Source organism: Schistocerca gregaria, chromosome 1, assembly GCF_023897955.1.
Source record: "Schistocerca gregaria isolate iqSchGreg1 chromosome 1, iqSchGreg1.2, whole genome shotgun sequence".
NCBI classification, from domain to species: domain Eukaryota; kingdom Metazoa; phylum Arthropoda; class Insecta; order Orthoptera; family Acrididae; genus Schistocerca; species Schistocerca gregaria.
In genome coordinates, this window is record NC_064920.1 from 743,253,329 (window position 1) to 743,830,044 (window position 576,716).

Sequence of the window (576,716 nt, forward strand, 5' to 3'; positions counted from 1 at the left end):
GTCTGTGCCTTTGTAAAAATTTTGGCTGAATTTATCTCTGGCTTGAGCCAGCTTTCTGTACCTATAACGATTTCAGCTTCAGTGCTTTCTATCAGCGCTTGAAGTTCCGGTACTTTACCAATGTAGCTTCGACAGTTTACAATTACAATACCGATTGCTGCTTGGTCCCAGCCTGTCCTGACTTTGCCCCTGCCTGTCCTGACTTTGCCCCACACCCTTTGAAGCTGTTGCCATTTCTGTACTTGCCCGAGGCCATCTAATCTAAAAAACTGCCCAGTCCACGCCACACAACCCCTGCTACCCATGTAGCCGCTTGCTGCATGTAGTGGACTCCTGACCTATCCAGCGGAACCCGAAACCCCACCACCCTATGGCGCAAGTCGAGGAATCTGCAGTCCACATGGTCACAGAACCGTCTCAGCCTCTGATTCAGACCCTCCACTCGGCTCTGTACCAAAGGTCCGCAGTCAGTCCTGTTGATGATGCCGCAGATGGTGAGCTCTGCTTTCATCCTGCTAGCGAGACTGGCAGTCTTCACCTAATCAGATAGCCACCGGAAGCCAGAGTGGATTTCCTCTGATCCATAGCGACACACATCATTGGTGCCGACATGAGCGACCACCTGCAGATGGGTGCAGCCTGTACCCTTAATGGCATTCGGAAGGACCCTTTCCACGTCTGGAATGACTCCTCCTGGTACGCACACGGAGTGCACATTGGTTTTCTTCCCCTCTCTTGCTGCCATATCCCTAAGGGGCCCCATTACGCGCCTGACTTTGGAGCTCCCAACTACCAGTCAGCCCACCCTCTGTGACTGCCCAGATCTTGCAGACTGAGGGGCAACCTCTGGAACAGGACAAGCAGCCATCTCTGGCCGAAGATCAGTATCGGCCGAAGACAGAGCCTGAAACCGGTTTGTCAGACAAACTGGAGAGGCCTTCTGTTCAGCCCTCCGGAATGTCTTTCGCCCCCTGCCACACCTACAGACGACGTTCCACTCTACCACAGGTGATAGATCAGCCTCAATGTGGGCAGTATCCCGGGCAGCCACAGTCGTAGTCCAATCTGGGAATGCGTGGGATGAGCTGCCCATTCCCGACAAACCCCCATCCGGACCCCCACAGTGATGCCCATTGGCAACAGCCTCAAGCTGTGTGACCGAAGCCAACACTGCCTGAAGCTGGGAGAGAAGGGATGCCAACTCACTCTGCATTCGAACACAGCAGTTGCAGTCCCTAGCCATGCTAAAAACTGTTGTGCAAAGAACGTCTGAATTAATCTGCAGTGATCACAAACAAATCGATACAAAATTTAAACGGTTATTAAAATACAAGATTGCCTAATAAATGCAGTAATGCTGCTACTTGTGCACTGCTGACACACTGCTTGGCGGCGGAAGGAGACTACGCGATTTTACACTATTCAGGTACTAAAATACAATACTACAACTCTCAAATACTATAATATGACCGAAATTTATGAATTAAACAATGCAAGTACCAAAAACAAGCAAAGAAATTAAGAATTAAACTATGTAACAAATGAGTGAGCTAAGAGTATACGACTTGCTGCTGCAGCTGCTTATCCAACGGCGGCAGGGAGCACACTTGTGCAGTCTGTGCACAGAATCTGCTCCACCATGTCAGCTTTCCTCTTGACCAGTCCTGGAGCACTCTTGGAATAGGGTACACATTGGCATCACAGGCCCCATTGTAAGAAGCACATGTTTGCTGGTAGTAGATGTGCCGTCAAACTTGCTGCCTGTAGCCAAACTATCATCCACTACACTGACTGCAGCTGTTTGAGCATTTTCAGTCATTTTTGCTATTGAGGGTTCCTGCCGGATACTTTTATCTGATAGTGACAGCAATTTGTGTTGCAGGAGTTAGAGGCTTTCTCCATTTGCAACATTATAAAGTATCGGCTACTGCCCCATTCCATCTAGCTTGTACCCCACGTGGAGCGGTTTGTGTGAACTTTCAAGACACAAATGCTGAAAGCCATGTCTACCTTGTCACGTGATGATACACTGTCTAGTTCTATCGCCATGTACCGAGCAACACCAGTTTACAGTTGCAGTTCGTAGAATGACTGCTAGCCATGGGGCCTGTTAGATTTGTTACTCCCAAGTCCTGTTCCCCAGAACATCACTGCCTGCCATGTTTTCCCTTGTGGGGCCACTGTTTGGGTCTGGTCTTTAGGCGGGCAGCAGGTGTAGCTGCCAGGTGTTGTTGTGGCACACAAAAGTCAGCATTTGCTTGCGGTAGACGATGGTTGGGGGCAGCTGCTCCATCGTTCCAGTCAGCTGTGATCACTACCCATGTGGCCTGCAGCCAGGTGACATGGTTTGTCATGGCACTTTTCTGGTGGGAAGTTCCCATTTTTGGCAGCATGCATACTCACTGCCCTCCTGCTGCACCCTCCACTGTCCTCCTTTTGCCATCGGGCTATAGTACCAGCAGCAATCACCCCTGTGCCCCCCCGTCACTGAGCCCATACGGATTTGTTGCCGATGGATGAGTCCTCACCCCTGCTGGTGCAAGAAGGCTGGCTGTTAACGCCAGCGTATGTCTTCTTCCACCATTCCTCCAGAATAAGCTGAGTCACATTTGCCTGCTTCAGTGATGGACACGCTGCTGGGGAATCTGTTGCTCTCTCCAGTTTCGTGAAGACGATCACCATACAGCCCTGGTCATTTTTGGTCCTACGTGGGATTTTCAGGTGGGACGCCATCTCAAGTGTTTTTCCCTTTCCAGAGCCAAATCCACCGTTTTTAGGTGTGTGCCAAGATTACACTCCCATAAAATGTCATGAAACCTTCGGTTTAACTTTGGTGAGCACCAATGTGGAAGCACTTTTTGTTGAGGACCAGCATGGAGGGCTGGAACAAGCTTACTGTGAAAAGTCTTGTCACATTTTTGATGTTCTCAACACTCAGTACAAATTTATGGGCCACCTACAAGCTGTAAGGAGGTACATCCTGCTGTCGCTTCAGACAGCTTACAGATTTATTTGCACCAGAGGTGGCAAAACCTGCCTCATTGTTGTATCATCACTGTTTATCTGGGTTTCATGATCCTGCCGTTTGTTCTACTAATGCCCACTGTACAGATATTTTTCAGAGACTGGATGTGAGCTTACTTCAGATGTCAAAATGAGATACTGGCTGAAACTTTTTCACATGTTGTAGGTCCAGTAGGAATGGTTATTGCTGTGAACATGTCATCCTACATGATGCTATTAAATTCTCTTTGGTGAGCTAAATTCACACTAAGTCTGGCCATCAGGCAATAACCAATAGCTGCTAAGCAGATGAGATGCCTACCTGGAATAAAACCCTTACCATGGAGATTACATTTCCTTATCTCTGAAATGGAACATTTTGAGCATCAGGTGCAACACTAAACACTGTTTAAGGTGTTGGAATGCTCCTGCGAGGTATTCATCAAGCAAGTGTAACAAACAGAAGGCTTGGATGATGTTATTAGAGCACACGATACATTCCAGACAACAATTCAAACAGGGGTCTTCCTAGACAAAGGACTTTGGCAGCCAGCTGTGCTCTGTGCACAACCTGATGTTACAGCTGCACGGCCTAGAAGATAGAAGAACAGCTGCATGATACAGCAGCATCAGTGGAGCTGGTAGCTCATAAGGAACTGAAAAGCTGTTTGAAAAGGTTGACACAAACTTTAAAACAAAGGAAAAAGAATCTGAATAAGTTTACAAATAAGTACCAGTGTCACATGTGCACCCCCCCCCCCCTCCCCACACACACACACAGAGAGAGAGAGAGAGAGAGAGAGAGAGAGAGAGAGAGAGAGAGAGACTACATCAATTTTCTGACTATAGAAGCAATTTATACAAAACAAATTATACATTTATTTTTTAAACTTCATACAATGCAAATGACATAGAAACAATTCAATTCTTTTCTTGGCGATCAGAATCTAAATTTCAAAAATCTTTAAGCAATCGTTAATATTAATTATTACAAGGGTTCACAGAACACATGGAAAACAAAGGATAATGAAGACTGTTAAACTTTCCACTGATATAAAAGATTTAAGCCTTAATCACTGTCACACGAAGCATCCTTCTGCTTCGCACGCTCTTCGAGTCGTAAACACTTAGGACACTGCTGATTTTTTCTGCTCCAACAGTTGCGATGGAAAACAGTAGAGCACTTTATGCAACTTACAGCAGAAGAGTCAAAAGGAAATATCACTTGGTCTTCTTCACAAAGTTCACATACATAGCCTCTACCATAACATACCTGTAATGGGAAAAATAAATTAAAAATTGCTCGAAACAACACATTTAATTCTTTGAGCATAGCAATAACTGCTCTTCAAATATTTCTTCACAATATTATATACTCATTTTATTACAGAGTGACTGAAATACAAGGATTGTTTAACAATAACTTCAATGAGCCAGAAAGAATATTACCAAGACCTTCGATTGCATGTGCTAAAAATTTCAAGCTTCTGTTGCCTTAAATGAAAGAATTATAGCTGTGAGTGCAGAGAACTAGAAACACTTAAAATGATTAAATATCATTTGTTGAGAAGCATCATTTGTTGAGAAGCTTAATGTCAATGGAGGGGTCATGTTAGGTGATCATCCCTATCACAAGCGGAGAAGTTAAGCTTTTGAAGATATTCTGTCTGCTTCATCAGGTGCTGACTAACTGCTGTGTTTCTTAAATGGCAATGACCTGGTAAAGTGACAGGTGGGAAATGGTTAGTGAAGAGACTGCAGGCCCCTAATCCCTCCATATCACTGGGTAAGGATTATTGGATGGAAATGGGAATCAAGTTTTAATTTTGGCTCTTGGTAAAAACTCTTATTTTACTGTCTCACCACAGGCTCCACTACGATTGCAACCACTTTCTCTGTTAAATTTACTAGTGATAATTAAATTTCTTTTATTACAATGTCTCAGTAAGATGAAGCATGAGGTAAGATCTTTGTATCTTCAGTGAAGATCTTTGTGTCACTCATATTGACTTTATCAAGTTTCTGAACTACATATGATGTTTATGTTCAGCACAGTTCTCGAACACAGTGAAGACTGTCTGCCCTATATAATATTCAGCACATTTAGACAGAATGTTGTTAACATTACATACTCTCATCCCAAGATTGTCTTCTATTGAATGCAGTTTATCTTTAATTTTCTGTTGGAGATGCTCTACACAGAAATGAAGGCATGGTATCTGATTATCTTTTCTCATTAGCTGAGTAGTTGTTGACCTTAGTTTACTTTTGAACACAGGTCAAATTAGGAGCAGTTTATTTCTGTTTCTTTATTCTGAACACATGCTATAAACTTTTTTAATCAGATTGCAGAATATTGTGATCTGAAACAGTCTGAGTTCTGTATAGTAAATTGTTTACGATAGAATTCTTTTGGGCTGGGTAGTGGAAACTCCATTCTTTTAATAGAGACCAGTATGTGTTGGAGTCTATACATGGAATGGCCCAGCCAGCAGTCCAGCTTTTGTTCAACCAATAGATCCAAAAAGGGCAACTTGTTCTCTGTTTTTTCTCCAATTGTAAATCTGATGCTCAAGTGTACGGAACACATATGCTCAAAGAACTGTTTTAGCACATCCGTTCCGAGGGGCTAGATTAAAAGCTTGTGATCCACATATTGATAAAAACACGTTGGATGAAGGGAACTAAAAGCAGGTTGGATGGAAAGAACAGAGTGTAACGTTAAAACTTAGCAATGGCAATAGAAAAAGGTGTGTCTAGAGCTATGCTTCCAGTAATTTTGTAATATTTTCCAATATACAGAAAGTAAGTGATTCCCATAATAAGGTGCTGGATGACTCATGATGTAGGGTGTGAAAGGCCAACTAAAAGATCCAAAGTGTGCTTTCGGCACCTTGATAAATAATACCACAAAGTCATTTGAGGCTACATGTATCCCCCAGATTATACCAACATATTCCTTAAGGTACTGAAAATATGAAAGCTGACCTTTGGCACAAGTAGCTTGGTAAAATGTTCAGTCAACCAAATAGCATGTACAATTAGTCTGAGAGGTACATAAAATTGTATTTTTTCGCAGACTGTACAGGTACGGTCTGAGCACTCTTGTAGCATAGGATATAAGAACTTTCACCAGCAAGGCTAGAGTTTTTTCAGAAACACCATTGTCTTTCAATAAACACTACCGCAAAAGGATGTTGCATTTGTATGTTTCATGTAAATGGGGGACAAAACAAGTCTTCAGCATGGATCAGCAGACACAATTTTAGAGACTGCAATGAGATGAAAATATCAGTTTGGATGCAGCTACATAGTTTCCATCAATGAAGCCTTAGAAGAGTGCCAACCTCCTCGGAACAAGTATCAAGACAACAATGTAAACAAGTTTTATGAAATAGAGTTCCATTCTGTGTCCTCAGAGTTTTTCTAGGTGGCATGCTTCTATAAAATCTTCTCAGTTTACAAGCTGCTTTACTTCACGGAGCTGTGCTAAATCTGCCTTCTGTGCATGCATCACTCCGGCCCTTTCTCGAAGGTTCCACATGCTGCCATTACATCTCTACAAGAAGAAAACCATGCCAACCTCAACAGCCAGTGATTTCAACTACTGATACTGGTGGCAGACAGCTATAAAAAGCCCAAATGTTTATTTGAAGTGATGTGGGTTGTAAACCAAGCAGATGTTATTAAAGTTTTGTTTTATTTGAGTTCTCCTAGGGTTCAGATACTGTCAACCTGCAGTGGGTCATTTGCACATACTGTGAAGAGAACACATTACAGACAGTTGAATATGATGAACTCCTATTTAAACAACTTGTAGTGTCGATGAGGAATAATCAATATTAGGTGAAGGGGACTGATTGCCTGGAAGGTGCCCACAGTGGCAATAAGATCCTAGTCATATCCAAGTATGATACATAAAGTCTATTGATGTTGCAAAACATCAACACAAGATGTACAAAAAGAATAAAATTCAATCAGATTAACCCAGAACAGTCCTGGCGATCAGTGCTATGACCAAAGTCTACTAATTATAAAAATAAAATGGTTACAGATTATGAATGTTTATTGTTGTCATTACAACTTTAAAGTGACATTATGCGGGCAAGAAAAATTTCAAAATAGACATATAAATTGTTTTTTGCTGTACAAACTATTATTTAATGAAGAATCATCTCTCATTAGCAAGAGTAATGTAGAATGTACCAGAAAATGAGAAATGTTATGAAGTTATCTGTTGCTGACTTTCCAAGGACAACAAGCCACCAACAAACTGAATTTGAAGAAAGTTTCTGAGTGGTGGTTGTAGTTTATCTTGAGATTTGCAGCAACAACATCATTTCTCAGTGAAGCAGCTACCACTCTTCAAGTGACGCGAGCATCACTTCACAGCACAGTGAAAGAACCCATTAGCTCTGGCTCCGCCACACTCCCACAACACGACATAGCTCGGCAAGGGGATGGCCCATTCTCACCATGTTGTCTTCCTTAACCATTGGTGGGACTTGGTTTGGCAAGACCTACTGGGTGGCTGCAGGATATGGTAACACTATTAAATAAGACAATAAATTGGTGATTGTTGGTGGAATGGTGACGTACAAATTTTTTTCTGATGAAAGAGGTTGCTGAATTATTGTTGGGTGTTACAATTAATTCAGTTGAACCATATGCCAGTAATAGCTTGGAAAATGGGGGAATGGTTTCAGGAATTTTTAAAAAAAGTGTAGAGAATAACTAAATGCTAATATAGAGGTAAAAGCAAACAATAAAAAATCTAGGATGGAATGTAACAATATTGTGAAAAGGATAGTTGCTACTCACCGTATACCAGAGACGCTGAGTTGCAGATAGGTAAAACAAAAATACTGTTGGAAAGTGAGCTTCCGGACAACAACGCCTTCATTGGAAATAGACAACAAAAATGCACATGCACACACAAAGAAGGCCTTGTTGGCTGAAAGTTCACTTTCTGACAGTCTTTTTGTTGTGCATATCTGTGTCTCGGCATCTCTGTTACATGGTGAGTAGTAGCTATGCTTTTCATAATACTGTAATATAAAAGACCCTAATTCTAATATAGACACTCATGACATAAATCTGAGGAACATACTACTGAGTCCACATAGGTAAAGAATCAAATAATAATGAGACAGCTGAACAATGTCAAAAGGTATACGATTAAAAAACATTCTGAGACAGAAAAACAATGTGACATAGTTAGGACCGAGCCAAATGAACAGGTATTGGTACTAACCAATGATATTCAGCAACTACTTCCCCACCTATTGGTAATGTCAATTGATTGTGAACAGCTTACAGAGGTGAATGTTTAAGAATTTACAGTCATTATGAAACATTTATCGGATACATACAAATGTTTAAAAGTCTTGGAAATTTAAAACTGTCAAATGGGAGTATACTGTTAGAAAATTCCTTGTTGCTGTTAGAACACATTTATAACTTGACTGAGCAAAATTTCTTAGTCAATAAGAAGTGCAAGAGAAGATGGAATTCCACACCTAACGGTAAATGAGAAAGTGCATCAGAACAAACATTGTGAGGTTTTGACATATTGAACATATAACTTGAATTCCTGTAAAAACAGAACCCAACTCATGAGCCTGCTTTGTAACAATCAGCTTTCCATTATCAAAACTAGTGCTTTGTGGTCAGTATATATTATTACCATCAAAGCAGATGAAGTTGACCGAAAAGTCCAAAAAACATTTTATGTTAAATAACTACACATTGATGCTGAAAATTCTTTTATTTTGAATATTATTTTACTACTCCAACATTCTGAATTCGAGGCAATGGTTAAATATATAGTATTCTGAAATGCTACCTGAAAACTAATCATTTTCAGGAGTACTGATTTTTTAAAACTTTAAAAAAAGTTCTAAAACTTTTATTCATGTGATTGACATAAAACAATTAATGTGTCTAGGTTTCATGTATGTTGTGCACTGAGCCTTCACAACAACCACTAGAGCAATAACAAAAGTTAAGCTGTTATTCTAACCTATTTAGACACACATAATGCTTTGTAAATTCTTGATGTAATTTCAGTGAGGTTGACCACCTGAAAACTAAACTAAACTCCTCCCGAACAGGCCATGAAGGCCTAATGGTACTGACCGGCCGCTGTGTCGTCCTCGGCCCATTGGCATCACTAGATGCAGTTAAGGAGGGCCATGTGGTCAGCACACTGCTCTCCCGGCTCTTATGTCAGTTTCTGAGACCGGAGCACCACTACTTCTCAATCAAGTAGCTCCTCAGTTTGCCTCATAAGCGCTGAGTGCACCCCGCTTGCCAACAGCACTCGGCAGACCAAATGATCACCCATCCAAGTGCTAGCCCAGCCCGACAGCGCTTAACTTTGGTGATCTGAAGGGAACCAGTGTTACCACTGTGGCAAGGCTGTTGGCGACCCCCTGAGAAACTTGGGTTGAAATTGACTGTCTTTTGTTGAGAGGTTCTTTTATGAACAAACGTTCATGAATGCAACAAGAATGTGGCCTAATGAACACAGCAACAATATTGCACAGTGTTTGCAACAACTGCCCGTAACAGTTTAGTGGTGGAACGAGGAAGTCATTGTTGCAAATGTTTCTAAGTTAACTTATGAATTTTCTACTTAGTCCCCAATTCTGCTTGTTGCACCCTACAGCAGAGATATGACAATATTATGGAATAGATAGTTAATACTCACCATATAGCAGAGATGCTGAGTCATAGGTAGGCATAACAGAGACTGTCAGAAAGCTTAATTACCTGTGACTCAGCATCTCTGCTTATGGTGAGCAGCAGTTATCCTTTTCATAATATTGTCATATTCCATTCTGTATTTTCCGCCATTCGATTTTACAGTATCTAAGAGTTGAAGAATTGTCAGTGTGGAAATGATGTGTGCATGTAAAAATGAAAATCAGGTGAATTGGAGAAATATAGCCGGGATGTATATTATTGAATGTTACCATAATGACTGAAAATTTAAAAAAAAAAGGTTTCAGATGTTGTCTAAAAAGAAGAAAGGGGATTTTTTTTTTCTTTTGAAATTGACATAGCAGGGTCCAGAGTACTGTGTGTGTGTGTGTGTGTGTGTGTGTGTGTGTGTGTGTGTGTGTGTGTTTCATCGGAATTTCATGAAGCAAATCTGTGATCAAATTTTTATGCCCTTGAAATTTCTTTGTATGTTACTCTGCAATTAATAATCTATCTATATCAGGATCCTGCTCCAGCCACTGCCGGGTGTGGGTGCTGATGAGTCCTATCCATTTGGCTCGATCCTCCCACCACTTTTCTTCTTCCACTTGCTGCCATGTCACACCTCTCCTTTCCATAGATATTCTCTCTCCCATTTTCCACTGTGTTCTTGGGCGATGTCTAGGTCTATTTCCATCCATCTTTAGTTCTTCCATAATTTTGGAGGAGGAGGAGGACATTAGTGTTTAATGTCCCGTCAACAATGAGGTCATTAGAGACCGAGCGCAAGCTCGGGTGAGGGAAGGATGGGGAAGGAAATCGGCCGTGCCCTTTCAAAGGAACCATCCCGGCATTTGCCTGAAGCGATTTAGGGAAATCACGGAAAACCTAAATCAGGATGGCCGGAGACGGGATTGAACCGTCGTCCTCCCGAATGCGAGTCCAGTGTGCTAACCACTGCGCCACCTCGCTCGGTCTTCCATAATTTTGGGGAGAGTCTGCCCACACATCCTATTAACATGCCCATACCATCTTAATCTTTTTTTTAACTTTCTTCTCTCATACTTTATTTTTTAAGGTAATTTCTAATGTCTGCATTCCTTTCTCTGTCCATTCTTGTTTTTCCCTTAACTGCTCTGAGAAATTTCATTTCCCCTGCTTGCATGCTGCTCCAGTCCCTTTCTGTCATTGCCCATGTTTCTCCTCCACAGGTGACAATAGGGAAGTAGTAACTCTTATACATAAGGAGTTTTGCTTTTTCGGAAACTTCCTTATTCCAAATCAGGCGTTTTATTGTTTGGTAGAAATTGCCTCTCTTCTGTAACCTCCTATTAATTTTTTGGTTATTTTTCCATCACTAAATAAGTGAAACTATCTACCACTCTGAGGTGTTCTCCATTCAAAGTAATATTTCCATTGATACCTTTTTCTCTTCCAAATACCATTACTTCACTCTTATCTTTTATTTTTAATCCATACCTTTTCATTATTTCCTTCCACTCATCAAGCTGTAACTGTACATCTACCTCTTTATCATCCCATATTACCATATCATCTGCAAAAATTACCTTCTTGTCTTTTTCTTTTACTATACCTTTAACAGCCATATTCATTCCCTCCAACACAACATTAAAAAGTGCAAGAGATAGAATACTTCCTTGTTTAAGTTCTTGTCTTATTTTGAAGTATTCTGAGTTCCCCAATGGTGTTCTAATTCTACAATAGTGTCCTCTGTACAGTGTCTTTATTACATTATTGTATCCATCTTCTATATCTGTGTTCTTCATTTCTTCCCAGAGTTTTTCCCTGTTAAATGAGTCATATGCCTTTTCTATTTCTATAAAAACCATCATCACCCTTTTGTTACACTCCCAACTTTTTTCCACCTGTTGACAGACAGAAAATATCAGGTCGATCGTACTTCTTCCTTTCCTAAACCCATACTGTTCTTGACTCAGCTCCTTTTCTATCTTTTCACTTATTCGATTTAGTAAAATTCTTTCTAAAATCTTGGCTGTACGACTCACAAGAGTTATTCCTTTGTAGTTTTAAAAAGTCTTTTATTGCCTTTTTTGAAGATGGGAACAATGTCTCCTCTTCTCCAATCATCAGGTATTGTACAATTTCTCCACACACTTGATGGTACTCTAAACAGCCACTGCATTCCCACTGGACCTGCTGCTCTTATCGTGTCACTGATACTTCATAAGGTCCTGGGGTTTCCACCCATTCATCTTCTTCACAACTGTTTCCAGCACCTCAGCGTTTAACAGTTTCTTAAACGGTTCTCTCCAGAGATCTTTTATATTCCCTGGATCTTCAATCACAGTACCATCCTCTGTTTCCATCTTTACTGGTACTTTAAAAGCGTTCCTTTTATTTTTCATCATTTTATAAAACATTTTCTTATTGCTCTTCATATCTTCAAGTTTTTTTGTAAACTCTTCCCATGCCTTTTTCTTTGCTGTTTCCACTATTTCTTTGCACTTCTTCTTTTCCTCTATATCTGTATCTTTTATGGTCCTTGTCATTTTTGGTTTTCTACCATGTTCTCTATGCTCCATTTTTTCTTCTAACTGCTTGGATTGTGGTAATCATCCCACCAACTTGTCTGTCTTACTTTTTCCTTTCCAGATGATCTACAACATACTTTTTGTGCTGCTTCGGCTAAAGTGTCTTTGAATGAACTCCATTCTTTTTCTACATCACAGAAAACTTCTTTTGAAACTTTCACTTTCCTTCAGTTTCCAATTCCACATCCTCATCACTTTCTTCTGTTTTCTATTTTTCACACACCGATACATTTTCCATTGTCCCACCAGTAATCTATGGTCTCTATCTGCACTCACACTTGGAATTACCTTCACATTCGTTACTTTTCCCCCATTCCATATCTACTAGAATATAACCAATTACACTCTTGGTTCTTCCATCCCAACTGTATCTGGTGATAAGATGACTTTCTCTCTTCATAAACCAGCTGTTTGCTATTTTCATTCCATCCCTCTGGCACAAATCCAGGAATCTTTCCCCTTCTTCACTTCTGTCTCCATATCCAAAACATCCCAACACTTGCTCAAATCCCTTTCTGTCTTTGCCTACCTGTGTATTAAAATCTACCTTTACTATATTAGCACTCTCTATATGGTTCTCTCACTCATTTTCAAAGTCCATCTTCTCTTCTTCACTACATTCCACTTGAGGTGCATAAATCTGGATAACTATTAGTGTTTCTTTTTAGTATCTCAGGTTTAAGAATATGATCCTGTCTGATATATGTCTCACACTTCCAATACAGCTTTGTACATTCTTATCCACCATCACTGCCACACCATTTCTTCCAAACCTGTTATTCCCACTCCAGCACAGTTTTCCTCCTCTCAAATTCTTCTCGCCTTTTTCCTTCCACTTCATTTTGCTTAATCTGTTAGTACACCTGTCATTTCTTCCATTTTTCCATTGAGGGTTAATATATTAAGGGTGCCAATATTTAGGTAATTTTTTAGTCCATTTGATTTCATCTTCTTGTACTGATGAATATCATCAGGTCCTCCATCATTCGCACAAGTACTTGAAGAAGCAGTGGAGTCAAATCCTGAGAGGTTCGTTCTGAGGCTCGTCTGTGTTTTGAAAGCAATATATGAAGACTTTCCTACTGGCTTGCTAGGCCTAACACAAGAAAGGATTTTCTGTTGGGGTTGTCTCTCTTAGCCTTTGGAATTTCTCCTCCACCACAAGGCAATCCCCAGAAAGGAGGGTTGCCTCATCTGCCAGCTACGCCGTTCTGAAGTCTTTCTTCTCCACCGTTGTTGCCATTAAGGTCTTCATATGTAACCCTGGGTGTGGGTTCCATGTTATACCCCACAGGATTGGGTCCCTGCCTGAACTCAGCCATCCTATCACTTCAGCCAAATGAAGTGTAGGATGCCCAACCCCGCCATGTGGATGCGCCAGACAGGAATTACCCCAGTGGAGGAATAGGGAAGGGGGCCCTACCTCCCTGGAGCCTGGTTTATTGATTGTGTATGGTGCCACAATCAAATTAATAATAAAATTTAATTATTATGCCAGACTTATCTTTCATTTACTGATAAAGTTTCAGAACAATTTAACTCAGCTTAGAGTAATAAAATATCCACAACTATACCATAAAAGATAATCAATCAGCTCCTCCCCCATTTTTGACCAACACAGTCCCCTCCCCCTCCCCTTTTTGCCAAATTTGTAAGAGCAAAAGGTAATAAACACCACCCATTTCATTACTACAGCTGAATACCCAAGCTATGAAGGAAAAGTCAATATATATTGTATTGGTTTTATTAAGTTTAAAGTGTAAAATCTGTCAACTTCATTCCATATGGAAGTATTTTAAATTCCCATATTAATGTTTGAAACTTTCATGAACTCCATATGAAAGCCAGCAATTCTATTTCCAGTGCTGAATAATTTCACTAGTGTTTGTTTGAGCTATAACTAACACACAGTACTGTTTGGTGTTCACCCTTTTATGGATCTCATACTCCTTGGAACTCCTCATTAGCCACCCTGCATTCTGAAACATAACAAGCTAACTTAAGTTTCATATTTATTCTTGAATGAAAAGATTTTTCCTTCTAACAGAACTTTAAGATTTTGAATTGCTTCTTCCTTTGTAGAGACTCCTGTATGGAGGACATAGTAATAGGAATCCCTGGCACAGAGAAGCAACTGAAAGAGTTGAAAACAAACAAGTCACCAGATACAGATGGAATCCTAATTTGGATTTACAGAGCATTCTCTATGCCATGGACCCCTTACTTAGCTTGCATTTATTCTGAATCTCTCACCTAGCATAAAGTCTCAAGTGACAAAAAAGTATAGGTAACTCCTGTATGCAAGAAGGTGTGCTGGTTGGTACATCTTTGCCTATCAATAGGTTTGTGGTGCTCAGTGAGATGCATGTTGTGCATCACTGGGAAGACACTGGCAGTAGTGATGTCAGTTCTTACATGAGGGGGCAAAGCAGCAAGGCTGTATATGGGGCAGTACGTAACAGAACATGTGTGTAATAGGTGGGGCTATGGCACTCATTATCCTATGACTGATGTTGAAACTTAGAGTGATTACTTGTGTTAAGACTGTGGAGCCATTGAGTCACTGCCTTCAGAGAGGGATGAGGCCCATATAGCATGAACATGATGGAATGGTTCTTTTCATGGAACATGGTAGATGGGAGCAGCTTCCTGTTTTGTCATGTGGATAAGCCAAGCTATTGGTAGGACTTCTGAGTAATTCTGTATGGAAGGCAATCTGCTGCTTTCTTTGAATTGACATCATTCATTGCTTGTTGTCAGCATGTTTTGCCACAAACTCATTGACAGTATAGTTGGTCTTTGCCTTGTGGCCCTCTACACTGTACAGAGCTCTCATAACAGAACAGACATTATTGGTGGTTGTTAGCCTATTGGGGTAATGTTTATGTTGTGGTGTGAGTATACAGATCACAGTATGGTGATGCAGGAACTAGGTCATAGTGGATTTTTGATATTAAATCATTTTCACCCTACGTGAAGTGCTAACTGTGTTATCTGGCATCACAAATGTTTCTGTATTGTGCTGGGCAACAGGAGCTGTATCGTATAGTATCTATTTAAGATGAACCGTAGGTATGGTAACTACCTGTTATGTGTGGACAGTACACTGAAAGGGCGAACAATAACAGTGGTTAGATGAGTGGAAAAGTACCACACTGGTGACACAAAATGCAACTGCATGAGGCTTTTCGTTGATGTTTGCAAGTTATGTAAAAGTTTGTTTTGTATCTTTATGATCCTTATGTCCTGTATTAATTTCCTTTTAAATTTATTAGTGAATGAATTAGATTTTAGTTTTGGTTTTCAATTATGCTATTGTTCGTTTCACATTTTAGTAATACTATTACTGGTTTTCAGTGAAAATTTTCAAATTAGAGTGCATGGGGGCCTCTCCAGAAAAGTATAATATAGAGATGTGAGGATATACAATCATTGGGAGTACATGAAAGGTTCACATTAAAATCTGTGTTTGAATAATTCTGAGCTGTGCTCGTTTTGGAGTCACATCTGTCTTTTAGTACTATACGGTTATCACTGTGAGATGTGGGCTAACTTATAAGTGTGAAAATAAATTTTAGGGAACCTGTGTGGTGTTGCTTTTGAATTTAAGTGGAGTTGAAGCATCATGTATTTTGTCTTTCTGTAATGGTTTATTGCTTGTAAACTGTTCTTGCTCCAGAACTTAGTGGTATTATCTTTTCTATGAAGATTTTGTTGTGAAGAGTTTGGTGACATATTAGATGACTGTAATTTGGTGTTTTAATGATGTCACTCTGTGCTCATTTTCCAAGTTTAATTGGAGTAGTGGAAGTTCCATGGAATAACAGATAAAAGAATAAACTGCAAAATTACAAACCAATATCCTTAACATAGGTTTGCTGAACAAATCTTGATCCTTAACATAGGTTTGCTGAACAATTCTTGAACATATCTTCAGTTCAAATGTAATAGCACTGCTCATGTGAAACTGAGTTTGCCCTTTTCTCACATGATACACTGCGAACCATGGATGAAGGACAACAGGCAGATTCCATCTTCCTAGATTTCTGGGGAGCGTTTTACATAGTGCCATACAGCAGACTGTTAATGAAAGTATGAGCATACAGGAAACGTTCCCAGATATACAAATGGCTCCATACTTCTTAAGTAACAAAACCTAGTATGTTGTCATTGATGCTGAGTGTTCTTCAGAGACAAGGGTATCGCCAGGAGTAACCCAGGAAGTATGACAGGACCATTTTTTTTTCTCTGTATACATGAATGATCTGATAGACATGTTGAACTACAGTCTGTGACTGTTTGCTGATGACACTGTGGTCTATGGGAAAGTGTTATCATTGAATGACTGTAGGAGGATACAAGATGACTTAGACAAAATATCTAGTTGATAATATAATGTAAATGGATAGATAAAAAATGTACTCACCAAGCATAAAACTTTCAGAGCCAGAGGCTCCTCCTTCTGGCAGAAGAGTTGAAGGAGAAGGAGGAGGGGTGAAGGACAAGGAATGGAGAAGTTTAGGGAAAGGGGTATAGTTTAGAAAGTCACCCAGAACCCTGAGCCAGGGGAGACTTATCAGACAAATTTCTAGTTGGTGTATTTGGCAGCTAGTTCTAACTGTAGAAAAATGTAAGTTAATGCAGGTATGTAGGAAAAACACCTGTAATGTTCCAATACAGCATACATAGTAGTCTGTTTGACAGTCATAATGATTAAATATCTAGGTGTAAAGTTGCAAAGCAATATAAGTGGAACGAGCATATATGGATAGTAGAAGGGAAGGCGAATGGTCGACTTTGGTTTATTGGGGGTATTTTATGACCGTGTCTTTCATCTGTAAAAGAAGACAAGATACAGAATATTAGTGTGACCCATTCTTGAGTACTGCTTGAGTGTTTGGTACCTCCAAAGAAAGACATCAAAGCAATTCAGAAGTGGTCTGGCAGATTTGTTACTGATTGATTCGATCAATGAACAAATATTATGGTGATGCTTCATGAACTCAAAGTGCAAATCCCTGGAGGGAAGACAATCTTATTTCCATGGAACACTATTGAGATAATTTAGAGGACTGTCATTTGTAGCCGACTGCAGAATGATTCTACTGTTGTCAATGCACACACTGTATATGAATCACAAAGATAAAATAAGAGAAATTAAAGCTTGTATGGAGGGATATAGGCAGTCATTTTTTCTTGCTGTATGAGTAAAATAGGAAAGGAAATAACTAGTAATGGTAGTAGGTACCCACCACCATGCACCAATGGCAGATTGCTGAGTACGCACGTAGCTGTAGATGCAGATGCGGATTAATGTTTTCCTTAACAAGCTTAATAACCATGGATAATTCATTACTTGATCTTTATTTAATATCTTGTAAAATCCAGATAAGTGTAGAAATGCATGCATCTTAATGCTCCCAGGTTCGGAATACTCCTGAGTAGGTGGTATATGCTCAGGGTCAGGTTGCATTCCTCGAATTCCTGCTATATAGAACAGAAATACAAATTCTCACATTGTGAAATTGGATTTTGTATGTTTTATTGTTATACTCTTATCTGCCAACTTTAAGAGTATGTATGTTTTTGTAGTCATGGACTGTTGGTCAAACCATATTAAGTTAAATCCTACGAAACAAGCAACCTTGATAATCTAGTGCACAGAATATTTTCAAGATGACGGAAAGCCATGCTGACTACTAACCAATAAGACATGCAGTTTACTAGTCATAATTTTAAGGACTTTATTAAAAAATAGTAAGACTTATCACAACTTCAAGATATCATACACAGTCAACTGTAGTAGAACATACTGAATGGGCTGTAGGGTGAGTGATGGTGTCAGTGGAAACACTGATGACAGTTAAGAACAACTTTTATTAACTCCAATAAATGACATAGCAAAGCAAATGTGCCTCTCTCTGTTGCCCCTGGCTGGCGCTATCATACAGGCAGCCTAGGTTGCTAAGCCAGCAGCCTGTGGTAGGTCAGCAGCTTTCAGTGGCAACGGCTGTTGACATCAGTGGCAACGGCTGTTTTCCTCTCAGCACTGTGGAGCCTCCGTGGCCCCTTGCTACACTCGTATCACCTCAGTGTTGCATGAAGATGGCAGTTTGCGGGGTACAACTGGCTGCCCTCTAGCAGAAGTCACATGGTGACTGGGGCTGTGGCACCAAGACCCACTATGAACTCAGCATCGATGGCACCAGGAACCAATGATAGTTCAGCAGGGCTGTGGTATCAAATCCCATGAAGGACTTTGTGCTGGCAGCAAGCACAGCCCAGTCTCGAACCCATGACTGTTGCTGGAGATACCCAGTTGTTTTGCTGTCCAGTGTAGCTCTGGCACTGTGGTGGTGCATCTCATTTCCAGCGACAAGACGTGATCCCTTGCCTGAAAATCCAGACTTATTTCTGTGTCTCTGGTGAACATTTCTTACACTGAAACCTGGCATATAATCACAATGTCCATAACAACAAGACTTGGTGACTCGTCCCACTTACTATATGATTTCTGATGTGCGGTGCATTTTACTGCTGCGCCCAACTATCCTTGCCTTGCAATCCTCTGCTTATCTGTTATTGTGAGCCACATTGCCACAAATGTGACAACCGGCTCGCAGCTGCTAACACAATGCTCTAGGGCAGCTTTTTCACAACTTCTTCTTAGTTTTGCTAAAGACACAACTTTTTCTCCAAGACTGGATAACGTCACTACACTGCAACCCCCCCCCCCCCCTCCCCACCTCCTCCACCCTCTATGGAGAAGATCTGTGCCCTCGGGTCTTGCTCCGACCTGGTTCTCTACTCTGATCTCTGATTACCACTGAGTGAGGTAGTGCAATGGTTAACACACTGGACTCACATTCTGAGTGACAACGCTTCAAATGCGTCTAGCTATCCAAATTTATAATTTTTGTGATTTCGTTTAATCGCTCAAGACAAATGACATGACAGTTCCTTTGAAAGGGCATGACCAATTTCTTTTTCGTCCTTCCCAAATCCAAGATCGCGCTCTGTCTCAAATGACCTCGGTCTATGGGAACTTGAATTACCCCCGGATCAGGTTTTAACACTGTTCATTGTCTCAAATACATAATAGCTAGGCTGGGCACCAGAAATTGACATTCAAGGTTATGGTTACCTGATGTTACCAACCTGATAGTGTTCCATATGCTGCAACAGCAGCTCCACAGTGATCTACCCCTCCTGTGCAACTATAACCTGACTTAATTAATAGTCCAGTCTCAGTTCCCAGGTGTAGTTAAGGAAGGTAAGGTTATGTTTGGACAACATCTTTAGAGACTCATCTCGCCAATACAGCTGTGGCTGTGTCACAATCCACAGAAGAAATCCTGCCATAGCCGCTGGTAAATGAAATATTGGTCTCATAATACCACACAGAGTCCCATTTCTTAACACTCCACTACCTTGCAATTCTAACCATCTTGCCATCACGAATTACCCTTGCTCATAGCAACTGGCAGCCACCACTATGTCACTGTACACTGAACATATCCAATGTAATCCTCTTCTTTGAAAACAAGGTTCTGGTTCTATTACCTCTTTTAGATGAGGATGTCTCTCTGTTTTACCCTTGAAGAATTTTGTGATGCGAGTTTTCCCATCTGTTGCAATTTCTCGAGTTGGGCTCATGGTGACTACCCCGCTCTGACACTGTTTGCATTCACCTTTGGTCATTATCACATGTCGATCCAGTCTTCTGCCAATAGTAGCACCCCTTCCTCTCTCACTTGCACAAATTTCCCAATTTCTGCTAACTCTGCCAGCTAAGAGTGCACTGTGTAACATCTAAATACCCCATGCTTGCTTGATACCAGAATCCATACTGATACATACAACCCCACATTATCCTTTGTTACACTCACTGTAACAGCATGGTGGTAGAAGTTCTGGCTGCTAGGCTTTGCTACTAACTGCAATTCCAGTGGTAATTTTCCTTGAACCTTCCTCAACCCTTTCAGATACTGCTCAGGTGACAGCAAGACCAGACTTAACTATCCATGTAGCATCTGATGGACGGCTTCCTGCTAATTTGTGATCGCTCTCGAGTCCCAGATACTATTGCCTAGTGATTGCAATAGTCTTGTCATCGTTAGTCTTGCACCTAGTACTTGCATTTGTGTTTGCACTACTTCTAAATCCCAGTTTAGAGTGCTAGCTGAAGCTCTGACAGGATCCATGATTTCTTTAGTAAGGTGTCAAAGCACGCATTTGTTAACATGCCACTTTCAAACAGCAGTTATCCATCCCCTTTTCACTCTCCTGGACTCTGTGGTACCACTTCAATTACCTCCTGCATCTTATCCTTTAATCCTGCATATGCCCTGAGCAAATTTCTGTGCTTCTTTGACCTCTCAGCCTCTCGTTACTAGTTGCTAACTGTTGTATCCCTGAAACCATCTCCTCCACCTAATTTCATTCTGCAACTCCCACAAATTAAACACTAAACTTATGACCATTTGCAACTGGATGACACCATGTCTGGTTGCCTGGAAAACTTAACTCCTTCGTTCAAGTAACAAGCCTGCATCTCACCCGCTCTGCCATCAGTGAAGAGGTACAGCACTGCCAAACCTAACATTCTTATATTTCAGTCTTTCTCCCATATGGCAACCTGAGTACAAGGATCAGTATCTCCTCCCTTCCTCTCCCCTCTCAGAAGCATGTCTTAACACATTAATGATAAATCCTCCCATAATACAAACATATAACTTACATCTTAAATAATGTTAATGGCCTATACTATACACAAAAGAACAGAACACAGAAAACTCAAACTCACAATATATATCAATTACTTCCTTCGCTTCAGTGCATAAGGAGCATGAGATATTTAGACCTCCCTTCACTGTCTCTTCCTGCTTTTCCAATGTGTTATCATCTGCACACTGGGCCTTTCTCCGCACTTCCTTTACCATCCCTGCAAACTCTCTCCTTCCCTATCTCCTTTCTGACTAGCAATGTCAAACGGCAATGACATGTTTTTAATAGTACCTACTTCTGATTGAAATCTGTCCACTGTGTACAATCCACATCATTCCTGAGGAACTGGTTGACACAATTCTTTCTTCCCTTCTACTAATACTTTTCCGCCATTCTCCAATTCATTGCCCTGCAACCCATATGGACTGATAAAATGTGATCACACATTTCATGTAGTACTTCTTGCTTCAACTTGGCTGGCACCACCACTTGTGGTCCTAATTTCGTTTCTCTACATAATAAACTGTCATGCACACTAAACCACTGTCAGTTGCCATATTGTCTACACTCTTTGTCGGCTCTCTTTGCAGCCAACTGTTCCTCAGGGGCCTGACACAGAACTTGTACTACAGCTATTTTTCTGCACCTATCCTCATTTCTGTGCTGCATGCCTGGCTTTTGCAACACTTTCTATTCAAATTCACTGAGTTTTAATACCTGTGGGTCCTTCAAAATAGTAACGACTTCAAAGCAGCATGCTCTGTTACTATCTTGAATTTCCTTCCACTGTGTTTAACTGCCTTGATGCAAAGGCATTACAGTTTTCTTGACCACTGACCTCTATCTTTAACACGCATCCAAGAACATGTTTCAATGCATCACATGAAAATATAAACTACTTCTGAAAGTCTGGAAACACCAACAGCAGACTTGATATTAATACCCTTTTTAATTTCATGAACACTCCCTAACATCCCTCCAACCACACAAACTTAATACCCCTTTCCAATAACTGTGTGAGCGACCTTGCAATATATGCAAATCCCTTTATAGACTTCCAATAATAATTCACGACACTTATAAAGATTGTAACTCCTTGGTTGCTCATGATACTGGAAAATTTTGCACTGCTTGTACTAACCTAGGACCAGTTCTTACACCATCCTTATTATACACTGTTCATCATAAGAATAAACCTGGTGTCAACACACATAAACGTGATGATTGGTCAGAGGCTGTAGCACACATACACTGGTGTTCTTAATGCTCTTGGAAGTAGGTCCTCCATATGTATTAGATAGATATCTTATTACTTAGTTACATTGAATGAAACTTCAAGATATTCTAATCTATTAACAAGCATCTACGTTTTCCTTAATCATGCTTTAGCTATGTAGTGTTTATTGTAAAAATCGTGTTAGAGTCTGAGTCTCTGTACTGTTGTGCTCTGATTGTCACGCTGTTATTACACAGTATTAAAATACCTTAGGCTGCTTCCTGCTCTGTAATGAAACATATGTGGAACACGGTTAAGAAGTTCCAAGAAATAGGTTGTTAGTAATATTTTTCAGAAATCTGTAGGGGTGCGGGAAAAAAGGGAAAAAAATATTGGCTTTGAAGTTTTTCAAGGGAGTTTATTTGATACAGTTGAGAGACAAATGTGCACTGGACCAATGGCCTTTGTAGTCTGGTCCCTTTAACCCCCGCAAACCAACAAATGTGCACTGGATATACAGGGTGTACATAAAATCCGGGAACACTTTCAATTATTTATTGCACAAGATCCAAACATTGCACAGATATCATACATATGTCATCTTGAAGAGAAACCCAGATTTTTTTTTCATATATACTGCCACAACATAGTTTGGTAATATGCTGATAGTCAGCGCTAGTCACAATCATGGCGAGTTCAGGTGCAGAGTGAGCTTTCTGTGTGTTGGAGTTCATGAAATGGCCACCCCAATCACCAGATCTCACTCCATGTGACTTATCTGTGAGGACACATTAAGGATCTGGTGTATGTACCACCTCTACCATGTGATGTAGCAGAGCTCCAGGAAAAAGTACGGGAAGTGACAGCCACAGTCGACGATGCCATGTTGGGACAGGTATGGCAAGAATTTGATTACCATATTGACATCTGCCAGTTGACTCATGATTCGCATATCGAATGTTTGTAAAAAAGAATTTTCAGAGTTCCTTTCCAAAATGCAACACGTATGACATCTGTACAATGTTTAGTTCTTGTGCAATCAATAATTGAAAGTGTTCCCGGACTTTATGTACACCCTGAATAGCAGAATCGGTAGCGTAGTAGATTCATAATCTAGAGCAATTCATGGCTCACTGGTTCAAGTCTTACTTTGGTCATCTTTATTTTTTCCATTTTATTTTTAATTCTAACGTCTCATAATTGTAAAATTCATCACCTTTACAAAGATCATCATCTTGTTTTTAATTATATATTGAACGCAAAATTCCTATTTTCATTTCAAATATAAATTTTTAATTGTTGATATGTTATGAAAGAATGTGGATAAAGGTTGCTTAAATTAAGAAAGCATAGCAACTTTTAAGACAAAAATGAAAAACCAAATACTCTTTATTTGGATTATGTCCACTGTTTTATAGCACCGATGTAGTCTAACACACACCAGAGTGACGAGTGTCATAGAAACACGAAAAACAACCATTTTCACAGAATCGATAAAACCGCACAAATGCTCCATTTTTACATTTGCCACTGTACCATTACAATATAAACCCAACGGAACTGATCTGGAGCCAAGTTAAGGGATTTATCGCAAGAAATAACAACATTATTAAGCTGCCACACATACTGGAACTAACGCTTTTTCACACGTCATTGGCGATGCCTGGGTGGCTTTGTGGAATCTGTTGTTGGTCAACTCGTTATCAGCGTAGCAGATGACAGTTCCAGAACTGAAATGTATTTCTTGGATTTGGATGAGGAAGGAGCTAAGAGATTAGCACACGACTGACTACAATTAATACCTTCAGTGACTTCAATATTCAGCAATACAGTGAAATCCCTGCAGTCTGCTTTTGCATCACACATAGCTCCCTCAGAAACATTAACCTGTGTTTCAATTAGGAAATTTCATGACTCTTGTTTGTAATTAGAATTCTATGTTAGGTGAGAACGAGAGCATTTTATGCTTTCCGTCTGGTCATCTAAGAAGCGTGCGGTAGTTCTGGAGTTTTGGCGAATATTATTACATTCTCTTTTTAAAAACTAAATGACATTCTAAGCTATATATTTCTCTGCTCATCTCTCTTAAAATCTGAACTGCAATTGATTACATAATTTGCAGACTAGTTGCACCAGATGACTACCAGTGCTATCCAAGTTAAATGCTCCGCTAATGCTGTTGTCTGGCTTTATCACTCGGTCTATGTGTGTATAACACAGCATAAAACATAACCTTATCATCCTACTTAAATTTACTGGACATTGTTTGGCTTCAGCTCCACATGAAATGAAATCCAATGAGATTCAAGCATACATGGGAGAATACATGGTGTAATGTTTATATCAGGCTTTTTCTTATGATGAACAGATTATAATTGCATGCCCAAAATGGTTGACTTCATCCAGCACAGAGTGACATTCCTCGGTATTTACTGTCAAATGAGCTGCTTGTAACCTCCTAAATACTCCCCTCCATTAATGCCTATGTTCTTGTATATTCCTTAAAAAGACAATTATGTCGTCATGATAATATTTTTAATTCTTTCAGCACTCTGTTCAGTAACCATTGGAGTGTTGCCAGTGCATTCTTTAACCCAAAAGGCAGCTTACTATGCTGATGGTGTCTCCAGGATGCTGAAAACACCATTTTTGGTCTATCCTCTGGAACAACTTGTAAATGATGGTATCCATTCCTGAAGTCCATTGTCAAGAAGTATTGACTTTGCCCTAGGTTACCTGTTGTCTTTGTGATCTTCAGAATTGGGTACACATCTATCTTAGTCTAACTTCTTGAGCACAATCACAATTCCCCCTGCCCCCCCCCCCCAAGAGCTATTACTCTATTATCCCATCATCCAATTGTTGATTTATAAGTTCCTCCAAAACTGGTTATAGTGTGGTATTCCGTACGGTGTCCAATACACTAGTGCTTCGTTCCCCATTGGAATCCGGAATCCTGTGCTGTGCGGCTGGCGTAGCAGGCAATGACCCTTACAGAAAAGACAGAGCCTGAAACTCTAGCAACAGGTCCTTCATCTGTGTCTTTTCTGCACCCTTTAAATGCTTCAACTACACACAAAATTGAGTCATGGCAGCATCGTGTGCCCTCTTATAGCCTATAATCTTTGGGCAGCAATCTTCCTCATCCGGAATCTCCAGTGTAGCAGACAATATTACCATAAATGCCTCCTTGGAGCTGGAATTACCTACACTGATGGGTACTATCTCACTTCTTCCCTCTCTTGTAAGATTTCCCTGCTAATAACTCTGAAGGGGTCACAGGGTGAGGGGTTGGCTGGTGGGCCCAGTGGAAAAACAACTGATAGTTAACAATGACTTATTATTTCCAGTACTTGACATAGTGAGGCATATATGCTTCTCTCTGTTTTCCCTGGCCAGCACTATTGTATGGGCAGCAGCTTCCACTCTGGCTGCCAAGCCAGCATCCTGCGATGTTGACATCAGACCCACGGCAGTTCGGCAGCCTTTAAAGGCCACAGCCATTGATGTCTTAGTACACTGTTTTCCTTGGCATCATTGCTTTCGTGGCTCCTTGCTTTGCTCACCTCACCATTGCAGCACATGAAGATGAGGGGTAGGACTCACTGCTCTCGGGCAGGAATCAAGACATTGGCTGGTGCTACGATGCCAAGTCTCACTAGGAACACAGCACTGATGGCAGAAGGCAGGGTCAGTGAGTCAGCAAAGGACTTAGTGCTGGCAGCATGTGCAGCCCAGTCTCAAACCCACGGCTGCTGCTGGCCGTGCCCAGTCATTTGCTGTCTAGCATAGCTCTTGTACCATTTTGGTGCAGCTCGTTCCCGGCAATGAAAAAGACACCCTCTGTCTCAAAATCCAGACTTATTTATATGCCTCTGGTGCACCATTTTTTGACTAAAACTTCACACCTAGTCACGTCGCCCATAACAAGAGACTGATGTGGTGGAATTGCCCAACTTGCTATATGATTACCACTGTGTGGTGCAGTTTACTGCTGTGCCTCGCTATACTTGCCTCCATTTATCTACATGTCTGTTATTTGTGACTCACATATTAACACACTGGCCACTACTGGCTTTTGGCCACTAATGCGATAAGCTAATACCTCAATTTCAAAAATTATGAAGTGAGTTGCTGCAGTTAAATACAGGGCATACATGAAGTCTGGGAACACTTTCAGTTATTTATTGCAGAAGAACCAAACATTGTACAGATATCATACACGTCATTTTGAAGAGAGACCCTAAGAGGATTTTTTTTTCCTTCTTCTTGTTCTTCTTCTTCTGTATACTGCCACAGAGTAGTTTGGTAATTTTCTGATAATCAGCACTAGTTGCAAACATGGTGAGTTCAGGTGTGGAGCGAGCTTTCTGTGTGTTGGAGTCTGACAAAAACAAGTGTGCTACAGCTGTTCAATGGATGTTTGGAACCAAGTACGGTAAGAAGGCACCAAAAAGGAATGCCATTTACCACTGGCACAACAAATTTGTTACGATGACTTGTTTGTGCCCAGCAAAGAGAAGTGGACGTCCCGTATGAGTGAAGTGCGTGTGGAGTGTGTATGAGAGACATTCATAAGGAGTCCAAAGAAATGCATTGTGCATCCCGTGAACTCAAAATGGCTCCAATGACAGAGTGGAAAGTCCTGCGACAGAAGTTGTCTATGAAACCATTCAAATTGGAGCTAGTGCAGAAAAAATGATGATGACAAAGACAAGCGTTTTGAGTTTTGTTCACTGTTGCAACAACTGAATGAGGATGGGGATGGCATTGTTGATCGCATAATTTTTAGCAAAGAAGCCATTTCTCACACTAATGGGAAAGTGAAAAGGAATGGCTGTCGAATCTGGGATACAAAGCATCCACATGAATGCACTGAATCTGAGCATGAGTCCCCAAACGCAAATATTTTTTGTGCCTTGTCATGTCAAAAACTGTACAGGCAATTCTTTTCATTGAGAGCACTGTCACTGGATATTCCTACTTACACATGTTGCAGCAATGGATGATGCCTCAAATGCAACTGGACACTCTGTTCATCTTTCAGCAGGATGGGGCTCCACCTCATTTTCATCTTGAAGTTTGTGGGTACCTGAACATGGGAGCTGCCGTACTGCTGCATTGATGGATCGGCCCTACTACAGAAGGGGACAGCTGTTTCATGAAATGGCCTTCCCCATCAACAGATCTCACTTTGTGTGACTTTTTTTTTTCTGTGAGGACACATTAAAGATCTGGTGTATGTACCGACTCTACCATATGTGTGTGTGTGTGTGTGTGTGTGTGTGTGTGTGTGTGGGGGGGGGGGGGGGGGGGGGGGGGAAGAAAAGAAAAGAAAAGAAAAAAAAAAGAAAAGAAAAAAGCTTTCCGAGTTTCTCTTCAGAATGCAATATGTATGATGTTTGTACAATGTTTAGTTGTTGTGCAATAAATAATTGAAAGTGATCTCGGACTTTATGTACACACTGTACTGGATTATCTTAGAAAATACATAATATGAGAACTATTATTAAAAATTATTTAGAAGGTCAAAAGAAAATAACAAACAGAAGACTGTCATACAAGTCAACCCTTACGTGAAGACACACCATAGAGGATGACATGATATAATTTTAAGAACGTAAATCCTGAGTTCAAGGAACGTGATGTGTTAGTGACATCACATCATCACCGTTCTAATTTACGAAAATGAGCTATCAAGTTTTCCATAAACAGAATGGTCTGTACAAAGGTATAGATTTTCTATATCCTAAAGCTTTTTTTAAATTGATCCTAAATCTGGAAGAGTAAGGTGATTGTATAATATTGACCAGTCAAAAAGGATTATACCTCCTGGAGATAAAGATTAATATCATGAATATGCACTCTACAAATGTAGAAGGAAGAGGCTGTACTGTTGTTTGACATCAATAATTTACACTCTTGCAGTTGGAATTTAGGAATACACAGTTATATAAAGATATGAAGTCTCATAATGAATATTTATTTCCACCAAACATAAATTTCTCTACAAGAAATAGCCTGCATATAAAAATAAACATTAAAAAAACTTGAGTAGATTCACAATTGTATAGTATATGTACTATCACAAAAAACAGTGAGGAGAGAAGAAGCTATTAACACTGAACAAACTAATAAAGTAGTAATGACCTGCCAACAATACCATTACAGGAAAAGAAAACATAGTAGTACAGGGTGTGGCAGCATCCATAGTAGGATATTAAAAACACACCGTCAGGCAGTAACTGTAATTTATTTATTTATTACCTCTTATGTCAATTACTAGTTGAAGGTATGCCATTTACTAATGTGTAAATCATTGTCCATTGTGTGGATTACTTTTGGAATACGACTGCTGTCAAATGATGCCCCCTCTGCACAACACATTCATCTAGGCAGTGTTGGAAGTTTTCCGTAACTCGGCATAATGTATTCCCTGGGACACTGCGGATGACAGTTCTGATATGATACTTCAACTCAGGAATGGTGGCACAATGTGTTCAGAACACTTCTTGCTTTAGGTAGCCCCAAAGGAAAAAGTCTGCACATGAAAGGTCAGGTAAATGAGGCTGCCACGAAATGTCACAAAACGGGAAATTACTCTACCAGGAAATGTCTGTCGCAAGAAATCCATGCAAATTCTGGCCACCATTCCTGATTTGAAGAATCACATCAGAACTGCCTTCAGCAATGTCAGAGGGAATATGTTACGCCGAGTTATGTAAAGCTTCCAACGCCGCCTAGATGAATGTGTTGTGCAGAGGGGGCATCATTTGACACGAGTCATGAGTATAGGTTTAAGCATCAGTAAGTTGTTTCTGAAAGTATTTGTATGGAGTGTAGCCATGTATGGAAGTGAAACATGGACAATAAAAAGTTTGGACAAGAAGAGAATAAAAGGTTTCAAAATGTGGTGCTACAGAAGAATGCTGAAGATTATATGGATAGATCACATAACTAATGAGGAGGTATTGAACAGTATTGTGGAGAAGAGGAGTTTGTGGCACAACTTGACTAGAAGAAGGGATCGGTTGGTGGGACATGTTCTAAGGCATCAAGGGATCCCCAATTTAGTATTGGAGGGCAGTGTGAAGGGTAAAAATCGTAGAGGGAGATCAAGAGATGAATACACTAAGCTTATTCAGAAGGATTTAGGTTGCAGTAGGTACTGGGAGATGAAGAAGCTTGCACAGGATAGAGCAGCATGGAGAGCTGAATCAAACCAGTCTCAGGACTGAAGACCACAACAACAACATATTCAAAAAGTAATCCACGCAATGGACAATGACTTACACATTAGCAAATGGCATACCTTTAACTATTAATTGACATTATAGTTACTGCCTGATGGTGTGTTTTTAGTATCCTACTATGAACGCTGCTGTACCCTGTGTATATGGTAAGGAAAGTTCTGACTGAATGTAAATACTTTAGGGGTAAACTAGATGGCTCATTAAATAATAGAAGTGTTGAGTTGGTGACAAACAAACAAGAAAGAATGAAAACTTGCCAGCTTTCAAAGGTTCATTCTTTTTTGTGTGCCTTTCCATGATTTAGCACTTCTATTTGGTGAGTAGTCTCCTTTACTCCTAAAATATAATTATATCTATAGAGAGGGATCTATTTTTGTAATATGTGTGTGAAAATATGAAGATAGGTAAGACAACAGAACAATTTGATAATGTAACACTTCGGATGCAAGAATAAGCTGAGGGTTGAGTAAAAGGTAAATGGGTGATACAGCTTGTTAACCAAATAACAGTGGAATGCGTGGAGTATACAAAAGAATGAAAAAAAGTATACTCATGCATAGCAATAGTATAAAAAACTTTGCATGTAATGGAAAGGAGAGAAGGTAGATGGAAAAGATACCACACCTCTGCTTTAAAATAAAAAGTGTGAGAGTTGGTATGTAGAGAACATTTGTTATGTTTTGCAGGAGAAAGTGGTGCAAGGAAACTTGTCCTTAAAATGGTGGTAGTGAGCAATGATAATTACATGTCTGGTAGGTGTTCCCATAAGGTTTTAAGGTTTAAGATTAGTTGATACACTGTTTCATTGGTTTCAAAAACATCTTCAGAATGTAATTTGAGTTAAATAATGAAAAGATCTTCTGCCTCTGAGTGAGAATATGTGGTGTTTTGCACCACTCTTCTGTGGGTGAAGCAAAACATTTGTACCTCTTCGCTATCAGACAGATAATATTTTATAGCAGAAAATATCACAAAAAACTCTGTGTTGTTGTACATTTTTCATGTAAGTGGGGACTGACATGAGTCTTAAGGACATGATGGGTATCACAGTGTTGAAGCCACAACAATGTGAAAATACCTGCTCAGATGAGGTTATATAATGCCAGTGAATGAGGCAACTGCCCTAGAAGAGCATTGACCTTCCCAGAAGAAATATTAAGAGAACAATGTAATCAAATTTTGTGAAATAAAGGTGTCACCCACCGTGTATCGTTTCTACATACAATGAAAAGTATACATTGTAGACACTAAAAAATGAATAAAGCTTTCATTTAAAAAAGTTGTAGTGTAGAATGGACATAACCAAGGTGAAGGGGAATTATTGCAAGGAAGGTGCACACATCAATGATGAGATCCAGCATGATTCAAATAAGATACATAAAGCAAGCCTGATGACATCGCCAAATATACAGATACAGTCAGACCAAATAAAAAAAATTCTACAGTCTGAAGGACACTGAACTGTGATTGAAATGGAACTATCAACACAACTAGGTTTCAGCATACACATTTGTTGGCTTCAGCAACTGACAACCAAGATTTTTTTCCTTCAACCTAATTGAAACATGCGCTGTGCTCCACATCTATCAACAACAAACATGTCAACAAAAGGTAAATAGAGAAACTGGATGAATGGAATTCATGTTTTCTGGCATACAAAAGTCCAAATAAAGAGCATGCAAAACATAAGCAATTTTTATCTTCTGGCATGTAGATGACATCCGATTAAGGGGTGTTGAGAGTGAAGGAAGTGCCACCCACACAACATTCAGAAAACTGAACCATCATGTGTGCAAATGCAAACGGCCTGCTAGAGTGTGCCACCAAATGTGTTCTTTGTTTAGAGTCCTAAAATCAAACAAGAGAGCGACACAAAAATTGGACTGTGATGGTAGTGAGGATCGATCCTGAGCCAAAGTCTGAGTAGTCTTGTGCGCTATCATCTACTCTATGAATCTGTTTGTGCAATGGCCCGATTGGCTAACTACAATGATAATTAGCTCATAAATAGTGCACCACATCAAATTTTTTTTCTAAACAATTATTTCTCAACATAACCTACCCTCCAACACCTTTACATGTTTCTCAGACTGTTTCTGGATGCCCTGTATATCCCCCAAGATTTTCCAGTATTCATTAGGATATTTCTGGTTATCACTTTCTGTAATAATGATAATAAATACTCTACCTTGCATTCCTCCTTGATGTGCTTTGTGAATTCAGCATGGATCTTACTTAGTCTGTCAGGCAGTCTTCCTGAATTAGTGTCAATAAGATCCTGTAAACTGTATGTGTCCACATTATCAATGAAATGATTGTAATCCTTCAGTTGCCACAACAGTCGCTGTTCAGTTGCGTCTTTGCAAGAAATGAAGTACTTCTTCATAATCATTATGTCCTCCCTCATTTTCTGCAACAAAAATTTTAAAAAGTTTTAAATGTAGCTAGTATCAAGTTATGACAAACTTCATAGTGTCAGGCAGTGTTTGTGTACACATATAAAAATACTTAGAACATTGTGTAAAACTGGCTGCAAACAAAGGCTATGGCATTGTCTTAAGCAGTGTTGTATCACCTCAGTCACGTAACTGTGTGTCATAGACTGAGGCAAATTTCCAATCTGCCATCTTTTCACTGTTCTACTTTTCCAAATACATGCTGTGTGTTACCCATCTCTTTCAACATAACATTCTAAGCAGTTCATGTATTTTTTTCCCTTTTCCCATTTATTTTATATGTTTACATGCTGCATGATGCTAGTACTGTTACGTGATGGGAAATCTTTCTGCAAAACTGTACAATGAAAATAGGACTGTTTACCTATAGATTCTGACAGAATTTCACTGGGACAGGTATTTACATGGGAATTGTAATGGCCTTCTGACCAAATGTTTTGTTTGATTAACAACAGTTTATAACACCAGAGTACACACATAAATGAACAAGACACACACACACACACACACACACACACACACACACACACACACACACACACGTCTCCCACAGTTATATATAATAAAAGCTTCAAAGGGGGAGGGAGTGCTAAGAACATACAAAATTGCTTAACATAAGATAAATGTGTACATATCATTCATATGAAATAGGGCTTCAGCCTACACAGACTAACTTTATAAGGGTCACAGGAAAGAAAAAAACTGCACAACAATGCTACCTTATTGGAAAATACAATTACACACATCTACAGCCAACACATTCACCATACAGTGGACAGATATCACACAAACAACGCAATCTACAAGCCACAACAAGCTAACATGTAATTACCAACTGGTGATAAGATTACAAAACTCATATTTCTATGAGACAATTACACACACCACAGTCTCATACCATTTCAGTGCATTACAAATACAATACAATCAGAGCATATGACACCCTTGCTATTCCTTTTTAAGTGCCATTGAAGCACTGCTCTACCAATATAGGCAAAAAACATGGTCCCACTGTGTTTTGACAATTCAAATTCTTCTTGCACACAAATGCCAGGACAAAAGCAGTTGCAGGTACACTCGATGGTGGAAATCACTCTTACTCTGCTCATCATAAAAAAACTTACTTTCACAATTTCTCCCTGGCTCCCAGCTACTATATTTTCTGGACATAAGGTGCAAACACCGTCTGCTGCCCCAGCAAATGATGTGTGCATGATAGCTGACCACACTCCGTCATGACTGCTGCAGTACCACTGCTCTGCCACCTCCACCAGCCTCTCCGGCTCCATGCCACTTTACTGCTTCTCTAAGGTATGTCATTTTGCTAATGTAAACCCACCCCACTCACTGCAGCACCCTCGGGTGATGACTGTACCAAAGCCCTTTACCAGCCATGCTGTTAAAGACAAGCACAGTCAACATGCCATTTCAGGCCCAACCTTGAATCCAAGGTTAGTACACTGCTCCCGCACCAGCATCTGGCACTGGATCAAGTTCATGTGGCCACTTCTACTGCATAATGCAGCCAACCTACAGCTGACTGCCCAGGCTCTGTTGCTTGGTGACTGTCCCATAGAGTCAACAACTATGGAATGTAAGAGCCGGCAGAACACCCTTCTTGGCCTGTATCGTACGCAGAGTCTCATCCGTTGCTGCCGCCCACAGACCCTGCGCTGGTTTCAGGATATTCCTGCTTTTGCATCATACCACCAAACTGTCAATCACTGTGACACTCGACGTTGGGCTGCCTCAACCTACATGCAGATACCAACACCCACTCTTGAGACTTAAGTGCGTGAACCACGCTGGCATGACCAGCTGGGCAGGCACGTTCAAACATGCTGTGAAATTTCAATTTCAATGCACAAGACACAAATGAGAAGATGTGAATGTTACCACTTATGACTGTTATTGTTCCAGACTTCAGCTATGTCATCAGTGGTGAAGGCAATGTGTATCTGCAGACTGTGAAAACAGTGACTTATATACTGTGTGTCCTGGATAGCCAACTTTCAAGCAGGCACATAGCGAGACTCTTTCAGTGATACTTACTAATCAGATTCTTCTCGATGTCTTTATTGCAGATTAGAATAGTTGCCATTTACATCAAATAAAACACCACATTCCCATAAGGCAATGTTTCCAATTAACTTACTTTTTCACATCTAATTTTCCCTTAAATAGGAAAATAAAAATTAACCTCAAAGAGTGGTGAGAAATTAGTAATTTTTACCACACATTTTTAATAGAAATCTATGTGTATTTGCTTCAATTCTTATAGTGAAATATCAACTCCGTGGCTCAAGAGATAATCAGTGGGCTTAATTTAAAGTGACTTGTTCTTTGTACTGTAAAACATTGCACCAGCTAAAATGCAGCCCCTGTTCTTGAACACAGAATGAGTTGGTTGACATTCATAAGCAGATGGAAATTGCCCTGAATACTGTCAAATGACTGGTGAATCAGTGTGTTCGGAGAGCTCTTGAGAGTCATGTACCTGCAGGAAGTATGGAATCTGTCATTACTTGCCCACTTTACTGCAAGTGGTGTTTCAACAATACAGATAGGAGTCCTGTAGAGGATGAATGGTGACCAGGGAGGACTCAGGGTGTTGTACCAATCCCCCTAACCAACAAGCTAGGGACGCTGTCTTCCAATAGAACTAAAACTGAGCCAATGGGACTCACTTCACCTGTTTTAAGGACACCTGTTTTGTCTGGCATCAAGAGAAGGCAAACACAAAAGGGTAGGGTCTATTAATCACTGGCAGTTCAAATGTATGGTGAATGATGGCATCTGTTAGGGAAATGGCAGCAAGGGTTAGAGAGGCTGAACGAAATGTGCTTTTCTGTCAAGAGAGTAATTCATGAAGCTTTCAATGAATACCACAGCAGACTACTGGCAAATGATCTCTCACAAAACCTAAAGAAATTTTGGTCGCATGTAAAGGTTGTTAACAGCACCAAAGTTTATGTCCAGTCACTAGCAAATGAGACAGGAACTGACATTGAGGGTAGCAAAGCAAAAGCTGAAATGCTTAACTTTGTTTTCAAATTTTCCTTTGCAAAGGAATACCTCTAATAATTGCCCCAATTTAATCCTTGTACCACTGAAAAGATGCTTGAAATACGTAGTTTCAGGATGCTGAGAAATGGCTGAAATCTTTAAAACTGAATAAATCTCGAGGGCCCAATGGAATCTCTAACAAATTCTATACTGAATTTGGGGGAAAGTTAGAAAAGGGTCTAACTATAATCTATCATTGATCCCTCAAACAAAAAACTGTGCCAAGTTCAAGGAAAAAGGTCACACCAGTCTACAAGAAGGGTACTGGAAGTGATCCACAAAATTACCATCCAATATCGTAGACATTGATTTATTGTCTAATTTTACAACATATTTGAACTCAACCATAATGAAGTATATCAAACAGGATGACCTCCTCCATGACAACCAGCATGGATTCTGAAAATATTGATCTTGTGAAGCCCAACTCCCACTTTTCTCACGTAACATACTGAAAAAATCGGATCAAGGCACTCAGATACAGTATTTCTCGAGTTAAAAAAGCATTTGACACAGTACCACACCTACACTTATTGTAAAAAGTACGATTATATGGGGTATCAAGTGAAATTTAGGACTGGATTGAGGAATTTTTAGTAGCAAGGATGCAGCATGTTGTCTCGCATGAAAAGTCATCGTCAGATGCAAAAGTTACTTGGGGTGTGCTCCAGAGAAGTGTGTTGGGACCCTTGCTGCTCTTGCTGTATATCAATGACCTTGCAGGCAATAACAGCAACCTTTGGGTTTTTGCAGGCGATGCAGTTATCTATAGTGAACTTCTGCCCTAAAGAAGTTGAGTAATTATTCAGCAAGATCTTGATACGTTCAAAGTGGTGCAAAGATCGGGAACTTACTTTAAACATTCAAAACTGTAAAACTGTGCACTAGTATCCTATGGCTATCATATCAATGAGTCACTGCTGGAATTAGCCAATTCATACAAATACCTGGGTGTAACACATTGTAGGAATATGAAATGAAATGATCATGTCATCTCAGTTATGGGTAAAGCAGGTGGTAGACTTTGGTTTATTGGTAGGATACTGGTCTATAAAGGAGACTGCTTACAAATCACTTGTGTGATTGTTCTGGAATATGGCTCAAGTGTGTGGGACCTGCACCAAGTAGGACTAACACGGGATATTGAACAAAGACAGAGAAGGGCAACACGAATGGTCACAGGTTTGTTTGACTTGTGAGGGAGTGCCACAGGGATACTGAAGAAACTGAACTGGCAGACTCTTTAACATAGACGTAAACTATCCTGAAAAAATCTAAGAAATTTTCAAGAACTGGCTTTAAATGATGACTCTAGGAATATACGACACCCCCTACATATCTCTCATATAGGGATTGTGATGATAGGATTAGAATACTTACAGCACGCACAGAGGCATTCAAAGAATCATTCTTCTTGTGCTCGATAAATAAATGGAATGTAAAGAAACCCTAATAATTGATACAAGGGGACATACTCTCTGCCATGCACTTTATGGTGGTTTGCGGAGTGTAGATGTAGAAGTAGAAGATAAGGCTCCATCCTTCTAAGGGGGACTCCATAAACACTATAACAGTTTAGTGTACCAAGTGGAATTTTGTGATCCATACAATCAAAGGCTTTTAAAAAATCGCTATATATAACAACAGGCTAATTTTTCCTGTCTAGTTCAGGACTTCATTTGTAAGGTTTCCTGTGACTTTCTTGGTCAATGATCCTTTACAAACATCAAACTGAGAGGCAGTTAATAAGTCTTGTAGAATATTCTTGCCATGGGCCACTTAACTGGAAACTTTTTAGAAGTCTATAAGTAGGGGAAACTGATATATTTAGTTATCTCCACTTTTATATACACGATTAGTACAGTACATTAAGTCTGCAAGGAAATATACCCCGTGTCATTGGCTGCTTTCAGAAACAGCTTATGGCTATCCTAGCAACTTTGCATAAGATTTTGAGACTCTCCTAAAAAACACCATCATAGTCACAAGAATTACCACACTTTAGTAATCTAATGATTTTTTTAATCTCTTCAGAAGTTTTACATCTGAAACTAATATATGTTGATGGTGTATGCAGTGAGTGCAAAGTAAATGTAATGCATTTTTATTGGATTGTTCACTAGTACACGTGTTTGCTACCATTGTAAGGAAGAAATCATTTAATTTGATGGCTCTTGATTTCTATTAGTCATTATTTCTGTCACAGCTATTTTCTCAGAATTCAGTTGCATTTGCATTGCAATTTTGTTTTTTGTTCCATCTTCTTTTTTTACCTATGACTGTTTTATTATTTCTGCTTAGTGTATTAGTTTCAACTCTTTGATAGAAGACTGTAGGATTTTACAATCCTGTTGGCAACATAGTTTCAGCTTTTCACCACATCTTGTCCCCTAGATGAGGTAGTGTACACTCTTCTTGCTACAAGATACCCTAGTCCCAGGAGACATCCATGCCTTGGTCCTCCTTTGTTTAATTTTACCATTCTTTGTTTTAGGGCATAACAAGAGTCAAAGTTCTATAAGAACATGTTTAAGAAAGAGTTATATGTTTCATCTATACTTTTGCTTTATAGATATTTCCATAGCGTCCTTCTCATGACACCATGATCGAATCATTGTTTACAATTCAATAAAATAGGATTTTTCTTCTTTTTTCTTAGCCTAACTCATCATCACATTTTGTTTCGAGAATGAGATTTTCACTCTGCAGCCAAGTGTGCGCTGATATGAAACTTCCTGGCAAATGAAAACTGTGTGCCCGACTGAGACTCGAACTCAGGACCTTTGCCTTTCGCGGGCAAGTGCTCTACCAACTGAGCTACCGAAGCACGACTCACGCCCGGTACCCACAGCTTCTGTAAAGTTTGGAAGGTAGGAGATGAGGTACTGGCAGAAGTAAAGCTGTGGGTACCGGGCGTGAGTCGTGCTTCGGTACCTCAGTTGGTAGAGCACTTGCCCGCGAAAGGCAAAGGTCCCGAGTTCGAGTCTCGGTCGGGCACGCAGTTTTAATCTGCCAGGAAGTTTCATCACATTTTGTTATTAACAACTGACCATGACGGTCAGACAAACCATTGACTATTGTTTTTACATCTAAATCACTGAAGGTAGTTGGGTCTGACAGCAACAGATACTGCTTGATATCCTTCATCCTTTTGCAAGAACTTTACTTTGGGTAATTATTCAAAACTGGACACAAAAACTTTAGGTCTCGTTGATCAGAATTATTTGGCACAAAATCAACATTAAAGTCCCTACAAACAATGATTCATCAGTTAAATAAACAGGCCTTACTAAAACTGCATCTGGCTGCTTTATAAAGGTTAAGATACTGACAGTACTACTACCTTTTGTGTTTCCTGATCTACTACTGTGACACAGTATTCAAAGAGCACTTCAACATAATAATCATTGACCTGACTAACATGACATATGCTGTTGTTGTGGTCTTCAGTCCAGAGACTGGTTTGATGCAGCTCTCCATGCTACTCTATCCTGTGAAAGGTTCTTTATCTCTCAGTACCTACTGCAGCCTACATCCTTCTGAATGTTTAGTGTACTCATCTCTTGGTCTCCCTCTACGATTTTTACCCTCCACACTACCCTGCAATACTAAATTGGTGATCCCTTGATGCTTCATAATACGCCCTACTAACTGATCCCTTCCTCTAGTCAAGATGTGCCACAAATTTCTCTTCTTTCCAATTCCATTCAATACCTCCTCATTAGTTAAGTGATCTACCCATCTTAACTTCAGCATTCTTCTGTAGCACCACATTTCGAAAGCTTCTATTCTCTTCTCGTCTAAACTATTTATTGTCCACATTTCACTTCCATACATGGCTACACTCCATACAAATACTTTCAGAAACAACTTACTGATGCTTAAACCTATACTCGATGTTAACAAATTTCTGTTTTTCAGAAACGCTTTCCTTTCCATTGCTAATCTACATTTTATATGTCTCTACTTCGACCATCATCAGTTATTTTCCTTCCCAAATAGCAAATCTCATTTACTACTTTAAGCTTCTCATTTCCTAATCTAATTCATGCAGTATCACCCGACTTAATTCGACTACATTCCATTATCCTCGTTTTACTTTTGTTGATGTTCATCTTATACCCTCCTCTCAAGATACTGTCCATTCCGTTCAGCTGCTCTTCCAAGTCCTTTACTGTCTGTGACAGAATTACAATGTCATCGGCGAACCTCAAAGTTTTTATTTCTTCTCCATGGATCTTAATTCCTGCTCCAAATTGTTCTTTCGTTTCCTTTACTGCTTGCTCAATATACAGATTGAATAACACCGAGGAGAGGCTACAACCCTGTCTCACTCCCTTCCCAACCACTACTTCCCTTTCATGTCCCTCAACTCTTATAACTGCCATCTGGTTTCTGTACAAATTGTAAATAGCCTTTCGCTCCCTGTGTTTTACCCCTGCCACCTTCAGAATTTCCAGTCAACATTGTCAAAAGCTTTCTCTAAGTCTACAAATGCTAGAAATGTCGGGTCAGTATTGCCTCACGTGTTCCAACATTTCTATGGAATCCAAACTGATCTGAATTTCTACTAGTTTTTCCATTCGCCTGTAAAAAATTCATGTTAGTATTTTGCAGCACTGGCTTATTAAACTGATAGTTCAGTAGTTTTCATATCTGTCAACACCTGCGTTCTTTGGGATTGGAACTATTATAATCTTCTTGAAGTCTGAGGGCATTTCGCCTGTCTCATACATCTTGCTCACCAAATCGTAGAGTTTTGTTAGGCCTGGCTCTCCCAATGCTGTCAGTAGTTCTAATGGAATGTTGTCTGCTCCAGGAGCCTTGTTTCGACTCTGGTCTTTCAGTGCTCTGTCAAACTCTTCACGCAGTATCATATCTCCTATTTCATTTTCATCTACATTCTCTTCCACTTCTATAATATTGTCCTCAAGAACATCACCCTCGTATAAACCCTCCATATACTCCTTCCACCTTTCTACTTCCCTTTCTTTGATTAGAACTGGGTTTCCATCTGAGCTCTTGATATTCATGCAAGAGGTTCTCTTTTCTCCAAAGGTCTCTTTAATTTTCATGTAGGCAGTATCTGTCTTAACCCTAGTGATATGTGCCTCTACATCCTTACATTTTTCCTCTAGCCATCCCTGCTTATCCATTTTGCACTTCCTGTCGATCTCATTTTTGAGACAATTGTATTCCCTTTTGCCTGCTTCATTTACTGCATTTTTATATTCTCTCCTTTTATCAATTAAATTCAATATCTCTTCTGTTACCCAAGGATTTCTATTAGCCCTCGTGTTTTTACCTACTTGATCATCTGCTACTTTCACTATTTCGTCTCCCAAAGCTACCCACTCTTCTTCTACTGTATTTCTTTTGCCCATTCTTGTCAATCGTTCCCTAATGCACTCCCTGAAACTCCCGTCAACCTCTGGTTCTTTCAGTTTATCCAGGTCCCATCTCTTCAATTTCCCACTCTTTTGCAGTTTCTTCAGTTTTAATCTACAGTTCATAACAAATAGATTGTGGTCAGAGTCCACATCTGCCCCTGGAAATGTCAAACAATTTAAAACCTGGTTCCTAAATTTCTGTCTTACCATTATATAATCTGACACCTTCCAGTATCTCCAGGCTTCTGCCATATATACAACCTTCTTTTATGATTCTTGAACCAAGTGTTAGCTATGATTAAGTTATGCTCTGCGCAAAATTCTACCAGGCAGCTTCCTCTTTCATTTCTTCCCCCCAATCCATATTCCCCTACTACATGTCCTCCTCTCCCTTTTCCTACTATCGAATTCCAGTCACCCATGACTATTAAATTTTTGTCTCCCTTCACTATCTGAATAATTTCTTTTATCTCATCATACATTTCATCAATCTCCTCCATCTGCGGAGCTAGTTGGCATATAAACTTGTACTACTGTGGTAGGTGTGGGCTTCGTATCTATCTTGGCCACAATAATGTGTTCACTATGCTGTTTGTAGTAGCTTACCCGCATTCCTATTTTTTTATTCATTATTAAACATACTCCTAGATTACTCCTATTTGATTTTGTATTTGTAACCCTGTATTCACCTGACCAGAAGTTTTGTTCCTCCTGCCACCGAACTTCACTAACTCCCACCATATCTAACTTTAACCTATCCATTCCCCTTTTTAAATTTTCTAACCTACCTGCCTGATTAAGGGATCTGACATTCCAAGCTCCGATCAATAAAACGCCAGTTTTCTTTTTCCTGATAACAATGTCCTCCTGAGTAGTCTGAATGGGGGACTATTTTACCTCAGAAATATTTTACCCAAGAGGACGCCATTATTATTTAACCATACAGTAAAGCTGCATGCCCTCGGGAAAAATTACAGCTGTAATTTCCCCTTTCTTTCAGCCATTCGCAGTACCAGCACAGCAAGGCCGTTTTGGTTAGTGTTACAAGGCCAGATCAGTCAATCATCCAGACTGTTGCCCTTGCAACTACTGAAAAGGCTGCTGCCCCTCTTCAGGAACCACACGTCTGTCCTCTCAACAGATACCCCTCCATTGGTCCTATCCTATGGTACGGCTATCTGTATCGCTGAGGCATGCAAGCCTCCCCACCAGCGGCAAGGTCCATGGTTAATGGGGGGGGGAATAACTACAATTTTTTGTAGATATAACTTCTTCTTTCCTCTTCCTACAGACGTATGACAAAAACTTGTATTGAAGACACATCTGTTTGTATTCAGTGTGGTGTTCTGAGAAGCACAATATATCTTCCGGCATTTCATCTGCCCTCTTATTTTCTGGTGTAGACATTGGAAGTTCACTCTTTTCTTTAAGAGGCTTCTTGTGTTTCAAAGGAAGATACTAAATGAATGATCATTCAGATCAACTGCCTTTCCAATTGCCAGTGTTTTATTTCACTAGTAGTTATTTGATATGAAGCTATACGAGGTGCATTCAAGTACTAAGGCCTCAGATTTTTTTTCTCCAGACTGGAAAGAGATAGACATGTGCATTGTTTTAAAATGAGGCCGCGTTCATTGTCAATACGTCCCAGAGATGGCAGCACCGTACAGTAGATGGAATTTTACTGCCAGCGGCGAGAATGAGAACTGTTTTAAATGCTTAAAATGGCGACGGTTTTCTTACTTGAACAGCGTGCAATAATTCGTTTTCTGAATTGGCGTGGTGTGAAACCAATTGAAATTCATCGACAGTTGAAGGAGACATGTGGTGATGGAGTTATGGATGTATCAAAAGTGCGTTCGTGGGTGCTACAGTTTAATGAAGGCAGAACATTGTGTGACAATAAACCGAAACAACCTTGGGCTCGCACAAGCCGGTCTGACAACATGATCGAGAAAGCGGAAAGAATTGTTTTGGGGGATCGCCGAATGACTGTTGAACAGATCGCCTCCAGAGTTGGCATTTCTGTGGGTTCTGTGCACACAATCCTGCATGACGACCTGAAAATGTGAAAAGTGTCATCCAGGTGGGTCCCACGAATGCTGACGGACGACCACACGGCTGCCCGTGTGGCATGTTGCCAAGCAATGTTGATGCGAAACGACAGCATGAATGGGACTTTCTTTTCGTCGGTTGTGACAATGGATGAGACGTGGATGCCATTTTTCAATCCAGAAACAAAGTGCCAGTCAGCTCAATGGAAGCACACAGTTCACCGCCACCAAAAAAATTTCGGGTAACCGCCAGTGCTGAAAAAATGATGGTGTCCACGTTCTGGGACAGTGAGGACGTAATCCTTACCCATTGTGTTCCAAAGGGCACTACGGTAACAGGTGCATCCTACGAAAATGTTTTGAAGAACAAATTCCTTCCTGCACTGCAACAAAAACGTCCGGGAAGGGCTGCATGTGTGCTGTTTCACCAAGACAACGTACCCGCACATCGAGCTAACGTTACGCAATAGTTTCTTTGAAATAACAACTTTGAAGTGATTCCTCATGCTCCCTACTCACCTGAACTGGCTCCTAGTGACTTTTGGCTTTTTCCAACAATGAAAGATACTCTCTGTGGCCGCACATTCACCAGGCCGTGCTGCTATTGCCTCAGCGATTTTCCAGTGGTCAAAACACACTCCTAAAGAAGCCTTTGCCGCTGCCATGGAATCATGGCATCAGCGTTGTGAAAAATGTGTACGTCTGCAGGGCGATTACGTCGAGAAGTAACACCAGTTTCATCGATTTCGGGTGAGTAGTTAATTAGAAAAAAAAATCGGAGACCTTAGGACTTGAGAATAAATACGAGGTGTATTCAAGTTCTATCTGCTCAAAAGAGGCCTAGGGAACACAATTGGAAAACAATGTGGGATAGGATGTAGAATACTTTGTCAGGCTGGGTACTTCTCGCAATGACCCAGGTGAGTAACCCATTCCCAGAAGCATCCAAAATGCAAATCATGTTGCATATGATGCATACAAAGAAGAGACAATGCATTAATCATACCAATGTGTGAATATCAATATTTACTTTCTATTTAACTTCTTTACAGTGTTGATTCAATTAGAGAAACAGAAAATACAGAATTTCTGAAAAAAGACTGTAGAAATTAAGATTTTATGAAAGGCATAGTCACAATCTCTTGCAGAAACTGAATATAACATTTATTATTACAATACTGTCCACAGTTGCCACCAGTGACACACTGAAATTGTTAGTAAACTTTCTCATGATAGTTTACATCCACCTTCAAGAGTTTTCCAGTTCAGTTCCTTCAATATCACTGTGACAATCGCCCATGGATCAAACAAACCTGTGACCATTCGTGTTGCCCTTCTCTGTATATGTTCACTAGTCCACATTAAGTTTATTTGGCATGGGTCCCACACACTTGAGCGATATTCTAGAAAAAGTGATTTGTAAACAATCTCCTCCACAGACTGATTGCATTTCCCCAGTATTCTACCAACAAACTGAAGTCTACCACCTGCTTTACCCACGACTGAGCCTATGTGGCCATTCCATTTCTTATCCCTACAAAGTGTGATCTCCTTGGAGTTGTGAGTAGTGAAAAAGATGGAACAGAGGAAATCCTGTGATATTAAAGCGAAGGATTTTGTTTTAGTTAAAAGCTACAAGTGCTTGGAGCATATAACTGACCAAGAAATTCTTTCCTTTTCTTTTCTTTTGTAATTGTTAACCTAACACACCTAGAGGCAGCATTGATGGCATATTTGACCACAGAGAAAGCCAAATTGTCTAAAGATGTTCACAAGGGAAAAGAGTTTCAATTAACTCTGGGATACAAGGGTTTACCCAGGAACCCTTGAATGTTAAGGGGATACAGTGGAACTTGGGAACAGTTATTGGAAGGGTTGTTTTAGCAGGATGAACTCTGAAAGGAGCAAGTGCTGAGACCAAGAATCAAGTCATTGAACTCTTTAAGCCCTGGTTGGGCAGTGGGTGGTTCAGGTAAATCAACTCAGCCTTAGCACAGGCACACAAGTGCTACAGATATGGTGTCCAGGACCTCCGGCACGTAATATGTTGGAACAATTTATTTGAACTTGATCGCTGAAGGTGTCCCAACTGGTTGCTGAGGGGATTCCAAAGGGCTACTGAAGATCCTTTACCTTTTGTCACCTCCGCGTATATGGTTTGTAGTCAGTTAATTGATAATTTTAGGGGGCGGGAGCCAGTAGCAGCTCACCTCCTTGACTCATAGAGTTGGAACATAATGTATCTTTGCATAGGAAAGAAATGAGAGAAATATTTATCCTTAGCGGCACTAATGAAATAGGTGCTATTGGAGTTATAATCGTTTTTTTTGGGTTGAAGAAGGAAGAACTCCCATAATCCCTCCTGTACGATTAACAAACATCACTCCTTCGGGGTGTGGGGACAAGTTCCTCCTGCACTGTTATTCTGAAATGGGATGTGAGATAATTTATCTATCTCTGTAGCTGTCTTCTTTCACTCTTTTGTTTCAACTTGCATGACCTGTAGCATCCTTTCTTTCCTGGCAGTAAAACAGTCTATCAACTTTCCTGGCAGTAAAACAGTCTATCAACCTTCTTATCATCTTCATTTGTGTGCAACTATAATTCTTCTCAGTTTTCATTAATCGCAGGATCCCTGAATTATCGTGATAGGTGATGTTGTCCAGAGTCTTTCAATAGGGTCATTCTTGGACAGATGTTTCTAGAATAGTCCAAACTCCTGGAGAGGATATAATTGAAGGAGATATCAGAGTTATTCAAATTAATGAAACATGTCTTTAGAAAGATCAAAAACCTAAGAAATAACACTTAAAAATAAAGAAAATGAAGGTTGATTTTTTCTTCTCACGTTCTGCAAAAGGCCAAAAATTTCAGAGTTCTACAACATTCATTTAAAACAGAGCATCAGATACTGCATCAAAGAGAAAGATATGTACTTTGGTGCCTAAAAAAAAACAATAAAAGGTAAATCAAGTTTTTTGGTTTAAGAACCACAGTGGTAGGATACTTACCTGATTGAGCAAGTATTATAATAATTATATTTAAAAGATGTTAAAAGAACAATAAAAATATTTGCTTTCAAAAGTAGATGATAATGATATAATTGAAGTATAATTATTACAAGACTACAATGAGAACTTGATATAATGAGCTGAATGTGGTACATCCAAGAAGTGAGTGTCTTTAAATTTGGTATGCAATGCTACACTTTCCGGTCATATTACTGTGACCACCCGTTAAAAGCCTGAATAACCACCTTTAACAGTGCGGACCACTGTGAGATCTATAGAAAGGGAGTCAATGAGGTTCTGGGAGGTACCAACAGGGATGTGGAACCATGGCAACTCCAATGCTGTGGCCAGCTGTGCTAGGCATATCAATTGAAGATCCATGGCACATACAGCCTGATCAAGGTATTCCCACAGATTCTCAATCGGGTTTAAATCCAGGGAGTAAAGTAAACTAATCCTGGCACTCTTCAAACCATGCACACCCACTGCGAGCTGTGTGACACATTGCACTGCACTGCACTGGGGTAGATGCCATTGTGCTGAGGAAAAATACACTGCATGCAGGGGTGGACATGGTCCCTAAAGAATAGAAGCATATTTGTATTGATCCACTGTGCCTTCCAGAATGACTAGATCACCCAAGGCAATGTCAAAAAAACATTCCACAGACCATACTGCTCTCTCTTCTGACCTGGAGCCTTTCGACAATTTTTGCAAGAGTTTGCCATCTGTCCAAAGGCACATAAAACATGATTGATCTAAAAAGTCCACCTGTTGCCACTCGTTGGGTGTCCATTTGCTGTATTGGCATTGTAAATTCCAGCCTTTGTCACTAATGAACGACAGTCAGCATGGGTGCATGAACCATGCACCAGCTGCAGCAGCCCATTCGCTGCAATGTTTACTGAAGGGTCACTGAGGAGACACTGTTGGTAGCCCCTTGGCTTGTGTGGGTAATCAGTTGGCCAACAGTTGCACACCTATAGCCCTTGCGTATCTCCAAAGACATTATTCACACCTGTCATTTATGGCTTATGGTGCACTAAAATTGACTCAGTGCAGGTTTTGGATAGCCCCATTTTGGCATGCACATCATAGTTTAACCACAGTGGCATGCAAACAGTATACACGAACTTAGCCATTTCAGAAATGTTTCTACATGTGGCCAAAAGGCCAATGATCATTCCCTTCTGGATATCAGATAAATTACTGTGTTTTTACATTATGATGACAGCTGCACTGTTCCGTGTGTCCTCACAACATGCTTTATACACCCTAAATTGCCAGTGCTGCTACCTGCTGTCTGTGTGTGCTTATTGAACACTGATGTCAAACACAGGTAGTAACTGGACCATGTAGTTTCCATGCATAAATGATACAAGCAAGACTTATATGTTTATGGGGGTAGCATATTTGGGGGAATTGAATTCAAACAAAAAAGATCTACACGAAATCTTTACAAAACATATAAAGAGTGAAAATAAATATTGTCCTGGGTTGCTTATAAACACATCATTTTCTGTTGAGGTACAGAAGACTGTGTTTGAAGACTGTGTTCACTAAAACACTTCCATCTGAATACTTTTTAAGGCTCTTCCAAGATGATGCAGCCATTTGCACCCAATGACAGCAGCCACACTTGTTATCCCCAACAGTTAGGTAACCACAGTTGGCACCTACTGTATGTCACACAGAAGAGGGTCTCTGAAGACTCACCAAGAAGTAACACTTGGATAGTTAAGACATGGAGCGTAAAACTGATTTGTATCTTTGAAGTGCCTCTTATTCTGACAGTTTGATCTGTGGTTTGTGTTGTGGATGGATATGTAAAAGTCTGAAAGTCTGATATATTAATATTTGCTCCGACAATAAAGCAGTTCTTCATAACAGTTGCTATCCTGTTTTAAGAAAAGAATACAAAGAAATCATAAATTTTACAGGCAGCTGTTTCTGATGGAGCTAGGCTTCTAAGACTGCACCAAGATGGATGCATATGTGACTTCTACAGAAAATGTGGGAGATTGACTAAAAGTTTATATCATTATAACATGACAATCACTAACCAAGAGGTTAAAAGAATGCACATGAACAACAACTGCTGCCAGCTACTTAAAATTTAACATTCCTCATAAATTTTCCTACTATAATTGCTCAAAACAGAACACTTGGGATAGATAATATCTTTGTACAACTACAATTTAATACTGGGAACTTCTGGGAGAAAAATCATTGTATGCGTTTCCTTGGTTTTTTTAAGGTGAAGTTAGGCAAACAAATGCCTACTATTTAGTGCTTAGCTTGTAAGATGATGGCCTGTAGTCTGACACCTCACATAGTGCCCCCCATGTAATGTTCAAAAGAGTGATGCTACATTTAAAGTTAATAAAAAGAGAGAAAAATGGAGAAAGTGTAAAAATGGTTGTTCAAATAACTAATGAAGTGTCATACTAGGAAAGCATCAGGGAAACCTTGTATTATGGCAGTTATCAGCACATCCTAAGAAAGGAGAATAGGCACCCAAAATTTAGCGAGAATAAGCAATTATCCAAAAGTACTTTTGTATGACAAACAGTCCTGTTATATATTTCAAAAATTTGTACAAATATCTCTGGTGTATGCAAGTTTTGTCTGAAATTAGAAGCTCAACTGATAAAATAATATTAATATTTTAAGTAATTACTTTAAAAAAAAAAAGATGACGAAATGTGTTCTAGTAATTCAGAAGGGAAAGGTGTACACTGAAAAATCAGTACGAAGAAAATTATGTAAAATTAAATACTATCTCACATTTGGATCATACATTTGTTAACAGGAGAGGTCTGAAGTTGTGAAAGCATCTCACAATCCATGATTGGTAACTCAACTGGCAACAGCGTTACTCATAAAAAAAAAAACAAGGCATCAGGTTTGCAACACCATCCAGTATACAGTTTTAATTCGAATAAGAATAATTACTTACTGGAAGTCAAAAATATTGAGTAAGGAAAGTGTCGAAATCTATTTCACGGTTAAGATTACACAAGTCAAATTCACGTAATAACAAAAGATTTTTTAAAAAGTAATAAAATATTAGTGAAACTAAAAAAAATCAGGAGTTAATGCATCACCTCAAGAAAATTGGAAAGGCAGATTTTACTGTAACATTACACTTCTACACAAGTTAGAGTGAGATGGGATTGTGGACAGGGCACTGCAATGGTTCAAATCTTATTTGTCAGAAAGAAAAGAGAGAGTTATTGTAAATTCAAATGGAACAAAAATCATTCTCGGACTGGAAAAAGATTTGTACAGGGGTCACACAGGGCTCAATTTTAGGGCCTTATGTTTTTCTGCTGTACATAAATCATTTACCTTTAAGCATTGATGTTCACTCCATTTTATTTGTAAATGACACCTCGGTCTTCATTGAAAATGACAATTTAGAACAAATTCATGGTACTGCAGAAATTATAATGGGAAGCCTAGAATTATAATTTCACCATAATGGATTAAAACTCAATGTCACAAAAACACAATTAGTGCAGTTCAGTGCTAAAACAGCATCAGCATCTCCCACAAAAATAGTGCATGGCGATCAGGAAATGGTTGAAGCAAATTATGTAAAATTTCTACGTCTAAATCTTGACAAAAATTTAAGTTGGAAGGCACACGTAGACTACTTAGCAACCAAGTTAAATAGCCTAGCTTACGCGATGAATGTCTTAACTGGAGGAGGAGGAGATTAGTGTTTAACATCCCATCGACAACGAGGTCATTAGGGATGGAGCGCAAGCTCGGGTGAGGGAAGGATGGGCAACGAAATTGGCCGTGTCCTTTCAAAGGAACCATCCCGACATTTGCCTGAAGCGATTTAGGGAAATCACGGAAAACCTAAATCAAGATGGCCGGAGGAGGGATTGAACCGCCGTCCTCCCGAATGCAATGTCTTATCTGTTTCCACCGTTATGGATATCAGGAAGATAGTCTACCACAGCCACTTTGAGACTATAAATCGATGCGGAGTAATTTTCTGGAGAAACTCAACAAACAGCCCGAGATTACTCTCTTCAAAAGAGAATCATAAAAAACATGTGTTTAGTCCAAAAAAGAGCATCATGTCAGCCATTATTTAAAAAATTAAGAATACATTTACGAAATTTTTATTTTCGTATATAAAAATCAAAACTCACTTGACAATTTTCATTTCAACCACAATTACAGAACTTGTCACAGACACAGTTTCAAACTTCCCTCTCATAACTTAAAACTTCACGCTCAAATACCATTGTACAATGGATTAAAATTTTACTATAAATTAAATAACACATATCTGTTAAATATGGAGTTTGTCCCATTAAAAAGATCATTATTTAATACACTAGTGGAAAAATGTTGTTATTCAGTTGAAGAATTCATGCAGGACAGATTGGTCATTTGAAAAGACAAGAAACATAAAAAAATATGTATTGTATAATAAGTTGTTAATATATTGTATAAATTGTATTGAAAGCTGCAAAATGACCATAAGTGTTATATATGTTCTTGTTAATTGTTCATGTCTAAAAATTCAGAAATACCTGCTTAAATATGGTAGTTATTATAATCTTATTTTTTAAAAGTAATCTGACGAGTCTCCAATACAAAAATCTTTGATTTGTACCTGTTGTGAGATGAATAAACTTCATTCTACTCTTTCTTTTAACACATACTTTTTGGCACTACATCTGGCAAAATGGAGATAAAACAATTTTTCAATGTGTTACGTCTCAGCAGCATTCTGTTCTAATTCAACAGTTTTTGGCCAGTATGGTGAAGGATGGAAAGTATGATTATATCACTCGCAGCCTTTGTTGAGAGGGACCTCCACGTTAAGAGGAGAATATATGACAGCCTTTCATCAGTTTCTCCTGAATTAACTCTTTAAAATTTCCTGGCATTTCTTTTCATTAATGAAACACAGATCATGAAATTACCTTCACAAAACCAAGTTCTTCAACAAAACCAAATAATCTTGGATTCAGTTCTTCCAGATTCAACAAAGGTCGCTTAATCATTAGCTGGAGTAACTGCCTTGAAGCACGACACACAGGTCTTTCCTCAAAGTCCCAGTTATGAATAACTCTTGCTGGTATTACAGCCATGGAATTCCAGTGGCAGCTTGGACAGTAATAACAGCCATCATAATCACACAGACGTGGCTCCACCCAGCTGTTTTCTGTTAACAATACATGTTCTGTTTAATAAAGATACAATTTGTGCATCTATATTAAAGTTTGCATTCAAGAGGCATAATGCAATACATGAAACTAGAATGCAGGAACATTTTTATTTTTTTAAAAAAAGAAAAAACTCTACACTAAAGCAGCAAACACTATGCAGAAATTGAAACATTATTGAATCTTTTGCACAAGTTAACTTACAGAGCATACTATGCTAACTATTTCACACACAGATGTTTTTAACATACAGATAAAATGGCTCATGTAGGCAATCTTCAAGCTTCATTAATTTCCAAGTATGCAAGTGTACATCAATAATCAAAACACAGGATACCTGACAATCATTCTAAAATTTGCATATTACATTACCAAAGAAAATAAAATGTTTTCTGAACCCACCTTTTTAAAAGAGTAAAATAAATATACTCACATATATTGAAATTGTTCATTACAGTAATAAAGCGAAAAACTAACTGGTATCAGTTTGCATTTATCACGAATCTCACGCCCAGCTCTAAGTCCCAAGTGACTGGAAAAAAGGTGACGTCTGTGTGTAAGAAGGGCAACAGAATTGATCTGCAAAATTACAGACCAGTATTCCTAACATCAGTTAGCTGCAGAATCCCTGAGTAGAAAAAGGTGAGATTAAGTTGATCTGTGGTAAATGGAATAGCCAGCATTTTTGCAGAAATCCCAGTTTACAATTTTACCATATTGCATGCTGCCTTGCACTTATATCATTTCTATAATATGACTTCAGCTTAAGACACACTGGCTTATATGTACTACAGCTAAATGACATTTCACAGACTTTAGCAATATTTTTAGCTTATACAGATAAGGAGCGTACCACTTAGTTATGCATCCTTTCCTGTTTTTCTTTGAATATGGCCTCTGGGTATTTTAGTAGGACAGCATTTATTAAAAAGGTGGCTATTATAGTACATTAGAAATTTTCATATGCTTCACAAGATGACTGAAACACTTTGACAATGGAGCTCCAGTCAAAAGTCTGTAGATAATGTCTGAAATTTGTTGTGTGTATATCAAGCAGTAGTCTCATTGTCCCAGATTCAGCCTTATGTTTGTGAATGTTTCCAACTCCAGACAGTCTCGGGAGTTGGCCATCATGGTCAGATAACAATGGCTCAATGATATTCAAGTGAGTCTCCTGTTTACATATACCTGTAATGATATTAGAGGGAATCATTTTTTCTGATATTTTTATCAATGATGCAGTAAAGAATTTGGTAACAAAGTCTATAGAAAGCATCTAGTCCCAGAATTTTTCACTAACACATCTGAATTAATATCACCAATAATGTAGGAAAAGAGAGACTGCTACTTACTGTAAAACAAGACACATTAAGTTTCAGACAGGCACAATTGAAAGACACTTACACAAAGCTTTCAGCCAACACACACACACACACACACACACACACACACACACACACACACACACAGTACCAACTCTGGCAGCTCAGGCCACAGTTCAGCCAACACACACACACACACACACACACACACACACACACACACACACACACACACAGTACCAATTCTGGCAGCTCAGGCCACAGTTATTGTGTGTATGAATGACGTCTCTCTCGCTCTTTCTCTTTAGCTGACAAAGACTGTGGCTGAATGCTTTGTGTGCTTTTAATTGTGCCTGACTGCAACTTAGTGTGTCTTGTTTACAGTAAGCAACAATCTATCTTTTCCTACAATGCTGATATTCCTGTGCGAACTTTCCATTTGATTTTGCCGAACGGCTTAATATCATCAATGATTAATACTCTATTTGTCTCATATTTAGGAAGTAAAAGTTTTTCAATTAACTCTATAAAATCCTTAAGTCTGTTTTGGATGGATAGCATACAGCCATTATAATCACTTTGCAGTCATGGAATTGGATAGCAGCAGCTTCAAATTTTCCTTCTACAGTTAAATGTTTAATACCTATAACTTTGGCTTTTAGGACAACCATTCTTCAGCTATTATTGCTACACTGTCACCCTTCATATTCTGAGATCTATAGTAACCAATTAAGCTTGTGTGGTCAGCTAGGGTGTATAAGTTACATTCTTCTTCCTTAAGCCAGTGTTCATTCGGACACAATGTTTAAAAAAAATATTTTGTTATGAATATCTCTAACAATAGCTGTACATTCAGTTGGTATCAGGTCACAGATCTGTTATGCAGTTCTGGTGAACCCAACTTAGACATTTCCTGCTTGTCATGATTCCTGTATCATTTACTTTGAAATGCTTTATTCTCAGTAATATTACCTATACCTATTAATGGTACCTCTACTTTTTCTTCAGAGGAATATGATTACATTAAGTGCACAGGGTTCACACACACGTCTAGTGTGTCTGGTTGATCACTGCTGTGATGTTTCTCTTCTTCTTCTTCTTCTTCTTCTTCTTCTTCTTCCCCCCCCCCCCCTCTCGGAAGGGGTGGGGGTGTCTCGAAAGGGGTGGGGGGGCTCGGAAGGGGTGGGGGGGCTCTCGGAAGGGGGGGTCTCGGAATGGGGGGTCTCGGAATGGGGGGTCTCGGAAGGGGGGGTCTCGGAAGGGGGGGTCTCGGAAGGGGGGGTCTCGGAAGGGGGGGTCTCGGAAGGTGCGGAGCTCAGAAGGAGGGGGGGGCTCGGAAGGGGGGGCTCGGAAGGGGGGGCCCGGAAGGGGGGGGGCAGGAAGGAGAGGGGATGGTGATCAGGGGAACCAGACATGCGCTGGGGTTGGTGATACGAGTTTGGGGGGTTACACAGAGGGGCGGTGACATATGGCGTCCACTAACGTGTGGTGGCAAGTTAGGTGGGGGAGTTGCGACGCGAGGGCTGTGGCGATACGGGCTGCACTGCGGTGGTGCTGGGGTGTGGGGATAATGGGGGTGGGGGTAATGGGGACGTGGAGGGCAAGGTGCGTGGGCGGAGTGTTACACGCAGAGAAGGGACAGTGGGAGACAGGCAGTGAAGGGGGCGGGAGGGGGGGAGGTGAGCAAGTAGGGGCAGGGGGAGGAAGAACACAGGGAAGACTTCCACACATTCGCAGTCTCCTTAATAACACAGTTTGTTGTGGATACTGTTATGCCACTATGTCTCCCAAAGCCGAAAAACTGTGCAACATAAGACAGAACGTAGGTCAGTTTCATAGATTCTCATCTCCAGGAGCAGTTTCAGCATAGCCTGTTTAGCCAGCTTATCAGTAAGTTCATTGCCTGGGATTCTGACATGTCCTAGGGTCTACACAAACACTACTGAATGACTGGACTGTTCCCGGGCAAAGATGGACTCCTGCATGGTCGCTACCAAAGGATGGCGAGGGTAGCACTGGTCGATAGCTTGTAAGCTGCTCAGGTAGTCAGAACAGAGAAGAAACGACTCACCAGAACAGAAACGGATGTACTGAAGTGCATGAGATATGACAACAAGCTCTACAGTGAATACACTGCAGCAAGCAGGCAAGGAATGCTGTTCAATATGACCTCTGTGGACATAGACGAACCCAACACTACCATCAGCCATCAAGCCATCAGTGTGAACAACTTCAGATCCCCAGAACGCCAAGAATCGAGAGGAAGTAACAGCAGAGAGCAGCAGGGTTAACTGAGTCCTTAAGGGCCATGCAAAAGTTCCAGACAAAGCTTCGGCCGAGGTGTACACCATGGAGGTGTAGGAGAATGGACCTCAAGTAGAGGTGGAGTTTGGAGAGAAAGGATCGCAAGCAAACTGCAATCGTGAGCCCTGACCTGGGCTGCCGATGCGGGATATGAACTGGGAAAGAGAGGTGGTAATTCAGATGCTCAGGAGAACTATGAATGGGTGCAGGATAACTGGTGAACAGTTGTGCATCTCGGATCCACAATGGAGGGACTCTGGCCTCCACCAGGGCGCTGGTCACAAGACTCATTCTAAAAGCTCCCGTCGCAGGATTGAACAAGAGCTCTGTATAGCTGCAGCAGAGTAGAGCAATTAGCAGTTGGTGTTGCTCAGGCAGCGGAGAGCACTGAGGTGCTGCCAGCACTCCCATTTAAGCTGACAAAGGTGAGGTAGCCAAGTCAATCAGGTGTCAAAAACCAGTCCTAAGAATCGATGTGTCTCCACTACAGTGAATGGATCATCATTAAGACAAAGGTCAGGTTCTAGATGAACAGTACAACACTGACAGAAGAGCATGACACACAATTTCACGGCTGGAAACTGGAAGCTGTGGGCTAGAACCCATGACTGCGCCTTGTGAATGGCTCTCTGTATGCGCCACTCAGCAACACCAGTAGTGGAGGGGCAATACGAAATGCATAAGTCATCCGCATACAGAGAAGGAGAGAACGACGGCCCTACAGCTGCTGCTAGGCCGTTGATGGCCACTAAAAAGAGAGATACACTCAATACGGAACCCTGTGGAATACCATTCTCCTGAATACGGGGGGAAACTATGGGAGGCAGCAACTTGGACACAGAAAGTATTGAGCGACAAGATGTTTTGGATAAAAATCGGGAGTGGGCAACTGAGACCCCACTCATACAATGTGGCAAGGATATGATGTCGCCAGGTCATGTCGTATGCTTTATGTAAGTCAAAGAAGACAGCAACCAGGTTCTGGCATCAGGAAAAGGCTGTTTGGACGGCAGACTTGAGGGACACAAGATCATCAGTGGTAGAGTGGCCCTGGCGGAAACTGCCCTGACATGGAGCCAATAGGCCACATGACTCCAAGACACAACCCAACTGCCAACACACCATATGTTCCAGCAGCTTATTGAGAACATTGGTGAGGCTGATGGGCCGACAGCTACCAACGTTAAGTGGACTTTTACTGGGATTTAGCACCAGAATGATGGTGCTTTCCTGCCATTGTGATGGAAAGATGCCACTGCATCAGACCCAGTTGAAGATGATGAGGAGATATCGCTTGTAGCCAGATGAGATGTTTAATCATCTGACTGCAGATCTGATCCAGCCCAGAAGCTGTGTCGGGGTAATGTGCAAGGGCACTGAGGAGCTCCCACTCTGTAAACGGGACATTATAGGGTTCACTGTGGCATGTAGTGAATAAAAGGACTTTCCTTTCCATCCGCCATTTTGAGGGTGCAAAAGGATGGGGGGTAGTTCTCTGACACAGAGGCTCGAGCATAGTGCTTAGCAAAGTGCTCGGCAAGTGCGTTTCTCTGGCTGGGAGGGCTTCACTGATTCAGTCTGCTGGACTGAGAATGATCATGAAGCCCTACGACCACCTGCTTTTGGGCACTTCAGATACTGGCAGGTGTCATCTTTCCCACTAGCAGAAACCTGGGAAGGGAGTGACCCAGAGACACCTTCCTAACAACAGGAGCTAAAGAAGACTTGCACTTCTCCGGCTGAGAAGTGGGGAATGGTGTCCTCGATGGTTTGGGGGACAGTGCTCCCGAGGTAGGTGGTGCGGGAGCAACAGGGAGGAAAGTGCCCCCCCATCATCAAGGGGGCATGTGTTGTCTTCCAGCTCTGAGAGCCGACTGGAACTCGTGGAACTGTAGCGGTGGCATAAGAGGAGGTCATAGCCACAGGATATAGGCACGCAAATTTTCTCTTGGCCTCAGTGCAGGTAAGTTGGTCCAGGGTCTTGTATTCCATGATTTTCCTTTCTCATTGTATAATCCTGCAGTCTGGTGAGCAAGGGGAATGATGCTCTCCGGAGTTGACACAGGTGGGAGGTGGGGCACATGGAGTATTGGGATGGGATGGACGTCCACAATCTTGACATGTGATGCTGGAAGTACAGCGGGAAGACATATGGCCAAACTTCCAGCACTTAAAGCACTGCATCGGGGGAGGAATATGTGGCTTCACATCACAGAGGTATACCATCACCTTGACCATCTCAGGTAATATGTCACCCTCAAAGGTCAAGACGAATGCACTGGTGTCAACTTGACTATCCCTCAGACCCAGATGGATGCATCAGATGAAATGAACTCATCATTCTAAGTTGTCGTGCAGTTCGTCGTCAGACTGCAAAAGAAGGTCCCTGTGGAATATAATACCCTGGACCGTATTTAAGCTCTTATGAGGAGTGATGGTAACATAAACATTCCCCAGCTTGTCACAAGCAAGTAATGCCCATGACTGGGCAGAGGATGCTGTTTTTATCAAGACTGACCCTGATCGCATTTTAGACAAGCCCTCCACCTCCCCAAACTTGTCCTCTAAGAGCTCTACAAAAAACTGAGGCTTCATCGAGACAAAGGAGTCCTCATCAGCTCTTGTACATTTGAAGTATCGGGGCGAATAAGGTTCGCTGCCATCCTTAGCATGGCGTTCCTCCAATGGTGTTGCCAGGGAGGGGAATGATTTAGGATTATACTTCCTTGCATTGTACTGAGACTTGGAATGCTTAGAGACTGCTGGTGTTCGATCACCAGCAAGTGATGACATGATATGCTATGCTTCATCACGTGTCATCCACCCTGATGCCACCCACTTCAACCAGGGACCCTTCCCATGGGTGCCACCTAGCCACAGCAAAGGTCACCTGGTAGGATGGCCATTGCCGGGAGTCCTGATGCCCCAGGGTGACAGTCATCTACTCCTTGGCATACGTGGGGAGTTAACGGCACAGGCATCAGCAGAGCAATCCCTGTGTAGTCATGGGGGTACAGCCAACAGGGTACATGGCGGCCCCACCACAACAGACTGGCTATCATGCTGGATATGAGGTGCAAAGAATTCTGTGGCCCTCATCGGCACAGAAAACAACACTGCATATGGGGGTTAACTCTGCCCATTTATTACGCTGTGTTACAGGGCCTCTGCATCCCATATAATATCTAAGGAGGAAGAAGAAGAAGAAGAAGAAGAAGAAGAAGAAGAAGATGATGATGATGATGAGGAGGAGGAGGAGGATGGTGATGACGATGTGTCAGCAAACCATAATGCAGAAGTGGGATGGTGCCCCATCATGCAGAAACAATATAACCTGTCGTATTGCCAAAGGCACATTTTTAAACAGTCCAGGCAAAGTGTTCTATAAAAAGCCAAGGTAAGTTCCTCTGTTGTGGCGTTGAATAATAAATGGTCCAAGTAGATGGTCACCATGACTCCCTATCCACACAATGATGCTAACAATAAGACACCTCAACCATTTCCCAAGAATTGTCTGCAGCCTAAAGACGACGATTATGCAGATTGATGATGCCAGCTCTTGTAAAGGTTGCTTTGTAGGTGAAGAGGACTGATGACAGAAATCCCATAATTGTGATGATCTGATGCAAAAACTATCAACAAAATCCTTACCACAGAGGGAAATCTGCTGCTGATAATCCTCATTGTAGATGATAGGGATAGTAGCGATTGTCATGCAGGATACAAATAAAATCATGTTTTGGCTTACTCGATGTTGACAGGCCACTTGCCTGGAGCTTGTACTTCGGTTCATATCAATATTCCAAAGAAATCAGTCTGAAAATCTGGTGTATGCACAGCCTGCCAACTAGCTGCGCATTCATCTGTCTGAAAGGATTCATGATCACACAAATGCTGAAAAAAAGTTTGAAATGTTGTATGATGTGGTTGGTGTCTGTAGAGGCATAGTGGTGCTGCTTGGCTGTACACAAACACCATCTTGGCTTGTTCCCGACATGAATACCGGATCATTCTGCTGCTCATGTTACGCTGCATCAATCCTATGGCATGCAAAACACAAGGAACAGATGGTATCTGGTCACAGGAACTTTCATTTGTCAGCACCATTGGCCATGGCAACAATGCATTTCTGGACACATGTTTATCATCTTTTTCCCTCCATTTCCAGTTAGGAATCTGTTCCTGCAGTCTGCCATTTTTTCGGCCAAGCATCTCCTCCAAATCCCCAAGACTGATTTCAACCAAATTTGGCGCACAAACAGTGAGTTTCATGAGTATCATTACTGTAGGGCAGTTTGAACTCTAGCTTCCACAGGCGCAGAGATAGAGGCAAGAATGTTTTTTTTCAGCCCCTAGTGTGTAGGTTGCCATGCATGACGGGCATGTTGTGTTGGAGTAGTATCAGCCTGCTTTATAGATCTGCTCCGCACGACAACCTATTTGTCACAGGCAAAAAACGGTTTTCATGCCCCCAACATGAAGGCTGTACACAACAGGAACATGAAGGCTGCCCTACACAACAGGCATGCTGTAGGAACAATATAACCTTGCCTTGTCACCTTGTCAATCTGTTTTGCAGCAGTTACATGTGTGAATGGGCATTGCTGAGAAGAGGGGGAGGGGAGGGGAGGAGGAGATGATGAATAGGGGGAGGATGATGTGGGCAGAGAAGGGAAGAGGACACCGACAGATGGAGAGGGGGACGATGTGATGGAAGAGGAAGGAGGGGGAGGTGCAGAAGGCAGGTGGAAAGAGTAGTGGGGTAGTTTGCTGGTGGAAAAGTAAGAGGGGGGAGAAGGAGATGGAAAGAGAGAGGGGGGCAGAGGATATGGAAAGAGAGAGGGGGAGGATGATAGGTCAAAGAGAGGGGCCAGGTGAGATGAACAGAGTGGAAGGAGGAGATGGAGAGACAGTGTGTAGGGAGAAGGATATTGACAGACTGAGGTGGGAAGATGAGCTGGAAAGAGAGAGGGGAGGAAGAAGTGGACCTAGGGGGGAGGAAGGCAGCTGTGCAGTATACGTGTTGAACACACACAAGCAAAACTGCAGGCTAAAAGCTGGTGTATAATAAAAGTGAAGCACTGTGGGACATCATAGAAGAAGATTCCAGAAGACATAGACACAAATACAATAACATAAAAATTAAAGATAGAGTAATTAATAGAAAATTGACAGGAACTAGCAAATTGTGTAAATAACTGTTTTTAGGTATTGAGAGAATCTGCAACAAAATTTTCTTAAAATAGGTGCAGAATCTGCAATGAACTATATAGCCTGCACAATGATGTATCCCACAACAGAGCAAGAAGTCAGGAATGCAATACAAATACAAATCCTAAAGGAAAGTAGTCTGTAGGCCTGGATGCATTTCTAATCTCTTTCCTTGAGGCATGCACAGACAGCATACAAAAACTCCTTTAATGAATATAATAAGTGAGCCTTTATTTCATGTATTTCACCATGGTCTCCAAATAACACACGAGTTGCGCACCTACTAAAGAAATGCAAATCAAAAAATATTGAAAACTACAGGCTAATATCTCTACTGTCACATTTGTGGAAGGAAAAAACTACAATCAATCATGAAAGCAGATTTAATGAGTTACCTGAAGAAAAAACCCTTATTAATAAAGCACAGTTGACTTCCAAGATAGTACTTCTGTTCCAGTCATAACACAGTACACAAAAGTGGTATCCGAAACTATGAACAGGGATGACAAAGGTATATTTTCAAACATGTTCACGACTTTTGAAAAATGTTGACCATAAGATACTACTACAGAAACTAGAAGTATTAGATATAAGGGGAACAGCTAATGAGTAGTTCCAGTCATACCTGGAAAATAAGGTGCCAAGGGTAATGCAGTTCACTCTCAAACTGATATCAATTTTTAGGAAACAATTATAAGAATCAAAACATACGAACAGACACTAATAAAACACCAGAACTCCTAAAGAGACAATCGATCAATACGTAATAAATCAACATTGTACACAAAGAACACAAATAAACATGAATTACAGCTTAAAGGGTAAAAACAGCTGTGTCACATGAAACATATATGATGAATGTAAATACTGTGTAGGTAATACAAAGTACAGGGTTATTACAAATGACTGAAGCGATTTCACAGCTCTACAATAACTTTACTGTTTGAGATATTTTCACAATGCTTTGCACACACATACAAAAACTCAAAAAGTTTTTTTTAGGCATTCACATATGTTCAATATGTGCCCCTTTAGTGATTCGGTAGACATCAAGCCGATAATCAAGTTCCTCCCACACTCGGCGCAGCATGTCCCCATCAATGAGTTCGAAAGCATCGTTGATGTGTGCTCGTAGTTCTGGCACGTTTCTTGGTAGTGGAGGTTTAAACACTGAATCTTTCACATAACCCCACAGAAAGAAATCGCATGGGGTTAAGTCGGGAGAGCGTGGCGGCCATGATATGAATTACTGATCATGATCTCCACCATGACCGATCCATCGGTTTTCCAATCTCCTGTTTAAGAAATGCCGAACATCATGATGGAAGTGCGGTGGAGCACCATCGTGTTGAAAGATGAAGTCCGCGCTGTCGGTCTCCAGTTGTGGCATGAGCCAATTTTCCAGCATGTCCAGTTACACGTGTCCTGTAACGTTTTTTTCACAGAAGAAAAAGGGGCCATAAACTTTAAACCGTGAGATTGCACAAAACACGTTAACTTTTGGTGAATTGCAAATTTGCTGCACGAATGCGTGAGGATTCTCTACCGCCCAGATTCGCACATTGTGTCTGTTCACTTCACCATTTAGAAAAAATGTTGCTTCATCACTGAAAACAAGTTTCGCACTGAACGCATCCTCTTCCATGAGCTGTTGCAACCGCGCCGAAAATTCAAAGTGTTTGACTTTGTCATCGGGTGTCAGGGCTTGTAGCAATTGTAAACAGTAAGGCTTCTGCTTTAGCCTTTTCCGTAAGATTTTCCAAACCGTCGGCTGTGGTACGTTTAGCTCCCTGCTTGCTTTATTCGTCTACTTCCGGCTACGCGTGAAACGTGCCCGCACGCATTCAACCGTTTCTTCGCTCACTGCAGGCTGACCCGTTGATTTCCCCTTACAGAGGCATCCAGAAGCTTTAAACTGCGCATACCATCGCCAAATGGAGTTAGCAGCTGGTGGATCTTTGTTTAACTTCGTCCTGAAGTGTCGTTGCACTGTTATGAGTGACTGATGTGAGTGCATTTTGTCTCACTGCGCTCTTGAGCACTCTGGCGGCAGAAACCTGAAGAGCGGCTTCAGCCGAGCAAAACTTTATGAGTTTTTCGACGTATCTGTAGTGTGTCGTGACCATATGTCAATGAATGGAGCTACAGTGAATTTATGAAATCGCTTCAATTATTTGTAATAGCCCTGTATTTATAAATGATTATTGGCTGCCAACTTGTCTAGAATGTACACATTAAGACACAGACAAAGAGAATGTTGTCAGTGTTTTACACTCGTAGGGTCCAATCATTATATGACAACCAGTGTCTCATCACAGCATACTATTCCTAAGTACATTAAATTCTTAGCTATGGGATTTTCTTCTGGGAATCAAATGCATGAAACACCAACAATTTTCAAACTGCAGAAAAAGAAGATATGAATAATAACTGAAAGCAATAGTTGGGTTCACTGTAAGGAAATATCTTTAAGAAAATTGGTATCCTCACTTTCCCATCTTTGGACACATTGCATAAAACATTATCATGCAACAAAAGCCAGTTTGGAATTATATTTACCAATGAAAAACAATTTAAAACTCTAAATATCATTTTCTGTCCAGGATAAAACTTATTTGATAATTTGCCCAAGGATATGAAAGACATAACTAAAATACATTTGTTTAAGAGGCACTGAAAGCTATCTTAAATAATGCATGCTACACAACTGAAGATTGCTAGTACTAACGTCTCAGCATTTTTCTGAGTACGACATCTCATTCATCATGAGGGATGTTGACACACTTTTTCATGCAGGCAGAAGGGAGATGTAAAAGAGGCAGTGCAGTACAGTCATGGTCCTAACATCATCAGCAAGTGTGCAAGGTGCACAGCTATGTTTTGGAGACTGTATAAATAGTGTTTATGTATTTTTCATGTTATATTTCTAACTTGTTCGAAGTGTGTATAACTTGTATAACCGAAATAGATAACGCATTTGTTAAGAAAATATTCTCAGACTAGGGAGGATGATTGTTCATGCTCTGTGCTGCCCTCTTGAATTAGGTTTTCCTAAATCACTTCAGGCAAATTCTGGGGCAATTTTTTTGACAATGTCATGGCTCACCAACTATCCTCTCGTTAAACACATGCGTAATGTATGCATATATAACTTATGTTTTCCCTTGCATCCTATATCACTCAATCCTGCATCCGGCCATCCTGATTTAGGTTTTCTGTGATTTCCCTAAATCACTCAAGGCAAATGCCGGGATGGTTCCTTTGAAAGGGCATGGCCAGGTTCCTTCCCTGCCCTTCCCCAATCCGATGAGACAGATGAACTCGCTGTCTGGTCTCCTCCCTGAAACAACCCAACCCCAACTTCCGTATCACTATAAAAAGATCCTCGAACAAATAAATTACCAAAACTAACATTAAAAGACAATTCATTGCATAGTCCACAAGAGACTCAATGTTTGTGGACAATTATTGAAAGGTACTCCATCTGCAAATCAGCAATACTATCTTATTCAAACACCAGGAATATTCTGTATGCATGATGCACCAACCACTGCCCAATATGGACAGCAACTCAGCTGTTCTGGTAGGCTCTGTAAAACTGGAGCACAGAAGCCTGGCCTATTCCACATTAAAAATAGCACTGTGAAAGGCTAAGTTTCCTGATCCCTTAGGTAAGACAAGAATATTATCTCTCTTCTTTAGCACCAGAATATATGTGTGTACTAATGGCATGATTATTACAAAGATGCCTGAGAATATCTGCTTATAATAACTAATCTTTATTCATGACATACTCTTTCAGCATTTATTGCCATTGTCAGGTACATCTAAACTGATTTGATGTCCATATTATGTCATTAGTGAATGTCTTATAACTGTCAATGTTTTGATAAGATAGCAAATGACATAAATACAGGGTGTTTATAAATGAATATGGGGGTTTTAACGCTTTATAATATTTATTATATTAAACTTACAGTCATAAATTCAAACCATAATTAACATATTATTTTCAATATACAGGGTGTTTATAAATGAATATCGTGATTTTAACGCTTTATATTATTTATTATATTAAACTTACAGCTATAAATGATATGTCAAATGAAAGAGCAATTCAAACAGTTTTACCAAGAATCTAATAAATGTTCAGTGTGAGCACCATTTATCACATGGCATACAAGTCTATAGCCGAGTTCTTCCCAAATGTTCATAAGTGTGTCTTCAGTGATTGTAGCAACAGCTGCTTCAAACCGGTTTCTTAATCTCTGATGAAGCCCCAAAGGCAAAAATCGCATGGCATTGGATCGACTGAACGTGGAGGCCGTGCAAAGCAAGCCTTGTCATTGGGCCCCTTGTGGCCTTTCCAGCACATGGGCTATAGACTTGATGTGTGCCATGTGACAAATGGCGCTCACATTGAACATTTATGAGGTTCTTGGTAAAATTGTTTGAGTAGCTCTTTCATTTGACATATCATTTATAGCTGTAAGTTTAATATAATAAATACTATAAAGCGTTAAAATCACGATATTCATTTATAAACACACTGTATATTGAAAATAATATGTTAATTATGGTTTGAAATTAGTTTGACAGTTCAACTCTTACAACATTATATGTTTACAAAGATTTGTTGAATTGTCTAACCACAATTAACATATTATATTAAAAATATTTATGGCACTTATCATCTTATCAAAACAGCGACAAGACAGTCCACTAACGACATAATATGGACATTACATCAGTCTAGATGTACTTGACAATGGCAAAGTTTCTGATTAAAAATTTGGCTCACAAATCATGCTAAATCTTTATAATTTTATATGGGTCCCCCCTCGTTCTAAAAACTTATGAGAACAGCCGAGAGAGAAACACACAGATTTTCCTGTCAGAAACTTAAAGCTATATTTTGATATCCACTTCTATAACCTCTTAATTTCCATCAGCATCTGGCATGTGCTTATTTTGAGACTGGAAGATTTAAAAGTGATCCACAAATAAAAGCCACTGCATCATTGACGCAATAATACATATAGCTACTACTATCATCACATCCAAAAAGTTGCTTTGAAGGAGTCCACACGCTCGTTTAAAGCAAGCAAACAGAACAGCACTGAATAGATAGCTAAAATGCAGTGGGAGAGGCTGGGGGAGTGGGGGTAATAGAAAAATAAAAGATGTCCTCAGAAGCAGGCATGGAGCTGTCTGAGGATATTTGGCATACAGGTAATATTGTATGTTTTCTCCAAGCTGAGAAAAATGCGTAGTAGGTGATGTCTCTGAGGTATACTTTTGCCTAGCTGCCTTTGGAAGGGTCCAGCTAGTAATGGCTACTGGAACTCAGATTGAAAATAATTATTGAGCTGCCTAGATTCTAGGATAATGAGCGGGTAGCAGTTGACAAACAATTACAACATTTCTGAAGAGATGAATTAAAATAGCGTCTTTCCACAAACCAGGAAATTGTCCTATTTCATATATGAAATTAAATAAATCAATCTTGTGTAAGATTTCAGAATGCACTGTAGACGCTTTTCTCATTACCTGAGGATGTTGCCCTGTGCCACATGCAATCACATGTACATCTGAAATCCCATCACTTTTCTCAGCATCCACTCCGTAACAGTGGAAAGCTGGCTAATGGTAGTGATGACTGGAGCCATGCAGTTGCTCAGCAAGGCTACGTACACTGTCTACTTTGCTGGTCTAGAGAATCTCACATTGCATTACATTGTTAATAGAGTGTAACTTGCAAAGTCTTTGAAATAACCTGGCAGTTTCCCAAACACTCAATGAATGACCAAAATGATTTACAGAATTTTGAAATTCATGCCAATACCTTTTCTTGCTTCTTTTACGTAGCATCAAGCTGCCCTCACCTCCCAAGACATATGCTCTAAGGTCATTAACACACAGATGGCGAGGAGAACACTACAATTACTTCTTGTTTGCGGTGAAAGCAACATCATCATTTGGTTAGGACAATAACTTTCTCATTGAAGTATTATAAGGCAACTCTTCCTCCCGAACATCAGTTCAGTGGTATAGTTTACTGAGCTCAGAAACTGCAACCATGATCTCTTTACACCAGCATTAATTATACAATGGTATTTTACATTCACTACCCCATAGGTTCTCACTCTACACAACTACATATCTGTCTCTAATTGCAGAGTAGCAATACCCATTCCACCAAAGTACAGGCTGTTTTCTGAGAACTGATATTGATGATGTAATTCATCCATTCCTGACCACAGAAACTACATACAAAACAACCAATTGGCTCTGCCAGAACAAATTCATCTTGCTAAGAACCTATCTGAAAGTCTCACAATTGAATAACACTTTATATGAAAGGGGTCTCCAGACTGTGCAATGGTAGCTCGAATGTAGATCTATGACTATTTCTCACTGAATAGGTATGTATGAAAGTACTTGAGATCATGAGGACACAATGGTGGTTGACTGACCCCATACGAGTGCTTTGGTGTGTATTTTGGCCCATGTCAGCTGAAGTTTCCACAGATGTGGTGCAGGCAGAGAAGCTATATGATAATGCTGCAAAGTAGCCTCATTGTCTAGAGCCACATTTCTCAACCTTTTTTCCTGTGGCACAAACCAAAGTACATTTCAAACTTTTGGAACACCCTTACATATGATTTTTTTTCCTACATGCAAAATAGCACACACAAAATATAAGTAATACATTTTTTATTGTGGAATAACTGCGAGATACAAATTTATTGGATAAGAATAGGAACACATGAACATAAACATAATGCATGCAACAAAAGAAACTTATTACTCTTCAAAAGGAACATAAATTTTTTTTGACACAGCTGATATGTATTCATGACACACAAATGTGTCGTGTCACAGCAGTTGAAAAATACTTGTTTACAGACTCATAAAGAGACACATAAGGGGAAACATACTTTTTCCTAATTCACATGTGCACTATAGCAGTGATTTGTTATTATATGGTGTTCAGGGGCACAAGTGAGTCTGGTATCCACTTTTAAAGATTGCTACATCACTTCAGTGGATTATTCATTTCTTTCAAGACTACAATCCACATCATTTCACTATCATATGGGTCCCTTGCAGATACCAACAATGGGTTTTCTTGCATGACGAACTCCTGCTACCCCATGTGCATCATAAGGAAACCATCTTCATAATACGATTTTTATTCTTACTCCTGCTGTTCTGCCAAGGTGAGGCGATAGCCCCAGAGTGGAATAGGGACAGGTGGTAACTTTGTTTAGCGTCTTCACGGTGCACTCACATAGCCAACTCTGTCCTGTCAAATGCAAGTAATGTAACATGGTTTGACACCTTTATGCCTATTCTCTTAGGTTTAACAATGGTTTGGTTTTATTTGGTGATTACAGAATATCATCTGTTAGGGCTACTCAGGGATGCACTACTTTGCTTTTCTTTGCATGCCTGCCTCATTCCTGCAGTAAATTTCCCAGCTCAGCTTCCTTCTGTCACTAGAGATTGATTAGAGGGAAGCAAAGTTTTTTGGAGTAGTCTGGATTGCAATGGCACTTACAGTTGCAAGAGATAGTGACTATTTATTTATTAATCCATGGATCATGTGATAATGATACAAGATTGTCAATATACAATGAAAATACACTCCTGGAAATTGAAATAAGAACACCGTGAATTCATTGTCCCAGGAAGGGGAAACTTTATTGACACATTCCTGGGGTCAGATACATCACATGATCACACTGACAGAACCACAGGCACATATACACAGGCAACAGAGCATGCACAATGTTGGCACTAGTACAGTGTATATCCACCTTTCGCAGCAATGCAGGCTGCTATTCTTCCATGGAGATGATCGTAGAGATGCTGGATGTAGTCCTGTGGAACGGCTTGCCATGCCATTTCCACCTGGCGCCTCAGTTGGACCAGCGTTCGTGCTGGACGTGCAGACCGCGTGAGACGACGCTTCATCCAGTCCCAAACATGCTCAATGGGGGACAGGTCCGGAGATCTTGCTGGCCAGGGTAGTTGACTTACACCTTCTAGAGCACGTTGGGTGGCACGGGATACATGCGGACGTGCATTGCCCTGTTGGAACAGCAAGTTCTCTTGCCGGTCTAGGAATGGTAGAATGATGGGTTCGATGACTGTTTGGATGTAACGTGCACTATTCAGTGTCCCCTCGACGATCACCAGAGGTGTACGGCCAGTGTAGGAGATCGCTCCCCACATCATGATGCCGGGTGTTGGCCCTGTGTGCCTCGGTCGTATGCAGTCCTGATTGTGGCGCTCACCTGCACGGCGCCAAACACGCATACGACCATAATTGGCACCAAGGCAGAAGTGACTCATCGCTGAAGACGACACCTCTCCATTTGTCCCTCCATTCACGCCTGTCGCGACACCACTGGAGGCGGGCTGCACGATGTTGGGGCGTGAGCGGAAGACGGCCTAACGGTGTGCGGGACCGTAGCCCAGCTTCATGCAGACGGTTGCGAATGGTCCTCGCCGATACCCCAGGAGCAACAGTGTCCCTAATTTGCTGGAAAGTGGCGGTGCGGTCCCCTACGGCACTGCGTAGGATCCTACGGTCTTGGCGTGCATCCGTGCGTCGCTGCGGTCCGGTCCCAGGTCGAGGGGCACATACACCTTCCGCCGACCACTGGTGACAACATCGATGTACTGTGGAGACCTCACGCCCCACGTGTTGAGCAATTCGGCGGTACGTCCACCCGGCCTCCCGCATGCCCACTATACGCCCTCGCTCAAAGTCCGTCAACTGCACATACGGTTCACGTCCACGCTGTCGCGGCATGCTACCAGTGTTAAAGACTGCGATGGATCTCCGTATGCCACGGCAAACTGGCTGACACTGACGGCGGCGGTGCACAAATGTTGCGCAGCTAGCGCCATTCGACGGGCAACACCGCGGTTCCTGGTGTGTCTGCTGTGCCGTGCATGTGATCATTGCTTGTACAGCCCTCTCGCAGTGTCCGGATCAAGTATGGTGGGTCTGACACACTGGTGTCAATGTGTTCTTTTTTCCATTTCCAGGAGTGTAAATAGCTCAAGTGTACCAACACAGAATGTGTTGGCACAAACCAAAGTACATTTCCTGATGATACCATCCCACCATTTGCATGTAATGACTTGGGGAAAACCAAAGAAGAAATCGCTATGGTCAGACAGGGCAAACACCTTCCTCCCTGAAAATGATGTCCGAGTCTTAGAAACTGCACCACCTCATTCAGCTGATCTCATCTCACCATGTTTTTTTCCTATTCATACGTGATTTGCACAAGATAACATAATATAACAGAAATAGTTTTATACTGTTTGTTCACATCTCTCTACACTACTGCTGCACACACTACAGACAGCTGCTGGTGACTTCATAACTTAAACATACAGCCATGCCCTTGCACCACACCAGGCTATCTAGAAAACTGACTCTAGGACCACAAAGATTCTACTATACCCCATCTATGTCCTCCCTTAAGTTCATCTGGAAAACAGTGTCCTGAATGACGAGTGAGATGTTGAGTACAGGAGAATGACAAGACATTAGTATTATGCATGTTGTAGATCTTCAGAACTTTATTTTCCTGTAAAAAGCATTACACAATGATAATGTATTCTAATGTGACAGGGTGTTGTTGTTGTTGCTCTTGTTCCCTATATTTATTAACCCCTACTCCAAGTTCTCTCCCTACCTTTAACTGTGTAGTACCCATTACTTATTAATTATGTTTTTACTGACTTTTTAAACAGACATATTTTAATATATCTAAAAACAAAGATGATGTGACTTACCAAACGAAAGTGCTGGCAGGTTGATAGACACACAAACAAACACAAACATACACACAAAATTCAAGTTTTCGCAACCAACGGTTGCTTCATCAGGAAAGAGGGAAAGATGAAAGGATGTGGGTTTTAAGGGAGAGGGTAAGGAGTCATTCCAATCCCAGGAGCAGAAAGACTTACCTTAGGGGGAAAAAGGACAGGTATACACTCGCGCGCACACACACACACACACACACACACACACACACACACACATATCCATCCGCACATACACAGTCACAAGCAGACATTTGTAAATGAAAATATTTTTTATCCTCTTAAGTAACATATTATACAATTATCCTCTGGTAAATATGCTATTTTGAATATTTGGTTTGTTTTACCTTGGTAAATATAAGTCCAAACTTGGCTACTGTTTCATGGTTACATATAGATCTACTAGTGAGATACTCACTACACTGTATGACACTATACTATACTGCATGCACAACAGAATGGCAGATGTTGATGCAGTAAGAATGACGACTAGCTTTTTAAACTGTTCTTTATAATGAGCCTAACTACTACTTTTAGTTATCAGCTGCCTGTATTTGTCTAAAAACAGTAACGTCAGCACGAGTTTTCTTTGACTGTTCCAGCAAAAGAAGTCAACAAACTATTACCATTGTAATATCTTAAGTCTTTCAGAATAAGTGATATGTTACACTTTAATTTCTTGGAACCTTCTCTCAACCAAAATATATCAGAGTGTTAGATATATGTGGGATACCATCAGGTGGAATAAGCTTACCATAATTCGAGGGGAGATCAAATACGACCCGGAATTAGCTTTTGTAAACTTCATTGAATCAACCAATCAAGAATACATCCACTTGGAATATAAGGGTGAAACCACATTTCCTCCTCAGATTGTTGCAGTTGCCGCTGACAAACTTCCTGGTACAAGTGTTTGTTTTCCTCAGTGAGAATACGAGGTACCTACCTAGCAGACAATTTCCAGTACTTGTGTTTGTTAGTGAAGATGGCTTGAGCATTTCCATAGTTTATTCCTATACTTGAAGCAATTTTGGCAAGGCTTATGTGCTAATCTTCTGGAGTAAAGTCCTGCACAGCGCAAATGTTGTCCCAGTCCGATCTTGTCCATGGTCATTGTTGGTTGGGTACATTTTCCACAGCTACCTGGCCTCTACAAATGTTTTATGCCATTCATGGACTTGGGCTTTCAAAAGGGTTTCTTCCATAAACTGTGTGCAGAACCTCCTCAAAATTTCTGCATGCTTAGTGTCTTCTTTAACAAAAGACTTAATTACACAATGTGCAGCAGACATGTGTACCTCTTGCTCACACATGGTGACCTGACTCGAGTGGTCATGTTGCACAAACTGCAGCATCATGCTGCTATTTCAGACATCCTCACACCATCCTGTCCAGGTTGTACACATTTCTGTCTTGTACTAAAGATGCCAGATTTAAATTCCAGTTCATATTTGATATGCCCTTGTAACTTTTGGGCGTACTAATGTGTCACAGAGAAAAATAAATGCTACTGTCTCCTGAACCCCATCATTCACTATTTTCATAATTTTTTAACATCAGTTGTACTAGATTATTTCCAGTCTTGTGTCAATTTATCTGTATCTAGGTGTGTGATCTTCACAGTCTGGGAAAAACAAATGTGCAGAGAATAAGCCGAGCATGGTCTCTAATAAATTATAACTCGAAATGATTTCAAACTCTTTCTTTGTGACACTGCACTCAAAAGAGACAGCTCACATTTATTAAAATGGCAACCATATCAAGAGTCAAAGGGTTTGAGCTGTCTTATCAACAGAAAAATGGGAATCACAGTCTATAAAGCAGAGAAAACTGTTTTCTAACTTATATATGCACAGCACATCCACAATTAAAGATAATGTTAGTAATATTGGAAGAAGAAAGATTGTAGATTGTCACTTGCCACTGTGACATATCCCATAAATATGCACATGGGCTTCAGATGTGTGAAGATGATTTAGAAATGTCTCTGAGATGATGACCATCATGCACAGATGATTCATTTAACAAGCAGTGGCGATCGTTGTGCAAGAGCACAAGAGTACCTTAACTTTTGACACCTCTCAGAGTTATTGGTTATTTTTCTTTGAATGGTGTTAAATATAATGTAGATGCGGTAATCTGAAATACACGGCACTAAATCTACCGTGCTATGCTACAATGCTATTCCTCTACACTCCGTGGCATCAGGATAGCGAGCACACTTTTAGTTGTGCACGTTTTAAGAAGCTTTTGTGCATGCATAACTGGCGTGACGTAATTGCCTGAAGGACAAAATATGTATGGATTTGATACTTGAACGTGCACAGTTCATGGTGTGCACAGTTACCACTTAACTACAAGTTTATGTCAATGCCACCAGGTGGTAGCACACTGCGGCAGAGTTTTATCTCCATATACTTCACAATCCTCAGATATGCCAGTTCACTCACTATACAGTAAAATTAGATCGGACGTCAATACATGTTACAGTTATACTGACAGAAAAATCTATTTTGTGGGATTATGAATGAGAGTTAAATATATTTAAGTTTTGGATTTTATCATACAGTAGCCTGTTTGAAATGCTGAGAACCGTAAAGTACATCATCATTGATTGTGAGAATGTAGTAATTATTCAAGCTTTTGACAGCTGTTGATCTTACGGTGGGTCAGGTTTATCTGTGCTGTAGGCCCTTGTTGTATATATGAACAATCACGAAAAAGCTCTCTCACTGGTTTCTTCGATATTCAGTTAAATGTGGGATGACGATAGTGTGCTTTTGGCCTTAAGGTTCTCAGCACCTCATTTTTATTCTAGTCATGTGGCTACGTTGGTAGACGGTACTGCATGAATTTAATCATTTCCACAAATGGCAGTTTGTGTTTGGGGTCAGTAGTTCATCATGCTGGAATCTGGTTTTGAGTGTAGTGTAAACATGAATTCTGTTGAGTCAATAGGAAAGAAAATTACCAAAAAAAAGTTAGATGCAAAGGAATTACAGACTCCCAGAGCAGATCCATTGACAGAAAGTGACAAAATCTACATCTGCTTTTGGCAGTAGTGAGGCACGCACACTTCATTTGCATCTCACGTGTTGTGCTGCTTGCGAGAGAGTGTGCATTTGTTTATTTCCACATAGCGGGTTGTCTTAATGTCCGAATCCACCAACCATCAAGTCGTTTTCTTATCACCAAGCCATGATTAAACTAACATTTCCCTTGAATCGTGAACCACCACAAGAGAACAAAGCTGAACAGATCATATGAGATGAAATGCGTCTCCCTCTGCAAGATGTTCTCAGAATTCATTTTTTGATCCTTATTACCACTTTGTGCGTAAAGGTGGCAAGGAAAGAGCTGTGCACCAATGCTGTGCAGCACCATGCTCAAGTTCCAATGCCCTGATGGACATATAGGGGCTGTCATGGTTGACCAAGCTGATTTTGGTCTCTGAACATTGTGGGTTTTCAAACTCCCATTTGAGGTGTTGCTGGATGTTGTGGTGGCCTCCTTTAGACATTACAGCAATGCTGTCAGTCAAGTTGATAAAACATGGAAGATGTTTGAAAGATACCGTGTCCTCAATGGTGTCTGTCAGGTAAAAATTGAACTGACGAAACACGTGCCTTCCTATGTGATAAATGCCGGCTTTAGGGTTGTCGTCATATACGATGGCCAGCTGCACACTTGTTCAGGTTGTGGCACGGTACGTTGTGTCTGTTCTGAATGTCTCCGACAGATTGGTTCGGATGCCGATCAGAGATGTCACTCTCTCTGTGGCATCCACAGTGTTACTTCTGTCTTACGCGTCCATGGCAGGGCTGCCTGCTGTGCCTACTCTGATTCAGTCAGCACTGGCGTCCACTCCTCTCAATGACATGATGGACGTTTTGCCTGCCTCTCCCATAATGCCACCAGAGGCAGTACCGATGCCGATGGCAGTCAGCAGATGCAAGCTGTCTGTCCTTACCCCATGGTTGTTGATCACGGAGTTGTACCAACCTCCACTTTTCTGTCATCTGGCCACATGTCGGACAATAGCTGCCTGCCACCCGACACAGAACAACATGTTAGGAAGCAATGGTCACCAAGGAAATGGAAAAGACAACACTGTACTCCTTCCAATGACTGCCTCCATTGGATGTGTGCACAGGATGACAACCCTCCAATTGATGATGCGCTGTCCTCTGGTGGCCCCGCATCTGACAATGTGATGTCCTTCCTTACCTCTGTCTCCAGTCAGCATCCATTAGACACCGAACTTCCCCTGCCTGCGTCTGATGCGGTTGTCTCCCTTTCTGTGTCTGATGCTACCTGTGAGCACATCTCTGATAGTGTTTTACAGAACCAGCCCAACGAGACATCTCTCACCTGGGTGGATGTCGTAGACACTCAGGGTGGGTGTTCTGGAGATGTACACAGAACGATGTATCCCCATTGGAGATTTTGGCACCATCTCTTTCATAGTGATATACCCTTCCATGGGGGGCTAACCGGGAGCTCCCTGTACTTCCCCCATCTTTGACTCATCCTTCCTTCGGTTATGGCAGCTTTTCAGAGTCATTGCATAGCCACAGTCAACATAAATACCATTCGCATACACCACAAACTGCCTCTACTCCACGAAAAGCTGTATGCTGCAGACAATGACATTGCCCTGCTTCAGGAGGTGCATGTTACAAACCTTTAGTTGGTTGGGTTGGGTTGTTTAGGGGAAGAGACCAAACAGCAAGGTCATCGGTATCATCGGATTAGGGAAGGACAGGGAAGGAAGTCTGCCATGCCCTTTCAAAGGAACCATCCTGGAATTTGCCTCGAGCGATTTAGGGGAATCACGGAAAACCTAAATCAGGATGGCCAGACGCAGGATTGAACCGTCGTCCTCCCGAATGTGAGTCCTGTATGCTAACCACTGCGCCACCTCACTCGGTGCAACCTTTTGTGCTCTCTATGGCTTTACATCACATCATCTATGCTACCCCTACTAGTAGTGGGGTGACGATCCTCCTACATGACGGTACCCTTACTGGCAGAGGTCTGGCTCTCACATCTAGCTGTGTAAGAATTATCATCTACTCGCCATCTGGTTCGCATCACCGCCACGAACGTTCCACTTCCTTCTCCGAGGCAGTCACAGCTCTCTTCCTGGATTGGCAGAATGCACTGACCATGGACAGTGATTTCAACTCCACCCAGCCATCCAAAGACCAACTGCCACATCACACAATGTGCACAGCACTAGTGACAATTCTCCACCGCCTCAACCTTGTGAATTCTTGGGAGTATGTTCATGATGATCGTCTGGGGTTTATGCATTTCACTAAGCATTCCTGCAGCCAACTTGACTGTGTTTATATCCACCATGGTACTGTTTGTGGGGTACAGGCTGCTGAAGTCTGGCCCATTGGGTTCTCTGACAATTATGCATATACCTGCACCATCAATCTCTGCTGCCACATGGTGTGGCACTGCCATGGACCATGGAAACTGAAAATGATACATCTTACTTCACCCGACTTCTGGCAGCTCACTGAGACCACATGGGCAGTTTGTCATTGATACCTTGATGCATATCAATTTGCCCTGCCATACTGGGTGCTCCGTACAAAGCTTGCCCTCTGCAAGGCCTTGATCAGTTATGGAATAAGGTCATGGTGTGTCAGCGATGAATTCAGGATTTCTATTTCAACATTCTCTGGGAAAGTAATATGATGCTGTTTTCTTAAGAGCACCAGACAACAGTGTATCTCGCCAAGGTACAACTCACATCCCTCTCTCGCTGTCACTTTGAAGGAGCTATGGTCAAGGTATGTATACATGGGTTAGTGCAGGAGTGTTCATCTATGTATCATGTGATAGGGGAATGGCACCACCATCAGAAGACTTCAATTAATGTTCTTACAACAGGTGATGGGCGGTGTTTAATTACCCGCTGTGATATAGGGTCTGATCTCAATGAAAATTATGTTATGCTATACTCTGCACAATGTCACCACCCAGCCAACTTTATGGCGGTCTCCCGAATCTGCTTTAACTCGGTTCCTAGGGATGCACTAATGGAGATCTGCCTGCCGACATAATGGAGGATGAAGTCCGTGATGCTACCAAGCCGGGTCTACAAACTAGTTGCCTGGCCCCAACTGACCCAGCTGTAGGTTGTACAGCTAAAATGGATGGCCCAGTATGTGGTTTCCCTGATCAAACTTCTCTGGGAGGTGTCAATAATATCCGCACTGCCCTCTGTCAATATCAGTACACAATCGCTCTTGTCATGTGCCTGAACTTTTGGCAGCTCTTGCCTTCAGCCAGGCATTTGATCGGGTTGATCACAACTACCTAGAAGGGATGCTCCGCAATATGGGATACCCTCATACTACTGTCAACATCACAGTGTGTCTTCTTCATGGAGATACGTCCTGTCTTCTCAACAATGGCCATCTCACTACTCTCATCTTGATCCAGCACTCTATGAATCAAGGCTGCCCCCTCTAGGCAATTTTTTATGCTTTCACCATGGATCCACTGCTCTGCGGCCTCTGTCAACGCTTGTCTGGGACACCTCTCGGTGTCCATGTATACAGCTGCACTGCTTATGTGAACGATTTGACAATCGTTCTTCGTAGGGAGTCACTGACATGCATTACCACCTATGGCAAAGATTGGTAGCTGCCGTAACATCCACAAATTGAGTGCCATGCCTATATGAGCAGGACTTCTTTCACAACGTGCTGCTCCACTGCGAGTAGCTGCTACCTTCTGAAGCATAGGACTTAATTTCACAAGTGATATGCAGCACACAATTGCCCTCAACTGCCAGTGCCTACTGTCCCAACCACAAGCTGGGCTAGTGGCATTGGGTTCATATGTTTGCCACAGGTTGCTGTTCAAGGCAACAGTACTAACCCTCACCTTCCTGCTGTGCATGGGTGGTTTATGCTTGTATTGTGTCCCCAACAGAGTGATAGCTCTTTTCATAAGGCTTCACAGGGCGCTGCGGTGGCGTTGCCCAACAAACCTTACCAACCTATTGGTGCAGGCCTTTGTACGACTTTCTCTCTGGATATCCCACCATCCTTTCTTTCCTTAGCCAATTTGCCCTCAAACAGAGCTATATCCATACTGCAATACTGCCAATGAGTTTGACATCCATAATGGTGATCTGCAGCTTTCTTTAGCAGTACAGGTCACCGAATGCGATTGAGGGAAAGCATCCCCATGTCAAATGGCATGCCGTCCGGTGATGGGCGTGCACTCCTGATCTTGCCACTGATGTCCAGTCTGCGTGGTACCTTACAGTCAATGGTAAGCAAGTATGCTGGTCATGCACTCATGGGATTCACCTTACAGAAACCCTGTTGTGTGGTTCTTGACGCGACAGATGCTGGCCCTAGTTACCTATACAACTCCTCATCAGATAAATCCTCACCTGCTCCTCTTTCTGGACTTGGAATACTTTCCACAAGCAAAGACAAACTCTGTGAAGTGGATGTGTAGATACAATTTACTACTTGTTTCCTGATGACAAGAAAAATGATTGCTATCAGCAATGGATCCATGCCATTCCCACTCTTAGAACTAGTTATTCTCTGGTCATCCAAATGGTCACAAAGAAACATCAATTAAAAAGATAAACAAAGAAAACTACTAAATAAACAAATCACTGATGTTCTATGTACCTCTACCCCATGTTCCCTAAACTTTCCTTGGTTCCCGGGGAGAGGGGGGCAGGGGGATGGGGGACTGGCAGGTAGGGAGGGGAGGGGGGGGGGGGGAGGTTTGACTGGACATGGTGGCCAGGCCTCAGGTTGCAATCGCTGCCCACTTTGCCCCCACCCCTCCTTGTGAGTGCAAGGAAGGTTCCTTACAAAGAAAATTGATAAGCATAACTGCTGTACAGGACATTCTATTACATTCACACCCTATATTTATCCGAAGCTAATAATTTGTGAACCCCTAGAATGTATGCTCACGAGCCACCCCTTTTTCCCTTTTTAAAATTGTCTAACGCTCAAATTTGCTGCATATCTTTCAGAACCATATATTAAGCACAACATTTTACTTTGTAGTGGTAGTTTGCTGCAACAACCATACCTCCATTACAAGAATAGCTATCAGAAGCACACTTTATCAATATGTATTTATGAAGAACCACTCTTAAGGTCTAGATACTTATAATAAAAAAAAATGCAAACATTTTTGTGCGAACCTGAAAGAAAGGCAGTGAAATTATCTACTTGCTACATTCCTATAAAAATCAATAGCATTATGCAAATAGACTTGTGAGGATAAAACACTGCAAGTGATCTACCATCACAATTAGGCCTGGTTAAAAATGTCATACTACACTGATCAACCACTGGCATCATTAACATATTAAAAACTTGAAAATATCATGTCACAGTGGAAAAGTAAGGGGGTTTGATCATGGACTTAATGTAACCATGGATTTTGCAACGTATGTAACAAAAAGACTGTCATGATATGTTCGTCGACTTGGCCAACTCACTCAAAGCAATTAACTGCCAACCTAATCTAGTCTTTGGGTTACTATATAGTTCAGTCTTTCACCACACAAAAGATACATTTGTAGGTTTAGTATACAACCCAACCTGAAACATCATTTCTTAAATTTACTATACTAATAAGTTACAACACAAAAAATATGTCTTACTATACTGAAATTGTTGGAGCAGTAATTCCATGAAACCTGAAAAACCTAATTACGTGTGTAAGTGTAAAAAAAAAAAAAAAAAGAAGAAGTTCTGATGTCAGAAAGACACTAAAATCTCCAAGAAGAAAAGTGCCACAGCAGAAGATGACATACCAAAAGTCTCTCTGGCCACAAAGATTCAGGTTTTCTGGGATTTCACTGAACTGTTAAACACAAATTTCTGGATGGTTCCATTTAAAAATGTGGTCGATTTCCTTCCTCATTCTCCTTTTCTAATCACCCTATCAGTAAAATCTTCCATTTGTCTTGAATTCAATCAGTGGCAAGTATTCTGCAGTATTACTTTCTACAAGCTTTCTCTAAGGCATGCAGTCATAAGACTATTTAATTCAAAATGTGCAGAGAATAATATATTGAATAGAAAGCTAAAATGTGTTCTAACATCGGTAACAGTATTACTGTTGAGTTAATCAAAATGTATGAGCTTCTGAAGCAAAATGAAAATCATATATCGCAAAAACAAATGAAACTGATATCAGCCCCATTCATAGAGCCTACTGTGCATGAACATATGTGCTATAAAGTGGTACTTTTTTCTTCTTTTTACGGCATTGAATTATACCTGATGTGAACGGCCGTCCAAAACATGTCAGTCCTTTTGGGAAGGCTACATTAACAAAAAAACTGCAATTAATTTACATATTTAACTTATTATCTACCAAGAGGAATCAGTTCTAGCACTTACTGAATGTTATGTGTGTTTTACATTCTGCACATCTGTATGACTGAGCAGAAAGCCCCACTTCTGGGCATATGTCCTTAATGTATTGTGGATTCTCTGATGCTATAACATGAGCACAAATCCTGCATACTTGTGCAAGACATTTAGTGTGACAAACATACAAACAATCTGAAAAAGAAAACAATTTCTACTTATCTTACAACAAGTTGTAGCTGAACGCTATTTACAGACACATTCTATTAAGAATTTCGTACCTCTACACTGATACCATGACTGAATCATACTCCAGACAGCACCGCAACATCTATCACAGTATTGTTTTGATGCAGAAACGGGTTGGTTCTGAAATACAAAATGATGCCCTAAGCGTACTTTGATATCTTCCCGAGGGCTACAGGTTAATTCTTCAGCCACATCTCGTGCTTCTTGCAGTCGCAAACGCAGTTCGATTAAGCGCCTCACCAACCACTTCCTCTCCTCCGAACGTTCTGGACTTTCCAATACCATATCCTTGCATTGTTCCACAGCCTTCGTCAACTCTTCCACTGAGGTAAGTCCAGGCCCATCCTGTAAATATCATGTTTTACAGATCTCACAAATGCAACAATGTTTAGGCAACATAGTCGATCCATCATATACCTCTGAAATCGAAAGGCAATTCGCCACACTTATTAAACTTGGCGGAATCGTTGACTTTCCATCCCACGTATCGTCCCCAGATATACACCCTGATGTTGATGACGATGGTGTCGACGCCAGAGTGCGACTGACATTGATGGTATCCTCATTCCCTTCCTCGCACTCTGTGTTTCCGCAAATCATGCTTGTAATGCACATAAACGGGCTATCACATTACAAAAGATGACAAACATCAAGTATGGATACGTAAAATAAGCATAGTTTTCCACGCCACTTTTACCAGGAAGCATATACGACAATCTTTATGACATCAGCTGCGATACTTCAAACTTCGCAAACAATAACATATTGCTTTCTGCTAGGGTGAATCAAAGAACAGCAGACGAAGATAGTACGTTGGCTGCTAAATACCAATCAACATCTAATGAACCAACTGCGCAGATAAATCGTAGCGTATAGACCGAAAATTTGCACAGATATTACATGTTCGCAAAACTAACATTACGGATATGAGGAAAATATTGTTCTGATCTGTGAGCGCATATCACCTCCGCGCAGACAAGTTGTGGCCTGTGGACTGTAACTCCCCGCAAATCTGGAGTGAGCAAACGAGCATTGGCTTTGGAGTTCCAATTTGATTTGCTATCGATACAAATACAACAGAAGTGGATGTGAGTGGATATGAAAGAATGCATTTTATACCATTTTCTACCCTTCTTGGTTTTTCGAAATATATTAACAAAAAACAAGTTACATTAACGAAATGAAAATGAAACGAAAAATTAGGCCAAATGTGTCGTATTACTAGAGCAAATACGCATTTAAGGACCGAAAAACTTTTGGAATTGCCTTCCTGAGACTATGTTATTCAACTAAGCATTGAATTTTTTAGTATTTAAAACAGTTGTCGCCTGCACACGACAGAAATAACGAACAAGGAGCAGTTGTAAACAGTTATATGCTAATGTTTTGGGCTATGTTGTTCATCTAAGAACTGAAGTTTTTAGTATTTAAAATAGTTGTTGGCAGCACACGACAGAAATAACGAACAAGAAGCAGTCGTAAACAGTTGTATGCTAATGTTTTGGGCTATTTAAGATGGTGGCAGGCCCACACCCACTCTGGATTCAAAACAATGTTCAGCGCAAGTCTACAGCGTCATGACGCTTCTTCTTTTTACCTCCATGGTAAGTCTATAGTACCATCTCTATTCTTTTTACCTCCATGGCTCTCTCGGAGTCAAGTAGTTTCTATGGTGATATGTCCTCGTGCAGTCATTGAAATGCATTAACAGATAGAAATATTCACTCAGCACTAATTTTAAATATTCCTTCGTAGTGCAATTATCGGTACCACAACTAAACGTTAGTTTTGATACCCACTCAAACTAAAAAGTTCTGCAAGCCCCTTTTCTGTCAGTTATTTGTTCCTATTCTATTTTAATTAGTTTCTTAGTTGCAACATTTAATGCTATCTGCCCACAGACTAAGATTTATTGAATTCTTTATCAAACGCTATTTTAACCCCAGATTAGGCAGTGTCTTCCCCTGTCTTTTTTATGTAGTAGGAACTACATCTACATCTACATGACTACTCTGCAATTCACATTTAAGTGCTTGGCAGAGGGTTCATCGAATCACAATCATACTATCTCTCTACCATTCCACTCCCGAACAGCGAGCGGGAAGAACGTACACCTAAACCTTTCTGTTCGAGCTCTGATTTCTCTTATTTTATTTTGATGAATATTCCTACCTATGTAGGTTGGGCTCAACAAAATATTTTCGCATTCGAAAGAGAAAGTTGCTGACTGAAGTTTCGTAAATAGATCTCGCCACGACTTAAAACGTCTATGCTTTAATGACTTCCATCCCAACTCGCGTATCATATCTGCCACACTCTCTCCCCTATTACGTGATAATACAAAACGAGCTGCCCTTTTTTGCACCCTTTCGATGTCGTCTGTCAATCCCACCTGGTAAGGATCCCACACCCCACAGCAATATTCTAACAGAGGAAGAACGAGTGTAGTGTAAGCTGTCTCTTTAGTGGACTTGTTGCATCTTCTAAGTGTCCTGCCAATGAAACGCAACCTTTGGCTCGCCTTCCCCACAATATTATGTATGTGGTCTTTCCAACTGAAGTTGTTCGTAATTTTAACACCCAGGTACTTAGTTGAATTGACAGTATTGAGAATTGTACTATTTATCGAGTAATCGAATTCCAACGGAATTCTTTTGGAACTCATTTGGATCACCTAACACTTTTCGTTACTTAGCGTCAACTGCCACCTGCCACACTATACAGCAATCTTTTCTAAATCGCTTTGCAACTGATACTGGTCTTCGGATGAACTTACTAGGCGGTAAATTACAGCATCATCTGCGAACAACCTAAGAGAACTGCTCAGATTGTCACACAGGTCATTTATATAGATCAGGAACAGCAGAAGTCCCAGGGCGCTTCCCTGGGGAACACCTGATATCACTTCAGTTTTACTCGATGATTTGCCGTCTATTACTACGAACTGCGAACTTCCTGGCAGGAAATCACGAATACAGCCGCACAACTGAGACGATACCCCATAGGCCCGGAGCTTCATTAGAAGTCGCTTGTGAGGAACGGTGTCAAAAGCTTTCCAGAAATCCAGAAATACGGAATCAACCTGAGATCCCCTGTCGATAGCGGCCATTACTTCGTGCGAATAAAGAGCTAGCTGCGTTGCACAAGAACGATGTTTTCTGAAACCATGCTGATTACGTATCAATACATCGTTCCCTTCGAGGTGATTCATAATGTTTGATACAGTATATGCTCCAAAACCCTACTGCAAACCGACGTCAATGACATAGGTCTGTAGTTCGATGGATTACTCCAACTACCCTTCTTAAACACTGGTGCGACGTGCGCAATTTTCCAATCTGCAGGTACAGATCTATCGGTGAGCGAGCGGTTGTATATGATTGCTAAGTAGGGAGCTATTGTATCAGCGTAATCTGAAAGGAACCTAATCGGTATACAATCTGGACCTGAAGACTTGCCCATATCAAGCGATTTGAGTTGCTTCGCAACCCCTAAGGAATCTACTTCTAAGAAACTCATGATAGCAGCTGTTCGTGTTTCAAATTCTGGAATATTTCATTCGTCTTCCCTGGTGAAGGAATTTCGGAAGACTGCGTTCAATAACTCCGCTTTAGCGGCACAATCGTCGGTAACAGTACCATCGGCACTGCGCAGCGAAGGTATTGACTGCGTCTTGCCGCTTGTGCACTTTACATACGACCAGAATTTCTTCGGATTTTCTACGAAATTTCGAGACAATGTTTCGTTGTGGAACCTATTAAAGGCATCTCGCATTGAAGTCCGTGCCAAATGTCGCGCGTCTGTAAATTTTAGCCAATCTTCAGGATTTCGCGTTCTTCTGAACTTCACATGCTTTTTCCGTTGCCTCTGCAACAGCGTTCGGACCTGTTTTGTGTACCATGGGGGATCAGTTCCATCTCTTACCAATTTATGAGGTATGAATCTCTGTTGCTACTATATCTTTGAATTTGAGGCTCATCTCGTCTACATTTGCATAGTCAGTTCGGAAGGAGTGGAGATTGCCTCTTAGGAAGGCTTCTAGTGACACTTTATCCGCTTTTTTAAATAAAATTATTTTGTGTTTGTTTCTGGTGGATGTGGAAGGAACGGTATTGAGCCTAGCTACAACGATCTTGCGATCACTAATCCCTGTATCAGTCATGATGCTCTCTAATAGCTCTGGATTGTTTGTGGCTAGGAGGGCAAGTGTGTTTTCGCACCCATTTACAATTCGTGTGGGTTCATGGACTAACTGCTCGAAATAATTTCCGGAGAAAGCATTTAGGACAATCTCGGAAGATGTTTTCTGTCTACCACTGGTTTTGAACAAGTATTTTTGCCAACATATCGAGGGAAGGTTGAAGTCCCCACCAACTATAACTATGAGCAGGGTATTTATTTGTTACCGTTCAGCTAGCTCTCCTGAACAGAATTAAATCAGAATTTTCCTTTTTCCTTTTTCTGCTTCTTAAACACTTTATTTCAGCGAAAAATTTGATAGGCTAATCAGTTCAGAGACTACCATTTTAAAGTTAAGGAGAAGCTTAAACTCGCAGGCTATAAATCAGTAGGCTGCATTCATACTTAATGAAACTCTTAGTTTATTCACTTCATGGTACAGGAGCAGAATTCCCTCTATTCTTTGCAGTTTAAGCAATATGTAACGGAATCACTCTAAACTCTGGCTGCAAAGAAGCGATGCAAGCAATTTTTTTGAGTCGACAGTCTCCTGACTATTTTGATGCAACTCGCCTCGAATTCCTCTCCTGTGCCAATGTTTCTATCTCAGAGTAGCAACACCAACCTAAATTTGCAATTATTTGCTGGCTGTATTTCAGTCTCTGTTTTCCTTTACATTTTTTACTATATACAGCTCTCTGTAGGACCATGGAAGTTATTCCCTGATGTCTTAAAAGATGTCCTACCATCACGTTTCATTTTATTGTCAGTGTTTTACATATATTCCTTTCCTCGTCGATTCTGCAGAGACACCCTCATTCCTTACGTTTTCAGTCCACCTAATTTTCAACATTCGTCTGTAGGAAGAAATCTCAAACATTTCGATTTTCTTCTGTTCCAGTTTCCCACAGTTCATGTTTCACTAGTGCACAATGCTATGCTCTAAATGTATTGTCCCAGAAATTTCTTTCTTTAATTAAGACGTATGTTTGATATTAGTAGACTTCTCTTGGTCATAAATTCATCTTTGCTTGTGCTAGTCTGCTTTTTATGTCTTCCTTGCTCCGTCCATCATGGGTTATATTTCTTCCTCCATAGCAGAATTTCTTAACTTCATCTACTTCGTGATGTTCAATTCTGATGATAAGTTTCTCGTTGTTCTTACAGGTATTTCTGATGCTTTTCATTTCTTCCATCTTTCTTTGCTTTACTCAGTCCATGTGCTTTACCCATTAGACAGTTTGTTCCATTGCACATATCCTGTAATTCACTTTCACTGAGACTTGCAATGTCGTCAGCTGATCTTATCACTGATATCCTTTCTCACTGAATTTTAATCGCACTCTTGAACATTTATTTTATTTCCACTACCCCTCCTTTGTTGTATAGATTGAACACTATTGGCTAAAGATTACATCCCTGTCTCATGTCCTTTTTAATCTGAGTATTTCATTCTTGGTATTTTCCAGTCTTTTTCTTCCCTCTTGGTTCATATACATAGTGTAAACTCTAAGACAGATAAAATGATGCACCATGAAAGAATTATCCGAATCTGTAGACGTGATGTACTTGTATGAACAAACAAATGATTATAATTTCAGTAAAGTAGGATGATTTATTCAAGAGGAAGAGCTTCACAAACTGAGTAAATCAATAATGCATTGGTCCACTTCAGACCCTTATGCAAGCAGTTGTTTGGTGTTGCATTGATTGAAAAATTTACCATATGTCCCGATGGAAATCATGCCAAATTCTGACGAACTGGCACACTAAATCGTCAAAATCCTGACCTGGTTGGAGGGCACTGTCAATAATACTCCAAACGTTCTCGATTGGAGAGAGATCTGGCGACGCTGCTGGCACAGGTAGGTTTTGGAAAGTACGAAGATAAACCGTAGAAAATCTCACTGTCTGCAGGCAAGCGTTGTCTTGGTGAAATGTAAGTCCAGAATGGGTTGCCATGGAGGCCATAGAATATTGTTGATATACGGCTGTGCTGCAAGAGTGCTGCAGATGACAAACAAACGGGTAGTGCTGTTAAAAGAAATGGCATCCCAGACCATCACTCTTAGTTGTCAGATTGTATGCCAGACGACAGACAGGATGGTATCCCACCTCTGCTTGGGGCGTTTCCAGACAAGTCTTCAGTGGCTGGCAGAGATCAGTTTGAAGTGGGAGTCGTCACTGAAGATAAATGTGCTCCCGTCAATTAGATTCCATGTGAGATGTGCCTGTAGACGCCCCGGACAGTGCTGGGATACCAGCCTGGCTGTGAACCACCATATAACGCGACAGACAGGAGTGATGGTCTAGGGTCCCATGTATTTTCTTAGCAGGATATCTGGGCTTATATTTCAGCAAGATAACACCTACCAGCAAATGGCGAGGTCGCCTACTGCATGTCTTGGTGCTTGTCAAACCCTACATTGGCCGTCATGGTAGCCAGATCTCTCCCAAACTGAAAATATTTGGAGCCTTACTGTCAAGGCCCTGTTATCAGCTTGGGATTTTGACGATCTAATTCGCCAATTGGGCAGAATTTGGCACAAAATCACTCAAAAGGACATCCAACAACTTTGTCAGTCAATGTTAAGCGGAATAACACCTTGCAAAAGGGCCAGAGAAGGACCAATGTATTATTGGTTCGTGAAGCTCTTTCTATCGGATAAATCATTCGATTTTTCTGAAATTGTAATCATTTGTTTGTGTGTACATGTACGCCACATCTACATGCTTTCGTCACAGTGAGATAATTCCGTCGTGGTATATCGCTTTTTCTGTCTTATTGTCTATATGACCTGTCTTTCCTAACAACTTACCCCTAGTTTTCTTAGAATTTTGAACATCTTGCGTCATTGTCATTGTCGAACGCGTATTTCAGGTCAATATATCCTACGAACATGTCCTGATTTTTCTACAGCCTTGATTCCCTTATCAACTGCAACGTCAGAACTAACTCTCTGGTACCTTTACCTTTCCTAAAACCAAGCTGATCCTCGTCCAACAGAAGCAAGCAATACAAAGTAGTAAATAAATTCTCTGATGATTAAGAGTCACTACATTTGAAACTTCTTACACAATAAGCGAAAGCTCAACCACTTCTTGTCTTGTGCATATTGAAACTACATTCCACATACACAGAAACAATCCCTTACTTTAAATGTAATGCCAGTCTGTCTTAACAAGGTAGCAAGATCATTTTTAGATGTAGTTTCTGTCTCTCAACACTAATTTCAAACCTGTGAATAGGTGGGAATCTGTCATCCATGACAAAGCGGCTGTTTCATACGCAGTCTCAACTTGAACAAGGTGAAAATGCTCTCGGAGGTGTAGTGTTGTCAGTCAGTCTTAAGGGCTGCTCAAATGCTGAAAATTTGTAGCATATAAAGATTACTGTGCGACAATACTGACCAACCGAGATCGGTATTGACAGGTTCTGCATATCTTGAAGAAAACTGTAAAACTTTAAAATACTGACACTACTTCAATATATTTTGTTGTATATTGTACCATGCAAGGATTGTATTGTACAATATGTGTCAGTTTGCGTGATACAGAGAGAAATTTAATTTGCTCTGAATGGATGTCTGTGAAGGGCGAAAAATGTAAATGCAAAATATCAGAAAGTGGGCTAGAACCCTGGGAAATGGCTCTGAGTACTATGGGACTCAACTACTGTGGTCATCAGTCCCCTAGAACTTAGAACTACTTAAACCTAACTAACCTAAGGACATCACACACATCCATGCCCAAGGCAGGTTTCGAACCTGCGACCATAGCAGTCGCACGGTTCCGGACTGCGCGCCTAGAACCGCGAGACCACCGCAGCCGGCTACCCTGGGAGATACTTTAAAGAAATAAAGCTCCTAATTGACGATTAGAAGCCATATATGTATTTGTCCATAACAGGAGAGGAAACTGAAGAGCATAGTGTCGTGAGAGTAAGTATAAATGTTTATTTTCCTTTTTTTTGCAACACTTCTCAGAATTGACAAATCAGAGCTATCCAGTGAGCAGTTCCATTTATTTATCTTGCAACTGTTGTCACAATACACAAATGAGATCATGAAAGCTTTCAATCAGCAGAACTGCTAATGTTTGAATTGTGGTTTACGAATCTCCATTCAAATATTCACAGAAAGGTTCTCTGACTTGTTTTGCCCGTTCTACATAATTTCGGTATATGGTTTACAAGGCAAGAAATTCAATTACAATAAATGTGAGTTCAGAATACCGAGCGCTGACATGTTTACTATGAAGCCATAGTTGTAAGTGATTCATCCCTGGGCATAAATATTGCGCAATAATGTTGTGTTGTTATTGGCTTCTCAGTTTTGGGCAATATATTGACACAATATTACACCCTATATATGTAAAGCAGAGTGTAGTTGTGTTTTTCTGCATCTCTTCTTAAATTCCTAGATCACTTTCAGCCAAATTAGGCACAGAACAGCAGGCCTTACAACCTCCCATTTCCAATAAGAGTGGAGATGTGGGAACCAACGCTTTCTTCAGCACCTGGCATACAGGTTTCCCTGCACAACAAATATGTCATATAGGAGCAGTATATGCCTGCCAAAACAACCTGCTTTACAGTGTAGTCTAAGTGTCAGAGGCAACAAATGGTTTTCTGGGCCCTGATTGTAGGCTCCCATGCATCACAGCTGTTGAAGTAGTATCAGCCTGCTTATTGAACCTGCTTTGTATGGCGGCCTTTACTTCAGCAGATAATAATTGTGTTTTAAGTCCCTATGTGTGCCTACGGCCATGTCGCAGTCGTAACGCCGTTTCCTGACTGATCATCGAAGTTAAGTGCTGTCATTAGCACTTGGATGGGTGACCATCGAGTCTACCGAGCACTGCTCATAAGCAAGGTGCACTCAGCCCTTGTGAGGCACACTGAGGAGCTACTTCATGAAGCAGTGGCTCCAGTCTCGGAAACTGACATATGGTCAGGAGAGCAGTGTGCTGACCACATGCTCCTCCACATCCGCATCCAGCGACGCCTACGGGCTGAGAATGCCATGGCAGGCAGTCGGTGCCGTTGGGCCTTTGTGGCCTGTTTGGGAGGAGATTAAGTTCCTGATGTGTAGCCTGCCCTGGATGAGAGGTGTGTGGCAAGGGTAGTTTTGGCCTGCTTTACTGAACTGTATTGTAGGGGCTATATATGCTGATGAGTGTGGTTGGGGAAAGGTTGAGATGGATAGAGGAGGGGATGGACAGAGGGTGGGGGATGTAGGAAATCGACAAGGAGAGGGAAGAAGGCGACATGCATGGGGCAAGTGTAAGCTGTGGAGCAGGGCCATCTGCAGCACGCCAAATTTCACGTGTGCAGCATATGCGGGCTGTGTGCGGACCAAGGCCCAGCCAGTCACTTGGCTTTGATTTGTCCTCCTGAAAAGAACCTGGAACAGTCTGACATTTAATTTAACTTTGTGGTATGGCATTTTGGTGTCCAGACAACGCTCTGAGTTTGGACAGAAGCACTGTTTATCCTTCACTGGTTGTAGTATGAAGGACATTCACAGGTCCACAGGCTGTTACCAGAAAAAGAGGAAGTCTAGCGATTTATCATCATGATACATTAAAATGAATGGGAATGACAGAAGAGTGGGAGATAATTCTCAATTCGCTTAAGCAATGCATACCACTTATTTGCTACAAAATGACATTGCAGTAACATGCAGAAAAACAGGTAGCAACGAAAGAGCAAAAAATTACAACAACCGAAAGATGGGATTCCTTGTTCTGTACATCAAGAAGCACTTTGTCTAAATCTGAAGGTAGGGAGCAGAAGAAATTGGTGGCATGAATAGTAAAATTTCTGAAGTCACAAGCATTATTCCATTTCAGGTGCACCAGTTTTCAGTGGAAATGAAAAAGAGGGAGACTTTATACGTTACTGAAAAGCCTGGTACGAGTTTTTGATTAAAATATCGCTATTGTTGAATTTTTTAAGGAAAAAGGAGTGCCAGAAAGAAAATTAGAACACCCAGAATGGATTGCAGATTTCGCACTTTAAGTGGACTTGACAACATACTGCCCACATTGCAAGGTAAATTCTTTCTCATTTGATGGATATGCATTTAAAGGAAAATCGCTTTGTAAAAGGGATACATACTGAGAAAGACAAACTAGTTTCCTAAGCTCACGGGCGTTAAAGAGGTGCAAGGTTTGAAGAATTCATTGTGGCTTTGCAAGAATTGCAATGATAGTCTGATAAAGGTTGTGAGAATACTATAAATCTTACAACTGTTTTTAAGCTGTTCTAAGACCATTTACCATTTCAGTTGAAAGCACTCTTGCACACATGAAGATGACACTGACTAAACTGCAAGGCAATTCTGGTTTTAATTAGAAATCTTCTTACATTAAAACTGGACAGTATATCTACCTTGCATACTTTTTCTCAGGTGGATATTGATAGTTACAATCCGAGATGTCTGGCCCAAGTCAATCACATCGAAATAAAACTAAATTTAAATTTTCCTCAATATCAAAAACAATAATTTTTAGATTTAATATTTTTATCAATGATCAATTCTGACACAGTTAGAAGAAAAACTAAATTTTAAAATTCTTTAAGTTTTTAACTTTTTGATTCCTTAATTCTTAATATTTTTGTGTTTCTAAACATAAACATAGCTTGAAAAAGTCTATTTTTTCTTAATAAATGAATGGTAAAATAAAAAAATTGGCAGACTGGAATAACTATCTTGAAAAAAAATTCATTTGTTATGATCTTCACGATTATTGTAAATTAGATATTTTAAAAGCCTATTGTGAAGTTAAAAAACGAAAATTACTTAAAATTATAACTAAACATTTAATGAAGAATGATATTGATATTGAACCGCTTTATAATTCTATAAAAAACCTAGACGAAATTTAAAAACAAACAGATAAAAAACCTAAGCTTAATAACCAATATGTAATCTATCCTATTGAAATTTCTAAGGGTAATATTAATAATAAACTACTGGACAATAAAACATTAAAAGAACTTCAAGCAATTTGTAAATTAAAAAATTTGAAATTTTTTCCAAATTTTATAAATTTTATTTGAAAAACGCAAAGATAATATCAGTTATACTGTTAATGGATTGGAGAATAAAACTAAAAAACGAAATTCAAAACACTTGCAAAAGAAATAATTTAAAAAATATTCAGATCTTAACAGGTTAGGTTCATGTTGTTTAACGTCCCGTCGACAACGAGGTAAGTAGAGACGGAGCACAAGCTTGGGTTAGGGAAGGATGGGGAAGGAAATCGGCCATGCCCTTTCAAAGAAACCATCCCAGCATTTGCCTGAAACGATTTAGGGAAATCACAGAAAACCTAAATCAGGATGGCTGGAGACGGGATTGAACTGTCGTCCTTCCGAATGCGAGTCCAGTGTGCTAACCACTGCGCCCAGATCTTCAACAATCAATTGATTTTTTGAAAGTGATAATCCTTATATTATTAGAGACAATATTAAAAATAATAGTAACAAAATGAATTATAATTACTTTCATAAGCTTGTATTAGATAACTATCAAGACATTAAACCAAAACGCTAAGAGAAAAATTTATCAGTTTATGTTTTTTTAGAAATAAGGTTATAATGAATATAATAGTAGAAAAATTAACAGAACAAACTCGAATCTAATATATTGAAACTAAGAACACTAATAATATTTTAGAACCAGGTTTTTGTTTTACAGAAATCAAAATAGTAGTATTTACAAAATTCGAAAATATTTTAATACAAAGAAGATCGGTTAAAGTTAATATAAGACCTTATTGTAATTTTAAGAGACAAAAGTAATAGAAGAACATAATTTTAAGTCAAACAAAGAATTTTTAATAAGTACTAGAATTTTAAATGATTATTTCAAAAGGTCATCAAATAAAATGATAGATATGGAAGACATACGAACAAGGAAACTGAATTGGGCTAGATACACTATAAATAATTTAGAATTATGTATTAATAAAAATAATCTGGTTTTTGATTCTTCGCGTATCAATTTATCTTCATAATTTATGATAAAAAGTTCTAATTAATATTTTAAAAAAATTAAACATTCAATAGCATTTGTTTTAACTCGTGGAAAACATCATGTGGTTAGAGTTTACAATTATAAGTAAACTGGATTAGGAACACTAAATTTTTGAGAAAGAAAAAAATTCCTTTACAGTCAACAGAGACCGGAAAATTTGAAGAAATCCAATTAATGTTTATGCTTATGAGAAAATTATCATATATCCTCTTTACCACACAAAAATCAAACAAGAAGAACATATTAATATTCTTTCAATTCAAGATAAAAATAGCTCTCATTATTGTTAGATAGAAGACTTATCTAAATTTATTAAAACAAAAAACTGAACATATAGAAAAAATATAGTTTTGATGGATTTTTTTAATTTTTATGTTATTAAAAAGTAAAGAACTCGAAAAAGATTGTCAATTTACGAGTTATAACAATTTATTAAGTGTACCTTTTGTAATTTATGCTGATTTTGAATATTTATTAAAAATATTTATTTGTAAGCCAAACTCTCATCACGCTTATAATAGTAAATATCAAAAACATTTACCAGTTTCCTTTAGTTATTATATAAAATTTTCTAACTTACATTATAAACCCCCCATAGAATATGTTAGTAACGACAACAACAAAGATTTACAAAAACGTTAAAACAAAAAACTAAATAAATTAACACATTATACAAACAAAATGATCCAATAATAATGACTAAAGAAAATAAAATAAATTTTAGAAATTCAAAAAAATCTTATTTGTGAAATAAATTAACTGGTGGAAAAAAGTATAACTGATATTATCTTTGCATTTAACTGGGTAATATAGTGAGGCCACAGACGAAAATTATAATATTAATAGTAAGAAATTGAAATTTTACTCCACTTTATCTTCATAATTTAACAAATTGGATGTCCATTTGTTTATTAATGAATTAGGGGTAGATAATAAAGATACTTACACTCTTTCAAATACTGAACAAAACTATATTTCCTTTAGTAAAATAGTTGAAAATGATGTAACTTTGAAATTAACAAATACTTTCAGATTTTTACTGTCAGGTATCTGATAATCTTAGAGAAACAGCTTCTGCCTCAAAGGCACTTGCCTTCCCCACAACAGGCCCTCACACACTGGAAAAATGTACTACTCTGTTGTATTCTTTTGCTAATTTCTGTCTCCAAAGAAGAATTTATCATTAATATACTTCCTAAATATTTAAAGTTTTCCACTATTTCAATATCCCGCCCCTTAATATGAATTTGTCTTTGCACTCTCAATCCCCTTTAGTTAACACCATGGTTTAGCTTTTGTCCACAGTAAATTTCTAGACGTTATCATCTAGGAAGTCTATTTGTTTTTTTACCTTCTTACAGCTTGTTCCCCACACCACAATATCATCATCAAATAGTAACATCTTCACACCCATACTAATTTACGACTCAGAGTCGTGCACTATTACTAGAAAAGAGGAGAGTAGCATACAATTCAGTGAAATGAAGTTTCTGAGAAGTATGCAGGGAAGACGAGGAGAGACAGAGTGAAAAATTAAGATGTTAGGAAGAAAATTGGAGTGGTGAAGTTACCTGAGAAAATGCAAAAGATTAGATTAAACTGGTCTCGGCATGTGACGAGGATGGGAGATGGAAGAATAGCAAGAAGAATGATGGAGTTTCTTGATTGAGGGTAAGAGGCCAAGAGGAAGACAGATAACAAGATGTATGGATACAATAAAGATTACTTTGAGCAGGAGAAACATGTTATGGAACCAAATTGTGGAAGTAAAATGGTGCAAAGGCGGAACAAAGTGGTGTAATGTCATTGATAACTCAACCTGACAGATACTGGATAGAGGGAAAATGAAGATGATGATGACAAGGAAAATATATTGGAGGTGAATTATTAGACATAATTATTAAACTAGGCGTTTAGCTACATGAATATATGTGTTGTAAAGAAAAATGTATATTAACAAAATTATCTAAATAAAGAATAATTTTATTTGAGACTTAATAAATCTTGTATAAAAGTAAAATCATCGAAATACTAAATTAGTTTACCGGAATTTAAGATAAAAATGTAGAAGGACATACTAATTTATACAATAAATTTGAAATCTTAACATTAGCAAATATTTCCAAAAATCACTTGTTTTTGTTCTTATCAACTAGACGCTTCTTGGAATTTTTCTGTCCTAGGGTTACCTAGGTATTCAATGTTAAAAATGATTAAAATCGAACGAAATTTATTAAATGATTGCAATATGACTCTAATATTAGAAACAAGAATTTGAGCAGGAATTTTTCAAAGTATTGAAAGATATGTAAAAGCTAATAAAATATATGCACAATTTTCATCAACAAAAATAATGTAATCAACTAGCATATTTAAACCCTAATAATTTAAATAGTTGGACTATTTAGATATTTCATGTGGTCAGATTTAAAATATATAATTCCAAAAAAATACTCTATACACCAGGTGATTATAAAAATGGATATATTACGGAAGTCGATCTCGAATATCCAAAAGAATTTAATGATTTACACAAAGATTTGTTTTAGGCGTCAGAAGGAGTCAATGAATTATTAACTACACTAAATAATAAAGAAAATGTTTTACAATATAGAAATTTTAAATCATGTCTAAAGCTTGGGTTAAAATTAACAAATAACAACAGTATCTGTGTTTCGAATAATCTGATTAGTATAAAAAAAGGCATTTGATTCAATACGGAAATGGGAAAAATGACAAACAAGGATTTTGAATAATATTTTTAAAAATTAACGAAAAAATCAAATTTCATAAACCTATTGGAACGAATGTCTTAGATTTTCAAAAATAAAACTAAATGATTTACACTAAATCTTATGAAATCAAAATATGGAGAAAATATCGATTTGTTTTATATGGACAAAAATTTGTTTTGCTATTATTTATGAACAGATGATTTTTATATGGATATGAAATAAATGACAAAGGAATTTGATATTTGCGAATATAAAGAAAATAATATTTATTGGTTCCCACGAATTAATAAAAACGTTTTATTGAAAATTGAAGAAGAAAATTCTGATATAACTATATTAGAAAACCTTTGTTTAAAAACCAAATTTTGTTCTTGTAGAGTAGAGGATCAAGAATATAAAAAATCTAAATTGTTTAAGAAACCTTGAGTATATAAAGAAATTCCTTCGAACAGTTATAAGAATACTTTACAGATTATATAAAACAATACAGAAAAGTCAATATCATTAGGTCTCATAAATGGGAATATATACTGTCGAATGTAATAAATCTGTTTTAACCACCAATGATATTAGGAAATAGAATAGTTAATTTACCAAATTTAAATTACAAAGTAAAAGAATTAAATCTAAATACTGAAAAAGAGAAAAAGATAAACTATAAGAATTTAAAACATTGTAATTTACATATTTATGGTAATATTTAAAAATTAAAAATTTTAATTACTTTGTAGTGAATATATGAGTGATGTTTATAATATTAGAAACATTATAAAGTAAAATTTAATTATGAATGGTTCTTGATATTTTTTCATGATGAATCAGTTTGTTGTATTTTCAAATGCCCACTCGAGACAAATTTACCACAGACAAATTCAACTGCCACATAACACTTTGCTTTATGTATTTCAATAATTTCTTTTACATGTTCTAAATTCTTTTTTTCCATATTCTTGTCATTTCTTTTTTATGCAGTCAATAGAACTTGTATTCAAAGGTAATTTTTTTTGGTATTTCAATCTAGTTATTTATTATCCTTCTTGTTCTCAGCAAAGGACAAATTACAGTAATAGTACTCTCCATTATTAAATAAATAAATACTGGATTTTAAAAATTCTCATACCATTTAAAAATATGATAAATGAAAAAGAAATAAAAGAAATAGTATTATTTTTGAAATTTAAGTAAATAGCGATTTGGAAGCTTTAATACATGACGAAAAAATATTTTTATTAATATTTACTTCTTTATTATTTTTTATTTAATAAATGGTGCTTGTTATAGAAAATATAACATTGATTGAATGGAATTGTATATAAAATTAAATTTTGCTGAGTTTATATTAAAGAAGAGAGTGTGCATTCTCATATTTGAGTGAAAGTTAGTAATAAAAAGTAAACCAGAATTATCTGAGAATTGTAAATCAGAATTGGTTGAAATTGATAGACCTAGTGTGTTCAGTTTATTAAATATTTATAAAAGTCGTTATGAATTTTATATTAAATTCAAATATTCACTTTTATTGATGAATTCTAATTATACAGACAATTAATTCCTCTTATCCCTAATTCATCGAAGTACTGAAGTAACTATGATAACAAACAATTATCAAAGTTTCATTTATTATTAGATATAAATTAATGTATTGTGATCATAATCAAGTCTTAACATTCTTCATAGTTTATTTGTCTATCTCCCATTCTACATAAGTATTTTTGAAATTTTTTTCTTGGTGTTGTAATGAGATAATAATTATATTCCACTCACCATCAAGCAATTTTAAGAGAACGAATGTGAGTCTTAAATTTTCATCGTTACTTTGAGGAAAAATACAGGCTAATGATCCATTTATTTCTGTGTTTCTTTCTTGTAGTAGTATCAATTATTTCCCATAAGTTTTGCATGTGGGCTACACTCATTTTTTAAATTTTCCAAATGAGTTAGTTGACTTCGATACATCTCTGTAATACATACATATAGTTTCATTAATACTTTTTCAAATTTTATTATTCACATTAACGAAATGAGTTTATATTTCAATATTAATGAGTATAGACCCAGATAACTAATAAACGTAGTATGTGTGTGCTTATTTAATAAGGGGAATGATTTTAGGATTATCATATTCTAAAATTTCAACAATACCTGTAGTTTCACATCAGTTATTATGTTTTCATCAATAATCATAAAAACTTTTTTATGGTAGACCACTCATGGCCTCAAGACAGATTGCTTTTATTTTTCCTTTCATTGTATCAAAAACATTAGAAAAACAAAAAACAAATATTTTAAGGTGGATGATTTTTATAACAAATTATTTCTTTATTTATCCAACTGTTATGGGAAATGTCAACTGCTAAACATTTAACAAAAATCTTACAATCTTTCTTTTTTAAAACTTTCTCTACAAGGTATCCTGTTATGGGAAATTTGTTTTTTGTAATGCTCACTGTTAAAAATTTCCTTTAATATCTTCCACATTCAAATTTCGTAATTTGTATGTAATTGTGTTATAGTAATTAGGATTTATAATTTCAAAAATTTCTGTTGACCAATTGCCCATTTTTTAAAAGTCCCATTTAATTTACTAATTCTATCTTTATCCGTTTTTTATAGTTTGGTTCATTTTTATTATTATAATTATGAGAGGTAAACTTTTCATAATCTTTCCTTAACTTCTGTATGTTTCATTTTTATTGTCATATGTTGTGTGTGATTGTAATTTTCAATTAATTTAGAAATTATATTCACACAGTGATAATTTACATGAAGAAAAAATTTTTTCGACTTTTTTTAGTTTAGTGTTCTTTTAAATCTTTGAACAAAAGGAGCTTTTAACTCTGTAAAAATACGAATAGTGACTATTATACTTTTCGTAAGTTCTTGATATGCTTTATTGTAAAATTCTTTTCCAGTACTTGTTTACAAATTTATTGGAATTCTTGGACTAAATTTTTTCAAAAACTTCTACTGTATTTTTAATTGTTTGAATCTTAACTGGAACAGCTCAAGCAAATATCGAAAACATCAATAACAGTTAATAAATATTTATATCCTTTATTTATTTTTCAAATTCTTTTAAATTTCCAGAATTCATCTCTACTTGATCAGCTTGTCATAAATCACCTAGAATAAAAGAAACATTATTTTCCTTTTAAAATTTTTTCCCCTTTACCTTTTGCAATTCATTAATAATTTCTTCTCGAACATAATTATGTTGTAAACCATTACCCAGAAAATTACTTAACAAATTAAATCTTTTTAATTTTCTGTATTGAATAAATTCCCACAATTGTTCATCTTCCTGTTTTTCTGGTTTTTCTATTCAAATAATGGCTATAAGCAACTTTTTTACTTTTTAGACACAAAATAAAATTATTTTCACATCTACTGGAACAGATTTAACTTTTGTTTTATCTTTACAGTTATAAAACATGATTTATGTTATATTATTATTGATTGTTTATCAGTAATTATTTCTTAAAGACAATGAAACACATTGAACGGAATATCTAAATTATTAGATACTATATCTGTATCTATATTTTTACCAACAACAAAATTTTCTGGTTAAATACATACTCAAAACCATGTGCTTTTTGTTGCTTTCCAGTTATTCATGAAAATTCGAGTATATGTTTATCGTAGACCTTTTTTTAATTTAATTAAATTCATATGTCAGAAAGGGGCAATGGCAAACCACCTCCACTAAGACCTTGCCTAGTAAGGTGGCGGGGTCTCTGGCGTGGCTCCCCTATGCTCTGTAAAGGAGTATGGCACTCATCATCATCATCATTAAATAAATAATAAATCTACATCATTAAACTTATATTTTTCTTATTTATGTTACAGGTATATCACACAGCGTAGGCAGTATACCTAGAGCTGTGGTTGCGGGGGCAGGAATTGGGGGCACACATCCGCAGAGACATATGTAGCCCCTATCAGAGCTGTACGAGATGCAGCAGCAGCAGAAGCTGCAGCAGCTCTGCCCCCCACACCACCTCAAACCTTCTGGCGCCCCTGGGCAACGCAACCAGCACGAGATGACGAAGAACAACAACAGATGCAATATTCTCCCACCCCACCGGCCGGTAGTGGAAGCAACTCACCCCGGGGGCCGTTGCTGCAGTCCAGTTTCTCCAGGCACCAGTCACCACATCCTCCTGAACCAGCTCACCTCTGCCGCCAACGCAAAATTCGTGTGCCTAGCTGCATACCCCTCCCTGTAGATGATGTGCCATCGCAGGCCGCATCCTCAACCGGATGGAACCCTAGTTCTAGTAGTGGTAGCAATAGTAATAGTAATTATCCTGTGGTTAGTGGTAGTGCACTCCCCGTCCTATCGATAATGATTTCGATCAGAATAATGGCATAATGACCGGTCTAGAATACTCTGCGGTTACAAGGGCTTTTGAGGAACGCATCTCGTTCACTAGAATTGAGTATCCAGGAGGGAGGTTTCGCAACCCTGTTGGGGTTTTAGAGGCGTGCCTTCCTGTCTTGGAGACCGAGCTCCTTAGAGTCCTAGAAGAACCGAGATTTAACGCCATTAAATGCAGTGCAGTATTATGCTGCGAATTGAGTCACACTGCTAAACAGCAAGGTGACACAGAGACAATGAGTCTGCACTATATATGGGGTGATAATGGCGTTATTTCTCAGAGCACATCCATTGCTGAATGGTATCAAGAATCCACCTTGAGCACTATTATGGCCCGATTTTCCGAGATGGCAGTACATGGGTCCGCTAAACCGCCCAGCTGTATACCACACTTCGACATTAATATACACTCCTGGAAATGGAAAAAAGAACACATTGACACCGGTGTGTCAGACCCACCATACTTGCTCCGGACACTGCGAGAGGGCTGTACAAGCAATGATCACACGCACGGCACAGCAGACACACCAGGAACCGCGGTGTTGGCCGTCGAATGGCGCTAGCTGCGCAACATTTGTGCACCGCCACCGTCAGTGTCAGCCAGTTTGCCGTGGCATACGGAGCTCCGTCGCAGTCTTTAACACTGGTAGCATGCCGCGACAGCGTGGACGTGAACCGTATGTGCAGTTGACGGACTTAGAGCGAGGGCGTATAGTGGGCATGCGGGAGGCCGGGTGGACGTACCGCCGAATTGCTCAACACGTGGGGCGTGAGGTCTCCACAGTACATCGATGTTGTCGCCAGTGGTCGGCGGAAGGTGCACGTGCCCGTCGACCTGGGACCGGACCGCAGCGACGCACGGATGCTCGCCAAGACCGTAAGATCCTACGCAGTGCCGTAGGGGACCGCACCGTCACTTCCCAGCAAATTAGGGACACTGTTGCTCCTGGGGTATCGGCGAGGACCATTCGCAACCGTCTTCATGAAGCTGGGCTACGGTCCCGCACACCGTTAGGCCGTCTTCCGCTCACGCCCCAACATCGTGCAGCCCGCCTCCAGTGGTGTCGCGACAGGCGTGAATGGAGGGACGAATGGAGACGTGTCGTCTTCAGCGATGAGAGTCGCTTCTGCCTTGGTGCCAATGATGGTCGTATGCGTGTTTGGCGCCGTGCAGGTGAGCGCCACAATCAGGACTGCATATGACCGAGGCACACAGGGCCAACACCCAGCATCATGGTGTGGGGAGCGATCTCCTACACTGGCCGTACACCTCTGGTGATCGTCGAGGGGACACTGAATAGTGCACGGTACATCCAAACGGCCATCGAACCCATCGTTCTACCATTCTTAGACCGGCAAGGGAACTTGCTGTTCCAACAGGACAATGCACGTCCGCATGTATCCCGTGCCACCCAACGTGCTCTAGAAGGTGTAAGTCAACTACCCTGGCCAGCAAGATCTCCGGATCTGTCCCCCATTGAACATGTTTGGGACTGGATGAAGCGTCGTCTCACGCGGTCTGCAAGGCCAGCACGAACGCTGGTCCAACTGAGGCACCAGGTGGAAATGGCATGGCAAGCCGTTCCACAGGACTACATCCAGCATCTCTACGATTGTCTCCATGGTAGAATAGCAGCCTGCATTGCTGTGAAAGGTGGATACACACTGTACTAGTGCCAACATTGTGCATGCTCTGTTGCCTGTGTCTATGTGCCTGTGGTTCTGTTAGTGTGATCATGTGATGTATCTGACCCCAGGAATGTGTCAATAAAGTTTCCCCTTCCTGGGACAATGAATTCACGGTGTTCTTATTTCAATTTCCAGGAGTGTACATTTCTGTGATCCAATAAATGGAGGGTCCAGTTATATTAAACTCCCTAAAGATATGGCTGATAAGTAGGCATGCATTAATGTGGAAAAGCAGTATGATAATGCTTGTTTTGCAAGGTCAGTTTTGGCTTGCGAGAGAAAGTATCATTACAGAGATCATCCCAAGTGTCCCAGCAGTTACAAAGTCAAATATATTCATACACAATATAACTTGGATGGTATTGAGTTCCCTGTAAAGATCCAGGACATACATAATTTTGAGGCTCAGATTACTGGAATATTGGTTCACGTTTATGGCTTGGAGAAGAAGAAGAAAACCAAGTCAGATGAGCAAGAGAAGCACACAGTAGTTGGTCCCCTCCATTTCTCAAAATCTGCAGGTGAGCGAGAGTTGCATGTAAACATGCTGCTCTTCTCTGTAGGCGATAATTATCACTACATCCGGATCAAAGATATGTCCCGACTCCTTTCCACCCAACTATCAAAAAATCACTATAAGAAGCATATTTGTTTAAGGTGTTTAAATTATTTTTCATCAGAAGAGTTATTAGCCATACATCTATTAGACTGCTCTTCCAAGGATGCGGTGCGTGTGATTATGCCTACTGAGGAAAATAACTTCATTAAATTTCGAAATGCTCACCACCAGCAGCGATGTCCTTTTGTTGTGTATGCCTACTTTGAATCTCTGCTGGCATCTATTACTCGCTGTCATGGGAACCCCTTAGCCTCACACACAAATTACACACAAAAAAACGTACCTTATGTGGCAGCATTCCAAGTTGTATGTGCATATGATTCTAAACTTAATCGCTACCAGTCTCATGTAGGGAACAACCCAGCGGTTTGGCTTCTCACTGAACTTGAAAAACTCTCATGGGAAGTTGACACACTCTACAGCACCAGCATTCCCATGACCAAATCAAAAGAAGATCATGAAATGTATGAAAATTTATCGTCATATCTGCGGGCTGGCCTTAGATAGTAAAGCGGAAACTCCTCATAGAGACCACTGTCATCTTACAGGTAAGTTCTATGGTGCAGCTCACAATGCATGCAATTTGAAGTATCAGTTACCTAGACACATACCCGTCTTTTTTCATAATTTGAGCGGGTATGACGCTCGTTTTCTCGTTCAGCACTTCGCTATATGTTGATAGTATGACGAAACTCAATGAAACCAGGCTTCCTGAAATATCCGCATTTACCAGTACTCTCACAGGCGATGCCATAACTACAACAGATTATGAGGATGCATTGAATGTCTGGCGGGAATTCAACATCCCCAATTCGAGAGAATATGAAAGGTTATACACGGACAAAGATGTGTGTTTGGTTGCAGATGTTTTCGAAAAGTTCTGGAGTGTATTTATGACCATGTACTCTCTGGACCTCGCCTTTTATTACATGGCACCTGGGTTGTCCTCAGACGTTATGTCCAAAAAAAAAAGGCGCATCATTCAAACTTTTGACTGATGCTGCAATGCTTCTTTTTTTTGAGCGAGGGATCCGTGGGGTACTTTTTCAATGTGTTCACGGGCACGCCAAGGCAAATAACTTGCTGATGGGTCTCGAGTTCCACACATCCCCTAATTTTAGTTACATTTTGTACTTAGACATGAACAACGTATACGAGCACGTCATGATGTAGCCACTACCGGTTGGTGGGTTTCGATGGGTGCCTGAAAACGAACTGAAGGGATTAGGTGGACAAATAATGGGTCTTGCAGCTGATTCTGTTGTAGGATATGTGCTTGAGGCAGACATCCCATATCCTAATAATTTTTATGGAGAGACAGGCGACTTGCTATTATGTCCAGAGCAACAAATTCCACAAGGAAGTACCATCCCTAAACTGTTTGCTAGTGTTGGAGATAAGCAGAGGTACATTATTCATTATTGTAAACTCCAGCAATACCTCAGATTAGGGATGAAGCTTGTTAGAGTCACCCAGGCACTCCTTCAAGCAATCCCCATGGTTGAAGGAGTATATTGAACTAAATACCGAATAGAGGGCGTTCACGAGTAATGATTTTGAAAAAGACTTTTATAAATTAATAAATTATTCCACTTTCGGGACACCTATGCAGAATGTACGAAACGAATGCGACGTTTTGGTTAGAACCGAATGGGAAGGACGTTATGGCGTGAGAAAATGTATAGTGAGGCCAAATTTTAAGTGTGCCACAATCTTCAATGAAAACTTAGTTGCTTTGGAGATGTCGAAGACTGCAGTAGAGTTTATGGAGCCTATCTATTTGGGGATGAGCTAACTGGATATCTCCAAATTCTACATGTACTGATTCCACTATGAGTTTGCAAAACCTCAATTCGTAAAACCAAACTTACGTTATGCGGATACAGACAGCTTTATCTACTGGATCAAGAACTGCAATTTATATGAAGTAATTAGGTGCAATAGTAAAGAATTCGACACGTCTTCTTATGGGGCCGATAATCCTTACGGTATTGTTCCTCAGAACAATGAGGTTATCAGTCTCATGAAAGACGAGTCGAATGGTTTACCGATTGTAGAGTTTGTGGGATTGAGGTCCAAAATGTATGCATATCATACAATGGACGGGGGTACTCAGAGGCAGGCAAAGGGTGTTAGACGCATGGCATCTTGTGATCCTACAGTTGAGGACTATTTGCAATGCCTGTATTCAAGGTGCTCGTCCTCACATGTTTCAGCAAACCATCATTCGATCATGAGGTCATGACGTGTACACTGTGCTGCAGTCTAAAGTCGGATTGTCTCCTCATGATGATAAAAGAGTCATTTGTGAGGATGGGGTGGAAACCCTCTCATACTCACACTATTTACTTGAAATGAAAGTAGGAGTGGCGGACTCTGATTGATTGATAGAGAGAGGGAATGAGCGTGTGAATGTGGTGAATGGGGGCTATGCAAGGAAATAATATACCTCTTTTATCATAGTGTAAATATTGGATGAGTGCGTTGTGTGGTGTGTATCAGTCTGCATGCTTCTATGTCTGCCTGAGTGTGTGGTTGAGTGTGGGAGCTTCTGTTAAGTGTATGTCTGTGTAAATATAAAGAGTGAGTCGCATAAGATGTAACACCCCCATTATTCCGGGGGCGATTGCACATATTGACTATGGGGCACATACCTTGGTACATGCACAATAATCACAACGTTTATACTGACCGAGATAATGAGGCAAGTACATGTTTTTTTAAATGAGATGCTATACTTTTTTACCATAATTCGAACGCTCTGGAAAAGACGTGTATAGTGATGTAACGCATATTGCTATTGTGATTCAAATTTCACTTAAAAGACGCTGGAAAATATTGAATGATTGAAGGTCGAGGCGGTCGTAAGCGGTTGCAGACTGTAAACACGCTTTGCACGACCTGCAGGCCGTGTTGCCGTGTTCTATGCAACATGCACGTCCTACGCTACAAAGGTAAATCCTCATCCGCCCTCTTTTGAGCAAAGTTTGAATCACAACAGCAACATGCTTTACACGTCTTTTCAAGAGTGTTCGGATGATGGTAAAAAAAGTATAACGTCCCAATTAAAAACATGCACTTGCCTCTTCTCGGTCAATATAAACGTTGTGATTATTGTGCATGTACCAACCTATGTGCCCCATAGTCCACTATGATTCGCCGAAAACCGCATGTCAATACGTGCATTCGCCCTGGAATAAAGGCGGTGTTACGCCTTACGCGACTCACCCTGTATATTGGTTATTTTGCTAAAGAAAATGATAAAAACGAAAAAAATATTAAAACTGAAAAATCATTTAGGAAAAAATTCTCTATTAATGTAATATTTATCATCCATATTACTAGTTAATATATGAACAAAAAGCAAGTTTTTGCACTTCATTTGTACCTGTATATGAAGAAAAAACCAAGTTTTTGCACTTCATATGTGCTTCTGTGTGAGTGGTTATTGATTACATTTTGGCTGTAAGTTTCACCTGCCGCTACCCATCCAGTCAGAACTAGTTTTAAGTATGTGAGTTCCACCAAGTTAAATTCTTTATATATATATATAAAGAATTTAACACACGCATATATATATATATATATATATATATATATATATATATGTGTGTGTGTGTGTGTGTGTGTGTGTGTGTGTGTGTGCGTGTGTGTGTGTGTGCCAATCATTTGCCAATGCCAATCATTTATCCAAAACACGTATCTGCAAATATCAGAACTTTGATATTTTTCATCAAAAAATGTAAATCTCAGTCATGTATCTGTAAACTGTTATAATGTGAAAACTGAATGATGTATGTGCAAAATTGGTATTTCGCAAACACAGTTAAAACAATTCTTAATTCAACAATAAATTAACTTATTTTATTATAAAAATGTCGAAAGTTATTACTTCAACGCTCAATCATCATTCTTTTTGTTAAAATATGATAAATATATTTGTGTACAAGGCATGGGTACATCCACATTGCACTGCACATACCTATAAGGTATGTTGCTTTAAAACAATTTCTGAATGACACGCCTTGGACTGTGTCCAGCAGTGACAATCCTGCACACGCATCGCCCCTGAGCTATCACTTTCAGCTTCGGTGGCCACATGCCCTCGGCTGGTACATGACACATCGCATCTGAACTGTCACTTTGAGTGGCATCCATACAGGCGAGGTCAAAGCTCGTCTATTAATGAGGCAGGTAGCCTTACTCATCAGGTGAAACCATGCTCAAAGACGGAGGTATGTGCCTCGGACAGTTCCAGTGGAATGTGTCTCAGGTACAATATAATCAATAAACTTACTTTCTAAGGACATGGGTCTCACAGCAAGAAAGAAAACAAGCGTTGTTATGGAACAATAAAATTATTTATTTCTCATCCAACTTAAAAGTAATTTCTCATATGCAGATACAATGGAACTTTTTTGATAAATGTTCTTGAGTTGATGAATAGATGGACAGCCATAGAATTCCAGGTCTTGAATAGAAACAATTTTAAATATTCGTCACATCCAGGAGATTTTGTCCTTTCTCTTCACGTAAACGATGGTGTCCATGTGATCGAATAATTTAAGTGCAGTCACCATATCTTTATAAGGTATGCCATAATCCTCCCAATCAATTCTATGATAGAAATGAGTTAACCACTTTGCACTCTTCCGTGTTTTACAGCACATCACTTGCTTGAAGGGTGTTGGTGATTCAATATATGCCGTGAAAGTCTCAATTATTCCATCATCTTGTGTGTACGCTACAAACGCAACATTTTTAAATATGACCTGTCGATGCTCGCAGTCATAGACTCCTTGAACGTCAGCAATGATGTTTACAGTGTCACACCCCATCGTCACATGAACTACGTATGGGGCAGTACTTATTCATTTATACAGTTCGCTGCATGACACCTGTGAGCAGACAGTAGTTGATTACACGATCGTGTAGAACTAAAGCATTCGCTGCAGTGTGTTCTGGGAAATTTGTAGATGATTCAAATTCAATTTGCACATCTATAGGTGCAGACTTAATTGTCTCATTCTGTTTAGAGCAGTCTATTACAATGATCGGTGAAAGCTCTTCGAACTTACATGGACATAGTAGATACCCCCCGTCCCTCTCCTTCATCAAGTTCATAGTAAGAAGGACGAAACCTTGCACACATGTCATACACTAGGCTGTATACATTTTGATTCCATTGCAGATGTAGATTGTCATGTGGGTAGAATTCTGAATTGAGGTAGACTTTGGCATTAGTTAACTTGCAGTTATAGAACACTGTGGAATCATTTGCTATATCTCCTCCTCTATCAGTGTGAAACGCAAGTATGATGAATGTGGGTGTCTCTAGATGGCTCGAGGTCTTAATAGCCCATGTTTGCTCGTAGTTGGTAAAACTGGGAACTCAAAGATCTCTAATGAGCGAAATGTTAGTGACAGAAATGTACCTGAATTCAGGACTTTTAAAAGTTTCAAAAACTTCTCGTCGGATACACTGATGTAAGTCATTTTTCATATTATCTTGTTGATTGTGATCATATTCTCTTCTTGAGGTCCTTGAACGTATGAGTTATTGTCCGTCGCACTCCACACCAGAATGAGTTCTCGTTTAGCGTTCATAATAATCTGCCTCACATCCTCAGAGTATCCCATAAGCATTTATAGAGGTATGCATGCAGTAAATCACTTGTACTCCTGAGCTGCTCTATCCTCTTGCTCGTCTATGAAGCATCCTGCATTTTCTAGGCTATGCAAATCTGCTGGTGATGCCGAAATGTATGTTTTAAGGGTCGATGTTATGCCAACATTGCGTATACAGTCGATGTCAGGGCTATTCAGTTCATGGCGTATCTCTTGGAAGAGGAATGCTAATGTGTTCCGTGTCAGCTTGGATCCCACTGTATCACTGCCATTAGTTTTCTTGAATGACCTCTCGAGGTATGTGAAACTCTTGGACAGAAGTGTGAGTACGTCTTGGTGCTGTATGACGATGCGGATTTCATCATTCTTGTTAAGCGTGGTTGAAACACAAGGTTTATGAGAGAAATATCTCAGTTGACCAGTTTGGTAGGTATGATTTCTCAAATGCAGTCTTTTGTTTTAAGATATGCACCAAATCACCTACATTAACTTTCTGTTTGCGTGAATCCAGCATCTTAATGCGAAAGTACATGGTATCCATGAGTCCATTGTCACGAACATCGATTGGCTGCATTTTTATTGTGCTATGTTTGGTTCTATTATATTGAGCAATTATTTCTGAGAGCCGCGAAGGTTAAAACGCATCCACATTCGACCTTTTATTGCTCTGTTTAAGCGCTCCATGGTATTCGCCTTAAGGTGAGTGAATGTCGAGTAGTGATGTATTCCATACCGCTCCATTACTGTCTTGAAATATCTATTGTAGAACTCCCCGCCATGATCGGTTTGGAGATTGTCCCATCGATTCGTTCGTGTCTGTAGGAAACGTTCAAAAAGATCAGCAACATTTCGACTGGTTTTTGTTTTGATGAGTAATGCCCAGGCAAATTTGGAGTATGTATCAATAACCATTAAACTGTATTAAAATCCATTATTCTCATGTGAATATTATCGCATATCTACAAGATCAACTTGCCACAAGTCATCCAACCCTTTCATCATAACATGCCTGCGATGGTATGTTTTGCATGCTGGCTTGTGCAGTTCTCGAACTACTGTCTCCATACTTATTCAATGATACCTCTCTCCCTAAGCCGAGATTATGGAAACAACCTCATTTGAATGAGCTATATTACCTGCAGCAGGAGATGACAGGAGCAGCCGTAGCCGTTGGAGTCGTCATAATATATATACTACGGGATTCGATTGTTCACTGCTTTACGGTCAATGTCAATACCATCACTGCTGCTGCCACCGTTTTTGATGTCTTCGCCTTCAAGTATTGGTTTTACAATGGTTTTATATTTCTTCTTCCTCTGGCTTTTCGTGACCTTATGTACACAACTCATGTGCAGTATTTCACAGTATGTGTCCATATCACTAATTGAATAATATTTTTTTGGTAGACATTAGGAATATAAGATTCATTAAGCTGGGTGTTCTCTGAAACCGCCTATCACTGATCTGTATTTTGTCTCCCGTTACAGTTATGGGATGCGCACCCAACATGTTTGGTCTTCCCCTGCTAACGTCGAATGTTCTATCTATCTGATCTGGAGTGTGACCAATAATGAATTCATCAATGGCAACACCCTCGTTATCTTGTGTTTTTGTTTTTGCTGAGAACTGTAGGAGAAATTCAGTAAGAGGTTTAAAGGTATCCCATAGTGTTTGCTGCCGACCCATATGCCCCAACCTCAGCAGCCGTAATTTCTCAAGAACTGCTTTATGCACCTGAATCACTTTCTGCATCATCGACATCTTGGCATATACTAACCAGACATCTCCGCTACGTGAAGCTTTATATATCCAGTAATTTTCTTCCTCCTCTTGCTTTGATCCTGATCACCCTTCTCAACACCAAGGAACTCTACATCTATTTTCCCCTGAATAGCATCGACCTTTTCAGTTAAGTCTGTTACTTTCTTACTGACTTGATTAACTAGCTTATTTAACGCATTCACCATCCTCAGAAGAGTCTGGTAATACGTCTCTAGTTCCTTGGGCATACCTGCAACTTTATGCACCGTAGTCTGAATTTAAGCATCCAAGTACAATCGAATATTCTGTCTGTGTACACCCATCCTCTCGGGTTGAGAGGTAGACATACGAGCGAATTTGTCCATGGTGTAGCGTGCTATATATGCAAAAACTCTTGAAAGTTTCACCTGTACCTACCATCATTCAGTTTTCTTGTTTTATCAACAATGAGAAACCCATACTGTGAATGATTCTAACAACCTGCACATATCCTTACAAAATCATTGAACGACATGTCCCTTCCAACATGTGCTTGGTAAATGTGTTTTAAATTCGGATTGTCTTGTTTGAAGGTTATAATGAGGTATGCGTTATCCCTAATAAGCTGTTTGGGGATTCTGCAACATGTTTGACTTAGATAAAATACGTCAGTTCCCATATGAAGAACCGAAACAGAAATATTTTCGAATTTGGTCTTGGTTTTTGACAGCAACATCGTCAAATATGAAGACCGTGTTTGGTTTTGCTTTTTCAGCTTGGGGGGATATCACCACTTTCACTGAATATCGTGTATGTAACACCACCTACAGTGCGCAATATCCCTTGCTATAGCTGATACTTGGGTTGAAAGAGTGTTTTTGAGAATACACAAACATGTTCAAATGGAACTCTATCTGCATGCGTTAGCAGACTCCTGAGAACATTAGTCTTCCCACAATTGGATGGGCTTACAATAATTGCTCGTATATTATCAGGAAGGAGAACTCCATTCTTCTTGTTCTTCTTCTTCAGCTCCTAACTTGAATCTTCACAGGACCAGTCACTGACAACAATGTCCATGTGGCGAGGGTGCTGCACCCAACCTGCCATGATACTAAATGCGTCAGATACAGACAAGTAGTTAACCTATATATATATATATATATATATATATATATATATATATATATATATATATATATATACAGAAAATACACCTGAAAGAATAATAATAATAGATTGAGCTATATTGGTTACATGAAGAAAACAAGTGTATATTTTACTCATGAAGAGTAACATGATCATAATCTCAGTAACTGGTATAGCATTGAAAAAAAATATTCTAATAGTTTGATTATAATAAGTAAGTGGTATGAAATAAAAGAGAAACAGGGTTTGAGGTAAGAGATAAATTATTTATTTAAAAATGATACATTGGATTTCAGGGCTATCATTACCATTGGTATGTATTTTCTTTGCCCCTGTACAATGTCTACTAAATAATGCTTTTTGGTTGGCAATAAATTCAGCACGTATCTCACTCAAGCCAATAGGTGACTCGCAGTACTCTGGTTTTTGACACACACATTTCATCTGTTTGTCTTTATATTTAGCGGTCATGTGTGAAGGAAGGTGCTGCTTAAGATCGTCAAGATGTATACTGTTCACATGTAGGGAGTTTACAACTTCACTGTATGTGGCCTCTATGCTAGGCAACCAATGATTTAGTCTCTCCATTGCAAGACGTATGGCAGAGTCTTGATTTTATAACCTTATAACTGATGGAAGTCTTAGATAGACGCAGTTGTCACCTGATTTCATGCATAAGGTGCAGTCATCATAAACAGTTGTAATAGAAAGTATCACATGAGTAAGGTGAATGTCTAGGGGGGATTGAGTTGGATAATATTCGGTGGTCATCTGATGATTGATGTGGCTCTCTGCACTGCACATCTCATCCCAGTCGAACTCGGAAATTGACACTTTAACACAATTGGATACATTTTCAATCTCCATTCTAGCTTGGATCCCTCAAACATGATGCACCTCTATAGCAATTTCATACATTTGAATCCACTGGAGGTTAAATTGTATGTGGTGGTGAAAAGCGTGGTTGCACTAGACGTATTCTTCTTATCTACAGTATTTAAACTCTGTGGATGCAGGAATGTTCGACTGGGATCAGTCACATATTGGCGCCCAGTACTGACCTCCATCTTGTTGTTCTTTAACACTGCCAGCATTCGATGTGTCGTGTGCAGTTAGTGTATCCTCATCACACAAATCAATGATTCGGATGGAGAGGAGTAACTTCTTGTCCTGCTCCAACACGTGGGCTACGTGCACTACAGGATCCCACGTGGCTGCTACTGGTTCAGATGCAGCAAGGGCTGTTGCTGTAGGTCTCGACGAGATGGCAGTCGAGGCTGATGCATGTCTGGACGTGTCTGCGGAGCTAGGTATGTTGTCGCTCGACCCTGTTGAACAAAGACGAGGAAGCATTAGATATGGTCAAATAAGTGAAAAGTTTGAAAAATAATAAAGCTAACTAGAGAGAGAATAAAGTGATGGGTGATACTTACTTTTCCTTTTAATCCTATTCTGCATGACCGTGCTGGAGTTCGACTGCTGCTGCTGTTGGCGCTTCATGGTTCTTCTTCTTCTTCTTCTTCTTCTTCTTCTCCTGCTCACTGACAGACTATTCAAAAGTGAGACCCTGGAGCTGCTGAGCTTCACCTATATTTCCTACAATGACATAATCAGATATTCTATCCCTATTGGCCGGAGTCGAACATGTGACTCCATTAAGGGCTCCTATTGGCTCCTGCCATTTACCACCACCCCAGAACGTCATCAGCTGACGTTATGACAGAGCCCTCTGGTGGCGGCGATATTAACAATACCCACACCACATGGTGGATACACACTATATACGGCCATATTGAATAACGGTACTTGAGTCTTCACCTGTCGTCCCAGTAATGCACTCTGGTGGCCACGATATGAACTAAGTCAGTTGGGCTCTGGAGCTCGCGGTGAACAGACTGGGTGCAGCCATCTTGAATAATGGTACTTGCATCATCATCTGACATTAGGAGAGCGCCCTCTGGTGGCACCTTATGAACTAAGCCAGTTCGAGTCCAGACCCAGTGGGGAACACACCTGCTTGAAATTGGCTAAATAATGAAGACAAGTACTTTTTCCGGTCATTTTGTTTGCTTACTTGAGACAAGAGTGGTGTGGTGCATTATCCTGCTGGAATTTGAACTTCGCGTCATTTTTCTGGGGGAAGGGGGTGTGGCACTTTCCATCTAACGTTCAAACTTCCCGCCAAAAACCGCCATCTTGATTGACATCGCAGCCGCCTGTCATGTATGGAGTTCTGCGCACGATTTTCATCTCTGTGCTGAATTTTGTACACAATGGCGGTCGTCTGTATGGCTCACAGATGGCTCTACCAGCCACAAATAAAGAAACCTTTTTATACAGTCCTTTAGGCTGGACATCCACTCTACGTGACAAGTGACTACTGGAACAAGTGATTGCAGACGACCAATGTCATACTCCTGAAAGTGACTGGCATCTGTTAGCACCTTCTTTCCACTATCAGTTTACGACCAGTGTCTATAGGCAGGTGATCAAAACATTACAGTGAATGAGCTCAATGTATGCTGTGGATGTAACCTACTTATTGGACTCCCCATACCTCAAGAGGATTCAAACTGCTAATAGAAAATGTAAGCAAGAAGAACCAGGTTCGAGCCCCGGCTGCAGCACAAATTTTAATTCAATTCTTCAGCTTCCAGCGTCATCATAGATGATTTAGAGACTTAAATGTCTCGGGGAAAATTTAATTTAAGATCTATACGGTCACATGTAGTACAGCAATTCCTCATTACGTCCAATGCTGAGGTGCTATTCTAATGTCGGAGAACCCTAGTAATAGTGACAATAAGAGGAGAGATGTGAATTGGAGTTTGTGTTGGGGAGAGTATTTGACTTGTGTAGTGCGTGAAGCTATGTTGACTGTAATGCTGTGGTGGTGTAATTGTCAGCATATGTGCCTAGTAAGTAAGAAGACCTGGCTTCAAGCGCCGGCTACAGTACAAATGTTAATTAACTTATTAAGCTCCAAACGTTATCGTATCGAAACTGTATATGTTGGATGAACCTAATATTGGTTCAAAAGGAATCTGCAAGATAAGTCTTTAACTTTCACAAGGATTTGGAGAGCAACCTTCAGTAGTTCTTCGATTATTATCAGAAGTGTCCAGGGACGTTTCACTACATTTATCTGGAGTAGAGGCAAACCTAGTGAAAATGTCCGTTGCAAGAGACAAGGCATGGCACAAGTGATTCAAGAAAGGACGGATGTCGTCGTCCGATGACGCACAATCTGTAATGCTATGCCGCATGAGCGATACAATTGTCAGGCAGGTTAATATCTTCATTACTGAAGACTAGCGGATTGTGGTGACGACCATTGCTCCAGAGGACGGACTCAGCGTCGGAACTGCAATGGACATTCAGTGTTCACCGTACACTGGAGCCATTCTTCAAAGAATTTCTGTTCCCCACACTCCTTCAGCTGTCAGAAAATGCATTACACCCCTTTACTCTTCTTTTAAATGCTATATTTCTACTTGTAAAGCACTACTAAGGGCAAAGGACAGTCACTGAATACTCATACACGCTCTGTCGTCACGTGGGTATGTTCCCATGTCCCTCTCATTGCTCTTATAGGGATCGCACTTTCTTCCGTAGACAATAGCAGTACAGTCCCTTCAGCGGTTTTCATTTTATAGCCTTTGGCTTGTTTCTTTTTGAGTGACCCTAACATTAGTATTTATGAAATAAGTATATACAATGCAAATAAATTTAACAAAAAGGCATCTGGTCGTCAGCAAATTAGTAGCCTATAAAAGCACTGAAAGATAATCAATAAGTAGTGAAGTAAAAAAAAATAGTGTGTATTGGTAATGGGTTGCGTATTTTGTGAACCATGTTCATTTCTGTGGTGTATTGTTACTGTGCCAGCTCCCTCTGAAACTGTGATGCAGCATATTTCAGAATACTTTTAAGCTCATTCCCGTTTATCAAGCAGTGGATCAATGATGCAAACAAGATTCAGTACTGTCTCTTTTAATTCACTATCTCTTCACTTAACTTTTTAGTTTGGTGGGGTGACTGCAGAGTTGAGAGCCTATAGAAGGCTAGCACAAGATAAAAGCCTCCTTAAAAGGGACAGACAACCAAAAAAATGTTCAGAGCCCAAGATGAAGTCGCAGGCTCAGATAGCCAGACGTTCACGTTCCACATCCCACGTTCTCCGAGCGGGACACGGTACTGTGTTTCTATCGAAGAAACACAGCGTTATTCTTAGAAACTTTTTAGGAGGGTAAGGAATCTCTCGCCAGGTGTTGTCTCCCAGAGGTTGGTGTGAATCGCCTTTACCTCAGGAGTGACAACATAAAATAATACACTCCTGGAAATTGAAATAAGAAAACCGTGAATTCATTGTCCCAGGAAGGGGAAACTTTATTGACACATTCCTGGGGTCAGATACATCACATGATCACACTGACAGAACCACAGGCACATATACACAGGCAACAGAGCATGCACAATGTTGGCACTAGTACAGTGTATATCCACCTTTCGCAGCAATGCAGGCTGCTATTCTCCAATGGAGACGATCGTAGAGATGCTGGATGTAGTCCTGTGGAACGGCTTGCCATGCCATTTCCACGTGGCGCCTCAGTTGGACCAGCGTTCGTGCTGGCCTTGCAGACCGCGTGAGACGACGCTTCATCCAGTCCCAAACATGCTCAATGGGGGACAGATCCGGAGATCTTGCTGGCCAGGGTAGTTGACTTACACCTTCTAGAGCACGTTGGGTGGCACGGGATACATGCGGACGTGCATTGCCCTGTTGGAACAGCAAGTTCTCTTGCCCGTCTAGGAATGGTAGAACGATGGGTTCGATGACTGTTTGGATGTAACGTGCACTATTCAGTGTACCCTCGACGATCACCAGAGGTGTACGGCCAGTGTAGGAGATCGCTCCCCACACCATGATGCCGGGTGTTGGCCCTGTGTGCCTCGGTTGTATGCAGTCCTGATTGTGGCGCTCACCTGCACGGCGCCAAACACGCATACGACCATCATTGGCACCAAGGCAGAAGCGACTCTCATCGCTGAAGACGACACCTCTCCATTCGTCCCTCCATTCACGCCTGTCGCGACACCACTGGAGGTCGGCTGCACGATGTTGGGGCGTGAGCGGAAGACGGCCTAACGGTGTGCGGGACCGTAGCCCAGCTTCATGAAGACGGTTGCGAATGGTCCTCGCCGATACCCCAGGAGCAACAGTGTCCCTAATTTGCTGGGAAGTGGCGGTGCGGTCCCCTACGGCACTGCGTAGGATCTTACGGTCTTGGCGAGCATCCGTGCGTCGCTGCGGTCCGGTCCCAGGTCGACGGGCACGTGCACCTTCCGCCGACCACTGGCGACAACATCGATGTACTGTGGAGACCTCACGCCCCACGTGTTGAGCAATTCGGCGGTACGTCCACCCGGCCTCCCGCATGCCCACTATACGCCCTCGCTCTAAGTCCGTCAACTGCACATACGGTTCACGTCCACGCTGTCGCGGCATGCTACCAGTGTTAAAGACTGCGACGGAGCTCCGTATGCCACGGCAAACTGGCTGACACTGACGGTGGCGGTGCACAAATGTTGCGCAGCTAGCGCCATTCGACGGGCAACACCGCGGTTCCTGGTGTGTCTGCTGTGCCGTGCATGTGATCATTGCTTGTACAGCCCTCTCGCAGTGTCCGGAGCAAGTATGGTGGGTCTGACACACCGGTGTCAATGTGTTCTTTTTTCCATTTCCAGGAGTGTACTTAGTTTGAATTAAAAATTCGATTGGCTCTTATTGTTATTTTTCATAGAGCACACACTTTCTAGACTATTCCTATGTGGCAACCACTTCATAGGTGTGTTTCGAAATTGTACTGTGGAGTGGACGAGATTTTCTGCTTGCCTCCCCACCCGACAGCTCTACTGGTTAAACGCCGTATAATCCATAAAAAATGAGAGATTGTTTAGCATCTTGACTTAAGTCTTACTGGATGGAATTCACAATGCGTGCCACAACTGAGCGGGGAGTTTTCTGTTCTGACGACGATAGCAAAGTTTCAAACCGTCCAGAAAGAGGCACTTTTACACTACGTGATTGAAAAGTGCATTTCGCATTAGACTTTGCTGCTAGACTATAGAAGATTAACGGAAGAGGCTGCTAGGAGGTGATGGAGTAAACACTTGTCACTGGACGACTGATGAGGCAAGCCTTGTACTTACACAGCAGGATATTCCCTCTTGAGTACTGAGTACAGAGGGAGCTGAACTCAGAATGTCCAAATGCTGTCGCCACTGTCTTCCGCAATGCGCTACGAATTTGGCAAGATACGTCAGCGTTGCGATCACATATTCTCTAGGGACACAATACTAGTTCAATCCCTTCACGAACCAGTTACTTCGTTTTAATACTTCGCAGTAAGCTAGTCTGCTTTCAGTATGCACTTTGCTGATATCCCTAGTGTTCGAACATATTTTCCTTCGTTCTTTATGTAATTTACTGACTACGCTTACAGTCACTGGTCGTATTTGTGTATTAATTTCATAGATTTGCTTTAATAGTATCTACCCGCTTGTGGCATGGTTGTAGTCCATTATTACTGTAGAACCCTTTATACAAGTATTAAATATTCAGCTGTTTATCTCAGTGGGTAACTCCTGTACATCAGTGATGCAAGTGAAGCTGCAAGGTGATGAAATCGTAAGTGATCAACTGCCATATAAAAGCTTTTTACGCTATTTTCGTAACACACAACTGATGCAAAACTATCTGCATCATATACAGGCTGTGATATCATACATAGTCAACCGCAAGGAAAAAAACCAGAAGAAGACATCACTGACTTCGATTTCTGGCCATCCACTGCCCCCCTCCTCCCCCCTCCCAAATTCCACACCAGCCATTACAGTAACAAACAATGGACAAAGTGTTCTAGGTTAATCTAGTTTGTTTTTAAGTAACATTTCTCTATATGTATATATATAAACGCCTGAAGATGAACAGAACAGGTACGAAACGTATTGTGTTATGTTAGATTGAACATAAAAGAACAAATATAAAAGTGACTGGTAGCAGTCATTACAAATAAATAATTATTCCACAAAGTCACGGTTCACAAATGTAGACAATACGCCGAGAATAATCCTGTATTTTACTTTTCGGTAGTAAACCAGTTGTTACAATGACCACTAGCTTCTGTTATAGGTTAGGTGATCCCCCTTCTCATTAATACTTCTCAGTGTGTGGCATGCTACCCATATTCCATTGTTTGATTGGATCACTCCACTGTCATTCAATAAAACGATTACATTATGTGATATTATGAAGTCCTTTAATTAATTAACATGATTTTGTGGAGTGTTTTCAGTCTCTGTAGGCCCCAGGATATCAGATTCTAAGAGGGTAATCCCAAAAGTAAGGTCTCTTTTTTTTATAAGTACCTAGACCTATTCATTTCTACAATGATTTACATCAGTTTACAACTTGCCCATTTAGCTATTTTTCGACATAATCACCATTTCTGTCGAAGCATTTTTGTAGACGCTGTGGCAGTTTTTGTATGCCCATGTCATACCAGCTCGCCGCAATTCTATTCAGAAAGTTATGAACCTCTTCTTTCACCTCGTCGTCGGAGCTGAATCGCTTTCCCGTCAAATTCTTTTTAACCTAGGGGACAGTTGATAGTCACTGGGCGCCAAGTCAGGGATATAGGGTGGTTTCCACTGAAACTGTTGCAGGAGAGCAACGGTTTGCCGAGCGACGAGTGGACGAGCGTTGCTATGGAGAATGTGTACGCCCTTGCTCAATATTCCTCTTCTCCGGTTCTGAATTGCCAGTTTGATTTTTTTCAGAGTCTCACAGTACCTATCAGCGTTCATTGTGGTCCCAGTTGCCATAAAGTCCAACAACAATACCCCTTTCCAATTCCAAAAAACTGTTGTCATGACTTTACCAACAGACTGTGTTTGTTTGAATTTCAGCGGCTTTGGCAAAGAAGGAGCCGCCACTGGCGTGATTGTTGCTTGGTCTCAGGTGTAAAATGGTATGCCCAGGTTTCGTCACCCGTGACTATTGAGTCCAGAAAGTTGTCCTGTTCGACTCCAAGGCGGTGAAGAAATGCTCAGGAAGCATCAACTCGTTGCCGCATGTGGTCCTCAGTCAGCATGCATCACACCCATCTTAAGCACACCTTCCGGTAGTCCTATATTTCCGTTAAAATTTTATGAGCGGTGCTTCGGGAACCCTCAGGAACCAATGTGTAGAGGTCATCCATGGTGATCCGCCGATCTTCACGCATGCTTTGCTCAACCTTCAACACTGTCTCCTCAGAAACTGACGGTCTCCCGCTCCTTTGTTCGTCTGAATTTCGGTCCTACCAGCTGCAAACTCTCTACACCTCTTACGAACATTTTTGGCATCCATGCACGACTCACCATACATTTCCATCAACTGGCGATGGATTTCAATCGGCGCAGTGCCCTTTGCGTTCAAAAACCTAATAACTGCGCGCAATTCGCACTTCGCGGTAACATCCAACTGGAGCTCCATTCTCAACGGTTGCCAAGCCAAGACTGAGCGCCTCAGCGCGGCGTTCGCATGTTTACGCACAGTGCGTGAAACACTCTTCATAACATTGTGACCAATTGTCACACAGAGTTCTGTACTTATAAAAAGAAAACAAAATAGGAGACCTTACTTTTGGAGCCAGCCGGAGAGGCCGTGCGGTTCTAGGCGCTGCAGTCTGGAGCCGAGCGACTGCTACGGTCACAGGTTCGAATCCTGCCTCGGGGGTGGATGTGTGTGATGTCCTTAGGTTAGTTAGGTTTAATTAGTTCTAAGTTCTAGGCGACTGATGACCTCGGAAGTTAAGTCGCATAGTGCTCAGAGCCAACCCTACTTTTGGGATTACCCTTGTATCACAGGGGTAAGAAAACGGCACAACCGATACTCCATATAAGATCTGACGAGTTCTGGCCAAGACTAATTTCCGAAATCCCGCGATCTTCTGATCTAAGCAATCATTTGGTAGGTCGACAAAATAAGATTCTGTCGACCCTTGAACAGGATTTTCGAAGCCTGGAATCCTCTGATCTTCGTAGTCAAATTTTCTTTTAATTAATTGAATTTTAGCCAGAAAGATAAGAACGAACACTTAATAAATAAACATCAAGATTTGACACTAGTGGAAACTCACAAGCACTTTTACTAATTTGCACGTCCTAGGAAAGGTTGTTGAGTAATCCATCGTCCTGAGTCTTCGTCGTTGCAATTTTGGAAGAAATATTTTTGTGTGTCTGTATTTAGCTAGGATTTTATTGTGTTTTGTGGAATGTATTATAATTCAGTTAGGTATTGTTTCGTGTATGTGGAATTATTGAACTACAAAAAGATTCTGAGAGATTACATGTCGAGTAGTCATTTGTGTACATTGGGCAGAAACATGTCGCGATATCCACCAGTTCAAGTGAGGTTAGTGCAGGAAACTGCACTGTCTATTTAATCTGCGTCAGTTCAGGGTAAATGCCTGAGGTGGATTGTTTGTGACTAAACAAGTGCACTCACTGCCATCTTACTGGTCACGGAATACTTTGTAACCAATCTGTATCCGAATACTGTGAAATGTGCAAACTATATGGACACTCCACATGCGACTGGATTGTCGAGAATGTGTGAGGAAGAGAAAGTAGGGACGAACTAGTTTATTTTTGGAGACAAGCAGGCTGTGGTCGAGGTTAATGATTTAGGTACGTCTAGTAATGGAAGAACTGTTTGTTGGTCACTTGAGCAACAACTAGTACTAAATGTTCAAGATGGCGAGGCCACTAATAGAATCTGCAATAATCAGGAAATACTTCACGCTTAATACATCTTTGGGTTGGTTTGTGATCCTGCACATCGTTAGCGACATCAATACAGTGGCGGATACATATGGGTGGCGAGCGAGCCCCCCTATCGGTTACGGCACCGCCAGCATTGCTACCCGCGCCGTCCCCGCCAGTCAGCCAACACCACCTAGGTGGCGTTGAGTCAGCCCGCACGCTATTCGTTCGTTTCTTTCTTCAGTCGACCCGACTGAATCGAGTTATCGAGTAGTTGTACTTTCCTATGTAGCACGGGCGTCCGCGTCATCGTGTTTAATACGTTTCTGTCTGGCACATGGATAGCTAACATATATCTGCGAGAAAAGTCGCTGCCATTCTAGTGATCTAGATACGTTATTCTGTCTGGCATTTGTTCGAGAAAAGTCGCGAATATTTTCTTGTCCACCTGTATCTGTTGCTAGAGTAGGAAGCAGGTTTTCGACATTGCGGCGTACAAAGACTTCGCTGAGGTCGATAATGAAGGAGGATCGACTTAATGGCTTAGTTCTGTTGAACACTCACCCTGGCATTGATTGTCCTATTGACCATGTAATTAACCAATTTGCTAGGAAGAATAGGTACATAGAATTCATTTAAGGGAGAGAACCACAAATGTAACTTTTTTATATCATGAGATGGCATTGTCTTGTATATGTTTATAATCAGTTTAAGTAAAACTTCCCTGAACTTTGCATGTGACTTGATTATTTTTTATTACAGTAAAGGTACCTCAAGATATCTTTAGCGGCCTCTCCTTGAGGTTTTTCTGTATCTGCCACTGCATCAATATCGCTGGTTATGGAGTACTCGATTCACTCCTATGCTATATCAGGGTTGCATAATCATGATACACTATGTGACATATGAAGGAAGGACACAAATGTTCCGTAGTGTTGTACAGAAACCAGGAAACGAAAGCATCACATTGCGGCAGCTGAATGAAAAGAGATAATGGATACCACTGGGTAGTGACACTTTCGTGGGAAATATGTCAATGTATCCTTAGTGCAAGAGGAAGCGAAATGAAGAGTTTTACACAACTAACTGAGCACTGCTTGAGGACGTGATATCTCGCACAGAAAACAATAGTCTTAACATTGATGTTCAACTGACCAGCAATGAAAAAGAATGAGGAACATAAGCGTAGGACAATGCAGATGACAGGGCAACAAAACCTTACTGAAACAGGTGTAGTTAAAAATACGATAGCAGTAAGTACTAATGGAAAGTCAGAATTGAAAATCACAAACCATGAGTTGTCCAGTGAATTAGTATTGGGGGATTCCACGCCTATGAATTTAGTGGGAAATATCGAAGTGAATGTAGAGTTCTGGCCAAATACCATGAAGCAACAAGAGGCGCAAGGCATAAGAAGTGGCAAAATGCTTAGGCAATGGAAAAATGGAGGATCATTTTAGAGAGGCAAGATGTTGCATTAGAAAAAATTTAGTGCGGTTTTAGAAGTACAGGCCATGAAACTGTTTCTGAAAATTCAAGGAACTTTGGATGTATCGGTAAGCACACTGAGGAACGACCTACAGATTTGAGGAAAAGATCATGGAGCAACGACGCCAGGCTGAAGGGAGAATTTTTGCAAATTTAGACGAGGGAGTTTCGCAGAATAGATTCAGAATTAGCAACGGTAACCGAAACCACCATAGTGTCCTCGCAGATTTGCTATCCCAAGTGTGCAACATAAAGATCGAGGTAAAAGCATTGCTGGAGATATTGAATAAAATCAAGCAAGATCTGAAGCTGTTAGAAGAAAGACGCAACAACCAGGGTGGAGTAGTAACTAGTCTGGATAATATGGGGCCTAACTTGGGAGAGAAAAACAATGAGACCTGGACGAAACTTGCACGTGAGAGGCGTTGGGGAAATGTTAGTGGACATTGGTCTGCACAGATGTGCGAGTCAGTTGAGTACAGGCGAGCAAATATTGCTGGAATGGGGGGGGGGGGGGGGGGGGGTTGAGTGGTGTGTAGACAGTATACTGTAATATTCAGGGTAAGTCATTTTTCGAATCAGTCCGGAGAACTTGACCTGAGAAATTAGATCAGTCAGTTCGACCACATTCTGGCACCGTCGTGCTTGCACAGTCAAACAAACTTACGTGGAGAACCAGCGAGAACTATGAGAGTTAGAGCACTTGCACGTCGATTCTACGATTCGTATAATGAATTTCAACGAGATTTCATGCAGTAATACTGGCGGGAAATGTGGCAGGAACGTGAAAAGACGGAATTGCTTACATTGCCGAAGTATTTGAATTGGAGTGCAACAGTCCAGATAAATATTTCAGTGCAATTGTCACGGGGGACAACATGTTAGATGATCTGTTTACGTCAAAGGATATTATGTATTTGTTTCGCGAAATTACCACAGAAGATGAGAAGAGAGATCCTGTTGAGCCAGTAGAAGCATAAGTGCAGGGGATGAATTTCAAAATTTGTTGGGAGAGTTGGGGTTTGAGTGCGAATTAGTCACACAGAGACTGCTCAGTAGGACAGACGACACTGTGGACCTTGTTTCTAAAAAGCAGCAAAAAAGATTTATAGATGACCTAACAGCTTGCTGGATCTAACAGGTCCAAAAAGTACCATTCATCCTATTCAAAGGTCGTCAAATCCGGCATTTTACACCAAATGGCATGCCGTGGTGGCCGAGCGGTTGTAGGCGCTACAGTCTGGAACAGCGCGACCGCTATGCTCGCAGGTTCGAATCTTGCCTCGGGCATGGATGTGTGTACTGTCCTTAGGTTAGTTAGGTTTAAGTAGTTCTAAGTTCTAGGGGACTGTTGACCTCAGATCTTAAGTCCCATAGAGCTCAGAGCCATTTGAACCACCTGATCTGAAGCCGTTTGAAGAACGACGTAACTAGCAAAACCTCTTCCACTGATCTGGCTGAGTGCTGTCATGTCCCAAACACAGTGAACTAATATAATGTGCCTAGTTGATCACGTGATTACAGTTTCAGTAATGGCTGCCTTCAGTTTCTTATTGTGTTACTTCATGTAATATTATTGTGTTTTCTATTGTGTTTGTTTATTGTGAACACTTGAAACGTATTATAATAAGTCCAGCGAATATGCTGATGTGATGAGTAGACACTAAAAAGATAGATTAATATTGTGTGCAAAATTTCTGTTAAGATAACTACATACCAAAAGGCAATTTCAGATAACCTTTTTTTTAATTTTCTTCAGAATTTTGACACCAAATTCAACCTGGAATTTGTCAACGTAAAACAAGATGCCTGCAGTGACTGCTTAGTAGTCAAAGTTCGTTTTAAACTTGCTGCTGATGAGAACATAAAGAACTAGCTTCTTGTGGAAAGATTTGTCGATAAACTACAAGCAAAGGCCTTTCTCCAGAACCTTAATAAATTTTCAGATGGCAGTATAACAGCGAACTTTGATTTGATGCAGACTCAGCCTTTATCAAAGGCACAAATTAACAGATTGTATTATTCATGCCAACTATTATATCATGTGTTGGGAGCAGTTATTCATAGCAGAGCAAAATTATGCTACCAAATACGATATATTTTTATACGTGGCCTGGGAGAGATGATGGTAGGGGTTGAAAGAAAATTAGTTCTTGTTTGTGATATTTTTTCAAGTCAGTCTTGAAATCACAAAAAGAAGCAAATAATATTATGTGTAATTCGATTGTTTTGTAACAGTTGTGCATCACAAAAGAAATTTTTTTTGGGAGGTTCCTACCCCATTCTGCGGCATCTATTAGTCAGACCTACTAGATGAGTGGCTTGCCAAGCGATTGCTTTTATTATTTGTAAATCAGAAATATTTTCATGATTATCATGCCCACTGCAACTATGCTTGAAATATGAGCCCTAGTGCCTATCAGTTAGGCTGTAATATATTCTCGTCCTCACTTTTTAATGGGACAGAATGGATAGCACACCTGACTAATACTTAGTGCACATTTCTGAGGGACTCACACCACCCTACCAAGGCCACATTTCCTTCCTGTGGTATATATTTTATACAAAGCTTGGACATTCCAGCAAGAAAATGAAGGTTGTGCTAAAATATCTCAACAAAATGGTTACCCACAACTCAATAATCAAGACCGCTATTTGTCTCACATATCTCCTCTTTTATTACAATAGATTCCCTCTCACTAATGTTGCAAAATTTCTTGCATTACACTTAAACACAGTAGTTAAACAAGGGATCCTCCGCCCAATGGGCATGGCATAACATAAGCATTTTACTATTCTATGGTCTGCTAATGTTTCTGTCTATTGCTACAGTGCACTTTTTGGATTCGTAAGGAAGCTTTCGCTACTTCATTCTCTCCCACACTCTCTTAACCTCATTAATTAGCAACACAACGAATTTACTGACTTTCGTGCAGTACTAGGAGTAATCATGTTTGACCCACTGTATTTGAAACTAATTCGCTACTGTCTCATACAAATCACAAAGATTAAATACAAAAAATAAATCACACTGGCAGATAAAACACATCTTAAAAACAAAATGTTTGGTTATCTACTCTTTCTTCTTTCCCAGGTCAAACAATAATCATCCCAGATTCACACTCACTGACCCACATAATAATTTTCCTACCACAAACTCTGGAAGATTTATGAACATCTCCCTGTGCAATGAAACCCACATGGAGCTGTTGGGTAGATTTCTGATTCACGTTAATTCACTCTCAGAGTATCTGAATACCAAGCTGTCGTCACACAAATGTATCTCATAATGGAAATCTTGGTATCTTATTTATCTCACACAGATCCTCAACTGAATGCTAGGACAAGCACTTCTAATTTTTTTTCATTGTCTCATAGTCATGTTGAGACTCACACTGTACTCACTACATGGAAGTCTTCTTCTCCTGTAGTGGTCAATCCAAGGATTGCTTTGCAACAGCTACAATGTCAGCTTGTCTCCATTCTGTGCGTCTTTCAGCTTTTCTCTTCATTTCTTCATAGGTGTTACATCCCACATATACCTCAGATGTGGTTTTCCTCTTGGTCTTTTTCCCCTCGACATATTCCTCTATGATTGTGTTCAGGAGTCCTTTATGTCCTAATAGATGGCCTGTAAACTGCACTCTTCTTTTAACAATGAAACTCCAGAACCTTCTTTTCTCACCTGCTCTTTCCAGAACCACTTCGTTTGTGACCTTGTCGATACATTTTATTTTGAGCAAGCGTCTATAGCACCACATTTCAAAAGAATTTAGCTTCCGGTCTTCCTCTGTCCTGAGAGACCATGTTTCACACCCATAGCATGCCACACTCTACACATATGATTTCAAAAATCTTTTCCTGTTTTCAGGGCTGATGCTCTTAGATGTTAAGATGTTTTTCTTCTTGTTAAAAGCAGCCTTTGCTTGAGTAATTCTATTTCTCACTTCTGCTTAGCTCATTCCATCCCTGGTAATATTACTGCCCTGATAAGTAAATTTATCAACTTGTTCAAGCAGTTCATTGCCTACATGAACTTGGACTTTCACTTGATCTTTTTTGTCACATGCCATTACTTTTGTTTTTGCTTTATTAATTCTCAAATTATATTCTTACCCCATAACTTTATCCATTCTATTCAGTAGGACTACAAGCTCTTCTTCACTTTCAGCTAGGACAGCTATATCATTGGCATATCTTATCATATCTATTCATTTGCCATGAATTACTACATCTGTCTGCGAATTTTCCCTTACTTTTTTCAGCGCCTCTTCAATGTATAGGTTAAAGATAACAGGGGATAGTGTGCAACCTTGTCTGACGCCTTTCCGTATCTGCACCTCGTCTTGTTTTGTCCGTCCATCGATAACTGCTGTCTCGTTTTTGTACAGGTTCCATATCATTTTTCTACCTTAATAGTCTATTCCTACTTTTCTGAGTACCTCAAACATCTTATCCCATTTAATATTATAAAAGGCTTTCTCTTCATCTACGAAAGATGTGTTTGTTGTCAGGTTCTTATCTAGTTGTTTCTCTATTACTAGCTTCAGAGCAAATATTGCCTCTCTGGTTCTTCTATCTTTCCAGAATCCAAACTGTTCTTCGGAGAGTGTAGCTTCGACTTTCTGTTCTATGCATTTTAGGGTAATTGAGGTTACTATTTTAGAGGCGTGAGTAACTAGGCTGAGTGTCCTGTTATTTTCACATCTTGTAGCATTTGCCTTCTATGGAATGGGGATAATAATGTTTTTCTCAAAGTCTGTAGGAATTTTACCCTGCTCGTAGATGTTGAAAACAAAAGATTATACAACTGCCGATTCAGTTTTGCTCCTGCAGATTTCAGAAGTTCAGCTGGGATATTGTCTATACCAGACGATTTGTTGTTTTTCAATTTTTTCGGAGCTAGTTCAAATTCTTCCTTTAATATAGGTTCACCTATGTTGTGTCCATCTACTTCTGTTTCTTCTTCCATGATGTTTTCAGACAGTTCTGGTCCACTGTACAGTTTTCCTACATATTGTTTCCATCTTCTTGCAACTTCATCATTGTCATCCAACATATTGCCATTTTCATCCATCACAACCCTACACTTGTTTCTTCTCTCTCCAAAGAAATGTCTCACACATTTATAGACCTTGTCAATATTTCCCTTTCTCATGTTGTCTTCAACTGTGGAAGTGCCTGTCTCTAATTCAAGTTCTGCACACGGAAATCTTAATTATTTTCAATTAAGATTTATGCATGCCAGTATATCATCTTAATACTACCACACGCTTGTACTTCGTCTTTTAATTACAACATGTGGTTTCTTTATCACTTCTGAAGAACCCTATGGTCCCCATGAATTTTTACCTGTCTACCTTTTTCCGAAAAATTTACATGAGCCTCCCACCAAAACTTTCTGAAAAAGAGAAATTATTAGTTCATCTACTCTTAAATATTCCACATGCATACCATTTTCATTTAAATTTGTTTTTCTGGAGCACACATACAGCATGTCTTCACACCTCAGGAACCAGTGACAGAGTGAAACATGGCCGTTCATCAGGTCATCCCGAGCTTCTGCAGAAGCGGAGGAGGACCTTGCCACCATATTGGTCAGCCACATTCCAGGCCCTCTAGTTCTCTGGTATACTTCCTCTATTTGGTTCAGTCAAAGGTGACCAGAGAATTGTCTCAAAGCCGATTATGTAATCTACCTTCACTATCTGTGGTCAGCAGACAACCAGCCATTCATTCAATTCACAAACATTACCAAACTGGATTCAGGGATCTATTTTAAGGAAGTGTACATCTGAATAATTAAACATACGAATGGCCCTTCTTTCCTACATTGGTACCCGGCTTTGATGTATTAAATAAAATGGTGTTATTCTACAAAAAACGCTGTTCTGACAAGAACAACAAAGTATGCTGTTGTACATATTTTGTATGTTGGGCAGTACTGTACCCTTTCAGTATTTTATTTCTGTTCTGGGTGGTTGCATCTCCCCTGTGTGTGGTCACTCATACACGCCTGCATATAGGTCTCTTGGTATTTCAGAAAAGAAACTCTGAAAACTTGAAACAGTAATGCTCCTAGAGGAATGTGACAGCATTTTTGAGACATTAAGAACACATCACTGCCTGAATTCTGATTTTTTTTCTACATCTACATCTGCATCCATACTCCGCAAGCCACCTGACGGTGTGTGGTGGAGAACTCATTGAAATATCAGTTCCAAAGTCAAAAACCTTCGAAATTAGTGAAGCTAAACGTCTCATTATTCACCATACATCTGTATCGGTTCGTCTGCATGCTACATACGCAAATGACACCAAGGTGAAAAAAAATGATCAACAGTGGGGATAGGTATGATCGTATTTTGCCTCAAGAAAAAGCTTTACCAAATAGCATTAGTTTACAACAAGCAATGAAAAATGACTTGGTATCACTACTTTCTGCAGTGGACTATGAATTGAACCAAATTTCTTCGTACAAAAGTGTGGCGGAGGGTAATGATGTAAGAGTGGTTTTGAGGATGGAGACAATGGTAACAAAGACATTCATTATGATAACTGATGTTTTCTTCTAAATATCAGCAATACTAGGAAAAAGTAGTTCCCTTATGTATAATTGTCAGTAACATAGAATCTCTTAAGAACTCAAACAAAATAATTGTGTATGAATTGAATTAAATCCCATTCGAGAATTAATATGTATTAAGTTATGCTCTAAGTAAACACAGATAAGTTATGTTTTAAATTTTCGATTGGTAAACATCTCATCTAAACTCATTTAAAATAAATATCGCAAAATAAATTAGTAATGACTGCTATTTATTCATGAAACATAATTTATACACATTTAAAATAATTTTTATGACAAAAAATACCAAACCCAAAATTAATTTCCTGATAACTCTACAATATTAATGACAAATACCTTAAACTTTTCTAAAAGACATATCAGTGAGTCACAGACAAACTGTATATGAGCTATGGTTTTCATACAAGAGCTATTGTACCTAAAGGAAATTTTTCTACTCTAATCAAAAATTTGCCAAGTTGGGTTTGGAAGCTTTCAAACACAAGCTCTACACTCTGTGTACCATATAAGTTTAGGAATTATTATTTGTATTCATATGGATTTAATGTCTAAGATTTACATGTCATACCTATGGTTACCATATGTGTGTTAATTGGTTGTGTGCAAATTATTGTTGTAACCCAATGTGGGTTCCTCTAGAAGCTCACTCACAAATCAGAGCTACAGAAGTGAAATGGTGAAGAGGCCAAGCTGAGATTTTTCGGGTCTCTGTAGTTGGGAACACTACAGAAAGTCTTGGATGTCAGACTAATGAGGTGATGATAGTGAAATGAGTCTCTAGGTTGGCTCACTGGTCTACGTTTCTTCCCTTCTTCTTCTTATTCTTTTCCACATGTTAGCAATGAAGAACACAGACACTGGTTTTCAAAAACATAGATGAGGCTTACTAGCACAGATGGCCACCTCAGCCTATATCTTCATTAAGACACATTAACATATGGTACTACTGACCAAGATTAATATGAAGGGCCAGATTCTATTGTTCTAAGTGAACCCTTAGGCTCAAGTACTCTTGACACTAAAACTGATGCAGGGACAAAGGTACATGTAGACAAACATACGATGGAAAGCAGTAACACCAATCCAGAAGTATGTACAGGTAAGCTTTGCAAGTTGTTCTTATTGTACAAAGTTAATTGAATCTGATACTCACTTACATAGTATCCACTGTAAGCTCATTCATCGGAGGCTGCTTTCATTCACTGTAACTTTTGAACCCTCAAACACTGCCGAACTCTACTTGCTTGCCATTATACTGTGTTTCAGGCTCTTTGCTTAGAGATGAACGTGACTGTGTCGCTTTTAGCTCCAACTCACAATCAGTGAGCATGAAATCAACAGTTTCCCAATATGTGTGATCTGTTAATAGATTGACGAAAGTGTTTTACACTACAGTTCTCCTACTAAGTTACAAACCTTATAGCTAATATTCATACTTAGGTGATTTGTTTTACTAACAATCCCCATGATTCTGTCAGCACACCTTCCTTGCAAGTGGAAGTTTTGTACTCTACTCTTAGACACTAATTTTATGTTTCTTTCTTATACAAGTTACATAGTGTGTACATATACACATATAAATACATGGATTTCTCTTTTTTCCTTTTTTTCACATGTAACCCTACATGCACACATTTTTCCATTGATACAACTAGAACATTTCTGTAACACAAGTACGTACAGTAAGTAATCACATCTCCAATCACCCTCTGTGGGGTTGTGCATCTGTTGACGAAGCCTGGGGTTAGGGGTAATTTCACTGAGGAGGTGCAAGTCTTGTGAGGTTTCTGCATGAACTGAATCACAATTCACACCTTTCAAGGTCGTAACACATGTCTTCATTCCACTATATGCACTGAATGCTGCTTGTGAGCGTCTAAGTATCACTCTTATGGTTATGAAGGTGGTAGTGCTCACTAACACACAAATGGAAATGTGTGTTTTCCAGTTCGAACTCTCAGTCTCTGATACTCTTTCATGTAATCTTAATTTATCTTCTGTTTCTTGCATTAAATGCCCTATCCATTTGGTTTAATCTACGAATGTCTGAATTTCTAACTTTTATGGTTCTCACTGACATGTTCCTTCTCTGTCGTCTCTTCCTGTTTACTACTGCTGCCAGGGTTAGGCTAATAGAAGCTAAGTGACTGGGGGGTTGGCCTATCTCTGAGGACCAATCACAGTGTCTCCCTCAGCTACACCTTTAAAATTCCTATACATAAATCCGTCTTTAATCAGTTTGAAGATATAATTTAGCTTATTCTTTTTACTTTATGTTTCAGAACATGTCAACTCGACTACTTTAATTTGTTCATGTGTACTGTTATGAACTTCTTATTCGTTAACTGTAGTACTAAATTTGGTCCATGAGTGCTTACAACATGAAGACGTCCTCTCAGTGGGCTTGTTACATTGTTTGACTGCGTTCTTCTCACACTTTCGATATCTAATAATACCTTGCGCCCTGCCTTGAATTCCTTGGGGCTTTCAATGTGATCATAATTCTACTGTTTCTTCTCCATGCATTCCTTATAGTAATACCGTGATATCTGATGCATCTGGTGCATCCTTTCCTTTAGTTCCGATGTGTAATCACCATAGTTTGACCAGAAAAAACACTTTTGGGGTGTGGTGTGATATACAAATGTAGCAAAACACATCCGCACAGATATAATAGTGTAGATATCATGTTAGTGGTAGATGCTTCCTTTTGTGTGCTCTCTTTGTTTGCAGATCGTATGCACAAGATTGAATTTTCTCGATCTTCAGCACACGGCAGACCCTCTTCAAGATGTCACTTAGGAAATTGTTCCTAGGTCACTCAATAACACTGATAGTATTCCGTAATTACAAATTATTCTCTGTGCTAAGACTAGCGGTGTTGTGTCAATATCGGCTATAGTATATGCTACAACAAGTTCGTGAGAGCTGGCTGAAGAGATAGGATGTATACACAAGTGGTGGTCAATAAGAGATGCAACAAATTTTTTTCTCAGCCAGTTTCGGTTGAAAACAGCGGAATTTGTTGTGGGACATCGTGGAATATTCCCACTTTAGTCCCTATTGTACCATGCAGTTCTGATAGGCGGCAGCTTTAAGCATAGTCTTCAAAATGGCGTCTGTAACAGAAATATGATCCAAGCGGACAGCTCTCATTGAGTTTCTATTGGCGGAAAACCAGAGCTTCACAGATATTCATAAGCGCTCGGAGTATGTCTATGGAGACCTAGAAGTGAACAAAACCATGATGAGTCGTTGGGCGAGGCCTCTGCCATCATCCCAACAAGATCGCGAAAACATGTTTGATTTCCCACACCCCAGCTGGCCGCACATAGTTGTGACTCCTGCAGTTTCGAACATGTGGTCACATCTCTCTTGGTAGTGCTGACAAACTACAATCAAAGATGTGTGCCCGATGTGTAACAGAAAACCATAAAGAGCAACAAAGGACCATCTGTGCAGAATTGCTTGCACGTTATAAGGGTGATCATGGCAATTATGTCTCAAACATCCTCAGAGGCGATGAAACATGGGTTCATCACTTCAAACTGGAAACGATACAGCAGATCACCTCTCCTTCAATGAAAGAGTTCAAAGGCGCACCCTCACCCTGTAGTGTCGTAGCGACCGTCTTCTGGGACCCTGAATGAGTTATTCTGTTTGATGTCCTCCTTCGTTGTGCAGCGATCAACACTGAAGTGTACTGTGCAACCCTCAAGAAACTGAAAAAACTACTTCAGCGTGTTTGTAACCACAGAAGTGCTAGCGAACTTGTCCCCTATGACAACGCAAGGTCTCACACAGGTCTGTGCACCTGAGAGGAGTTCACAGAACTTCATTGGATTAGACTTCCTCATCCATCCTACAGCCCAGATCTCGCACTTTCTGACTTACATCTGTTTGGCCCAACGAAGGGTGCACTTGGCAGAAAGCGGTACATGAATGATGGGAAAGTCACTGATGCAGCAAGATTTTGGCTCCGACGTCGACCAGTAGAGTGGTATCATCCTCCTAGTAAGGTGGTGTAAGGCCATCGCATTGTGCGGAGATTATGTTGAAAAATAGGGTTTTATAGCCAAAAGAGAGGGGAAGAATAGTGGTGTATTGAAACACTGATTAAAACCAACCTGCTTTCATAAAAAAGTGTTGTATCACGTATTGAATGTCCCTCATATTCCAATCCTCTGTTATATGGAGCAGTCGCACTAGGTCGATATCACATGAAAGAAATACCTAATTAGGTATTTCGTTAGCCCTAAGGGCATATTCACCTTATTCTGCGTAACCTTGCTCATCGTATCACTCTCTCAACTTTTAATGTACTCTTATACGTATTTCTTCATATCTCTCCATGATCTATATCTTTTAATACAGTCATATGTGCAGCTGATTCCTTTGTATGCACCTATTAGCGAAACGTGGAATTGCTTCAGAATGGCTCATTTCTTCTCTTCACTAATCACCAGATGCTGGTCGTCTTGTTCTTCCTCGTTGATATCTTCCACAATCCTAATGACTGCAAATGGATATTCTGGTATCCATTAAAATCCATCTGCTGGCATGTTTCGCGATCCCTTTTCACATATTAAAACAAATTCGTATTGTGTCAGTTAAGTACTGATATCACTCCTCGTGATGGCAGATCACTTACAAGAGCCAACCATTTCAATAGTTCCTGATCAGAACATACAATTAATTTTCTTCCACACACATGAGGTCGGCAGCGCTTCACTGCCCACACTATGGCTAAGAGTTCTCGCTCAATCATAGTTCCCTCTCTGGGTGCGGTTCAGTGTTCTGAAAGGTAGCAAATCCTATCATAATTGTCCTTGACTAAGTAAGGCACGAATCGAATGCTCGCTAGCTTCCATAGTAATTATGATCTGATTCGTAAAAGCAGGATATTCTGAGATCTGGGGGCTAACTTTATCTCTTTCAGTTCCTGGAAAGCTGCTTCCTGCTGAGTCGACCTCTCGTAGTTTGCTCCTTTCTTCAGTAATTCACATAACGGTTTAGCTATCTAACTCAGGTCCTTATTAAAACGACGATACGATGATACAATCCCTAGGAAGCTCTTTAATTGCTTATTAGTACTGGGTCTTGAACACTCTTTTGTCACACTCATTTTTTATCACACTCATTTTCCGTCGTTATTACATACCCGAAGCAAGTTACCTTTTTTTTTCTTTAGGAACTCACACATGTCAACCTGTAATGTTAAATGGTACAACTGTAACCTCTCAAACGCTTCTCCAGGTGGCATTATGCTCTTCTAAGGTAATTCTGAACACGACCACATCATCTAAAAATATGAACCTCCATGAAGTCTGGTTAGTACTGTGTTCATCACACTCTGAAAAGTGGCTACATTATTTATTATTCCCATTGGTAATCTTTTGCATTCATAGTGTCCATCAAGAGTGGAGAAGGCTATTTTCTCTCCATCATCCTCATTCGGAAGTATCTGGTGGTAGCCCTTTGCACAGTCAAAAGTGGTGATGTACTTGACTTTTCCTAAGCTGTTTACAATCTCATCAGTACGGGGTAGCAGATATGCAGTGCCAATACAGTTTTCACATAATCTCTGGTGGTCTGCCACTATTCTCCACTTCCGTTTCCCTGAAGGTGTTATCTTCTTTGGAATCATCAATAACAAGAAATTCCACCCACTTGCACTCGGCGTAATGATATCCTCCCTTAAAGTCGCATCTACCTTGTTTCGGATGGCTTCCTTTTGTGCATCTGGCAGTCGATAGGATAAGATTTTCATCACTTTCTTCCATCTTGGTTTCTAACTCAATCTCATGCTTCACCGTCTCAGTTTATATTAACCTATCTCCAGGCTGGTGACATAAATCATGATATGCAACACTCAGTTCAATAGCTGAATTCGTTTCTTCTTTGCATAAGTGATCCACTCGCACCATTTCTTTTAATCTGCTAACTCGCAACCTTTTCTCTTCATCCACTGAAACTATACTATGTAAGTGATGTTCCTCACCTTCTCCTATGCCAGGTACTATTTCTGCCTTTACTTCAGTACATTTGAATACGACTTTTTCTTCTGTGGTATTCAAAATAACTCGCCACAAATGCGTCTCTCTGCACGGTCACCAAGGCTGCATTTAAGTATGCTCCACTTGCAACTGTTGCTTTTCCACTACTCCTTCGGTCAGATATATGTTCCGCACTTTAATCCTTAAATTTTTTTTTCTTCACGTGGGCTTATTCATACAATGTCCTTTCCGTCTGCTGCTCATCTTTGCTCCTTGTTTCTCTTAGATGCATGCCCTATCGATTCTTGTTTCTCCTGGTTCCTCTCTTCTCTTTTGGCCCTATGTCTGATCTCCCTTGGATTCCCATTGATACCTCTGGAGTCGCATTCGCCCTCGCGACCCGATTTTCTCTGCGCAGTTCTCTCCCAGTCCATAAGAATCGACAGTTCGGCTCCTATTCGCCCGTAACTGTACCGGTGCGCCCTTGACCCATAGCGTCTGTGTTGTGTAATCTACGATTACACTTAAACTCTCGCAGAAGTCTTTGCCTAAGAGTCCTTCATACAGGACATCTAATTCGTTCTTCATTACATGAAACCTGTGTTCGAAATAAACGCTATTAGTGTCCAGAGAAGGAAAATTCAATCGCCAATTTTACTGGGGGACTACGAGTTTAAATGACTGCGTTACGGTTCAGATTCATTCGGATTGCAATGAACGACAACATATGTAGAGAAGCACTTATTAATGACATTAACACACACAAAAGAAAACATAATATTCGCCCTTTAGCATATGAGGCGCGTGGGCCCTGACCTGCAACAGCTGCCTGACTCAGTGCTCTTTCTCATAACTGTTCTCCCTCTCGCTGTGGCAAAAGTCCCGTTAGCTGCCCTCAGAGGTGTGGCGTCCTGGCCATTGTCCCTCAGTGCAAATAAGTAGGGAGAGGGCAACACTCTTCAGGGACTCAGTCGACTGTAGTGACCCAACATACCGGCTACTGAAGGAATTTAATTTCTTTCCAAAATGAAGCAAGTCCTATATAGTGTAAAAGGAGAACATATGTATAAACTTATACCACTGCATCATTCAACCAGTTTTTCTGTTACTACTGTTTGTAGCTGGTACCTGAGAAAAACAATCACATAAACAAAGAATACACTCAAACATAAAAACTGACGAAATTCACCGGATCTGCTGCAAAGCAAGCACAGAACAAGAGAAAGAAAGTGTACAAGAAAAGAAAAATCACAACTACATTGTTCACTTCTGTATCATTTCACTCAGTAAAGCACATAGCTTGCAGATTGGTGTCTTCAAAACCCCTTGTGGAGTGCAGACAGTGGCTACTTGTGCCATTCCGTTGCACCTAAGTTGCACTCCTGCAATGACAGCCAGCTTTCAGCTGAAGGGTGGCAGCTTATCTTCCCTTACTATGACCAATGCGCAGGCAAAGGTTCCAACTGGGGGTCGTCCATTTAGACTGCAGCTGCATATGATGCAGCTACATATGATCTGCATAGGTAGTCAGATGACCAGTGCTGCTAAAAGATCTATAATCCTTGCTGCAGTAGTTCCCATCTTGTGACCAAGCTCAGTTTGGTTGTACCTTGATCTGGCTGAGGGATACTTGTGATAACGGTTCCAATCAGGAAATGACCTGGGGTGAGGTCTTGGGGGTCAGAAGGATCACAAGATAGTGGTGGGAGAGGACGAGAATTCAAGCAAACTTCAACGAGTGAAGGTTGTCAACTCTTCAAATGTTGGACATAAGGTTTCCATCGTTCACTGCAAGTAGTACATGAAGGACCTGAAATTAGCGCCTAACAGTCACATAACAATATACTTAAAAAAATCACTTAAAACATTTCATTTGCCATGATCGTTGAAACACAAAGCATTGAATATTTTAATACACATGAGACATGTAATAAAAAAACCCATTTGTAGCATTTACAAGTGCAGCAATCGTCCTGAGACAAGAACGACAAATACAATGTGACTTAGCATCATAGCCCAAAGATCTCATTATAGTGAAGATATACCTATGAAGACATATTGATTTGTTCATTATTCAGTAACAAAATGTGACAAATAACGTAAAGAAAACTAAATCTTATCTCCACTAACGTCATGAAGCAAAGTATTTTTTTAAATACCATCAAGCCATCCTAGCACACAGAAAAAGACATACACAAATGACTTGCCAGACAGGGTAAGCAGCAGTCTGCAGTTGTTTGCTGATGATGCCATTGTGTACAGTACAATGTAAAAGTTGAGTGACTGCAGGAAGATACAAGATGACTTAGACAAAATTTCCAGTTGATCTGATGACTGGGAGCTAGCCATAATGTGGCAACATGTAAGTTAATTAGGGCGAGCCGGAAGAAGAAACCTGTAATGTTTGGATAAAGTATTACTAGTTTAAACCTGACACAGTCAAGTCGTTTAAAACCTGGGTATAACGTTGCAAAGCAATATGAGGTGGAATGAGAAGGTGAAAACTGTGGTAGGAAAGGCGAATGGTCGACTTCGGTTTCCTAGGAAAATTTTAGGAATGAGTGGTACACCTGTAAAGGAAACATCATATAGGACGCTTGTTCGATCAATTCTTGAGTGTTGCTCGAGTGTTTGGAATCCATACCAGGTTGGACTGAAGGAAGACATCAGAGCAGTTCAGAAGAGGGCTGCATGATTTGTTATCAGTATGTAAGAACAAAACGTAAGTGTTACAGAGGTGCTTTTGAAACGCAAATGGGGATCCCTGGAGGGAAGGCGGCTTTCTTTTCAGGTACACTATTAAGAAAATTTAGAGAACCGGCATCTGAAGCTGACTGCCAAACGATTCTGCTCCCACCCACCATATTTTGTGCATATGGACCATGAGTTTTACAGACAGTCGTTTGCCCTCGTTCTATTTGTGAGTGGAACAGGAGTGCAAATAACAAACAGTGGTACAGGGTACCCTTCACCAAGCAGCTTACAGTGACTTGCAGAGTATGTATGTAATTGTAGATGTAGATGTGTGAGAAGTATCCATCAAAGCCTCAAAGTTTTGTTAGGTCAGTAGTGGAACAAGGGTGGCATCAGGACAATTTGTTAGTGAAGGTTGCCTACATCAGTGGCAAGTATACATTCAGCAGCAATCCTATTTTTTCTTTTGATTGACAGTTCCTTAACATATTGTTCTGATAAGTGGATTATGACTCCCTGGGGATATTCAGTCCTGCTAAGAAACGTTCCCCCACTCCACCCTCTCCCACTCTTCCTCCCAATCCCTTAGGAAACCTCTAACACTCTCACCTCCTGTTTGCTGATACAGGTGCACTTTCAGGCCTGAGTTATTTGAATAGTCTCCTCCCATTCTATCAATCTGATTGATGAATTAATTAAATTGACCAATTAATTAAGTTCTTCCTCATCTGGTAAATCCCCCAACCCTCCCCTCCTCCTCCCCTCTCCTGTACCTGGAAATTGGCCGCTCTGTACTGGAGAGCACGGATCTCACAATAGGGAATTCAGTTACATAGCAAGGGTATATCGTTTATTCATGAAAAATTCATTTTGCAGAGGTTGGATCACTCTTGCTCATCATTCTCTCTTGTTTGGGAAGATGCATGTCTTGAAAAATACATCGAAAATAAGTAATTAAATCGATTGGTTTTTTTATTCTGATTGGGCAAGGAATACTGCCATGAAACACCAATCACACATAATTACACTGTTAAAAATCTTTGGATAGCAAAGCACACACCACCCACCATCAGCTACCCACTGGCCCGCACAGAACACCGGCTCATGTCACCACCTGCGCACGTTGTTCAAGGTCCTGTAAAGTGACATGTTTGTCAGCAGTTGCACCACGCACTGGTGTCCAAGAGTGTCCACTCGGGACATGGGACTGACGAACCAGGTGTCACGCTAATACCTGAACAAAAACCGAGCGAGGTGGCGCAGTGGTTACCACACTGGACTCGCATTCGGGAGGACGACGGTTTAATCCCGCGTCTGGCCATCCTGATTTAGGTTTTCTGTGATTTCCCTAAATCGCTCCAGGTAAATGCCGGAATGGTTCCATTGAAAGGGCACGGCCGACTTCCTTCCCCATCCTTCCCGAGACCGATGACCTCGCTATTTGGTCTCTTTCCCCAAACAACCCAACCCCAACCCTGAACAGAAGCATCAGGTGGCGGCAACTCTTTGATATTTGATACCTAAGAAACTGCTGTCAAAACATGTCCTCACTCGCTCTCATCCTGTAGCATGCCACTGTCAGGCCTGCAAGTGCCGTCGGTCGTGGTCAGATTGAATTACAAACAAAGCAGCGTTTACCCGGTAAACCCCTGGGGAATACTCGCGCATGCGAGAACTCTTTCCAGGGCAAATGCATGACTAAGAATCGATCCAGAAATAGTGCTGAGGTCAATAAAAAATTAGTTTCCGGTCACATGATCGTGATGTAGGGGATTTAAAGCGGACGCGATAGCTCATCGCTCCCTGTCACGTTAGAAACACCCACTGCGTCCCCCCTCACGCCTGGCGCAAGGATGCCCTTTGTCTTTGAACGCGAAGTGCTCCAGAAGTTATTACATCCAGTGTTTAATCAATGTGCGGAATATTGTCACATACATAAGTTGACGATGTCACAGGAAATAAATGCACCACTGCACAAAGAGGGTGACAGCTTTACAGATGACACAAAAATATTCAAACAATTCCAAGGAGCACTACCGCCGCACTTGAACACGGACTCTAAAAGAAAAGATCGCGGCAGACTTGTGAAACAATCCCTGAGACACTTCGCGCTTTCGCAGGAGATAACCTTGTCTTTGAGCACAAATTGCTTGAGGAGTTACTAAATCCACTTGAATATGTCTCTAAATGCACTTTCAAAAAGATTGCTGCACAGTAGTTTACTTCAGTTTAGCGATGTACACCACCACAGACTCCAAAAAAAGATCGCAGCACAGTTGTGAAACTTCGCAGCCTTCCTCCACTACTCTGGAATATTTGTATGCATAAACAAATTAGGTAAAGTGTAGATTTTCAAAGCTTGATTTAATCAATTTGTTTCAAATACACTCGACACAAAACGGTGCACTGTCCTCCCAGGAGCATATGGAACTGAGATACATTACGGAAAAATACATTCAAAAATATACATCGCGCGGGAATATCGTTTATTAATTGAAACTAAAATAAATGAACGCAAATACACCGCGTCGAAACTCCGAAGACGATCCTACATCACGTAAAAAACATATTGTTAAATACACTGTCACAGTAATTTGCTACACGAGGCACGGTCGTAAATCGGGACCCACAAAGCGACGGCGCGTCCGTCAGTGGCAGCAGCTCGCCACGGAGTGAAATGGCGGCTGGAAGCGGGGTTTTTCCCGCCGGAACCACGAGCGCGCGAAAACCTTGGCCGGCATACCACCACGAACTTGTCCAGCGTGCTCAGACCATCATTCATCCGTAGGTGGGGTAGAATGCTGCACTCCTATTGGCTGCCTAGGTGAAATGGTGGATGGAGGGGAGCAGAGGTTATATGAACCATCATCATGGCGCAGTCTCTCTTATTCTGCTATCATCCGCGGCGGCGTCGGCTCGGCCGTGTTTTTCTCGTTCGTGTGTGTGTGTGTGTCTGTGAGTTTGTGTGCGGTTTATTTGGAAAATAATGAAGCGATCAGCGGCAAAATGCGGCAATAGCAATGTCGGTGGCAGCAAACTCCGGAGGCAATGGGAATTACCGGGTAAGCGTAGAGTTACTTGCCCACAGCTCGTGGTCTAGTGGTTAGCGTTGTTGCCTATGGATCACGGGGTGCTGCGTTCGGTTCCTGGCTGGGTTGGGGATTTTCTCTGCCTGGGGACTGAGTGTTTGTGTTGTCTTCATCATCATCATCATTCGTGACAGTGGTTAGATTCGATTGTGTAAAAATTGGGACTTTATACAGGCGCTGGTGACCGCACAGTTGAGCGTCCCACAATACACACATCAGCATCATATACTTTGTTTCATAGCGTGAGGTCGGATCTCGGAGCACACATTTTCGTAAAAAGTTTCGCCGTCTCAAGTTCAAATTTCGAAGTATATTACTGTAAAAAAAGTGTTGTAGTACGAAATCATTGTGTGTTCAGATTTCGAAGTTAAAAAAAGTTTCGTAGCATGCATGTCCAGGTTTAGGCGTTGGAGGCAGAGGCTCAACTGCGGCAGCAGCAGCAGGAATATCATCGTAAGTAGCATACAAACTCGTCATCGAATACGTAGTATGATATTATTGTAGATGATTTTGAAGGACCAGAATCGATAAATGTCACTTTTTCACTAAGAATTTCGTATTTTTATTGTATATGTTGTGTATATGTAATTCCTTTCTTAAAAATTTCATAGTTTACGCCGTTTGTCGTTCTATATGATTTCGAGGATCAAAATCAATAAACGTTACTTCTTTCGATTTCAGTAAGAACCCTATCGGGTTTCTAAGAGTGTGCCTTCCTCTCCTGAAAATGGATCTCCTGAAAGTCAATGATACACGGTATTCTGCCATTAAATGCAGTGTGTTGCTCTGTGTCGAACTGTCGCATTCCCTCAAAGTTGCCTCTGCCATTGAAGAGACAAATCTTCATTATCTTTGGAGGGGGGGGGGGTTATGACATGATAACGAGGAGCACGCCAATCGCAGAGTGGTTTCGTGAATCCACCTTGTATGTTGTAATGGACCGATTTTCTGAAATGGAAGAGCGAGAGTCAGCTAAAGCACTCCACCGAATACTACACCTGGACATCCATACACATGTCTATGATCCGGTAAATAGAGGGTCCAGCTGTAAAAAGCTATCTAAAGGCGTAGAAAAACATTAATATATATACACCACAGTACTGTGTACACATAATTAAATTTCAGCGTATATGTAATATGATGTATATTCTATATTGTCATGAAGATTTCCTGGCAAATGAAAAAGGGCACAAGCAGCGTTATGTACTAGAGATATGCAGGCGCCACTGCAGATCTCTTGTGAGTGTATATTCTAAAAATATATATTTGATTCACATAGTTTCTGTGTGTAATGTTTTTATTGTCGGAAATCGTTATTGTTGCAGGCAATAGGGGATTTTCCCAAATTCAGACGAGGACGAAATGCAACAGTGGGTGGAGGAGATGGAGGAAGACCTTCGTCGTCGTCAGTGGATGAGGGAGCTGCGAAGGAGCCAGAGCGAGGTAGGTAATACATACTCACTCTACTTACAAATAATCAGTATTCTTTCTTTCCTTGCAGCAGCAGGTGATGTCTAGAACGTTGCGCTTAATTTTTTTCGTTATTCTATAGTGGCTGCGTCAGGGGCGGTGAAGCCTGTGATATCAAGAGGGGTCCTGTGCGACATACTTCGTTAGCAAGAGCTCCACTAGTCGCAGCGCTGGAAGCCAAAGCCGCCGCCGTCACTCCCGCCCCCGCAGCCCCCACCCCCACCACCGCTGCCGCCTCCACCCCAGCACCGCTCTGGCGTCCTCGGACCACTCTCCTTCAGGCTACCAGTTCAGGGCTGCAACAACCAGGCTGCTCGCACTGGCTCTATTTCGCAGCAGCTCCTCCTCCTCCGCCATCACGTTCTCGCCGATCTCGTGAGGTACAACGTATGCCCCTCAACACAACACCGCAAGTAGCTTCGTCACCTAGTTGTAGTTAGAGTATTGATAATAAAGATGATCCTGTGGCTAGTGGCAGTTCCATCTCCCATCCTTTCAGTGAAGGATATCAGGTCAGTCACACCATACCGCAGTTAGAATACTCGGTGATTGCAGACGCCTTTGAGGAGCGACTCTCGTTCAAGAAGATGGAAAATCTGGTAGGAGGGTACGGTTACTCTATCGGGTTTCTAAGGGTGTGCCTTCCTCTCGTGAAAATGGAGCTCCTCAAGGTAGTCAATGATCCAAGGTATCCTGCCATTAAATGGAGTGTGTTGCCCTGTGTCGACATGATAACGCGGAGCACGCCGACCGCCGAGAGGTTTCGTGAATCCACCTTGAATTTTATAATGGACCGATTTTCTGAGATGGAAGTATGAGAGTCAGCTGAAGCAAATCAGCCGAATACTACACCTGGACATCCATACACATCTCTATGTTCTGGTAAATGGAGTGTCCAGCTGTATAAAGCTATCTAAAGGCGTAGCTAATAAGACGGCGTGCATTACTGTCAATAACAGAAAGGATCAGGCTTGTTGTGCATGGTCAATCCTGGTTTGCGAGAGAAATTACAAGATACATCCAGAATGCATGCCTGAATATGTTAGATACCTTGTCATCCATAATTGTTATAACTTTGATGATATCGTGTTTCCCGTCAAGATCCAGGACATACCTAAATTTTAGGCGCAGAATGCCGGAATATCGGTTCATGTTTGTGTCCTGGAGAAGAAGAACAAGCCAGGTGAAGAGGACAAGCATATAGTCGTTGGACCCCTCCATTTCTCAAAATTTACCGATGAGTGTAAGATGCATGCAAACATGTTATTCTCATTATGTTTGGGTCAAAGACATTCTCGACTCTTATTCTCTCAGTTGAGTAAACATGAACATAAAAAGCATATCTGCTTAAGGGCCTCAATTCCCTTTGATAACAAATTTATAAAGTTTAAAAATGCTCACTGCCAGAAGTGGTGCCAGTTGGTAGAGTATGGCGACTTTGCATGGCTCCTCGCTCCTGTGACCCGCTGTGGTGACCCTACGACGTAACATACCACCTTACAGAAAAACACGTACCCTATGCAGACGGGAGCCGGCCGGTGTGGTTGAGTGGTTCCAGGCGCTTCAGTCTGGAACCGCGCGACCGCAGTTCGAATCCTGCCTCGGGCATGGGGGTGTGTGATGTCCTTAGGTTAGTTAGGTTTAAGTAGTTCTAAGTTCTAGGGGACTTATGACCTCAGATGTTGAGTCCCATGGTGCTCAGAGCCATTTGAACCATTTTTTTTCAGAGTGGAACCAAATTGTATCATCCTATGATTCCAGTCTTAACCGCTACAAATCTTAAGGCAGGGAGAATCATGCGGTTTGGCTGCTCACTGAGCTCGAAAAACTTTCATGGGAGGCTGATAAGATTTACAGCAACAACATTCCCACGAGCAAATCGAAGGAGAATGAATATTTGTACAATAATGCGATTGACTGTCATATTTATGGGCTGCCATTAGATAAAAAGGCGGAAACATCCCGTAGGGACCACTGCCATCGTGTGGGGAAGTTCTGTGGCACAGATAACAATATACATATGCAATTTGAAGTACCAGCTACCAAGGCACATACTCGTTTTCTTCCATAGTTTAAGTGGGTATGACGCTGACTTTCTAGTTGATCGCTGGGCTGATTTGGGCATGGAGAAAGATCAGGTCAGCGGCCTACCTGAGAACGCCGAGAAATACATTTCATTCTCCAAATCAATCACGCCGAGAATTACGCTTCTCATCCTTGACGCGCCACGTTTTATGTAGGCGCCACTCGATAAAGTCGTTGAAACTCTACCTTGGTAGGATAAGCATATCACTCGAGCTGCATTTCCCGACGGGGAAAAGTTTCAACTTGTGACTAGGAAGGATTTTTTTCCATATGTGTATGTGGATAGTATGATAGTATGGCAGTATTCAACGAAACCAGGTTACCTGACATAACTGCATTCTCCAGCAGCCACACAGGCGATGCCATAATAGGTGCAGAGTATGGAATGTCTGGCGAAAATTCAACATCTCCACTCTAGGAGAGTAAGCACGGCTTTACATGGGCATGGACGTGCGCTCACTTTCTGACATTTTTGTGAAATTCCAGAGTCTATGCATGACAACATATTCTCTGGACCCGTCTTTTATTGCATGGCACTTAAGTTGTTTTGGAATGCAATGCTCAAGAAAACGAAGTGCTGCATCGAATTATTGACCGATGTTGACATGCTTCTTTTCTTTGAGCGGGCGATACATAGCGGAATTGCCAATGTGTCCATAGGAATGCGGAGGCAAATAACCCATGGAAGGGTGACAGGCTCAACGCTTCCCTGGTTTCGAGTTACATAAGGTACTTGGATGTAAATAATTTACATGGGCACCCCATGCAACAATCAATGACGATTGGTGAGTTTTGATGGGTGTCCGAAGACGAATGCAAGGAATTAGGTGGAAAAATCATGGGGATTATTGAGGCTGATTCTGATGTAGGCTATGTGATGGAGGCAAAACTCACATACCCTATTAGTTAGCATGATGCACATGCTGATTTGCCGCTGTGTCCAGATCAACTGGTTCCACTAGGAGCCTCCACCCTAAAACTGATGACAACGCTTAGGAATAAGCGGAGATCATTATTCACTATTGTAATCTCCAGCACTGTCTCAGATTTGGGATGGAACTGGTTCTCCTTCACGCCGTCCCCCTGGTTGTAGGAATATATTGATTTGAATACAAGACAGAGAGCCTCCGCAACATGTGACTTTAAAAAGATTTTTATAAATCGATGAATAATTCAATTTTTGGCAAAACAATGGTGAATGTGAGGGAACGATGTGAAATTTTGATTAGAGCCGAATGGGATGGGCATTATGGCGTAAGAAAATGCATTGCCAGATCAAATTTTAAGTGGGTCACCATACTGAATAAGAACTTCGTTGCTGTCGAGATGGCGAAGAATGTAGTAGAGTTTGCGAAACCTATTTATGTGGAGATGTGCATACTAGACTTATAAAAACTCCACATGTTCCACTTTCATTATGAGTTTGCGAAATCTCATTCTGCATATCCTAAATCACTTTATATGGGTACAGATAGTTTCATCTGTTGGTTGAAGAACTGTGACCCATGTGAAGTAATGAGGTACCACAGTAATGAATTCGACAGATCCTCATGTATGGTCGATAATCCTTCTGGTATTGTACAACAAAACAAGAAGGTCATCAGCTTTGTGGAAGATGAGTTTAATGGATTGCTGATTGTGGAGTTTTTTGGTCTATGATCAAAAATGTATGCATATCACACATTGGAAGGTGTCACCCAGAGATGGGCTAAGGATGTGCATCGTATGGCGTCAAGAGTTCGCTCTATCAAAGACTATATGCAGTACATGTACAGGGTGTTCGCGCTGCTGTACCCCAGCTGCCACGTTTGCTACGGCAAACTATTATTTGACTGAGAGGATAGAAGGTGTACACTGTGCTGCAGTCTACAATCGGCCTGTTGCCTCGTGACGAAAAAAGGTTCATCTGTGATGACACAAATGAAACTTTCCTATACTCATACTACTCGCCTGTAGCGAAAGCAGGGGTAGGAGACTGATTAAGTGAGGAGGAGGGAATGAGTGAGAGAGAAAGAAAGAGAGAGAGAGAGATAGAGAGATAGAGAGAGAGAGAGAGAGAGAGAGAGAGAGAGAGAGAGAGAGAGAGAGAGTCTCCAGAGCTGTTGGATGACCCTTTTATCATAGTGTAAGTAATTTTGTGTGTGTGTTTGTGTGTGTGTGTGTGTGTGTGTGTGTGTGTGTGTGTGTGTGTGTGTGTGTGTACATAGTACACATAAATGAATAAATATTTACAACACACACACACACACACACCATGTGTAGAAAAAAGAAAAATGTATGTGTTTATGCACATCATGTGCGAAAGAAGTTAATAAAAGCATGAAAAATGTATCTATATACAATATTAGAAAAGCATAAATAGAAAAAATATTTGTATGTTTATTTATTGGTATGGAATGTATATATACATCTTGTGAATAGAATAGTATTTAAGTTTTCACCTGCCACTAACCATCCAAGTCAGATTAGTTTTTAAGTTTGTATATCTAGATAGTTCACAGCCCATCAGAATTATTATTGTAAAAGCATTTGCTCTGGGGGCTGTGGAAATTAGTTTCCAAATGTACACAGTCCATCAGAATTATTGTAAAAGCTGCGTTACTGGGACTGAGGAATTTAGTTGTAGTAGTGAAAAAAAGTATATATGTGTTAGTTTTTAATGTAGGTTTATATATCTAGAAAAACTGTAAACATTCTCATCAAATGCTACTAAAAATGGTAAAAAAATTCTCAATCAGTGTTACTGTTGTAGTATGTAAGTTAAAACATACCTCTGCATTGGATAGCAGAATCAAAGTGTACCTCAAGAACATTAAGAACCGAACTGTGCCTGAAGAACTGACTTGCATCTCAAGAACTGAGCTGTATATCAAGAATAAAATTGTATCTATGTGAACTGAATAAATGAAAAACTTCGTTACCGTACATCGTCGTTGTTGATATTTTTAAAGAACCTATCCCCTATTGTATTACATATGTATGTATAGAGACTGTACAAGGCACAAATGACATTAGTTTTTCTGAAGACACATGCTATTACGGAGTCGAAATTTAAAATGGAAGATAACAAAATACATGGAATGGCTGCACAGGATTACATCTATTGTGCAGCACAAATTGGCTTATGCGAGCAGGAGGTATGTGATTGTGTCCACTTCGAAAGACATACAGCAAATATATCTAAAATTATAGTTCCTGTGCTTTGAGAAAACCACAGACTGTATACTATCAAAGAGGGAACAGGGTGAAGAGAAATCATACACATATTATGAAGTAAAAATGCATTTATTTCTCATCCAACTTAAAAGTGATTTTATATTTTCATAAGCAGACACAGTAACACTATTTTGACACACCTTCTTCCTGAGTCGATGGAGAGCACGACACTCATAGAATTGATGGTGATCTAGTTCTCCTCATGAGCTTCTTGAATATGTGAATTGTTACCCGTTGTACTTCGTACCAGAATAAGTTCCTGTATAGCATTCAGAACAATTCGCCATATGTCCTCACAGTCTCATATGCAATTTTAAAGGTATACACGCAGTAAATTTCTTGCACTCTCCCACAGTTCTATTCGCTGCCTCGTCAGTGAACCATACATTATTTTTTAGATCGTTGAGACCCAAGGGAGAACCAGAGACATACATTTTAATAGTTGATGTTATGCCTACATTGCATGTATGGTCAATCTCGACCTCGTTAAGTTTATGTCATATCTCATGAAACAGGTTCAATGTCATTGTAGCTGTACCATTTTTGTAAGTGATCCGTCAAGACATATGAAACTCTTGTATGGGAGTGTTAAAGCATCCTGGTGCTGGATGACAATCCTAATTTCATCGTTCTTGCTAAATGTGGTTGATACCTAAGGTTTATGTGAGAAGTTTTAATGGTATATAATACTATCATCATATTCCACTGGGCTAGTTATATGGAATGATGTCATTGCGTGGCTACAAACCCACTGATTTTAGAAACTCGTAGTTTGCATGTGTTCTCGTCTCTATGACCATGAGCCAGCTGGATGTTTCCACAGGCCATTTGACTGTGCAGTACATTGATGAGTTGTAAGATGTGGAACTTGTTGTTGGCAGGGGAATGAGGCTGAAGCCGTTTTAGCTTACTGGATACATGTGCATCCCCTGCCACCATCCAAGAGCTTCAGCAGCTGCCATGGCTTAGCTCTTATTCTGCTTTCATTCGTTTGACAGCATGGGTCTTGAATAGTTTGTTTGTGTACATGATAAATTAGTGTCATGATAAAACAATGAACTTTGTCTTCTACTAAGTAAATACATACATTGCAAGGTGGAAAAAGTTTCTAAAAATATTGTGATCGAATCTCATTCTAGACTTCAGCAGTACTTATTATGACTTATTTCTGATGAGGCAACACAACATTCTTTGAAGTGGCAATACAATCTAAAAGTACTGAAAGAGAGCAAGGATTTGCTAAGATTCCTATTACCACAGAACAGTCATATTATTAAGATATTTTCTTTTCAATATAATGATAGTAATTTTTTACTTACTTATTGTGTGTAAATACATTCTAAGACAAAAAAGAGAACGATACGTGTCAATGGTGTTATGCAAATTGGTCACAAACTGATATTCGTGCAAGTATCGACAGACAATACGAAACTGTAAAGTATGGCAACTGGTAGACGAATGTGTGGTATTGCAGTGCAGTTTCATCACACAGCAACCAACAGACAATGCAAAATTGTAAACCTTAGCAACTGAAGGATGAATGTGTGATATTACAGCGCAGTTTCATCACACAGCTGACAATGTTTGTAAACAAGGGACATGTCAAAATCAGGACGTATCATCTTTGTGAATTTCATCCTGTGTACTCAAGTCAGATAGAAACTATGCCTCATAGCAGTGGCGGATTTAAAAACTTTGCGCCCATAGGCACACCGTATTACATGCACCCTCCCCCTCCAAAAAAAACACCTTTTAATACTGACTATGATCTGAGCACTTCACAATTGCTGTTTTGGGTGGGAGCGCTATGAGGTGTTTCTGTAATCTGCTATTCGTTGTTCTGAAGGACGCGTCAATGATCACGTCGTGCTCAATCAAAATGTAATGTGGTTCCTGAACTGTACTTGGCGTACAGCAGCAGACAAAACGAACTTAAAACTTCTTTGTGATAACACATCCGTCTGTTGAAAGACAACAGAAACGTACATAAGGAATTCACTTTTCTTTTATGTCCTAAAAATTCAGCAGAGCTTGCAGGAGAGAATGGATTTTTGTTATACATTCACTTTTAATATGTTATTTTACACGAAACCGTTGAAAATGAAAACAAAAAAGTTGTGTTACGATATGAAAATTGAAGCGAATGTATCATAAATTAGAAATTAATACGTACTTTTACGAAGATGCGTTCAAAATTAAAATTAAACTATCGTTTTATGCTCTAATAACTGGAATGTGTTGCAGATAAAAAAACACGATCGCTAGTAATATGTGAATCTATAGGAAGGCACAAGAAATGAAAATGAAATAGAGATTTCGGTGCACGAACTAATAATTAAATACAGACGAACAAACACAGAACTGCATTTGCAATTACATAATTTTACAGACTAGTGTGGAAAAATCATATTTGATTTATAATAATAGTTAACATGTCAAGCATTAGGGTCCGTGTAGCTAGATGCTGCATAATAAGTGTACACAATAGCTTTAATCCAGGTAAGGGCTGAACAGTTTTGTACTGCAGCTACTGCTCCCACCATAGCTCTTTCTAACGGTATTAACAATGCTTTCACTTATTTATCGACCGAACTGAACCACGTTATCAACTTTTTCATCTGAGAGTACTGTCCGATAACGTATATTTCCGCAATAACTATACATTTCAGCAGACGCCAAGGAAACGCATCAGTTGTAATACACTACAGTATCAGTATGACTTGACTGTATAGCTCTGAGCGGCCTGGGTCATTTGGGTATTGTCTAGTACTGTCGCCGCCTTGAGTCACGTCTGCATGTAAACGAGGTTTAGTTCCGCGTCCTGCCTTCGGCAATTGTAAAATAAGCACGTAATATATAGTTTGTAAGTGCCATGAATGTGCTCTAAGTTATAATAAAAATCACATTATAAACTTAAATTTTTAAAACTAATATGAATAAATAAAGAAACTCGCCTGTCAGCAAAGTTTGCATCTGGCTTTGATGGCAGAAAACTCGTTGATCACATCTTCATAGTTCAGACGGTTATGAGTTAGGTGGTCGGCTTCGATGTGAAGAATGGACAAGGCGTTCAATCTCACTTCAGACAACGTAGAACGTAGGTACGATTTCAGTCTTTTAAGAGCCGATAACGAGCGTTCTGCTGAACAATTTCTAACTGCTATACATAGAAATATTCTACAACCAAAATCAACATTCGGAAACATGGACTGTAGCTTCCCTTTTCGTAAACATTTACTCATTTCAACTGGCATATTACTAACCTCAGAAGATTTCAAAAGCTATGCGAAATGTACACATTCACTAGGGAAGGAAGGCTCTAAATCTGTGTCATATGACGCTTGGAGTATTGCCGCACGTTCAGCAATATCGTCAGGTGAATTGTTGATAAGGTAACTGAAATCTGTGAAGGACTCAAACAGTGTTCTATAGTTTTCCTTCCTCCTCACTAATTCGGCGTACAAAGTGTCAGGTACTGGAAGAAATGTCACAACTCTACATTTTTTCCTTCCAGTCAGAAAAAGTTCTTCATCATCATGAAGTTTGCGTTTTCGTGATCTTTTATATGTACATTCATAGTCTATATCAGTCACATTCTCCATGGATTTATTTTCATAATAGTTGTACATGCCACAAATAGATACAATAAATCCTACATGTGATTCTATAATTCTTGCCTTATTTTATTATTAATATTTACACTTTTCAATTTCAGATTTACACTATTAAATTTCTGGAATATGTCCTTCCAAACCGTCATTATGAATACTGTTTCTAGTCTGCTGAGTTGATTCAATAAATCTGAAGCCTCATTTCACACAAGTGGTTTTTCAAACATATTATTGCCAATATGTTTGAGGGCATTGATAACGCCCTTGCAGTGTTCATATAGACTTATACCTGCTTCCTCTCTTGCTGACCGACATGTTTTTGATAAACGTTTTACCATTTTGCTTCTTGGTTTATGAAAGAAAGAAGTTTTATGACAGTGCTATGAAGAAGCAGTTAAAAAATTATAAAGGTTTTGCACTACATTGAAAAATGAACATGCTTCCCAACAACAGCTTGCAGCACTAGTGCTGACTAAATTCAAATAATGTGCTGCACAAGGCACATAATGCGCTTTCGGATCTCATTCTTGCTTGTCTGTAAACCAGAGTAGGTTCCTGACATATTGCTTGCATTGTCATATGATTGGGCTCTACAGTCAATAGTATCAATGGAATTTGTAGACAGGACTTTTAGTACAGCCACATCTAAGTGTTCGGACTTGTTTCCTAGGTCTGGTAAAAACAGAAGGAAACGTTCAACAGGTTCAACTTTCTCGTTCACATATCATAATGTGAAAGACAATTTATCAACATGTGAAATGTTCACAGTAGAATCTACTATTATAGAGAAATATTTGGCCTGTTTTATTTCACTTATGAAAGTTCTTTTTATTCGTTCACAAAGAAACTATATTATTTCATCACATATTGTTGAAGAAAGATAACTTGTACGTCCCTGCCCTCGATTTCCATATTGTTCAATGTGCCCTGCAAGAGAAGGATCAAACTCGGGTATAAGTTCAAGAGACTTCATAAATTGACCATTATGTAATGAATGGAATCTTTCAATGTGTCCACGTAGGGGAAGTCCACAACTTGTTAGCTTCTTCACTACTGCAAAAAACCTTTTCAACACACTGCACCAGCACACTGTAACATATGATGCAAAATGGTTATCTAATGTTCCAAGTGACTTCTTTCTTGTTAAGAATGATGACTCAGAATTTTTTGTTCAAGTGAATTCCCATGATGGGATAAAATATTAGAAATATTTTTACAATTTGCAATACCATAAGAAGCAATAATAGCCTTACCTCCAAACAATTTACAAGGTGCACAAAAGAAAAACAGCGCCAGTGCTATGGGAGTACACCAGAAAATCACGCAAAGTTGGTTCACCATTTAAAAGTTTACGGTAGATTACATTTTTGTTCAAATATCTGGTTTTATTGCCTATTGATCTTATTGAATTAGAAAAATCACTTTTGACTAATGCTACATTGTAAGAGAATGTCGATTGTTGATTCATTGACACACCATTCTGCAGGATCATCACCATTGAGGTTATTTCTTTTTGTAATGTCTCGCTCGGCATCTACTTTTTCGCCAAACTCGAAATCAGAAACAATTTGCTTTTCTTCATTTTTAACATTTGTTTCATCTGTATTTACTTTTTTACAACAGCTGCAGTGCCAGAAATATCATCCATACTACTTGAACTCAAAGTCGAATCAGCAACATTTTTTGCGAAAAATTTATCCTCTGGCAAGACTTTTTAGAACATTGGCTTCTCGTTCTCGCCTTTCCGAAATCCCGCCCCACTTAATTTTGCACGTTTGCTGTTTTCACTGTTATTTATGTTAAGGCACTTGCAAAATTGTCAACCAACAGTCAAATCAAAAGAAAAAATTTGTAAAAGCAAAGAAAGAAAGACTGTATCCAGCTCCAGTCGTACTGCACCCCACATGAGCACAAGGCTTTTTAACTTTAAACACGGCACACGAGCACAAAGAGTTTTCCTTTAAACACAGAGCGATTAACTAACGAACTCGGATTACTCGACGTAACTATGCTATGACAGAACGACAATGCAGAATAATTTAATTTCATTGTCACCTGTTTCTCTGTTGTCATGAACAGTAGCAGCACACCTACGGGCTGGAATTTGTCTTGTAAAGAAAATGGGACAGTCCCTTTTTTGACTTCAGTTTCCCATGTCGCCGGGATTTTAGCTGGGATGCAAATGTGTTCTGAATATTCTTGACACAGCCTTTCTAATTTAAAAAGCAAATAATTTTTGCAATTTCATGCAGTGAGGTGTGCTGGATCGACTCTTATCCCACTTCTTCTTATAACATTTTAGCGGTTACTGTGGGCAAAGAAGACAGACTACAAAGCTTAAGTAGTCTTGTTGGCAGTTGATGTGGTGTGTTGTCATTTGTGTGAATACTGGTGTTATGTATACACCCAAATGCACCTTTTGTTCTAACATAAAATAAAAATAGCCTTTCCTTGAAGAAAAAAAGCTCACTTAAGAAGTTTAATATAAAATTTGCAATGCCACATACTATTCGATTGCACAGAGTGCAGGCTGCAGCACAACAAATGAGACACACGAAAGTTGGTTTCTTCTCCTTTCTCCACCAAAAAAGTAACTCACTAATAAATAAATAAATTTTTTAAACTCTTGTGAAGTGTATTTGACACATTATTAGAAATTCTGCTTAAATTCTTTTCGTATAAACATGTGTTCAAAAATGTAAAACATTCCCAGTATCAACATGTTTTTTTAAATAGGTGTAATTAAATCAAAGATCAAGTATTGAAGACCACAGAGCTTTCACATTAATTACAGCAATGGAGAGTTGACTTGACACTTCCCTGTAATTTCTACAAGACATTTAAGTAGAGTCGGGTTTTACATACTGAGGCCCACACATGTTACAGCATTTAAAAAAGTGCTGATTAGTTTATCACAGCTTTTTAGGGGTCCCGACAACATTCTCAGAATAATAATGTTTCAAGCATTGTATTCTAAATTGCTGTCCTGCTAGCTTACTTCAAAATATTTTGGACAATCATGAAGATGATACCAGACAGAAACCGAATGTTAAATTTTCATACAGTCACCAAGTAAACTATGAGTATTTCTCAGCTTGTATTGTCGAATTTCGTCTTAAGGCTTATTCAAAATAACAAGTTGTTTAACAATATTAAGAATTTTTGTCGATTGTAAGTGCAGTTATTTTGAAACATAAAAGGTTAAAATGAGGACAGAGCAAAAAATTCCAACCCCCTTAATGTGCTGCCCCTAGGCTCGTGCCTAGAGGGCCTATATGTAAATCTGCGACTGCCGCTTAGGCAGACTTGTGAACAATATGTGCAGATGTCAGCATTTGAGGACATACACCTGGGCTCAAAGAAACCGGTTGGAGAACTCGGCGAATCCCACGACATTTGAATAGGAGGGATGCCACTGTATGACGATGTTGGCAGGAATGAGTGAACCATAGCCAAACATATCAAGGAAAAAAAAAAGATCGACCTAGATAGATGACAGAGCTTGAGGGCTGAGCAACCGTCCGAGAAGTATTCAGAGCCCTGGATTCATCATTATCAAGGATTCGATGTGCAACTGGAGCTGCAGCGATCACAAAGACCATTAACAGACGGCTCACACAAAAGGGGCTGGGCTCGTTACGTAAACTACCATTGATCTCTATTCACCAACAAGCCCGTATGTAAGTAATGTTGGGCATATCTGGCCTCGACTCTCATTGACTGTAACAGAATTGTTTTCAGTGATGACTCCCGCTTGACAATGAGCACCAACGACCAGCAAAGACTATCTGGAGACGCCCCAGACAGTTGTGGGATACCAACCTGACTGTTGCCACTGCTCAACAACCAGCAGTGATGGTCTGTGGTGCCATTTCATTCAAGCACGACTCTTTTGGTTATCATCTATGGCACTCTTACAGAACAAAAGTACTTCGATGATATGTTATGCCCTTCATGGGAAGCGATCCTGGGCTTACATTTTAGGAAGATAATGCCCACCCACACACGGCGAGAGTTTCTACTGCTTGTCTTTGTGCTTGCAAAACCCCATCTTGGTCAGCAAGGTCGCTAGATCTCTCCTCAACTGAGAACGTTTGGAGAATTATTAGTAAGGCCCTCCAACCAGATCAGGATTTTGACAACCTGACGCACCAACTGGACATAATTTGGCACGATTTCCCTCAGGAAGACATCCAACATCTATCAATCAATATAGAGCTGAATAACTACTCACAAAAAAGCCAGAGGTGGACCAGTGTGTTATTGACTTGCCTAGTTTGTGAGGCTATTTCAACTGAATGTATCATCCAATTTTTATGAATGTGTAACCATTTGTTTATTTGTTTGTCTGTACATATACGTCACATCTCCAATTTCCAACCAATTCAGATATTTTCTACGCAGTGTGTTGCTGATTTTTTTTAAATCTCTGATTGCCTTATTGATCTCACTAATTGTGCATCTGGCAAACTCTGGCATTGTTAGCTTTATGCATAAGGGCTATTGCATCATCCACTGAGCCTACATAGCCAAATTTTTCTGCAGCTGTTAAAAAATGTTAATTGAAGGTATTAGCAACTTCCTCAGTATTTTTTACAATATTTCCATCCTGAATTAATTCTGCATCAGTCATGTACTCTAGGTTTTTTTACCACACCTTCCTTTTTATAGCTTGCCAGATGGTTTTTGATTTGTTGTTTGAATTATCAATTTCAGATGTTATGTACATAGTTTTGGATTTTTTTATTACTCTTTTTAAAATATTACAGTACAATTTATAGACCTCCTTTTTGATGGGATAATTATATAATCTTACGTTCTCATAAAAATTTCTTTTTCTACAGGAAACTCTGATCCCTTTAGTAATCTAGTGTTTCCATTTTGTGGCCTGAGGATTGTTTCTCAAGAGTATTTTCGGAAATACAGTTTCAAATAATGACACAAACTCATTAGAGAACAGATTAAATTTTTCAATAATACTCCTCTCCATAAACACAGGAGTCCAGTCGATCTCCTGTATGAGAAGGTTGAATATTTCTAAGTTATCGTTATTGACCATTGAGAATTTGACTTACAATAATACTGCTGCTTCTGTATCTGTCCAGGAATATATTATCAATTAGGCTCTTACAAGTACTAGTTACTCTAATGGGAAAATTAACTACTGAAATTAGGTTAAATGATTCCATCAGGTGTTCTAGTTCTCTTCTGCTGTTATTTGTAATTAAGAAATCAATCTTAAAATCAGCCACAATAATTAAATCCTTGTGTTTTGAACATATTTTGTCCAAAAGTTGTTCCATATGGTTTAGAAGGATACATATTTTCCCTGCAGTGGCCTTGTAAACTGCCAAAATTATGACTGACTTATTATTTCGGTTCCACATGCTTTAAAGAGAGAATCTACGCTCTAAGTACTTATGTCTAGGGATTTATATTTTACATTAGTTTTAAGATAGATTGCAGTCCCCCCTTTCTCCATCATGGATCTACAATAGCTGGCTGCTAATGAGTTTCCATTAGTTTGAGGCATTTCAGTTCCACTTGCCACATGGTGTTCTGTAAGATATATTACTTGTGCATGGTTTACAGATTCAGCGTCAATACTGTCGAGATTTAGATGCTCCAGTTTGTATCTGAGACCACTGATGTTTTGGTGGAAAACACAGAGTTTAGCATTACTCGTATTTCTTGGCTCGTAGCTACACTTTGATAGCTTAGCATCTCCCCATAAATTCGGACTGTTTGGTAAATTATTACAAGTCGGATTATCACCAGTCTTAACATTTAGCCTAAAAAAGTCTTAGGAACAGATTCCTGTAGTTCGTCTAGCGATATTGACCGCGCGATTATGTCTTGACGCTTATTTCCTATTTCACTGAGCACTTTATTCGCTACAAGTCGTTTTCCTGGGCCATTTAGATGCATCCCATGAGTCGAGTGAAATCGGCGGCCAGTATTGTTTATATTCACTATAGTAACGTTCAAATGGTTCAAATCGCTCTGAGCACTATGGGACTCAACTGCTGTGGTCATTAGTCCCCTAGAACTTCGAACTACTTAAACCTAACTAACCTAAGGACATCACACACATCCACGCCCTAGGCAGGATTCGAACCTGCGACTGTAGCAGTCGCACGGTTCCGGACTGCGCGCCTAGAACCGCGAGACCACCGCGGCCGGCATAGCAGTTGATTCATATTACTGATTAGCTGCACTTATTTCATGATTCATGCATGACTCTTGTGGTAGATCATGACGCTGCGGGATGTTGAAATCAACACAGAAATAATACAATACAAACACGCGATATCCATAATGTGAAAATACTACTTGCCTTGATATATGTCAACTATATTTTTCGTCTCTCGTATTCCTTTGTTTCTGGACAGTCTTGTCATCTCTTTCATCTGCGTAATAAATGCTCTCTGGCCAATTCTGAAGTCATTGGTCAAAGCCGACAGGTTGTATCCCATTCCTTTAGTTTCTGACAGGCATTTGATGTTTCGTTTTTAAAGATATCGTTCAATCCTCGAATTAGCACAACTTAATCATTTGTGGGTAACTTACGACTTCTACCAAGTTTGCATGTTTCCTCAATAATTCTGTTAAGCCTGTACCAGGTTTGATGCATCCCGTAGCAGCAATTGTTGTAGATGCCTCATTTAGTATATGAGAGGCGATTCTGCGCCCATAGCTGTCGTTAATAAGTATCAGTTTTCTTCTTGATTTTTCCTCCTTGGAGCTTTGAGATTGTGAATGATGGTGTTGGGGAGTAGCTGTGTGTTGATCGGATTGATTATCTTCAGAGCTGTTATTCACATTAGCACCACTCATTTGAAAATCTGTCGTACGCCAATTAAGTGTGCCTTCACCTATAAAATGTGATGAAAGGGTTTCGTAACTGTAAACACTATAATCTTTAGAACTGTTTTTCACTTGTATGACTGGCGAGCACTTATTTGCGATGTTTATATCAGAAGTCTCGGAGAGATCTGGGCTGTCGTTCTTATTGGGTATGTATAATTCACACTTCCACACTTGTACATAATGTACATTATTCTTTAGTGAGGGATCTAGTTTGCCACATCGATAATGAAATGTGTTTTTGCCGGCCGGCCGGGGTGGCCGAGCGGTTCTAGGTGCTAAAGTCTGGAACCGCGCGACCGCTACAGTCGGATGTTCGAATCCTGCCTTGGGCATGGATGTGTGTGATGTCCTTGGGTTAGTTAGGTTTGAATAGTTCTAAGTTCTAGGGGACTGATGATCTCGGAAGTTAAGTCCCATCGTGCTCAGAGCCATTTGAACCATTTTTTTGTGTTTTTGCCACAGACACATATGACACAAGTCTTTGTCTTTTTGGAACACTATTTGCAAAGATTTGCACAAACATTTTCGTTTCCATTCGATTTACTTTGGGTTTTATCGTTATTGAGTTCTTCCGATGGACTAAATGGCTCATGCTATATTAATTTTTGTTTCAAGTGCGATATTCTCTGAAGTAGCACTGAAATAATTTCGGTAATGGATCTGTACTCATTCAGCTTAAGGCCTAGTTCTTTGCTTTCTTATTTCGAGCAGAACCAGATTTTCTGCCTTAGATTAGTATTCACATTGCTAAGATGATAAATAGTCTTACAATTAAAATACATCATACCTTTATTTGCTCTCTTTTCGCAGGAGCATAGTTCCGAATTTAAATTTTCAGACACTACATGGCGGTTGTACTCATGTGAAGACATGCTTGCATCACACGAGTAATTCATATTTCCTCGTTATTTTCAGTAACTTTTGATACAATGAAGCATGAAATACACTTATCACAATATATAGCAAAATTAACGCTTTTTACTCTTTTCTGCATTATTTTTCGATTTACTTTCAGAGGTACATAGTTCACTACCTACACACGGAGCCATCTTTCGATATATAGTGCGACACTTTTACACAATACATACATGTGGGCTGGAATCGTGGGAGGAGCGATTTTCGGCCCTTCTCTATTGCTGGACAAGTTGAAAGCGCCGCTGCACCATACGTTTCTTTGATATGCTTTGCCTGACGCATTAGAAAATGTCCCAGTTGGTGTTTGGCCATTGTTACGGTTTTAGCATGATGGTGCACCACCACACACTTTGGAATGAATGAGCGTAGCTATTTAAAAGAACCGTTTCCAGGGAAATGAATTTCTTGTGGATGTCCAATGTTCTGAGCTCCACATTCCCCAGATCTTAATCCAATAGATTTTTATTTTGGTGACACTTAAAGCAACAAGTTTATAGCACTCCACACACGGATTTACATGGCCTAATGGCTCTTGTGCATGCCATTTCGACAATGGTGGATGCGGGTGTGTTGCGTAGAGAAAAGTAAAACATAATCCAGAGAGTAGTGCAGTGTTTGCAAATCCAAGGTAGTCTCAAATATCTTCATCAAAGTGAACGTTGCTCGTACATATATGTACCAGCTTTGTGAAGATGCACCTGGATGTCAAACATATAAGATGGAATTATTGTGTGTAGCAAAATGTGCAATCAAGTGTAGCCGTCTATCATCTTTTTTTGTATGTCTTGGTATACAGAGGACTTTGCTGCACCACTGTTATTTTCTATTGGCTTTATTTGTATTAGGTACGAAAAAAATTGGTCGTTTACATCTATGAGTTCATGTTATGTCCAATATTTAATTAAAGGTAACAGTACCAGAAAGAAAGAGGTGTAAACTGGACACTATTTGATGCTTTAACTGAAGAATTTTTTTTTGCATTCCCCAAGGCCTTGCCTTGCCCTACTGAGCCTAGCGGGACAGCTCTGGCACTGAGCAAAGTAAATGCTACCTGTTCTTGTCCACGCTGCACACAGTTACAGCGTTGATGGAGCCTCGTTTTCTTTAAATTGCATTTCTATTAAACCTATTGGCGGGACTAGTTTTTGGTAGTTATACTTTTGTTTTGACTTGGGGTGAGGCATCGCATGCCGACCGCCAAATGCGGCATTTTTTTCTTCGCCCAGTAGGTGTAACGCCCCTCGTGTGAATGCTACGTGGCGTCACTTTTGATGAATGTGGAAACGTGGTTGCGGGAGGAGTGTCTGCGGTCTTGTGGAAGTATTCGTTACATGTTGAGACGAGGCTTAATCTTCTCCGTTTGTAGGATCGACTGTAGTGGCTTTTAGCTCCTTATGTTGGCTGACCTTATTCACTACATTAAATAATAAAACACGGAGAAATTGTGCAAATGCTAAATACTAACTATATAAAGAATAGTAAATGATCTAATTTATATGATTGTGTGCTCTAGGCTAAAGAAATCTGATGATGAATTTACTGTGGTGCGATGGGAAATAGATGGTGATCAGTACTGTAGCCAGAGTCCGAATAAAAGTATTTGCATTTGAGTCATAGATTCCTACCTTCTGTGTATTTAGATTTGTAAATGGAAAGTACACTATGGTATTGGATTTCCTTACAAAGTAACAACCTCTATTAGATAGGGTGCATACATTTGGAAAATCTGTTTTTTGTTTTGTTTTGTTCCTTGTGTGTGTATTGTATTGCTTCAAGATGGGAATAGTTCCGACAGCTAGGCAGATGATAAATCAATGCTTCAGAAATTTCTCCGTTTCTACTGCAGAAATAAGTAAATGTTTGCTTCTAGCACCGTGCAAAGAAAATTTTTGCAGAAGCGTTATAACTCTACACAAACGTTTTATGAAATACCATTCAAATAAGTTTGGGCACCTACCGAAACTGTCCCCGCAAGAGGTATGTACATAATTGAATGGATATACGACCATGTAGCAGTTTTTGTGACTTCATTTGCATTTAAGTTTTGTAAAATACGTAATAAATTGAATAGGTGACCAATATCCTGCGTGAAAATGAATATTCCCAAGAGTTTAACAGTCCTGGTTCAGTTAAATCTTATGATTCCAACCAGCTTGCTTCAAATAACCCAACAGAAGATGCCAGATCAGAAGCATGCTGCTTAATGACAACAGGTAATGTTTCATAGATTTCGATTTCACAAAGTTAAACTATCGAAATTTAAAGTGTACTATATCAGAATGCAATTTTTACCCGTGGGACATACTGAGTGATTGTTCGATTCATCCATCCATTGTATTCTGGAAGTCCCATAATAAAGAAGAGAGCCTTGAGGGATGTAGTGTGAGGCGAGTTACATATTAACAGGCAGAATACTCGCAGTTGGCCCTATCTCTAAAGTATGGTGTAAAAACAATAAATTATTACTAGTGCTAATCGACACACGCACTTAATTGTGTTATTTATTGACTGCCTTATGTTTGCTTGCCCAGAGAGAGAGAGAAAGGCACTCCTTTATATAGAAAAGCCACTGCTTCTTCTCCTATACTAGTCACCTGCTGTTTTTATCTAATAGGTTACATTCGTCAAACAAAGTATTTATGTTATTTTACACAGACCACTGACAGCTTTCTATATACTGTCACAGTGAAGATTTGTTTAACACAAATGAGATGTGCTGAATTTAAATGCCCCCTGTCCAAGCATCTTTTACCTTTTGTTTAAATATTTGAGTGTTTTCTGTCAGATGTTTACTGTACACTTTTGCACCAGAGTAAAAAATCTCTACTCCACTAAAAAACTGAACTCTGTAGAGTGGGATGCATAACCAATATGAAAAGTTTTACTCCTAATATTGGGGTTGAGAATTGCAGATTTCATCTACAATTCGCTTCTGTTGTTAACAACGAATACCATTACGGTGTATATGTATTGGTACACAAATTGATTTAGGCAGAATAAAATTATAAGCAGAGAGAGAAACACACTGCCAAATTCCACAAATTGGGATTTCACCCATGTACATTACTGTTGTTGATATTACCTCATGACCAGCACACCTTTAAAAAAAAAATCATTATTCTTGTGGTGCAAAACCACATTCATATGTCTTTTTAATTGATGATGATGCATCTGTTAAAAACAATAGAAAATTGAAGTCAATATACTTCCTTTAATAGTAGATATTCTTAGTCAGCAGGAGGTGTGTTTGCAGTATAACTTTTAAAAATCTATGTACATATAAAAAGTATTGTGTACATTATAAAAGCAGCATTTTTTAAGTGTTTGTAAGTGTTCAATTTATATGCCAAAATCTGTCCATCCTATAATTATGTTCTTGCATGTGCATCTGCAAGAGGGGGTGTTTGTCCTTGCTTACAGCCTGTGTAAAGTTTTCATTCATTATAAAATTATCACACATTTATAGCAGCGATTGACTGCAAATCTACTGAACCGCAGATCTAACATTGTCGAATGCGGTGGAAAAACTTTGCCTATAGTAATCATTTTTTTCTGTTGTTCTGAAATAGTGTTCCCAATCTTTTGTCAGAGCTTTCTCAAACAGTGCTTATGGAGCTGCAGAAAAGTACCTGTCCAACATTGTGCTGTGCTGCTAATTCCCATTCAGTGGAAACCTGGAAGCTGTATACCTTTATGTGCTTTTTGTCTGTCCCCAAACCCTGCATGGTTGCTGTTCCTTTTGCGGTACAACAGAATTGTGACAGTAGCTGATTGCTTGCTTTGGGGTGAATGTCTGTGATGGCTTAGTGACACATTGTTTTACAAAACAGACCAATTGTGGTAGACTCCGAACAACACTGTCATACAGTACTATTAACCTATGAGCCCAGATGCACCAATCATGAACAGAAAATGCCATTTTTGTGCTAGCATGAGGAAAATGCATGAAATTTCAAGTTTTAAGCTCGAAAAGGTATCCTCCCCAGTAAAAGGGCGTTTCTGTTTCTCCCTGTAGTGCAGCACAGCTCAACACGGTTGTAGGGCTTGGAACGCTACAGCTTCGTTGGCATGGCTGCTCAATAATGTGTCAACTTGGATGGACGAGGATGAATTCTTAATTCAGTCGAAGGGTATTAAAAGTGACTTCAACTGGCAAAATCTGTATACTGGCCCTGAGTTACATTTTATGTAGTTTTTGAGGCACATTTTATTAAATATTAGTTATTTCAGTCAGTAAGGGGGGGGGGGGGGAATAGAACACATGAAAGGATTTCATTAAATTCATTAACTTGAAGTTTAGTAAGGAAAGAAAGTCTTACAGATGGCATTAAGTTGAACAAGCATTTGTTTAAAATTTATTCTGTTTCTCCCTTTGGGGGAACTCGCATGTCAGTTTTGTTGGCTGTTAGTGTTGATATCCAGCAGCATTTTCTCAATCATTTGTTTTGCCATTTTTTTAATATCTTAGTTCCAACCTAACATTATTAGAATTTGAATACATTTTTTGTGAATATTTCTAGCTTTATTTCCTAACTCTTTGGATACCCTGGATTTAGTCTTATGAAGTTCATAATGTTGAAGTATAGAGGGCAGCATCAATATGCATGTTGACAAGATAAAATACTTTACTTAACATAGTATCAAAGACAGGCCAGACAAACGTGTGGTTCCTGAAGAGGGGCAGCAGCCTCTTCAGTAGTTGCAAGGGCAACAGTCTGGATGATTGACTGATCTGGCCTTGTAACAATAACCAAAACGGCCTTGCTGTGCTGGTACTGCGAACGGCTGCGGAAACTACGGCCGTAATTTTTCCAGAGGGCATGCAGCTTTACTGCATGATTAAATGATGATGGCGTCCTCTTGAGTAAAATATTCCGGAGGTAAAATAGTCCCCCATTCGGATCTCCGGGTGGGGACTACTGAAGAGGATGTCATTATCAGGAGAAAAAAACTGGCGTTCTACGGATCGGAGCGTGGAATGTCAGATCCCTGAATCAGGCAAGTAGGTTAGAAAATTTAAAAAGGGAAATGGACAGGTTAAAGGTAGATATAGTGGGAATTAGTGAAGTTCGGTGGCAGGAGGAACAAGACCTCTGGTCAGGTGACTACATGGTTATAAACACAAAATCAAATAGGGGTAATGCAGGATTACGTTTAATAATGAATAGGAAAATAGGAATGCGGGTAAGCTACTACAAACAGCATAGTGAACACATTATTGTGGCCAAGATAGATACGAAGCCCACACCTACTACAGTAGTACAAGTTTATATGCCAACTAGCTCTGCAGATGACGAAGAAATTGAAGAAATGTATGATGAAATAAAAGAAATTATTCAGATAGTGAAGGGAGATGAAAATTTAATAGTCATTGGTGACTGGAATTCGAGTGTAGGAAAAGCGAGAGAAGGAAACATAGTATGTGTATATGGATTGGGGCTAAGAAATGAAAGAGAAAGCCGCCTGGTAGAATTTTGCACAGAGCACAACTTAATCATAGCTAACACTTGGGTTAAGAATCATAAAAGAATGTTGTATATGTGGAAGAAGCCTGGAGATACTGACAGGTTTCAGATAGATTATATAATGGTAAGACAGAGATTTAGGAATCAGGTTTTAAATTGTAAGACATTTCCAGGGGCAGATGTGGACTCTGACCACAATCTATTGGTTATGAACTGTAGATTGAAACTGAAGAAACTGCAAAAAGGTGGGAATTTAGGGAGGTGGGACCTGGATAAACTGACTAAACCAGAGGTTGTACAGAGTTGCAGGGAGAGCATAAGGGAACAATTGACAGGAATGGGGAAAAGAAATACAGTAAAAGAAGAATGGGTAGCTTTGAGGGATGAAATAGTGAAGGCAGCAGTGGATCAGGTAGGTTAAAAGACGAGGGCTAGTAAAAATCCTTGGGTAACGGAAGAAATATTGAATTTAATTGATGAAAGGAGAAAATATAAAAATGCAATAAATGAAGCAGGCAAAAAGGAATACAAACGTCTCAAAAATGAGATCGACAGGAAGTGCAAAATGGCTAAGCAGGGATGGCTAGAGGACAAATGTAAGGATGTAGAAGCGAGTATCACTAGGGGTAAGATAGATACTGCCTACAGGAAAATTAAAGAGATCTTTGGAGATAAGAGAACCACTTGTATGAACATCAAGAGCTCAGATGGAAATTCAGTTCTAAGCAAAGAAGGGAAAGCAGAAAGGTGGAAGGAGTATATAGAGGGTCTATACAAGGGCGATGTACTTGAGAACAATATTATGGAAATGGAAGAGGATGTAGATGAAGATGAAATGGGAGATACGACACTGCGTGAAGAGTTTGACAGAGCACTGAAAGACCTGAGTCGAAACAAGGCCCCCGGAGTAGACAACATTCCATTGGAACTACTGACGGCCTTGGGAGAGCCAGTCCTGACAAAACTCTACCATCTGGTGAGCAAGAGGTATGAAACAGGCGAAATACCCTCAGACTTCAAGAAGAATATAATAATTCCAATCCCAAAGAAAGCAGATGTTGACAGATGTGAAAATTACCGAACAATCAGTTTAATAAGCCATAGCTGCGAAATACTAACACGAATTCTTTACAGACGAATGGAAAAACTAGTAGAAGCCGACCTCGGGGAGGATCAGTTTGGATTCCGTAGAAATACTGGAACACGTGAGGCAATACTGACCTTACGAATTATCTTAGAAGAAAGATTAAGGAAAGGCAAACCTACGTTTCTAGCATTTGTAGACTTGGTGAAGGCTTTTGACAATGTTGACTGAAATACTCTCTTTCAAATTCTAAAGGTGGGAAGGGTAAAATACAGGGAGCGAAAGGCTATTTACAATTTGTACAGAAACCAGATGGCAGTTATAAAGAGTCTAGGGGCATGAAAGGGAAGCAGTGGTTGGGAAGCGAGTGAGACAGGGTTGTAGCCTCTCCCCTATGTTATTCAATCTGTATATTGAGCAAGCAGTAAAGGAAATGAAAGAAAAATTCGGAGTAGGTATTAAAATCCATGGAGAAGAAATAAAAACTTTGACGTTCGCCGATGACATTGTAATTCTGTCAGAGACAGCAAGGGACTTGGAAGAGCAGTTGAATGGAATGGACAGTGTCTTGAGAGGAGTACGTAAGATGAACATCAACAAAAGCAAAACAAAGATAATGGAATGTAGCCGAAATAAGTCGGGTGATGCTGAGGGAATTAGATTAAGAAATGAGACACTTAAAGCAGTAAAGGAGTTTTGCTATTTGGGGAGCAAAATAACTGATGGTGGTCGAAGTAGAGAGGATATAAAATGTAGACTGGCAATGGCAAGGAAAGCGTTTCTGAAGAAGAGAAATTTGTGAACATCGAGTATAGATTTAAGTGTCAGGAAATCATTTCTGAAAGTATTTGTATGGAGTGTAGCCATGTATGGAAGTGAAACATGGACGATAAATAGTTTAGACAAGAAGAGAATAGAAGCTTTCGAAATGTGGTGCTACAGAAGAATGCTGAAGATTAGATGGGTAGATCACATAACTAATGAGGAAGTATTGAATAGGATTGGGAAGAAGAGAAGTTTGTGGCACAACTTGACCAGAAGAAGAGATCGGTTGGTAGGACATGTTCTGAGGCATCAAGGGATCACCAATTTAGTATTGGAGGGCAGTGTGGAGGGTAAAAATTGTAGAGGGAGACCAAGAGATGAATACACTAAGCAGATTCAGAAGGATGTGGGTTGCAGTAGGTACTGGGAGATAAAGAAGCTTGCACAGGATAGAGTAGCATGGAGAGCTGCATCAAACCAGTCTCGGGACTGAAGACCACAACAACAACAACAACAGTATCAAAGTTAGCTATATTAAAAATTCTAAGGAGATATCTGTCAATTATTTGAAATACAGAAGCCCTTGAGTTCTTAACTAGTATTTTTATTATTACTGCTTGTAAGAGAGGACAAGTGGTTAATCATGTGGCCTATCACACAAGAGGTCACTGGCTCAAAGTAAGTTGTGGTTAGTGTGCTTTCTTTTCCCTTTCTTCAGACTAAAATATTCAGTGCACACTATGTCATAGTAAGGCAGAATCTCTCCGAGAACCTTGTAATACCTTTAGTGCACTCGTCACAAAATTTAATCCATGGTTTTTGTTTGAAATTGGTATCACTGGTAGGAATGCAATAGCTGTGTGTAAACATGGTAGTCAAGATCAGTCAGTGTTGTTGTTACCTATTGTTCTATAGTTCAGATTTTTTGTATCTGAAATTCTGAAACAATTATCAGACCAACTTATTGGTCATAATATTACAATCTAGACAAATTTTTGTGGTGATACACTTGATTAACAAGTATGGGAGGGGGTCTACAGAGGTGCACCACTACATTACTTGGTCAGGGTATAAAATACTCAGCCCTGTCCTTGAAACAGTGTAATCAGAAACATGGGAGTGATGGTACGAAATCACAATTTAACGTGAATTTGGAACCATAGTGCACCTTGGCTTTTTTCATACATACAAAACTTCACTGGATACAAAAATTTGCTGTCAGCTATAATCTCAGATCTAAGTGGAGATTAACATTCTAAATGGTTTGGATTATTAATTTTATGCCTATCTTACAGAACCATTCTTCAATAAATCCTAGAACTTATACGACATGCTACATAAATATATTATGAACTTTCATACTGGTTACTGGTAAGTTAGATTGGGAAATGAGACACTTTAAGTAGTAAATGAGTTTTGTTATTTAGGGAGCAAAATAACTGATGAGGGTCGGAGTAGAGAGGATATAAAATGTAGACTGGCTATGGCAAGGAAAGTGTTTCTGAAGAATAGAAATTTGTAACATTGAGTATAGATTTAAATGTCAGGAAGTCAAGTAAATCAATGTATTGGTTGTACTACTCAGCATAGTCCTATGTCATGATTGTGTTGATGGTCAGAGGACTAATAATAGGTGCCAAATAACTGATTGGGTAGTTTTAATATTAAATAAGTGGAACATTCTTAGTGTCTTTCACTCATGATAAAAGTTAAAGTTAAGAGAAAGAACAGGAAAATACTAGGCCCTATCCATATTTGTGACCAAAGGAGTGACTAGAACAAGGCTAAAGGGACCAGTTTAATAATATTACTCAATGAATACCATTATTACATAACTTCAAGATAGAATGAGGAATAGAAAAAATAAAATGTAAATGTATAGGTGATGAAAGGCAGGAAATTTCTATCCGAATTCAGGATCAGGAGACACATCAAAGAAAGGAGCAGTGGGCTAGTAGCACATATTGTATTTTTATGGACACTGAAACCAGGCTCATGTTCTATTGTTATGTGATGACAATGTGATCTAGGGTTTATTTATTTATTTAACATGATCTCATTAGGGCCACCAGAGTGGTTCTTACATCAGACCAGATTTTCACAAATACACTTTCTTTTTCACATCAAAATCACCTGAGGAATAACAGTTTTAATATGATAAATAGTAGTAAAATGATTTGAGTATGTATAGCTACAATAAATGAGGGGCTCGGGCATAAACCATGGTAACTGACATTTTAGTGGTTTGGAGATATTAGAATATGAAGTTTCAAAAAAATATAACAACATATTTTACTATGTTATATCTTTTCTTCAAGTTTTAACTAAGTATTTGAACATTAAGGAATGCACTGGTAAGGTTACAAAATGGAAATAATTTTTATTTTATTGGAAAAAGAAGCAATACATAACACATTGACACAAGTTATGTGGTTGATACCATGTTATTTGTGAACATAAAATGTAGATACCATGTTATTCATTGCATTAAAAGTGTTCATTTCCCAATGGAAAATTTGTCATTATGAAGTTAATTGATGATAATTTAAGCCAACATGTAAATGACACAACATCATGTAATTAAATTTAACAGTTTTAATATCTGAAAATACTAATAGTGGTACTCAAATTTCACTGTCACTGCTCTCATTGTTTGCCTTGGATTGCTCAGCTGTTTTTAATGTCTTGCAATAAGCGTGTTATACTTCTGGTATGTATGGTAAAGAAGATAGAATATCATTCAATTTGGTTGTGTCAGTGGGTTTTGGACCTCTCTGTAGGATTGGTAGAGAACATTTGAAGCCTTTGAGGAACTGTACTGGACAACCTCTTCACCTTAGTAATACAGTGTCCATTTCAGAATGGTACTAATTACATACTTCCATTTTTTTTTTTTTTTTTTTTTTGGGTTCCTGCCTTGACAACTCCATTTTTACATTTGTAATTCCAAACTTTTTTCCAGAACCTGTTTTACAAGCCTGATTGAAGTTGCCTCGCAAGTTTGAAATTTTTACAAAATCACCTATAGTCATACGTTACACAATCATAGGTATCTTCTTCTGACACTTCTTCAAGACCTCTATCCACTCCTTAGGCGAGAATACATAGTGCCAATGATTCTGTACATATTTCTGAACAATGCCAAAAAATCATGATCAGAAGGCTAAATTATATGACCTACTTGCGGAAATGTGTGTGTGTGTGTGTGTGTGTGTGTGTGTGTGTGTGTGTGTGTGTGTGTGTGTGTGTGTGTGTCAGTTTTGAATCTACCCTGTGCTATAAGTTTCAACCATATTGCAACAATGGTCTAGTTTTTGTCTTGGCCTCCACAGTTGTCCCCCACAGTGCTTCAGTAAACAACTGCCAATCTCATCTTCTCCTCTACCAGGCCAATATCATCAGCTCCTCTACCAGCAGTGCCTTCATTCCACACACAGAAATATCTTGTTTTTATGAACAAGAATGGACACTGAGATGGTAACAGAAGAATTTCTTTTTGTAGAAAACAGGACCAGTTGAAAGTTTGGGAGTTGGTAGACTGCTGAAAATCAAATGTGATGACAGAAACAATCTTTCTCTGCCTCTTTTGTAGCTAGCATAATAACATCCTGTCCTGCTTTCGCTATGTGCTGAAGTAACTGAAGTTCAGCATATAAGGATTTTGATAAGGTTTGGGCTTTCTCCTTTTTTGCATTTTCTTTTTTTAATGTGTAGGTAATTCCATGTGCTGCAAATGTCTGATTTAGGGTTTTTAAAGGATATGTTGTGCTCTCCTACAAAAATCTGTCAAAATTTATCTCTGGACGCAGGCAATTTCTGTAGTTGTTCACATTCTTCTTTGTATTTGTCATAACAGCTTTCTGTTGTGTATTCCATGCTCATGAATTTACTATTTGGACTGTCAACTCTTCAGTAGTGAGTGGCATATGTTGGCAGTCTATTTATGAAAATATTAACAATTTCAATATCTTCACTCTAATACTTTTTAGGATGATGCTGGTGTTTTCCCCTTACATCTCCGGAGGGGGTTCTACGAACTTCCTTTATTTTGGATGTTAAGTATTCTAAATGATCCCTACTTCTTTGTAATCCAATGAATATTCAAAAGAACAGTCTTACAAATTTCAGTGCGCTCTTCACTAGATGACATCGTGGAATACCTTATAGTAGTACTCAGTCTTGAACTGTCAGTTTCTTCGTTTTTCTCTTTGTTTCAGTTACTTGTATGCAACCATGTAGGTAGGTATTCTGCAAGTCATAATTTGCCATATCCACTCACTCTCCCATGTTGAATAAGTGGAAAAACCTTTTTCTGTAGTTACAGTCAGTACTAGGTTCGCGGCTGTGATGCCCATTGCCTTTCCCTTGTTCCTGAATATAAGCTAAACCTCTATTGCGAGCTTCTTGGCATTTCTGTTGTTGGTTCATGCCCCTCTTTCTTTTTTCTGCGACAGCTCTGTTCGCCTTTCTTAGGACTTGCATTATTCTAAAAGAAAAAACAAAGAAATTTGTAGGCCTAATGTAATTTAAATACGAAAAGATTTGCTTAAAAAAACATGCACTGAAATTCGTATACAGTTTTAATGGAACTAAAGTTCTTACTGACAAACTTTAATCAAACATATGTTGAAAATTATTTTGTACATAAATTACATTACCTAACCAAGCAAGCTACACACCTTAAAACAGAACATGCACACAAACCTTTGCACAGGAGAATGTTACAGTACATAACTATCAGTTTTACTTCTCTGTATTAATCCATAGCATGTATAGTGTGGTAACTACAGCAAATAACATCTGCATTTCTCCAAAGTATGTATGACATGTTAACTACAGTAGATACCATTGTTTACACGCAAAGGCAAATATGAGGTTAGTGACACTACTTATGTCATTTTCTTCATTGTTGCTGCTGAAATTACTTTCATAATCTGTCTTGGGGTAATCTAGATCTTTCACTGCCATCACACTCAAAATCACTGTTTAATAGCTTTTCTAACATCACAAAATTGACCACACTCATCGTGCGTCCAAACTCCAACTTCCTCACAGTAGCCATTTTCTCACAGATAACATGTTACGCAAGCAGATGTTGCTACTTACCGGGAAAAACCAAGCTGTATTCTGTTTCACATCCACGAGGATCTCCTCAACACGGATCTATGGAACGAAAAACTAATCTAATCTAATCTAATCTGCTGCTATCTGTAAAGATTTTTGGAAACTGACTCGTGTATTTATTTCAGCATGCAAGATACTATATTGTAAGTGGCATAAGTCATTTTTGGGCAAAATGTGAATTCCCATGTTTTACGCCTGAGCCCCTCCAATAGTATTGACTGTGAATTTATATAGTTAATACTGGCAGCATTTGTATTACTGCTGCTGCCGCCGCCACTAATGATGATGATACTAATGATAATGGTAGATATAAAAAGAATTTATACATGTAAAAAATAAATGTTCTCCGATAGGAAATCCAAGAAGGCTGCTCCAGGTAAAAGTACTGGGAAATGAGGAATATCTGGTTGGAAAGAAGGATGGACAAGGGTAAAGAATGCGTACAAAGACAACAGGAATAATTATTTTTGCTTTAATAGATATGCCATTAACTGTTTTCTGAAGCTGGAGGATGCTATTCAGTTCTATAATATAATGCAGGAGATTATTCTAGAGTCAGGTTCTTGCTAGTGAGAAGGAATTTGAGAAAATGGCTGAATGATGGGGTGGTATAGAAAGGATTTTGCTCTGATGGGAATGGGTGTTTCTGCCATGTTGTTCAGACAAGAGCATTAAGGTCAGTGAGGGAAGTGTATGTTGGATGAGACAGAAGAGAAGAGAGAGAGTATGGAAATCTCTGTGCTTCTCTGCATCCAGCCAGGATAGCTGTGCATATGATATTGAAATTCCAAGTGCTGTGAGCTTTGCTGAGAAAGGCCTTGCAGGATAACATATCTGTAGTCATTAATTGGAAGTGTAAGTGTTTGTACAAGTTTCTTCTCCAGTTCAAGAGGGATGAGCTTTTATATTTTTTGAGGGCATCAGAATTTAAGTTCATGAAATTAAGGGATTCTGTTACCTAGACGACAAAGTAACCAATGACAGACGCAGCAAGGACGACATCAAAAGCAAACTAGTGCTGGCAAAAAGAGCATTCCTGGCCATGAGAAGTCTACTAGTATCAAATATATGCTTAATTTGAGGAAGAATTTTCTGAGAATGTGCATTTGGAACACGGCACAGCATTGTATAGTAGTGAAACATGGTCTGTGGGAAAACCAGAACATAAGAGAATCAAAGCATTTGAGATGTGATGCTACAGCCAAATGTTAAAAATTAGGTGTGCTGATAAGATCAGGAATGAGGAAAGGAACCACTGACAAGAAGAAGGGACAAGATCGTAGTACATCTATGAAGACAACAGGGAATGACTTCCGTGATACCAGAGGGAGCTGTAGAGGGCAAAAACTGTAGAGGAGGACATAAGGAATACATCCAGCAAATAATTGAAGATATAGGTTGCAAACGCTGCTCTGAGATGAAGAGGTTGGTGCAGGAAAGGAATTCGTGGTGGGCCGCATCAAATCAGTAAGAAGACTTACAACTTAAAAATGGGACATGGAGATGCGCCATTCAGTCCAATTTAGATTTACATCTATTATTAATCCTAGACCTGTTGCTGAAGGAGATAAATTGATATTTGTCCCATTCACAGTTAGATGGTAGAGATTCCTGATAATTTGGACTAATAAGCCTGCCTAGAATGACCCACCAGTACCACTTGGGTTTTGGATGCATTCAGTTTTAACCCTTTATCATGTGCTCATTTTGATAATGCCCACAGATCTGTATTGAGATTTCTGTCATGGAATACTACAGTACCTGGAATTTGGTCCAAGTCTCTACACATAGTTAAAAATAAAATGGCAATGGTTGCCAAATCATTCTGATAAAAGGGTTCATCATCATTCTGCTAATGAACAGAAAAGTGAAACCAGAGGAGCAGGTATATGTTTTGAGTATCGTCTTGCCCTTGGGGTGGGAAAGTGCCCCTCAGAAGGTGAATTACACACACACACACACACACACACACACACACACACACACACACACACACACACACACACACACAGTGTGTATCCACAGGACATACAATCTTCTCAAATATTCTTATGATGTCTACGTCCACAAAAAATTTTAGAAGTGAACTAGTCCACTTTACAGATGTCTTGTTGGGGACTAGCCAATAGGGAAGTATTGGAAGGAGGATGAAATAAGATGACGATCTGCAAATTGGGGCATGGGATATTGGAAGATTGAATGCTCTAAGGTCATCATCATCATTTAAGACTGATTATGCCTTTCAGCGTTCAGTCTGGAGCATAGCCCCCCTTATAAAATTCCTCCATGATCCCCTATTCAGTGCTAACATTGGTGCCTCTTCTGATGTTTAACCTATTACTTCAAAATCATTCTTAACCGAATCCAGGTACCTTCTCCTTGGTCTGCCCCGACTCCTCCTACCCTCTACTGCTGAACCCATGAGTCTCTTGGGTAACCTTGCTTCTCCTATGCGTGTAACATGACCCCAACATCTAAGCCTGTTCGCCCTGACTGCTACATCTATATCTAAGGAAGCTGGAAAATTTCAAAAGGAGAAATGAGCAAGTTAAAAGCAAACACAATAGGCGTTATTGTTTTTTACTCTGTCTGAAGAGTGGTTTGTAGCAGCTCTCTACACTAATTTATCCTGTCTTTTTTTTCTTTGTATGTTGACTATTTATCTTAATTATTTATTTTACATTTTAGCCTGCTATGTAGTATTCCATAATAGACCATATTTTCTGTCTATAATTATCTTTCTGCATTCACTTCAGGTGAATTAATAATGTTACCATGGTTAAAAATGAAATCAAAATAGCAATATTACCGTTACTGTTGCTACTGCCAATGCAGCTGCCATCCATAATATTACTATTATTATGCTTTCATATAATTTACCTCTGTTATATTATTTCTATTACTATTATAATGTGTAATCACAGAAAAATGTCAATCCTTACTGCACTGAAATGATCACTTAATTTTTCACCAGCTTTAGCATCACAGATTCCTTACATTGTCTCACTAACACCCTGCTCTGTAGGTGTGTTGTCTGTTCCATAGTCACTGTAGATGATGATGTGGTGAAGAAATCCTGAACTTTTGGTCCATTTCAGTGTGAATAGCTGACATTATCTGCAGACTTTTCTCTTGTTCTCCTTTGTTGCAGAGGACAGTCCTCTGCTCTTGCGGTGCATTGTGATACACAATGTGAACTGTTATTGCATGACCCACATCATCCTGATCTGTTAAAGTCCTTAATCACACAGACCAATACTTTAGTCATGCTGCTGTTTTTAGTTGTGTATGGAGTGTGTTGGTTGAAATGATGATGGTACCTCCCAAGCAGTTTTTGATACCGTGCAACGAATGCAACCTACATCCATTTGAACCTGCCTTCTCAGCTGTTGCCTCTTTTCATGTCTTTATAACAGCATTTTGGTTTCTGTACAAGCCATAGGCAATATTTTATCCCTTATAACTACAGACTTTGGGTTGAAAGGACACTTCCTTAGGCACCAAAGAATCATTAGTTTGGTAATTGTGGGAAGTGAGGGGCAAAGCGAAATGCAAAGAGGACGGATGATTGTAAGGTAATAACAGGAGCCTCAGCAGTAGTGCAAAAGGAGTTGATTTCTGTGTAAATAGGGGGACAGGTAACATTGTGACTTACAGTTCACAACACACATGACTAATTCTTCTGCTGAGGATTGAAGTGAAGCAAAATTCATCCACTATTGCACACTTCCAAATATCCCATTTTATAGTCTGCGCTTTGCATATTTGCCAATTCCTCTGTTTCCTCATACATTCTCTCCTTTCTGTTATCACTAAAGTGCTAAATGATTATAACACTGTAATAGAGAAGAGGATGGAAAGCGAAAGACTTAATTGCCAGAGAATGTGGACATTGGAAGGTGGAGGAAATTATAGGGAAGGGATACTTCAAGAGATTCATGTGACTGTAGTGAACATGACAGTTAAAACTGTTAAATTTGGGAGATACATTAAGACATGGAAAAATATCATGTAGGTCACATAGTCATTAGGAAAAGATTTATTATAAAATACCAGACTGCTAGGTGTAAACATATACTCAGATCTCAATGCGTACTGATGAACTGAAGGAAAGTGAAATTTGAGAAGATAAAGAAAAAGGAGTATACCATGAAGTGGAATACTGAAACTTGAGAATAGAATGAGATTAATAAAATAATGAGAGTAGTTTACTGATGATGAGTAGAATTAAAGAAAGAAATCATTAAGGCAGGACAAGCTGAGGCACAAAAACCAGAAATGACTTGGGAAATGTTATAACATATAAACGGGGAAAGAAAAATCAGAATACTGAGAGCAGTAGATAGAAGTTAGCAGTGTAGGTGTCCTAGGAATGAAATTAACAGAAAGTGCATCAGGTTGAACCACAATGTATGAGGAGGACATGTAAAAAAATTGAGAGAGAGACCATAGTGGGACAATTTGACATTGTGTCAAACGTCGGAGAAGTTTTTAACTAATGAGGTACAAATGAGAAACCTCTACCAAGTGCAGAACAAAGGACCAATAGATGCGGGAGTACATCAGAGGCTTGCTGGAGAACAACTGTCCCAAAGCATGGTAGAAGAGGAGGTAGTTATAAATGGTTATGTACTGTGATCAGAAATGGGCAGATATAAATGATCTAAGCTAAAACAAGCCACGAGTTGTGCAACATATGATTTACTTTTGGGGCAACTGAATTATGGAGGATATAACAAGTATATGCTTATATGAGCTAATGACAAAACTTCTTTGTGAAAGCCTAGATTACATATCAAAAATGTTTGAAATTAGAGGTCAAAGATCAAATTTCCAGAAAAAGACTTACCATGACACTGCCAGACACGTGAGCAGGTAAATGTGAAAACAATTGTACTCTGTGTGTGAAACATAATTTTTCCCAGAAAAGGAATTCTGACATTATGCTCCATGATGAGAAATAGATGAATAAAAATAAAGATACCTATGTAGACGTAGAGAAAGTGTTTACATCAAAGTTTGGAATAATGTGTTTGCTATCATGAGACAAGTGAGGCTGAAGGACAGAGGTGGGTCATAATCTACAAAGAACAAGCTTCAGTAATAAAAGTAAAAATGAAAATAGATAAATTTGTATTGCTGGTGGTGTAAGACAGAGTCATTTATGTTGAAAAAATGAAAGAAAAGAGAGAATTTTAGAACGGGATGAAAAGTGCATTGGAGACAGATATGAATGCTAAGAGTCACAGACAACGTAGCCCATGCAGATAGTAAAGGTGATGAGGAAGGAATGTTGACTGAAATAGATAGCATACAATCTGTTGAGTTTTCTGAACACAATTGGTTGCTTGAATGCTTCTGGGTTTTCTGTCCAGTTACTGTTTCCATTTTATGCACAATAGCTCTGAATGTTGGATTCCAGGCAGCGAGTACACTTAACAGCAAGACTCTCAGTACCTAAAGATGATGGCGAGGTTGGTTATTGAAATATTACGCATAAAATGGAAATAACAACTCACCAGAACAGCTGGAAGCATACTATTAGATGACATACATTGACAGAATGTAGGTTAAGGATAAACAAAGCTAAGAAGAAAATGATGGAGAGTAATAGAAAGGAGAGCAGTTATTTATTTCACATCAACAATGGGGATGACGATTTAAAAGAAGTAAAAGAACTTTCCTATCTAAGAAGTGAGAGTACACAAGACAACATTCAGTTGTTAAAGAAGTTCTTGCAAACATATGTCTAGGGCCCAGCTTCAGTACCATGAGAAAGACAAGAAGAAACTGGATGCATTTGCAGTGTAGTGCATTTAAATAATTTTAAAAATTGGGTTGACAGATAATATATTGAATGAAGATGTGCTGAAAAGAATAAAAGAGGGTAGACATCTGTGTCAAGCCACCAGAAGGAGGGGACAAGTTTGCTGGGCATTTGTTCATTTTCATTTTTGCAATTGGTTTGATAGTGTTACCATTTTTCTGTTTACTGAGTGCCACACTATTTATCTATATGTGACTGTACCCAACAGTGTTGTCATAACCTGTTCTGCATATTCTAATCAAAGATACGCAGAAATAGTTACATGGTACAGGAAAGAACAGTTCATTTGTTTTCTGCACTACTAGCAGGTCTTTTGTGTTAAATACCTTCACTGGATCAACAGACAGTGTAGCTTTTGTTGGTAGCTACTGAAGGTATCTGTACCCCACGCGAGAGCGAGCCTGAATAAAACAGAATGTAATGGAGAGTACCTCATACTACATTTCTGTGCTTGATTTGTGAAATTTATCTTCTGTGTAAGTGATGGATTCTTTACTAATTAATCAGTGTCGAGATGGAGTAGTCAAGGGGTAAAATTGTAGAGGCAGACAAAGGATAGTACATGCAAAGCAGATTGGAGGTGGTGATGGGTGAAGTAGAGATGTGAAAATGGGAAGTTAGCATAAGAAATCGGGTGATCCACTAACCCCTTCTGGTAAGGGTTTTTCTTAAAGTTGTTTTCTCCCCTATTCCTCTGAGCACCACTTCACTGCATACTTTATCCATCTGTCTAATAGTTAATATTCTTGGAAAGCATCACACTTCAAATACTGATATAAGAAAACAAAGCAATTGAAGTTGAGGTGTTGTAACTCCATTCATGCCACACAATACAACTACATGAAAACTACTAGCTCTGCAGTTTGTTTTCAACGCCTGTAAATTTACTTGTGTGATCGGGCTTGGTGCAAATCTTCCTAGTTAGTGCCACATGGGTAGTTTGAATGTCAGGTGTACAAATTGCAACTACCTCACATAGATGACTGCAGTAAGTATGTGTATAGACTTTGTTGTGTTATTGCTGTTATATGGGAGGCTGAAACATGGTGCCCCTGTAGCCCACTCCTGCTGGGTAACACCAGTGGGACCAATGACTTTAATGACTACATCTGATTGATTATCAACTACAGTTTTATATGCCCTTATACCATGACACATTACAGAGATGTTTGGAAATTAATCCAGGATATCAGTGTAAAGTATGGATCAGGGATTTTATGCTAGCACCTCTCTTTCCCTTGCCATAAAAATGCTAATACCAGGATTTGAATGGGCTACATTTGAATCAAGTGTCATTGCACAAGTGTGCAGGATGCTGTGACCTTGCCATTTAAAGCTGTAAAAGACCTATCACCTCAGTCACCATCACAAGTATACATTAGTGATGTTGACTGCAAAGGAGACTACTGTAGTGGAGGACCATTGACAAACTGGAAGGATGTGCAGCTCACAATACGATGTGAGTAAGATTTGCTACTCTGGAGCTTCATTGCAGATCAACAGCAGAGAAACCCACAGTATTTGAATTGTGATTGCAAAAGCTGAATCTGTTATTAGGGAGAGCAGTGATGACCATGGTGAGGTGCCTTGGATTCAATTAAGCCTATAACCAGTTCAGCTCTGATAGGTTATGGGGGGGGGGGGGGGGGGGGGGGAGTGGGAGGAGGGTTTCAGTACAAAAGGAAGGTTGCCCATTGTTACAGGCAGCATGAAAGTAATCTTTGTGTCACAATCTCTGGAGACAATGTTAGGCCAATTACAGAGCATCACAACTTCATTTCTACTGCACTTAGAGAGGACCCAGTCTTTTGTTGCTGCATGTAAATGGAGAGGAGCAGTTGAGTTTCATTTCCAACAATGTCACTGGAGGCAGAATTTGCAACAGGCACACACACACATCACTAGGGAATTGTTCTGTTACAAACAGCATGGGATGGTGCAGTTTTTAAGACAATGGGCTTTCATCTGGGATGAGATATCCGTTTGTCCATCCAGATTTAGTTTTCTTGGGGTTTCCCTAAATAACTTAAGACATATTCAGGGATGATTATTTTAAAAGGACAATTTTCATTTTTATCCTCACCCAGTATGATAAGTAATATGACAAGTCGATGTCAGACTCAGATTCTGTGGAAGAATCGTCAGCAAGTGTAATCCACTATTTGTGGTGAATTAGAAAACCCTCATTCCCCAATACTTCACTATTGGCCATCAGGCTGGGACTGTGTCACATAGGATTGATTGAGGAAATAATGATCCGAAGAAGAGTAATGTGTTTCATTACATGTTAATTTAGTGAGTGCATAATCGACAGGGAGACACTTAGCCAGTTTCTGTGGCAGTTGCTAAAAGGGTGTGTTCTGAGTCACGGTGTGGTTTACTAAAAATCTGAGATTGTACATTACTTGAACACTCATGTATTATATTGCTTCCTCGTACTTATATCTTATGAATAGACTATGAAGGTAAGATTGGAGACATTCGAGATTACACAGAGGCTTATCAACAGTCATTCTCCTCATAGGTCATTTGTAACTGGAATGGGAAAGCAGGCAAGTCAAAGTGGTCACAAACCTTTCACCACATAATATTAGGTGGCTTGGGGAGTATACCAGGTCTAAAAGTATGAAACCGCAATTGGGTTACAATAATTACATGTCTGTTGTTTGAAACTGATAAACAATATTTATTCAAAATAACCTCCATTGCTTTTTATATATTCCTCCCACCTCTCTGGCAGGCTATAAATGTCACACTAACAAAACAAAAAAAAGACAGTCACTTCTTTTCAAGTGAACCAATCAACGAGCCATTTTCGTACAAATTGAAGCAATGAGAGTGTGTCCCAGTGATGCAAATAGATAATTGGAAGGAGCCAAGTGTGGAGAATAAGTCACATGCCGTAATATTTCCCAACTGAATGCCTTGATTGTTTCCCTGACTGGTTTTGCTGTGTGTGATGGGACTTTATCATGAAGCAATATAACTCTGTGTTGCTTTTTCCCACATTCCGGTCTTTTTCAGTTAACGCTTGATTTAAATCGATCAGTTACTGTTTGTAGCAATCAGTGTTATTGGTTTCACCAGCTCATAACAGACGACGCCCTTTTGATCCCATCAAACACAAAGCATTGTCTTCTATCCAAATAGGATTCTCAGAATATATCCCTTTGTCATCACCTGTCACTATTCGATGCAGAAACGACTTTCTTTTGTATCTGGCGAGCAGCATTTCACAAGCGGTTTTTCTGTTTGCTTGCTGTCTTTCATTCAGTTAATGCAGAACCCATTTTCACACTTTCTGCACTTTTCCCATAGCTTTCAATCAAAGAGAAACTGCTTTCCGCATCACATTCAATTGTTACGAGAGTTCCAGTTGAGTTTGAGTATCATCTTTGTTCAATAAGGCCTGCTGTTCATTGTCTTTGAACTTTTTCAGTGGTTTCCCTCTCTCATTGTTTCTCAAGTCAAAATCACCACTTTTGAACCACTTGAAACACTGTGTTTTCCCAAGAGCATGTTCACTGAAGACAAGCATTTGATGCAATTCTACAGCAGTTTTCTTGAAATGATAACAGAAAACCAATGCTGTCTGCAAGTCATACTTAATAAGCACAAAACTCGACATGTTTACAGGTTTGAAACAGATACCGATGTATGAAACTTGGGTTACTGTGTGCTGACATTTGTCGACAGCCATTACAGGAAGCAGATGGTGCTGCAGATGTAGTCTCACAGGCCCTACACTGATGGCTAGCACCATCTATAGGGAAATTCCGGTTTCATACGTCTACAGCTGGTATATGTAAAAACAAGATTAAATTAAATTTATTTATTTTGAAATTCAGAAAAACAACTAATCAACCACAAGCTTTTGTTATTACCAGTTAAAGGGATGTGTTTCGATAAAGTGCCTATATATAGAATACCATATCTTTTGGCAAAAAAAAAAAAAAAAACTTTTCACAAATAAAATTGTGACTGTTTAATGCTGATGATGTCCATCATGTTTATATATGGCCTTATATTTGTGTAATAAGTGATTAATTCATCAGACAATATCACAATGCTTGATAGTGAAGATCTTCAACAGCAAATAATTCAGCATACGGAGTTACTAATTCTGCCTCCAAACTTGAATTCCACTGGGCGTATTTGGAGTGTTCTTGGGAGGATATAGTTGAATGCCCTATTCCTCTCCAGATCATTGCTGTATTGTAACAACTGTGCATGTAGAATGACATTCACTTACAGAAACTTTTATTAACGGTATTGCACATTGCTGTCATGGATATTAACACTTTGTACTGGCATTACTTCTACTACAGCAAACTGGGATCCATTTTATATGTTTCAGACATGTTCCAATGTAAATTCTTTGTCTGTAACATGTTTTCATATCTGTTCCGTACACATCGGATACCGTTCTTATCGTAAAATATAACATTTTACTTCTCCATATTCTTGTAATTTTGGAAACATATAGTACTAGGAGTACTGTTGTCTCCAACCATATGAACGGGGCGACATAGGTGCAAATTATACAGCTGTAAGATATCTTTTACTGCCTTTAAACTGGATTTAAGGTGGTTACAAACAGTTACAACAATTACTAAATGTAAATGTAGAATGAAGTTGAAGAAAGATGGAAAAATGCACTTCATTGCTCAATGTGTAGTTGTATATACACTTACTTTTTGAATAAGTGGAGAAGTAGTCATTCTTACTCTTTGATGGCACCTGCACATCAGTATTAGTACAGATAGATAGATTGGTGGTGGTGGTGGATGCAGAGCACTCAACATCATGGTCATCAGCACCCTGACAAGAAATCAGCATGCCATTCACATGGGGAGGGGACAAAGGCTGCCCCATATGGGGGGAAGATTATAATACATTAAAGTCAGCTTCTCCTCTGTAGCATTTTAGGGATGAGGCCCAACAGTTCACAGAGATTCACAACCTGTGTAACACTAGTGTCTGTCAGCAAGGATGGTGGGCAGATCTCCAGCCAATCTGAGGACTACCCTGATGTCAGTATATAATACACACATACACACATCCACACATACACACACACCACACACACACACACACACACACACACACACACACACACTTCTCCTGCCTCCTGCCGGAGAAGGAAACCTTTTGAGTAGCACCTTCTTCCATCGATAAGGTTGGTGTGATGTTTGTCATGCTTGTATCATCAGTTTCAGTGACCAAGCGTTTGTTTTCCACCATCTCTGACCATTGTTTTCCACTGATGCACAATTCACATGTCAGATAATGAGAAGACTGTGTGCAAGGGGATGGTGCATTAACATACAACACGATTCCGACATGCTTCTTCGGCTGTGTCATTTCCTTCCATCCCAACGTATGCAGGTACCCAACAAAAGACCACCTGTATGCCATAGTGTTGGAAGTGCTGTAAGGAGTTGTGCATAACCTGAATCAACTGGTCTACCAGATACATTCTGCACTCCTTGTAGTGCACTTAGCGAGTCAGAATATACAAGAAACCATGTACTGTGAATCTGCTCCAGTGCCATCATAATGCCATATGACTTTGCATGACTATTTGTAAATTGTTCCAGAAGGTGCACTTATTAGGGAAAACAGCTGAACAACCAAGGGCATTCCCTTGTTGGTATACATCATATAAACAATGACAAAACTGTCACATTCTGAAAATGGAAAAAAACAAGAGTTGTAAATACGTAATCTGGAGTACAAGTTTTCTTGCACTGCATCACACTTAAAATCACTTTGGGCCTCTGAAGATGCTGGGGAAGCAATTTGTTCCATATCTGGCTGTCTACTTCAATGTCTGATTTATCCAGATCCTTGAGACAGTCAGTAACGTGTACCTGAATGTCTTGGTCGCATGGGGCAGATTCGTGAGCAGCTGCTCAAAGCTGGATTGGACTGCCATACTAAATATCAATGACTGAGGCAACACTGAGATTTTCAGGCCCTGTCAATCCAGGAGAAAGTGCCGCTGAATCCAGAATGATTGTTCACCGGCCTCTTTATGCCTCAAAATGCACATTTGTCCTTAAAATGTAAAATAATATTACCCACTGTGATCTCTGGTTGACTAAAACTGTGATGAGCCTGTTTGAAATTGACACATGGCCTTCTCTGGTGAGAACTTGAAACCAGTTTTATTGGTCCAAGCTTCCACCCTTGTCAGCTATAGTTGCCTCGTTGTCGTAAGGTTGGAAGAAGAGTAGAAGACTGTGAAGTTGATGGCACTGATAGCTATTTCAAACAGAGTGACACAGAGTACTCTACCTTGGGAGACCCCATTCTTCTGAACATAGCAATCAGACCAGTCCTTTAGGAAGGATTTGGATAAGAAATGGCACAGGTCCATGTAGTCCCCACTCATGAAGTTGCTGAAGGATATTGTACAACCCCCCCCCCCCCCCAAAGTAATGTCTTACAATTTCTTAAGGTCGAAAAATGCACCAATCAAATGGTTTCAGAGTAAGAAGGAATCATGTGCTGATTTATCTAGGAGAATTAAGTTTTTAATGGCAAGTGACCTGCAGATTTGAGGAGCCAGACAAGGTGGCAGTTCATCATGCAGCCGAGACTCTTACCCACACAACAGGTAAGCGCTACACTCCTGTAACTTTTAGGGTTGATATGATCCTTGCCTCCTTCCAAGTCTTGGGGGTGCTGTCCATCAAACTAGATCTTATTGAAACAAGATAGGAGCTTGTCTTTAGCTTCAGGGCATAGACGACATAGCATGGCATAAAGAATCTGACCTGGTCCTGGAGCAGTATCGCTGGCTGCGAAGAAATCTGGTTTCAGTTCCCACAAGGAGAATGGAAGAATGTAGACTATGTCATTATATGAGAAGAAGCAGCACTTTCTCATCTCCACAGTCCTATGGAATGCTTGGAACACACATTTGTCTGGATGATGTAATGACTGTAGAAAGGGATTCACCAAGGTAGGGGCACCAAGATCCTATTTCTCAACAAGGTCATAAGGGAAGGTGCATTGCCCTTGTCTGAAATGCATCTTATTGAGTTCCAAACTTGCACAGTGAAAGTGGACTGGTTAATGGAAGATGCTAGTCCATTCTTTCATCACACGCCTTGCTTGTGTTCTCACAGACATAAAGGCATAAAGGTTTTCTGTGGTTGGATAGTGTTTAAATTTCCACAAAACTGTGGCTTGGCTCTGATTGATGAGTGACATTCATCATTCAACCAATGGACAGGTCATTCAACCAATGGACAGGCAATTAACTCGAGTGGTTGCTAGACTGGAGCATGGAATCTGCTACAGCGCACTGGATCCCACTGATGATATGGGCACAGTCCTGTTATTCAAGGTGACCGGCTGACTGTATCACAATGAATTTGCCCTTTGAACCATCCATATTTGCTGTCTCCTGTCCACCACTGTCCTAGTCAGAAGACGAATTCAAGTCAGAAAATGGCCATCCCCACTGAACTGTCTGTGCAATAGCTGGGGAACAAAAACAAAGTTCAATGGCTGAAAAAGACCCAGTAGCTGTATGAAGTGTGTCACTAACCAGAGTACAAAGGACAGATATTTGCTGAATGGATGGGGCATTCGATAATTTGACCACTGGAAAATGATAGCTGAACCCCACACATATTTTGTGCTTTGAAGTCACCTACAAGGAGGAATGGGTGTGAAGCGCCTAGTGTATCTGCATCCAATGGATCATGAGGTGGAAGGTGTAAAGAACACACTGTGATTTTTAACAGATGTGAGAACTTTCACTGCAGCTGGTTACATGGCTGTGGTAAGAGGGACGGGAAAGGAGTGGCGTCTGTCATCGGCAAAAACAGCCACTCTGCGCTTAGCCCTGTAACATTGCCTGTTCTGTAGGGATTGTAGCCCCTTAATGCATGTGTGAGTGACTTTGAGTTTTTTGTAAGCAGATGTAGTATGGTCTCTGCCGGACCAGGCGCTGTGGTTCTAAATGTGATTGGTACCTATTTGAGTTGAACAGCAATAGGGAAGTCCCTGTGCGAGTCATTGACTAGTAATAGTTTCCTGGTCCTTCTGTCTCTTCAGTCATGATTACCCAAAAGACCAAAGGGAACAAGAGATGGTGTCCAGGTCTCCATGGGGATATCAGTGTCTCCATTCATAAAATCACCATTGGAAAGCAACAGTGCTCACCAGTCCAATGGTTTGGCCGCCACTTTCTTCGATTCCGAATGATTTTTCCTTATCTATGGGATGAATTGCGCGCGCGAGCGCGCGCGCGCATGCGCGCGCGCGTGTGTGTGTGTGTGTGTGTGTGTGTGTGTGTGTGTGTGTGTGTGTGTGTGTGTGTGTAGAGAGGCAATGCCTCTGATGGCATGCATTGTTATGTGATTGAGGTTCCAAGTCAGTCACTGATCACTTTCAAATCATTTCTGGTAGAAGTGTAGCTTATCCGCCGCAGGTATACTGACAAGAGTATGTATTCATACTTGAATCTGTGGTCTGGGTTTGTGTGGAGGCATCACACTTGGTGACTGTCTTCTGAAGGGCCGATGTAAAAGAAGTATCACCTTAGGGTACGCATCTCATAAATTTGAACTTATGAAACTCCACACTTCCTGCTCTATATTGGGTGATTCCTAGAGCAGTTTTTGTACATTTTGGAGGAAGTGTATACAAGAGCTGCTTGATTCATGAGCTTAGCCGCCACAATTTCCACATATAGCCCTACTGTTACATGCAATAGTGGTATGATCAAATCTTTGACGTTTGAAGCACGGCATTGGGTTGAGAACGAATGGTTGGTTATAGCCTGCAAGAATATGTTCAAGTAATTCTGAAGCATTGAATGGTAGAATAAATGACTCTCCTCATACAGTTCTGCACTTCTGTGACAACCATATTTTTCCATTCTTTATGTATCTCCTCATGGTCCATTTCCATTATTGGAGCACATGACCATGCCTTTCCAGGGCCTTAATCAGCTCAATCATAACACGGTAGTTACATATGGCTTTGTTTCACAAAAGTTTAGATACTTTGTTTGACAAAGCAGTTTCTAGTAGAACTGTTGCATTATGAAGTCATTTAAACCTTTTTAAGGACCCAGCAATACCCTCCAGTGTCTTGTGAATACAGAAAGGGGAGACTTCAAAGGTTCCCTCTGCACTCTTGATTACAAAGAAAGTGCTATTGACGACTATTGCCTTGTTACTATAATTCTGGGACTACTACTCAGGCAGACTGATCAACTGAGTCCTCATCTCTATTGGGTGGGTGTAGGTGCCACGTGACAGTACACTCATCCTGCCACGAGTAGGTGTGAACTTAGGTCCTTCCATAGGAATCAAGTGTGAACTTAGATCCCTCCATAGGAATCCCATGAGCTGCTAGGGAAATAAATGTTGACCCAAGCTCTTTCTGCCTGAGGAACACTTTTACAACTAAGAGGTGGCACACGTACCCCAGAAGTGGCCTTCTAGAGACTGTTTTACCTCATCAGCCATTCACCTTATCAGCATGTAGCACACCCTGAGGCTGAGGTTTTTTATGTTTATATGGAGGTATGTACTTCCCTCATGGTTCAGGCAGTAAGGCAGAGAACACTGTTCTCCAAAACAGAAAATGTTCCACTGCCATGCCTAACAATAGTACCTGAAGTATGATGAGAGTTTATGCTAGAAGGGTCTGGTGGTGCTGGTGCCACCTAGTCCACACCTTGGAAAACCTGGGGGTCACCGTACCTTTACCCTACCATTTTTGGCAGAACTCCATGGAAAAAAACGCAGTCAACCTTCCCCTGTGTTGTGGGATACTTTCCATCAGATTTTTCCACTGAGGCCTCTTTGGCTTGGTTGACACTGAAACTCTTTATTGGCCACTGTACACTCTTATAGATTTTCATCCCAGCAGGAGGTTTCACTGGGTACTGTTTTTTGTGGGGTGATATATTGAAAACTTTGTGCTTTGGTTAGTGCCCTGAAACTTTGCAATATTTTGTCAGAGTACACACAACTGCTCTTTTCCTGGCACAAGTAATCAAAAAGCTGTCATCTTCTGCTACTAGTCAGTCAGAGTTTAATAGCAGTTACCTGGTCATTTAGTAAAATGCCAGGGATCTATTACGAGGGTCGTTCAATAAGTAATGCGCATTTTTTTATTGTTAAGAGTCAAAATTTGGTGACAATGTACATCAACACGTCTTGTCCATGTTCTGTTTTTCTACATAGTCTCCATAACATTCTATGGTCATACACCAACATTGTGGAAGAGCATGTATTCCCTGCTGGTGAAACCTTTTGTCCTGTAGGTGTAGTCATGTTTTCACTGCATGACTGACACACACACACGTCATCTTCAAAGTGTGCTTCCCGCAGAGAAGCTTAAAGCAGCATTGTGATGCGCTTGTTGGCACAAATAATGGCATCCGCACGATTCAGCATGTCTGGAGCAGTGGCTGTGACAGGACATCCTGAGTGTGGCTGATCATGAAGCTCTGTTCCTGCATTTCCTGAGGCTGTAACTTTCTTTACCCATCGCCCAACTGTACTATTATCAACTGCAGCATCACTGTACACAAATATTTATGGATGTTCACCACAGTTTCTTTTTCTGCACACAAGAATTTGATAACAGCAAGCTGATTGTAATGTGTGTCGTACGTAGGCGCCATTTTGATGCTGTACTACGGCTCTACCACCTGTCGGAACGGTTCGAAACTTCGCTGACAACAGAACAAATATCAAACGTGAAGCACCAACAAGGATGTTTTTCTCTGTATATTAACGGCTTTCTTTTTAAAAATGTGGGGCATTACTTACTGAATGATCCTGATATACTGCAATTGAAAGTAGACAGAGTACTTGCAGTTAACAGAGTACAGGATATTGTGTTATGGGCAGGAAATCTGATAAAGGAAAGACATTAGATTCATAGCATGTTTATGATTCATCCAGATGTAATATTTTAAGTGACACATTAATGTAAAAATAGCATCAATGAGGAAATGACTGGGTGGTTGAGGGAATTCATACAAAGATTTTACACTACAAGATTATTATTTGAAGTGGTTGTAGCAGCCTTGGGTCTTACTTGGAGAGGTTGTTTAATTTAGGTTTAATCACTTAGGTGATACAAAATTTTGACAGACTTCAGTACATTATTTTCTTTCTTTATTTATTACTTACCTGTGCACACACCCACTCAGAATCCAACTTTTCCATCTAAACCAGACTCATTGATTTCTTCTTCCAGAGCACTGAAGACAATGCTGTCATAAAAAAAAGACCATATAGAGTGAACAGCGGGCCAACAAAGATACCATTTGAAAGCAGTATGGGACGAAATACAGATTGTCAACACAGAACAGAGTTCTGTTGTCGGTTCTGAATTTGAACACGTATGTGGTAGCACAATGCAGAGTGCTGTCTACAGGTTATCAACATATAAAGTGCAATGGCAGCTACAATTTTTTACACACAGTGCTGTCAAGACTAGGGAACCACCTGGCTAACTGCACTGCCCGAGTTGTACCTGGACTCTGGCAACAATGTGTTAACTTCACATTTTATGGCACTTATGATCTCCTTTTTTCTAAGAGGTTAGTTGTCACATTGAAAATCTTCGTAGCCCTATGCTTCCAAATGACCTTTTGAAAGTAATTCGTGGGACTAGGCAATTTGCTGATGTGGTTGTGTTCACTTTGGTACATATCCCATTATATTAATCTGGGATGATACTCTTAATTCTTCTCCTGATCCTGTCTTCCACTTGGTACAACAGTTGTACGACTGACATTGGAATAGTTCACCTACATTTTTGTCTTGGCTTTCAGGATACACACAATATAGCTCTCTGTCATTAATGCCATACAGGTTCACTGTTTGTTCTTTTTGCTGAAATACACTCCTGGAAATTGAAATAAGAACACTGTGAATTCATTGTCCCAGGAAGGGGAAACTTTATTGACACATTCCTGGGGTCAGATACATCACATGATCACACTGACAGAACCATAGGCACATAGACACGGGCAACAGAGCATGCACAATGTTGGCACTAGTACAGTGTATATCCACCTTTCGCAGCAACGCAGGCTGCTATTCTTCCATGGAGACGATCGTAGAGATGCTGGATGTAGTCCTGTGGAACGGCTTGCCATGCCATTTCCACGTGGCGCCTCAGTTGGACCAGCGTTCGTGCTGGCCTTGCAGACCGCGTGAGATGACGCTTCATCCAGTCCCAAACATGCTCAATGGGAGACAGATCTGGAGATCTTGCTGGCCAGGGTAGTTGACTTACACCTTCTAGAGCACGTTGAGTGGCACGGGATACATGCGGACGTGCATTGTCCTGTTGGAACAGCAAGTTCCCTTGCCGGTCTAGGAATGGTAGAACGATGGATTCGATGACCGTTTGGATGTACCGTGCACTATTCAGTGTCCCCTCGACGATCACCAGAGGTGTACGGCCAGTGTAGGAGATCGCTCCCCACACCATGATGCCGGGTGTTGGCCCTGTGTGCCTCAGTCGTATGCAGTCCTGATTGTGGCGCTCACCTGCACGGCGCCAAACACGCATACGACCATCATTGGCACCAAGGCAGAAGCGACTCTCATCACTGAAGACGACAGGTCTCCATTCGTCCCTCCATTCACGCCTGTTGCGACACCACGGAGGCGGGCTGCACGATGTTGGGGTGTGAGCGGAAGACGGCCTAACGGTGTGCGGGACCGTAGCCCAGCTTCATGGAGACGGTTGCGAATGGTCTTCGCCGATACCCCAGGAGCAACAGTGTCCCTAATTTGCTGGGAAGTGGCGGTGCGGTCCCCTACGGCACTGCGTAGGATCCTACGGTCTTGGCGTGCATCCGTGCGTCGCTGCGGTCCGGTCCCAGGTCGACGGGCACGTGCACCTTCCGCCGACCACTGGCGACAACATCGATGTACTGTGGAGACCTCACGCCCCACGTGTTGAGCAATTCGGCGGTACGTTCACCCGGCCTCCCGCATGCCCATTATACGCCCTCGCTCAAAGTCCGTCAACTGCACATACGGTTCACGTCCACGCTGTCGCGGCATGCTACCAGTGTTAAAGACTGCGATGGAGCTCCGTATGCCACGGCAAACTGGCTGACACTGACGGCGGCGGTGGACAAATGCTGCGCAGCTAGCGCCATTCGACGGCCAACACCGCGGTTCCTGGTGTGTCCGCTGTGCCGTGCGTGTGATCATTGCTTGTACAGCCCTCTCGCAGTGTCCGGAGCAAGTATGGTGGGTCTGACACACCGGTGTCAATGTGTTCTTTTTTCCATTTCCAGGAGTGTATGTTAGTTACAGGTATCCTCAGTGTTGTCGTAGTGGTATTTCCATTTACAAATGTGCAGGCTCCTGCAGCATTCCAGATTTTTATCTGTGAACTATCACTTCTTTCACCTCTGACAATGTCAGTTAATAGGAACAATGCTGAGTCCCGCTGTGTTTCAATGTTTGTCAAAGTCAGTCAATTCAGACATTTGAGAATGGGAAGGTTCTACCATCCCAAATAGGAAAACACCTATAACATACTGTAGTGACAAACCAATCTATAATTTGATGAAAACTATACTTAAGGAAAAGATAGAAAAACTTCTCAAGTTAATATTTCATGTATAATGAGCTCGCTAGATTATATTATCCAGCAGAATACAACAGACAGCAAGGACGCATGTTTATGTGTTTGGGATTAATAATGGACTAGTGGAGAGTTACATTCACAGTTGGGTACTTTCAAGTTTAGCTCTTGGGGCAATATCAAAGCCTGACCAATTCTGTAATAAGATGATACGCAATTAAAGCTTAGATAGCATAAAACATGCTTACGAAAAGAGCGAAGATAATGTGTAATGGGAGAGAACATAATTATATAACTTGAGTCCAAGAGGTGAATGAGGAGACAACAAAGGTTGGAAAGAATATGAAAATATTTCTAATTAAGGATACAGAAGGAGAGTGGATACCAATGAATGAACAAAGGAGACAATATAACGTGAAATGTGGTGACAAATATGTAAAAAGACTGCAGAGAGAGGATCAAAGCCAAGACAAATTTATATTGTGTAGAAAAGGGTTTAATATGACAACCAAGGCATTGGAAAACTTGTGAGAAAGAGAATAAAAGTACGCATCGAAATTGTTGCCCTGCCATATCACTACTTGGTACCAAAAGTCAGGATTTGCAACTTTTATTATTATTTGTGCCTACATCTGGAAAAAGTTGGGAGTTTCTCTATTTTTACTTGCAGTTGTTAAAACAAGGGGCTTGTAGTCAGGAGAAATAAAATTTAAACACCTGTATGGCACTCCTGCTTTAGGTATATTAAATGATGTGGGGCAAATGGTGGGACTGGTTCCTTTAAATGCTGGATAGAAATGAGCCAGGAAACCAACAACAACAGCAGCTGGTGCTATGTGTCTTATGATCTCAGCAGGATTTTAAACAGTAAATTTGTTTCTTTTCTTAGCTCAAAATTATCCATTGAAGCTTGAACCTCTTGGGCTGGGGGAGGAAAAGTAGCCTGTTTTATCAACAGCTCCTTCAACAAAGTGTACAGAGTCAACATGTTACATTTGAGGTGTGGCACCGCTCAGGAATGGGAAAGAATCTGCGATGAGGCAGCAAGAGGCCCCTGGAACTACCACTGTAGAGAAGCAGAAAGTGCAGTACAACAACCAACAACATGTGTGTTATGTAAGATCATGATGAGCACTTCCTTTGATGATATCCAGTTCCTTTACAAAGAACTTCATAATGTTAGAAGTTTGAATCTTGTGACAGAATGGAAGAGGCTCAGAAAGAACGGGAAAAATTGCTAGCTTTAGCTAGAGTAAACACACACACACACACACACACACACACACACACACACACACACACACACAAAACCTGTACAGCTACATTGTGCTGGTTGAATATGCAGATCAGCAGATAGACTGGGGTGAACTAGAGAAAGAAAGAAAGAAGCGGGACGAGGTGTTCAGGACAGGCAGCAGGTACACGGTATAGAAATGCTGGAGGGAGGACAGCAGGTGCCATGGTCTAAGACTGACACATGGGCACTGAACCCAGTGAGTTGATGCAGTGCACAATGATGATGTGTGGGGATGACATGACAGTGGAAGGGGAAACTTGGTTAAAGGGTATGCGTACACTGGTTTAGGAAAGAGTGACGCCAGGAAGATTATGGTGGTGAATAATGTGTTGTAAGTGTAACTCTAATCTGTGTAGTTCAGAAAAGCTTTGCTGAAGGAAGTATTCAGATGGCATGGATTTTGAAGCAGCGATTGGACTTGAGCATGTTTGCTCAGCAGATGTGGTTAATGCTGTTCTTGGCCACAGTTTCATTCAGATAGCAGGATGTTGGTGGTAATGCCCTCATAAAATCCTGTGCAGAAATTCCTATTACAGAACTAGCATAGAATGTGCTGGGTGGGTGAAATGGCAGGTCTTGCAGCTGGCCATTCACAGGGATTTGACCCCTGCAGCAAAGGTTTGGAGTGGGAGTGGCATAAGGACGGACCAAGAAGTTGGTAGGTCAGATGTTTGGCAGAATACCACGTTATAAGAGTTAAGTAGGATTGCGCACAGGACATCCCTTACCTGGTGAAGGACATGGTTCATCTGCTCCAGTCCAGGATGATAGTAGATGATGAAGGGGCTGCTCCTTTGCAGCTGATTCTTTGGGTTTGTGGGAGTATTAGGGATTGCGAAGATATGGTTTGGGAAATCTGCAGACTAGGTTTTGGAGGATGGTACCTTCAGCATACTGGGCAATGGAATTTTCTCATTCCTGGTATGCTGTCCATAGATGGCCAGGCTAAATGGGAATAATATTTGGATGTGGAAGCTGTGACAACTGTTGAAATGCATGTGCTGTTGGTGGTTAGTGGGTTTATGGATGGAGTTATCAGAGAGGTGGTCAACAATCAGAAAGGTGATATATTGGGCAGTGGAGGACCTTTACTCCTAAATTAAGTATATTATACTAGAACTTTCATTACCATATTGGTAAGTGTTAAAATTGGCAAAGGTGTAGTACAGGAGTGAAATAATTGTGGTACCTAACAAGGGGAAAAATAAGATGGACAAATAGCCCAGGCGAGTAAAAAAGTTCAACAAAAGAAATTTAGTGATATTAAATATTGAAAGAAGTAGTTTTTGAAAATGCAGTAAATGAATGTGTAAACACATTAAGTTTTTTCATAAGATGACATATATTGCAAAAATAAAGTGGATGTGAAAAAGTGTGGAAAGCATACCAGAAGAAGGGAAATATTATTCGAACGTAAAGATATGCTACGGCATTTGGGAATAGACAGACACTAGAAGAAGCAGAGTTTATTGAATTGGCAAAGATAGATTGAAATATGTAAAATGATTTTCAAATATTGTGGATATATAGATATGAAAAGTTTAGCATAAGACAGGTAAAAAGTGTTGTCGGTGAATGTCTTCCCCTTCCTCTCTGTCCCCTTATTGAAGGAATATGTTAAATTACTTATATTTGAGGAGGAAGTAGTTGTAGGTATGTTATAAATGAATTTTCACATATTGTCAGTAGGTTGATTTAAAAGTTTGCGTATTCAAGTAATTTTATGTAGTTGCTTTTCTTAACTTACCTCATCATAGTTTGTTAAACAAACACTGTGTTTACTTTATTCTCTTAATGTCTGCATTACATAAGTGAGTTTACTGTTACAGTATAATGATTTAGAATAGAAAAGCAGACAAAAGAAAAAAAATCTGGTAAGAGAGTGTACTTAACTCTGAAATTAAAGGCAGATTACTGCAAATGTGGTCTAGTGTGTTGCTGTTACAGTTCTTGAATAATAAATGATAGTGTACTAATTTCAGTATTTTTGTATGTAATAAGCTGTGTATTCTATTATAAGTTTTAATTACATTGCTACCAGAGTTGAAATGTGTGGACTCAAAAAATTTTTTAATTTTTTTTCCCTACCCACAGGAATGCTAGTAGGAGTTTTTGATGGTCATGGTGGACCATCTTGTGCTCAGGTTGTTGCCAAACGACTTCTTCATTATATAGCTGCTTGTCTACTTCCACCAGATGATCTACAGAGGTACCTACAGTCACTGGGGAATGATGAATGTATCAAATTATTAGAAGAGTATAATGATAAAGTAGTGTTAACAGAAGAATTGAGTGAATTATACAAAAACAGTTTTTTAACTTTTGTTAAAGAGCTTTCTAGCACAAAAACATCTCATATGGATTTTCATATGAAAGAAGCCATGGAAAGAGCTTTTTTGAGACTAGATGAAGATATATCTCGTGAAGCATTACAGGATCAGAGTGGCAGGATTAATATAGAAACATTAACAGTTGCCATGTCTGGAGCAGTTGCATGTGTAGCTCATATAGATGGACCACATTTGCATATAGCAAGTGCTGGTGACTGTGTTGGTGTCATAGGTGTGTTAAATGATGGTGGTACATGGGTAGCTAAGAAGTTGACAACAGAACATAATTCTGATAACAGAAGTGAAGTTGAGAGGATACTGAAAGAGCACCCACCAAATGAAAGAGATACTGTCATAAAAATGGAACGACTCTTAGGCCAGTTAGCTCCTCTGAGAGCTCTGGGTGATTTCAGATACAAATGGAGCAGGGATATTCTCAATCATATTGTCAAACCATACTTTGGAGAAAATTCTTTAGCTCCTCATTATTACACTCCACCGTATCTCACAGCTTGTCCAGATGTCACTCATTATCGGCTTACACCGAGAGACAAATTTCTTGTTATTGCTTCAGACGGACTTTGGGATTTAGTGTCACCATTGCAAGTTGTGAGACTTGTAGGTGAACATATGAGTGGCAAAGTGACTTTAAGTCCCTTTCGGTTACCTAGAAAAAATATGCGTATATCTGAAATAAATAAAATGTTACTTCAGCGTAAGGAAGGCCTGAAGAAAAAACCTATTGATACAAATGCTGCTACTCATTTACTTAGAAATGCTTTAGGTGGAACTGAATATGGTATTGATCACGGTAAACTTTCACAACTACTTAGCATGCCAGAAGGAATTGTGAGGTTATTTCGTGACGACATCACAATCTCAGTAATTTACTTTGATTCTGAATATCTGAGGCACTGCCCTCCATGAAACTGGGTATCTTTATATGCAAGTCATGGTGACTGCAGGTACTCTAAAACAAAATAAATAGTTCCGTGTAATTATGTATGTAACATTATATATATTTATTTTCTGTTAGATGAGGCATTTACTGATTTAATTTATACAATGTACAGATCAAAGTGTTATAGCAATACAATATAAATATCTCATTACCAAAGTTTAGTACTTTAACTTACATCTTTCATAATATACAAGCTTCTGACAAGCATGTTGAAGTGTCTTTCTGATATCAGCACAATGAGCAGCTATATCACGATATTGAGTCGTACGAAATAAAATTATTTCTTTCAAAAATACTCTAATTTATGCCGTGTGGAACAGTATGTATTGGCATTACTGGCTCTGTGGTACTTTTAACAGTCTTACACAATTTAAATGGACAAACAGGTAACATGCATAAAAATTTATTTACTGTCATTTCTGTGGTTTTACACACTGCTCTTTCCTTGTCAGCAATATTACTGTAAAACAACTAAACAACAAAAATTATCACCCTTGTGGAATATTGATTCCTGGCAACATGTAAGAGTGAATTCTGCTCTACTAACAAGAGCAGTAAAAACTTACATTAAAGCTGAGATGAACTGAAGCAGAGATGGAAATGTACAACACCCCACTCTTAAAGCAATTTATATACTGAATCTATTAGCCATATGACTGTACAAGTTTTTATTCCGTGAATGGAGTCATACAACATTAAAGTTACATGTAAATAAACATAAAAACATTCACACACTAAAGAACATGGTTTGCTACATTTCAGCTCACACTTCGATCTTTGTTATGTACAACACAATATAACACAAATATTGCCTAAAAGGGTTAAATGAAAGACAGGTATAAAATATCCATAAAAATTAACTTTTAGGAAGTGGACATAGAAAAATGAAACTGAAGTTAAACACATGAAATTTTCTGTATTTATTATTGCAAGTTTGCTCTAACCTGAAATTCATCATTGATGCAGTTTTGTGGATCCCTCTTCTCTCCCAGGAAAGGGAGAAAATATCATCATTTAGGTGAACACAAGCAATTCATAAGCTCACAAAATCAGTATCTTTTTACATCCTTTCTAGAATTTTAAGTTATTTTTAGGCAGAAGTAAAATGCAACAAATATTAACTAACTCTTCTGGTCATGTTTCGGTTTCATTCAGACTGAAACCTCTTGCTTTAATCAGAGGGAGAACACGCCCGTTATGGCTCTACACATGCTAAATGCTCTTATTTACCAAAATAATTTCCACACATGCACACGAAGTGATGTTTCAAATACAACAGTATATAGTTTTGGTGGCACTGCCTCCTTGCCCTTCCATTCTACTGTAACTATGCATTGTTCAGTACAAGAATATCACACACAGACAATTCACTCTTGCTTTGCAACAGCTTTTTACAAGCATGCAAAAAAATAGAGTTCAAGGAGACCGTGATTCATAAAATATAAACTTCTTGAAATAGCCAAATGAAGACTGAAAGCTGCAGTTAACCTTCCTGGCCAAAATCTTCCTTAAACTTCTCAAGTTTTGCCATATCCTCTTCATTTAGTGTTGGTTTGGATGTTGCTAAAGATCGAAGCATGTCATTCTATGTGACAAATGGCAACATGGAAAGAAGAGAAGAGAATCATTTACACTCATGTAGACAAAAAAAGTACAGAATATGATAACTAATAACAAACTTTCCACATAAGAGCATTAAACTTCATGGCAATTCTGGAAACAAATTGAATTATGCTGCCCTCTTCCAAGTGAGTCTGCAAACAATGTAATGTTAGTGTTAACTATTTCCTAGGAGTAGGGCTACCAGGTTAAACACAAAGCCCTGACTGCATAACTTGAGTGCTGTTGTCTCAAACCTGGTTGTTATACCTGCAAAACAAATAGTTACTTGTGGCAGTTGCGTGCATTAACACAATGTTCTAACTGCTCGTATTTTTGATTATCTGCCAGAACATCTATTCTAAAACAATTTATTTACATAAAGAAATAACTTAGAACTAAACCCAATTTAAATTCTATTCAGAAACTAACATTTTATTGTTTCTATTGAATTAGTCTATGATTTGTCTTTATTCTGAAGTTTATATTAACAAATGCTAAGACAGGGAGGGGGGTTTCCACACAGAGACAAACAGCAACATTGTAATGACATGTACAGTAACTATGTCGATCAGTATAGAGTAGTGTTTTACAGTGGATAGTGTTTTGGCTTACAATGCACGAGGTTGAACATTCGATTCTGGGTTGAGATTAGAGTGTGTTTTCTACAAAACATTTGCACTTACATACTATGAACATGGAAATACGATAGTTTTCACTGGACAGCTTTTAAACAAGCCTTTTGCACCCTCTGGATGCAAATTGTTTCACATCACTGCATCTACTAGATTTCAAACCTGTTTTTTGTGTACCCTCCTCCAATGGTCTCGATTATTCTTGCGACATTCAGGTCCATTACATTTCATTCAGGCCTTACGTCAATCGGGCTAGCAACATGTTTTGCAAGTAATTTCCAAACTCTGTTACCATTTGTATTTATCACCACCATTCAAACCACTAATTAATCCTTTCAACACTGAGTCTGATAAGTGCATGCTGTTTTTACTAAGTATCGCCATGGGAAAGAGTGCAATGTGAAAATGAACATTCACAGTTAGAATGTCGGGATGAACCATGCAGAAACAAAATCTCTTAGAGAAGGTGATTCGCGTTAGGTGTAACAGCCCACTGCGACTGCGATGTGTGTGTTCTAAATGTGCTGTTCACCAGACAGAATTAGTTGCTAGAGGAGTAACGCGCCCATGACCGACTCATATCATTTTTTTCTTGTTATATTCTAAAAGAATGTGGTAGATGTATGGCATACACAAATAATGAATATGTGGATACGCTTCTTGTCGTTGATGCATGTAATAACTGGGCTGGTGTCGTTGCTCATATGCTGCTAGATATCCTGGTGGACTTCATCCAGATAAAAATGTGTTTACTCATCTGAAGATGAGACCGGTTCTCTCCTTCCACCATCTCGTGACACAGGTCGTCCATGGACTCACTGTACTCCAGCTACTGAGATCATACACCAAGAATCCTATGGAAGTACGTGTAGCATAGCGAGGCAGCTGCATGTCCCGCAATGCACTGTCGTTGACATGCTGCACAAGCATGGTCTGTTATTCTTTAACGCAACACCTGCATCCTATGGACCGCCATCTACAGATGCAATTGTTTGAATGGTTCCAACAACAACAACAACAAGAAACCAATGCTGACTTCATAAACACTGTCAGATGAACCAGTGTTTACTCGTGAGGGTGTCTTCAATATGCACAATGCCAACCATTCATGTTAACCTGCACATCACCCACGACCATGGATGTCAGGTTCGCTTTGGCATCAACGTCTGGGCCAGAAAATTGGGAGGCAGGAGTTTGGATCCCTGATTGGTTGACTGCACGAAGGTATTGAGCATTCCTCAAACTATTTGCCTAACGCACTGGAATTCACGTTCGGCATAGGTTACGATTTCAATATGATGGTGCATCTCCACACTTTGGAATTAATGTGCGATGGTATTTAGAAACAACATTCAGGGAAATGGCTTGGTCCAGTTGTATGGCCTCTGCGTTCACTTGACCTAAATCCCCCGGATTTATTTCTGTCATGACATTTGAAGGAGCATGTGATTTCTACTCCGCCAATACATGTGGAAGAACAGATAGCACGAGTTCATGTTGCTCTTGCATTGGTGGATGCAGCTATGTGCGAGGAGTCCAGAGCTGTACGATCCAAAGGGTTGTGCATGGACGTGCAGGGGTGTCACTTTGATAATCTGCTCTGAGGACAATAAATTCTTTTTTAAACGCATTGTGATCATTAACATAGAAATTATTATGGTCACTGGTTGCCAATATCTTACATTTGAGAGGAAGTATTGCATGTAGATAAATGACTAGTAGATGTTGAGTTATTCAACTGTGCAATCATCTTTAGCATCTAAAAACTGATGCTGTTTTTGTAGTTATTCTGTCCTATGACTGTTTGTGTGTTTGTTTCAACTGTCTATTTCTCATGTGTGTGACCATGTTCCTGCTATGTTCGCCATCACAAAACACTGTACTATGTAAATGTTGGATTCATGTGGCTTAAGAAACAGTATTGTACAGAAAAATGAAATTGGCAAACAAAAACAAGTATGCCTCGACCCAGAATTGAACCCTTGACCTCCTGCATGCTAAGCAAAACGCTATCCAACGTACCAACTGCACAGCACTAATACTACATCCTGTCAGATGTAGTTACTGTATGTGTGATTACAGTACTGCCAGACTGCCAATCTTTAATGTCCATTTACTGTCGGAAATATGAGCAGGATAAAATTTTGAGAGAGACATTTCTGTATCGCTAGTGTGTGAAGAAGTGCTTGAATTTGTCTTCATCCTGTATACATTATATGTAAAATTTTGTTTACTTTGAAGTGGCTGATAACAAAAATCTGTTCTGTTCATCTTAGTATTTATGAATTTGTTGTATATAATTTTTTACCTCCCCACAAAATGACTAACCTACTGCCATTTTCACTCATATCTGCACTAGTAACCTGCAAAGAACAATTACTTGGTGATGCCAACTTCCTTCAAATCCTTCATGATTATTAAAAATGGCAAACTATACCTATAGTATTTTTGCTTTCAAAGCTCTTCCACAGTCCACAAATATGATGTGCACTTTATTTTCTGCAACATCCATGAAATTATTCTCAAGCCCAGCATTTCCTCTTCATTGCCATCAATACACAATTTTAGCACAGCCTTATTCTGTTCTCGTCATGTGATGGTCCTGTTCAAATGAAATGATCAAATTTTTCTCATGTGCTACTTGGTGTTTCAGGCCACACCTCCATTTATAAATCTGCAAATTGGTCAATTCCACAGAGGTCCTTGGCTGCTGTTGGCTTGAACTCTCATGAATCAAGATGTCACAAGTTAGGAGAAATGCATTGAGAAGTTCTCTGGTGTTTTGAGTCATACTGTCATTTCCTATTCCTAGTTGTTGCCTTTTCTGTGTATACAGATGAAACAATATTAATTAAATGTTACTCTCCATCAAATAATCAACTGTTTGATTTTAAATAGCACAGCTAACTCTGTGAAGAATGTTGTGATGTTTTGGTTGTTTTTTCTATTTTTTCCCATGACCTGTGGCAAACAATTGCTTTATAGCCACTTGGCACTGACTTCAGTGACATGTTTGCAACGAAAGAAACAACCAATCATTGTTTTGGAAGTAATTTGTGAACAAATGTTTTGGTTCATCTTGGAATACAGAAGTTTTGTTTCCAACTCATTTGTAAATATCTACATTTAGTTCTGTGTTAGTGTCATTTTCTCATGTAATGTTTTTAATTATTTCCTCACCCCAATTCACAGAACCTTTTTTTTTTCTTAGCTTTGGCCAGGAAAGATCTTTTACACAGTTAAGTGTTACTATAAATCACATGATGATCCACTTCTCTCATGCTGCGGACAGCACTGGTAGTTTCTGGAACAACACTTCATGTTTTCTCCTTATCTTTTAGGGAGAAAACTTGATAAATATGAAAGTTTATTTCAAATGTTACACTTATAAACTAGGAAAGTCTCCATTTTGTGGCTAATAGCAAGCAGAGAAAGACACATTATGCCTAAGTCTATTTCCCAAAAGGTTCTTTCACCACCAGTCCAAAATGGCTAGGAACTCAGCAGACTGATACTAATTTCCATATCTGCTATAATGGAAGAAATGTGTGTTCAATAATATGAACAATTTTTTTCAGCTGGGGAAATACTGACGGATAAAGGGCACAGCACAAAGTATATCAGAGCAGAAACAGCATTTCATATCAATCTGCTCTATTGCGAGGATAATCCCAGAAGTAAGTTTTCCTACTTTTTTGTAAGTACATTGATCTGTTTATTTCTACATTAGTTTACAGCTTGAACATTTAGCTATTTTTAGACTAATCACCATTTCTGTCGATGCATTTTTGTAGACGCTGTGGCAGTTTTTGTATGCCCATGTCATACCAGCTTGCCGCCATGCTGTTCAGAAAGTTATGAAACTCTTCTTTCACCTTGTCATTGGAGCTGAATCGCTTCCCGGCCAAATGTTCTTTTAACCTAGGAAACAGGTGATAGTCACTGGGCGTCAAGTCAGGACTATAGGGTGGGTGATTATGTTCAACTGAAACTGTTGCAGGAGAGCAACGGTTTGCCGAGCAATGTGTGGGCGAGTGTTGTCATGGAAAATGTGTACGCCCTTGCTCAACATTATTCTTCTTCTCCAGTTCTGAATTGCCAGTTTGAGTTTTATCAGAGTCTCACAGTACCTGTTAGCGTTAATTATGGTCACAGTGATTCAGCTTCGACAACGAGGTGAAAGAAGAGGTTCATAACTTTCTGAACAGCATGGCGGCGAGCTGGGATGACATGAGCATACAAAAACTGCCATGCATCGACAGAAATGGTGATTATGTCGAAAAATAGCTAAATGTGCAAGCTGTAAATAGATGTAAACCATTGCAGGAATAAACAGGCCTATGTGCTTATAAAAAAATAGGAGACCTTGCTTTTGGGATTACCCTCGTACATTAAGAATTAATTAATAGATCAGGAAGTATTACTGCCATAGTCAGACAAGTTTGTGCACACAACTTCAAAATCATTGTGATCGACAACATCCTACATACAATCTCAACTTAAAAAAAAAGATTTCAAATATAAGACTTACTGTACCTCAAAAATATGGAAGGAATCAATTTACAAGGTTGTAAATAACTATTTACTCAACCATGGATTCAGGATGACTAATTTATTGGTAAGTTAAAGCAACAGAAGAAAATATTTTTTTTATTGTCAAAGAAAGTTCGGTTCTTTTCACTATGTAAGCTTCAAGCTTCCAAATAAAAATTAGTCTGTGGAATGGAAGTTAGTTTTGTTACAAGTAATGCATTTTATCAACTAATGGAAAAATGCTGCTATCTGAATATAAAGAAAGGTGAATATGTTTCTGTTTAAAAGATTGACTAAAAAGTGGGGTACCACCTTCCTCAGCACCTTTAAAATTTTTCCTCCTAAATTTTGGTGCTATTTTTAACATGCAGCTCACCTTTCATTTCCATAAGTTTCCCTACCTGTAACACAATCACACCCACTTGTCCACTGTTGTAAATAGCTCATAACCATTCACTCCCATTGCCCATTCTCTTTCTCACTTGTTAACCCCCCCCCCCCGGTTCCTCTCAGCCTGTCCCCCTCCTCCTCTTCCACTACTACTACTCTCCTCTCTCTCATTGCTACTGTCTCATTCCTTTATCCGCAGCTAGTGGTCTAGGGGCTAGCATTGCTGCCTCTGGATCATAGGTTTCCGGATTCTATTTCCGGCCGAGTCAGGGATTTTCTCTGCCTGGGGCCTGGGTGTTTGTGTTGTCCTCATCATATCATCATTTCTGAGAGCGACTAGATTGAATTATGAAAAGAAAAAGGACTGTGTAAAAATTGGGACTTTGTACGAGCACTGATGACCGTGCAGTTGAGTGCCCCACAAACCAAACATCATCATCTCATTCATTCATTCTCATTGTTGCTGTCTCCTCTCACTGTCACTATTCTCTCTTCCCCATTGTCACTGTCATAGAGACTGTCTCCCATTATCACTGACTCTCACCCACTGACAAGGTCTCCTCCGCTCTTTCCATAACACAACCACTGTCTACTATCTTTCAGTATTTATTACTTTTCTGCCTCTCTTCTACTGCCATTGTTTCCTCTCTACAGCATAAAAAAGCATGAATATTGAGGGGTAACATATCACTTACTCCCTCTGTCTCTTTAACCAACAAAAGGTAGTCATGACCCAGAGCAAGCATCTTGTGATTTTAGTACGTAAGGGTTCATTTTGATCCGCATATTGTGCGGGAAATTTTCTTTTTCTTTCGTGCATGTCATGAGACTGAAGATAGATGCAGTCTATCTGCAAGGCAGGTGTGATGAGCACCTGGATTCCTACACTTGGAGACACTTGCTGGTTGGGGCAGTTAGACCATAAATATGTCACCCCACTTTCGAGATTTGCTGCGGAAGGTAGTGATCCTGATGTCACTTGTCAAGAAAAACTCAAAGATAACATACAAGACAAAATGGCAAGACTACTATGTATTATGTACTTTGTTAAAGTCTTATGCTGTAACATGGAATGTACGTAACGAAGGTGAAATATATGCGTGATAAAAACAGCAGCAAGTGAATTTATATTATAGTGACAGGTGTTTAAGTTTCCCAGCTGGCATGGATTTTGTATCCTCAAGATATAGCAACATGGTCCTATCATATAGTTAATACAGATAAGTTAATGGTGACCACAACACCTTGTTTACAGGGTGAGGAGCCATGGTGACCCTTGAAAAAGGTGAGACAGGTAACAAAGCACATAAAAAAATGTGCGACAACTTTTTAAACAGATATGGCAAAAAAGAATTGTTTGCATTTTTGATAATTCCCTACCAAAATGGCCAGTTAAGACCATAATTAATTTCTCTATTATGATCCTGGATTGGGTATGGCCATTTTCTTCCTTCATACAAATTTATTACAATATGCAGGTACACTGGTAATTCAGTATTGATAATCTTAATTCCCAAACAAAATCTAAATCACATTTTTACAATTAATGACATTTTATACATATATAATAGAAAGAGAGCACAAAATGTTTTTAGATCAGTTTCTTTGGAATCTTAGCAAAAAATGAAGTAAATCGCACTAGGTTTTACTTTCTCCAAATTTTTCTAATTGGCTTCCATCTCCCTTTCTTTCACTCTTTCTTCTACTTTTATGATTTGTGCAGCCTCTAGCATATCCTGGACAAGTTTTAATGTCTTTAAATCATTTTTTCCAGTGCTTTCTTCAGTTTACCTGTTGTTCTTGTGCCCCCTTAGATACTAGGTGGTCTTTTTTTTCTTTTCTTTCACAGCCTCTGTCTGACAACAGATTTTTTTCATCTTTTTTAATATCCCAAAGTATCTCTCAGTCAAAACACTGTTTGAAAATCTTTAGGTCATTGTTGCCCTCTCCACTCTTAATGTGTGCTTCGAAACGTAATATCTTCTCCCTCTTTTGTGAGGTGCTGCTGTCAATACTTGTCAATACCTTTGTTATCAAAAGCTGAGTAACCTTTTACAAGTTGCATATAACCTTCCACTCTTCCAATAAGCAATCTTGCCAGAGGTCAAATGGGATCATTTTTGCATGTCTTTTCCATCATAGATTTGCAACCTGTGATGTAATATTTTTGGGCATTCTTTAGAAACCACATTTGTCATGTCCTTCCAATTTACTAAGCTCTTCAGTTACTTGCCCACCAACAATTAGCTGTTCAAGAGGAAACAGATTATCAAATGTAAAGAGGTCATTATGAAGAATTTCAGAAATACTCTCAATTTTTGTCAAAACAGAAACCAGAAAAGAGTCAGAAAGGTTTTCAGTATGTTTTCTATTTCTGTTTGCAACTTGTGCTTGGCTTTGAAAATGTTTTGTGAATGAACATAGTGAAGAGTTCTGCAAATGAAATTATGAAAAAGTTCTGCTTTCATTGATAGTTTAGTTTTGCATTATTTCAATTTCACATAAGTAATTTTACATATCAGACCAGGTTTTACACGCACAAAAAGTTTGCGTGTTCTTCAATACTACAACATGGGGTTCCCAGAACCCTTCAGATGATAATGGAGCATTTTAAAAGCTATTTCTCTTCATTAAGTCACTTTATGAGCACAAGTCGGGTAATTTTGAACCTCTGTATTTCAGAAACAGCTAAAGATAAAAAGAAAATTTTCAAGGCTGTTTGAGATTGGGATCTTAGGAATATATTGTAAAAATGTCATCCATTTGCTGAGCATAGCTGTCTTGGAATCAGCGGCTCTGTTTTGGTATCCAACAACCTTGTCTTTGGGATGTTTCTTGATGACTGATAAAGATTTCTGAAAATGGGAATATGGCATTTCTAGATAAGTGCCTAAAGAATTTACTGTTAATATTTGAGCAATTTTATGCAATCAGTTATATAGATATCTGCAGCTGACAGTGTTAAAATAGTGAAAATGCCCCCCCCCCCCCCCCCCCCCACTCAGGAACCTCTCAAGAACTAAATGGTGCTTGCATAAGCCCATAAGGTGCACAGTAGACCACATATAAAATAAAATTAAAAAATAAAAATTAAAAAAACCAGTGTGCCTAAACTGGAGGAAGTTTGTAATATTTAAAATCTGACCCTTTACTGTAGGATAGTTACAGTAAGATGAGCTTTCTGTTGGGCATAGCCCAAGGGTTATCCTGAACACCTAACCCTATCCCTCATCACCAACAGAAACTGAAGCATAAACCCCCAAAAATCCCATTTTTATGTGTGACATTTTGGAACATATTGGCAGCACTTGCATACCAATTATTACATAGCCTTAAATGGAATGAGTACATTTGATAATTATATAAAATAATGTGGACCCAGTCCTCATCAAAGTTTTGAATCAGGCAAATGTTCAAATATTTTGGTAGCAGCATTATTCACCACTTTCTGAGTATAAATAAATTAATTTAGAAGATTAATGTTTTCTTCAAGTTCCGTGATTACACACATCATGATTCCTCCTCTGCTGTAATGGACTATCTAGTATAAAGTTCCTAAGAGAGTGTAACAAGATATGTAGTTCCTTGAACAGCTTTTTGCATGACAACCAAATGTTATTTTTATAGAATATTTTGTGTAACAAACTAGAAGAAAGAAAGAACAGTTTCCCAAAATGTAATTTTGTAGGATATTAAATGAGGAAAATATGAAATCAAATTAACACAGACTAGGCATACTTCCAAAGGCGAACATAGTTTAATGAATCTATTTCACTGGAGGGCAAATGGAAAATTAAAAAGCAATCAACATATAATGGATATCCTGCAATGCTTTATGCTATAGAAAAAAGTACTGGGTGGTTATAATAAAACTTGATGGTGCTCCGAGTGGTTCAGTGTAAGCCGTATACATTGCAGTATGCTGAAACAATAATCGTTGTGCTGGTACTATTAACAAAGAATAACACTTAATATACTTTCCTAAGGAACACCATTCCTCTTGAATCAATCTGAATGGGCAGAACCAAATATATACATTGAAGTACAAAACCAGCCATCGTAGATTTCTCAAAAGCAGTACTTGATTCTCTAGACAATGATGTGCCAGAGCATATTGTTCATTCTTTCTAAGGCTTATGGTACTCTTGATCACAAATAACTTACAGTAATCAGGATTAAGAGGTGTAACTGCCTATGACCATACCTAACAGACAGGATACTTACACACATGTCAAATATGCCGAAACTCGCTAGGAAATTCTCAGGATAGTGTCCATATATTAAGAACAATACGGTTCCAACATTGCTACTCACGGAGAAAAAATTATATTTGCTAACGACAGCAATATTATAGCTACAGAGAAAGCAAACAAAACCAACAAGGAAGTTTACAAAATGTCAATATGCAATAAAGTTACTTTGAAGATAAAGAAGACAAATGCCATGAATTTCAGTTTGAAGAGTGGAAACTGACACTGTTAAATATAAATAGTACCTTTATACAATGTGTATCAAACACAAATTGCTAGGCATAAATATTGATTCTCAGTTGAAGTTGTGTGGACACACAAAGGTACTTACACCGATCAATGTCATCAGCTGTTATGCCCCTACAGTGCTCAGTGTTTGACAGTCAGTGTCCTTAGCTAAGGAACTCTTTTCTGGTCAACAAATGCAAAAAATATAAATACATTTTTCAAATTACTGCAGAGTGCTGTAAGCATAACCAAAATAAATACCAGCCTCAATGTAAAGGCCTGTTCACAACACTGGGGATTTTATGCACACCATGCGAGTATATTTACCAATTAGTACTACACATCAGAAATAATCTTGGTAATACTGCACAAATAGCTGTATTACATGATTATGGAATAATATACAAAGTGAACTATATTTATCAAGAAAGAATTTAAAAAATTAAACACAGCAATTTCTGCAACAGAACGAAATTGTAAAAAAATTTTCCCAGGGAGACCAAAGAGGACAGTTAACTTAGGCAGCGACTTCAGAAAATAAGTTACACATATTGGCCCATGCTAAGACCATTACGCAACCAGAGTGGCACTTTGTCAGAAGAGTGTGCATGTTCTGGACTTCTTGCAGACATATTTCTGCTATTGTATGGGAAACAGTGCATCACTGTGTGAATGGCATTTCATAAAAACTGGAAAGATACCCTAAGTTGCAGTACATGGGACAGTATGATTCCTGTGGGCAAAACGTCTAAATAACACACAGATTCATTATGAAATTCTGCAGTGTATGGATCAAATGCAATATTGTGTCCTGCCATAGTGGAATGATAATAATTTGACCAAGGCTGCACAGACATGAGGGATATTTATCAGGAAGTCCACATCTTGCACCCTGTGATTTCCATCTACTTGACAAACTGAAAGAATATTGAGGAAAGGGGGGGGGGGGGGGATTTTCCAATGATGGGGATGTTCACACAGCAATTTTCAAATGATTCCGTGACCAAACAGCCCAAGCCCATTTCTACAGTCAAGGAACTGAACAACTGGTATAACATTTTAACCGTTGTTTACAAAGACTTTGTGACTGTCATGTATTTCTGTCACTTTGAAGCGTAGGGAAGCATTCAATAGATGTTACTTGGACTGACACAACAATGTGCAACATACTTTTTGAAGACAGCCTTAAAAAAATTGTTAACTGTTAAAATCAAACAATGGAAAATGCAGGAATGAATGTAACGATTATTATGAAAAGAATAGTTGCTACTCACCATATAGCAGAGATGCTGAGTGGCAGAAAGACACAACAGAAAGACTGTCACAAAATAAGCTTTTGGCCGACAAGACCTTTGTCATCAGCAGCCTGAGACTGTGGTCGTGTGTGCGTGTGTTTCTGAAAAAGGCCTTGTTGGCTGAAAGCTTATTTTGTGACAGCTTTTCTGCTGTGCCTGCGACTCAGTATCTCCGCTATATGTAAATTAACTGTTAAGCGATACATTCTATGCAGTGGAGGATTGCTCATGTAACTACAACTAAATAATAACAAAACATTTGTCACTTCACAGTCACACTATGTCCTTTTTTTCTGGGAGTCCTTATTCCTACAACTCTACAATGTGTAATCCTTATCTTCTATCCGAGCTCAACATCTGATGCACGGACAGACGCTGACTCAAATTTTCAGTCAAGCAAAGTTGTGGCGCACAAAATGGAAACCAAACATTATCATTATACAATTCTGATAATAGGTCATAATGTAAAGAAATTGGTACTGAGAAATGAATGGACAGTATAGGACTAGCTTTTTACATAATTAAATAATTTATTAGCAAAAAAGTATTTTGCACTAGAGATAAAACGAATGATGTTGCTATGCTTTGAAATAGACTGGCCTTGTGTTTAGGATGATACAAGTTCCTGTCTCCATGTTTTCCCTAAATTACTTCAGGCAATTGCTGGTATGGTTTCTACAAAAGGCTACACTATCCTGTTGTTGGCGAACTAGACTTAAGTATGTTAATGCCAGTAGATAAGAATTATACTTTAATCTGTTTGTTCTTAAACTGTAATAGCATGGTAAATTCAGTATCCTTGTAAAAATTTAACTACTACTACTGGGTCAAAATTTAAGTCTACAAGACTTAAAATTTACTCTAAATAGAATTACTGCATCTGGGCAGGAAGAAACTCTTGCTTTCTTCTAGGAGCCAGGCAAGTGCCCTTCTGACAAGACCTTGTTAAAGAGTTGCAGCAAGAATATTTTTTGATTGGGAATTCAGAACAGAACATCACTACAAAGTAGAACTACTGGTGATTCAATACAGGGCCTCTCAACCACTGGAAGTAATTACTTTTCTATTATCTGCATTATGATGTAAGGTAATGAGATGAGAACATTTTATGATGTTACAGATATCTGTACACATCCTTCCATAAATTCTTCAGACCAACTCTTCATAGAGGCTGGAGTGGAAGCTCTGTTGAAACTTGAAATCTCTTTTCATTATCTATTCCTATCCTCTCAAATTATTTACCTATTCCCCAACATCATTCAATAGGTGGCTAGATTATCTGATGATTTTCTGGATGTGAAAGTGGTTTGCAGAATGAGGTTTTTTGTTCCACTAGGAGACTGGTAGCATGGAGAGCTGCATCAAACCAGTCTCAGGACTGAAGACGACAACAACAACAACAACAGGAGACTGGTTATCTCATTAGCAGTGTTGAGGATCTGTTAATGGACCTATCAACAGTCAAGAGGATCATATTTGTGATGTGATCCATTCAATCCTGGAAGCTATATTGGATCTTCAAATCATGTTAAATAGCAGTGCACCATCCAGTTCCCTCTGCTGCACTCCAGTTTTCTTTAGAAGTATTAAGCAGATTAGAAGCTAGTTGGCCAAATGAATAATATTATCAACTTTTCCTTGAAAACTAGCTAATGAGAAAATGACATAGTTGCTACACTGAAATCAATCCATTTGAATTTTGAACAGAATTTGAATTAAAAGAGCACAACGGTCATTGGAGACTTATTAAGAATTGTCAATGGTGAATGCAACCAGCCACAAATACTCTAATTTTACATATATGGTGAATATAATTCCCTCACTTTGTGCATTATGAATTTCATATTTTTCTGTATTATACAGATCAGCCACATAACATACAATGTGGTACTACCTTTTCAAATATTCCTACACAGAACTGGAGCAGCTGAGCATTCACACAGCAAATAATGTGCTAACTAATCAAATATTCTTACTCAGTACAGGAGCAGAAGAGACACTTCTGATGATTCTTTATTAGTTGACTTGGTTCAGGAATCGATCATACAAAGCCTGTATCAAAACACACACACACACACACACACACACACACACACACACACACACACACACACACACTTTTGAAATATCATAGTCGACACATACATCACACCTACTCCTAATTCCTCACCACAGAGGTCATACCCCTGTGGAAGACCCAAGTGCAAGACCTGTCAAATGCACCTACCTAGTACATCCCACTCCAGTCACTGGAATATCCTATCCCATTAGAAGCAGGACTGCCGAAGAAAGCAGCCATAATGTATACCAGCTCTGCAGCAACTGCTCCACATCATTTTAAGTGAACATGACTACCAACCAGCTGCCCACCCAAACGAATGGCAACTGCCATAACTGTGACAGTGGTGCAACACACTGTTGAGGACAACTTACTTTTCTTCTATGGCTGCTTCATAAACTGTGCCATCTCGATGCTTCACCCCAACACCACCTTCTATGAATTAAATGGAAGTGAACTGCTCTTGCAACACATCATTCAATCTTGTAAACGTCCTAGACGCAATTTCCCTAGCCAATAACCTATGCCCCCCCCCCCCCCCTTTTCACTGAACCGTTCTCTCTGCAATTTCCCTTTTCCTCAGTTATACCTCCATCTCCCAATCCACATCGTTATGTCATATTTACAGCTGCCATGCCTGCACCAGAGTGAACTCTTCAGTGCCACATCATTATCTTGTGCAACTGCTGCCTCTTGCTCCCAGGCATCAGCCACTCTCCCCCGCTCTCTTCTCCTCCTTTACTCTTCTAACCCACTCTATGAGCACATCCCCTGACCCCAGCTAAGATGCAGCGTTGGCAGCACAAAATGGCTAGCTAACACACACTCACTCTCTGTTTTGTGTGTGAAAAGGGGAGGAAGAGGCGGGGAAGGGGGGGGGGGGGGCATGCACTCTCTCGTTTGAAAGCTCAGCAAAATTGTATCTTTTTACATTCCTATTAATGACTCAATGCTTTGACTATACAGCGAGTTGTTACCCTTGCAATTATTTATTATCCAATATGATCTTCAGCTATAAGCATCCATATTGCTAATGCACGTTTTCTAGTATCATCTCATCACCTTTGATTAGACTGTATTTTCTTAAAGCTTGGAACAAAGCATTCCCAGTCTTTATTACATCTTACACTCCAACCTCTTCCCTAATACACTTGTGTTTCCTTCCCTTCTTAGTAATACCCAATGAGCATTACTCCATTGCTCTTAAGGTGACCCTTTGTTTTTGAACCACCTCCGCATTAGAAGTCCATATCCCACTGCCATTGTCATTGTCATTCTGGAAATGACTACCACACAAAGGTTTCCTCAGAAAAAGAAAGAGTATGAAGGGTCTGGATATCACAACAGGAGAAAAGTGGAGTAAGGTAGAACTTGATAGCCCAAAAAAGCAGAATATGTACCCGTGTTCTGTGCAGAATGAGCTGGGGCACTGCTGCAGAGCACAAACACCTGGGACAGTTTCCCCATAACCTCATCAGAGATTTTCGTAGTATGTGGCGGTGACACTTTGCTCCTAAGGGGCGTAATGTGTTAGCACCACACCATGGCAGCCCACAAAGCACTCAACATCTCCTTGCCTGCTCAGGGTTGGGTCTTAGCCTTTTACAGTAGTGGTGCATTTGTGTATCTCCACTTTGTTTCAGGGTAATGGCGATTCACCCCACATTTATCCCTGGTGATTAGGTGGCTAATTAAGTCTTTGGGACTGACCTGAAACAGCTGAGATATTTCCACTGCTGCCCTGATTTGGTGGGATTTTTGAATGGGTATGAGCAGTTGCAGAACCCAGAGGATGGCAACATTTGTCATGTTCTAAACGTCATGCAAGATGTTTAAAACTGATCCATGACTGACTTTCACTTATTCCACTATCCCTTTGAATGTGGTATGCTGTTCTTTGAGCACAAGGGCCACCACTTCTCTTGCAATTCCCGGTGCTTAACAGATATATGGACTGTAACTTAGTGTTTCATTATTCAGATGTGTTTAATCTTGTTGGAAGTATCAGTGCCACCTAATAGTGGTGGTATGATGGTGCATTGTTGGTGTTCAACCAGTTCAGTGTGGGTGTTGCAATGTTGTTCCCAGTCAAAAGCAGAAAACAAATTGCAGCACAATACTTCAGTTTATGAATGGGCTACACTATTTTGTTTGGCTTATATGAGGACATGATATTGTACTGTGGTATGGGGATTTCAATGTGTGCCACAACATGAACCTGCAAACAAGCAACAAACTATTTTTTGAGGTCATAATTACAACTTATAACTGTCCCTTGTATAATTTTCTTTTCAGTATATTGTGATATAATTTAGCCATCTTATTACTGATTTTAACATCTATTTTCATGTCATACAATATGAGCTGTAAAATGAAGGTTGTTTAGATAAATTCCGTTAATCCATATTCCTTCTTCATTTAATATATGAAAACTACTTCTAGGACTGCTGAGACTAGTTTTAGTGGCAAAGTATTTCTTTTACTGTTTCCTCATTCTCACTATCTTGATGAATTGTAGTGGAAGCTGTAACACTGGCAAGTACAATATTCAGTATATTAGTTTCAGTTGAACCAGTACCTTGCTTTTCAAGGGCTGTCAGCAAGATTTTGTTGCAACTGAGTCAAAAAATTTCTTTAACCCTTGAGCAGGTGCACCATTTCGCGAGCGGGAGGACAGTTTGCTCTTAGTTTATTGAAACAATAATAAAATCAGTGAACATTATATGAGCTAAATCACTGTTTAATTCAACAATAATAAAATGAACCTTTCATTGTACCACACTGTTGCCACATACAAGAGTTACCCCACAGTAATGACCATCAGATCTCTGCCAACCACTTATTTGATTACTAATTATCTCATAGATAACTGCTTCACTGAGAGATTGTGCTGCTAGCTCGGAATTTGGATAATTTTCTTGCACAGATTGTAAACTTTTATCACCTACCTTGCCTTTTTATCTTATATTACTGCTGCTCACTTGGACATATAACAACACAATTTATTACTGTGTTAGCTGAAGCAATAATGAAGGAATAGTATGGGCTCGCAATTGTAAAACAACAATGGAACGGTACAAAAAAGTTATTTGTGAGTGATGCACCTCATACAGAGGTGTGCGTGCTTGAAGGTTAAATCTATGAACCCAAAATAAAATGCTAATTCAAACTCATTGTCCAATTATATAATTTTATTAGTGACCTGCAAATAGTCCATTGCCCATTTCTGAAATCTGCTCATTTCTTTGCTTCATTAAAAAGTATCTCTGTTGTGTCTGGCTGATGATAATCTTAGTGATTACCAGCCACATTGTAAACAGGTCATTGATACGTTTGTAGTTTTTATTTTGTTTTATCTGTTTATTTCCTTGTAAAAGAGATGTATTTCAGCTTTGGGAAATTATCTTCTATCAATAACAATCTGCTTACAATTTTGCAAAATTTTGTTTGTTTAACTTGTCCTACAGATCCATATAATTTTTACTGAAATAACATCTTCAAGAACCTTCATTTTTTTAATAACTCTAATGATTTTGTGCATCTGATCTGGTGAGCATCTGGTATTACTTTGAGAGTTTTATTATTAACTGCATGTGTTTTTGTTTCTCCTCTTGAACTGCACAAAAATTTCAAGAAGCAGTGGACTGTATGTACAATTACCCCTCTATTATTAGTTACTGTGACATATACAGTCTTCACTGAGAAACTTTGGTGTCCAATATAAGTTTCTGTTGTGTAAGTTTCTTAGTCACTTTGCACTTTTTATCTGTGGGTTTGCTTCTTGTGCAGATATGATTAACAGGGAAACACTGTACATTGAAATCCATGTTGGAACACACAGTCTACTGCTGTTTTATATCTATGGGAGACTACTTGAAGTTTATAAGTTCATCTGCAGATGCAGATACTTTTAGTGGTTATCTACTGCACTTCAGCATGTGACAGTCATTTTATACCAAATATAAATGTGGCAGTCTCTTCTGTACACAGAATGGTTACATCAGTTTACACAATGTAATGGAAGTTATATAACATAGCATTCCATTTTCATTTGCCCTTTCACTGCGTTCACTATGCATAACCTTATTGTTACATGCCAGAGTGGTATGGTCAAATTGTTGACTTTCACAGGGGGAGGGGGGGGGGAGGGGAGAGAAGAAAGAAGATTAGCAATTTATACTCTGACATTTCGTCAAGGATATTGTGCCCCAATGCTAGCAGAACTAGTGAACTGAAACTCATTGGAAACGCTGTGCTTCTTTCCAGCCAACAATTAACACAATATATGTTTTGGACTTCTATGACTTCTTCATTTTGCCATTCTTCTTTCAGTTATATTGTGCCCCAATGCTAGCAGAACTAGTGAACTGAAACTCATTGGAAACGCTGTGCTTCTTTCCAGCCAACAATTAACACAATATATGTTTTGGACTTCTATGACTTCTTCATTTTGCCATTCTTCTTTCAGTTTTCTAACATCAACAAAGTTATCGTAGAGTAGATGGGCTGTTATGTCTTTTGACCTGAAGAATAGATCTAGATGAAGAATAGATCTAGATGAAGTTGTGGGCAAGGGATCCTCCAAGAGAGAGTTGTGAGGATGACAAGAGAGGGTACAGAGGGCTCACATATGGTTCAGAGGAGGTGAATAGTACATGCAATGATACTGGGATCCCAATTCAAGTGTGTTTTTATGGAGGTCATGTGCTTTTATCCAAGAAGAGAGAACTGTGGTTTGGATGGTCTTTGAGGTTACATACAAGGACAGCATAGTTAAGCATTACTTGAGGCCATCAAATATGCACAGCGGTATCTCACATCTGTCAGGAAGCTATCTACAGGACTCTTCTGAAAGGTGTCAGTTGCGAGTTAGTTCAGGGTGTGTGTATACACGGATGAGGAAAAAAACTCCGATTTTTCCCAGATTTCCTGCTTAAAAATACACTTTTTCTGTATCAAGTGACCACATACTTTCCCTGGAACTGTAGAACTTATCAATCCTTTGAATGACTATGGCTTTATACACCAGCGTAGAATTTCCTATCACTTTAGAAAATGAAACTCGGAAAAAAAAGAGGTTTTGAAGAGATCTTTGACATGCAGCAACATGTATGCTGCGTATTTTTGTATTACGAACTATAAATTCGAATTCCACCAAACATTGCATGTTACTTTCCAAAGAATTGATACTGAGATTGCTATGCACTTTCGTAAGCCAGTCACAGCTCATGTCACGTGATCTCGCCAGCCAATGACAGCATATTTTCAGAGAATAGGACACGTGATGTAGTCAGCCAATAGCAACATCACTGTTAAGTAGCGGGAACACACAAATAAGAAAAGTTTATGGTTTAAATTAATATACATTGTGTTGCTACAAGAAAATTAAAGTTAACATATATAATATGGGTCTCAGATTAATAAGCTGCAAGAAAAGCTAAGCTTTCACATATAATGTTGATCTTTTTTACGCATGTTACATTTTAAGATACATCACACAAATGCGCCAGTAAAAATTTCAATTTGATTTTTAAATGAGTCAAACACTCTGTGATTTAAGAAATTCATTGCACATTCTCACACATAGTTCACCTTGTGTAAAAGAAAATTTACTTTGAAAGTACTACTTTTCAAACCACTATTTGCAATAGTTTCCCGCAACCTGTTAGAAATAGGTTCGTTTCAGCAGTTGCACCAGATAACAGGCGGCACAATGCTTGTGCAGCTACGATGACGTAGGAAGCAAGTATGTTTGTACATGAAAAACATTAAGAGGTCTTACATTATGTCATAGAAGAAAGAAGACATTAGAGGATACTCCAAGAGCATCCAAATTTTGTGAACCATAGTAAAATGCATAATTCAGCTTTAAGTGCACATTCATCCCGATACCCAATGAGGTAGTCCTTGACCTGATATTAACCTTTTCAGTGTGATTTTCAGGATGCAAATTTTCTTGGACTGTATTATCTCATGTTTGGTTCTTTATTATGGCATAGTGGCATATGTGTTAGAAGATGAAAACTTCAAAGGCAGCGAACAGCTGAAACTAGCCAATAGTCTAGAATTAAACACTTCATTTCAAATAAATTGACTGACTCTGCGGAAAAGATGAATAAAAGTCAAATTTCTTTAGCAAACCGACAAAAATAACTTCCTTGTTCTCCAAGGCGATTAATGCTCGACTGTAAGAAAGGTGAAAATTTTAGTTCACTTGATAGCTCCCAGCCACAGAAATCCGCCACACCCTCCTCCCCCCTCCTCCTCTTTGAATCATTTGATGTGAGAGCAGTAAACAAAGAGGAAAAAGGAAAATCACTAAGGGTTTCAGGTAGGATGACAATTTTTTTTAAAAAAAAGAATTGTCTTTTCATAAATATGTTCATTTTGTAGTGCACATCTTTCTGAAGATGTCTCAAACATAAAACATATATGTTCAAGGAAATGTAAGACCTGTTAATGAAAAATTGAAACGTTGTTGTCAAATACTGAAAAAGCTGTCAATACAAATAGTACCAAAGACTGGCGTGATTTCTCGATCTGATTACATCTCTTTTGTCACTGTCTGCTAGATAAAATGAAATAGGCCTTTCTAATATTGCAGCAATTGTAACAAAACACCAAGTAAGTGAGACTGGGCACAAATGGTCATTTTTTATAATATGACAGAATACAATTCAGGAAGTACCAATATCAAATGCCTATTTAGGCCTACTGCAAGCAAAAAGCTTTATGTTAGGAAATAGTTTATGCATATGCTCCAATTTCTCAAGCATGAGATCGAAAAGTAGTAGCAAAAAATTGTTATATAAATTTGGAATCATCATATTCTTCCATAATTTGTGTGCTGTCCCCGTTTCTTCTCCTTCCGCATTCTAATAATCAATCTTGTTATCACTGATTCAATAACTATTCAAGCCGTGACAAAACTTATTCTCCAATTAATTACACTAACCCTGCCTCAATCACTAGTTTAGTCATCCCACATTTATTCTCTGGCTAAGCATTATTATGTGTTCGTACAGCGCGGTTTCCACACTGCTCCCAGAACAGAACTTAAGCGGCTGCTAGCCTGTGACTGTACAACTGGCCCATACTACTGTATTGATCTGGCCAAAAATTTTCCATCAAAATTTCTTTTGCTTGGATACACCGAGAAGATAATACATAATCTTTCTTGCCTGTTATTCCTGTTAGTCATTTATTTCCACTCTGGTAGTCTGAATCTATTGACTTTGCTAGTAATTATAACAACACCGATCATTCGCAAACCCAGTCAACCACATAAACAAACAGCAATTGACATTCCCCCATTCGCTTTTATTCCGCTCAGCTCTTATAGCCCTGTTCCCTTTTGTCTGCAGGAAAGTTTGTTTCTAGGAGCAACAGGGACTTCCCTGGCAGAGATTTCACATCCACTACGCACACATTCAAAAATCAACTTATGATTCATTCAGGAATCAACTTAGAATGTGTTCAAAAACCAAGAGGGATGCACTTCAAAATCTTGTGAATAATTGATAGATCAACGTGCACTGGATGCTAGATGCTGTGTGAAACAAGGTTTCCTTGACAAAGAACATGAATTTGGCACCCCCTGAAATTGCCGCCCAGGGCAGATACCTCGGTCCCCCATCCTGGCCCATGGATCCAGGCCTGCTGCGCATGCATAAATCGGGCAGCTTGGGCGCGCCAATAAAATTTTTGCGGGTAGCGTCTGGCTGCTTGCTGCTACTGCTTATACAGCTAACAGCTACACTTCTATAGCCAGAAGCGGGAGAAGGTATTACTCACACATGACTCAACTGTGCATGCACAACAGCCCGCAACTGCTCAAACGAAACTAATGTAAACAGTTGTGACGTCACGCTCATTGGAGGCAATGTGTTGTTATGAAGCATTGCATAGTCTTCCTAAAGCCATTGAAACAATTTGCTGTTAGCAGACGCTTCTATGAGCAGTGTGGTTTTTTGTTGTATATTGCGAATTTCTTTGCAACTTACAACTTACTTTCTATTTTCGTTTCTTTCTCTCGTTCATGTTTTACTGCTGCAGTATTATTCTGTCCTCACCAGACAAAATTACAAAAATTTACCTGAAAACTAAAACAATGAACAATGAACAATTCCCAGAATTCTAAAAATTTCCCGGGTTTTTCCTGGATCTCCCGGTTGCCTCGGGACATATATACATTGGAGTTTGACCCTACAGTGATGACCTGGACATTAAAGGCACTGCACCAATGGGGTTGCTGATGCATTTGTGAGGCTTCTGTATTCCAACCAGAACAATGTGAGGGCTTTACCAAGTCACAAAAATGTGGAGCAATGTTGCTGACACTTCAGTTACAGATGGCATGTATGAGGCAGTCCTGCTAGTTTGGTATCAAACACTAGTCCTAGAGAGTGGTTATGTGTCTGCTACTGTAACTAGCTCATTATGCAAATAAAGGTCCAGGAGTGGATGAGCAGTCCGATAATGTAAGTAGTGCAATATTGAGCTTTCCTATGGCAACCTGTAGTTGGTATTCTTTATTACTTATGTTTGAAGAACTGTAATAAATGCAGAAGTCATTAACATACAGGGGAAGCGAGACTGTATGGTAAAGAAAAAGGAAGCCCACTTCCCACATCCTTCACAATCGTGGTTGCAGCTGGCACTGCAAGGATGTCAGAAAATAAGGTAGAAGCTCGGATACAACAGATACAAGTGAAGCAAATAAATGTTCTACTTTTCGTGGCTACTAACATTCAAGATACACACAATTTTAAGAATACCTTAACTAAGGCAATCATTTGCTCACAATACAATATTAAAAAGGCCACCAGATCTACAGCCCACATGGTGATACTAGAGGAACTGGTTTGATGTACCAGCTACTTTTTGGGTTATATTCCTTTTTTCTAGTGTATCTGTCATTTTTGCAGTTTGCTTGCTCATTTTCGCCACCCATCTTGTGGTTTGTTGTTAGTTTGCATGTTCATCTGTGTATCTGATCTTATGAGAACACAGCAAGTGCCATAACCCAATTTAGCAGAATCTTCACACAATGGAAGAGGGGTCAAAATGAGCGAATCCATGTCTCGGGTTATCCATAGTTACTTAACCGGTTCTGAGAAAATGACAGTCAAAGTTTCCAATGTACTTTAAGTGCCTTTTAGCATGTGACAATTTCTACCAAGGCGATGGCACATTAGGAGAAGTCAGGTCTGCCACAGTCACTCGGGCAAGAAAATGCTGTCAACATTTCACATGTTGGCAATAATTTTGAGGCGAATTGCATGTAACGGACCATTTTTTCTGAGAATTTGATTGTTCAGCTGGTTATGAATCAATGGATAGATTTTTATTGCACTGCATTTAGTTGCTATGTCCCTTTGCTATGCAATGAACGTAGTTTTCAGATGAAATGTTTTATTTGCTGGTAAAAGCATGTCTAATGTGTGTCACAGTGTCCACAAAGCAGCAAGCACTTTGGAGGAATCATTTTCTATGAACATGGTGGTACTCTGCCTTCATCCATGAATCAATATGAAGAATGATGGTTCAATTTTTAACATATGGTTGCATAACTTTATCCAAGAACTAAGTGAATGTTTCTTTCGTCAGTGTCCCGGATTTTGTGATGGTTGTGTATATGTTCGGATGTTGCTTCATTAGTTTGTTAACCTCTTGTTGCACTCGAGAACCAAAGTTTTTGCTAAGTTCTTGAAGACAGATGAAGACTGTTGGCAGTTTTCTGAAAAGAAGTACACCGTATTGGGCGATGTATGAATGTGTGAAGTTATTTAATTGGTTGACAGCAAGTTCTATGACTTTTTCATCTTGGTGTGACAAAATTCGTTTACTGTTGTTGCAATTTTCACATTCAGTTTTCTCTCTTTTGATTACAAAATTAGGGCTGAAGTGCAGAATTATAGCAGACATATGATATTGAAACACCTCTGTGGTTTGGAATAATTCTTCGAAGATACTTTTTTTCTCCTGTGTTGACTTATTTGGTGACATGTCACAACTAAATCCTATTCTTTGCCTTTAAGGTATCACACCACATTTGTGAAGCTTTAGTAAAAAAAAATATTTGGATTGCAATGAAGCTGTTACCGCCATCGCCTGCTGCTGCAACATGATGTCTTCTCTTTCCGTGTTCTTCAAAAGGTTTGTAGATCTGCAAAAGGATTATTTTATATTTTTTGTTGTTTGTTCTTTCACTTTGTTCTTCCATTGTTATAACTGTTTACTATTTTGTGGTTTGTATGTGCTTTTTGACTTGATCATTTTCAATGTGTATTTTGGATGAAGTTTGTTAAGCCTTATTGCCTTTAATTGTAATCAAAAATGAAATAACATTCTTCTGTCTCATGGACTTCCTGCACAAAATTTAACATTACAGGAAAGTAATGTGGGTACATTTATTAAAAAAATAATTCTAATGGAAATAAGTCAATTTCTGGTTCATCTTCACTTCTTTATGGTGACCTGGAAGACTTTTGTTTGACAAATGCATGCGAGTATGCCCTTCACCTGCTTCATCTACAGTTTCCTCGGCAGTTTCTTCAGCAAACACCCTGCAGCTGATATGAGAGATCATTTTTTTCTCCCGTTTCTTTACCGAAGAGTTTTGACTGGTTGAATTTTATTGTTTGTGTTTCATTAATTTTATCCAATTTCTCAAATGTTGTTGTTGTTGTTGTTGTTGTTGTTGTTGTTGTCTTCAGTCCTGAGACTGGTTTGATGCAGCTCTCCATGCCACTCTATCGTCTGCAAGCTTCATCTCCCAGTACCTACTGCAGCCTACATCCTTCTGAATCTGCTTAGTGTACTCATCTCTTGGTCTCCCTCTAGGCTTTTTACCCTCCACACTGCCCTCCAATGCTAAATTTGTGATCCCTTGATACCTCAGAACATGTCCTACCAACCAATCCATTCTAGTCAAGTTGTGCACAAATTTCTCTTTTCCCCAATTCTATTCAATACCACCTGATTAGTTACGTGATCTACCCACCTAATCCTCAGCATTCTCCTGTAGCACCACATTTTAAAGGCTTATATTCTCTTCTTGTCTTAACTATTTATCATTCATGTTTCACTTCTATACAAATACGTTCAGAAACGACTTCCTGACACAAAGCAATACTCGATGTTAACAAATTTCTCTTCTTCAGAAACCCTTTCCTTGCCATTGCCAGTCTACATTTTATATCCTCTCTACTTCGACCATCATCAATTATTTTGCTCCCCAAATAGCAAAACTCCTTTACTACTTTATGTGTCTCATTTCCTAATCTAATTCCCTCAGCATCACCCAACTTAATTCAACTACATTCCATTATCCTCGTTTTGCTTTTGTTGATGTTCACCTTATACCCCCTTTCAAGACACTGTCCATTCCGTCCAACTGCTCTTCCAAACCCTTTGCTGTCTCTGACAGAATTACAATGTCATTGGCGAACCTCAAAGTTTTTATTTCTTCTCCATGGATTTTAATACCTACTCCGAACTTTTCTTTTGTTTGTATAAGAATATACAGCCTACAGTTGCAGGTTAACTTTATTGTTTACCTAGGTTTCAACGTTAGTAATAATGTCTTCTTCAGGACATAAAATATTATTTAAATGTTTGCCTAAAACAGGCCATGTCCTAAGTCAACTTTATACAACTTGATGCATAACCATAAGGTTTTGTCACTACTATTAAACAATCTTGTTTAATATAAGTGACAAAGCATGTAAACCCCTGCATGTCTTTGACAGAGGAAAGGTCAGGTGTATCGGGATGTCATTTTGCACCAGCTTAGGGGTGCATGTGGACTTTTTAGGGGTGCAGTGGGTCCCACTTCCTCCTGATGGATGATAACACATGGCTCCACCGAGTTGCCATCATGGAGGAGTTCCTTGAAACAGAAGATATCAGGTGAATGGAGTGGCACCCGTGGACTTACAGATCTGTGTCGTGTGTGTTCCCTATGTATCTATGCTATTAGCACCAGTTTTATGCAGTGCCACGTTATTTGGCACCATATTCTGCAATTATCCTTAATTTATGAGCATGAGTGTATTTCTAACAGGTCGCGGGAAAATACTGCAAATGGTGCTTTGAAAAGCATTAATTTCAAAGTACATGACCTTTTACGCAAGATGAATTACGTTACATGTGAGAATGCGTGATGAATTTCTTAAATCCCAGAGTGTTTGGCTCTCATTTAAAACTTAACACATTGAGGACCACCCACTTAGAAGAATTTTGAGCTCAGAAGACCAGACATTAATGTCATTATTTAAAATTTTGCTGGCACATTTGTGGGGTGTGTCAAAGTGCAACACACGCAAAAAATGCCAATAGTATATGTGAAAGCTTAACTTTTCTTGCAGCTGCACTACGGTGCATTTATTTAAACCATTAATTCTTCCTACTTGTGTGTTCACACTACTTGACAGTGATGTTGCTATTAACCGACTATGTCACGTGGCCTATGCTCTGAATATCTGCTGTCATTGGCTGGCGAGATCATGTGGCACCAGCTATGATTCTTACAGAAGCATATTTACATCTCTGTTTCAATGCTTCAGAAACTAATATGCTGTTTCGAATCTATACTTTTGTAATATGAATACGAAAATACGCAGCATATCGTAATATGAAAATATGCAGCGTAAATGTTGCTGCACATCACAGATCTTTCCAAAAGTTATTTATTTATTTTGCCAAGTTTTTTCATTCTCCAAGTTGTACACTGGTGTATAAAACCTTCACCATTCAAAGGATTGCTATTTTTACAGCTCCGAGGGACTTACTTATTATAGAGAAAGTGTCTTTTTCTCATTGGATGAAATGTATTTTAATGTGTGGGAAATGTGTGTTTTTTGACTGGGAAAAATCTGGGATTTTTTTCCTTGTCTGCCTATACACCCTGCAGCAACTCTATTCAAGTCTAATAGACGAGTGTAATAATGCAGACTACATAGCTCAATGGCAGCTGGTTAAACAAAATGATCTAGGGAATCACAATTGGGTGCCCACCAGGTTCAACCTGTGACCTCATATTTCGGAGTCTTTCCATCGAGCACCTCCTAACAGAGATGGTTGGGTATACACACACTGACGGTGTTGTTGCATTCATTGATCTGTTGGTTACCATGTCAGCCAACTCTACAAGAGAACTAAAAACCAAAGGCTGTGGTACTCTACACAGGGTGGGGAGGTGGTGCTTGAAAAACAAGCTCTCTATAGCCCAGAACAAGCCAGCCTACATATTACTAAAAGGAGTACTACAGAGATTGGGTCATAAAACTGCACAAAGTAAATAGTCACTGAAAACATGGGGTCAGTGGAAGAGTCTGATTCCATCCACCTGCTTTGACTTGTGCGTTATGTAAAGGTGTTGCGGTTTGCGGCATCATTAAGTGCGGAGTTTATGAGTTGGTAGATGTCATCTTGTTGAGTCTGATGGTGCCTCCTGGTGGTGTGTAAGTGTATGTACTGAGTGTAATGTGTTATATTGGATTCATTTCAGTCTTGGTGTTGGATGCGTGAAGTCATTGGCAGTGTTTGTAGTTTGGGACTTAAGTTTTTTCAGTGAGTTATAAGTTAATTTTTTGGTTTGTGTGTTTGGCGGTTTTGTTAGATGTTATTGATTTGCTGTTTGTTGTGTGGTAAGACATTTAATTTATTGTGTGGCTTCTGTTGTTAGGCATGGATATGATGATGAAATATCGAAATATCACAGTGCTATGCTGCAGTCAAAGATGGGGGAGGACATGTTGTCCATTATTAAATTCATCCAGTTATTTGGACCAATCGCTGAGTATTTGTCGTGAGAACATGAGGCTGACCAGAGTTCTGTCACCTCAGACCAGGGATGGGAACATGCGCCAGTGTTCACGTGTGTGTGTGTGTGTGTGTGTGTGTGTGTGTGTGTGTGTGTGTGTGGGGGGGGGGGGGGGGGGGGGGGGGAGCTGATCGACCAAGTTTGCAGTGCCAGAATTTGTTGGTGGTAAGTAATTGTTCTTTTGATTAAATTCTTCTCGAGTTGTGAAGTGTCGTGTATTTAATGTGTTTTAATTTATTTAGGGATGTGTATTTTTCGATTATTGAGGTGTTGGTTTTTTGGTATCAATAGTTGTGGTTGACCTATATAGGTTAAGGAAAATGCCAGATTCCAATTTTCGTAATTCTAGTTATAGGTATTGGTGTTTTGGTACCATTAGCTGTGATTGACCTATAGAGATGAAGGGAATTGTCCTATTCCAATTTTTGTAGTTTTAGTTGTAGGTGTTAGTGTTTTAGTATCGTCAGCTGTGGTTGACCTACATAGTTCACGGGAAGTGTCAGATTCCTTTCGATTTTTGTTGGTGTAAAGGAATGTTGTAAATGTATTTTTGCCATTTTGTGTGTTTTTTATTGTTATACTTAGATTGTCCCCCCGCCCAAACAAAAATAAATATCCTGCGATTGTCCCATAAGTCTGATTGTAGTTTTGGAGGGAGATGTTATTGTCTTATTTATATGTATTTTCATGTTTGTTGCCAAGTGTATATAGTGACATCATAGGCACCATATTGGAGACGAGTAGAATAGCAATTTCTGCCATATTGATGACATCATGGGTCAAAGCAGATGGGTGGAATCAGACACTTCTGTAATCCCAAAACAATTAACCAGATACTTACAGGTACCGGTTGACAATTGATGTTTCAAATATTGTTTGCATCACCATATTCACTAACGGACTTCCACTACAAGCTGAACGAATGTGAATGAACCACAGGGCCTACTGAGAATCAATAATTTGTTTCCTGGTGATCACATAGGCACACAATGAACAGAACTATTGTTAGGCAAGGTCAAAGAAGTGTTCTGCTGAGATCAGGGAACTTTCAGTACCATATTTACTTTTATCTTTATTAATGTGCTATCACCAAGGTAACTAAATGAACCTTTATTTTTTCCTCATTATAAGTTGCGCGAAAGACATTTATATTGTATTCCAGTATGTACTTATGGATCTTAACAAATAAATGAAAACCTAAAACTTAGTATGCAGCTGTCATAATATTATGGCAGTTGCAGGAAATGGAAATGTGCAGCAGACACAATATTACATTACACCAGTCGTAATATTACTTTACACCAGTTGTGATGATTTTCTGGGGAATCAGATGTATATTTACAGCTTCCACAAATGTCTGTAGGATCTACAGGCTATACGGTTTCTGCTAGTAGTAGAAGCAGTATCACTGAAAAATTCATCATTTTTGAAACCTTTGTTATGCTTCTTGTTTTGTAAGCGTTAACTGACATTCAAATTCTCTCTGCTTCCTGTGCTTCTGTTTTTGAGTTCAGAATGGGCACTGAAGAATAGAAATGTCTATTTAGGGCACCATGGTGCAGTTATAAGGAGTTGTAGTCTACAGATGTTACTCTATATGTCTCCTGACTTGGGAGCTGTTTGTCAGGTCCACATATGTACATAGCGTGCAGCGTAGATTTACATTCTCAGGGATTCCCAATTCCTCACTGGGACACACTGTTTGCTGAAGAGGTGCATCTGATGGTGACGTATTGAGTAAGTACCATGTGCTGATACAAGTTCATCATGCCTTGACTGGGTGTGCAAGGTGCTTCTTCAATGGCTCCCCGATGTTGAGTAACAAGAAGTTAAACTCTGTGGCCCCTAACACTGTTTCAGTTGATGCTAGTCTCTTAGCTCTTGCTCCATAGTTTCCTTATTTTGTCTGGTCTGCCCATGTCCAGACAGCATATCACAGCATGCTGAGGGGCTGTTACGTCAGTCTGGTATATTCAGAGCACCCGGCACAGTGCTTCCGCCATGTCATAAAGGCTGAGCTTCATTTTACAGTTTTTCCTACAAATTCAGTTGGCTAAGACATGACACAATGTTCCACTTTCACACTGCTAACGCAAGCAAAAAATTTATGGAATGTGCAGGACTTAAAAATCATCCCCAGCCTTTAACTGAAGAGCATCACATTACCACACATAAATCCAATCACTACTGACTGTGTTCCTTGAGATGCTAATCATTTGGCACGATCCTCAGTGCACGTATAGCTTCCCCAATCCCATGATATGGCAGGCACTATTCCTCAAGCAGATTATTCCCAGAATTTTATTTAATATTTTGCCTCTACATATTCAATTCTTAACAGCTTTTCTGCAGGAAATATGCTTTTGGTGTTGTTATATACTTCATTGGTAACTGCTGATTTTCACAATTTTATATTGTTCTCGCCTTTCCTTTATGATACTCGCAACAAAAAATGACAGAAAAATTAACTGCAAAATGATCTTAATTTTAAGATGGAAGAAAAGAGATAAAGAAAAAGCCAACACTGTTGGATTTATCCATTTGGAATAATTTTTCAATGTACTGAGTACTGAAATAGGATGAACAGACTAATGGCGTGTAAGTGTCCAACTAAGGTGTCAGGATTAGACCTTTGTAACCTTTCATTGCTACCAAATATTAGGAGGGGTGGAGCCAAATTTATAAAAATAATAAATGGAATAGCAAAATATACTCTTCTGTTTTCTTTACCTACCATTGTCACGGGCGGTTCAAATAGTTTGTCACCAGGAACATCCATCCATGTCATCTCTATAGCGCCAGGACAACCTGGGGAACATGGAGTTAGTAGGTCATCTGCTATTACATTAGGATCAATAGGTGATGGACCTCGAACTCTTCGAAAATGTGTTGCAGTCTGGACCTTGCGAACTGGCTGCATGAGTGCATCTCGCACTACAATACTAATGTCTGCTCCAGAATATCTGAAAGAAACAAAATGAAAAAGTAATTAATATCTACAAAAAGGTAACACATTTGCAGTGGCATCTCTGCTGACAGCCACATGCAATTACATCATAAATCACCTTTCCTTTATTTATTTAAATTGTGCAGCTTGTGCCAGACAACAAATCTAGCAGTTTTTTGTTGGATCCGTATTAGATACATGGATTTTTGAAGTCGCTTATAGTTTCTTTCACCTCTAGCAACCATTTGTTAATGTGTAAAATGCAAAGTTGCACCATGGTTCTGAGTTCATGTTAAACTGTAGGTCTCCCTATAATTAGCTGGCTAAGTCAATTCAAAGGTCGAAGAAAAGCAAAGGCAAACCACCTCCAATAGGATCAAGCACAGTAAAGTGTTGTGGTTTTCAAACCAACCCTTTGCGTTAGCAAGTACTCTCTACTGATGAAAGGTGACATTTGGATTTTCCTGCAATCTTGAAACATGCATAGTATTTGCCTGTTATTGTTTCAATATCTGTCTGGTTTTCGAATGATGTGACTAAAAATTCATTTCTATGGAAACTGGTAGAGCAGGTAACAAATCAGTACACAAAATCAATGTATTCTTTTTTAAATGATCTAGATACTGATGAGAAATTGGTCAGCACTCAACAAATTCAGCACCCATTCACAAAACTACCTCAATTTTCAGAGAAAATTTAAAATGCTCTTTTGTCTCATACTTACTGTGCTAACTATTTCGTACACTTTTAATCATCAGTCACCTGAGTACTTCACAAATGCAGGGCCTGAGATGATATCCATGCGCATCACCTTTGAAGGAAATATGAAAGATTTAAATAAAGCCATCCACTTCTAAACTGTTTCAAATTAACCCTTCATCTGCAGTGCAGTGGATTGTCTTAGCAGTCTAAGCGCACTATGCCCTCAGTACCATTGCAGCAGTTCCAGCTCCAAATTCTCCATGATGCAGTCAACTGCTGCACACAGAGGTCTGTGAGGATAAGAGAAATGCTATCTGCATGCACAAGTCACTAATCCTCTTCTCTTATCTGCATATGTCAATATTAAAATTCTGTAAACCACTTTAACCTGTTAAGCACTCTAAAATGCCAGCTTACCATCAGAATTTCAGCCTGCTGAAGTTGGATGTCATAGTTTACATTCCACAGACAAATAAAGTAAGGGCAATCTTAACCATATTTTAATATAACATAGCATGTTATTTCATGAAATTTTCTTGGAACATTTTTGCGACACTGAGAATTCAGATAAAAGGTGGCTGGATGTTGTCACACATTGTACTCGGTCAGATGTTAATTATATGATTTGTTTGTAAAATATACTTGGTTTTTTACTTGTAAGGCCGAGGGGGGGGGGGGGGTTAAGGGAATAAACAGTGAGGTTGTTAGTCCCTCATAAAATGAGTGAGTTTGTATAGAGTTAGTGGCATCATCCAATAATTTAGACTAACTGTTATAGTATGTACAAGTAATAAAATCAAGGCACCAAAATGCCAGAGATGAGGAATGATTTGAAAAGATGTGAAAGTATATAGGTTTCCAGTGTGAAGGTCAGAGTGCAAACAATGGGTCCCCCAGGTCTCATCTGAACCCCTGTCAATCCAGTGCACAGCTACAACAGGAAAGGAATAAATAATGCCTTCTATCTGGGCAATTCATAACAGTAAATATGAGACAAAACATATTAAACATCATTAGGACCAAGAATAGTAAAATAAGGTCAGCTGGTGGGTACATGCAGTCAAATTCCTGTCATCACTGTTTTCTTGAGGAACTGATAGGAACAGTTGCTGGAAGGTCACTGGGGTGGGGTGACAGCTGTATATCCTTGAAGTAGATTGGTCTCAATTCCTGGTCAGTAGCTAACCAAGGACAAGGGTGTAGGAATACACAGGGAACCTAGGAAGGTATGTGAGGGTCCTGGAAAAGCATCTCAAAGTACATTCTCACTCGAGAAAGGCTATCAAGGGGTTGACATCCCTTTTATGAAAAAATTGATGAATAAGAAATTGTTGTATGGTTACTGTGCAAGAGAGAAAGAGTTGGTACCTCCGGAACCTGCAAGGTAAGATCCCCACTTCAACATGCAGACTCACTATGGGACCAGTCCAAAGTGCCAGTGACTAAGTCTTATTTCACAATACTGTACTGGATCCAAAAATTCAGAGCCAAAGATGCCACAAACTTCATAACCATAATTTTTTCATATTGCTGTTATTATGGTCTTCAGTCCAGAGACTCATTTGATGCAACTCTCCATGCTACTTTATCCTGTGCAAGCCTCGTCATCCCCAGGCAAATACTGCAACCTACATCCTTCTGAATCTGCTTAGTGTATTCATCTCTTGGTCTCCCTCTACAATTTTTACTCTCCACACTTCCCTCCAATACTAAACTGGTGATCCCTTGATGCCTCAGAATGTGTCCTACAAGCCTAATCCCTTCTTCTAGTCAAGTTGTGCCACAAATTCCTCTTCTCCCCAATTCTATTCAGTACCTCCTCATTAGTTACGTGGTCTACCCATATAATCTTCAGCATTATTCTGTAGCACCACATTTCGAAAGCTTCTATTCTCTTCTTTTCTGAACTATTTATTGTCCATGTTTCACTTATGTAAATGGCTACACTCCATACAAATAGATTCAGAAAAGATCTCCTGACAGTTAAACCTATGCACAATGTTAACAAATTTCTCTTCTTCAGAAACAACTTCCTTGCCACTGCCAGTCTACATTTTCTATCCTCTCAATTTTGAGCATCATCAGTTATTTTGCTCCCCAAATAGCAAAACTCATATACTACCTTAAGTGTCTTATTTCCTCCCTCAGAATTAATTTGACTACATTCCATCAGCCTCATTTTACTTTTGCTGATTTTCATCCTCCTTTCAAGACACTGTCCATTCCGTTCAACTGCTCTTCCAGGTCCTTACCTGTCTCTGACAGAATCACAATGTCATCAGCAAACCTCAAAGTTTTTATTTCTTCTGCATGGATTTTAATTCCTACTCCAAATTTTGCTTTTGTTTCCTTTACTGCTGCTCAATATATAGACTGAACCACATCGGGGATAGGCTACAACCCTGTCTGCCTCCCTTCCCAACAACTACTTCCCTTTCATGCTCCTCAACTCTCCTAACTGCCATCTGGCTTCTGTACAAGTTGTAAATAGGCTTTTGCTCCTTGTATTTGACCCCTGCCAACTTCAAAAATTTGAAAGTGAGCATTCCAGTCATCACTGTCAAAAGCTTTCTATAAGTCTACAAATGCTCCAAATGTAGGTTTGCCTTTCCTTAATCTATCTTCTATGATAATTTGTAGGGTCAGTATTGACTCGCGTGTTACAAAATTTCTACAGAATCCAAACTGATCTTCCCAGAGGTCAGCTTCTAGCAGTTCTTCCATTCATCTGTAAAGAATTCGTGTTACTATTTTCCAGTCATGATTTATTAAACTGACAGTTCCGTAATTTTCACATCTGTCAACACCTGCTTTCTTTGGGATTGGAATTATTATATTCTTCTTGAAGTCTGAGAGTATTTTGCCTGTCTCATACACTTTCCTCACCAGATGGTAGAGTTTTGTCACGGCTGGCTCTCCCAAGGCTTTCAGTAGTTCTAACGGAATGTTGTCTACGCCTAGGGCCTTGTTCCGATTTAGATCTTTCAGCGCTCGATCAAATTCTTCGCGCAGTATGTTGTCTCCCATTTCATCTTCATCTACGTCCTTTTCTATTTCCATAATACTGCCCTCAAGTACATCACCCTTGTATAGGTCCTCTATATACTCCTACCACCTTTTGGCTATCCCTTCTTTGCTTAGAAATGGCTTTCCATCTGAGCTCTTGATATTCATACAGGTGGTTCTCTCTCTCTCTCTCTCTCTCTCTCTCTCTCTCTCTCTCTCCCTCCCTCCCCCCTCCCCTCCTCCAAAGGTCTCTCTAATTACAATTACAATTACAATTACATTTGTCCTCTAGCTAAGCAGGGGCTTAGCCATTTTGCACTTCCTGTTGATCTCATTTTCGAGAGTTTTGTATTCCTTTTTGTCTACTTCATTTGCTAAATTTTTATTGTTTCCTCTTTCATCAGTTAAATTCAGTATTTCTTCTGTTAACCAAATATTTCTACTAGCCCTCGGCTTTTTACCTAATTAATCCTCTGCTGCCTTCACTATTTCATCTCTCAAAGCCACCCATTCTCCTTCTACTGTATTTCTTTACCCCCAATCTTGTCAATTGTTCACTGATGTTCTCTCTGAAACTTTCTACACTCTCATATCTGGTTCTTTTGGTTTATCCAGATCCCATCTCCTTATATTCCCACCTTTTTGCAGTTTCTTCAGTTGTAATCTACAGTTCATAACCAATAAATTGTGGTCAGAATCAACATCTGCCCCTGGAAATGTCCTACAATTTAAAGCCTGGTTCCTAAATCTCTGTCTTACCATTATATAATCTATCTGAAACCTTCCAGTGTCTTCAGGCCTCTTCCACGTATACAATCTTTTTTCATGATGCTTAAACCAATTGTTAGCTATGATCAAGTTATGCTCTGTGCAAAATTCTACCAGGCAGCTTCCTTTTTTTATTCCTTATCCCCATTCCAAATTCACTTTCTACTTTTTCTTCTCTTCCTTTTCCTACATCGAATTCCACTCCCCTATGACTATTAAATTTTTGTCTCCCTCCTTCACTATTTGAATAATTTCTTTTACTGCATCATACATTTCCCCAATTTCTCCATCATCATCATCATCATCATCATCATCTGCAGAGCTAGTTGGCATATAAACTTGCACTACTGCGGTAGTCGTGGGCTTCGTGTCTATCTTGGCTACAATAATGTGTTCACTATGCTGTTCGTAGCAGCTTACCTATGCTCCTGGTTTTTTAATTCATTAGTAAACCTACTCCTGCATTACCCCCTATTTGAATTCGCATTTATACCCCTGTATTCACCTGACTGCAGGTCGTCTTCCTCCTGCCACCAAACTTCACCAATTCCCACTACATCTAACTTTAACCTATCCATTTTCCTTTTTAAATGTTCTAAGCTACCTGCCCAATTGAGGAGTCTGACATTCCGTGCTTCAATCCGTAGAACGCTAGTTTTTTTCCTCCCGATAACAAAGTCCTCCTGAGTAGTCCATGCCCGGAGATCCAAATGGAATATTTTATCCAAGAGGACGTCGTCATCTTTTAATGATACAGTAAAGCTGCATGCCCTCGGGAAAAATTACAGATGTAGTTTCCCCTTGCTTTCAGCCATTTGCAGTACCAGCACTCTACCTATTCTAAAAGGGTATTTCTGTTTCAGAAACAGGCAGTTCGGGCAATAAGTGATGTAAATTCACAAACCTCTTGTTGACCCCTGGGTATTTTGACATTGGCTTCTCAATATATATAATAGAAAGAAACTTCCACATGGGAAAAATATATTAAAAACAAAGATTCAAAGACTTACCAAGCGGGAAAGTGCCGGTAGATAGGCAAAATAAATAAAACACACACACACACACACACACACACACACACACACACACACACATCCATCCGCACATACACAGACACAAGCAGAAATTTGTAAAGGCAAAGAGTTCGGGCAGAAATGTCAGTCGAGGCGGAAGTACAGAGGCAAAGAGGTTGTTGAAAGACAGGTGAGGGATGAGCGGCGGCAACTTGAAATTAGCGGAGGTTGAGGCCTGGCGGATATCGAGAAGAGAGGATATACCGAAGGGCGAGTTCCCATCTCCGGAGTTCGGATAGATTGGTGTTGGTGGGAAGTATCCAGATAACCCGGACGGTGTAACACTGCGCCAAGATGTGCTTGCCGTGCACCAAGGCATGTTTAGCCACAGGGTGATCCTCATTACCAACAAACACTGTCTGCCTGTGTCCATTCATGCGAATGGCCAGACATACCAACAATTAAAGGGAACAGCCATGGGTACCAGGATGGCCCCATCGTATGCCAACCTATTTATGGGTCGCTTAGAGGAAGCCTTCTTGGTTACCCAAGCCTGCCAAGCCAAAGTTTGGTACAGATTTATTGACGACATCTTCATGATCTGGACTCACAGTGAAGAACAACTCCTGAATTTCCTCTCCAACCTCAACTCCTTTGGTTCCATCAGATTCACCTGGTCCTACTCCAAATCCCATGCCACTTTCCTTGACGTTGACCTCCATCTGTCCAATGGCCAGCTTCACACATCCGTCCACATCAAACCCACCAACAAGCAACAGTACCTCCATTATGACAGCTGCTACCCATTCCATATCAAACGATCCCTTCCCTACAGCCAAGGCCTTCGTGGCAAACGAATCTGCTCCAGTCCTGAATCCGTGAACCATTACACCAACAACCTGAAAACAGCTTTCGCATCCCGCAACTACCCTCCCGACCTGGTACAGAAGCAAATAACCAGAGCCACTTCGTCATCCCCTCAAACCCAGAACCTCTCACAGAAGAACCCTAAAAGTGCCCCACTTGTGACAGAATACTTCCCGGGACTGGATCAGACTCTGAATGTGGCTCTCCAGCAGGGATACGACATCCTAAAATCCTGCCCCGAAATGAGATCCATCCTTCATGAAATCCTCCCCACTCCACCAAGAGTGTCTTTCCGCCGTCCACCTAACCTTCGTAACCTCTTGGTTCATCCCTATGAAATCCCCAAACCACCTTCCCTACCCTCTGGCTCCTACCCTTGTAACTGCCCCCGGTGTAAAACCTGTCCTATACACCCTCCCACCACCACCACCTACTCCAGTCCTGTAACCCGGAAGGTGTACACGATCAAAGGAAGAGCCACGTGTGAAAGCACCCATGTGATTTACCAACTGACCTGCCTACACTGTGACGCTTTCTATGTGGGAATGACCAGCAACAAACTGTCCATTCGCATGAGTTTGTTGGTAATGAGGATCAACCTGTGGCTAAACATGCCTTGGTGCACGGCCAGCACATCTTGGCACAGTGTTACACTGTCCAGGTTATCTGGATACTTCCCACCAACACCAACCTATCCGAACTCCGGATATGGGAACTCGCCCTTCAGTATATCCTCTCTTCTCGATATCCGCCAGGCCTCAACCTCCGCTAATTTCAAGTTGCCGCCGCTCATACCTCACCTGTCTTTCAACAACTTCTTTGCCTCTGTACTTCCGCCTCGACTGACATTGCTGCCCGAACTCTTTGCCTTTACAAATGTCTGCTTGTGTCTGTGTATGTGCGGATGGATGTGTGTGTGTGTGTGTGTGTGTGTGTGTGTGTGTGTGTGTGTGTGGTGTGTGTGTGTGTGTGTGTGTGTGTGCGCCCGCGAGAGTGTACACCTGTCCTTTTTTCCCCCTAAAGGAAGTCTTTCCGCTCCCGGGACTGGAATGGCTTCTTACCCTCTCCCTTAAAACCCACATCCTTTCGTCTTTCCCTCTCCTTCCCTCTTTCCTGAAGAAGCAACCGTCTGTTGCGAAAGCTAAAATTCTGTGTGTGTGTTTTATTTATTGTGCCTATCTACCGGCACTTTCCCGCTTGGTAAGTCTTGGAATCTTTGTTTTTAATATATTTTCCCATGTGGAAGTTTCTTTCTTACTCCCGAGATTCGAATGACTCCTTCCCCTCTCCCTTAAAACTCACATCCTTTCATCTTTCCTTCTCCTTCGCTCTTTCCTGACGAAGCAACCGCCGGTTGCGAAAGCTCGAAATTTTATGTGTTTGTGTGTTTTTTTTATTGTGCCTGTCTACTGGCGCTTTCCCGCTTGGTAAGTCTTGGAATCTTTGTTTTTAATATATTTTTCCCATGTGGAAGTTTATAATCATTTCTTGTTAACAATATTAGCTTATTCCCAAGAATAAGCAACTTTCACTCAGTTAATACTCGGCGGAAATCAAACCTGCATCAGGATAGGACTTCCTTAACTCTTGTGCAGAAAGGTACACTGCTGCATCCATTTTCATTTTCAATAAGCTACCACTCGAATTCAAAAATATTAGCAGTAATCCATGCCCTTTCAAATCTTAACTGAAGAGTTTCCTCATGTGTCACTCCTAATCTGTCGAAGAGTTCCTTGAAAAAATATAGCCGATTTGTTTATTGCGTTTACTTAAACTTATGGACTGACCTTTTTCGGGTTCATAAAAATTTATTTTTATCTGTTATTACTTTTATGTTATAATTTCATATACTCACATGTTCCATGACCTTAGAGAATTTTCCTCTCAAGTTGCTCCTACAAATCTTGACATGTAAATAAAAAATATACAAGCAAGGCCGTTTTGGTTAATGTTACAAGGCCAGGTTAATCAATCATCCAGACTGTTGTCCCTGCAATACTGAAAAGTTGCTGCCCCTTTTCAGGAACTACACATTTGTCTGGCCTCTCAACGGATGCCCCTCCATTGTTGTTGCACCTATGTATCGCTGAGGCATGCAAGCCTCCCCACCAATGGCAAGGCCCATGGTTCACAGGAGGGAAAGCATAGTTTACAGGGGATAAAACCAAAGCCCAGTAAATACAGAGTAGAGTAGCACTATCCGCACCTCAAGAGGTGTGCATGAGGTTGCAGAGAGCATTAAATTTTCACTTGCAGCTAGTCTTTAGTATGTACGTGTCATGCCAATTTTATATAAAAAAAGAAGTCCCAAAAATAAGGGCTCTGTAGCAACATCCAAGTGCTGTGTATTCAGGTAGAGTTCTGGGTCAGGATGAACTGTGACATGATGACAGAAATGCACGACTCACATTTTTCTGTAAGGAGCCATTGGAAAGGGTCCAAGCAGGGACCCTTTGGATGGCATTCAGTTAAAGCTACAGATTGAGAACTATACCAAATGCAAAAGTAATACTGTTGGATATACCCTCACATGCTATGTAACACACAAAGCACCCAGGTACATTGTTGAACATGATCATTTTGGTGGTGCAGGTGTTATGGGTTGAGAAGGCATAATATAGCGTTGGCATACTGACCTCCAGCTATTTGAACACAGAACACTCATTGATCAATTTTCTTTTGTCTCTATACTGCTCCTCCATGTTGGTCTTTTCAGGGGTGTGTTCAGGCCTGACTTCATTTTTATGGGCGACTATGCATGACTGCATCAAACTGGAGCTCTTGTAATAAGAGGATAATCAAGTATGGGAGTAGTCCACCACTGAAATGCCAAATCACTTTTCTGATATCTCTTCTGTATTATAAACACAATCTTTCCACTACACAACTTCATTTACAACTGTTGGTGACCAGATCTCTCTCAATCTGTGGCTCAAAATAGATTACCACGTACTGACGTCTCACGAATAATCTTCCATTGTTCTGGCACTGTCATTATCGCCCATGCTCTTTTCCTTAACTTCCAAGGCCCAGTGATGCCAAAGCATAAGCGGCCTTCCACAACAGGTGGAGGTGCTCACTTGCTGTCGTGACTTCTTGATGTTCTGAGCTGGTGCCTTTTACACCCCATCTTAACCCATATCTACACAATGTTTCCTGTTTCCATGTACATCTTTTGTTGGCCTCAGTGGTTAAAAGTGGAACATGTTATTCCACAGTCTTTGAAATAAACTTTAATTTGGTACCTCTAAATGTTCCCGAGAAAAAGGGGTCATAACACATGGAAAGACAGACAACGGAGTGATTCTTTTACTGATTGAGGCATAGAACCCTAAAAAGGGCAAAGGAGGAGGAGGAGGAGGAGGAGGAGGAGAAATGTTATAGGAATAGGAATGGAAGCAGTACCTTTAAGCTGCATTTTTCAAGATGTGATGCTTATGGTTGTGAAGGAATCCTCTGATACAACAGATTCTGTCTGGTCCTGCATACACAGTTTGCGTCTGAGGTGGGATGAATAAGTTGTTGCTGCAAGAAGTGTAGCCAGAAGAAAAGAGAAAGAGTAACAATGACCCAATCACAGACTGGAATGCTTTTAGAGTTAACCCCACAGCATTAATTGATTTATGACAAAGTACCCCATATACAAGGACATTTTGTTTCAGGACAACACATGGGAACAAACTAGTACACAACTGAAACTGTCAGGTTAAGTTAAAAACATATTTCCTCCAACATACTGTAATTATCTTCAATGCAATTCAGGAAAAACCAGAATTACTGCTACCTAATATTATTTATTTATATTTATTCATCCAAGGATCATCTCAAAATGATATAGGATTTGTCAAGGTAATACAATACAAATCAAAAGGTCAAAATACACTCAAAAAAAGGTGTACCACAAAGGAATTACCTGAAGGAGACAGAAATAGATGCGATATATGTGTACAGACAAACAGCTGACCACAAATTCAGAAAAAAATGGATGAGTTATTCAAGAGAAATCTGAGCTTCGCAAACTGAGCAAGTGAATAACACATCGGTCCTCCTTACGCAAGCAATTATTTGGCTTGACACTGATTGACAGAGTTGTTGGTTGTCCTCTTGAAAGATATCTTGTCAAATTATGTCCAACTGCCAAGTTGAAGGCACTAGAAATAATTACAATATTGGGCATCCTGTTGTTAACATTTGTTGGCCTGTGTAAAATAGTTTATTTGTTGAATATTCTATTTTACATGGAAAATACTTTGTGTCAAGGTTGGTTTAGGACTAAATAAACTAAGATGAGTTACAAGAGAGAGAATGCTGGGCTTAGTAGGAAAAAATACTGCCTCTGAGAAAGCCATGCATATCTTGTTTTTCAGAAACATACAGCTCATCAAGAGAACCAACAACTCAATGGAACTATATTCTGAATTGGCTATAAGAAGGTATGCCTTCCAGATATTCAAAGAAAATCATTAGTGAAGTGACCAAAAATGTTCAACATCAAGTGGATGAAGAATTAATAAGCTCAAAGAGACAGTAAACATATTCTTGTTCATTACATGATAATTACCCATAAATCATTAAAAAAAAAAAAACATTGGAGGTATGTTCCAAAAGTGCTTCTACATATCACAACCTAACAGTGCAACAACAACTTACTTAGTTCTATGAGAAACAATATGAATTAGCTATTTTCTTTCCTTTGCATGACTTTTACATTTTCTTAATTCTTACTCTTCTTTTTTACTACCCCCCCCCCCCCCCCCCCCCCACACACACACACACAATTATGACTAAGAATTTTCCAGCATAAATATAGCAAGCAAGCAAAAACACACACACACACACACACACACACACGTCAGTATCATAATACATACCCCTCAGTTTTGTTTGCGAGTACTTTGAAGTCTTCCTCCGTGAGTGTGTGTGATGTATTTCCTAAATGTAGTTTGAAGATCGTTAGTCTAGCATGTTCTTCCGGAAGAGGAATATATATTCGCTTCTCAAATCTTCTGCGGATGGCAGAGTCCAAAACCCATGGAATATTTGTGGCACCCAGAACCAATATTCCATCATTATCATTACCCACTCCTGAAAAAATGACAAATTTGAAGCACAAAGCACTCAGCAATGTAGCATTACAGGTACAAATACAAAAGATAATGCAGTTTATCCTGCTTCAACTAAACTGTTTCAGGTACACATAAAATGGGTAGTAATGCCATCGCACCATTGTCATCCGACAGCTAGAGACCTATTACTCAAGAAGGAATAAGCCGCCAGTTGAGCCGCAACAGGCTACCTGTCTCATTTAATCCCATTTCTTTTGTATTTATACTTTTCTTTTGATTCACTTGTTATCAGAGCTGTTTATAAAAGTTTAAACTGGTTTCCCTATACCATCCAACTAGGAGAAAGAAGGAAGTAGTCACTCAGAACAAAAATTCATAAATGACTGGAGAATGTGGTGGAGGTAGGGCTGCTCTGGCTTCATAAACAACAATACTTGACAGTACACTAAAAACCTCCATGCTTAATAGAAAACTGCAGAACAAGGACAGACAATCACTTACTTCAGATGAATGGTGTTAAGGCAGAGGCACACTTAATAGGTGATAAACATTCTAAATGTGTCATCCACCTATCATATACTACCAAAAAAAAGTCCTGATTTTTGTTTACCACTTTCACTGCCATGAGGACACTGGTAACCTCAGAAGTGGTTTTCTCACAGACCACGAGGGTGCCGGCTCCCTCAGCTTCAGTTGCATTCAATTGACTCTGGAACAGGCTGGCCTTGCAAGAAACCCACATCTGTCTTTTCTGTGGCTTTCTGGAGTAACATTGTAATAGTATGTGCAGTGGCTGCTAGTTACAGATTCATTTACTTGTGAAACCCTGCCCTCCATGTGACATGGTTTTGATACATTGTTTTCATAGATTAATTTTAATTTTTTAGGAATAGTCTTGCATAACCACATGGCAGAGTGATTGTAAGTGTTGGAATAAGAAACTGAAGAATATCTGAGGTAGCCATTTGGCACATTACAAATGATTCTGTAATCACTTGCTAAATACCAAGTATACTTTGACAGTATTACTTTGCTCTCTTTGTCCAGAAAATGGTGCATCTAATGGTAGGTCGGGGATGAAGCGTGGTGGAGATACAAGCCTGGGACGCTTTACTGGTAATCAGACACGGAGAGAAAAGTCTGATATCTTGAAAGAGGAAGAGCTGTTAAAAATTCTCAATGTTCATGATGGTAAGTTATCTGATGTTTGTGACTTGTGTGACAACAACGATGATGATGATGACTACGCACTCAACGAAACTTCCTCACCCAAGCAACAGTTGGTGTCTGAGAATGCAAGTGACGAGGAATTAGAAGAAGATAATACACTATCCATTACACAACCTATTTCTCCTCAATTTCTAGACGGAAGTGAAAATGAAAACTGCACTGAAGTGGGCTGTAGCACACTGAGGAACATACAATTCGAAAGTATGGAAACCTTTGAATATAATGACCCACATTACCCAAAGAATCGGAGGGATCTGAAACCTACACAAGTCTTCAGAACTTTCACTGGGGACAATATTGTAGTGTTAATTGTTACTGAAACAAACAGAATTCTGTAAAATTCTTGTCTACTGCTCAGACCCATGGTAAAGCAAGGGCTATAGCTTGGAAGGAGACAAATGCTTATGAGATGTACCAGTTCTTTAGTGTGATTCTGTACAAGGGGCTAGTTCATGCCCCCACACATTACCAACTATTGGAGTACAAGTGTTCCTTACAGGGACAACTCAGTCGCTAGAACTACATATCGTAATCGATTTCAACTGTGGTTCGTCCATTTCGAGGACAACGCAACTGCAGATAAAACTGATTGTATATTCAAGACCTGAAAACTTCTTGACATGATCCAGAGTAAATTTTTCTCGCAATATGAACTGGGATAGATGCTAACAGTGGATGAGTCGATGGCGGCCTTTCGTGGATGATTTATTTTGTCAGTACATCCCCAGCAAGACCCACAGATATGGAATCAAGGTATTCAAAGGTGTAACCAAGCTGGTTCCATGCTGAGAATGATTGTTTGCACTGGACGGCTGTACACTGTCAGTAAAAATCTTGCAAAAATATGTAGATAAGGGATGCACTATTGTTGGTGGCAATTATAAAATGAGCACGTCATTAGCTAGGCATTTGCCAGATAAATTGCCAACATCATAGGTACCCTGAGAAAAAACAGAAAGCATCTGTCCCCCACCATCAAGATGTCACAAATAAGAAAAGGCAAACTCATTGGAAGACAGTCTAATGGAGTAAGAGTAGCAAAATAGCAAGACAAAATAGATGTGGTGTTTCTCACTACTAAGCACGGCATCGAAATGCGAACCACTGGGAAGAAAAACAAGAAAACCGGCGAGGAAATATTTAACCTGCTGCCATTTTGGATTATAATACAACAAAGCAAGGAATCGATGTGTCAGACCAAAAGTCAAGATGGAGGAAACAATAAGATGATACCACAAAGTTGAATTTGAAATTATGTTCAATACAGCAGTAGTAAATGATCACATTTTGTACAAAATATTCCTATAAAGAATTTTAGGCAGGAAATAATAATGAGCCTCTTGAAGAACAACGTTGATACACTGACTCTCAATCAATCTTCTAAAAGTTTCAGGAGCTATACCCTAGTACAGAGCATGCAGAGAGACGAGCGAAATAGAAAAAATCTGGAAGAGGTGCAGAAGTTGTTACTTGGAAGATTTCAAGACATAAGGAATAAATTAAGTGCAGAAACTAGTAGCCTAGACAACCACAATCCGCAAGAAATGTCATGAATTCGTTTGTATTTCCTGTTTTTCAAAAACACACAAATTGTAATAAAAATAATTTTTTTTCCTGTGTTTATATACTGTTTATTACATATACCTAATTAATAACAGTCAATTTGATGCATTTTCATATAATTTAAACCCTGTTTCCTTATCATGTCCTGTAAGACAGTGAGGTAGCCGGTGTCCTCATGGCTCACAATGACAACTTCTTTGAAGCTGGTTTCACTTCTGGGTCATTAGGATGCCGGCTACCTCACAATTGAAGCCCTCCTTTGAAGCATTTCGAGCTTTCATACATTCAGGGTGCACTTCACAACATTTTGAACATATTCAATATGTGGTTAAAAATATATATATATATATATATATATATATATATATATTTTTTTTCCTGAGGCGACAACAGCTGCATGGCAGTGAAATAGTGAAATTTTTAATGTTTCCATGCTGGAACTGTCATTACTGAAACATAAAATCAGAACCTATGTCAAATTTCATCTTAGTTAAATATATTTCCTGAAAAAAAATCTGCATGGCATATTAATGACAGTTGATCAGGTATATCAGACAGCCTGAGTGTGCTTTTTGGGTGCTTTTCCACACTCATTTTGGCAAATGCTTGGTTGATCACTACCCTCCACTTCAGAAAATACGATAATATGCCAAAAAACAAAGTTTACACAATTCATCAGGTTAATTGATGACTAAGGCGACTAGAAAGACATCTGGTCACAAAGTTAAATGAAGATAAGATTGCTAAATCAGGAAAACAATTGGGCCCTTATGATGGGATCAATGCTAGGAAAGAGAAGATGATCACTGCTTTAAAACCAGCTTTCCCTGTGAAGCTCATATAACCTGTGTACTTTGTTCTGAATTTAGTTTATTTACTCCACTTCTACGAACCAATATTAGGTCAGGAAGGACAAACCTGTCATGCATACTAAGCATGTAAATACAAAATTTAGTTTAAATGTCACTTTATATAACTGGTATGAACATTCAAAACTGTATAGTGTCTTATGAGTGGAAATTCACGAGAAAAAACCAGTCAGTAGCAAGAAAAACAAAAGGCAACAATCTGTACCTGAGTTTCTTTTGCAAAGTTCACACACACACACACACACACACACACACACACACACACACACATACACACACACACAGGGAGGGGGGGGGGGGGAGGAGGTGGGCTCGGAAAAGAGCGTAAGGGGAGAGAAGATGACAGTAAATATCCTTCACTGGGAGTAGAGGGACCTAAAACGATATTTCCATTTCGTACAATGCATTTTGTCCACTGTGTTCCCAGTTTTTTTTTTTTTTTTTTTACAGCTTCAGAAAATATTATTAAAAAAGCTCTGTGTTACAATCAAACAGCAAAGAGATCTCTCTATCTAAGCAAAAGGTATTCTCTTCATATCAGTTTCTGAAGTTATCAAACAGAAAAGGAAGACATAAAGAAAAACTGGGGAACAATGTGCATCAGAAACTATTTAGAATCACAGTCATGTATTTGTCCCAATGCAATAGCTGATGTGTGGGCAGATGAATTACCCTGCAGCAAAATAACATTTATGCACACTAATCTTTGTTACTTCTAATTCAACTCACCAAGTGAGTGGGCCATTATCTTTACGTAATAAGAGCCAGTTATTAAATTACCCTTTTCAAAATAGTTGAGTGTACTGAAAACTGTAATCCTAAAAATTATTGCCACAATTTTTGCTGCCAACAAAATGATTTTTTAAAATTTTTCAGTGCACTTTAGCATTTATAAACAAATGTAAACTATTATTCTTTTCCACATAAAACGTAATTTTATTTGTAAACTGCGTGGAAGAGAACTTGCTTGACTGCAGAGTATTCCATCCACCCCATTTTTGTTCTACAGCTCACACTTCACCACCACGTTTTTGAAAATTTGTCCCAAAGTAGAGCTCCTGCAAAAGTACACATAACAAGGCACGCTCCCAAAGCAACAAGTCAATTCTCCACTTTCACCGTCTGATCTGATAGTACTGCTGAATTCACTGTTTGCTATTAGCACACGACAGGATCCTGTAATATTATGTTGACTGTTCTGTTTTTCTTCCTCGCTTTTTGGTGGCGCATGAGAGAAATATCTCACCAGACAAACTGTACTTCATTGTGCTTCTCAGTGATTCTCTTACACTGGACGCAGTTTCTGATGTGCGTGCACGAAAACCTGTTACTCCAAAAACGTGTACCCGGCAGAGCTATCTCAGTGACAAACTGTCAAAGATATGGCTTCATGATTGATAAGACACTTCACATCTGGCTTGTATCAAAATTTTATTTTTTTGTAAATAAAGATCTGCTTCTTGTTTACTGAAAATACTGTGACTGTATGCCTAGAATGGTAAATAGTGTCAACTTTTAAGTCCTTACAAAACAAATGTTACCATGAAGAGCTGCCAAGCACTATAGTATTGTCATGATAAGGTAACTGACACTTCCCCACTAACGATCTGGTGTCCAGGATTTCTGGTCAGTTACCTAAGAGATAGTATTGTCTGACAGCCTCCAGTAACTTTCCAGATATTCTTAGTTAATTCCATGCACATTAGCATGTTGCAACAACACAGAAAATACCACCAGATAAGACATAACCAGTATTTTGTACAGTCACCTCCTCCTCCTATACAAAATTGAGTGAAATACCATTCTGAAACTAATGGAACAGTTGGATTCATCTCACTTGTTGTTGGTCATCACATTATGTTTCTTTTGATTGACATGAAGTAAGTTTTCCCTCATAGCAGTCAATTGTGGTTAATGCTTGCAGATATTTTAGTAGCTTTGTATCCCTAACTCACATTGTTTGTTTTAACTGACCTCTAACAACATCCTTTTCACTTTTATTTTACTTTTTTGATTAAGCACACAAAACATTTATAGAGCTGTTGTAGTATGCAAACTCAATCCGCCTGTTTACTATCTAGAGGGCAAGGCTGATTTTAACTAGTTTTAAGACACTCCACTAAAATGACTTCTTGTCACATTCGATCTTAAAATAATAGGAAGTTCATGATGTGAAAGTTCTTCAGTACTCCTTAGGAGAAAAGCCACAAACTAATCAACCAGAATCAGACAGACTGTCAGCTTAGTTTGTTAAGTCTATAAACTGTGTATTTGCTACTTATACTCCTCAGTCCTCATAAAGGTGACTGAACCTTTCTTGACCACAAGAAAATCAGTTTAACTCTTAACATTAATCCTGTTCCTGAAATCTTCAAAATAAATGGAGCTTACAAATTAGTACGTACTGTAGTAATTTGAGAGCACATTTCCTTTATATCTACATAATTACTATTAAGAACTGAAACTATCAAAGTTAATAAATATTCTATGTAATTAAATTCATTATGCAGCTCTAGGGACTGTCCCCTTGTTCATTTCTTGGGACTGCTGCTTCTGTACTTATTTCCCCAGATAGATACTTAAATTTTTTTCTCGCCAGTGTATCTGCAACTGTACACAGTGTACAATATTAAATCCACCTGTAAACAATCAAATTCCTTTCAGTATTAAGCAGTATCTGCATGATCTGAAATTTAAAGCTGATTGTACTTCCTAGGTAAATTAATCATGTCAGAAAATTTTCCTTTGCTTACATAATGCTACTGTGCTTCACCACAGCTATCAAACAACATTACAATCACACGAAAACAGGAAAAGAACTAAACGGTGTGTTTCACAAATGTCAAGCTATTTGAAACGTAGGGGAAGTCGTAGAAATACCACCAGAAGGTGCTGCCAGACACTGTCACCAGCCTAGAAAGACTATGCAGCAGGGAGAGTACTGCAGCAATTCTTATTGAATCAGCATAATACATGGAGATACATCCCACAACCTACACCTGACTTCCAATTAATACCACTCAATATGTTTGAGTCCTTCAGAACACCTCTCAAAGTGCATCTTCACAAGATACAATGTCACCAGGTCATACTGATTTATCCTGTACAACAAATTGATCATAAACAATACCCTGATCGCTATGACTGTAAGTGACAGATTTGATGTTTGTTGGGTATGATTCATATACGAGATCAATTTTCATTTGGTAATTTTAGGTTATCAATATCCTGCATTTGTGTTGAGCACGGATACTAAGTTCCCAAAATTCACCACACTTTAGATTGCAGAACACAGTAAATGCAACATTTGTCATTTTTCCATGCAAGGAGTGGGCACTAATGAAAGGTATTGGGTAGTTATAATCAAAGGGAAGCTAAACACACAGGTTCAGTGTGGGCTACAAGTACTGTATGACAGCAAAACATGGTAGACACCTTAATGCAAGAATGTGAAACTGATTTACACTGGCGCAAATCTGGCACTGTGTATGCAAGGAGGACCTACATAAATGTTTCCATATGTAATGGATTAAGAACAGGACGTGGGCAGAAAAGGAATAATGTTGATTTTGATTATTAAAAGCTACTTACACAATTTGTTCAGTATGAGCACTGGAGACTATGAAATGCCGCATCCGTAACATGACATGCTCAGCGATTCCTCTGAGAAATGTGTTCCTGTTACTAGCCTTCAGGCGAGATAAAGAACAAAGTCCTTGGTAAATTCTCTCTCTTATACACCCCCATAGCTTAAAGTCACATGGATTCAAATCATGTGATCTTGTAGGCCATGCATCTGAAAACTTGTGGTGATAACATGTTCATGGAAGGCTGCATTAAGAACATCTTTCACTGCATTAGTAACATGAGCTGTTGCTCCATCTTGCATCAGAACAGTGGTTTCCACACAGTTGTGCTTTTCCAAAGCAGAAATCACATGCTGTACACAGTAACATACAGCGAGTGCAACAGCTCTTCGAGAACAACAAGCAGTTTAACAGTATCCCAAATTCAGCAGTTCTGCATATTCACTGCACCTGATAGTGTAAAATTTGTCTTGTCACTCCACAGGTTATTTCCCGGACATATCATTATCTTTGCACCGCGCCCTTCTATCCGTGTCAGAATGCAGGAGTGCTAAAAGTAATCTATTAAACTTTGGTTACACAATAAATTAGTCAAATCTATAGGCCATAAATTTAACTAAATACCTAGGAAATACAATTACGAAAAACTTAAACTGGAACACACAGAAAATGTTGTTGGGAAGGTTAACCACAGACTGTGTTTTATTGGCAGGACACTTATAAAATGTAACAGATCTACGAAGGAGACTGCAGGATTTGGGCCGGACATCATTAAAAGAAAGGCGTTTTTCGTTGTGCCAGAATCTTCTCACGAAATTCCAATCACCCATTTCTCCTCCGAAACTGAAAATATTTTATTGACACCGACCTACATAGGGAGAAATGATCATAAAATAAGTGAAATCAGAGCTTGTACAGTAAAACATAGGTGTTCGTTTTTTTCGTGCGCTATACAAGATTGGAATAATAGATAATTGTGAAGGAGGTTTGATGAAACCTCTGCCAGGCACTTAAATGTGAATTGCAGAGTATCCATGCAAATGTAATAATGAGGTTTCAACTGCTGCACTCTCTGGATCTTGGATGAATAAAAGTGTAAAATACACCACAAAACTTTCCATACTGTTGACCTTGGGATAGGCAATTCTCGCGACATTGCACGAGCACTATCACTACCCAGGGCATGTGCAGCATGGTCAGTTACAGCAACAGCAACCTCATCAATAACTTCCACTGGCATATGATGCTTCCTCTTTCAAGTGCCACACCAGGATCATGCATGTTTACAAATTTCATCACCACCACCACCACCAACATTTTTAAACCATTCAATGACATCGCGCTTCTCCTCAAACCTTCCAGTTGGTGATACTCTCTCAGTGCGGCACTGTAATTGCTACCGTAAGACGGTTTCACAAACTGTGCACACTCTCTCTTCTCGACAGCCATATTGTTCACTCACATTATGGCTTGTCAAATGACAGTGTGTACATCATACAAACAAAACAGTATGCAGCATCGCATTTACCACAATTGGAACAAATTTTTGTCAGGTATAAATTTGTTCCACATTAAAATATCTGCCAAGTTTCACTCCCATACGATAATTACAGCCCATATTGGACCTCTGTGAGTAGCTACACTTTAACTATAACCAGGTGGTATATAATAGTTTTGTTACAATTTATACTATTTAAGTATTCAAACTTAATATTGTCCCATTTGTTTTCATTATTCTCAGTGAATCTGTGATAACTGAGTCATTGGTTTAAACTGTGGTACAGTTACTGGAACAACATATGGAGGCATATGGAAAAATCATGTGTTTTAAAACATACCTGCAAACTGGGAACTCTTAATCAGCCAGATATGCAAGTCAGATTCTATTGCATAATTCAGTGGGTGACATCCGATTTCATTGCTCACTTGCACCACCTTATGCTGTATAGAATGGATATTTTGAATGGTTTACCAAGTGAATATGATTCGTAGATTGGATAGGGGTATAAAGTAAAGTCATGTAAAGTCATTCAAGGCCATTTTAACTATCTCAGATTTTGATGAACTTTACTTATTCTTTCTGTGTATGGAGATAAGTAACCATATCATATTTTAGTATTTTGTCTCTCTCCATTTCATTCCATGGTACTTCAAAGTTTGGAGGGTTTTAACATTGTGATGGCACACAACTACATTTGCTAATATTCTGAAAATAACTTACAGTTTTTGTATTAATCAACTAAACAATCTGAAATTTGGAGGTTGTATACACTATAGCACAAGGATGATAAAATATCATAGAAGGGGAAAGGTAAATCTTTTTTCCAAAATAATTTACAATGCATAGCTATCCCTTGGGAAAATAAAATTAATGGTTTTTTTTGTTCCTTTCTCACTTTAAGTTTTTGTAACAAATAATAGCAGATGGATTAGAAAATTTAAAAAGGGAAAGGGATAGGGTCATGTTAGCTATATTGGGAACTAATGATGCTCAGTAGGAGGAGGAATAGGGCTTCTAGTCGGGTGAATACGGGGTTGCAAATACGAAATTAAATAGGTGTATGTAGGAGGGGCTTTAATAATAAATACACTATGTGATCAAAAGTATCCAGACACTTGGCTGAAAATGACAAGTTCATGGTGCCCTCCATCAGAAATGCCGGAATTCAATATGGTGTTGACCCACCATTAGCCTTGATGACAGTTTCCACTCTCACAGGCATACGTTTAATAAGGTGCTGGAAGGTTTCTTGGGGAATGGCAGCCCGTTCTTCACGTAGTGCTGCACTGAGGAGAGGTATCAATGTTGGTCGGTGAGGCCTGCCATGAACTCGGCGTTCCAAAACACCCCAAAGTGTAGGGTCCAGGTCAGGAATCAATGCAGGCCTGTCCATTACAGGGATGTTGTTGTCATGTAACCATTCTGCCAAAGGCCGTGCATTATCAACAGGTGCTCAATCGTGCTGAAAGATGCAATCACCATACACGAATTGCTTTTCAATAGTGGGAAGCAAGAAGGCGCTTAAAGCATCAATGTAGGCTTCTGCTGTGATAGTGCCCCGAAAAACAACAAGAGGTGCACTCCTCCACAAAAGATACGAGCACACCATAACACCACCACCTCTCAATTTTACTTTTGGCGCTACACACACTGGAAGATGACGGTCACCAGGCATTCGCCATACCCACACCCTGCCATCAGATCGCCAAATTGTGTACCCTGATTCATCACTCCAAACAATGTTTTGCCACTGTTCAATCATCCAATGTTTATACTCCTAACACCAAGCGAGGTGTCATGTGGCATTTACTGGCGTGATGTGTGGCTTTTGAGCAGTCGCTCGACCCTGAAATCCAAGTTCTCACCTCCTGCCTAACTGTCATAGTACTTGCACTGGATCCTGATGCATTTTGGAATTCCTGTGTGATGGTATGAATAGATGTCTGTCTATTACACATTACCACCCTCTTCAACTGTCGGCGGTCTGTCAGTCAACAGACGAGGTCGGCCTTGTGCTGTATGTGTCCCTTTACATTTCCACTTTCTCTATCACCTTGGAAACAGTGGATCTATGGATGTTTAAGCGGGTGGAAATCTCACATACAGACGTATGACAAGTGACACCCAATCACCTGACCACGTTCGAAGTTCACGAGTTCCAGGGAGCATCCCACTCTGCTCTCTCACGATGTGTACTGACTACTGAGGTCGCTGATATGGAGTACCTGGCAGTAGGTGGCAGCACAATGCACCTAATAAGAAAAACATGTGTGTTTGGGGGTGTCCAGATACTTTTGATCATAAGAAAATAGCAATGTGGGTAAGATATTCCAAACAGCATAGTGAACACATCATCATAGCAAAGATGGACATAAAGCCCACACCCACCACAGCAGTATACGTTTACACGCAAACTAACTACACAGATGAAGAAGAGACTGAAGAAATTTATGACGACATGAAATTTAATAGTGATGGGGAACTGGAATTCGATAGTAGGGAAAAGAAGAGAAGGAAAAATAGTAGGTGAATATGGACTGAGGGAAAGGAATGAAAGAAGAAACCGTCCAGTAGAATTTTGCACAGAACATAATTTAATCATTGCTAACACTTGGTTTAAGAAACATGACAGAAGGTTACATACGTGAAAGATACCTGGAGATACTGGCAATTTGGGAACCAGATTTTAAATCGTAAGACATTTGCATGAGGAGATGTGGACTCTGACCATAATTTATTGGTTATGAATTGCAGATCAAAACTGAAGACATTGGAAAATGGTAGGAACTTAAGGAGATGTGACCTGGATAACTTTAAAGAACCAGTGGCTTTTGAGAGTTTCAAAGGGAGCATTAGGCAACAGCTGACTAGAACAGGGGAAAGAAATACAGTAGAAGATGGATGGTTAGCTTTGAGAGATGAAATAGTGTAGGTAGCAGATGATCAAACAGATAAAAGGACAATTTTTAGTAGAACTCCTGGGATAACACACAAGGTATGGAATTTAACTAATGTTGTTGTTGTTGTTGTTGTTGTTGTTGTTGTTGTTGTTGTCTTCAGTCCTGAGACTGGTTTGATGCAGCTCTCCATGCAACTCTATCCTGTGCAAGCTTCTTCATCTCCCAGTACCTACTGCAACCTACATCCTTCTGAATCTGCTTAGTGTATTCATCTCTTGGTCTCCCTCTATGATATTTACCCTCCACGCTGCCCTCCAATGCTAAATTTGTGATCCCTTGATGCCTCAAAACATGTCCTACCAACCGATCCCTTCTTCTAGTCAAGTTGTGCCACAAACTTCTCTTCTCCCCAATCCTATTCAATACCTCCTCATTAGTTACGTGATCTATCCAACTTATCTTCAACATTCTTCTGTAGCACCACATTTTGAAAGCTTCTATTCTCTTCTTGTCCAAACTAGTTATCGTCCATGTTTCACTTCCATACATGGCTACACTCCATACAAATACTTATCTATATTCGATATTAACAAATTTCTTTTCTTCAGAAACGCTTTCCTTGCCATTGGCAGCCTACATTTTATATCCTCTCTACTTCTACCATCATCAGTTATTTTACTTCCTAAATAGCAAAACTCTTTTACTACTTTAAGTGTCTCATTTCCTTATCTAATTCCCTCAGCATCACTCGATTTAATTTGACTACATTCCATTATCCTCGTTTTGCTTTTGTTAATGTTCGTCTTATATCCTCCTTTCAAGACACTGTCCATTCCTTTCAACTGCTCTTCCAAGTCCTTTGCCGCCTCTGACAGAATTACAATGTCACCGGCGAACCTCAAAGTTTTTAATTCTTCTCCATGAATTTTAATACCTACTCCGAATTTTTCTTTTGTTTCCTTTACTGCTTGCTCAATATACAGATTGAATAACATCGGGGAGAGGCTACAACCCTGTCTCACTCCTTTCCCAATCACTGTTTCCCTTTCATGCCCCTCGACTCTTTATAACTGCCATCTGGTTTCTGTACAAATTGTAAATAGCCTTTAGAATTTGAAAAAGAGTATTCCAGTCAACATTGTCAAAAGCTTTCTCTAAGTCTACAAATGCTAGAAACGTAGGTTTGCCTTTTCTTAATCTTTCTTCTAAGATAAGTCGTAAGGTCAGTATTGCCTCACGTGTTCCAACATTTCTACGGAATCCAAACTGATCCTGATCTACCAGTTTTTCCATTCGTCAGTAAAGAATTTGCGTTAGTATTTTGCAGCTGTGACTTATTAAACTGATAGTTCAGTAATTTTAACATCTGTCAACACCTGCTTTCTTTGGGATTGGAATAATTATATTCTTCTTGAAGTCTGAGGGTATTTCGCCTGTCTCGTACATCTTTCTCACCAGCTGGTAGAGTTTTGTCATGACTGGCTCTCCCAAGGCCGTCAGTAGTTCTAATGGAATGTTGTCTACTCCGGGGGCCTTGTTTCGACTCAGGTCTTTCAGTGCTCTGTCAAACTCTTCACGCAGTATCGTATCTCCCATTTCGTCTTCATCTACATCCTCTTCCATTTCCATAATATTGTCCTCAAGTACATCACCCTTGTATAAACCTTCTATATACTCCTTCCACCTTTCTGCCTTCCCTTCTTTGCTTAGAACTGGGTTGCCATCTGAGCTCTAGATATTCATACACGTGGTTCTCTTCTCTCCAAAGTTCTCTTTAATTTTCCTGTAGGCAGTATCTATCTTACCCCTAGTGAGATAAGCCTCTACATCCTTACATTTGTCCTCTAGCCATCCCTGCTTAGCCATTTTGCACTTCCTGTCGATCTTATTTTTGAGACGTTTGTATTCCTTTTTGCCTGCTTCATTTACTGCATTTTTATATTTTCTCCTTTCATCAATTAAATTCAATATTTCTTCTGTTACCCAATTATTTCTAGCAGCCCTAGTCTTTTTACCTACTTTATCCTCTGCTGCCTTCACTACTTCATCCCTCAGAGCTACCCATTCTTCTTCTACTGTGTTTCTTTCCCCCATTCCTGTCAATTGTTCCCTTATACTCTCCTTGAAACTCTGTACAACCTCTGGTTCTTTCAGCTTAGCCAGATCCCATGTCCTTAAATTCCCACCTTTTGCAGTTTCTTCAGTTTTAATCTACAGTTCATAACCAATAGATTGTGGTCAGAGTTCACATCTGCCCCTGGAAATGTCCTACAATTTAAAACCTGATTCCTAAATCTCTGTCTTACCATTATATAATCTATCTGATACCTTTTAGTATCTCCAGGATTCTTCCATGTATACAACCTTCTTTTATGATTCTTGAACCAAGTGTTAGCTATGATTAAGTTATGCTCTGTGCAAAATTCTACCAGACGGCTTCCTCTTTCATTTCTTAGCCCCAATCCATAATCACCTATTATGTTTCCTTCTCTCCCTTTTCCTACTGACGAATTCCAGTCACCCATGACTATTAAATTTTCGTCTCCCTTCACTACTTGAATAATTTCTTTTATCTCATCATACATTTAATTAATTTCTTCATCATCTGCAGAGCTAGTTGGCATATAAACTTGTACTACTGTAGTAGGCATGGGCTTTGTGTCTATCTTGGCCACAATAATGCGTTCACTATGCTGTTTGTAGTAGCTTACCCGCACTCCTATTTTTTTATTCATTATTAAACCTACACCAGCATTACCCCTATTTGATTTTGTATTTATAACCCTGTATTCACCTGACCAAAAGTCTGCCACCGAACTTCACTAATTCCCACTATCTCTAACTTTAACCTATCCATTTCCCTTTATAAATTTTCTAACCTACCTGCCCGATTAAGGGATCTGACATTCCACGCTCCGATTCGTAGAACGCCAGTTTTCTTTCTCCTGATAACGACGTCCTCCTGAGTAGTCCCCGCCCGGAGATCCGAATGGGGGACTATTTTACCTCCGGAATATTTTACCCAAGAGGACGCCATCATCATTTAATCATACAGTAAAGCTGCATGTCCTCGGGAAAAATTACGGCTGTAGTTTCCCCTTGCTTTCAGCCGTTCGCAGTACCAGCACAGCAAGGCCATTTTGATTAATGTTGCAAGGCCAGATCAGTCAATCATCCAGACTGTTGCCCCTGCAACTACTGAAAAGGCTGCTGCCCTCTTCAGGAACCACATGTTTGTCTGGCCTCTCAACAGGTACCTCTCCGTTGTGGTTGCACCTACGGTACGGCCATCTGTATTGCTGAGGCACGCAAGCCTCCCCACCAACGGCAAGGTCCATGGTTGATGAGGAGAAAATTTAAAAATGCAACAAATGAAGTAGGTGAAAGAGAATACAAATTTTAAAAAAAAAAGGAGATTGACAGGGAGTGCAGGAATGGCTACAGTTTAAATGTAACAATTTTGAAGCATATTTCACTAGAGGAAAGATAGATACTGTCTACAGGAAAATTAAAGATGCTTTTGGGGAAAAAGGAGCAGCTGTACGCATATCAAGAGCTCAGACGGAAAACCATTCCTAAGCAAGGAAGGGACAGTTGAAAGGTGGAAAGAGTGTACAAAGGGTCTATACATGGATACAAACTAGAATGCAATATTACATGAAGATAAGTGGACGTAGATGAAGATGAGAGGGAGCCAAGATTCTGCAAGAAGAATTTTACAGAGCTCTGGAAAATCTAAGCCAAAACAAGACCGTCAGAGTAGACAACATTGTCAGAAATACTGATAGCCTTAGGAAAGCCAGCCATGGCAAAACTATTCCACCTGATGTACAAGATATATGAGTTGAGTGAAATACCCCCAAACTTCAAGAAGAATGCAGTAATTCCAATTCCAAAGGAAGTAGATGCTGACAGGTGTGAACATTATGAAACTATCAATTTAGTAAGTCATTGTTGCACAATACTAACAACACGAATGAATGAAAAACTGGCAGAAGCCATTCTCAGGGATGATTGGTTTAGATTCTGCAGAAATGTAGGTACATGGGAGGCAATACTGACTATACAAGTCATTTTAGAAGACAGGCTAAGGAAAGGCTGACCTACATTTATAGAGAAAGCTTTTCACAGTGTTGACTGGAGTACTATCTTTTAAATTCTGAAGGTGGGCATCCAGTAGATCGTCATCAGCGGATGCAATTCTGTGAATGGTTCCAACAACAACAGGAAACTAACGATGACTTTGTGAACACCATAATATGGTTGGATGAACCAGCATTCGCTCATGAGAGTGTCTTCAATATGCACAATGCCCACCATCATGTGAGGTTGACCTGCATGTCACCCGCAACCGTGGATATCAAGTTCAATTTGGTATCAACATCTGGGCCAGAATATTGGGGCGATAGGTGTTTGGGCCCCTACATGTTGCCTGACTGCACGAAGGTATCATGCATTCGTCTCAAATTACCTATCTAATGCACTGGAAGATGTTACACTACATGTTCGGCAGAGGATATGGTTCCAACATGATGGTGCACCTCTACACACTGGAATTAATATGCGACAGTATTTGGACAGACCACTTCCAGGGAAATGGCTCAGGCGTGGAGGTCCTGTTGTATGACCACCACGTTCACACAAGTCTTATGACAGGTTATTTGTTTCAATTCTCTATTTCTTACTTGTCCAACCATGTATTTGTTATGTTCAGCGGTACAAAATATCACAAATTTAGGATACATGTGAGCTAAGAAACAGTGTATATTACAACAGGAAATGTCGGAATGAAATTAGAAAAAAATAAAATAAAATTACAAAAAGTGCCTTAATGTAGGTTCGAAACCTCGACCTTCTGCATGCTAACACAAAACTCTGATCACTGCACCAACTGTACAGCACAACTAATATATGCAAACAGAGATAGTTACCGTACATGTGGTTACAGTGTTGCCTGATTGCCATTCTTTAATGTCCTTTTTCTGCTCGATGTACTCGCTGGACGAAATCTTGTGAGACATTTTTTTCTATCAGGAGTTGTGTTGTGAAGCCTGAGTGCGCAAATTTCGCTTCACCCTGGATATATTCCCTGTCTCAATGGTTTTATTTATAGGTTTGAGATATTTTTCCCACAACCCTTAGACTACAGTGTGCAATCTCCAAGTTTCACATTGTTTGGATGATTAATAAACAAAAAAGTTATTTTCAAAATGTAAGCAGGTGTCATTTTTTTGCTGTTGCAATGCTCAAATTGACAAGCCTACCGATCATTCAAGTAGCATAAAAATGAAAACGGAGAGAGAGAATACTAAAATTTGCTATCGTTTACTTAGCTCCAGAGGGAGCCCCATTTCATTCAATTCTGAGATGTTGAGTGATAAAATCTTTCTTTTATGGTTGAACTGCCAAGGAATGACCCACAGGAGCCCTGCACAACTCATTTACAACTTCACACTTTGATTCTATATGGTGACAACAGTGCCCTGCACCATCTTTCAGTGACTTATGGAATACTTCAGTATTTGATTTTTTTTATGGTGATGTCAATAGCCCATTTTATTTGTTGCCCTCATGTCACTTCGGTAATCTGCAGTAAACCAATGACGGAAAACATGTACGATAGGTGACTCCAGTTATTCCCCCCCCCCCCCCCCCCCCCTCCTTTTTCTGGTAGGAGACCAAAGGTTCATAGAGCTACAATTAGGCAATGTGTGAATCATCTGTATATATAGCATATAGTTTCACTTTTATAAAAAGTATTTACAGATTATGTGATGCCTTACTTCTGAAGTTAAAACACTTCTGGTGGTGATAATATGTATTACCATTCTGGCAATAAGTCATTCAGTTCTATAAAAGTCATATAGCTGCCACCCATCCCTGTATTTCCTTACATTTATTTAATATGTCGTATAGCCTTACTGATCTGAAGCAGGCCTTGTAATTTTCTTATTTAGCAACTATGTACAAATATTGCTGACTTACCTTGCATCTGAACGAGGAATTCTGTTTTTATGCGCCTGGCTGATTCTGATTCATTGTCAGAACGTGATGAGCACAATGAATCCACTTCATCAATAAATATTATACTTGGTTTGCGTTGTCTAGCTAGCTCAAACAGATTCTTCACCAATCTTTCAGATTCTCCCAGCCACTTAGACACCAGGTCGGAAGAAGAAACGGAGAAAAATGTTGAATTGTCAGCTTCAGTTGCTACAGCTTTAGCTAAATATGATTTACCAGTACCTGGTGGCTGGAAGAAATACATACATTCAAAATGAATAACAGAATATAACAATGACTGAACTGTTGTTGATAAGTATCAATAAATTTTATTACATGTAATCATCATACAGTTACAATTCTGTAGGTTCTGAGTAGTAATGAAGACAATTAGGTGTTATACTACAAATACAACAACTTAAAAATTGCCAGTCACTTGTTGTACAGAACATCCCAGGACAGCGAAGTAGGATGTGCGAAAATTAATCGTGAAATAATAGTGGTGATAGAGATAAGTTACTCACAGACAACTAATCCAAATGCACATTGAAAGTAAAGTTGTCCTCAAACCGGAAACTGGTTTGAACACCCCAGTGCTTTACAAGACATGGTCCTTTTCAAGATGATGTGGTCTTTTCTTCCAACTATTGAACTGACTGACTCAGCTTGTTAGATGGGAAATTACAGTTTAGAGTGCCATTTCTGTTTTTATTGGATTTGAATTCTAACTTAATACTTGCATCACTTAGTTTATGTTTGTTCACTTTTTAAAAATGTATACACAAACAGAACATTACCATAAGACCACTACAGCTGCAGAATTTCTTATTCCTTGTGAGACTAATTAAAAAGGAGAGCTCATTTACAAGTGAATCACACACACAAATAACACAGACTTTTTTTATTATGACCAAAAATGGATGGCACAAGGCCAATATGGCACAAAATGTGTGAGTAGAAGCACGTAGATGGCCCTTTTAAGTTCCTAGACTATCTTGCCTGAGGGGACCACATGAAAAGGTAAAAAAACACTATAAAGATTTTTGAGTAGATTGTGGGCGGATTTTTTGAGCAACAATGGCCAAGTTAGTGAGTGTAATGGACAAGTGCACCGACTGGCAATTTGCCAGTTCTGGTTCAATTCTTGCTGTTATTGTATTCCCCCCTACCACCCTCCAATGTTACACTCAGAACTGGTTGGTTGGTTTGTGGGGGTTGAAGGGACCAGACTACAAATGCCATTGGTCCCACACTTTGAACTATAAAATTTAAATAGTTCAATTTATATATTCCCTTCAGTTATGGTTACTATAATTAATTAATATATTTAAACAGTTGATTTGCACAATTTGGTTATTTATTAAAGAGTAAAACTTCTGAAAATTCTAGAAATTAATTATATTGTTCACACTATGCACATTTTATTCCACTATTTTTTTGAGCAAGAACACTTTTCCAAAATATGCCTCAGTGGAAAGTATACTTCATTCAAGCTTATAAATGAAGGCCTTTCCTCTGTGAGTTTTGATGAATAACCTGCATCAGGAGCAGTAAACTGATGCTGACAACTGAGTGTATTTTAATTGCATTTTATTCTTACAATAATTCTCAACCTTGTAGCAATTCAGGAGCATCTCAGAGTCTTTTATGCATCATAACACAATGAGAAATCTGCTTGGCCACCCCACGATCCACCACTAGAAGGAATTTGTTGTTAGCAACAATGGTTTTAATGTAGTCTCCAAAACTTTTGCCTCAACCGCTTTTGTTAGTTTCCCTGACTTGGAGTAAGTAATAACAACATTCCTATATTGTTGTTCTAATTTCTTGATAGTGCCAGCAACTGGAGGACCAAATTTACTGGCAGGCTCTCGCATACATAAAATACATGGGCTAAAGTTTCCCCAAAGCGGTTAAACTGTACTATGCTGTGTAAGTTTAAGTGACCGGATGTCCCATTTTGAATGGGACAGTAGCTTTTTTCAACTTGCTCTCCCAGTGTCCCAACTGATTTCGTCAGGTCACTTCTCTGTCCCATTTTATTAGAAAGTGGCTTTATTTTTTTTATTTTCTATGTTATACTATGTTATTTTAAATCTTTATGCTCATAATTGCTTAGAATGAAAGTTATGTTATTGATGGACAAAATTTGTTACGAGTAACAAATCATCTAAATGACCACACTGTCTACATTGTTTTGTTTCCCACACTTCACTTTGATAATTTGATTCCATTCTCTCACTGACAGTCTGAGTGTGATGTGCATTGTTTTGGCAGTTCTGTGAGAGATTCAAGATGCCAAAACGAAAATGTGTGTTCATTGCTGCACTGAAAATAAAAGTATCTTAGCGTATGGCATAAGACTTGTAATTTATGGAGAGTTTTAAATTAACTTGTAATAATTATGATAAATCATGAAATATTAAGCCTTTTTTACTTATAATTTATCTTCTATCATATGAACACAATCATAAAGAAAACGCTTTCCAATTCTGCAGTCTGCATCATTTGTAACACCGAGTTTTGCATGTACCTTTGAGGGAAGAGCAGCACTGAGCAACATCCAAGTGAAAGTAAACATTAAAAGGTGGATATTGCTGCTGTGTCATCCGGAAGTGTAACTTCATTTTTCCAGCCAAATTCCACAACAGACTGCAAACTGCACTTTGCTGGAACTGAAGGAGCCTGGGCTTATCATGTGGTTGAAGAAAATCATAGTTTTCACTCAAATGACTGTACTTCGAAAGTAGTAAGAAATTGGTTTGAACATAATTTCTCTTGAAGTTGCACAAAGACTGAAGCCATTGTTGTGATTGTATTTGCCTCTCAGTCTTGTGAAATGTTACAAAAACAGTTGCAGGAAGTGAGTTATTCAGATGCTTCCAATCACAGGGAGAAAAAGATTTTTCCTGTGTGATTAGGAACTTTTTACCATTACAGGGTGTCTGTGTCCAAATTTTGGAACTTTATGAACACCCCGGGGAAATAGCAAATATTGTTACCAATTACCTGTCTTATGGGCTTGCAAAAAACAACCTAGATAGCATAATAATTGTGTTCTGTAGTGATTGTACCAATAGTAATTTTGATGGGATAGCACATAAAGGAACAAGAAATATTTTTTCACAAATTTAAAATGGTAAAGAATCCTTGGGGTTGGATATGCAGAACATATAGTGCACAGCACTATTAAGACTGGTGCAAATTCTTTACCTATTGATATAGGAATGGTTGTTCACAAAAATTTTTATCAGCTTCACACACGTACTGTTATGAATATAATCACTGAAGGATTTCCCCTGCTTTGGTGAGGTTGAGTAAAGGAATTTATTAGGTTATGGTAACATTAGATGATTAGCATTAACATCAGCACTTTGAAGAGTTCTTGCACTTTTTGAAGGATTAGACAGGGAAACAATCCAGTGACAGTAAAATTCTTTTTTGAAACCCCACTGCAAAAGCTGCTGTTCTTTTTATCCACAACCGAGCCACAACTTTCCACTAGCCGATCTCCAGGTAGAAGTTGAGTTTATACAGGTGTTGAAGGAGCCAAGGCTCTTTCCACATTGAAAGAAAATATGACAGAGAAAAAGGAGAACCATTTTATCCCAGGCATTGTAAAATTTGCTCTCTACGAATTAGAAGATGAAAGTGAGGTGGAAGTAGATTTCCAAAAAGCAGAATATGCTTTCTATAACATAGACTAACAGATCTGAAGTGTATGAGATATTTGTAAGGAGCATGCTTAGCAATGTCCTAAAATGGAGTGGTGTTGAAATATATACACCAATGACTAAAGCTGCATCTACGAATCAACAAATATAAATGATAATGCCAATTTCAGTGAATTTGTTTATGTTGAGCAATTTGCTTCTGCAGACAAAATTGATCAGTGGAATAATGGGGAAAAGAAGTTCATTTGAAATCATTGGAAATGTTTCAATATTTCTCCTCTCAAATATTACCATTCAGCAACTTTTCTAAGGTGGTAGAATTTAGACAATCACTGTGAGGCACTAATGTACCTGTAGAGTGTTAAAAAAACAACCACAATTGAAAGTTGTAAAGCTGAAAACACTGTTGCTTGCCATTATAAATTTCACATACAGCTGCATTGAGTTTTTCAATTACCTGAAACATATTGAGAAACTTCTGGAGAAAATTCATTCTTCAGAAAAATATGTCCAATAACAAACAATTTTACAAGTTATGTAGAAGATAATTGTTTTGGTGTTGATATTTACAGTAATAGTAATGTTATACATATTATTTTGCATTTTGTAATAACACTGCCTTTGTCATTATGAATACATAGAGTACAGGGAAATTTTATTTTTTACTAATAATAAATACATAAATAACATTCTAGATTTTCTAGTTTATTAACTTAAAAGTGGCCTAAGGTTAAAAACACACACACACACACACACACACACACACACACACACACACACACACACACACACGAGAGAGAGAGAGAGAGAGAGAGAGAGAGAGAGAGAGAGAGAGAGAGAGACCCACAGCTATTGCTACAGGACTCAAACATGCAATAAAACCATCAGTGCTAATGCCTTTTCTGTGTTAACTGGAAATGTTTAAGGGAGAATATTGGTGAAATTTTTTAGAAAATTTTCATTAAAAGTTGTAATTTCGATATTTTTACCTACAGAATGTTGCTACGGAAGACAACTGAAATCGTGAACCACCAGAAATGTATCATTTAAAACAAGTCCTGTTTAGATGGATATCAATTAATTAAAAAAATAAATAAAAGTTAGAAACAAACCCGAGTTGGAGAATTTCTGGTTAGGGTGCTGGACCACTGTGCCGTGCCACTGACTTGACCACTGTTCCTCAAAAATCTCTGATACGCTAATCAAAAACATTTAGAGGGGATTTTACCTTTTCCTATGGCCAACTAAGGCAAGATATTCTAGGAACCTGGAACTGCCATCTACCTGATTCTACTGGCACAGTTCATCCCAAATCGGTGGACTCTCCCCTTCTAAGCATTTTAAGCTATGAGGCTACCATGCTTAACATATTTGTGAGGATTGCCACGTTAGGGATCAGAATGACACATTGAAAAAAATAAATAAAAGAAATAATTGAGTTGTGTAGCTGTGTGCTTCAGACAGTAAAAACTGCTTTTCACACTTTTCAGTGGACTGACAAAAAAAATTAATAATAATAATAATAGTAATAATAATAATAAAATTTGGAAGGAAATTACATTTCCTGATGAGAGCAAGAATCTTAAGCACTAACATCAACATCTTTTGTAATGAACCTTTTTTAGATGGAGGAAGCAAGCCAAATAGTGTGTGTGTGTGTGTGTGTGTGTGTGTGTGTGTGTGTGTGTGTGTGTTTTATTAAGACAACTGATTTATTTCACTAAAATGAAACACATTGGTGGCAAAAATACTTATTTGCTTGGAGTCGCAAGGTGGACTTAAAATATCTTCACTGATTTCAGAAATAACCTCACAAAAAAGTAGGCCTCTTGAAAGAAGTGTGTATGGAGGGGAAGAATTGTGTAAACCAACACTGAAGGTGACTGCCAACAAAATGTTGGTTCTACTACGTTTATATTGGCAGTTATTACCCACTGCATTACATTTATTATTTTACAGGTGGTGTGTGATTTTTATTTTGAGAAATATATGGGTACATAGCGTACAAACCGCCACAATTGTCTTCTTCTTCTTCTTATTGACCATACTTTCTAGCATATAAACTATTTTTGAAGTGCCAAGAATGTACTGCAACAAATAAAATGTCTATAAAACGCCACACTGTACAATGCACTTGCAGTGAGACAGTGACAACTCCTGAAATCCAACGCCTGCAGCCTCTGGCCCACATAGGAGCACCACAGTCCTGGGTCCATGGGTAAATCCTCAACATCAGCTGCATTATGCCACACACAAGCAGACCCAGTCTGCAGGCAGATAGACGGGTAGGGCCAGCATATTAGTGGGAAACATTGGGCTTTAGATTGGCAGGCCCAATCCATTACAGATACCTGCAGAAATGGACTCCACTTTTAGCCCATCGTGGAAACCCACTAGTGTGATCAGCTACTTATGAGCCACAGACAGTATGTTAATGAAATGAGACCACGGTGATCAATCCATGCAACAAACAGATAGCTTGTTCAAATATTCTGAGAATCAATAATAATGAGGATATGTAGCAATTCACCATAAAGATGATTGCTGAGCCACAGACAGCCAGTAGAGAAGACAATCATACTCTCGCAACTAAATTTTCCGCCATAGCCTTTGTCAGAAAACGAGAGCACATACACACATTGAAACTATCACTCAGACTCAACTCAAGTTTACATGACCGCTATCTCTGGTCGCTGCATCTACAGTCCCTGAAAATCAGAGTCAAACAAACCACTCCTCACACCTCCCTGCCTCTCATCGGCAGCTGCTAAACTAGTGGCAAGAAGTGGCGGCAGCACTGGCTGCAAGCTGAGGGGAGAAGTAGTAGTAATGAGGGAGTCAGGAAGCAGTGCATTTACTCAGCTGCACCCAGCCAGCGACGATGCATGACACCTCAGTAAACAAACCATTTCATCTACTGAGACAAAAATGGGATTTTTCCAGTGTTTTTTCAAATTTCCCTAATATTTCCCTGATTTACCTGACAGTTTGAATTTCCCAGAATATTCCCTGATTTCTAGAACCTGTGTCAAGCCTGAAAAAATAGGAAAGCATGGAAAACACAACAAGTGAAAGTGAATAAGTTACTCTTACCGTCATTCTCTTCATATTATTCAAAAATATGAAATTAGAACAATTTAAATTTTGCCTATTTAAAAATCTTAAATAATTGTTTCTGTTCCTTTTTAACTGTAGTTAGCTTGCTTGTCTCTCTACGGTATACAAAGCATCAAACGCTCTATTGCCACCTGATGTAACTACTAATGTACTGCCTCAATGTTAAGAGCTTCCATAGTTTCTCTACTGCTTGGCACAACTAGTTTTTGGTATCATCCTCTTCACCAATCACCTCTCTCTTCCTTTCTTTATGATGTTGGTAATGATGCTATCTACTGTTGGTACTTTCAAGTGACGAATGATGCATCAACACCTACATATTCTTGAAACATAGACAATATGTCTATCACAGAAAAATCTGTAGGCTCAGACAAATCTTCTTCCAGAGGTTCCAGTGTGCTTTCTGTGAACTCAAACCCTGCTTCCGAGAAACAGTTAGAAATAGGAACCAACATCCATCCAGGCTTTGGATACATAATATATAGAATCCAAAAGTGATATGGTCATAGATTTTGGTTCCACGCCACTATTGTGCACAAATAAAGGTTTCTGAACAAACATTTTTCTATATTTCCATTTAAATAAATGAATGTAATGGCTGAAGCTCACTTGTACAATTAGTAGCCAAGAATATCAACTTAATATTTCTGAGCTGCACATTGTCAGTGTGTGCTGGACACGTGTCAAGGTGCAGCACTATTTTCCTATTTTTTGCCCCCATCTTAGGAAGATGGAACTGGTCATTCATGCATTGTTGTACCAATTATGAAAGGAGTTAATTTTTCCAACTCATAAGCACTGGACATAAGTAAAGTGGCTATCCTCTGCTTACTCAGTTTGCCACCACAGCATTTCTCACCTTTAAAACGTAAGGTCTTACTTAGTGTTAAGCTGTAAAAAAGAAAGACTAGCTTCAGCAACATTAAAAATAATTTCTACACCATAATCTTTAAAGATATTTTGCAATTTTTTTCCATTGGTCCACAGTCCCACTATCAACACAATTTGATGTGAAGCTGGTGATTCCCACTTTTGCAGCAATCTGATGCACTTTTTCTCTCGGTATGTTGCAATGAAGTCTAATTCCTGTCGTGCTCATGCTAACAAACCACTATGCAAGAAGTTTATTCAAATGATCATATGCTGATGGCTGACTTTATTTTTGCCTTTGAACCAGACTGTCTCGCATTGGTTTCAATGCTGAGCCGTTTTCTCATAATCGAGTTCAGACTGGAAGCGGAAAGTCCTGGTTCCTTTGCTAGTTGAACTCGAGATCCAACATTCAAACCTACACATTACAGAAACAACATTTTTTCTTCAACCAAAAGACATTTCCCATCTTTTCTAATTTTTTCACTCTTAGGCACTGATTCAGGTTGCTACAGAACACTAGTGATTGTTTGCTTATTATCACTGGTACGGTATTTTCTTCGCAGTATCATTGTTAGAATTACAGCTCGCTTGTTGCATACGAAGAAGCAGTTACTGGATGGAAAAATTAGAATATAAATTTTACTGACTACTGTTAGTCAAGTTTAATTTAATGGCACATTTTGTTTCAGAATTCTTAATTAACTATACAGTAATCATTTTAATTTTTTTAGAAACAAGAAGACTTCTTGCCTAGTTCTATTTGTGACATGATTCGGAACATTCCACTTCAATTGTCTTCTGTTTTCAATTTTGACAACTTAAATGATCTGATAGTAATTAATCTAGTAGCAACCTACATTCTCATCATTGCATTGTGTTACAACAGCTTTACTTTAATTTCAGAGTAATTTGTACAAATAAACACCACTTTTGAAGAAGGCCGTCTCTATAACAGGCTTTTGAGAATTGTAGTTACTTTCGCTTGGGACACACTAATCCATATTAGGTGTGTGCAGTCTTAAGTTTGTACAACCTGATCATGGACATAAACATTTCTCCTCAAGATGCTCCATAACATGATAATTTCCACCCTCTTTCTCACCCAGATTGTCTCTGAAATGAGTGACCGTGTTAGCAACAAGCTGTAGATTTTGTGCCTACTGATCTTTGTTTACAAGGACTGCTTACTTTAGTGTTTTAAGCAAATCTTGCATACCGTGCTTAACACTATGTTGCGTGACCAGTAACTTTGCATATAGTCTGTGTTTTCTGCTTTGTTCCAAGGATGACTTTGAGCAGGACTACAAAGCACTTTTTGCAGGAATCTGTATGAAAATCAATGTTAAAGGTCATAATAACGTCAAAGAAACTTTAATTTCCAGGAAATGATGTAACATGGAATCCTTAATAACAGGAAATCATTGTATTTAAAAAATAGGACTTCTGTTGGAACCAACAAAAATGAAGGTAAAAAGCAGGAAAATGTAAAATGTAGGAACATAAAAACGGGGCTTTACTGTAATGAAGTTTTGTGTAACAGTGTGGATTGCATCTATCTGCTGAGAAATAAAAGTGGGAAAGAAGATTCGATTTTTGTTATGTTTAATCCCTTTCCTCTTCTGTTTAATGCTAGGAAGCAACACCACTCACAAATCATTCAAGCACTCCCCAACAGTGCAATGTCCTAATCTGACAGTGTTCTTCCTCATAACGAGGTGCACTCTAATGGCACGTGTTAACACACTAATCGTCAGTAACAATTGTTTGCTTTACTTTCAATTATAGTAAGTAGAATCCTCTCCATGGATACTACCAACACATTTTCTTACTTTAGTCGAAACCATTTCGCTATTTAAGTTTTGTTACTGTACGTTTCTTACATCCTTCCATCCTGCCCTTGAGAGGGTAATAAGCCAATTTATATCATCGATGAACACTACGGATTTTACATCATGAATTAACATTAAGAGAAATAAAGAAGATTTTTCTCTATCATGGCTATCACTTTCTAGATTACTGATGAAAGGAGATCCAGCTTGTCACAGAGAAGTTGTACCAGACTTACACAAGTGCTCACTGACCAGATTTTGCACAATCTGTGGAAGAAATGCACTACGCTAATATTTTCTACTTGCACGAAAAATAATCAATCATCCAAACTAGCAGCTGATTTCATTAGAACTAGGAGTAAGCTTTCTTAAGTATCATTAACTATTTTTGCAACTGGTCCCACGCTAAAAATGAGCATCAATAGGGAAGGGATGAGCAAATAGGTTAGAAAATTTAAAAAGGGAAATGGCTACGTTAAAGTTAGATATAATGGGAATTAGTAAAATTCGGTAGCAGGAGGAACAGGACTCATGGTGAGGTGAATACATAGTTATAAATACAAAATCAAATAGGGGTACTGCAGGAGTAGGGTGTTTTAAGAAAAAGGGGAGTGCATATATGCTACTACAAACAGCATCGTGAACACATTATTGCAGCCAAGGTAGACATGAAGAGGAGGAGATTGAGGAACTGTATGATGAGATAAAAGGAATTATTCAGATAGTTAAGGAAGCTGAAAATTTAATAGTCATGGGGGACTGGAATTCAATAGTAGGGAAAGGAAGAGAAGGAAAAGTAGTAGGTGAATACAGACTGGGGCAAAGGTATGAAAGAGGAAGCCACCTGGTAGAATTTTGCACAGAGCATAACTTAATCAGAGCTAACACTTGGTTTAAGAATCATGAGAGGAGGTTGCATAGGTGGAAGAGATCTGGAGACACAGGAAGGTTGCAAATTATTACACAATGGTTGAACAGAGATTTAGGAACCAGATTTTAAATTGTACGACACTTCCATGGGGCAGATGTGGTCTCTGACCACAATTTTTTGGTTATGAACTGCAAATTAAAACAGAAGAAACTGCAAATCGGCGGGAATTTAAGGAGTTAGGACCTTGATAAACTGAAACAACCAGAGGTTGTAGAGGGTTTCAGAGGGAGCATTAGGGAATGATTGACAAGAGCAGGGGAAAGTAATACAGAAGAAGAAGAAGAAGAAGAATGGGTGGCTTTGATAGATGAAATAGTGAAGGCAGTTGATCATGAAGTAAGTAAAAAGATGAGGGTTACAAGAAATCCTTGTGTAACCCAAGAGATAGTGAATTTAGTTGACGAAAGAAAAAATATATAAAAATGTAATAAATAAAGCGGGAGAAAAGGAATACAAATGTCTAAAACATTAAACTGACAAGAAGTGCAAAATGGCTACGCACAAATGGCCAGAGGACAAATGTAGGGATGTAGAAGCAATGTCACTAGGGGGTAAGATAGATACTGCTTACAGGAAAGTCAGAGACCTTCGGAGAAAAGGGAACCACCTGTATGGATATCAAGAGTTCTGACGGAATTCAGTCCTAAGCAAGGAAGGGAAAGCAGAAAGGTGGAAGGAGTATGTAGAGGGTTTGTACATGGGAGACGTACTTTAGCGAAATTATGGGAAGCGAAGAGAACGTAGTGGAAGGTGAGAAGGGAGATACGATACTGCATGAAAATATGATACTGTATGAAGAATTTGACAAAGCGCTGAAAAACTTAGAGCTACTGATAGCCTTGGGAGAGCCATCCATGACAAAACTCTACCGTCTGATGAGCAAGATGTATCAGACAGGCGAAATATCACGAGATTTCAAGAAGAATATAATAATCACAATTCCAAAGAAAGCATGTGCTAACAGGTGTGAGAATTATCAGACTATCAGCTTAATAAGTCACAGCTGTAAAATACTAACACAAATGCTTTCCAGAAGAAGGGAGAAACTAGTAGAGGCTGACCTCAGGGACGATCAGTTTGGATTCTGGAGAAATATAGGAACACGTGAGGCAATACTGACTGTACGATTCCTCACAGAAGATAGGTTAAGGAAAGATAAACCTACTTTCACAGTAGCGATAGACTTAGAGAAAGCTTTTGACAATGTTGACTGGAATACTCTCTTTCAAATTCTAAGGGTGGCAGGGGTAAAACACAGGGAGCGAAAAGCTATTTACGATTTGTACAGAACCCAGATGGCAGTTATAAGAGTTGAGGGGCATGAAAGGAAAGCAGTGGTTGGGAAGGGAGTGAGACAGGGTTGAAGCCTATCCCCAATATTATTCAATATGTATATTGAACAAAATAAAATCTTTGAGGTTCGCTAATAACATTGTAATGCAAAGAACTTTGAAGAGCAGTTGAACAGAATGGACAGTACCTTGGAAGGAGGATACAAGACGAACAACAAAAGCAAAATGAGGATAATGGAATGTAGTCGAATTCAGGTGATGCTGAGAGAATCAGATGAGAAAATGAGACACTTAAAAGTAGTACATGAGTTTTGCTATTTGGGAAGAAAAATAACTGATGATGGTTGAAGTAGGGAGGATATAAAATGTAGACTGGCAATGGCAACAAAATATTTATGAAGAGAAATTTGTTACTATCGAGTATAAGTCTAAGTGTCTGGAAGTTCTTTCCGAAAGTTTTTGTATGGACTGTAGCCATGTATGTAAGTGAAACATGGACAATAAACAGTTTAAACAAGAGGAGAATAGAAGTTTTTGGAATGTAGTGCTACAGAAAAATGCTGAAGATTAGATGGCTAGATCGTGCGACTGCTACGGTCGCAGGTTCGAACCCTGCCTCGGGCATGGATGTGTGTGATGTCCTTAGGTTAGTTAGGTTTAAGTAGTTCTAAGTTCTAGGGGACTGATGACCACAGCAGTTGAGTCCCATAGTGCTCAGAGCCATTTGAACTATTTAGATGGTTAGATCACGTAACAAATGAGGAGGAACTAAATAGAATTGGGGAGAAGAGAAATTTGTGGTAAAATCTGACTAAAAGAAGGATCAGTTGATAGGAAACATTCTGAGGCATCAAGATATCACCAGTTTAGTACTGGAGGGGAACATTTGTAGGGGGATAAAAATTGTAGAGAGAAACTAAGAGATTAATATAGTAAGCAGATTCAGAGGGATGTAGGTAGCAGTAGTTACTAGGAGAGGAAGAGGTTTGCACAGGATAGCATAGCTTGGAGAGCTACATCAAACCAGTCTTTGGACAGAAGACCACAACAAAAGCAGCAGCAGCAGTAGAAAGTTTTACATTACATGAACATAGTGACAGTTCGCTCTTTTTGATAGAAAATGAAGAATTACGGTATTTTTCTATTTGGTTTTCTAGTTCATAAATATATTCGAAAGCTTTTCTGCCTACACAAAAATTTAGCATACATTCACTCTCAGCAATATGCCTTTCACCGATATTTTCAAAATTGTTTTCCTTTCAAATATCACATAATTGTCAATCACCAGTTACACACAGCATCACTGTAAACATTTGCTTCTCACTGCTGCCAGTTCATTTCATTACGCTGGATCTGCCTTTCCTGTTCACGGTTTTCAGTGGCACCTAAAAATACATGTGCTTGATCTGTGTTACCTATCTGCAATAATATGGAGGAATGTTCATAGCACAAATTTATCATGCAGCAATGAAAATTCACTGTTTTTTCCCCATAATCATCTGGAAGCCATTGAGAGATAGTAGCTTTCCCTACGGGAGCCTAAGCCATTTCAACTGAAAAATTTTGAAAGCCAGCTCCAGCTAGCTTTGAAATTGGTTATGCCTAGTTCTTTGGCTAAAGCCAATGCTCTGAGTTGTCACATTTGATTTGGCACATTTCACCAGCCGCTGCACATCCATTTTGTCGCTTCTCATCTGAATAATTGCAGAGCCTTTTTCTGAGATCTGGATGCTTTGCTTTGGATCCAGAATGCCAGGCAATTATCATTCATTTCTTGAAGCCACAGTTTGCTTTTTGCCAGTCATGAACAGAAGCCTTGCTCTCATCGCACTTCTTCCTGCTGCACAGTTTCCAACATTCTCTGTTTCTTCAACAACTAAGTTTTTCTTTAGCTTTGTATGAGTGATAATGAGAACTTTTAGCCATAATTAATCCTTTGACTGCTGGAGGTGCACAATCAACTGGTTGTGCTGAGGCGCTGCAGCCTGTGGTGCAATCCGCCTACCTGGGCTAAGTGCTTGTCCTTCGGAGCCACTACCGGACTCAGAGCAGTATATATAAAATATATATAAAATTTCTAAGTCTGGCTTCTTGCATCTACTCGACTAATGCTATGACGAACGCAAAACTTGGTATGTAGTAACCTAACAACGCAAGGTTCTCAAATATAAAGTTTCATTTGTGTATCACTTTCCAGTACTGAATAAATTAAGCGCAAAACTGAAGATTTTGTAAAAATGTGGCATTTTCATTCTGATTTTGCTACAAAAACTATGTTCTATAAGACATTTCAAGCTGTATAATTGGAATGAAAGTTGGGTGCGAAAATCAGACTCAAAAACAATGTAAACTTCGGATACGCATATCTAGCGGAGTAAACGCATGATGAAAATGAAATTTAGAGTGCAATAGATTGGTAGCATAAAGATATGGAATAAAAAATTTTTATTCCCCTACTATTTTCCAATAATCTACAAATTAGTCAAAAAGATGTTGATTTTTATGAAAAGATGAGAGCAAGATATAGTCAATACTTCTTTTTTGGTATCTTATTTCTTGACCAAAGGCATTTGGAAACAGGTTTTGTACAAGTAGACCGAATGTGATCTGTATTTGTACTACTAAGGATAAAATAATATAACTGTATATGTTAGGTGTTAATAATTTAAATATATCGTACATAGATTAATAGATGGGTTTTGTTATACTGGCGCAATGTACTCCGCCTAACTGCATTGTCACAGTACAGATATTGCGCCATCTCAATTACCAAGACCATTCATGTGCCGGCAAACTGCTATATATGAAGATGTGAGGCACTGTTTGGATAATCTTACACTTGCTGCATCTATTTCCCATCCTTCTTTTTCGATCCTGGCTTTGGACCATCACTGGCGAAGTTAAAAACAGATTGGTATTTTTTTTTTAAATTATTTTTGCTTCCTTTTTTCAAGTAATTCATTCAGAAGTGTCAATTTAGTTCCCAATGATTAGTAGTGCTTCTCTATATGATAAGTCTAAAAGCAGGGTACAACACATAATGGAACGTTGCAAGTTTTGCATTGATATATAGTTTCCTGGCACACCTTCTGTTTCATGCAAACCACGCGTCTGCCCATTAGTTTACTTTTCTCCAAATGTTCACTCACAATAACAGCTGGAAAATTTTTCCCTGTGAATTGCAGAGGATTCCTGTCATTGTAGTACCTGCCCCTACCAGCTTTTTTCCATTCTGTAGCAATTTTTCTAAAATCTCCCTTACAAGAGAAAGGTGAAACTCTGAGTGCCATTTTTCGCCCTGTTACTAACTGGTGGAGAGCATGAGCATTTAGAATGCACAGATCGAGAATGTCTGTGTGTGTGTGTGTGTGTGTGTGTGTGTGTGTGTGTGTGTGTGTGGGGGGGGGGGGGGGGGGGAAAGAGAGAGAGAGAGAGAGAGAGAGAGAGAGAGAGAGAGAGAGAGAGAGAGAGAGAAATTCTTTCTTGTACCATTTCACAGTCTTACGCACTGATTCCACTCAGTTCAGTAACATGTCACAATGGTCAACCGCCCATTCTCAAATCGTAATCTACCGTACATTGCAGTTTCTTTATTTTTTTCGCCAGTATTTGTCAGTCTTCTCTATTTTAACCATTTGTGTTGTGTGATTTGTGATTAACATGCACACCATTCTCTTATCACACCATTTGATAGCAAGGATCTTGTCAGTGGACTTTAACTCTGTTTATTCTGATTTTAATTTCTCCTGCAGTTTTGGCATGTTGCGTCTATTCTTAAGAACAGCAGCACATGCACCTGTTCCATGGTTGTGAAGCCAGAGGAACAGGTCCGGGCTGGAATACCAATTAACGACATATAGAATACAACCCTGTTCCAAATACGGTCCCATAAGAGTTGCCATTATATCACCACTTTTCCCTTAATTATGGAACCCAATTTTTGCTGTTGCACCTATATATACAATAAAATCCGAAATATACCCAATCTGACAGTCACACAGTACAAATGTCTTTATTCCAAATCTACTTTTTGATTGTTTGGAATAAATTGCTTAAAAGATAATTGTCCTTTGAACAGCAGGAGACTTTCAGCTGTACAAAGCTTGTGATGTCGATGAAACAAATTACAAAATGACTTACGAACTTTGTCAACAATCGTCCTAATTTAAAACAGACTGTCTTCTCCCGTCCTCGCAGAGTAATCACTGAAGTGTAGCATTCTCAGAAATATACAAAAACAGTCTTGGGACATAATTTCGCTGAAAACTGCCACGTTGAAAAGTGTATCACTTGACCAATAATCAATTTTAACTTCTTAACTTGCACCATTAGAGGGCAAATGTCAACAAAACAATACATTTCCACAGCAGAAAGACAGCTCTGTGTATTTACACGTCTGTCGCACTCAGGTAGCTGTGACTCTGCACGCCTAAACATGTCCCTAGTGGTGAAAAGGCTGTTGGCACAGTACATGTCAACATGTCCTTGGCGCTGTAGAGAAAACCCAGGGGCCACGCTTAAACGTGTTGGGCACGCCAGGGGAATGGCGAGGCATGACAAGTTAACATGTCCCCAGAAGTCAAAGGGTTAACAAGTTAACATGTTGTTAATACTTCACTTCCAATGTGCAACTGATGGGGAACAGACGGAGGCCATAAGAAAAGCTGTAGTATAGCGGGATTTATTGTTGGAGACTGAGCAGTACAATTAATCAATGCACCCCAGTTTTTCATTCTTAAATTCAGGAAAAAATACACACACACACACACACACACACACACACACACATACACACGTACGCACACGCGTGCGTATTTTCAACAACAATGAAGGCTATTTGCCAAACAGCAGTGTGAACGCTGTACCCACACAGGAATAACAAACTTCAAGGAGTAATTAGTCCAAACAGTTTTTAAAAAGTACAACATGGTCTATGTATCAACTTATTTACAACGATACTTACTGTGAAGAAGACATGTTAAGTTGTAGACAGGCACAATTAAAAGAATCTTGCATAAAGCTTTTGGCTACAGCCTTCTCTTCATCAGCAAAAGTGAAACACACACCCAGTGCTGTTTTTCTGGGGAAATGCTGGGGGATGCGTACCCCTAAACTTTTTCGTCGACAAAGTAACTTTTTTACAATGTTGGTTGGTCCTCCACTGATGATGTTCCAGCCCATGGACTATATACCATGGACTGTGCAGCTGGTCCTGGCGGAGGTTCGCGTCCTCCCTCGGGCGTGGGTGTGTGTGTTTGTCCTTAGGATAATTTAGGTTAAGTAGTGTGTAAGCTTAGGGACTGATGATCTTAGCAGTTAAATCCCATAAGATTTCACATACATTTGAACATTTGACTATGTACGCTATTGGTTCATGAAAGGCAGACATCTTGCTCCTGATAGCAAGAGTAAAGTAAGAAGGCGTGAAGACTACAGCAGCCATGAACTAAAGTCAGTTTGGAAATGGTTGTAATGCTATTAATGTAAGTTACATAGTAGTTTTATAGTTAAATAAATTTTCAGCTGTATTAAAAGCTGCGTCAGTTGAAGCATGGGATACCACCCATCATCTAAGCCATTTCGGGAGCCAAACAAGGTTACAAAAGATTTTTGTAGTGCAGTTTCTATTGTTTATGATCATCTGTATGGATGGTTTTTGTTGTATTGTGTCTTTTAGTGGTGTTTTATAGGTTAAAATGTGTGTTCGGTAATATTTCCTTGTATTGTTTTGTATGTCAGAGGGTTGGTTGGACTCACCTGTTTCACTTGAGGTGTATTATAGGTCAATTGAAGTGTACAATACCATTTTCTTTTATTGTTCAGGGGTTGATGGGAATCACATGCTTCATTTGAGGTGATATAAACTGAAGTGTTCGATACCACATTCTCTTGTATGTTTGGATGTTTCTCATTATCGCCAGCTTCATTCGAGCTCTAAAGTCAACTAAACAGTCCTATACCATGTTTTTGTAGTTCGACATGTTGATGACGTCATGGCTAAATGCAGATGGGTGGTACCCCATGCTTCAGTTATAAGTAATTTTGGCAGCATTATATCTCATGTCTGAGTACCCTCAAACTTCTCTTTAGAAAAAAAGCACTGTGCACACCATTCATACACACAAGCAAACGTTCTTCACGCACACGACTGTCAACTCTGGCATCTCGGGCTGGAATGCATCTATCATGTGGGATGCAAGCAGAAATCTGGAGGGGGTGGGGAAGGGACAGTAGTGTATGAATGGAGGAGAGAGATGAACACTGTCTGGTGGAGGGTGCAGGGACTAGAATGCCAACAGGTGAAGTGTCAGTAGGTTATGGGGCAGACAGGTGGGGAAAAGAGCAGCGGAAAGAGAGAGGAGTGGGAAAAGATGGGTGAGTGCATTGATGGAGGGTGCAACACGAGAATGGGGAGGAGATGATACGACAGAGGGGTTGAAAACTGTTGGTTGGAGGGTGTGGGGACAGTATGTTACCGTAGGTTGAGGCCGGTATAACTACAGGAGCTGAGAGTGTGTTTTAAGGATAACTCCCATCTGCACAGTTCAGAAAAGCTGGTGGTGAGGGGGAGCATCCAGATAGCTTGGGTAGTGAAATCAAGCATGTTATGTTCAGCTGGATGTTGTGCCACAGGGTGATCTACTTTTATCTTAGCCACAATTTGGTGGAGGCTGTTCATCCTGGTGGACAGCAGGTTGGTGGCCATACCAACACAAAAGACTGTGCAATGATTGCAGCAGAACTGGTAAATGACACAGCTGATCCCATAGCTCCTGATTAGGTAAGATAAACCTGTAACTGGACAGGAACAGGAAGTGCTGGGTGAGTGGATTGGGCAGGTCTTGCACCTGTGCCTTCCACAGGAATTTGATCCTTGTGTCAATGGGTTGGGGATGTTGTGGAGGTTGGGTGGACGACAGAGCACCACTTTAGGAGGGGTTGGAAGTATCTCAGGTAGGATGACCTTGATTCAGGGCATGATGATAGGTAATCAAAGCTGTGGCAAAGAACTTGGTTCAGCTGTGACAAAGGGGACTCTCCTTTGTGGCTGGTTCTTGACAGTGATGGTGGTGGTCGGAGGATTGGGGGGGGGGGGTTGATGGGAAATGTGAAATCTTTTAGCTCTCTAGGTCTGGGGGATAGTGTGTCTGTAAAGGCCTTGTGAGACCTTCAGCATACTGAACAAAGGAGTTCTTGTCACTGCAGTTATGCCGTCCCCAGGTGGCCATGCTGTATAGGAAGGATTCTTTAGTGTGAAAGTGATGACAGCTGTCAAAATGCACGTACTGTTGGTGATTGGGGGTTTAATGTGGGCAGGGGTATGGATGGAGTCATTACAGAAGAGGAGCTCAACATTTAAGAATGTGGCACGCTGGTTTGAGGAGGACCATGAGAAGCGGATGGGAGAGAAGGTGTTTAGGTTGTGAAGGAACGAAGACAGGGTGTCTTTGCCCTGAGTCCAGATCATGAAGATATCATCAATGAACCTGAACTAGAAAAGGGGGTTTGGCATTTTGGGAGACTATGAAGGTCATCTCTAGAGAGACCATAATAGGTTGCTGTAGGAGGGTGCCTTGTGGGTGCCCATGGCTGTGCCACAAATTTGTTTGTACACTTTCCATTCAAAGGAAGATTATTTGTGGATCAGGTGTACTAGGAATGAGGTAGTGGGTTTGGTGTTATAAGGATGTTGGGAAAGGTAGTGTTCAATAACAGCCCAACCATGGGCATGGGGAATGTTGGTATATTGGGAGGTGGTGTCAACAGTGACAAGTAGGGATCCAGGAGGTAAAGGGGTGGGGATAGTGGACAGCCATTGAAGGTAGAGGTTGGTATCTTTGACATGGGATACTGGATTATGGACAAAGTAGACTACCCTGTGGCACAACACACAGCTGAATATACAGGGTGTTACAAAAAGGTACGGCCAAACTTTCAGGAAACATTCCTCACACACAAATAAAGAAAAGATGTTATGTGGACATATGTCCGGAAACAATTTCCATGTTAGAGCTCATTTTAGTTTTGTCAGTATGTACTGTACTTCCTCGATTCACTGCCAGTTGGCCCAATTGAAGGTAGGTAATGTGCTTGTGTTGACATGCGACTCATTGCTCTACAGTACTAGCATCAAGCACATCAGTACGTAGCATCAACAGGTTAGTGTTCATCACGAACGTGGTTTTGTAGTCAGTGCAATGTTTACAAATGCGGAGTTGGCAGATGCCCATTTGATGTATGGATTAGCATGGGGCAATAGCCGTGGCGCGGTACGTTTGTATCGAGACAAATTTCCAGAACGAAGGTGTCCCGACAGGAAGACGTTCGAAGCAAACTGATCGGTGTCTCAGGGAGCACGGAACATTCCAGCCTATGACTCGCGACTGGGCAAGACCTAGAACGACGAGGACACCCGCAATGGACGAGGCAATTCTTCGTGCAGTTGACGATAACCCTAGTGTCAGCGTCAGAGAAGTTGCTGCTGTACAAGGTGACGTTGACCACATCACTGTATGGATAGTGCTATGGGAGAACCAGTTGTTTCCGTACCATGTGCAACGTGTGCAAGCACTATCAGCAGCTGATTGGCCTCCATGGGTACACTTCTGCGAATGGCTCATCCAACAAAGTGTCAATCCTTATTTCAGTGCAAATGGTCTCTTTACGGATGAGGCTTCACTCCAACGTGATCAAATTGTAAATTTTCACAATCAACATGTGTGGGCTGATGAGAATCCGCACAGATTTTCTGTGAACTTTTGGGCAGGCATTGTTGGTGATGTCTTGATTGGGCCCCATGTTCTTCCACCTACGCTCAATGGAGCACGTTATCATGATTTCATACGGGATACTCTACCTGTGCTGCTAGAACATGTGCCTTTACAAGTACGACACAACATGTGGTTCATGCACGATGGAGCTCCTGCACATTTCAGTCGAAGTGTTCCTACGCTTCTCAACAACAGATTCGGTGACTGATGGATTGGTAGAGGTGGACCAATTCCATGGCCTCCACGCTCTCCTGACCTCAACCCTCTTGACTTTCATTTATGGGGGCATTTGAAAGCTCTTGTCTACACAACCCCGGTACCAAATGTAGAGACTCTTTGTGCTCGTATTGTGGACGGCTGTGATACAATACACCATTCTCCAGGGCTGCATCAGCGCATCAGGGATTGCATGCGATGGAGGGTGGATGCATGTATCCTCGATGGAGGGTGGATGCATGTATCCTCGCTAACGGAGGACATTTTGAACATTTCCTGTAACAAAATGTTTGAAGTCATGCAGGTACATTCTGTTGCTGTGTGTTTGCATTCCATGATTAATGTGATTTGAAGAGAAGTAATAAAATGAGCTCTAAAATGGAAAGTAAGTGTTTCCGGACACATGTCCACATAACATATTTTCTTTCTTTGTGTGTGAGGAATGTTTCCTGAAAGTTTGGCTGTACCTTTTTGTAACACCCTGTAATACACTATTTCAATGGCTGCTTCACTGTCTGCGCCATCTGGGTCTTCCCCACCCTACCCATCTATCCAATCATCTCCTCCCCATTTTTGTCTCCCATCCTGTTTGACACCCTCTATCAATGCACTTGCCCTTCTTTCCTCACTCCTCTCCCTTTTCACTCCTTTTTCCTCACCTACCTGCCCCACTACCTCCTCACACTGTGCCTGATTACATTGTAGTCCCTGCATATTTGCCAGACAGCATTCATCTCACTCCCCACCTGTACACTACTATTCCTCCCCTTCCCTGTCCCCTGCTTGCGTCTCACATTATAGTTGCATTCTGGCCTGAGATGCTAGAGTTGGCAGGCGTGTGAATGAGGTGTGTTGCTTGTGTGTATGATGGTGCATGTTTCTCTTTTGCTGAGGAAGGCTGTGGCTGAAATTTTTATGTAAGTGTCTTAATTGTGCAAGTCTGCAACTTAATGGGTCTTCTTTATGATAAGTAGCAATCTATCTTTTTGCTACATTGTTGATACTCATACCTGGGGTTTCCATTGTTCAACATATTATTTGTGTTACAATAACTATAAATTTACAATTTGTTCAATATGAAGTATATCACTGATACCCAGTATTCACGTTAGCCATCTAATTAGCATATGATGCTAGCACTTTTTCAAAATAATGCTTAGACACTGATAAAACAAAACAGTGTAGCAAATTTATGCCAGAATAAACTAACATTATAATTTTTTAATGTTGCCTGAAATTTGCCACACTAAATCATCTGTAGCATGTGTAATTTTATTTTTTATGTGACAGTGCAAATAGAGTAACAGACGTTGAGAACATCAGAACAATGAAAGTAAAAATTTCACTAACGCACTGCTTTGATTGAATTAGATAATTTATTTGCTGTAGATTGAAGCAAACATTACTTCTTAACAACAGTGACACACAAATCAGGTATCCCACACAACAGAGGACCATCATGCTATTTTTGTAAAAGGGTTCATTCACAATCTACCGTGTTTGTTGGTCGGTGTTCTGGTATCAACACAGATACATACATTTTACAACAACTAAACCAACAATTATTCCATTTAACAGTAAACTGTGTGTCAACCTAATGAAGGTTAAAGCTTTGAAATACCTCTGACAACACTGCCTTTCTTATGGCAAAAACTTACAGGTAAAAGCACACGTACTCTGTATGATTAACCTAAACCATTAGTCACATTATCAAATGAAATTCAACTATACAAGTTTCACAACATGTGCCAATTATCCATGTTGCACTTATGTTCTGTATAATTTAACAGTGCACAAAGATGCCAACTTTACACTAAAAAAGAGAAAGGGAGAGAAAAAGAATCTATACTGAGGAGCCAAATAATAAAATTCATACCCCAAATAGTAAAATTCCCTTCCATGGTATCCTCTTTCCAGTGAATAAATGTGGAAACCTTATTGGAAGTATTACTGCTTCTTTTAGAGACTCTTTGGCTCCTTCAAGACCAGCTACATCTGACCATTTAACACAAGGTTTCTCTACCACAATTGCACCTTCCAATTTGCTCTGTAATTTCTTCTTCTCAGGATCATCTGAATCACTATCACTGTCACTTTTCTTTTCGTCATTTCTGAAACAAAAATGTAATTTGATAAAAATTTCCTAAAATATTTTTTCCATAAAAACACAATTATATAAATAAAATAAAATCATGCGAACAGCAAAACTTCTTGACAAATATACAGCATTTACCACCTCTGGACTTGATCCTGGAATCCTATTTTTTGTGAGCAGTGCTCTAACAATCTGTCCTCTAGCTTCACTTCTGCCAGTACTTTTCCTATTTTCATAGCTTCACAGAATCTCTCTCACGTAACATGCTAGACTAACACTTCCTGTTGAGAAATTGTTTACCCAAACTCCGGAATATGGTTTTCAGAATGAATCTTTCATTCTGCAGCAGAATGTGTCCTTTTGATAATTCTTTGCTGTTTAAAACTGTGTACCAAATGGGACTCAAACCATCTGCCAGGAAGATCCACAACTTTGCGGCAGAGTGACATTCATTTTCCAAACAATCTCATAAGATGTTGCTAAGCCTTTTTTCCAATATTCCTTCTTTCTGGAGTGTTGGTTCAGCAAGGTAAGCAGAAGATTTTCTTTGAAGTTTGGAAACTAGGGAAAGTACTAGTAAAAGTGAAGCAGTGAGGGTAGGTTGTAAGTTGTGCCTGGATAGTTCAAACCAGGAAAAAAAATAAGTTCTGAGTTATTTAAATCTTAAAATATTTTGATTACATCAGTAGCCAACCAGCACTGTCAAAGGGTATATAAATTCTCGTATTATTGTTTTCTTTTAGCATATGGAGTCTGTAGAAACAACATACACATGTTTCATAATTAGACATTGTTCTTTGTTATTGAAGTAGTCATTACATGCTCTTATATGGTCAGGATATTGAAATTTGGGCTTTTGTTTTGTAGTGAAGACAAAATGTTTCATTCTCAGTGACAACGCCCTTTAAATCTCGTTTATGTTAAATTCGTACTGGTCCAGAACATACCATGGGCTTTATTTGAACAAGTCTTTGTGGGCCACTCAAAACAAACTTTAGAAAATTTTCTGGGAACAATAATCTTACAGTATTACAGCCGACATCATTTTGCAAAATACCCTGGTCATAACGTATCAGTTTACATAAATGAGTTGATCAATGTACACTTATTGTCAGAAATGACAGTGGAGAAAAGGCTGTGGAAAAGGGCTGTATTGCACATCTTTCAGCACTGCAAACATGACGAAACTACATACTTATTGCATTTTCATACACTCCTTACAGATGTAGCAAACATTTGTGTGTTTGATTTAATGTGACTGGTTCTGGAGTGAACAAATTCAATAAGAAACCACTGTTACAAACCCTTTCATGTCAGGTAGCTCTGCTGTCATTTTATCACACTGGGATAAAACTAACTCGACATCTGGATAGATAGCCAATGTTCACAGTGCAAAACAACCCCCATAATATTTGCTAAAAAGATGGTTTTTGTTATTTGTAGTGAACATAACACAAGAACACACATAAACAACGCCAGTTACAGGAATCAGTATGGATACACAAGTAATACAAGCTGCTGAGCTAGTTCAGAGTGCAGGTTACTTACTCAACAAAAGTTTGTAATTGCAGACATGAAACCAGCCCTCATTATTATGAACTGTTCAGATACACTTGTACATTCAGATGTTGTCTGCTATTTACTATTAATTTATATGTTAAAAGATACTTTTCACTGAACCACACATTAAACATATATTTCTGCTTCATTCACAGACATGGCACTGACATGATACACACAATGTACAATTTTACTTCTCAATTTCTACAAAAGCAGTATGCAGAGGAACTGTAGTTAAGTGTATCATTCCTCACAGGAAAAAGGTTCAGGATATTGTGCAGGCAAATTTCCATGAGACAATGCGTGTTTCTTGTGGCATGTCCACACCAACTTTTTCTATCTGTGAAAAATGTGCATTGAAACTGTACACACATTTGACATCCTTCTTAAAATAACCTGATGTGTGAAGCATAGTCACATAATATTCCTTGTTAGGTCATACAGTGTTTTATAAACAATGACTTTTTGGATAATGTGCAGTCCCTAACACCCTATCAACAAGATCAATGAACCAAGGTGATCATCATATTACATAATCTCACCAACTCATGCCAATTTATATTTGTGTGAAGGAAATATTTACAAATGCAATTTGATGTTTCTGTAGTCACAGGTTAACATGGCATCGGACATGAGAATTGGAAAATTTTCAACTGATGATTGTATCATGTCTTTGCTTGACAAATATAGTGTTGACAGAAGTACATTGTTAGAAAAAAATTAATAAAAAAAATCAGTACATCTGAAAAGATGACGTCAATTTTAATCTGATGACAGCATATGACGCCTGTATTGTACTGTACTGCCACCTGTACTGATAATGGTTTCAACAACATCCACCAACAGATAGTTTAGTGGCATAGCTACCAGAGCACTCTCTGTGTCTACACTTTAGTAAGGAATGCTCACAGCCAGGAGGCTCAGTGTGAAGCAAACATGTGAAGCAAGCAGACAACCATGCTATGGAGATGCACTCTTGCTTCCTACAACCACCTGAGCAAGTCTGAAAGGGGTCAAATTGCAGCCTTTCGAGTGGTGGGTTGGTTCTTTCATTTAAGTGCCACCCAAGTCAGACGTGCTGTGTCAGTTGTGCAATGATTCTAGGTTCAGTAGTCCGTGAACATTGTCACACCCGTAGACGAGGTTCTAGATGTCAACACAGCATAATCACCCACCAGGATTGTCGTACTGTAAGGGCAGTAGTGGCAGATCATACAGTTACTCCAGCACAGATGGGAGGGGTCGTGAAACTAGACATGTCAACATGAACTGTTACAAACTGGTTATTAGCAGCTGGACTACGGGCACACACACCTATAGCCTATCTTCCACTCATGTCCCAGCACCAAAGAGCATGGTTTGACAGATGCCATAGGGGATCTATTGGAACGTGGGATGGCATGTCGTGGTCTTCATTGATGAAAGCCGATTCTGCCTGCATGAAAGTGGTGGTTGTTTGCGTGTACGACATAGACCTCATGAGCACTGTCTCAGAGAGAGCATTCGTCCAAGACACACCGGCCCCACAACAGATCTCATGGTCTGGAGTGAAACAAGTTACGATTCTCGTTGTCCTCTGGTGTTTCTGGAGAGGATGTTAACCAGTGCTCAGTATGTGCAGAACATTGTTTCATCCATTATTTTGTCTTTCTCGTAGCAGGAAAGTGATGTTTTATTCCAACAGGATAATGCTTGCTCACACACTGTCCATGAAAGTCACTGAGCTCTGCAAGACGTGTAGCAACTTCCCTGGCCAGCACAAAATCTGGACTTCTATCCAATTAAGCACATATGGGATTTGATGGGAAGATAACTGATTTGTTGACTTGTCAGGCAACACCTCTCACAAAGCTTCATGAAGAGGTCAAACAGGATGGCATAGTGTATCCAGACAATATTCATGATGTGTACCATTGACTGGATGCCAGAGTCAGTGCCTGCGTTGCTGCACTATGTACTAGTATGCGTATTTCAGCATGGGTCAATACCTGGTACCTCAGAACCAATTGTGATATTGATCTGTAAATCCAATCATTTCAAGTACTCCATATGCACTGTTGCAACAATAAATCTTGAATGAACAGGAAACCTTTAAAAGAGTGTACATTTTTTTTTTACAGTGGTGTACATTCAATGAACTGTACTTGCACGAGAACAAGTCATTTCATGAGGTGGTAACTATGCAGACACATTCTTTTATACTTTTACAGATATTTATTTTTGGTGCTTCCTGTAGTTCTCAGACAATTTTAATGATGTTATCACATATCTCATCAACCAACACGCCTAATGTCCAAGGTTTGTTCTAGTACCTGTGACATTGTGCTACCCAAAAGAAGACGAAGAACACAGGGAAACAGGTAAATTATGGGACAAAGAAGCTACTTGGTGGCATCAAATCTTGAAAGGGCTTAGAATGGAAAAATGTATCCATACTGCCTAACAAGACAGTTGTCTTAAAATTTAAGTTCTATATGAAAGGCATTCATCATCTTTATGTAACTCCCTAATGCAACTTAGAAGAATCGTTCAGTACTGACAGGGTGCAATGTCATCCTATCTGCCAATGATGTCATTCTGATGAATGGCTCAATAGAGCCGGTAGGCAGAGTTTTAAATTATACAGAAATGAGTTTCATAATGTATCACGAAGAACATGTTGCCATTTTCTTTGTGCAATGTTGAATAGTCAGTGTGAATATATTAAGGTATCTGACATTGTAGAAATTTTACTAGTGTTTAGAATCTGAGTATATGGCCTGTAATCTTGGCAAAGTGGACGATACTCTAATGAGCATGCACTTGTAAATCCTCAGGTAGGAAACTCATCCAGTTAATTAACTAAATACTAACTAAACATACAAATAAATAAATACTAACATCAAAACTCAGAGACATTATAAAAATGAAGAACAGTGGTTATCTGCCCCCTCCCTCAAAAAAATCCCAATCCAAAGACAGGTGTTTGCCTATTGGTATAGTCTACTGTCAGCATTTATCACAGGAGGAAAAACAACAGGAACCACTGACTGCAGCACAGTTCCCCAAAGCAGTGGACCGAGGAGATGTTTGACATCTGAAGTGATGAAACAAAGCATGGCAAAAACAGTACTGCTGGCACTCCACAAACTCTATGCTACCCTATTAGTGGTGGATGCCAGGCAGCAGGCTATTGGTATGGTCATCAACAATGGGTAGACAATACATGGGAGCCACTTGCGTATTTTTATCGGGAGTTATTGCCATTGCAAAGGAGATGGTGTATCTATGATCAAGAGCTCTTGGCTATTAATGACGTAATCAAATATTTCAGACTGCAGACCAAAGCAAGCAAGTTTGTCACACAGATTGATCATAAAGTGTTCAAGAGGGACAGTACTGCCTTATCAGTCAATTCAGCACTGACATTCATCACATTTCGGGCATTAACAACTTGTGGCAGACTGTCTTGAGTAGCTGCCATATCTCAGCCCATGGAAATTAGAGTAGCCACAGCTCAACAAGATGGTCCCAATTACGCACCCCGCAGCATGATGTGGTTGAGGTTACAACTAGTTGACATCCCTGGGGAAGACATTCAACTGGCACATGGACAATCTCGCTTCTTTGCATCATCAGAGTTCCGGGGACAAGTATTCGAGATCTGCATAACCTCCGTCATCCCGGAGTTCAAGCTATGTTCAGGCTGTTGTCCAGGCATTTTGTGCCATCATGAATGGAAAGGAACTGTTGTGGGTGGACACGAACATGCTAACGAAACCAGCTCTATAAGATCTCCTGCCATGTTCAAATATCGACAGGAGATTTTACCAGTCGCATCCTCATGTTTAGCCCACATTCACCTCAACATGACGGGAATGACTATGATAGACAGGTATACATTGGCTGGAGGTAGTTTCAACTGATAACACTTTGGCAGAAACCCTAGCTTCTGCATTTATATCGACATGGCCAGTGAGGTTCAGCTGTCCATTGCTCAAAAACTACCAAACTGGGCCGACAGCCTGAACTGGACTTGTTTGCCCAGCTGGCAAAGTTCTGTGGCTACGTACACCATAGAAAAACAAGTTACCACTGAACCAGCAATGGCGTGATTCAACGATGGCACTGAATACTGACAGTAGTGTTCATGTGCCAGGGAAGTTCGTGAATGTCTGCACTTCCAATAGTTTTGCTTGGCTATGAACCACCTATAAATCTGACAGACTCATCTGCAGTGAAGTTTATTTACCATTAGACAGTGCCTACGAAGAGAGTTTGCTGCTCCAACCGTCTTACAAATGCAATATGGTATCAATGAGAGTCACCGGGCGGGGTGGCGCAGTGGTTAGCACACTGGACTCCCTTTCAGAAGGATGATGGTTCAAACCCTTGTCTGGTCGGCTGATTTAGATTTTCCATGACTTCCCTAAATCACTTCAGGCAAATTCTGGTATGGTTCCTTTGAAAGGGCATTGCCGACTTCCTTTCCCATCTCTAACTAGTCCAATGGGACCGATGACCTCACTGTTTGGTCCCCTCCCCCAAATCAATCAACCAACCAACCAACCAGAGATGCTGCATCACATGCAGGAGCATATCAACTGTACCAAACCTTCCAAGCCCTCAAAGCATGGTTCTCCATCAACTTTTGTGCATAACTTTGTTGAGGACCACTCGCATGTAAGGCTATGGACAGACTCAGTCACGCTGCTGCTCCAACCTCCATTTACTGGACGATGTCGCATTCTATGCAGAAGCACGTAGATTCTGAACATAGTAGTGAATAGGAAACCAACCACCGTGTCACTTAACTGTGTGAAACTCATTTATGCCTTCTAAGAGGCATCACCTACCATGTTGCCCAATGTCAAGCAGAATCAATACCCCAAATCCCATCACCGCCATCACAACCGGTTGACAGAGAACCAACGGAGTGCACAACCTGATGCTCCACTTCAACGAATGGGGCTGATTTAGCAACTGCTATATACGTCAATCATCATCTTTGCGCACGTGAACACTGTTCGCACCATCTAGCGACGTTGTTGCAGTGAAGTAGTATAGTGTCTGTGAAGTTCTGTCATACGTTTGCAAGTGAACCATGGCTGAGTTCTGTGTTTGCCACCAGGGGCACTGTTTTGTCCTATGTTTTATACATTTATGTTTACTCTTTGGAGTGCTAATTTTGAAATGTCCAATGTATTTTCAGAATACATAACTAACCATTATTTTAAGTATGGGAGCTTCAGGTACAACTATCCCATCACCTACAACCAAATGTTGCAGATTTAGTGTCGCAGTTTTTACCACTAAGCACAGCACAGATCAGGCTTTCACAAAGTGATGCTCCTAAGGTTTGTACTGATCAGAAATATGGAATGTTATGAAATTTTGTTTTCCCCAGAAGTCTAAACTTTACAAGTTTTTAATACAATGCATTTTATTTCTAAATGTCACTATAGTAACTTACAATCACTTTAATGACAGTCTGTACAAACCAGCTCCTTCAACACCAAGCAAGTTACAGTTTTGCTTGCTGTTAATTTGAGCGATGGTAAGCATTTGGAATGGAGGTTACTTTACTCTTCTTACTAATCGAAAACAAGAGATGGAGCACACTGGTCACTTTGTCAGCATACAAGGCCACAGTAGATAGTAGTCCAAAAATTATTTCAGCTTTGTGGTGGGAAAACTTACTATTCACTAATAACTTTTCCTTGCCACATGACTACTAAGAAGCAATCACAGTGGACAGTTTTAATGTTTTGAGTAATGTTGCTAATGTAGGATAATTATTTGAAGCTCAGATATGCATAACATCAATTTGTGCTTAAACTCTGTGGAAGTAAAAGAATTTTCAATAGGTATCCCCACTTGTACAATTGTAGTTGGTGGCGACTTAATCTGCCCTCGATATGTTGGTGAAACATTTATGGTAAGGATAAACTGTTGTCCAATGCTGTACTAAATGCTTTCTCCAAAAATTATTTTGAGCTATTTTTTCAGGAACCCATACAAAGTGTAAATGGTTGTGAAAATGTATTTTAAGCTCTTAGCAATAAACAATACTGAGCAAATAGAGACAATACAAGAGTGTCATAGCAGCACAACTGAATACTGTAACATTCAAATCAAAATTAACACAGAATATAACTATTTAGAACAGCAGATAAAAACTTTCCCAAGAGACAGTCTCTATTCCCTCCAAGATGCATGCATAGCCCAGGTGTGTGTTCAATTTCAAGCAATATTGTTGATGGTAATTGGTAGTTTCATACCAAGTAAATTAATGAAAGACAGAAAAGACCCTTCATCGTACACACAACAAATCACAATACTGTTGTGGAAGCAACAAAAAAATCATGTTGCATTTAAAACAATGCAAAATCTCCAAGATTGGTGACATTTCACAGTAGCTCACTACAATGAAACTCTGGCTCCAAAACTGGCAGCAAATCCAAAGAGACTCTGGTAATATGTAAAGTATATCAGAGACAGGACAGAATTAATATCTTCACTGTGTGATAGCAAATATTACTGATGGCAGTGCCACTACAGAGGAGTTACTGAGCATAGTTTTCCGAAATTCATTCCGCAAAGAACATGTAGTAAATAATCCAGAATTTGAATCAAGAACAACTGCCATTGTGTGTAACTAACAAAGAGATACCCTCAGTGTAGCAATGCAACTTAAATCGCTATATAAAGCCTAGTCTTTCAGTCCAGACTGTATACCAATTACGTTTCTTTTGGGGTATGCTGATGAAATAGGTCCATTTTCAACAATTATATACAACCACGCACTGTACGAAAGAGCCATGCCTAAAAACTGGAAAGTTGCACAGGTCACATCAATCTATACTAATAATAAATCTGTAAAGCTATTGCATTTATCTGTCTGAACATGCAAATCTCCAAAGTAACTAGACAAATTATCATGGGGTTCTCGCAGGTAAACTGAGTAGAGCTTGGGTCACTGTATAGGCCTTATTTAATCAAAAACAGATCATGGAAAATAAGTGCCATAACTGAAAATTTTATCCATACTAATATTACAAATGCAAAAGCAACTGCCTGTTACTTTTTATAAATAGCCCGCTGACTTGATTTCAATGAAATCTGGTACGGAAATAGCTTTAACCCTGAGGAAGAACACAGGTTACTTAAAGTGTGTAGTTCAAGATACATATTAATTTGAAGAATATGATGTGATTAAGGTAAAAATATTTAGTCTTCGAAAAAAAAAAAATATATATATATATATTTAGTCTTCGAGAAAAAAAAAAGAAAAAAAAAGAAAAAAGAAAGAAAAAGAAAAAACTACTTATTCTTTCACTTTTGATCTTTATTATATTTGTTAAAATGCTTTTAGTGGTTGATATGCGCTATGTGACACGATTCAAAGTAATAATCATAATGCTTCTACAATCTTCAATGTGTTTGATATACAGTTTTCGAACATCGTGAAGTACCTCAAAGAAAATGATCTATTGACACACAGCCTGCAGAAAATACAGTTCTTGTGATACACAACTAGCTGTATTTACACACAACAGAATGAATACAATTGACAGCAGATCTCAAGTTGATTCCATATTTCTGTACTTCCAGAAGGCTTTTGGTACCATTCATCACAAGCAGCTTCTAATCAAATTGCGTGCCGGCAGAGCACTATCTCAGTTGTACGACTGAATTTATGATGTTCTGTCAGACGGGTCACAGCTAGTGGTAATTGACTGGAAGCCACCGAGTGACGCAAAAGTGATATCTCTTATTCCTAAGTAGCAGGGATAGGCCATCAACTGTTCCTACCTACCTACATTATTTAAGGGGCAATCTGAACAACTCTCTTAGATTGCTTTCAAAGGATGCTGTCACTTACCATCTAGTTAAATTGTCAGAAGATTGATACACATTACAAAATGATTTAGACAAGATATGTGCATGGTGCAAAAAGTGGCAACTGACTCTGGGAAAGTAGTGTGATGCCATTCACATGAGTACAAGATAAATTCCATGTAATTTCAGTTACACAATGAATCATACAAATTTAAAGGTTTTTGATTAACTAAATACCAAAGATTTTAACTATGAACAACTAAAGCTTCAAGCATCACATAGAAAATGTTGTGGGGAAGGTGAACTGAAGAGTTTTATTGGCAAATACTTAGAAAACGCAACAAATATGCTAAAGACTCCACCGACACTATGCTTGTCCCTCCTGTTCTGGCGTATTGCTGTGCAATGTAGGATTCTTACCAGATAGCAGTGACAGAGAACAAAAAGTTAAAAGACCGGCAGCTCATTTTGCAAAGTAGGGGAGAGGTCATCAATAAAACACAGGCATTTTTCGCTTCACGAAATTTGAATCACCAACTTTCTCCTCTGAGTGCAAAAGTATTTTGTCAAATCCTATCTACATAAGAAATATGACTGTCATAATAAAAATAAGAGAAGTCAGAGCTCGCATAGAAAGGTTTAGGTGTTTATTTTTGCACACTTGCTATTTGACAGTGGAACTGCTGAAAAATAGTATAAAGTGGTTCTATAACTACCTGCCAAGCATGTAGGTGTGAATTACAGAGCACATTACACGACTGAGGCAAAATTATATTTATATACATCTCTTACTTGGAATTTGATTCACCAGCTTTAACAGGTTTCTTCTTTCCCTTCTTAAGATATTCTTTCAGCTTTTCTGCTCTGTCCAAGTATTGTAGACATTTTGCACGAATACTCTCTTTTGCCTTTTCACCTTGTGCTTCATCTGAAATGAAATTTTATCTATTCTCATAAATACGGTTTAAGATGCTTGCTCTTTGGGAGGGGATAAGAGTGAGAGGAAAGGGGGAGATATTTGACATGTCTAACTTAGTAAGTGAAATGAGAATAAAACATGTCACAGTTCCACACACTCAAAATGCATGAACTGCTAACCTGGCTTTATACCTAATTAACATGCAGACTATCTACTATTCACTACTTGACATTAGTTATACTACTATCAATCACATATACTATCTTAAATTGAACATCAGAGTGATGAAAATCTCCTCATTCTGATTTCTCTGAGGTACTGTCTGATAAAACGTGGTTTCAATTACCAGAGACTGCAAGTGTGTGTGTGTGTGTGTGTGTGTGTGTGTGTGTGTGTGTGTGAGAGAGAGAGAGAGAGAGAGAGAGAGAGAGAGAGAGAGAGAGAGAGAGATAGATAGATATTGATGAAGGCCTTAATGGCCAAAATCTATAATTGTGAGAGTCTTTTTGTTGTGCTGATCTGTGACTCCCTATCTGCGACTCAGCATCTCCACTATATGGTGAGTAGCAACTTTCCTTCTCATACTATTGTTAAATCTTCATTAGCTAATTCATATCCTATGAAGCACAACATCACAACATTCTGATGTAGGTGATAAATTCAGGATGTTACTTGGAAACATTAAATACAAATTCCAAAGACAATATGCTTTTAAATTTGTGGACAAGAATAAACATGCTCTACTGGCATATTGGAATATCAATTGTTTAATTGGAGAACTCCAAAATTGTAAATATTTTGAAACTGTTGAATTTCAAATTATGGTTCTTGAAAGTGTGAACATCAAGATTATCTTCTTCAATCAGTAATGGTTAACGGAAGATTGTATGTAAGCAAATAAAAAAATTTAATTTTATGGCAGCTAGTTTTTGTAGAAGCTACAGACCTCGCAGACACCTCCATCCATGTTGATGCCACAATAAGTTATAAGGAATGGCATTCTGGTCCGAGATGCTAGAGATGACGGTCATATGTGTGTGAGGCATGCTTCCTTGTGTTTATGCTTCTATTTCTTTTTCTGACAAATATTGTAGCCAAAAGCTAATGTGAAAGTCTCTCTTAATAGTACCTGTCTGCAACTTAACGTGTCATCTTTGTGGTAAGCAGCGATCTATCTTTTCATACATTGATAAGTTATAAAGAGAATACATAAATTACTGAAGGAGATGTCTATGAGAGTTTCACCGAGCTATGTAATTTGAATACAGTGGTTATATCAATTTAAAAACTGTTCTTAGCTTAATATAAATATCTTCGTGAAGAGCCATGGACAGAAAAGGCAAGAAAAAAAAAAATCATCATAGCAGCAGTCTTTAAATTTAGATGTGTTGAAAATATTGACTTAATTCAGAAATTCAGATTCATTCTAAACATGGCAAAAGAAAATAACCAGTAAACTGGAATTTCATCATGTATACTGATTACTATATGTCCATATTTGGACGAGTTGTATTGGCAGCTAAAAAACTGGTAAATAACACAGACACAAGATCTACATCTACATCTACATCTACATTTATACTCCGCAAGCCACCCAACGGTGTGTGGCGGAGGGCACTTTATGTGCCACTGTCATTACCTCCCTTTTCTGTTCCAGTCGTGTATGGTTCGCGGGAAGAACGACTGTCTTAAAGCCTCCGTGTGCACTCGAATCTCTCTAATTTTACATTAGTGATCTCCTCAGGAGGTATAAGTAGGGGGAAGCAATATATTCTATACCTCATCCAGAAACGCACCCTCTCAAAACCGGGCGAGCAAGCTACACCGCGATCCAGAGTGCCTCTCTTGCAGTCTGCCACTTGAGTTTGCTAAACATCTCCGTAACGCTATCACGGTTACCAAATAACCCTGTGACAAAACGTGCCGCTCTTCTTTGTATCTTCTCTATCTCCTCCGTCAACCCGATCTGGTACGGATCCCACACTGATGAGCAATACCCAAGTATAGGTCGAACGAGTGTTTCGTAAGCCACCTCCTTTGTTGATGGACTACATTTTCTAAGGACTCTCCCAATGAATCTCAACCTGGTACCCACCTTACCAACAATTAATTTTATATGATCTTTCCATTTCAAATCGTTCCGCATGCATACTCCCAGATATTTTACAGAAGTAACTGCTACCAGTGTTTGTTCCGCTATCATATAATCATACAATAAAGGATCCTTCTTTCTATGTATTCGCAATACATTACATTTGTCTATGTTAAGGGTCAGTTGCCACTCCCTGGACCAAGTGCCTATCCGTTGCAGATCTTCCTGCATTTCGCTAAAATTTTCTAATGCTGCAACTTCTCTGTACACAACAGCATCATCCGCGAAAATCCGCATGGAACTTCCGACACTATCTACTAGATCATTTATATATATTGTGAAAAGCAATGGTCCCATAACACTCTCCTGTGGCACGCCAGAGGTTACTTTAACATCTGTACACGAATCTCCATTGATAACAACATGCCGTGTTCTGTTTGCTAAAAACTCTTCAATTCAGCCACACAGCTGGTTTGATATTCCGTAGGCTCTTACTTTGTTTATCAGGTGACAGTGCGGAATTGTATCAAAGGCCTTCCGGAAGTCAAGAAAAATGGCACGTACCTGGGAGCCTGTATCTAATATGTTCTGGGTCTCGTGAACAAATAAAGCGACTTGTGTCTCACATGAGTGCTGTTTGCGGAATCCATGTCGATTCCTACAGAGTAGATTCTAGGTTTCAAAAACGACATTCTACAACAGATCGACGTCAGAGATATAGATCTATAGTTTTGCACATCTGCTCGACGTCCCTTCTTGAAGACCGGGACTACGTTTGCTCTTTTCCAATCATTTGGAACCTTCCATTCCTCTAGAGACTTGCGGTACACGTCTGTTAGAAGGGGGCAAGTTCTTTCGCGTACTCTGTGTAGAATCGAATTGGTATTCCATCAGGTCCAGTGGACTTTCCTCTGTTGAGTGATTCCAGTTGCTTTTCTATTCCTTGGACACTTGTTTCGATGTCAGCCATTTTTTCGTTTGTGCGAGGATTTAGAGAAGGAACTGCAGTGCGATCTTCTTCTGTGAAACAGCTTTGGAAAAAGGTGTTTAGTATTTCAGCTTTACGTGTGTCATCCTCTGTTTCAATGCCATCATCATCCGGGAGTGTTTTGAGCCACTTACTGATTTAACGTAAGACCAGAACTTCCTAAATGAAAGCATTGTGGTCTATTGCTCATTGAGAATTAAAAGCTGAAGTAAGGAGTGCAAGAGTTTGAAAAATTAGATTTAAAAATAATATCTTAGTGAATCCTATTCACATATCAAATTTACTCAACTGTAACAAATGGCTGGATGCAGCCATGGCAGCATATCAGGGTAAGACTAGTTTCATGAACTTGGATAACAACCAGAACACATTTGCAAAACGGTAAAAATTACTCAAAAGAGCTGCAATGGATACAATGCTGCCTTAAAAAACAAAAAAATCAGCTGGTAAGATGGAACATCTACATCTGTAATCAAGGGCATATGTGATTACTTCACAAACAACTCTCTATTATAACAAACCCGTCCTTCAAGTAGCGGTGTTTCTGAAGTGTGCTGAAATATACCAGGATTAAATTGTTATTCAAAAAGAAACTGGCAGAAGATATGAGGAATTATCACCCTCTCACTCTACTATCAGTCTTGCCTAAAGTATTTGAAAAGCCTGAAGCAAAAAAATCTCAACATCGCTACCAATGAAAGATGCAATTTTTAAAAACTAATTTGAATGTCAATAATAAAAGAAGCATTATAAATGACATCAAAGAATTTATACAAAAGATAAGCTCCACATTAGATAAAGGTAAATGATCACAGGAACATCATAAAAATCTGACAATAGTATTTATTTTGGTGAACAACTCCTTACATCTTTACAAATGACATATACATCCATACTCTGCAAACCATCAAGTGCATGACTGAGTTATACCAGTTAATAACATGTCTTCCTGTTCATTTACAAATGGAGCACGAGAAGAATGACTTTTTGAAATGCTTCTGAGCACACTGTAGTTATCTAATTGTGCCCTCGTGATCTCTATGCGAGCAACATAGAGGGTTGTAGTATATTATTGTCAATCATTTGAAGCTAGTTCCTGAAGGCTTTCTCATGACAGTTTGTATCTATCTACATCTGCATCTATACTCTGCAAACCACTGTGAAGTGTATGGAAGAGGGTACATCTCACTGTACCAGTTATTAGTGTTTCTTCTCATTCCATTCACATATGTAGAGAGGGAAGAATGATTGACTTAAAGCCTGTGCAAGTGCTGCAATTATTCTAACCTTGTCACAGGTGGTTGCAGTATATTTGTAGAATCACTGTTTAATATCGGTCCTTGTAACTTTTGTTAGTAGGCTTCCTTGGGATAGTTTACATTTATCCTCAAGAGTCTGCCAGTTCAGCTGCCCTTCTCTGTACACGTTCAATATCCCCTGCTAGTCCAACATGGTATGTGTTCCATACACTTGAGCAATATTCTAGAATGGGTCACACAAGTGGTTTGTAAGCAAACTCCTTTGTAGACTGATCACACATTCATAGTATTCTACCAATAAACTGAAGTGTAACACCCGCTTTACACCACAACTGAGCATATGTGATTATTCCATTTCATACCCCCGCAAAGTATTACTCCAGATATTTGTACGAGTAGGCTGATTCCAACTGTGACTCACTGACTTATAGTCATGGGTTACAATGTGTGTGTGTGTGTGTGTGTGTGTGTGTGTGTGTGTGTGGTTTTTTTAAAGTGCAAAACGTTACATTTCTGAATATCTAAAGCAAGTTGCCATCTTTCAACACTTTGAAATCCTATCAAGATCTGACTGAATATTTACGCATCCTCTTTCAGACAACAACTGATTATAGGTAACTGCATCATCCACAAAAAGTCTGAGGTTACTATTAGTATTTAGAGTGAGATCATTAATATACAAGAGTCCCAACACACTTTCCAGCAGCATACCAGAAGTTATTTCTGATGATGACACTCCCTCCAAATAATGTGCTGCTTTGAGCAATTAGTGTAGGCATGGTACTGAGTCAAGTGCTTTTCAGAAATCAAGAAATACTGCATCTACCTGACTGCCTTGATCCAAAGCTTTCAGTGTGTCATGTGAGAAATGTGCAAGTTGAATTTTGCATGAACGATGTTTTCGAAATCCATGCTGGTTGGAATGGAGGAGGTTATTCTTTTCAGTAACCTCATCAAGGTTGAGCTCACAATATGTTCTAAGATTCTACAACAAATTGATGTCAAGGATATTACATGGTATTTTTATGGATTACTTCCACTACCCTTCTTGTAGTCGAGTGTTGGTTTTGGTTTCGTTTTGCTTTAGGGTGCAAAAAAGCAACTGGAGTCAAAACCACAGAACATGAAGATAGAGAGGTGTCAAAAAACGACTATACGTCAGTCCTACATGATATAAGAGAAGACAGCTAAAAATAGGGACCTGGAGAAAGGCCTAAAAAAAAAAAAAAAAGACACCATACAGAAACGGAGGTCCAAAACTAAAAGTTAATAGCCTTCACCTTATTGCTGTGGCAGACAAAAAGTAAAATACAGTCGACAGCCCACACAACATTTGCTAAAACGGACGATAACTCAGACAGCAAACCCAAGCGGGAACGTAAACGGTTAAAAAATGAGCATTCTGAAAGGGAGTGGAGGACAGTTAAAGCTTGGGCACAATGTGTACGAAGTGGTGGGGCATCACCACTTATCAAATAACAATGGATAAAAAGGCAGTGCCCAATACACAGTCTAGTTAAAATGACCTCCTCCTGGTGGGAGAGCTGAGAGGAGATTGTCCAAGCTGCTGAGACAGGCTTAATAAGCTGGAGCTTATTCCCATGAAGGGAGGACCATTGGCAATGCCAAGGGGCACCACCACCGCCGACAGACGGCAACATAGAGAGCATTGGAGGGAATATAGGGACTAGCGGGCTGAGGTACGAGGACTGCAGCCTTGGCAGCAGCCTCGTTTCCTGGCAGACCAACATGACCAGGAACCCACAGAAACATCGTACTGGCTCCATGAAGAGTGAGCACATGATCGTTTTCCTGGGCCCGCTGCACTAAGGGATGGGCGGTGTACAGTGCACATAGACTTTGAAGGGCACTGAGTGAGTCTGAGCAGAGGACACAATTGAAAGGGATATGTGACCGGATGTAATCCATGGCCTGATACAGGATGAAGAGCTCGGCTGTAAATACTGAGTAGTGTGCCAGAAATTGATACCGAAAGACATGGGTGCCAATGACGAAGGCACACCTGACCCCACGATCAGTCAGACAGCCATCAGTGTATAGAAAGGTACTATCATAAAGTTCCATGCAAAGGTTATGAAACTTAAGGCAATAGAGTGGGGCTGGAGTAGTGTCTTTAGGAAGCGAATAAAGGCCAAGGTTAACATGGGCTGCTTCATGAAGCCAAGATGGTGAAGGGTTGACACCCACCAGGAAAGTTGCAGGTAGTGTGAAGTTAAGCCGCCATAACAAGTGCTGAAAGCAGACTCCAGGAGGTAACAAAAAAGAGGGTCACATCCCATACTGACAATCAAAGGAATCATCAAAAGAGGAGGCATAGGATCGTTGGCCACACATGGCAGACAAAAGGCATGTATACCTGCTGAGGTGAAAGTCACGGCAGTAGGACAATGGTAGTTCAGCAGTTTCAGCATACAGACTCTCAACTGGGCTAGTGTAAAAGGCGCCAGTGGCCAAACAGGTGCCACGATGGTGGATAGTGTTGAGACGGCGTAAGAGGGATGGATGTGCAGACGCATACACAAAGCACCCATAGTCGAGCTTCGAATGGACAAGGGACCGGTACATACGGAGGAGGGTGGTTTGATCGACACCCCTGGAAGTACCATTGAGGACACACAGGACATTGAGGAACCACATACAGTGGGCTGCCAGGTAAGACAAATGGGAAGACCAAGAGAGTTTCCACGAATTTCTTAGTTTCAATGAACGGAAGGGCAACAGGCCCAAGATGTAAAGATGGTGGGAGAAACCAATTGTGTCGCCACAAATTGTAGACAGTTAGGTCAGTGGAAAAGTGAAAGCCATTGTCGATGCTCCAGGAATAAAGACGATCAAGACACCGCTCCTTGAGAGGTCCTTGGGCCATTATAGGGTTAACGGCAATAGCAAAGATGACGATGCTCAGGACAGAACACTGAGGTACACCATTTTTCAGGATAAAGGTGTCTGACAAGGCAGAATCCACATGCACCTTGAAAACTGGGTCATTTAAAATTCCTGAAGGGAACAGGGCAGGCGGCCACAGACCCCCCACATGTAAAGGGTACAGAGGATACCAGTTGTCCAGCAGGTGTTGTAGGCCTTCTCCAAATTGAAAAACATGGCCACAGTCTGGGATTTCCACAGAAAACCATTCATGACATGGGCGAACAATGTGATGAGAGGGTCCACTGCAGAATGCTGTGCTCCAAATCCACGCTACGCATTCGTAAGTAGACTGCAAGACTCGTGCCACCATACCAGCTGAGCATGAATCATACGTTCCATCACTTTGCAAATGCAGCTGGTCAGAGAGATGGGGCAGTAACTAGAAGGAAGGTTATTGTCTTTACAAGACTTGGGTATGGATATGGCGGTGGCTTCCCGCCAACGTCCAGGAAATGTGCCCTCTGCCCAGATGCAGATGTACGTGTTAAGCAGAAAGTGCTTGCCCGCAAGAGAAAGATGCTGCAACATCTGAATGTGGATGACGTCTGGGCATGGGGCGGAGGATCGGGATAAACTGAGAGCACGGTCTAGCTCCCTCCCTCAGAGTAAAGGTTGGCATTGTAGTACTCACAATTCAAAGAAGGGAAAGGTCTCGCCCAAGCCTCCTCCGCTCATTTGGGATGGAGGAAGGCAGGGCGATAGAAGGAAGAGCTCGATAAGTCCGCAAAATGGTCGCCCAAGGTGTTGGAGATAGCAATAGGGTCCAGATGACATTGTCTGCTACTGTCAGGCTGGAAATTGGGGAATGGATCTTGGTCCAGAGAGCCATCAGAGGTTTGCCCCCACGACAGAGGAAGAGATGGAACTGTTAAAAGAGCTAATGAATGAAATCCAGCTAGCTTTTTTGCTATCCCACTTTGCAAGTATCTGTTTATAATGAACGCAGTTTGCCATCGTAAGATGTCGCTTAAAATTTAGGAGAGCACATCTCCGTACATGTATTGCATCGCGGCGTGCCTGAGTCCACCAAGGGGCTGGGACACAATGTGGTAAAGAGGACGTGTGAGGAATGGAACATTCTGCAGTAGTAAGGATGACATTTGTGAGATATTCCACCTGGTCATCACAACTGGGGAAATTTTTGTCTGCGAATGTCACCAGGGAGGAGTAAAGCTGCCAGTCAGCCTTAGTAAGCTGCCATTTGGGTGTGCACGCAAATGGGATAGGAGTCAGCAAACAGATAGCACATGGTTGCTTGAGTAGGTGTCAGAAAGAACAGACCACTCAAGACGATGGGCTTGCTGGGCAGCGCAGAAGGATAGGTCCAAATGGGAATAGGTGTGCGAGGAGTCGGAAAGGAAAGTGGGTGCCCGTGTTAAGGAAGAAGAGGTTAAGTTGGTTAAGGTCAGCCAAGAGGGCACCTCTCTGACAAGTCCTGGGAGAACCCCAGGGGCGATGATGCGCATTAAAGTCACTAAGTAGCAAAAATGGGGAAGGTAGCTGCCCAATAAGCTAAAGGAAGTCTGCCCTGGTGACATCGAATGATGGAGGGACATAAATGGTACAGAGGGAAAAGTCGGGAGGGGAAGGAAAAGGTGAAATGCAACAGCTTGAAGATGGGTAGTCAGGGAGATAGGTTAACTATGAACGTCATCCTGTACGAGCAACATGATGTCATCAAGAGATGGAATGCGAACCTCAAGGGGAAGGTTAAAAAGGAACCGGTAAGAAATGTGAAAGTTCAAAGTGGTCATGAGAGTGCCATTTCATTTCCTGAAGGCAGAGTACAAGGGAATGCCGGTACTAAAAGTAGTTGTAAATCTTCCATGTGGGACTGAAGGCCACAAATGTTCCACTGGAGGAGAATAATGATGAGGAAGAGCTGTAGGGGTGTCACCTCAGTAGCTGACGAGTGACAGCCTGTAAAGTGAGCTACTACAGGGCACAAAAGCAGCAGGATACTGCTACATGGGGTCCACAAAAGCATCGGCCTGCTTGTCAACACTGAAAAATAATTGGTGATGCGTACCAGGAACAAGGAGGCTGGCCGGGCTAAGGTATCACATGGCAACACCGTCGAAAAGGATCTTCGAGTCAGCGAAGGAGAAGACTGTTTGCCTTTGGGGACTTCTTTGAGCCTTTCCAGTTAGAGGAAGACTCGGGTGTCGTTTGACTGGAGGGACATAGGAAGTCTTCAAGGGAGTATCCTTCTGTCCTTTCCGGCATACTAGTTGTGTAGCTGGTGGCTTTGCTCCTTGAGGTGAGAGTTTGCTGGCTTGTTGCACACCTGGGCGCAGAGATGGCGATGCTACCTTGACACTGGGTGATTTCATAACCTCAGAGCTGAATTGGAGGTCGCATGTCTGTGGGGCCATGTGTCCTTTATGGAGTGAGGGGTAACAAGAACAGAACTATAGATGCCAGATGGGAGAATGGAGGATTTGCAACTAGCCAATAACTTGCACGTGACTGGGTAAGGCACTTTTCTTCAACCGGATATCTTGGACAGCTCGCTTGTCAAGATATGTGGGACAATCCCAAGAGGAGGCAGCATGGCCGCTATTGCAGTCGATACAGAAGGGAGGAGGAGGCGGACAATCACCCATGTGCACATCCCTACCACAGGTTACATATTTGGCTGGGTGTCAACAAGACATACTAGTGTTGAGTCAATGACAGTGGTAGCAATGCGTCAGGTTCAGAATGTATGGCCAGACTGTGCTAATTTCATAGCTTGCTCTGATCTTCGATGAAGGCACCACTCTGTCAAAGGTGAGGGAAAGAGAGTGGGTGGGCCTAAGGAGGAATCTACCTTTTTCATTACACGATGGACGGCAATGACACCCTGATCAGAGAGGTAAAAATTACTAGTTTTGTACAGCTTTTTGAGATTAATTATAGTCACTAAAGAATTAAAAAATAGAGACATAACACAATATGTTAGTTTCAATATCTGCTACAGTAATTAAATTGCAAATGCCAGTAGATTACAAATTAGATTATGAACAGGCCAATGGTAACTCCTGAAAATTCTCAAAAAATGCAGGTTTATTTGCATTGATGTTGTTGTTGTGATCTGCAGTTCGAATACTTGTTTGGTGCAGCTCTCCATGCTATTCTATCCTATACAAGTCTCTTCACATCTGAGTAACTATTGCAACCTATGTCCTTCTGAATATGCTTACTGGATTCATCCCTTGGTCTCCCTCTACAATTTTTACCCCCCCCCCCCCCCCCCCCCCCCGAAAGTTCCCCTCCAGGACTAACCTGGTGAGCCCCTGACCTCTCAGAATGTGTCCTACTAACTAATCCCTTCTTCTTGTCAGGTTGTGACACAAATTTCTTTTCTCCCCACGTTAGTTACCTGATCTATCCATCTAATCTTCAGCATCACATTTCAAAAGCTTCTATTCTCTTCTTATCTAAACTGTTTATCATTCATGTTCCAATTCTATACATGGTTGCATGCCATACAAACACTTTCAGAAAAGGCTTTCTGACAGTTACACCTATACCCGACGTCAACAAGTTTCTCTTCTTCTGAAACACTTTTCTTGCCATTGCCAATCTGCCTTTTATATCCTATCTACTTCTACCAATATAGTTTTTTCGGTGCACAAATAGTAAAACTCATCTGCTACTTTAAGTGTCTCATTTCCTAATCTAATTCCCTCAGCATCATCTGGTTTAACTCTACTACATTCCATTTCCTTGTTTTGCTTTTGTTGATGTTCATATTATATCCTGCTTTCAGATACTGTCCGTTCCATTCAACTGCTCTTCCAAGTCCTTTGCAGTCTCTAACAGAATTACAATGTCGGCAGCAAAACCTCAGAGTTTTTATTTCTTTTGCCTGAACTTTAATTCCTACTCCAAATTTTCCTTTTGTTTCCTTTACTGCTTGCTCAATATACAGATTGAATAACATCAGGGATAGGCAACAACCCCACATCACTCCCTTTTCAACCACTGCTTCCTTTTCATGCCCCTCGACTCTTACAATTGCCATCTGGTTCTGTACAAATTGTACATAGCGTTTTCCTCCCTGTATTTTATCCCTGCCACCTTTAGAATTTGAAAGAGGCTATTCAGTCAACATTGTCAAAGCTTTCTCTAAGTCTACAAAATGCTGTAAACATAGGTTTGCCTTTCCTTAACACATCATCTAAGGTAAGTTATAAGGCCACTGTTGCCTCGCGTATTCCTACATTTCTCCGGAATCCCAACTGATCTTCCCCGAGGTTGGCTCCTACCAGTTTTTACATTCTTCTGTAAAGAATTCATGTTAGTGTTTTGCAGCCATAACTTATTAAACTGATACTTCGGTAATTTTCACACCTGACAGTACCTGCTTTCTTTGGAATTGGAATTATTATATTCTTCTTGCAGTCTGCGTGTGTATTCTGCCTGTCTCACACAACTTGCTTCCAGAAGAAAGAGTTCTGTTATGGCTGGCTCTAACAGAATACTGTCTACTCCTGGGGCCTTGTTTTGACTTAGCTCTTTCAGTGCTCTGTAGGATTTTTCATGCAGTATTACATCTCCCATCTTATCTTCACCTACGCCCTCTTCCATTTCCATAATACTGTTCTCAAGTACATCTCCCTTGTATAAACCCTCTATATACTGCTTCCATCTTTCTGCTTTCCCTTCTTTGCTCAGGACTCTTTACATCTAAACTCTTTATATTCCTACAGCTGCTTCTCTTTCCTCCAAAGAGATCTTTAGGCAGTGTGTATCTTTCCTCTAGCAAAATATGTTTCCAAATCCTTAAATATGTTCTCCAACCATGCCAGCTTAACTATTTTGCACTTCTTGTTAATCTCATTTTTTGTTACATGTTTGTAATCTCTTTCACCTGTTTCATTTATATATTTTCTACTTTCATTAATTTAATTCAATATCTCTTGTGTTATCCAAGGGTATCTATTAGCCTTCGTCTTTTTACCTAGTTGATACTCTGCTGCCTTCAATATTTCATCTCTTAAAGCTACCCATTCGTCTTGTACCGTATTTATTTCTTCTGTCCTAATCAACTGCTACCTAATGCTCCCTCTGAAACCCACAACAACCTCTGGTTCTTAAAACTTATCCAGGCCCCATCTCCTTAATTTCTTATTTTTTCCAGTGTCTTTAGTTTTGATCTACAGTTCACAACCAATAAATTATAGTCAGCGTCCACATGTGCCCCTGAAAACGTCTTACAATTTAAAATGTGGTCCCTAAATCTCTTGTCTAATTGTTACATAATCAATCTGAAACTTTCTGCTATCTCAGGAGTCATCCAGATACAAAACCTTCTCTTACGTTTGTTAAGCCAAGTGTTAGCGATGATTAAATTATGCTCTGAGCAAAATTCTACCAGCCCAGTCCTATTTCATTCCTTTCCCACAGTCCATATTCACCTACTACTTTTCCTTCTCTCTCCTTTCCTACTATTGAATTCCATTTCCTGGTCACAAATTTTCATCTCCATTAACTATCTGAATAACTTCTTTCATCCCATAATACACTTTTTCAAGCTCTTCTTCATCTGTGGAGCTAGACGGGATACAAAACCTGTAGTACTGTGGTGGGTGTGGGCTTCGTGTCTGTCTTGGTTGTGATAATGTGTTCACTATGCTGTTCATAGCAGCTTACCCACATTCCTATTTTCTTATTTGTTATTATAGCAACAAAATTATTGCACATGTGGGCTCGTTCATAGGAAAAATTCTGAAATTGGCTTTTACATATAAATAAACATGTGAATAGCATGAGCGTCAGTTTATCTCAGTCAAAAATCAAGAGGTGTGTAGCACCAACAAAGCACATCATCTGCCTATTGCAGCTAACAAGTATGGACCAGTTCAGTTTCATCAGCATCTCTATGATACTATTCTATGGGTCAAATAAACCTGTGACCATTCATGCTCCTTTCTCCGTCTGTTCATTATCTCCCGATAGTCCTATTTAATATCAGTCACACACTTGAATAATGTTCTACTATAGACTGCAAGAGTGATCTATACGCAATGTCCTTTGCATATTGACTGTTTTTCCCTTTTATTCTACCAATAAATCAAATATTGTCTACCTGAAGCTACGTCACTGTTTCATTTCATGTCCCTACAAAGAGTTAAAATTGTGAATTTGTACAAGTTGCCTGATTCCAACCACTACTTATTGACACTGTACTCATAGGAACTATGTTTCACACACACACACACACACACACACACACACACACACACACACACACACCTGCGCGCGCATGCACACGTGTGCATGGGCACATATGCAAACGCAACTTGCACACACGTCTGTAGTCTCGAGAGCTGAAACCACACTGCCTCTCACCTCTCTGAGACTGCAGACGTGTGTGCAAGTTGCGTTTGCGTGAGTGCGTGTGTGTATGCGTGTCTACTGCTGACTAAGTCCTTAATGGCCAAAAGCTATAATTGTGTGAATCTTTTTGTTGTGCTTATCGCGACTCAGCATCTCCGCTATATGGTGAGTAGCAACTTTCCTCTATGGTATTGTTACATTCCACCCTGGATTTTCCTTTGTTCACTGTAGTCACAAATTTCATTTGATACCCTGTGTGATCACACTTTTGATAATAAGCATTGGTACAGTACTGAGTCAAATGCTTTTTTGTTGATTGATTTGGGGTATAAAGGGACCAAACTACGGGATAATCAGCCCCTTTTCCCTGACAGAAGCAAAGTTCAAGGTACTAAAACATCCAATACCACACCTAAAAATGAAACTAACAGAATGAACAAAAAACAGAAAACATACACCACAAGGAGGTGGTGTTAAAATCATAGAGCAGATGGTCTGGGCTGGTTGATCACAATAATGAAAAAGGATGAGCCAGCCACTCTGCAACACTTTAAAATGACCAACCCCAAACAGACATGGCGAGATGGACACATGTAGGGAAAAGACAACCACCAAGACAAACAAATGCAAAGAAAGTGCGACAGAGTTAAAATGGAGGGAGGGTGGCGGCCTCTGAGAGAAGGCTAAATTCCCACCGTTAGATGGTATGATAACACCCCCCCCCCCCCCCCCCCACACACACACAAATAAGACATAAAACTAAATCTGCTGTTGAGGCATTGTCACCCAACAACAAATGTAGGGTGCTGGGAAGGTTAAATGTCTGCCGCAGAGTGGATAAAAGTGGGTAGTCCAGCAAGATGTGGATGACAGTCATGTGTAAGCCACAGTGACACCGAGTTGGGTCCTCGCGATGGAGGAGGTAGCCATGTGTTAGCCACATATGGCCAATGCGGAACCAGCAGAGAACCACAGAGACCCTGCGAGAGGCCCACATGGAGGTCTCTCACACATTCGTAGTCTCCTTAATGGCACACAGTTTGTTGTGAGTACTGAGATTATGCCATTCCGTCTCCCAAGGCTGAAAAACCTTGCGGCGTAATAATGACTGCAGGTCAGTTACAGGGATGCTGATCTCCAGAAGCAGTTTCAGTGTAGCCTGTTTGGCCAGCCTGTCAGGAAGTTCATTTCCTGAGATTCCGACATGGCCTGGGGTCCACACAAACACCACTGAACAACTAGACCATTCCACGGCATAGATGGACTCCTGGATGCTCGCTACCAAAGGATGGTGGGGTTAGTACTGGTCGATAGTTTGTAGGTTGCTCAAGGAGTCAGTACAGAGAAGAAATGACTCGCCAGGGCATGAGTGGATGCGCTCAAGAGCATGAGAAATAGCTGCGAGCTCTGCAGTGAAAACACTGCAACCATCTGGCAAGGAGTACTGTTCAATATGTCCTCCATGAACATACGCGAAGCTAACGTGACCATCAGCCATCAGCGTAAACCATTTCATGATCCTGATGCATGTCAAGAATCAAGAGGAAGTGACAGCAGAGATCCACAGGGTTAACTGAGTCCTTAGGACCATATGAAAGGTCCGGACAAAGCTTTGGCCTAGGTGTACACCATGGAGGTGTACGTGAATGGACTTCTAAGTACAGGTGATAAGGGCAAGGACTCCAGACAGAAGAGAAAGAATATGAACTGCAATTGTAAGCCCTGACCAGGGCCTCCGATGCGGGAGATGAACCGCCATGGATGGGAAGAGGAAGACGGTAAGTCGGATGCTCAGGAGAACTACAAATGTGTGTAACATAACTGGCGAGCAGATGTGCACACCTGAACTTCAATGGAGGGACTCTGGCCTCCACCAGGATGCTGGTCACTGGACTCCCCGTAAAAGCTCCTGTTGCCAGTCGAACGCAACAGTGGTGCACTGGGTAAAGTAAACGCAACGCTGAGGGCACCGCCGAGCCATAAACCAGACTGCCATAGGTGAGGCGGGATTGAACAAGGACTCTGTACAGCTCCAGCAGTGTAGAGCAATCTGAACCCCAGTTGGTGTTGCTCAGGTAGTGGAGGGTATTGAGGGTGCTACCAGTACTTTCGCTTCAGCTGACGAAGATGAGGAAGCCAAGTCAATCAGGTTTCTCCTAAGAATCAATATGTTTCCACTACAGTGAGTGGATCATCAGTAAGGTAAAGTTCTGGTTCCGGATGAACAGTACGATGCTGACAGAAGTGCATGACACACAAATTCGTGGCTGTAAACTGGAAGCTGTGGGCTAGAGCCCATGACTGCGGCATGTGGATGGCTCCCTGTATGCACTGCTCAGCAACACCAGTACTGGAGGAGCAGTACGAAATGCAGAAGTTGTCTGCATACAGAGAAGGAGAGACGGGCAGCCCGACAGCTGCTGCTAGACCGTTAATGTCCACTAAAAATAGAGATAAATGCAATACAGAGTCCTGCGGGACCCAATTCTCCTGGTTAGGGGGGAATTATGGGAGGCACCAACTTGGACACGGAAAGTAGGGAGGGATAGGAAATACTGGATACAAATCAGGAGCGGGCCCCAGAGACCCCACTCATATAATGTGGCTAGGATATAACGTCACCAGGTCGTGTCGTAAGCTTGCCGTAAATCGAAAAAGACGACAACCAGGTGTTGGAATCTGGAAAGGGTTGTTCGGATGTCAGACGCGAGGGAAACTAGATTACCAGTGGTAAGAGTGTCCCTGGTGGAAACCGCCATCGCATGGAGCCAGTAGGCAACATGACTCCTGGACCCAACACAACTACTGACTTATCACAAGTTCTAACAGCTTACAAAGAATGTTGGTGAGGCTGATGGGCTGATAGCTATCCACATCGAGCAGGTTTTTACTGGATTTGATTATAGGAATGATGGTGCTCTCCCCCCACTGCGATGGAAAGACACTATCATACCAGAACTGGTTGAAGATGATGATGAGATGTCATTTGTAGTCAGACAAGAATTGTTTGATCATTTGACTGAGGATCTGGTATGGCCTAGGAGCTGTGTCAGGGCAATGTGCAAGGAAGCTGAGGAACTCTCACTCTGTAAATGGAGCATTACGGGGTTCACTATGACATTAAGTGAACAAGAGGGTTTTCCTCTCCATCCGCTGTTTGAGGGTGCGAAATGCTGGGGGATAATTCTCCGACACAGATGCTCGAGTATAGTGTTCAGCAATTGCGTTTGCGTCGGTAGATAACACGCCATTCATGTTAATGCCAGTAACACCTGTTGGGGGGTCTGGTACCCGCAAATACGTCTGATCTTTGTCCAGACTTGGGACGGTGACATATGGCACCCAATGGTCGAAACGTACTTCTCCAAACACTCCTATTTCCATATTTTATAAGCTGGCGAACGTGGGCATGAAGCAGTTTAAAACCTGTTACATGCTCTAGGGAAGGATTCCACTTATGTTAGTATAGAGCTCGTCGATGCTCTTTGATGAATGGCCTCAGCGATTTCTAGTGACCACCAACATACTTTCGCCAGGGGAACCCTAAAGAACAAGGTATTGTGTTTTCCCCCGCAGAGACGATCGTTCTAGTGACCTGCTCAACTACCACATTGGTGGTACCTTGTGGGGGAGATTCACAGTGACAGCACAGGTGAAAGCTTCCCAGTCTGCCTTTTTTAAAGCCCATGTTGGTAGTTATCGGGGGGGGGGGGGGAGGGGGGGGAGGGGGGGGATGGCATTGGGGGAGTGACAGGAAGATGGGAAAGTGGTCACTACCACACAAGTCATTGTAGGCTCTTCAGTCGACAGATGGGAGAAGTCCTGGGCTACAGAGGGATGAATTAATAGCAGAGTAAATGTCATGAGCCACACTGAAATGTGTGGGGGCCCCAGTATTCAAGAAGCACAGGCCAAGCTGAGACAGAAAAGTTTCAACGTCGGCCAGTATGCATGGTGCCACCCCACAAGGAGTTATGGGAATTAAAATCTCCCAGAAGTAGGAAAGGTTTAGGGAGTTGATGAATCAGTGCAGCTAATGTGTAAATGGGTACTGCACCATCTGGAGGAAGATACACGTAGCAGACAGTTACTTCCTGCATTGTCCTTATCAGACAGCCACAGCTTCAAGAGGAGTTTGAAGGGGGCACAGCTTCACTGCATACTGAGTTCAGAACATAGATACAAACCCCACCTGACACACACTTCTGGTCGCTACACTTCTTGTAATATCCCCTATAGCTGCGGAGGGCAGAAGTCCGCATTGCCGGCAACCAGGTTTCCTGGAGGGCAATGCAGAAAGCAGGTGTAAAGCTTAACAGCTGCCGTAGCTCAGCCAGATGGTGGAAAAAACTGCAGCAATTCCACTGGAGAATGACATCATTGTGAGGCTGGGGAGGCATGAAGCATGCAAGGAGGCTGGTAACGCCCCAGGGTCACCTGCTGCCACCGACTGAGTATTTGTATCCATTCCTACTGTGGATGAGGCATCAGTGAGATCCACATCCTCAGGGGACGCTAAGAGATCCACCTCACCTGCAGGTGCTGAACAGGTAGGGAGTGGTGGTATTGGGGCCACTGGAAGGTCCTTTTTCTTAACAGACTTCTTTGTTTGTTTGCCCCGTCCCTTCTCTTTAGGAGCTGGCTGGGAGGACTTCTCCGAAGTAGCTTCAGGCACTGACGAAGACCGTGAAGCTCTTCATCTGGCAGCTTTTGGCACCTTTAGCCACTGGCAAGTGGCTGCTGTGACATTAGTGCAGACCTTGGGAGAGAAAGTCCCAAGAGACCCCTTCCAGATTAGAGGAGCTGGAGAAGGCTGTTGCTTCTCCGGCTGCAGGGAGGGGACCAATGTCCCCTACATTTGGAGGGGGGGGGGGGATGCTCTCGAAGTAGGTACTTTGGGAGCAATGGAAGGATGTTTTCCCCCTACCACCAAGGGGACGGATGTATTCTGGAAGGTCCGGAGGCCCACTGTTTGTGGCACAGTGTGTGGTACAACTGGTACTTCTGATGGCAATGGCAATGTAGCTGCAGTGAATGTGGATGTCAACCGAATGGGGTGTAATTGTTCAAATTTACATTTAGCCTCTTGATAAGTCAACTGGTCCAGTGTGTTTTGCTCCATGATTTTCCACTCCTTTTCAAGCACTGTGCAGGGGTAGTGCTGCTCTCCACAGCTGATGCAAGTGGGAAAGGGTACGCAGGGAGTATCTGGATGCAGTGGACGTCCACAATCTCTACATGTGGCGCTGGAAGTGCAGCGGGAAGACATGCCCAAATTTCCAGCACTTAAATCACCACATAGGGGAAGGGATGGATGGTTTAACGTCACAGCGGTAAACCATCACCTTGACCTTTTCAGGCAATGAATCACCCTCAAAGGCCAAGATGAAGGCACTGATAGCAACCCTGTTTTCTTTGGGTCCCCTGTAAATGTGCTGGATGAGATGAACACCCCGCTATTCGAGATTGGTGCAGAGCTCGTCGTCAGACGCAAGACGAGGTTGCAATGGAAAATTATCCCCTGGACAATGTTGAAGCTACTAGTATATTACAGGTGATTCCAAAATATTTCTGTTTGCTGATGACACCTGCTTGGTAGTGAAGGATCTTGTATGTAATACTGAAACAGTATCAAATAATGTAGTTCATGAAATAAGTTCGTGGTTTGTGGAAAATAATTTGATGCTGAATCACAGTAAGACTCAGTTTTAACAGTTTGTAACTCACAGTTCAACAAGAACCAATATTTTGATCAGACAGAATGAGCATATTATAAGTGAGACGAACAGTTCAAGTTCCTAGGCGTTCGGATAGATAGTAAGGTGTTGTGGAAAGCCCACGTCCAGGATCTTGTTCAGAAACTAAATGCTGCTTCATTTACCATTAGAACAGTATCTGAAATAAGTGACAGTTCAACACGAAAAGTAGTCTACTTCACATATTTTCATACACTTATGTCGTATGGTATTATTTTTTTGGGATAATTCTTCTGATTCAAAACGGGTATTTTTGGCTCAAAAACAGGCTGTTCGAGCTATATGTGGTGTAAGTTCGAGATCCTCTTGTCGACCCCTATTCAATAGTCTGGGAATTCTGACATTGCCCTCACAGTATATATTTTCTTTAACGTCATTTGTTGTTAGAAATATTAGCCTATTCCCAAGAGTTAGCAGCTTTCACTCAGTTAATACTAGGCAGAAATCCAATCTGCATGTGGAATGCCCTTCCTTGACTCTTGTGCAGAAAGGAGTGCAGTATTCTGCTGCATCCATTTTCAATAAGCTACCACAAGAACTCAAGAATCTTAGCAGTAGCCCAAACTCTTAAGTCTAAACTGAAAAGATTCCTCATGGCTCACTCCTCCTATTCTGCCGAGAAGCTCCTGGAAGAGCTAAAAAATTAAGCAAATTCCAGTGTTACATAGTTGATTTTCTTTATTTAAACTTAAGACTTATCGCCTGAATGTTTTTATATTTCATTTTATCTGTTTCTACTATTGTGTTGTAATTCCATGTATTGACTCGTTCCATGACCATGGAGACTTCACCTTAATTTGGTCCCATGGAACAATAAATAAATAAATAAATAAATAAATGGGGAGTGACAGAAACAGGAACACCACTCAGCCGGTCACAAGCGAGTAACTCTCAGGATTGGGCTGTGGATGCTGTCTGAACCAAGACTGCACCGCTTCTCATCTTTGACACCACTGTTGCTTCCCCAAACTTATCCTCAAGATGTTCAACAAAAAATTGAGGGTTCGTAGGTAGTCTGCTACAAACTAAATACCGAGGCAAATATGGCTCTCTTTGTTTCTGTTCCTCTCATGGTGTAGCAAGGTAGGGAAACGATTTAGGGTTATATCTGTCAGCACTGTACTCGATCTTACACTTCTTAGAGACTGCTGGTGCCGTACCGTCACCAGCAAGAGACGACAGTCTGCTTCATTGAGGGTCATCCACCCTGATGTCACCCACTCTGATCAGGGGCTCTCTCCATGGGCACCACCTAACCACAGCAAAGGTCACCTGGCATGATGGCTATTGCCGGGAGTCCTGATGCCTCAGGAGTACAGGCATCTCCTCCTTGGTATACGTGAGGAATTTACAGCTCAGGTATTAGCAATGCGATCTCTGTGGTGTCAGGGAGCTAACACCAAATGAGTACATGACAGCCCCACCACAACGGACTGATTACTGTGCTGGATACTGGGCGCGGAGAAATCCAATATTGTAATGGAGGTGGAAGAGGACAGGAGACAACGGAAGAAGATGACATACCCTGAAGTGTCCTCAACCAAATAGTTGAATTGCAAGTGGAGATGCAAAGCCATGACAAGAGGTCCAGGAGATCGAATCTAAGGGCACTATGGATAACTGCACCACATAAGGTGTCCTTCCCCATATGGCCCACACTTATGTAGAACTGGAAAGTGGCAAGTCAAACCATACAATGGAACCTGAACTTACAGGGCCAAAAAGTGTGAGATTCCTGTTAGTCGCCTCTTATAACAGGCAGGGATACCTTGGGCCTATTCTAGCCCCCGGACCTGCAGAAGGGGGGAGGGGGGGGGGGGGGGGTGCCCCACTGTATAAAATGATCAAATTTTTGTATGCACTGAGTACAGCAATGGAACTATTTTATCCAACTTTCAGAAACTACCTCATTTATATTTTAAGTTAAGTGCAGATTTTTTCCCCTAAGAACATATAAAAGAAGTGACACAAAATTTCAACACTGTCTTGTTCACTGATGTAGGCTTTGGAAACGCTCCCACATACCATCCACCATCTCAAGAAATGCTCAAACTTCTGTACCTGTAGCATTCGGTTTTGTGGTTGCTCCTTGTACAATTCAATAAACTGTACAAACACTTCTCAGATATTTTAGGTACTCTGATACACACATCTGGCAATATTATTCACACTAACAATTACTGACACATTTGAATGGAGCTTCAAAATTCAGCTACCTTGAGATGGCAGTTGAAAGACTTCTAATTGGTGGTCCGTGGAGGAAAACGGTGTTACCAAGTTAAAGCAAATTTAACTCTCATGACATGGCTAAAAGTGGTGTCAGTGAAGTCATGCCACAGGAATTTTGGCACTTCCAAATGCAGCTTCAGTGATGCCGCTGGAGTGGTGGGCAAGTGACATAGTTTTCACTGCATTTGTAAACCTGGCTTAACTCTGCCACTTCATCGGTAAAACTTTGGCATTTAACCAATAGGATTTTAATACTCCAACACGTGGGGGCATTTCTTTGGATTTTACCCTGATACTTCTGTGTCTCCTGCAGCTATTGTTTTCTGGACTGGATGGAGAATCGCAAAAAAAAAAAAAAGCCAACCACCCTTGGGTAACAGCCTCTAATGTGTGGTGCATGCCTGAGACATTTAGGGGGATCCTGTAGTTCTCATTACTATGGTGCAAGTTTAGGCCATCACAGCCTAACTTGTCACAGAACTTTTGCAGTCTCTGCTGTAGAGTTTGAACTTAGCTGAAATTCTATGAGCAAGACTGGTGTCGTCAACCTCCTCTGCCAGTTGCTGCAATGATCCACATATGATCTCAGATCCCAAGACAAGCATTGTTTGTTCTAACAAGCCCATCAATCTGTAGTTTGTTGCACTCTTTTCACCCAGTGGCTCCTGGGAAAGCCTCTTTCACATGCTGAATGGGGCCAGTAGCTATGCTCAATGAGTGCACTGGGAGTATCTTTCTATCTCTTGTCGCCATTTCCCCTAGTGGATTTGCAGTACATCGATGATTAATAGACGATTCCTTTTGCGTTTGCCTCCTTTCACAGAGGACACAGTAGGCTTCCAACAGGTGAAATGAGTATGCTGGCACAATTTCAGCTTTGATGCGAGACAGTACCTTTTAATGTGTTGGTTAGGAGGATTGGTATAGCACTCTTGAGTTCTCTTTGGTCGCTGTAGCCCCTATATAGGGAGCCTAATCTTACCACTGACATGTTACAGGCAAGTGGATGAGTGCAAACAGAGCCTGTACTTCCTACAGGAGAGGATAATACTTGAAACACCTTTAGTTTCTCTGGTACGCGACTCTCGGGAACTCTCCCAACATATCCATTTGAAGCAGCTTACAAGAGTTTGTAGACAATGTGATTTCCATCTGCTTACAAATATCAACTAACTCATCCCATATTAAAGTACTAGATTCACAAAGGGGGCTGAAATGCGGCTGGTGTAATATTTTACTGAACAGTGAACAATTAACTTTGAAATAAGCCTGCCAAATCACTTTTAATCTTTAGATCTGTTAAGGTAGAAGTATTATTAATTCCCTCTAAACAAGATGTCCATTAAGACAAAAGAAAAACTTTTTCCAAGGTTGTTAATTTATGATAAATGCAAGTAACATATACTCCTACTGAAAGGCAAAACTAAATGTAACACAATTTGTTAGTTATAATATCTGCTACTGTAACTAGAGCACAAATTCTGATGCACTATGAAAGAGATTAGGCACACCACTCTTATCTACCCAACCAAAAGGCTCAGACATTTAGATTTAATCATGATGATATACACCATATGAGATAACGGGCGAGTTGTGGCGCTCTGAAAATTCGAAGTTGGTGTGGACACACGGGGGCCGCTCGGCAGACTGCAGCTCCTCAGTAGCCGTGTGGTGCCAAATGTTAGCCAGAGCAAGAGGGGTAGCCCCAGCGCGTGGTCCAGGCCAACTGCATGGCTGGAAATTCCATGTTGATGCAGTGCCGAGGACTGTGCTTTGCGTCGATGAAAAAGTTGTGTATGCCAAGAGTGCCAAAGATGGCGGACTTTGTGAAACCATAATAGCAAACATTTCACAGCTCATGTAGAAATTAATAATAGTCAGAGGAATCATGATACCTTAAAAAGGAACATGTAAATTACCATTATTTGCATGACGATTCTGATGGCGTAATCAATTTTTCAATATCTTCATTAGTTTAAAGTTTAGTATCCGACTGTAAATTATACAAGTAACACTCAGCAACGAATTTCCAAAATCTAAACGGTTCATCCAATTTTGTTGACTGACGTTTCTTAAGAAAGCTATTAGTGTAAACCTAAATTGGTATGAATTACAGGCATATAACTTTAATAGTACATGAGTTATTGGAGGTCAAAGTGGTCGATAACTATTGATCGCGTCAGGCCACAACTACTCCACAGTTACATGAAAAAACGGTAGCAGCATGCTTATAAATATATTTATTTGTCTATGTCTTTATTTATATCCGATATATACTATTCATGAAGAAATTGGTTAAATATTTACTGTGTTTTGGAAAGCACATAGACATTAGGCTACTGGCCAACCTTTTGTTTATATTCCTATGATTATATATATTTGATTTGTTTGTTTATTTAATAATGCATGTCAGAGGGTGTTTATGGTTCAGCTGCAGGAATATTTATTTAATTTCAAGTTATTTAAACGTAAATCCAGTATTTCGTATGTGTTTCAATATGTTTGTGAGTGTGCGTTGGCTTTAAGAAATGGCGGGAGTATTCTAGCCAATCACAGCACTCGTTAATGGGGAGACTGGATGGAAGTGGGGGAGGAGTACTGAACAGGATGGCGCAGCGTAGGGTCACACAGGACTCGCGAGGAAGACTTGGGAGAGTGGAGCAGTTTGCGTGTGGTCGCGGGAGATAGAAATATTTCATATTGCTGACTTGTGCACTTGTGAGACTTTCGTGGCTTCTGCAATGAAAATGTAGTATGCATTTAGAAGTGAATATCTCGCGAGCTATGTTGTTGTTGTTAATAACTAATCACGTGAAGTAGGAATCTCTTGTTTCCCTGTTATTCAACTTTTATTTTATTCAATTGCTGGACCATTGACACCAGTAAGTGTTTGCAGTCATAAACGGCATTCTTAAAGGTACTTCTGCTATCGTACTCATCATTTAAAGTCGTTAAAAATAGTACCTGCAGATTTTATTTAACTGCAATCTTCATTTATGAATTTCTATGTTACATCCAAAATTCGCAATTGCTGAGTGATAGGAACCTTCGACCATTCGATTCATGTGTATATTCATATTGTATACTGTGGACTCAGCAGTATTTGGCTTGTAATGCGGCAACTACATATCCCAGCCCCTAAACAACGAAACCAGCCAAAACTTAATATTTCAACTCTTGAGTCTGAGGGTACATAGTTGAGGGCCATCACGTCACATCATTTATTTTTCAAAAGTCCACAACCAAAATTCAGGGTGGATGATTCTTTGAACAATAACAGTAAATCACAAATGGAACAATAACAGTAAATCACAAATGTTTATTTGTTGTGAAATATGTTGTGGTGAACACACTTACCTTACGAAAATTCTCAAAAATGTATGTTCGTAAGCATCCAATAAAATTTCAAAAATGTACCTATTTATTGAAGTAATTATGGAATTACATTAGATAACAGCTGTTTTAGCATGATAATATTGTTGCCAGAAAAGCATAAATTAAGTTTACAGCTGACAGAGTAGGAGTTTCTCGCAGCACTCGCAAATGTTCGAACATACACAATGTATCATGATGCACATGGGTATCAAAACAATCAATGAAAGATAATCTAAAACAACACTAAAAGTAAAATATTAAAAAAATCTCTTAGTTCACATTGGCACATGTGGCTTCACACAAAGGAAAATTCAAAAGTCGGCCTGTGTATGAAAATAAATATTCAAATTACACGGATTTTTTTCTTTAACTGAATTCATGATACTATCCACACTGATGGGTCAAAGATGAACACTGCAGTGTCAGTTTGTCACAGTCAAGAGTGTAAATATTGTGAAGGGGCCACCAACAAAAGCATGTATCTTCCACTTGGGGCAGCGAACAGTTTCCATATAGAAGTAGGTGATAAGGAACACTGCTTTACAGTAGTTCAACTCATACGTAACACATTGGAAACAAAGATAATTGCAACACCAAATTCATCAATGGAAAACTGTCCTGATGGATCCCAGATAGCTGAATACTGGGTCCCTATTTATTTCTATGATATATATACAATAGCAACCACTTACTACTTGTGTTCTTTTAGTTTTGGTTGCCAATGATATTTCAATTTTAATTGAAAATGAAGAGCCTTATAAATTTAAGAAAGTGTCAACATAGTTAGAAAAGTGTGAATCTTTGTTTCATAAAAATATACTACAGCCAAATTTCACAAAAATCCAGGTGATGCAATTTGGAACTAAATAATCAGCACTGAGTGATGTAAGAATTAGTTGCAATGATTAGGATATAACAGAAGCAAAACATATCCAGCACTTAGGATGAAATCTTGAACAAAGTTTTAAACTGGAAAGAATTTACTTAGCACATAAATTAACAAGTATTTGCAATGTGTATTTTGTTATGTGTCACAGAAAAGGGCATCAGGGAGATGAGATACAGCTTTCACTTTCCTTAAGTATGTTATTTAATATGATATAAATAAATGTCATCTGAGTACTAGGGCCACAAAGAAAAATAATTAGGAACGGCAGTGTCACCAAACAAAAGGTGTCATCTACTGTTATAAAAATTGAAAATCTATTTATTTCTTCCCTGTACATTTATGAGAACTTCATTATCTTTTACAAAAACCAACATAAGCTTGAAACTTTCCATAGCAGAAATACAGCATTCATTGATGAGAAAATTTTAAACATCCTACACAGTACTCATAACTCTATGTCCAGGCAAGATGTTACCTGAGGTTAAAAACTTATGATAAATTTAATTACGCGAACATATTCTTCATAACACTTTGTTCATTAAAGGTGCTGTCACTCTGCTGAAGAATATGTGGATGACAATTCTACAGTCTGATCAAGGAAATTGTATATTTTTCTGTATACTGCGAAAATAAAAGTGAGTATTAAGAGCCTGCATCACAGCACTGTGTGCAAAATAATAGGAAATTTCTGTATTATTCTGATAAAGTTTTATTGTAAGTCTTGACATGTGTCCCATACAAAAAAAAAACGCATTTCACAACACACAGAGATCACATGTATTTCTTTTGTCTACAGGCCAGTGACAGTGGAAGCATATATGAAGTAATGTAAACATGTTCAGAGATCACACGAAAGGAAAAGTATTTGGAAGTCATACAGTAAAATGAAAATGATAACCTTTCACAGTGAGCAGGAGAAAGTGTTATCTTCACAATGCTACATTTCATACTTGGTGTAGAATCCAACAGACTATTCATCTACACAGCAACAATCTAACAAGAGTTACTACAACGCTGAACCCCCTGTAAAAGAGAAATCAGCTTTCTGGATTCTTGATTAAAACAAACAAATCAGTATTTACTTATTTCCAGCATGCTAGATGGCCAAAAGCAGCAACTTACTATAATTAAATGAAATTACAAAACAGTCAAAGTTGTACAGAAGTTTGTTTTCATTTAAATGGCAACCAGCTTCAGGCTTTTATGCATTATCAAATTACCCAAGTAAGTCCTATCATAACACTATAATGTGTGTATGCTAGCCACACTGCTTGTGTGTTTGGCTGAGTGCAAGATACTATTGCTGTACGATATTCCAGTCCTGCATGTTGTTTTTCTGCACACAGCACTGGCCAGCACATGATGGTGCTATGGTGGGACTTGATTAGACAGCTGGATAATGGACGAAAGTCTGAAACTGGTCACTATTTAAATAAAGTGAAACTTCTGCCCAACTTTGACAGTTTTGCTATTTTACTGAAATATATCACTGGTTGGTGTTACATTCCATTTCTCTACACTATGAAGCGAGTTTTAACAGTACTTGGAACAATGTGGCTTAAAATATTTGATTCTTAGGTCTCAGTAAGTAGTTAAGCGCTCCCCCCCCCCCCCCCCCCCCCCACACACACACACACACAAAGGTCTGGTAGGAAAGCTAATGCTAAATGTGAAGACAGATTTATGAAGTAGTGAATTTATTACTTCCCTTTATGAAAAACGTGTGGCAGTGCAGCATCTGATGCAGCAATGCAGTCAAAATCACACACGGACGTATCCTCAGGAGTAGGATGGACAAAAACTTGGTGAAATTTTGTCGGGTCATCTGCTGGATCTTGCATTCGCAATGGAATCTATTTCATGGTAATCACTGTTTTGCCTGCTAGGACTTTCTTTTAATACGAATATAGGAACTTTTGTTTCTTTCTGATCTCTGTTCCACACCAGTTACTTTCAAATTTACTATGAAGTATGGTGCAAACAAAATAGAACAGTTTTCAAAAAAGTTTCCAACGGAATAGAAAAGAAGTTGGTGTAAAGCAGCAGTTGCCTCTCATATTATCAAGTGACACTAATGAACACTACCTAACACACACACACACACACACACACACACACACACACACACACACACACGAGGCGACAGGGGTACAAATAAAATTTTGGAGCAAGTGTCAATAAATCATGATGCATGTAAAACACTTGTGGGGATCCATACCATACCTAGCAGTCCATAAATATTAATTCAGCTATCACATACATGCATTACTGAGAAAGTTAATTGCTAGGATATTTAACCACACTTGCTAGATACTTGATGTTACTCTTCCCATTCTATGTAATTACTCGGCAAGCATTCTGCATTAACAATAAATTCTTCATAACTTGATTACCAGCACTTACATTTGATAGCATGGAGAAAATATTCTACACCATGTTCATATAACTTCAATGCTTCTTCATAGTTTTTATTCTTGTCTTCTTCTGTTGCTTTAGTGACCAAGTCAATGGCCTTCTGTAAAATAGATTCACAGTATAACAACAACAATTTTCAATCAATATCAATACAACACAGAGCTATATTAACAACTGCACAACAGAGACAAAAGCTGCAAAGAAGAAGCTGTAGCTGCATGTGATAAAGAAAAACAAGAAGAGTAGCAATCGTGTCTAAATTTATAAAATCACACAATTATAAGAGGGATTCACCCTTCAGTGAGGGTTCCTACACTGCTACTGCACACTGTTATTCTTTCATCATTTCAATCGACAATGGACTGAAACAAAACATTAGTGATCCAAAATATTTCAACTAGTATCAATTCAGAATAAGTGAGCTGAGCTCTCAAGAACAAGTTTACACACAATATTTCCCCCACATAACAAGGACCCAATCATTGTGGAACACAGCATAACCATTGGGGAACAAGTATTGTATCATGGGATGGACCTGATCAACCAAAATAGCCACATAACCCTTTGCGGTAATGCGACCTTGTGGATTAACCGTAGGCCCAATGGAATACCACAATAAGGCTGCCCAAACCATCAACACACCTTCACCATGTTTCACTATCAGGAAATAAACTTGGCTTGAAGAAAACTATACTATACTATGAAACAAGATTCATCTCAACAAATGCCACTCTTCCACTGCTGGATAGTCCACATTTTACAGCTTCAACATGACTTTTTCCCTTTACAGACTTTTGCATTACTGATCAGTGGTTTTGAAATTCCAGCTTGCCCTGCAATTCCCTGCTTATGGAGATCCTTTTGAGTCATTCTGGTGCTGACAGGGTTCACAAACACAGCATTCAGTTCTGTAGTGACTTTTGCAGCGGCCGTCCTCTTATTAATATCACAACGCTCTTCACTGACTATCTGTCAAGATCATTACAACATTTTTGTCTACATTGTGACTTAGCAGTTGATGTTTTGCTACTTAACCTTAAGCGGTATAAATATTCCATATGGTCCCTTTTAAAACACTTAACACTTCTTCAGGTTCATTTCCATCAGGAACATCATGTTGCATGAATATCATAATGAGATCCAAGACAGGAGAAAGAGCAACATCGGTTATAATTTTTTAAAAATCTGTTTACTGCAGATCGACTTCAGCTACTGTGTACCTATCTTCCGTGCACTTACATTCAAGTGATAAAAAATCATATGTAATACCACATTGATATTACAAATAACAAACAGTTTAGTAATTATATGTTTGGCAATAGGGCACCATATGAAATTTGATTTACAATGAGCTATCACGACTTTAATACAATTCCACTTAAAATTGCTGAATAGGAGGTGAAAGCAATCTGGATCTGCAATGAACAGATAAAAAAAAGGTACGACTGATGCTGTGTTTCCTCCTGTCTTGGACCAAACACTTTAGCTACCTCAGCTATGGAGGCACCCACCATACAAGCACCAACAATTTGCCGACATATGAAGTAACTTAGCTCTAACATAAAGCAGTCACGATTACGCAGAACACTGTTCTGGGCACAAGTGACACTTACAACATACTGAGGACATTGCACAGATGCCGTTCCTGGTTAAATACAATGTAGCTAGCTCTTCACAAAATCAGATTACTAACTATTATTCAAAATCTTAGTGTTAAACATATTGGACTGAATTTTCAAACATATGTTAATAAGTAATACACACAGATCGTCCAAGACATCACGATCACTGCCCACCATGAATCTGAACACTGCCTGGTGGCAATGTGGACATGCAGTGATGTAAGGAGAGTATATGAGTGGAGCAGAAAACAATGGGGAATCATTTTAGTGATGATACAAGCTACAAATAGGGAACTCCACTGACAGAAGCAACTTCGACAAGGCTAGATTGCTATAGCCTGACACCTGTGAAAGAGCGCCTTAGAAAACAGTGAGGCTGGATGGCTGTTCGTGTGCTAGTGTTATGAGTATCTATGGAATATGGTTGAAGGATGGTGAAACTATGAGCAAGTAACAAGGTGCTGGACATCTACACTTCATCAGAGAATGGGGAGGACAGAGGCTTGCCTGCTAGGCAGCAATATGTGACAGACCTGATTGTGCAGGTGAAAGTGTTTCAGAGCACCCTGTTCAGTGCACATTGTTTGACACAGAGCTCAGTGCCAGATAATCCCAACATGTTTCCATGTTCACCTGACACCAACAATTACAACTGCAGTCAGCATGGTATCACAGAGATAGGACCTCAGATCAGGAACATACCTACAGCTTTTGCGCGCGCGTTTGTGTGTGTGTGTGTGTGTGTGTGTGTGTGTGTGTGTGAGAGAGAGGGGGGGGGGGGTGAGGAATGTTCAACACTATCATTTAACAAGGTAAACCTGTCTTTGCCCACCACATAAAAAGGTTTTGCTGTTAACGTTAATAGAGTCAATCAAGGAGAAATTAAAAACCCACAAATATGTTATCATCCATATTACATGTGGGTAAAACTGTAGAGAAACACTAATTGATCCAAGTGTCTTTAAATAAAACCTATGAATTGTAGCTGTTTAGGTATTTATTTATGAAAAATCAACTAATTGTAAGCTAATATAGGAGGTAATTATATATTTTTGAATATCATTATCAATCATTTATATTAAGCAATAATATTATTATATTAGTCTTTACATTTAAATTGTGACACTTTAGCATTTTGCTGTAACTTCAGGTCGTAAGTTAATTTAAAAATAAACATTAATTTATTTAATTTAAAGTATTGCATTTAGCCTTTTACGTCTTGCTGCTAACTTACTAATAATTTCTTCACAATCTAGTTGCACCGCCAGATTACAATGAACACTCATTACAGCAAGACCAATAAGTCTTTCACCTCCTATTTTACTCCTTATGTAAGTTTTTAGCCTCTTCATAGTCTAGAAACATCTTTCAGGGTTCGCCGTTGACACTGGGAGTGTGGCTAACATATAAAAAGCTTTTATATCGAAGGGAAAAACAGTTAATCACACTGATCAATAACTTCTATAGCAGTGACAGGTTTTTCCTCTACAGATTTCCAGCGATTGTGCCATATCTATTATTCACTCAGAATTGTTGTGCCTACATTCTCACCAAGAAATATTTGCACTTCTTAAGATTTTCTTTTGTCCTGGAGTCATTATTGGTTTTCTCAGGCAGAAGTATCTGAGTTCCTTCGATTGTTTCTTCATGTGGTTTAAAGCGAGCATCAAGTTCTGCGATCACATGTTCAATAAAAGGGTAAAATACAATTCAATGATAATATATTTCAGCAGTTTCTTCTGGTACATTGCTGCACTGTGTTTGCCTTCCAGTCGTTCTTGGAACAGTTATGTTACTTGAGCTCATCTGCTTTGCCTGCTCGCAAAGGCCTGAGAACTCACTTTCATTCTGAATATTTTGTAGAGTAGTTTTAAATGTTTTCGTATAAGTGCAAGTGTTCATCAGGTCAACACTGACCTTCTGCATTATCAACAATTGATACGTTTTTCAAACTTACAGAAATGTTCCTCCATAATTGTGTACGAAATATAACAATGATCAATAATGGTTCTTGTTTCGGATGTCTAGTCATACTTTTAACAAGTCACTTAACGTTTCTGCGAGTAGCTTAAAAAGTCTTTTAGTTTTAATGTCTGTCATCATGGAGAAATACTGTTCAGTATCTGCAATCCCGTGCATGTATTACACGTTTTGTATTTGGCAGTGAAAATTTATGAGGGTTTTACATTTCGCCAAAGAAAGACGAATTCCACTAAATTTTTAACAATTTCAGAATTTTGCCGCTACGCCACGAAGGTCAAAAAACTCCAATACGCGTAGCGGAATTCCGCTATGGTTGGCAAGATTGTACTCATTTTCATTGCACACAGTTAGGGTGGGGGTAGACACCCCACCGCAGGGCACAGCTATTTTTTGCAGCCTCATTCCTCCATGGCTTGTCACTATGTCAACCAAGTGCAGTGCACCACTATTTTGTGGCATGGGGTTTCAAAAGTGGATATTCTTCTAATATTGGCACTTTTTGTGTAAACTAAGGAAGGGGGAGGGCCAGACCCCCTGGACCCCCCCTTATATACGTCCGTGCCTCAGATCAATGGAAACATGTTGCCTGATCTGACGAATACTGTTTGTTACACCCAACTCACTGTCACTTTTGGACATGCCTTCATTCAGCAATAAAGCTGCTCGAAACACGCACTGTGTCCCAGATGCACTATTATACTAAGTAGGACATCCTCTTTGGCTTCCATAGGTCCTGTAGAAATAACCAAAGGCACCACGATACGTGTAACTACATGAACTTCATTGCGGACCAGCTGCATCCCTCCATGTTTTATGCCTTCCTCTGATGAGGACTCCTTTGAGGAGTACAATAGTGAACTAGTTCCAATGTCTTGGCCACCAAATTTGTCTAATCTGAATATGTCAACACATCAGGGACACTGTAAGAATCAGCTCTGTCATCACAAATCAGTGGCTCATAATTCTTGGGAATACTGCATGACCTGTGCATAGACATCTGGTGCCGCTTACCCTGAAAACCTACTAAGGACTTATGTAAAATTACTGCTCCATTGTGTGCTAATGGTGGAGCAACATGCTATCACACAGGTAGTCAAAATGTTTTAGGTCATCTGAATACAAAATCCAAATTAAAAGAACATGAAAGCTAAAATAACACCACAGTTAATGTAAATTGCTGATCACTTTATAAAACACATTACGAACGGCTGGCCCCTCCCTTCCTCTTACAATTTTTGTGACATTTGTGCTCCCATCAGATACCTCTTCCCAATTTTTCTTAAAATCATCATGCACTGACCACACTATCCCTACTGGCATCTTTGGCTTCCAATTTGCATGTGCCCTGGCTTTAGAAAGGGCATTAACTCTTCTTCCCTCTACGAGTCAGCATAACAGCCAGCTGTTCAAATTTTACTGAAAGCAGCAAAAAAGACTTTTGCTTTTTGCTGCAACTATCCTAAAGGCTACCAGATTTACAGTATACGGAAGGTGTCAGAATCTTCCTCACCACGGACTGACAATCACAGTTACACAACACAACATCCTGTTTCCTAAAACAAGTCAGATCTTAGAACTGATGCAGCAGAGGCTTTGTTCATAAGCTCCACCGCTTGGTCCACACGCTCCTGGATGTTGTCACAGTTCTCTACCACAAGTTAGCCTACCTACCCCCCCCCCCCCCCCCCCCCCCTCTCTCTCTCTCTCTCTCTCTCTCTCTCTCTCTCTCTCTCTCTCTCTCTCTCTCTCTCTCTCTCTCTCTGTGTGTGTGTGTGTGTGTGTGTGTGTGTGTGTGTGTGTGTGTGTGTGTGTGTGTGTGTGTGTGTGTGTGGGGGGGGGGGGGGGGGGGGCATGTGCGTGTGTTGGGGGACCGGGTTGGGGGGGGGGGGGGGGGCAAGAGAGACGACATTTGGTCAGTCTTCTGACTGGTTTGATGCAATCGCCCACAACTTCCTCTCTTGTGCCAACCTCTTCATCTCAGAGTAGCAATGACTGCCTGCATCCTCAATTATTTGTTGGAAATATTGCCATTTAGCCCTTCCCCTACAGCTTTTACCTTCTACAGCTTCCTCTGGCACTGTGGAAGTTATTTCTTGGTGTCTTGCCCGTATCTTATCATTCTGCCCCTTGCTCTTGTCAGTATCCTATGTTTCTCCCTTTGTCAATTCTGAGGAGAAGCTGTTCATTTCTTATCAGGCCATCTAATTCTCAACATCTTTCTTAGTACCTGGCACAACTCAATCACTTTTATCCTTTTCTCCTCCAGTTTTTCTCCACACAATGCTTTTCTCCAATCATACATTTTCAGAAATTTCATTCAGAAATTAAGGGTGACATTTGATGACAGCAGACATCTTTTAGTTAGGAATGCTCTCTTTGCCTGTGCTAGTGTCTTTTCAAGCCTTCCTTGCTTCACCTGTAATGTATAAGTTGCTTCCAAAGCAGCAGAATTCCTTCATTTTAGCCATTTATTGACCATCAGTTTTGGTGTAAAGTTTATCGCTAATCTCATGTTTGCTACTCTGCATTAATTTCATCTTTCTTTGGTTTATCCTCAATTCATATTCTGCACTCTTTAGACTGTTCCTTCTATTCAACAGGTACTGTAACTCTTCACTTTGACTGGGCATAAGAATATCATATATGACTTATCATTAATACCCCTTTCATCTGAAATTTTAATCCCGCTCTTGCACCTCCCTTTTATTTCTCCCATTGCTTCTTAAACGTATATTTCAAAGAGTAGTGGATAAATACTACACCGCTGTCTTACACCCGTTTTAATCACCATTTTTATTGTTCCCTTTGGTTTTTGTACATATCATGTATTACCTATGTTTTCTTATAACTTTCACTTCTTCAATTCTTTTTATTTTTATTTTTTTGTTGATAATTTTGAACATTTTACACTATTTGACACTGCTGATCACTGTTTCTAGGTCAACAATTACTATGAATGTGTCCCGATTTTTTAAAGTCTTGCTCCCATTGTAATAGCAGTTGATTTAATGTGTTTGGACACAAACAATGTAGTAAACCTAGGTGGCTGCATTGCCTTGAAGATGATCTTTATTTCAGTATATGGTCTGTGCACTGCTATTTTAATTATAATATTTTCTTTGCATAGTTAAACTCTGAGCATTCCCAATGACAAATTGAACATTTATCTGTGCAGTTAACGTAACTGGTGAGGATACACATATCATTTCTGTTTCAAGAGCAAGTTGACTACATTTTGCACAAAGTGTATAGTCTTTACATTTAAAGATTGGCAAAACCTCTGGAATTAAAAGTACTTTAGAAGATTTGGGATAACAGGCCTTACTTTCAATCAAACCTATCTTAGGATACTCAGATAACAAAGTTGTACTCCAAGTTAACATGAATAAAGTAGTTTTCTGTAGCATACCATCAAGTGTTTCCTTAAACTGCACACCTTTGCGATTCATTCTGGTGTACGTCTATTTTGGCATTTCACAATATCTTTAACTGAATTTTGTGTTGAAGGTAGCTCAACTGATTAGCTACTCCATGTTTTTTTAATTTTTCATTGCTTTTGTTGCTTGCTGAACTGCAGTAGTCTCGATGAGAAGAGTGCTTTTTGTTAGTAGCTTAATGGAATTAAGTTTGCCAGTAAATCTTCTAAAGCTTCTCTTGTACAGACCAGTGATATTTTCTCAAATGATCCTTATTCACTTAATATTATTCTACATTACAGGATATATTCTACTGCCATTTCTTAGATAAGCTGGAGCAGGATGACCATCTACTCAAGCTCTCTTGTAACTTTGGGTGTCTTTACTCTCTAACAGTACAGTTACTTCACTTAGATCAAGGCCCAAGCTCCTCCCACAACAAACAAAGGATCTATACGTCCACCCAAACACTTCATACAAATCAAGGTGGGAATATCCTACTTCTTTTTGTGCCACTCTTGATATCATTTTTTGTTGTTTACCTAATTTGGCTTTATTAACAGCACATATACAACAATAACATAAAACAGCTACTTTTTTATTCAAGTAAAAGTCATAAAACTTTATTATTTAAAAAAAGTAGGAACATGCATGGTAATACTGCCTATGATTTATCCTAGAAGTTAGGTTTAAGAAAGGCAAACCCTCATTTATAAGCATTTGCAGATTCACAGAATGCTTTTGTCAATACTGATTAGATTCCACTCTAGGGAGACTATAGTTGAGAAGGGAGTGTGACTGAGTTGTAACCAATCCTCGAAGTTACTGTTTATACTGAGCAAGTGGTAAAGGAAAGTTGGTTGTTTGTTTAAAAGGGGAAAAGGGGCAAAACTGCTTGGTCATCGGTCCCTTGTTCCTGTTAAAACAACCAAGCAGGGGATAGAAGAAAACAAACGAGATAGAGCACAATACCAAAAGGGAAGGAAGAATGACAGAAAGGCAACAAACACTACAAAGAACAAAAAGAGGACAAGAAAACCATAGCGAGATGCAAGAAAGAGGTAGAAGAGATTATAACAAGAAAGCAGATTACCATGGCTGGCTGGCCATGAGAATAAAAAGAAGCAGCCAGCCATTCTGCAACATATTAAAACCTCCACCCTAAAAGCACTGGGCTGGAGCACACAGAGGGACAAAGGACATGTACTAAAACTTCGTTCAATTGATAAAACCCACCCTCAGAAATAAAATGTTAAACTAATGCTGCTGTTGAGGCATTGTCGCCCAACACCAGAGGTAGAGTGCTGGGGAAGTTAAAAAGTCCACCTCAGAGTGGCTGAAAGTGGGCAGTCCAGCAAGAGTTGGACGACCATCATTTGTGAGTCACAGTGACACTGAGGTAGGTCCTCCCGACGGAGGAGGTAACCATGTGCTAGCCACGTATGGCCAATGCGGAGCCAACAAAGGACAACCGATTCCCTGCGAAAAGCCCACAGGGAAAACTTACACACATTCATAGTCTCCTTAATGACATGCAGTTTGTTGTGCGTACTATTATGAAATTCCGTCTCCCAAAGCTGAAAAACCTTGTGGCGTAAGACAGAAAGCACGTCGATTTCAGATATGCCTATCTCCAGAAGCGGTTTCCACGTAGCCTGTTTGACCAGCCTGTCGGCAAGTTCGTTGCCTGGGATTCCGATGTATCCTGGAATCCAAACAAACACCACTGAATGACTGGACCATTCCAGGGCAGAGATGGACTCCTGGATGGTTGCTACCAAAGGATGGAGAGGGTAGCACTGGTCAATAGCTTATAAGCTGCTCAGGGAGTCAGAACAGAGAAGAAACAACCCATCAGAACAGGAATGGATGTACTGAAGTGTACGAGATATGGCCACAAGCTCTGCAGTGAATACACTGCAGTCAGCAGTCAAGGAATGCTGTTCAATATGGCCTCTGTGGACGTAGGTGAAGCCAACATTACCATCAGCCACTGAGCCTTTGATGTTAACAACTTCAGAGCCCCGGAGCATGTCAAGAACCGAGAGGAAGGGACAGCGGGGTTAACAGAATCCTAAGGGCCATGCATAAGGTCCAGACAAAGCTTCAGCTGAGGTGTACACCACGGATGTGTATGTGGCTGGACCTCAAGTACAGGTGGTAAACGGAAGGAGACTCCAGTTCAGACAGAAGGAATCACATCTGTACTGCAATTGTTAGCCCTGACCTGGGCCACCAATGCGGGAGATGAACTGCCACGGGTGGGAAAAGGATACGGTAATTCGGATGCTCAGGAGAACTACAAATGTATGCAACATAATTGGCGAGCAGTTGTGCATGTCAAATCTGCAATGGTGGGACTCCGGTCTCCACCAGGACACAGGTCAACAGACTCAGTCTGAAAGCTCTTATCACTACGCGAATGCCACAGTGGTGCACTGGGTCGAGTAAACGCAATGCTGAGGGTGCCACCGAACCATAAACCAAACTCCCATAGACAAGGTGGGACTGAACAAGGGCTCTGTAGAGCTGCAGTGGCTTAGAGCGATCTGCACTCCAGTTGGTGTTGCTCAGACAGAGGAGGGCATTGAGGTGCTGCCAGCCCTTCTGCTTTAGCTGATGAAAGTGAGGTAGTCAAGTCAATCGGGCGTTGAAAACCAGTCCTAAGAATCGATATGGTCTCCACCACAGTGAGTGGATCGTCATTAGGGTAAAGTACCACTTCCGGATGAATGGTATGATGCCAAAGGAAGTGCACAACACACAACTTAGTGGTTGAAAACTGGAAGCCATGGGCTAGAGCCCCATGACTGTGCCTTGTGAATGGGTCCCTGTAGGCGCCGCTCAGCAACACCAGTACTGGAGGATCAGTATACCAGTATGAAATGCAGAAGTCCTCCGCATACAAAGAAGGTGAGAACGACAACCCTACAGCTGCTGCTAGACGTAATAGCTACTAAAAATAGACACACACTCAATACGAGCCCTGTGGAACGCCATTCTCCTGAATATGGGGGGAGGGGGGAGCTATGAGAGACACCAACCTGGAAATGGAAAGGTGGTAGAACAACCCTGGCGGAAGCCGCCCTGCCATGGAGCCAGTAGGCCATGTGACTCCAGGACCCATCCCAACTGCTGACAAACCATATGTTCCAGCAGCTTACAAAGAACTTTGATGAGACTGATGGGCCAATAGCTATCCACATCAAGCAGATTTTTACTGGTTTGAGCACCAGAATGATGGTGCTCTCCCACCACTGTAATGGAATGAAGCCATTGCACCAGATCCGGTTGAAGATGATGAGGATATATCACTTGTAGTCAGATGAGAGATGTTTAATCATCTGACTGTGGATCCGATCCACCCCGGGAGTTGTGTTGGGGCAATGTGCGAGAGCGTTGAGGAGCTCCCACTTTGTAAATGGGGCATTATAGGGTTCACTGTGGCATGTAGTGAATGAGAAGCCTTTTCTTTCAATCAGCCATTTGAAGGTGTGAAAGGCTGGGGAGTAGATCTTCGACGCAGAGGCTCGAAATAGTGCTCAGCAAAGTGCTCGGCAATCGCATTTGTTAACGCCAGGGAAACCTGTTGGCATCTGGTACGCAAAATGACATCTGATCTTTTTCGACTTGGGAAGGTGACGTATGGCACCCAATGGCCAACACGTACCTCTCTGAACACTCCTGTTTCCGTCATTTTATAAGCTGGCAAATGTGGGCACGGAGCCACTTAAAGACTATTAGGTGCTCTAGGAAAGGGTGCCACTCACTGCTCACTGTAGAGCTCACCAATGCTCTGTAATAGCCTCAGCAACGTCTGGCATCCACCAAGGGAGTGTCTTTTGGTAGGAGCACCCTAAAGAACAAGGGATCGCATTTTCTGCTGCAGAAATGGTCCTTGTAGTGAGCTGCTCAACCACAACATTGATGGCACCATGTGGGGGAGAATCAACGGTCACAGCAGAGGTCAAGGCTACCCAGTCTGTCTTGTTTCAAGCCCATCTGGGTAGGCCGAGGGAGTGATAGGAAGATGTGTTCACTACCACACAGGTCATCATGTGCTCTCCAGTGGATAGATTGGAGAGGGCCAGGACTGCAAACCGAGAGATCAATGGCTGAATATGTGCCATGTGCCACACTGAAATGTGTGGGGGCACCTGTATGTAAGAGGCAGAGGCTGAGTTGTGAGAGTAAATTTTCGACATCCTTACCTCTGCCAGTAAGCACAGTGCTACCCCATAAGGGGTTATGGATGTTAAAATCTCCCAATTATAGTCGCTAAGGTTCCTGTAATATCCCTTATACCCGTGGAGGGCAGGAGTCCACATTGCCGGGAGCCAGGTTTTCTGGAGGGCAATGCAGAAAGCAGTTGTAAAGCTTTACACTTGCAGTAGCTCAGCCACGTGGTGGAATAAAACCACTGCAATTCCACTGGGGGATGATGCAATCATGAGACTGGGAAGGCATGGAACACTCAATGACGCAAGTCTATGCCTCAGGGTCACCTGCTACCACCGGACGAGTGCCTGTGCCATCAACATCCGTTGTGTCTGAGGGCCCAGCGAGATCTAGGTCCTCAGCGAGGGCCAGAATCTACACTTCATCCTCAGATGCAGACCTTGTAGTTGGCAGCGGTGTGGGTGCCACCACAGTGCCTTGGTTCTTGGGGGTCTTTTTCTTTTTAGGTTTCTCTCGCTGCTCTTTAGGTTTTTCCAGCTGGGAGGGGTTCACTGATTCAGTCTCAGGGACCTGAGGTTGCTTCATCCACTGGTGGGTGTCAGCTTTGCCACTGGTAGGAACCTGGGAAGGGAGTGACCCAAGGGACTCGTTCCTTGCGAGAGGATCCAAAGAAGATGTATGCTTCTGCAGCTGAGAAGTGGGGCCTGACGTCCCCGATGGTTGGGGTGGTGTTGCTCCCAAAGTAGGTGGTGCAGGAGCAACAAGGAGCGAAGTGCCTCCCACCATCAAGGGGGCAGGTGGAGTCTGACAGCTGCGAGAGCCAACTGTACGCAGCGCAACAGAAGATGGTAGAACCGTTATAGCGGCAGCATAGGTTGATGTCGTATGCACAGAATGTAGCCTCTCATATTTTCTCTTAATCTCAGTGTAGGTCAGTCAGACTAGGGTTTTGTATTCCATTATTTTCCTTTCTTTCTGGAGAATCCTGCAGTCTGGCGAGCAACGCGAATGGTGCTCTCCGCAGTTGACACAGATGGGAGGCGAGACACATGGAGTACTGGGATGTGAAGGATGTCCACAATCCCAACAGGTGATGCTGGAAGTACAGCAGGAAGACATATAGCCGAACTTCCTTCAGACCCCAGTGGATGCGCCAGATGAAACTATAACACCTTGCCACTCTAAATCGGCGTGCAGCACATTGTCAGACTCCAAAAGAAGGTCCCTGTGAAATATGATACTCTCGACCATATTTAAGATCTTATGGGGCGTGATGGAAATAGAAACATCCTGCAGCTTGTCACAGGTGAGTTGAGCCTGTGACTGGGCATAGGATGCAGTTTTGATCAAGACCGACCCAGATTGCATTTTGGACAATCCCTCCACCTCCCCAAACTTGTCCTCTAAATGCTCAACAAAAAACTGAGGCATCATTGGCATGAAAGATTCCCCACCAGATCTCGAACATACAAGGTACTGGAGCGAATAAGATACGCTCCTATCAGTAGCCTGGTGTTCCTCCCATGGTGTGGCCAGGGGAACGATTTGGAGTTGTACTTCTGTGCACTGAATTGAGCACATGAACGCATAGAGACTATTGGTGTTTGACCACCAGTGAGACATTATGTACTATGTTTCATTGCTTGTAATCTGCCCTGATGCCACCCCCTACGACCAGGGGCCCTCCCCACAGGCGCCACCCAGCTGCAGTAAATGCCACCTAGCAGGATGGCCATCGCCAGGAATCTCGATGCTGCAGGAGGATGGGCATCTACTCCTTGGCATATGTGGGGAGTTAATGGTGCAGGCATCAGCAGAGCGATCACTTTGTGGTTGGGGGCTACAACCAACAGGGTACATGGCGGCCCCACTACAATGGACTGGCTACCATGCTGGATGTCAGGTGCAAACGAGATAAGAAATCCATTATCACAGTCAGCGCAGAAAGTGATACTGCACGTTGGATGGAGGAAAACACACCCAGGAGGGTGACCTCGCCCAACAGCTGGAGAATGAGCAGAAGCGAAGATCCACGTCGACAAAGGATGCAAGAGGTCTCAGTGCATGATGGACACAATGCACCATGTTAGGCACCCTTCCCCCAGTTGGTTCGCTCTATGAGAAAATTTTGAAAAATGGATATCAAACTTGACAGGGGATCATCACATAAAGGCCAAAACTTGTGAGACTCCTTTTAGATGCCTCTTACGACAGGCAGTAACACTTCAGGCCTCCTAACCCCCAGGCCCCCTGGAGGGCAGTAATGGAAACCAAAGAGAAGTTTGGGAAGGAAACAGAAGCTCATGGAGAAGAAATAATAGCTTTGCAGTTTGCCAATGACACTGTCATTCTGTCAGAGATGACAAGGGATTCGTAAGAAAAATTTACCAGAACAGATATCGTCTTGCAAAAAAATTGGTTGACTGGAGGGACAGGACTAAACATAAGCAGCAAGGTCGTCATTACCCTGGTCAAGGATTCACTCATCTGGAGCTAGTAATGTTCACCAGGAATGTGTTTGGAGGAGGAAAATATGCAAGGGTGGTAAAAGCAAGGCACTGATAGCAATACTGATGCTGCAGCTGGAAAAAACGACTTATGGAGAAGTAAAATTATACAAACTGGATCAGTACATAGGTTACAGCAGACAAGGGGTCTCCCAGGACTCAAGTCAGGACATCGAGCCATATATTTGCAACCACGGTCTAAGTGGGAGTGGGCCAGAGTTCAATAGATACAAAGAAGAGTAGTGCAATACACACCCCAAGAGGTATGGCTATGGAAGCAGAGAGGGTTAAGCTTTCAGCAATTAGTCTTTAGTTGACAAATATGGAACAGTCAATTTAGCTACCTGTTAAAGAGGACTCCAAAAATTCGGACTGTACAACAATGTCCAGCAACTGTGCACAGAAGTACAATTCTAGGTTAGGCTGGACTGTGGTACAACGACCGAAATGCATGACCTGCACATTTGCAGGAGAGAAATGGAAACCATGGAAAGGATCCAAGTGGAGGCCCATCATATGGCACCTTGGAGTTAGCATTTAGCCAAGGATACACAATGAGAGGTGTACCAAATGCAAAAGAAATCAACATGCAATGCAAGGGTGACCAGTGGCCTGACATGCGGTCACTGGCCGACTGATGCTGTAGGGAACATGGCACGGAGGCCAAAGGGATGCTGTTATCTTGAACATGTGGAGAGATGAGTGAAATACCAAGTCTAACCCAGAACAACCAGTGGGATAAAAACTGATGAATAAAAATAGATAGGGAGTCTTAAAAGCCCTACTTGTGGAGGGGAAGTCAAATGTGACAGTGCCAGGCAATGGCATATGCCTTATTAAAAGATAATAATAATAATAATAATAATAATAATAATAATAATAATAATAATTTACAGATAGTTGATCAAGGATTGTCCCCTCCCCAAAACCACACTCGTGGAGGGACAAAAGGCCTTGAGATTCAAGAAGCAATGATAATCGGCAGGCAATCATCCTTTCAGGCAGTTTGCAGAGCATGTTGGCGAAACTAACTGTGTGATAACTAGTGATAGACGTTGGTTTTTGCCTCACTAATGTATTGAAATAATGGTATTACCTCAAGTGACAGATACTGTATCATCTAATTGTGAATGTAATCAGGCTCCACAGCAGTATTATGAGACAAGGCAAGAGACTGAAGCAATTCCTAGCCAGTGAAAGGTACATTATGCAATTCAGATGCTGAGGGGCAGAATGTCTTCAAATTGTCACTTATGCATTCAGAATGCAGCTGCATAAGAAGAGGAAGAGGATGCCAGTGCCACTGTGAGCTGGATCGCGACGTGTTCAGCAAGAGCTGATGCTTCAGTACACAGATGATCCTGAAGGGAGAGACCCGGAACAGTTGAGGATCTTTAGCAACCTAGAAGACTATGGACCTTGGCTTACACCTTGGATGAAGAGGCATATGCTCCCAGGGAGGAGACTCAGAAGTCAGTTAAAAGTGGTCAGGCTGGTCTGTGAAGGTTGTCACATGGTTCTTTGGTGATCCTGAATAGCTATTGCAATTTCTTTGGTCCACCACGGCACTGGTCAGTGATGAAGAGGACCTGCAGAAAGTGGAATACCATTTCTTGTGCTGTGGGTGATCACACTAGACATGTTTTGCAAACCCTTGTCAATGAAATCTAAATGGATGGGTCAAAGGTAACAACAGAGGTAAACAACTGCCAGTTGTCTCTTTGAAGCACCCAACATGGTAGTCAAGCTACCTGGTGGTGGAAGAAGTGACGGATCCCTGGAAGTTGGTCACTGCCACAAGGATCGTCACGTGATAAGTTCCCATCACATCCTTGCACACTCCCACAGACAGCACTGGAATTCCTCTACACCCCTCCCTCCCCCCACCCCCCCAACCTACCTGAACACTGCTATCCCTCCCCCTCTCCACCCCTCACTACCACCACTATTCTCCCCAGCAAGGACTGCTGCTCATATCAGACGCAGTAGGGCCTTAGCACACAGAGATGACAGCGACCGTGCGTGTGTGTGAGTGTGTGTGTGTGTGTGTGTGTGTGTGTGTGTGTGTCAGTCAATAGTATCTCGGTTATAGCACAAGGAGAAGAAAAGGCTGCCAAATCACTAGGAGATGTAAACACACACACACACACACACACACACACACACACACACACACACCTACAAATATATTTCTTCGAGTAGTAAACTGCGCACATACTCAACATCCCCCTTGCCCCTTTATATACACGCCCTTATGTGGCTGTGTTTCAATTATTGGTGGCAGCCTGGCCATTAATGTGTTACTTCTTGGTGGCTGCCACCAACAATTAAAATACAGTGCAAGTTAGCCATTGTGTGTCTAGAGATGAGTACGATATGTCTAATGCTTTAAGAAGTTTGCACCCACAATCATCTTAGACAAGTTGTAGGCTGTTTGAATTATTTTTATCCCCATATTTAAAAGCTAGACTACAATTACAAAGGCCTGCAGTTCAAACCATGGTTGTTACATTGATTTTTTTCCTATATCTCTGGCAATGACTTGTGTATGTGGAGAATTCCAAGTTGCACTGGAGGTTTGGAGTAAATGTTAGACAGTATTGTCCCTTATAGCTGGCTGGATAAGTCAGTTCAGAGGTTGGAACAAGGCAAGGATCAAGCTTAGTAAAGCACTGTGGTGTTCAAACCAAACTGCAGATTGATGACAGCTTTACTTTTTACTTTTCTCAAACATGAAATATAATGAAGTTTGTGCATGTTTGACAGCAGAATTTCCACACTCATTTTGTTAACCTTATTTAGAGTGTATTAAAAAAAAAGTTCTATCACAAAAGCCCTTGTTCATTTCAATAAAAAGGAAAAAACAAGCAGGTGATAATATTTAGCAACATGACACCAAAGTTTGCACACATTAGCTGAAGAACTTATGATGGCATATTGCGACATTAACTTCTTGGATACTTACCAAATACTGCTACAGTGTGGTAGAATTGATAAAAATGTTCTAGCTGTGGAACTGCTGAAGTGCACTCAAGATGCTTGTTCACAAAAAACAGGAGTCACAAATTGGTTGAAATTGTTTTGCAATTCATCTCTCCCAACCTTCAACATATGTAGCACAAAACCAGTGAATAACCAAGTCTTGACACTAACCATATGTTTGGCACAAAAAAGTGGTCCACTTGATCAAAACATTACCCTTACATTAACTACTGGTTACAATATTAAGCCATCTTATATCAGGCTAAACACTCACGGCGTGCATGCGATATTTTACAGTCTACAATAGAAAGCTTCCTGAAACCTTGAATTTTTTGTATGTGGAGTTCAGATTTTGAATAGGTTACTTTCTTTTGTACAAAAGATATGAACATACTTTCATTCAAACTGGAGATGGTCAGGTGGGGGGTCAATCTCATGCAGAATTACCTGGGTATATGCAAATAATGAGCCTAAAACACTGAGTTACTGCTATCAAGATGAAGTGTTTGTTTACAACTACAGTAAGCTAACTTCTTAAATATGTTGCTTGAGGCTTTGCCGACGGACATGCTGTATATATGGATCTTCAGCAAGACATCAATTGTCATAGTGAAAACTCCGCAATATTTCATCAGTGCAACTGGCCGACATCTTCAGGTGCGACGAACACACTGCTAAGGCATGACTAGAGCCCACTATTTATGCCAGTCTTAGGTAGGAAGTGTGCATGAGTGGAGGCGCCAAATTTGACAGCCAATAGTGACGATATTAATCGAAAGCTGGAAGGACAGCAACACCACCTGTAAGACGAAGAACCAAAGACTTCGATGCATGCGTGGAGGCTGCTGCTGCTGCTGCTGCTGCTCTGCACTGCCATCGGCCGCCCCAGGCAACCTCTGTTGGAAGCCGAAAGCAAAAATGCGTGTTAGCGCGTGACCGTCCTCCCATTGTCAACAGAATATTTATGTTGCCGGTGAATCGTCATCCGTCGCATGACCAATAGTACTCCCCTCTGCTCGACGCGACTTCAATATGGCCACTGATTGATCCCAAGCTGTACTGAGCTGAAAGCCCGTGTGTCTGTTTACCAGATTCAATGAGCTACGTATTTCCACTGCTTCCTTAATAACACTGTCCCAGTATAAACTCGTCGAGCAAGAATTTTGGTGCGTTGATAATTCATAGAACGGCCTGTACTGAGACAATGCTTGGCCACTGCAGACTTCTCTGGTTGCTCCAGACATGTGTAGCGTCGGTTTTCAGTACATCTCTCTTCACAAGGAATCTCGTAAACACCGGGTCTTCTTAGGCCACGACTGTCCTTAGATGAGCCCAAGAGAGCTCTGAGTTTTGCTGGCGGGCAAAAGACACATTTAACTTTATGCCTCTTCAGTAATCTTCCTATTTTTGAAGAGACACCACCGAAGTATGACAAGATGACCATTCCCCTTCGTTCTTCGCCTTCTTCCAGTTCCTCACGATGGGTAACCCACTCCAGGTGTAAGGCACGGCGAATCTCCCGTTCGAAATATTCATTTTGTTGGAAAGTGGTACGCAGATGGAGTATTTCAACATGTTAGTTGATACATTCTTTTTGTGTTCCGCTTGCGTTATCTAGGCACGGACTCTTGTTTCTGTAACTGTTGTTAAACATCGATTAGAATGGACAGGGACTGCGATTGCTGTGTTCGGATGAGGGCTGACTTGGCATCCCTTCGCTCACAGCTGCAACCGGCGCTGACTTCGGTCGCGCAGCTTGAGGCTGTTGCCAATGTGCACCACTGTGGGGAGCCGGACTCGGGTATCACGGGGATGTCAACCTCGTCCCGTCTGTCTCCAGATCGGTCTGCCGCTGTGGTTGCCCCGGTTGCTGCCCGCAGTGGGGCTGAGCCCTCGGCTGTGGTTGATTGGGAGGTCGTTCCAAGGCATGGCATGCAGCGAAAGGCGTCCCCGGAGGCTGATCAGAAAGCCTCCCCGGTGCGTCTGACAAACCGGTTTCAGGCACTGTCTCTGGCTGAGCCAGATGCAGCTGCCTGTCCTGTTTCAGAGGATCATTCTCAGGCTTCAAGGTCCGGGCAATCGCAGAGGGTGGGCTTACTGATAGTTGGGAGCTCCAATGTTAGGCGCGTAATGGGGCCCCTTAGGGATACGGCGGCTATGGAGGGGAAGAAATCCAGTGTGCACTCCGTGTGCATTCCGGGAGGAGTCATTCCTGATGTGGAAAGGGTCCTTCCGGATGCCATGAAGAGCACAGGGTGCAGCCAGCTGCAGGTGGTGGCACATGTCGGCACTAATGACGTGTGTCGCTTTGGATCTGAGGAAATTCTCTCTGGATTCCAGCGGCTATCTGATTTGGTGAAGGCTGTCGGTCTTGCTTACGAGATGAAGGCAGAGCTCACCATCTGCAGCATCGTTGACAGAACCGACTGCGGACCTTTGGTGCAGAGCCGGGTGGAGGGTCTGAATCAGAGGCTCAGACGGTTTTGCAACCGTATTGGCTGCAGATTCCTTGACTTGCGCCATAGGGTGGTGGGGTTTCGGGTTCCGCTGAATAGGTCAGGAGTTCACTACACTCAGCTGGCGGCTACACGGGTAGCGGAGGCTGTGTGGCGTGGACTGGGCGGTTTTTTAGTTTAGAAGGCCTCGGGAAAGTGCGGGATGGGCTGCAATGTCAAAGGGTGCTTGGCAATTACAGGACGTGCTTGGATCAAGGAACAGTCGGAATTATAGTTGTAAATTGTTGTAGTTGCGCTGGAAAAGTCCCTGAGCTTCAAGCGCTAATAGAAAGCACAGAAGCTGATATCGTTATAGGTACAGAAAGATGGCTAAAGCCTGAAATAAGTTCTGCAGAAATTTTTACGAAGTCTCAGACGGTGTTCAGGAAAGATAGATTAGGCAGAATTGGTGGTGGAGTGTTTGTGTCTGTCAGTAGTGGTTTATCTTGTAGTGAAGTCGAAGTAGATACTCTGTGCGAATTGGTGTGGGTGGAGGTTATACTTAACAGCTGAATTAAGTTAATAATTGGCTCCTTCTACCGACCCCCAGACTCCGATGATACAGCTGCGGAACAGTTCAGAGAAAGTTTGAGTCTCGCAACAAATAAATACCCCACTCATATGGTTATAGTTGGTGGGGACTTCAACCTACCCTCGGTATGTTGGCAAAAATACTTGTTCAAAACCGGTGGTAGGCAGAAAACGTCTTCCGAGATTGTCCTAAATGCATTCTCCGAAAATTATTTAGAGCAGTTAGTCCACGAACCCACGCGAATTGTAAATGGTTGCGAAAACACACTTGACCTCTTGGCCACAAACAATCCAGAGCTGATAGAGAGCATTATGACTGATACAGGGATTAGTGATCACAAGGTCATTGTAGCTAGGCTCAATACCATTTCTTCCAAATCCATCAGAAACAAACGCAAAATAATTTTATTTAAAAAAGCGGATAAAGTGCCACTAGAAGCCTTCCTAAAAGACAATTTCCATTCCTTCCGAACTGACTATGCGAATGTAGACGAGATGTGGCTCAAATTCAAAGATATAGTAGCAACAGCAATTGAGATATTCATACCTCATAAATTGGTAAGAGATGGAACGGATCCCCCGTGGTACACAAAAAAGGTCCGAACGCTGTTGCAGAGGCAACGGAAAAAGCATGCGAAGTTCAGAAGAACGCGAAATCCCGAAGATGGGCTAAAATTTACAGACGCGCGAAATTTGGCACGTACTTCGATGCGAGATGCCTTTAATAGGTTCCACAACGAAACATTGTCTCGAAATTTGGTAGAAAATCCGAAGAAATTCTGGTCGTATGTAAAGTACACAAGCGGCAAGACGCAGTCAATACCTTCGCTGCGCAGTGCCGATGGTACTGTTATCGACGACTGTGCCGCTAAAGCGGAGTTATTGAACGCAGTTTTCCGAAATTCCTTCACCAAAGAAGACGAATGGAATATTCCAGAATTTGAAACACGAACATCTGCTAGCATGAGTTTCTTAGAAGTAGATACCTTAGGGGTTGCGAAGCAACTCAAATCGCTTGATACGGGCAAGTCTTCAGGTCCAGATTGTATACCGATTAGGTTCCTTTCAGATTACGCTGATACTATAGCTCCCTACTTAGCACTCATATACAACCGCTCGCTCACCGATAGATCTGTACCTACAGATTGGAAAATTGCACAGGTCGCACCAGTGTTCAAGAAGGGTAGTAGGAGTAATCCATTTAACTACAGACCTATATCATTGACGTCGGTTTGCAGTAGGGTTTTGGAGCATATACTGTATTCAAACATTATGAATCACCTCGAAGGGAACGATCTATTGACACGTAATCAGCATGGCTTCAGAAAACATCGCTCTTGTGCAACGCAGCTAGCTCTTTATTCGCACGAAGTAATGGCCGCTATCGACAGGGTATCTCAAGTTGATTCCGTATTTCTAGATTTCCGGAAAGCTTTTCACACCGTTCCTCACAAGCGACTTCTAATCAAGCTGCGGAGCTATGGGGTATCGTCTCAGTTGTGCGACTGGATTCGTGATTTCCTGTCAGGAAGGTCGTAGTTCGTAGTAATAGACGGCAAATCATCGAGTAAAACTGAAGTGATATCAGGTGTTCCCCAGGGAAGCGTCCTGGGACCTCTACTGTTCCTGATCTATATAAATGACCTGGGTGACAATCTGAGCAGTTCTCTTAGACTGTTTGCAGATGATGCTGTAATTTACCGTCTAGTAAGGTCATCCGAAGACCAGTATCAGCTGCAAAGCGATTTAGAAAAGATTGCTGTATGGTGTGTCAGGTGGCAGTTGACGCTAAACAACGAAAAGTGTGAGATGATCCACATGAGTTCCAAAAGAAATCCGTTGGAATTCGATTACTCGATAAATAGTACAATTCTCAAGGCTGTCAATTCAACTAAGTACCTGGGTGTTAAAATTACGAACAACTTCAGTTGGAAGGACCACATAGATAATATTGTCGGGAAGGCGAGCCAAAGGTTGCGTTTCATTGGCAGGACACTTAGAAGATGCAACAAGTCCACTAAAGAGACAGCTTACACTACACTCGTTCGTCCTCTGTTAGAATATTGCTGCGCGGTGTGGGATCCTTACCAGGTGGGATTGACGGAGGACATCGAAAGGGTGCAAAAAAGGGCAGCTCGTTTTGTATTATTGCGTTATAGGGGAGAGAGTGTGGCTGATATGATACACGAGTTGGGATGAAGTCATTACAGCATAGACGTTTTTCGTCGCGGCGAGACCTTTTTACGAAATTTCAGTCACCAACTTTCTCTTCCGAATGCGGAAATATTTTGTTGAGCCCAACCTACATAGCTAGGAATGATCATCAAAATAAAATAAGAGAAATCAGAGCTCGAACAGAAAGGTTTAGGTGTTCGTTTTTCCCGCTCGCTGTTCGGGAGTGGAATAGTAGAGAGAGATAGTATGATTGTGGTTCGATGAACCCTCTGCCAAACACTTAAATGTGAATTGCAGAGTAGTCATGTAGATGTAGATGTAGATGTTCTCACCTCGCTGTACTTTCTATTCAATGGACAATACTTTGAACAGACTGATGATGCGGCAATGGGTAGTCCCTTGTCACCCATTGTGGCTAATCCTTTTATGGAAGACTTTGAGGAGAGAGCACTCCAGTCATCGGATTTGGCGATATGTGGACAACACTTTTGTTATCTGGCCCCACGGCACTGCATCGCTGAATGTATTTCTTGAGCATCGTAACTCCCTTCATCCCAACATCAAGTTCACTATGGAGATGGAGAAAAACGGCGATCTTCCATTCCTGGACGTGTTGGTATGGAAAAAAGAAGATGACACATTAGGTCACACAGTGTACTGTAAACCAACACACACAGACTTATACTTACAGGCCACCAGCTGTAACCATCCTTCGCAACGAAGTGGCGTACTTAGGACGTTGGTTCACAGAGCACAAGCCCTATCAGACTGACAGCTTATCCAATAAGCTACTCCATCTGCGCACCACTTTCCAACAAAATGGATATTCCGAACAGGAGATTCGCCATGCCTGACACCTGGGGCGGGTTACCCATCGTGAGGAACTGGAAGAAGGCGAAGAACAAAGGGGAATGGTCATCTTGTCATACTTGGGCGGTGTCTATTCAAAAATAGGAAGATTACTGAAGAGGCATAAAGTTAAATGTGTCTTTTGCCCGCCAGCAAAACTCAGAGCTCTCTTGGGCTCATCTAATGACAGTCTTGGCCTAAGAAGACCCGGTGTTTATGAGATTCCTTGTGGCTGCGGCACGTCGTACATCAGACAAACTTGTCGCACTGCTTAAGAGAGATGTACTGAACACCGATGCTACACACGTCTGGAGCAACCAGAGAAGTCTGCAGTGGCCGAGCATTGTCTCAGTACATCCCATTCTTTGAATTATCAACACACCAAAATTCTCGCATCGACGAGTTCATACTGGGATAGTGTTATTAAGGAAGCAGTGGAAATATGTAGCTCGTCGAATCTTGTAAACAGAGACACAGGCTTTCGGCTCAGTACAGCTTGGGAACCAGCAGTGGCAATATTGAAGTCGCATCGAGCAGAGAGGAGTACTATTGGTCATATGATGGATGACGATTCCCCGGCAACATAAATATTCTGTTGACAATGGGAGGACGGTCACACACCAATGCGGACACGCATTTTTGTTTGCGGCTCCCTACAGAGGTCGCTGGGGCAGCCGATGGCAGTGCAGAGCAGCAGCGGCAGCGGCAGCGGCAACCTACGCGCGTGCGCTGAAGTCTTTGGTTCTTTATCTTACAGGTGGCGTTGCTGCCCTTCTAGCTATCGGTTGATATTGTTGCTATTGGCCATCGAATTTGGTGCCTCCTCGCATGGGCACTTCCTGCTTAAGACTGGCATAAATAGGGGGCTCTAGTCATGCCTTAGCAGTGTGTTCGTCGCACCTGAAGATGTCGGCGAGTTGTGCTGACTAAATATTGTGGAGTTTTCACTACGAAATCCAACGTCTTGCCCGAGAACCATATATACAACTTCTTAAATATTTGTTAGGCTTTTCATGATTTTCAAAATATCATGTACCAACAGGAAAGGACCATAATTTGATTAGGGGAAGGTTATTTTATGTAATAATTTTCACAGACATATGAGTCAAGGCAGTGCTGAGGATAGTGCAGTCACGAATCTAGCGAACAGCTCAAAATGGCTCTGAGCACTGTGGGACTTAACATCTGAGGTCATCAGCCCCCTAGAACTTATAACTAATTAAACCTAACTAACCTAAAGACATCACACCCATCCATGCCCAAGGCAGGATTTGAAACTGTGACTGTAGCGGTCACACGGTTCCAGAGTGAAGCGCCTAGAACCACTCGACCACAGCAGCCAGCAGCAAACAGTTATGGACTGCTTGTAACAAAAGGTCAACTGACTAGATCAGCTGCCTGTTTTTGTCAAAACAGGCAGCTTATCTAGTCAAACTTAAATAGTCCTATTACAATACTAGTGGAACTTAAAATGAAAGACTGAGAATTTTAACTTATGCTTGAAGACCATGGTCAACCATCTCTGTCCATTTGTCAACACCCCTTAGTAATAAACGAATTGACAGCCTGCATTCAGATGATCTATTCAACAGTGTTACCAATAAAAATGAAAAAGAGTATACCCACTGAAAACTGTACAAATGTTACTAATTTGCAGCAAATACTTGAAGAAATGGCACCAAATTATACACGCAGTCATATGTTTCAAACTCTCCAAAATTAAACTAGATTAACATTTTCCCAGACACCCCAGGAAATTATGCAGGTACATCAAAAGACATAAAAAGAGTTTAAGAGAAAACCTTGTAACCTATGCTGAATGATGTACTTAAAGCAGTCACTGATACTATCATTAAGATTATGCCCATCAGGCCAAAATTATTTAAACATAAGGATCGAAAATTTGGATTTTTAACGTTAAAAAACCGTGAGTTCATTCGTGATGGAACACAAGCTTGTTTACAAGGACAGGGAAAGAAACTGGTATGTCATTTTCAAAGGAACAACCCCAGCACTTCCCTTGGGATTTTTGGGGCAACCATGCAAAATTTAAATATGAAGGGCAGTATGAGGATCTCAAACCTGCTTCCTCTGGATGAAAGTTTAGTGATTTATAGTACTGCATGACTGTTAGATATTACTGGTGCAACAAGAAAAGATAAGAGAAAATAATATTAAACGTTACTGAAGAAATCTGCAATCCATAAAAGACACTGTGAGAGTCTGTCAATGACTCCACTAAAAAGCCTATTTTCTCATTAAATTCTTGCAGACCTGACGACAATATCAAAAAGCTAATTGAAATGACTGGGGATGAAATTCCACGTACAGTAAAATATTCTGCAACTACTATATGTTTTTTGTACTATTTCTATCATCACAAAATGAGAGAGAATACAACCGAACAAAAAGAATTCGGGAACTGTACACACTATCTTGCTATATCCTGATATACATAGCGAGTTACGTCCTGCACCATAACAGAAAGGATAATTATAATTCTGGCTAAGGCAAACTGTGATTAAAATCTCACTGTTAAGGTACTTTTAAGGTAGTTGTGAAAACAACAAGAAATGTTGCAGGTACAAAGACAACAAAGGGGAAAAATATACCAAATGGCACACATACTTATCAAACAGAATGATAACAGAACCATGATACAATAAGGACAGTTATTGAAGAAGAAGAAGAAGAAGTAGTATTCAGAAATGTCTGAAAGGAAGTGAGAACATAAAATGAAAATTTGTCATGAGAATTGAAAACAAGAGTAAGAAAAAAACTAAACAAAAATTTAAGCTCATCAAGACAAAATATTAATCACTCCCTTAAAAGACCGCGCTGGTCACTTTGGAGAACCGTATTTGATGATGATGATAAATTGGTTTCAGGTGGTAAAAAACCACCCACTGGTGACATGTGAAAAGTCACGGGAGTGAAGGGGTTTGTACATACCAGTTGATCGTATGGCAGCAGCGTAGTAAATTGGGACAATATGGAGACCTGACAGATAAAGTATTTGGACATGGCCACAACTGCAAATGAAGTTCCCTAATTTTTTGTTGTATCAATGCTGGCTCTTACAACATGTCTACAAATGCATGTGTGTACCAATCGAGTTGTGTTGCTTTGGCACAAGAACAAAAGTCCTAACCAACATGGATCAGATATGAGAGTCACGACTTGGCAATAACAACTGGTTTCAAAAAATGACAGGAATTCCTGCTCTCAGCAAACGCAGATACATTTCAGTCAGTTTCTAATCGAACTTTGTGAAAGGAACCACATTCAATTGATATCTGGAGATGGGTACCACCCAAAAAGTTGAATATAACAGTGACAGATTAAACTGCAATTCTTCAATGTGCCACCCAACACAGAAGCTTCACAGTAGGTGTCTAAAAGTACGCAGAATTATCTATCAAGTCTCAGTTTTGCCTCTTTTTCAAAGGTTTAGTTCAGGCCAGCGGTGGTTTTATAATGTTTTTGTGTTTCCCCCCTCCCCTCACCATGATTTGGGGCCACTCATTATTAAGAATGCGAGTCAAAATGTTCATTTCACCATTCTTTGTGATCACGTGATGTATTCTGAGGAGACTCCTATTTTCCAAAATGACAGAAGTCATGCTCACAGGGCTGCATACACATGCGTCTGATTTGACAAATACACTGACACACTATTGCACCTTGAATGGTGAGCAATATCACCTGATGTTAACATGTAGAAAATGTCTGGGATTGTTTGGAACAAAGTGCAAAATATAGCAATCAGTAAACCCACAATTTGGTAGCTCTATAGGGTCTCACCATCATGTGCCCTTTCAGCTGGATATGGAATGCCAAAAAAGACTTGCAGATACTCATCCTTGCTCAACTCAACTTACAATGAAATCCAGACCATTAGCTGCTTACAGGCGTTGATAAATATCAACAGGGACATGTCCAAAAGAACAGATACCATCTTCATATTGCTGAATTGAGGTGGTGTCAGGCAATATTTATTTATTAGCATAACAACTCCTAGGAGTGAGTAATTTTCTCATACAATGCAGACTTTCACAGATGGTTTTTATGTACTTTATGATTTTTGTTTTATGGACATTAGGATGTGGTCCAAGGTATATTTCTCTACCAATCATTTAACCTTCCAATAATGGAGACATCATCATGTACTGAGACGGATTTTAATCCTTCAAGAATAGTGGGCAAATATTGCACACTGCAAAGGACCTACCCCTACCACTTGTCACAGCACGAGTACATAAAATTTCTTCCACCTGTGGTCAAATGTACACAGAAACTACAAAAAGAAGTGTTAATGCCAGACGAGGCACACTTGAGCAACTGTCATCTGGGAAATAGATGTATCAGCAGCAGTAATCAAGCACAGGGATCAGGCAACCATCCAATTCATTTCCCTGTACTACAGTTTGATCAAGATCCACTCACTATCACATTTGGATGTACAGAGGGGCCATGGAAATTCAATACAACAAAAACAACTTTCACAAAAGAAGAAGAAAAATTGAAATTGGACAAGTTGTGGGGACTTAGTGTTGCAACTCTTACCCATTTCACACTCAATAATACACGTTGCTGTGACTCTTGTCTTGGGCAGTAGTCTTATGATGTCACCAACTGTTCGTATAAACTGCACAACTTACCAAGTTTGCCTGAGATTGTAACTGCTTTCAGAGTTGCTACTGCCTCTGATATGTCTACGGCATTGCGAGACAAAGCGTTATTAGGTAAACAAATATGCAATGACTAATTATTGCTGAATGTCCTTACGCAGGTGAACAACACGTAAACTCAGTTAACATGGTAGACAGCACAGTGTGAAACACTTCTACAGTTCAACAAATACAGATGGTTGACACTTAAAATGAGGATATAATGCCAGATGAGGTGTACAAAGCCATTCAAGGCATGAGGGAAAAAAAAAAAAAAACAGTGACCTCAAAAGGATGTTTTGATGGAGAAGTAACATAGGGAAAGTAATATAAAAACTTGCAAAATTGTTTACAATGTGTCTGTAGTGAAAGACAATTCCGCAAAATGGGGATATCATTTTCATTATTCTACTTAACAAGAAAGGCAATAGACAACTCACAATAAATCATAGATTTGTCTGCATCCTTTCTGTAATGTACTAAATATTTACCAAAATCATCACCAGCAGCATTATAAAACACTGTATTTTAATTAGGCAAAGAGATTGCGCTTCACAGTCATTTGCAGAGTATCTATGTAGAACAAGCCTACTTTGAAAGTGGATACATCACAACGGTCCATTTACAAGTCACGAATAAGAGGACAACATATACAAGAATTGCTAATTTGTCTGGTTTCAGCAATATCTGAACAACAGTCCCACCAAAACCAAGTGTCAATACATTGAAGATATAATACATGTATGCTAGATTCCATTATACTTAACCAGCCTGTTCGGACAGAGTTTAGTTTTAGGATGCTGAGAAATTTAGAAATGAAAGAAGTCTGGAAAGGAAATTAAATATCACCAAACCACCTCTCAGCAATTCAGAAGACATTTCTAGATCGATGATCTGCAAAAACAAAGTGCCGTCTATTAATGGAAGATAACTTGACCATCTTAGTTTTCCCATTAAATTCTTCTGTTTACACCTAGTGCACAAAAACTGTGATAATAAAGGACAGAAATTAAAAGAACAATTTTGAAAATAAGATATCAATAGTAAATTAATGTAGAACTAATTAATGAAAGGAAAGCAATATAAATTAACAATGAAGTCATAGAACAAGATAAATTAATTTATTTAGGGCAGTTGAAAGCAACAGGATGGGAAGCGAAAGAAATAAATACAAAAGAAAAGGTGTCCTACAGTGCTGTTGATAAAGTACACAAGGATTGCAGAACTAGGCTCCCTATGTCTAAAAGTGGAAGTATATAATCAATTTGCACAAGAGTACAGTGGAAAACGTAATAATAAGTGTAATGAAAATGAACTGAACGTGATGTGACATGTAGGCAGGTGAACGGAAGACACACGAGACAATGAAGCACTTCATTGGATTCCAAGATAAATTACAAAGGAAAGACTTGGACAATAACCTAATGAAATATGTGTGTGTTGTGCTAGAAAATATAGCTAAGTAAAAATGTCCAATGTTGTTTCTGAAAGAGTAGATGTATGTAAACAGCAGTACTAGACATACAAAATACAGTGGGTTGGGATTTTGATGAAACTGAGTTCATATCACCAAACGTAGTAACCTTAATGAAGTGTTTGACATCTTTAAAAACAAGTACCATATTCTGAATAAAATAAAACTGACCAGTAGCTGTGGTGGGAAACAATGTTGCCAGCATGCAGTTACATGCTAGACAAAGCTCTTTAATATACCTACAAAACAAGACACTCAAGAAAAACTACTACTGTTTGGGGGCTGGCTTCTACCACTTGACTTGCTGAAATGTCACTCACAAAATTATTTTAAATGGAGAATAAACATTAAGTCAAACAACTCGGTGGAACTATCCTCAGGCATGTTACATGCCATCTCGACAGCAATAGGTTGTATCAACATAACAAGCTACCTCATATCAACAAAGTTTGCAACATGTGGTGTAAGTATCACTACTAGGCCTTCAGTTGTTCCCGATTTTTTTAAGATTTAACCTGCAACTGACATTCCTTTCCCATCTAGTTTCAACAAAAGACAATAAAAACAGATGATAGAAAACCACAGACCGCTGCACCATTGCATAAATAGTATTATACATGGGAGATACAGAACATATATACATAAGGCCATGCATTTTAATTATGCGACTGAACTGTATAAGTTATTTATTAAGCAATGGATATTAAATATTACGCTAATGTCAGCAATGCCAAACCTAGACCTTGAGCAGAAGGGTGCAGGTCAGGATAGGGGGGAGGGGGGGGGGGTGGTGTTACACTCAACACTCCATCTGAATCCTCACAGAACTTTGTGTGTAGTGTATTGCTCATGGAGGGAGATGGGGGGAGTGTTAGAATCAAGGTCTTTCTGGCACAACAATTGTCACTGTGGGGAGGGTGTGGGATAATAAACACCAATTGTTTCATGTTTGCAATATATGCAATTCTTTCCCCACTAACTAAAATAATAGTTTACTGACTTTTGTCTTCAATACTGATTGCGCCAATTGCAACATAAAACACCCACTACATACTATACTGCAATAATGGCTCCCCCCCCCCCCCCCCCCCGCACTTCCCCAAATGAAATCTTGTTGCCCCAACAAACTGGACAGGTCTGCAGTATAGCCTGAGCACCTCAACTAGCCTCCACTAATTTTGCATGACGTCCAGTGATCAGCTTGACAAATAGTTAGTACTTTAGACAGATGACGGCTATACTAAATGGCAGGATAGTCTGTTAATCAGAAAGAGGAGAAAGGCAGGGGGGGGGGGGGCAAATCATGTCAACTTATTTATTTCTGCCAATCTAGGAGCATTGACTGTCATAGTATCTTCAGTTTCCAGATTCACCTAATGCTGTATCAACAAACCTTAGGTAAGGTAGCCTATAAGAAATCCTAAACATCACCATACAGCAGCAAGATTAACTGGGACAGCATTTTCAGGGTAACTGAGCAGAAGTTTTAGGGTACTGCCTGTGGATGGGCAATCATCATGAATATCAAAAGTTCTCACAAACAAAAACATGAGTGGCAAGATTATGGCTAATCATAGTTTGGGAATGAACTGCTTTTTATACACTATTCTGGAAAGATGATGAATGACTGTACAGGGTACAATGCATTAATCAAGTTTACGTCTATTGAATTTTCACGGCTATATATATAACAGTAATTACTTCCCTTAAGTTTAGAGAAAGACTGTCTGCTGACCCAGTAACTCGTCAGCCATCATTTACTTCTGACATGCATACATCTTAACATAGATCTGCTTCAATCTAATATTCGTCCCCTCAAGGGCTCTTTATTCGTAATTCTTGAAATTACGAAACACAATATTACAATAAATATCAGATGAACACTTTCATGTTTGAAAACATGGTAGGTATTACGAAATATTCATGACTTATCTGACTCAGTCATATAATTCCTGTTCATTGATCTGCGACAGGTTTCGCAGCTGTCACAATCCAATAAATTATGATTTAAAAGAAGTATTTGTATTAACATTGCACAAATTGTAAAAGCATTGAACTTTTTCAAACCTGTAAAGTTGATCCTGCTGACATGACGGGGGCTAGGGCGCAGGGTCTGTAGTAGGTTCCTGTAATCAGGGAATGTTTGTCAACAACGGTTCTTGAAAGAAACAGGACGCATCCAAAGGAATATGTTTCAACACAAATTACGGAAAACTGCACATAGTAAGAGCTGGTGTTACTTCGAATTTGAATAAACTTATTGTCACTGAAAAATAACTTCCATAACCTGAACTAATAGGAAACAGTACAAGGACAAAAAACAACTATCGGTAGTAAACAAAAAACGCATATGATTTTCGAAAGGTAAGTTTCAATTCGTATAATTTACTCACAAAACTATTCCATCAACACGCTATCCAACGATAAATATCACTACAATCCTCCCAGCAGCGCAGATAAGTGACATACGTGTTGCGAACACGGTATTATCTTCGCTCACTGCTTGACAGAAAACGTCAATCTCAGCTGGCAAATAGCTTCCAACAGAACTATTAACCAACTCTCTGACACAATGTCTGCTTCTCAAAATCGGTTCACTGCTACAACACACGTCTTCCTTCCCACAACAATTACCAATACGACTTCCTACAAATATTTTTGCAACAATTATAATGGTCAAAATTGCAGATATTATAAGCTTCAAATGATAGATAAATTGAAAGTCCTAGAAAGATAGACAAGTTTTTCTGGAAAAATAAAAAGGAAAATACTTTCACTCCTGACTCAATAGTGTACGATATCGTTATAAATAAAATCTACTTGAATCATGAAGTCGATAGCTGTTCGATTGTTGAATCATGGAAGTCGGTACTTCCGTTACCTTTTTCACTTGGAGGAGCTCTGATGGATGCGAATCCATGAAAGAAACATTATTTTGCTAATTTTAGATCTGAAGCAAATTTATTTTTGCTGTTTGCACTGGGTCTAGCAGTTGGAGTGACGTCATTTCAGGCAGCCATATTTCCGTCATGACGCATGCGTATTGGTTAGAAAACTAGAATCGCCAGTACCGGGATTAGAATTGAAGCCATTTCTTTACGCATACAGTATTTTACTGTAATTTCGGAGTACACTCATAGTCTTAAATTATGGCTAATCCAGGTTCAAAGCCGGAACAGGTGTTAATAATAGAACCGGAACATGAACTAAAATTCCAAGGTAAGCGGAAAGTGCTGTAAACATTGCTAATGAAGTAAGAGAAATAGTATTCCTTAAATCAGATAGTTGTTGTTTTTCGTTATTGGTTTACCAGTTGCTGCACCCTTTTGACGAGCGATTGTTACAAAGTTTACTAAAGGCGTGGAATTTGTGCGCTTTGAAAGGCAAACTATGTCAATTTACATGCGGTGGGGAGGAGAGTGAAGTGACATTTTTAATTTCTTTCTGTTGTAAAAGATATTCAATTATAATGTTCTTGTGTGTTGGAAGATAACAATGCATTATATTGATATTTAATGGTTTCGTTTTCTTCTGATAACAAGGACCCTTCACGTCGCCGGTTACTTCTTATATGAAGCTAACAAATCCTACCACTAAAAAGGTGTGTTTCAAAATCAAAACGACAGCTCCAAAGAAATACTGTGTGCGGCCAAATTCTGGTGTTCTGGACGCAAAGGCATCAATTGATGTAGCAGGTGAATAAATAATTTTTATTTATATGCAGTAAAGCGTGTGCCAATCATAGTCACGTAAGTAATGATAAAATAATTAGCGTACATTTTTTCCTGCTGATGGAAGTTGAAAATTGCTTGTCTTGAGTTTGGTTACGATTTTTTTTTTATGCAGTAGGGGATTGAAAATATCTAACATTTGTTGTTATCTCCCTGCATCCGTGTCTTATCACTCAGAGACCCCATCGTTCTAAACCATCGGAACTCGGTCACTTGCATTCACGAACAGCTACTTGTATTCCTAAATCTTTTGGTTAGGTTACTGGATGGTAGACTAGGTTAGCACGTCGCTCTAAGGATTTACGCTGACGTTTGAACTAAGTTAAATTGTAGAACAACATTTTGAGTGCTTTTGAAACAGGTTAGGTGACTTCATATAGTTCACTCTTAGTCTCTTGAATAAAAGACTATCACAACTATGTGGTCACTGTGTAACATGCATTTACCAGTACAAGAAAATCAGAGACTAAAATACTACCTGATCCTATAGTGCTTGAAAGATGTAACTTCCACAAAAAGTCATGTCAGATTCACGTACATTGATTTCTGGTGTAAGTCAGATCTTGAAGGGATTTATCATAGTAAGTTATTTGTCCAGGGGTCATTGTCATAATGTCCGAAAGATGTGGTGGTAGTCATTGATTACATGAGTGTAAATGCTGACAAAAAGTGCCGTGAACCAATTTTTTTGCAAGAGATACAGGTAACATCCCTATGAGTTATTCTTGTAGCTGCATAAAAGCACGATTCAGTTAGTATTTGCCCTTGATATTATTTTGTAAAACAAGAAGAGTTAGTGTGCTTTGAACCCCTGAAGTCTTCGTTGTGGTGACACAGGTCTGCAGCAAAGCCTAAGGTGTGGCTTTGGTGGAAATATGATGATTTGGTTGACAGTTGGTGTAACTAAAGAACGTAAATGTCGAATATTGTGGTAACAGACTGCCCCGTAACACAGTCTAACACTTACAGTAAAGTCAACACACTTTGTCATAAAAATGGAAATTACAAGGTAAATTCGGAATATATAGGTAATGGAGAAGGCTTAGACAAGGGTTTTGATGCATACAGTGTGTCTCCAAATGCATAGTACAAGCTAAATTTGTTACAGGCAACCAAACTAATTAAGATATTCACACCATGTTGCCTTATGTGACACACTATCTTGTAAAGTTTTTATGCCATTAATCAGTTTAATTATCATAAACTTTTGTGGCACGTCCAACACCCAGTCCATATTAAACACTCGCTGCAACATATCTGCATCAACTATGGTATTGGTAGCAACAATTCAGTCATTGGGCAGACATTTAGCAGAGTTTACTTTGACATAACCCATAGAAAGAAATCCATTGGTATGTCATGTGATGTAGGATGCCAGGAAGTTGGATCACCCTTGCCAATCCAGCTATATGGAAAGAACATAAACTCTTCCTGTCTGCATAACATTTCTGTACCAATAGTGTATTGACATCCGTGATGGTGGTTGCCGTTCAATTCATTTGAACCTGTTTGTCCAATTTGGTCTGAATAAACCATTCAACACAGTGAACCATCCTTCTAACTGTTGTCACTATGCTTCTCTCAGTCCAATTTGGAACCCACACAGACAAAACTTATGCGAGTTTGTCTTTCACATAAACCAAACTTGGTGTGAATATCATTATTTGGGTTGCCATAACACATTGAAATTATATCATACTTTTTGAGACAGCCTGCATTATGTAATTATAAACTATGAATAATGCGAGTGGGTTCCACTACTACAGCTGAGAGTGAAAATAAAAGAAAAAAAAAAATATTTTGGCAACAAGTAAGTGGACTTCATGGTACAAGTTAAATTACGTTACCATCCCCGTTTTATATAGTTGTTGCCAGTACATGAATGAAATATATTCCAAAAATACGGTTTGACATTTCAGTATTTTGTGAGGCAGTATTATCACTTTATGTGGAAGATTTATGTGGGCTACTTAATAATTGTATTTGCAGTGAAGACTGGGACTGATGAACCTAGACCTTGGACTTTTTGCAGATGTCTTTTATGACTCTATTATTTTGAATTCGAATTCATTGGCTTTGCTGACTTTCAACGAGACCTTCCAATCTTAACCTAGACCACTTACAATGCTAAACAATCTTGTCATTTACATCTAGATTTTGGGATGGTGGTGCTCTAACACTTAGTCCTTTGTAATGGTAATTCTGTAGCTTGCTTCTTGTGAGGTTTTTTTTTCTCCACTGTCACACTAGAGTCCTTGTTTATTTTACTTTACATTCATAGATAGAGCATTAGGTTGATGTCTGTTTACTCTCATACATCAGAGTTGTAATTTAATTTTATATCAGCAGGGTTGGTGGTGTTATTGGCATTGTCTAACTAGATTTTTTTGTAGTTTTAGGTTATTTTGAGAGAAGAAAAGTGAGTTTATGCCCCCATGCTTGGGAAATTTTCAGTGCTTGACTCAGTGCTTTGTGACACTATGCCACACACCGTTGCGTGGCTTGCGGAGTATAAATGTAGATGTAGAAACTGAGATCAACTTCTTGCCCAGTAGGTTGAGTAACAGATTTGGTCTTCTATTCGCATGAAAATGCAACATAGTTTAAAGCCTAGTTCACCATAAAATTGACAATGCAAAAATCAGTTGATGTAAGTCAAATAGTTTTACTAGATCTGAAATATTTAGTCCAAGTAAAACTAACACAATGATATATTTGTTAGTCACTAGTTTACTGCATGGAGTCCTGTGTTTGAAACCAAGTGACCACCTCACGTTCACTGTGATAAGTCTGGAATGGGGTCCACCAGCCCTAAGAGACCACATACATTGTGGCAGCAGTGAAAAGTTAGCACTAAGCTGAGAACCACAGTGAATTTATTCTTTTTTATTGTTGTGCAAATATGTTTAAGCAGGAAATGGAAGAACTTAAAAGATCAGGTAGGCTTGAAAATCCTTTATAATAAGACGAAAATAATATATAAATCTATGTACTAGCACAAATTAACAAACATCTTTTAAAACCATTTGCCGGCCGCGGTGGTCTAGCGGTTCTAGGCGCTCAGTCCGGAGAACCGCGGGACTGCTACGGTCTCAGGTTCGAATCCTGCCTTTGGCATGGATGTGTGTGATGTCCTTAGGTTAGTTAGGTTTAAGTAGTTCTAAGTTCTAGGGGACTGAATGACCACAGATGTTAAGTCCCATAGTGCTCATAGCCATTTGAACCTTTTTGAAGGTTCTGTATTTAGGACACTGGAAATAAGATTTAATGGACAGAAGAAATAAGCAGAAAAGTGCTATTGGTAAACTATATAGGGTTTCAGAACTATGTTTATCATTCCTGGAAAGGAAAGTTTATAATTGGAATGCATTCCCTTATTACTTTTGACTATTGGTTGGAACACATGACGTTTTAATTTGGAAACAATTCAGAAATTGTGAGTGATGTTAAGTGAGCAATAGAAAAATTTGTTCAGTTATAAATATATATACAATTTCTTTCTGTTGAATGCTGCGCGCGCATAAGCAAGATTTACTGTGTCTGCGGCTTTTGCTGCTGTTAGTAATAATTTGCATGATTATGAGAAAGAGCTCTATGTCGGATGTAGGTATCCATGCACGTAGTTTGTTTGTAATGTCTTATGCTTCATAAATGAAGTTAGATGTTATTCGTTTAACTTTCAGCAGCTCAAGCTGTATTATTAGGTCCCAATGTCCAACCATAGAAATCGTGACATTTGGTTAAAACAAGTATTTGTAAGAACCAAGACTAAAATTTTGAATGATTCGCATTGGATAACATATACTGTAACTAAATTTGCTGTGACCAGTGATACTGAACTGCCAGCAGCAGTAAGTGCAATTTAACTAAAAGAGGCTGATGTGTTTAATATCACTGAATTGATATAGTTGTTAAATAATTGTGGCGTGGAAACAAACACAGGTAAGGTATTTGAAAAAAGTAGCCATAATCACCAAAGTTCATCATAACAGTAAAAATAATTTTTCATATGATGAAACTTTTCTTAAAGTATACAGTAATCATTGCAGAGATCGTTCTTGATTGACCTTTGTTGAGCTTGTCATCTATCACCTTTCAACTTATTGTAGCTGTTGTGTTATGCTACAGATCAGTCTGTTAAAACATTCATTCCCAAGTAGTTGAAATATATGTTAGTGGTGGCAGCAGTAAGGCAGTCTTCCATAACCCATGTTAGAACGAATAATATGACCAGAAATACACTGAAACATACTACCTGTGAAGTTAGTGGCACACTGTAAATTGCTTCTGTCAGTCACTACACTTCAGGATCCAAGTAATATGGATTATATTTAATCTTTGCTGAGACTTAAAAAGTTTTATTTAGAACAAACGCACTCACTTTTTCAAAGCATCTCCAATGGTCACAGTAAAAATTTGGTTTTTCTTACAAATTTGTTTGTCAGGCTTGTAAACAGTGCTCATGTTTTACATTACTACTGTTAAACAGTATTAAATCACAATGATTACCACGAATTTTTTGCTTTGTACTGCATTCCTAATGTTTTCTCCACACAGGTGCTTGATTTCTATAATATTGTGCTTCACTGACTCTGGTTTTATGTATATGTTTCATGTTGTGTGGAGCCACATAGCCTTATGGAGGAGTCAGTAGGATGCAAAAAATCATGAGTGATGAATTGTAATTTAATGCTGTTTAGTACTAGCAACATGAAACTGTTTATGATCCTGACAAACAGATTTGTAAGGAAAGCCAAATTGTCACAGTAACCACTGAAGATTCTTTGAATAAAGTAAAACACATTTGGTCCAAAGAAGATTTTTGTCTTTGTCATAAAAGACTATAACCTGTACTAGTTATATTACTGCTACTGTGGGGAAAAAGTCTGAAACAAAAAAGGGCATCACGTGTATGTGCCCTGGTGGCTTTCACTAGAAGTATCAAAGTATTCATATCAAGCTACAACAGATGATTCAGGTTGTCACTTTCTACGTATATATAATCTAATAATCCAGTATTTAGAATGTAAATGGAAGTCAGGAACAGAACACATGCTGCACAAAAAGCAAAGTCATTAACTCAAGAATGCTGGCTCAATAGTGAAGTTAGATCATTGTAGGATAAAAAACATCAATTCAGGCACAAGCTGTATGAAACAAACTTGCACTTAGCGAAACCATAAACAAGTGTCCTGCTCTCCTGCATGGTAGACAAAATGGGAGAACACACCTGTAATGCAATAAGACAGAAAAAAAATAAATGGCTTACAGACCAACAGTCTCAAACTCCACAAACAAGAAGAAAACACACACACTCACTTGACCTTCTATGGACATTTGATCCAGATGAACCCATGAAGGATCTTCATGAAAGCAGATAGAGGGGAAGCTTCAAAGAACAAATGGAGCACCACTGTGAAATTCAACCTAAAGCAAATTGAAATCTCACCGCTGAGAAGAGGGAGGGAAAGGAGATGATTGGGGGGGGGGGGGGGGGGGAAGAGAGAGAGAGAGAGAGATTTATTAATTTATTTGGTTTCTCAAGTGCAGTATTTAAATAAAATGCAAAGAATAACACATGCAATTTACAGGTCTGTTTAAATTTTAAATACAACCAATTCCATGATTCGTTCCATGATACAGACATTCTGTAACACTGGCAAATGGTTTGCTGTTGAACCCTATAGGAGAACTGTATACCGCAGCTCAGTAGGCTAGTCCAACAGCTGAAGTACATGAAGTTTCAGGAGTGAAGCACCAGGTTATTCCGCATAGCTTGTGTAGGATGTGGCACGTAGACAAATGTTTCCCTATGCTTCATGTAGGACAATGTCCAGTCCAATGTAACCCATTGGTATTCTGGGTGCTGATTGTGTGAAGTGTTCAGTCACCAAAATGGATCTGGAGCTGCTCTGTTGCACAAATAAAAGCAAACTTTCTGTGTCTTGGTAGGGTTTGGCATCAGTCTCCATCTTTGTAAGTGTGTTATCATTATCACCAGATCAGATGTCTTCCATTTCTTCAGATTTGCAATGTCACGGTCAGCACCCAGTATCAATGTATTCAAATTTCTAGTTTGTGGCATATCAGGTTAATGGCAGCGGGGTGAGGGCAGATCCCTGAGGTAGTTGAATATTTAGCATCTTTGAAGAGCTTATTTTATCACCCAATATGATCCAAAATGACCTGCTGGCAAGCATATTATAATAAGTTCGACTGTTTGACACATAGCATTACTTGAGTGAGTTTGTATAGAAGACCGTCTCTACTGGCTGTGTTGTAGGCTCACAGGAGATCTATAAATGCTTTGATATTTTTAAATTGTCTTGTACTCCTTCTGTGTAGGTTGTGAGTGACATTATCTGGTCTGTACAACTTAATTTTTGCTTGTTCGATCAGAATTTTCTCAAGTATTGTAGCCAAAATTCTCTTGTGAACCACTGTTTCAAGAAGCTGGCATATTGAGCTAACAAGTGCCATTGGATGATAGTTTTTTTGGCACTTTGCTTGCTTTTCCTGGCTTAAAGATAGTGATGATGTTGGTCTTTTTCATTCTGTTTAAGATTCTCCCCTTCATCATGATGTCAGTAAAGAACACCACACACCATTTTTTGTTACCTTTACCACAGTAAAGGAGGGATTCAGGATAAATTCCACCAGTCCCTGGCACCTTCCGCTTTAACATCTTTGAGCCCCATTGTTATTTCCTTGACACTTAGTAGCTGGGAAAATAAGGCCTGAAGACTTCACTTAATTTATTTAAAAGTGACCAGCCTTCTTTGTTACATAATTTTAAGTCCAGATTCATGACAGTTTCTGTTCGTTTCTTGCATTGAACCATGTGGGTAGCAGGTTATCAGCTATGTCTCATCCCTCCATGAAGGAACTTCTAGTACACTTCTTCACGCTCAGCATTCCATGTTAGTACTGCTTGCAGAATCTGCACTTGGGATGAGAAGAGAAAAGGGACAGAGAGAGGAGGGGTAGAGGGGAAAAGCAGAAGTTAATCTCCTGCACAGACACAGGGAGGAGGAAGGGGTGGACAAAGAGCGGGGAGTAGGAGATGTGTGTGATACACAGGGTGTCCCAGGAGGAATTTTTAGTAGTCAGCAGTATGAGAGGAACATTAATTCAAAGCAAAGAAGTCTCGTAAACATGGGCTTTAAAACATGTACGTCAAGAGATATGAGCACGTGCCCAGTAGAAGAGACTTTTCAAAGTAGCGAAGAGGAACAATTTGCTACAGCTCCTAAGGTATGCACTTCAGAGCATAGTCGCGTGTACACAAGCATGTCCGTGTGTGCAGTGGTCTACACAACAGATAAAAAAATAAATGATCGCACCCCACAACATCAAAGCAAACTAAATGAGATTCATATGCTTCCTTACAATATGAAAACATGTGTATACCCTGTGTCAGTGAAGTGCAGTTTTCTAAAAATAAAATAAAAAAAAACTTAAAATGAATGGGTGGAAGAACAGTAAGAATGCAGTAGAAAGCAAAAAACAATGAGCAATCATTGTAATTTAATACTTTTAAATTGTAGTAATGAGAAAGAGCAGAATTATCTACAAACCTGCCATACAGATCTGTAAGAAAAATCTGATTGTTACACTGACCACTGAATATGCTTTGAAATTAAATGAAATGCATTTAGTGCAAATAAGACCTTTGTTATGAATATAATAGAGGGAAACATTCCACGCGGGAAAAAAAATCTAAAAACAAAGATGATGTGACTTACCCAACGAAAGCGTTGGCAGGTCAATAGACACACAAACACACACACACAAAATTCAAGTATTCGCAACCAGCAGTTGCTTCATCAGGAAAGAGGAAGCAACTGCTGGCTGCGAAAGCTTGAATTTTCAGTTTGTGTTTGTTTGTGTGTCTATCAACCTGCCAGCGCTTTCGTTGGGTAGGTCACATCATCTTTGTTTTTAGATATGTAAGACCTTTGTTACAGTCATTCATAAAAGGTGAAACATGGGTTATATAAATTGTATTTCTGTGACTGAATGAAAGGTGGTATAAAAAACACACCCTGTAACGTGTTGTGCTCTTTCTCATGGAGATTTTAACCGATTTGCTACACTGGCTTCATATCACACGTGATCATATTTTTTGGCAGTGTTGGTGCAGCACTGGACTAAAACATTTTGAAAATCAAACACCGAAACCTAGTTAACTCGTAGCAAATATGTAAATACTGCTAATTGGTTTCCCCATGATAGGTGAGTTTTAAAGTATCTGCCAGTTTCCCTTGTGGTAATTTTGTTCCAGTTAGGGCCTTCCCTTCAAATTTGATAGATGTTTCAGAACTACATCACTGATAGAGGTGACACATTACTGTGAATGATATAACAAAGTGATATGTGGTAAATAAGGTTTGATTGGAGTTAAATTCAGTTGCAGAATCTTTGTAGAACACGAAGTTTGTGTAGAAGCCTGGCAACATACTAATTCGTCCAACATATATCTTGTGAAATGACCATGACAGGGAAATCTGAGAAGTTGGATCTCATGTAGAGATTTGCCGAAACTTCTTCCCTCGCACCATTTGTGAATGGAATGAGTAATGGGGAGCAAAAGATTGTAGTACAAGAAGTACCCTTTAGCACACGTCCTAAGATGGCTTGTGGAGTATAGATAAAGATGTAGACAGGATTTTGTCGAGGTTGGCATATTGAGTTTAAAGGTATATCAGCCTGTATTGCACCTTTGAAATGATTGCTGCCAATTGAATGGTTGTCCCATTCTGAAGTTTCCCACTGTGGAGTAAAATGCTGCAACTTTTGTTATCAAGAGGAAAAGATATAAAATTTTGAGACAGAATTGCAGGGAAAATATCAGTATTGTTGATACGCACTTATAAAATACCAGACACTATCCTAGCTTTCAGTATTACTTGTCTCTTCCTTGGGAACCGGAGAGGTATAAACTGGGAAAGTTTGAGAAGGAAGGGCCTGTCACTCGGGCCGCATGATGAAAAAGATGCACCTATGCTTTACATCATCCTTACAACAGCTGAATCGACCCCGTCCTGGTTTTTAATCTTCTCCAACTTACCCCTTTCTCTTTCTGTGTAATTAACTCTGATACACTAGTGTCGAAAGCTAGGCCAGTGTCTCTAGATAATACCAATATTTTGCATACTGAAGGTTGTGTTTCAGAATTTAAATGTAATGTTCTGTGTCTTAACTGTAGTCACAATTGTAATTTTCATCGTAACAGGAGATTATAATTGGTTGGCTAGAAAGGAAAATTCTTTTCAGAGATTAATTAAATTTGTGTGGGCATAAGGGCTGGCCAATACTGGTGCAATTGTCAGTATTTAACAGACACAAAAATAAGTAATAGAACTGATACCATTCTGTAAATGATCTGAAAATTGGAAATATTTTGTGTACATTGAAAACAGGAAAGAATAGGTCATGTAAAACACGTGTTAAGGACATCCCCTCTCCCCCTCTTATGGCAAGAGTTGTGTGTGCATGTTAAAGCAGGACCAAGTCAAATAACTTTTGTGCTTTACCTGAAAAATGTTTGTGCCCCTGTTCCCATTCTCTCCTTACAGTTTTTAACCTTTGACTAATTTTCTTGGGTCCCTGCAACTCCTTATATAATTCCCTACTTTCAGTTGTGATAGTGCCCTGCTTTGTTCTCTTTCTTCGTTCTTAACACTTTGCATACCCTTGTTGCTTCAATGCTTCTTTGTATAAAATGGCAGGAGATATATTTGCCTTATTTGCTTCTTCTACTTCTCTATATATTCACACTCATCAGTGTCTCACTAGTAATTCCTTGTATTTCTAATAAATGTCACCCACTGTTTTATGCACAGCATGTAAAAGCAACCTTACTGCAATCCTTTGACATAACTTAGAAGATGGGTTAAGTAAAGGCAAATGTATGTTATAGCATTGTTACATTTAGAGAAAGCTTTTCTAACAATGTTAACGGGGATACAATCTTTGAAATTCGGAAGGTAGCAAGCGTATAATACAGGAAGTGAGGGTTTTTGCATGGAAACAAGGCTGCGCTTAGCCAGCAGACATGAAAGTGAAGCAGTAGTTGACAAGGCTTGAACTTCACCTGATGTTATTCAATATGTGCATTGTCAAAGTTGTGAAAGAAACCATGGAGAAATTTGGAAAGTAATTCAAATTCAGGGAGAGGAAATAACAACATTAAGGTTTGCTTACGACATTGTAATTCAATCGTATGGCAAAGGACTTGAAAGAATAGTTGATTGGAATGGATAACATCTTGAAAGAATGGTACAAGATAATAAAAGAAACACAGTGGTAATGGAATGTAGTCAAATTAAGTCAGATGGTCCTGCCGGAATTAATGTAGGAAATCTGACACCAGAAGTAGTAGATGAGTTTAGTTATTTGGGCAGCAAAATAAATTTTGTTGGCCGAAGTGAGAAAAGCTTTTTGGAAAAGAGAAATTTAACATAGATTAATATTTCAAAGTTAATCCTTTCTGAAAAAGCCTTTGCCCAAAGGCTCAAATCTTTAACAGCCTTTTTGTCGTGCCTGTCTGCAACTCATAGTGTCATCTTTATGGTGAGCAGCAATGTATCCTTTTCGTAATATTGTTCACACTCATTGAAGCAACTCCGTAGTGAAATTGAACTAGCCATATCTTTTCAAGGATATTGTGCAAAATAATAAAAAGTGTCCCAACATCTACAAAGCATTTCAGTTAGACATTAGAAGCAACCATCTCCAAGTTTCAGGTAACTAGACATGTTTGTTTATCAAGAAATTAGATACAAAAACAGGAATCTGTGAACTATGGTAGCAGAGACTTCAATACTTGTTAAGCTTCCTGTTTCCTTTTGCCCCGTGTATCTTTATACTGTAAAGTATGTATAAATTAAAGAAACCATTTAAGTCCCCATATCTATCTGTCTCCCTTCCCACAGTATCTGTAGTGTAGTGGTGAAGTGCCAGGAGCATTTGGCAGTCACGATTCTTAGAAAGAGCTTCACTTTGTGAAAAATAGTGTGGTAAGTGCATGTTAAAAGAAGAATTTTCATTGTTTCCAGTGACTCTACAGCCTTTTGAATTTGATCCGAATGAGAAGAATAAACACAAGTTCATGGTACAGACACTGATTGCTCCAGAGGAAGAATTCAATTTGGATTCAGTGGTATGTACAGAAATAACTTGTAAATTTTAAAACATTGATACCACTCTGTAGTAGAGCAGAGGTCATATGGATGATAAAGTTGGTATGCAATTTTTTTATTTTTTTTCTCTCCCCACAGAGGAAATGGTAATCTGTCATACTAACAATCCAAAGAACAAATGTAATTTTAGGACATTATGATGTAGCCATAAAAGGCTGTGACATAAGGCTGACTTTGGTTTTGTTATACAATAAAATCTCATTAAGCAGCATTATAGTCTGTGGGTTAAGTGCATGTTGAGTTGCAACACATCTTAAATAGTTGAAAATTTTTGAGTCCACAGTGGCTATTTGTGTAAGGTGTAACGTTAATATGCGAGCATATATAGGGATTTAAAATACACTGAAAGTCCTATTTATGTTTTCATGTGGTCCAGAAGAATCAAGTAAAATGTTAAAGACCCCAATAATGCTTTCCAGTACATTGTGTAAAATCTGTATAAGTGAGAAAATGAAATGTACAATACCCTGTTTATTTAATCATTTCTGTTAGTGGATTTCATCAGTTCTTAAACAATCACAGATGTGTAACAGCAAGTAAAAATGTCAAAAAATTGAAATTGGTGTCTGGGTACAAGGTAATAGAGCTGTTTTCGGACGTGCTGAGATCACAAATCAAATGTCAAACAAGGTTTTTGATATAGCTTTCCTTTGTGGTCACCCAGGAAAAAGCAAAAATTGATGAGCATGGTTAATTAAACCGAAAACTGTGAAGTACAGTGAAAAGCTTTGGAATTCAACATGTGGGAGTTTGTGTTTTCCTTTTGTAACTAACAGCAGTGCAGCACACTCTGGTGACGTGTGTGCAGCGACCTCTAGTGATCCATCCTGGAACATTACTCAAGTGTGTGAGACTTACCAGATAGGACTCACAGAAGAGATATAAGTATTACTTTAGGGATATACTACAACCCTCTACTCACACAGAGATTGTTAGGTTAAGATTAGAATAATCACTGTATGTACAGAGACTTTCAAACAATCCTTCTTCGCACACTCTGTGCCTGAATGGAACAGGAAGAAACTCTAATAGCTTTACAGTGGTGTGCAGGTTGTAGATGAGGATGTAGATGTAGAGTGGTTGAAGTTGAGCATTCTGCAGTATTGCCACCGTGTGCACCACTTCTAACTCCTTGCTTGCTGTAGTGTAAACACAGCTAGTTTCATCAAGGCACATATATACACACACAAGTTTTCCTTCACTTGTAGTACTTATTTATACCAATTAATATGAAATAATGTTAAGCCTACTGTGATTTCAGTGTTTCTCTGTCCCAACAGTCTGTTAAATTTATAACAATCTGTCTGCCATCACAGTGCATTTAACACCGTTGAGGACTGCAACAATGACGAACAAGTGATCACACAACTGTTCACTGAACATGGCCTGTTAATTGTGGTGCCGCTCATAGTAAATTGAGTAGCCTCTGTTGGCTGCCATCAGTAGAGGCACAATATGTTCCAGATTCTGTCGACAGGCTCCTGGGAGAACTACTGTAAGTAAACTTAATGCATGGCAGTGAGGGCTGTATGAGGTATAACTGTATAAATAAAACGTAAGTGGATGCTGCAGTCATTTCATTTTCTATATACCAATCACATCACCTGTACTTTCAAGCAAGCTACCAAATAAGCTTGCTTTTTATCACTCTATATACTAGAAGCCACTCCATTAGCGTCGCATCACTATGCTATGCAGCTATTGGCTGCAGGTGGGAAACAAAAATCAGAGAGGTTTTACTCACAGTTGTCACCGTATTTCACAGTTTCTAATTTATTTAACCATGTAGGCTATTTTTTGCTATTTTTGAGCTGGAAATAAAATGAAAGAACCTTCAGAGCTGTGTATCTGTGGCAGTAGTGTGCTGAGAAATGGTTCACTTACCTTGCACATCATTAGCAAAAGTGATTGTGTAGTCTTCTCAATTACATACCCTACAATATTACTAGTGACAAAACTCACTTTTTTTCTTAATAAGTCTGTTATGTGATATGGATTTCAGATTTGGTTATGTCGTCTGACATTTTAAGTTATGGTAAGATTGATACTTAGAACGAGAAGCTTTTTAACCCTCGTATATTTAAGCAGAGGTTCATACAATAAGTATAAAAGCATCACAGAAATGTTTACCAAGCTCGAGTGGCAGGTGCTACAAGAGGGAGAGTGTGCATCATGATGTGGTTTGTTGTCCGGTCGGGGGGTGTACCTTCATAGGAGAGTCAAACCTTACACTACTTCCATCTACAAGTAGTCATGGAAAGACCTGGAAGGCAAGGTTATTGAAATCGGACCTCTCATGGAGGCTTACCAACAGTCATTCTTCCCCATACACTATTTGCGAGAGGAGGAAACAAGCGGTATACAAAGTATCCTCTTCCACATATCATAGGGTGGCTTGTTGAATATAGGTGTAGTTGCAGAGGGACAGCTTGTTTTACGCAGGAGAAAAGTGCAGTAAATGGAAATTCTTTACATGAGCTCTAATGGAAGCTTTTGTGGGACTGGAGTCAGAAGTGTTAGACCAGGAATAGCATTGTAGATGGAAGTGCCTTAATGGGACTTTGCCGTATTATTAAAATGTTCGTACACAGAAGCATGCTGAAACACAGCAGGATAAATAATTTGATCTACATCACTACTTGGATCATTTAAGCCAGTGAATTTAAGACTTGAGGAAATAAAGAATTCCTTGATGTTGAAATGTCATTGGTTGCTGACTGTTGATTGTTAATAAGCAATCATTTGCATGTGTAAATGTGGCAGTAGTCATTCATAGCCCTTGCCCTTGACACTGACAGTTGTGTGATTTGATTCACAATACTATTACAATTACATGTCTTATGCTAAGAGCCCCATCTGCAAAAACCAGCAATTCGGGCTACTGCAAGTTGGTTGAAATATTGCACTTTTTATTTTTTATGTTGTTGACTATGGTTGAGGAAGCCCACATGAATTTAATCAGAGATACTGCCAGTCACAAATTTTCTGAAATTTTACTTATGTACAAGATTTACCAGGAAATGCACAATATATATCGGGTAATAATTCTCATTGTCAAGTTATATTTTATTTTTACGCCAGGAAAATTTTGAGTACCCTGTTACGTAGAAACTCTGTACCCCAACTATATATTATTTAGCAAGTGTCTCATTTGAATCACTAAATGTGATAAAAACAAATGTGAACCACACAATAGGTGTTATTTCCTGAGATGTCGTGTGCAAGATAAATTACTCAAATAAAAATGTTGACAATAGTATATGTTTTGATAAGAAAACGGAAACCCACATTGTGCTGTTCTGGACTTTCCTAACTGTTTTGTAATAGGTGGAATGACAACGTGAGAAAGTGTGCTTCATAAAATTTTGAGAAAATATTTTAGTACCATCTGCTTTAGTCATAACTGTTTAATAGACTGTTACACATATAGCAAGATATAGAAAACAGTTTTTTAGTCGTTAAAATGAATAGGTACAACAAAAATTTTTGCTTTATTTTGCAGTTGCATAAGAGTAGAAATTTAAAATGGTTTTGTTGGAAGTTTAATTCACTATTTACAGGAGAAATATAATGAACTAGATCATTTTGCTTCTGTACTTTAGTTAATTTTTTTCTGGAATTTTTGAGATTCTAAGTGATTCAGAGATCCCCACTTGACTTACCCAGATTTTGTTTCTTTTTGTGCAAGTTTATTAAACACCCAAAGAAAGATACACAATTTCTAGACTACATACTATAATACTTAGTGTGTGGGAGCTTCCGGAGGAAAAGATGAGAAGATGATAGACCAACAATCCAAAAAGATTGGCCATGTTTGAAGTGGTGTAATTCAGTGAATAATTGTGGTAAAGTTGTGAATCTTGGCGAGATTGTTGATAGATTTCCATTATAAATGTTCTGTAACTGTTAATCACTATTTTTCTTCAGAGCTACTCAGTTTTCACTAAATTTTGTCATGACAGACTTTCTCCCAAATTTGCGTGGCTCATTAACATGGTTTAGGTAACTCTCCTTGGTAACCTGATAGTCTAGTAGCTTGTTTATAAAACCTGCTGGTTTTATCACTTTTGGTCGCAGTATTTTGGTGATAGATTGCGGGGAAATTGCTGGAAAAAAATTTACTGTAAAATAAGTAACTTTTAAACCCATGTACATAAGCGACATAAGATATTTTTTTCTCATTGTGATACAAAAAAATTTCCACAGTTCCTTTTTTTCCCCCGTGAAAGGCTCAAAGTAACCCCAGTTTTTTGTGCAAATCAATATTTCAGATGATGCCCATACTCCTTGACAGAGCGCAGGGGAACGATGCAGGAGACCCCCACCGCCGTGTTTCAGAGAATCCTAAAAAATAACACAATGAAGTAAAATCCTGTGTTGGTCCACATTGATTTTTGCCATTAATAGTTAGTAAAAAAAAAAAACTGGAATCCACATCACAGAGGGGCCACACCTGATAACCAGATAGGTCCAGCCACAAGTGAGAGACCTGTTCCAGCCTCCCAAGGCTGCTTGTGGGCCACTATATAGAGCGTCCTATTTCTCTGTTTTGGCTTCTAATTATGCTTATACTTCAAAGGAGAGGTTCTCAACTGTGGAATCAACTTTTTGAAACCATCTATATGTTATTGTAGGTTAAGGTACCAGGCATCATGCCTTGGAATTATTTCCTATGGTGGACCCTTGTTTGTGAATAATTGGCAAAAAAATTTTGGAATTTCGCACGATGGTCTACAGGTTTAAAAAGAAACTTCTCATGGATTGTTTGCTTAGCTTGATGGTAATAGTAAAAGGCAGACATGGAAGAGGAAGTGGTTCTATTCTCATCAAGTGCTACGAATCTTTTATTTTTAAATCTTTATTGAAATGATTTTAATTATTATTTCCACAGTTCCTTTTTTTCCCCCGTGAAAGGCTCAAAGTAACCCCAGTTTTTTGTGCAAATCAATATTTCAGATGATGCCCATACTCCTTGACAGAGCGCAGGGGAACGATGCAGGAGACCCCCACCGCCGTGTTTCAGAGAATCCTAAAAAATAACACAATGAAGTAAAATCCTGTGTTGGTCCACATTGATTTTTGCCATTAATAGTTAGTAAAAAAAAAAACTGGAATCCACATCACAGAGGGGCCACACCTGATAACCAGATAGGTCCAGCCACAAGTGAGAGACCTGTTCCAGCCTCCCAAGGCTGCTTGTGGGCCACTATATAGAGCGTCCTATTTCTCTGTTTTGGCTTCTAATTATGCTTATACTTCAAAGGAGAGGTTCTCAACTGTGGAATCAACTTTTTGAAACCATCTATATGTTATTGTAGGTTAAGGTACCAGGCATCATGCCTTGGAATTATTTCCTATGGTGGACCCTTGTTTGTGAATAATTGGCAAAAAAATTTTGGAATTTCGCACGATGGTCTACAGGTTTAAAAAGAAACTTCTCATGGATTGTTTGCTTAGCTTGATGGTAATAGTAAAAGGCAGACATGGAAGAGGAAGTGGTTCTATTCTCATCAAGTGCTACGAATCTTTTATTTTTAAATCTTTATTGAAATGATTTTAATTATTATTTTTGTTTAATTACTTTGCTTAACTGTAACTTTTTAATTTCTATTTCTTAGTCACATAATTTTAATCAATGTATTAACTTTTTAAATTGTTCTAATTTTTCTTCCTATAATTCTTTTTCCACTGAATCTTTTTGTACATAAATAAAAATAATTATCTAATTAAATTTACATATCTATCATAATATTTAAACATTTGATAATACCAGTCTATCAGTTAAAAAAAGTGAAAAATGAAATCTATTTGTGTGTGCATGGTGTAAAAAATGTAATTTTCTTCTGAAGGTGTAAATTTTTTTGGATGGCAATCGTCACACAAACATTTAATTACAAAACCTAAATTCTTATTCAAATATGATTAAAGTAATGCAGATGAAGATTTAAATGAAAGAAATGATTGCTAGTAAACTGAAATTAAAGTAAAATAAGGAATAAAAATAATGAATGTGATAGTGTGGTCAAAAATTAGGATGATGAATTGGACAGATTTAAATCAATGTTAATACACTGAAATTGTTAATCACATGCACAAAGATTCCAAGTAGAACAGATTTGTAGGAATAAAAAATGAGAGAAAATTGAAAAAGTTAATATGGTGGTACAATGATGTGACGGAGGAATAAAAATAAAAGAAATTAAATTTAAACCAATTAATTGAATAAAAATAATTATCAAAGTAATTTCAATAAAGATTTAAAAACAGAAAATTTTGAAGTGCCTGATGAGATTCAAACCCACAACCTTTTGCATATGAGACTTATATTACAGCCATTACGCTATGCCAGCAGTCCGTGCAACATTTTTTTTTTCTTTCTTTACTCGCAAACACGGTAAATTGCCACTGGGTGTAATACATGGGACCTTAACCTACATCGCATTACAGATGATTTCAAAAAGTTGTACATATGGTTTCAAAAAGTTGATCCCACCACTGGGAACCTTTCCTTGTTAGTAGAGGTACCCAATTCTCATGTCTGGGTTCCTTTATAGTTATCAAGCTGAAATAATGTTATTCATGGAAAGTGATGAGACAAAAATCACTTGTGCTGTATTATTTAAGTTTTTGTCGATTTTTGTAATGGCTGTCTGGGAAAATGAACTGCTGAAACATTGATACTGTAAAATGCACACCAGATTTTTGATATTGTACTCAGTGGAGACCTTGTATGCATATTTTTGAACTGGCCACTGAAACAGTCCCAGTTTACCAGCATGCATGAAGTTTCAATGTATTGTATTCTTTAAATAAGGTTCGCAAACACACCCAATGCATGAATGCAACTTGCTGGCCATGTAATTGTGCCAAGACCACAGGTTCTGTGGGTTTGGTTGGTTCCATATTTCGGCAATAAATTGCAAGTGCCACAACACCATTTTCATTTGAATGTAGTTCAGACACATTTTAAGAAATGCTGATTTTCTATATTCCAGCAACTTTCTTCATAAAAAGCTCAGAGCGATTCAATTTTGGCCTTCTCAACAATAATGAAATAATCTCTTAATATTGATCAGACCTTGTTGTAAATACTCAGTGGAACTTTTTTAAACAGTTCATTGAAAATGATAGCACAAGATTTCTGAAATTCTTGAATTCTTTTTCCTGAGGATCATCTCTGAAGTAAGATTTTCTGTGGAATTGTTTCTTTTTGTGTCAGTAAGTCCACACTGCACAAAATTGACAATGGGACGAACAGTAGTTTTACTCTTTTTCCCTTTGAAGATCTTGAATGGGGTACTGAACAAATAATATACAAAATAGATTAGTTTAGCCACATAACTCGGCATAAAGGGGTTAGGATGTTAAATGGGTCGACTTGGAGAAGGAGAGGCACCACAGGACATTTCAATTTCCACTGTCTATACTTCTACAAGAAAATTCATAAAACTTTGGCAGCATGAGTAGGAAGGATTCAGGATTCACACTCATACCAGTGGAAGTTCAAAAACCTAACAAAATAAAATTTCTTATGTGTGAAGCTTGATAAATTTTTCACTTACTATTGGCTGGATTTGTTGATATGGGTAGACTTTTCTTATAAGTAAGAGAGAGAGATTTCGATGCATTTTGCACAGCGTACAAACTGTACTTACAGGTATATGCAACTCTAGAATTTATTTAATTTATGAAAAAATGAATGAGGTGTTAATTTTAAACATTCATGTTAAAAACAATTCAAATTTTATTGTTAATTATCTCAATTTTTTTATCGCAGCTTCTAATAGATTTGGGAAATTTTATAGTTTTACATTAAGGAGAGTGTGTGTTTGATAAGCATACAGTGTGTGAAAGTAATATTCTGATGTTTATTTTGGATGTCACATGTACCTAAGTACAGAAATCATGTTGTGTGGAAAATGGCCGTTGAAGTTTCTGCCTGTATTTGGCATTCTTTTAGAACTGTCCAGCACCATAAGCAAGTTCTTTTTCACTTTCTAAGCCAATTTTCTTCCTTTTCACGTTCTTATGATGCACTCTTCTTGATTTTTAATCATCTCCAAAAATGATTTACCTGCTTTCACTACATGCTCTCTATCGCATACAAAACTTTGATGCAGTTCACTCCGGGCTTAATTCCAAAGTCCTGCTTTGTACATCATCATTAAACCATGAAACTACACCAAAAACACAAATAGCAAGTGCATATCTTCTCACAAAAATGATAATTGGTAATCTTCAGATGCATTGGTTAAAACTTTCATTTGGGTTTTGGGGTGGAGACATTTCTTCAATAAGTTTTCATTTGCAAGGTCCCTGAATACAGGTTTGATGGCTTCCATTACAGCAGTTGGCAGAGAATTCCTGTGATATTCTTCACCACCAGCAATTGACCTTTGGTACCCACACCATGATTCACTTCCTTGCTTGCTTCATATTTTTCAAATCCCCCGTGTTGCTTCTTACTGCGAAGCCATAACATACCTGTAGCTTGTCTCCCATTTATTCCCTTCCCAGCAGCTACCTAATTTTTTTCCTGACAAATATTGTCTCAGCCTTCTCAGTCGATGCACGTTGATAGCAGCAGAAGTAGTATAGATATAAATAGTCCTTTGTTTCACATATGACGATCTCGGGCTCAAACATAAATCATTCAAATTCTACAGAGCGAAATACACTTGCGTATGACAGAAGAATGCTGCATCTTGGTACACTTAAGGCCAAGTAATGTGCCTTATACTCTCTCAAATATATATATTTTATACATCGAACTATTCAGGAAGATGGGTGCTACACAGAATAGGTATATTTTTGAAAAATTGAATTTTTCAAAATTTTTTTACATCCTATCCCCTTAAAGTTTTTGTGTTTCTATGGACACTGCATTTGATCTTTTGAAACTGTGGTCAATAGCTAGGTCAGATATTTTAGACGCCATCTCTCAAATTCCACTGCAGTGTCAAAAATACTAAGTATGGCATATAACTTCTGGCTAATTCCATGCCCGCTGGTGTAGCCTCCTTACCTGAGCATCTACAATTTTGTTGAAATTTGTTTATGTATTGAGACACTTACCAAAGAGATTTATACAAATTTTTAGCTCCTCATATGCAGTACTAGTTGTCGATGGTCCAAATGTGCTAAACATTTCGAATTTTGTCATTTTTGACAAAAGCTTACATATTTGTTAATACAGTTAACAATCGTCAGGATTGAAGGTTGAATAATCTGGGAAACTGTTAAAAGCAGTTTTGTGAGGAGATAGATGTGTGTAAAAAAAATAAAATAAATAAATAAATAAATAAATTACTGAAGGTGGAAGTTACTGGCAGATGCAACACATTGTCGGCTGCTGACTGAATTTATCATAGAAAGTCTGTCAGAAACCATGTACCTAGTGCAGTTAACAAAATTAAGATGATGCCTTTCAGTACAGCCAGTGGGCACAAAATAGACAATACTCCAGGGTGTATACGACCCGGGACAACCGGGAGATTCGGGGAAAAACCCGGGAATTTTTTAGAATTCCGGGAATGTTTCGTTGTTTTAGTTTCCAGTTAAATTTTTGTGATTTTAATTGGTAAGAACCAGTACTCCAACAAAGGATATTACTGTATCCCGCATCTGCAGGATAATACTGCAGCAACAAAACATTAACAAGGGGAAGAAAAAATGAAAATAAAACTTAAGTTGAAAAGGAAATCCGCGATATACAACAAAACATAATGGTCATACAAGCGTCTGCCAACAGCAAAGTGTGTCAAAGGCTTTAGAAAGACTATGCAATGATTCATAACGACAAATTGCCTCCAATGAGTGTGACGTGACAGCTGCTGTCATTAGATTCGTTTGAGCAGTTGCGGGCGGGCTCTTGTGCATGCACAGATGAGTTGTGTATGGATAGTACCTTCTCCCGCTTTTGGCTACGGATATGTGGCTGTGTGCCACTATCTAGTATTGCCCCGGTTCGGAAATATCGTACATCAGGGGCTGATGCAAAGAGCAGTCTGAGTTGTGGTGTGGAGGTGAGTAGTCTTTCAACCGGGATAAATCTGGGAATTTTTTTTCCTTGTCCATGTATTTACCCTGTACTCGTAGCTTTTGTAACCCAAAAAGTTCCTTCTTCGGAGTACAAAGTAGGAAACGACATTGTCTTGTCTATCATCCTCACCTTCCCACACTAAAACACCACAGACCACTCATTTCTGTTCTTAGGAAGGAACTTAAGCTCTCAAGCTTATGGGTGCAGTCTTTTTGTTTGTGTGTGTATAAAAATTGTACTAAAAGTTGTGCATCCAGGAGGTCGAGTGGTCACTTCATCGTTGACTTGTTTCCCAAGTTTATTGTTGGATCAGGTAAAATATAGAGGAATATCACTACAAAGTTTATTGAAGCAGGTTTGAAAGAAAGTTATTCAGTGCTATTTTTGCTTAATATGTATCACTGAAGCCACGAGTTTCAGTGGCAATAGGAAATTCACTCCTAACCATGCCAGATTGAAAGAAATACTATCATACTCACAACGAAAGTCTTTGAGTAGGCATTACATGTAGTATTAGTTTTGAAGTGTTGTATACATTGAGGTGACAGGTCATGGGATACCTCCTAATATGGTGAAGTTCGTTTTGTCTGGCATAGTGCAGCAACTCAATGTGCCATGTTCTCAATGAATCATTAGAAGTCCCCAGCCAAAGTTTTGAGCCATGCTGCCTCTATAGGCACCCTTAATCCTGAAAGTGTTCTGGGTACAGAATTTTGCATGCGAACTGATCTCTTAATTACGTCCCATAAATGGTTGATGGCGTTAGTGTCGGATGATCTGCATGGCCAAATTATTTGCTCGAATTGTCCAGAATGTTCCTCAAACAGTTGTGGCCTTGTCACGAGGCACATTGTCTTCCATAAAAATTCTGTCATTGTGTGAGAATATGAACCCCAAGAATTGCTGCAAATGGTCTCATAATATCCATAGATAACTGTTTCCAATCATTGTGTGGTTCAGTTGGACCAGTGGACTTGTTCCATTCCATGCATACACAGCTCACACCATTATGGAGCCACCATCAGCTTGCACACACATTGAGAACTTGGGTCCATGGTTTCGTGGAGTCTGTGTCGCACTCTAAACCCACAAGAATGGAAATGGGGAGTCTTCTGACAACACTATGGTTTTCCAGTCATCTGTGGTCCAACTGATATGGTCACGAGCCCACGAGAGGCATTGCGGATGCTGTCAGCAAGGGCACTTGGGTCGGTTGCCTGCTGCCATAGCCCATTAACACCAAATTCTCCCACACTGTCTTAATGGATATGTTTGTTGTACGCCTCACATTGATTTCTGTGATTATTTCACACAGTGATGCTTGTCTGTTAGCACTGACAAATTAGTCAAACAATGCTGCTCTTGATCACCAAATGAAGGCTGTTGGCCGCCACTTTGTCCGTAGTGCTCAAAATTTGTTATTCTCGTCACACTCTTGACATTGTGGATCCCATGTGTATAGCTCCATTCTGCATTCAAAGTCTGTTGTCTCCCATTGTGTGGCCATAACCATGTTGGAAAACTTTTTGTATGACTCACCTGAGTGCAAATGACAGCTCCATCAATGCACTCCCCTTGCATACCTCATGTACGCGACACTACTGCCATCTGTATATCACTGCCCCATGTCTTGTCACCTCAGTGTATGTAAATGACTGGTAAAACACTTGTTTCAAAGTCGTTTGAACTGTTAAACTATCAAAGAATATACCCAGTGAGGAGCAGCACGCCTATCCCTGCCTAATTAAACAAAAAACAAAAAAAACCCTTCATTAGCTGACCTTGCATCCTCCTCTTCCAGAGAGATTTATTAATTCAGTTTGTAGAAGTGCACCCAGAGCCATTTGTTATGAAATCTCAAAAATTTCACCATTTACTCTAAAACTAACGTTGTGCCCCCCAGCTCAATTTTTGGGGTTATCTATAGGATATTTTAAAATTCCACTGGAATCTGACTGACTTTCAACAAATAATTTGAGTAATGGATAGTGCTAAAGTAATGTTTTGAAATCTATTCTTATACTTTTGCAGTGGAAAGATGCCAACCCAGATTCACTTATGGATTCGAAGCTGAAGTGTGTATTTGAGATACCTGTAGACCCAGCAACAGCTTCAAGAGAGAATAACGTTGATGCGTCACCAGCCATCCATGAAGAGAAATCAAAGAGGATTGGTGACGGAGCAAAATCTTCTCCTAAGGTAAAAAAAAAAAAAAAAAAACCTGTGTGCGCACGCATTAATTGTCACAATAGGCATTGTATAATCTTGCCTTTTTTTTTTTTTTTTTTAGCCTAATGCTGCTGTAGATGGAGAACTTATGAAAGCAGCAGCTGAAGTGAAACGTTTGAGGGAGGAAGAAAGTAACTTAAGACAAGAAAACCTCCAACTGAAGGTAATGTGTTTGTTGTATTAACATATTAGGGAAGGTTAACATTAATAAATGTTTCATGCTTCATGTTTTTTTTTTGTCTTTCTTTCAGGAGGAAATCTTGAGACTTCGTCGTGCAATTTCTAATGTTGATCTTTCACCACAAATGGCCTCCTCTACTACTGCAATGGCACCTGCACCACTTCCTTTTATGTATTTAGCAGCTGCTATTGCCATGGGACTTATGGGAATAATTCTGGGGAAGTTTTTGCTTTGAAGGACTGAACAAAATGGCAGCACCTACCAACTGCAGTACTGTGAGTCAGCCTGTTGTTTGCAGCTTCCTTACCCTCTTTCTCTCCAGTTCAGAATCAGAAATTGTCTTTTGTGTGTGCCACATTCGATTGTAAAAACTTATTTAAAGCCATTTTCTCATGTCAGTTTCTTTGTGTCCCAACTTATGTGATTATTGGAGAGAGAGGAAGAAGGGTTTAAGGAAAATTTGTTTTTATTCTATGGTGCCACATTTTGGTGGTGTGCAATTTCCTGCGCTAACTTGAGTAGGCGACTCACATTGAATGGCTTACCAATGATTGTACATAACATGTTGTATATGGATAATTTAGATTGAAATCAATTGAGTTGTAGCACTGTTCAAAGCCAAATTAGAAGAAATAAATGAAGAAAGCTGCACCTTTTGATTTTAGGTATCTTGTTAAAACAGTTTGGCTGTGTGAGTTGTGGTAGACTCATTTAGCTGGATAATTACCTGAAGCTATTTGATAACTTGGAATGCTATAGTTGGTAACTGTTACATTTATGTTGCAGAAGAAATTGCATCACCCAGCGAATTATCAGCATTTTTTATGATGGATTTTTTGGTAAAGTCCCCGTATATATATATTGACGGTTTCCCAGAAACTTTAAAACTTCTTGATTTTATTAACTTTTGTATTGTGCATGAATTAATTTGCGTCCTTGTAATTTTGCTGGAAAGAGTTACGTTGGTGATTGATTGATTGGTCTTCTATACATATATGTAGCTTTTAATGGTCTTATCATACTTAAATACGCTGAATATCCACTAGCCGAAACGAGTCATATAGGTGCATACAGGTGCATTTACGGCATTGTTATTATTAATACGACAAAGTTTTTCAGGAATTTTATGAATTCCACTTTTCGGTCTACCTGAGTAAAGGGTGTGAGGGGAAGGGGTGTGCGTGTGTATATATACCTGATCTTTTGAGTCCTGATTGAACTGACGTTAACTCATTGTGGTAGTTCCTTTGACTTTTATGAGTAGTAAAATGCTGAGACACTTCTTTATGCATTGCCTTATTCATAAGGAAATAGTTGTTCCGTCAAGAGATTCAGCATGTACTGTTGGAAAAACAGTTCTCTATAAAATCACTATCAAAATGGCTCTTAGGAGGTTGTTGCAAATTATTTTTAATTGTGCTTAAAGTGGTCAGATCTGTGGTTTCTTTAAATGTATACCACAGTTTCTCCAGTGAAGACCATGGTGCTGTTATGATGAACGGACTGTTATCACAGCCTTTGCTCTCTACGCCTGAACTTCACTTCCTGTTTTATTTGTACAGATTGATTGTATGCTTGTTTGTTTTTAATAATTTAATGACAGGAATAACTTATAGTTGTAGACCGAATTGTATTAATTAAATAAATATTAAATTAGGATAACCTATCATTATTTTCCTGCAATGATCCTAAGATAGATCCAGCAAAGGTAGTGGGTTCATTATGTAACCTGAAGTGGCAAAAAAAAGTTTAAAGGCAGTTTGTCACAGTAAAATGAGTTCTATGCACAGAAATTGTATTCATTGCTCTTTTGTGCCTTAAATTTGTGAATATGAGCAAGATCGGTAAAGACAGCATCATGTGTTGTTAATTCTGTTCCAATTCCCAGAAATGTCTAAAGAAATTTTGCTGCATTGTTTTGTGTAAGAACAATCAGCATTTTACTTGTTGCTATTCCTGTGTCAAACATGAAATCCAACAACACAAATCCCAAGATTTTGGCCACATTGTTCAGCTATACACATTTCGTCCATAAAATAAAATTTGCTCATGTTCAATATTTTTTATATTTATAAAAATTCTGTACATTTAATTTCTTGGCTTTTCCCATAATAAATTAGACTTATTACAAAGAAAATGTTGCTGAACTACAAGTAATTGCATCGTATATAAATGTGTTGTTGACTGGTTTGTACTGACCCGTGATAAATTTAATGGTCTCATGTGCTATGCACCCACCTGAAAAAAAATGTAAAAATTACTCACAAAAATAAGCAAACACAAATATCACAAGAAGCTGTTTACCAACCCATAAAAGCAGACACTGAGTGTAGTTCTGCTCCACCATATCTAGAAATCTCATGCACGTAGTCATCTTTGGCTAATGGTCCACAACCCCACTCACTCAATAATTTTGATATACAAGCCTGTCAATAAAATTTTGAGTTAATATTCAAGTAAATAAATTATTATTAACCACACCAGGTACAAGTACATACCTTAAGTTTAACAATGTCAGGTTCAACTTGATCATCAAATTCACCTGGATAAGCATTGTATTCTGCAAAGAAACGATCTACTCCCCTTAACATTAGGTAATATACTAGGGGAGACTCTGGATTTTCAAGATTCATAGCTGGAAACACACACAATATTTAGAAATTGTCATATACATACAATTTTTTAAAATAAAAGTGTATGGTAAAAATAAATGCACACCAATGTTGTGAGCATTGTTTGTTTTAGGATCATATTCATCAGCTATGCGTGTTCCTCTCAAAAGATGAAGATTACTTGCATGTTTACAGAATGTTTTAACATCCTTCTCCGTAATTGTATCAGCTGGTTGATTCAGCTGATGTAACAGTTGCTGGACTCTTCTGAACACAACATCTGCATCTTTTGCTGCCTCGCTGTGGTACCTGCAGTAATACAGGACAACCAAAATATTTAAACATTACACAGCCAGAGAAATTTAAAGTGAACAAGTAAATTCTAAAACTTTATAGGCACAGTTTTTATTTAAAAGAATATTTTTCAAACAGTTACCCTTATGTTTCCAAGGAGGTGGGTTTTTTTTTTTCTAAGCTTATTTCTCAGCACAAAATGTTTGCAACTGTTTCGATACATAGGCTGCAAAAATACCTTTAACACATGGGGAGGGCGGTGTTAAGTCCTTCAAGGTGATTAATGAATTTTTGTTTTCTGTACAACCATATGTGGTTTCACTATTGCCCAATGTTGTAGCACTCAAACTGCACAATTTAATAGAGGCAAGTTAAGGTTACGACAAATTTGGAGAAGCTTATGGGACTTCCAGTTTGGGAGAAAACCTGGGATTTTTTAGAATTCAAGAATGTTTTCATTGCTTAATAAAATTTTTGTAATTTTATTTAACTAATGCTCTAACAAAGAAATTTACTTTAGCCCGGTGCTACAGAATAATACTGCACCAATAAAAAATACATGATAGAATAACACTAAAATAAAACTTACGTTGCAGAAAGTACCATTTTCGACAGAAAAAAGTGTTAAAACACTGGCAAATGCCAGCAGTGAAATTGGTCAAAGGCTTTATACTTTGTAACAACAAACTGCTTAAATTTTTAACGGGTCAAGGTAAAATATTGCAAATGGTGGTTTAAGAAGTGTTACTTTCAAAGAAACTTTCTTTTTCCATAAAATGGATTTCTGAAATCACAACATTTGACTCACAGTCAAAACTTAAAGCTTTGAGGACCAGCCACTTGGGCTCAGAACAACATCCATTTATGCCGTTATTTAAAATGTTACAGGCACTTTTTTGTTTGATGCATCTCACAAAGTGTAACATATGCTAAAAAATACCAATATTATATATGGATGCTTAGCTTATCGTGTAGCTATGCTGTATGGGACCATTATCTTGTGTGTTTGTGCTGCTTAAGTGATGTTATTGGCTGACTACGTAAGTCCTCTGATCTGAATATCTGTTGTCACTGGCTGGTGAGATCATGTGACATGAGCACATCGTGCAGTGTAATGTCTATTTCAGTGCTTCAGAAGGTACTGTGGAATTTGTATTTATACTTTTGTAATATGAAAATATGCAGTGAACCTTTTGCTGCACATGAAAGACCTTTCCAAAAGTCATTGTGTTTTTGCTGAGTTTTGTTTCCTAAAGTGCTGGGAAAAGTAGTCTCTTAACATGGAAAAAAAGTTTTCACCCGGGATATATATATATATACATTCCCTTTTCTGCAGAGGCACCCTGTAAATCCTAAAAATTTAACCAGCAGAACTTCACATGTCCTGTTGTTTATTGCTTATGCCAACAAAAATTTAAGCTGTGTCTAATATTGAAAAAATAATTTAAGTGAAAAGCTATTCACAACTGGATGCTAAAACCTGCCAGATGTTTGTTTACTTTCTGAAGCTGAATGTTTAGATTTTAACCTCTTGAAGTCAGTTTTCCTTCTGTCCTCCCAACATTTGTGACAAATTGTTGTTTACTTACACTTGCTGCAAGGCAATATAACGCTCAGTTTCGGCTGTCATGTCTGGTAATGTTCCTCGCAATGGCAGGCATCCCTGACCCTCGTTGTCAATATAATCACGGACAGCTTTTGCCATTATCCAGAAAGGTTTGCTCTAATGAAAGCAAAAAACACGTTTTATTTCAAGTTACTGCGCAGCAAAATAACAGTGAATTAGTGACAAATTACTGAGTAGTTTGCACAAGTATTAGAGAAGGTTATAGATGTTGCAACCTTGTTAAATACTCCAAAAACAATTATCTAAAACTGAAAAACAAGAATCAGACAACCTGTGCCCAGAAAGGACATATTCCAGAAAATAATTTTGATTAGTATAAAAGAAGCTTCTAATAGATCTGAAATAGGTTTCTTTTGGAAGGCGGTTAAGGTATCTTTCTAGGAAGTTTAACAAAGTCCACACATCTAAACTTGGTACTAGATGATTCAAGGGTGCAGAAAATTAATCACTAACAAAATATTGCCAATACAGATGGCACAGAACTAGCTGTATTTTATTTAATAATGTAAAATAAATGTCACAGTAGCAATGGGGTAGTTATGTACAGCTACAACAGTTCCTAAAAGCTGTAAAAATTGCATACATTTTCCAGTCAAATAATGAATTTAGTTTCTTGGTGAGTCTTCTCCAGTGCATCACAAATATAGCTGCCAATTAGAGCGCCTCGCTTGGAACTAGCATTGGCTAGCACCAAAAGTCAGTGTATACTTAAAATACAGTGAAATGTTTTTGTTACATAAAATATGCAGTAATGTTGTGAGCAAGGAGCTTCAAAATTATTTTGACCCTCCATATCAAATGATATGGCTACTGCTTTAACACTAAGACAATTCATGTCTATTACCACTGTCCATCACAGTTTCTTTTGTCCACCTTTTTGTTTTATGTCATTGAACAGTAATCATCACACTGCTGGTGGCCACAACTGACTGATACTGATCTTCACAGCATTTCTCATGCTATTGGGCATTTGGTGGGGAGAAAAAGTGCCACACTAGGTTAGGATAGAAACATATCTCTCAATATTGCCATCTGCTGAGCACCTCATCTTTAGGTAGGATGAACAAGCTAATCTGTACAAATTCACTGTGTATCCAGGATCAAACACTGTACAGTGGTAGTAAATAGGATCTATCTGCATCCCTGATCCCTTCAACCTTTCAATGTTCTTAATTTGTGCCTTTCCATATATGGTAATTGTTAGTGTTCCATAATAATGCTGATCGTATCAAGTAAAATAGAATCAAAAATAAGATTTGTATGTCGGCATAAATACTGCAACAATGACCACAACAGAGTGAATACCCCACAAAGGATTAACACAGAGATTTCAACAAAAAATATGACGTAACAAAGAAGAAATACTTCAAATGACTGATGAAATGGGGAGTACAAAGATGTGGAGAAGGAAGGAATGTGCAACACAACTTAAAAATTAAATAAATAGGAAATGCGAGAAAGATAGTGAAATAACTGCAGTAAATATGTGACAAAACAATAAGGAATACGTAATCAAGGTAGATGGGAGGGAGTGCTGTCTTTCAGAGAATTTAAAAGTCTGGGTACCCATAACAATGCAGAAAAGTGACAACCACCCATCAAATAGGTTCCTTTTCAGAATGGAGATGTACTCACCTTTGTTATCCAAAATTAATTCAGAGTTGCATGTGAAAAGTAACAAGTCAATTAAAACATGACAATCAATTAGTCCAAGGTACAGATCCGAAATAAGGGTGAGAAATGTGCTCTATTTCATCATGTCCTAGTCCCATATGAGTATATTTCTGTGTACAGCTATGCTCACTGGTGCGGACAATTCTGTACTATATGAAACCACACTACACAGGTGAGGACACAATGCAAATTTCACCATTTAATACAGGGAAGGGAACTGGCTGATTGAAATAGTAAATGAGTACCTTTGTTGGAGGAGGAACTATCTAATAGTGTGTCCAGTATTTGTCAGAATATGACAAAGTTGTTGAGCATAATAAAACAAATTGGAAGGAAATATATGGGATTACTGGCTTGGGGGAGGGGGTGGCAAGTAAAAGCATGCAGAATCAGTGAGGATGCAAACCATACCATTGGACTTTGAGAAGAAAATCATCCACATGATCTCAGGCAGCAAATACAAAGAGAAGTGAGCATTACTGCACACTCAGCTTGACAGTTTATGTATCAAGTTGTTGACCTGAATAACATACAGAAGAATGTAGAGGAAACTGAGGATCTGTTAGATGATCAGTCTGGCTTTCAGAAAGGTAAAGGCAAAAGACAGGAAATTCTAACTTCACATCTGATAGTGGAAGTGGTACAAGATGTCTGAAATCCTCAGAAAAATAAGGAAGAGTTACAGAGTCTCTTGAATGGAACTCTCTCAAAAGCTTAAATAACTAACTTTTGCAGTGTCAGTGAGGTCTTGGGAGGTACAGGCATGGATGTGGAACAAGTTTTGGCCTGGACCCTTCTGACAATTGTTGAAGTATGTTTGCTTTCAGACATTTCACACAGTACACGCCAACAGCCATCTGCCTGAAGAAGCATAAAACATGATTCATCTGAAGCCGCTTCAGTGGATGAGCTGTTGCAGTATTGGCATGTCAATTCCAGCCTCTGTAGGCCGATTAATGGTAGTCAGCACGGGCATAAACTAGGTGCCTGCTGTGGAGGTCAATATGCAGCAACACTGGCTGAATGGTCATTGAGGAGACACTGTTGGTGGCCCCTTGGTTCATCTGGGTGGTCAGTTGCACATATATTCACCAACGCACATCTCTGCAGCTGTCGTTCGCCCATGTCATATATGGCCTGTGGTGCACCACAGCTGCCTCAGTGCCGGTTTTGGATAATACCATTTTGCTACGCACGGTATACTTTGCCCACAGCAACATGTGAACAGTTTATAAATTAGCCATTTTGGAAATGCTTCAACCCTAGGTCTAAAATTCAATGATCATGCCCTTTCAGATGTCATATAAATTGCTCCACTTCCTCATTATGACAACAGCTGCACTTTTTGTCCATGTCCCTAAACATTCTCTCCATTGTTAGTGCTTTCACGTGCCATATGTGAGTGGTTATTCTACACTCATGTCTAATGTATGCAATGGTCGCATTAATGTGACTGAACCATGTATATTATTAGTAAACCGAAGAATGTCAAAAGGAATGAGGATGCCAGCCACAACATTAGTGATGAACTTAACAAAGTAGCAGATAACACAGTACACAGAGTGGCAAAATCCTGCTACACAGGAAGTAAAGCAAGCACAACAGATGAAGCAAGGATATATAAGAACCAGACTGGCACAAGCAAAGTTAGCATTCCTTGTTGAAAGTACTTGAATAGTATCAAAAACAAAACTCAATTTTAGACAGAAATTTCTCAAGATGTAGGAGCAATAAAGGGTTGAAGCATTTGAGATGTGATGTTGCAGAAGATATGCTGTTCATCAATTGAATTTATAGAAATGATGCAGATTTACCAAAATCCTTATTAGCCAATTCCGAAATATGGTAAGTGCGACAGGCACTAATGTCTCTGTCAACAAAACTTTCAAGTCCAGCAACACTTGGTACTCCAGTACCTCCTCGAACAATAGCAACAGTAAACCATCCGTTACCATGACCAAACGTATCGTTTATATCTAAACTAAAATTAAGTCTACAACCGACGAAAACAGCAGGACCATCCAGCAGAGCTTATGCAGCGACAAACTTAACTGGAATATGATTCTTCTTGTCTCCAGCTGTTGTAGCAAATTCGATGTTCTCGATGGTCTTGTAGACTGTTTGCCTTACAGAAGATATCGCCGCCGTTCTAAACAAACAGTCTACAAGACCATCGAGAACATCGAATTTGCTACAACAGCTGGAGACAAGAAGAATCGTATTCCAGTTAAGTCTGTCGCTGCACAAGCTCTGCTGGATGGTCCTGCTGTTTTCGTCGGTTGTAGACTTAATTTTAGTTTAGATATAAACGATACGTTTGGTCATGGTAACGGATGGTTTACTGTTGCCATTGTTCGAGGAGGTACTGGAGTACCAAGTGTTGCTGGAATTGAAAGTTTTGTTGACAGAGACATTATTGCCTTTCACACCAAGGCAAAGGTATATGTGAATATGTAAAATTCGTTGGTGATTGTACTGTGTATTTCCATAAATAAATTTTTATTTTGCAAACTGATCTGTAGCGTAGCTTAAAATCGGACATGGGTACATCTAGAACCGGGGGGCCTCAAGGAGGCAACAGCATGTCACGCCACAAAGGCGGCTGACGCAATCCGCCGACCAACTTACGTAATCTTGGCAGCGCGCCTGGCAAGGATTGGAATGTGACAAAAAAGAAAAGTATAAGAAGGGGCCAGATAATAAAATACTGTCAAGACACTGGGAAATAACTACCGTGGTACTTGAGAAAGCCATAAAGGGCAAACATTATAGGAGAAGACAGATTGGAATATATATTTACTCGAATCTAAGCCGCACGTTTTTTCGGGTTTTTGTAATCCAAAAAACCGCCTGCGGCTTAGAATCGAGTGCAAAGTAAGAGGAAGTTTCAAAAATTTTGGTAGGTGCCGCCCCAACTAACTTCTGCCGTCGAATATATGTAGCACTACACAGGCTTGTTTTGCACGTACAAAGATAAATACTGGCGCCAAAACCTCTGCGTCAGTAAATAAATTTAAAAAAAATTGGAACGCCCCGAGTTTCGACCACTGCATTTTCATACATTATCTATCGAAGTAAATACAAATTCCGTATGGTTCATCTTCAAATGTTGCAGCGTTTCAAAGCACTACGAAAATCCGACTGGCGAGACAGAGTTGGCCATATTGACATACATGCCTACGTTCTGAATTTTTTCTATCTGTGAGAAGATGGTTGCCAACAGAAACTTTTATGAATTTTGAATCACATGCAGTATTCCCTTCACCATAAGAATAATACGAATATAAAAATTTTGCCATGTATTCTTTCGTGGTTGCTGCTATCTCATTTAAATTCTGTCTGCCTAATAAACTACGAAACTAGAGTGAGACAAAGGCAAACACGGAAGAATATACATATCATGTCATTAGTGGTACAGTCAGAAATGAAGCACGAATTGACTAGATTTTTAAATCTAAGATGACTAATTCCTGTGCAGAATGTAATGTACTAAAGAGGCATCTGCAAAGATTTTCAAACTGAGAAAAATTTTCGCTAAACTCTGGTTCAGAACATGTTCTATCATACGCAGTCTATTATTTGGTTCTTGTTGATCATTATCAAAGAAAACAGCAGTGTAAGTAACAACAAATAGCAGTCTCTTGCCATTGTTTCGCTAATGCGACAATTCCTCTTCTTTTTATCGTCAGCGGCGACAGGCCATAAACACTCATTATCAGAATGTGACAAACAATGCGTGACATGGTACAGTAATGCATCTTCAGCTTAGAGTGACGTAAACACCTATAACAAAGAGAACAGCACTTATCAGGTCAAAGAAAAATAAGCAATCAATTGAAACCAGACGAAGCATGTGTAAAAGGAAGGATACCCGTATAAATACGGACGGAGCGCCTGACACATAGCAATGGCTACCGGGTAAAGCTTAACTTCTAAGCTTACGACTCTAACAAAACTACTGTAGCTGTATCGTCATTCATTCGACCTAAATTGTGTCTCCTGTTACAATGGACCAACTTTGTTTCGATTTGGAGGTGCGGCCTAAAACTTCTCTCCCCTTGAATTTCGAGTCTCATTTTTCAGGTGTGGCTTAGATTCGAGTAAATACGGTTTACAACAAATAACTGACAACACTTGTGACCAAGTGCTACTCTTAAAGGAAAAGTTTGGCAAAGTAGAGGAAATCATGGCATGTTACATCATATCAGCTGGAAGACCAATGTTGGAAGAATGGGTGATGTGGTGGTGAGGTTATGAACTACTGCTTTACTTGGTAAGGTAAGCCCTGATATTACTAGCATTCCCACAAGTCAATAGTTGACCATCCAAAACTTTGAGATTACTCACAAACTAACTACATAACAATCATCCCCTTTTGAATTCTGTGCCTGTCTGAACCAACTGAGAGCATTACTGCTTTCTGCTGTAATAATATCCTGAGCAGAGTGTATAATGTGGAGTGGTAGGAGACTTGTCTTCTACCTTGGACAACAACACTTGTTATTAATAAATGACTGTTCTGTGAGAAAAGAAAACCCATAACATAACTGCCAGGAAGGTGAATGTTTTGTCTTTCTGTGCCAGTCTGAACCAACTGGACACTACTGCTTTGACACTTTAGATATGTAACTTATCATATTCCAATTTAGTGTATTTTTTAATCACTTACATCCTTCCTGTTTTCTGTAGTTATTTTAAATTCTTGTCTGAAAAGTTTGAAACTTTATCCAAATGGCATCTGTGATCAAGCCATTTTAACTTCTTTAAAACCAACTAACTTTAGCAATCCCAGAATTGCTGCTGTTATTTAAACATTACATTAAAATTCTTGCATCTAGCATTCTTTACTAAAGAAAAAAAGTTCTGTTATGGTGATGCACGGAAACAAATAATGATTTTTTGTTTTAGTTGAATTGGCAAGCACCTGAGTCATGGAAGTTGCTTATCGCTTCCCTACAATATTCATGAGTGTGCCCCTTAATTATTGCATCACTTCACATTCATGAAGAGTATCTACATTAGTAGATAAAATGAAAACATTCCTGCACATTGCTGAATGGTGGCTGGTTGGCTCGCTGTAATCTACATGGCTGCTTTCCATCAGCATTTCTCAGCCTAATGAGTCTAACACTTACATTACGGAAATTATTTTCTTAAAATGAAAATCTCTACATAATATTAATAAATCATGTATTCTGTTGAATTACACTATTAAACTACCGATGTCCTATTTAATTTTTCAAATTCAGTTTTGCCCCAGTCAACATCTGTCTACTCCACATGAAGTGACAATTTATGCCGGTAAGCTCCAAGTTATTTCTGGAGTTTTTCATTGCCATAACATATGCGGAAGTGAGAACTAACCCACATATTTAACCAAAAACTACTACTGTTTTCAGTGAGCAGCCTATGTACATGACATATTTATCACACCCCATCCACAGGACATCATTCTCACCCTACATTGACATTATATGGTCAGTAATAACTGTGATAACTCTAGGTGCCACCATACAAATAGTAAGGGTCAAACCAAGAGCATGAGTGTCACTTACAAACACTGCTCTTATGCAGGACATTTATGGGCAGAATTATACCCTAGGCAAGAAAAGTAAACATTACTAAGAGCAAAGGTGCATTTACACCTGTGCAATGTTCCGTGCACACCAGGTACATGTGGCCATTGCTCAAGGAGGCATATGCACTGGTACAAAGACCCAAGTGGTTCTGAAATGTGTGCACAGGCCACTGAGTGCACCTGCAGAAGTCTCCCCATCCCAGAGGGGGACACGTGCAAGAATAGTGCACCTGTCTGTAGTTATCTCTGTTTGGTGCTTTGTCTTACTACATCTCACATTACAAAATTCAGTTTTTTGCAAGCATTCAAAATAGCCTTTGTGTTAAGACTTTAACTGAGTGGCCTAATGAGAAAAATGTGGAATTTGAAGAACATTATCATGTGTTTCATGTTTTCTTTCTACTTAATTCTGGATTATAAAGACAGTAAAACAAAGTTACTGTCTACTGATGTCTATCATAGAACTATTACCTATGTTGTGTAAAATTAGATGTCTTTTTATGGTAATTTTATCTGTGTTGCAAATAACTCAAATATCCCTGGAATTAAAATTATTTGTATGAGTAAATAAAGGCAAATTTTAACTTTAATAGAGTTTATGGAGATTCTCAATTGGTGTTTTAAGCCAGATGGGAGCACCCATTGAAGACTTTCACCCCATAATATGGAACCTCAGTCTGATAGTGTAAATGGAAATTATTTTTCTATTTAGTATTGTGTTTGTGTACATCACAATTCAGCTAGAACAAACAACAAATATCATTAAGTTGTTAATTTACAGGGAACAAAGTGTAACATCATCTGAATGTAACACCTCTAAAGACACTACACACAAGATGTATTAATTTACTTTACAAAGTATTACCCGCCAAGGTAGTTGAGAGAGCTAATGCGCTGCTTCCTGGACTCGGGTAGGTGCGCCGGCCCCAGACTGAATCCGCCTGGCGGATTAACGACGAGGGCCAGTATGCCGGTCAGCCTGGATGTGGCTTTTACGCAGTTTTCCACATCCTACTAGGTGAATACCAGGCTGGTCCCCAAGTTCTGCCTCAGTTCAATGACTCACAGACATTTGAAAACGTTCACACTATTTCATGACTTACACTAGACGCACTTCTGTCCCGGGGGGTTGGGGGTGGCGTCAGGAAGGGCATCCGGCCACCCTCTGCAATTAACACTGCCCAATCCGTAATAAAAAAGCCGACCCCGCGTTAGAGTGGGACAAAGGCCCCGAGAAAGAAGAAAGAAAAGAAAGAAGACTTTACAAAGTATTCTAAATGCTTTGGTTTGCTTAATTAGTACTTTATTTACTCCAAAGACAAATCAGGAAAATGAAATATACTATAGTAATGAACAACTGAGAGATCTGACATAATTGTTAAAACAGCAACCCTATTCACCAGATTTAGTACCCTCTGACTTCCATCTATACCCATACTGTAAGAAATTTATGGCTGAAGCACATGGAGAGGTTGTGGAAATCGAAGTGCGATCCTTTGCAATCTTTCTGGACACTCAATTTTGCAAAGGAATCCTCCATTAACATTTCACCTCACCCCTGTATTTTCTGAATTACTACATTTTCACAACTTTTATAACTTCATGATAGCAACGTACATAAGTACAGTCACATTACAAAAAAAAACCCTTGACTCTTACCTCATCAGCTGCTAATGTAACTCAAATATATCTTCAATTTAATAATCCTGTCAGTGATATGAAAACACACAAACAGAAAACTAATGGAAAGTGTATGTTTGATTGGTGTAAGTCCCTTAAAATATCAAAACGGCTTTATAATTTACACATGTTTAAATTCTTCCCATGATAAAGCTATAGTTCCTACCACATTTCTTTACTCTTACCCTTTTTTCTTCAGTTCCCAGGAAGTACACTCCTAGCTATTAAAACTGCAACTTCAGTAAGAACAGCAAATAATGAAATTTTTCTTAATGTGCATACGCAGTATAGTAACTGGAATACATGATTTGGGGGTATACAGCATGTGAAATTTAGTACTGAGAAATGGCAGCAACAGTGCCTCTAACCCAGCAAGGCACACAGTCCAACTGAGGTTCGGTGACAAATCCAGGTATGACATTCCTTACTTCTTCAACTTTATGTCACAGTTCACTCACTTGTGATGACTGCTGAGTGGTGAATGGTGGCATGTCAGTCTATCGACAATCCTTAACCAGATGAGAAAAACAATCTTTAACCAGATGAGACAAGTCTAATGAATGTACTGTTCAAATTACCAGCTATGCAACCCACCGGTGATCGTGTCATATACTAGGGCTGCTGATAAACTACTGATATATCGATATTTTTTCCAAAAAAATATTGACGTATATCAGTGATACTTCTTCACCGATACATCGATGTCAAAATTGCAATATCAACTGCCGATGTTTTTATTTTATGTATTTTTATTTTTTGCAATAATTGTTAAATATTTGAAGTTTTTCTTTTGAGACTGCAGTAGAATTTTACTTTCACTGTATGAAGGAGTCATTACTTTTTGAGGTTTCATCCTGTCCAGTCTTTTACTTAGACAGTGTGAAGCACATATAGATGGCACAAAGAAGTCGAATTGCACTGAGAGTTGGTGGTGTGAATGGAATAACAAGATATCCAATGTGAAGAAACAGCACACCAGTTGCATTAATAAAAACAATTTTTAATGCAACTAGTGTGCTATTTCTTCACAGTGGGACTCTTCAAAAAACGGTTGCTGAAACTGATGAACAAAAATCTAAATGGCAAGACTGGTCTTTGTGGTGGGCAGAGACATACGATCAGAAATGCTTATGTAATCGGTACTCCGTACTACCAACTGAAACTGCAATGTTTAACTTCACCACGCAATTCTGACGCTATAACTGCTAGGTTGCTGGCTTTTGCAGAAATGAAATAACAGAGAAGTCAACATGAAGTTTTACAGACAAATCCCATATGTGACAAAACCAATGGACCCATCAGACACCTTTTATTCTGACACTTACCTGCAGTTACCATTGTTAGCAAAGTGATAATTGGCAAGTGTGAATGTGCATTGTTTTCTTTTCAATTCTTGCTCTAAGGGGATAAGCAAGCTGCTAGTTTGTTGATGTACAGAATTTCTAATAATAAATCAATGCTTAAATATACAGCTCTAAACCTGACACTATATTTACAACGTGCAGTTTGTTTTTCAGCTGATTTTGTTTTTGAGCGCTACACTGATATTTTTTTCTATCGATATATCAATAAGTTTTTTTTGATATATTTAGGGCTGATAATGATATTTTTTTTAAATATCCATATATCGAACTCCCGATATTTTTAAAAATACCAACAGTCCTATTGTGTACCCAGTGATGGTTCAAACCACCATGCAAGGTGCCGGGCCTGTATTACAATGACAAATGCAACCTGGCAATGTTCATTCTCCTCGGTGGCTCCACACACGGATACATCCATTGTGATGTTGAACACAGAACTGAAACTCATCTGAATAGACAATGTGTAATTCCTGTGTCCAGTGTTGTCATATGACGCTACACTCCCTGCTGCCATAAAAGCCCAAGGCATTCCTGGAACTGTGCACTGGCTGTGTTGGTACTTGTGTTCCTTCAACAAGCCTGTTCCCTGATTCAAGGTACATGGCATAGCTTTATGATTTCGAACAATATGTCGTCTGTTCTCTTGGGCACTAATTGCTTGAGAACTCAAGATCCAACATGACATTGGGATAGGGTTCTCCTGAACCCTTAGATTCCAAATTCGCAATATGGCCAGGGGATCCTGACCAAGACAAGCAGCAATATCATGGAATGTTTAATGTCTTGATAGGTCCAATCCTGCAGCAGTCAAATTCTGACAGCTGCGGATAACAAGTTTTTCCTTTTCATATGAGGCCTAACATGATCTTGTAAAAAATAATCAACACTTAAATATGATTAGTGAGTGAAATCTATCCTTGCAGACAGAATGTAAATTGTATTACTCCAACCTATTGTGTGGGGTTGTGCTGAAATGGTAACCACTAGTACTCAAAATAAGTAGCATTCACATTTGTCACATGCTAATTACATCGTACTGGAACTTCAACAGCCAACAGTCTCAGTTCTGCTACTAGGTGCTTGCAAGTCATTATAAACTAAAGTATGTTTCCATTAATCAAGGCTGAAACCATAACTTTTAGGCGGTTACTTACAGGAACGTGAAGGAAGTATCAAGCAGCTACTACTTTATAAATTACAGGCATTTAAATTGTTTACAGTCAATGGAACATAATCTTCCTTTACTCACAGACAAAAATACTAAGAAACTGTGCAAATTATCAGTATATTATAATGAAAATAAAACTGTCTCCTTCAAACAGTTTTATTTATTGGTCTTACCTTTGATGTTAAGTTAATGCAAGCATCATCATCAAGTATTTCTCTTACACTAGATGGTACAGCTGTTGATGTGACTGCATAATTTACAGCCTTAACTGCTTCTTCAAAATTTTCTTCCAGTTCAACATTGCCATGTTCATCACGAAACATACCTACACAGCAAAAAACCTTATTTTATGTAAATCGGAGACTAAAGATATCTAAAATCTTTTAAGAATGTCAGAATGGTTGTTACCACAAAATATGACAATAATGTTAGATGCAGCAAAATACAGAATACTTTCATAGTTCTTATGATAAAACAAATGATCAATCACAGCTCTTTCCAACACCCATCGTTATCTGAGCTTGAAGTGACTGTATGAAAAAAAATCACGATTGGCAGGTAGTATGAACCTTGTCCATTCTCTGAAAGTCCAGCATTATACTTACAAAGTTTAACACCAAATGAACTTAAGTTTTATCAAAACCAAACTACTGATCATCATCAAGTATGTCTCTTACACTAGATGGTACAGCTGTTGTGACTGCGTAATTTACAGCCTTAACTTTGCCCCAAGTCCAAATGCTGCTCTCAAAGAATTCTGTATACCTCAATACAGCAATCTTGAGGACACACTATATGGCCGTGGAGGTCTGCAAATATTTTCTTCAGTACTTATTATGGTAAAGCCTTGATCAGACAATGTTGCGCAAATAAATGAGTGTGCAATCAAGTACATCATATCATTTAATCTAGGAATAAGACAATTATATTTATAATGTTTCTCCACATTTTTTCTTCATGTACGGATTGAAAGCCTCAATTCACCTTCTAAATGAGGGAACCATTTTACCCACTGTATTCTGTCAGTTTTACTCTTTTAATGCACCAGTCATATAAATAGAAGAGATAGAGAAGATCCAACGGAGAGCAGCGTTGCTTCGTTACAGGATCATTTAGTAATTGCGAAAGTGTTACGGAGATGATAGATAACCTCCAGTGGAAGACTATGCAGGAGAGACGCTCAGTAGCTTGGTACGGGCTTATGTTGAAGTTTCGAGAACATACCTTCACCGAGGAGTCAAGCACTATATTGCTCCCTCCTACGTATATCTCACAAAGAGACCATGAGGATAAAATCAGAGAGATTAGAGCCCACACAAAGGCATACCGACAATCCTTCTTTCCACGAACAATGTGAGACTGGAATAGAAGGGAGAACCGATAGAAGTACTCAAGGTACCCTTTGCCACACACTGTCAGGTGGCTTGCGGAGTATGGATGTAGCCACATACCGTCAGGTGGCTTGTGGAGTATGGATGTAGATGTAGAATTACATTACTGGCCAGTTTCGGCCTTAGGATATTATCAAACATCTGCAAGTAACACCAAAAGGACAGTAAATTAGTAAGACATTTAGCGATAACACTACACTTGACAGTTGTTCAAATTACTTACATGATATTGTTGACATGTGTGTCGTATTTAAAAATGTTTGTTTCATTTTATTTGGGGACAGGCATGTTCTGACACACACCAAGAACAACTTCACAAATTGTCTTGTAGGCAAAAACCTTACTTGCACAGTCATTCAGCAGCTTACTGTGTACTTTTCCAAACTCATTCACATACATCATAACTGTTACAAATCACGGGAAACATGCGTCAACCAACGGGCATTCTAAGCGTGGTCATTTTGCAGAGACAAAGTTATCACCAGAGCAAGCTGCAGTCATGCATCTCATAAAGCAGCCAATACAAATGTTACATGAGCAAACAGACTTGGGTAATACGAGCTTTAAAAACAAGAGGGACTGATCTTATCACCATGAAATTTGGATGGTAGTTGCAGAGCAGTATTGTGTCTGCATAACAGTGGATCTGTAATTTTCCTAATGAAGATAATTGTTGATTGTAGTACATTATTTTCAGAATACGAACACATGAGACCACTTTAGTAAAAAATATTGCCAGAAATATGTATTTTCAAACAACAGTAACGAAGGTAAATCGTTTTAGTATTTGACAACAGTATTTTTAACAGTACTGATGGACTGTGATCAGATATAAGGATTGTTTTACTACAGTAGCAAGGGACAGTAAAGTTGTACCATGGTTTGTGTAATAACAAAATGCACAGAGACTTTTTCAGGAACGGCATATAAAACAGATCTTTTTTTAAAAAAAAGGTAATACGACCACCTAGCATCATTGCAGCAATAACGGAAGTTTAATTACGCCTAAAAATGTTGTCAAAGTCCATCATGTAAGAAGTTTAATAAGAATTAATGACAGGTATGCACGACTGATCACATGACTGTAGCTCCTCCAGGCAATACCTTTGTCTCTGCAAAATGACAATTGTTAGCATGCTCTTTGGTTGAGGGATGTTTCCCAAGATATGTAACAGTTATATGTATGTCTGAGAGTGGAAAAGTACATAGCATGCTGCTAAATGAATGTGCAAGGTCTGACAGCCTATCTGTCAGTAAGGTTTTTGCCTATGTGACATTTTGTGAAAGTTGTTTTTGTAAGCTGATTAATACGTGCAAGACTATATTTGTAACGTTCGACATTTTTGTGTGTGAGAACGTGTCTGTTCTCACATAACACGAAGCAAATAATTTTAAATATGAAATCAAATTCAGGTTGGAATATCAACAATGCAGGGAAAAGATATATTGCTACTCACCATAAAGATGACACATTGAGTTGCAGATAGGCACAACGAAGACACACACACACCGCATCTGACCAAAGCCTTTTTCAGTAAAGGAAATGCACACATTCATTTGCACATGCAAGCACACCTCACACACATGTACACCGCTGTCTCCAGCAGCTCAGACCAGAATGCATCTGTCTCATAGCATGGAAGCAGCAATCTATAAGGGGTGGGGAGAGAACAGCATGGTATGGGTGGGGGAGGGGAAGAGTGCTGTCTGGCAGAGAGTACATGGGCTAGACTGCCAACAGGCACAGTGTTGGGTGGCTGTGGAGCAGGGAGGTGGGGAGAGGGACGGGGGAACAGGGAGTGAAAAATGAGAGAAGCGGAGAAGGGAAAAGACATGCAGGTGTGTAGGTAGAGGAAGCTACACACAAGGAGGGCGGGAGATGAGAATAGCAAGAAGCTGACAACAGGAGGTGGAGGGTGTGGGGAAAATAGGTTACCACAGAATGGATCCAGGATAGTTTCTGCAGCAGAAAATGTATTGTAAGGATAACTCCTATCCGCGCAGTTCAGAAAAGCTGGTGGCGAAGCAGCCACTGAAGTTGAGCATGTTGTTTTCAGTTGCATATTATGCCAGACAATAGTCTACTTTGCTCTTGGCCACAGTTTGGCAGTGGCCATTCATACTGGTGAACAGCTGGTAGATGGTCATACTAATATAAATAGCTGTGCAATGACTGCAGCTGAGCTGGTATATGACGTGAGTGCTTTCAGAGGTGGTCAGGCCAATAATGGGGCAGGATAAGCCTGTGACAGGACTGGAATAGGAAGTGCTGGACTGGTCATGTCTTGCACTTGAATCTTTCATAGGGATATGATCCCTGTGGCAATGGGTTGGGATTGGGAATGGCATAGGGATGAACTAGGATGATTTGGAGGATGAGTGAGCAACTGACCATAGCTACAGGAGAGGTGCGAAGTATCTTGGGTAAGATGTTCCTCATTTCGGGGCACAATGATAGGTAATCAAAGCCCTGATGAAGAATGTGGTTCAGCTGTTCCAGTCCAGGCTGGCATTGGATGACAAAGGCTCTGTAGCTGGCTCTTGGGGGTAGTTCAAGGATTGGGCAAGTGTGGGGAAATGGCACAGGAGATCTGTTTGAGGACTAAATCTGAGGGAATGGGTTGAAATCAGACCCAGGCATTGGGGCAGGGGTGTACGGGGTGCAGCCAAGACTGGAGAGCATCATCTCTCTAGGAAAACTGGCCTCGGTATTCCAAGCTGGAATTACTGCAATCAGGGCATGTGTGGAGGAGAATACACGTATGTGCTACAAGGACCGTAGCATCTACATCTATTCAGGCAGCCCTGAAATCACTGTCAGCACCTGCAATGAGATCTAAGATTGTTGCACAATGCCACAGGGCTCTGGTGGAGCTAGGGAGAAGCAATATGATACTGTGGGTCCCTGGCGACTCAGGGATCTGTGGCAATGAACAAACCGACAGACTGGCCAGGATGGGGGCAACGACTCCATTTATTGGACTGAAACCTGTCCTGACAATCACCAAGGCCGTGATAAACTAGAACTGCGGAACTGGCATAGGAAACAGCACGAAGAATATCGGATCAATGTCCATAAACAAAGACATGGAAAGGCAATTACACCCAAGCCATGCTTTAAAAGAAGCTCTGTAATCCTGGAATTGAACAGGAAAGAGATCAAACTCATGACTGGTCATGGGAATTTCAAAAAACACCTACACACAATGGGTATAGTGGAAGAATACCCTAAATGTAGGATCTGTGGTGAGGGTGAAGAAAATCTTCGAATGCATGGCATTGGAGAGCAAAAGATACAGAATCTTCGGGACAACTAGACCTGAAGAAATTGTGTCTAACAAAAAACTGGTAAAGGGACTCCTTGAACTAATCAAGGGCATTAGTCGAATTTACTGGATAAGCAGGGAGTAATACCACACAATAAACCCGGTTTCGGTGAAGGCAGTGGCGGGTCAGACCTAAGCTGTTTAAGCTTCCCTGTCAAAATCAAATCTGGGGGACAGTACCTGTCTGTGAAGGTCTTGGTGAGAACTTCAGTATACTGGACATGGGAGTTCTTGCCGTCCTCGGGTGGCCAGGCTGTATGACAGGGATGTATTGGTGTAGAAGAGACGGCAGCTGTCAATATGCAAGTACTGTTTGTGGTTGGTGGGTTTACTGTAGACAGAGGTGTGGATGGATCGATCAGAGAGGAGGGTCAACATCCAGGAAGGTGGTATGCTGGGGTGAAGAGGACCAGGTGAAGTGGATGGGAGAGGAAGTGTTGAAGTTGTGAAGGAATGAGGACACACAGTGTCTTGGCCCTGAGTCCAGATCATGAAGATATCAATGAATCTGAACGGTACTAGGGTTTTGGTATTTTGAGAGGTTAGGAAGGTCTCGTCTCCCATAAACAGGTCGGCATAAGAGGGGGCCATACAGGTCACCATGGGTGTGGTGCAGATTTGTTTGTATACTTTCCCTTCAAAGTAGTTGAGTTGTGAGTTAGGGTAAGACACATCAGGAATGAGGTTGTGGGTTTGGAGTCTGAGGAAAGGTAGTAAGGCCAAGCTGGAGTTAAGGAATTCCTAGAAGTTGACCAAGGGATGGTTAGGTGGGGGATGGGGAGGATCACAGTTGGTTGGTGGTATGAACTGGGAGGGGCAATGTTCACTGTTCAGGTTAAGCTGACTTTCATTGGTAGGATTGGTGGCAAAGAAGTTTTTCTATTGTAGAGATTGAGAAAAGCAGAGTATGTCTTTGTTAAATCCAACGTTGTTAAATTTGGGTGTAGGGCTATAGGTGAGGCCTTTGAATAGGACAAACTTCTCTGGGGCTGAGGGTTTTAGTGGAAACGTTAACAACAGTCTCACGGGAATTTGGTGGAGTGTTGGTAGGGAGTTCTGCGGGATGTGGCAAGTTTTAAAGGTAAGCTAGGAAGTTTCCAGATGCTATTAGGAGGAACACTGTAGATAAGATAAGGTTTGGATAGTTGTGCCCCAATGTAGCAGTAGACTGGTTGGAAACTTATTGAGATGGTGTCCAGAATGCTCCTCCAGCTGTAGAGCAAAGGACTCAATGGGAGCAAAGGACTCAATTTTAGAGATATGATATGTGTGGCACGGACTGCACAGTAACAGTATCTTGCGGAGGGAGCAAAGGTGGTTCTGGGATGCCTGTGCTATGGAGATGGGTGTTTTTGCTATACCAGGTTTGTGAGGACAAGGGACTGGCGGAATCTGAGAATATGAATGTCACTGTTGAAAGGAGAGGTGAGATCAAGAGCAAGGAATCTTGGTGGTTAAGCTGTTGGCAAGGATTCCATGATTTAGGCAGCATTTAAGAATCAGGATGTGGGACTAAGTTTTAGCCAGGGAAATGGATACCTTTCTGAACTGGCGCAGAAAGGTGGAACATGGGTCCATTGCGACAGAAATGGTATAGGACAAGTGGGAATGACGCTGAAATGGGTAAATTAAGGTGTAAGTGGTTGTGAGGGTAGCCGGATAACAGGAAAAAAAATTTCATATACACACACAAAAATCTCCACAAATACATAAAAATATGCACAAATGACTGAAACTACATATGAACATCTTAAAAACATACAGAGATGAGGGAGAAAAGGATTGGATGAGGGATGGGAGTGTGCATGTATTGGGATAATGGTGGAGAGGAGGAAGGGGGATTGGTTAGATCGAGGATCACAAGTTTGTGTGGCAAGGATGGGTGTGGAAAATAAAATGGTAAAATATGCGAAGATCAGGAGGAAGTGGAATCAATAGCAATAAATACATTTATCAGTAGGAAGGATTTGGTGCATCAAATGCTGCATCAACAAGCTGCGCAGTCACGTAGCCATGTGTTGTGCACAGATGAGATTGTTCATTCAGTGTTGGTCAGAAGTGTGAGTGGTTTGGAGGGTGGAGAATTAACACAGGAAAGAAGAGACAGAATAGACACCAAGGAGAGTAATCCCACAGAGAATTGTAACAAGCAACTCAATCTGTCATCTTTACAGTGAGTAGCAATCTATCTCCTCATTTTTATTTTTTTTTTAATGTGACACATACACATCACCAAAATCATGTAAATAATTTCAACAACGATCAAAATGTGCAATGTAATGTTGTCACTTACATATATCTTACCTACCTCTGTAACATGCCAACTGAAGACAATGGAGAAGCCAGATCACTATACATGTGGTAGGTGGAGCGGAGGACTGCCTCTCATCATCTGCAGCAAGCTATCAAAGGGCCAGGTGTCACTGTTGCAGTGGCTCTCTGGACAATGGGACGTCTGGCCAAGGTGGCAAAGGCACCCTGAATCCAACCCAGAGTCCACCCAAAAAAATGCACACCCACATTAAACAGTGTTGCTTCATCTTCAGGTTCACTTGGGTCATGTAAAGAGAAGGAGCGTTCTATGAGGACACCTATGCGATAATTCTGCCAATCTATGACGATGATGGGCATTGACCTATAAGAACCTAAAAAGAGCTGCAGAGTCTGATTTATGTGACCCCATGGCTTTTGGCATTTGACTTTAAAAAGTGCGAAAAAAAATTTCTGCTATGCCATTACCAGTGGGATGAAAGGGTAATATCGTTAAATGCTTAAGGCCATTGTGAGTATAGAATTGTACTGAGGTCCAGAACCATGGTGTGGGGTGTTCCCTTGACAGCAAGAATGTTTTCAAAGACCCACACTAACAATGATGTCATCTGCTGCAACCTGACAACATAATAAAAACGAGTCCACCACAATAAACAGATGTGCAGGCTGCACAGTGACTGACTGCTCATGTGACATCATCATCCAAGGGCGACCAGTAGACATTCAGTTGGTCCCACAGTGGGAATGGTGGAGTAGCTGCAAAACCCATTTCTGCTGGGATGGTGGCACCACCACCCCCAGCTCTTATCTGTTTGTGTTAGTAGCAGGGCATTTGAAATTGATGTTATGGGATGAAGATGCAGTGTAGGCTTGGTGGTACTGTTGCCACCGACAACTTGATCGACCATCCTGTGTGGATATGCTGAAGAAGTGTATCACACCTAGATGCTGCTGGAACATCTCTAGAACTGACCGGAAATGTTCCGAGAACTGCTCTATTCGGGTGTTCATCTGAAAACAGACTGTTTCCTGCCTGTCTAAAAATGGGTCTGAGCCCATGAGAAGTCAAAACAAGGTGTCCACATTTGAATGTTGAGTGGATGGAGGGTAGTGTATTGAGTACTGATAGTTTGATAAATATTAGACCGATCGATTCAGAAAATGGGCAGTGCAGTCTGGAAGCTGAGCCTTGGCCCCAAACAGTAATAATAATGGTTACGATTCTTAATTAAATGGAACTTCTAGCCATTAAGACGTGAAATTTATGCACACTGAAAATAATAGCCAACACCTCCTTTCCAATTTAAGATTAATGGTTCTGGGCCTGATTTAATGTTTTGGACTTCAATGCAATAGTGTTGTTGTTGGCAAGATTATGAGGACGGTCCCAATGCCAATGCAATGATGCATCCACAGACAGAATAATAAATAAGGCTTGTATGTAATTACACAGGGTGCAGGATGAAGGTTTGATTCCAAGGTTTCAAATGCCTTCTGAAAATTGTCAAACCAATTAAATGGAATTCCCATATTGGTATAACCAATTCAATGAGCAGGCGATAGAAGTCGCGCATGGGGTGGACTGGGCACAATAGTTATCCTTGCTAAAAACAGGGAGATCTTTTACTGACTGGTATTTTGTGGTTTAGGTATTGTTTATATGGACTGCAGGTTCTCTTTACTGAAACTGTAGCTCAGGTACTTAACAGAAATGTTCTTTGTTAGTATGTCCAGTTATCAAAAGTCCACCTAGGCTACATAGTAGGGGACATCTTTAATAACCTGTTCTAAAAAAAATCTTTGAAATACAGCCGGTGTATTAGCGAGTTTATGGTAATTGATCATACTAACCAGGGTTTGCATTTACAGTTACTGTTCAGAGATCTTTCACTCAACGTGAATAAATGTATATTTTTGAAATTTATGGATGTTGTGCACACCCTACTTCATAGTAAATTGAGATTTGTGATTTAACAAAAAACAATCAGTTCAGATTGCACGCACTGGTCAATGGACTGAGTGCTCTCTTTATAACACACTAGTATCCCTGTGCTAGGCAGAAGCTGGTGAAAGTGCCTGTTGCACTTACAACACTTCTGAGCATCGACTCCAATATGGGCATACATAAAACTTATTTTTATTTATTTTGTAACTAGGCTGCTTCTCTAATGTTATTTAAGGTGATTCCTGGCCTACTTTATTAATTACAAAGACATTACTGGTCTGAAGGTGGTTTAAGTATGACAGGAACGGGTTACCATACCATTAAAATAAACACCATTTGCAATCTGGACTGGTTGGCTTTTAAATACAAGTTTACTGACATTTAAGAGTTCTAAAATTATTAGTTTGTGATTTAGTTACTGCAGCATATATGATAACTGACATTCTGTGTTACATTTAGTCTTCCCTTTCGACAGGCATCTGTATTATCTGCATTTAGCATAAATAAATGCTATTTTCGAGTTTTTTTAGTGACAATAACCTCATAAAAAGTTTCAGGAAATTAGTAACTTTTATGCCAGTTTTGTCTGTTCCCTTAAAAGAAATCTCATTTTGCCTGCTAGTTCTTAAAGGGAAACAATAACAATACTAGCTTAACAGATAAAGAGAATAAGAGAGAATCAGCAGACTTATTTTAATCTCATTTGTTTACAGTTCTGCAAAATGCTGCACCATCCACAGAGCAGTACCATCACAAAAGTTGATTTTTAATGTGGGATGAGTCAGACAATGTTCCTAAGGTCCACATGTAACTATGTAGGCTTCCGCGGCTGGTGTCATGATGACTAAAATTCTTCTGAGTGTTGTACCATGTTACTGTACAAAATACTTTAATCATTAACTTGAAACCAATATTTCAATCATATTGTAACAGCCTTCTTCAGCACAGTCTTCGTTTGTTTTAAGTTTTTACCCAAAGTATTTTATACTATGTTATAGTAAAAAAATTGATAAATTGTAGATGTGACATTTTGTAACACACGAAGCTGCTGTATAATTTAATTTTAACTGCATTAACAGTTTCAGTCAGGGACCATTTTCCAGTATCTGTAAAACATTATGGTTACACAACAATTTTCATGCAAAAAGGATGTATCAAAACTATAGTAAAATACAAGCAATAACCTACAAAGTCTTGTTAATAGTGAATGTTACATCATAAAACAAATGTCAAAATATAATAATTATAAATTATATTTTCTGTCTTGCAAAATTAGATGCAAAGAGTGTCAATTACACACTTATCCAAAGAATATACAAAATATAATGGCTAAGATTTGTCATTATGACTAGTATTATCTCTGCAAAAAAATAGCACAAAAAATTGCACTATGTATTATAGTCCGAATGATTTGATTGTCTGAAGTGAAGTGGCAATGAGAGTAAATAATACTGACTATGAACTAATAAACTACTACTGGCAGTACTTGTATTACAGCAGCTGATGTCACTAATAGTGCTTATAACAACAATAAGAATACCAACAATAATGATAGTGGCAGGTATAAAAATAATTTATAGGTGTACAAAGATACATGTTTTCTGATACAGTGAGTTCTGGATAAATGAAATTTAATGAGACTGCACCAGCTAGGAAAATTGGGAAATGAGGAAGATCAGGCTAGAAAGAAGGATGTACAAAGTGACAACTGTGTTACAGGGACAATGGTAATCCTTAATATTGCTTGAGTAGATATGTCATTAACTATCTTCTGAAACATTTTTTTTTTTTTGGGGGGGGGGGGGGGGTGAAATCCTCTCTCACATGAGATCTATCTCCCTCTCTGCTTTGTGTAGAGCGGCAGCTCGTCTGCTAAATACTTTCCATCCCTTAAATGTGTCACAAGTATTGATCTGTTACTTTGGTTGGTGTAACAATGTTCTTTATATCATGTTGTTGTTGCTTTTTTTAACCAGTCTGCCCATGTAAAACTTATTGCAATAATTGCATTGTATTTCATTTAAGCTCAACTGGTGGTAGTGGAGTATTGGGTAGGCTTTATATCCTACATGGATGGCATTGTGCTGCGAGCCCAAAAACCAATTTTTGTTACAGCTTTTTTTTTTAATATGCAGATAATTTTGTCAGATATTTACCCAAAATATGATAAGATTGCATATCTTGGTTTATGTTTTTCCTCCTCATTTATTAAGGTTGTTTTTCCTACTTACCTTATCTCCACAGATTTTATTAACTAATGAAAGATTGTATCTTTTTACATGAGTGTGTGTGTCAATGTATTTATCTGTATTTCAATGTTCTGATCATATAGTGGTAAGATTATTCTGTCTCCCATGGCATGAAAAAATACTTTCTTATGTGTCATGGGATAATATGAGGTACTGTGTATTAACCCACCAGATATGGTTGGTTTTCAGAAACTGTTAAATGTACAAGTTTCATTTTCACTGTGGATAGTGACATCTAAAAAGTTTATGCTCTTCTTTTTTCATATTTAATAGCAAATTGTATATTTCTGTGAAGTTCAATAAATTTCTAATGAGGAGTGGATGCCATTTCATTTGTTTCACTGAACAAAATAATAGTGTCGTCTACATAACATCTACAATACATTATGCTGCCAGTTAGCACTGGTTGCTGCTTGAAAAGTTTATTTTCTATATGTTCAAGAAAAATGTTAGGTAATATTCCAACCACATTACAGCCCTTGGCTAAGCCTATATTTCACTTGAAGGTTTTACCATTAAAACTGAAGTAGTTGTAAAATTAGAACTGTTGTAAAAGTTCAGTAAGTTCAACAATTCCTGCCTGGCTAAAAATTCAACCATTTCTGACTGGTTACGTTTTGTTCTTTAGAATATTAAATATTTTGTCTTGAGGGACATTTGTATATAAAAGAAATTACTCTCTTATGGAATCTTAGTGTTTTAATCCTGTTAATCAACTTATTGGTATTTTTAAAAATATGGATTATTAAAAGTGGGTTGGTGATAAATTATTGTTTTATATGACAGTTTTTATGTGCCTTTTAAGCAAGTTATTAAATTTTTTTTGGCACCTTTATTGTATTATTACCTTAGAATATATTTAATGTTTTTTTCTGTGTAATCAAACAGATACACGATATTTGAACTTCCTTTGTCAGCTTAATTACTGTAGTACTGTGAGCCAATTTTTTGTTTTTTTTTTTTTTTTTCTGGCAAACACCTTTCAATTATATTCTTTCTGACTATTGGTAATTAATTTGTTTATTTATAGCCATAGCAAATGGATACAATCCTGAAATAGTTAATAAAATCTACAGAGAAAAGAATAATAAGATTTATAAGGTAAGTGAGAAAAATCACCTTAATAAATGATAAGGAAAAACAGGAACCAAAATAGTCTGTCTTACCATATAGGACACAGGCACATAACTGACAACTTTAGCTATGTATCTCATAAAGCAGGAATAAAAACTGGTTTTTGGAATGATAATACAATTCAACCCAATACAGGACATAAATCTTTCCTGATAATCCAAAACCACAAATCAAATCAGACGTAAATAAAATACAGTGTCATGTTTGTAGTAAACTATACACTGCATAAATTGGTAAAAAGGTATTTATGTGATATAAAGAACATTGTTAACACCGATAAAAGCAACTCATCAACATTTGCTACCGCATTGAAGGGATGAAAAAGTATAATAGACACAACTGGAAACAGTGTTAATATTCAACACAAAGCAGAGAAAGGTATATGGACCCTATGGAAAAGGGAGATTTTTCTTTTTCTTTTTTTTTTTTTTTTTTCATTATACTACAGACTCAAACTTCATTTTAAATGAACAACTTGAACTAAAAAACATAAAATATTTTGAGAATTTTCATGATTGTTATTACGAAGATTATAGTAGTCATGACGGCAACTTTTAGCTGTCTGGTTTTCTATATTCTTTGGATAACTGTGTAATTAACACTCCATGCGTCAACTTTTTTTAACTGAAGACATTGAAATATCTCAAAACTGTACATCGGATCCAAAAAGGTCATAATTCCAATTTGTTTGTCTCAGAGAGGCACATCCAATGATACCACACTTGATCTGCTACCCCACCTCAAGCGCAGGTGGTGGGCGGGCAGGTGGGAAGGGCAATTTTGAAACCTTCAATTGGAACCCCTAGTTTTTATTGTACTTTATGATTCTATGGCAAGATTTACATATGTTTTTTCTGAAGCACTTTCTGTGCTTCAGCACAAATGGTGCTGTAACTGGAGGAGTAGGAATGGATACACAATCATTATTTAAAACATGCTACTCAATGGGCCTTGAATATCCAATGGCATGTGGGACTCCATCTGCAGGCTATGAGGGGAAGATAGGCCACTATTTCATAATTGGAAACCCTATTCCTCTGATATATCAAACAGGGGACTACTCGATGTGCCACTGTGGCTGTGTAGCAAAGTACAACAAATCATAACTGGCAGTACACTTTGATTGAAGTTCACGTATTGTGCAGACGTAGAACAGATAGTGGCTCTAAACATTACAATATTTGTGCAGCGTTTATTGCCTGCACACTTATCTATCATTTGGAAATCAGGGATGCAAATGGATGATGAATGTAGCAACCATAGAAGAAAAAATTGAAATGATCCTGATTTACAGAGGATGTATGAGAAATGTTGAGGCTGTTGTTGCCTTGTATGCTGAGCATTTATGTCTGACTGGCAAAAGTAAACAGAACAAATGTATTACAGGAGAAGCTAATGAAATAGTGGCAGTGCACCATTACCCACAGAGAAGCACCCAGCAAGTACACCACCATTCAGGTGTGTCCATAGGTAGTATTGTCACAACACTGCACCATCATAAGTATCACCCATACCACGTGTTACTGTATCAAGAACTTCATGCCATCGATTTCAATAAGTTTTACGAATGGGCACAGCAACAAATACAAGCGACCCCCACATTCTTTGTTGAGGTACTATTTTCTGATGAGACTACAATCACAAACCATGGTAGGGTTAACCAGCATAACATGCACTACTGGGAGTGTAGACAATCCCCACACTGGTTACAGAAAGTTGACCATCAACATCCTTAGTCGGTTAACATATGGTGCAGCATCATGGGGAACAAACTTATTGGTCAGTATTTTATCAACAATATGTTGAATGGATGCAAATACTGAATGTTTTTGGAACAGGAACTACTGGTACTACTGCAGGGTGTGCAGTTTCACCACGATGGTTGCCCAGCACATTACTCAATTGAAGCATAGAAGGTATTAGACTGTGTTTATACTGGCCTGTGGATCAGCAGAGGTGGCCCTATTAATTGATCTGCTAGGTTGCTGGATTTTGTTCTGTGGGTATACTAAAAAGATAAGGTGTAATGGCAAGTGCCTAAAGGCCAGAAAGACATGCTCGACCACATAAGAGCTGTCTCTGCTGATATTCCCACAGACATGCTTTTGTCCTGTGTGCAGTCTTTTCAAAAGTGGATCACTAGTGTATTGAAATTGGCAGTACAACATTTGAACACTGACTGTAACTGGAAAAGTAGAGTAGTGTTCACCTCTACCCATGGCCACAGAAGTGTATCGAGTAGTTCTGTGTTCAATATGTCAGAGGAATACAATATTGTGAATGGAGTTTTCAATTAGAAGTTTCGAAATACTGGCTAGTTCTACGCTCACAGCATGGAGGTGGGGTCCCACATGCCGTTGGATGTTCAGCGAACACAGAGTGGCATGCTGTAAATTACAACTGTGTACACAGTTCTGTCCCTCATATTGATGGATGTCTCCCACTCTCTCCCTCTTAGACAACCAAATGGAATTATAACTGGTTTTTGATCCAATGTGTAGTTTTCAAGACATTTCAATGTCTTCAGTTAAAATAAGCACACACAAATCCCCCACCCCCCCCCACCCCCCACACACACAGTATACAATATTTTCAAACATCCTTTCTGCATGAAAATTGTCCTGAACCCATAATGTTGTGTAACAAATCTCTGACTAAAACTGATCATACACCAGCTTCACGTGTTATATGTCATTTCTACAATACATTCAAATTATTAGAAGTTGCTGTGAATCAGTGTGTTGGGAGAGTTACTAAGAGTAGTGTACCAGAGGTACCTAAAGATACTATCCTCTCCTGCGGATCCTACCTCCATTACACAAAGTGGAGGATCTATCACTACTCATCTACCTGGTGTGGCATGTCAGTAGTAGAGTTAGGTGTACTGTGCGGTGAGGACAGGGAACACAGAAGACTCAGGGTATTATACTAATCCCACTACCAACAAGTTCGAGGCATATGTTGTCTTTCATTGGAATCAAAACTGAGCCAGTGAGTCTCCCATCAGCTGTCAGGAAACCTGCTGTGACCAGTATCAAAACATGAGAAATGCAAAACAGGAGGACTCTAATTTATTATTGGCATTAAACACACAGCTGACAATGATGCCTCTTAAGTGAAATGGCAGCAAGGGACAAAAAGGAACACCAACTACACTCAGTGTGTATTCTTGGGGTCTCTTTCGACATGCCAAAGAAGCTATTTTGGCAGCCACTGGGGGAACAAGTCATCCAACTGCACATTGTGGCACACACTGGAACAAATGATGTCTGTCTTCTGGGCTTTGTGATCATATTTGGATTACTCAAGCCACTGGGAGAGACAGTTGAGAAGATAGCCTTGTATGAAGGTTCTGTGAGAAGGTAGGCTGTTACTTTTGGGCTTGTGCCATAAGGCTGAGAACTGTAGGGTTCCCCTAAATAGAAAGGTGTGCACAACACACCAGAGACTGTTACCAGATAGCTAACTGTGTGGGATGAACACAAGAGTTTTTTTAGATTAGGCAACTCTCCATCCAGTCCAGACAGTGATAGATAGGGCACCATCAAGTCCAGATAGGGTACCCAGAAGTATACATCCGAGATCCAAAGAAATGCATCCTATGGGCGAGAACATTGAAATCTTAAGTGATTAACTGCCAAAGTATTGGCAACAAAATGGCAGTGTTAGAAGTATTCCTAAAAGCTGTGCTCACTTTATACTACGTACACAAAATGGGCTAAAAGCCAAATTGATGGCAGGGAAATATTTGAGGAAAATGTAAGTGTACATTAAAAGTATAAGTTAACAAATGGAGATGGTGCATTTGTGGGAGTTGATAAGAAACGTAAATCCACCAACACAGAAATTAAAACCACATGCAAGATTGTGTGTGCAAGGCTCAGTATCACTGGTGGGTATAAACTCAATCTGACCTTTCTATTGACCACCAGGCTCACCTCCCATTGTAACTAGAAAATTTACATCCTGTGAAACCTTACCACATGCGTTCTCTGAAATATTGGGTCTAATAACAAGAAACAAACCTGGGCCTTTTGAGGTTGTCCACAAAGAAAATGGTATCAGTAACCATGAGGCAGTTGTAGATTAAGAAAAGGCAAACCTATGTTTCTAGCATTTGTAGACTTAGAGAAAGCTTTTGACAATGCTGACTGGAATACTCTCTTTCAAATTCTGAAGGTGGCAGGGGTAAAATACAAGGAGCGAAAGGCTAATTACAATTTGTACAGAAACCAGATGGCAGTTATAAGAGTTGAGGGACATGAAAGGGAAGCAGTGGTTGGGAAGGGAGTGAGACAGGGTTGTAGCCTATCCCCGATGCTATTCAATCTGTATATTGAGCAAGCAATAAAGGAAACAAAAGAAAAGTTTGGAGTAGGTATTAAAATCCATGGAAAAGTAATAAAAACTTTAAAGTTCGCCAACGACATTGTAATTCTGTCAGAGATAGCAAAGAACTTGGAAGAGCAGTTGAACAGAATGGACAGTGTCTTGAAAGGAGGATATAAGATGAACATCTACAAAAGTGTGAGGATAATGGAATGTAGTCGAGTTAACTCAGGTAATGCTGAGGTAATTAGATTAGGAAATGAGGCACTAAAAGAAGTATTGGAGTTTTGCTATTTGGGGAGCAAAATAACTGATTATGGTTGAAGCAGAGAGGATATAAAATATAGGCTGGCAATGGCAAGGAAAGTGTTTCTGAGGAAGAGAAATTTGTTAGCATCAAGTATAGATTTAAGTGTCAGGAAGTGGTTTCTGAAAGTATTTGTATTCCCCCCCCCCCCCCTCAACTACTGAGGTCATTGGCACCCAGTCACAATTATACAGGGTGTTTCAAAAATGACCGGTATATTTGAAACGGCAATAAAAACTAAACGAGCAGCGATAGAAATACACCGTTTGTTGCAAAATGCTTGGGACAACAGTACATTTTCAGGCGGCCAAACTTTCGAAATTACAGTAGTTACAATTTTCAACAACAGATGGCGCTGCAAGTGATGTGAAAGATATAGAAGACAACACAGTCTGTGGGTGCGCCATATTGTACGTCGTCTTTCTGCTGTAAGCGTGTGTTGTTCACAACGTGCAAGTGTTCTGTGGACAACATGGTTTATTCCTTAGAACAGAGGATTTTTCTGGTGTTGGAATTCCACTGCCTAGAACACAGTGTTGTTGCAACAAGACGAAGTTTTCAACGGAGGTTTAATGTAACCAAAGGACCGAAAAGTGATACAATAAAGGATCTGTCTGAAAAATTTCAACGGACTGTGAACGTGACGGATGAACATGCTGGAAAGGTAGGGCGACCGGGTACGGCAACCACAGAGGGCAACGCGCAGCTAGTGCAGCAGGTGATCCAACAGCGGCCTCGGGTTTCCGTTTGCCGTGTTGCAGCTGCGGTCCAAATGACGCCAACGTCCACGTATCGTCTCATGCGCCAGAGTTTACACCTCTATCCATACAAAATTCAAACGCGGCAACCCCTCAGCGCCGCTACCATTGCTGCACGAGAGACATTCGCTAACAATATAGTGCACAGGATTGATGACGGCGATATGCATGTGGGCAGCATTTGATTTACTGACGAAGCTTATTTTTACCTGGACGGCTTCGTCAATAAACAGAACTGGCGCATATGGGGAACCGAAAAGCCCCATGTTGCAGTCCCATCGTCCCTGCATCCTCAAAAATTACTGGTCTGGGGCGCCATTTCTTCCAAAGGAATCATTGGCCCATTTTTCAGATCCGAAACGATTACTGCATCACGTTATCTGGACATTCTTCGTGAATTTGTGGCAGTACAAACTGCCTTAGACGACACTGCGAACACCTCGTGGTTTATACAAGATGGTGCCCGGCCAGACCGTACGGCCGACGTCTTTAATTTCCTGAATGAATATTTCGATGATCGTGTGATTGCCAGAATCCAGAAACAATTGAACAGCTGAAGCAGTACATCTCATCTGCATGTGAAGCCATTCCGCCAGACACGTTGTCAAAGGTTTCGGGTAATTTCATTCAGAGACTACGCCATATTATTGCTACGCATGGTGGATATGTGGAAAATATCGTACTATAGAGTTTCCCAGACCGCAGCGCCATCTGTTGTTGACAATTGTAACTACTGTAATTTGGAAAGTTTGTCTGCCTGAAAATGTACTGTTGTCCCAAGCATATTGCAACAAACGGTGTATTTCTATCGCTGCTCGTTTAGTTTGTATTGCCGTTTCAAATATACCGGTCATTTTTGAAACACCCTGTAGAAGCACATAGAATCTAGTAAAACTCAAGGGGGGGGGGGGAGACCAGAAAGTTCTTACAAAGATGCAGATAAAATAAGTGAAAGAGTTAGATGTCTTTGGACAAGCCAGTCAAAGTAATAAAACAAAGAACACGAGCACCTGCTCAAGTGTCATCAGCTAAAATATCCTGTAAAGTAGATGGCAGAGACAGGACAACACGAGATTGACTAAAACGGGGACACGACAATAAAACATGGCGCACTGTCAATGCGTGACCACAAGGGCACTGCGGGGCTGGGTCTCTGAAGAGCAGGTAGCGGTGGCTAAACCGGCAATACCCAATCCCCAACCTGGTCAGAAGGACCTCCTCTCGCCGAGATAGTCGGGAGGAGGTTGTCCAAGCAGTTGGGAACGGTTTTACAGCCCGGAGCTTGTTTCCTTGAAGTGATGACCAAGTATCCCACCACAATGACACAAGCCTCATACAAACAACCCCACTAATGTCAGATGACGGGACACAATGGGAGGCTGACTGAGGCAGGAGGACTGCAGCCTTGGCTGCAGCATCAGCAGCCTCATTCCCAGGCACTCCTACATGGCCGGGAACCCACAGAAAGCTGACAGGAGAGCCATCATCAGCAAAAGAATGGAAGGACTGCTGGATCCGTTGCACCAAGGGATGGACCGGATATGGAGCTCTAAGGCTCTGAAGAGAACTGAGTGAATCAGAGCAGATGAATGGCGGTGGCAGCGGGCATACTGAACGGCCTGATGGAGAGCAAAAAGCTCGGCCGTAAAGCTGGAACACTGGTCGAGGAGCCGGTATTTAAAGGTGACGGCCCTAATGACAAACGCACAGCCGACACCATTGTCAGTTTTGGAGCCATCAGTGTAAATAAAGGTGTGACTGGCAAGTCGCGCACGAAGTTCGACAAACCGTGAGCAATACACTGCAGCCGGAGTACCCTCCTTCGGAAGCGAGCTGAGGTCGAGATGAATATGAACCGGAGCCTGGAGCCAAGGTGGTGTCGGGCTCTCACCCTCTCTGAAGGTGGTAGGGAGGGCAAAATCCAATTGTCGAAGCAGGCGACGAAAGCGGACTCCAGGGGGCAGCAGGGCAGACACGTACAACCCATACTGACGGTTGAGAGAATCGGCGAAGAAGGAGTGATAAGAGGGGTGGTCGGGCATTGACAACAGTCGGCAGGCATACCGACAAAGCAGTATGTCGCGCCAGTAGGTCAATGGTAATTCGGCAGCTTCAGCATAAAGACTCTCGATGGGACTAGTGTAAAATGCTCCGGTCGCAAGACGTAAACCCTGATGGTGGATGGAGTTGAGACGGCGTAAGAGGGATGGCCGAGAGGACGAGTAGACGAGGCTCCCATAATCCAGCTTTGATCGAACTATGGACCGATACAAGTGAAGCAGGACAGTGCGATCCGCTCCCCAAGATGAACCACTAAGAACTCTGAGGACATTAAGGAAATGTGTACAACGGGCAGCCAAATAAGAAACGTGCAGAGACCAACAAAGTTTCCTGTTCAGTGTGAGCCCGAGAAACTTAGTTGTTTCCACGAATGGGAGAACAACGGGACCGAGATGTAAGGATGGCAGAAGGAAACTTTATATCGCCAAAAGCTGACGCAAACCATCTTCTCTTCAGAGAACCGGAAGCCATTAGCCACACTCCATGAGTACAGGTTGTCAAGACAACGCTGAAGGCAGCGCTCCAGGAGGCATGTTCTCTGGGCACTGCAGTAGATCGCGAAGTCATTGACAAAAAGAGAGCCTGAGACATTAGGTGGAATGCAATCCATAATTGGATTGATCGCTATGGCAAAAAGGGCTATGCTCAAGACGGAGCCCTGAGGCACTCCGTTCTCCTGGAGGAAGACGTTGGACAGTACGAAACCCACACGTACCCTCAACTTTCGATCTGTTAAAAAAGAATCAATAAAAAGGGGCAGGAGACCCCACCTGTGCATAGTGCGGAGGATACCTCCTCTCCAACAGGTATCATAAGCCTTCTCCAAATTGAAGAACACGGCTACCGTTTGGCGCTTCTGCAAAAAGTTGGTCATGATGAATGTCGACAAGGTCACAAGGTGGTCAACAGCGGAGCGGCAGCGAAGAAAGCCGCATTGAACACTGGTAAGTTGCCGTCGAGATTCAAGAAGCCAAACTAACCGAGTGTTAACCATGTGCTCCATCACCTTACAGACACAGCTTGTAAGAGAAATGGGGTGGTAACTAGAAGGAAGGTGTCTATCCTTCCCGGGTTTGGGTATAGGAACAACGACGGCGTCACGTCAATGCATGGGGACTTGACCTTCGGTCCAGACGCGATTGTAGGTACGAAGTAGAAAGCTTTTGCCTGCCGGAGAAAGGTGTGTCAGCATCTGAACGTGAATGGCATCTGGCCCCGGAGCAGAGGACCAGGACAGTGCAAGTGCATAGTAAAGGGGGCATTATAATTTTCCAGATTCAGGGAGTGGAAGGAAGGTCGCCGAGCCTCTTCTGCCTCTTTCCTGGGAAGGAAGGCAGAGTGGTAATGGTCGGAGCTTGAAACCTCCGCGAAAAAGCGGCCGAAGGCTTTGGAGACATCCACAGGATCAACAAGTACCTCATTACCTGAAGTCAGGCCAGGTACCGAGCAGTCGGCCTTAATGCCCGACAGCCGGCACAGGCCACCCCAGATGACAGAAGAGGGAGTAAAACCGTTAAAGGAGCTGGTGAAAGAGGCCCAATAAGCTTTTTGCTGTCTTTGATGACTCTACGGCATTGCGCTCGGAGTCGTTTCTATCCAATACAATTCGCCAACGTAGGATGGCGGTGAAAGGTGCGTAAAGCACGTCGTCTAGCACGGATAGTGTCTCTACAAGCCTCATTCCACCAGGGGACAGAAACGCGACGTCAAGAAGAGGTAGTACGAGGAATGGAACGTTCGGCAGCATTGGTGATAACAGCCGTGAGGTATTCGACCTGACTGTCACAACTGAGAAAATCGTGGTCCACAAAGGTCGCCAGGGAGGAGTAAAGTCCCCAGTTAGCTTTCGGTACATTCCAGCTCGAAGGACGTGGGGATGGGGTGTGGTGCAGGAGACGAACGACACAGGGTAAATGGTCACTCGAATAGGTGTCAGAAAGGACATACCACTCGAGCCGACGGGCAAGAGTGGTAGAACGGGCAAGAAGAGAATAGAAGCTTTCAAAATGTTGTGCTAGAGAAGAATGCTGAAGATTAGATGGGTAGCTCACATAACTAATGAGGAGGTATTGAATAGAATTGGGGAGGAGTTTGTGGCACAACTTTACTAGAAGAAGGGATCAGTTGGTAGGACATGTTCTGAGGCATCAAGGGATCACCAATTTAGTATTGGAGGGCAGCATGGAGGGTAAAAATCGTAGAGGGAGACCAAGAGATGAATACACTAAGCAGATTCAGAAGGATGCAGGCTGCAGTATGTACTGGGAGATGAAGCAGCTTGCACAGGATAGAGTAGCATCAAACCAGTCTCAAGACTGAAGACCACAACAACAACAACAACAACATGGATCAAATAAAACTCTCAGAAGGGTTTGTATTTTCTGCAAACCAGATAAAGAGCTAGTAATGTCCTATTTCCCTATTTCAATAAGGAACTCAAAACATTTAGTTCTGGAAAGTAGCATCTAGAAGAATTGTGGTACAGGTTTACAAGAATATTTGACAATGGACTTGATAGTTATGTACTTTATATAACAGTTTGTGATGGTAGGGACACTCTATGGTACACTTAAAGAAACTGAGACTAGTGATAAGAGATATAAAACAAAGCAAAAGGCTAGTGATAGGGAGATTCTGAAAGTGAATTTAGATGTCAAGAGCACAAGGAGTGAAACCTTCAACAACTACCACAGCAGGATATTGTAGAAGGATCTCACACAAAAACAAGAGAAATTTTGGTCATATGTTAAGGCTGTTAGTGGTACTGAAATTAGTGTCCAGACACTCATGGTCAGAGGACAGGAACAGGGACTGAAATAGGAGGGAGGGGTGGGGTGGGGGGAGGGGTGGAGATAGCAGCAAAGCAAAAGCAGAAATGGTAAATTCTGTTCCTTTACAATTGAAAATCCAAGGGTATTGCCCCAGTTTAATACTCATACCACTGCAAGGTCAGTGATTTAGATGCTAGCACCTGTGGTGTTGGGAAACATTTGAAATCGCTGAAACTGAACAAAGTTCCAGGGCCTGATGAAACCCTACACATTCTATATTAATTTGCAGTCAAGCCAGCCCTCTAAACTACAGTGTTTAGTCGAATCTAAGCCGCACTTTTTTTCGGTTTTTGAAATCTAAAAAACCGCGTGCGGCTTATAATCGAGTGCAAAGTAAGTGGAAGTTCTGAAAAATGTTGGTAGGTGCCGCCACAACTAACTTCTGGCGTCGAATATATGTAGCGCTACACAGGCTTGCTTTGTAGGCACAAAGATAAATACTGGTGCCAAAACCTCTGCATCAGTAAATAAAATTAAAAAAAAAAAAAAGGGTGAAAGACGAGCTTATTTCTCCGCCCCAAGTTTCGACCACTGCATTTTCATACATTATCCAACAAAGTAAATACAAATTCCGTATTGTTCATCTTCGAATGTAGCAGCATTTCAATGTACAACGAAAATCCGACTGGCAAGAGTGTTTGAGGGTTTCGTCAATATGGCCAACTCTACATTCTGAATTTTTTCCTACCTGTGAGAAGAGATGGTTATAGGAACTTTTATGAATTGTGAATCACATGTAGTATTCTCTTAACCATAAGAATAATACGAATATAAAAATTTGGCGATGTATTCTTTCGTGCTTGCTGCTATCTCATTTAAATCCTGTCTGCCTAATAAACTACGAAACTAGAGTGAGACAACAGCAAACGCGGAAGAATATACATATCATGTCATGTATTATTCTTATGGCTAATAGTGATACAGTCAGAAATGAAGCACGGCAATTGACTAGATTTTTAAATCTAAGATGACTCTAATTTCTGTGCAGAATGTAATGTAACGTAATGTACTAAAGAGGTGTCTGCAAAGATTTTCAAACTGAGAAAATAGCAGTCTCTTGCCATTGCTTCGCTAATGAGACAATTCCTCTCTCTCTCTCTTTTCCATTGTAAGCGGCAGTAGCGTGCACAAAAGCAAGTCATGCCACGAGCGGTGACAGGCCATAAATACTCATTATCAGAATGCGACAAATGATGCATGGCACAGCACAGTAATGCATTTTCAGCTTAGAGTGATGTAAACACCTATAACAAAGAGAACAGCACTTATGAGATCAAAGAAAAATGAGCAATCAATTCAAACCAGACGAAGCATGTGAAATAGGAAGGGTACCAGTATAAATACGGACGGAGTGCCTGGCACATAGCAATGGCTACATGGTAAAGCTTTAACTGCTAAGCTTACGACTTGAACCAAACTACTGTAGCTGTATCGTCATTCATTCGACCTAAATTGTGTCTCATATTAAAATGGACCAACTTTGTTTCGATTTGGAGATGCGGCCTAAAACTTTTCTCTCCTCTAGAATTTCGAGTCTTAAATTTCAGGTGTGGCTTAGATTCGAGAAATTTTTTTTCCCTTGATTTCGAGTCTCATTTTTCAGGTGCAGTTTAGATTCGAGTAAATACAGTATACTGTACAACCCTTGCACAAAAGATTTGTCCAACAGTCAGAAGCAAGCACAGCTCACACTTGTCTATCGCGCACAGTTTTTTTTGTTGTGCCTGTCTGCGGCTCAAAATCTCCACAGTACGGTGAGTAGCAAACTATCCTTTTCACAATATCAATGATGTGGGAAAAGATAGATTGCTACTTACTGTAAATATGGCATGTTAAGTTGCAGACAGGCACAATTTAAAGGACACTTACGCATAAGCTTTCGACCACAGTCTTCGTCAGAAAAAAGAAAAACACATACCATTCATTCATATGTACTCTACTGCCAACTCCGGCAGTTGGGGCCATATTTTCATTATTCCAACCTGGATTTTCCATTATTTGATTCTGTCTATAGCAAGGCCAGCAGAACTGATCCACAAAACTACTGCCCAATATCACTGCAGCGATTCATTGTTAAGACTTAGAACACATTATGAGATCAAATGTCATGAGATATCTTTAGATGAGAATCATCTCCTCCACTCCGACCAGAATGGATTCCAAAAACATATACTTTTCAATTTGTGACTGGGTTGAGGATTTTTTGTTGGGAGTACATAGAAAATTCGGATGGAGACTCATTAACAGATGTGTGTACTAGGGCAGTGTGTTGAGGTCTCTGCTATACATGTATATTAATATTCTTGCAAACAATATTAATAGTAACCATTGACTTTTAGCAGATGGTGCAGTTACCCATAACAAAGTACTGGCTGAAGAAAGCTGCACAAATATATGTCAGATCATGGTAAGATTTTAAAGTGGTGCAAAGATTGGCAACTTGCATTATATATTAAAATACGTACTGCGCTCTTCATAAAATAGTATCCGATGGCTACAGTGTCGATGAGTCACAGTTGGAAACAATCAATTCATAATAATACCTGGATGTAACACACTATTGGGATTTGAGTGAAATGCTCACATAAGCTTGGCTGCAGCTGGAGAAGGTGGCAGACTTCAGCTTGTTGGTAGAATACTGGTGAAATTCAATCAGTCAACAAAGGAAATTGCTTACTAATCACTCATTTGACCCATATTCCTCAAGTTTGTCGCTCCCATGCCAAATAGGACTAATGAGGGATACTGAATGTTTAGTAAAGGGAGCATGAATGGCCATATGATTGTCTAGTCGTTAGGAGTGTCTCACAGAAATGCTGAAAAAATTAAACTGGCAGACACTTAAAGATAGGTGCAAACTGTCTCAAGAAAGCTTACTCACAAATTTTAAGAACCAGCTTTAAATGGGGACTTTAAATATATAATACATCCCTCTATGTTTAGTTCCCATAGGGAATGTGAAGATAAGATTAGATTAATTACTGAGTGCACAGAGGCATTTAAACATTCATTCTTCCCACACTCCATATGAATGGAATGAAAAGAAATCCTGATATCTGGTACAGTGCATCCACTTCACAATGTTTTACAGAGTATGGTGTAAATATAAATAGAGGCTACAGGGTCATCACAATCGTGGAGCCTTTGTCTGCGGGTAGATTATAAAGTTGGGATCAGTTTTTAGGTGGTTTTTTTCTGAGGATGTAAGGTTAGTTTGCATGTTGAGATTTGGGGAATGATGGTAAGGCAAGGTTTGAGGTAAAAAATTCTGGAAAGTTAACAGGGGATGATCTGGGGGCTGTGGGGGTGGATTGTGTTTGGATGGACAAGTGAACTAAGTCAAGCAGGATTTGACATTGGTCTTTGCTGAGTCTGACTGGTAGGGTTGACGGTCTAAAAGTGTTTCCACAGTAGGGAATGGGAGGAGGAGAGAAAGGCTTTAACAAGTGCAGCACAACCGAATGTGAGAGAGGGGCAAAACGTATGGCCTTTGGAAACTACTAATCTTTCACACACTCATAATTCCACTTGCACGTTGTCCACCATCAATACTGAAATATGTGGACTGATTTGTAATTGAGACTGACACACCATTATCAAAGAGAAATACACTACTGGCTATTAAAATTGCTACACCAAGAAGAAACACAGATGACAAACGAGTTTTCATTGGACAAATATATTATACTAGAATTGACATGTGATTACATTTTCACGCAATTTGGACGCATAGATCCTGAGAAATCAGTACCCAGAACAACCACCTCTGGCTGTAATAATGGCCTTGATACGCCTGGGCACTGAGTCAAACAGAGCTTGGATGGCGTGTACAGGTTCAGCGGCCCATGCAACTTCAACACGATACTACAGTTCATCAAGAGTAGTGACTGGCGTATTGTGATGAGCCAGTTGCTTTGCCACCATTGACCAGATGTTTTCAATTGGTGAGAGATCTGGAGAATGTGCTGGCCAGGGCAGCAGTCAAACATTTTCTGTATCCAGAAAGACCCGTACAGGACCTGCAACATGCGGTCAGGCATTATCCTGCTGAAATGTAGGGTTTCGCAGGGATCGAATGAAGGGTAGAGCCATGGGTCGTAACACATCTGAAATGTAACGTCCACTGTTCAAAGTGCTGTCAATGCGAACAAGAGGTGGCCGAGACATGTAACCAATGGCACCCCATAACATCATGCCGGGTGATATGCCAGTATGGCGATGACAAATACACGCTTCCAATGTGCGTTCAGCACGATGTCGCCAAACACGGATGCGACCATCATGATGCTGTAAACAGAACCTGGATTCATCCGAAAAAATGACGTTTTGCCATTTGTCCACCCAGGTTCATCATTGAGCACACCATCGCAGGCACTCCTGTTTGTAATGCAGTGTCAAGGGAAACCGCAGCCATGGTCTCGGAGCTGATAGTCCATGCTGCTGCATACATTGTCGAACTGTTCGTGCAGATGGTTGTTGTCTTGCAAACGTCCCCAATCTGTTGACTAAGGGATCGAGACGTGGCTGCACGATACATTACAGCAATGCGGATAAGATGCCTGTCATCTCGACTGCTAGTAATATGAGGCTGTTGGGATCCAGCACGGTGTTTCGTATTACCCTCCTGAACACCGATTCCATATTCTGCTAACAGTCATTGGACGTCGACCAACGCGAGCAGCAATGTCATGATGCGATAAACCGCAATCGCGATAGGCTACAATCCGACCTAAGTCGGAAATGTGATCGTACGCATTTCTCCTCCTTACACGAGGCATCACTACAATGTTTCACTAGGCAACACCGGTCAACTGCTGTTTGTGTATGAGAAGTCGGTTGGAAACTTTCCTCATGTCAGCACGTTGTAGGTGTCGCCACAAGCGCCTACCTTGTGTGAATGCTCTGAAAAGCTAATCATTTGCATATCACGGCATCTTCCTCCTGTCGGTTAAATTTTGCATCTGTAGCACGTCATCATCGTGGTGTAGTAATTTTAATGGCCAGTAGTGTATCACTGGATCTTACTGTAATCCTATGTTACAAAATCTTCCTAGGTACTACTACATGATCCAGCCTGTAACATTATTTATCTGAATTGACAAAGCATGTTGCCTGATACCTGCTGCACTTTGACACTTCTCTGCAATTGGCCCTTTAGAAAAATATTGATGACATTCTACTGGGTAATGAGTACATTCACAGCATGAATGCAACGTAAAACTGTATGGACAGTTAGGGTTCATCTGAAACTGCCATGACCAGCAACTCTAAACAACCAGAGGTTGGTGTAAAATGGGGCTAGCATGCTTCTGCCAGGCAAAACATGTTTATCACATTATGATCCACAGGGTGCATGTGCAGACAAGAAAAAAAAATCCCAGATTTTCTCCACATTTCCTGGTTAAAAACAGACTTTACTTTTTCCTGAGTCAAAATACACCTTTTCCTGGCCTTAAATACACTATAGCCTCATTAAAAGTACAGTTTTTCCACGTTAACAGATAATATACAAGGTGTGATAAAAAAGTAACAGGATTTTTTTCTTTTTCTTGAGGAATCTTTATTTTTCATCAACATCAACTTTGTCCCCTTCAAAGTAATCCCGCTCAAATGCAATACACTTGTGCCATGCTTCTGGAGCTCACTTTTTGCTATGGTATTCAGATCCTCCAGCAATTCTGTTTTTATCTCATCAATGGTGGCAATATGACACCCTTTCATGCTTCTTTTCAGCCTTGGGAGTAGAAAGAAGTCACAGAGGGCCATGTCCTGCAAATACAGTGGCCAAGGCAACATAATGATTTTGACAAGATGCCTGTTGGCTTCTGTATCGGGTTCCTCGGCTGACATTCATTCGATGATTTTTCTGACCTTTTTCCAGCATGAGTGGCAGACCAGAACCGAGCTCGCCGCCGCGGACTATATGTACCTGGCGTGCCAATGTCCAAGGCTTAATTGCACCGGAAATGACTATGGAGAAGCCCTTGGACATTGGCACGCGAGGTACACATGGTCTGCAGTTGCGAGCTCGGCTCAAGTCATCCAACAGCAATGGAGTGTGAAGCTTCGACAATTCCAACCACTCGCGCTGGCGAAATATCAGGAAAAATCATCAGACAAACGTCAGCCGAAGAACGCGAGGCAGAAGCCAACACGTAGTTTGTCAACAAGTGGCCATGAAAGCCTTAACAATTTTGTATAATGGTTTTGTTTTTTCCAAAAAATTATGAACAAGCATTGAGATGTGAGCAGAAACATTATCACGATGCAATTTCATGAGTGGTTTATGCTGTATGACCATATGGCAGGAATTCATGATGCACTGACCCATTGTAATCAAAGAAAACAATTAGAAGAATATTCACATGTGATCAAACTAGTTAAATTTCATTTGGTTTTGGCTCGTCAGCAGTTTGTGTTGGGACTTTACTTCAACATCATACCCATATATCCGGTTCAACACATGTTATAAACTTCTTCTTTAGTTCTAGATCACTGTCAACCTCATTCTGTAATTCCTGAGCAGAGTCTATGCATTGTCATTTTTGGTCAAAATTCAACAATTTCAGAACATACTTTGCTGCTTCACATTTCATGTACAAAACATCCGAAAAAATTGCTTGGCATGAGCAAACGGATATGCCGACTTCATCAGCAACCTCTCTAATGGCGATTTTCTTTATTTCTTTCCCACTGTCATCGGTAATTGATGTACTAGTGTGTCCAGAGCAGTTGTCTTCAATGTCTTCTCGACCCTGTTTGGAATCTTTATACTACTCGTAATCTTACTCATAGTAGATTCGCCAAAAGCCACAAGTCAACATTTTGAATGCAGTTTTGCACTTTGTTACATTTTTAAACAAAATTTAATGCAAATTCCTTGATCCATCTTTTTGAAAAGTTAGGCTTTGCTGAGCACAAGAAAACAACTATAACCTTTTCGACTGTCAAAAATAACCTAAAAATTCAAAAGAGCTGAAAAGGTAAACATACATCAGGAACATGTGTACTAATAATATGAATTTTTTTTAAAAAAAAATCGCATGTATAGAGCCCGTAGAAATGTTGGAACACGTGAGGCAATACTGACCCTAGAACTGAACTTAGAAGAAAGATTAAGAAAAGGCAAACCTACATTCCCAGCATTTGTAGATTTAGAAAAAGCTTTTGAAAATGTTGACTGGAATACTCTCTTTCAAATTCTGAACGTGGCAGGAGTCAAATACAGGGAGCGAAAGACTATTTACAATTTGTGCAGAAACCAGGTGGCAGTTATAAAGAGTCGAGGGACATGAAAGGGAAGCAGTGGTTGGGAAGGGAGTGAGACAGGGTTGTAGCCTCTCCCAAATGCTATTCAATCTGTATATTGAGCAAGCAGTAAAGGAAACAAAAGAAAAGTTCAGAGTAGGTATTAAAATCCATGAAGAAGAAATAAAAATTTTGAGGTTCGCCGATGACATTGTAATTCTGTCAGAGACAACAAAGAACTTGGAAGAGCAGTTGCACGGAATGGACAGTGTCAGGAAAGGAGGGTATAAGATGAACATCAACAAAAGCAAAACGAGGATAATGGAATGTAGTCGAATTAAGTCGGGTGATGCTGAGGGAATTAGATTAGGAAATGAGACACTTAAAGTAGTAAAGGAGTTTTGCTATTTGGGGAGCAAAATAACTGATGATGGTTGAAGTAGAGAGAATATAAAATGTAGACTCGTAATGGCAAGGAAAGAGTTTCTGAAGAAGAGAAATTTGTTAATATCGAGTATTGATTTAAGTGTCAGGAAGTGGTTTCTGAAAATATTTGTATGGAGTGTAGCCCTGTATGGAAGTGAAACATAGACGATAAATAGTATGAACAAGAAGAGAATAGAAGCTTTCGAAATGTGGTGCTACAGAAGAATGCTGAAGATTAGATGGGTAGATCACATAACTAATGAGGAGGTATTGAATAGAATTGGGGAGAAGAGGAGTTTGTGGCACAACTTGACCAGCAGAAGGGATCGGTTGGTAGGACATGTTCCGAGGCATCAAGGGATCGCCAATTTAGTATTGGAGGGCAGCGTGGAAGGTAAAAATCTTAGAGGGAGACCGAGAGATGAGTACACTATGCAGATTCAGAAGGATGTAGGTTGTAGTAGGTACTGGGAGATGAAGAAGCTTGAACAGGATAGAGTAGCATGGAGAGCAGCATCAAACCAGTCTCAGGACTGAAGACCATAACAACAACAACATGATGTATATACAACTGCTGTATTCCTAACAGGCCGATGTGGTGAAATGAAAACAGCCTGTGGAGGCTAGCAATACGCTGTAGATTTCACCTGGCTGGAATGGCTGACAGTTTCTATTCGTGTAAACCCAAATGAGTGTGGTCGGAACAGCTGAAATTTTGAGTATATCATTGCAGGACCCCTCATCACACAGTGGATGACTCACAGGACCAACATGAGAGCGGGACACGTTTGAACAAAAATATCTCAACCACAGTGTGGACAGCGCACCTAGTTGAATCCATACATGTTACGGTGTATGGGTCAGAGCAACAAGGTATTGATCGTTACCTAGTAACACATTTTGATTTCATATGTGCACTTTCGAACTGCCTGCCTTTATTTTAGTTACGGTTTTGTCTCAAGGTCACAAAAAGTTATTTACTTTCTTCCAGTAGCCATTTGTTTCATTCTGCTTTGCTTGAATCAAAGTCACCACACATTCAGAGATATGTAGCTGGTGAAAAACTTTACTTTGAGAAATTTATGGTAAGACTTCTCAAACTGAATGGCTTTCTGTAAGTCTCAATATCTCTTAATTTGGAATAATCCTACAAATTACACAAATTTATTACCATTAAACACCAGTGAACTAAATATCATTATTTCTGAAAAGTCACGAAGTGTAAAATATGTATTATTTTGCAGAAAGATTGCAAAAGTCGTAAGTAATTAACCATACCTTGTCTAATCATTTCTCGTAACCTCTCCTTTTCCTTAAAAGTATTTGGTAACCTGCCTCCATTTTGCTCTCTCCATTTCTGAAGGTATTTATACAGTATAATTACATAAGGAACATGTGCATGATCTTTATATTCCATTAAATCTAGATTTATACAATCTATGTGATTCTGGAGAGCAGAAAAAGGTTTATCAAGCCGCAGATCTGGCATTTGGTTGTCAGGATGGGTTTCAATTACTGTGTGTTCTGCAACTTGTATTCTCGCATAGCCGACAAACCCATAGCTGCGACAGACAATGAAAGGTATATCCAACTCCCACAACTTTTTTGATAAAGGGATGAGGACTCTGAAACAGAAGTAGGCCTGCATAAATAACACAGCAATATAAAAATTCCATATACTTATGAAGGAACATTGTTAGTACATTACTGACATTAATTAACTCTGAAAGTGACAGACGAAAACCATTATCCAACAGTATTCATCCTTTTATGACAACTGTTCTAGCAAATTACGTGAATAGTTTCCAAGTTTGAAATAAAGTCGAGCTATTCACAGAAGGGGAAGAGGATTGAGAGTCATCCCAGTCTGGCACACAGGTTTAATCAATCCTGAAGTTTTTTCAAAACTGGTGTTTATGATATTTTAATGCATCTGCAGTTCTGCTTATTGCAATACATTTACAATTCTGGTCTCATGGTACAGGTTATGCACATATATAAAAATCTATTACAGCATGTAATTTTTTGATTGACTTCACTGATCATGTTCTGCAGATCGTATCAAGGAGACATGAATGAATCAAGGCACATAATATCAAAAAATGCTGCTGTTTATTTTCTGCTGAGAGTTCAGCATTTACAGAAATACTTTGATATTATCCACGGAAATTAGATACGTAAGCTGGCCGCAACGCAGACCTAGTTACAATACACTGCTACTTGTTCAGCTGCTTATCAATGAATACACCTTGCTGCCATGCAGCAACCAGGAATTTTCAGTCTTTGCGCACACACACAATCAGATAATCTTTACATATGACCATTCAGGGATGGTTTTCTCTAAAGCTAATTGGAATTTCCAACAGCTTGCTTTTTGTTACATGGGAGCATACTGAAGGCATTCTCATAAGAAAAAAACTCCATCCCAAGTACTACAGAAGAAGGCAAAATAGGCACCGGTTGAATCTATCAAATGTGACGTGTCATGAAATCATGTTATGGTGCATCATGTCGTGTGTGCAAATGGAGGTTGAACAGAACAGTCAGAATATTTATTTTGCTTCTTGGTTTTTAGACATAGGTTGTGATGGTAAGACTGGTTTGTATTGTGACCTAATGCTAGGTTCAGAGGTGTCAGTTTGGTTCCGAGTTGGTGAAGCTAATGAATGAGATGTCATGAGAGAAACAGTAATTATAGTTATGGTGCAACTTTCGTGAGGCCCAATTTGAAGGAGTGGTTTGTGTCTGTCATTCTGACAAGGTCGTAGGTCAATGCAGATGGGTTGTATTGGAAGGTTCAATAATTCCAGTAAAGTCTACGTTAAAATTACTTTTTGTGTCTTGCAGTGTCTGCTGCACCACAGTTCGGCTGAAACTGATTTTTATTATTAGCAAGAAACACCATTTTTTGGAGAAAATGTACTGGACTTGATAATGTAAGACTTTCAAGGTCATGAAGATATATCTCATATGCAATCGCCTCACCTCCACTATGTGTTTATCAACAACTAGAATTATAAGCTGTAATGCAACAATGAATAGCTGCCTGAACTTTAATCCAGGTTAGATTTCACAAAATTTTTGTTATTCATATAATATGAGAACTTGACCAAGCTTTGGTCTGACCCCAAGATTTTCCCTGATAAAATAAATCTTATGGCATTAACTGCATCCTTCTTGCAATCAGGATCACAGTGACAGCCTACTACAGCAACAAAACTAAGCTCAGAGTAGGGGAGCATGACATGTGTGGTCCTAGAATTCAGTGCTGGCTACACTCCTCCACTTAAGGAACAGTAACTATTTTCTAATAACATTACATTAAAAAATATTTCGAAAAAAATAATGTTTGCTGACGACACCCTCACACTAACAGAGTTCAAACTCAACCTTGCCAGGGTAATGCATCCAACTCTAGACTTCCTTATCCATACGGATCACCAATGTAAGCTATAAAACAGCAATTACCTTTCTGTTAATGATGACCCAATCACCACTGTGAAATTGTTGAAAAAGTCTGCGCTGTTCTCTAATAGTTGTTCCACATCTTCATCAACATAATCACCGCGAACATCAGGATTCAGTTCTAACAACAGCTGTGTTGCTACCTGTGCCCGTGATTTACCACAGCTATCCACATCTAGAAAAAAACTAGAGAGAAAATTGGTGCTAATGTAAGAGTCAAACGCTGAACAGTTGGTTATGACCTATTCACCGTTGTGTTTATGCTTACTTGCATCCAATATCCTCTTCCGTCACTTTCTTGCCATCTACAATTGTAAAAGCGCCGATACCTGGCAACACCAACGATTTGAGAATTTCTGTTCCCAAGCCATTTGCATTAATAAGACATACTTGCGATAACTCCAGCGCAGCTTGACCGTGATCACCCCACAATCTGCACAATAATAGTCGTTAATAAATATCACATCTGATGTTTTATCGACGAAAAGGAAAAATGAACAACACAAAAGAGCAATATGAAGTGCAGAAAGTTGTTAACCTGAGCTGACGATCGTATTTCTTTGACTTATCTGACTGCTCCGGCGACTTCGGCGCCGGCGATGCCATTTCAAACAATAAATACACGCAAACAACCTTCCTTCTCTACCTCGGTACAGAACAATTGTATACGCACACACCAAGGAGATTCACCTCCTCGTCACAGACAAAACACCGAGGTGATGTTCTCCATATCTTTGGCCAAAATTATCCAATAAATATCTTTGGACAAAACAAAAATACCCACAAGCTTTGGAAGAGTGTCTGGTAGTTGGTTGGTTGATTTGGGGGAAGGGACCATCGATTAGGGAAGAATGGGGAAGAAAGTCGGCATTGTCCTTTCAAAGTACAATCCCAACATTTGCCTGAAGCAATTTAAGGAAATGATGGAAAACACAAATCGGGATGGCCATACGCGAGATTGAACAGTCGTCCTCCCGAATGCGAGTCCAGTGTGCTAACCACTGTGCCACCCCACTCGGTGTGTCTGGCGGTCTGTGTTCTGATTTCCTCTTCCGTAATTTTCATGAATCGCTGAAATGAGCACGGCACATTTGGCTTTCCGCTGAGTTCGGCCGATTTGGCTGTGGTTACAGACTGATCTGTAGCGTACCTCGAGGTCTGTGATACCTTGGAAGGTGATTTATATTCGCGCAATTTAATCGTTAGATTTTGGCCGAATCACAGTTGTACCATACTCATTTTAGATGTTTCTCAGCTTTCACAGCTTGCTTACTTTCAACCTATCAAACGAGATCTTTTTTCCTTTATAAAATTTATCTTACTGCTGTCTACACCATCTCATATGGCGCAAAGCAATAGCTACAGAGGTACCACCAGACAGGCACCTCCAGTCATGGCGCACAAAGTTCCAATAAGTCGAAACGTTATGCCATTCGTAAATAGGAATGTATTTATACTTTCGCAACAAGAGCCGCAAAGAGTCAATTCTATCTGCCAATAATAAGGAAGGAAGATTAGAGTTTAATGTACTATCGACATTGTAGCTATTGGAGATTGAGCACAAGCTCGGATTACGAAACGGAAGAAAAATGGCTATGCCCAATTTAAAGGAACCATCCCAGCATTTGCTTGGAGCGATCTAGGGAAATCACAGAAAAAATCTGGTGGGACAAATGGTGATTTGAACCGTTGTCCTGCAGAATGGGAGTCCAGTGTGGTAAAAACTGTACTACCTCACTTGTTGCCAATAGTCAGTTCAGCCACTACAGAGGGCAGTAACACTAGGAACTACTTCCTGAATCCACAAAATGGATCAGAGATGGGCATCCTTCTGCAGCTCGAGGATAAAAGCGGATGCACAGTCACACTTGGTAAATTGCTGCACTTCATCACCAGCAGCAATTCTACAGTCACCAACCAGTCACTGACCAGTTGTCACTATTGTTGCCGATCTACAGTTACTGCAGCTGTAGCCCAGCAGCTATAAATGAGTGATTATCAACCAGCAACTGCCGAGTGGCAAAGTGTAAACCCGTGTTTAGACAGACATGAACTTTTTTACACGTGCTTCCTCACACCACTATGCTTACATGCACATTAGCGTTGTAAATGCTACTTCCACGACTTTCAGGAGGGCAGCAAGTGAAATTATTCGTTTGGGATTTTAGCAGTTTTTATCTGAAAAGCTTATACTGATATTGATGAACAAATATCAGACACACAAATGTTGGGTGTGATAATGGGCAGCTTGTAAGAATCTTTTGGGAACCTTCAATACGCTACCAACTGATTAATTGGCCAAGAACGACGTTTCGTTCAGAATCATTTTCGAATGAGTAAAATCAGTTTTGAAATCTTTTTTAGTAAAATTTTTGCTCTTTACAAAAGTCTAATACAAGTATGCGAGATGCCTTGCCAGCTCACATTAAATTACAAGTTACACAGAAATATCTGGGTACTGGAGTCACTCCAATATGTGTAGTGCATTCTGAAGAGCACTACTTCTAAATTTTTGTTATCTCCAATAAATTGTAGGTACACTGGAAAGTAAAGTTTTTGTCTCAACAGTTCAGCTTTGTTTTTATTATCCGAGTTAATATTCTGATATGTCACAGGTACTGTAAATATACAACATTTATTTCATTGGTAGGGTACATAATTTCATAACCAAACATTGTACTATTGCACAGAACAGTCATTACCCAATGATAGTGCCAGTATGAACACTGTTATATTTAGATAGAATTTTAGTGATGGTCAAGAGTAGTTTAAAATCTCTAACCAGAAATAAATTTCCATTTCTCATTAATATTTACACTAACATATTATCATTATACTGAAATAAAAAACACCTTTACAGTATAGACTGTTCTGCTACAATACAAACATTAGCAAGTTCACACTTTCAGTTTCAATACTTTTTAATACAATTCCTATCACACTCCTTAAGAACATTTTATCACTTTATAAAATATTTATTTGCTTAGTTGAAGACTAAGCCCATTATTTTGGCATGACGCTAACTTTCCACACACATAAACAAACGATTCTGGATATGTGCTATTGAACAAACCAGAGCAGAATGAGAGCAGATCCACCTATGGGCAGTTGCTGAAGCTTGTAGGCAGTGATAGAGGAAGTGAAATCAAGCAAAAATGCAGAATGCTTTTCAACTTTCGTAATTTACGTGTAAGTTGGCCGGACAGTGTGCAAATATGATGTTTCCACGTGTAAACTGATTTACAAGAGCGGTGGAGTGAGGCACTTGTAACAATTTCATGCCTGTGGAAACATGCCTTTATTCAGACTCGAACCTGAACAACAAACTGTTTGTTACAGCAGTCCGGATTGAGCTTCTATAGGTTACATAGTTCACTTTCATTGTGTTACGTTAGTTCAGTGTATAGCCACACCTCATTCATCGCTCAGAGCTAAGTATATCTGTGTATATTATTTTGATAAATGCCTTATACTTGTTTCATTTTGTGTTATCCATATTACTTGTGTCACACATATAAACGCTCTGTGATCACACCAGATGCTAGTTTTCGAGCAAGTTACCTTTGTACAGCAACTACTTTTCGTTGGTATCGGGTTCACTTCCTCCTAACTCCTATATTGGGTGCCAGACTTGTTTTCATGAACATGACATTTGTTGTGTCCACTTTCATGCTGAGTGTAGGTCAGAAAAAGAGCTTAAAATGAAACTATCATTAGAGAGAATTATGTAATTAAAGATATTGTCAACATGAAGATTTTGCTTCACTAGGCATAGACCTAGGGGTAATATTCCATTGGCTTCCTCTAACCTTCAAACTGCTTTTCCCAGACAGTTCTACATGGATCTACACCCTAACGGCATCCTGCACCAAGGTAGGACTCAGCATTTTCCACATTAACGAACACTACAAGAGTTGAAAGAAGTCAAAATTGTCAGATACAAACCCTATGACTCGTTTTGGATTGAACCTGAAATCTTCAGAACTTTAGTCAGACACTTCACCATGGAATCACTATGCCACCACAAGACATTATGACATCTCTCCTGGAAACACCATTAAGAGAAAGTAAATGCAATCATGTAAAAGTATGTATAACAGGGGAAAGATACTGCCAATAGGAAGACTGAAGAGACCTTTGGAGGGAAAAAGGAACAACTGTGTGAATATCAAGAACTCGGATTATAATCTGGAGCTAAGCAAAGAAAGGAAAACTGGAAGGTGGAAGGAATATATAGAAAGGGCTCTACAGGGAAATGAACTTGAAGACGATATTATAGACAGGGAAGAGGTAGTAGATGAAGTTGAGGTGGGAGATATGATACTGCAAGAAAAATTTCACAGGTCTAAATCGAAACAAGGCATCTTGAATAGATGAAATTCCCTCAGAATTATTGAAATCCTTGGGAGAGCCAGGCATGATACAAATCTTCCATCTGGTGTGCAAGACATATGACACAGATGAAATACCCTCCAACTTAAGGAATAGGGTATAAATCCAATTCCAAAGAAGGTAGGTGCTGACAAGTGTGAATACTACTGAACCATCACTTTAAATATTCATAGGTGCAAAATACTGACAGAAATTATTTACAAATGAATGTAACAATTGGTCATAGCCAACTCTATGAAAGTTCAGTTCGGGTTCCAGAGAAACATGAGCAATTCTGATGCTATGACTTATGCCACAAGATAAACTGAAGAAATGTAAACGCATTTTTATAGATTCATATATTTAGGAAAAGCCTCTGGCAATATTGTCCTCAAAATTTTGATTGTAACAGGGATGAAATACAGGGAGCAAAAGGTTATTTCCAACATGTATGGAAACAAGACTGCAGTTATAAGAGACGCAGAACATGAATTGGAAGCAGAAGTTGAGGAGGGAGTAAATCAGAGATGTAGCCTATCCCCAATATTATTCATTCTGTACATTGAACAACCAGTAAAGAAAACCAAAGATAAAATTTGGAGAGAGAATTAAAGTTCAAGAAGAAGAAATGAAAATTTTGAAGTATGGCGATGTAATTCTGTCAGAGGTGGCAAAGGACTTGGAAGAGCAGTTGAAAGGTGTCTTGAAAGAAGTTCAGAAGATGAACACCAGCAAAAATAAAACAAGGGTAATGGAGCATAGTCGAATTAAATCAGGTGATGCTGAGTGAACTAGATTAGGATATTAAAAGTAATAGATGAGTTTTCCTATATATGCAGCAAAGTAACTGATGATGGCTAAAGCAGAGAGCATATAAAATGTAGACCGGCAATGACGAGATAACCGTTTCTGACGAAGAGAAATTTGTTAACAACAAATATAGATTTAAATTTTAGGAAGTCTTTTCTGAAGATTTTTGTGTGGAGTGAAATCTTATACAGAAATGAAATGTCAATGATAAACACTTCAGACAATGAGAGAATAGAAGATTGCTGAAGATTAGATTGCACAACTGTTGGTGAGGTACCATTGGGAGAAAAGAAATTTGTGGCACCATTTAACTAAAAGAAAGAATCGGTTGATAGGATACAACATGAGGCATCAATGAATTATCAATTATGTATTGGAGGGAAGAGTGGAGGTTAAAAATTGTAGAGAGAGACCAAAGAATGAATTCATTAAGCACGTTAAAATGGGCATAGATTGCATTACTTACTCTGCAGGGTAGTGTAGCATGGAGAGCTGCGCCAAACCAGTCTTCAGAACGAAGATCGTAACAGCAATAACAACAACGCTTTATGCCATGTTATCCCTTCAGTATTTGTAACATTGCTTACTTACCATGTTAAATATCCATAAATGGAGAGAATAAGTCTAGACTAAATTATATAAGATGTGAGTAATACCACAACTAATATGTGTACCAGTATAATAAGAATGACATCATCCTAGTTCACAACAGCGCCCAGCCTGAAATGGACTAGTGGAACTTATCGACCAAATTTTTAAATCTCAGTGTCTAAACATTGTCACCATCCGCTGGATGAGGCCCTCACTCTTTTTCTGCTATCCTATAGGTCAACCCCACAGGACGCCTCATCTCCTGCCAAGAAACTTCACAATTCACAGCCCCCCTACTCAGCAGTATAGCACCACCGTTTTTCACTTAAAGATTCTAAGTGGGCCCTCGATTTTACTAAGAATTGCACACATTGGTTCCTGGCAATGATTTCCGAGTTAATAGGCAGGGCTACGGCTAAGGAGACACTTCAGGATGGCACACTGTGCTGCAAACATGTCTGATTATGGCCTCGCCATAGTCCTTATCCTTACACCAAGATACCAGCACTTTTTTTTGTTGTAGAGAAAGAGCCATGCGCCATCGGAGCCAGCTTGCTAGAGGGACACACTCACCATGTCAGCACTGACACCGATGTATGTGGACATCATCCCCCCCCCCCCCCCAGTTGCTCTGGCTGCCGGCAAATTACATGCCACCTCCAGGGACGTGCTTCGCCATCTCCTCTGCACTGCACAGATGGGGAGAGGGATGCTGTACTGAGGCTTAACGGCTGCAGGGGCAACAACCAACATCACCTCAGTTTTTTGAAGACGCCTAACAAACAGGGGATAGTTTTCCAGAAGACAGATGGCCCCATTCTGGCCCTCCACCAGGAAGGGACCTATGTGCCAAGTGGCTGTGGTCCACACCTACCTATTCTCTTCCACAAGACATATGATTGAAAATAGGCATGGTTGAAACTTAGTGCCAAGTGGTATTTAGGGCAGCATTTGGACCAGACCAAACTGGGTGACTCTGAGTGAGTTTCCAATGACAGACACAGATTCTGCCACGATTTGATCAATCAGGATTCTCAATCGAGAGCCACCTCCATGCATCACTGCAGTTTTGCGACCCCAGAAGTGGCCAGCTGTGGACTTAAAAGTGTTCATTGCCTCCTTGCCAAAGAAGGCAGGGACTCTGTCTTTGTATCAGACTTGTAAATCATTCTTGTTTAACTTTCGAGTGGCTACATGCCAGACTTACACAATTTTGCTCCCTACAGGAATTTGATTTTGTAAAGTGTATGTCTAATGAACTTAGACTCAGTGACAATCTAACCAGCCTTCAGCAGCCAGAAGTACTATTGTTCTATTTCAAGAAGTGACTTATTTTATTTTTTGTTTCAGTCCACATTGGAGCAGACATGATACTGATCTTTAATAGGTAAACTTGTTCCTTCGTTGCAACCTGGATTTTTTGGTGCAGCCATTGGCAGACATATCAAGAAAACTAGAATGTCGTTCATGTTGCAGAATATGAACAGGACTTTGTGAAGCATCTCATGCATACATCGTTATCGCATTTGGGTGGCGTTTCTGAGGTCATATGGCAATCTGAATGGTGTGATCACTGCCATGGGAATTTGGGAAAACGCCTTGATACTGTCTATAACACTGAATATTTTGGCATCGCCAATGATACAGTTAAAATCAGTCATGTTGGGTACAGTGTAGTGGTCTGGAATAATGCAGGCATTTAGCACTCTACAGTCTCCAAATATTCTCAATGAATAATCTTTTTAGGGTCCTGTTCCTCTATTGGTGAAAATGGAACCCATACAGGATCATATTGTTATCTGTCTGTCTGTCCGACTGCTAAAACCCACTTCTCTCAGGTATGGGTAGACATATCAGACTGGAAGTTGTGTCACATTTTAAGATCTATGGTCTCTTGCCAAAGTACTTGATTCAAGGTTCTAAGTCAATGTGATTAAGAGATATGACCATTTATGTCACAAATTTTGATACCTACAAACTCACTCATCTAAACCTGTAGGGTATTTCCTGTTGAACTAGACTCACGAAATTCGGCAAGGGGAAACGTTTCACAATACAAGTAAAGAAAAAAATAAGAACATCGTTAATTTTTAATTATATCTCACAAAAAATATTTTTCTGTATCTGTCTACCTGTCCTTCTGATAGGACCCCTTTATCTCAAGAATGTGTAGATGTATATATTACCTATGTCAATATCAGTTACACTTAAAAATCGTAGAGACTCTCGATTCCTGGGATGTATGAAATCACTGTGTACATAATTAAGCTTGCACAAAACCCTCAGTCCACAAGTCCTACTCCAATTTATCTGGATTTTTTATTTACCATGTTAATTAGCAAGGCCCAAGGACTATCGGACCAGGTCACAATACATGCTTTCAGAAGTCTCTAGAATTCTCTTCGCACTACGATGTGCTTCTTCAGAGGTAGCTCACATGAACAGGCAGTGACTGGTTGACACAGTCATACAAATATAATGTTGAATAATGTGTGTGCATTTCCTGGTGAAACTGGTGGGTTTGGTGAGTACTGGAAGGTCCATAAGCAGGTTATGAAATACTTCCTCTGCAAGTGTTGTGGTACAGCCTATAATATACTAATAATTGGTCTCATACAGCTCTTCTTGTGTGATGCACAGTAGAGGCTGCGGTTTTCCACATCTTCATGTTGAAAACAATGGACATATCACATTGAACTTGACCCGATGTGACAGACAATGTCTTTTCTGTGGGTACAGGCACTAATTCACAGTTGACAACATATTTGTGTGACTTTTGATCAATGCTATTTAATTAATAATAATACTCATTCAGTATAAGTAATACACAAAAGTTACTAACATGTTACATCTGTGTAGACTATTCTGTCTTTTCACAATCTCACACTGCCTTTTAATACCATTACCATCTAACACATGAGAAAGAAAACACGCCTTAGGGACAGATCAGCACTCTTTGGATGTCTAGGAGAAACTTTTTATTAGATGTTGTACATCCTACAACAAGTAAAGACAAAACGATCACAATTCGTATTTCCCCGATTACAGTACTACATCGGTAGTAGGCCTTCTTCACAGCAGTGACTCCAACTTGAGTAAAGGTGGCTGTGGTAGAGCACTGACGCATCTTAGGCATTATAAAATGCAATCTGTTTGTAAAGACGAGAAACACCAAACTGAACAAACAGCTGACCTAAACGCGTTTTTCACGCCAGATTTGAAGTGATTTCCAGTCAACAAACAATGTTTTGTCTGTGCAGATGTGTTTTGCACCAAAAGATTGAGCAGTTCTGCTCAAACTGTAGCGGCACCACCGTTTAATATAGGAAAGTTAGATTCGGTGCAGTATTTCTGAGCACACAAGTTACAGCCAGGCACCGGCCTGTTGACAGTAAGTTATGCATACCAGCAGTTGCAAAGTAGAATGTAGGCCATGGGGCTGTAGAACCGCTGAAAAGATTGAATGCAGCGGTTTCAATGGCGCAAGTTACAGGCAGAAGAGACCCACTGGCCCAACCTATGTGTTATGAGTACATGACTTGGAGTGATATGTTAGCAAAACAGAGGCACATAGACATTTATAAATAAATGCCAGTTTTCTGACGAGGGCAATTCAAGTGTTGCAGCTCTCCTGGAATTCTGGGTGTGTCACACCACCAGCTATACGCAGCAGCAGATGGGACGCCACCGTTCCAGTCCATGGCGGGTCACTAGTTCGACCCTCTGGGGCTAATGCGGGGTCCCTAGCCAGCCAGCAACAGGCCACTCAATGACTCGCTACCACAGGCAGTCTTCTGGGCTCCCAATGCATGCAGGAGGCATCCCGAGGTGAAGGCCACTGAGTCGGCTGGCGGCGCATCCTCACGTCGTCAAAACTCCGCGGCTGTACACGGCTGGCACGCCAGAGTACTTTACACGGGTTGCTGAGGTAGCCCTTCTGCGCCAAGCTGTTTTGCAGACAGTAAAGTGGCGTCCTTGGCATCGTGACCAGTATAATAAACATTCAATATTTCTATTGCAGGAGATGGTGCTATCATCAGTTCAGGCCAGTGGTGATCATCATTGACCAAATGACATATTTGAAGCAAGCAATTTCTTTGATAGTTACATAACATAGATCAGGACTGAACAAAGTATTTTCAGGGTCATAATGTTAAGTCCAGTCCACATGCAACATTCAGTCTGCACAGATATCTGTACATGCAATAAGCTGCCACAAATCTCGAGAGTCCACATGAAACAGTTATAGCATACAGCTGGTCCCTCATTGTCTGTTGTTACTTTCGTGCAAGGAATATTTTAGTTCAAGACAACAACTCGCACGAGGAACTTCTTCTGTGGTCAGCATTCACAGCTAGACTCCCCACCACCCAAAAAAATGTAAATAAAGTGGCAGAGGTGGAAAGAATGATCTAAATTGTCAAAAGGGTGGCTCCTTAATCGATGGTAGTTTCCCCATCTTAACCTAAAGAGTGTTCAAGCAAGCATTGAATGAAATACTAACCAATACATGCGAAGTTATACAAATTGTTATCTAAATGGATTACATGAAGTTAGGTGTCCCAGTTACATGATGTATCAATTACGACAGGTTACAATGATTTATTTTCATTTTTAAATTTGCCTGGAACTACATGTTCCCTAATAAAGTATAGACTGGTCAATTTTTGAACACTTCTTTTATTTTGTTTCTTAATACCAGGGGATTTCCAATTCCCTGTCTGAAATTAACCAGCAATCTATTATAGATTCTTACAGTTATAAGCAGCTGCCTTCTGATTCCAATCGATCTGTCTCTAGCTCTTAATTTCCTACTCACATGTGTAGCGATCATACATTTCAAAAAAATTCAGCAATGAACTCCATAGAGCCATACCCATCTCTACACAAGCTGTTCTTGGAATTGAACATTCTAGGTAATTTTGGTCATGTTCTTGGGTACTTCTGCACAGTTATTTGCAAATACTGAAACGTATTAATTATTATTAATGCACTCTTCTTAAAATGCTTCACATATACCATGGATCTCTTGTATATTGTCCAGTTTTTCCACAGTACAGCTGCTTGTGTGTGTGTGTGTGTGTGTGTGTGTGTGTGTGTGTGTGTGTGTGTGTGTGTGTGTGTGTGTGTGTCCGTCCATCTGTCCGTCCATCGATTGAGAACCAGGAAACTGTGATGTAGCTTTTGTGGGAAATGCTAACTAATAGTATTAATTAACCCTTGCATGAGAAACGATCATAGCGAAAATAACTAGTAATGTAACCATGTCAATGCAAACAATAATTCAGTTATAACCTCATTCACTCATGAGGGTGAAGTAAATCTGTGGTGCTGGCAAATCAGCCCCCCCTTTTTTTTTGAAACTAGGTCCCCGAATATAGGTGGAACTTCCACTTTATTTGTCAGCCTGTCCTTATGAACACGACTGGCGCATAGGCGGGCTGCCTCTGTTCTGTGAGTGTCCTCTATGTTGGAGTGTGATGACGCAGGCTGAGTAAAGAATGCACCCTCACAAGTGTACTTAGGTTTGAGCTTCTCTATAGAAACTGTTACCTGTTTGGCATTCTTCTAGATTTTGAAACTGTGGCTTCCTGTTGACACTCCCCTGTAGGGCCAGCAGTGTGGCAAAATGAGTGGTGGATGCACTGCATCACCTCAGCGTCTCACATGGGACTTTTTTTGTAAGCCTTTGTTAACAAACCCTCTTCTGTCTCAATGTCTGACAGGATTGGTTGGTGGGTTCATTCTGGCACTGGGTCATTGTGCGAGTTGTGTATGTAGTTACAGAATAACTGGCTGTGAGGAAACTGATGTAATTAACTTTCCTCGGTACTACAGCTGCTCAGTGTACACTAATTTTGCAGGAGAGCATCGTAAGTCTACCTTCACTTTTTATGAAACAAAATCTTATCCATAGTAGGTGGTACAATTATATTTTTTATTTGTTGAGCAACTGGCCAATTTCAACACTAAGTCATTTTCAAACACCTGCAAAAAATGCATCAGTATGGAAGATTATTACTATTCATGTATATGCCGTGCATAACAATCAAATATAATCACAACTGTGTTTAAATTCAACAAAAAAAGTCTTACTTACTTGTGCATCAGCATTATATCATTTGTAATGCTGCTTATAATCGACAATTCATTCTATATGTGAAGCCATATACGAAGTAATCCATCTACATCGTAATCTAAGGATGAAACATCGTCCTAGAACCATATAACCACACAATAGTATGCATGTTGTGACCTAATTTCTTGCAAGGATATATTCAAAGGTAACACAGATAACTATCAATAACAAACATCTTTCTATACTGTGTCCTTTGCTGGCGTGCCAGTAAGTACAAGATAATCTTATGCACAAAAACAGATAATATGAAACATATGTTACAATGTCAAAATGGTAATGGAACATGGGTTACAACATCTAAGTGGTATACATAAATATGTGTTATGAAACAATATTTTAACACACTCACAAGTAAGTATTTATTAAATGACTATATGTATGAACAGCTTACAAGAATGAGACAGCATTTTGATAACATCATGTGCATACTCTTAGCTTTTTCCAAGGATGAGAACAGGGTTGGAGAGGGGCGGATACTGTCACGTTGTCTAAAATATGTGTACCATTGATAGAGAATTACATTAATGTAATCAAATAAGCTAGATGCATATCATGTTTTCTATACACATTGTATATCCATTATTTCTCAATGCAGTTTAATTGTACGAGGAGCTTATAACTGAAACTAAAGTAATATACCTCTCATTATTTATGAAGAATATTAGAGATATAATTGGAGAAGTAGCTTTTGGATCTTGGAACCTGCAGACATGGGGAGAGGCAACATCAATAAGCTGTACCCAAATATAGCATATATTCAATCAGTGTTCCTTCACTCTACAGAAAGTCTCTCATTAACTGTCAAAATCAATAGTTCACCCATTTCCCTGCAGATCCATGTGGGGTCTGCCGTGATCGTTATCAACTATGAATCAAAATATAGCATCCAATCCCCTCCCCTTCAGCCCATGATACCACAACATGAAGTTGCAGAAATGACTTTAAAAATTAATGGACAATTTATGGCCCAAGTATAGAATCTGTTGTACAAGATGACAGCCGGAATTTGGTTCGTGAATGCCCCATAAACTCTCAGGCAAAAACATTTCTAATGCATTTGAGTTAGAAACTCACAGCTCTGCCCCACCAGTCAACATCAACTCCCTCAGTACAAACCGTACCTCTAACACCTTTCTCTAAATTCAGCTCCATATGTTCACAATTCTCTTCAGGTGTTAGAGATTTCAATGATATCTGGAGCATCTCAATTGTCATGTACTGAGGACAGCAAATTACTGAGAGGGAATTCGCATTGCAGACAAAGGTGCTTAAGATCTGGCTAATAACTTGGATGCTCTGTTCGTGGTCCACCAACAGTCCAATCTAATATGTAATAAGGACAAGTGTTGTTTCTTTATCAAGCTGAATATCTAGGACACATTTTCACTGCTTCCAGCATCTGCCCACCAACTTAGTACACGGAGGCAATACAAAAACTTCCAGCTCCTGTCAGATGAAATCAGTGTTGAAACAATTGAATTACTACTGAAAGTTTATTTCCCACATGATCACCATTGCTGAATCACTCTTGAACCGTCTGCCAGAGCATGCGTCCACCCCCCCCCCCCCCCCCCGCCCCCTCCCCTCCCTGCCTCTGCACACCATTGCTTCGCTTAGCCAGACTCTTCCAGTCCTTGATCCAGTCTTCATTTGGATTTTGCAGGACATTTCTTCGACCACACTTGGCTCATTGCAGAAGACTCTGACAGAGGGTTACCATATGTTTCCTGTATGTTAGCCACTGCAGTTGGGAGGGGGGGTTGAAGGCTGGGAGAGGTGGGGATGCTGTCGTCATCTGCTAACATCGAAAGTTAACTCATTTTTAGTGTGCCCATCTGTGTAGATTTCGTGCTTCTGTCTCTTCATAGACTTCCCTTATTATTTTCCGTTGTTCACATAAAACAATGCAAGTGTTCCATGATTATTTGGATATTTTTTCCATTGAAAGTTCTACAACAAGAAAAATGATTTAGGTATTACAATACATCAAAAGAGAAAGAGCCTTCACTGTGCTTAAATAAGAAAATAAATTAATAAAGCGATTTTCATTAGATATTTTAACCTTGTTTTTAGCAATGAGAAAATCAGCTTAAGGGGGTATTGTATGTTCTATGCCACCAATACTAAATTATAAAATTTTGTGACCTATTATCCTTACTTTTTAAGATACCAACTTACAATTTTCCATAACTATGGAATACACCTTTCTAGATACACTGAAGTAGAATTATTACTAAAATTGTACTGTGGGGCATGTTATTTTGTTTTTCAAACATTCAAATTTTGGCAGAGTTTTGTAAATAAATGAACATAAAAACAAAACAACTCATGATATTTTAATTATTCTAGTTCCATATGTGTTAAATCTCATACCTGGCATGCTGTGAAAATTTCATGTCTCTACCATCAGTACGTTTTTAGAAAATGGGTCATTTACTGCAAAAAATGTGGTTCAGAGATATTGAAGTTGAAAACTTTTTTATTACAAATTGTTATATAGACTTGCATTTCTGCATCTTCTATGCACTAGAATTGCCCTGGCCCATAGTCTGTGTCTTCTTCAGTGTCACAATAGCCCAATGCTTGCCTCCTCCTTTTCTTCCTTGTTTCTTTTATCATTTGCTGAGCAGCTAACTCTGCTTCACATATATGTGGCTTATCCAGTTGCCTCAGTCCTTTAGCTTTGTTCTGTCCAAATCTTACCCTTAACTTCTCCAAAACCCTAAGTCTTTCATAGTACCCGCCATTAAAAGTTATTACACTAGACACTGCTAACTTTAGAGTCATAAGGCCAACAAATACATTTTTAGGGATATGGCACCACACAATATTATTGAAGGACTCATTCACATTCGGGTCTTCCCATATGAACACTTCATTAGTACCTCAGGATTTGCCAAATCTCTGTAAATAGGTTTGTTTGCTTCGATTACCGCCAAAGGAAAAGAATGTTTAATGTAAATTCATGCAGGGTGCCAGAAAATTCAGCTTGTCTATATTTACACCAAGTTCTGGTGGAGGTGGTCGCAAAGCATGACATTGCTTTTCATTGGTTGATATTTGATGAAAGAAAGTACTCCACTCAGCTGTTTTCATCTTCTCTAAATTGTCACATCAATTACTTTCTCCGTTAGTCTTCCAGCACATTTTATTGTCTTGCCATCAGATAGTTTTGTGTTGACCACCTTGGTTTTTAGGTTACGCAGACGTGTACCCATCGTACACACTCAAGTTTTTGTATAGTAACATCATATGGCTTACTGTTTTGTACTGAAATCAAAGTCTTTCTGTCTCCGTTAACTAAGTAAGTCACATATCTGATACCTCTCTCCTTCTGTGGACGCTGGAAAATGTTAACTGCTCCTTTTACCTCCATTCCTCCACTCGTGCCGCTTTAATTTTTTTTATACTGCCTCTTATGAAGTACTCTGTTCTTCTGGTTCACTATACAACCTTGGCAGTACTTACGAAGAACTTCAAAATCCAAAACCTTTCCAGTGTCAAAACTTATTAAAGACGTGAAATCATTTTTAGAACTAACCCACGCTTTTGCCAGGATCCATCCAGAGTAGTTCAGACGTCTGTGTCACCCTCATTTTGTTCAACAGCTTCGGATGCAGCAGCAAGCATTGAATCATCAGCCACAGCATTTACAGAGTCCCCAATTGCTGTTACATATTTTGTAAACCTAGAAGGTGGGTTTGGCAAATTCAACACAGTGCAGAGAACATTACCAGCTCCTGCACCTTTACCAATACATATAAGGACATAGAACAGTCTCACATTTGTTTCATACAGTTCATTACCTGAACATTTTGATGAAATATGAAATGCTTTTTCGTTTTTGCATTTTTGACATTTAATAATTAATTTAGACACTATATCTACTCCAACTCCAATATCCACATAAAGACAGCAAGATATAGTTTCAGAAAGAAATTGTGCAAGGATTTTCAGATCAATAATGACGTTGTCCATAATATCATTACTTTTACCACTCTCATCCATTTCTAAAGTTACTTTCCTTTTTGGTGCACTAGAGGGCGTGGTCACTTCAGAAACATTATCGTGGTTTTTTCACTGCTAGCACACGTGTTTTCAAGTACTTCAGAAGGAACTTCAGGTCTCACGTGTCTGTTACCCTCAAGTTTTCGTTTCTTGAAGTTACTTTTACGCTTAATCATTTTAGTTACGCATAAAAAGCAAAATAGCCGATAATCACACTACTTTCAGCGAAAACTATTATCAGAAACAAGGGACTGATTTGTTTATACGCAACGTCAACTTTTGAGACGTAGCAGAAAGCACAAAATAAAGCAATTCACAGCCTTCTAGACTGTGTAGTTCCCAAGATACGACCGCTCAACTGTGGTAGTATATGCATAGTGGCAAAATTTGAGTCACACGGCAACATTCATATTGTTATTTGAAGGTCTCAGAATTGTCTGATTTCAATGTATTACATAACAAAATGTCCAGGAAAGTCCAAAGTACATTATGGAGTAGAAAACAGAAAATGTCAAATTTCAACGAATTCCTTATACAATGTCTCCTTAAATGACAGAGAAAAATACCCTTGATGTTTATGTTACTTAATATTTAGAAAGAAAAAAATACTACGAATAAGATAAAGCGGCTATGTATTGAATTATAAATATTGATTGATGCATCAATTACCTGTTTCACTGGTACATGGTACAATATTTTGTACGTTTTTAATGAAGAACTAATGACACTTGTGTATTTATTATTTTTGACTGTTAAGGAGCCATCAGATACATACATTTATCTCTGTACCGGGTGATGGCCCAACAGCTGTAAACCAGTCAGTTAAATGATAAATATTGTAGAATATCATACTGTGGTGATATATCATTTGACACACTTGGTTAGTGTGAGGAGTGAATGCGAGGTATAGAGCGTTTGTTTTGATCTCAAAACTGCAGTGTGGTTAACAACTCTGACAGCAACATGCTTATGTAGTCTTTTGTTTTTTTACTGTTCATCCATCTCGTGTAGTAAAATTAGGAACTACAGTGGTGATTTTTAGTCACACAAATTATTTGTTCCATGTTCTATAACTTACCGTGCCACTACGACAATGGAAAATCAACAGTCACTTACTTTCAGATCGAAGATTGGCATCAGTACAATTAGAATTCCCAGGTTTTGCCGACTGCCTAAATGAAATGCTCAATTCAACTACACCTCAATAACTGCAGCAGCTGCAGTATTAAACCGACTTTCTGTACAACTATTGCAAGAGAGTGAATCATTCAAATTAAGTACATTTTTCAGAAATATGGTGTGTGCAATGGCAAAGAAAAATTAAGCTTACCTTCACCAACATGGATGAAGAATTGGTTAAAATGTTGCAAGAATTACAGGGGTAGGACACAACATTTGGATAATGTATTTTCTTAAAATGTTGCTCACTTTTAGTAGGCCATTAACATAACATAATATGCAAATAGTAAGGTGTACCACTCAGGCAGTTCTGAGAAAATGGTAAAAGAAGTTTTACATGTGATAATGTTCTGGCGCACTCTGATCTTAACATGAGAAAGAGACCATCATGTGCTCAACATTCAAGCTCCATAACATATAGATTGCTAGAAGGCCCGAGGAGAAGTCAAATGTCGTTAAATTGGTGCTTGATGTGGCACATGGAAGAGAAAGGTGTCCTTTTCCAGTGGAAGTTATTAATGAGATTGCTGTTGTTTCAAGTGACCATGCAGGTCCCCCTCCCAATGGAATATCATATTACAATGGATAAAAGGACTTCACAAATCAGCGAATATATTACTTCAACAGATTAAATAATTTTTTATAATTATGTAGCAATATAGGTTGAAATGTATTTCAAACACATCTTAACCAAAGAATAAGAGCAGCAAATATCTTATTATCTAAACTAATAATTATAATTTAACTTAAAATGAGTGTCTTATTATTTATTAATATGTTGTTGTTGTTGTTGTAGTCTGCAGTCCTGAGACTGGTTTGATGCAGCTCTCCATGCTACTCTATCCCGTGCAAGATTCATCATCTCCCAGTACCTACTACAACCTACATCCTTCTGAATCTGCTTAGTGTATTCATCTCTTGGTCTCCCTCTACGATTTTTACCCTCCACACTGCCCTCCAATGCTAAATTGGTTATCCCTTGATGCCTCGGAACATGTCCTACCAACCGATCCCTTCTTCTGGTCAAGTTGTGCCACAAGCTCCTCTTCTCCCCAATCCTATTCCATACCTCCTCATTAGTTACGTGATCTACCCATCTAATCTTCAACATTCCTCTGTAGCACCACATTTCGAAAGCTTCTATTCTCTTCTTGTCCAAACTATTCATCGTCCATGTTTCACTTCAATACATGGCTACACTCCATACAAATACTTTCAGAAATGACTTCCTGACACTTAAATCTATACTCGATGTTAACAAATTTCTCTTCTTCAGAAACGCTTTCCTTGCCATTGCCAGTCTACATTTTATATCCTCTCTACTTCGACCATCATCAGTTATTTTGCTCCCCAAACAGCAAAACTCCTTTACTACTTTCCCGAAGTGTCTCATTTCCTAATCTAATTCCCTCAGCATCACCCATCTTAATTCGACTACATTCCATTATCCTCGTTTTGCTTTTGTTAATGTTCATCTTATATCCTCCTTTCAAGACACTGTCCATTCCATTCAACTGCTCTTCCAAGTCCTTTGCTGTCTCTGACAGAATTACAATGTCATCGGCGAACCTCAAAGTTTTTATTTCTTCTCCATGGATTTTAATACCTACTCCGAACTTTTCTTTTGTTTCCTTCTCTGCTTGCTCAATATACAGATTGAATAACATCGGGGAGAGGTTACAACCCTGTCTCACTCCCTTCCCAACCACTGCCTCCCTTTCATGTCCCTCGACTCTTATAACTGCCATCTGGTTTCTGTACAAATTGTAAATAGCCTTTCGCTCCCTGTATTTGAACCTTGCCACCTTTAGAATTTGAAAGAGAGTATTCCAGTCAACATTGTCAAAAGCTTTCTCTAAATCTACAAATGCTAGAAACGTAGGTTTGCCTTTCCTTAATCTTTCTTCTAAGATAAGTCGTAAGGTCACTATTGCCTGACGTGTTCCAGTGTTTCTACGGAATCTAAACTGATCTTCTCCGAGGTCGGCTTTCACTAGTTTTTCCATTCGTCTGTAAAGAATTCATGTTAATATTTTGCAGCTGTGGCTTATTAAACAGATAGTTCGTTAATTTTCACATCTGTCAACACCTGCTTTCTTTGGGATTGGAATTATTATATTCTTCTTGAAGTCTGAGGTTATTTCGCCTGTCTCATACATCTTGCTCACCAGATGGTAGAGTTTTGTCAGGACTGGCTCTCCCAAGGCCGTCAGTAGTTCCAATGGAAAGTTGTCTACTCCCGGGGACTTGTTTCGACTCAGGTCTTTCAGTGCTATGTCAAACTCTTCACGCGGTGTCGTATCTCCCATTTCATCTTCATCTACATCCTCTTCCATTTCCATAATATTGTCCTCAAGTACATCGCCCTTGTATAGACCCTTCCATCTTTCTGCTTTCCCTTCTTTGCTTAGAATTGGGTTGCCATACAAGTGGTTCTCTTTTCTCCAAAGGTATCTTTAATTTTCCTGTAGGCAGTATCTATCTTACCCCTAGTGAGATAAGTCTCTATATCTTTACATTTGTCCTCTAGCCATCCCTGCTTAGCCATTTTGCACTTCCTGTCGATCTCATTTTTGAGACGTTTGTATTCCTTTTTGCCTGCTTCATTTACTGCATTTTTATATTTTCTCCTTTCATCAATTAAATTCAATATTTCTTCTTTTATCCAAGGATCTCTACTAGCCCTCGTCTTTTTACCTACTTGGTCGTCTGCTGCCTTCACTACTTCATCCCTCAAAGCTACCCATTCTTCTTCTACTGTATTTGTTTCCCCCATTCCTGTTAATTGTTCCCTTATGCTCTCCCTGAAACTCTGTACAACCTCTGGTTCTTTCAGTTTATCCAGGTCCCATCTCCTTAATTTCCCACCTTTTTGCAGTTTCTTCAGTTTTAATCTACAGGTCATAACCAATAGATTGGGTCAGAGTCCATATTTATTAATATACATTGGATGTATATTAGTGTATGAGTACCACTTACAATATCAAGAATGATAAATATGCCAGGTATGCTTACCAACACTTAAATTGTTGACCCCAGACAAAAACTCGAAATCGCCAGACATCTGGGTCAAATTGTATTATTTTCCTGGGCACACACATTCTGTAGACACGCTTTTATCCTGAACTTCAAAACAGTTACCAAAAACTACTTTAAGCAACACAAAATTTTACCAATTCGTCGGTGGAGGACCCCAGCTCTCCTTTTGCTAAGGGATATTCCATTCCCCCCAAAGTCTTCCCCCCCCCCCCCCCACACAGTTAGCCCGCCCCCCCCATGATCGACTTCTAGAATCGTCCCTGTGACCATTCAGTGCATGCCCAGGTTATGTCTGCATCTGTTCAGTGTCACTAGAGTCGTCTTTCCTATGCTCAACTGAAGGGAAAGTTTTGTAGTCTATTGTACTACACCCATACAAGGCCCAGGCAGTGCAGCAACTGAAACCTCACGATCTCCAACAACATTCTGAATTTGGTATTTTGTTTCTAGCATGATTAGATGTCGCTGGTCTATGGAGTGACAAGGTACATTTTACACTACAGGATGCAGTGAGTATTCAGAACTGATGAATTTGGGGTATTGTTAAACTTTGTGTTGCCCTTGCAGTATGTGGCCGTAAGGTGTAGAGTCACAAGTACACTTATTCTCAGCCCATTCTCCTTTGAAGAGAACACACCCAAAGGGCCTGTCAGGTGTACCATGAGATCTGCATGTTATCAAGACCTCCTTGTACAGCTTGCGATTCCTGCTTTGGAAGAGCACAACTGTGGTGGTAATCACCGTTTTCATGCGAAGTGGAGCAATGCCTCATGTCGCTTGCACAGTGAGATATGCTTGATGCAACCTTCCCCAAACGTATTATCTCCAGAGGTTTCCTGATGCAAGGCATGCAGACTCACTTGATCTGAATCGATGTCAATTTTGCTCTGGAGATATCTAAAGGAACGTGTTGACCAGGGGTACATTCAGTCTCTGCCTGAACTGAAGGCCAGTGTAGAGGGACACTTTGCTCAGTTCACAGCTGAAATACCATGAACAATTGATGATCACATCGTTTTACAGATGCAGAATCTCGCTGATGTCTCTGGTGCGCAATTAAACAAATTGTGTAAGTGGTGATTAACAATAAAATCAATATTATGCCTTTATTGCTTGTTTGAACTTTTCTGCCCATATCCCATTTCTAATCCATAACACATGGAAAAGTTTCTATACATCTTCCTCAGTCACAGGGCCGGATTTGAACCTGGTGGCCAGAATTAGAACTAATTGTTTCAGCATAAATAAGTTCTGAATTATTGCATTGGCATATCCACCAAGTTCACTGCCAGCCTATAATTGGCTCAAATGGCTCTGAGCACTATGCGACTTAACTTCTGAGGTCATCAGTCGCCTAGAACTTAGAACTAATTAAACCTAGGACATCACACACATTCATGCCCAAGGCAGGATTCGAACCTCTGACTGTAGCGGTCGCCCGTTCCAGACCGAGGTGCCTAGGACTGCACGGCCACTCCGGCCAGCCAGGCAATAATTAAACCCCACAATGGACTGTCTGGGTAGCTGCACTTTTGTTATAACCACCAGGCTCTTGTTACGGGGTAAGGTATCTCAAACTGATTTGCACTGGACGCTTCGACCTGTAGAAATAGGTCTCAAGGACAAGGAACAGGATTGGAAAGTCCAAGTCAATCATCGATAAATAAAAGCGTAAATATTTTAATTCAGTAATGCAATGAGTTACAGGGTGCTAGAATATATGGTTAATGTATGATTAATCGTCACTTGAGATTCCGACATTCCACATCTACATCTACAGCATACTTCGCAAGCCAACTAATGGTGTGTAGCGTGTAAAGACACGCAAGCTGTAGAAGGAGGTCTTGATAACATGCAGGTCTCATGGTACACCTGACAGGCCCTTTGGGTGTGTTCTCTTCAAAGGAGAATTGGCTGAGAATAAGTGTACTTGTGACTCTACACCTTACGGCCACATACTGCAAGGGCAACACAAAGTTTAACAATACCCCAAATTCATCAGTTCTGAATACTCACTGCATCCTGTAGTGTAAAATGTACCTTGTCACTCCATAGACCAGCGACATCTAATCATGCTAGAAACAAAATACCAAATTCAGTATGTTGTTGGAGATCGTGAGGTTTCAGTTGCTGCACTGCCTGGGCCTTGTATGGGTGTAGTACAATAGACTACAAAACTTTCCCTTCAGTTGAGCATAGGAAAGACGACTCTAGTGACACTGAACAGATGCAGACATAACCTGGGCATGCACTGAATGGTCACAGGGACGATTCTAGAAGTCGATCATGGGGGGGGCGGGCTAACTGTGTGTGGGGGGGGGGGGGGGGGGAAGACTTTGGGGGGAATGGAATATCCCTTAGCAAAAGGAGAGCTGGGGTCCTCCACCGACGAATTGGTAAAATTTGGTGTTGCTTAAAGTAGTTTTTGGTAACTGTTTTGAAGTTCAGGATAAAAGCGTGTCTACAGAATGTGTGTGCCCAGGAAAATAATACAATTTGACCCAGATGTCTGGCGATTTCGAGTTTTTGTCTGGGGTCAACAATTTAAGTGTTGGTAAGCATACCTGGCATATTTATCATTCTTGATATTGTAAGTGGTACTCATACACTAATATACATCCAATGTATATTAATAAATGTGGACTCTGACCACAATCTATTGGTTATGACCTGTAGATTAAAACTGAAGAAACTGCAAAAAGGTGGGAAATTAAGGAGATGGGACCTGGATAAACTGAAAGAACCAGAGGTTGTACAGAGTTTCAGGGAGAGCATAAGGGAACAATTAACAGGAATGGGGGAAACAAATACAGTAGAAGAAGAATGGGTAGCTTTGAGGGATGAAGTAGTGAAGGCAGCAGAGGATCAAGTAGGTAAAAAGACGAGAGCTAGTAGAAATCCTTGGGTAAAAGAAGAAATATTGAATTTAATTGATGAAAGGAGAAAATATAAAAATGCAGTAAATGAAGCAGGCAAAAAGGAATACAAACGTCTCAAAAATGAGATCGACAGGAAGTGCAAAATGGCTAAGCAGGGATGGCTAGAGGACAAATGTAAGGATATAGAGGCTTATCTCACTAGGGGTAAGATAGATACTGCCTACAGGAAAATTAAAGAGACCTTTGGAGATAAGAGAACCACTTGTATGAAGATCAAGAGCTCAGATGGAAACCCAGTTCTAAGCAAAGAAGGAAAAGCAGAAAGGGGGAAGGAGTATATAGAGGGTCTATAAGAGTCGAGGGACATGAAAGGGAGGCAGTGGTTGGGAAGGGAGTGAGACAGGGTTGTAGTCTTTCCCCAATGTTATTCAGTCTGTATATTGAGCAAGCAGTAAAGGAAACAAAAGAAAATTTCGAAGTAGGTATCAAAGTCCATGGAGTAGAAATAAAAACTTGCAAGGGCGATCTACTTGAGGACAATATTATGGAAATGGAAGAGGATGTAGATGAAGATGAAATGGGAGATACGATACTGCGTGAAGAGTTTGACATAGCACTGAAAGACCTGAGTCGAAACAAGTCCACGGGAGTAGACAACATTCCATTGGAACTACTGACGGCCTTGGGAGAGCCAGTCCTGACAAAACTCTACCATCTGGTGAGCAAGATGTATGAGACAGGCGAAATACCCTTAGACTTCAAGAAGAATATATTAATTCCAATCCCAAAGAAAGCAGGTGTTGTCAGATGTGAAAATTACCATACTATCAGTTTAATAACTCACAGCTGCAAAATACTAACACGAATTATTTACAGACGAATGGAAAAACTAGTAGAAGCCGATCTCGGGGAAGATCAGTTTGGATTCCGTAGAAATGTTGGAACACGTGAGGCAATATTGCCCCTTGACTTATCTTAGAAGCTAGATTAAGGAAGGGCAAACCGTCGTTTCTAGCATTTGCAGACTTAGAGAAAGCTTTTGACAATGTTGATTGGAATACTCTCTTTCAAATTCTAAAGGTGGCAGGGTTCAAATACAGGGAGCGAAAGGCTATTTGCAATTTGTACAGAAACCAGATGGCAGTTATAAGAGTCGAGGGACATGAAAGGGAGGCAGTGGTTGGGAAGGGAGTGAGACAGGGTTGTAGTCTTTCCCCAATGTTATTCAGTCTGTATATTGAGCAAGCAGTAAAGGAAACAAAAGAAAATTTCGGAGTAGGTATCAAAGTCCATGGAGAAGAAATAAAAACTTTGAGATTCGCCGATGACACTGTAATTCTGTCAGAGACAACAAAGGACTTGGAAGAGCAGTTGAATGGAATGGACAGTGTCTTGAAAGGAGGATATAAGATGAACATTAACAAAAGCAAAACGAGGATAATGGAATGTTGTCGAATTAAGATGGGTGATGCTGAGAGAATTAGATTAGGAAATGAGACACTTCGGGAAAGTAGAAAAGGAGTTTTGCTGTTTGGGAAGCAAAATAACTGATGATGGTCGAAGTAGAGAGGATATAAAATGTAGGCTGGCAATGGCAAGGAAAGCGTTTATGAAGAAGAGAAATTTGTTAACATCAAGTATAGATTTTAGTGTCAGGAAGTGGTTTCTGAAAGTATTTGTATGGAGTGTAGCCATGCATGGAAGTGAAACATGGACGATAAATAGTTTGGACAAGAAGAGAATAGAGGCTTTCGAAATGTGGTGCTACAGAAGAATGCTGAAGATTAGATGGGTAGATCTCGTAACTAATGAGGAGGTATTGAATAGAATTGGGGAGAAGAGGAGTTTGTGGCACAACTTGACAAGAAGAAGGGACCGGTTGGTAGGACATGTTCTGAGGCATCAAGGGATCACAAATTTAGCATTGGAGGGAAGTGTGGAGGGTGAAAATCGTAGAGGGAGACCACGAGATGAATACACTAAGCAGATTCAGAAGGATGTAGGTTGCAGTAAGTACTGGGAGATGATGAATCTTGCACGGGATGGAGTAGCATGGAGAGCTGCATCAAACCAGTCTCAGGACTGAAGACAACAATAACAACAACAACAACAACTTTGTGTAGTGCCATTTGGATTGAATATATCTGCATTCATATTCACACGAGGGTTAGACAGAGTATTAGGGAAAGATCTGTGTAGTAAAATTATATTACATGTGAATGATATTTTAAGAGCTACCAAGAGTTGGGAGGAACATGGTATATTACTAAGGGAAGTGTTCCAAGCTTTGTGGAAAGGTGGAATGACTTTGAGGTTAGGGAAAGCTGACTTTGTTAGAAGTGGGATTATGTCTGTAGATACTTGTTGAGTGAAGGAATCAGGAAAGACCCAGAGAAAATGAAGGCTATAAAAGAATTCCAGTTCCAAGGCGTAGAAAACAGCTAAAATCATTTTCAGAATTTTGCAGTTTCTATAGAAAATTTGGGTCTGAGGAAGGTTTTAACAGTCCAGAACTCTATAGCTTGTTAACTAAAGATAAAGTCTTTGTATGGATGGAAGAATGTCTGGCAGCATTTGACCAACTTAAAGCTAAATCGAGCGAGGAAGGCAGATAGCAGTTCCTACGTCTGAGCAGCACATGTATTTCAAATATGGAACAAAGATGGGAAAGAAGAAAGGAAATCTATAGCAATTGCTAGTAGAAAGTTAAGTAAATGTGAGCACAGCTACACTATATCAGAAAGAGAGCTGTTATCAATTACATGGGCATTTAAGGAATGTTACAACGTTTCATGGGGACATAAAATGGTAATATATACTGATCTTCAGGCACTGACATTTCCAACGAAATGTAAACTTACACATGAGAGATTGCAAGCTTGATACTTTCTTTTATAATCTGGACTTTAATAAAAATGGAAAGGTAATGTTAATCAGACCACAGGGAGGAGTTGTGATCTAAATAGCAGTATATTTATTCATTCTTAACATCACAAGACAAAAAAATGGCTAAAGAAAGGTTACACAAACATTTTCATTTGGCAAATGCTTTCACTAATATAGGATTTATGGTGGACAAAGTGATCAGCTGAGGATCAACAGACGACACTAACCAGAACACTAATCGCTTTCTCTGACTTGAGACACATGAATCCAGAGTATCGCACAAAAACTAGACCACCCACAAGCACCTATACTCTACTATTCAGAAAATAAAAATATTGTTCGAAAGAACAGGGTACTGGGACACATATATTGGAGCCCTAAACCTTAGCAGAAAATACGTTACCCTACTGCGGGTTAGGGTGGCACACCATGATGCGTTCGGCGACTGAAGTCATGGACAGGAGCAATTGTTTTATTAGTTGTGTGCGCCCGAAAAATGCAAGAACGCAGTCTTGCAATCGGCTAATTCGTAACGCAGGTACTTCCCTATGAGTCTCTGAAACCCCAGTGGATTCCTGTGTAGGTGGACCTGTTTGCTGGTCTGCCAAATGAATTTGACTCCGTCCCATAACTATTCGTGATAGAATATGTCCAATGTTCAGACGACTGACTCAAGACAAATAAGTACACCCACACATCACTTGTCGTGTGCATGATGCTAGAAGCAGTACCTCTGACGGTTGAGAAGGTGACTGGCACAGGCTCTAAGTGGCACACTAGCAAAAGAGACAAGTCTCACCATTTAGGTAGAGACTTGCAGTTCTTTACTAGCGAAGCGCCAATACAAGAGTCTTTTCACTTTCTCTCTGCTTTTCTCGCCAGCTCGGTAGCAAAGCACATTTACATCTTAGACTACTCCCACTTTAGCACAAACCAATCACAAGCTGGAGCGCTGCATTCGAAGATGGGAGACTGCTCCTTGAACCTATTTGATCAATCAGAGACTTTAAAGTTAATTTGGAGAAAAGAAAAAAGATTCAGCTTCACGGCCTCTTTCCCACGCGTTTATGCCATGTCGTTTGCTAACAACATGACCAGGATGGAAATACAGCCCTCCATAAAAAGATCGTTATCTCCCCTGTTGCGTCCATTTCGAAGTTTCCAAAGAGCGGCCATAAACTCGCTAAAAGCCTCATGCTTTCACAAATATGTTTTTGTAGCAGAGTTAGGACGTCTGAGCGCCAGTGACCTGTCCCATGGAAACGCTCACAGCCGTCTCATCGACCTCCAGCCTAACAAGGACCCATCCTCTGTTTTATTGCTGGTCTTCAATGCTTTGGCCATTGCAGCAGTATCCTCAGCGCTAGTCAGCCTACCTGGATGCGACCGGTAACTGACTGGCGCCATCCAAACGTGTCTGCACATTGAGACTGCAGAACTCAGCAGTCTGGAAATGTTTTCACCCAGGTTCCACAGACAAAACGCGCTTCCCTCGGCCCTCAGTTGCCGTACGCTTCTACTGCAGTCGTTTAAAACGGCACCTTGTAAGAGGTCCATGATTAAGGAATTTATTGCTAGCGCGCACTCGAGCAGATGTAATTGCGATGGATTCCTCACGCGCTGCCTGCAATATGTAAGCAACAATAGAATTACAGACCAGAGAGCAGTGTGGGCTGCAGTAGGATCTGTGTTAGTAGTAGGAGTAGTAGGGAGCAGTCGGGAGGGTGGGCCGGTCATGCAGAGCGATGTGGTATAGGGTAAAAGCAATGCGCTCATATGTAATTTGTAGCAACTCATTTTGTACTATTGTTATATCAATAAATGTTTTTAAAAATCTTTTAATAATAATCTTTCTTATAAAGACAACTTTTGACAATCATTCATTTGAATTTAAAAATTTTATTAATTTCTTCTATCCATGGTCATCCCTATTATCATACAGAAAAATCAGTTGTTTCTTTTTATACATAACAAATCTAGCGGCCAGAATTGCACTGAGCTGTGCCAGAAAAATTTCTTATAGGAGTAGATATACTCATTATCTGATGACTACATTCAGGTAAGAATTATCAATTTATTCAGAATGATTTTTCAGGGTCATGACGCAGCATTGCTGACGACCAAATTTACCAGTTTAGGTTCACAGTCAGTTAATTTTTGAAAGGTTATTTATATGAGCCACATTTTTATTGAGAGGTTGGTCATATCATTATTCTGAGGTTACGGACGTAAACTGTTGGGAGGTTACACTTGGCAACAGAAGGCCAAGATCGTATTTTTTGTGAATTTCTGAAAATGTTAAATGTAGTTTGCATCTGGCGCAATGCATTTACTAATTTCTCACTCCTTCTTCACAGATCATCGGCAGTTTATTGCTCTTTGTTGTTATTGCATTTGTTCCATTTTTGCTTTGTCTTTGTTTGATTTTGTGCCTATCTTTGACCTGTGAAAATGCCTCGAAAAACTCCAAACAGTACATCGCGATGCGCAATGAGTGAAAAAGCCGACTTGAATAATTGACTGATAGTACTAGGGACACTCAGTTTCATAATGATAATCTTACAGTTACAGATAATCAGTGCATGCCAACCACAAGTAATGATTTGAATCCAAATGATGAGCAAACAAATACAGTTATGTCCACAGTAAATTTAAGTATAACTGATGATTGACACATTCCGCTACAATGAACGCTGCCCAGTTTGATACGCCCGATTTGCAAAATTTACACAGTGAACAGATAAATGCCTCTAATGAAGATGAACAATGTCCTCAAAATACGACAGATTTATTTGATTCCGATATAGTAACCAACAGTGCATATCCAATTGGTAAACCCTTTCAAGAATCAGACATTGACCAAATGATTACACAAAATGTGACAAATGCAGGTACACCATCACACAGCACAGAGAATAGAGTCGCAAATTTTGGTGTGGATCAAGTTATGGCAGTATTGCTACAACTTAATGAAAATCTCAAACAGTCGAATGAAAGACAGGACAATTTCAAACAACTTAATGAAAAACAAGACAACAATTATAGAGAACTTAATGAGAAACAAGACAACAGGTACAAAAAACTTAACAGATTAGAGCCATTGTCATGCAATGTCATGATACCAAAGAACAGTTACAGGGTGTTTCAAAAATGACCGGTATATTAGAAACAGCAATAAAAACTAAACGAGAAGCGATAGAAATACACCGTTTGTTGCAATATGCTTGGGACAACAGTACATTTTCAGGCGGACAAACTTTCGAAATTACAGTAGTTACAATTTTCAACAACAGATGGCGCTGCAAGTGATGTGAAAGATATAGAAGGCAACACACTCTGTGGGTGCACCATTCTGTACGTCGTCTTTCTGCTGTAAGTGTGTGCTGTTCACAACGTGCAAGTGCACTGTGGACAACATGGTTTATCCCTTAGAACAGAGGATTTTTCTGGTGTTGGAATTCCACAGCCTAGAACACAATGTTGTTGCAACAAGACGAAGTTTTCAACGGAGGTTTAATGTAACCAAAGGACCGAAAAGCGATACAATAAAGGATCTGTTTGAAAAATTTCAACAGACTGGGAATGTGACGGATGAACGTGCTGGAAAGGTAGGGCGACCGGGTACGGCAACCACAGAGGGCAACGCGCAGCTAGTGCAGCAGGTGATCCAACAGCGGCCTCGGGTTTCCGTTCGCCGTGTTGCAGCTACGGTCCAAATGACGCCAACGTCCACGTATCGTCTCTTGCGCCAGACTTTACACCTCTATCCATACAAAATTCAAACGCGGCAACCCCTCAGCGCCGCTACCATTGCTGCACGAGAGACATTCGCTAATGATATAGTGCACAGGACTGATGACGGCGATATACATGTGAGCAGCATTTGGTTTACTGATGAAGCTTATTTTTACCTGGACGGCTTCGTCAATAAACAGAACTGGCGTATATGGGGAACCGAAAAGCCCCATGTTGCAGTCCCATCGTCCCTGCATCCTCAAAAAGTACTGGCCTCGGTCGCCATTTCTTCCAAAGGAATCACTGGCCCATTTTTCAGATCCGAAACGATTACTGCATCACGCTATCTAGACATTCTTCGTGAATTTGTGGCGGTACAAACTGCCTTAGACGACACTGCGAACACCTGTTGGTTTATGCAAGATGGTGCCTGGCCACATCGCAGGGCCGACGTCTTTAATTTTTTTGAATGAATATTTCGATGATCGTGTGATTGCTTTGGGCTATCCGAAACATACAGGAGGCGGCGTGGATTGGCCTCCCTATTCGCCAGACATGAAGCCCTGTGACTTCTTTCTGTGGGGACACTTGAAAGACCAGGTGTACTCCCAGAATCCAGAAACAATTGAACAGCTGAAGCAGTACATCTCATCTGCATGTGAAGCCATTCCGCCAGACACATTGTCAAAGGCTTCGGGTAATTTCATTCAGAGACTACGCCATATTATTGCTACGCATGGTGGATATGTGGAAAATATCGTACTATAGAGTTTCCCAGACCGCAGCGCCATCTGTTGTTGACAATTGTAACTACTGTAATTTCGAAAGTTTGTCCGCCTGAAAATGTAGTTGTCCCAAGCATATTGCAACAAACGGTGTATTTCTATTGCTGCTCGTTTAGTTTGTATTGCCGTTTCAAATATACCGGTCATTTCTGAAACACCCTGTACGTGAGGAAATTAAGGCTAGGAACAGTAGTGAAAAAAGTAAATACATTGCACGTGAATTACATAATACAGATGCAGCCACAACAAAATTACTTAGAGATGAAATTAGTGCAGTTGCTAACAATGGTCTGAAAACGCAACACATTTACGCGACGAGTTTAAATTAATGTCAGTAGAACTTTCACGCACACTGGATGCGAAAGTAGACAAGAAATTTGAAGAACAGAACAGTCAAATTGACGAACGTTTTAATCATCACCTACAAATCAGTACGACACGTTACCGTAAATTCATACAGGAACAGAACAAAGTAAAGAAACACGTCATGGAAACAATTACTGCACAGAGACAGGAAGACAGCGTAAGTTGTTTACGAAAGCAAAAAGATACGTAGACACCAACATTGCTACAGTATCAGTGGAAATAAATGCTATCAAAACACTGAATTGCATGGTGAAACCTCCAATACACTAATGTTAAGATTTGGAAAATAAATACACAGTAGACTTACAGACAGTGACCAGCAGACTTGAACAATTGCAATTAATACAGGATCCCGATGCCATTAAAGCAGATTTTAAGAAATTAAACAAAACCACACGTAACATGCAAAAACAAATTAATGCTTGTGACACTTAGAATGACGATCAGGTAAAAGCACTGACTGAAAAAACTGATGAATTGGCCAGTCGGATTGACGTTATCGAAAATAACAATGACATCAAATCAGACGATACGTCACCAGTTTCGTTCGAACACCCGAAAATGACCTCTCTTCGATTAATTGCTTGTTCTTCTGTAGATAAAGCGTGCTGAAATTCTAATGCCAGTTGTACCTTTTCTTCCTTTAACATTAAATAGGAATTTTGAAGGTAATTATTGAGTCGTGTTGTACCAAAAAATTCGTACCTAAAATAACGTCTGTTGTCATTAAGGAAGAATCCAAAAAATTTTGTGGAACGTAAGACCTGCAATACAAAATGATAAGTGTTTGTGTAATTTTACATCTACTCCTTTACCAGGTACTGCTCCTTTTACTTTAGTATTGCCTAGTGGTATAGTAGGAAAGGTTTTCTCTTTGTTACATTCGTTGAAAGTTTCTTCATTTATAACTGACATAAGTGATCCAGAATCGATTATTGCTGAAAATGTGGATGATCCAATCTTTACTTCCACAACAGGGTGGAAAATGGTTTTTTTGTGTAACTGATTTTTCATGTAAAAATATGTCTCGGATGTCGTAAAAATTAATAACATTTTCGTGAACAAGATTCTGTGTATCTAAAGTATTGCTTACGTTGCTGGAAGATGCAACGAGTACTGTATCTAGTCAAATTCTTTCTCACATGCTGTTGTTTGCAGGATGATGCTCGGTGGCATTTCGACTATTTGTACTGTTCTGTTATTTCGTCCTGGCGTATTAGTTGGGGATGATGTCGACTGTCTGGTTCATTCATGATAATCTGTTGTGGATATTCTGCTGCTGATAAAGCCTACTGTTATTAAATGTACGCTGAAAACTGTGCTCCTTACTTTTACGTCTGCCATGATAGTCATTACTATACGGCGCGTTGCAATAGGAATTGAAATGATGTGTCTTCCGTAAGAGGCGATTTCCTTGTTGCTGTGTGTTATTATTTGGAGAAGACGACGCTATATGTGTAGGCGGCGAAACATTAAAGCTTGGTAGGCCTTGCACATTATATTGTTGGTTAGGTATGCTAACCGGCTGGTTTTGTTGCTGTTGTGGGGAAAAGCCTCTATTGTTGTCAAAATGAGTTTCCTGTTGCTAATAATTTTGACGCTACTGATAATTAAAATTTTGTCTGGTATTAAAGTTATTTTTGTTGTCATTTCTGGAGCGTCTATCACCTTTGCTATTAAAATAGAGTGGCTGATCGTAATTACGGTGTGTTTGTTGGCCTTGGTTATGTTGTGAAAAATTTTGTTTATGAAGGAATAATCTGATTGCTGAATTTCCAAAAGCTGTAGCAGATCTCTAAATGCCGAAATATTTTCTTTCTGCTGCCCTGTTAAAAGTGACACGATCGTGGTAATTTTGAAATACACAATTGGATAAGTGCTGATTGTATGGCTTACATAAATATTGGTTTTGCTGTACCATGTGCTCAAAAAATAGCGTGACAGTGGGAAAATTTGAGTTCTCATAATTCGGTAAGCTAATTAACTGATCCTTGATTCCGCGCTGTGTCGCCTTCGAGCAATACGCTGACAGAAAAGCATTCTGAAATTCTTCTACAGAATAACATTGTCTCACGACCGGTCTCATACGAGTTGCCGGTTTCGCATTCCAAAAAACTGCAAAAAAATTCAAGTTTGTGTGTTACAGGCCAAGTTGGTGAAAAAGCAACGCTAAATTGTTGTATCCAATCCAAGGGGTGAATCTGTGTTCTGTCATTTTAAAATACCTTAAATTTGCTAACCGGTAGAATTATCGTCTCTGAATGTATGAGCAGGTTGTGGATTGTATGATAATCTGTTTGTCTCTGTCTGTTCGGAATCTAGCACACGTACTCTCTGTAAATTAACTAAGTTATAGTGGCTATGTAAGTGTGACAAATATTCAGAATATGGGGTATGCTGTGACGTGTTAGAGGCTGAAACATTTTTAATTTCTGTCACTTCTTGTTGTAAAGATGACAATTTTCTACGCAATCTATTGTTGGACGAACCTATCTCACTGATTGTCTGCTGTATGTTTTCGAATTCGGGTAACATAGACTGTCATTCCACATTGTTCACAATTACGTATTTACACAACTACAATACAACAGACGAAGCCGACTATGACGTTATGCAAATGATTTATGAGAAGGTAAAACAGAGCAGTGCAAATACAGATGACAAATGTACACAACTACGCAATATTCTTTTACAGCAAGCTCCAGTTTTTGACAACATCCCTGGTACTATGTCCGGTTTTATGTATGAATTTCAAGTTAAACAGCAAGACACGTTTAAAGCCAAACATTATGCGATTCCATATGTCCACAGAGAACAAGTCAAGAACGAACTTCAAGCTATGCTAGACCAAGGTATTATTGAACCGTTCCATATTGTTAAGAAAACTGGTGGCACACGTCGCGTCGTACATGATTCACGTCATGTCAAAGACATTATTATTAATGAGTTAGATCACCCATGGACGCTAGAAGAACTTATACAGAAATTTCGTCGTACTGTTATTTATTCCACATTAGATTTCAAATCGGGATTTTGGCAAATTCAGCTCCATCCGAACTGCAGGAAGTACACAGTTTTTCTCTGTTTTGGTGAGTGTTATCAATTTTGCAAATTACCATTCGGTCTAACAATTTCTTCAGCAGCATTTATTCGCGGTTTGAATACTACACTTCCGACAGGACTTACGGTCTGAACACAATTTGATTCTTGAACAACTGTTGCAAAATTTTCGTGCAAAAGGGCTCACAGTTAATCTTAGCAAATCGCACTTTGGCAAAATTTCTTGGATATGTAATTTCAGCAGAAGACATTGCGCCTGACCCGGTAAAGCTTCAAGCTTTACGTGACATTACTGTTCCAACGACGAAGAAACAACTACACGGCTTTCTGGGGTTAATTAACTTTTTCCATAAATTTATTCGTTACTCTGCCTTAGACACTCCTAGATTATGCCATTTGACGAGTAAAAACGCTATTTGGTCCTGGGGTAGCCCAGCAAAATCTGAGTTTTTTGAAAACATGCCTTGTTGAACATACCACTTTTATCACACCCAGATCCTACTAGAAATTTTTCCATTTGCTACCAACAGTTCTAACACAGTTCTAGGCCTACACATTTTTCAGGAAATTGAAGAACACGGTACTAAAGTAATTAAAAACATCGCCTTTGTAAGTTGCGTTCTGTCACCTGCTGAACGCAATTATTCTCTTAGAGAACTTTAAACATTATGTGTTGTATGGGTATTTACCAGATTTAGACATTTTCTTTATGTAAGACATACTACCGTTTACACAGATCATAGAGCTATATAGTTAATTTCCGCTAAATTTACACATGACAGGCTAAGCAGATGGAAGCTTTATTTACAGGAATTTAATTTTACAATTGTTCACATTCCCAGTACACAAAATATTGTAGCAGACGCACTATCCTGTTCCCTCAGCAACAATCAGCAAGACATCGCAACCGACTTCTGCAAGCAAATTTTAGCCTCATGTATATTCAACAAGCTGCATTTAAAATTTCATTTCGTCGTCATTACGAGACATAGCACAAGAGCAGAGCAAAGACAACGTATGGAAAGAAATTAAACACCTTTGGCAAGATAGGAATAACGTTACCATTAGAAATAATTATACAACAACATTCTGTTTCGGTGCTCTCACCCTGACAGCAACAACTGGTTCTTATGTATTCCTGACGAACTTGTTAACAAATTAATTTGGTATACTCATTTAAGTTACGCACCTTATGGAGCCAGAAAATGTTTTCTTATACCGAGACAGAATTGTTATTTTCTTAATATGGAGAAACGTATTCGACAAGTTTTAGCATCATGCAAATCGGCCTAAGAGGGACATTTTGAGTGCTATAGGATCCCCTACTCAAGAGTTGGCTAGATATCTTGCCTCATTACTACAACCGTTTATTGGAAAGACTGATCATCATATTAAGAACTCCATGCACTTCATCGAAAAACTGAAGGGGATTACTATAAGCCCCAGTGATATCCTTGTTAGCTTTGATGTTGTATCTTTGTTTACTATGGTTCCGGTGAACGAAACTCTGGCTTACATATCTGACATATTTCCTACTGATATAGTAGCCTTGTTCCGGCACTGCCTATCTACGACTTATTTCCAGTATAATAATGAGTTCTATGAAGAAATTGATGGAGTGGCTATGGGTAGCCCCCTAAGTCCAGTCGCTGCTAATATTTTTATGGAATTTTTTGAGCAACAGGCACTTCAGTCAGCCAGAAAAGGTCCTTTGAAGTGGTATCGGTATGTGGACGATACTTTTGTGATGTGGAATCACGGAGAAGAGCAACTGAACGAATTTCTGAAGCATTTGAACAGCATTAATTCAAAAATTCAATTTACCATGGAGACAGAGAGTAATGGACAGATTAATTTTCTGGACGTTTCAGTAATTAAACGAGCAGATGGTACTCTTGGTCACAAAGTATACAGAAAAGATACGCATACCGACCGTTATCTTCATAAGAGTTCAAATCATCATCCCAGGCAGAAGAGAGGTGTCATCAAAACACTGGTGGACAGGGCCAATAGAATTTGTGAGCCAGCGTATTTACAAGAGGAACTAAATCATTTGCAGACAGTTTTTCAGAAAAATGGATATACTGATAAGGAGATAGATCGTGCACTCCACCCTAGAAAGAAAATGTCCGAAAACATGCAAAAACAACAACCTTCAGCAGGGAAAGTTTTTCTTCCTTACATCCATAATATTACGGACCGTATCGGAAAAGTGCTAGCCAAGTTTAGAATTGAAACAATCTACAGACCAACTAAGAAGATTAGTGAATGTTTAAGATCGGCGAAGGATGCACGACACCCTTTAGCTACTCCGGGTGTTTACAAAATTCCATGTAGTTGTGGGAAAGTTTACATTGGAACAACTAAAAGAAGTATCAATACTCGACTGACTGAACACAAGAGGAACTGCCGATTGGGACACAGGGATAAGTCAGCTGTAGCAGAACATGTTTTCGAAGACGGAGACCATGAGATAAAATTTAGCGAGACAAGCATGCTAGCTAAGACATCGCATTATCATGCACGTATGTATAGAGAGGCGATAGAGATTTTTAAACACCACAATAATTTTAACAAGAAAGAAGAAGGTTTGAAGTTAGATAAAATATGGCGATCAACCTTGCATCAAAGATGTGACAATCGATTACCTTCGATCGAGAGTAATGACGCCAGTCAGAGATAGTTTTACTGTTGACATCACGTGACGAGTGGTGGTGCCCTCTACCCGCTCTATATATACAGGACCTCCGCGGCTTGGTAGCCAGTCGTAGACTCGCCTCGGAAGATGTTGTCCGCAGCTGGCAACGAAACGTCAGGGAGAAGAAGTTCTACTGTTCGACCACGGCCTCTCAGCCCGGAAGTTTTAACTACTGACGATGCCGGCCGTGAAAGCCTACACGCTATGATTCGACGCCTCTACGGGGAGGACATGTCGGTTATGGTACGACGATTGGAGAGTCTACGTAAGAAGAAGGCTCAGCATCTGTGTTCGCTCACTTTCTTGCTACGTTGCCGTGACACCGGTACAGTTCCGAAGTTTCTGAAGGTGAGAAGATTGTTCCACTCAGCGCAAGCTACCCGTATTTATGCACGCATGGAACTGGCATTTCTACGAGAACGGATCCATCAAACACGTCGGGGACTAGCGGTAACCAGCAGTCAATTATTAAATCTACATCTATTTATTAGTAATACGATGCAAGTTTGTGACTGGAATAAGGTGGATGGGCTAACATTTAGATCTATGGAACGAACTGCAGAAGTTTCCTCTAATAGGCAGAAGAAAAAGTGTGATAATCTACAGAGGAATAGACAGGAAACGCCGGTAATAGACAACTCCCGAACGGTTGTAAATTTGTCCGGAAAAGAATTATCGAGGGATGAAATTTCTGTTCTCTCGAAAGGAGGAAACTTTGCAATTACTCCAATGAAGGTTCCAACGGAAGATATTGTAGCTAATATAGAGGCAGGGATTCGGTTGTTACCATCACACACTGCGGATGAAGTTAGGATGGAGACAGCAGGGATATTACGTAAAGCTAAGCCACCTAGCAGTAATTTGTCCCAAGGAGAAAACAAGGCATTACGGGAGATTAATGAGGACAGGAGTATTATTGTACTTTCCGCTGACAAGGGAAACGCTACAGTGTTGATGAAGAGTGAGGATTACCACAGGAAGATCGACGATCTTTTGGATCCTACCATTTACAGGAAGCTGAACAAAGATCCTACAACAAAAGTGTTGACAGCTACTAACCAACTAATAAAACAGTCTTCTATTCCTGCAGCAGATAAAAAAGATCTTTGTAAAACGGAAGCATTCCCTCCTAGATTATATGGGTTACCTAAGGTACATAAACCAAATGTCCCTCTCAGGCCGATTTTGAGTGCTATAGGATCCCCTACTCAAGAGTTGGCTAGATATCTTGCCTCATTACTACAACCGTTTATTGGAAAGACTGATCATCATATTAAGAACTCCATGCACTTCATCGAAAAACTGAAGGGGATTACTATAAGCCCCAGTGATATCCTTGTTAGCTTTGATGTTGTATCTTTGTTTACTATGGTTCCGGTGAACGAAACTCTGGCTTACATATCTGACATATTTCCTACTGATATAGTAGCCTTGTTCCGGCACTGCCTATCTACGACTTATCTCCAGTATAATAATGAGTTCTATGAACAAATTGATGGAGTGGCTATGGGTAGCCCCCTAAGTCCAGTCGCTGCTAATATTTTTATGGAATTTTTTGAGCAACAGGCACTTCAGTCAGCCAGAAAAGGTCCTTTGAAGTGGTATCGGTATGTGGACGATACTTTTGTGATGTGGAATCACGGAGAAGAGCAACTGAACGAATTTCTGAAGCATTTGAACAGCATTAATTCAAAAATTCAATTTACCATGGAGACAGAGAGTAATGGACAGATTAATTTTCTGGACGTTTCAGTAATTAAACGAGCAGATGGTACTCTTGGTCACAAAGTATACAGAAAAGATACGCATACCGACCGTTATCTTCATAAGAGTTCAAATCATCATCCCAGGCAGAAGAGAGGTGTCATCAAAACACTGGTGGACAGGGCCAATAGAATTTGTGAGCCAGCGTATTTACAAGAGGAACTAAATCATTTGCAGACAGTTTTTCAGAAAAATGGATATACTGATAAGGAGATAGATCGTGCACTCCACCCTAGAAAGAAAATGTCCGAAAACATGCAAAAACAACAACCTTCAGCAGGGAAAGTTTTTCTTCCTTACATCCATAATATTACGGACCGTATCGGAAAAGTGCTAGCCAAGTTTAGAATTGAAACAATCTACAGACCAACTAAGAAGATTAGTGAATGTTTAAGATCGGCGAAGGATGCACGACACCCTTTAGCTACTCCGGGTGTTTACAAAATTCCATGTAGTTGTGGGAAAGTTTACATTGGAACAACTAAAAGAAGTATCAATACTCGACTGACTGAACACAAGAGGAACTGCCGATTGGGACACAGGGATAAGTCAGCTGTAGCAGAACATGTTTTCGAAGACGGAGACCATGAGATAAAATTTAGCGAGACAAGCATGCTAGCTAAGACATCGCATTATCATGCACGTATGTATAGAGAGGCGATAGAGATTTTTAAACACCACAATAATTTTAACAAGAAAGAAGAAGGTTTGAAGTTAGATAAAATATGGCGATCAACCTTGCATCAAAGATGTGACAATCGATTACCTTCGATCGAGAGTAATGACGCCAGTCAGAGATAGTTTTACTGTTGACATCACGTGACGAGTGGTGGTGCCCTCTACCCGCTCTATATATACAGGACCTCCGCGGCTTGGTAGCCAGTCGTAGACTCGCCTCGGAAGATGTTGTCCGCAGCTGGCAACGAAACGTCAGGGAGAAGAAGTTCTACTGTTCGACCACGGCCTCTCAGCCCGGAAGTTTTAACTACTGACGATGCCGGCCGTGAAAGCCTACACGCTATGATTCGGTTAAGGTGTTTGCGATTGTGTCTGCCTTTTTTGCTAAGACTTGCAATGGTAAGTCTGTTTCTGCTGCAATGACGGCACGGATGTTGGCAGGAAGTTTACGAAGCCATATTAGACGTAAAGACTCTTCAGGTAGGAGTTCCGGGCCGGCTAATGTACGTAAGGCTTTGAGTACTCGTGACGGAGTCTTGTGGCCCAAATCTTCGTATGCGAAAATTTTTTGTAGTCGCAAATCTGGTGACAACGTATAATGTTGTATGAGAGCTTCCTTTAGCACAAAGTAATTTTGTTGCGACATTGTTTCTTCTACTTGCTCTATCATTTCTAAATTTAGATGTGAAACTACTATATTAATAGTGTCAATGTTGTTAGACACCCCACGCTGCCGAAACATGCATTCAGCCTGCGTAAACCAAAGCTGGAGGCGCGTCGGCCAGAACGTGGAAAGCTTAACATTTCCGTGTCGCGCGTAGGTACTCCCGTCTTTTGCGTCAACATGTGTCGTTCCGTTTTGTGGCGAATCAAAGGGCGTGGACCGCGATCCTTGGTCGAACAGACTGTAGTCTTTAATATTGATTCCACTGCTCCATGCTTTTGTCTCTGAGTTCATTATTCTCGTCGGCATATACACTCCTGGAAATGGAAAAAAGAACACATTGACACCGGTGTGTCAGACCCACCATACTTCCTCCGGACACTGCGAGAGGGCTGTACAAGCAATGATCACACGCACGGCACAGCGGACACACCAGGAACCGCGGTGTTGGCCGTCGAATGGCGCTAGCTGCACAGCATTTGTGCACCGCCGCCGTCAGTGTCAGCCAGTTTGCCGTGGCATACGGAACTCCATCGCAGTCTTTAACACTGGTAGCATGCCGCGACAGCGTGGACGTGAACCGTATGTGCAGTTGACGGACTTTGAGCGAGGGTGTATAGTGGGCATGCGGGAGGCCGGGTGGATGTACCGCCGAATTGCTCAACACGTGGGGCGTGAGGTCTCCACAGTACATCGATGTTGTCGCCAGTGGTCGGCGGAAGGTGCACGTGCCCGTCGACCTGGGACCGGACCGCAGCGACGCACGGATGCACGCCAAGACCGTAGGATCCTACGCAGTGCCGTAGGGGACTACACCGCCAGTTCCCAGCAAATTAGGGACACTGTTGCTCCTGGGGTATCGGCGAGGACCATTTGCAACCGTCTCCATGAAGCTGGGCTACGGTCCAGCACACCGTTAGGCCGTCTTCCGCTCACGCCCCAACATCGTGCAGCCCGCCTCCAGTGGTGTCGCGACTGGCGTGAATGGAGGGACGAATGGAGACGTGTCGTCTTCAGCGATGAGAGTCGCTTCTGCCTTGGAGCCAATGATGGTCGTATGCGTGTTTGGCGCCGTGCAGGTGAGCGCCACAATCAGGACTGCATACAACCGAGGCACACAGGGCCAACACCCGGCATCATGGTGTGGGCAGCAATCTCCTACACTGGCCGTACACCTCTGGTGATCGTCGAGGGGACACTGAATAGTGCTCGGTACATCCAAACCGTCATCGAACCCACCGTTCTACCATTCCTAGACCGGCAAGGGAACTTGCTGTTCCAACAGGACAATGCACGTCCGCATGTATCCCGTGCCACCCAACGTGCTCCAGAAGGTGTAAGTCAACTACCCTGGCCAGCAAGATCTTCGGATCTGTCCCCCATTGAGCATGTTTGGGACTGGATGAAGCGGCGTCTCACGCGGTCTGCACGTCCAGCACGAACGCTGGTCCAACTGAGGCGCCAGGTGGAAATGGCATGGCAAGCCGTTCCACAGGACTACACCCAGAATCTCTACGATCGTCTCCATGGGAGAATAGCAGCCTGCATTGCTGCGAAAGGTGGATATAGACTGTACTAGTGCCGACATTGTGCATGCTCTGTTGCCTGTGTCTATGTGCCTGTGGTTCTGTCAGTGTGATCATGTGATGTATCTGACCCCAGGAATGTGTCAATAAAGTTTCCCCTTCCTGGGACAATGAATTCACGGTGTTCTTATTTCAATTTCCAGGAGTGTATATTTTCTTTATGCTTCTGCTACGATTTTTCGGGGTCACCACTATGGGAGCCTTTATATTTTATGAAGTAACAGCTTTTTCATGAGATGAGAGAACATTTTATTTTCCAAACACAGATCAAAAACTAATAAGAGTAAACAACTTGTAACCAAGCCGACTACGGCAAAGATAAATATCTATCAGCTGCAGCTTTCACCCGCTGATTTTGGCGCAGTGGATAAATGACACCACCACACTACTTTTCAGCATAATATGAGTACATTTCTTTTTTCACCTCAATAATCCACTTTGTATTTTTTCCAGGAGAAGCTTTTCATGATGTTAATATTGTTTCTGAAATATGTCGTTATATGCTACAAACACTTAGTTATTAAACCTGTTCTAGTATTTGTATTTACTTTTTACCCAGTTGCCTCTATCATTCATGAATGTGATCACATATACTGTACTTGTTTGATAACATTGCTACAGCTGACTCATGATGAATGATGTTAATAATCATTATTTCCAGCAATAAGTCAAAAGCAAATATTTTCATGCCATAGCAGTTGACTATTGATGCCGTACAATGAATTGCTAGAAAAAATAAGAGATTTATTACTAGTCCGAACTGCTGCCAGTATACAACTAAATACTGCTACCAGTTAAGATAGATTTCTGGTCCTAAATATAACGCAAAGTTTTGTGATGTATTGATTCCATTATGTCTATGTTTTATTGCACTCAACATCTTGAGTACTAGTTCCAATGTCTTACATTTTAAATATGTCTTATGTCACTTGGATGATACCAATATAGCCACTAGCAGCTGGTTGCTATACGCAATAATTCCTGTTTTGAATGATGACTTGTGAATAATATGGAATAATGTTTTGTAAAACTACATAAATGCTTTGTAACTGGCCAATGAGTGCTAACAATTACTGCAATGAGATGAGTTGTAAATAGTCTTTTGTAATACCCCATACATACTACATAAATGGTTTGTAACTAGCCAATGACTGCCAATAATTACTGTAATGAGATGACTTACGAATAATGTTTTGTAAAATTCATAAATTCTATGCCAAGAATTACTGTAATAAGACGACTTATGAATAATGTTCTGTAATACTCCATACATACTACATAAATGTTTTGTAACTAGCCAATGAGTGACAATAATTATTCAAATCGGATGATACACTAGTGTAATTCTGAAAGATGACTAGCCTAAAATCTAATGTGTCCTTCACCTTCTGACCTAATTGCTACCAATTACTGCCATGTCTGTATGCCCTGTCCATTCTCATGATCATGGAGCACTCTATTTGGTTTTTGCACTAATTCTACGTTGATGTAAGATTATGGATTCTACAAGAATGTGGTGTTGACATTTCAAGCTGTTCACCACCTTGAACGATGGAGATATTATTATGGACCTACTGTTTGGTGTACCTAATGTAGTACCAAAATAACATACAATATTAATACAACATATCAGTGTCTCGGCTACACTGATAAATACTTCAGGGAAGAGTACTTCAGATTGACTCACTTGGTGTTGTGCTTCTGTAGAAAGATATGGACTTTTAGTGCATCTCTGTGCAACCCACTGTGCTACAACTCTGATGCTATCCTTCCCATTCCTTTCCTAGTTCTCATAAAAATGCTAGCAACTTTTATAGTGTATGTGCACTTCATTTCATTTGTTAATATGATCAGTTCTCCTAAACATGGTAAAGAATTTTGCAGTGTTTGTGCACTTTATTTCAATTCTTAATATGTTTAATTCTTGAAAAAATGCTAAAGACTTTTACAGTGCTTGTGCACTTTATTTCATTTCTCAATGTATTTAAATTCTTGTAATCTGCAAAAGACTTATACAGTGTGTATGCACTTTATTTCATTTTGTAATGTGTTCAGTTCTCGTAAAACTGCTAGAGACCTGTAGAGTGTGTGTGTACTTTATTTCATTTCTTAATGTGTTAAGTTCTAGTGAAAATACTAAAGACTTATATAGTGTGTGTGCACTTCATTTTGTTTGTTAATATCATCAGTTGTCATAAAAATGCTGAAGACTTATACAGTACATGTTCACTTTATTTCATTTTGCAATGTGTTCAGTTCTCTTAAAAATGCTACAGACTTTTAGAGTGCGTGTGCACTTTATTTCATTTCTGAGTGTATTTAAATTCTTGTAAACTGCAAAAAACTTAAACAGTGTGTGTGCACTTTATTTCATTTCTCGATGTGCTTAATTCTTGTAAAATGCTTAAGACTTATACAGTGCATGTGCGCTTTATTTCGTTTCTTAATATGTTCTGTACTCATTGAGTATGCACTTTATGTCATTTCTTAATATGTTCTGTACTTATATTATTTATGAATAATGTTATATATATATATACACTCAGGTTATAGAAAAAATAGTTGTTCATGGCAAGTCCAATTGACTCACCATCACTGCCAAATTTTTACCCCCGTGGAGTGTTATGTAAGAGGTCCACGATTAAGGAATTTACTGCTTGTGCACTCGAGCAGATATAACATTGATGGATTGCTCACATGCTGCCTGCGATATGTAAGCAACAATGGAATCACAGGCCAGAGAGTAGTGTGGGCTGCAGTAGGAGCTGTGTTAGTAGTAGTAGTAGTAGTAGTAGTAGTAGTAGTAGTAGTAGTAGTAGTAGCGAGCAGGAGCAGTCGGGAGCTTAGGCTGGTCATGGAGAGCGATGTATTATAAGGTAAAAGCAGCCACGCACATATGTAATTTGTAACAACTGATTTTGTACTATTGTTATATCAAGTCCCATGTAAAAGTTTTTAAAACTCTTTTAATAATAATCTTTCTTATAAGATAACTTTTGACAATCATTCATTTGAATCTAAAGATTTTACTAATTTCTCCTATCCATGGTCATCCCTATTATCATACAGAAAAATCAGTCGTTTCTTTTTATACATAACAAATCTAGCGCCCAGCATTGCAATGCGCTGTGCCAGAAAAATTTCTTATAGTAGCAGATATATACGCATTATCTGGCGACTTCATTCAAGTAAGAATTTTTAGTTTATTCAGAATGATTTTTCAGGGCCATGATGCAGCATTTCCTATGTCCAGATTTACCAGTTTAGGTTCACAGTCAGTTAATTTTTGAAAGGTTATTTATATGAGTCACATTTTTATCGAGAGATTAGACATATCATTATTCCAAGGTTATGGAAGTAAAATGTTGGGAGGTTACAACCTTATTCCTTTGAATGCAGGTAAAGCTTACCCCTATTCCAACACTGGAGCGCACAAACAAGGGCATTAACTACTACCCACCATTTCATCATGATGTATGAAGTCAGATCGTAATAAAAGATCATCTTCCCTAAGAACATTAAGTGGCATGACACTTAATCAGAAGTGAGAGTGCCCTGCAATCTCTCAAGGTTAACCAGATGAGTATTATATTTACAGCCGTTCGATTCTGAAATACATGATATAAAGTGCGAACAGCATGTTGTATCAGATGTATCATCAAGGTTACCAACAGGTAGGGAAAACGATGAAGATGGTATGGAATTGAAGGGCATAAATGGATGCATTAAATAAAGGAGCTAAGCCACAGAAGGAAATCAAAAACATGTGTAGCAACTTGAGAAGGGAACAGAACAATGATCCATTTCTTAAATGAGTAAAATCTGAAATTAGTAAAAAGGGGAATGATAATGTATCCCAATATTACTCTATTTTTAATGGCATAATGTTCAGAAGGAAAGATGAGACAGCTGGTGTACAGAAGGTGTGCTGGCCAGATGGACATGTGATCACTTTAACTGATTGGGTCCATGATAGTTATGGGCATTGTGGAAGTAAAAAAAGTGTAGAAAAGTTAATGGAATCAGTATATTTTAATAACATGGCTAGGAGAGTACATGTGGGAATACAGACTAGCGACTTATGACAAGAGACAAAGGTAACCAATCAAAAGAACAGGGGTCCTATGCAACCTACATTGTCCAGTGATGTGTTAGAATAAGTTGCTTTGGATTACTTTGGTCCACAACCAAGAGCAACAGGAAGTTTCTGTTATATTTTAGTAGCAGTGGATGTGTTCGCTAAATTTATCAGGTTGAACCCCTTGGGGAAATCCACTGGAAAAGCAGTAAGTGATTAGATGGTCAAGAACTATTTTATACAAATACGCAAACCTAAAACCATTTTCATGGATAATGGATCGCATTTTATCTCTAAGAATTGGAAAAGTAGTGTGCAAGATCATGGAGTAGAGTTAAAATACATAGCAGCTTACCATGCAGTAAGTAATCCAGCCAAACATTGTATGAGAGTAATAGGTAGGCTGTGTCAGACATTATGTACTGATAAACACAGTACTTAGGAAAAATATATGTTTGGCATGGAGAGTGTGTTAAACAATTTAGGTCATGAAAGTAATGGGTTTACTCCTACTGATATTATGAAGGGAATGAGAGAGGCAAATATCATTGAGATTATTCTATTTCCAGCTAGGAAGGACATGGATGTGGATGAAAAGAAGACGTTGGTTAGAGAGTATTTAAAAAAAAGCAAATGTTTAAGCCTAAGAATAGACATGATGTACAGGGTAGATTGACCAAAATACAATTAGGTGACTGGTTTTGGTAAAATCACATGAAAAATGTAAAGAAAATACTGCTGAGATCCAAATTTTCCTGGATATGTAAAGAACCCTTTGAGGTGGCCAGTATACTACATCCCAATGCATATTATTTGATATTTCCCAAATCAAGAAAGAAATATGGAGTGAGTAATATTATGGACCTTAAAATTGCATAAGAAAAGAGAAAAAGATTAATTCAAAGTCATAAATAGTACTGTAAATGGTATACACATAACCAAGTATGAGAGAAGGTTAGGACTTTCAAAAAGCAAAATATTTCAAATAATGTGGACAGTCTAGTAATTATGAATTGTGAGACAGATATAGAGTAATGATGAACACTATCTACATATTACTAAAATAGATTTTAAATTGATTCATTGAATAATATATTTGGTGTAGATTTAAGTACAAAAAGGACTAGGTTGATAATCAGATTAGTTTGATGTTGTGGTGGTACTGGTTATAGTAATAGTGATGTTAATAGTAAATATTTTGAGTTACTCAACTCAAAGGATAAAGAGTTGAAACCAAGCCAATACTAAATTTTCTGACTTTCAGAGTCCTAAAATAAGATTTAAAGTAGTATGTGGTTTAGGTTATTGTAGTGTCATGAAACGTTTCTATGTATTAGGGGAATTCTGGGTAGGATGTGTGTGTTTAAAGAGATTCAGTGAATGACATGTTCACCGAAAAAAAAACAATTGTGCCAATAAGTTTAAACCTTTGCTTATGATGTAAGTAGCACAATGGATAAGTTATGGAGTAATATTGTACCAAATTGGCTATTGATATAAATTGGCAAGTGATTTTTATTATAGCATTTGGTGTATAAAAATGTTAGATGAAACATTTTTTTCATTTGGTTGATAATAATGGGTTTAAAATCAACACTGCACAAACAATTACTCAACCACATGATGTAACACTGGTCTATAGCATTCTATCTGGTGTTGTTCTTGGACAACCTGTGTTGAAATGGGCATGTGTAATGACACAAGTATGTGTCACTTGGCGTAGGAATTGTTCCATTTTATTTCAGAGAAGTTATGTTATTTTTCACTGTCACAACTTCAAAAATACATGCCGTATCAGAGCAATTGTAAAAACCGGTATGAAGCAAGCAGTGAGATGATATAGCAGTGAGGGCACATACGCCATATGACGCCATTAATCTTTATATGTTGTTAAGTAGATCTTAGTTTTAAAAGTATAATGAATTTTGTGTTTAAAGCTGTAACAAGTCATGGCTTTAGGTCTACGTTAAAATCTAAAGGGACTTCCCCTGTCGAAGGGTAAGGGGGGAGAAACGTTACGAGAAAAAGTTGCAGAACAGTCTTCTTTGTGAGTCAGAAGGGTTGTGAAGCATTGTGTGGTGTGATGCCCACATACTGTATTTTGTGGTGATTGAAATGAGCACAATCATTGTTAAACAGCTGTAGCTGGATGGGAAATTATGGCTACACATAATTCTACAGTATTAAGCAACTACTTGTCAACAAAGCAAAAGTGACAATGTTATTTTGGAGCTAGTGGGAAGTCGTTGTTTGGGAGTGAAGGAGACAGACATTATATCGCAGGATTACCCATTGTACTGGCCAAATATTGCGATGGGAATTATGAATTGGAAGCCACTGTGTAAAAGCTGCTAAACCATCCATCGGTAGAAAAATCTCATCCGAGGCTGCAATACATTCCTCAACACCACAAAAGGACTTAAGTACACTCCTGGAAATGGAAAAAAGAACACATTGACACCGGTGTGTCAGACCCACCATACTTCCTCCGGACACTGCGAGAGGGCTGTACAAGCAATGATCACAAGCACGGCACAGCGGACACACCAGGAACCACTGTGTTGGCCGTCGAATGGCGCTAGCTGCGCAGCATTTGTGCACCGCCGCCGTCAGTGTCAGACAGTTTGCCGTGGCATACGGAGCTCCATCGCAGTCTTTAATACTGGTAGCATGCCACGACAGCGTGGACGTGAACTGTAGGTGCCGTCTCCATGAAGCTGGGCTACGGTCCCGCACACCGTTAGGCCGTCTTCCGCTCACGCCCCAACATCGTGCAGCCCGCCTCCAGTGGTGTCGCGACAGGCGTGAATGGAGGGACGAATGGAGACGTGTCGTCTTCAGCGATGAGAGTCGCTTCTGCCTTGGTGCCAATGATGGTCGTATGCGTGTTTGGCGCCGTGCAGGTGAGCGCCACAATCAGGACTGCATATGACCGAGGCACACAGGGCCAACACCCGGCATCATGGTGTGGGGAGCGATCTCCTACACTGGCCGTACACCTCTGGTGATTGTCGAGGGGACACTGAATAGTGCACGGTACATCCAAACCGTCATAGAACCCACCGTTCTACCATTCCTAGACTGGCAAGGGAACTTGCTGTTCCAACAGGACAATACACGTCCGCATGTATCTCGTGCCACCCAACGTGCTCTAGAAGGTGTAAGTCAACTATCCTGGCCAGCAAGATCTCCGGATCTGTCCCCCATTGAGCATGTTTGGGACTGGATGAAGCGTCGTCTCATGCGGTCTGCACGTCCAGCACGAACGCTGGTCCAACTGAGGCGCCAGGTGGAAATTGCATGGCAAGCCGTTCCACAGGACTACACCCAGAATCTCTACGATCGTCTCCATGGGAGAATAGCAGCCTGTATTGCTGCAAAAGCCGGCCGCGGTGGTCTCGCGGTTCTAGGCGCGCAGTCCGGAACCGTGCGACTGCTACGGTCGCAGGTTCGAATCCTGCCTCGGGCATGGATGTGTGTGATGTCCCTAGGTTAGTTAGGTTTAAGTAGTTCTAAGTTCTAGGGGACTATTGACCCCAGCAGTTGAGTCCCATAGTGCTCAGAGCCATTTTTTTGAGCTGCGAAAGGTGGATATACACTCTACTAGTGCCGACATTGTGCATGCTCTGTTGCCTGTGTCTATGTGCCTGTGGTTCTGTCAGTGTGATCATGTGATGTATCTGACCCCAGGAATGTGTCAATAAAGTTTCCTCTTCTTGGGACAATGAATTCACGGTGTTCTTATTTCAATTTCCAGGAGTGTATTTATTTCTATGGTGAAGTTTAATATATTCTATTTTTCATAGTGATGGGTACATTGTAAAAATGATGATTTGTCGTCCTTTTGTACCAATTAATACAAGTCAAGTGTTCCAAAGTAACAAATTTTATCACATTATTGTTATTTCAGTAGATGTTTAATGTGTCCTTCTCAGATACTGTGATATTTAATCAGCAACATTTTCAGAACTTAAGCTGGTTATACATAGGCCTATATAAAGTGCTTAAAATTATTATTGCCATATTAAGCAAAGGATCAGAATGTGTACAAAGTACCAGCTATTTTATTACATTGACAAGCATAATAAAGGCGGCTGCAGAAGAAAATGTATTGTGCACATTTTTATTACTACAAAAAAGATTATTACTGTGGTGTTCAGAATATACGATTTTACTGATTTGTGGCATGTGAGAATCTAAATTTATGTTTCAACAAAAGTATAGGAACGTGTTTTTGTTATGTTGCATTGAAGTACTATCAGTTCAAAAATTCTCCATGTTGAAAATTAGCAAGAAACATCAGTGTAAAAATTTATTTTCAGCCAGTGATCAATTCTGTGTAAAGATAATGATAAGGAAAGATGTTTATTAGTTACAAAAATTAAAAAAACATCATCACCAAAGTAGCTAAAGTAGCTATGCATCTTCAACCCTTTTACTATGCTTTTCTTGCTATGTGCTTCATGTGGTAATTCCACTTAAGGTCACTCTGGATTGTTACACCTAGATTTTTTACGGTAGATACTGATTCCCAGCAATTTGTGGATAATAGTATAGCTGGACGTTAGTAGATTTATTATTCTATGGATGCTCAGCATGCTACATTTATTTACGTTCAGGGTCAAATGCCAGAATGTGCACCATTCATCAATCCTCTGCAGGTCGTTCTGCGAATCGATACTGTCTTCCAGCGTTGATACTTTCTTATAGACAACCACAAGATGTGAGAAGTCTTTAAAAGCTTCCGACGTTTTCTACTAGGTCATCTATATACATTGTAGAAGTAATGGTCCTATCACATCTGTTTGGGGTGCTCTGGAGATATGCTTTACATCTCTCGATTTTGTTCGGTTAAGAGCGACATGCTGAGTGCTATCTGCAAGGAAGTCCTGAATCCAGTCGCAAATATGGTCCGCTACTCGATAAAATTGTATGTTTTTTCCTAGATGGCAGTGTGGAACAGTGTCAAATGCCTTACTGTAGTCATGAAACTCGGCGTCAGCCTGAGCACCGTTGCCTACAGCGCTATGGATCTCATGGAACTAAGAGTGTAATGAATTTCGCAAGATCTGTGTTTGCAGAATACATGTAGATTTTCATAAAAGAGATTTTTCACTCTCCAAAACCGTCATGATTCTTGACCTTAAAACATGTTCCGTTATTTTACCCTAAATTGGCATGAACTATATAAACCTATAATTATATGAACCTGTTCTACGACCCTTCTTGAAAATGAGAACGATCTGCAGTTTCTTGCAGTTGCTGGGTAACTTTCGTTGCTCCAGCGCTCTGCAATAAGCTGCTGCTAGAAAGAGTGTAAGTTCTTTCACACATCTTTGTACAATCTCATAGGTATCTCTTCTGGTCCCTGACACCTTTCCACTATTGAGCGATTGTTGTTGCTTTTCTATTCTGCCATCGGTTATCCGAATACCTGCCATTTCGGGGTTAGTATGTTGACTGAAAGGAAGGACCATGCCACGATCTTCCATGGTGAAACAATTTACTCAGACAGAATTCAGCATTTCGGCCTTATCTCTGTTATTTCTAGTTTCAGTGCCAATATGATCATTGAGTGAATGAGTAGAGGATGTCAAACTGCTTTTAGTTATATATTATTCATATTTACACTCAGTTCTTTGCTATGGCATTCTTTTTTGGGGAACAAATGCACAAAATATGAACACAATTTTCAAACTCCAGAAAAGAGCCACAAGAATAATAACCGAAAATACTAGTCGAGCTCTTTGTAAAGATCTATTCAGAACACTGGGGATTTTAACTGCTACATGTGAATACATTTACCAGTCAGGTGTACACATCAAAAATAACATTGGTAATTACTATACAAATAGCTCTGTCCACAACCATGCAACAAGAGATAGACTAAACTTACATTTACCAAGAAAAAATAAACATGAAACTCAAAACAGCATTTTCTACCAAGGAATAAAACTGTACAATAAATTACCAAAAGAGATTTAAGAAATTGCAAAAATACACTTATTCAAAAAGGCAGCTAAAAAGAAGCTGTTATGCAATACACTTCTACATCTACATCTACATCCGTACTCCGCAAGCCACCTGACGGTGTGTGGCGGAGGGTACCCTGAGTACCTCTATCGGTTCTCCCTTCTATTCCAGTCTCGTATTGTACGTGGAAAGAAGGATTGTCGGTATGCTTCTGTGTGGGCTCTAATCTCTCTGATTTTATCCTCATGGTCTCTTCGCGAGATATACGTAGGAGGGAGCAATATACTGCTTGACTCTTCGGTGAAGGTATGTTCTCGAAACTTCAACAAAAGCCCGTACCGAGCTACTGAGCGTCTCTCCTGCAGAGTCTTCCACTGGAGTTTATCTATCATCTCCGTAACGCTTTCGCAATTACTAAATGATCCTGTAACGAAGCGCGCTGCTCTCCGTTGGATCTTCTCTATCTCTTCTATCAACCCTACCTGGTGCGGATCCCACACTGCTGAGCAGTATTCAAGCATTGGGCGAACAAGCGTACTGTAACCTACTTCCTTTGTTGTCGGATTGCATTTCCTTAGGATTCTTCCAATGAATCTCAGTCTGGCATCTGCTTTACCGACGATCAACTTTATATGATCATTCCATTTTAAATCACTCCTAATACGTACTCCCAGATAATTTATGGAATTAACTGCTTCCAGTTGCTGACCTGCTATTTTGTAGCTAAATGATAAGGGACCTATCTTTCTATGTATTCGCATCACATTACACTTCGCTACATTGAGATTCAATTGCCATTCCGTGCACCATGCGTCAATTCGCTGCAGATCCTCCTGCATTTCAGTACAATTTTCCATTGTTGCAACCTCTCGATACACCACAGCATCATCCGCAAAAAGCCTCAGTGAACTTCCGATGTCATCCACCAGGTCATTTATGTATATTGTGAATAGCAACGGTCCTATGACACTCCCCTGCGGCACACCTGAAATCACTCTTACTTCGGAAGACTTCTCTCCATTGAGAATGACGTGCTGCGTTCTGTTATCTAGGAACTCCTCAATCCAATCACACAATTGATCTGATAGTCCGTATGCTCTTACTTTGTTCATTAAACGACTATGGGGAACTGTGTCAAACGCCTTGCGGAAGTCAAGAAACACGGCATCTACCTGTGAACCCGTGTCTAAGGCCCTCTGAGTCTCGTGGACGAATAGCGCGAGCTGGGTTTCACACGATCGTCTTTTTCGAAACCCATGCTGATTCCTACAGAGTAGATTTCTAGTCTCCAGAAAAGACATTATACTCGAACATAATACGTGTTCCAAAATTCTACAACTGATCGACGTTAGAGATATAGGTCTATAGTTCTGCACATCTGTTCGACGTCCCTTCTTGAGAACGGGGATGACCTGTGCCCTTTTCCAATCCTTTGGAACGCTTCGCTCTTCTAGAGACCTACGGTACACCGCTGCAAGAAGGGGGGCAAGTTCCTTCGCGTACTCTGTGTAAAATCGAACTGGTATCCCATCAGGACCAGCGGCCTTTCCTCTTTTGAGCGATTTTAATTGTTTCTCTATCCCTCTGTCGTCTACTTCGATATCTACCATTTTGTCAACTGTGCGACAATCTAGAGAAGGAAGCACAGTGCAGTCTTCCTCTGTGAAACAGCTTTGGAAGAAGACATTTAGTAATTCGGCCTTTAGTCTGTCATCCTCTGTTTCAGTACCATTTTGGTCACAGAGTGTCTGGACATTTTGTTTTGATCCACCTACCGCTTTGACATAGGACCAAAATTTCTTAGGATTTTCTGCCAAGTCAGTACATAGAACGTTACTTTCGAATTCATTGAAAGCCTCTCGCATAGCCCTCCTCACACTACATTTCGCTTCGCGTAATTTTTGTTTGTCTGCAAGGCTTTGGCTATGTTTATGTTTGCTGTGAAGTTCCCTTTGCTTCCGCAGCAGTTTTCTAACTCGGTTGTTGTACCACGGTGGCTCTTTTCCATCTCTTACGATCTTGCTTGGCACATACTCATCTAACGCATATTGTACCATGGTTTTGAACTTTGTCCACTGATCCTCAACACTATCTGCACTTGAGACAAAACTTTTGTGTTGAGCCGTCAGGTACTCTGTAATCTGCTTTTTGTCACTTTTGCTAAACAGAAAAATCTTCCTACCTTTTTTAATATTTCTATTTACGGCTGAAATCATCGACGCAGTAACTGCTTTATGATCGCTGATTCCCTGTTCTGCATTAACTGGTTCAAATAGTTCGGGTCTGTTTGTCACCAAAAGGTCTAATATATTATCGCCACGAGTCGGTTTTCTGTTTAACTGCTCAAGGTAGTTTTCAGATAAAGCACTTAAAAATATTTCACTGGATTCTTTGTCCCTGCCACCCGTTATGAACGTTTGAGTCTCCCAGTCTATATCCGGCAAATTAAAATCTCCACCCAGAACTATAACATGGTGGGGAAATCTACTCGAAATATTTTCCAAATTATTCTTCAGGTGCTGAGCCACAACAGCTGCTGAGCCCGGGGGCCTATAGAGACATCCAATTACCATGTCTGAGCCTGCTTTAACCGTGACCTTCACCCAAATCATTTCACAATTCGAATCTCCGTCAATTTCCTTCGATACTATTGCACTTCTTATCGCTATAAACACGCCTCCCCCTTCACTGTCCAGCCTATCTCTGCGGTATACATTCCAATCAGAGTTTAGGATTTCATTACTGTTTACGTCTGGTTTCAGCCAACTTTCTGTTCCTAGTACTATATGGGCGTTGTGACCGTTTATTAATGAGAGCAGTTCTGGGACCTTTCTATAGACGCTTCTGCAGTTTACTATTAGCACATTAATATTGTTATTCCTTGTTGCATTTTGCCTACTCCTGCCTTGCCGCGTCTCAGGAGGCGTCTTGTCGGGCCTAGGGAGGGAATTCTCTAACCTAAAAAAACCCCATGTGCACTCCACACGTACTCCGCTACCCTCGTAGCCGCTTCCGGCGTGTAGTGCACGCCTGACCTATTCAGGGGGACCCTACATTTCTCCACCCGATAGCGGAGGTCGAGAAATTTGCACCCCAGCTCTCCGCAGAATCGTCTGAGCCTCTGGTTTAAGCCTTCCACTCGGCTCCAAACCAGAGGACCGCGATCGGTTCTGGGAACGATACTACAAATAGTTAGCTCTGATTCCACCCCGCGAGCGAGGCTTTCCACCTTCACCAACTCCGCCAACCGCCTGTACGAACTGAGGATGACCTCTGAACCCAGACGGCAAGAGTCATTGGTGCCGACATGAGCAACAATTTGCAGTCGGGTGCACCCAGTGCTCTCTATCGCCGCCGGTAGGGCCTCCTCCACATCTCGGATGAGACCCCCCGGCAAGCAGACAGAGTGAACACTGGCCTTCTTCCCCGACCTTTCCGCTATTTCCCTAAGGGGCTCCATCACCCGCCTAACGTTGGAGCTCCCAATAACTAATAAACCCCTCCCCCCGTGTGCCTGCTCGGACCTTGCTGAAGGAGCAGCCACATGTCCACTCACAGGCAGAGCGGGCGATGCCACACGGCCAGCCTCCACATTGACCCTCCGCCTCGTGCGCCGCGAACGCCGCTGAACCCGCCACTCCCCCTGGGGAGAGGGTGGCCCAACCGCGCCCGGTACTTTATACATTGAAGGATTACTTAGCTAAAACAGAGTAGGGGTTTGATATAAAAAATGTAGTACAAATACATAATAATAATTATTATTATAAAATACCCAAAATTCCACATAACACCTTCACTTTATGTTTTTTTTCCTTCTTTCTTTCCTTTCTAGAAATACTTACCCCCAAGCTATGCATAGCACAATACTAATACCCTCTTCCTCTTTCTGAGCTCAATATCTCACTCATTATGGATGGAGGCTGACTCAGTTTTTCAGGATAGCAAATGGGCAGTACAGAAAATGGCCCAGAGATCACCAGTGTGTGTGTGTGTGTGTGTGTGTGTGTGTGTGTGTGTGTGTGTGTGTGTGTGTATGTGTGTGTAGTGAGTGAAGTGTTTGTGTGGATAGTGTGTGTGTGTGTGTGTGCAGTGACCGATAGTGAGATATGAGTGAACAATGTGGCATTACATTATTTAATAAGTTATTTTTTAAAAAAAGTATTGTATACCAGGAGTAAATCTAATGATTGCCTCTAACTAGAAGTCTGGAAATATATGTGTATACGAATTAGCTTATTTTAAATTGATCTAAATTTGTAAATACTTTGACATGTCCTATATCCTCGTAAAGAGAGATCTGCTCCGTCTTCAGGCCACGAGTGGCCTACCGGGACCATCCGACCGCCGTGTCATCCTCGGTGGAGGATGCGAATAGGAGGGGCGTGGGGTCAGCACACTGCTCGCCCGGTCTTAAGATGGTATTCTTGGCCGAAGCCGCTACTATTTGGTCGAGTAGTTCCTCAATTGGCATCACGAGGCTAAGAGCACCCCGAAAAATGGCAACAGAACATGGTGGCCTGGATGGTGACCCAACCAAGTGCCGCCCACGCCAGACAGCGCTTAACTTCGGTTATCTCACAGGAACCGGTGTATCCACTACAGCAAGGCCGTACGGATGAATAAATCTACTACTACTACTACTACTACCGATTTTATGCAAAACCAATGCCTCTAGGGTTTTACTCTGATTGGTTGACAAACTTTTGCTTTCAGAGTCACTGAACAGCTTTCTCACTGCTTTCCTTATACCTATTTTCGCTTTTTCACCTGTTGTTTGTCAGCTAGGTTTCGATTTCACTTCAACTTGTGATAGAGCTCTATTTGTTTACGTAGCAGATTTCTAATTTGGTTATTAAACCACAGTGTGTCTTCCCCTTTAAGATCTTGCTCGAAACATACTTGACAAAGGAATTTTGAATTATGCTTTTGCATTTCTTCCGTTTATGTTTCACAACTTCATTCTCATCACTGAATATTTGATGCTGATTATTCGGAACTGTGCAATTTGTATCCTGTTACTCTTGCTAAGCAAAAATATTTTCCTACCTTCTTTAAGGTTCCTTGTAAAACCTGTCATCATAATAGCTGTCATAGCCATATGATCACTAATACCTTACTCTACGTTAACTAATTCAATAGGATGCTACCTTCACGAGTTGATTCCCTACTTATCTGCTCCAAGTAATTTTCAGGCAACACATGGAGAATAATATCACTCAAATCCCTGTTTTTGGCAACAATTTTGATGGCTCTCCCGTTCTGTACCTGGAAAGCTGAGGTCACCTCCTATTACATTGGCATGCCCAAAAAAATTATTAATAATATTCTGCAAGTTCTCCCTGAAGCACACTACCACTAGAGCTCCAGACCCAGGCAGTCTATAAAAACATCTGATTACCGTTTTTGACCGACCTTTGATGCTTAACTTCACTCAGATTAATTCACATGCGGAAACTGTGATAATGTCACTAGATACTATCGAATTCTTTGCTGTAATAAATATGCCGCCACTATTGGCAACTAACCTATCCGCATGATAAATATCCTAATCTAAAGTTAGAATTTCGTAGCTCTTCTCTTCCGGTTTCAACCATCTTTCTGTTCCTAATACTGTCTGGGTATTATAACCTTTTGTGGTGTACGTACTGTAAGACCTTCAGTACACATACCATCAGATTATTTGACTTGTCGCTCTAACGAAGTACGCGAGTGTCAGCAATATGTCTCGTGGTCGTATCGTGGCGTGTTTATCTTCTGCCGTTAGGTCAGATGATAGAAATGCCACTTACATGCTTAGAGTAGCAGATTGAAGATGACCAACTTTAAACAGAACTTGATTAATTTTTACACACATTTATTAAAATAATAACGAGCATAAAAATTACTTACCTTGGTTCTGGATGCTATTTGCAATTGACAATCTGAAGTTCCTTTGGTATTGGTATTTTAATCTTATTCTCACATATATCTCTGATACTTGACAAAAGTGTCTATACATTTATCTTCATGACTATGTACAGGAGTATGGTAATATTATTAGCTCCAGACTGAAACTTTACTATAGACTGGTACAGACCGGTGCAGATAAATGCAGATTGACTGATCGGAGGTCTGTACCCTCATTGTAATACCTCGCGCGTTCATGTATCACTGCGTGAATGTGATCCGCGAGGAGAAAAGGTTCTATGTTTGCAGCAATCTCATTGGCTGCATTACATATTAACACACAGATCGGCAGAAGCAGAATTTGGTCCGTCTCTATGTCAGCGCCATCTCGTAGTGCGGAGGCGGATGAGCGTTGCGCCTGCACTGTTGTGCTTAGCGGAGCACGCTCTAGTGGGAAAGTTGTCTACACGCAGACTACGCAGAACTATGAACACAACACCTTCAATAAGCAATACTACTTCTGGAATATTTCCTTGGATACTCCTGTAATTAACTGGTATCATATTAACCTTTTCTATATCTTAGCATAACTTAATTTTGCACAGAGCATAACTTAATCATAGCTAACACTTGGTTCAAGAATCATAAAAGAAGGTTGTATACATGGAAGAATCCTGGAGATACTGACAGGTTTCAGATAGATTATATAATGGTAAGACAGAGATTTAGGAACCAGGATTTAAATTGTAAGACATTTCCAGGGGCAGATGTGGACTCTGACCACACTCTATTGGTTATGACCTGTACATTAAAACTGAAGAAACTGCAAAAAGGTGGGAATTTAAGGAGATGGGACCTGGATAAACTAAATGAACCAGAGGTTGTACAGAGTTTCAGGGAGAGCATAAGGGAGCAATTGACAGGAATGGGGGAAAGAAATACGGTGGAAGAAGAGTGGGTAGCTTTGAGGGATGAAGTAGTGAAGGCAGCAGAGCATCAAGTAGGTAAAAAGACGAGGGCTGGTAGAAACCCTTGGGTAACAGAAGAAATATTGAATTTAATTGATGAAAGAAGAAAATATAAAAATGCAGTAAATGAAGCAGGCAAAAGGGAATACAAACGTCTCAAAAATGAGATCGACAAGAAGTGAAAAATGGCTAAGCAGGGATGGCTAGAGGACAAATGTAAGGATGTAGAGGCTTATCTCAGTAGGGGTAAGGTAGATACTGCCTACAGGAAAATTAAAGAGACCTTTGGAGAAAAGAGAACCACTTGTATGGCAACCCAGTTCTAAGCAAAGAAGGGAAAGCAGAAAGATGGAAGGGTCTATACAAGGGCGATGTACTTGAGGACAATATTATGGAAATGGAAGAGGATGTAGATGGAGATAAAGTGGGAGACATGACACTGCGTGAAGAGTTTGACAGAGTACTTAAAGGCCTGAGTCGAAACAAGGCCCCAGGAATAGACAACATTCCATTGGAACTACTGACGGCCTTGGGAGAGCCATGCCTGACAAAACTCTATCAACTGGCGGGCAAGATGTATGAGACAGGCGAAATACCCTCAGACTTCAAGACGAATATAATAATTCCAATCCCAAAGAAAGCGGGTGTTGACAGATGTGAAAATTACCGAACAATCAGTTTAATAAGTCACAGCTGCAAAATACTAACGTGAATTCTTTACAGACGAATGGAAAAGCTGGTAGAAGCCGACCTCGGCGAAGATCAGTTTGGATTCCGCAGAAATGTTGGAACACGTGAGGCAGTACTGACCCTACGACATATCTTAGAAAATAGATTAAGGAAATGCAAACCTACATTTATAGCATTTGTAGACTTAGAGAAAGCTTTTGACAATGTTGACTGGAATACTCTCTTTCAAATTCTAAAGATGGTAGGGATAAAATACAGCGAACGAAAGACTATTTACAATTTGTATAGAAACCAGTTGGAAGTTATAAGAGTCGAGGGGCATGAAAGGGAAGCAGCGGTTGGGAAGGGAGTGAGACAGGGTTGTAGCCTGTACCGGATGTTATTCAATCTGTATATTGAGCAAGCAGTAAAGGAAACAAAAGAAAAATTGGGAGTAGGTATTGAAGTCCATGGAGATAAAATAAAAACGCTGAGGTTCGCCGATAACATTGTAATTCTGGCAGAGACAGCAAAGGACCTAGAAGAGCAGTTGAACGGAATGGACAGTGTCTTTAAAGGAAGATATAAGATGAACATCAACAAAAGCAAAATGAGGATAATGGAATGAAGTCGAATTGAGTCGGGTGATGCTGAGGGAATTAGATTAGGAAATGAGACACATAAAGTAGTAAAGGAGTTTTGCTATTTGGGGAGCAAAATAGCTGATTATGGTCGAAGTAGAGAGGATATAAAATGTAGACTGGCATAACAAGAAAAGCGTTTCTGAAGAAGAGAAATTTGTTAATATCGAGTATAGATTTAAGTGTCAGGAAGTCATTTCTGAAATTATTTGTATGGAGTGTAGCCATGTATGGAAGTGAAACATGGACGATAAACAGTTTGGACAAGAAGAGAATAGAAGCTTTCGAAATGTGGTGCTACAGAAGAATGCTGAAGATTAGATGGGTAGATCACATAACTAATGAGGAGGTATTGAATAGAATAGGGAAGAAGAGGAGTTTGTGGCACAACTTGACAAGAAGAAGGGACCGGTTGGTAGGACATATTCTGAGGCATCAAGGGATCACCAATTTAGTATTGGAGGGCAGCGTGGAGGGTAGAAATCGTAGAGGGAGACCAAGAGATGAATACACTAAGGAGATTCAGAAGGATGTAGGTTACAGTAAGTACTGGGAGATGAAGAAGCTTGTACAGGATAGAGTGATAGAGTAGCATGGAGAGCTGCATCAAGCCAGTCTCAGGACTGAAGACAATAACAACAACAACATCCACAGTCTAGTGCTGTAAAAGTTGGAAATTTGTGGTAATTTTTTATGGGACCAAACTACTGAGGTGATCAGTCCCTAAGCTTATACACTATTTAATCGAAATTTAACTAACTTACGCTAAGGACGACACACACACACACACACACACACACACACACACACACACACACACAGAGGGAGAACTCGATCCTCAGACAAGGGGCGGCGCGCGGACCGTGACAAGGCGCTTCAGATTGCGTGGCTACGCCGTGTGGCAGTAAAAGTTGTTACAGTTTGACAGCTAGAGCGAACATAGCATTCCAAGCGCCGAGAAAGGAGAAGTTCAGATGCATCGTACGCATAATGTTTGCTTTGCATTCCTTTCCTAAGTGATTAACGAAATATTTGAATTATTTTTGCATTCAAGACTTTGTGTATTATCAAATGACATAGATATTTCTAAAAATAATTCTAAAATAAGCGCAAATTGGTATAAAAATCATGAATCCAATGACAAGTTACAACAGATTCGTGAAGAAACAACTGTGATGTTGGATAGAACTGCTGCTTATCACGCTGATATCAATTGGATGTAAACTCATAGAGTCACACATAAGAAGCACACACATGTACCTCTACTGTACATGCAAAAGGGATCGACGCCCCATTTGTTGTTCCGTAGGTCTACTGTGTTTTACTCATTGTCGCCTGTTGCCACAAGTACGACCTACATCTTTATATTATTCTAAGTGGTTCAAGCAACTGCCAAATAGTGGGAGAAATATACTGTGAGTGTAAACCCCATGTCCTGAAAGACAATAACACTGTCAGAAGTGCTGTCATATGTTAAATTTGCCATTAGAGACTTTTCATCCAATGATATATGCACTAGTTTATCAGTATCGGAGAAATGCTGTACATTTTACATTAAAAGGTGGAACATCTTGTCACTTATCCCACATCTAATTTTTATGTCTTCCACATACTTCTGTGATGTACACACTCATGGAAACATAAAACAGCAAACAGCTTATTTTTGTCTTTCCATCTTGTAGATGGCATGCTAATCTGGCTTAACAGCAAGTCAAGGGCATATCTTTTTTAAAATATTGGGATCCTATAGTCCTCAAAATTTGATTGTCCTTCTTCACTTGATCCTTCTGATACAGTTTCCGCTACTGCCTGTACTTTAAATGATACGCACTTTTCTTGTCCCATAATAGTTTTGCACGAATTCTTGCGATCTGCACATTCTGATACTCCACACGCTTTTTCTAAACACAAATAACTGCATTTTATTTTACCACTTCATCGTCAAAGCAGATCTGTGTTGATTCAGATGAATCTGGCACTGATATATGGAGAGTTGAACTGGGTACTTCTGTGCCGTAGGAGTGTTTTGCAGTTTTAGACGGAATGTCGAACCTTTGTGGCAGTGTCCTCTTGATCGTCAGTTGAGGTGTCTTATTTTGAATGTGGTTAACTGGATCCCATGCGAGTTTATTATTGTCTGTATTCATGACTGGTTTTGCTCGACGTGTAGCGGACAAAACGTAACATTATTATAAAGGTAAAAATGGTCATTTTTCGTAAGATGTTCTGGTCTGCTATTCACTATCCATTTTCTACTCCTAAAATGGAACGTTAATCATCAGTATACATGTAGTTTACAAGTGAATCCTGACGATACACTCATAGTCTAACATAGGCTGTGACACAGTTTAGTAAAATGATGGTATATACATCTTAGGGTCCTTAGGAAACCTAAAAAGGATAGATGTGGTATCTTCTTGTTGTTGTTGCTATTTGTTGCGCTACACTACATTCCGATTTGTAAAATCCATTGTACAAACCAAAACAAACAACTACTATTTGCTTTCGTTTTCACAGTCGCTCCGAACTCAACAGTTTAATTTAGTGGCCACTTGGTGCCACTGCTGGCGCAGTGGGCAGCAAAATCGAGGCGAAGTATCGCGACTGTTATGTTAAACAGTTTGATCTTATCTGCGAGAACGACCCTTATCTGAGAACATTATGGCTGATGTAACTTCGATTTTGGCAGACAGTTCGTCTCTGATCACAAGGGGGTTTCTCTACTCTAAAAAAAACCCATATGCATGCCACATGTATTCCGCTACCCTTGAAGCTGCTTCATGTGTGTAGTGCACGTCTGACTTTTTAAGGCGAACCCTACAATTCCGCACTCGATAGCAGAGATCGAGAAATTCGCATCCGATACCCTTGCAGAGGCATCTGAGTCTCGTGTTTAGACCTTCCACTCTGCTGCAAACCAGAGGAGCGCAATCGACCCTGTGTCATTACAAGTTGTAGGATGATATTTTTCCTACACCCATGGATTAAAACGGCATCTACTATTTCGAATGAATACGGTTTCCCTACGCACACAAGGAATCTTCGGAGTTTCTATGGAAAACAAACCTCGTTGACATTTTGAAAAAAAAAATTTATTTCTTCCAACAATTCTGATGCAATGACTGCAGAACGAAACAAAGTAAATGTCAATGCTGAGAGAGGGAGAGAGAGAGAGACAGAGAGAGAGAGAGAGAGAGAGAGAGAGAGAGAGAGAGAGAGAGCTATGCTACTATGCTACAAAAATAAAGTTTGGAGGAATTCCCTCTTCAAAATAATATGGCAGTTGGAGAAATTGTTGAAGACCAAATTTATTTGAATAACATTTTACAAAAGTAAGCTACTCTTAAAGTTTTCAACATTGGGTTATACAATCAGGGAGCCTAGTGCATATAATCTTACGAACATTTTAGGAGAGTTTGAATAAAACAAATGTCTGACTACCAGTTTTACAAAATTCGACTGCCGCTTCATTAATTTATATCCACTTCTTGTCCCTTCACCTGTGCTGGTTTCAAGTTGCTGTATATGTTACGGTGAACAGGTGATATGAAACGCAAAAGAGACAGTAAAGCCACAGTGCATCACGGAATTGGCTTCTCTTCCAGCATAATAAAGTAGTGGCATATTGGTCAAAGCCTTTTGTAACATTGTTGCAGTCAGAGATTCGTGCTTTTGATTTTTTGTACGATTTACAGGTTGTTTTTTGAACATACGAGAGCATCCTTAGACTCTTTTACCGATGTAGCATCTCTGATGAGAACCTTCCCTTTACCTACACTCATACTGGCTTTTGTCACTGTACATAACAGTACTTTTGGGTTCAAAGCATCCGAACTGTCCATATCAACTACTGTAAGTCAAACTTTCATCCTACACTCTCTAACACTTTTTCCAGTTATCCACAATAATAAAAGTAGTCTTGTTTTCGAGATTTTTCTCGATTACAACCAAACCACTGCCACTTGGCGTGAAAGTGTGCCCAGGTATGAGAAAAGAATGATTGGATTCTTTAAATAATCCGATTTGGACCAGTAAAGCTGAAGTGATATCAGGTGTTCCCCAGGGAAGCGTCCTGGGACCTCTACTGTTCCTGATCCATATAAATGACCTGGGTGACAATCTGAGCAGTTCTCTTAGACTGTTCGCAGATGATGCTGTAATTTACCGTCTAGTAAGGTCATCCGAAGACCAGTATCAGCTGCAAAGCGATTTAGAAAAGATTGCTGTATGGTGTGTCAGGTGGCAGTTGACGCTAAATAACGAAAAGTGTGAGATGATCCACATGAGTTCCAAAAGAAATCCGTTGGAATTCGATTACTCGATAAATAGTACTATTCTCAAAGCTGTCAGTTCAACTAAGTACCTGGGTGTTAAAATTACGAACAACTTCAGTTGGAAGGACCACGTAGATAATATTGTCGGGAAGGCGAGCCAAAGGTTGCGTTTCATTGGCAGGACACTTAGAAGATGCAACAAGTCCACTAAAGAGACAGCTTACACTACACTCGTTCGTCCTCTGGTAGAATATTGCTGCGCGGTGTGGGATCCTTACCAGGTGGGATTGACGGAGGACATCGAAAGGGTGCAAAAAAGGGCAGCTCGTTTTGTATTATCGCGTTATAGGGGAGAGAGTGTGGCAGATATGATACACGAGTTGGGATGGAAGTCATTACAGCATAGACGTTTTTCGTCGCGCCGAGACCTTTTTACGAAATTTCAGTCACCAACTTTCTCTTCCGAATGCGAAAATATTTTGTTGAGCCCAACCTACATAGGTAGGAATGATCATCAAAATAAAATAAGAGAAATCAGAGCTCGAACAGAAAGGTTTAGGTGTTCGTTTTTCCCGCTCGCTGTTCGGGAGTGGAATAGTAGAGAGATAGTATGATTGTGGTTCGATGAACCCTCTGCCAAGCACTTAAATGTGAATTGCAGAGTAGTCATGTAGATGTAGATGTAGTATGCAATGTAATGTAAAACCTACAATATTCTTATTTTGGTCACTGCAAGACTCTGAACAGAATCACGATTTTCTTTTTATCTTGCACCATAATGGTGTGTAATAGCATTTTGTACACACAAGACACGGTTTCATAGGAGCCATGAGAGACTATGTTTTTTGCTCACATACACTGAAACCCTGTGTTATTATTACATACATACATGAAATCCGAGGCTATAAAACCATAATTGTCTCAAATAAAGTACTTTTAAGTTTTTATTTTAGGTAGTGGCATTGTTTGTTGTAGGTCATATGTTATGATGCTATATTCAAAAGAAGGACTTTGTGATTCACGTTTAATTTCTGAAAGCAGCGTGTAACTTTGATCTGCCTTCCTTTGGTGTAAGCGAATGATATAAGGATGTGGCCTTCCACCCTTAATTTTGCATTCATCACCTAATGAACAAGAGTATGATCTTGGTAGTTTAAGTCCAATATTTAACTTTTTGTTGAAAATATCCATTCTTTTTCATATTTCACACGTGGGCCTAGATTATCTCCAAATCTATTTTCAAGTTCTTTTATGCAAAGTCGGTACATCTCCCTTACAGATGACACACTTCTAATGAAACGTCTGTTAGGGTACGCCGAGGAAACATTTTAATATGATTGTTTGCAGAAGCAGTTTGAGAGTCACTAAACTTTTTGACGTTTATCATCTGCATTCTCTTCATCATTGAAGCATGCAGGACTTGTGGTTCCTGTGGGCCCATCTCTAGTCCTTGCAACTGCTACACGATTCTTAGAGGTAGAAAACGTGTCTAAAAACGATTTCAGACACACACATTTATCCTCATCGTCTCCATTTTTCAAAAAATAAATATATGCTACCTTTCTTCTTCTCTCATCCTTATCATTACTTCTTTTTTTTCTTATAGGCCCTTTTACGTGCACTTTTCCTAATGAGACCCCATAAAACAGTATTTTGCATATTATCTTCACCTAATTTATAAAGTGATGTGAAACGACTGTTTTTCTCCCTATCTGTCAGTGTATAAAATTTGCACCAACCTTGTTTGGCGTTTTATTTTCATAATGCAGTCACATCCATATCACAGAACTTTTCGTGGCACATGTTTCTTAGTTTTGTCACTTATATGATTTTCGCCATTGTTCTTTTGTTTTGTAGTAAACATTTCTCTTCCTATTATCAAAGTTTCGTATGCGTTATCTAGGCCTATCTAAAACATTAGATTCAGTTGTATCAACACTTGCCATGTTTAGGTAGAAAACATTTCCAAGCACTCGAGCAGAATAAAGCAGATGTATTGTCTCCCCCCACCACTGCGCATGTGGCATACATCCTTCTCTTTGCCAAGGAACAATTGACGCTCAAACTATTCTTTTTTCCACAGTGTTTTGAGTAGACAAGGGGATAAGCCACTAGTCTAAATAGCCTGTCATATAATGGAAAGGTAGCAGCACAAACAAGATACGTGAAGTTTGAATGCTGAATATGGTGTGACCTTCTCTTCTCAGGCACTCATTTAGTGACGTACGAAGAATGTATTTTAATAACTCCTTTCCGAGAAGCACTTTCTCGTTTGTTGTCAATCAAATATTTATTACACTCCTGGAAATGGAAAAAAGAACACATTGACACCGGTGTGTCAGACCCACCATACTTCGTCAGGACACTGCGAGAGGGCTGTACAAGCAATGATCACATGCACGGCACAACGGACACACCAGGAACCGCGGTGTTGGCCGTCGAATGGCGCTAGCTGCGCAGCATTTGTGCACCGCCGCCGTCAGTGTCAGCCAGTTTGCCGTGGCATACGGAGCTCCATCGCAGTCTTTAACACTGGTAGCATGCCGCGACAGCGTGGACGTGAACTGTAGGTGCAGTTGACGGACATTGAGCGAGGGCGTATAGTGGGCATGCGGGAGGCCGGGTGGACATACCGCCGAATTGCTCAACACGTGGGGCGTGAGGTCTCCACAGTACATCGATGTTGTCGCCAGTGGTCGGCGGAAGGTGCACGTGCCCGTCGACCTGGGATCGGACCGCAGCGACGCACGGATGCACGCCAAGACCGTAGGATCCTACGCAGTGCCGTAGGGGACCGCACCGCCACTTCCCAGCAAATTAGGGACACTGTTGCTCCTGGGGTATCGGCGAGGACCATTCGCAGCCGTCTCCATGAAGCTGGGCTACGGTCCCGCACACCGTTAGGCCGTCTTCCGCTCACGCCCCAACATCGTGCAGCCCGCCTCCAGTGGTGTCGCGACAGGCGTGAATGGAGGGACGAATGGAGACGTGTCGTCTTCAGCGATGAGAGTCGCTTCTGCCTTGGTGCCAATGATGGTCGTATGCGTGTTTGGCGCCGTGCAGATGAGCGCCACAATCAGGACTGCATACGACCGAGGCACACAGGGCCAACACCCGGCATCATGGTGTGGAGAGCGATCTCCTACACTGGCCGTACACCTCTGGTGATCGTCGAGGGGACACTGAATAGTGCACGGTACATCCAAACCGTCATCGAACCCATCGTTCTACCATTCCTAGACCGGCAAAGGGAACTTGCTGTTCCAACAGGACAATGCACGTCCGCATGTATCCCGTGCCACCCAACGTCCTCTAGAAGGTGTAAGTCAACTACCCTGGCCAGCAAGATCTCTGGATCTGTCCCCCATTGAGCATGTTTGGGACTGGATGAAGCGTCGTCTCATGCGGTCTGCACGTCCAGCACGAACGCTGGCCCAACTGAGGCGCCAGGTGGAAATGGCATGGCAAGCCGTTCCACAGGACTACATCCAGCATCTCTACGATCGTCTCCATGGGAGAATAGCAGCCTGCATTGCTGCGGAAGGTGGATATACACTGTACTAGTGCCGACATTGTGCATGCTCTGTTGCCTGTGTCTATGTGCCTGTGGTTCTGTCAGTGTGAACATGTGATGTATCTGACCCCAGGAATGTGTCAATAAAGTTTCCCCTTCCTGGGACAATGAATTCACGGTGTTCTTATTTCAATTTCCAGGAGTGTATTTTGAAGGTACTTGATAAAGTTCTTAGGTTGCCTTGGAAGAAACTTCGCACAATTGGAAAATCGGAGTGTATATTGGGGAATAACTTTAACTGTGTGAGTTCTAAGATCTGCGTCGTCGGTGAAAATGTCATCGTAAAACCAGGATTCGTTTGCCCTCCCCTCCCTCCCCCCCTAAGAATTTATTAGTGGAATGAATTTTTCTTTTCTCACGTTAGAAAGCATGACGCTGGTTAAAAACGAATTATAGAGCTGTGTGGTAAGTTTTCTAGATTTCGAACTTGTTAAAACGAGATTTGGAGCCTTTCGTTAACGTTTCAACAGTTTCTTGAACTCTTGGACCAAACTTTCCCGTGGATTCTTGCAAAGACAAAAACACCTGTGATAGTAATTAACCAGACATTGCCGTCGTGTTTTGTGCATTGTATGAGTGCGTTACCTTGTTCATATCCCGCCTTTCAACAAATACAGTTTTTGATTTTTTTTTCAGCGATAGTTCTGTCATTAGTTGACTGGTACTGGAAACACTCTAGTCTGTATTAATCACAAATTTTATGTCAAAATTTCGGATGACTGCCTCGATCTGCGGCTGAAGCTTTCTTGCCAAGTCCAAAATCCGTGCTACTCACATATGTCGTTATCTTCCTCTGTCGAAGTCTACAACGTTGTTTGAATTTTTTGACTAATGAAAGTGATGCTTTAAAGACAAAGTCCTCCGACTGAAATTGACCTGCAGCTGCCATACCCCATTGCTGGTAGTTCTTTATTGTTATCTGAAAAGAAAAATCGATGATTCATTTCATTACCATAATTTTTTGTTTGAATATGGTTACTGAAAATAAAAATATAGATATGGTGTTAACAAAAATGTGCACTTACTTGCTGAGTATTATTGCTAAGCTCCACGAAGCGGTCGTTGGTCCACGTATCAATTATTGAATATTTATCGATGGCTGTTGCCCAGTTTTTATGTTTTCTTCACATCTCTTAAGATGGTCCTTTCTTTTTAAACTTCGAGATCCTTTTATCGTGAGAGTTTGTAGACTCCACGTGGAGTGTTCTTTTGCCAGTCTCACTTATTTTGTCTTCGACGGAAAGTATGCAGATTTTGTCTTCTTTGGTTCATAACCCTCATCGTCGGAAAAATCTGCAGCTTCACGGAATAGACTTTCTTCTTCTAATTCGTCAGAATGAATGCGGCGCTTTTAAGTAATAAACATCTTTCCCCCTAACATTTTGACGGTAGACTGAAAAAAGTTCTTGTCAGTCACCACTGTATCTGCAGAAATTATTGCTAACGGTTCTGTATAAATAAGACCCGCTTCTTGAAGAAGACTATCACAGTACAGGAACCTATCTTTTAACTGTCGTTTTGCAGCTGCATCGTACACTGAATCTTCATGACATTCATCGTCTCAGTAGTGGAAGAATGAGGAGTCACCTCCATTTTTGCAGTGAAAAAGAAAATGTTTGCTTTTCAAATAATCCGCACTAACTGTATTCATTCTTGCTGCATTAGCAATGTCTCTCGGCCATGCAAGTTAACTGTCAAATGGAACCTGTCTCTGCCTCTGCAGGTCGAAGCGTCCATGTGCAAAGCAGTTTTGGGTACCTTACCCTATTTGAAGTAAAAGGAATTTCTCAAACCCACAGGCATACATTTTCAGGAAAACTTTAATACGACCAGTACTAAAAAAAAAAAAAAGAGATCAGAACTCGATCTAGCAATCCAGCGGTTACGGAGCATGAACGCAAAACCACATGACCTTCGCCATCGCTGCACAGTTTCGCAATGCACCCGTACATCATCGACGCGTAAATCCTTTCTTGGGATTTTCTCAAAATCGCCTTAATAGTACACCTTACTACTCGCACATTATCTTGTCTGAATGGGCTACTAAAAGTGTACTTGAGTTTGAAGGAAATACGTTATTCGAACGTCGTGGCGTCCCCTTGTTGGCATTACAGCCCACTTCCGAGAAGTCATGTCAGAGCTTTAAAGATAGATTAATAAAGCACCTGTCGGTGCCTAAGCAGCAGCGTATGCAACGCATTCTGCATGATGAGACCATCGGAAATCGAAGTCCACTGGAACTGTTATGGACATACGTAATTTCACGAGCCAGAACCTGCTCAACAAATGCATTACGTACGAGATCAACCGCCTCTCACCAATAATAAGTATGGTTTTGGCGGCACATGACCGTTTACCGTTATCTGCTTTGGCAGAAAAGACGAATGCAGCTTTTTTTCCCCTGCGGCACTTGCTCAACATAGTTGCCATGCAACAAACATAGAGACAGACTCTTTGGTGCACAGCAATGTTACAGATAACAGCACACGGGAACGTCAGACTGAAGCCACCCACGCTGAAGCAGATCGGGAACAAGAAATTACCGTTAACCTCCACGGAAATGTGGTTCAACCTCCTCAAGAGCATAGCTGGAAGTCAGAGATCAACAAAACTCACACTTACACGTGGTGCTGGTATTATGTTAAATTTGGGAATCGAACTACGAAGTGCGAACAACCACGCCGTTACCTAAACACTAAAAGCGCAACCAACGGATCCAGAATCCCACATACGCTGCACAAAAGTAAGTGAGTCGTAGTTCCTCTTCCTCAAGGATTGCGTATCTGCAAAAGTCCAGTGCTTAAATGAAACGTATGTTTGTAAAAGACTCTGCGAACGGCATCAAATACATAACTCATAGTAATTCAAATACCAGCACATTGTCCTTTCAGTGGGCAGAACCAAAACATCGCCAATAGGAGTGCATACGAGTATTAAAAGCATCAAACAACACAGTCATTCTGCGTTTGGTGCAACTCGCCTTTCAGTAAACATCAGCCCCTAAATCTACACATCAAAAAAGGTTTTGCGTCACCCGGTTCCCAGAACCTCGGAAGATAGATATTTTATCACAGACAAAGTTCCTTTGACTGTTCAGAGATGTCACTAAATCCGCCCAAAGATGTAAACACCTATGAATGAAAAGCGCCTATTACACGGTGGGGGTCCGACAGCCGATCAGTTTCAGTCATTCCGCCAGGAAGGAGTACACGGCTTGTGTTGTCTGTAGTTCAGCCATGCCTAGACGGTCAGTACCGCGGTTCGATCGCGTCCGCATTGTTACTTTGTGCCAGGAAGGGCTCTCAACAAGGGAGTGAATCACAGCGATTTTGATCGGGAATGTAGGAGATACAGAGGGACAGGAACTGTCGATGACATGCCTCACTCAGACCGCCCAAGGGCTACTACTGCAGTGGATGACCGCTACCTATGGATTATGGTTCAGACGAACCCTGACAGCAAAGCCATCATGTTGAATAATGCTTTTCGTGCAGCCATAGGGCGTCGTGTTACGACTCAAACTGTGCGCAATTGGCTGCAAGATACGCAACTTCACTCCCGACGTCCATTGCGAGGTCCATCTTTGCAACCACGACACCATGCAGCGCGGTACAGATGGGCACAATAACATGCCGAATGGACCGCTCAGGACTGGCATCACGTTCTCTTCAACGATGAGTGTTGCACATACCTTCAACCAGACAATCGTCGGAGACGTGTTTGGAGGCAACCCGGTCAGGCCGAGCGCCTTTGGCACATTGTCCAGCGAGTGCAGCAAGGTGGAGTTTCACTGCTGTTTGGGGTTGCATTATGTGGGGCCGACGTACGGTACTGGTGGTCATGGAACGCGCCGTAACGGCTGTACGGTACGTGACTGCCATCCCCCGACCGATAGTGCAACCATATTGGCAACATACTGGCGAGGTATTCGTCTTCATGGACGACAATTCGCGCCCCTATGGTGCACATCTTGTGATTGACTTCCTTCAGGGTAACGACATCGCTCGATTAGAGTGGCCAGCATGTTCTCCAGACATGAACCCTATCGAACATGCCTGAGACGTGACCCACCAACCACTCTGAGGGATCTACGCCGAATCGCCGTTGAGGAGTAGGACAATATGGACCAACAGTACCTTGATGAACTTGTGGATAGTATGCCACGACAAATACAGGCATCCATTAATGCAAGAGGACGGGCTACTGGGTAATGCAGGTGCTGGTGTGTACAGCAATCTAAACCACCACCTCTGAAGGTCTCGCTGTATTGTGGTACAACATGCAATGTGTGGTTTTCATGAGTAATAAAAAGAGCGAAAATGATGTTTATGTTGATCTCTATTCCAGTTTTCACTACAGGTTCCGAAACTTTTTTTGATGTGTGTATATGGTAATGGGGCTTCACGTCTGCCACATGTCCCACTCTGTCTTAGCAGTGGATTTTTAAATTAGTTGTTGTATACAATATCAGCTGATTATGATGGATATTTAGCAAAATATTCGTGCTATTATGACAACTAGTTTAAATACAACCGCCACTGTCAGTGAGAACGACGATCCATTTCAGTAACCCCTGTGAGATTATCCAGACTTATTCACACCAAAAATGAGATCGACAGAAAGTGCAAAATGGCTAAGCAGGGGTGGATAGAGGACAAATGTAAGGATGTAGAGGCTTGTCTCACTAGGGGTAAGATAGATACTGCCTACAGGAAAATTAAAGAGACCTTTGGAGAAAAGAGAACCACTTGCATGAACATCAAGAGCTCAGATGGAAACCAAGTTCTATGCAAAGAAGGGAAAGCAGAAAGGTGGAAGGAGTATATAGAGGGTCTATACAGGAGCTATGTTCTTGAGGACAATATCATGGAAATGGAAGAGGATGTAGATGAAGATGAAATGGGAGATATAATACTGCGTGAAGAGTTTGACAGAGCACTGAACGGCCTGAATCGAAACAAGGTCCTGGGAGTAGACAATATTCCATTAGAACTACTGACAGCCTTGGGAGAGCCAGTTTTGACAAAACTCTACCATCTGATGAGCAAGATGTATGAGACAGGCGAAATTCCTTCAGACTTCAAGAAGAATATAATAATTCCAATCCCAAAGAAAGCAGGTGTTAACAGATGTGAAAATTACCGAGCTGTCATTTTAAGTCACAGCTGCAAAATACTAACGCGAATTCTTTACAGACGAATGGAAGAACTGGTAGAAGCCGACCTCGGGGAAGATCAGTTTGGATTCCGTAGAAATGTTGGAACACGTGAGGCAATACTGACCCTACGACTTATCTTAGAAGAAAGATTAAGGAAGGGCAAACTTAGGTTTCTAGCATTTGTAGACTTAGAGAAAGCTTTTGACAATGTTGACTGGAATACTCTCTTTCAAATTTTGAAGGTGGTAGGGGTAAAATACAGGGAGCGAAAGGCTATTTACAATTTGTACGGAAACCAGATGGCAGTTATAAGAGTCGAGGGACATGAAAGGGAAGCAGTGGTTGGGAAGGGAGTGAGACAGGGTTGTAGCCTCTCCCCGATGTTATTCAATCTGTATATCGAGCAAGCAGTAAAGGAAACAAAAGAAAAGTTTGGAGTAGGTATTAAAATCCATGGAGAAGAAATAAAAACTTTGAGTTACGCCGATGACATTGTAATTCTGTCAGAGACAGCATAGGACTTGGAAGAGCAGTTGAATGGAATGGACAGTGTCTTGAAAGGAGGGTATGAGATGAACATCAACAAAAGCAAAACAAGGATAATGGAATGTAATCGAATTAAGTCGGGGAATTAGATTAGGAAATGAGACACTTAAAGTAGTAGTGGAGTTTTGCTATTTGGGGAGCAAAATAACTGATGATGATCGAATTAGAGAGGATATAAAATGTAGGCTGGCAACTGCAAGGAAAGCGTTTCTGAAGAAGAGAAATTTGTTAACAACGAGTATTGATTTAAGTGTTAGGAAGTCGTTTCTGAAAGTATTTGTATGGAGTGTAACCATGTATGGAAGTGAAACGTGGACGATAAATAGTTCAGACAAGAAGAGAATAGTAGCTTTCGAAACGTGTTGCTACAGAAGAATGCTGAAGATTAGATGGGTAGATCACATAACTAATGAGGAGCTATTGAATAGAATTGGGGAGAAGAGGAGTTTGTGGCACAACTTGACTAGAAGAAGGGATCTGTTGGCAGGACATGTTCTGAGGCATCGAGGGATCACCAGTTTAGTACTGGAGGGCAGCGTGGAGGGTAAAAATCGTAGAGGGAGACCAATAGATGAATACACTAAGCAGATTCAGAAGGATGTAGACTGCAGTAGGTACTGGGAGATGAAGAAGCTTGCACAGGATAGAGCAGCATGGAGAGCTGCATCGAACCAGTCTCTGGACTGAAGACCACAACAACAACATTCACACCAAGCACACCCCGAAAGGAAGCACGGCATCCGACAGAGTATTACATTTTGACAATACCTGGACCACCTATCTCCATCCGCGCCACATCTTAACTCCGGAACGTCACGAGGCAGCTAAATAGCATTTCACCAAGTGGTTGGATGCAGGAATTGTATGCTGATCGGGCAGCCCATGGTTGTCTCCGCTTCATTTGTTGAGTAAAAAAGACGGTACTTACCGACATTGTGATGATTTTAGGGCCTTCAACGTGTACCAAATGGGGGTGAGGTGTGAGGTCTGCGTGAATAATGTGCAAAACGTCAATTTGATACATTCATTAACAATAACACATACGCTACACAAAGAAAAAAATCTTTTATAGTGAAGAGAATGTGCTCACATTCCAAGTCAGGTTTGATCAATCAGCTGCACATCTCGTCAAGATGTGATTTTAGAAAACTGATACCATGATAAAGATTTACTTCGTTAAGAATCAATTTTAGGAAAACAAACACGATAAAAGATTTAGTTCAACGGCCACTTGTTTATAGTGAATTTAAATGTTGCCACATATCAGCTTAATGATTTACTCCAGTCCAAACATACTAGTTAAGAACGAACTGCAATATGAAATAGTAGCTTGCATTTAAATTAAAAGAAATTGCAACTCAAAGATTTACAGTCAAAGCAAAGACAATTCACCACTATTTAATAAATGTCTTAAAGTTCTGCTAATAGTCAGCTTAAAATAAAATAAAGAGCGCTGAAGGGATTGTAATGTCACTGAGCATGGGAGAAGGTACAGTCCATTCAAGAGTGCTGAGGCCCCAGATAGACAGCTGTAGGTAAAAGTGCGCACACCCATGTGACGACAGAGCGAGCACGTTTATACGTACCGGCCTGGGTGGCCGAGCGGTTCTAGGCGCTACAGTCTGGAACCGAGGGATCGCTACGGTCGCAGGTTCGAATCCTGCCCGGGCATATATGTGTGTGATGTCCTTAGGTTAGTTAGGTTTAAGTAGTTCTAAGTTTAGGGGAGTGATGACCTCAGAAGTTAAGTCCGATAGTGTTCAGAGCCATTTATCCTCTATCGGTGTGAAGTTATTTGCAAAGCTGTCAGCCAAGACATTATCCTCGGCGTCAGGCTCGCAGAGAACCTCTGTGTCGACTTGCAGAGGAGAAATACGGCGCCCTTTCCTTAAGAACTGCTTGGTTATTCGCCAGGCAGAGCCATCTTCTACGCGAAGCATGGCTATTTCGCTGCCCAGTTTTGATTTCTATGGTTTTCCACGCCCACGTTTATCTAGCGTCGCAGCCAGTTTAGGTGGTGTTTGGTGGCAGGATGGCGTGTAATTTTCCACTGGCGGGAAAGTCTGTTTTTATCCGAAACGACAAGCAATATCTCAGGGGGAGAGCTGACGTGATCTGTCAATAGGTCTTTGTGTACCAAGGCGAGACACAAGCAGTGCAAGGAAAACCCGATACAAGCAGCTCAAGGAAAAACGGATGTCGTTGCCCAAATACACACTGTCTGGAATGCCACATCACACTACCGATACTATTGTCCAGCTGGTGGGTTCCCTGTTATTGAAGACCAGCGAGTTATGGTAGCAGCCATCTCCCCAGAGGTCGAATTGACCGTCGGAATTGCAATGGACACGAAGTGATCTTCGTAATTTGTGCCATTCTTCGATGAATTTCTGTACTCCACACTTCTTCCGCCATAAGGAATCGCAGTACACCCCTTTGCTCTCCCATGTCGATTTTTAACTCTACTGCGAGCAGTGGCCAGTCGACGCATATGCATGCTCGCTCTTTCGTCATGTGGATATTGGCCCATGTCCCTCTAGCAGTGAGTTTTAGATATCAGCGCTCTGATAGATATCATATTATCTTCCATAGGCAGTGGCATTATCATCCCTTCAGCTGTTTTTGTTTTAAAGCCTCCCGTTAGTTTATTTTTGAATGCACCGTATTGCATAAGGCAAAGGCCTTGCCGCAGTGGATACACCGGTTCCCGTCAGATCACCGCAGTTAAGCGCTGCTGGGCGTGGCGGGCACGGGCGTGGCCGGCACTTGGATGGGTGACCATCCGGGCCGCCAGGTGCTGTTGCCATCTTTCGGGGTGCATTCAGCCTCGTGATGCTACCTGAGGAGCTACTCGACCGAATAGTAGCGGCTCCGGTCAAAGAAAACCATCGTAACGACCGGGAGAGCGGTGTGCTGACCACACGCCCCTCCTATCCGCATCCTCAGCTGAGGATGACACGGCGGTCGGATGGTCCTGATGAGCCACTTGTGGTCTGATGACGGAGAGCGGAGTGCTTATTGTATAACGTTACTCTATTTTAGCTCTCAATCCGTACATATTTTTTCGCACAACACTCTGTCACATTATACATCCCTTTATTCTTCCTGTGCAGGGCTCATTTAAGAAGTCTATTGCATTCTTAACGATAACGGAAACAGATAAAGAAGAAAACAACAAAAGTATTTTTTCACAGAAAACATATATTGTTCATATACTGCACACTGTGTTTCAAAATGAATATACTGTTTTAAAACTTTGTAGCATTCATTACATTCAACTTACAATTATAAATCATACACCAAATGAAAGAACAACTCAAATTGTTGTGTTTGTACAAATGTTTGCAAAGGGAAGAGCATGAAAAAACGAAGAGAGACTGAAGACGTGCTGACCGAGTCAGTCTTTCAAGCACAGCCTCAAAAAGCCAGTTCGGAGGGCTAGTCGTGAATTAGCATTTCCAGTGTCGTCTGTATGAAGATTTTTAAGAAGACGCTTACAACTACATCCTTACGATGTGCAGTTGTTACAAGCTTTGAAGCCTGTATATTACGCTTCACGCGCCGACTTTGCAATCGAGAAGCCGCTGCTTAACGATGAAGATTTTCTGGACTGTGCCGTCTGCAGTGATGATCTGACATTTCACACATAATGTAAACACACATAATGTGTACATCTGGGGGTCAGTAAGTCCTCACAAGACGATAAAGTTGCAACGAGACTCCCCTAAATTTAATATTTTTTGCGCCATATCCTGGGAAAATTTTTATGGGCCTCTCTTTTTCGGTGAAGCAACTGTAATGGTGTTTCTTATTTTGATAAGATAGAAGTATGGCTTTTTCCGCAACTGGAAGAAGGTGAATCAAAGAACTTCACCTGGCAGCAAGATGGTGGGCCGCCTCACTAGCCTAAAACTGTACGCAATTGTTTAAACGACGTTGTACCAGATCGCTGGATTGACTTTAAGGGGCCGGGTAACAGGACCTGTTTTGCACGACCTCCACGTTACATACTATGTGACGCAATGCGATTTTTACCTTTGGCGGCTCGTAAACGATCACGTGTACGTGCCCCGCTACCAGCTGATCTACCCGACTTTAAAAACAGCACCGTTGCAGTAAATACTCCAGACACACTGATCAAGGTTTGCGAAGATGTCTCCTATTAACTCGATGGGTGACGAACTGTGCTCACATTGAATACTCGTAAGAAAAACTGTTTGAGTTGCTCATTCATTTGACGTATTATTTATAACTGTAATCCGAATGTAACAGATGTACAAAGCCTTAAAACCCGTATATTAATTTTGAAACGCCCTGTATAAAATGTCTACAAAATTAAGACATTTTTGGATTGACAATGTTGCTCTCCAGTGACAAGCTTCTAAAAATTCTTTTATCCTGTATCACAGGCTGAGAGAACGTGACCTTCAATTTTATTTTTGAGTTTGGCTGTCCTTTCTGTGATTTTTGAACTATGCAGAGATTTGTTGTATAGAGTGCATCAAGGTTTTATGAAATGTTGTCAATTCCATTTGAATTATTTCGCTTCAGATCATAATTGTACGTTGTGTGTTGTAACTATAAATTAATAAAATTCTTTTCCGGGCTATTATGCCGTGGTCTGATGGATTTCGCATTGTAAACCAACGTTTCGTCCCCATCTGCGGAGGACATCTTCAAGGGGGTTCGTGGCTTCTGTTAACCTCCGAAACACACACTGTCTCACTACTGACTGCAGCAAATTTTTGTTTTCGCGTGCTCCCGCGCATAGGCGTGACGTCACATGTTTTGAATACGCGAGCGCAATTGGCCGTTGTCGGTTGCCGCCGTCCGCTGTTGCTATCATCCCATGGCGGAAGACTGGTACACATCTTCTTCAGCACCGGCATCCAGATGTCATTCAATTTCACGCCCTCCTCCTTCCTATTAAAATTCCTGGGGTGTTTCATAATCTCTATAGCCTCTCTGTAAAGCCTTGAAGATGTCCTCCGCAGATGGGGACGAAACGTTGGTTTACAATGCGAAATCCATCAGACCACGGCATAATAAGAATTTTATTAATCATGACAGTTCCGGCCGTGAAAGTTTACATTTTACAATTGTAACTATAAATGTCTTCCTTCAAAAATACAGCACATATAATTTTATGTACGAAATTGTTTCGTGTACCAGTAATGAGGGCGCCATGTTTACACTGGGTTCTCTAAATTTATTTCTTTAGGGTTTTCTTATCAGCAAGTTCATCGCGAATCTGATAGCCTTCTTACATTTATTCACTTATCTCTGTACATGTTATCTCTCAGATGTTTTCACCGCGACTGATTAATAATGTGCTGCCGGGTTGTCAGTTGAGCTGTAGTTTCCATTTCACGCACAATGTTTTGAGGAGTGACCCAGTTGTCTTTGCAAAGATCACAGTGAATCGGGGAGAAATTTCGGAAAAGTTATTCGTCGTAAAAACAGGAAAAACAGTTGAGAGTTCACTGTTATTCACATGCTGTTTCATGTTATTCTGAAAATCTACTTAAAAAAAAATCAAGTGACGTTGTGTAATTAGCGTTGTATACTGGAAACTGTTAAATAAACATTGTTAAACAATATTTTTGAGCTCCAGCAAATACAGCCTGCTACGGCAGTTATAACTGGTGATGCCGACCTGGTAATAAGTAGACATGACTACAAGAGGAAGTAAGTACGAGAATCGACTGGAAGCAAATACGATTAGCAGCAAAATTCCACGTTTTTGGAGTGAAAACCCTCAAATTTGTTTTTGTCAAGCACAGGCACACTCCAGTATTTGTAAAATTGTTACAGAAGAGATTAAACATAGCCATGTAGTGTCACAGTTAGAACCAAAATATATCGATAATATTTTGGATGTACTTGCGGGACGGAAGTGAATAACTGTTTGTTGGCTAAGGAAAGTCTGCCGAACATATTAAAAGAAAGCGAAGAAAAGCAAATTAAGGGACTAGCCACTGCAACTGACTTGGGAGACCAAAAGCCCAGCCAGTTGTTAGGCAAGAAGCAGGAGCAGATGTGTTGCAAAAAGTCCTTAAGTCACTGAGGCTAGAAAAACTTCTGGACTCTATGATGAACATTTTAATTGTCAGTGAAGAGGGACATGAAAAGGTGGCTATAATGTACGGTGCCCAAATTTTGTCACCTTAGTAAGTTAGGACCTTTATAAGCACTGAAAGGTTATGGAAAAGACTACAAATTGGTATATATACTCCTGAATTTATTCTTCACTTGTATGTAACTTACAATTAAATTTTTATAACACGTTGAAGACAGTATTTAACACAAACATTTTAATGCTGCAAAAACAGAAATACAAAAAAGTGTTCGCAATTTTCCCCTTTGAAACTTCTCAATATCAGTCTTCCAAACACGTGTCGCATATCAAGTTATATGTCTCGGAAGATGAAAAGCATGTTTAGTGACAACAAACCAAGCATTCGATGCAACGAGTTGATACCTCTCCGCCTGCCTTTTTCAATAGGAAAAAGTAAAACACTCTTTATAAATAGCAAATAAAACGAATTTTTGTTAATACTTCCAAATGTCGTCCTCCCAGCGAGTCATTACAATGGCCGCTACAGAACACAGGCCAAATAGTTGACTATAGCGGGTTCTCTCAACAAATCGATGGACTGAGGTCACGCAAACACACACAATAAAATACACTCCTGGAAATGGAAAAAAGAACACATTGACACCGGTGTGTCAGACCCACCATACTTGCTCCGGACACTGCGAGAGGGCTGTAAAAGCAATGATCACACGCACGGCACAGCGGACACACCAGGAACCGCGGTGTTGGCCGTCGAATGGCGCTAGCTGCGCAGCATTTGTGCACCGCCGCCGTCAGAGTCAGCCAGTTTGCCGTGGCATACGGAGCTCCATCGCAGTCTTTAACACTGGTAGCATGCCGCGACAGCGTGGACGTGAACCGTATGTGCAGTTGACGGACTTTGAGCGAGGGCGTATAGTGGGCACGCGGGAGGCCGGGTGGACGTACCGCCGAATTGCTCAACACGTGGGGCGTGAGGTCTCCACAGTACATCGATGTTGTCGCCAGTGGTCGGCGGAAGGTGCACGTGCCCGTCGACCTGGGACCGGACCGCAGCGACGCACGGATGCACGCCAAGACCGTAGGATCCTACGCAGTGCCGTAGGGGACCGCACCGCCACTTCCCAGCAAATTAGGGACACTGTTGCTCCTGGGGTATCGGCGAGGACCATTCGTAGCCGTCTCCATGAAGCTGGGCTACGGTCCCGCACACCGTTAGGCCGTCTTCCGCTCACGCCCCAACATCGTGCAGCCCGCCTCCAGTGGTGTCGCGACAGGCGTGAATGGAGGGACGAATGGAGACGTGTCGTCTTCAGCGATGAGAGTCGCTTCTGCCTTGGTGCCAATGATGGTCGTATGCGTGTTTGACGCCGTGCAGGTAAGCGCCACAATCAGGACTGCATACGACCGAGGCACACAGGGCCAACACCCGGCATCATGGTGTGGGGAGCGATCTCCTACACTGGCCGTACACCTCTGGTGATCGTCGAGGGGACACTAAATAGTGCTCGGTACATCCAAACCGTCATCGAACCCATCGTTCTACCATTCCTAGACCGGCAAGGGAACTTGCTGTTCCAACAGGACAATGCACGTACGCATGTATCCCGTGCCACCCAACGTGCTTTAGAAGGTGTAAGTCAACTACCCTGGCCAGCAAGATCTCCGGATCTGCCCCCCGTTGAGCATGTTTGGGACTGGATGAAGCGTCGTCTCACGCGGTCTGCACGTCCAGCACGAACGCTGGTCCAACTGAGGCGCCAGGTGGAAATGGCATGGCAAGCCGTTCCACAGGACTACATCCAGCGTCTCTACGATCGTCTCCATGGGAGAATAGCAGCCTGCATTGCTGCGAAAGGTGGATATACACTGTACTAGTGCCGACATTGTGCATGCTCTGTTGCCTGTGTCTATGTGCCTGTGGTTCTGTCAGTGTGATCATGTGATGTATCTGACCCCAGGAATGTGTCAATAAAGTTTTCCCTTCCTGGGACAATGAATTCACGGTGTTCTTATTTCAATTTCCAGGAGTGTATTTCTTTGCAACTGTGGATATCATAAACTTCTGGGGGGACGAAATTAGGAGCAGAGATGACATTTAGGACCTTTAAATTAATGACTGATAGAGTAATTGAAATGAATGCCCGAAACAAATTGTCCGTCATGCAAAGTGGTGCTTGTAGCTAACGGGATGTTCCGGTAACAATGAGTGACATAATGATAAGAATTTCGAGACTAAAGAAACAACTAGCTGCATTGTCAGCTGGTTATAGGGGTAGGTCTTCTCACAGAAGCTTCGATCGCTGGTACAATAATAGCCGTAGTAACTCGCGAAATATATACAAACCGAAGGGCAAGCACTGTTATTTTTTAGACAGCGTTCCAAAAAAAAAAAAAAAAAAATGCACACCTCCATGTAGCTGGTCCAAATAGGGAAACGCGACCCACCAACTGAATTAGCGGCAAGTTCTGTTGCCCCATGCAATTGCCCCAAAAGCCATATGTTTGTAACTGAGGGAAATCCGGGAATCCAGTTTTTAGTTGACAGTGGGATGGATGTTTCTGTAATTCCAACTAAGTTAATGTTCAATTACCATATAAATTGTATGCTGCTAATGGTACCGAAATTCCTACATTAGGGGTCGAACTTCATGGCATCGATCTGGGACTGCGATATCAATTTCAGTGGCCGTTTATCGTTGCGAAAATCAACAAAGTTATATTGGGAACTGCATCATTGAATAAATCCCTATTATTAGTAGCTGTTCATGATACCAGATTAATAGATGATGTAAAATCGAGATCAGTTTTGAGGGAAAGATGTGTTAATCTCTGAGGAAAATGTAAGTATCATGTGTCAGAATACTAAATTTACAGACCTATTCTTACATTATCCAGGTAAAGTTAAACCTAATTTTGTACACAGTGAAATTAAATATAATGTCACACACCAAGCAACATTTTTGAGCTGCTGGAAACATTGAAACATCCCCTTAGGAAAATTAGTGAATTACTGTGCTGATAAACCTCTACGTTATTTGATTTTCAAATAGCTGAGCAGAACTGAACGTACTCAGACATTTCGCTCTTTACTTATTCTGAACAACACTAAACTGACACACAATAGTTTTAGCGCGACGCAATTTGACTTTCAATAATCCCTACAAAATAATGGCCCTGACTAACAATAACCTATACCTTTCATGAATCACTTACCTCGCAAAAATCTTCGTTACTCGAACCACTGCAATACAGCGAGCACCAATACTGCCAACTAAATAAAAGATTCTAACTACTGAAGGCACTAGCTACTGACAGGCATAGTTAGCAAATGAAAGATTCTTCCTTGTTCGTTGCATGATTACGTAACGACTATGAGGCTTACATACTTAGAACATATACCGGTACTGCTAATGACATTGTAATGCAGCATTTTGGTTTACTTGATAATACATTATGGATTTAAAGTGCTTTCTGAGAGATACCAGATGACATAGTGGTTAGTTTAGTTGACAGCTACACGATTAGATCACGACGCTACCAATGAGTGACATAATTTATATTATTGCTTTTACGCTGTATCTGTTTTATATCTACACAGTTTTTCTGAATTATTCTGGAAAGTGAAACAAGTTTTAGTAGTAACTTTGTGGTGCAGCTACAACGAGACAGCCTTTCCGTAGCACAACAACATGATACAATACAGTACTTTCTTGATCACGGTACTGTACGTAATAGCTACGATATCTATACGCATAGCATTTCGCTTTTGTTTATTACGAGGTAAGTACATTGACTTCTACAGAACTTTGCTTACGGACGACGATAATTACGACACTTGGCACATGTTTTACCCTTAAGTGATGACAGAGATTATCTTACAACAAGACGCACAGTTTAGAACTACAGTACACGTATTTGAGTGATTAATTTTGTACTTAAAACATTTATTTTTAAAGATTTTTGAATTACAAAGATACAAAGGTTTTCCGTGATACATTTAATTCCATTGCTGTGATCTGTAACACCTGAGGGTATAATTACATTAATCCTCAGGGGGGGGGGGGGGGGAGGTACACGCTCACTTTGTGTACCATGTGTGTGGAAAGCGCAAGGACCCCTAGCTAACAGGTATTTGCTTATACAACGTTACACATCGGTACCATATTTCTCTAACACGTAGTTACACAGCTATCTGATCATTTAACTCATAGAGAACAAACATTGTATTTACCTTAATAATGTTCAAGTCATCACATACATATCAGTTCATGATATACAGTATTACAAATTTACTCTTTCTGATGGACACACGTCCAGATCGTCCGTTCTCAAAATTCAGCCATCTCTCTGCCCACATCCAACAATGCAAACCAGCCACAGATATCACATAGCACAGTCAGTGATTTTCATATAGAGCGCTACGTGGCGTTACTAACATAAAAACCTAAACAGCTTACTTACAATATACCACGCGACAGCAGTTACATCTTCTTTAGGTGTTGTGACTCGTGATGTAATGTGTATTCACTGCTTAGACTCCACTTCATCATGTCCTGAAGAATGCTATTACTGTCCTTGTTTATAGACTGCATTCTGCATACTTCGGTGTATTGTGGTAAGTAGTTAATAAATACCGAAAAGATGTTGTTGTTGTTCTTCTTGTGGTCATCCGTCCTGAGACTGGTTTGATGCAGCTCTCCATGCTACTCTATCCTGTACAAGCTTCTTCATCTCCCAGTACTTACTGCAACCTACGTCCTTCTGAATCTGCCTAGTGTATTCATCTCTTGGTCTCCCTCTATGATTTTTACCCTCCACACTGCCCTCCAATGCTAAATTTGTGATCCCTTGATGCCTCAGAACATGTCCTACCAACCGGTCCCTTCTTCTTGTCAAGTTGTGCCACAAACTCCTCTTCTCCCCAATTCTATTCAATACCTCCTCATTAGTTATGTGATCTACCCATCTAATCTTCAGCATTCTTCTGTAGCAACACATTTAGAAAGCTTCTATTCTCTTCTTGTCTAAACTATTTATCGCCCATGTTTCACTTCCATACATGGCTACACTCCATACAAATACTTTCAGAAACGACTTCTTGACACTTAAATCAATACTCGATGTTGCCCGCATCTCGTGGTCGTGCGGTGGCATTCTTGCTTCCCACGCCCGGGTTCCCGGGTTCGATTCCCGGCGGGGTCAGGGATTTTCTCTGCCTCGTGATGGGTGGGTGTTGTGTGATGTCCTTAGGTTAGTTAGGTTTAAGTAGTTCTAAGTTCTAGGGGACTGATGACCATAGCTGTTAAGTCCCATAGTGCTCAGAGCCATTTTTTTTATACTCGATGTTAACAAATTTCTCTTCTTCAGCAACGCTTTTCTTGCTATTGCCAGTCCACATTTTATATCCTCTCTATTTCGACCATCATCAGTTATCTTGCTCCCCAAATAGCAAAACTCCTTTACTACTTTAAGTGTCTCATTTCCTAATCTAATTCCCTCAGCATCACCCGACTCAATTCGACTTCATTACATTATCCTCATTTCACTTTTGTTGATGTTCATCTTATATCCTCCTTTAAACACACTGTCCATTCCGTTCAACTGCTCTTCCAGGTCCTTTGCTGTCTCTGCCAGAATTACAATGTCATCGGCGAACCTCAACGTTTTTATTTCATCTCCATGGACTTCAATACCTACTCCCAATTTTTCTTTTGTTTCCTTTACTGCTTGCTCAATATACAGATTGAATAACATCGGGGAGTGACTACAACCCTGTCTCACTCCCTTCCCAACCGCTGCTTCCCTTTTATGTCCCTCGACTCTTATAACTGCCATCTGCTTTCTTTACAAATTGTAAATAGGTTTTTGCTCCCTGTATTTTACCTCTACCACCTTTAGAATTTGAAAGAGAGTATTCCAGTCAACATTGTCAAAAGCTTTCTCTAAGTCTACAAATGCTAGAAACGTAGGTTTGCCTTTCCTTAATCTTTCTTCTAAGATAAGTCGTAAGGTCAGTATTGCCTCACGTGTTCCAATATTTCTACGGAATCCAAACTGATCTTCCCCAAAGTTGGCTTCTACTAGTTTTTCCATTCGTCTGTAAAGAATTCGCGTTAGTATTTTGCAGCTGTGACTTATTAAACTGATTGTTCGGTAATTTTCACATCTGTCAACACCTGCTTTCTTTGGGATTGCAATTATTATATTCTTCTTGAAGTCTAAGGGTATTTCGCCTGTCTCATACATCTTGCTCAGCATATGGTAGAGTTTTGTCAGGACTGGCTCTCCCAAGGCCGTCAGTAGTTCTAATGGAATGTTGTCTACTCCCGGGGCCTTGTTTCGACTCAGGTCTTTCAGTGCTCTGTCAAACTCTTCACGCAGTATTGTATCTCCCATTATTCTTCATCTACATTCTCTTACATTTCCAGAATATTGTCGCCCTTGTATAGACCCTCTATATACTACTTCCACCTTTCTGCTTTCCCTTCTTTGCTTAGAACTTGGTTTCCATCTGAGCTCTTGATATTCATACAAGTGGTTCTCTTTTCTCCAAATGTCTCTTTAATTTTCTGTAGGCTGTATCTATCTTACCCTTAGTGAGATAAGCCTCTATATCCTTACATTTGTCCTCTAGCCATTCCTGCTTAGCCATTTTGCACTTCCTGTCGATCTCATTTTTGAGACGTTTGTATTCCCTTTTGCCTGCTTCATTTACTGCATTTTTATATTTTCTCCTTTCATCAATTAAATTCAATATTTCTTCAGTTACCCAAGGATTTCTACTAGCCCTCGTCTTTTCACCTACTTGATCCTCTGCTGCCTTCGCTACTTCATCCCTCAAAGCTACCCATTCTTCTTCTGCTGTATTTCTTTCCCCCATTTGTGACAATTGTTCCCTTATGCTCTGTCGTTATCAGGAGAAAGAAAACTGGCGTTCTACGGATCGGAGCGTGGAATGTCAGATCCCTTAATCGGGCAGGTAGGTTAGAAAATTTAAAAAGGGAAATGGATAGGTTAAAGTTAGATACAGTGGGAATTAGTGAAGTTCGGTGGCAGGAGGAACAAGACTTCTGGTCAGGTGACTACAGGGTTATAAACACAAAATCAAATAGGGGTAATGTAGGAGTAGGTTTAATAATGAATAGGAAAATAGGAATGCGGGTAAGCTACTACAAACAGCATAGTGAACGCATTATTGTGGCCAAGATAGATACGAAGCCCACACCTACTACAGTAGTACAAGTTTATATGCCAACTAGCTCTGCAGATGATGAAGAAATTGAAGAAATGTACGATGAAATAAAAGAAATTATTCAGATAGTGAAGGGAGACGAAAATTTAATAGTAATGGGTGACTGGAATTCGAGTGTAGGAAAAGGGAGAGAAGGAAACATAGTAGGTGAATATGGATTGGGGCTAAGAAATGAAAGAGGAAGCCGCCTAGTAGAATTTTGCACAGAGCACAACTTAATCATAGCTAACACTTGGTTTAAGAATCATGAAAGAAGGTTGTATACGTGGAAGAACCCTGGAGATACTAAAAGGTATCAGATAGATTATATAATGGTAAGACAGAGATTTAGGAACCAGGTTTTAAGTTGTAAGACATTTCCAGGGGCAGATGTGGACTCTGACCACAATCTATTGGTTATGACCTGTAGATTAAAACTGAAGAAACTGCAAAAATGTGGGAAATTAAGGAGATGGGACCTGGGTAAACTGAAAGAACCAGAGGTTGTACAGAGTTTCAGAGAGAGCATAAGGGAACAATTGACAGGAATAGGGGAAAGAAATACAGTAGAAGAAGAATGGGTAGCTCTGAGGGATGTAGTAGTGAAGGCAGCAGAGGATAAAGTAGGTACAAAGACGAGGGCTGCTAGAAATCCTTGGGTAACAGAAGAAATATTGAATTTAATTGATGAAAGGAGAAAATATAAAAATGCAATAAATGAAGCAGGCAAAAAGGAATACAAACGTCTCAAAAATGAGATCGACAGGAAGTGCAAAATGGCTAAACAGGGATGGCTAGAGGACAAATGTAAGGATGCAGAAGCTTATCTCACTAGGGGTAAGATAGATACTGCCTACAGGAAAATTAAAGAGAACTTTGGAGAGAAGAGAACCACGTGTATGAATATCTAGAGCTCAGATGGCAGCCCAGTTCTAAGCAAAGAAGGGAAGGCAGAAAGGTGGAAGGAGTATATAGAAGGTTTATACAAGGGCGATGTACTTGAGGACAATATTATGGAAATAGAAGAGGATGTAGATGAAGACGAAATGGGAGATACGATACTGCGTGAAGAGTTTGACAGAGCACTGAAAGACCTGAGTCAAAACAAGGCTCCCGGAGTAGACAACATTCCATTAGAACTACTGACGGCCTTGGGAGAGCCAGTCATGACAAAACTCTACCAGCTGGTGAGCAAGATGTATGAGACTCGCGAAATACCCTCAGACTTCAAGAAGAATATAATAATTCCAATCCCAAAGAAAGCAGGTGCTGACAGATGTGAAAATTACCGAACTATCAGTTTAATAAGCCACGGCTGCAAAATACTAACGCGAATTCTTTACAGACGAATGGAAAAACTGGTAGATGCAGACCTCGGGGAGGATCAGTTTGGATTCCGTCGAAATGTTGGAACACGTGAGGCAATACTGACCTTACGACTTATCTTAGAAGAAAGATTAAGAAAAGGCAAACCTACGTTTCTAGCATTTGTAGACTTAGAGAAAGCTTTTGACAATGTTGACTGGAATACTCTTTTTCAAATTCTAAAGGTGGCAGGGGTAAAATACAGGGAGCGAAAGGCTATTTATAATTTGTACAGAAACCAGATGGCAGTAGTAAGAGTCGAGGGGCATGAAAGGGAAGCAGTGGTTGGGAAAGGAGTGAGACAGGGTTGTAGCCTCTCCCCGATGTTATTCAATCTGTATATTGAGCAAGCAGTAAAGGAAAGAAAAGAAAAATTTGGAGTAGGTATTAAAATTCATGGAGACGAAGTAAAAACTTTGAGGTTCGCCGATGACATTGTAATTCTGTCAGAGACGGCAAAGGACTTGGAAGAGCAGTTGAACGGAATGGACAGTGTCTTGAAAGGAGGATATAAGATGAACATTAACAAAAGCAAAACGAGGATAATGGAATGTAGTCAAATTAAATCGGGTGATGCTGAGGGAATTAGATTAGGAAATGAGACACTTAAAGTAGTAAAGGAGTTTTGCTATTTAGGAAGTAAAATAACTGATGATGGTCGAAGTAGAGAGGATATAAAATGTAGACTGGCAATGGAAAGGAAAGCGTTTCTGAAGAAGAGAAATTAGTTAACATCGAATATAGATTTATGTATCAGGAAGTCGTTTCTGAAAGTATTTGTTTGGAGTGTAGCCATGTATGGAAGTGAAACATGGACGATAACTAGTTTGGACAAGAAGAGAATAGAAGCTTTCGAAATGTGGTGCTACAGAAGAATACTGAAGATAAGGTGGATAGATCACGTAACTAATGAGGAGGTATTGAATAGGATTGGGGAGAAGAGAAGTTTGTGGCACAACTTGACTAGAAGAAGGGATCGGTTGGTAGGACGTGTTTTGAGGCATCAAGGTATCACAAATTTAGCATTGGAGGGCAGCGTGGAGGGTAAAAATCGTAGAGGGAGACCAAGAGATGAATACACTAAGCAGATTCAGAAGGATGTAGGTTGCAGTGGGTACTGGGAGATGAAGCAGCTTGCACAGGATAGAGTAGCATGGAGAGCTGCATCAAACCAGTCTCAGGACTGAAGACAACAACAACAACAACATGCTCTCCCTGAAGCTCTGTACAACCTCTGGTTTAATCAGTTTGTCCAGGTCTCATTTCCTTAAATTCCCACCGTTCTGCGGTTTCTTAAGTTTTAATCTACAGGTCATAACCAATAGATTGTGGTCAGAGTCCACATCTTCCCCTGGAAATGTCTTACAATTTAATACCTGGTTCCTAAATCTCTGTCTTATCATTATATAATCTATCTGATACATTCTAGTATTTCCAGGAGTCTTCCGTGTGTACAACCTTCTTTTATGATTCTTGAACCAAGTGTTAGCTATGATTAAGTTATGCTCTGTGCAAAATTCTACCAGACGGCTTCCTATTTCATTTCTTTCCCCCAATCCATATTCACCTACTATGTTTTCTTCCCTCCCTTTTCCTACTCTCGAATTCCAGTCACCCTTGACTATTAAATTTTCGTCTCCCTTCGCTACCTGAATGATTTCTTTTATCTCATCATACATTTAATCAATTTCTTCATCATCTGCAGAGTTAGTTGGCATATAAACTTATACTGTTGTAGTAGGTGTGGGCTTCGTGTCTCTCTTGGCCACAATAATGCATTCACTATTTTGTTTGTAGTAGCTTACCCGTACTCCAATTTTTTTATTCATTACTCCTGAATTACCCCTATTTGATTTTGTATTTATAACCCTATATTCACCTGACGAAAAATCTTGTTCCTCCTTCCACCGAACTTCACTAATTCCCACTATATCTAACTCTAACCTATCCATTTCCCTTTTTAAGTTTTCTAACCTACCTGCCCGATTAAGGGATCTGACATTCCACGCCCCGATCCGCAGAACGCCAGTTTTCTTTCTCCTGATAACGACGCCCTCTTGAGTAGTCCCCGCCCGGAAATCTGAATGGGGAACTATTTTACCTTCGGAATATTTTACCCAAGAGGACGCCATCATCATTTAACCATGCAGTAAAGCTGCATGCCCTCAGGAAAAATTAAGGCTCTAGTTTTTCCTTGCTTTCAGCCGTTCGCAGTACCAGCACAGCAAGGCTGTTTTGGTTAATGTTACAAGGCCAGATCAATCAATCATACAAACTGTTGCCCTTGCAACTACTGAAAAGGCTGCTGCCCCTCTTCAGGAACCACACGTTTGTCTGGCCTCTCAACAGATACCCCTGCGTTGTGGTTGCACCTACAGTAAGGCCATCTGTATCGCTGAGGCACGCAAGTCTCCCCACCAACGGCAAGGTCCATGGTTCATGGGGGGGAAAGATGTTAGTAGTAGGGTAAGGGCAGTGATAGGACACTTTTGACATCAAATTGATATGCAAATTAATTAAATTTATCAATTAATTACCCAACCACGTCCACACCCACCCCTACCCACGTCCACCAACTCCTGGATGAAGTCATGTGTTTTCTCAGCCTGCATGTGGGGTCCCAGCCCCCATCCCCTCCCCACCCTCACCTAACCCCCCCCCCCCCCCCGCTACACCTACCCTATTGGCGGAAATTTCGGATTATGGCGAGAATTTCTTTATTGCAGTGCTGTGCTGACATCCCACCCCAGCCCCCACCCTGGAAATGGCGGGAAATTAAAAATGGCGATGCCCTTTCCAAGACTCGAACCCTGGTCCTTTGGGACAGAAAGACCAAGTGCTCCCCCAACACATGGACACAGTGCAGATGAAAGAGATGAATGTTAGCTTAGTGTACTTTATATATTTCGGTTGGGAAACTGAAGCAGAGATCGGTTCTAATTACATAATTAATCAAAGAGATCGGTCCTAGTTACACAACCATATGCACAGCGTCACACAAGGACTGCCTAAAATCGCAATTCAGCTCAAAAATTGCCGATACCATACAAGTGGTGTTATCCTGCTTGGAGTAATTTCGCAATACCATTCAAAACTAGTGGCAGATTCACTTATACTCTACCCTTCAACTACAAGCCAGCAGCAAAAAGACTGAGGTGTAAGGAACTATCTTTATTTTTTTGGCAGGAAATATATTCAACCGGCAAGATGGTGGTGTTGGACGGAGAGGAGTTTAATAAGTGTATTATGTGCAATCATACAGCTAGGGGCTGTATCTATCGCTGTTTGATGCCAGAGTTCGCTACAGACGCATGCTCGACAAGCACCTTGAAGCTCATATAATCAAAGCCAATACACACTACTGCAACTGATGAAAGATTCATCACTGTTCTCATTGCACATTGAAATTGTTGTGAAAAAACCAACACTCATAATGAAGGGTCATAATGCAACTCATGTATTGGGAAGAATCGTCATCCCAAAAGACTTCAGAGGGGGCAATAGTTCTCCTCGATAGACGCTCCCGAGCTAACCAACTTGGAGGCAGTCCCCACCCCCTCCCACGGACCACCCCCTCCCTCCCTCATCATTGTAGGTAGGGATAGAGACCTGTTGTATCTTGCTGATGGTGGCCCACAAAGAGACCTATCTGGCGGCATTGATATACTGTCTACAGTCTGTGGAAATCATTCACAGATAGACAAAAGGCAAGATGAGGCTGTTTCTTGTAATCTGTTAAACGCATTTGTCTAGAGACGGGGCGCCCTTGGAACAACAACGAAATTCCAGAGAACTCTCCAAATCGCTTTTTCAAACGTCCGCTGCTTGGAGAACAGGCAGACTGTCTCCGCTGCCTCTGCTGGCCAAAACCTTGCTGTATCAGGAACAGAACCTTCCCCAGCTGTAGCTGGAGCATTCTCCAGGGTGGGGCACTTGGCTGAATGCTCAATTCGGTAGTTCTTTGCTAACGTTAAGATGGAAATTTAGTGGCGTCGTGCTACCCTACACGCAGCAGGTACCTAGAGAACCCCCCCTCCACTCCACACACACACACACACACACACACACACACACACACACACACACACACACACACACACGAATTGCATCAAATACGTAACTCACAGTAATTCAGATACCACCTCATTGTCCTTTCTGTGCAGAGCCAAAACATCATCAATGGGAGTGCATATTAAAAGCATCAAATATTAGTCATTCTTACCTTTGGTGCAAATCAACTTTCAGTAAACCTCAACCCCTATATTGTCTTCAACATTTGTTTGGGAGCAGTCATTAATTCAACAATAACTGCAGTGGTATTTCCAGAAACAGGAGTGTCAACAGCAGCAGTAACTGTAGTAGTAATAGCATATCTAAAAACTAATACACACTACTTTCACATATTGGCGATGTCGGTGTATTATTGATCTTTTTGCTATCAAATGTTTTATTATTGCATAGTATTGGCATCCTGTGCTGCTCTTGTCAGCCTCATTGTTACTGTAGTTTGTTTGTTGCTGCAAGGCCCATATTGTTACGAGTTTGAATCATTTAGCGCTGTACAAGCTGCTGTTAGAGAGACACGCCTTTTGCTACAGCTTCGACATGCAAAGCAAGAGGCAGTACGTGCAAATGCATCTAATTTTGAAAGCATTATGGCTCAATAGTTTGAAGAAGATGATTCTTCCGAACAAGGAAATGTTTTTGAAGATGCAAGTAGTAAAGAATCAGCCAATGAACCTGTAGATGTGAATACTAAGGCAGATCACAGTCCTTCCGATAATATTACTTCATCAGAGCATGAAAATGAAGACCCACCACAAAAAGGTATAGAAGACCACATATACATTAGTCGGAATGGAACGATTTGGAAATTAGATCCTCCTGCAACTTTTCGTACGCCTGTCCATAATATCGTAAAGAAGGCACCTGGTCCAGCCCGTGGTTTGAAAACGTGTAAACCTAAGGATGCCTGGGACTATTTCGTCTCCAAGGAAATACTAGAGGAAATCATCACCTGCACCAATATTGAAGGCAGAAGAGTGGCTGCTTTACATGGTAAAACTTGGAAAAACGGTTCGCTTGCTGAAATGGAGGGTTTTCTTGGTCTTTTACTACTTTCTGGTGTTGAGAAGAGTTGGCATGTACCTATTAGAGAATTATTCTTGGATGAAAAGGCAAATCCTACATATAAGGCCTCCATGACAGTACATAGATTCAAGGATATAAGGAGAATGATTAGATTTGATACCTGTGAAGCTCGATCTGCAGATGACAAACTTGCAGCTGTTCGCTATGTATGGGAACTATTTCTTGACAAGTGTAGAAATAGAATGATTGCCAATGATTCGCTCACAGTTGACTAACAGCTAGTCACATTCTGTGGTAGGTGCAGCTTCACCCAGTATATGCCCTCTAAACCAGCCAAGTATGGCATAAAAATATTTTGGTTATGTGATGATACATTTGCATATATATGCTTTAGACGGAATTGTTTACACCTAAAGGAAGCCCAATGAACTTATTCAGAAAAATCTTGGATTGAATGTGGTGACAGATCTTGCTAAAAGAATTGTAGGATCATAAAAAAAATATATATTCCCCCCATGAACCATGGACCTTGCCGTTGGTGGGGAGGCTTGCGTGCCTCAGCGATACAGATAGCCGTATCGTAGGTGCAACCACAACGGAGGGGTATCTGTTGAGAGGCCAGACAAACATGTGGTTCCTGAAGAGGGGCAGCAGCCTTTTCAGTAGTTGCAGGGGCAACAGTCTGGATGATTGACTGATCTGGCCTTGTAACAATAACCAAAACGGCCTTGCTGTGCTGGTACTGCGAACAGCTGAAAGCAAGGGGAAACTACGGCCGTAATCTTTCCCGAGGGCATGAATCTTTACTGTATGATTAAATGATGATGGCGTCCTCTTGGGGAAAATATTCCGGAGGTAAAATAGTCCCCCATTCGGATCTCCGGGCGGGGACTACTCAAGAGGATGTCGTTATCAGGAGAAAGAAAACTGGCGTTCTACGGATCGGAGCGTGGAATGTCAGATCCCTTAATCTGGCAGGTAGGTTAGGAAATTCAAAAAGGGAAATGGATAGGTTAAAGTTAGATATAGTGGGAATTAGTGAAGTTCGGTGGCAGGAGGAACAAGACTTTTGGTCAGTTGACTACAAGGTTATAAACACAAAATCAAATAGGGGTAATGCAGGAGTAGGTTTAATAATGAATAGGAAAATAAGAATGCTGGTAAGCTACTACAAACAGCATAGTGAACGCATTATCGTGGCCAAGATAGATACGAAGCCCACACCTGAGTCGAAACAAGGCCCCCGGAGTAGACAACATTCCATTGGAACTACTGACGGTCGTGGGAGAGCCAGTTCTGACAAAACTCTACCATCTTGTGAGCAAGATGTATGAGACAGGCGAAATACCCTCAGACTTCAAGAAGAATATAATAATTCCAATCCCAAAGAAAGCAGGTGTTGACAGATGTGAAAATTACCGTACTATCAGTTTAATAACTCACAGCTGCAAAATACTAACACGAATTATTTACAGACGAATGGAAAAACTAGTAGAAGCCGATCTCGGGGAAGATCAGTTTGGATTCCGTAGAAATGTTGGAACACGTGAGGCAATATTGCCCCTTGACTTATCTTAGAAGCTAGATTAAGGAAGGGCAAAACGTCGTTTCTAGCATTTGCAGACTTAGAGAAAGCTTTTGACAATGTTGATTGGAATACTCTCTTTCGAATTCTGAAGGTAGCAGGGGTAAAATACAGGGAGCGAATGGCTATTTACAATTTGTACAGAAACCAGATAGCAGTTATAAGACTGAAAGGGAAGCAGTGGTTGGGAAGGGAGTGAGACAGGGTTGCAGTCTCTCCCCGATGTTATTCAATCTGTATATTGAGCAAGCAGTGAAGGAAACAAAAGAAAAATTCGGAGTAGGTATTAAAATCCATGGAGAAGATATAAAAATGTTGAGATTCGCCGATGACATCGTAATTCTGTCAGAGACAGCAAAGAATTTGGAAGAGCAGTTGAACGGAATGGATAGTGTCTTGAAAGGAGGATATAAGATGAACATCAACAAAAGCAAAACGAGGATATGGAATGTAGTCGAATAAAGTCGGGTGATGCAGAGGCAATTAGATTAGGAAATGATACAATTAAAGCAGTAAAGGAGTTTTGCTATTTGGGGAACAAAATAACTGATGATGGTCGAAGTAGAGAGGATATAAAATGTAGACTGGCAATGGCAAGGAAAGCGTTTCTGAAGAAGAGAAATTTGTTAGCATCGAGTATAGATTTAAATGTCAGGAAATCATTTCTGAAAGTATTTGTATGGAGTGTAGCCATGTATTGAAGTGAAACATGGACGATAAATAGTTTGGACAAGAAGAGAATAGAAGCTTTCGAAATGTGGTGCTACAGAAGAATGCTGAAGATTAGATGGGTAGATCACATAACTAATGAGGACGTATTGAATAGGATTGGAGAGAAGAGAAGTTTGTGGCAGAACTTGACCAGAAGAAGGGATCGGTTGGTAGGACATGTTCTGAGGCATCAAGGGATCACCAATTTAGTATTAGAGGGCAGCGTGGAGGGTAAAAATCGTAGACGGAGACCAAGAGATGACTACACTAAGCAGATTCAGAAGGATGTAGGTTGCAGTAGGTACTGGGAGACGACGAAGCTTGCACAAGATAGAGTAGCCTGGAGAGCTGCATCAAACCAGTCTCAGGACTGAAGACCACAACAACAACAACAACAAAATATTACTCTTGACAACCTCTTTACTAGTGTGCAGCTGGCAAAAGAGATGCTTCAGAAGCAAATTACAGTGGTGGGAAAAATCAAACAAAATAAACCAGAAATTCCTAATGAGATGAAATCACCTGCCTCAAGAGCGATTCAATCCTATTTGTTTGCATTTAGAGGTGACATTACAATGGTGAGTTATGTTCCCAAAAAGAAAAAATCTGTAGTTCTCTTTAACACAATGCATCACGACAGAAACATTGATCAAACTCATGAAAAAGAAACAAAGATATAATAAAGTACTATAACTCTACGAAGGGTGGAGTAGATAAAATGGGCCAGGAAATTCGTTATTACACTTGCAAGAGACAAACAAGAAGATGGCCATTTGCATTATGGTTAAATATGATGGACGTCACAGCAATGAACAGTAAAATTTTATTTTCTGCCCAACATCTGACATACGATAGTGGAAAAAGTGAAATAAGGCGTTTGTTCCTAAGAGATTTAGCAGAGGAAATGGTAAGACCACTAATGGAACTTCGTATGCAGATCCCTAATCTTCCAAGGAAAATCGTTGTTGCCAGGCAAAGATCTGGTGTTCAAAAAGATGTCATATTGCCTAACCACCTATCTGTTTCAGGAAAAAGAAGAAGATGCAATTATTGTCCATATAATAAACACAGGAAAAGTGCTATGACATGCACTAAGTGTAAAACCAATATTTGTAAGGAACATAGTGGCGTTCTTTGTGCTTTTTGTTTGTCATGTGTTGAAAACTAAGAAAAATGCAATTTTATGTGAACAATGAATAGTAACTTTTTGTCAAAATATTGCCTATATACATAATATTGTGAATAATGAGTATGTTTTAATTGAAGAAATTGGTTGTAATAAATGTTATAAAATGTAAACTGCAACTTATAAGTCAATTAATAAAATTATTTGTATATGTTGTACATAAATGGGTATAACTAATAAAAATTCACTCTTAGCATATTTTAAAAAATTAATAAAATGTTAATCAGGCCCACCAGATCCTGTTACTGTATCTTAGGAATCTTTCAATATGACAATAAATTTGTCAGAAATAAATTTAACTCCGAAGAACGATTATAAAAAAACAGGAAAATTTTAAATTAGGGCAGGGCCTTGGAGGCTCTGCATATGCATTCATGTGTGTTTTCGGCACCATGCATCCTAGGGTTATTAAACCATTCGTGTGTTAAATGTGCATTCTTGTTAGGTCTAAGTCTCCTCCTGACGACCACTGCCTAGCTAGGCTATTCTTTGTAGTCTCTTGTCACCATATGCCTGGTTGCCCATTGTCGTTGCTTCATTACTAGCCGTATCCAACTTAACGCTCTACAACGCTTTTCACGACAGCATCTTTAAACGGCCTAACTTCCCCAGAAACCATTTTAGACCCTAGCGTGTTTCCCTACTTATCTGTCTGTACCTGATTATTATATAGTAATGAAACAACTTACAAGTAGTCAAATTCCATTCCAAGTTGGCCAGAGTGCAATCATCATGGAATTCTCGCTGCAATATGATTCGAAATTATAGCAGTTTGAATAACATTAGAAAAATATTTGAAACAGCGTCAAATGATGCCGATATGTGAGGGCAGTGTGTGAGGCATTAGGTCACCTAAAGAACCTGACTAAAAAACTAAACCCGCCCGAATAGGCCATGAAGAGCCAACGGTAGCAACCGGCCGCCGTGTCATCCTCAGCCCACAGGCGTCACTGGAAGCGGATATGGAGGGGCATGTAGTCAGCCCACCGCTCTCCCTGCCGTATGTCAGTTTACGAGACCTGAGCCACTACTTCTCAGGCAAGTAGTTCCTCAGTTTGCCTCCCAAGAGATGAGTCCACCCTGCTTGATAATGGCGCTCGGCAGACCGGATGGTCACCCACCCAAATCCTAGCTGTGCGCGACAGCGCTTAATTTCGATAATGTGACGGAAACTGGTGTCACCACTGCGGCAAGGTTTTGAACAATGCCCGTCCTTTGTGTCAGGTCCGCAAACTTTAAAAAATGATCCCATCACTTGATATATCGACACATACCGTAATTTTAGTTGACCAACAAATTTGCATTGGCCACAAAGACACATGTGATTTTCCATAATGTGCAAGCAATTGGGAGGATATGAATTGACACCGGCTTTTGATCATACGGTAATGTTGCCTCACGGGATTGCTTTTATCAGTGATCAGTAACAAATACTTATGGCAATTTTCAAAGGGACTCTAGCAGAGACGAGTGACAGCTATACATTTTCCTTCTTTTTCCTGGATTTCCATGTTTATTGCTTCAAACTTCTTCATGACCTAAACTTTGGTGGGAAACTCGATAGCATTGTGTTTATAATGATCATGAATATTCAATGAATATTCTTCATACTATACCCGTACATACGCATTTATTTCTCTTTGAATTTGTCACAAAATCCAGAAATGACCAGACAAAAGGAGCACTCTGGTTATTCTGTTAATAATGGCGGTTTTCGGTCATGTGTCGGCTGGTTGCTCGATATGAGACGAACTTTCATCAAGTGGATCAAATATACAGGGTGGTCCATTGATCGTGACCGGGCCAAATATCTCACGAAATAAGCGTCAAACGAACAAACTACAAAGAACGAAACTTGTCGAGCTTGAAGGGGGAAACCAGATGACGCTATGGTTGGCCCGCTATATGGCGCTGTCAAACGGATATCAACGGGTTTTTAAAAAAATAGGAACCCACATTTTTATTATATATTCGTGTAGTACGTAAAGAAATATGAATGTTTTAGTTGGACCACTTTTTTCGCTTTTTGATAGATGGCGCTTTAATAGTCACAAACATATGACTCACAAATGTAGACGAACAGTTGGTAACAGGTAGGTTTTTTAAATTCAAATACAGAACGTAGGTACGTTTGAACAATTTATTTCGGTTGTTCCAATGTGATACCTGTACCTTTGTGAACTTATCATTTCTGAGAACGCATGCTGTTACAGCGTGATTACCTGTAAATACCACATTAATGCAAGAAATGCTCAAAATGATGTCCGTCAACCTCAGTGCATTTGGCAATACATGTAACGACATTCCTCTCAACAGCGAGTAGTTCGATTTCCGTAATGATCGCACATGCATTGACAATCCGCTGACGCATGTTGTCAGGTGTTGTCGGTGGATCACGACAGCAAATGTCATTCAACTTTCCCCACAGAAAGAAATCCGGGGACGTCAGATCCGGTGAACGTGCGGGCCATCGTATGGTGCTTCGACGACCAGTCCACCTGTCATGAAATATGCTATTCAATACCGCTTCAACCGCACGTGAGCTATGTGCCGGCATTCCACCATGTTGGAAGTGTATCGCCATTCTGTCATGCAATGAAACATCTTGTAGTAACATCGGTAGAACATTACGTATAAAATCAGCATACATTGCACCGTTTAGATTGCCATCGATAAAATGGGGGCCAATTATCTATCCTCCCATAATGCCGCAACATACATTAACCTGCCAAGGTCGCTGATGTTCCACTTCTCGCCAGCCATCGTGGATTTTCCGTTGCCCAATAGTGCGCAGCTAAAACCCCTACTTGGGCATCATCATTTGTTGCAGGTCGTGGTTGACGTTTCACTTGTGGCTGAACACTTCCTGTTTCCTTAAATAACGTAACTATCCGGCGAAAGGTCCGACCACGTGGATGATGTCGTCCAGGACACCGAGAAGCATACATAGCACACGCCCATTGGGCATTTTGATCACAATAGCCATACAACAACACGATATCGACCTTTTCCGCCATTGGTAAACGGTCCATTTTAACACGACACGGGTAATGTATCACGAAGCAAATACCGTCCGTACTGACGGAATGTTACGTGATGTTGTTGTTGTTGTCTTCAGTCCTGAGACTGGTTTGATGCAGCTCTCCATGCCATACAGTAAAGCTGCATGCCCCCAGGAAAAATTACGGCTGTAGTTTCCCCTTGCTTTCAGCCGTTCGCAGTACCAGCACAGCAAGGCCGTTTTGGTTATTGTTGCAAGGCCAGATCAGTCAATCATCCAGACTATTGCCCCTGCAACAACTGAAAAGGCTGCTGCCCCTCTTCAGGAACCACACGTTTGTCTGGCCTCTCAACAGATACCTCTGCGTTGTGGTTGCACCTACGGTACGGCCATCTGTATCGCTGAGGCACGCAAGCCACCCCACCAACGGCAAGGTCACCACGTACTTATACGTTAGTGACTATTACAGCGCCATCTATCACAAAGCGAAAAAAGTGGTCCAACTAAAACACTCATCTTTCTTTAGGTACTAAACGACTATGTAATAAAAAATGAAGGCTCCTATTTAAAAAAAAAAAAAACGCAGTTGATATCCGTTTGACCTATGGCACCGCCATCTAGCGGGACAACCATAGCGCCATGTGGTTACCCTCTTCAACCTAGACGAGTTTTTCTTTTTTTAATGTTTTCGTTTGATGCCTTTTTGTGAGATATTTGGCCCGGTCACTATCAATGGACCATCCTGTATACATGTGAACGTCTAGCCACATGACAGGTACTCGATGGCTACCACAACACGTCCACGGCATCCCTGAGTCGTACGAAGGAATGTTACATCAATGCAGTATTTTAAAGAACACGTATTCTCATCTTCGAACTGTATGGTCGGTACAACTAATGTTTTACTCCCATGATCTCTGTTACCTGTAATTACTTCCCTCATTTCCAACGGTGTCAAGTATTTCTACAAGCTACGTTAACTTATTGGGTTCATTGAAAGGGGTCATGGGAAATAGCAGGTGACGTAGATGACGCCTCAGAATCAATGAGGCTGGATACGATAGTCTTTATGCAATGTCGTCGCTGTTATTTTCTCTGTCTTTTGTTCCGTCTCTGTCTCGTAACCGTTATTGGCAGCAATTTCCAACCCGTGCATCTCCTTCGTCGTGCAAGCACATCCTCCCAAAGCAAAGCAAGTCGCACAGGCACTGGCGATGCTGCACGCTGTCTCTGAAGTCCCACACAAAATACACTGCGCAACAAAATTAAAGGATCATTTATTCGAAACCCCGTAATTATCTCCCATGGTCATGCAGAAATTTGGCTCAAACGTGCCTACAACTTTCCTCTGTAATGAATATGTCATCCTGTGACGTCACCTCGAGCTCGACAAACCTTCAGAGAATAAGTTTTCTACAAAAGAAAAAAAAAAAAAGAGAGCCAGATTCCAGTATTTCATATGCCGTGTAAGATAGGTTAATCATATCACAATGACACCAAATTTCACCACAATTCTGCCCAACGCTTGCGTGGACGTGTCACATTATGGGAGGGTCGTCACGTGTTATATACATTTCACCACTTATTTTGACGCCTCTGTGATAGTCAGAACGGCGACGCCCATCGTCGAAATTACGCGGTTTTCTTGTGAGTGGTCGAGGAAAACATTTCAGACATACCGCCGATCAGAACAGACACGAAAAGGCATCAGGGGTTGACGTAAAGGGCGTCAGTGTGCCAGTCAAACCACCGCTTTCCCTGGGCCGTTGATTCCCACGAATTTCGCTGTTGAAAACGACAGCTTCCAGTGCAATGAGAAGCAGGACGACGTTTTTGACACCAGCTGACGTTTCAACACTTCTCTAAGAACACCATGTGGCTGCATCTCCATTGAATGCGATCATACCCGTTTGACGTGCAGCATGACAACAAATATTGTTCTAGTGCACACGCTGGGAGCACTGTGAACCGTTCAAAACCATTCTACAAAATATGAACGTGATCCGATGCTACAATAGATACTTACGCATTTTCAGCTGTCTTGTTTTGCGTCCCACTGTGGCATGATCACAAGGGAGTGCGATTTTACTCGTAAGCACACAATTACCGGCCAATTTCAGTGACATCGATTTGTTGTAGAATCATGTGTTCAGACATAATGACCTTTCTAGGCTCTGAGAAGCTCATCTGCAGAAACCAGCACGGCTTTAGGAAACAGCGGTCATGCGAGACACAGCTGACCCTCTTTGTGCATGATATACAACAGGCTCTAGATACCGGCCCCCAGGTTGACGCCATATTTCTCGACTTTCGAAAGGCGTTCGACTCAGTTACGCATTGTCGCTTGCTACAAAAAGTGCGCGCTTGCGGGCTATCCGATGACATATGCGGTTGGATAGAAAGTTTTCTGACAGACAGGGAGCAGTATGTCGTCCTGAACGGGGTGACTTCAACAGAAACAAGTATAACTTCAGGTGTGCCCCAGGGCAGCGTAATAGGTCCTCTGCTTTTTACGATTTACATAAACGATCTGGTTGATGGTAGTGACAGCGGCATTAGACTCTTTGCCGATGATGCCTGTAGTCTACAGGAAAGTAGTATCACACGGAAGTTGTGAGCAAATCAATGAGGATTTGAAGGAAATAAATGCGTGGTGTAATGACTGGCAGTTATCTCTTAATATTAGTAAGTGTAACCTACTGCGTATAACAAGGCGAAAATCCCTGTTAATGTACGAGTACAAAATAAATGCCCAGTATTTGGAAGTAGTAACATCCATCAAGTATCTGGGTGTGACTATTCGAAATGATCTCAAATGGAATGATCAGATTACACAAGTAATGGGTAAGGCGGACTCTAGATAGCGGTTTATTGGTGGAATCCTGAGGCGATGCAGTCCTTCAACAAAGGAAATAGCTTACAATACGTCAGTTCGTCCAGTCTTGGAGTATTGTTCGTCTGTTTGGGATCCTTACCAGTTGGGTCTGATTCAAAAGATTGAGAATGTCCAAAGAAGAGCGGCAATATTCGTGACTGGTACATTTAGCCAGAGAGCGTTACAAATCTCATAGAAAGTTTGAAGTGGGACACACTTGCATATACACTCCTGGAAATGGAAAAAAGAACACATTGACACCGGTGTGTCAGACCCACCATACTTCCTCCGGACACTGCGAGAGGGCTGTACAAGCTATGATCACACGCACGGCACAGCGGACACACCAGGAACCGCGGTGTTGGCCGTCGAATGGCGCTAGCTGCGCAGCATTTGTGCACCGCCGCCGTCAGAGTCAGCCAGTTTGCCGTGGCATACGGAGCTCCATCGCAGTCTTTAACACTGGTAGCATGCCGCGACAGCGTGGACGTGAACCGTATGTGCAGTTGACGGACTTTGAGCGAGGGCGTATAGTGGGCATGCGGGAGGCCGGGTGGACGTACCGCCGAATTGCTCAACACGTGGGGCGTGAGGTCTCCACAGTACATCGATGTTGTCGCCAGTGGTCGGCGGAAGGTGCACGTGCCCGTCGACCTGGGACCGGACCGCAGCGACGCACGGATGCACGCCAAGACCGTAGGATCCTACGCAGTGCCGTAGGGGACCGCACCGCCACTTCCCAGCAAATTAGGGACACTGTTGCTCGTGGGGTATCGGCGAGGACCATTCGCAGCCGTCTCCATGAAGCTGGGCTACGGTCCCGCACACCGTTAGGCCGTCTTCCGCTCACGCCCCAACATCGTGCAGCCCGCCTCCAGTGGTGTCGCGACAGGCGTGAATGGAGGGACGAATGGAGACGTGTCGTCTTCAGCGATGAGAGTCGCTTCTGCCTTGGTGCCAATGATGGTCGTATGCGTGTTTGGCGCCGTGCAGGTGAGCGCCACAATCAGGACTGCATACGACCGAGGCACACAGGGCCAACACCCGGCATCATGGTGTGGGGAGCGATCTCCTACACTGGCCGTACACCTCTGGTGATCGTCGAGGGGACACTGTATAGTGCTCGGTACATCCAAACCGTCATCGAACCCATCGTTCTACCATTCCTAGACCGGCAAGGGAACTTGCTGTTCCAACAGGACAATGCACGTCCGCATGTACCCCGTGCCACCCAACGTGCTCCAGAAGGTGTAAGTCAACTACCCTGACCAGCAAGATCTCCGTATCTGTCCCCCATTGAGCATGTTTGGGACTGGATGAAGCGTCGTCTCACGCGGTCTGCACGTCCAGCACGAACGCTGGCCCAACTGAGGCGCCAGGTGGAAATGGCATGGCAAGCCGTTCCACAGGACTAGATCCAGCATCTCTACGATCGTCTCCATGGGAGAATAGCAGCCTGCATTGCTGCGAAAGGTGGATATATACTGTACTAGTGCCGACATTGTGCATGCTCTGTTGCCTGTGTCTATGTGCCTGTGGTTCTGTCAGTGTGATCATGTGATGTATCTGACCCCAGGAATGTGTCAATAAAGTTTCCCCTTCCTGAGACAATGAATTCACGGTGTTCTTATTTCAGTTTCCAGGAGTGTAGACGGCGCGCTAAATAGAAGGGGGTGCTCACTAAATTCCGAAATATATTATTACCACCCACTTTCAAATCGCGCAATGATGACCATTCAAAGATAAGGGAAATAAGAGCTCGTACTGAGGCGTTCAGATTTTCCTCGCGCGATCCGCGAGTGGAACAGAAGGGAGAAATATGACTTTGGCCCGAATTGTGCCCTCCGCTACACACCGCTTGGTGGCCAGCGGAGTTATATGTAGATGTAGATTGACAGATGCATGAATAAAATGACGACATAGGATTCTTCTAAGACTCCCCCCACTCCCCTTCCTCCCGCCCTTTTTACCACAAGTCCGACAACAGACCCGCCTTTATTGATAATTTTAATTATTTGCCTATACTGCGACAACCTGTGAAGTAGTTCAAGGCACCTGCTGGCAAGCATCTGGCATTGAAGGGATGTGGAGGGCTTGCGTGATTGCAAGTGCTTAGGACTACTGCACAGGTTGTCTCAGTACAGGTATATTTTTAAAATTCTCTATAAAAGGTGGTTGAGTGGCACCGAGGCTATTGTCGAACTTAGAGTTGTGATGGTGATTTGGGGGAGGGGGGGCGGTACGGTTTAAGAAGGACCCTTTGCTGTCGTTTTATTCAGTGCATCTGTCAATGCCGCAACACCTTACGGTGTGTGGCGGAGGGTAATTCTGGGAGTGTGACGTTATGTACCACTGTGGTACAGAAATGCTTTTGTATTATTAAATGCCATTCCTTTACACAAATATAAATGTTTTCGCTGCTTGTTTGTTATATGCGTTCAATTTCAGTTTTGTGAAGTTAGTTTTTTGTAAGCGACTGGAGATAATGTTGTAACTTGTGTGAAGTAGACACTCTGGCAATGTCTGGGATATAATTTTACATAGTCCATTGTCTGAACAGTAAAAGAGACTGCGCCGAAGGTGCGGAGACCACGAGTCAGTAACGAGCAGAGACAGAGAATGGACATGATTTAGCTGTGGGTGAAAGAGGACGCATCAGTGAGTAGCTACTGCTCAGTGGCTACGTGTGTAGCAGTGCCTTGTTGCTGTAAGATGCAAAGCAGCTTCCGTTGGCTACAGTAGAGAAAGTAAGACTGAACTATTTCAGACATTCAGTTCTGTAAAGGACTTGTCAGTGTCTTAGAGGTTTTTATGGACAATACGTTACTTGTATTAACTTTAATCACCATCATATAGTGGTCATTGACCCAAGTCGTTGTCACCATAAACATGGTCCATATCCTCTTATCCTAATTTCCAAGAATCACGTTATGAATACAAGACAGTAACAAAACAGATTATAGTTTTGGGAGACGGTACAGCTAAATTTTCTCTTAAACTCCTGTCTTATGGATTAATCAAAGTCGTTACGAAATTTTTGTATCACAACTGTCTTAATTACCGAAACTTTTGAAAGCAATGTTTGGAAACTGTTGAAATGACTGAACCTGGCAAAAGACCGTGAATTTTAACTTATGTTAGTTTATTCTAATTACTTTTATGTATTTTGGTAAATTTTTGTATCGGTGTCTTGGGTATCGGATTTTAGCGTTGCTTTGGTATATTATTGTTGTTTTGAAATTGTTCACATTTAATTGTGATATTTTCGAAAGTGAATTATAATTATTTGTGAGGACTGGCCAATCACAACTAGTTACAGTAAAGACTGCCTAATTATTACAGCATCACATAATGCAATAATTCATTCAGTTTTGATTTTTTTAATAAATACTTTAACGAATTTTATAGTTTTAAATACAGTCTTGGATTTGACTAATTTTGTAATCTCTTGCCTATACAAATTAGCTCCTGCATGGTAATGAATGTTGTCGCCCATATACGTAATACTAGTTGTTATACGAGCTTAAACGGAGTCTAATCCAATTGAACTGAAGAATAAATTGCCCATTTTAGGAGTAGCTACTGTCTTTTAATTACCCTGTTAAAATATCATTAACCTGTAGTTCTTATCATTGGAAATTTTTGATAAATTCCTAGAGGCCCGATTTCCTGAACATTTTTAATGTATCTTTAAAACGATAATTACGTTACAAATCAGTTAATTACATTTACACATACACAGAGGTGCTTTCATCTGAAATGGCAAACGGTCTTGAAAACAGCTCGAAAACTGATGTAACGCTGACAGTGACCTCAAAACTTATAGAAGAATAATTCTTTTAAGAGCACAATTAATTCTTCAGTCCTCGCGTTTTGTTTAACACCAGTGAGCTTAGGGAACTGGATTGCGTTTCTCAGAATTTGTCCCTTCTACAGTGCAATTTTCTTTTTAAATGCCCTACGTAAAATCAGAAATAAGTTGTCTCTTAACTTGCAATGCCATGCAGTGGACAGTGTGGAATCAAGTCCACTTAAAATGTGAGGTTTACAATCCGTTCCCGATATTATAATTTCCATTCCGGCACTCGTTCTTCCTTCATAAATTCGACAGTATCGGATTTAAATCGAAAAATTGTTCCACGCATGCCCCTTGGCCTAACCAAAAAAAAAAAAAATGGTTCAAATGGCTCTGAGCACTATGGGACTTAACATCTGTGGTCATCAGTCCCCTAGAACTTAGGCCTAACCAACATACTTTGCAATAACGTATGAAGTCTCCATACTCTTCGTTGAGTTCGATCGAAAACTGTTGCAACTGACAGTAAAATAATGCATGCAACTTCAGAAAATTTGCTATTCCTATCAGAAATTTCTTCATGTGTTCCACGCCTGAAAGTTTACCGTAAAGTGATGGCCGAGTGGTTCTAGCTGCTTCAGTCCAGAACCGCGTGACTGCTACGGTCGCAGGTTCTAATCCTGCCTCCGGCATGCATGTGTGTGATGTCCTTAGGTTAGTTAGGTTTAAGTGGTTCTAAGTTCTAGGGGACTTATGACCTCAGATATTAAGTCCCATAGTGCTCAGAGCCATTTTTTTTTACCGCAAAGTGCTTCTTGATGTACAGAACAATGAATCTCATCTGATGATAGTTGTAATTTTTTGCTCCTTCATTGTCTTATAAATGTTTAAATTCTCTCTGCATGGTAACGTAATGTCATTTCATGGCATATAAGCACTTCCCGTCACTTATGTGAACTGAGAATTCTCGTCCCTCTCTTCTGTTATTACCATTCATTTTAAAGGACTCTGACGATAGAACGCTAGAGTGCCTCTTTTTGTGCAAAGAGCCACTGGTCCTGTGAACGTCTTTCATAACACGAACGAATAGCGAAGGATAAACGGCTCTGATAGCACTGTTCTGCCGAACTGAGGGGAGTTGTGCCGACAGAAAACGTCACACCGCAATACTGAATGAAATGCTGCGCTGTACCGTATACTTCCGAGAACCTCGCACTGCACACCGCCCGCACATGTGGTTCACGTGCGGCTTGGCACCTTAGTGTGGGCTAAATTGGACTACAAACTAGATGTGTGCCTTGTGACCAACGGTTCACGCATTAGTGAAATTGCTTGCTTGTGGAATATCCTCTCAGTTATGTGACCGGATTCGTGATTTTCTGTTGGAGAGATCATAGTTCGTAATAACTGACGGGAAGTCATTGAGCAAAGGAGAAGTGATTTCTGGTTTTCCCCAAGGTGGTGTTAAGGTCCTTTGCTGTTCCTTACATACATAAACGATTTAGGAGACAATGTGAGCAGCCGTCTTAGGTTGTTTGCAGATGAAGTTGTCGTTTATAAATTAGTGAAGTCATCAGAAGATGAAAAAAATTGCAAAACGATTTGGAAAAGATATCTGTATGGTTCAAAAATTGGCAATTGACCCTAAATAACGTAAAGTGTGAGGTCATTCACATGAGTGCTAGAAGGAATCGTTAAACTTCGGTTACACGATGTATCAGTCAAATCTAAAGGCCGTAAATTCACCTAAATACCTAGGAATTACAATTACGAACAACTTAGATTGGAAGGAACACCTAGAAAATATAAAATATTGTGGGGAAAACTATCCAGAGACTGCGCTTTATTGGAAGGACACTTAAAAAATGTAACAGGTCTACTAAAGAGACTGCCTACACTACGCTTGTTCGTCCTCTTTTAGAATACTGCTGCGCAGTGTGGGATTCTTACCAGATAGGACTGACGGATTACATGGAGAATGTTCAAAGAAAGACGTCACGTTTTGTATTCTCGCGAAATGGAGAGAGACGTCACTGAAATGATGCAGGATTTGGGATGGACAACATTAAATCAAAGGCGTTCTTAGTTGCGGCAGAATCTTCTCACAAAATTTCAATCACCAATTTTCTCGTCCGAATGAGAAAATATTTTGTTGACGCCGACCTGCAAAAGGAGGAACGATTATCATAATAAAGTAAGGGAAATCAGAGCTCACAACTAAAGATATAGATGTACGTATTTTCCGCGCACTTTACGAGAATGGAATAATAGAGAATTATTGTGAGGGTGGTTCGATGAATCCTCTGCCAAGCACTTAAATGTGATTTGCGAAGTATCCACATAGATGTAGATATAGAAACATCCGCGAACGTGCCACAAAAACATTTTGAGTTGCTTTTACCATTCTTATAGTTATAATCTCGCCAGAGAAAAAATTAGTCACCCCAGTGAAGATGACCAGATGAATCGTTGAGCTGTTACAAGTGGTGCAGCGTTCGAGTCACATGCTCAAAGCAGACGCGCACTGCCTCTAAGTGGTACAAGACACTAGCGATCAGATGAGACATTTGTTGTAAGGGCGTGGCAGGATGACGACAAGGGGCAATTGTGTTAGGCTGTGCCCGTGGCCATAAGTTGTGCCAAGTTGCTGTATAGGTTGTTGTTTCGCTATGAACTGTTCAACATGTTTATAAGCATTGGTGGAACATACGTGGCATTCAAAAAGACGTCAGAATTGTGCTCGCAAAAACATCCTGGCTGGGAGGGACTGGAGAGGCGTTTCTTGTCCTGTGAATCAAAATCGCTACCAAACGTGACAGGAATTGGTGCAGACAGTGAATGAAGCTTCGTAACAACTTGACAGAGAGAGAACATTGCGCCGGAAACTGCATACTATAAACGTTTGGAATCGGTCAGCTCGCAAAGGGCCATTGGTCATACAGGCTGTAAGTAGGCTGTTTACATTTTCTTATCGGTAACGCCACGTAGCGCTCTGTATGAAAAATCACTGGCTGTGCTGTGCGCAGTCCGTGGCTGGTTTGCATTGTTGTCTGCCATTGTAGTGTTGGGCAGCGGCAGCTGGATGCTAACAGCGCGTAGCGTTGCGCAGTTGGTGGTGAGCCGCCAGCAGTGGTGGACGTGGGGAGAGAGATGGCGGAGTTTTGAAATTTGTAAGAATTGGTGTCACGAACTGATATATATATTATGACTATTAAGGTACATACATTGTTTGTTCTGTATTAAAATCTTTCATTTGCTAACTATACCTATCAGTAGTTAGTGCCTTCAGTAGTTTGAATCTTTTATTTAGCTGGCAGTAGTGGCGCTCGCTGTATTGCAGTAGCTTGAGTAACGAAGATTTTTGTGAGGTAAGTGATTTGTGAAACGTATAGGTTAATGTTAGTCAGGGCCATTCTTTCGTAGGGATTTTTGAAAGTCAGATTGCGTTGCGCTAAAAATATTGTGTGTCAGTTTAAGCACAGTCGTGTATAAATTTTTCTAAGGGGACGTTTCATATGTCGACCCTTAGCCAAGGATACCTCACTGGAATCTTCTGATTTTTTTTCCTTGTAGTTTGTGTAATTAGTGTAGCTTTTGTTTATTGCTAGCGCGTAATCATAGAGAGAATTTCCTTTGTAGTTGTAGTCTTTCATTGTTGTACAGTACAACAGTTGTGGCATGCATGTAGAGTTGCACCAAGTATTTCGCAGCTGCGCTTGCAATTAACTAGGTATTATTTTCAGTGCAATGTTAATGTGTTCTCTTATTTTTGCTCTTCAAATTGTGCTTTTCTGTGTTATCGTGTGAAATATTGTGACAATAATGGCGTGTGAAAAACGTAATACTAGGCTACAAAGTAAACTGAGAAATAACAGTGAAGACGAAAGCAATGTGTTAGCGCCACCATGTAATGAATTCACAAATGTTCAAAGTAGTAATTTGGTAATAGTGCATAGGGAAATGGAGCGGGCTGCAAATAATGGTGTAGGAAGTGATACAGTTAGTGAACAGGGAAGCATTATCGATCGATCGGTCGGCAACAGCTCGCGTCAGGAATCCGATATGACAGGACACAATCTTGCAAATACTGTACATTCAGGTTTTGCGTCCTCACAGTTTTCTCAAATAAGTCGAGACACATTTTCTGCTTGTCAAACTGTGAATGTTGCCGGTGCAAATGCACTGCCAAAAAGCATAGAGGATCAGATTCCAGACACTAATACATTATTATTGCAATTAATGCAACAAATGAAACAAAACCAGAGACAAACACAGCAACAGTTAGACACAATGGAACAAAATCTTCAAAAGTTAGACACAATGGAACATAATCTTCAAAAGTTAGACACAATGGAACAAAATCAGAGACAAACACAGCAAAAGTTAGACGCAATGGAGCAAAAGCTTCAAAAGTTAGACTCAGTGGAACATACACTTGAACAAACACGTGAAGATTTAACTACTGAATTACATAAAATCGAATCGAAATGTCAAAAAGTCTGTAATGACGTAAAAACACAAATTTGTGAGCATTTCCAACCAATTTTTTCGCGGCATGAAAATGCATTACAGAATCACGAAGCAGCCATAAAAGAACTGCAAACAATTCTTCATGAAAATCATGAGACCTTGCAAGCTAAAATTGACTCACTTGCATCTACCGATTCGGTTACGCAACTTGCGAAAACTCAAGAAAACTTAAAGGACACAGTAGATACTCTGAAAATTGGTTCAGAAAGACACATGGAGGACATTAGTTCATTATCAGAGAAAGTAGTTGAACTTTCGCATCAGCTAAATAATTTATCTACGAAGGTAGATGATAATCTGAATGACACAAAACCGGTAGTCTTTAATGACATAGAAGAGTTCGAACAAATTAGGAAATTCAAACAAAATCAGAATCAAATTAATACGCAACACCAAAGAGAAATCCGGGAAGTACAAGATCAGCTGACACAGGTAATACAAGAATTACGTATTTCAGAGGACACTCGCACTCCAATATGGGAAGAGGGACATAAAAATACGGAACTGCCACAAAATAACAACACAGGGCACTTTGGAGATTATGAAAGAAATTGGCAAAGTACACCGAATTTTGAGATGGAACCGCCGAAACGACGTAACAATGACCGATATGCGACCCGCCGACACGATGATTTTGACTATAAGCTGTTCATTACTACACGTAAATTCAAAACATTTAAGAATTCTGGCAACGACATTCATCCACAAGCGTGGCTCCATCAATTCTCTCATTGTTTTCCTCCCAACTGGTCACTAGAGCACAGATTAGAATTTATGTGTGGCTACTTAGAGAATGAACCAGTTGTAAGAATGCGATCGATCATTCACGATTGCCACAGTGAAGGAGAATTTTACCATGCCTTCCTCTCAGCATATTGGTCCCAAGCCACACAAGACCGAGTAAAACATGGCATCATGATGATGAAACATTTCGAACAATCTGAATTTTCCAGTCTTGTGAAATATTTTGAAGACATGTTGCATAAGAATCAGTACCTGTCAAACCCATACAGCCCGTCAGAACTCATCCGCATTTGCTTAATCAAATTGCCTGAACATTTACGGCATATTATTTTGGCAGGCCGTTGCAAAGACGACATTGAAGCTTTTCAGGGACTCTTACAAGAATTAGAAACTGACATTGACAATCGCGGAACGCGAAAACAGGAACACAACAATTACAGGTCACATCCGTCGCAATTCCGCGATGAAAGAAATAATAACTGGACACGACAAGGCTATTCTCACAATACAAATCGTGACCAAAACAGACACCACCCGTATGACAACCGTTGGCAGAGTAGTAATAATTACAGGGAAAGGTCACCTCTCCGCGGTAGTGACTATCACAGAGACAATCAGAGAAACAGACAATATGGGAACCAAAATAATTACTATCAAGGGAGACAGAATAACTTTAGACGAAACGGTCCAGCGCGCAGTTACGATTCAGGGAGAAATTCTCCACCACGTGACCGACAAGAAATTAATTACAGAAATTACCGACATGACGACAGACGATATGATCGTAACGACAGACCTGAATTGCAGCAGAACAGGCGGAAATCAAACAGAGCAGGGCCCTCTCGACAAGGTGAATTTGTAGAAGTTAGGTCTCCAAATCCCAATAACGACGCGCGCCAACAAAGACACAATAGGCAATGGCTCATACCGCTGGCAGCCTCAAAACGTGCTTATGAAACTGACGACGCAGATGCCGTAGCTAGTAATTACGTTAAAATGGAAGACATTAGGGACATATTACTCCAGTAACACGACGTAAAACATAACAACATTGCATATCCTGTGATTCACATTACTGTAAATGACGTAAAATTTACGGCAGTACTTGACCCAGGCAGTCCCATTTCAGTAATTAGTGAAACAGCTTTTAGCAAATGCAACAAATCGAACGATTGCCCCACACTTCCGTTACGCAAGATTAAATTACAAGGTGCAGTCATTGGAAAAAGTGCAGATGCAAGCCAACAAACCAACTTAGAATTCTTTTGTCAGAGCCACAGCTTCTCTATGAACTTTCTTATTGTTCCATTGTTGTCGACGGAAATTATACTGGGAGTAGACTTTTTGAATGAATACAAAGCAATCTTAAACTTTCACGATGCTGAAATAAGTTTAGAGAAAGAAGGTAAGTCAATAGCTTTGAAATTTGAAGATTGGCTCTCAAACCATGACGAGGAAATTAATCGGCTGTACCTTCTGTTAGACAATAGTTCGGAATTTTCTACGGAACTAGACACTAACAGTCGCTCTGCAAGTACTGACAGGGATGATATCGACGGCACATTTGAAACTAATGAGTTAATTCAGAATAAAATTCAAACAATTGAGAATTGTAATGACACTGATAGGCAGGACCTTTTTCAGATTTTACAAGCACATTCCACAGTTTTTACTCACAAAACAGGAACAATCAAGGGATTTCAATACCAATTTCGTGTTCGTGAGCATACTAAATTTTGTGTTAGACCATACGTAATTCCAGCACATTATAGGGATCGTGTTAGAACAGAAATACAATCTATGCTTGACGAGGGCATTATTGAGCCTGCAGTAAGCTCATACAACAATCCATTACATGTTGTTGAGAAGAAAAATGGATCGATCAGGCTTGTCTTAGATTCGAGACAAATCAATACTATCATTATTCCTGAAACAGACAGGCCGCAAACGTTGGAAGAACCTCTTCAAAATTTTAATGGTGTAAAAGTGTTGTCTTCCATTGATCTCAGATCCAGCTTTTATCAGATCGAACTTCATCCAGAATGTAGAAAATACACAGCTTTCCTTTGTTTCGGCGTTTGTTATCAGTTTCGGAAACTTCCTTTTGGTTTGAACATTTCCTCGGCAGCATTCATTCGCGGGCTAAATTCCATATTACCTGAGCTCTTAAAACGTCACATCACCTTATATGTGGACGATATTCTGATAGCAGAAGCCTCATGGGAACAACATAATCGCATCCTCAACAGCGTGTTACATATTTTTGCAGAATCTGGAATTACAGTTAACTTGGAAAAGTCTGAATTCGGTAGGACAAAAGTGAAGTTTTTGGGACATATTATTTCTTCTGAAGGCATCCAGCCGGATCCTGAAAAGTTAGAAGCAATCAGAGCCATTCCAGTTCCATCCACAAAAAAACAAGTCCGCAGTTTTCTAGGTCTCGTAAATTTTTACCGTCGTTTTCTGAATATGCAAATTCTAGTTACACCAAAACTTTGTTCTCTCACTGGAAAAAATACTATTTGGAACTGGGACGAACAAGCACAGTTGGAATTCAATTCTTTGAAAGAATCGTTACTTAACGCGTCGATACTAGCTCATCCAGATCTCTCACAAGATTTTTGCCTTAGCACGGATTCTTCTAAAGTCGGTCTTGGTGCCCATTTATTTCAAGAAGCCACAGAAAATGGCATTACTGTTCAGAAAACCATTGCTTTTGCTAGCCGAGTGCTAACAAAATCTGAAAAAAATTATTCCGTTACTGAATTAGAAGCTTTAGCTATCGTTTGGGCATTTAACAAATTCCGTTTCTTTCTTTATGGTAAGCACGTAAAAGTATACAGTGACCATAGTTCATTACAATTTCTTATGTCTTCAAAATTAAATCATGACAGGTTAAAACGTTGGGCATTGTTTCTGCAAGAATTCCACTTCACAATAGTCTACATTCCCGGCAAGGAGAACATTGTTGCGGACACACTGTCACGCGCACCGGCTGGGCTTGAGAAAAGTAACACAGAAAGCAACCTCGAGAGAAATTTCAGTATTCTTTACATTCAGAAAGTCGCCTTTGAAAACTTCATCACCACATCTTTAAAGGATATTGCTCATGAACAAGATAAAGATCCGATTTGGGAAGACATCAAAAGTAAATGGCATGAAAAGACACACACACAGATTCGGCATTATTATCTGGTTAGAAACAACATACTGTTCAAACAATGCACTGTTGATGACAAGCTATGGGTACTTTGCATTCCAGACGATTTTGTTAATAAGCTCATTTGGTACATTCATTTCAGCTATGCACATTTTGGTCCACGAAAATGTTATCATATTCTTTGAACGACTTGTTATTTTAACAATATGGAAAAGAGAATTCGAAGAGTCTTGTCTATTTGTAAACTTTGTCAAAAGGCGAAACCATCTACTGTCTCTCATCGTGCTCCATTGTTTCCTATCATTCCTTCTAAATTAAAAGAATTTGCTGCTGTTGATCTCTTGGGACCGCTTGTCAGAACATCTAATGGATTTTCGTACGTTCTAGTCGCTGTTGAACTTACTTCAAAATTTGTTTCTTTCACTCCGTTACGTAAAGCCACTGGACGGTCTGTATCCAACGCCTTTGTTAGAAATTTCTTACGTGAAGTTGGACACGTTAGTAAAGTAATTTCAGATAACGGACCACAATTCAGATCTGCTGTTTGGTCACGCATGCTTCGTAACCATAAAATCAAATCTGTTTTTATTTCATTGTACTCACCACATTGTAACCCGTCTGAACGGATTATGAAAGAAATCAATAAGCTTTGCAGACTTTATTGTCACAGAAAGCATCAGCATTGGGATAGATATTTACACTTATTTCAAAACGTGCTGAATGAAATGCCTCATGACTCCACTGCTTTACCACCTGTTCTTGTACTAAAGAATAAAGAACCACCAAACAGAATCAGAGAGCTTGTACCTTTTCCGAATACACGTAAACTTCGACACAAAGACATAATTGATTTGGCTATTAAAAATATAAATTCTGCTGCAGACAAAAGGAGAAAATTACACGGTAAAGCAAATGCAAAGAAATTATACATTGATCAGAAAGTTCTCATTAAAGCTCATCCATTGTCACATAAGAAGAAACACTTGAGTCACAAATTCTTTCTAGTTTACAATGGACCTTACAGAATCCGACGTATACCACATGATAATTGCGTTGAAGTTGAAACTCTGCGTACTAGGAAGAGTAAAGGTCTACACCACATTTCACATGTAAAACCGTTTATTGAAAGATAATCTGCTTTTTAACTTTGTCTTTGCCATAAAACATTTCACTTCACATTTCTAGTATGCTTTGTCACACTGAGAAACTGTTAACATGCAACAATGTTTGAAGTTTACTATCCAGTCTAGAACCTACGGAACATATTTAGACAGTATTTACGAGTGCATTGTTATAGTGAACAGACATCACTGTGTTATTGCGTGTGAACATTCTTGCTTGTTAGTTGCACGATTACGTAACGACTATAAGGCTCACATACTTAAAACATTTACCAGTATTGCTAATGGGATTTTAATGCAACATTTTGGTTTACTTGAAAATACATTCTGGATTTAAAGTACTTTCTGTGAGATACCAGATGATACAGTGGTTAGTTTATGTGACAGCTACACGATTTTATCACGACGCTACTAATGAGTGACAATTTACAATGTTGCTTTTGCAGTTTATCTGTTTTATATATGTATGTAAATGCGTGAATGTATTACAATGCCGACGAAATTTTTTTGGACACTGTTATATTTATAGGATATTGTTTCTACAGATTTGTAACGCAAATTCTCAACCTGTGAAAATATTTTTATATGGGACTGTCACTGTAGCGGAAACTGCTGTCGTAATTTTTTCAGTAAGAAAGGTAAGTGACCACCTGCACGTAATGCGTCGTGGGCACCCAGCTGCTCGACAACCACCTGACAAAAGAAAGCCATTAGTGTGTGCCTTTCAGAGGCACAGGTGAAAAAAAAGGAGGCCATTAACCTCGCTATTGACATTCCTTTGTAGAAAGCACCGCAAATACGACACGCTCATTATTGAGAAAGATACTTACATCTGACACCTGATTATAACAAACGTCTTTCTACGAGAGTTGAGAGAATTCTACTAACTTATGAAATGTCACGTGACTATTGAATGATATTTTTGTGCTTTGCCTTTCATAGTTGCTTATTTCATTTGATATCTGTTTTCCAGCTGTGTTGCAGCATTGGTTTTATAAAATTAAATGCATTTGCTAATGTGAACACTTTCTGTCGACAGATCTATTAAATAATTATTTTATGATCCACATTTGTTGAAAAAGGAGCTCTTGGAATGGAAAGAGCAATAAGAAGCGACTAATAACAGTAACTGTATATATAATTTTCTTTTCAAGTACTTGGTAATTTGTTGTAGCATTAGTTTTTGTGGTGCACCACTTTAATTGCATAGACATTAAGATGTGAATAGACATTGTCCTTTTCTGCATTGTTGTCTTTACTGCTTTCTGCTTGAGCTTTGTCATGTTTAGTTATAAGCTGTTGCATTTGCTGCTGCTGTTTACCAGGCACAATGTTACTGAATTTGACTTTGTATTACTCTGTTAAGCCAGTTTCACTACGGATTTATTTTTTCTTGTTTGGTGCGCATTGCCTTATATTAGTTGTAATATTGTTGCCTTTTTTTGACAATTTCCGTTTTTTTATCATTGCTGTTTGTGTTAATTGTTTTGTGCTGCTGCATTGCCTCGTCCCTTAGTTTAGCATCTGAGCTCAGTAGCTTTAAGTTAGCTTAAGAGGGGGTAGACTATATAAGAAACTAACTATGATGAATTGGAAGAAAAGCATTGAGAAGCTATAAGAAAATGGTTTGGCCAAAAAGTAGTGTACAGTGGAGAAAAACTATTTTTGAAAGAGGATGTGAACAGAATACGGAAAGCAGGTTTAGATAGGACTTTTTGGGAATAATGATGAACTAAGGGAGATCTCTACGCAAAATACTGCAGTAAAACAAACCCTGTCCTTTCCTTTCGTGTTATCCCTCTATGTGTTTATGTATCCTTGGGTATTTGTCTTTTTCCTGTCTTTATGTGTTTAGCTAATAAGATTTATGTTGTAGAATTTTTCAGATACTATGTTATTTTCTTTGTAAATATGTTCAGACATTATTTGTTGTGTTTTGTTTTAATGATCAGGTGTGAAGTTGATGTTTCAAAAGTTATTCTGATCTTTTATGTATGTATTTATGTCGTAATTTTTGTAACACTGATGTATTTGCTATTTTGATTCTTTTGTAAAGCTTGTACTACTGCAAATGTTATCTGTATTGTTATGTTTTTTAAAGATGTATTTTGTACCTTTGTTATTGTATTCTTATGTTATAAAATTGTAATTGACACCAGTTCATCAAATTAAGTAACTTGTAAATTACATTTCACTGCACACGTTTCTGTTGGTCATAGTATATGGATAATATGTGAGAAGTAGGGACTGATAGTGTTTGCATGTGTGTTAATAATTCAGCAAGGGACTGGATAACAGCATTGCTGGTTCTAAGGACATTTCAAAAACAATTTTTGTGAGTGCACAAGTGGTGGTTATGGACTTGCTATATTATCCGCAAGACTCTTCAATGGTTATTGTGCGCCTGCACAGTCAAACAGATGGCTGCTGGCCATCTCTACTAGGACTACAGTGCGTTTACACCTTTGATGACCCACCAATACCATTATTTCTACAAGGACTACAGTGGGTCTGCATCTCTGGTGGCCCACCAATACCATAATCTCTACCAGGACTACAAGGGATCTACTCTGTGATGACCTACCTACCAATATTCTTCAAAACTTCGACTGACTCTGCTGTGGGTTTGCTCTGTTGTGGCCCATTACCTGTCTGCATGTCAAGAGTCAGCACTGTCTTTCCGTTGGAAAGACAACACTACTTCTTCAAGACTGCTTAGAAATCCACTACTTCCAAGTGCAATTTCTTTTATTGCTAAGACTTTGAAAAAAAACACTGCAATTTTACTATGATGAACGATCAGGACTATCTTTATGGACTGTGAGAGAATTTTAGCTTTTGACCAACATTGTATCGATAAGTGTGTGCATTTCATTTCTTTGTTATTGTAATTACGAAAAAATTTTCAAATCTGTATTGGCCACGGCCCAAAACAATTTGTAAATTTTTTTGTGGGGAGCATGGGGGCTATGTAAGTAGGCTGTTTACATTTTCTTATTGGTAACGCCACGTAGCGCTCTGTATGAAAAATCACTGGCTGTGCTGTGCGCAGTCCGTGGCTGGTTTGCATTGTTGTCTGCCATTGTAGTGTTGGGCAGCGGCAGCTGGATGCTAACAGCGCGTAGCGTTGCGCAGTTGGTGGTGAGCCGCCAGCAGTGGTGGACGTGGGGAGAGAGATGGCGGAGTTTTGAAATTTGTAAGAATTGGTGTCACGAACTGATACATATATTATGACTATTAAGGTACATACATTGTTTGTTCTGTATTAAAATCTTTCATTTGCTAACTATACCTATCAGTAGTTAGTGCCTTCAGTAGTTTGAATCTTTTATTTAGCTGGCAATAGTGGCGCTCGCTGTATTGCAGTAGCTTGAGTAACGAAGATTTTTGTGAGGTAAGTGATTTGTGAAACGTATAGGTTAATGTTAGTCAGGGCCATTCTTTCGTAGGGATTTTTGAAAGTCAGATTGCGTTGCGCTAAAAATATTGTGTGTCAGTTTAAGCACAGTCTTGTATAATTTGTCTAAGGGGACGTTTCAAGGCACATAAAGGCGACGGCAATGAGGTTCATCGCGCTGGGAGAATAACACTCTTTTTTATATGAAAGCAGGTTGGTCTTATTCAGGATTCCAATACATCATATTATTCCCCCACTCTCTTGGATACAAAACCCCATTTTTAACATAATCTCCACTCAATGTGACGGCCACCTTAGTGGGAGGTCCTGTATGCCCGCCTGGTACCACTCTACCAGTCGACGTCGGAGTCAACATCTTGCTGCATCAATAACCTCCCTCGCTTCTCCCCTATCATACACATCCTGCTACGCATGGAGTGCATCCTTCATTGGGCCAAAAAGGTGAAATCGAAAGGTGCGAGATCCCGGCTATAGGGTGGATGAGGAAGAGTAATCCAATGAAGTCCAGAGAGCTCCTGTGGGATGTGCAGACTGGTGTGAGGCCATGAGTTATCATGGAGAAGGAGAAACACGCTGAGGTTGTTTCTTCAATTTCCTGGGGGTATTACAATAAGCTTCAGAGATGATCGTTTCACCATGAGGGAGGACATCAAACAGAATCACCTCTTCAGATTCCCAGAAGGCTGTCGCCATGACTTTACCGGCTGAGGGCGAAGGCGAACTTTTTCTTCGGAGGAAAAGAGACGTGGCGGCGCTCCATGGATTGTCGTTTTCCAGCTCGATGTGATGAACCTATGTTTCATCGCCTGTGACGATGTTCAACAACAAATTGTCACAATCAGACTCGTAACTGGCCCGACCTTGTTTCGATGAAGACAGACACCTCGTCCAACGACTCACCGTGTTTTTATTAACTGACAGGTCTCGACTGACATTCTGCAAGCGCATATGAATATCGTGACTCTCTGGTTTTCCGCCAAAAGAAACTCAGTGATAGCTCTCTCTTTGGAACGCACATCTGTCACAGACACCGTTTTGAAGACTACATATAGCGCCGCCACCTATCGGAACATCATGAAACTATAGACGCTGGAGTGGGAATATTTCACGATGCCCCAGAACAAATTCCAAAATTTTTCAATCGCACCTGGTCGAAGAAAAAAAAGGGTTGTAGTACGTATTGTGGGGTCCTTGTAATTACAAAGAATACTGATGCTAGGTTAAGGAAATAAGTGTCTTGTAGTACACTTGTAAAACTAAATCTTGACTATTACTCAACGGTCTGGGGCTTGCATTAATAGAATACATACAAGAGATCAATGGAGAACAGTGCATTTCGTCACGGTATCGTTCAGTAAGTGTGAGAGCATCATGGGGATTCTCACCTACAAGAGAAGCGTCTTTGATCGCGGAGAAGGTTACTGTCGAAATTCCGAGAGTAATACACTCCTGGAAATGGAAAAAAGAACACATTGACACTGGTGTGTCAGACCCACCATACTTGCTCAGGACACTGCGAGAGGGCTGTACAAGCAGTGATCACACGCACGGCACAGTGGACACACCAGGAACCGAGGTGTTGGCCGTCGAATGGCGCTAGCTGCGCAGCATTTGTGCACCGCCGCCGTCAGAGTCAGCCAGTTTGCCGTGGCATACGGAGCTCCATCGCAGTCTTTAACACTGGTAGCATGCCGCGACAACGTGGACGTGAACCGTATGTGCAGTTGACGGACTTTGAGTGAGGGCGTATAGTGGGCATGCGGGAGGCCGGGTGGACGTACCACCGAATTGCTTAACACGTGGGGCGTGAGGTCTCCACAGTACATCAATGTTGTCGCCAGTGGTCGGCGGAAGGTGCACGTGCCCGTCGACCTGGGACCAGACCGCAGCGACACACGGATGCACGCCAAGACCGTAGGATCCTACGCAGTGCCGTAGGGGACCGCACCGCCACTTCCCATCAAATTAGGGACACTGTTGCTCGTGGGGTATCGGCGAGGACCATTCGCAACCGTCTCCATGAAGCTGGGTTACGGTCCCGCACACCGATGAGAGTCGCTTCTGCCTTGGTGCCAATGAGGTTGTATGCGTGTTTGGCGCCGTGCAGGTGAGCGCCACAATCAGGATTGCATACGACCAAGGCACACAGGGCCAACACCCGGCATCATGGTGTGGGGAGCGATCTTCTACACTGGCCGTACACCTCTGGTGATCGTCGAGGGGACACTGAATGGTGCACGGTACATCCAAACCGTCATCGAACCCATCGTTCTACCATTCCTAGACCGGCAAGGGAACTTGCTGTTCCAACAGGACAATGCACGTACGCATGTATCCCGTGCCACCCAACGTGCTCTAGAAGGTGTAAGTTAACTACCCTGGCCAGCAAGATCTCCGGATCTGTCCCCCATTGAGCATGTTTGGGACTGGATGAAGCGTCGTCTCACGAGGTCTGCACGTCCAGCGCGAACGCTGGTCCAACTGAGGCGCCAGGTGGAAATGACATGGCAAGCCGTTCCACAGGACTACATCCAGCATCTCTACGATTGTCTCCATGGGAGAATAGCAGCCTGCATTGCTGCGAAAGGTGGATATACACTGTACTAGTGCCGACATTGTGGATGCTCTGTTGCCTGTGTCTATGTGCCTGTGGTTCTGTCAGTGTGATCATGTGATGTATCTGACCCCAGGAATGTGCCAATAAAGTTTCCCCTTCCTGGGACAATGAATTCACGGTGTTCTTATTTCAATTTCCAGGAGTGTATATTTTTTTCTCTCGCGTACGTCTCGCGAAATGATCACGACGGGAACATCAGACAAATTAGAGCTCACGCGTAGGTTTATCGACACTCAATCTTCCCATGCACCATTTCATGAAAGTTCCAAAGACGAGCAGATCGTTTTATCACTTGTTCGTTTCGTTAGTGTGATATCGTCTCCGAGATGTTCAACCAACTCGAACCAGACGTAGAGGAGTTGGATACAAATATGGAAGCGCCACAAACGCCACTGTACCATGATTAATATGGTGTAAGAAAACCGTTGGCATTCAAAAGAGCTTCATGTCGTCATTGACAAATAAAGGACCTGTACGATTTTAAAGGGAATTTTATACCATTCTACATGCAAATATAGTGGCAAGTTCAGGTAACGACGATGGACGTGGATAGCGATCACACACCGTTCTCTCCAAAGAGGGCCACAAGGGCTAATTGAGATCTGGGGACTGCGATGACCAGAGAATATGCGACATTCATCCTCCTGTTTGCAAAACCAGTCGTGGACAATGCGAGCTGTGTGAAACAACAGCGGCTTTATGGTCTTGCAACACATCATCACCATTGGGGAACAAACATTGTACCGTGGAATGGGCCCGATCAGCCAAAGTAGTCACATAATACTTGGCAGTAATGTGACCTTGCACAGAAACCATGGGGCCCATGGAATGTCACGCTATGGCTGCCCAAATCATCGCCGAACCCCATCATGTTTCACACTTGAGACGTAAAGTCGGCCAGCTGACAGCGTTCGCGAGTGTGACATTCAGATTTGGAGTAAATTCTGCAGCTGTCGTTCTATTATTTTTCGTCACAACTCTCATTATTCACCATCCGTCACGATAACTCGACACACACTTTCGTCCGCCTTGCGCCTTAGTGGATGATGTTTCCCCACTCCCTGTGCGTGATATAAGTCTTCCATACGATGCCTTGTTAGACACTAAACACTATCTTGGTTACGGAAACAACGACCATACGGTCACCAACAATTCAGTCACGCTCGAATTCACTCAGCTCCAACATAACGCACCACAACTAAACAGCACACTGTTCTGACCGTGACTGACACTTGCAACGCATTGAGGGCGTCGCACAAGTGCCGTTCACGGCCAAAGATAACAGCGCGACCTGCTGGCTTGGCAGGCATCTGCATTTATGTTCAAACTCGCATTTCTCGTGGTATCTCCGTACTTTTGTTCACCCCCTGTACAAGGGAGGCAGCTTACTGGTCAAAATTCAGAGAGCGTGCAGAGCCACGCAACAATACTTCGTCCGTCAAACGTAGTGCAAAATGACCACAACGATTAAATCAGAGAAATTCGAGCATATACTGAGTCCGCCGAAAGTCGTTTTTCCCAAACACAAAGTACCTACATACACGCACACACACACACACACACACACACACACACACACACACACACACACACACACGCACAGAGAGAGACAGACACACACACACACACACACACACACACACACACACACACAAGTGCGAAATTAGGTGGATTGCGGAGTGTAGATGTAGTTGTAAACATAGAACTGTTTCTTTAAATGAACTGTTTTAAATATCTAACGTTACCTCAGCAAACAGTGAACGAAGAATCATAGACACTCTTGTGGTCTCTCCTTTAAAAATTTCTAGCAAGGTGCCGGGCCACAGTTACTTGCTGCCAGCAAGATTTCATCTACATCAACGTGATTACTCCGCTAATCACAATAAAGTGCCTGGCAGAGGGTTCAATGAACCACCTTCATGCTGTCTCTCTGCCGTTCCACCCTCAAACAGCGCGCGGGACAAACGAGGACTTAAATTTTTCCGTCCGAGCCCTGATTTCTCTTATTTTATCGTGATGATCATTTCTCCCTAGGTACGGGGGTGCCAACAGAATGTCTCCGCAATCGGAGGAGAAAACTGGTGATTGAAATTTCATGAGAAGATGCCGTCGCAACGAAAAGCGTCTTTCTTTTAATGATTGCCATTTCAATTCATGTATCATGTCTGTGGTACTATCTTGCCAATTTCGCAATAATACAAAACGAGCTGCCCTTCTTTGAACTTTTTCGATGTCATCCATCAGTTCCACCTGATGCGGATCCCACACCGCACAGCAACACTCCAGAACAGGGCGGACAAGCGTGCTTTAAGCAGTCTCTTTAGCAGACCTGTTGCACCTTCTAAGTGTACTGCCGACGAATCGTAGTCTTTGGTTTTCTCTACTCACAACATTACCTGTTAGGTTATTTGTAATTGTAATCCCTAAGTATTTAGTTGAATTTACGGACTTCAGATTTGAGTGACTTATCGCCTAATCGAAATTTAGCGGATTTCTTTCAGTACTCATGTGAATAACTTCACATTTTTCTTTATCCAGGGTCAATTCCCACTTTTCATACTATACAGGTATCTTATCTAAGTCATTTTGCAATTCGGTTTGGTCATCTGATGACTTTACAAGACGGCAAATGACAGCATCATCTGCAAACAATCTAAGACGGCTACTCAGATTGCCTCCATGTCGTTAATATAGATCAAGAACAATAGAGAGATTTGTGTGACTTATCACGTAATCGAAATTTAGCTGATTTCTGTTAGTACTCATTTGAATAGCTTCACACATTTCCTTACTTAGGGTCTTCGAACCATACAGATATCTTATCTAAGCCATTTTGCAAGTCGTTTGGATCGTCTAATAACTTTACAAGATTGTAAATGACAGCATCATTTGCAAACAGTCTAAGACGGCTACTCAGATTGTCTCCCATGTCGTTAATATGGATCAGGAAAAACAGAGGGCCTGTAACACTTTCTTGGGGAGCACCGGATATTACTTCTGTTTTACTCGATGACTTTCCGTCTACTACTACGAACTGTGACCTTTCTGACAGGAAATCACGGATCCAGTCGTACAACTGAGGCGATACTCCGTAGGCACGCTGTTTGGTTAGAAGACGCTTGTGAGGAACGGTGTCGAAAGCCTTCTAGAAATCTAAAAATGTGGAATCAATTTGACATCCCCTGTCGATAACACTTTGTGACTATAAAGAGCTAGTAGTATTTCACAAGAACGACGTTTTCTGGATCTGTGCTGACTATGTGTCAGTAAATCGTTTTCTTCGAGGTAATTCACAATGTTCGAACACAGTATATCTTCCAAAACCCCACTGCAAATCGACGGTAGTGATACGGGCCTGTAATTTTCCCAGCAGCAAGCTATTTGCTGGCTACAAGTTACAGACATCCGGCAGTTCGCTCGAAATTTCATAGAGCAGTCTATATGCCGGAAAACTTCTAAGATTCACAGTCTTGTGACCCCACTGCAAATCGACGGTAGTGATACGGGCCTGTAATTTTCCCAGCAGCAAGCTATTTGCTGGCTACAAGTTACAGACATCCGGCAGTTCGCTCGAAATTTCATAGAGCAGTCTATATGCCGGAAAACTTCTAAGATTCACAGTCTTGTGGTTGTTGTACTCTTCAGTCCTAAGACTGGTCTGTTGCAGCGCTCCAAACTAGCCTATCTTGCGCAAGTATTTTCAAATCTGCATAACTATTACACCCTACGTCCATCTGACCCCGCTTAATGTATGCAAGTGTTGGTATCCATCTACAATTTTTAGCTCTGCGTGTCCTTCCATTACCTTATTTTGATACCTTAGCTTGTGTTCTATCAACCTATTCGTTCACTTAGTCGTGCCACACAGCTCTTTTCACCCGAATCTGATTCAGTATCTTTTAATTATTTTCTATACTTACACGCGTTATCATCAACATTCTATTGTAACTCAGTATTTCAACAACTTCTTTTCTGTCCTCATGTACAGGGTGTTACAAAAGGTACGACCAAACTTTCAGGAAACATTCCTCACACACAAATAAAGAAAAGATGTTATGTGGACATGTGTCCGGAAACGCTTAATTTCCATGTTAGAGCTCATTTTAGTTTCGTCAGTATGTTCTTCCACCTACGCTCAATGGAGCACATTATCATGATTTCATGCGGGATACTCTACCTGTGCTGCTAGAACATGTGCCTTTACAAGTACGACACAACATGTGGTTCATGCACGATGGAGCTCCTGCACATTTCAGTCGAAGTGTTCGTACGCTTCTCAACAACAGATTCAGTGACCGATGGATTGGTAGAGGCGGACCAATTCCATGGCCTCCATGCTCTCTTGAATTCCATTTATGGGGGCATTTGAAAGCTCTTTTCTACGCAACCCCGGTACCAAATGTAGAGACTCTTCGTGCTCATATTGTGGACGGCTGTGATACAATAAGCCATTCTCCAGGGCTGCATCAGCACATCAGGGATTCCATGCGACGGAGGGTGGATGCATGTATCCTCGCTAACGGTGGACATTTTGAACATTTCCTGTATCAAACTGTTTGAAGTCACGCTGGTACGTTCTGTTGCTGTGTGTTTCCATTCCATGATTAATGTGATTTGAAGAGAAGTAATAAACTGAGCTCTAACATGGAAAGTAAGCGTTACCGGACACATGTCCACATAACATATTTTCTTTCTTTGTGTGTGAGGAATGTTTCCTGAAAGTTTGGCCGTATCTTTTTGTAACACCCTGTATATTGTTTATCGTCAACATTTAACTTCTACGTAAAGCTGCGCTCTAAATTAATACTTTGAGAAAATACTTTGTAGCACTTAATACCGATGTTAAAATATTTCTCTTTTTGAGGAAAGTGTCTCTTCCATACACTTACACTATGTGATCAAAAGTATCCGGCCACCCTCACCGCTCCCCCAAAACATAAGTTTTTCATATTAGGTGCATTGTGCTGCCACCTACTGCCAGCTACTCCTTATCACCGACTTCCGTAGTCATTTGACATCGTGAGAGAGCAGAAAGGGGCCCTTCGCGGAACTCACAGACTTCCTACGTGGTCGGGTGATTGGGTGTCACCTGTGTCATACGTCTGTACGCGAGATTTCCACAGTCCTAAACATCCCTAGGTCCACTGTTCTGATGTGATAGTGAGGTGGAAACGTGGAGGGACACGTACATCACAAAAGCGTACAGGCCGATCTCATCTGTTGACTGACAGAGACCACCGACAGCTGAAGAGGGTCGTAATGTGTAATAGGCAGACATCTATCCAGATCATCACACAGGAATTCCGAACTGCATCAGGTTCCACTGCAAGTACTATGACAGCTAGGCGGAAGGTGAGAAAATTTGGATTTCATGGTCGAGCGGCTGCTCATTAGCCACACATCACGATGGTAAACGCCAAACGACGCCTCCCTTGGTATAAGAAACGTAACCATTGGACGATTGAACAGTGGAAAAACGTTGTGAGGAGTGACGAATCACGGTACACAATGTGGCGATCCGATGGCATGGTATGGGTGTGGTGAATGCCCGGGTGAATGTCATCTACCAGCGTGTGTAGTGCCAACAGTAAAATTCGGAGGCGGTGATGTTATGGTGTGGTCGTATTTTTCATGAATGGGGCTTGCACCCCTAGTTGTTTTGCTCTGCACTATCACAGCACAGTCCTACATTGATGTTATAAGCACCTTCTTGCTTCCCACTGTTGAAGAGCAGTTTGGGGATGACGATTGCATCTTTCAACACGATCGAGCACCTGTTCGTAATGAACGGCTTGTGGCCGAGTGGTTACACGATAATAACATCCATGTAATGGACTGGCCTACACAGAGTCCTGACCTGAATCCTACAGAACAGCTTTGTGATGTTTTGGAACGGCTACTTCGTGCCAGGCCTCACCGACCGACATTTCTACCTCTCCTCAGAGCAGCACTCCGTGAAGAATGGGCCGCCATTCGCCAGGAAACCTTCCTGTTTGTAAGTATGCCTGCTGTCATCAAGGCTAAGGGTGGGCTAACACTATATTGAATTCCAGCATTACCGATGGATGGCGCCACGAACTTGTAAATCATTTTCAGCCAAGTGTCCGGATACTTTTAATCACCTAGTGTATATTACCCAAAATTCGAGCGTTGCTGCAGCAGCTGAAGTAATCCTAGCAAGGAGAATCACATGAGTAAGCGACTTGCAGTAAAATTCGCTATTCACATTGTTCCAAAAGAAGAAGTCCACTGGTGTCGCATCAGCTGACCCTGGCACACGTGAGATAGGATCAACAGGCACAGTCCACCAACGAAAGTATGCGTCAGTTTGGTATCTTTCATCAAGCTGAGACCCTTTCATTTCTAAACCACATAAAAAACACGTAAACTGACAAGTTCTTGTTACTCTTGAAACGTTTTGTACACAATTCTATTGCCTGTAGAGAAGTTTGTAAGATGCAGTCTTAAAAATCACTAACCGCTACAAGAACATTATTCGAAAGGATGCGACTGGAAAATCAAGAAGATTTTATTCGTTACCGAAGCATTATTCATCTCTTGTAAACATGGCCAAGTTGTGAGATACACAGGCATGGAACTGGTGATTTTCTGCACGTTTTAGCAACTAGTTTACGAGCTACTTTCCACGTAGGAAATCCGCTAGGAGTAATGCCTGCATATTTTGTGGATGATTCTTGACTCACGGAATATTCGTTGATTTTATATTCAAACCTCGCATAACGCCCCAGTCGGCAATGGAATGATTACCATAGACTGGGTTACCGCTGTAAATAGAAATGTTCAAGGTCGATCGTTTAACGTTCCTTGCACGTGCAGTATTTTACGTCCTAGCACCGAAGGGTCTGGTTTCTAGTTCGTGCCCAGTGTACAGATGCAGACATACAGTGAAGAGGTAGTTGCTGCTGCTGCAATTCCTTGACGTAGTTATGCCGCTCTGTTACTTCATTCTAAGGCCCTACCCATAACATTGATTTGGATTGTTTTGGAGGAAAGAGACCAAACAGCGAAGTCATCGGTCTCATCGGATTAGAGAAGGACGGGGAAGGAAATCGGCCGTGCCCTTTCAAAGGAACCATGCCGGAATTTGCCTGGAGCGATTTAGGGAAATCAGGGAAAACCCAAATCATGATGGCCGGACGCGGGATTGAACCGTCGTGTTCCCGAGTGCGAGTTACCCTTAAGACCCATATCGACCAAATCTGCATACGTAAACCGTTCCAATTCTGAACTACTAACATTGCCGAAAACAAAACCTGATACAGGAATCTAGGAACGAATGGCAAGAGGGTATTATTAACAAGGAAACTCAAGAGTCAACGGGAACGTTTTCTTCATAGGCCTGACATAAACGGGTGGTTCAAAAGTGCGCCGGTCTTGAAACGGTTGGTAAATTTTTGTTTGTTGGTTTTCGACGTTGTTTTGCTTCGTTTCTATTTCCAGGAACATTCCGATTGTTGACTTAGTTTCAATTTCTCGCATAGGGTGTCTAACCATGGAGTAGTCCACTTGTGCACAACGTGTGCTAATCGTGAAACGCTTTATCGGAATAGAGAAAGTTATGCGCAGAAGTTATTTTCATGTCATAGGCTAGTCTTTAACATTGTTACACTCTAGGCACCATTTTTGTGAGACAAGAGGAAGTGATCAACATGAGATAAGAGCATGTACATTGTTAATGCATATCGGATCTTTATGGTAGCGCTCCTCAGAAGAGGATTTTCTGGAGTTGAAAACAAGCAGGCGGTTTCTTTATTTAACGGTAAATCTTGCTGTGGACATTTGGGGCTTGGGAGCCATGTGTAGCTGTTAGCAAGAGGAATATCTCAAAGGGCTTACGGGCGACAGAGTGCTGGTCTCAAGAATTTCTCGTACCGGTGTGCAGACAATGCTTTCGGCCAAAGAGGCGAAAAACTGCCTACCTGGATCTACCTGTTAGGCATTTCTGGCTACGGCAGGGACAGGGTCGCAGGAGAGAAGTGGATCGCCTGGACAAAGCGTTTTGACAGTATCGTAAAAGCCCATTGTGTAAAGAGCTGGCGTCCATAAAAATCCGCGAGTTTTCATGTTCACCTTGGACAGGACGCTACCGATGGAGCCATCGGGTAGTGTCATGCCGCTGCCTTACAAACTTTTTGGGAAGCGTCAGGCCTTTGATGGATTTTGGAATGGAATGCAACATTTATGGCGACTCCGAAATGGTCTATGTTGGGACACAAAAGCACTCCTGTTAGTTTAGACGAGGCCCCTGGTCAGATATGCTGTAATGTTCAGCCCATCGAGATAATGATCCCTGTGATAAATGTATTGTTCACTTTAGGCCTAAACGAAAACTCAAAACATGCTACCTAATGTGGCTGTGGGAAAAATAGTTCAGGAGGCTGACGTCTTCTCCTTCATGTGTGGAAATTTACGAGTCAGGAATTGGCTGCTTCTTCAGCAGAGAAAAGAATTAATTTTGGTTAGGATCGACCAGAAGGTAGAGCAGATGAACTGGAGGCGAGACATGGCGATTGTCGAGGCTTGTAATCGTCATGAAACGTTTGTAGGCGTGGTTGCATGGATGCACTTCTCGAGTTTACTGATGTTTGAAGGAAAGCAACAAGTGGAGAAATGGGGCTTCTTAGTGAGGTAAGGGAGGCGATTCTGGTCTTGACTCTTGTTTTGAGTGGGTTTCACTTGGGAGGCTTTGGTGAAGCCTTAGCTGTACCGACAGTGTAGACCTCAGTACTCAACTTGCTATGCCAAGGACAACCTCATTCATATCAGGTCTGCTGCCTTAACGTTTGATCTCCTTGTACACGCTGTTATGCAATGAATCAAATTGCTGATTGGTATAACCGGCGAATGGGGGTGTCGCGCAATGGAATCTGCCGAGATTTCAGGTCTTCATTGGAGAGTAATTGCGATCCGTCTAATAGATAGCCTGCCTGCGACTCTGATTAATTCGTGCCCACGATGATGGACTACAGGCGCTGCATACCACTACTCTGCAAACGGTTACGCCACGACCGTCACCTGAGACAGCAACATGGTAACGATAAAGGGATACATAGAGATCAAAAAAGGTTTTACATCACCTTGGTTCCGTGAGTTCCGGAACTTGTAAAGAAAATTGGAATAAAGATCAACAACAACATCATTTCTGCCTTCTTATTGCTTATGAAAACCACACATTGCAGTTTGTACCACCAACCTTCAGAGGTGGTAGTCCAGATTACTCTACACACCGCTACCTCAAATATCCAGTAGCACGTCCTCTTGCATTGATGAATGCCTGTATTCGTCGTGGTATACTATCCACAAGTTCATCAACGCACTGTTGGTCCAGATTGTCCTACTCCTCAACGGCGATTCGGCGTAGATCCCTCAGAGAGGTTGGTGGGCGACGTCGTCCATAAACAGTCCTTTTCAATCCATTAATTTATCCCAGGCATGTTCGACAGGGTTCATGTCTGGAGAACATGCTGCCTACTCTAGTCGAGCAATGTCGTTATGCTGAAGGAAGCCATTCACGTGCACGATGAGGCCGCGAATTGCCGTCCATGAAGACAAATGCCTCGCCAATATGCTGCCGATATGGTTGCACTATCGGTCGGAGGATGGCATTCACGTATCGTACAGCCATTACGGCGGCTTCCATGACCACCAGCGGCGTACGTCGGCCCCTCATAATGCCACCCCAAAATGGCAGGGAACCTGCACCTTGCTCTACTCGCTGGACAGTGTGGCTAAGGCGTTCACCCTGATCGGGTTGCCTCCCACCACGTCTCCAACGATTGTCTGGTTGAAGACATTTGCGACACTCATCGGTGAAGAGAACGTGATGCCAGTCCTGAACGGTTCATTCGGCATGTTGTTGTGCCCATCTGTACCGCGCTGCATAGTGCCGTGGTTGCAAAGACGGACCTCGCCATGGACGTCGTGAGTGAAGTTGCGCATCATGCAGCCTGTTGCGCACAGTTTGAGTTTTAATACGACGTCTTGTGGTTTCGCGAAAAGCATTATTCATCATGGTGGCGCTGCTGTCAGGATTCTCCCGAGCCATAATCCTTAGGTAGCGATCTCCACTGCAGTAGTAGCCTTTGGACGGCGTGAGTGAGAGGTGTCATTGACAGTTACTGTCTCTTTTTATCTCCTCCATGTCTGAACAATATCGCTTTGGTTCAGTCCGAGACACCTGGATTCTTCCCTTGTTGAGAGTCCTTCCTGGTACAAAGTAACAATGTTGACGTGCTCGAACTGCGGTATTGACCGTCTCGGCACGATTGAACTACAGTCAACACGAGCCGTGTACCTCCTTCCTGGTGGAATGGCTGGAACTGCTCGGCTGTCCGACGCCCTCTTTCTAATAGGCACTGCTCATGCATGGTTGTTTACATCTTTGGGCGGGTTCAGTGAAATCTGAGTCGGCCGATGTGACCGAGTGGTTCTAGGCGTTTCAGTCTGGAACCGCGCTACAGCTACGGTCGCAGGTTCGAATCCAGCCTCGGGCATGGATGTGTGTGATGTCCTGAGGTTAGTTAGGTTTAAGTAGTTCTATGCCTAGGGGACTGATGACCTCAGACGTTAAGTCCCATAGTGCTCAGAGCCATTTGAACAATTTTGATATATTAATCACTCATCTATAATTGACGTCGATAATGACATGGTTACCATTTAATTAAATTATTCCAGTACTCAAGTTTCATTTAAGATTCATATAAAAGTGATAACCGCCAACGCAGAGTAGCAACAAAACCAGTTTCAGGAGACCGAATAAATTTAGCAGCGACAGGCTGTGTAAACAACTGGAAGGCTTACAAGTTAAAGTGACTGATGTCAGGGTGTAAACTTACAATCGCCTGTAGCCTTTCAAATCAAGCCGAGAGACCAGTGTAGTCTTGCAACCTTAAAAATCCTTAGCGTAGTCGTTGTGGCCGAAGTGAGCAGAGCATTTTGTTGGTTCGTGACAGTGTGACTGTTATCCCAATGAAATAAATTCGCCGCCGTTTGCAACTCTCCCACCGGAGGTTCGAGTCTTCCCTCGGGCATGGGTATGTGTGCTGTCTTTAGCTAAAGTTAGTTTAAGTAGTGTGTAAGTCTAGGGACTGATGACCTTAGCAGTTTGATCCCTTAGAAATTCACACACATTTGAACATTTGAACCGTTCCCAACAATTAGGCTTAAGCCGTTCTTCAGTTCGGAGAATTCTCCGGCATGGTCTCCATTACCACCCCTATAAAATTCAGTTGACGCAGCAGCTGAAAGTGGACGATCACCAGCAGAGACGACTGGGTTCTTAGAGGACGGCAGGAGGACGACAGCTTCGCAGAAAAATCATCTTCAGTGATACAGTGTATTTCCACTTAAACAGTTTTGTGGATATATAGAACCGCTGTCCTCGAGGCCAGAAAATACATGCATGGTCCAGGAAAGGGAAACGCATCCACAACGAGTGACAGTTTGGTGCGGATTTTGGTCAGGCGGCGTCATCGGCTCTTATTTTTTTGGAGATGAAGCAGCGCAAGCTGTGACAAACGATGGAGACGGATACCCTACGATGATAAGGGAGTTTTTGTGTTCTTATTTGGATGGAATGGACATTGAAGAGCTGCGGTTTCAGCAGGATGGGGCCATCTGCCATACTTCCTGCAAAACAATTGAATTACTCAATGAGCGATTCCCCGATCGCCTCATTTCGCGCAAAGCTGATTATCAATGGTCACCAAGGTAATGGGAATTAACTCGTCGTGACTTTTTTCTTTGGGGTCGTCTTAAGTCATTGGCGTATGCCAATAAACTCAGAAACATCCATGACTTGAAGAAGGAAATTTGACGAGTTGTCAGCGAAATGGATGTGGAAACTTGCTGTGCAGTTAATTTCATGGACGGAGTTCTGGCATGCCAGCGCAGAAGAGGTCATATGCCTCGCATTTTTCATACATGATATGGGAAGGTTAAATGAACGTGTTTATGTAATTTGTGTTTTTTGTAAAAATAAATTCTTACTTTGATATAGAAAAACTGGCACTTTTTTTGAACCACACTGTACATCACATACTCCATTCATTAACCTTTTTGTTGCAATTTCATTAAGACCTGCTATACTACATTTATGTTGGAGGTCGTTAAATACAAAAGTGGGGCTATATTTCACACTGTTATTGTTCAAATTAAAATTATAAAATTATTTGCAAAGAGGTCGGCTTCTACCATTTTTCCATTCATCTGTAAAGAATTCACGATAGTATTTTGCAGACGTGACTTATTCAACTGATAGTTCAGTAATTTTCACATCTGTCAACGCCTGCTGTCTTTGGGATTGGAATTATTATATTCTTCTTGAAGTCTAAGGGTATTTCGCCTGTCTCATACGTCTTGCTTACTAGATGGTAGAGTTTTGTTAGGCCTGGCTCTCCCAAGGCTGTCAGTAGCTCTAACGGAATGTTGTCTAGTGCCGACTAATCTAGATAAAAAAAGTGAATGAATTAATCTCTGTAACAAGCCACTGGAATACAAGTATTCATTATATCGAAGAGTTCAAGAAAATCCCACGTAGACTCTGAAAATTAGCCCTTAGAGTTATGGCCTTCCTAGCAGGAGACAATGTACGGTAACTGCGATGAGGTAATACGTGCACGTCACGTCACAGATTCGGTCCTAGCAAATCAGCCGAACGTTCGGGTCGCCACGACAGCGGATGCTTACGCGTTTCGTTGCGTAAAGCGAGGCGGCGCGGCGGGCCACTTAATTGCTTCCGCCGTCGGCCACGGCGCCCACTTCCCGTCCCGCAGCAGCGGACCAAACAGTTTCCGGCAAACAGGAATTTCTGCAGGCAGCCGGCCGGTCCGGCCGATAAACAGGTGGCGAGCTGCTTCCACATCCGTAACAGTAATCTCAGGAGCGTTCACCTGGCGAAACCGCGGCTTCCACGATTGCCCCAGAATAGGGCACTTGGCGGTTACCTTACCCACCGCCTACCTAATAACGTACCTCCGCTGTCCAAGACACAACGGAAACACTTAAATGATCGACTGGCAACAAACTGCACGAGGCACACGTTAGAGCACAGGAACAGGCGATAAACATTGTCATTTTCATGGAGAGCAATATGTGTACTAATTGGTGAGCAGGGAGGGGGGGGGGCAAGGGTGGAAGGGAGGATGGTAGATCATGTTTTCCGAGTCCTCGTAATCCCCTCAGATCACTTCATATGTATGTTAGGGGAACTCAGAAAGTAATTCCTTCAATTTTTATCGGGTAAAAAATTGTTAAAACATATAAAAAATTTGTTCCCAAAAAGTCTTTCACAGTTTTTGGAAATACGCACACTGGACAAAAAAGTTAGTCGCCTCCACGAGCCACCATTGTATGACATCGCCTCTATCCATAATAAAGGAGTCAGTTTGGCAAGGAAGATACTCCACGTGTTTCTTCGTGTAAGCAATATCCAGCTCAATCCACTCACTGATGATCTGGTCCTGCAGAGCTACCAAACTGGGAGGAGGGGCTTGTTAACTGCTTCTGTGAGTTTAATACTGGATGATTTATCGGACCAGTCGAGGTTCTATATGGTCACTGAATGTTCGTCTAACGAGGAACGTATGTGTGCAGCCCTGAAAACTCGGTAATGTCATCTTGGAGGACGTGAGCGTCCACAGCGTACAATGAAGGTAAAGAAGAAAGGACAATGTTTGGTCACCGCGAATGCTGAAGTAAAAATCGTATTTCTTTATCACGATAATCTGGCTGACTGGACACAAATCATCATCGCCATCATCATCATCATCAATGTCTCCTTCCAATGATTAGGTGTTACAGTCATGTGTTCCGGTCCTTATCATAAAAAAAATGGTTCAAATGGCTCTGAGCACTATGGGACTTAACAGCTACGGTCATCAGTCCCCTAGAACTTAGAACTACTTAAACCTAACTAACCTAAGGACATTACACAACACCCAGTCATCACGAGGCAGAGAAAACCCCTGACCCCGCCGGGAATCGAACCAGGGAACCCCAGCGCGGGAAGCGAGAACGCTACCGCACGACCACGAGCTGCGGACACCTTATCATCCATTCAGCTCTTACGAGGTATTCTTAGTTCTTTCTTTCCAGTAGGCCGATAATTCAGCTTTTTGTGGCATACTATCATTGTATCAACATGGTCCCTCCCACTTCATTTTGTTTTCTTCTATCTTGTCGCTAACTCAGTTTTTAAAATGTCTAATCTTATTATTTCATTCCTTATTTTATCCATTTCATTACAGCCTCTTACATGCCACACAAAATTCGTCTCTGCTACCTGTGTACGTGATATTTTACAGATTTTCATTTGTGTTTCCTTTCCTGTTTTTCTATACCACGCTCTTCCAGTTATTCCGCAGATAGCTTTGAAATTTATTAATCTTTTTCTCAATGTCTTTCTATAGTTAAAACCAATATCACATCCTAGATCATGGGTGTCCAACCAGAGGGTGTGTGGCCCAAAGAAGTTATCAATGCGACCCAACAAGTGAGCAAGTGAGCACCTATAAAATTGAATACATATGTCCATAAAATTACGTTTATCTAAATTTATGATAAATTGAATATCTTCAATTTGAAGCTTCCACCTCCCTCTCTCTCTTTTTTTCAGTGGTTGTATTGTTACTAGTGGTAAGTATATTATATGCGGTTCAAAAGTACTCCTTCAAATGTGGTCCAAGTAAGGTAAAAGGATTGGCACCATGTCTTAGATAATTGAAATGGGCAATTTTTTAACATTTTCTGATTTATTATTTGTGATCTGATCTCATTCTTTTTTTAAGCCATTATCTTTGTTCTATTTGCTGACATCTCTTGAGTGTAAGAGAACCTTCCAATACAGTGGAATGAGAGCCCAAGTCACCGTAAAAACATGCCTCTAAAGTCTCACTGAAACACTTCTGGACCAGACTATATTCTCAGTACACTGCTAATTAAAAGCCTCATTGTGCTGTCGGTGTACTCGAGGCCTTACATCATCCTACAGGAGCCAACTTCGCGACTTGTTGGACCAAACTACACGTCTCCAGCGAGCCATAGTCTACTTTCTGTCTTGTTTCGCCCATTGAAAAGAACACAGCTTCATGTGCTGCTGAGATCAACGGTCTGTAGCTAGGTACCCGAATTCAGATACCTTCTTTTTCTTCGCAATATTCACTCGGTAACTGTTTGAAGCAGTCATAGGCAGTAACAGTTTCTGTTTGGTTTGGGACCGACTGTTACTGACAGAATGTGACGTTTGTCTTCGGTATCTGCCGGTTGGGATCTTTTCATGGCCATTGTTGTTACGACCTGTTACATGGTTGGGAGTAGTACACCATTCCTCGTAGACACGGTGGAAGGTCTATGTCATATAACGACGGATAGAGCAACCTCATTCAAGTTGTGATCATGGGCACGTCCAAACACGATAGCTCCTTCCTGGCACTTAATCACGTCTCGACGTTGACCCATCGCACTGCGTTGATGACAGACAACCGACTGTGATACTCTCTCCACTTCAATGTCACGCCTTACGTAAGCGTTGGACAGTCATATGACTGCCTGCTGCTGGTTCTACAACGTCTTCAGCGCTCCAAAACGAAAAGTGTACTCATTTAAACGGGTGACTAACGTTTTGTCCGGTGAACTACTCAACCAACTCGTGTATCAACTTACGACAACCCTATACTTTGTACTACGCCGCCTCAACAATCAGTCAATTTACAATGTACTAACTTAGTTCAAGAATCATAAAAGAAGGTTGTATATATGGAAGAACCCTGGAGATACTAAAAGGTATAGATTACTTAATGGTAGGACAGAGATTTAGGGACCAGATTTTAAATTGTAAGACATTTCCAGGGGAAGATGTGGACTCTGACCACAATATATTGGCTATGAACTGTAGATGAAAACCGAATAAATTGCAAAAAGGTGGGAATTTAATTAGATGGGACCTGGATAAACTGACTAAACCAGAGGTTGCACAGAGTTTCAGGGCGAGCGTAAGGGAACAATTGACAGGAATGGGGGAAAGAAATACAGTAGAAGCAGAATGGGTAGCTCTGAAGGATGAAGTAGTGAAGGCAGCAGAGGATCAAGTAGGTAAAAAGACGAGGGCTAGTAGAAATCCTTGGGTAACAGGAGAAATATTGAATTTAATTGATGAAAGGAGAAAATATAAAAATGCAGTAAATGAAGCAGCCAAAAAGGAATACAAACGTCTCAAAAATGAGATCGACAGGAAGTGCAAAATGGCTAAGCAGGGATGACAAGAGGACAAATGTAAGGATGTAGAGGCTCATCTCACTAGGGGTAAGATAGATACTGCCTACAGGAAAATTAAGAGACCTTTGGAGATAAGAGAACCACATGTATGAACATCAAGAGCTCAGATGGAAACCCAGTTCTAAGCAAAGAGGGGAAAACAGAAAGGTGAAAGGAGTATATAGAGGGTCTATACAAGAGCGATGTACTTGAGGACAATATTATAGTAATGGAAGAGGATGTTGATGAAGATGAAATGGGAGATACAATACTGCATGAAGAGTTTGACAGAGAACTGAAAGACCTGAGTCCAAACAAGGCCCCGGGAGTAGACAACATTCCATTAGAACTACTGACGGCCTTGGGAGAGCCAGTCCTGACAAAACTCTACCATCTGGTGAGCAAGATGTATGAGACAAGCGAAATACCCTCAGACTTCAAGAAGAATATAATAATTCCAATCCCAAAGAAAGCAGGTGTTGACAGATGTGAAAATTACCTAGCAATCAGTTTAATAAATCACAGCTACAAAATACTAACGCGAATCCTTTACAGACGAATGGAAAAACTGGAAGATGCCGACCTCGGGGAAGAACAGTTTGAATTCCGTAGAAATACTGGAACACGTGAGGCAATACTGACCTTACGACTTATCTTAGAAGAAAGATTAAGGAAAGGGAAACCTACGTTTCCAGCATTTGTAGACTTAGGAAAATCTTTTGACAATGTTGACTGGAATACTCTCTTTCAAATTCTAAAGCTGCAGGGGTAAAATACAGGGAGCGAAAGGCTATTTACAATTTGTACAGAAACCAGATGGCAGTTATAAGAGTCGAAGGACATGAAAGGGAAGCAGTGGTTGGGAAGGGAGTGAGACAGGGTTGTAGCCTCTCCCCGATGTTATTCAATCTGCATATTGAGCAAACAGTAAACGAAACAAAAGAAATATTCGGAGTAGGTATTAAAATCCATGGAGAACAAATAAAAACTTTGAGGTTCGCCGATGACATTGTAATTCTGTAAGAGACAGCAAAGGACTTGGAAGAGCAGTTGAATGGAATGGATAGTGTCTTGAAAGGAGCATATAAGATGAACATCAACAAAAGCAAAACGAGTATAATGGAATGTTGTCGAATTAAGTCGGGTGATGCTGAGGGAATTAGATTAGGAAATGAGACACTTGGGGAAAGTAGTAAAGGAGCAAAGTAATTTTACTTAATTACTACGTCTATAAAAACAGTATTTCTAAGAAAATCGATGTGAAATACTCCTCACTTTCGATAACAAACTTCACAATTAAATAAACAAAGAAAATAATTAAAAATAATGATTATAATAGAATAAAAATATTCTTCCATTGTCAATATAAACATATTTTTGATAATAATGTGGAAGAATATAGAAACATAAATTAGTAATACAAACTAGCATAAAACAGAATAACGTGGCTGAACAGTAGGCAACAAAATTTAGATAACGGAATAATTTTGACTGGCTTAGACAACGATTCAATCATTGCCTAACTTCAGTACAAAAATTAAGTTAGAAGGGTGGTGATGTGTAAGGTGTCAGGCAAATCCAACACCTTCCATGAAAACCCTGACGTGATAAGAAAATCCAGTAGTATGTCACATAGCTCCGAATAAATCGTGACATTAAATTAATCAAAGTAATACGAGTAACGAGTGAGCAAATGGAATACCACAGACTAACACAAGAATGCCTCAATGCATGTCATACCTTCCCACCGTGAGAGAGGCGCAGTTACGAGGGGAGGACGAGAACAGAAGCCGAGAGCAGAACTGTGTTAAGCTAGAAGGCCCTACGATAAGGGACGGACACCCACTTAGCCAGCTAACGCCTAGGACGCCCCCCCCCCCCCCCCAGCCCATGTTAAAAGCTAGAGCCCTCCAGAAGAACAGTATAGATTTTACGATAACACTAAAAGGACCACACCAGCTTCAAGTTTTAGCGTGAGACTTTTTCGCGTCTCTTTTACGTTGCAAACTTTAAAAACATTGCCCCACCAGGAAAAGTATAACGTTTCTCATTTGATAGACAGAATTTTTGTAGGCAGACCTTAAGGTTAACATTGAGACCCTGATTGGTCAGATGAAAACACAGCCAGATAGTTTTTTAACCAACTTCGGTAAATTGTTGTAAGGAGAAGTTACGAGAGAGTTGCTTCCGAGACTCCGAGACAGCGAGGTGAGCGGAGCTGTGGTGCCTGCCGCCCCCTGACGAACACCGACACGGTAATGAACGCACGCTATGCCGCATAACAGCGCATAAAGCTTCACTCAGAACTTCAGAAGCCTCATATGTTATAACCCCTTTTTTGCGTAATACTAGTGGCGACCGTCAATTAAAGCTCATGGTGTTCATATTTTCCACTTGAAGTAAAAATCTGAAACGCCATGATTTTTATGTTATATACACTCCTGGAAATGGAAAAAAGAACACATTGACACCGGTGTGTCAGACCCACCATACTTGCTCCGGACACTGCGAGAGGGCTGTACAAGCAATGATCACACGCACGGCATAGCGGACACACCAGGAACCGCCGTGTTGGCCGTCGAATGGCGCTAGCTGCGCAGCATTTGTGCACCGCCGCCGTCAGTGTCAGCCAGTTTGCCGTGGCGTACGGAGCTCCATCGCAGTCTTTAACACTGGTAGCATTCCGCGACAGCGTGGACGTTAACCGTATGTGCAGTTGACGGACTTTGAGCGAGGGCGTATAGTGGGCATGCGGGAGGCCGGGTGGACGTACCGCCGAATTGCTCAACACGTGGGGCGTGAGGTCTCCACAGTACATCGATGTTGTCGCCAGTGGTCAGCGGAAAGTGCACGTGCCCGTCGACCTGGGACCGGACCGCAGCGACGCACGGATGCACGCCAAGACCGTAGGATCCTACGCAGTGCCGTAGGGGACCGCACCGCCACTTCCCAGCAAATCAGGGACACTGTTGCTCCTGGGGTATCGGCGAGGACCATTCGCAACCGTTTCCATGAAGCTGGGCTACGGTCCCGCACACCGTTAGGCCGTCTACCGCTCACGCCCCAACATCGTGCAGCCCGCCTCCAGTGGTGTCGCGACAGGCGTGAATGGAGGGACGAATGGAGACGTGTCGTCTTCAGCGATGAGAGTCGCTTCTGCCTTGGTGCCAATGATGGTCGTATGCGTGTTTGGCGCCGTGCAGGTGAGCGCCACAATCAGGACTGCATACGACCGAGGCACACAGGGCCAACACCTGGCATCATGGTGTGGGGAGCGATCTCCTACACTGGCCGTACACCTCTGGTGATCGTCGAGGGGACACTGAATAGTGCACGGTACATCCAAACCGTCATCGAACCCATCGTTCTACCATTCCTAGACCGGCAAGGGAACTTGCTGTTCCAACAGGACAATGCACGTCCGCATGCATCCCGTGCCACCCAACGTGCTCTAGAAGATGTAAGTCAACTACGCTGGCCAGCAAGATCTCCGGATCTATCCCCCATTGAGCATGTTTGGGACTGGATGAAGCGTCGTCTCACGCGGTCTGCACGTCCAGCACGAACGCTGGTCCAACTGAGGCGCCAGGTGGAAATGGCATGGCAAGCCGTTACACAGGACTACACCCAGCATCTCTACGATCGGTTCCATGGGAGAATAACAGCCTACACTGCTGCGAAAGATGGATATACACTGTACTAATGCCGACATTGTGCATGCTCTGTTGCCTGTGTCTATGTGCCTGTGGTTCTGTCAGTGTGATCATGTGATGTATCTGACCCCAGGAATGTGTCAATAAAGTTTCCCCTTCCTGGGACAATGAATTCACGGTGTTCTTATTTCAATTTCCAGGAGTGTAGTTATTGAGAAGCCACATCAGCCACTGTAATTAACGACAAGTTAGATAAGTAATTAAAGATAATTGAGGGTCACTGTAGACCATTTTGATAGTTTTCTCTCTTGTGAAACTTAATTTAAGCGTAGATTATAGATGTGATATGGCATAGGTCATCCTTCGATCCATTGTAGAACTTGGAAACCCACTCAGGGAATATTCGTTCACATTTTTGTTGAACGCAGTTGGTTTTTATCATCTTGTATTAAAACATTTCCTCTTATCATTAGTGCAATTTATTAACAATGTTTTGTGAGCAGAACATAATTTCCAATGGTAAACTTAAGTGCTTTTTCGACGTAATTTTACCAGGTAACTAAAAATAGGAAAGCCTTGAACCTCTTCCGCTAAATTTAGTTAATATTAAGATTCTTTTACAGGAGTGCAGTGGAGCTGACGCTGAAGTCATTAAGTATTTGGTTATATCATCGCTAGTCTCACTGAACTCTTCTGAACTCTACATGCCATGTGTGGTCTGGTGTCTCCTTACCAGCAACAGGTCCCAGGTTGAAACTAGTCAATTCCCTGAAAAACACGCTCAGAGTGTCGTTGCGCGAATGTGGTAGGGAGACGCGATATAGAACAGACACCACGCAGAATGTTAGAAAATAACTGATGATGGTCGAAGTAGAGAGGATATAAAATGTAGACTGGCATTGGCAAGGAAAGCGTTTCTGAAGAAGAGAAATTTGTTAACATCGAGTATAGATTTAAGTGTCAGGAAATGGTTTTTGAAAGTATTTGTATGGAGTGTAGCCATGTATGGAAGTGAAACATGGACAATAAATAGTTTGGACAAGAAGAGAATAGAAGCTTTCGAAATGTGGTGCTACAGACGAATGTTGAAGATTAGGTGGGTAGATCACGTAACTAACGAGGAGGTATTGAATAGGATTGGAGAGAAGAGAAGTTTGTGGCACAACTTGACTAGTAGAAGGGATCGGTTGGTAGGGCATGTCGTGAGGCATCAAGGGATCACCAATTTAGCATTGGAGGGCAGCGTGGAGGGTAAAAATCGTAGAGGGAGTCCAAGATATGAATACACTAAACAGATTCAGAAGGATGTAGGTTGCAGTAGGTACTGGGAGATGAAGGAGCTTGCACAGGGTAGATTAACATGGAGAGCTGCATCAAACCAGTCTCAGGACTGAAGACCACAACAACAACAACCTTAGTGCTTGCTATTTCGCTCGTGTATATTGTATGGTCTGAAGACTTTTTTGTTCTTCTTTAATCGAATTTTCATCTTATTCACAAATTACAACACATTCTAAACGTTTCATGCTGATTAACACCATAGGAGAACGATCTTTTCCGAATGCACTTCTGACCAAAAGTGCAAGGTTTTTGTTAATCATGTCTTTTGCTTCCTTGCGGTTACATTTCCATAAATAACTTTCATCCCCTATTTAACTCCTTTAGATGTCTGAATTTCAAAATAAAAAAGCAAAAAGCAACTGAGTCATGTTTTTTTATTTGCAACCGAGAAGTCGAAAACCAATTTTCATTGATGTAGTCTTAAATACTTTTGTAGTCGTTTAATAGTAATTTATTTTCAAAAACTTTCACCCAGTATTTCAGCCCCATAGGAGAAATATTTCGAAAAATGCTGACCGAGAAACCAAATACCAACTCTGGTGAAGCTAGCTTCAAAATTGCTTCCATAGCGACATATTTCCAAAAAGCAACGTTGCGAATGGTGTTTCCAATTAGAAGTTATGAAATGTCCTACCCTCGCAGCATGGAGGTGGGGTCCCACGTTCCATCGGACATTGAAGTGCCATTGAGAATATGTCGTAAATTACTCCATTGTGTACCCATTTCTATTCCTTCGTTCACAGCGCCATCTGTAGCGGAACGAAAAAGTACTGCATGTACATTTTGTAGTAGAATCGTAATGTGCAATAAAAAACGGGGTTTCCCATTGAAGATTTCCAAGTTGCTTCCCGCCTCCCATGCGCGGGGTCGGGTGGCGGGTTGATGTGGACTCATTGGATGTCCCCGTCCGAGACAAACAAACTGGAACTTTTTTTTTTTTTTTGATCCGATGTGTTGTTTTCGAGAAATTTTAATGCCTTCAGTTAAAATGAACACCCTGTATATAGAGGTTACATATAACCCTGTGCAACCACGTACTTGACTATATATTCTACAGCACAATTGAAATAACATATGCATAAGCACTATTAAAGTTAACGCTTCTGACTGTTTTGCTAAGGGTTCCCTAGTTCTTAAGGAGTGTTCATAAGTACGCGTGAATTTCAAGATATGCGATAATAGCACACAGAAGCACTCACCGATACCTGGCGGGTTACAAGAAAATGCAGTTAAATGAATGATCTTTAGCAGGATGGAATTAATTGCATCGACAAACAAAACTTAAACCACTTTAAAGCTAGTCACATTGTGAATTGTCTGTCGTACACTTGTACTAATAAATCGTGCAGTCTTTAGAGGCTAATTTCCTTCAGGATTAATATTGGATTTTATACCGTAAATAAAACCTTTCACTATGTGATAGTGTATCAGCTTCAATAGCAAAATTACTTACATAAACTTGATATGAATAAAAAAATTAAATCCAGGGAAAATTACACTGTCTTGTACTATCTGTTCGATACTGCGTTACAAACGAGGCCTGCGATGTAAATACCACCTATTCTGGCTTTGTTTTTCTTCACGGTAAATGATAACAGCCAAACAGTTGCAGGATAAAGATTTATTGAAATCCTTGACCACGGTTTCGATATATCTAAATATACCTTCGTCAGAAACAAAAATACACCTGAACAGGAAGACACAACATAAATAAGAGGGAGAGAAAATTTTTTTTCTTTATTGTATTTCAATTTCACATCGGGGCGGGGTGGCAGCAGCATATGCGCTGCTCGTCAGCTGAAAGACATAGAACAAATAATAGAAGACATTTAAAAATATACAAAGGAGAAAATATGGTGAATATAGATATAAAAAAGGGGGAACATTATGCAAGGCAATAGACAAAAAAAGGGGCGACAGTAAAATGGAGTTAAAAACCGTAAAAAACTGGGACAGTTAAAAGAACACAAGGCACAGTATGACCGGAGCATAAAAGTCTCAACAGATGGCGTAGCACATAACAAACACTGACAGTGAACCTCAAAGCAGCACACAATTAAAATCACACCTCTTGACACACAGGAGAAATAGCACTAAACACAACACTGACGTGGCACACTGACAATGATCAAAACGAAGCATCTGCCAGGTGCAAGGAGATGAGGGAGACCGGAAGAAGGGAGGAAGTGAGGGAGGGGAAGAATGGGTGGAGATGGGCGGGGGGCGCGCTGAAGAGGGCCAGGTAGGTAGGGATGTGGGAAGGAAAGAGGCAAGGATGGGGTGCAGAGTCTCAGGAGGGTGGAACGAGTTAAATCCGCTCTGGGAGAAGGAGGGGAGAGGAAAAAGGGGGCCTTGGGGAGGGGGTGGGGGACAAGGCCAGCTTATAGTTGGAAGGAGGGTAGATGTCACGGCGAATGTCATCATCTGCGAGGGGGAGGCACTGGAAATTACCCTGATGAAGGAGATGGAGGGTGTGGAGGTGGAGAGAGGGTGGGATACAGCGATATAGGCGCGGCAACAGGCGGGGGATGGAGAGGAAGGAGGAAACCACAGGGTGGGGGGGATCAAGCCTGCAGACAATGTAAAGGATGCAGAGATGTTGGAGGAACGGGAGGAGGTGGGGGAAGGGGAAGAGGTCATATAGAAGCTGTGTGGGGGAAGAAAGGCGGACACAGACGGCAAGGTGGAGCGCATGGCGTTCGAGTATTTGGAGGGCCTTGTAAAAGCAGGTGGGTGTGGAGATCCAGGCAATGCTGGCATAACAGAGGATAGGAAGGATGAGGGATTTGTAGGTGTGGAGGATGCAATCCCCTTGTCTGGCCAGACAGGAGTTTCAGAAGGCAGAGGCAGGAATGGGCTTTCTGTTGGATGGTCTGGAGGTGAGGGATCCAGGTGAGGTGTCGGTCGAGTGTGAGGCCAAGGTATCTCAGGGTGGGGGTGAGCTGGATGGGACGACCATAAAGGGTGAGGTAGAAATCATGGAGAGGAAAGGAGTGGGTGGTGTGGCCTTTGATTGCCTGGGTTTTGGAGGGGTTGACACAGAGGAACCACTGGTTACACCAATTGGTGAACTGGTTAAGGTGAGTTTGGAGGGTACGTTGGGACTGTTGAAAGGTAGGATGGAGAGCCAGGAAAGTGGTGTTATCAGCATACTGGAGAAGGTGGACAGGTGGGGGTGGCTTGGGCATATCAGCTGTATACAAGAGATAAAGGAGAGGGGAGGGGACAGAGCCCAGGAGGACGCCAGCAGTGGGATAAAAGATACTGGAGTTGGTGTTGTGGAGGATGACATAGGAGGGATGGTGCGAGAGGAAGGAGTAGACCAGATGGACAAAATTGATAGGCAGGGCGTAGGTTTGGAGTTTAAAGAGGAGACTGGGATGCCATACACAGTTGTAGGCATTTTAGAGGTCAAGGGAAACAAAAATGGCTGAGCGACAGGAGTTGAGCTGGAGGGACAGAAGCTGAACGACGTTAAAGAGTTGGTCTTCATCGGAGAAGGAGGGTCAGAAACCACACTGCGTAAGGGGGAGGAGGTGGTGTTGAGTAAGGTGCTGATGGGTACAATGGGAGAGGATGGATTCGAAGACCTTACTGAAGATGGAGGTGAGGCAGATGGGACGATGGGAAGTGGCAGCAGAAGTGGGTTTGTTGGGTTTGAGGAATAAGAGGTCGGGAGGTCTTCCACAGGTCAGGGTAGAAGCCAGAGAGAGGATGACGTTATAGAGATGGGAGAGGACAGTCAGGAAGGAATAGGGGCTTTCTCAAAGGTGGTGGTAGGTGACACAGTCGTGACCAGGGGTCGTGTTGCATTTGGACCGGAGTATAAGTTTAATGTCTTGTGCTGTGATGGGAGTGTTTATGTCAGAGGGGGGCAACTGCCCCAAGTACTGGTAACTAGGAGCAAGTGGAGCAATCGAGGTATCGGCACGCACCATGACGGTGGGTAAAAGAGAATAATCAAAGTGGGGATCATCTGAGATGGAGAAGACCTCAGAAAGGTGGGAAGCGAAGTGGTTGGCCTTACTGAGGTTGTCAGGAAGGGGCGATCGTTATGGAGAATGGGGTAGTGGGGAGTGGAAAGGGAACCAGTAAGGCGTTGGAAGACCGACCAGTACTTGGAGGAGTTGATAGGGAGGGTGGCGTTGAGTTGTGTGCAGGTCTGGCGCCAGTCTCGGCGTTTCGTTGCTGTAATAAGGTTCCGAACGTGTCGCTGTATTTGCCGTTGGCGTTGGAGTGTATCCCTGTCACGAGTGCGCAGGAAGGAGCCATAGAGGCGGCGGGATTCACGGAGGAGGAGAACAGCCCACAGAGGTGGGGGTGGATGCTTTTAGTAGGAACATGGGCCTCCACGGCGTGGATGATGTCGTCAGGGGTGGCTTTCGACCTGGGTGGGGATGAATTCCCGGTAGGCACACCAGTTGGCAAGATGGTAGTCATGGACGACCTTGGGAGGGGGTGCAGGGTGGGGAGCTGGAGGGGGGCGATGAGCAGACGTTATGGTGAGAAGGACAGGGAGGTGTTCGCTACCTGCAAGGTCAAGGACGGCGATGGCGATACACCCAAGGAGGTTGGCAGAGGCAATGACAACATCTAGGGTGGTGTCATTTTTGGGTCGGGTGTGCTGGGGAAGGGGAACAAGGTCACCTTGGATCATGGAGAGGAACTGATGCCACCACCGAAGGGCGACAGGAGTGTGGCTATGGATGTTGAGGTCAGCGGCAATTACATAGGTGGAGAAGATGCGGTCAATGTGCGAGATGAAGTCATAAGGAAGAGGCGCAGTGTAGCAGACATAGATGGTGACACAGGTAATGGTGAGGGAGGGTAAGAAGACGCTGAGGATAAGGTATTCGGTCGGGTCATTGAGGAGAGGTTGTGGCCAGACAGGGATATGCTTAAGGTGGCCAATCGTGACTCCACCCTGCTCACAAGGACCAGAAGCTTCAATGCGGTGGAGGATATATGGAGAGGTGCGGATAGAATGGTGAGGCTGGAGAAAGGTTTCGTTCAAGACGAAGGTGTCGCCCTGGTGGTGGGTGAAAGTGTGCATGAGTAGGTATTTTTTTGGGATGGAAGGAGCGAATGTTCTGGAAGAGGATGTGATACTCGTGCCGTGCCATGGCAGGAAGGGAGGGGGGGGGGGGAAGAGAGGGAAGGGAAGAGGCTTAAACTAGGGTGTCGAGGCGGGTGAAGGTGAAGTGGGCTTGGTTGTGAGAGTAAGTGGCAAAGGTGTTCAGGTGGAAAACGGAGGGAGCGGCAAGGGAGATTTGTTGGAAGGTGTGGGGGTGCTGAAAAGGGTGAATGTTTTGGAGTACAGCGGTAAGGAACCGGATGATGTCCTCGGTCGTGGCGGGTGGACGGAGGGAATTGTTGGTGTGGACAGGGGGATCAATGGGACGAACAGGGACTGTAAGCTCAGGGGTGGCTGGAGGGCGTTTTGCTTTACACTTGTGGGAGTAGGTGAGATGGGGGCCATTGCAGGTGTTACAGGAAGGAGGAGCACCGAGGTTGGGGCAATTCTTAAGAAAGTGGGAGGCCTTGCACTGGGGACAGATGGGGGGGGGGGGGGGGGTTGCATTTGGGAGTCAGGTGGTCATTGTACAACAGGCACCGCTGGCAGCGATAGGATTGGGGAGGGGAACAGAGAAAAAAAACACTCATAGCTTTAAGTAACCACGAAAATTACCAAAGTATTACAAGTACAAAAACTTTTAGTCACTTACTAAAATTACATCCTGCAGTGGAGATGCATAAAACAATCGTGCCAAAGGCGTCGTCAGTAATTAAAATTAAAAAATCACCTCCATCTGTACAGCATAATTATGAACAGATGGGCGATGCGAACACGGCATATTATCAGTACTTAGCCTGTGAACTAGCGTGAAAGGGGTGTGGAAGCACTAGAGCAGACAGTTTCATCGAGAGAGGCATGTGCCACACAACGAACTATCCACGACTCCATTACATTGAGTGTGGTTAACGAACCCTAGATTTACAGCATGGAAGCATACAAATCCCAGTCCGCTATCCTCAAACCGAAACTTACCATCTTTAAGTCTTGTTCCTTATACCTCATCACATACTTCTCAACCAAAATACGACCACGTTTTCTGTCGGTTTTCGTGCAGTCACTAACAGTGGCCTGTTCTCGTCCAGCCACTTTTTTCTTTGACCATAGAGTTGGGGCATTACAGCATCCCTCCTCTGTAGTTCCATCGTCGGATGATGGCAAGGAATTTAAAGTTCCACCGCCACTCCTATGCCACTGCTATGCTCGGCTGTTATTCAGCCGTTGCTTTGAGTCTCCTCTCACTTGTCCACCGAGACAGTTGGACCGGATCTGAACCGGTGACGCTGTGTATTAAGGCAGACCAAATAATCTCTACCAATAAATAAATACAAATAATTGCAAGCCCGGCAAACCATAAACCATAATCACAGATCGCCCAGCGTAACATTGCCTATTAAGCAAAACCTAACTCATCAACCATGAAACCAATATTATTGGTGAAGGCTGCCGGCTGCACTCTCAGCGGCCAGCCTCGACCGTGGGCTGTAACTTCTCTGGACCGCAGCGAGTCACGGACAATCAATTACTGCATTCTGAAACTATGACATCTAAGCATAATTACAAAGCAGACATTAAACTATTTAACGGGCATTCACATGAACATTTCCTTTGTTTTAACAAGTATCCAGAAGCCACTTTCAATAAGGGAAGGCGATAAAAAAAAATGTGCGTCTTCAAAATGACACAGCAGAACTTCACTGTAGTGTAGAGGGCATTATCAGCATTGGTCAGCGTACTAAGCCAACGCGATGTGATGGAATTCCTGACTGCAGAAGGTGAAATCCTTATTTACATTCAAGAAAAAAGATATAGTTGTTTGGAGGATGCTACAGAAGATATCAGCAAATTCTGATGCTGGTTTTGTATCTATATGGAAGCTTAAGGCGATCGTCATAGACTGATCCAAACTGGAGCATGTAGACTCATTAACGCGGTGACTACACTACAGACATGTGGCATCGATACCGTTGCTTGTGCCGACAGGGGCTAAGGCTGACAGTGTATTTCTAACTTTTCAGAGCTAACGGCAATGTTATTAGCAGTATCGATACGCTCGGCTACTCAAACGTTCCCATTCATTATGTACCATGAATGTTGATCGCCTATAGTAAAATGGGAAAGGAAACAGCAGCGAAATTCTTGCTGCATTACTTCAAAATGGAAGGAGTGATGTTATTACCATACAGTGTCAGTTACGGTGAGATTGGGTTCATTTCGTTAAGCCTGAATGGAAAAGAGGGTAAGTGGAATGACGTCACACACTGTTGCTGAAGAAGACAGAACTCAAGACTCTGAAAGTCTCAGAGAGGTGTTGACGGCTGTCTTTTGGGTTCGATGACATGACCCCCGTGAATATTCTGTGGAAGTAGCAAACAATGACTTCATCTACAAGAAGATACTTGAAGCGTGTTCACTGACGAAAAGCGCTGCTCTATTATATGATACTAAAAAATTGCATTTGAGTGTGTCGGCGGCTACTGAAATTGTAAACTTTGAATTGGTAGTTTTGCCTCGTGCGTCACACGAACAATCCTAAAGCAGTTTGTCCTATTAAACGAAGCCTGCAGCACCCCGTTCGGCTGATGAACAAAATCAGTGATTTCTACTGCGCGAAAACGCGCAGCGGCTGGTCCCGGCGGAGGTTCGAGTCCTCCCTCGGGCATGGGTGTGTGTGTTTGCCATTACGATAATTTAGGTCAAGTAGTGTGCAAGCTTAGGGACTGATGACTTTAGCAGTTAAGTCCTATAACATTTCACACACATTTGAACAATGTTTTTTGAAAACGCGGCCCTTGTTCAGAAGTGATTAAGAACAGTTGAAAACGACAGAAATCGAATGAAAAAAAAAATTAAAATTATCTCACGCAGATTGTGTCTACGTTCTATGTAAATATCATCTCAATATCTTGAAAACTAAGAGAGCGGCGGTAAAAAAAATCATGGATTTCCTGTATCCTGTTTTTCTCTTATTTATTTACAGCTACTTTCCAGGCCAACATATCTTGTCGTTAATCGACCACTAAGTACTTTGTAATAAGGTCGGTTTCTGTCGAAATGCCTTCCATATACACTTTTTTGTTTGTTTAAATAGTATCCCTTGCAGTGTCTGAAGTCAAAGCTATGATAAGAATTTTGTTTGCCGTACTTCTTCACATAGCTCGTTTCTTACAGTGCTGTAGATTTCTTTTCATTTTTAATGTACTCATTCTCCCTCTCTTCATAGTTTGTCCTGTCGTATGAGGTTCCGTAAATTATTCACAACTGCCAGCCGTGGCACAGAGTTTGTAACACAAATCCTTCTAAAGATGAATAATTGTGTACATCTGAATATAATATTTCAGATAATGGCGTAGAAAATATGGGCACGCACAAACACGCATACGCACACACACACACACACACACACACACACACAGACACACACACACACACACACACACACACACACACACACAGAGAGAGAGAGAGAGAGAGAGAGAGAGAGAGAGAGAGAGAGAGAGAGAGAGAGAGAGACAGGCGCGCGCGCGCGCGATTGCACACGCACGCGCGCATTAGATGCACTTAATGTTTAATCTTGGAAAAATCGCTCCGAACGTCAATTACCTTAAGACCACTATCACACGAAAGCAACCTGCGTGAGCGACCACGTGCTGAGGTGCATACACGGAACTGTTCAGACGAGAACACTACGAGCCACCTTGTGTGAGAGATCAAAACCAAGTTGGTATGACCGGTTTGTCAACCAAGATGTCTCCTTTACGAAAGCAACTGGTGTACCGTTGTACTGTGTATTAAACCGGGGACCTAGAACGACGGAGAGGCTTTGTCCCGCCGTAGCCCTCAGTGGTAGACAACCCCATAACAGGCCACAGCAGGCCACTCACCTCACCGCCGCCCCACACCGAACGCCCACTCGCTGATTTTTTGGCTATTTTCGTTTAGAGCATGCGTTACCCATATTCCCGATTTTTTAACCTTCCCCACCGCACGCAAATGTCGCACGATGATGGAATGATCACAGTTCATCACAGTTGTCATTTCTCGAGTACATTGACTTGGATCACTGTGGATTAATGCGTTTAAACGATCTTCATCAAAGGACATCCTAAATGTGAGAGAGTCACTAATGTCAAAACGATCCCCCTTAAAACGAAAAAACAATTTTCTTTGCCGTGCCGTGTTCTGTCCCCATACATGGCGCATGTGTTCCTGGCTGCCTCAGCTGCTTTCACCGATCTTTTGAACTCAAACAGAAGATTATGTCGGAAATGTTCCTATTTCTCCACTTGGTACTCAATTTCCTAGCATCCACAGTTCCACTCAGTAATCTCAAATGCCATCAGTGAACTACAAATTAAAAAACACAATCGTCAAAGAAACAAACAGCAACCGGAACACCAACATGCAAAACAAAAACACTACTACAAACTTACGCACCAACCTCACACAACAGCTCCTGGAGGGCGCCTAACGAAGTAATTTCCTTATGAAACTATTAGTTATTTCCACGCTATGTCATGGCTGTGAAATCACTGCCTAAAAATTCGTATTACGACAATTATGCTGCCATAATTATCCAGCATTAAAGGTCACCGGTGTAGAATATTGTTGGATTAAACAAATTATTTAACTTAGAATGTTACATTTGTTATGAAAAGCTGTGTTTGCCTCAGCAACTACCAATCAAAACACTTTTACTATCTTGTATTTTAATCCACGATATAACTGAATACTTGTACCGCCGACTAACGTGACATATCTTTTACAGCATTTAGGATCACTGTTTAGTAGCAGTGTTTCTCTTTGGAGACAAGAACGTATAGTCAATGTTTTTGGGGACTCCATCTAACCAGCTCCCCAATTATTCTATAACGATGTTAAATAAGCCCTGAATGACTCCGAGCAAGTTGGCGTTGTGGTCAATAATATAGACTGACATTCGGAAGAAGTGGTGTTGAAATTCCCACCTGATCACACAGATTTAGGTATTCCGTGGTATCGCTAGATCGGTCAAGGTCAGTGCCTATATAGTTACCTTGAAAACGACACGACCGATTTCCTTCCCTATCTTTTTCCCATCGGAGCTGATATTCAGTATCTAATGACATCGTCGCCAACGGAATGTTAATCAGCAATCATACTTCTCTAGAAAATATAACGACAAGGCTCGATTGCATGTATTTTGCTCCGATTCTTTGTAGATGAACGCGATACTCAGTACATATGAATCTGTCTTGGGCGGGGCTCTGTATAAATTAAAATGTATTTAATATCGTATTAGATGTTCTCACCATAGTAACTCGGATGCTCCAGTCACTGGATTCCCTTCCAGTATCTAACACAAGACCAATTGTCAACCCAAGGGTCTTTAGAGTCACACCATGTGCAGGACCAATACCTCGTTTATTTAATTTTTCTCAAGTTCCGAGGGAGCATCTGAGCCACAGTCGCTCGGCCGAGTAGCTAAATACTCCACCCACAGAAAGCTGTTTAAAAATGTGAAAAGCGCAAGAAAGGAAGAGGTTGTGATAGTCGATGCAAACAAGAAACACAATACAGAGCAAGTCTCAGTTACGAGAAAAGTTCGTAAGCAATAATAGAACATTGAAAACGTGGTCTTTCAAGCCAGTTGAAAGTGTTAATTATAAACTTTAGGCTTTACTCAGTTATGTCCGAAGTTTATTGGAAATACAACCTAAGAACAGCGTTCTTGATTCTTTATAGTGAGTAGGAAATGTTATCTATGTGCAATTTGAGCTGGTATTTATTAGCTGAATGCTGTAGATCCTTCCGAACGGGTCCATTTCATTAAACTCAACTCCTGTGTGGGTGGGTGTTTGTGTGTATGGGCCGATGACAGAGTTAGAGTTATAAATGTCTTGAATGTTGGCTAAAACGAAGTTAAAGATCTGACTACATAGATAGTTCCTTTAGCTTTTTCTGGCCTATGAATACCCTCTGGGAGTACACGGAGGTGCCCCAAAGATATGACGCCGTAGGATGTAATAAAGCGAAAATTATCAAAGTAATTGGCGTTTCATTTTTATTGGCACTGGAGATCTTCCTCATGGGGAGGTCAGCAGAACCTGGACCCTGCATGTGATACTTTCGAGGAAGGTGTCCTTCTATTCACACTAAGAATTTAAAATTCACTTCACTGGTATTAGATCTTTTCGTGATATCCAAAATTCGCTTTTACAAGTTTTATGTATTAGAAACTGTATATTGCAGGTAAACGACAATCGCTAGACCACGAACCGATATTACTCACTATCCTATTTGCTAAATTATTTATTTGTATGAAATTAACGTCTCATGCAGTCCTATTTGCGTCATTCACAAACAAACAGTAGATATTTGAATCGCCTTTTCTGTTCATTGCCCCACACCCAGCCACCCAGCCACCTACCCACCCGCCCACATACACACACACACACACACACACACACACACACACACACACACACAAGGTTAATCACTTACACTTACAGCGCAAATATTGTGGAAAAGGAAAGCACTAAATGTGTGCGGTTTTCACATAATGGCCGGGTAGTCAAGCACTCGTATTGTTGCCCAATCAACAGATAGTAATAATACTTAGAAGGTGTGTAAAGATACGCTTTTGGAATGGAACAATGCCTATTGACAATAAAACACTAAAAGTAGGGTAAATTAGAATGTCAGTGCGGTTTGTTGCAAAATTCTACTGAGAGTCGTTTACGAGGTATTGTATTTCGAAAAGTTACCACACCGATACTTGTACAATACTTGCGATAGCACAAGCTAAAGAACAATACAAGTGCGTACACCATTTATGTGGATTCTGACCAGTAACGAAATAGTTAAACCATCACAAGTCGTGTTGAAACTGATCAGCAGCAGCTGCAATATACGCTTCCAGTCTGGTATGGAACGACTGCTGCACATGTGCTACCATTTCAGCGGAGATGTTAGAGAAGGCTGCGATCTTCATCGTTGAATATCATCGGTTGTAATTGGTATGTCCTTGTAGATAATGTCTTTCAGCTTTCCCAACGGAAAGAGTTCTACAGTCGTTAAATCCGGAGAATGGGCTGGCCAAAGTTCATGTCCTCTGCGTCCCATTTGACGAAAATGGTTCAAATGGCTCTGAGCACTATGGGACTTAACATCTGTAGTCATCAGTCCCCTACACTTAGAACTAATTAAACATAACTAAGCTAAGGACATCACTA

General features: G+C 40.4%; 5 protein-coding genes and 1 pseudogene across 9 annotated transcripts; 2 read left to right on the top strand and 4 right to left on the bottom strand.

Moving 5' to 3' along the window:
• Nucleotides 1-3,858: 3,858 nt before the first annotated feature.
• Nucleotides 3,859-79,973, bottom strand: LOC126267467 (differentially expressed in FDCP 8 homolog A). Of its 3 annotated transcripts, XM_049972751.1 has the most exons (8): nt 79,671-79,765; nt 79,391-79,574; nt 79,006-79,318; nt 78,755-78,919; nt 78,632-78,676; nt 50,407-50,648; nt 31,666-31,887; nt 3,859-4,276 (listed from the first exon to the last, which is right to left on the bottom strand). In XM_049972751.1, the coding sequence occupies exons 2-8, from the start codon at nt 79,571-79,573 to the stop codon at nt 4,073-4,075; spliced, it is 1,374 nt and encodes a 457-aa protein (XP_049828708.1). In that variant the 5' UTR covers nt 79,574; nt 79,671-79,765; the 3' UTR covers nt 3,859-4,072. The 3 variants fall into 3 exon arrangements, with proteins under 3 accessions (XP_049828708.1, XP_049828698.1, XP_049828717.1); XM_049972741.1 differs by having other exon boundaries at nt 79,391-79,775; XM_049972760.1 differs by lacking the exon at nt 78,632-78,676 and having other exon boundaries at nt 79,391-79,973.
• LOC126287704 (5S ribosomal RNA) lies at nt 9,314-9,431 on the bottom strand (annotated as a pseudogene).
• A 78,047-nt stretch (nt 79,974-158,020) lies between the features above and the next one.
• Nucleotides 158,021-193,579, top strand: LOC126267494 (pyruvate dehydrogenase [acetyl-transferring]-phosphatase 1, mitochondrial). The gene is made up of 3 exons (XM_049972783.1): nt 158,021-158,948; nt 159,043-159,184; nt 192,227-193,579. Exons 1-3 carry the CDS (start codon nt 158,748-158,750, stop codon nt 193,387-193,389), a joined length of 1,506 nt encoding a protein of 501 aa, XP_049828740.1. The 5' UTR covers nt 158,021-158,747; the 3' UTR covers nt 193,390-193,579.
• A 495-nt stretch (nt 193,580-194,074) lies between these two features.
• LOC126267500 (vacuolar protein sorting-associated protein 4) lies at nt 194,075-347,521 on the bottom strand. Of its 2 annotated transcripts, none has more exons than XM_049972805.1 (9): nt 347,404-347,521; nt 346,590-346,648; nt 315,628-315,739; nt 287,234-287,369; nt 276,842-277,076; nt 254,245-254,512; nt 236,415-236,628; nt 224,975-225,203; nt 194,075-195,008 (listed from the first exon to the last, which is right to left on the bottom strand). In XM_049972805.1, the coding sequence occupies exons 2-9, from the start codon at nt 346,611-346,613 to the stop codon at nt 194,907-194,909; spliced, it is 1,320 nt and encodes a 439-aa protein (XP_049828762.1). In that variant the 5' UTR covers nt 346,614-346,648; nt 347,404-347,521; the 3' UTR covers nt 194,075-194,906. The 2 variants fall into 2 exon arrangements, with proteins under 2 accessions (XP_049828762.1, XP_049828754.1); XM_049972797.1 differs by lacking the exon at nt 347,404-347,521 and adding an exon at nt 346,916-347,344.
• On the top strand, nt 347,346-400,099 carry LOC126267512 (vesicle-associated membrane protein-associated protein B). 2 transcript variants are annotated; one of them, XM_049972823.1, is made up of 7 exons: nt 347,359-347,741; nt 348,065-348,217; nt 359,314-359,417; nt 371,531-371,698; nt 371,790-371,891; nt 371,980-372,184; nt 397,553-400,099. In XM_049972823.1, exons 1-6 carry the CDS (start codon nt 347,672-347,674, stop codon nt 372,142-372,144), a joined length of 762 nt encoding a protein of 253 aa, XP_049828780.1. In that variant the 5' UTR covers nt 347,359-347,671; the 3' UTR covers nt 372,145-372,184; nt 397,553-400,099. The 2 variants fall into 2 exon arrangements, with proteins under 2 accessions (XP_049828772.1, XP_049828780.1); XM_049972815.1 differs by lacking the exon at nt 397,553-400,099 and having other exon boundaries at nt 347,346-347,741; nt 371,980-372,560.
• LOC126267484 (NEDD8-activating enzyme E1 regulatory subunit) lies at nt 373,960-422,383 on the bottom strand. The gene is made up of 10 exons (XM_049972772.1): nt 422,186-422,383; nt 421,916-422,080; nt 421,651-421,833; nt 419,461-419,807; nt 388,080-388,231; nt 376,405-376,538; nt 374,628-374,830; nt 374,408-374,544; nt 374,218-374,335; nt 373,960-374,147 (listed from the first exon to the last, which is right to left on the bottom strand). The coding sequence occupies exons 1-10, from the start codon at nt 422,251-422,253 to the stop codon at nt 374,035-374,037; spliced, it is 1,620 nt and encodes a 539-aa protein (XP_049828729.1). The 5' UTR covers nt 422,254-422,383; the 3' UTR covers nt 373,960-374,034.
• Between the last annotated feature and the right edge of the window lie 154,333 nt (nt 422,384-576,716).

What these genes read in the sequence shown, in the direction of transcription:
- LOC126267467 (XM_049972741.1), bottom strand. Translation starts at nt 79,588, where the DNA reads ATGTGCATTACAAGCATGATTTGCGGAAACACAGAGTGCGAGGAAGGG. An exon ending in ATTGCCTTTCGATTTCAGAG is followed by an intron (nt 79,319 to 79,390) that starts GTATATGATGGA and finishes TGATATTTACAG; the next exon opens with GATGGGCCTGGACTTACCTC. An exon ending in GTCATGGTATCAGTGTAGAG is followed by an intron (nt 78,920 to 79,005) that starts GTACGAAATTCT and finishes TTTCTTTTTCAG; the next exon opens with ATTGTTTGTATGTTTGTCAC.
- LOC126267484 (XM_049972772.1), bottom strand. Translation starts at nt 422,253, where the DNA reads ATGGCATCGCCGGCGCCGAAGTCGCCGGAGCAGTCAGATAAGTCAAAG. An exon ending in GAAGAGGATATTGGATGCAA is followed by an intron (nt 421,834 to 421,915) that starts GTAAGCATAAAC and finishes TTTTCTCTCTAG; the next exon opens with TTTTTTTCTAGATGTGGATA. An exon ending in ACGAGAAATGATTAGACAAG is followed by an intron (nt 388,232 to 419,460) that starts GTATGGTTAATT and finishes TTTGCTGTGTAG; the next exon opens with GTATGTTTCGTGATGAACAT.
- LOC126267500 (XM_049972805.1), bottom strand. Translation starts at nt 346,613, where the DNA reads ATGTCAGCAGGATCAACTTTACAG. An exon ending in GCTGGTGAATCAAATTCCAA is followed by an intron (nt 277,077 to 287,233) that starts GTAAGAGATGTA and finishes TTTTTGTTTCAG; the next exon opens with AAATGACGAAAAGAAAAGTG. An exon ending in ATTCCTCGTTCAGATGCAAG is followed by an intron (nt 236,629 to 254,244) that starts GTAAGTCAGCAA and finishes TCATTTTTTCAG; the next exon opens with GAGTGGGTAATGATAATGAT.
- LOC126267494 (XM_049972783.1), top strand. Translation starts at nt 158,748, where the DNA reads ATGGGAATAGTTCCGACAGCTAGGCAGATGATAAATCAATGCTTCAGA. An exon ending in CGAAACTGTCCCCGCAAGAG is followed by an intron (nt 158,949 to 159,042) that starts GTATGTACATAA and finishes TAAATTGAATAG; the next exon opens with GTGACCAATATCCTGCGTGA. An exon ending in ATGCTGCTTAATGACAACAG is followed by an intron (nt 159,185 to 192,226) that starts GTAATGTTTCAT and finishes CCCTACCCACAG; the next exon opens with GAATGCTAGTAGGAGTTTTT.
- LOC126267512 (XM_049972815.1), top strand. Translation starts at nt 347,672, where the DNA reads ATGGCTAATCCAGGTTCAAAGCCGGAACAGGTGTTAATAATAGAACCG. An exon ending in GGCATCAATTGATGTAGCAG is followed by an intron (nt 348,218 to 359,313) that starts GTGAATAAATAA and finishes CATTGTTTCCAG; the next exon opens with TGACTCTACAGCCTTTTGAA. An exon ending in AAGAAAACCTCCAACTGAAG is followed by an intron (nt 371,892 to 371,979) that starts GTAATGTGTTTG and finishes TCTTTCTTTCAG; the next exon opens with GAGGAAATCTTGAGACTTCG.